Source organism: Ochotona princeps, chromosome 16 (genome assembly GCF_030435755.1).
Source record: "Ochotona princeps isolate mOchPri1 chromosome 16, mOchPri1.hap1, whole genome shotgun sequence".
In the NCBI taxonomy this organism is placed as follows: Eukaryota; Metazoa; Chordata; class Mammalia; order Lagomorpha; family Ochotonidae; genus Ochotona; species Ochotona princeps.
The window spans coordinates 45,699,264-46,258,480 of NC_080847.1; the positions used below are offsets into that span (position 1 = coordinate 45,699,264).

The following is a 559,217-nucleotide window of genomic DNA, read 5'->3' on the forward strand; positions in this document are numbered from 1 at the left end:
ACTTTTCTGGATGAGAGTTTTTGACTTCAGCAAAGACAGCATTAAGGTTAGTGAAGCTCTCTTCTGTTGTTTGTGGCCAGAGGGAGGCAGGAGAGAAAGCACCAGGACTTGTTTTGCTGCTTGGTGTTTCAAGGTTACCAGGTGTTCCTGGCTTGTGATAAGTTTTCTTGTCCTCTGATGCACTCAGCTCCTTCAAGAGGTGCTTCTGCTCAGCCCAGCAGGTATCACTTTTATAGCAGGAGACCTAGTCAAAGTTTAAAAAAAAAGTGCCCCCACGCTAAAAATCAGGAGAAAGCTACAAGCTGTATTTCCATTAAAAAGTGTTTTTTTGAGTACCGGCATGATGATTTAATGGCTAAATCCTCACCTTCAAAGTACTGGAATCCCACATGGGTGCCAGTTCATGTCCCAGCTGTTCCACTTCCCATCCAGCTCCATGCTTAGGGCCTGGGAAAGCAGTGGAGGGTGACCCAAAGCCTTGGGACCCACATGGGAGACCTGGAAGAAGCTCCTGGCTCCTGGTTTTGGGTTGGTCCAGCTCTGGTTGTTACGGTCATTTGGGGAATAAACCAGCAGATGGAAGATCTTTCTGTTTCTCCTTCTCTCCATAAATCTGATCTGCCTTTCCAATAAAAATAAATAAATTCATATGATCCAGCAATAGCACTCCTAGGGATATATCCAAAACACTTGCTACATAAGAAACCAACATGCACTCCTATGTTCATAGCAGCACAATCAGTAATTGCAAAAACATGGAAGCAGCCAAAATGCCCATCAGCAGACGATTGGATAAGAAAGCTATGGTTCATCTACTCCATGGAATACTACTCAGCTATTAAAAAAAACAAAATGCAGTTCTTTGTGGCCAAATGAGCCAAACTGGAAACCATAATGCTAAGGGAAATGAGCCAATCCCAAAAGGTTAAATACCACGTTTGACTTAATTTAAGATGATATGATGTTATGTATAACATGTTATGTTAGGTTTGTTATATGTTGTGTATAAACCAAAATTGAAATGTCAATGAGATGGTCACAGAAGGTGGTTAAGAACTCGCATTTACTTTTAACATATTGGTTACTCATTACTATGTCAATTAATTCCATAATGATGTAAATTTCTGCTGATGGTATGTTGGAGCTTTTAATTGATCGGGATGATACTCTGCTGGCTCTGTCTTCAGACCAGAGAGGGTATACCTAAGAAGCCGTTGAACTTGACTGGACAATAAGATGCTGGACTCTATGTTTGGTATATGCTTGCAATGGGGGAATCTCAACTGAACTTGAACTGTGGTTATGCAACAAGGTGGAGGAATCCACCATGGTGGGATGGTTTGGGGAGGGGTGGGGAGAATCCAAGTACCTATGAAACTGTGTTACACAATACAATGTAATTAATGAATTTTAAAAAAACACAAAATAAATAAATAAATAAATAAATTCTTCATTGGAAAGGCAGAGTGAGAAAAAAGAGAGATCTGTCATTCATTGGTTCATTTCCCAAATATGCCCACAATAGCCAGGGCTGGGTCAGGCTGAAACCAGGAGCTAGCAATTACATCTGACTCTCTCACATGGGTGGCAATAATCCAATCTATCAGCAGGAAGTAGAATTCAAGTGCAGAGCAGCTGAGACTAGAACCATGCACTCTACATGGGAGACAGCCATCCCAAGCAGAGGCTCAGCGAGCTGTCCTGTGGCAATGCCAGCCCAAAGGCTCCATTTCCTTTGAGGTTGGGAACTGTCTCTAAGACCTCCCATTCATTTCTTTTTTAATAAGGTCTGGGCTTTCAGGTGTGTTGGCCCTGCCAGGCGTGTGGCCTGTTAACCCAAGTCAGCCCTGGGTGAATTCCATGCTCCCCACAACTGCCTCCTGGGCACACATTACCCTCTTCGAAGGTCCTGCCTGAGCCCTCAAGTGCGCTTGTGTGGGACCTCATGGAAACACGCTTATTTTTTAAACCGAGGGCTTAACTGAGCATTCTGCTCTCCAAATATTAGACTCCACTAACTGGTCTCTATACTAATTGGTCTCTTCCCCTTTTTTGTTGACTTACTAGCCAATTAATACATTTTGACATAAACTGAAGAAACTTTTTTCCCCTCCTATTGCTGAAAGGTTAAGGAATTCAGCTGTAAAATCATCTAGGCCCAGCATATTTTTTTCTTTCACTTTCAAGTGACGTTATTTTACTTGTTTGCTGCCTTATTCCTGGTCCCAGGTATTACTCAGAGCCAAGCTTCCTTGCACTTCTTGAAACCGTTTTTTAATTTCACACAGTGTAATCTCCCGTAACTCACAAGGTTTCATCGTGAGGTAAGGAAACGACTCTGAGAAGCTAGACTCTGTAGCTGCCTCCACAGCACTAACTTATCATGGGACAGAATCCGGCCTAAGATGGCGGCGGAGGCTGAGGAGAAACATGCCGGTGACAGAGACCTGGAGGGCCTGGGCGGTGGAAAGCCCAGCGGATGGACAGTGCATGCGAAGGGGAACGTGGCCAGTAGGCCTGGCGGACGGCGTTGATGTTCCAGCTGTGTATATTAACTGCTGGCTCCAGGCGCGATCCAGGCAGGAGTCCCTCGGGCAGGGACCAGCCATGATGTAGGGCTTTTGTCGGGCCTGAAGCCAGCCTCGCGCCCCCAGCCCAGCGGCGAGAATCCCACAACCCCTCCCGGGTCGAGCTGCGCGCAGGCCGGCCGTTGTCAGGGCCGTTGGACGCTCCACGAGGTTCCGCGACGCTTGGAGGCCGGCGCGGGGGCGCTAGGCCGGAGGCACGGGGGCCGGCGCCATTGCGCTGATCCCGAGGCGTGGTGCGCCGGTCCGACGTGAAGGCGGCGTGCAGTCTGGAGCGCGCACGCGGCAGCGGCGGCAGACGGAGCGAGCGCGTCACCTCTGGGCGAGTGGACGCAGATCACGAGGACTGGAAAGCTGGAGTCCCCGTGGAGTCAGCGGGCGTGGGCCCCGCGGAAAGCCCAGGCATTGGGCACCGTGCCAAGTGCCGGCGACCAGGCGGTGGAGGAGGAAGCGCGGCTCGAGACGCCCTCCATGCCCGCCACGGGGCATGTCTTCCAGGGCCTTCGGGCCAGAGGCACGGGGAAGATGCTCGAGGTCCTGGTGCTTAAGGTGAGCGAGCCCCCCGCAGTGTGGCCTGTGGACCCCTAGCCTGTGTAGGGTCCTTGTTGAGCCCTTCCCAGTCCTTTGTACCGCCACGGTGGGACCTCGTCAAAAGGAACAGAGTTAGGAGTCCTTTACGGGTATGCTGACCTGTCTGCCATCCAGCCCCCGCTACCTTTGGGCTCAGCCTCTGGGAAGAACCTGGCCTTCCACGCACCCTTCAGCAGGCAGTTGTGCTTTGGGAAGTGAGGGGCACAGCAAGTGGTGGGATTTGTGAAACTGCCAGCTTGTTGTGCCCCCGTAGAAGGCGTTTGAGAACTTGGGCCTAAGCCTGAAGCTGACTTCCTTTAGAGGCCTACTCCAAGAACTTTAAGGGATTTCAGATCTAACTGCAGAGCTCCTGTCCACTAGTCAGATGTTACCCATCAATCCTAAGGATGCTACTCACACACAGTTCCTTCTGTAAAAGAGGACTTTCCCGGTGCCCTCTCTATTTTAACAATAACAACAACAACAACTAGATTGGTTAATTTGAAGGTCAGTGGCCACAGGGGCGGTCAGGGCTCCAAGCTCTGAGATGATCTTTGGTGTGTTAGCAGGGAGCTGGGTTAGAAGTAGAACAGACAGGACTGGAACTGGTGCTCAAAGGGAATGCCCACATTGCAGGCAGCATCTTAACTTGCATTGCCACAGTTTTTATGCGTGTTTTGGAAGTAAACACAACTAACCTTGGTGATAAGGTTTCCAGGTCCACCACGATTCCACGTCCAAAAAACAGGAAAGGAAAAACATCTTGTTGTTTCTACCAAACAGGGCTGATTGAGGACTCTCTAAATTTGTGCTGGGAAACAGGCTGCTGGAGATACCAGATTGTTCAGATAGGGTGCCTCATTAGCATACAACTTGACCCAACAATTTTCTGCTTGTAGAAACCAAATTGAGATGTAAAGCGGCTTACCTAGACTGACCCACCACAGAGGGGCTGCAGGGCTGGGCAAACCCAGCAGAGGCCAGTGCCGCATCACCAGGAGCCCTACAGTGGAGGCTGTGCTGTTCCTGACACAGGTTCCTTCTGGCTAATGAGGGCAAAAATCAGAGCCGATGAGCAATGTATGTAAAGAGGGGCTGGCCTGGCCCAGCCGGTTAAGCTGCCTGCATCCCACATCAGACTGTTTTCTGACCACTCGGCTTCTGAGTCACCTCCTGGCGTATGTGTGTGGGAAGGCAGATGATGGTGGCCTGAGCACTTTTACCCGTCACCTGTGTTGTAAATCAGACTGGAGATCCTGGACCTGCCTGGGGCCACACTTAGCTTTTGTGGCCATTTGGAAGTGAGCAAGAAGATAGGTGAACGCTCATTCTGAATCTGAAGTGGGCCCTTGGCCTTGGAGCGCTGCAGAATGCATCCCAGGGAAGCTCTTGAAGGAACTGGTCACTAGAACCATTCATAACTGCTGTCTGGTAAAAGTGGACCTGGCTTCTATCGTCGAGGTTTCAGAAGCAGATTAAAGCATCATAATAAAGCCTTCTAGCAGCTTCAAAGGACCTACCATGCCTTTAACATTTTAAAAAATAATTTATATGTATATGTATTTGTATTGGGTAAACAGCTGAAGAGAGATCTTCCATCTGTTCGTTTACTCCAGAATGCACACAGCAATCGGGGTTGGGTCAGGAGGAAGCCAGCAGCGCGGGATTCCATCCTGGTCTCCCACATGGCAACCCAAGTACTGTGGACCGTTAACTGCTGCCTCCCCAAGGATGCGTGTTAGCAGGAAGCTGGATTGGAAGCTGAGCAGCCTCTGTGTGAACTAGGAACTCTGCTCTGGGATGTGGGTGTCTCATGCTGGAGCCTCAATGCTGCTTCAGATGCCCAGCCCTGTACTTTTGAAAAATGCATCTTTCCTAAATTGGATTTTGAAAATTTTCAAACATAAAAGTGTCACAAATAACTGTATCACACCCACACTAATTGTGATCGTTTTGCTGCACTTGTCTTTAGAAATACAAGTATGTAAAAAAAAAAAATTTGTGCTTAACTGTTTTGAAAGCCAAGAACTTAGAACACTTCAGTGTGTTGGTTCCTCTTGAAACTTAATGTTGGTGTGACACTCGTCTAACGTAGTCTCGAGCCACACTTCTCCTATTGTCCTGATACAGCCTCTGTGACTTGTTTCCTCTGATTAAGAACCCAATAAGAAACTACACATTGCATTTAGTTGTCATGGCCTGTTGTCTCTAAGTTTAGGCTAAGGTTTTTTTTTTTTTTTTTTTTTAATGATAATGCTGTGTAAGTCACAACAGAGGGCAAGGTACTTTCTTTCTTTTTTTTTTTTTAAAGATTTATTCATTTTATTACAGCCAGATATACACAGAGGAGGAGAGACAGAGAGGAAGATCTTCCATCCGATGATTCACTCCCCAAGTGAGCCGCAACGGGCCGGTACGCGCCGATCCGAAGCCGGGAACCAGGAACCTCTTCCAGGTCTCCCACGCGGGTGCAGGGTCCCAATGCATTGGGCCGTCCTCCACTGCTTTCCCAGGCCACAAGCAGGGAGCTGGATGGGAAGTGGAGCTGCCGGGATTAGAACCAGCGCCCATATGGGATCCCGGGTCTTTCAAGGCTAGGACCTTAGCCGCTAGGTCATGTCGCCGGGCCCTCTTTTTTTTTTTTTTTAAAGATTTATTTATTTTATTGCAAAGTCAGATATACAGAGAGGAGGAGAGACAGAGAGGAAGAAGATCTTCCATCTGATGATTCACTCCCCAAGTGACCGCAACAGCCGGTGCTGCGCTGATCTGAAGCCGGGAACCAAGAACCTCTTCCAGGACTCCCACACGGTTGCAGAGTCCCAAGGCATTGGGCCGTCCTCCACTGCTTTCCCAGGCCACAAGCAGGGAGCTGGATGGGAAGTGGAGCTGCTGGGATTAGAACTGGCGCCCATATTGGATCCCGGAGCGGTCAAGGCGAGGACTTTAGCCACTAGGCCACGGCGCCAGGCCCAAGATGCTTTCTTTAAAAAAAAAGTTGATAACTGTGGCATATGGGTTAAGCCACCACAGATGGGCACCTGTTTGGGACCCGGCTCTTCCACTTCCAATCCAGCTCCCCTCGAATGCACCTAGGAAAGCAGTGGAGGATGGCCCAAGAGCTTGGGCTCTTGCACCCACATGGAAGACATGAATGAGCTCCTGGCCATTTCAGCCATTTGGGAGGTGAACCAGCGGATAGAAGATTGAGCTCTCTGTGTCTGTGTAACTGTACTTTGAATAATTAAATACTTTTTAAAAGTACTAATTTAGAATTTTAACTTTTTATTAGTATTATCAGAAAATATATTTTGCATATCAAAAAGGGATAGAAAACATAATCAGGATTGGAACAGCTAACAAACTCATTTATTTCTTTGAAAGGTTGAGACGCAGGGAGAGACAGAGCTCTCCTATCCTTTGTTAATTTCCAGATGCCCACAGTAGCCAAGGCTGTGCCAGCACAACGCCTGGAGCAGAGAACTCAAGCCAGGTCTCCCACATTGGTGGCAAGGCCCCAGTCACTTGAAGCACGGTCAAGTGGCCTCCCAAGGTGCGACTTAAGTACCAACAAGCTGGAATCCATAGCAGAACCTGGACTGGAACCTAGGTACTTCACTGTGGGACATGGACCCAACCTGAGCTTAACTGCTACGCCAAAAGCCCACTTCTGTTTTTTGTTGTCATTGTTGTGAAGATTTATCCATTTAATCTACTTGAAAGAGTTACAGAGAAAGAGAAGGAAAGACAAATGGTTGCAATGGCCAGAGATGGGCTGATACGAAGCTGGAGTCTGGAAGCTTCTTCCAGGTCTCCCACATGGGGGCACAAGGGCTTAAGCCCTCCTCTGCTGCTTTCTCACACCATAATGAAGGAGCTGGATCAGAAGCGGAGGAGCTGGCACTTAAACCAGCACCCTTACAGGATACCAGTGCTGCAGGCAGAGCAGTAGCCGGCTACACTACAGCACCAGCCTCCACCCATTTTTTTGATTAATACATAATCTATTTACAATAAAATTATTTTTTTGATGTAGAATTATGTGTTTTGAAAATGCGCACCATCACATAGTCACCACCCTAGTCACAATTCACAAGAAATTTGTCACTTCCCCAAATCGCTAGATGAAGCTCCTTTGTATTGTTTCTCTACCAAAAAGATCACTGTTTTCTGCCACTATTAGTTTTTCCTTTTTCCAAAGTGTCAGGACATGAGATGACGGGTCCACAGTGACACAGCAGTGGGAACCTGTTGTGTTCAAACACAGCACATGGGTGCTCGTCTGCCATGGTCCGTGTGATCAGTACAACAGCTGCTTCCTTCACGTCGCAGTGAGCTGCATTGTGTGGGCGCTCCTGGGTTCATTCATGCTAACAGAGAAGCCCATTTGAGTTTCCGCTTTTGGGAGACTTATGTTTTTGCAAAGACCCAGGAGTCCATTTGGGGAAATAGCTAGGATATGATTATTTGTATGTTTAAGTTCATGCGAAACTGTCAAGCTGTTTTCCAAAATAACTGCTTTTCATTCCTGTCAAGAATATATGAGAGTTTTGCTTGCCCTGCATCCCTGTAGGCACTTAGTGTGGTCAGATTTATCAGTTAATAGCCCTTCTAGTGGTCAGGTAATGGCATCTCATGGTGGTGCTAGTTTGCATGTCTGTAACGACAATGTATTAATCGTTTCACAGGCTTGTTAACCATCCTTTCATCCAAAGATGATGAAAGTGAAGTAGCTGTCAAGGCTGTTACAGTTTTCTAATAATTTTGAATCCTTAAAGTATTTTTGAATATTAAATTCCTTGTTGGATATATGACTTGCAATTATTTTCTTCAGGTTTATGGTTTGTCTCTTATGTGCTTCAAGGAGCAAAGGGTTTTACTTTGGACTTAAGTGTATTAATTTTTGCTTTTATAAATTACACTTTTGGGGTTGTATCTTTGTCTACTTGAGTCACAAGGATTTCTTCCTATTAGGAGTTTTATGGTTTTTAGATTTATGAGCTGTTGGATTTAATTTTTGTGTCCGGGGTCAGGAATGGGTGGGGGTGTTGTTTTGTACGTCGATATCCCATGGTTCCAGCATCATTTGCTGAGAAGACTGCTTTTTGTGTTGCCTTTCTTTGTGGCTTTATTAGAAATCAGTTAAACCTCATGCATGTGGGTCTGTTTCTGTTGCATTGAGTTAGGTGGCTGGACTTTCCTGGTTGCTGTTTTCATGTAGTGAAGTCTTGGACCTTGAAAGTCAGAAGGTCTTGAGGCCTCCAACTATGTAGTTAGCGTGGCTGTTCTGATAACTTTGGCTTGCCTGTATGGATCTGTTATTAGTCTGTTGATTTCTAGCTACCCCCTTCTTTGCAAAAAGAACAAAACCAAAAAACTCTGGTGGACTTGTGTTTCTAGATCATGTCAGGGAAAAGACAGCTGCTTTTTAATTACCCCACAGGTGCCAGGTGGTCTTGCCCCCCAACAAGATACAGGACACCATGCACCTCTGCAGGGAGGGTGCGCACTGTGGGCCCCTGGGCAGAGTGAAGCCTGGCATCCAGGGAGAAAGTAGGGTCCCATCCAGCCCTGCTGCCTCCCTGGCAGACCCCATGGACTGGGCTCTCATCCTGCCCTCTGGGTTTCTGCATTCCTGAGTGTGCTGCCAAGGATCCTCACTCCCTCACTCGCCTCCTGTCGTGGGCAGTTCCCTCAGTGCAGGTCAGGGACCACAGGGCAGTGAGCAGACCTAGCCAGTCACTGATGCTGTGCCTCTGTCTCTTGGATGATCCTTCCTCCTGTTCACCTGGGACTCAGTTCAATCTCATGACCTCCGCTTACTGGGACTTACTCCTTCATGAGAAGTGCAACCCCTGATCTCCATCTTGAATTGGTTCAATAGTACCTGCACCTCCCAGGATAGGGTGTGCCCATACTGAGACGGTGTGGTGCTGGCAGCCCCAGACACATCAGAGCATCATGGAACTGCAGTTGCTGAAGTGGCTGACCACCACTTGTCCCTCCACGAAGTTGGGCGACAGTGAGACTCAGGAGTCATGTATTTGGGTAACACACACCAGTCTTATTCATTATTGAAAATAACCAGACATTCCTTTACCAAGTAAGAACAGCCATGCACCACTGCCTGTGGAATGGAGGAAGAGCTATCTGTAAGTCATGAGGTTTCCCCGAACTCAGAGTTGTAGGCTCCAGTGTTGTTCGTGTCTTTGCATGTTCTTTTGGTCAATTTTGCAGTTATACTCTCTAAGGATCCAAAGACTGGTTTCCCTGGGAGCTAACAAATGGTTCAAGGGAATAATGCCACCACTTTGCTGGTCTGCATTATTTACACTTGGAACTGCTGTCGTATCTGATGGTTTTTTGACCTCTGACTTTGATTCCTGATTAGTGAGAAGCCTCCTTGGCAGATGTTTTCACTGTTGTCCACCTTGCACCTGTCAGTTCTGCTAGGGGCACTATGAATGCCCCAAACTGTTCTGCTTAATCATGCCCTCAATTCTAAAAGTCAGCAAAGTGAAACTAAGGTTCTTTTCCTTTATTCCTAGTTGCAGTACCTGGGGGGCTTGCACCTGCTTTTTCAAAGTAAGTGCTTCAGATCCTCTGGGGACTCAGCTAAGAGCATTGAGGGAGCCTTAAGAGGCAGGAGGCAGGGACAAGTGGTGGCTTGCCCCATGATGGACTACCTGCCCTTCCTGGATCCAACATGAACTTTTTTTTTTTTTTAAAAGATTTATTTATTTTATTACAGTCAGATATACACAGAGGAGGAGAGACAGAGAGGAAGATCTTCCATCCGATGTTTCACTCCCCAAGTGAGCCGCAACGGGCCGGTGCGCGCCAATCCGAAGCCGGGAAGCAGGAACCTCTTCCAGGTCTCCCACGCGGGTGCAGGGTCCCAAAGCTTTGGGCCGTCCTCTCCTGCTTTCCCAGGCCACAAGCAGGGAGCTGGATGGGAAGTGGAGCTGCCGGGATTAGAACCAGCGCCCATATGGGATCCCGGGGCATTCAAGGTGAGGACTTTAGCTACTAGGCCACGCCGCTGGGCCCCCAACATGAACTTTTAACTGTGGCAACTTCAGTATGTCCTTTTGGAGCTGGAAAACCACCTTCCTACCAAGGATTAAAAATTCAAAACTCAGGCCTGGCGGCGTAGGTTCCCGGCTTCGGATCGGCGCGCATCGGCCCGTTGCGGCTCACTTGGGGAGTGAATCATCGGATGGAAGATCTTCCTCTCGGTCTCTCCTCCTCTGTGTATATCTGGCTGTAATAAAATGAATAAATCTTTAAAAAAAAAATTCAAAACTCCTGTGACCTTCACCAAGCAGTTTATTTTTCTCCTTCCCTTTTCAACCAGAATTTTGATTCTCCTTTTTCCTACACCATAAGTTCTGTTCCTTTTTTTTTTGGTTACTGTTTTGATTGTTTTGGTTATTTGGGATCACTTGAGATTCTGAGGTTTTTCTGTTTGTGTGATAGGGATTGAGTTGAATCTCTAAATCTCTCTGGGTAGTTTTGATAACACGTATGTTTATGCCTTTCATTTATTTACATATTTTTATTTCCGTTTTATAGTCTCTAAGATTTGCTGTATAGATAATCAGATCACTTATATTTAAAAACAATTTTACTTTTGTCTCCCTTTTTATTCTTCCTGTCTTTTTCTTGTCCTGCTGCACTGATCGGGACCCTCCAGTGCAGTCTTACAAGAGCAATGTGTGTGCCACTAGTAAAGCTTGTGTTCCGTGTGTTTAGCTTTTCTGAAACTTAAATTTTCCAAAATTTGTTTATAGAATTTTCCTTTTTTCACCCGAAATTGTTTTTATTTTTTATTTATTTTTTATTTATTGTTTTTTATATTTTGGACAATCTTTACATAGTTAATTTGGGTAAAAAGGTTCAAGGTAAAGGGGGATATTGAGGGAGAAGCCCCACCCAGTTTCCCACCCACCCCTAGTCCTGGATGTGGGGCATGCTCTGAGATTCTTGCTCAAGTGCTTTTTGATAGTTCACCAGTTATGAATCACTGCCAGTCTCGCCACTCCAAGCACGATGAGGCCGTTGAAGAATCCACTGATTGACATAGTTCATCGTAGAGTCTCCATTTGCCTAGTATTTCGCTGCCAACATATAGCTGAGGTGGTTGATTGACTTGTTCTTTCTTCTGTCTCTTCTTGGTTAGGGTTCTGAGTCTGGCATTTTGATTGGGGAGATCCCCAAAGAAACTTTGAGGTATTCCCAGACCAGATTCTTATATGTTTTAGCAAGCACAGGGCCCAGCACAGTCCATCTCCACGATCAGCTGGTGGTTTCAATTGCTGGGTTGGTTCTGTTTTCAGCCCCGACTTCCACTGGAACCAGTGGGTGTTGCAGTCCAGCCTGGTTCTGCCCAGCACATACTCAGCCCTCACATAAACCAGTGGGAGCTGCAGCCTAGTCGGGGCGACCCACAATAACCCCCACCAGGCCTGCCCCCTACCCTGGTTTGCCCGTATGTGCAGTGGACTAGTCCCGTCTGTCCCACATCCCCTTCTGTTCTCATACAGCTCAACTGTCCAGCCCTCATGGATGTTGGGTGCCTCTCTGTCTAGCGACCCCTGCCTCTGTCCTGGTTTTCATGCTCTCTAGTGGGAATGGTAACCGAAGAGAAAGGAGCCCACTGTTTCCCTCCCAGGCCACTCCCACTCCTGTAGTATGCACTCTCCAGGTAATTCTGTGGTTTAACTTGACAGAATTAGCCCCCAGTGCCAGCTTCTGCCACCTGTGCTGCAGCTAAGCCCCAACAACCCTCACCCACTCTAATTGTTGTTTGCACCAGTAGGAACAATCAGCCCAGCCTGGCTTTTCCCTGATCTAGTCCACATGAGGCACACAGGTGTTGTAACCCTGCTTAGTCTGGTCTGTCCCCATTACAGCCCACGCTCTCCAGTGGGAGTTTTCGGTAAGGGGACCAGCCCCTTAATCCCCCTGCTGGCTCTGCCCCCTCCCTTCCTGGTTCTCAAGCATGCTGCAGTCACATCCAGTACAGGCAACCATGCCCTGGCATTCCATATTGTGCACTGGTTTTTGTCGGGACCAGACCTGGCTCGACCCACACTGTTCTGGCGTTTGGATTTTTCAGTGGATGACATGAACTGATTCAGCCTGGTCTGCCCCAGACCCATGCCAAATGTATGCCAGTGGGAAACTGTCCATGGACTATTCTGGGATGTTTCATATCATGTTTCTTGCATTTACCTGCAGGATCTGTGTCCTGTCAGAGGAGTTGCCCAGGTTCCTCCATCAGAACCCCTCCCAATGCCAGATTTTGCGCATACCAGGGTGTCCGTGAGCCAACCCTACACAGTTCACCTCCTGTCCTAGCAGGAACAGTGTCTTTTTTGGCTGGCTTTCAACCCATTCTGGTTCTTGCTGTTGAATGTTTCAGCCCAGCCATGGCTTGTCCTTACCCACATACGGCTCACACATGGCTCAGTAGGGGTTGAGACCTAGCCTAGTCCATCCCACATCTACCCTGGTCTTCCAGACACCAGACGGTGTTGGGGTCTAGCCCAGCCTGGTGCGTCCAGTCCCAGTGCCAAGAGAGACTACAACTGTTTCCTGGTTAGAAAGCAGCCCCCATTCCAGCTCGTGTGCCCCTTGGTAGGAAGCTGAACCCAGTTAGGGTGTCCCTTTAGCTCCCCAACCAGGCCTGTTCCCAGCCATAGATCACGCGCATGCCAGTGGTTGCTCTGACTCAGCTTGGCTCAGTCCCTCACTTGTCCTGGCCTCTGCCTTAGACACTGTGGCTTTGCATCCTTGACTCATGCAGACCAGTAGGTGTAACAGCCTAACTCGGCATGACCTGTGCTCCATCCTGGTTTCTAGTTTTGCTTGTGGGCTAAGGTTTGCTCAGTCCTGCCCAGTACATCCTGTTCCATTACCAGTTACACATTGGCCAACTGTTGGAGCTCCTTTGCCCAGCTTGTCTGACCCCCAGGTCCTGACCACATGTTCACCAGCAGGAGCTGTGACTTTCCAGGGGAGTTTCCCAAGTTCCTCCACTTGATCCACTCCCCGACCCAGTTCTCATGCATGCCAATGGGTTTTAGGCCAGTGCCCAACGCAGTCTGGCCTTCCCTTTGGCCTTTTATGAGCTGGTGAACATTGCAGCCTGGCCCACCCCACACCCTATTCAGGATGCACATTCGGGTGCTGCTGCCTTGACCAGTCCAGACTGTTGCGGGTTCCTTTACCTGTGATTGATGGCAAGCTCCTTGGTCACACCTAGCTTAATCCATTACCACCTCAACCCTCGAGCTAACCAGTGGGGCTAGAATTTCCATGGGGTTTGGCCCACACATCCACTACAGAATCTACACCCGAGTATGGTTCTCGAGTGCTAGTTAATGTTATGGCCCTGCCTAATGTGTCCACTCTCCTGATCCTTCATCATGTCAGGTAATAGGATATCATTCTGGACAAGCCCTGAGCCTTAGCTTTTGCATGAACTGGTGTTCAGTGCTCAGCATTGTTCAGTGATTACAAGTTTTCAAAGGAAGAGTTATTGTCATTGGGAATCTCTAGGATTAACTCAGATCCCAGAAGCACCGTGAGTTCAACCTGGAGCTACCTAAGCAATGATTCAAAGAACCAAAACCCCAGAACTCCCCGGCTGGGCGGCCAGCAGGCAGAGCCTGGCGCCAAATGGCGCACTGGCCGCCCGGGGACAGCTCACCACATGCACATGGTGGCTGGAGTCGGGATGCGGGCAGGACACCCCATCCTGAGGCCCACCAACAGCCTCCCGGCTGCTGGAGGTTTAAATCCCTAGGCCCAAGGTCGCGCCCCTCCCCAATCCCATTCACCGCCCAATGAGGGTGGTGGGTGGGCCCCGGACCTACCCAGTCATGGAGATTTCCCCCCTTGGTGTACTCATTCCAAAGGAAGCAGCCCCCTGATTCCAGGCAGGCCCTGGGACAGCTCACCACGTGCACATGGTGGCTGGAGTTGGGATGTGAACAGGACACCCCATCCTGAGGCCCACCTGAAATTGTTTTTAAATCTCCCTCAGCCATTTAATCTGTGAAGTTTTGCTGTTCCCTCCTCTGGCACCCCGCCTCCTTGGTCTGCTCTTCTTGGTCTGCTTCCTCCATAGTCTAGCCAGCTGCTTCCACCATTTTGTCCTTAAGCTCCTTTAGTCAAATGAACACTGTTTTAAAGCCATGGACGTGACAAAGAGAGGGCAAACTAGTGGGTGTGAGAGGCCCATTTGCGATGGGGACAGGTGCTGTGGGCTACACAGCTACTATGGTTGGCGGGGCTGGTGACTTAAGGGTACCTCCTGGGGTGGGAAGGACTAAGGACACGTTGGGCATGAGGGCACTCAGGAGCCCGCCAAAGATTGTTTTTTTAAAGATTAGCATATTTTTATTATCTTTTGGTCATTATTATTTTCCATGATACAGTTTTAGGTATGAGGATTCCTCCCTCCCTCTCCCCTTCCTCCTTCCACATTTTCGTCCTCCTACCACTTCACCCCCATTATTATCACAGTAGTATAGTCCTTTAGTAAGTTACACATTTAACATCCTGCTGTTTAAGTGTATCATGGCATTGTGGAGATAGGTAAAGACAGAAAATCCAGTATCATGCAGTCAAGGTGGAGAGCCCTCCGTTTACTCAGGAGTGGCTATAAAGATTGCTGTTAGGTCCTCACCTGTTCATTGCAATGCTTGTGCAGCTTGAGTCCTTTCCATTGGCCTTTTCCCTGACCATCCATGCACTTTCATTTCCTCACACGGTAATCATGTGACTGGATGTCACATTTGGGTGAATGGTGTCGACTCGCAGATTAACCACTTCAGAAGAGTTGTCTGACCGTGCTTTGGTGTTTCATGCCTTGGTTCTGCTCGGAGGTCTCTGCGTCCCGGCAGAGGGCTTCTGTGCTTTCTGCCTTTTCTGTCCTCTGTAAGTTGGCAGGACACCCACACCCAACTCTGTTTTACAGGCATGCAAGTCAAAGCCTTTTTTTTTTTTTTTTTGCATCAGACATTAGTTAGAGAGACTCCTGGCAAAGGGGAGGCGACTGCGCTTCATTCCCAGTGGTGCAGAGCTGCCTGGTGTATTAAAGGGAGGGCTGGGGGTGGCACAGCTCAAGTGAAGCATCAGAAGAGATTGTAAGGTGTAAGTGCAGTTATTCCAGCTCTGTGCGCTAGCCAGAAACTGTGGCCATTGAGCACTCCTACAGAACCTGGGTGTATGGCCTTTTCCTTCTTAGGGATTACAGCTGGAAGGAATGGCTCCTGAATGGAGAAAAGACTTTTCACAGTGGCAAATTTGCAAGCCATGTTGAGTGAAGAGCAGCAGATCAGGGTGTGTCACAGCTGTGTGCTGGAACAGTCCTGGCGTTGTTGAGCTTTCTCAGAAAGGCTTGCTTGCTTATTTATTTACCTATTTTATTGAAGAGGTGGAGTGAGAAGGAGAGGGAGAGGAATAGAAATCTGTTACCCACTGGTTCGTTTCCCAAATGCCAGCCATTGCCAGGACTGAATTGAAGCCAGAGCTGGTAGAAGGAACTCATTCCAAGCCTCCCACATAGGTGAGGCGGAAAACGGCTTCATCTAGCCTTCAGTGCTGCCTCCACGCTCTGCTTTAGGAGGTGGGAGTCAGGAGCTGGAACTGGGTATTGAACCTGAGATTTCTGTTGTGGGAGGCAGGGAGGGTCTTGACTTACAAACCAGATGCCTGCTTCTTGGGTAGGTACTCCAGTGAATGACTGCCATCATCCTGGAACAGGCCTCCTGCAGGAAGTGGAGTTTTATTGTCTCTGAGTGTGAAGGATTGAGTGATGTTGCAAGCCCAGAGTTCTGGGTTTCTCCTGGGCAGCAACTAAAACTGTATGTTTCTCAGCCCTCCAGCTGTCGAGCTGCTCCATAGTCCTTTGGCATCTCCCCATTGCAGTCCAGCACCTACCTGGTGAGGATGGGGAGGGTTACGGTTATGCAGACTTCAGGGCTGTCTTCTGTAGATGTGTTTGATAATTCCCCTCCCCCAGCCCCTTTCCACCTGCACTGGCAGCCCTTATTCCCCAGGGCACATTAAGCCTTTCTGTGGAGTTGTCACCCAGTACTTGTGGACAGGGGAGAACTCGTAACCACAGATCCCAACCAAGAGGTTCCTCTCGGAAGGATTGGCTCTCTGGTATCTGCCACTTGGGGTAGCTCTTCACAGTGAGTTTGTGTTTCTCCAGGGTTTATAGTTGTGGCCTGTGGATGACTTATACACTCTTCTGCCATTGCCAGCACCAGAGTGACTGGTGTTCCTTATTTATTATCAGAATAATGAAGTATTCAGAAAAATAGGTTACTAAGATTAGCACTTCTATTCTGCCACTGGTGCCTTGGACCCCAGGTCTTTGGGCTCTCTCTGCTTCCAGGCCCCGTTAATAAACAGAGTCATGTTATCAATTCAAATTTAACTTTTGATTTTATAGTTGTATTTTTCCTCTAACGAAGATTTTAATTTCTAATTACAAGAATATGTAAGATATGTTTTAGAAAGTCAGTTGAGTTTCATTCTCATTCCTTCTACTCCTTCTTCTCTCCTGTAGGTAATCATCTGTATTTCTTTTGTTTCATCTGCTGTCATTTTAAAAAATTAGGAACAGACCATACTTGTATTCATATCTATTTATGTTGCTTGCAAAAAGCAAACTACTGAAAACATTATTCGTAGTCTTTTATATATATATGGATATTTTAATGTATACATCTAATACGATCACTGTTTTTAATACATGTATTTAAAAATTTATTGGTTAAAGTGGAAAACTTTCACATGCATCATAATGCAGAGTTAAGATATTACGGTTATTTCCCATCCTACCCTTCCTCATGTCCACATTCCACAACCCCCCTCCTTCCTTTTTCTTTTTTCTCTTCAGTTTTTAAATGACATGCTTTACTTCATTCTCAATCACAATTTTAACTCTCCGTTAGGTAAAGATCTCAACATAACAACAAAAAACCCAAAATGAAACAAACGCTAGTATCCTGTTCCTTGGGTGTGTAAACAGAGGCTGTCACATCTCATCTCAGTGGCAGATCTCGTGCACGCCTTGGTCCTCGGCCCAGGCTGACTTTGTCTACCTCTTGTCCTGGCAGGGACAGTGTTCTTGCCCAACCAGCCAACGCCCTTTCAGGTTCTTGCTGTTGGGTGTTGCAGCCCAGCCACACCTGGTCCACACCCAGACACAGCTCTGCTGTGGTTTAGCCGGAACCGAGACCTAGCCTATTCCATCCTACATCCACCTTGGCTCTTGCGAGCAGCAGTGAGTGGGTGCTAGAGTCTAGTCCAGTCTGGTGCTTTCCAGACCCAGTCCACATCCATGCCAATGGAGACTACAGCCATGTCCAGTCCAGCACAATGCCCCCATTCTGGCTCTCAAGCGCACTGCTGGGAACCCCAACTTAGCTGGGGTGACCCTTTACCTCCCCAACCATGCTTGTCCCCACCATAGATCCTGCACATGCCAACAGAGATTGCAGTTTCACAGCAGTGAGCCCACTTACCCCCCAACATATTCTGCCCCCAGGCCTAATTCTCTCATGTATTGGTTAGTGTCATGGTCTAGCCTACCATTATGCACCCTCTGTGTAACTCCCTCTGGTAAGTACTGTGATCTAGCCCTGCCAGTTAGGCCCCCAGCTGTAGCTTTAATGTGTGCCAGTGAGTGGTATTCAGTGTTGGTCACTGATAACTACCCGACCTCAGGTCTCCCATGTGTGCTTCGGTCTGACCCTTAAAGGTTCTCCTGTTCTCCCCTCCAAGCCACTCAGTCTCAGCCCCCTCAGTAACCTGCGAGTACAGTGACCTTGCCTGTGGAGGTCCCTCAGTAGTCATTCCTCATCTGGACATGAACCCTCAGGTCCTTACTCGCCCTCACTTGTGCCATGTCCCAAACCCCCTGTAAGCCCACATCCCTAAGTCCCCAAGCACACCACTAGGCAGCCTGAGTGCTTCACCTGGCGCCATTGGTGCCCTGCTCACCCACTCTGGAGTGGCCTTTGCCGTTACTGGATATGCAGAGGCAAGAGGACCACATGCAGGCCCCATCCATAATGCCCCTCTGCCACTACTGGGCACGCTGGGTCAGGATGACTCCAGGAAAGAGTCAAGAGTGCAGACTAGGTAAGGACACACTTAAACAGACAGAGAATCATCAGCCAGCGTAATAGGAGGGGACAGGCCAATGGCAGAAAGGCACCTGGAGATCAACAGACATGGGAAAGCAGCCAAGATAATGGTGTGGTGTTGCATTGACCAGAGACCCCAGTGGCAGGCAGTGAGTAGCCAGCTGAGTTCCACAGGTGGCTGGAGCTCAGCCAGCAGCCAGGTGGGAAAGGGAGTTCACTGGAAACTGAAGGTGAACCCAAGGAAAAAACTGCCCGTCCTGCTGAGTTGTTTGATTCGACCAGGAGCAGCAACAGAGCAGTATGCCACAAACAGGCGGTGTAGGAGCAGGATGGATTTCACAGCCTAGGCCCCCCACTAGACTGTGAGAAAGGGCTATGCATGCACTGAACCGAGAGAGAACTCATTACTGGTTCAGTGCATTGCACCAACGTGGTATCCTACGGGTGCCACCCAAATTAACCTGGGTTGCCCGCAGAGCTAACGGCCAGCAGACCCAGAACTCCGTCAGTGGCACACGATGACTCCACGCAAGCCCGATCTGGAGGTACCTCTTCTGCTGTCAGGTGCCCTGAGGCAAGAGAATGCCCATCCTGGCCCTTCTGGAGGGGCCCGCAGCCACTGCCAGGTACACAGGGTCAAAGTTACTCCAGGCAGGCTGGATCTGGAGTTGCCTCTGCTGCCACAGAGTGTACAAAGCTGGAGATTGTTGAGTTAATGATTTCCAGCTCATTCCATGAATGTCAGAAAGATGCATAGCATGATTTCAGTATATTTTAGGGTTTTTTTTAAATAGGAAAGACAAGTTTACAGAGAGGAGAGACAAAGAGAGATCTCAGATCTGCTCTTTCACTCCCCGGTGGCCAGAGCTATGGTGGTTCGAAGCCAGGAGCCTCCTACAGGTCTCCCATGTGTGTTGGGTCCCAAGGCTTCAGGCCATCCTCTACTCCTTTTCCAGGCCACACACAAGCAGCTGGATGGGAAATGTAGCAGCAGGACACGAACCAGTGCCTATGTGGTATGCCAGGACTGGCAGATTGAGGATTGTTGAACCATCAAATCAATCCCTCAGCTTTTTTTTTTTTTTAATTTGTTAAGGCTTGCTTTATGTTATAACAGGTGGTCATTTCTAGAGTGGGCTCCATGAATTGATGAAAAGAATTTGTATTCTGCATCCATGGAATGATATTCTGTAAATATCAATCAAGTCTGTTTGGTCCACAGTGTATATTAGCTCTATTGTTTCTTTGTTGATTTTCTGTCTAGTCAGTTTGTCCAGTGATGAAAGTAGGGTGTTGAAATCTCCCATTATTATTGCATTAGAGTTTTTATTTCCTTTTAGATCCATTAACAAGTGTTTTAAACAGCCAGGTGCCCCGGCATTGGGTGCATATACATTTACATATACATTTAATCATTATATAATGTCTTTCTTTGCATCTTTTAATAGTTGTATTAAAATCTGTTTGGTCTCATATTAGAATGGCTACCTGTGCTTGTTTTTCTTTTCTTGTTGGCATGGAATATCTTTTCCCATTCTTTGACTTTCAGTCTGTTTGCAATACATGTTTGTTTAAGGCTACAGGAGATCAAGGGGAATCTATTTGCATTTTCAATTGTAACATTTAATTGAGAATTATGTATTGCTTATATGTTTTGGACTTTTGTCTTTGGTTCTTTGATAAGAAAGCTGAAGAATTTGTTAGAATATTTAGAAAATATATGATTCTAAGGTTTATTTGGCTTTAAAAGCAAGTTCTATATTGTTTCATTTATCTTTTTAAAATTTTGCAGGTTGAAGATCCAGATTGCTTCTGGGTTATTATAAAAGGCTATAGTACCTTTTTGGATCATGAAGTCGACTATCAAAAACTAAATAAAGCCATGAATGACTTCTACAACAGCATGTGTAAAGATATAGAAATAAAACCGTTAATGTTGGAAGAAGGACAGGTCTGTATCTGATTGTACTTTAGTTATGCCTTGAAAAACTCACCAGGATGTAGGGGTGGAATTTTGTCTCGTGTTCAGTGTTGGACTGCTTGTCTTCCTGGTTCTGACTTCCTGCTGATGCAGATCCTGGGAAGCAGCAGACAGCTGCAGTCACTGGGTCCATGGCACCCATGGGAGCGCTCTGGACCGAGCTCCCAGCCCACCACCTCCACCTCCACCTCCCTGGCTGTGGGCCTCCAGCGATGAACAAGCACATGGGACTGTTTTATTTGTCTCCTAAATAACTTTTTTCTTAAAAAAAGAAAAGATTTATTTGTTTTATTGGAAAGTCAGATTTACGGAGAGAAGGAGAGGCAGAGGGAATGACCTTCATCTGCTGGTTCACTCCTCAAGTGACCACAGTGGCTGGAGCGGAGCTGATCTGAAGCTAGGAGCCGGGAGCCTCTTCTGGGTCTCCCATGTGGGTGCAGCTCCCAAGGCTTTGGGCAGTCCTCCACTGCTTTCCCAGGCTGCAAGCAGGGAGCTGCATGGGAAGCAGGGACCCTGGGATTAGAACCAGTGCCCATATGGGATCACGGCAAATGCAAGGCAAGGACTTCAGCCAGTAGGTTATTGTGCTGGGCCCCCTAAACAAATTTTAAAGAATATTCTGGCAGCTAACATAATGCCGTTAGTGTGTTTTAGTATTTATGGTTGATGCTTGTGTTAGGTTTTTTGGTGACATCAGATTTGGTCTAGTGGAGGTGGGGGCGGGGCTTGTGCCCGATCCCTGTGGGTCATTGTGATAGAATGTTGTCCCAAACCAGGCATTAAGGCTGTATGAGCCAGGGCATGTCCCTAAAGGACCTCAACAAAGGCGGCCTGGGATTTTCAATTCTGGGCCCGCTTTTTCCTCTGGTTGCGCATGGCTTTGACCAGCTCAGGGTTCTTTGTTCTAGGTGCTGCATATTGGGTCCTACTTGCCTTCACACAGCCTCAGCTTCCACTACTGTTATCTGATTTTCTCCCAGGTCAGCCATTTCGTAAACCTCTGTAAGTGCACAGTGGAGAAAGGTGCATACACTTATTAGGAGGGAAACAAAATCTAATCTGAATTCCTTCACTCCTGCCCAAAAATACTGTTAATGACTAATTCGTTGTTTCTCCATACCAGTGACTCGCTGAAGGGATGAAATGAGGCCAGATGTCCTATAAAAATAGTCCATATTTGGGAAAGTTTGATGACTTCCTTCTGATGAATATTTAATCAGGAGGTTTAACATCTGTCCTTGCATTTATGTGGAGAGAGAGTTAGGTGTGAAATTCTATCATGTATTCTGTGAACTTCTCTCACTGGTCTGAATCGGGAGATAGTACCTTATGGTGATGATAAAACGGACGGCTGGATTCAGAGGGCCAGCTTGATGTCTCTCTCATGGTGGAGTTGCGAGTGTTTCACCTTGTGAACCCTGCAGTGATCATAACTGCCTGGATCCATGTTCGTTTGTTTTCAATATGGTGGGTTTTCCCATTCTACAATCACAAGATGGAATTCTTCCATTAGAACTTTCCTCTCAAGGCTGTTGTGATGACTCGACAGGTTAGTCTTTCCACACTAGCATGTATCGGATGCTAGAGGTGTCGGTGTGTGTCCCGGCTGCTTCATTTCCCTTCCAGCTCCCTGCTTATGGACTGGGAAAGCAGTGGAAACTGGCTCAGGTTCTTAGGACCTGCGACCTGCATGGGAGACCCGGAAGAATCTCCTGGCTCTGGATTGAATTTTCAAAGGAAAATACATATTATGAAAAAGCTATGCATGGTCTTCAAAAATAATTTTTAATTCTATTTTCTATTAATTGTTTTAAAGGTTTATTTCTTTTGTTTTTTAAAAAAAGTTGAAGCGAGAGAGAGGTTGTCCATCTGCTAGTTCACTCCCCAGATGGCTACAACAACCTGAGCCAGGCCAAAGCCAGAAGCCTCATCTAAGTTCCCTTGTTGGTTAAAGGGGCTGAGACACTTGGACCATTCTCTGCTGCTTTTTCTAGGCCACTAGCGGAGCTGATTCAGAAGTGGAGCAGCTAGGACAGGAACCAGTGCCCATATGGGATGCTGGTGTCAGACAGTGGCTTTCCTGGTTGTACCACAACATCTGTCCCTTATTAAGTCTGATTTAAAAATTTAAAACTTATTTGAAAAGAAGAAGGAAAGAGGGAGAGGGAGGGAGGGAGGGAGGGAGACAGAGCTTGATCTTCCAGCCACCGGCTCACTTCTCAAACATCTGTGGCAGTAGCAGTTGGGTTAGAACAAAGCAAGGGACTGGCAGGGTTTTCTGTTGGGGTGGCACAGATCACCTGCAGCTTCCCATGTTGTAGATTAACAGGAAGCTGTGTAAGAAGTAGATCCGGGACTCAAACCCAAGCGCTGTTATATGGGCTGTGGGCATCTTAGCTGCTGCACCAATTGCTTAGCCCTCCATGAGCTCCCTGAAATACCTGTATGTGTCACGCAGTGGACTTGGTTCTGGGATTGTGACAGTAAAAGACAAACATCCACGTCATCGTGGAGTGGAGAGCCACCCAGCTGTGGTAAAGCACATAAGGGACCCTTGTTTCACAGCCATCTGTGAGTTTTGTTTCCTTTTAAACCAGAAAATGTCTGAGAGGCAGAGGGAGAAGGAGGAGGCAGCCCAACCATCCATTGGTTCATTCCCAAAATACCTACAACAACCCTGGGGCAGGAACTGTGTGCTGGGTACTTAATCCAAGTCTGCCAGGTGGGCGGCAGTAACCCGACTGCTTGAGCCATCACCACTACCTCCTGAGGGTGAGGGCATGGGATGGGTATACATTAGCAGGAGGCCAGAGTCAGGAATGGACCCCAGGTCCTCCAGTGTGGGAGGTGGACATCCTCACCGTGGCTTTGCTGCTGGAGGGGAAAGCAATGCATTGTCTTTCTTTCTAAAAAAAAAAAAAATGCCCCTGGTTAAGGAGTTCAGATGACTGGGACATGAAAAACAGTGAAGTAGGATCCAGGCTGCCCACGTTTTCTCAGGGGCTCTTCTGCTGGGAGGCAGTACTCAGCTCGGACAGCTTCCTGCATCCCTCTCATCTTGTTCAAGGTGCATGTAGACTGAGATGATTTTCAAGAGGAGCTTTTGGTGCTCTGATGATGTGCCTGGAGGTGTTTGGTACTGAGCATCATCGAGATGCTGCCTTCTGTCTCGCAGGTCTGTGTTGTTTACTGTCGGGAACTGAAGTGCTGGTGCAGGGCTGTCATTAAGTCCATCATGTCTTCAGCAGACCATTACCTGGCAGAGTGCTTCCTTGTGGATTTCGCCAAGTACATTCCAGTAAAATCTAAAAAGTACGTATGTGTGACCTGTTTGTTTGCCTCACCCTCCTTAATCCTCCAACTTTAAACGAGAATGTCAATTTCTGAAGCAAGGGGTTGACTTTTTTTTTTTTGGAGAAAAGAAGAAACAGGAGTTTTGTGCCCCAAGAAATGAAAATGTGAGGCAGTCATTTGGTATGGTGGTTAGCCACTGCATTGGAAGCTGCACCTCATGTGGGAGTACCTGGATCTGAGTTGCAGCTGCCTCAGAATGCACAGCGCCAGAGGCAGCAGAGGATGGCTCAAGTGGCTGGGTCCCTGCCAGCCGTGTGGGAGACCAGGTCAGCCTGGGTCAGCCTGGGTCAGCCTGGTAGCATTTGGAAAATGAACTAGTGGGTAGGCGGTTTCTGTTTCTCCGTTGTGTGTTTCTGTCTTTCAATACAAAGAAGGGAAGACTGCAGGTTTCAGTTCCGGGTCCACCGGTGAGAGGAGCAAGTGATCCTAACGAAGACCCCAAGGGCAGCTCTGGCCCTTCTCCACCTACCTTCCTGGGACGGGGCCAGGGCCAGTTTCGGCTGTTCCCTCTGCCTCTCCTGGGTGTCCTTGGCCAGCTGCTCTCCAGCCTGTCCTCTTAGCTTGCGTGGATGGTGAAGTGAATTCTTCAGTGCAGCTTGCCTGTGAAAAAGACACTACCAGGAGGTAGAGAGAAACTTGAGTCTCCGCAAAGGAGGGAATGATGGGCAACCTCAGGTGGCAGGGAACAGTGCCCACTCAGGTATGGTCCTCACAAAGTCGGGTGGAGAGTCAGTTCAGGGTGAGCTGGTATCCATGTGCTGGCTGTGAGCCTTCAGCACAAGGCGGTGTTAGTACTTTGTGATAATTGTCTTAGAGAAAGAGGCTATCAGTTTAACAGATGAACTGAAGAAAAAGCAAGGCCACGGGGACTTGAGTAAGAGATGTCTCTTCCATGCAGGGGTTTGGGGGCGGAGGACATGCAGATACTTAAGGGAGAAGTTAGGTGCCTCCCAGCTTGGGATTCTGCAGCTCTGTGACCGTTACAGAGCTAGTTACCGTGTTTAACCATTTGGGGAGCTTTTCTTTTTATATTTGGTATTTTGAGTGTGTTTTGGGCAAGAGAATCATAGAGTTAAATACAGCTCCGCAACCTCCTTTTTCTAAATCTAAGAAGGATGGCGATTCGGGGAAGAGGCTGTAAAGGAATATGCCAAGGTGTCTGTTGGTTGCATTAATTGTCATGTCAGTTCTTTCATGCAAGGTTGGCAAATACTATTTCAACGTCTGTTCATTAGCAACAGTGTTCTGGTAATTCTGGTCATATAGTAATTGGAATTTTTTTTAATTTTTATTTTTATTAATATTTAGCATTATGTGACAGTTTCATAGGCTCTGGGAATCCCCCTCCCCCCCCCCTCCCCCCTGGTGGATTCCTCCACCTTGATGCAGCATTACAGTTCAGGAATTTGCTTCACTGATTTGCTCATAATTACCCCGTATTTTGGTTCATTTTCTCTTTCAGTTTTTATGTATTTGAATGGCAGAGAGATAGAGACAAAGGTACACAGTGAGTGAGAGGTGGGGGGAGATTGGTTGGTTGGTTGGTTGGTTGGCTGGCTGGCTGGCTATATCTTCTTATTGACTCCCGAAGTACCCATGGTGGCCCTGGCTGGGCCATACAGGAACCAGGGGCTGGATCTCTGGGTCTCCCCTGTGGGTGGCACCTGCTGTCTTCTAGGGCATACACCAGCTGGAAGCTGAAATAGGTTGAGAGCTGGAACCCAAGTGTTCTGAGTCAGGATGAGGGCATCCCAAGCAGCATCCCAACAGGAAATTGAAATGCCTGTCCCCTAGGCAGGGTGTCTTTCCCTTTCTTTCCTCTGTTCCTTCCTATTTATGATATGAAAGAGTGACCAAAAAGGGAAAGGAGAGATACAGAAATACTATCTCCCATCCCTTGGTTCACTCCCCCAGCACTCAAGACAGCCTGCTGACACCAGGAGCCTACAGCTACATCTGCTCTCTCCGTGTGGGTGGCAGGGACACAGGTGCTCGGGCCACCTTCTGCTGCTTTCTCAGCGAGGCGCCAACTGGTACTTATATGGACCTCCAACTGGTACTTATATGGACCTTGGCATCACGAGTGGTGGCCTAACGTAAGGGACCACAAGGCTAGCTACACAGCATTTCTTAACCTGAGGAGTCACCTCAGGTACATTTTTCCCCCAAAATTCCTACTCCCATGCCATGGAGTTTTAGTGCTACAGGTACTCTGAATGACTATGTGCTGTATTCTCACTCTGAATAGAAAGATATTTCCCCTGCCCTTCAAGAAGCTATTTTTGGCCACCTGGCCAGATGACCCCAAGCACTATTGTGGACTGTGTTAGAATCAGAAATTGCTGGTTATTGTTTGTTTTATAGAAAATGTGTTCATTATCTATGGGTGAACTATAAAGGAGGGTTTTCTGTCACATGCCTGTTTACAATGGAAATATTTCTGCTTCCTTTGTAAGCATCCGGGTTGCAGTGGAATCCTTTATGCAGCTTCCCTACAGAGCAAAAAAATTCCGACTGTACTGCACGAAGCCTGTTACGTTACACATTGACTTCTGCGAGGATAGCACCGAGTTTGTGTAAGTACAGGTCCTGAAGTGGCTTGAGTCATGAGTTAAAGCCTTCAGTTCAGGCCTGCATTTGTGTGCCGTCCTAACCTGTGGAAGGGTGAGCAGGGTTTGAAGCTCTTGGGTTGTGCTGGAGATAGTCTCTGGGGAAATGTTGGACCAACGTGGCTGATTCCTGGGCACCACCTCCCCCAGGGCTGTCCGTGAGGGGGCGTTGGCATGGGGCCCGAGCGCTGTGCCTTTTACTTAAAAAAAAAAAAAAAAAAAAAAAAACTTACAAAAAGAAGTAAAGAAGAATTTTTATAAAACACGACCAGGGGACTGTTTATAAGAAGTCCCCTGCATGCCTCTGTCCCCTGTCCTTCCTCCTGGAGACCTCTGTGGCCTGTGCAGCTGCAGGATTCCTACCCTCTGTGGGTGATGTGTGCACGCTGTGAGCCTGGGTCCCACCCTCCCCCGGTGTGCTCACACACACTGAGCCTGAATCCTGCACTCCCTCGGTGTGCTTCTACACTCTGTGAGCACCTTGTTGGGAAGAGGAAAGAGACTCCCATTTTAAGAATTAACTTAGAAGTAGTTGTGGAAGTGCTTTGCCAGTCATTGCCTTTTCCTCACCGCTTCCAGTCTTTTTCATGCGTACCAGCGACTGCTGTGCTTTCTGTGTTAACCAGTCACATCTTAATAGCTAGGTTTCAAGCCATTTTGTGCTATTCATTCCCATACTAATACAGGTAAATCCTTATAAAACATGTAACTGCTGAGAGGTGTACACACACACACACACACACACACACACAGAGCAACTTTTTCCTGGTATTTAGCCTCTGCAAGTGTTTGCCCAGAGTGGGTCCTCGTACGGGACGGTGCTCTGCTGGGCAGTGGTGTGGTCACTGCTCCTTGGGGAGCACCACCAGGGGCTTGACTTAGGCTTCTGTGTTGTGTGGGCAGCCACCTCCCACCTGCAGCTCCTCTAGGTCTTCCTCCTAGAGCGTGGTGTCCATGACAAAGAGGCCAGAGGGAGCAGCCAGTGAAGACTCCATTTGCACAGCCTGGCAATGCTGTATTGTGCTTCCTGAACTCAGAAGGTGCCTTTTTTGTGGGTCCCTGTGGTTTCTTTGGAGACCCTGTTCTCTTCCCACCATCTTCATCACCACAGTTCCCTTACAGGGTGAATGCATCTCTGCTGGAGCTAGCCTCAGAGTTGCTCTAGTCAGCCAGCTGTCTCTGCTTGGCTCAGTGCCCCACCAGGCTGCTGTCCAGCCAGCCTGTTCCATGCTAACTCTTTCCTGGAATGGTCAGCTGCAGGCCATCGAGGGGTGGTTTGGGCACCAGCCTGTGATGCCCAGCTCTGCACTGGGTATCCTGTCCCTGGATTTCTCACTCCCTTGTTGCCAGGACTCTCTTCCCAGAATTAATGAGGCCTCATTCAGCCCCAGGATGCCCTTGGGGTAGGTGAAGGACAAAGAGTAAGTTTTGTTTTGTTTTTTAAATAAGGGTATTGGGTCTTCTCAGGTTGTTTCTCCTTGTTTTTATGATTTAATTTTATTTGGAAGAATTGCAGGAGGGAGAAACAACGATTTTCCATTTGTTGGTTTACTCAGATGACTCTGACAGTCAGAAGCTGTGATTGTTGAGATTGACTCACGCCAAAGCCAGGAGCCTGGAACTCCATCCAGGTCTCCCCCATCTATAGCAGGCGACCCAGGCACTAGGATTATCAGAAGCATTAACTAGATTGGGAGTGGAGGAGCTGGGACTTGAACCACTGTCTATGGGGGTGCCAGTATCCCAGGTGGCAGCTTAGCTCACTTGCCACACCACCAGGTTTCACCACTTTATTTGCACTCACTGTTACCAGGAACAGTTTTAATGTGTGTGTTATGATTTGTGATAGTTTGTCAGACTAGCAAAAAAGACTGTCAGTTTATACTCTCATTGGGATATCTTCCCATACAGCATCACTGATAGGCCTTTGAATCTCTGCTTGTCTGCAGTGGTCATTTTCAACTTGTGTTTTTCTAACTTGCAAACTTGGGTTTTAGGTGTATGTTTACATTTGTGTGTGTTAGTGTGTGTTTATGGAGAGAGAGAGAGGGTGATTTATCTGTTCATATTTCAGATTGGTTTTTCTCTGCAGCTGTTTGCACTTATTAGGAATCTACTACATTTTGTTAAGAAAAGTGTAGTCACTTTCAGAACTGCTATGTTTTGCTGCATCCTTTTATAAATCCTTTATAATTTTTTTAAAGATTTATTTATCTCAGAGTTATGTAGAGAGGGAAGGAGAGACAGAGATCTTCCCTCCAGATGGCTTTAGTGACTAAGAATGGGTTACCCCAAAGCCAGGATCTTCAACCACATCTCCGGGGGGCGGGGGGGGGGTCAGAGGCCCAAGAACGTGTGTCATTCTCTGCTGCTCTTCCCAGTTTACAACAGGGAGCTGAAATGGAAATGGAGCAGCTTAGGACATGAACTGATCCCACGTGGGGTGCCAGCTTTGTAGGTAGTGGTTCTACCTACTGTGCCACGACACCAGCCCCTGTAATTTTCTGGAAGTAATGAACATGATATCTTTCATGGGAAAGGTAGAAACAGCTAGTACTTTTGAACATAGATTCTGTCCAGCCATGGGCTGTTTTCTCTACTTTTCTTCATTTGAGCTTGAAGGCATGGGATAAGCATGACATAATAGGTTAATCAGTGCTTGGAACCCTGTGTTCCCACACTGGAGTGTTTGGTTTGAGTCCTGGCTGCTCCATTTCCAGTGCAGCTTTCTGCTGAGGCACCTGGGAGACTGCAGATGGTGGATCTGATGTTTGAGTTCCTGCCACGCTGGGGAGGACCCTTCATCATGGCCCAGGCCACGGAGAATAACCAGTGGATAGAAGTGATGTTTTTGTCTAATGAAGTTGCCCATTCACTGTTTCAGACCTGCCAAGAAGTGGGACAGTGCTGCTATCCAATACTTCCAGAATATTCTGAAAGGTAAGCTGGTTCATATTTTGGCAGCCTCTGCTGGGACAGGATTGGCCATGTGTGACCCGCCTCATAGGTTTTCCTAGTTCACCTGGGGCTGCTTCAGACCAGTGCTTGGGCACACCTGTAGCTTGGCAGGTGAATGTGGACATCAGTAATGGACAGCGGAAGTGAGGAAGGGGCTTTTTGTGTGGTAATAATGTCTGCTCCTTAGTTTGCGTAAGAGCTGCAGCACTGCAGGCAAATAGCTGTGGATTTTATTGGGACAGCAATTGTGGAAAAGCCTAGATATTTTCAGTGAGCAAGACTGTACTAAGTTGATGTTTGTTATCTAATAAATAGTTCCTAATTTAAGAAATGTAAAAATATCTTTAACAACCTATATAATGGACTGTTTTTGTGATGTCTCTCCTGAACTCTTGTAGTCAGGGGTCTGGTGATTGACTGTGCCTGTCTCTTAAGGCTGTCCAGAAGAGTTAGGGGGTGTGTAATGCCTGTGGGGCTGTCTGGGATGTCATTGGGTTCTGCCCTGTCCGGGGCTACCCTGATTGGAGAAAGGGAAAGCCACAGGCCTTGAGCTTGGAAGGAGTAGATTAGAAGGGTCACTGGATTTGGGATTTGGACCTTGGGAGCCTTCTGGCACTTCTGGAAAAATGAGTGGACGACCGTTTGGAGAGCCAAGAAGTACCCTGGAGAGGAGGCCTTTGTCGGGTGGCAGGAGGATGCTGCAGACAGGACAGAGGGCTGGTGACTCACCCCACAGGCAAAGGCTGTGGCCGTTTTGGGGCTGGATGCTCTTACATGGTTGACAGATGTTAGCAGGCAAGGATGACCGCAGTGTTCGCAGCTGATTTGGGTTTTCTTTTGTGCCATCTAGCAACCACCCAGGTGGAAGCCAAACTGTGTGCTGTGGAAGAAGATACTTTTGAGGTTTACCTTTATGTAACTATAAAAAATGAAAAAGTAAGTCATATTTTAAACTGTTTAAAATTTTGCTTTTAGTAAAACGATGACTAACTAGCATGGAAAACAGTGTAATGCATGTAGCGTAGAAATCTTAATCTTTCAGTGTCTAAGTCCGAAGTTAGCCAGGAATGTGTAGTTTGTTTCGATTATTTTAAAAAGTGACTTCATTTTATTTAGTCATGGGCAAAAATTCTTTGCTGTGGTGTTGATTCACTGCCTTTCCCCTGCTCCGGGGTTTGCTCACTGTGTGCGCTTCGTGGCCACGTAAGTGCAGAGAAAACGGACGGCACACGTGAGCCCCCTTGATCTGCTGCTGTGTAGGCCAGCTCTGCACCTGGGAGGTGCTAGTTCTGGGCCTCCTGGAGCCCACAGGGGTGCCTGCCTCATTAATTGAATTTTTTAAAACTTTGATATGATTTTAAACTTTCAGAGAAGCAGCAAAAAACAAAAAATGGTATGGAGATTTTTGTTGCTGCTGGTTTTTTTTTATTTGTTCGTTATATTCTCTTTTTTTTACCTTCTTTTTTATTATTATTAGTTACATGTATTATGTGACACAGTCCCATATGCACTGGGATTCCCCCCACCCCTCCCCAAACCCTCCCTCCCATGGTGGATTCCTCCACCTTGCTGCATTACCACAGTTCAAAATCAGCTGAGATTCTTTCATTGCAAGCATCTACCAGGCAAAAAGTCCAGCATCTTCTTGTCCAGCATAGATCCTCAGTTTCTTGGGGAGACCATCTCTGGCCTGAAGGTAGAGCCGGCAAAGTGGTTTTGATAGCTCCACAGAACTGTATTGCTGCCATTCTCACCACTCCAGGCATGATGTGGTCGTTGGAAAATGCACAGACTGATATAGTCCATCATATAGTCTCCAGTTGCTCCGTCTTTTCATTGCCAACATATAGCTGAAGTAGTTGCTTGACTTGTTCTGTCCTCTGTCATTTGATGTTTAGCGTTCGGAGACCGAAAGCTCGATTGGGGGGATCCCAGAAGAAACTTTGAGGTGTTCCCAGACCAGATTCCTGTATGCACCAGCAGGCACAGGGCCCGGCACAGTCCATTGCCCCTATCAGCTGGTGATTGCAGTTGCTGGGTTGATTCCGCTTCCATCCCTGTTTTTCACTGGAACCAATGGGTGTTTGCAGTCCAGCTTGGTTCTTACCATCACTTACTGGGCCCTTGTGTAAACCAGTGGGGGCTGCAGCCCAACCTAGTCAGAGCGACCACAATAACCCCAACCAGGCCCGCCCCCTACCCTGGTCTGCCATCATGTGTAGCAGACTAGTCCAGTCTGTCACATATCCCCTTCTGCTCTCATACATGTCAATGGGTTTTAAGACCTTGTCCCATCTATCCAGTTCAACTATCTAGCCTTCACGGATGTTGTTGGGTGGCACGGTCTAGCCACCCCAGCCCCTGTCCTAGTTTTCGCGCCCTTCCGTGGGGGTGGTAACCCAAGAGGGGGGAGCCCCCTATTTCCCTCCCAGGCCACTCCCACTCCCAGATTATGTGCTCTTCAGGTGGTTCTGTGGTTTAATTTTACAGCACTGACCCCCAATGCCAGCTTCTGCCAGCTGATGCTGTGGTTAAGCCCCAACAACCCTCACCCACTCTAATTGTATATTGCACAGGTAGGAACAATCAGCCCAGCCTGGTTTTTCCTTAATCTGGTCCACATGAGGCACACAGGTGCCGTAGCCCTGCCCAGTCTGGTCTACTCCCATCCTAGCTGACACTCTCCAGTGGGAGTAGCTGTCCAGCAAGGGAACCATCCCTTATTCCCCTCCCGGTTCTGCCCCCTCCCTTCCTGGTTCTCCTGTGTGCTGATAGGTTACAACAGTCACATCCGACTCAGGCAGCCTCACCTTGGCATTCCGTGTTGTGTACTGCTTTTGTCGCGACTGCACCTAGCTTGACCCACACTATTCTGGTACTCAGATTTGCCAGTGGATGACGTTAACTGGTTCAGCCTGGTCTGCTCCAGACCCATGCCAAATGTATGCCAGTGGGACACTTTCCATGACCTCTTGGCTGTTTCCTTCCATGCTTCTTGCACTTACCTGCAGGGTCTGTGTCCTGTCAGAGGAGTTGCCCAGGCTCCTCCATCAGAACCCCTCCCGATACCAGATTTCATGCATATCAGGGGATCTATGAGCCAGCACTGCTCAGTTCACCTCCTGTCCTAGCAGGAATAGTGACTTTTCCCAACTGGCCTTCAACCCATTCTGGTTTTTGCTGTTGGATGTTTCAGCCCAGCCACGGCTCGTCCATACCCACATATAGCTCATATATGGCTCAGTTGAGGTTAAGACCTAGCCTAGTTCGTCCCACATCTACCCTGGTCTTCCAGAATACCAGATGGTGTTGCAGTCTGGCCTGGCCTGGTGCGTCTTGTCCCAGTCCACACTTGTGCCAAGGGAGACAACAACTGTATCCTGACCAGAACGCAGCTGCTTTCCAGCTTATGTGCTTCTTGGTGGGAACCTCCACCCAGCTACAGTGTTCCCTTGGCCCCCCAACTGGAGCCTGTTCCCAGCCAGTGATCTGCATGCTGGTGTTTGCTCTGACTCAGCTTGGCACAGCCCTTCACCTGTCACAAACCTAGCCTTAGACACTGTGGTTCAGCGTCCGTGGCTCACGCAGACCAGTTGGTGTAAAAACCTAGCTGGGCATGTCCTGTGCTCCACCCTGGTTACCAACCTTACTTGTGGGCTAAGGTGTGCTCTGTACTGCCCGGTGCGCCCGTTCCATTGTCTTATAGTACATTGACCAGCCATTGATGCAACTTTGCCCAGTCTGTCCAACCCCCAGTTCACAGTGGGAGCTATAACTACCAGGGGAGCTTCACATGTTTCTCCCTTTGATCCCCTCCCAGATCTAGTTCTCCTACATGCCACTGCGCTTTGGGCCAGTGCCCGGTGCAGTCTGGCCCTCCCCTTAGCCTTGCTTGGGCTGGTGAATGTTGCAGTCCGGCCCACCCCACACCCCCCTCAGGATGCACACTCGAGCGACGCTGCCCCAACTAGTCCAGACTGCCGTCGGTTCTCCAATCTGTGGTCAGTGGCAGGCTTCCCGATCACACCTAGCTTAGTCCATCACCACTCCATCTCTTGAAGTCACCTGTGGGGCTAGAACTTCCATAGGGTTTGGCCTACACCTCCCCCACAAAATCTTCCCCCGGATATGTTTCTCTAGCGTGTTTGTTAATGTCATAGCCCTGCCTAAGGTGACCGGACTCTGCTGGGTCAGTTCTATTTCCAGCACTGACATCTGCTTGGACCAACTCCGCTGGGTCAGTTCTATTTCCAGCACTGACATCCACTTGGACCAGTGGGTATTGTTCCAGCTCGATCCTACCGACTTCACACTCAGTCCCCACGCAAATCAGTGGGAGCTGCAGCCCGGTTGGGGTGATACCACACAACCCGCACCAGCCCTGCTCCCTTCCATGCTTTCCATGCATGTGAGTAAGTACCGCTGTCTTGTTCAGTCTGTCCCACCTCCCATTAAACTCTGGTACTAATTAATGGACATTGCAGCCCAGCTCGACCCAACCAGCCCACTACTCAGCCCACATGAATACTGGCAAGTACGTTTCTGTTTAGCAATCCCGCCCCTGTTGTGGTTTTCCTGTTCATCAGTGGGGGTAGTTATCCACGAGGGAGGTGCCCACTATCTCCCTACTAGGCCGCTCCAGCTTCTGGATCCTAATTTGGTTGGTGCTTCAGTCTGGTTCAAATAGATCTTATGAGTGCTCTCATTCAAACCTTCAGGTCTCAGTCCCACTCTTGCCCTAGAATTTGTTGTTCCTATTACTGGGAATCACCCGAAATTCATGTCTCACCTACACTAAGGCTGGCCTTATTCATGGGTGTCCATAAGCAGCTATTTCTGATCATAAAAACCCCGTAGCTCGCCGCCGGGTGGCCAGCAGGCAGAACCTGGCACCATTTGGTGCACTGGCCGCCCAAAGCCAGGGACCCTATCACTGCCTTGCGGCAGCAGTCTCGGCCTGCTGAGTCCCCATTCTCGGATCCGGCCTGACCGGGGCGCCCCCCAGGGCCACCCAAAGCCCTGGGAGGCTAAGCCCGAGGTTCCTGTACCTGGTTTTCTTAATGTTAACATTGTACGGAGCTGGAGTGTAGTCATTACAACCAGAGTATCATGGGTAAATACCATGGAAGAGTCCATTGCCCGTCATTGAATGTTGCAGTTTCCCCACTAAGTTTGTTCTCTGACCCAGAGTCCTCCTTGTCTCTGATTGTCCTCTCTAGTTAGTCTCCTGTGGTTCTGGGAGATCCCTTCCATCTGCCTTCTGCCCTCATGACCCTGACGCTTGTGAGGAGTCCTGGGCAGCCGTACGAACATTCTTCACCTGGTCAGAGGGAGCTGTGTGTCGGCAGTGATACAGCAGTGATGGTGATCGTGACCTTCTCAGTTCCTGAACCGCAGGAGCTGCAGCTGTTTGTGGCTTTGGTCACTAGTGGCCTTCATGTTGGTCACCTGGTTAATGTGATGCTTGCCAGTTTTTCCCTTGTAAAGAATTGCTATTTTTCCTTTTGAAACTAGTAAGTGTCCTACATGGAGAAGCTAAGCAGATGCCCATCACTCAGTCTTGCTGCTGTGGGGTTTGTTTTCCATCATTCCTTCTACAGTTTTAAAACTTTGTTTAAAAGGGCAGAGAGGGTGAGGTCTTCAGTATGCTGGTTCACTTGTAAAATGCTGGCATTGGCCAATCCTGGACCAGGCCGAAGCCAGGCGCCAGATGCCAGGAACTCGATCTCGGTCTCCTGTGTGGGTGCATGGGGCTTAGACACTTGAGCCATCATCAGTTGCCTCCCGGGGTCTGTGTTAGCTGGAAGCTGAATTGCAAACAGAGCTGGGATTCAAACCTAGCATTTTGACATGAGCTCTAGGCCTCCCAAGTGATACATTAGTTAGCCACTGTACTAAAGGCTTGCCCTTACATTTTTTATTGTAGTTCTATATTTAAAAAAAAAAACTCTGTCTTCTTCCCCACTTGTTAAGTTATTCAGCAGTTTCTGTTAATATGGCATTTGGTTTATTTGTTTTGTTTGGAGGGAGATAATCTCCCCACACTCTTATTACTGTTCCACTCAATTATCTCAGGCTGGGCCCATGTGAGATTCTTTAAAGTGACTTATGTCTTCCTTCAGCGTGACCCCTCATTGTTTGAACACTGCTTACTTCCTGGTGCCACAAAATGCCCCAGAACTGTTCTGTCATTTTCTGGACTCAGCCCTATCATCAACCACTTCTTCAAGAAGCTCTTGTGTCTTTAGTTAAAACGCGATATTTAGGTACTGAGATAAAAGCATCAGGTGTGCTTACTCCTCCTGGGATGTCATTGATGGTCCATCCTCAGCAGAAACAGGAATACAAGTACACACACAGAGAGACATACATACACGCTTAATCTTTCTTCCTGGTCTATTCATCCACAGTTGTGTTGAGGACCGTGATCCTTCTGATTTCAGTCTCGTAACCATGGGGTTCATTCTGACCCTCCTCTTTCCCTGTTGTTTTATTAATATTTACTTCATTTGTTTGAAATGCAGTGATAGGCCCGGCGACGTGGCCTAGCGGCTAAAGTCCTCGCCTTGAAAGCCCCGGGATCCCATATGGGTGCCGGTTCTAATCCCGGCAGTTCCACTTCCCATCCAGCTCCCTGCTTGTGGCCTGGGAAAGCAGTCGAGGACGGCCCAAAGCTTTGGGACCCTGCACCCATGTGGGAGACCCGGAGGAGGTTCCTGGTTCCCGGCATCGGATTGGCGCGCACCAGCCTGTTGCGGCTCACTTGGGGAGTGAATCATCGGACGGAAGATCTTCCTGTCTGTCTCTCCTCCTCTCTGTATATCTGACTGTAATAAAATAAATAAAATCTTTAAAAAAAAAAAAGAAGAAATGCAGTGACAGAGATAGAGGGAGAGATAGAAAGATCTTCCATCTGCTGGTTTGCTCCCCACATGACCACAATGGCCACACTGAGGTCAGAAGCTAGAAACTTTATCTCACCTTCCTACCAGGGTGAAAGTGGCTCAAGCACTAGGGCCATCATCTGCTGACTTCCCAGGCAGATTAGCAAGGAGCCAGATTGGAAACAGAGCAGTTGGGACTTGAACCAGGTCTCCAGTACGGGGTGGGGACATCTGCAGACTGTGGCTTAGGTCACTGTGCCACATACCTGCCCCTCCTTGTTCTTGACACTTCACTCAAGCAGTGAGAAATATTTTCTAATTTGTCACAGTATGTTTACCTGAGGCACATAACATTTTTTTCAGAAATGTTAACATTACTGTAATAAAGAGATTTGTCTTCAGGCTACAATATACAGACAAAATATTATTGTAAAAGTTAATTTGCATCACTGTTTTTCTTTCTGTTCATTTTGAGTTCTGAGTTTTCTACATTCTGGTTGATTTTACCTATGATTTTTTCATTGCTTATGTCACACTTCGGTAAAAAAAACCAACCACCACTTAACTGTTGGTTATAAGGGCCAGCCTTGTAAGCCATCTTTATTCTTTTTTTTTTTTTAAAGATTTTTTATTGTTATTGGAAAGCCGGATATACAGAGAGGAGGAGAGACAGAGAGGAAGATCTTCCATCCGATGTTTCACTCCCCAAGTGAGCCGCAACGGGCCGGTACGCGCCAATCCGAAGCCGGGAAGCAGGAACCTCTTCCAGGTCTCCCACATGGGTGCAGGGTCCCAAAGCTTTGGGCCGTCCTCGACTGCCTTCCCAGGCCACAAGCAGGGAGCTGGATGGGAAGTGGAGCTGCCGGGATTAGAACCGGCGCCCATATGGGATCCCGGGGCTTTCAAGGCGAGGACTTTAGCCGCTAGGCCATGCCGCCGGGCCCAGCCATCTTTATTCTTAAAAGCCTCTTTTGACCTCTTCATTCAGGGTTATATAAAAATGAATTTCTTTGTCACACTTGGATTGCTCTGACTAAAGGCTGGGAGGTCCTTGTTTAGCTGAGGGAGGGTTTAAAATGGATACATGAGGTCATGATTGCCAAAGAAAGAGGATTAGGGCCTATATCCTCTTCAGGCTCGTAAAGGGAACACCAGAACTGTCCCAGGATGCCGGGCATCTTCAGCAAAGTGCTTGTTGCACATGTCAGTGGTCAGCTCTGCACCTCATCAAATAGTAGGGATGTGATACAGTGTATTTCTCTATCTGTTTATTGATGTACCTTTTAGTTGGGGCCAGTTGGGCTTTTACCAATATTCATGTACAAGTCTTCGGTTGACCTGTGTTTTCATTGTTCTTAGGTAAATACCTGGAATGCTATTTAGGGTTAGTTCTGGATAATGCTGGAAATTATAATAAACTGCCAAATTGTTTTCCAAAGTTGATCATTTTAATTCCCGTCAGCAGTGTATAGGATTCCAGTTTCTTTGCATAGTTTTTGTTTTAAGGATCTATTCACTGCTCGGTTCATTTATTTAAGAGAAACAGGGAGGGAATGAATGCAAGCTTCCACTGACTGATTCCCTAGAAGGCCACAGCATCCAAGACTGGGCCAGGCTGAAGCCAGGAGTCTGGAATGTTTTCCAGATCTCCCATGGGGCTGGCAGGGATCAGAGCACTTGGACTGTCCCTCTGCTGCCTTCCTGGGGGAAGTTATCACGGGACTGCTTTGGAAAAGAGGAGCTAAGACTTAAACTGTTACCTAGATGGGATGCTGGGGATGCCACAGCACTTCGCCGTCTGTGCCACCGTGACTGCCCCCTCTATGCTAATTCTGATCAAAGTGTCATAGTGATTCTCAGTGTTTTAAATTGTGTTTGCCTAAAAAGCAAGTGATGTATTCATATGCTTACCTACCATCCTGTGTCTTCTTCGGTAACTCATTTTTGCCCATATTTAATTGGGAGGTTTTCTTTTCATTGAGATTTAGAAAGATCCATGTTCTGTCTGTATGTTGAGTTTTTGATGAGATACCATTTGTCAGTCTTCCATTACTGTGAGTGCTTTGTCCTGGTGGGTGGGGATGGCGCCCCAGTGCCTTCGTGAGGATTGTATTCCGTGCAGATCGTTGCTATGTCCTTGGCAGGGCGTTGGGGAGAAGTATTTGGTTCATCATCACCACAGCAGGAATCCTGAGATCTGCTTCCACCACATTAGGCTCTATAAAATCATTTTGCTGAAGATAGTAACTTGTGGTTAAGTCTGAAATGCTTTCTTCAATCACATGACAGTACTTATCTTACCATCTTTGAAATATGTCACATCCTGCAGGTTTGCGTTAATGACGACTTGGTTGCAAAGAACTTTGCGTGTTATGCATCACCCAAGGAGAGCAGGAAATTGGATTCTGTAGAGAAACCCGAACTCAATGTGAAGTCTGCATCTTTCTCCAGAAAACTCAACCCAGCGCTTACACTTTGGCCAATGCTTTTGCAAGGAAAAAGTTTCCAAGGACCAGAAAGTGAGTGGATTGTTACCAAAATATATCTTTCTCAAATTGCTTTGTTTATGATCTTGCTATATTGGTTGTGCAAACCTTCCCCCATGTAGAGACAAACTTGCACTCTGTTTAATGCTTTAAGTTTAATCCTGATGAGTCTGGTACAGATGTTGAGGTTTTAAACCTGTTACTGTGTGTTTATATGAGACCAGGAAGGAATAATTCTTAGTTTTGCATTCTAAGCTTTCAGAAGTCCAAATGTCTATAGCATAAAGCTGTTAACAAAATAAGTTGTTGAATAAAAGTTTTAGACATATTTAAAAATATTTATTCAAAATATTTCTGAAATACGGAATCAGAAATAGGGAAATCTTTTAGCTGCTGATTTACTCCCCAAATGGTCAAAGCAGGCCATGCTAGGCCAGGCCAAAGCCAGGAGCCTGGAACTCCATCAGGGTCTCCCACGTGGGAGATCATGTGTGGTGGCAGGACCCAAGTATTTGAGCCATTTTTGTTTTTTTTGAAAGTCAAAGAAACATTGCGCTTTTATTCCAGAGTGAAGGACAATAAGGGAATCTAATAGCTAAAGTCATTATGTACAAAATTTGGTACTGGATCTTTTGCTTTTCATAAAGGCACTTTATGTGGACTTTACCATCAACTGAGTGAAGTTTGAAAGTCTACTGGTTTTTTTTAGACATTTTTTAAATTGATTACATTGCATTATGTGACACAGTTTTATAGGCTCTGGGATTCCCCCCCTCCCGAAACCCCACCTCCATGGTGGATTCCTCCACCTTGTTGCATTACCACAGTTCAAATTCAGTTGAGATTCTTTCATTGCAAGCATCTACCAAGCATAAAGTCCAGCATCTTATTGTCCAGATAAGTTCAACGGTTTCTTGGGGAGACCATCTCTGGTCTTAAGGTAGAGCTGGCAGAGTATCATCCCGATTGATTAAAAGTCCCAACATAACATCAGCAACAATTTATAATGTTGTGGAATTAAATGACATAGTACTGAATAATCAATATGTTAAAAAAATGCAAGTTCTTAACCATATCCTGTGACTTCTTCATTGACATTTCAATTTTAGTTTATATACAACTGGGTTCTATACAGCTTAAAATGGCTATAGATTACTATTCAGCTGTCTCGTGTCTATTTTCATTACAGTATTTAGCATTTTATAGCGTTGAAGCATAATTTTGTTGAACCTGGCTTTTTTTTTGGGTAGTCTAGACTGGCTTATAACTCTAACAAGATATTTGTCAACAGTTTAGGTGCAGAACAGTTTTAGGAGGGGTGTGCAGAGAAATCTTCAATACCCTAGTGAGGAGTAACTAATCTTTGTGTCCCACCTAGTAAGGTATAAGTGCATCCCCGCTGACCGTTTCCTGTCTAATTCTAAGCTTTCCTTGTTGTTCGCTATCTATTCTAGATTTTTGTTTGTTTGTTTGCTTGTTTGTTTGTTTTGAGGGGTTTCTGGAGCGATCCTGATGGTCATTACAAGAGAGGGTGGGGACCCAAAGTTGCAACCAAGCTAGGACCAGAAAAAGCTCCCCTCCCTAGTCCCGAAGGAAGTTTACTGTTCTGTTTCTGCGGACTGCTCAGGGCTCCTGGCTGTTTTTCTGATGCCCTTGGATCCTGTGAGGAGGGATTTGGACTTCTTGCATCCCATGTGATAGATCCAAGTGGGAGTGAATGACCTCATAGTTCTTGGCCTCCAAAGGTACTCCAATTCCCTGTGGTCTCCTTGGCAGTTGGGATGTAGTCCTTGGTGCCCGTACTGATAGTCCTTGGTGAGGATCTGGGAGTCTTCAGGGTTGGGATACAAGCCTCCTCCTGTCCTCCTGCTCCACTCTGGCCCCCCCTTCCCCCGCTCCGTGCATATGATCTGTTAAAAGGTTGTTAGGATCTCTCTTGATTCCCCCTATATGTCTTTGTAGTTCAACTATTGTCTAAATCTGATTCGAGTCTGTTGTCTATGAGTTACCAGTTTATGAACCTGATAGGTTATATTTCATGTCTTCCTCACACATTCTAGGGAAATGGAAGATTTCCCTGCTCTCCTGCCCCATTACAGAATAACATAGGGCATTAAAAGTATATTAAGTTTTACAGTTCTTTGATGTAGATCATATAGCAATCTGACTCACATTGATTGTTGGTACATTGGTTGCTTTACAATATCTTATTGCATGTGAGATGGGCTGTTTGAGGTTGAGATAATATTACATTTTACAGGTACTGTTTTTCATATTGACATCATTTCATCTTAAATTAAGGCAAACATGTGGTATTTAACCTTTTGGGATTGGCTCATTTCCCTTAGCATTATGGTTTCCAGTTGGGCCCATTTGGCCACAAAGAACTGCATTTTGTTTTTTTAATAGCTGAGTAGTATTCCATGGAGTAGATGAACCATAGCTTTCTTATCCAGTCTTCTGCTGATGGGCATATCAGTTGCTTCCATGTTTTTGCAATTATTGATTGTGCTGCTATGAACATAGGGGTGCATGTTGGTTTCTTATGTAGCAAGTGTTTTGGATATATTCCTAGGAGTGCTATTGCTGGATCATATGGTATGCAGATGTTGAGTTGTTTGAGTGTTCTCCATACTGATTTCCATAGAGGCTGTACCAACCTGCAGCCCCACCAGTAGTGGAGTAGGGTTCCCTTTTCCCCGCATCCTCGCCAGCAAGTGTTGTTGGTGTTTTTTTGTATGTGGGCCAATCTTACTGGCATTAGGTGGTACCTCATGGATGTCTTAATTTGGATTTCCCTTATTGCCAGGGAACTTGAGCAATTTTTCATGTGTTTGTTTGCCATTTGGGTTTGTTCCTTTGTGAAATGTCTGCCCATTTCCCGTGCCCATTTCTTGAGTGGCTTGTTTGTTTTGGTATTTTGGTTGTTTTGGAGTTCTTTGTATATTCTGGAGATTAGCCCCCTATCACCTATGTAGTGCTCAAAGATCTTCTCCCATTCTGTGGGTTGCTTTTTTACTTTGTTGATTGTTTCCCTTGCTGTACAGAAGCTTCTTCCAACTCTTTACTTATTAATCTTCTGTCATAGCATTGGATTACTTTGTGATTTTTGTTTGAAGGCTCATCTTGTTTGGATATTTTTTCTTTGTGGATTTCAAGTACTATCTCTGTTCTATCTCTAGCTTGGAGTTTGTATTTTCAGTAGAGAAAATGCACCTTTCTAAACAGGTAGTATAATTCCTGACCCCAGGCTGCACTTTAGACATGTCTGGCCTGCACAGCACTTTAGAGAAGGAGTAGACTGGAGTGCAGAATTATGTTGTTCTGTGCACCCCCACAAAGAAGTGACATGCATAGTTGTGACCCTGAAGTTGGCTGAAACTGACTTACAGTTATGTATTCCAGTTACAGTAAATCTCCCCATTTTATAATGCTCTGGATTCTGTGGTCAGGAACGCAGAGGGGCCCCCAAGGAGGGTTTGGCAGTAATTCCCGGTGTCTCAGGTCTCAGGTAGAAATGCTTAAAGGTGCTGGCAACCAAACACTTGGATCCATCTGAAAATTACACAGTCACCTTCTAGCAGTTGGTGCTGGTTTGGATGGAGAGACTACCTTCTGGCCTGTAGCAGCCAGTGCATGTGGTTGCTTGGGCTTCAACAGCGTGGTGGCTGGGCTTCAGCCACGAGCCTCGAGGAGAGCAAGTCTTTCTGTGGAGTCGCTGTAGAGTCAGAGAGCATTGTCACACCGTCGGAGTCACATTGTAGGAAGAGCATGGGTGTTGTGAGCTGCAACTGTGGCCTTCTTTGGAAAAGAGCTTTTTCAAACTGGGAAAATGTGTTTCATTTTAATTAACTGTGACTTGGGTATTTTTAGAATCTTTTTCTTAACAATTAATGTTGAAACAAGACTTTTGAATTTAGTATAAGCCCTATTTTGTAATAATTTCATGTGTTAAGATTTCATACTGGTATTTTCCTTGAATACTTTTAATATACTACTTCCTATCAATAACAATGTACAAAATAGCTTTTTTTAAATCACTGTTTTTCTTTCTCAGATAAAACTGGGAAGTGTAACATGGATTCCACGGGAGATTCACCTATAAATCAATCTGAAAAGAAACAGCAGTACATCTCTTTGAAAGATGTAAATAAGGTTGTATTTTTAAAATGCTATTTTATGCACAGTTTACAAAATGTTAATAATAATCTTAAAGATACATTAGGAACCCAAAGCATGATTTCCTTCCGTAAATCGTTGACTCAGGTAGTTGTGTTTATGGACAGTACAGTATGCATGTTTGTTTCTTCTGAAAGAGCTCTAGCTCCCCTTCTACCAGGTTCTTATTGATGGTGACTAGTGACCTCAATGTAAAATTAGGTTTCCTTATTTTAACAAGACCATGAAAACCTGCGATTTGGGACACTCTCAGTAGTTTATCTCAGGATGAGCATTGTGACTCAGCCAGTTAAGCCCCTGCCTTCAGGGGGGCTGGTGAAGTGATTCAACAGGCTAACCCTCCTCCTGCCAGTGTCATCATCCTGCATTGGCTCCAGTTCTAGTCCCGGCTTCACCACTTCCCATCTGCTTCTCTCCTTATGGCCTGGAAAGCGCAGAGGATGGTGCAGGGCCTTGATCCATACACCCTCCAGGGAGACCTGGAGGAAGCTTCTGGCTCCTGACTTTAGATCAGCTCAGCTCCAGCCATTATAGTCACTTGGGGAGTGAATCAGCAGACGGGGATGGAAGATTTCTCTTTCTCCTGTCCTCTGTAAATCTTCCTTTAAGAGAAAACAAAAAGAAAAGAAAGCCTGCTGCCTTCAGTGCTAGCATCGCTTGGGGGCACCAGTTCAAGCCCCCACCGCTCTGCTTCAAATCCAGTGCCTTGCCTGAGAAAGCAGTGGAAAGACACCCAAGTCCTTGGGCTTCTCCTTGTGCCCACATAGGGAATCCGAATGCAGTTCCAGCCTCCTGACTTTGGCCTGATTCAGTCCTGGAAGTGGTAGCTAGTTCGAGAGTGAACCAGTGAGTGGAAGATCAGTTTCTCTCCCTCTATCTCTAACTCTGCCTTTCAAATAATTTTTTTTAAAGTGTATTTCAGATCTAACTGCCCTCCACTACTTTGGATGAGACAGGTAAAAATCATTGTTTGGCATTGTAAGTACCATTACAAATATTAGTGGTCTGAGATGCCAGCCACCTGCTCTTCATTCTAGTGGCTGCAACAAGGTCACACTCTGTAAGCATCCAGCTCTTGAGGTCTTTATCTCTGCATACCATTGTGTATGTAAAAATTACTTGGAGTGGTTATACATGATTCCTGTTGGATTTTGATTTAAACAGAATTATACATACACATATATCTTGCTGTCACATGTATTCTTCGTTTACAGTGCATTGCATCTTCAGCGAACTGGCCAACTAAAAGAGGACTAACCATATATGCTGACCCAGATATCCCAGCAGCAAGGTATGATGTGAAAGTTCACTGTGATTGGCTAGAGCCTTGAGTGTGATCTGTGTGGGGGATTGCTTCCATGAAACATCCATCTCTCCTGTAAAATGATAGTGTGTCCCTATAGCCCAGGCACATCCCCGGGTACTAAACCACCTCCGTATGGCTTCTGATACCTAGCACACGGTAAATATTACTCACAAATAGGTGTTAGACTATATTGTTTGGGGAGTAATCACAAAGGAAAGGTATATGTGCATGTTCAGCACAAACAGACTTTTTTTCTGAGTATTCTTGATGTGTGGTTTCTTGATTGCACAAATGTGGTACCTAAGGATATGGAGGGATCAGGTTGTGGCACTGCGGGTTAAGCGGTTAGGACCTGGTCTTCCAAGGTGGCGTCTTGAATGCTGCATCCCCTGCAGGGAAGAAACGCTGTCCCCGCCTGTTGTCCCAGTTGCCCTCAGTTGGGTGGAAGGAAGATTTCCACCAACCCCTTCTGAAGTGGTGTTGGTTCTTGTATCTCTCAGGAGGTCTCAGCCCCAGGACTACTGCATTGGGAGTTAAGCTTCCACATGAAAGAGCAGATAAAGCGTTCAAACCGTAGTGGGAAATATCTAGCCATTATTTTACAGGGTTTTTTTTTTCTTCTTCAGTCTTTTATTTTAGACTCTGATAGAATGAACTTCAGAAGTTTCAATAATGTCCTAAAGGTCCCTGAGTATCTATTCATTTTACAACTTTTCCCTTGTTGCTCTTCAGATTAATTGTTCTATTCATCTGTCTGCAAATTAATTGGTTTCCACTCACTGTCTCTGTTCTGCTGCTGAGCCTGTCCAGTGAATATTTGGTATAGTGTCTGTTTTCCTGTAGGAGTTGTCTCCTTTCCTCTTCCTGTGCGTCTTGGGTGTGACTGCCTGGGTTCTGGTATCAGATGGTTCCCAGGGTGCCTTGTCTTCCACATGCTCAGGCTGCTGGGACAAGTTTTCCCTGAGCTGTAGGTGGCTGTGCTGCTGTTTCATTGCTGCAGTGACTGACATCAGAGCTAGCCTTGTAGCCAGGTGGGGAGAGGTGCCTGTAGCACCAGGCAACAGCAAGAGGGGTCATCTCCATCCCTGCTATACTGTCCATGGCTGAGGCCACCCCAGGTCATCCCCAAAAGAGGAAGGAAACAAACCAGGAAACTCTCCAGCGTTTTTTTCCCCTTCTTTTCCGTTGGTTCTGGACATTACCCAGTGTCTAGCTGTAGTGGGTAGGAGAGCCTGTAGTGGGCTTATGCCACATTGATAAGCACCCCCTCTCAAAAAATATTTGTGTAGTCAGTGGGCTAAGCTTGTTGCAAGTTGGATCAGAGACCACACCAAATGTGGAAATGTTAAAGTTTAGAGGCTTTATTTACCAGCTGAGAATGAGAATGGGCACATGGCAGCCACACAGCACAATGCTGGAAGACTACTGCGCTGAGCTGCTAAAGCAAACGGTTTTCAACACCTAAACCCCATCCTGTTTGACACAGGCCTCCAGCATGTGTCACAGCTATCAACCCATGGTAGTCAAGGCAGGAGAGGGAGGATGAGCATAGCGCGCTGGCCACAGAAGCAGATGGCAGAGGTTAAGGGAGCGGTGGCAGCTGCCAGGAATGACAATTGTAAACCCTGTGATCCATTAAAGACCCATTAACTCAGGATTCCTCTGTTCCAGGCAGTTCTCAGAAATCAGATGGGGCTGGGGTCACAGAGAGCGCATCGAGATGGGGTGGTGGGGTGACCTGAGTTAGTTTTCTTTTGTCACAGTGGTACTTCTTAAATTTCCTCCCAGATGATATTTTCAGAATTGGGACAGACAGGTTCACAAATGTTAGCAATGTGTTTTGATTTCTAGTGCGCCAAGTGAGAAGCCGCTTCGACTGGCGGAGAAGGAGGAGTGTGATGAGAAGAATGGCTGTGTGAAGTAAGAGCTTTTGTTTGGCCTGAATTGTTTATTGAAATAATTGTAATAAAACTATAAGGAGGAACTGGTATATTTGATTATTAATTTCAAACCTGGGTTCCCATCAGAAATGTCTGCACCGCCAGGCTTGTAAGGCCCTGAGGCGCGCTTTTTGTTTCCTGATCGGCTGGACTTTGCTGCTGAAAGCTTTGTTGCAGGCTGTCATTCTCTTTGTCCCCTGCCTGACTGGGCGAAGAGTTTTACAAAATGAAGCAGATGAAAGATGGAGCTGTTGACTCTGTGCATTGATGTTTGTTTCCTCCCAGTTTTCTGAAGTTAAACAAGTTTCCCCTCTGCTGGAGAAACTGTTGGCAGCACAAATAACTTAATCATATACTTGTTTGGGCCACAAATGTTTTCCTGTCAGTTTACATTCTCTTCCCATTTCCTCCTGCTGCTTCTCCCCTTCCTCTTTCTCTTATCATTACTACTGTTATCATTTTTATTATCACCATGCCAGCCTAAATGGGCTTACACTTGAAATAACCAACAACAGGGCCCAGCGCAGTAGCCTAGTGGCTAAAGTCCTCGCCTTGAACGCGCCAGGATCCTATATGGGTGCTGGTTCTAATCCCAGCAGCCCCACTTCCCATCCAGCTCCCTGCTTGTGGCCTGGGAAAGCAGTCGAGGACGGCCCAAAGCTTTGGGACCCTGCACCCGCGTGGGAGACCTGGAAGATCTCCTGGTTCCTGGCTTTGGATTGGTGCAGCCCACTGGCCATTGCGGTCACTTGAGTGAATCATTGGACGGAAGATCTTCCTCTCTGTATATCTGACTTTGTAATAAAAATAAATAAATCTTAAAAAAGAAAAAACAACCAATAACAGTGGCTGCCCTGGGGCTAACAAGGTAACAGAGAAAACAATGCGGAAGTGGCTGGGTCCTGGGGCATCTGCTGACTGTGCAGAGGAGGTTGAGAGGGAGAGCTGATGGCCCCGCTTTCTGGAGACCACACGGATGCAGGGGGCTTCTGACGCAGCCGGGGCTCCTCACAGAGTCCCAGGGCCGGACTCTGAAGGCTGCCCCGGAGCCCACAGCAGTAGAGGTGGCTGTTAACGCACCAAGTTTATGTCCCCTTACCATTCATTTTAAAATATAACCTGATAAAATAACTCTGAAATGTTCTGTTTTTACCTGTCATATTTCCCATCTTTTAGAGTCTGATAGTTAAATGATATGAGTTATTCTAGCAGTTTTCTATGTACTGCAGGGAACATTGAGTGGTCAAGATCACCATCAGTGCCAGGGACAGAGGAGGGAAGGCAGTGGGCTTCCTGGAAACCCCAGGATGCCCTGTGATCCTGCCAATCTTATCAGCCAGGGCAAATGATCCGAGACTGGCTGTGTCCAAAACTTGGGGAGCCTTGTGCCTGCCGTGTATGGCCCTGTGGTGAGGGCAGCCTGCAACAGACACCCTTTCCTCAAGCGCGAGCAGCCTGCAGGTGTCACATGTCCGCAGGTCTGTGATAGCACTAGGGTTAAGAAAAGCCACACAGGCACTTTGCCGTGTTGCCTGCAATGCTGCCTGCTGCGTGAGAATCACCTTGAAGGTCACACAGCCTCTTCTGTTTTTTTTTTTTAAGATTTATTTATTTTTATTGCAAAGGCACATATATAGAGAGAAGAAGAGAGACAGTAAGGAGGATCTTTCGTCCAATGCTTCACTCCCCAAGTGACTGCAACAACTGGGGCTGCACCAATCCAAAGCCAGGAGCCAGGAGCTTCCTCCAGGTCTCCCACACGGGTGCAGGGTCCCAAGGTTTTGGGTCATCCTTCACTGCTTTCCCAGGCTGCTAGCAGGGAGCTGGTTGGGAAGTGGAGCTGTCGGGATTAGAACCGGCGTCTATATGAGATCCCGGCGCGTTGAAGGCGAGGGCTTTAACTGCTAGGCCATGGCGCAGGGCCCAGCCTCTTCTGTTTGAGGGTGGTTTCCTTTTCTTTCTGTTCCTGGCACTGATGGTGTTGTTCAGCCTGTAAGCGCCATCATGCAATTCCATTTCGTTCTCCTAAGGCTTGTGTCCTTTGCACATAACTCATTTGGAAACCTGCACATTATGGTTGAGCCCAGGAAGAGGGCATTCTGCATCCAGGCTGGGACTGCACCCCACCTGTCCCTTGGCATCCTTGACCCTGAGTGGCAGGGAGAGCGGCAGATCTGTTCCAGGCCTGAAGGGCCGGTGCGTGGGACCGGAAGCCTCTCCCTTCTGCAGTAGATGAACCTGCCTCGATTGAGCCCAGGGTGCACTTTCCAGCCCATTCTTAGCTTTGTTAAGGGCCCTTGAAGGTCTGCTTGGAACGGTGGGTGAGTTTCAGCTGCGTTTTGGTTAGTAGCAGCTCTCCACAACATTATTCTAATGAGGACGTCGGTGCTGTGGCCAGGCATGCTGCGGGAGAACTTTCATGAATGATTAAGGTGATAGTCCAGGTGCGGGAGAATGGGGAGGTGAACAGTTGGCCCCTGTGTGTCATTTGTGAAACTTGATGTGACTCTGTGGCACTTTTTTTTTTTCTTCCTTCAGTCTCTTTTCTGTGTCTCTTACTTACTCTAATTTGTTCCTTGTTCTTCAGTTTTCTACCATTAAACTTTGTCCCATTTTCCTGCTTCGTGCTTTCTGCACTTGGTTAAGATGGGAGTTTTCTCTAAATATGTATGTTCCTTTTTTAAAGAGTTGTTTGAAAGGCAGAGCTACAGAGAGAAGGGAAGAAAGATAGAGAATAAATACATCTTTTATTTGATGGTGCCATTGCCCAGATGGCTGTAACCTTGTATTCTGTGCCAGACTGAAGCCAGAGTCTAATTCCATCCAGGTCTTCCACGCGGATGCAGGGGCCAGGTGTTGGAGCCATCTGCTGCTGCCTTCTCAGGCCCGTTAGCAGAAAAATGAATAGGATCAGAGAAGCCAGGGCCAGCACAGTGGCTCAATAGCCTTATCCTCTGCATGCAAGTGCCAGCATCCCGTATGGGTACCAGTTCATGTCCTGGCCATGCACGTCTGGTCCAGCTCTCTGCTAGTGACCTGGGAAAGCAGTTGAAGATGGCCCAAACTTTAGGACCCTGCACCGCTACGAGAGACCCAAAAGAGGCTCCTGGCTCCTGGCTTCAGATCAGCTCAGCTTAGCTGTTATAGCTATTTGGGAAGTTAACTAGCAAATGGACGATTTTTTTTTCTGCCTCTACTTCTGTATGTAAATCTGCCTTCCAAATAAAAATATGTAGATTTATATATACTTATACATATTATCTATATTGTATGTTATCAGTGTAATTATATATTATATAACTACATTGTACAATTTATATAATATGCATTACATCATATACAATATATGTATACATTACATATTTATATATATATCATAATACTGTTATAAGTTTTATATAGTATATTTATATAATGTGTGTATTATATATACATACACACATATATATGAAGAATCAGAGAAGCTGGGATTCAAACTGATATTACAGTATTTGATGCCTGTGTTAGCAGCTTAGTTCACTGCATCACAACAGTAGCGCCTAAATACATATATTTTTCATAATATTGTTTCAATGTCAAGGCTTCATTGCAAGCCCTATTAAGCTTTATAGACTAAAATTCACTTCATGCAGGGGCTCTCAAAACTTGACGCTGGGTTCCTGTGATTGCTAGCTGGAGCTCTTCACCATAGTACACTGTGGCTGGTGACAGCTTGGCGTCTCTGTCCTTTCCTCTGGAAGTCACTGTGCTCCTCCAGTGTGATGCCAACATCCTGCTTCCTGACCCTCTGACGTGAGTGCCACTGAGCTGTTGAATGATAGAGTAGCGTCTCTTCTCTCAAGTTGCAGATTATCTGCTCTTGCGTTTTGAGTGTGTGAACGTCTTTACTGATGTAGCGTTAGGTTCCCATCTGTTGTCTCCACTGGGCTCCCAGTGTTTCCACTTGTGTCCGTGGGATACCTCCTCACACCTGTCTGGCACACCCCGCCTGCACCTTAGGCTCCTGTGTTCATCGTCACCAAATGCTGAGATTCTTGGTGTCTTTCTTAAGTTGAATCTTCTTTTCTAGTTGTCCTAGCTTCCACTTGCTTGGTTTATTCCCTTGTTTTGATGGAAAACACCCTTCGGTAGCTTCCTGCGAAAGGAAACATGACTATTTTGAGAATTTCCCTAAGTGCCTGTAGACAGGTGTTCATGCTTGTTCAGTAGTTGGAGTGTACACGTTGACTGCGTTTCTACTTCTTCCTTTGGTTTCTGGTTTTTATTGCCGAGAAATCTACTTCCTTCTGATAACTTAGATCAAACTCTTCCTTCTCTTTCTTTCTATGAGAAATAAGCCCCACCTGCGACCACCTACCCACTGCAGGATGGACTCAAACACAGGAAGGTACGAGTAAGGCTTTATCCACAATCTTGCAAGGCAGGTGTCTGGTGGCAGGCACACCTAAGACAGGAGCTGGCACTCAGGTCCTTTCTCCAGTTCCTTGTCAGCTGGACGCACAGGAGGAGGAGGAAGGTTTGTTTAGAAAATAGGATAACAGGATTAACTGGCAGTGGCCTTTGTACATTAAGACTCGTTACAATTACTGCAAGTGGAGCAGTTGAGATTTTTTTTTCACTTTAAAAAATTATTTTAAAAAATAGTTTTGAAACAAAGATTCATTCATTTATTGGCAAGGCAAATTTACAGAGAGAAGAAAAGAAAAAGATCTTCCGTCCACTAGTTCACTACCCAGGTGGCCACAAAGTCAGAGCTAAGACTATCCGAAGCCAGGAGCCAGGAGCTTCTTCCATGTCTCCTGTGTGCATGCAGGTTTCCAAGGCTTTGGGCCATCCTCTACTGCTTTCTCAGGCCACAAGTTGGGAGTTAGATGGGAAGTGGAGCAGCTGGGACAACAACCAGTGCCTATATGGGATGCTGGCACAGGCAAGGCAGGGATTTAGCCACTTAAACCATTGTACCAGGCCTGTTTTAAAACTTGTAACTGTTATGCTGGGCTGAGGTTGGCCATAAGCTGTAAAGGCCCGGTGTGATAGCCTAGTGGCTAAATCCTCACCTTGCATCTGTTGGGATCCCATGTGGGAGCAATATCCCAATTGCTCCGCTTTATGTCCAGCTCCCTGCATGTGACCTGGGAAAGCAGTGGAGGATGACCTGAAGCTTTGGGACCCCTGTACTCATCTATCTGGGAGACCCGGAACAGACTCCTGGCTTCGGATTGGCTCTGCTCCAGCCATTGTGGCCACTTGGGGAGTGAATTGGCAGACAGAAGATCTTCCTCTCTGTCTCCCCTTCTCTCTATATATCTGCCTTTCCAATAAAATAAATGTTAAAAAAATGAAAATAAACCAGAAAACATTGCCTTGTATTCCAGTCTGCTAATTAGCCAATTCTTCCATTAGTAACCAGTGTTTGGAAATTTCATGCTGCTGTGCTGCGTTGGAAGTCTGCTGGATGGGAGACCATTTCAATCTGTAACCTCATGCTTCTCACTTTGGAAAGCATTCTTAATTTTATTTTTACTGATTTCCGCGTTCTCATCTTTCAAGAACCATGAATTGTATGCTAGACGTCCAGGAATGGTCTTGGAAAAAATTTTGTTAGCATTCCGAGGAGGATTTTTGGCACAGCTGTTACTCTGCTGCCTGGGTCCCCACGTTCCATGTTGGAGCACCTAGAGTGGGGTCCCAGATCTGCTTCTGAATCCGACTTCCTGCTGACTCGAACTCCAGCATGCTACAATGACCCAAGTGCTTGCCTCACTGCCACCCATGTGTGAAACCCGGATGGAGTTTTGGACTGCCGGCTGTGACCTGAGCCAGTCCTGACAGTTGTGGGCTTTTGGGGGAATTAATCAGCATATGGAGGATTTCTCTCTGCCTGTCTTTTAAAATAAATAAACAAAACAATTTAAAGTACATTTCTTCTTTTTGCTTTACTTTTGGAACATTTTCATTACTTTCTCTTTCCCTAATTTTTATGAAGTTTACATTTTCAAATGTGGCATTTCCTTTAGCTGGAATTCTCCCTCTTATGTAGTGCCCTGCCCTTTTGTCTAGTCTCTGTGATAATTTCTCTTATTTCTCTAAGGATATTACTAGTTTTGTAGAGACCTTTTCTTCTCCCTGTATTGATTCTGTTGCTCGGATAATTTTAATTTTAATCTTTGCATGATGAGAGGCTTTCTCTAGTGGCCTGTGGTCCTGGTTTGTGTGCTTGTGTTTTCAGGGAGGGGCCTAGCCAGCCTCCTGGAGCCTCTGAGTGCCCAGCGACTTGCTGACCTTACGTCTCGCTGTGGGGTTAGCTGCTGGTTGGGGGAACCTCTGCTTTGTCTCTCGTCCTTCTTCTTCAGTGGGTCAGGAGCTACAAGGAAAAGTCCTCCTGCCTGTTGCTGTGGGTCAAGACCTTGCCAGGGTCCAGGGTTGTGTGACATGCCAGCCAGAATGCCATTTTTCGGTTGTTGGTTTCACCTTCCTCTTAGTACAGTTCTGAGATGGGACAGGAGCAGGAGCCACTTAGTCCAGCCCTTCCGACCTTACATGTGTCCATACCCAACTCAGAGCCAGTCGGGAGCAAGGAGCATCAGAGGCTAACCGCAAAAGACCTGCTACTGCCTTCCAGGGACTTCTTCAGCCTGGACACATGTCCTCTTTAGCCCAGTGCAAAACAGTAGGTGACCCTCCTAGGGTGATGGTAGTGAGTAACACAACCATCTTGAGTGTGTTGTGTGCAAAACAAAGCAAAACAAGACAAAAACAAAAATCCCCAACAGACAAAATTCTAAACCCTGAAGACATTGAGCCAAGTGTATGCCAAAGTGCTGTGCCCCCCTCGGCCCTGTGGATGCACCTGTCCAGCTGCTGCTGGAGAATGAGCTAGCAGAACCTCCTGGCTGCCATGCTGTCTGCCTTGTGCTCTGGCACAAGCCCTCACTCACCCCCTAGCCAAACCATGTTTGGGTGGCGTGTTTGCCTCTTTGTCAGTTGCTGTCAACAAGTAAGCCGCAGAACTTGGGGGTCAGAGATGTTTTCTGGGTAATCCCCGTGGGGCATGAAATAAGTGGGACAGATAGACGGACAACCCCCTCTCGGTGGGCCAGTGGCTGCCTGAGCCTTCGTTTCAGGATCTCAGGCCTCCCAAGACCTCAGCCCACCCCACCCAGACAGTGCTTTTCTCTCCTCTCTGCTCGGCTCTACACTTTTCCCCCTTCAAATCCTCTGCCTTGGCTTTTGGTTTTCGTTTTGGATTTTAGCTTGAGGTGACTCTGTAGGTGTCGTGTGGGATGTGCCGTAACTGCTGGCTCCTGGCAGGGCTGATCCAGCAGGTTCCCCTCTGCACCAGCTCCTGGTTCCCGGCTTGAGTCAGCACACTTGGTTGACTGCTTAGTCCTTCCTGAAAACTCCTCCCAGTCCTTGTCATTTTACTTCATGAGCTTGCCTCTCAAGAGAGAGCCTTGCTCCAGTCCTCAGTCCCTGGTGCCCTCTGGTCACAGGGTGGCTAGAGCTTGCCTCCCTGCTGTGCCCCAACGGAAATTGCTCAACAGGGTTCACTGTGAAGTTAGCAGGCCTCAGCTCCTGCCACACAGAATCCATGGAGGTGTACTGGAGTTCTTTCCTCCTGATTCTTCTCCCTCTCCTGTCTTGTCTGTCCCTTTGTTTCTCACTGGTTATACATCCAGGTCAATCAGAACCAGGGTGCTCATATTCATGTGCAGCTGCCTGCTCGTGGAAGTGCCACCAAACCCTGGGACCTTTAACAATTGGCCACGAATGCCATCAAAGGGCCAAATATGGGAAACATCCCAAGCATCCCAGGCATTGTCCTCCTCTGCTGCATCTTAAGAAACTGGAAATGATATAGGTTGGATGACTAAAAAGGAAAAGATTACTTTTTATTGCAGCATGGCATGACCACAGTCCAAGGAGAGGATCGGGAAACACTGCCCACAGGCAGGTCACTAAGTTATTACGTCATTCTCTGCCTCGGTTGTGTTGTGTTGTGTTGAAGGTTCTGTGAAACTTGATGATTCCTACTGAGGCTGTGTAGCTGCTGTTGCTCAACCACCCGGTCCTGCATACCCTCACCTTACCCTACTGACCTCATCTCTAGAACCCCAGCCCACTGATCCCTGTGGTCTTCTGCCTGTTTGTCCTTATCCACATTGACATCAATCCTGATGTCTCCTCCTCCATGCCCTGCACCCCATCACATCTGTCGTCAGGAACAACGTACCTGTGTGCCCTCCCTGATAGGCCTCTGCTAGGCTGTGAAAGCTGCTGTGTCTCTCCTGTCCCCCAGCTTCACCCTAGGCTGCCTTCCTTGCAGAGGAGTGCCAGGTGGAGAAGGTTAGAACCCCGGAGTCCACACTGCTTTCCCAGTAACTGAACCAAAACTATGGCAGGATAAGCATGCCTGACTTTCTGAAGACATGGAGGTCTAAGGATGAACTTATCAAGCTGAGTTTTATCTTCTCACCAGGCAGGTAGTGGTTACTATTTTGACCAATTTTCATACCCAAAGTGAGAATGAGTATACTCTCAAGGCCATAAAGTTTGCAGATGGTTTGTTGCCATTCATATCCAGCTAGGGACAGAAGTGGCTGCAGATCAGGAGCCCAGTGGGATTGTGAGAACCAGGTGGAGAGTACCAGCATAGCAGAACCTGTTTCCTGTCTAACGGGATGAAAAGGTGTATGGCAGAGCCTGCTCAGCAGAGACCTTCTGAGATTGTTTAGAACAAGGGAAGAGAACTGGCCAGTTTTCTGAGCTGGCTCACCAAAGGCGTTTGGGAGATGCACAGGCAGATTCCAGCTCTGCTTGGGACTGAGCTTACTTGTTGGACTTGTGGTTACTTGGTCAGCCCTGACTTGAGAAGAAACAAGAGGGACCTCAGATCCCATTACCAACTCTGGCAGAGGAGGCCTTTAGGGTCTTCAACAACCAAGACAGGGCAGAAGAGGTAAGCAGACAGAAAAGATTGGGTAACATGGCACAGCTTTTAGCTGTCTTAATTAATCAGCCACTTTGGACAGAGCTGCCAAAGCCCAAGAAGACCGGACAACCAGAGAAAGTGTGCTAGCTACAGAGGTATCCAGTGCACCTCCTGCCAGGTTCTCGGATGGGAGGCAGGTGCTCGCCTCATGAGACGCAGGCGCTTGCTCAGCTTTGACTTCTGCATGATCTTCATCAGCACTGCAGCTCTAGAAGTGGCAGGTAGGGAAACTGAGTTCTTTTGGACACCGGAGCTGTCTACTCTGTCCTGACTCATCTTGTCAGACTCTCCAACTGCAACCGCACGATAACAGGGACTGACAGTCAACCTAAGGTAAGAAAGTTTACTTCCCGCTGCCCACAAGACTGGGTCTAATCCACTCATTTTTATGTTCCCAAGATAAACTCAGGATCACTATTGCCCTAGAAACAGATCAGATAGAGGTGACAGAGAGCCCCAAGCTCTTCATTTCCTTCTTTTTTTTCTGGTGATTATTTTTTTTTTGACAATCTTTACATAGTTGATTAGGGCACAAAGGGTCGAGGGCTACAGAAAAGTGGGTAAAATCATTGTTTCCATGTTATTATTTTTTTTTCTGTATCTGGGGTAAGGGGAGAGAAAAAAGGAGAAGCCCCACCTAGTCTCCCACCCATCCCAGGTCCCTAACATGGGGCATGCCCTGAGAGTCCTGCTCAAGTGGTTTTGATAGTTGACCTGTCCTGAATTGCTGCCAGTCTCGCCATTCCAGGCATGATGAAATGCCTCCAGAATCCACTGGCTGACTAGTCCACCTTAGAGTCTGTTTGCCCAGATTCTCACTGCCAACACATGGCTGGGGTGGTTGAATGATTTGTTCTGTCCTCCGTCCTCTGGAGCTGTTCATTTCTTGGCTGAACAAGTTGCTAAGTCTCTCCCTCAAAACCCCAGGTTTCTCCACCAAGAAACCTGGGCTCTCATTCCCTAACTGGATGAGCATGCTGGTACCCAGAATGAGAACTGCTTTGGAGGTTTGTGGGAATGGCAGGTTTCTGCTGTAGCTAGAACCCAAGTTATGGATTACTGACAGAACCCGTGTGTGAGGCACTAAAACCTGAGTGAGAACTCATAAACTGGAACCCAGGACAGTAGCAGACTTAGGAGGTACTGAAGACAAAGGTGGGCCAACCTATGGCTCTGGGACTCCAGAACTTAGAAAAACCACCCACTGGGAGCTGCCTGAGGCGTTCTGACTTGCCGGCTAAGGCCTATCCAGAGACTGATGCCCACTAGAACACTGTGTCTTAGGGATTGCCCAGATGTGTAAGAGCAGAGCTACCCACTGCTTATTGGTGAACAAGGCCTCCAAATTGATGCTGGGACAACCTGTTGAGGCACAAACCTTGAGGCAGTATTGGAGGTCAAAAGACATCCTTGGCTGACCTACCAAGGGTCTTTCACCAGATTCCCCTGAGATTGCTTTAAAGGCCTATCAACCTCTTAAACCCAAACACCCTCCCTCCAGCCCAGGTGAGGAGGCCCTACAACATCAGTGTGTTGAGACACTGATTAGGGTTCCTCTCACAAGCACACACCAGCAAAAGCTCATTAGACCTTCCCATGTTGGTGCCCATTGTGGGAGGCAGAAGCTGGTAGAAACAGATCCATAATACAGGGGGGAAAGCCTTAGAAAGATGGTGAAGCAGGTTACCCTCTCTTGTGAAATTGGTATCCCCAATAATCTTCCAAATCATCCTATCTTAGCTTCCTTGGTAAAAACCGATGTGGAGCACAGGGACACACCCAGAAGACAGGCAGCTGAGTTTTACTGAGCTGCGCTCTAGAAGTGGATCCAAGCACTCCCTGGTGTTTGCCGGTACCTTCACAGGATGGGGGACGCTCTCCCAGCCACACTAAGAGAGCCATGGAACTTTGTAAACTCCTCCCCCTCCAGGAGATCACCCCTCGTTTTGGACTTGCCAATCCCTGTAGAAAGGTGGAGTGCCTTCCTTCATGGCAAATGCTCCCCAGATCCCCTCAACTTCTCTAGGAATACACTCTTAAGTTACGCACCTCCTGCAGCCCCCATCCTCAGGGAAGGTGGAGCAATGAGTCACCTCCTCAAGAAAGCCTCAGAGCACAAGTTCCCCAGATAGTATCAGTATCTACACTGACCCCATGGTCGCCTGGATTTTAGCTCCTTTTAAATGATCCGTGGAAGACCCTCCCCCTTTTTTTTATAACCACAGAGGTCCTCACAGTTGGGAAACTGAGGAACCTGGAGGAGATCCAGAGAGCTGTGCTGGAATGTGGGACCGCGGTCTGCAGGCTCCTGAGAAGGGGACTCCATTCTGTATCCACGTTCAGCCTGAGCACCAGGTTCTGCTGACAACTTAGAATAGGAAAGGACCCTTCCCCTCCAGGGATCTTGGCCACCCAAGCTGCAATCAAATGCAAAGGGATCCTTAGCTGAATCATTCTCTCCCAGTAAGGCTGGTCTCTTGTAAGCACACTCCCCCAAGGCCATTCCTGAGGAACCCACCCACTCCTGAGAGCGAAGGAAGGAGCTGAGACGATCTCCAGGGGATGTGGCCAAATGAGCTCCAGCATCTGCTCATCAGGCCGACACTGGCCCAGGGCTGTAAGCCCAACCCTCCATCAGCAAAGCCAAGCCCCAGCTGGTCCTTAGAACAGAAAGCAAGGAACTTTTATGTCTCCACTGTCCTTTCTCAGTAGGCAGCTCTACACAGGACGAGACTTTTGTGTCCCCCCCCATTAAAGATAAGGAAGATAAGCTTCCCTTAGGGGAATAAGACAGGAAAGAAGCAGGCGTCATTTAATCACACCCTCTGACTGTGTGTCCCATCCAGTCAGGAGCAGGGAGCATCCAGGCGCCTGCTGCCGTGATAGGGACTTCCCCAGTCTGCATGCCTGTCCAGAATCGGCCAGTGAGACCCATATGTCACCTTCCTTGGACATAGGGTTGAACAGAACCATGGTTTTGAATTTGTAGTATACAAAAAGACAAGGCAACACCTTCACAGAATACTAAACCAAGTGCAATCCGAACTGAAATGTCTTAACGCCAAGGGGATTGAGCCAGAACTGCAGCCTGGGTGCTGGTGTAAAAACACTGTGTAGAGGGCAATTCATGACACCTCCTCTCCCCACAAAAGCTGTTCAGCTCCTAGGGACAGGAGGCCAGTTGACTGAGTCTTTTTCTGCTGTGCTCATACCCAAATGGGTATGAGCCCCCAGTAAGCCTTACCCAGGTGGTACTGTGATCTCTTGCCAGATGCTGCTTGCACGTGACTCAGAAAACTTGGTGTCAGTAACCCTTCATTCTGGGCCATTCCTCTAGTGTCCCAGAAAGTCAACGTCTTTGCGTAGAATGGGGACACACTGCTGTCTGGCGCGGAGAAGTACCAGGGAATCCAGAGATTGCTGCCTTTGTTTTAGTCGCCTGGACATTGCCACACCAAAGGATCCTGGTCCTCATCCATAGGCTTTCTGGAGAGTTGTCTGTACGGGTAGAACTGATCCTCCCGTGGCTGGCTCTGACTTCTGTCGGGTCTGCCATGGCAATGACCATCTGCCCATCTGCTCTCTGACTTTGAAGATTGTGTTTTAGAGTATTCTTTCTTCTGTGATCATCTTCATTTTTTTAAGAAAATTGCTTTATTGAGATATGTATATAACAAAATTTGCTTCTGAAGTATGAACAAGGTTCTTCTGAGTATTCACAAAAAAAATCATATTTTGAAATTTTAAAAATGCATGGATTGAAAAATGCAGATTTGTATTAAAGGTTATCTGTTAGTTCAGTTTTTATGAACTTTCTGAAGTGGCTTTAGTGCATTGCAAAGTTTTGCAACCATCATCATTGTCTAATTCCAGAACATTTTTCATCAACCCAAAAAAGAAATTCATATCCATTTACAGCAACTCCTGGCAACTACTCATCTTCTTTCTGTGAGTTTTTCTATTCTGATATTGCATGTAAAAGGAAACAAGTATTATGTATTCCTTTACAATTTAGCTTCTTTCATTTAGTACAGTGCTTAGAAATTCATCTTAGCTATAGCACAAATGAACACTTTGCTCTTTTTTTTTTTTTATACTTTGCTCTTCTTTATGGCCAAAAATTAGTCTTATACGTGGATGCAGCTTATTTTCTCTCTTTTCATCAGTGGATGAATATTGTGTCTTGTGACTTGTGCATTTAGAGTGTTCTCTGGCAGGCGTGGAATTTTCCGTGGATGTGTGTGTTCACCCACCTTCTGTGTCTTGAGGTCACCCCTGATTGCTTAGTTCTCTAGTGCGTCCTGGGGCTGAGGGAAAGCAAGGGCAGGTTTCTCCCTCTCTGAGTTGACAGAGGCAGTAGTGGGCAAGGCCTGGCTCATCGTTTTCTGAGCCGCAGAATTAAGATCCTGAAGGACACCCACCTTTCCTGTGTCTGGCCAGGCTCCCTTTCCACACAAGGGCCTGGGCACAGCACCGCTGCAGCTCAGTCAGACTCCGGTGTGGACAGCGGGCAGCATGCAGCCTTCCAGCATGGCCACCACAGTGTTGTTGGCATCTTCATAAACCAGGCACAACCAGACACACTGTGATTTTATCACCTTCCCTTGGGGCTGTTTTACCTTTCCTGAGAAACAGTTAAAAGAGCCTTGCAAGTGAGGAAACACTTGTTCCTTCATCTTGTTCCTTCTCAATTGTTTCACAGACTCCTGCAGTTTCTAAATCCGGACCCTTTGAGAGCTGATGGAATCTCTGATCTGCAGCAGGTATTTCAAGCCCTAGAAATGCTAGAAAGGAGGAACCAGTTTTCTCCGTAAGTCCCTCCCCTTGCTCCCTCCAGACTTGGGATGAGGAAAGAAACTGCACTGGTGAGGGACTTGACATGGAGACAACTTTTCAGAAATTGCCCAATGAATCACAGCTTTATATGGTTATTTTAATTTATTTGGATAATGAGTTAGCATGTTTTCCATGGATGCTTTTTGTTTCTAAGTAAACAGATACAGGTTTTCACATTGCAGTCTTGTATTTTCTGTGAAGTTGTTGCTCCCCGAAGCACAGGGGAGGCACTGGTTGTGTGATGCCTGTGTCCGCTTAGTTGCAGAAGTTGAAGTCGCATGTTTGGCCCCCCGTCGCGGTGCTGCGGAGCAGGATTGAGCCCTGTCTAACCATTGATACGTCCCCACTCTCAGCCAACCTGAAGAAGGTGAGCATGTTCTTGCCTGGCTCCTGGAGTGGTGCTGTCCTGTTTCGGTGCTTGGGTTTCTAACAGACACTTCTGAGAGCTTCTTGACTTTGAAATTCTCTTTTGAGCTTTTGCTACTAACTTCTCATTTACTCTGCAGCCCAGGCTTTACTCTAATGAGCAGTTGCTTTAGCAGAAGCCGTATGTGACTGTTAAGTGATCTGGAACCCGCTTTGAAGTGTGCGTCTGAAAGGGGGTTCTGAGGAGCAGCCAGTAACAGGTGTCACCCACTCACTTTCTGTGGTGGTCTTCAACTGATGGTAAATCCAAATTTAAAAAAAAAAAAGGTCCAAAACATGTTTAGAGAAACAGATAAACCACAAGGCTGGATAGATGCAAAGATAAGTATTTAGCAGACATAGATGTCTTCAGGTCTTCAGAAGACAGAAAGCTGCTGATGCATGGTGGCTGATGACCGTGGGAGAAGTGAGGCAGGTGAGGAAATGAACGTCCTACCTTGTTTGCTGAACATGCACAGCTAGTTGGTATTCTCAGGAAGGAGATTGGTGGCCTGTTCTGGGGCAGCGCGATGACCCTAGATGTGGCCTACAGGGGACACAGCCTGGAATTCGTCAAGTAACCCATCTTGCTTCAGTGCTGGGAAACTCCCACCCACCAAGCTTCTCATCAGATTTTAGTGTTGTCTTCTGCAGTAGAACAGAAGAAAGCCTTCACGTGCACAAATAAAACAGACCAAACCAGGATCTGAAGGAAACAGACAGTGCAAGCAATGGGAAATGTGGGAAAGTGAGAGTATCATCCGAAAGAAGAGAAGTTCTTGCATCCAGTTAGCATGACAGGGTGCTGTGAAGAAAAGGAATGGTGAGAAAATGGGAAAAACTTGGAAACCCAAGAGATTACAGAAACTTCTAAAAACAGCAATAGATTTGGGATATGTAAATTAGAACCCAAAAGGCAAAGATAGATATGAAAATAATTTCATGTAATATGGTGGTGTGGGGGGGGGACCTGGAGAGAGAAGGGGAGAAAATCTCAGATGAGGTTTCTTTGGGGACCCTGCACCCCCAACTGAACCACTCCGGTTCATGAACAGAACTCCGACCATGGGGAGAATTGAAGGATCTGTGGTCTGACCGTGGAGTGCAAGTATCAGAACTGGGCCTCCTCAGTTTTTGGCGACAATGTAGTAGATGGCATGCCCAGATGCACGTGGAGGATATGGCAGTCCATTGGTACCTGCAGAGGATGTCTAGTACCGTAGCAGAGGAAGGAGGGCAGAACAAATTGGACAGCTCTCCCAGCTATGCTTTGATAGCAAGCATCTGGGTGATGAGGCTCTAAGGTGGACTGTATCAGCCAATGAATGTTGGAAGGCTTTCCTCCTCCTTGGAGCAACGAAATAAACAGCACTTCAAAAGTATTGAAGCCACTTGAGCAGAACCCTTGGAGCATGCTCCACATCAGGGGCTATGAAATGACATCTAGTGGCTGTCCTCTGTCCCCGGGTACTGATGCAGTTAAGATGCTGGGTGTGGCTTCTCCCCTTCTCTCCCCCATTCCACAGATACAGGCAGAAGAAAAAGAAAATTGGAAACAGTGGTCCCATATACTTTCCCCTAATCCTCTAGTGTTCCCATCCTAATGTCCCCATGGGCATACATCCTTCTCAACTATGTAAACATCACCAAAAATGAAATTTTAAAAAGGAACTGTATTATTACTAAAAGAATAAAGTCTGAAAGTGGGATTTCTAGAGAGTGCAGGAAAGGGGCCGGCAGTCCTCTGAGGATAAGCTGCCTTGAGCCTGCAAGGTAACAGCGTGCCGCAATCCGACACTGTCCAGCACCGCTGACAAACAAGTGGCACCGGACATGCAGACGGCTGTGAGACAGCTACACCCAAGTGCCTGAGAAGTGATGGGAGCTTCTAGAAGAAGAAACATCCCGTTCATTTGGTCAGCAGTTGGGATGGCCTCAGATGTCTCCATGGAGTCTCAGCCTTGAACGCTCTGATGAGAGGTTGCTTCCAGGACAGAGGCCCTTCCTCAATCCCACGGTGAGGGGTGAGGGCAGAGTGAAAGCCCAACAGAATGGACAAAGGCATAATCCAAAAATGGAGCTCCCAGGGTGATAGCCAGATGCCGGGTGCAAAGTGAACAGCCGTGATGACCATGGCTTCGGGACTTGGGAAAGGAGGACATCACAGAAATGGCACCGATGAACACGGCCTTCTTGGGAGATCATGTCCCGCAGCTGAGGACTGCGTTGGAGCACTTGGGTTTTAATGGTGGTTACAGAGGAAATAAGTGAAGTAGAAGTTGTTTTTAAAAAGCTTTGTAAGTCAGGCAGGTGAACTGGCTGCTTCTTAGGAAGATAAGGAGGAAAAGCCACAGTGATGTCCCTGTGTGCTTTGAGCAGGTATCAGTGAACCAGACAATTGGGCCATTTTGATTTGGGCTCCAGCAAAAGCAGGAGTCTTACACAGTAGTTCTCCCTACTCTGTATCCCTGGGAGAATGCATTCCAAGCCCCGTGCTGGATACCTGAAGCCTTGAGTGGTGCCAAGCCCTGTGGTTCGTGCCGTCTTAGTACATGTCACAGCACCTGCAGTGTGAGAGGCAGCGCCAGAGCCAGCCCGTGGTGCCTTTCCCTGCCTCACAATTTCTCACAAGATTTATTCTTTGCATCCTCAGCATACAATTTGCTTTTTTGTTTGTTGTTGTTTCTTCAGTCAAGAAGTTTCCTTTCTTGGATTTGGGATCATCATTCATTTTAAAAAGGGTTCACTGGAAAGCACTGTGATGCCTTGACAGTCGATCTGAAAACCACGGTGCCTGCCGAGAGGCAACATGTACAGTGTGGATGTGCTGGACGTGTGATCGAGTCACGTGTCCAGAAAGGACAAGAGGGACACCACAAGATTTCATCACACTGATCAGAACATGGTGCAATTAGAAACTTACTCGAATTTTCCTTTGGCGTTTTTGAGTTGCCGTTGACTGAGGGCGTTTGAAACTACTATAGCAGCCATTTGGTGCTGAGAAAAGCCTCAGGGAGACTGACCGAGTTCAGCATTCTGTAGTGATTACTGGAAATCTGTTGGTTTTACTTTACCTTGTTGTGGATTGGGGTTTTGTTGTTTTCTAGGCTCTTCAGAGAAACAAGTACCCTGGACCCAGCCACACAGAATCCTACTCATGGCCTCCCATAGCACGAGGCTGTGATGTGGTGGTCATCTCTCAATGTGGAAATGACCCTCTGCTGTACCTCCCACCAATGCTTACGATTTTGCAAACAGGGAGCTGCTACAAGTCACTGCCAAGCAGAAGCGGAGTGAGTTGAAGGACAGTTTTATTTCACAACAAAGCGGATTAAGTGTCTTAAATTGTAACACCTATCCTTTGGTGAAGTGCCAGTAAAATTATTTAGTTTTGACCATTTATAGATGAGAAAATTAAGCTCATAAAAAGTTACTGGGGTAAATTCACAGCAACTGACAAGAGGTAGAAGTAGAATTTAAGTCGTCAATTTAAGTTGCACATTTTAAATTACAGCACCCTCCATTTTTTATAATTGGCACATCCGAGAATCAGACAATAATATAGATGATAGGAAGGAGAGAAACTGAGAACCAAATGATGGGTTGACAGCTGCTTCACTGAGTACTGGCTCATGGGGACAAAATTGTGGCATAAAAGGTACAGCACAAATAGTTCTGCGGCTCATCCATCGTAAATGAAAAAACTGCAGAAAGAAAACACTACACTACACTTCAAGTTGTAGACAGAAAATACCATGTAATAGTTTATTTTTTAATTATGCCCTGTAGTTTAATGACTTCCCTTTGGACATCTGCTTCATATTATGTATCAGTTGAATCAAGTGAATAATTAAAGATATTTTTATTAGGAGAGAAAGAGCGGCAAATAGAAGTCGTACATCACTGGTTCACTACCCAGATACCTGTGACAGCCAGTACTGAGCCAGGCCAAAACCAAGGTCTTGAAATTCAATCCTAATCTTTCACTTGGGTGGCAGGGACCCAAGTATCTAAGTAGTCACATGCTGCCTTCCTGGGTGTGCACTAGTGGGAAGCCAGAGTCAGAAGTAGAGCAGGGACTTGAACCAGCCACTCTGACACAGCATGTGAATATCCCAGGTGATATCCGCTGCTGTCAGGCAACCACCAGAAATGCAAAAATTTCTGGCCCCCACATTAGTTGGCAGCTGAGCCCTGCTGGTGAGATGTTGCTGGGTTAAGGCGGAAAGGTATGTCGGGTCCTGCTCCTTGTGGGCAAGGTCACCCTCCTGACAAGACATTTACCTGGAAGCTGGCGCTCAGCCGTGTCTTGTCTTCCATCAGCGGTCAGCCTGTGCCCAGAGGGGTGTTCGGCAGACGGGGCCCCTTCTTCAGGAGATGCCTGGAGGCTGGTGGAGGGCCGCATTTGGAAGGTGGTCTTCTTAGGAAGGGGTATTAGCCTTTGTGAAGGCCTTTGTCAAGGGCACTGAGAGTGCAGAGTGCAGAGCCAGACTCCCTGGACTCCAGTTCTGTTGCCACCCGGTGGTAGCCTAGCGGCCTGCGATAACCGACTTTCCCCCTGTGCTTCAGACTTCCCAACTGTGAAATGAGGTAACAATGGGCTTTGCTCTGGAATGAATCAAGGACTCAGTTAAGCACTAGGAAAATCAGTCTTAAAAAATAATGAATTTTGTTTACCTATATGATGAGGATGGTAGCCAAAAGTTAGGGAGACATTCTTGATGTTTTTCATGTGCTATGATTACTAATCAATGTCCAGTTACCTGAATTTGCTTGTCTTTGCAGCCTCTTGCAGTCATCGTGTGCCCTGGGTGGAAAAAGGCCCAACTTATTTTTGACTTATTAGAAGACTATAGCATGTCCTCAAGGCCTCTTCATCCCATGCTGTTAACAATCGGACTTCACAAAGATGAAGCCAAAAATATGAAGCTCCCCAGGGGGTGTAAGCATCCTTTCCAAGCTGTTGGGTTTCCCCGCAGGCGGCGGAGGTTCCCGGCCTGGCCGTGTGGTGATGTGGGTATTGATGCCTCATAGTGGTATCACTGTGCCAGCAACATGCGTTCATTCATCCGTCAGCAGGTTTTCTAGCACATAGAGCATGCGGGATGCCGACCACACAGTGTGGGCTAAGCCCTTCTGGCCCTGCAGAGCACGCAGCCTGTGGAGCCCAGGCACCGGATCAGACACGAGCGGGAAGGAGCTTCGGTGGGCAGGGGCTGCCTTCACTAGCTGAATCAAGAAACTGCTTCTAGGAAAAAAAAAAAAAGGAGGGGGCGAGGATTGGTAAAGGAAATGTTAGAGAAATGGTGGAACATCTGGAATTTTAAGTCTGTGTTTCTTTGTCTTACAATGCAGGTGAGGTGATTGTTACAACCCCACAGAGCCTCCTGAGGCTGCTCACATACCAAAGCTTGCTGTTCCTCAGGCTCTGCCACCTGGTTCTGGATGAGGTGGAAGTGCTGTTCTCGGAAGCCAAGGAGCAGGTACGGGTGGGGGGCATCCCGTCGGCAGGAGGCCCTCAAGGCTGGGAGGACTCGGGACTGGGAAAGCCTCGGGTTGACTTCTGTCATTAAGAAGAGTGAATGTAAATGTTCTGGAATTTCCTTTCCCATGTTAAAGTTCTCAGTGGTGATCAGGAAAATTTCTTCTTTCTGGAAGCAATAACTTTTATTTTAGATAGTTTGAGGAATAGAGATCACTTAGGAAAAGCCCCACCATTCGTAATCTCACGTTCAGAGGTAATCATCTTAACTATTGAAGTATTTCTTTTTTTAATTTCTATTTTTATTGCTACATATAGTCTCTGTCAAGAACAATTTCAGGTATAGTTTTATAGCTTGCGTTTTTCAGTTAACAATGTCATGTTGTTTCTGTTCTACAGCATGACTTTTATTAGCTGTATGGTACTGAATCATACGGGTGTGGCATAACTGAGTTTAAGATTATCATGCTTTTGGAACCTTAAGCTGGTTTGACTGTGTGTGTTCACACAGACATCTTTATTTTTCCACCTGTTTTCCTGAGGATCAGTTCCTAGGCAGGGGATTAGCAGATCAAAGGCTCTGAATTCTTGTAAGGCATTTGCTGGTGGCACAATAACTTAAAGACAAAGAGCGGTGCCTCAGGTGGGGAGAGTGCTCTAGGTTCAAGTCTCCGACCTTTGCTACATCCTGATTTTGTGGGTCTCTGCAGAGCTCTTGAACTACTCAAGTCTAATGTTCTTATTTAGAAAACTGAAGTCTGGGGGTATTGCCTGTGCTTATTGCATGTATTACAGGATATTCACATTTGCTTGTGGAAGTATAGACCGATCCACACTCCCACTGGCTCACCACCCCTGCTCCCTGCACTCATTTGCCCCAGAGTGGACTGGGCCAGCTCGGGTTTCTTTCTAATTAGTAAACAGAGGGACCTGTTTCCTTAGCTGGCTCAACATTTGCCTGATGACTTGTTAAGTTGGACATTCATTCATTTTGCTCACTTATATCTCTTCCCCTATAAATTGCTTGTTCATTTCCTTCTGTGGATCTGATCATCTTTGTAACCAGTTTTTAGAAGTTACTAAGTGAACACCTAATCCCTTGCCACATGTTTACCAAAATTTTGTCTGTGCTCCAAAATTTTGATTACCATGGAGTTTTTGAATGTTTATTGACTTCAAATTTTCTCCCTTTTAGCTGTATCCTTCACTTGGATTTTTGGAAAGACATTCCCCACTTTGCGGATAGAAAATGTTAAATCCCTCACCTTTTCAGTTGTGTCATAAAATGTCATGTTCTCTTCTGAAATGGGACGTAACAATGTGATCCTGATCTTTGTAGATGTTTGCTGTATTAGATAACTTTAAAAAAAACATTGATGTTGAAGAGAGAGAGTCTGCGCCGCATCAGATCATTGCAGTTGGAGTTCGTTGGAACAAACATATCGAGCACTTAATCCGAGAGTTCCTGAATGACCCCTACATTGTGATCACAGCCATGGAGGAGGCTGCTCTCTATGGCAACGTCCAGCAGGTGCTGTGCCCTGGGGAAGCGGCGGGGTTGGAGGACTCAGCACCCACCTTCGTTAGGTGGGTGGATACTAAACCATTATACTTGATTTAATAAATAAATCTGCGATTGTGTGTGAATTATGTCAATTTCCAATACATTGTTTCCTGTGAGAATCAGAATTAACTTCTTAAAAAGCGGAAAGCAAAACACTCTGAAGGTTTCCACATTGATGCTGTTTGTGTATTTTGTTACCAGGTAGTGCATCTTTGCCTGGAGAGTGAAAAAACCTCCACTCTCCTCCAGGTTCTGGATTTCATTCCAAGCCAGACACAGAAGACCTTGATCTTCACCTGCTCGGTGGCTGAAGCAGACATCGTATGTAAGGTGAGCCCCGCCACATGTTAGAGCGTTCTCATTGTCCAGACTCTTGTGGAATCTTGAGTCATCAGAACATGACTAGAGGAGCTGAATGCACAACGGGGAAATCAGGTTCACAAGTTTAACACGCATCTGCAGAGGAGGTGGGCTCTGCTGACCAGAGGCCGGCGTTTGGGCAGCCGCATGGCCGTGTGACTAGCCTTGCACTGCAGCAGCATCTCCCGCCTCGTCCCATCCCCCAAGGTGGCGGTGGTGGGCTGGGGCAGCGATGGTGGGCTGGGGTAGCGGTGGTGGGCTGGGGTAGCGGTGGTGGGCTGGGGTAGCGGTGGTGGGCTGGGGCAGCGATGGTGGGCTGGGGCAGCGCTGGTGGGCTGGGTGGGCTGGGGTAGCCATGGTGGGCTGGGTAGCAGTGCTGCTGCTTTTATGATGGCCAGCAGAGGATATCATTCACGAAGAAATGCTAGGGCTTGGGGCAATGGCTCAGTGGCTAAATCCTTGCCTTGAATGTGCCAGAATCCCATGTGCGGCACTGGTTTGTGTCACGGCTGCTCCACTTCCCATCCAGCTCCCCGTTTGTGGCCTGGAAAAGCAATAGAGGGCAACCCCAAAGCCTTGGGATCCTGCACCTGTGCGGGGGACTGGGCAGAGGCTCCTGGTTCATAAACAGCTCAACTCTGGAAGTTGCAGCCACTTGCAGAGTGAACCAGCGAATGGAAGATCTTGCTCTCTGTCTCTCCTTCTCTCTGTAAAACGGCCTTCCCAATATAAACATTTTTTTAAAGGGTAACATTTTGTGTTGCCTTGCTTTAAGAGGATTGAGAAGATAACAGGTGAAGACAGTGTGTGATTAGAAAAAAAAAAAAAGAAATTGGCTTAAGCGTTACTCAGTTTGTTCTAATTTTTTCCACAGTAATGCTAAAATGTAGAAACAAGGCAAGTAGAGGGAGTCAGTGGTCTGCCTTCCTATAGTCGTTTGAAAGCCCTCGGAGTGAGCGTTGGACCTAGAGGTTAAGCTGCTGAATGGGATGCCTGGGTTCAAGTCCTGGCTCTGGCTTCCTACTGCTGCACCTTGGGAGTCAGTGGTGGTCAGTTCTAGATAACCCCCTGGGTTGCATTCCTGGGCTCCCAGCTATGGGCTTCTGGAGCGTAACCCAGCAGATGGCAGCACTTTCAGTCTCTGCCCTCAAAAAAAAGTGCTTGTTAACAAAAAGTACCGTGTATCCGAGGTGTGTGTGTACATACTTTCTGCGGCGTACTGATGTACATATACATGTATGACTTAAGAAGGATGAAAATAGAGCCTTGGTGTAGTAGCTTAGTGGCTGAAGTCCTCGCCTTGCAACCACCAGGATCCCATAGGGGCATTGGTTCATGTTCCAGCGGCTCTGCTTCCTATCCAGCTCCCGGCCTGTGGCCTGGGAAAACAGTGAAGGATGGCCTAAAACCTTAGGACCCTGCACCCGTGTGGGAGACCTGGAAGAAGCTCCTGGCTCCTGGTTTCAGATCGCTGCAGGTCTGGGCTTTGCAGCCACTTGGGGAGTGAATCAATGGATGGAAGATCTTTCTGTCTCTCCTCCTGTCTATATATCTGACTTTCCAATATGAATAAGCAAATTTGTTAAAAAATGAGTGAAAATAGCTTGACAAAATATTTACTTTGGGCATGTTTTTATTTTAGATAAAAGTTGTAGAGTTGGGAAAATATTTCTTTTTTTTTTTTTTTAAAGATTTATTTATTTTATGGTCTCCCCAAGAAACTGTTCAACCCATCTGGACAATAAGTAGCTGGACTCTATGCTTGGTATATGTTTGCAAGGAAAGAATCTTGATTGAATTTGAACTGTAATACTGCACCAAGGTGGAGGAATCCACCAGGGGGGAGGGGCGTGGGGAGGGGTGGGGGGATTCCCAGAGCCTATGAAACTGTCACATAATGCAAAATAATTAATTAAAAAAAAGATTTATTTATTTTTATTACAAAGCCAGATATACAGAGAGGAGAGATAGGAAGATCTTCCGTCCGATGACTCAGTCCCCAAGTGAGCGCAACGGCTGGTGCTGTGCTGATCCGAAGCCGGGAACCTGGAACCTCTTCCGGGTCTCCCACGCGGGTGCAGGGTCCCAAAGCTTTGGGCCGGCCTCGACTGCCTTCCCAGGCCACAAGCAGGGAGCTGGATGGGAAGTGGAGCTGCTGGGATTAGAACCGGCGCCCACATGGGATCCCGGCGGGTTCAAGGCGAGGACCTTAGCCACTAGGCCACACCGCCAGGCCCGGGAAAATATTTCTTTAAAGCTTGCAATCATCTCATTGAGAATGACCAAATCAGGAAAGTAGTGGCCTCCCAGATAATTTAAAGTGGCTTGTGTTGATGATTCTTGTAAGATTTATTTTGTTTTTATATGAGAGGCAGAATTACAGAGAGAGAGGCGGGGAATGCTAGTTCGCTTCCCAAGTGGCTGTGACAGCCAAGAGCCCAGAACTCCACCTGAGCTTCCCAGCTTGGTGGCTGGAGTCCACGTGTTTGCGCCACGTTCTGCTGTTTGTCCCGTTGCGTTAGCAGGGAGCTGGATCCGAAGTAGAGCAGCTGGGACTCATCCAGTGCTTGTTTGGGATGCTGGCAGTCACAGGTGTGGCTTCGTGTGTTTTCCCACAACACCAGGCCTTAGGCTGAGAATTCTTGATGGAGTAACTGGCTTCAGCCACATTCCTGTCTGAGCCGGCGCCTTTGGTTTCTTATCCAGGTAGTAGAAAGCAGTTCCATATTTTGCTTGAAAATGCATAAAGAAACGATTTTTAACTTGAAAAATGTTTCGGAACAGTGGAAGAAGAAGCTGAGTTCTGGCTCCCAGGTTGTTCTAGGTAAGTGTGTGAACTGCTCCTTCAGAGAAGGCTGAGGTCAGAGGAATCTGGTCTTCAATGCCTCTGCGCTCACATTCCTCATCTCGAGTTCTCATTCTTTCCTAGCTTGCTAGTTTTAATCGTCAGCTAGAGATTAGCTTCTGCTACAAGTTTCATGTGGAGGTGGATCTAGGTGCCTCCCCCCGAAGGACTCTCAGAAACCCTTAATCTAGACCTTCTTCCTGGGGTTCTGGCTTGAAGATCGCTGTCAGATGGGTTAATCTGTGAGGCTCTCAGGTATGTACAGAGGTAGCCTGACTGTGCAGTATAGAGAGGCCGAGTTCAAGTAGAAGGGAGACCACTTTTCTCTAGAGTTTAATTGCTACAGGTTGTGGCATTAAACAAACAAATAAGCCAAGGGGAAGGGAGTGTGCCTGCAGAGGAGTGGTGTGGTTCCTGGAGCCCCCACTCACCTGCTGCTCTTGGCATCTTGTCCCCCAGCCCTGACAGACGACTGCATCCCACTCCTGGCCATCACGGATGCCACGTGTGTGATTCACTTCAGCTTCCCTTCCTCACCGAAAGTGTTTGGTGGCCGGCTGTACTGCATGTCTGAACACTTTCATAGCCTGACTGAACAGGTTTGCTTACTTTTGATTATCTTCAGAGTGTTGTGGGTGGGCATTTTGTGTGTAACAACAGATTTCTCCATTTAGACTGGCATGGGTGACCCCCTCCTGTGTTCACCCTGGTGTTAAGGGTTCTCCCGCAGAACAGGGAGACAGAAGGACCAAGTCCGTCCTGCTGCTCACGGAGAGGAACGCGAGCCATGCCATCGGTGTCCTGCGCTACTTGGAGCGAGCAGAGGCCAAAGTCCCATCGGAGCTGTATGAGTTCACCGCAGGGGTTCTGGAAGCCAAAGAGGATAAGAAGGCCCAAAGCCCGCTTTGTCTCTGCCTGAAAGCTTTTGGATTTTGCAAGTAAGCCAGTGTCCTGTTTTAAAAGTGAAGTGTCCCATGCCCATGAGGTACATAGCTGTGGAAGGTGTGCCGGATGTGTGAGCCCTCCCTGTGCTGAGGGGGCGCCAGCGGTGGCCACCCTCCGGGCAGCCGTCAGCGTGGAGCAGTTTTATTTGCTGGGAATGCCAGATAAATGGAATGGTAGTAGATGCTCTTTTGCACTTGGCTTCTTTCTCTAAACCCGGTGCCACTAATATTCATCTGGGTTACCGTGGGTTTCTATATTTTGCTGGATAGAATTTGTCACTGACCATTGCATTCTGTGACTCTGTCACAATGTGTGTGTCCCTTGTCCTACTGGTAGGCCTGCGGACTATTGCCAGTTTCTGACTGGTGTGTTTGAAACCCCTATAAGCATTGTTATTCCTGTCTTTTTGTTGAAATTTGAATTTGCCTCTCGTGTGTGTCTTAAGGGGTGGATTGCTAGGTTCATGGGCTGGGCATCCATCTGCCTTGTCCCAATGGTTAACCTGTCATAATCATGATGGCTGGGATGGCAGTTGGGCTTGCTGTGCCTGTGGTGGAGTGGCACACCTCTGTGACTTCAGTCGTATTTGTCTGATGGTTAGTGATGTCAGATGCCTTCTCCTTGCTTGTGGGACATCAGCTCATCCCTTTTTGTGAGGCACCTGTTCAGGTTATTGACTGTTTTGGAGATCGGGGCATTCATTTTATACTTACTAGTTCATGGGGATGATTTTCTATAACTCCTCTCTCTGGGGCACACACTGAGAATGTCTTCTCCCAGGCTGGCGTAGCTTTCCACTGTTTCGTAATCTCTCCAGGTTGGTGTCTGTGAGTCCTCACCTGGGAAGTGTTTGCCTGTTTCAGGGCCTGAAAGAAATTCCCCTGTATCTTCTTCCAGCAAGCTTGCTAATCTTAGCTGGTGTTGAGTCTGTGACCCACGCTACGCCGGCTGTGTGTGTCGGCAGTTCAGGGCTGGCTTTTGGCCCCTGATGCTCTGTGTTGTTTGTTTAACGAGGCCAGTGCTGTGCACAGTGGGTTGAGCTCTCCCTCTGACAGCAGCATTCCGTACTGGAGTGCCTAGCACCTGGTTCTTCTCCCTTTCAGCCGGCTCCCTGCGATGAACCTGAGCGTGAGGGCCATGTGGGTGACCTAGAGGAAGTTCAGGTTCTTAGACTTGGCTGTTACTGTGACCACTTGGAAAGTGAATCAACATGATGATCTCTGTCTCTGTCTGTCTGTCTCTCTTTCTCCCCCTTTCAAGCAAATAACTATTTTAAGAAGAATGTCTAGAGAAATAATGTAACTCTTTCCTTTAAGTTTATTCAGTGTTAAATCTTAGAAACCTTTTGATTGTTGCTAGTGGGTTATTTTTTATTTATTTATTTTTATTGGAAAGGCAGATTTACAGAGAAAAGGAGAGAAATGGAGATCTTCTGTCTGCTGCTTCACTCCTCAAATGGCTACAATAGCCAGTGTTGAGCTGATGCAAAGCCAGGAGCTTTTCCCAGGTCTCCCATATGAGTCCGGGGTCCCAAGGCTTTGGCCATCCTCTGCTGTTTTCTAGGGCACAAGCAGGGGGCTGGAAGGGAAGTGGAGCAGCCAGGACACAAACCAGCGCCCATATGAGATCCCGCCGGTGCATGCAAGGCAAGGATTTAGCCACCAAATCATAGCACCAGGCCCAATTATTGGTAGCGTTATATCAACTATTTAATATGGTTACTTTTAAAGTGTTTGAAGTAGGCATTCGCTTGTAGGTTAATTTTCTGAAGAACACTTTGTTATCAGCAATTAATCCTTATCAACACTTATTACAATTTTTTTCTGGTTATAAAATCTAATGTTCTCTTTTTCTCAGAGACCAAAGGGTTTGTCCTGATCGACACCACATTAATCCAGAAATAGACATGCCCAGGGAATTATCCAACCAAGCCCTGCCCACGTCTGGATACATTAAAGTAAGTTTCGAAGAAACTTTTTCTCACTGACTACTCTGCATCTTAATGAAGGTGTTTTATTTGCAAGTACCGTAGTCCTACTACAATATAGTCTCAACTTTTGTAGTCAGTGATAATGTACAGTTGTTGATCTTACAATAGGTGCTGCATCCAGTGCAGCTTAGAGTGGGCTAAGAGGCTAGACAACTCACAGTGAGAGACAGACACAGCTAGAAGGCAGAGGCCAGAGGGACGCCCCCCCCACAAGCAGGGGGACAGCTCAACGTCTTCACAGGTGCTTGCATGGTTTGGGCACCTGTGCCTCTCGCTGTGGATGCCGTGCGCCACCTTGGGGCCCTCTTGGCAGCACCATCCTCACTAGATCCTCAGATGATAGGACCAGTTAAAAAAACTGTAATCCATTTCTTAGAGTTACAAGTGCACACACACACACACACACGGTTGCTGTCCTCTGGTTCGCCCTCCATGTGGCTGCAGCAGTCTGGCCCAGCCAGGAGGTCTGGTCTCCCACAAGAGTGGTGGCATGTGGGAGCCCAAGCCCCAGGGCCACCCTCCCCTCCCTTCCCAGGCACATTAACAGAGAGCTGGATCAGAAGTGGGGCATCTGGGACACAAATCAGTGCCCTGTTTGGATGCCAGCATTACAATCTAACCCACTGTGCAATGCCGGCTCCTGCTTTTGTCAACTGTACTCAGAATTTCACCTGGTTTATTATTTATTTTTTCTTACTGTGTTTTTTTTTGTTGTTTTTTTTTGTGGTGTTTTTTTTTTTTATTTAACTTCATTAATTACATTGTATTATGTGACACAGTTACATAGATACTTGGGTTCTCCCACCCCTCCCCATTCTTACTGTGTTTTAAACAGTCCTTTCTCCTCACATATGTGTGGCTGAGGGCAGGAGCCTAGAATTCAGGCCAGGTCTCCCGCATGGCTGCCAGGGCCCTGGGCACCTGGGCCATCATTACTGCCTCCCAAAGTCTGCGTTTAGGAAACCATAGGAGCTGTAGTGGGAGTCGGATGTAGACCTCCTAACAGGCCTGTTAGCCTCTGAGCCAGACATCCGTGCCTGCCGCTATTACTTTAAGTTTATTTTCCAATTGTTATGTTGTTTTAAGTAGGATTGATTTTTGTGTCCTTTCCTTGAATCCTGCAACCACAATGGGTGTAATTGACTGTCTGCCGAGGTCCTGGGGGGGAGTGACATCAAGGTAGCCGGGGGAGGATGGCTGAGGAGCTTCCTGGCGTCTGGAGACCCATGTAATGGAGCTGGAAGGTCCCAGGCTGCCAGGATGATGAGTTGGTCACACCCTGTTGAGGCCATCGCTCACCCCTGTGCAGGCATTCAGCCCACAGACTTCTCTGGGCGCCTCCCTCTGCCAGGTCAATTTGTGCTCAGATGTACTAGTGCCGCGCGAGAGCCGCTTGTGGGGCTGGGTTGTGTTTACTCCCAGGCATGCTAAGGAGCTAAGCCTAACATGCAGAGCCCTAGGTCTTAGGGGCCTGGCGCTGGAGAACTCCCCTCCATAACCGTCCTCTTCAAACCATCACTGCTAGCACCTTAGTGTGTTTCCTCCTCCGTGGCTTTTTTCTGCATCTTTTTTTTACTGTTTTGCTGCCACTGTATGCACTCAAGTTACACCAGTTAATTTCTCATTACATTGTGGTGTTTTCCTCATCCGTAAGCCACCTCCTGCTCAGTGACTGCCCGCACCAGGTGGGCTGAAGCCTGCGGTACAGCTGGCGGGCCTCTCTCCACAGGGGAGCCTCCCTTTCCCAGAAGTTCCCAGGGCATGACTGTGTTTAAGCCGCAAGGAGAACTGAGCACAGTGCCTGAGGAGGGGCGGGCTAGAGGATGCTCCGGCTTACCATGGGGCCTTCCCCTGAACTGCTGGCTTAGGGGACATGATGTTTGCTGAGCTTGGGGACATGATGTTTGCTGAGCTGTGGAGATGGTCAGCGAGGGACACGTGGGTGAGGTGACTGCAGCCAGCAGCAGGTGCTGTGGAGAGCATGAGAGGCAGTGGCGTGCTGGGAGAGTCTTGGTGTGAGTGTTCTGGGGCAGGAGACCCTTGGAAGGGGGAGGGAGGGAGGTCTCTGTGCAGAGGTGTCGGCCAGCAGTCAAGCCTAAGTAACCGGAAGAACTCAGCTGTGGAAGGATCTGAGGAAGGGGGTCTCAGCCCAGGAGCCAGCAAATGCCAAGGCCCCTGGCAGGAAGTCCCTGGCAGGCTGCTGCAGGACGAGGTCCCTGGTAACGATGGGGAAAGTGCCAGTAATGAAGTTAGGCGGGGTTGCAGAAGAGGCTGTGGACATTCAGTCCCCGGAGACCCCACATCCCTTTTGATCTCCAAGGGTGACCTCGTCCCTGTCTGCCTCACCGGCCTTCCTCTCTGTCAGCACTGACCTCTCCCCCATCCCAATAGGGAGCTTCATTTCCCTGCTGCCTGCCAGACACGCTCGGCTCCCTGCCTAAATGTGGCTTAGTTCCTCTGCCTAGAATACCCTCTTTGTGTGCTGGCAGGTGTACTAGTCGCCCCTGGTGCCTCACCCCAGCACTCTTCAAAGCACACCCCAGCCCTGCGTACACTCAACTGAGAAGAGCCTAAAAAATTAAAGATGTGGGTTTACTTGAAAGACCAAGAGAGAAGACCCAGAGATCTTCCATCTGCTGATTCACTACCCTTTGGGGCCCTAACATCTAGGGCTGGAGCCAGGAGCTTTACCTGCTTTGCCGCAATGCTGCCCCAGAGCTGTCTTGAACTTGCTGTGGCTGTAGGCTCTGCCCATGCAGTCGCCGAGGGCCCTGGAGGCTGGTCTGCAGAGGCTTTTAGTAAAGTGCTTGCAGTTACGTGGAATAGGGTAGAAGTGTCTCAGGAGACAGCAGTGCCTTTGTAAGGAGAAATTGGGAAAGAGCAGTTGAAAGTTAAAGAGAGGGCGTGGCCTAGTGGCTTAAGTCTTTGCCTTGAACACGCTGGGATCCCATGTGGGCGCCGGTTCTAATCCCGGCGGCTCCACTTCCCATCTAGCTCCCTGCTTGTAGCCTGGGAAAGCAGTCAAGGATGGCCCAAAGCTTTGGGACCCCAGGTTCCCCGCTTTGAATCAGCGGAAGATCTTCCTCTTTGTCTCTCCTCCTTTCTGTATATCTGACTTTGTAATAAAAATAAGTAAATCTTTCAAAAAAAGAAAGTTAAAGAGAAACCATTCATATCTAAATAAAGGTTTTAAAATAATGGAATTTCTGACTGGTGTTATGCAGTGGGTTAAGCCTCTGCCTGCATGATGCCTGCACCTCATGTGAGAATACTAGTATGAGTCCCAGCTGCTCCACTTGCAGTTTAGCTCCCTGCTAATGCACCTGGGAAAGCAGTCCTGCCTGTCCTGTGAGAGACCCAGAGGAGTTGTCTTCAGGCTTTGTCCTGGCCCAGTACCAGCCACTGGGACTATCCGGGGACTCAGCCAGCACATGGACAATCAACTGCCTTCTCTCACTCTTGCTGTCTCTGTCACCCTGCTTTTCAATAAGGCAGATTTATAGAGAGAAAGAAGAGATAGAGGAAAAGGCCTTCCATCTCTGGTTCATTCCACAAATGTCCACAATGGCCAGAGCTGAGCTGATGTGAAGCCAGGAGCTTCTTCCAGGTCTTCCGGATGGGTGCTGGGTCCCAAGGCTCCCAAGGCTTTGAGCCATCCTCTGCTGCTCTCTCAGGCCACAAGCAGGGACTGGATGAGAAGTGTGGAGCCGTTGTAGCACGAACCTGTACCCGCGTGGAATGTGTGCTTGCAAGGGGAGGACTAGCCAATTGAACCAATCACACTAGGCCATCAAATAAATAAATCTTTTTTTAAAATGAGGGGATTTTTTAAAAAGTCTGTTAAATGTGAAGTGAGACTGTAATTTGTAAATATAATGACGCGTTGTTTTGTTGACTGGCCCACTTGCTCATTTTTCATTCCCGTTGGCGTGCTTTGAGATCTGAGCTCAGGTAGTGTTCTCTGCAGACACAGGGAAGTGTGTACGTTTGGGGTTTAAATTGTTTTCTGGGTCTGTTTATTGTGTGTGTTTCAGATAATACCATTTTATATTTCAAATGCAACCAATTATTTTGGCCGTATAATTAACAAATATGTTGATCTTTATGCAACTCTTAATGCTGAAATGACTGAATATTTTAAGGATTCCAATAATAAAACAACTGTGGAAAAGGTGGAGAAATGTGGATTGTACGGATTGGCAGAGAAAACACTTTTTCACAGGTAAGATTTCTGAAATTGTGATGCACAGGAATTATTTTTGTCATTCCCGTGGCATTGAGGTCCTCCTGTCTGCTTGTCTGGTGAGTGTGTGTGCCAGGCCTGAGTGACCCCAGGAGGGTGGTGAATCCCAGCCATGTCTGGCTCTGTGCCACCCAAGGTGTTTACTGAGCTGTCACCCTCTGTGATATGATTATACACATTACCTCGTTTCTGTAAGAAGGATAGCATTCCCATCACATAGATAAGCAGACTGAGTCTGGGAGAGGTCACATACGTTACCTAAGGTCCGTTTGGTGCATGCGCAGTCAGCACTCTAGCCCCCTCGGTCTGCCCACCTGCTTGCTGTGCTCCCCACTGCACTCCCAGGGCTGCTGGTCACTCATCCCGGGCATCTGATATGGACGTGTTCATTGGCTGTGCGGCTGTGCTGTCCTCAGGGAAAGGGATTTACTGTTCAGGAAGTACTCCATGCTTTAAATGACCCTGTTCCAAGTGCTCTTGAAGGTCCGCCTTTTTATAATACATAGCACAGCTCTGCCACATAGGAGTCTCTTTATAGGTCCTACTTGTAACGGGCAAGTTGAGGCCAAGGTTATGACTCTGTAGTGTCTGTGTTAAACTGGTGCTCTTGTTGCTCTCTAGGGTTCAGGTGTTAGAGCTGAACCAAAAAGAAGACACTTGGGCTCTGGACAATGTCCTGGTGAAGTTCATAGACGAAGGCAGGACCGGACTAGTTCCCAGAGAGCAACTGTGGCATCTCCCAGAGCAGTTCCACGCTCTTCCCCCGCAGGCTGTGGAGTTCATTGTTTGCAGGGTGAAGCCAGCTGATAATGAAGTAGAGTGGAACCCAAAGGTGAGTGTCTTCAGCTGTTTGTTCTGCCAGCTGTGGGGCGCTCTGGGGCCCAGAGCACACTCAGTCTGGAGGCTCCTCTGGAAAGGGCCTCACGGTTCTTGGCACTCCTGCTGCTGGAGCATCCCGGCTGCCACCCAGGGCAGACCCGTCTCTGAACCCAAGAGGTTCCGGGTTCTTGATGCTGTTGCCCTTCTCACCACTAGGCCCGCAGCCTTCCAGCCGGCACTGCGTGGAGGTGATGGTAAAAGGGCCATCGGCTGCAGGAGAAGAAACTGCAGCGTACACTACACGGGTTGCATACAGAGAGGCAGACGCACATTTCATAGTCACAGGGGACCCAGATGATGGGCATGCTTGGAGACACCAGGCAATTCCTGTGACATTGGCGGGTGGAACAGGAAGGAGAGGTGAGAGCCAGGGAAGCTTCTAGAGGAAGTGACATCTGCTTCGGGCCCTGTGGGTGACTAGGATGGCAGTCCGTAAAACAGACAGGGCACTGGCAGACAAGAAGTCTCTCCATGCTCAAAGAGGAAGCACAGCAGAATGATACCGTGTGGCCTGTGTGTCTCAGCCTTCCTGCCAGGTAGGAGGCCAGACACAGGCCTGCACATTGCCAGAGCAGCGAGGTGCGCGCCTAATGATGCTGCGGGCGCTGCGCAGTGGGACTGAAATCGTCAGGCTGTTGTGTGGTCAGTGAAGCAAACTGACAGCTTCAGCTGAGTGCTGTCAGCTGCTTAGCCGAGTTGGCTGCTTCACCAGCCTGACTGTGGTCACAAGTTTTACACTATGGAGTAGGTGTGTGCACTGAGGCATGATTAAACAAAACAGACTTATGTGTGATTGTCATCCACAATGAAAATCCAAGAATCCTAGAGTAGCTAACAGAGTTCACCAGCCTGAGCGTGGCCACAGGTCCCAGAGTAGTGAGCAGGCTTGCTGACTGAAGAAGGGACTGCAGGAGGTCCCTGCTGCGGTTTGCCCTGCGTGCAGAGGGGTCAGCAGACTTTGGGCTTGTCACTCTCCTGGACATAAGGCAGCCTCACATGGGCTTACATCGTAGTGTGTGGCGCTCCCTTGGTCACAGCTGAATTTTGTGAAAGGTCCTGTCACCTAGGTGTAGCTGGCAGCATTGTCACAGCTCCTACAGTGTCCTGGCTGACTTTGGCCCGTGCACCCCCTGTTCCCCCCTGCGTCCTTAAAGCACAGGCTAAACTTTGTAGAATCTGATTATTGGGATATGGAAGAAGCCATTAGAATTGGCAGAATAAAAAGTTGGGGTTATAAATAAGGTTGAACACTACCCAGGAAATAGGCAAGTGAATGTTTGCACAGTGCAGGAGAAACACACAGCACAGCCTTACTGATAAATAAAAACAGCATTTATCAAACAGAAGACTTTCTCGCTTATTGGAAGTATATACTGACTGCCCAGCATGTGTGCCATGTGCCGTGCTGGGTCATGCGGAGGCAGCCACTGGCAGGAAGGTCATGGTCTTTGTCTCCAGGAGCAGCTGGTGTGGGAGAGACCCCCGAGGAGCAGTCTCTGTAGAAAGTGGGCAAGGGTTGCCCTCTGGGTATTTTTTCTGAATTCAGTGATGGAGTTGGTGAGAGATGGAAATCCTCCAAAGCTGCTGAGCCAGCTCCCTCCTGTTCCGCCTCACCGCCATTGAAGTGGCCAAAAAAGCCTGACATGCGCCTGGGGCTGCTCAGCAGGGCGCGTGCAGCACCAGGCCCTCTGCGCCTGTCCCCAGGGGGCACAGCAGCTGCGTGCCCACTGCACCATCCCCTGGAGGGGCAGGGCACCACTTCTACTTCATGGAGCTTTCAGAGACATGCTGAGAGCCGGTAGAGGACAGGAAGCCCAAGGCCATGGCCTTGGCTATTCTAGGGCCTCCAGGCACGAGACCGCCTGCGTCTGCATCGTCTCCGTGCAACTCTGCTGCTGTCCACCCCCAGATGGAGGAGGGTGATGAACTTGTAAGCCTAGTAAGCTGTCAGCCTCAGATGACTTATTTGGGGTGTGGTGGTGCCAACATCCCATATGGGCATCAGCTCATGTCCTGGCTGCTCCGTTTATGATCGACTTCCCTGCTTATGGCCTGGGAAAGCACTGGAGGATGACCCAAAGGCCTTGGGCCCCTGTTCCCATCTGGGAGATCTAGAAGAAGCTCCTCATTTCCAGCTTCAGCCTGGCCCAGCTCAGGCCATGGAGGCATCTGGAGACTGCTCCAACACATGGAAATTTTTCTCTCCCTGCCTCCCTCTTCCCTTCTCTTCCCCCACCTCCACCCCTCCAATTCTGACTTTCAAGTAAAAATATGGAAAAAACAAAAACATAGGCCTGGCTTGACGGCCTAGTGACTAAATCCTTGCTTTGCACACACCAGGTCCAATTTGGGTGCCAGTTCACGTCCCATCTAGCTCCCTGCTTGTGGCCTGGGAAAGCAGTGGAAGATGGCCCAAAGCCTTGGGACCCTGCACCCACGTGGGAGAAGCTCCTGGCTTCAGCTCAGCTCAGCTCTGGCTCAGCTCTGGCTCAGCTCCGGCTGTGTGGTCATATGGGGAGTGAACCAGCAGACGGAAGATCTTTATCTCTGTCTCATCTCTGTAAATCTGCCTTTCCAATAAAATAAACCTTTAAAAACAAAACAAAACATGACATGTTTGACAAATACAGAGTCTGGGAACTTGTTAAACTTCAATAACTCACATTTTTTTTCAGGTGACTAGGTACATTCATCATAAAATTGTTGGAAAGTTGCATGATGCAAAAGTAATACTGGCTTTGGGAAATACAGTTTGGGTTGATCCAATGGTAAGTGTGCCATTTTCTTAAAAGGACATCTCTGGACTCCTAAAATTACCCATCATTCTTACCTATAGCTTGAATAAGTGAAGTGTTTTTCATGTTATCTGAGTCATAAGTTTGGTTGTGGGTTTAATTTCTGGTGAGGGAACATTAACCCAGTATCTCTGGTGTGATATGCACACACAAACAGCTGAACAGCTGAACGAGAGTTTGACGAGAGTGTCTCACTACTGTGACTTTCTCTAATGTTACATTCCTTTCATTTTGTCAAGTAAGGATCATGAAGCGTTGAGCTGATTTCACAGGGTACTGTTTGTGCCCTCCTGAGGCCCTGGTCCATGATTGCTGCAGCCATGCCCATCTCCCCTGCCTTATGAGTGGTCCCAGGAGCCAGGCCTGCTGTGCTCGGCTTATCATATTCTCTGCTTCCTCCTAGTTCAGTCATGGATGTCTGTTGGGCACAGCAGGGGTGGGGCGGGTGGGAGACAAGGAGCAGGCACTCACAGGGCCTCTGCACCCCTCCACAGAGGTTGATGTTGGCACATCTGCACGGGCTTCCCAAGAGCTCCAGTTGCCAGTGCAAAGTTTTGAGTTCAGGTTTAACACATTAGAAGGGGAGCTTGAGCCTAAGATTTAAGGCAAGAGGAGAAAATGGCTTTCAGAAGGGATTATACAGTTCACAGACGAGTGACAAGATTGGGGGTCTTCACTGATGTAGTCAGTGTTGTAGTTACTCTTCAGTGCTGCAGTGTTTTTCTTCAGGATTGTGGGAACGTGTTTCTGGACTAGGGAGTTTCTAAAGCTCCAGATAAAAGAATGCAGCAAACCTGGAGAGCCCCAGTGGCTGGTGTGTTTCCGCAGCCGCACTGTGGGGAGCCAGCCCCTGCCCTTGCTGCTTCCCTCAAGACCAGCTCTGTCCCGAAAGCTCTTGGAGAGCCTTCCCACACGCACCTTGGTGGGAACACGCGGCCAGGGCTCACTTGGGGAGCAAGCTTCAGGGCCAGCTGGCCCACTCTTCAGCCTCCAAGAGAGGGCCACACAGTCCTGTGCCCACACAGCCCTTATGCAGGCCAGAGCTTGGAGATGCTGGTGTTTTGCTTAATTCTGTGTAAACTGAAACAGCTCCGGAGGGCTCCAGGCCCCAGGACCCTGCTTACGAACATAGGTAAGGGCAGCCAGGTTAAGACCAGGAAAATAATTTCCTGCCTGCTTGGGCATTTTTATTCTGGGACTGGATATTGGTCCCACTCCCTCCCTGACTGTATTTCTGCAGCTGGGCCTGAGCTCTGGAAGAGTCGCAGGCAGCCTGGGTTATGAACCAACCCATAGCCTGCCGCTGGAGCCCTCGCACCTGTGACAGGAGCCAGGGTGGGTCAGGATTGCAGGGGCAGACCAACGGCTCGGTGACACCGAGTGATCCAGTGACCTTTCAGAGTGTGTTCCTGTAAACATTGTTTTCTCTTTAATTCAAGGTACATGTTACAAAACTTGCAAATTTGAAAACATCTGTCATTGATTATAATGTTCGAGCCGAAATTTTGTCAATGGGAATGGGCGTTGATAACTCAGAACATGTAGAAAAACTGAAAAAGTTATACGAAGACGTGAAAATGCCGACTTCTGAAGGAAGTCCAAGCCAAGCCCCGTGAGTTGCTTTGTGTCTCCTTTTGGAAGAGCTGTTCTGTAGAAAGACGTGTCGGAGTGCTGAGCACACTGTTATGCAAAAAGGGTAGATAGCATCCGCATGTTCCACTCACTCGAACTTCATAATTACCAAGGTTTGGGGGATCTTGTTCCATCTGTGCTCTTCTTGAGGAGTACTGTGAGAAGTCCATTACTTCACTTGTGTTTCTTAAAGAATTAGTGCCTTTTGGGCCTGGTATGGTAGCCTAGTAGCTGAAGTCCTCACCTTGCATGCACCGGGATCCCATATGGGTACTGGTTCGTATCCCAGCTGCTCTGCTTCCTTTCCACTTCCCTGCTTGTGGCCTGGGAAATAGTTGAGGACGGCCCAAAGCCTGGGGACCCTGTACTTAATGGGAGACTGCCTCCTGACTTCAGATCAGCTCAGCTCTAGCCGTTGCGGCCACTTGGGGAGTGAACCAGTGGATGGAAAATCTGTCTCTCCTTCTCTCTGTAAATCTGACTTTCCAATAAGTAAATACATCTTTAAAAAAAGAATTGTTACCTTTAAATTTTTTTTATTATTATTAGCTCTCCTACAGAAACGTGCCCACATCCCAGTGTGTAGTGCGATGGATTGTCTGAGTTGCCCCTGGGGGAGCTACCTGTACCAGGAGAGCGGCGTACAGCTCAGGGCCTGCTGATGGGGAAAAGCAGAGAAGGGATCCCTGGCTTTGTCCTGGAGTGGATCGTGCAGCACCTTGATCTTGTGCCTCCCTGCCTTGGTGCTGCACGGACAACAGCATGGTCTGACTCCGTGGCAGCAGCGCGTCCCTTTGTGGCGTCCTATGAAAACGCCATCATTCGTTTGCTCATTATCATCAAGAGTTCCATGTTTGTGTTACTTCAGGGAATGGTATTGTCCTTCATGTCTTTTGGTGCACTTATTGATACTTTATAAAAGCATCTGTTTTTATTTGAAAGGCAGAGTTACAGAGAGGAGAGAAAGAAAATTCTTTTTGACTGCTGTTTCATGTCTCAGTGAGCAGTACCAGCACCCGCCAGAAGGGGTGGCAGGAGCGAAAGTGTTTGACACAGGGCAACAGAGCTTCTCAGATTGGACTAGACTGCTGTTAGGGCAGCTTGGAAAATCACAGAAATGTCTTAAATGTTTTTTCATTTTGGCAAAAGGCACAGAATATGAAATTTGCCATTTTAACTGTTTTTAGGCTTTCACTCATTGGCATTTGATACATTCACAGTGTGGCGTGGCCACCACCACCATCCCTCCTCAAATCCTGCCATCTTCCCAAATTGAAACCCACCTGCTGGACAGGGTATCCACCCTCCTCCACAACATTCCCCACTCCCTGTTGCGTCCCCTCTGTTCGTCTCTGTGGCTGCCGCAGCCCGCAGCTCCCAACCACCCGTCTGCCCCTCTCTGCCTGCTCTGGCTGCCCCGTCTAAGTGGAATCGGACAGTGTTTGATCCTTCGTGTTTGGCTCGTAGCTCGTTTTCCGGGTTGAGGATATTCTGTGGCCCGTGCTCCCATGGTCTGGTTACTGTCCAGCCGCGGGTCAGGCGCAGGTGGGAACGCAGGGATCTGTGTGAGTCCTTGCTTTCACTTCTGTGGGCAGGTGCTCAGACATGGAGTGCAGGGTCCTCTGGTAGTTCCGTGTATGATTTTTGAGGAGGACCCTCCCCCTGCCGTGGCTCTAACTCTTCACGTTCCTCTGGGACACGTGTGACTCAGTTTCTCCAACCCCCACCCAGGGGTTAGTTCAAGGTGAAAACCAGGTTGTCTCAGGGTTCTTGGAGCACGCATCTTGCCTCTGTGCACTTGTGGCTTTCTGAGTTCTCCTGAGACATGACTGCTCGTGAACGCCACACTGTCCTGGGTTGCGGCCGGTCTAGACTGTTGTCCTCTGTCTCCATCATTTGTCACGCACCAGGGTAGGGAGTGGCAGGAGCCCGACCTGGCCCTGTAGCTTTGCAGAGCAGTGTCCGCTGCTCATCCCAGCTGGGTTTCTACTCTGTGCCAGGAGCATCCAGTCCTGCAGGTATCCCCAGATGTACATAACTGGGGCGCAGGAACCGGATGCTGCCTGCATAAGACCAGAACCACCACCCCCACCGGACTCCCCTACAAGTTTGGAGATTGATTTCTCTTGATTGGTCACTGCAAAACTGTAGGGCCTTCCCAGGATGTAAAGAAGTTAATTAACTCAGCCCGGATCTGTTGCTGTTGTTGATGGTGGTTTGTTTTGTTCTGTGTGTGTGCATATATATTTATGTGGGGACAAGACTTCTGTGTGTTTCCATGCTAAGAGGCCCAACTATCACTTAAATAAACTAGCAGGTAAATGAACAGATAAGTCATTTTAGCTCAAGTTACCATCAAATAAAGTTTTAAGTTTTGAAATTGAGTCTATCAGGAAAACTATTCTGCCTGCCCGTTGGGGATGGAATAACAAAGAATACAGAAGGAAACGCTACACTCCTGAGGGCTTGTGTTTGATGGAAAACTCCACACTGTTGGCATGGCGATATGCAAAACAGAGCAAGTGACGCGGCTGGGGAGCCCTGTGGAGAGCCACGATGCCGAGTGTCCCATGTGCCCGGGTTAACCTGTACCTCTTCCTCCCAGGACGCCTCCTTCAGCAGATGCTGCTGGCCTCCTGCGCTCACAACAAGGGGACCACGGGGCAAGAGGTGCCAACTCCGAGACAAACTCAGAAAACCAAAAGCCTGGTTGGTACATGTTGATTCAAATCATCCCTGTTTGAAATGTTGAGCTCTTCCACTTTTAGGAGAAATCCAGAAGCTATGACACAGACTATACCCTGTTTCTGCATTTGACACTTCGGATTCTAGTGGGTGGTTTTTTCTCTTTTTCAACTGCTTCCCTTGTGTTACTTGAGGTCCAACACGGATCCAGTGAAGGAGACACTGTTGAGTAAAGCTCAGCAGGTTTGCATATACTTATATGTATACCTCTATGACCGCATCCATCAGCTGCTAAACGGTTCCAGAAGCCCAGAGTCTCCCATTCAGAACTGCGCTCATTTCTGATCTCTGATATTAGCTTTGTTATACTGGAGGCATGCAGTCAGTTCACACTGGGCTTCTTTCACTAAACATTACATCTGTGAAAATATTCTCTGTCATTGCAAGTAGTGGAGGGCTTTTACATTTTTTTCCTTAAATGCCCGGCTGTGTTGTGTATTATGACTATACCACAGTCTTATTTCCCCCGGGGCATGCTGTGGTTTTCCGTATGGGGCTATTGTGATGAAAGCTGCTGTGAGCATTCTTGCTTTGGCCTTTGGACAGAACCCATACATGTTAGAGAGACTCTGAGCTGGGTTGTCTTAGAAACTGCTGCTCAGCACTGCTCTGTGCATTCCGACTGGCCTGGAAGTCTCCTCTGGGGGCTCCTGGTGGGCTAAGACGGCACCAAAGAAAACAGAACTCTCAAGATATCCTGTGGCCAGCAACTATAATAAAAATTTTCATCAAGAATTTTAACTTACTGGTTCTTTTAGTGTTTGACAGAGCCAGTTTTACTTAACATTGTTAATTTTGCTAAATAATGTGTATTTTAATTTTTTATGATATCATCCCTCAGTATCTACAGGAAGCTGGCTCCAGGCCCATGCTGTGGGCCCAGAACCCATGCGTACTCAAGCCCTACAACAAAACGGTGTTATGTTTGTACAGAAGCTACACACATCAAAACATTAGTTTTATTGTTTTTACTTATTTATTTGCTTGAGTTCCCACCTACTGGTTCACTCCTCAAATGCCCACAGTAGCCAAGGCCTAGGCCTAGAGTTAAGAACACAGTTATCATCTGTGTGGATTGCAGGAACCCGGAGGGACAGTCACCACTGCCTAGCAGGGTCTGCAGCAGCAGGAAGCTGCACTCAGAAGCCAAAGCCTGGAGCTCCAATATGGGATCCACATTATTGTCCTAATTATTAAGCCAAAGACCACCCCTCCCCCCGGGTCCTTTACTTCATCTCTAGACTGCTTCAAAATACTGAGGACAAGTCGATCCATGTTCATGAATGTTCCACTGGTTTTCAAAAACATTTTCAATTTGAGATGGGTTAAACTATTTATGTAGATTCTACAAATATGGAGCACCAATTGTTTTTTCAGCTGGATGCTTGGGTTACTATGCCAGTTTTGCTCCTAAGTGAATAGTTCCTCACTGAAAGGTTTCATCAGGGGCCCAGCATGGTGGGCTACAGTTCTCACCTTGCACACACCGGGATCCCATATGGGTGCCATTTCGTGTCCCAGAGGCCCCGCTTCCCATCCAGCTCCTTGCTTGTGGCTTGGGAAAGCAGTCGAGGATGGCCCAAAGCCTTGGGACTCTGCACCCGCATGGGAGACCTGGAAGAGGCTCCAGGCTCCTGGCTTCAGATTGGCTCAGTTCCGGCTGTGGTAGCTGCTTGGGGAGTGAATTGGTGGATGGGAAATCTTCCTCTCTGTCTCTCCTCTTCTCTGTATATCTGACTTTTCAATAAATATAAAACAAATGTTAAAAGAAAAAGGTTTCATCAGGTAATTCATTTTAGAGGTGTGTACAAATGTGTGAAAAATCTAACTTTGCTTTTCCACAGAAACATTATCTGAAAACACTGGAGGTGCCACCATTAGCCAGACCCGAAAACCACATGGGAAAAGGTATGACCTCGCTCTTGGCGAATCCACGTCTCTTAAGCAAGTAGATAAATGATGAGTGTTAAAGATTTCTTCTTTCCTTCTAGCTTCCACCCACAAATAAAATGGTTCCAAAAAGATGATGCTGTCATCTTAAAGATTCAGTTGAAGAATGTAAAAGACTACCAATGTAAATATTTTGCAGACAGAGTGGTCTTTAGGTAGGTTCCCTTATGTCTTACAGAGTGCCCTAGATTTGGTCTCTGGCCTCGCAAGGGCTAACTTGGCTGTTTTTAACCTCGTAGTGCCTGGGTGGGAGATAAATTCTACATGGCTGATATGGAGCTGCAAGCCAACATAATAAAAGATGACTGCACGTGTATCATAAAAAATGATGAACCGATGATTACGCTTGTCAAAGAGAAAAGGGAGTCTTGGTGCAGCCTGCTCAAACAGAGGGTGAGTTTAAATGAGCTGTGTGTGTGTCTGGCTGCTCTTAGCTCTGAGGGGTGCTGTATCTGTTCACTGACACCAACTGTTATGTTGGACAGAATCCTAACGTGACCTTTGATTTTGATCACTGGGAAGAGTGTGAAGAGGAGAGCCACTTCCCTAAGGGTAAGACCCAGAGCACCCATTTCCTGGAGGGGGTGGGGGTCCTGAGTGCAGGGAGGTATACCTGTCACTAAGCTGACATCAGGGACCCTGCCTTTGTAGAAATGGCTGTTAGAGACACCCTCAGAAATAGTTCTTTGGGGTTGCCCCGGCTGCCAAACGTTCTGGTCTGAGTATTAACTAAAACTTTAAAATTTTCCTACAACACTTTCAAAGCTATTCCCTCTAAGTAATTTACTTATACCCATGTAAAATTAACCTGCTCAGTCATTGCCTAAAATAATGAAATACCAAATTACAAGCTTGAGCTAGAGTCAAAGCGACATGATTGCATTGGTCAAAACATACAGGTAGAGATGGGCTCTGTGTAGTATGTTTTTAATGCTGCCTAACTTTTGCAGTTGTGAAATCTAAAAGCCTTCCCTACAAAGTGGCAGAGATGGCCGAACAAAGCAGCAGCTCTTCGGAGGATTCTGGGAGTGACAGCGAGTCGGACTGACACTCGGCAGAACAGCCCAGAGACTTGGAACAACAGTGGTTGCTGCTGTGTCTCAGAAAGTCAATAAGCTGTGCTATCCAAATCAGTTTTCACCTCAAGGAAGAGATAAGGTTGATGCTTTGGATCAGTAATGACAGATTCTTGGACAAGGTAAAATAGGCTGACAGAAAGTTGCAGCCTGGTGTAGCAGGTTGAGCCACCGCCTGTAACACCAACATCCCATATGAGTGCTAGTTTGAATCATGCCCACTCCATTTCTAAACCAGCTTCCGGGAGCTGGGAGAGCAGCTGATGAAGTTGTGAGTGACTGGGTAGCTAGCACCCATGTGGAATGCAGTTCTGGGCTCCTGGCTTCAGCCTGGCCTAGCCCTGAGTTTTGTGGCCATTTGGAGAAGAACCAGCAGATGGAATATATATATAGCTCTGTCTCCTCTGTCACTCTGCCTTTCAAATATATAAGTAAACAGGTGTTGTTGAGAAGGATGTCAAGGTGGAAGCAGGCTCAGGAAGCAGAGGATAGTGCTAGTCTACCACACTCAGCTCACACGGTCACAGCCATTGCCTCTCAGCTCACCCTGCCACTCAGCTTGGACTGACAAACCATGACATCTGGGTGTCAGAACTGTGCTGTCTTTAGTCGGCCCACTGGCTTTCTTCCACCCACGTCATTGACAGGCTGCTGTCCGCCCCTGTGCTGAGACCTTAGACTCACACTCAGGAGCAGCTCAACAGGCTTTAGAGCATGGCCTAGATGGGACTCGCCATATGCTGCCTGCAGCTACTAGAATGCTCAGTGTTCCTAAGACACTGCCACCTTCTGTGGCCCCAGCAGTGCCTGCTGGTGGACCTGGGCCTTCTGGAGAGGCAACTGCTGGTTCTAAGTGACCTGCAGCTCTGGATGCTTCTGGGAGAAAGGCCTCAGGTTCCTCTGTAGTGGGAACTGAGAAGGATCTGGGACTTGAGAAACCCTGGTGTGAAGACCCAGACACATGCACACACACACCCTCCACCCCATCACACTTAGTTGAGGTCTGGGAAGAGCATGCATGTCATTACCACATACACCTGGAACCCAGGGGCTGCCCCTTGAGCTTTGGGTTGCTGTGTTCACTAAGTTCAAAGGGAAGTTGATGAGAAAAGTTCCTCCGGAGCAGTTCTAGTGGGGAAAGCATGGCTTAATGGTGACTGCCACAGAGCGCTGCATTCTCCTTCCATCACCAAGCACAGAGGCCAGAGAGCATGTATGTGCCGGATGCAGGACATCCCTTGTATGAGAGGTCAGCTGTAAGGTGCTGTCCATGAGCAGGTGTAGCATATTCTGGCTTTCAGTTTTCTCATCTGTCAAATGGGGCAGGGAGCCCACAGAGTCCAGCATGGAGTGTGTGGTGTCCATGGGGGCTCTGTGACAGGCAGGCAGTGCCCTCCAGCTGCAGGATGTGTCCAGCTGGATGACTGTGGCACTGGGGCCCTCCTGGAACTGCAGTTCTCACAGGTGGACACACAGGAAGCAGACTGGCCAAGAAGAAGGGTGTGCTTTTCCTTATTCTTGGCTAACTGGACAGGCACTCCAGGAAGTGGCAGGTTCTAGTTTCTTTGCTGGCAGAGGTTCTGGCTTTGTGGAGTGCTTCCTGTCCGTTGGAGCGGGCATGGCACAGAGGCCTCCGTTGCTGCAGTGTCCTGTGCTCACCGTGGATAAGGGCCACCTGCTCATCCTGGAGCCTGTGTTGAATCTCTTATAAAACAGTAAATAACCAGAGCAGCGAGGGAGCTGCCAAGTGCTCGGGGGTCTGCTCTCCGAAGAAAACACAAGGCCAGTTCCCTGTGCAGTTCAGACAGCTGAGCGAACATCCTGGGACAGGAGGTATGCTACAGACTTCAACCTCAGCTTCTTTTTCAGACATTCTGCTTTCTCAGTGTCTGTAGCACATTAGTCACTTTTCTGTGCTGCTGTTTCCTGTGCTCTGATTTCTCGTGTTGGGTCAACTGCCGAGGTGAAAGCACCTTTGTCTCTAACGCAGAAGTTGTGGCACAATCGTCTGTGGTTGGGAGGCCTGTTGTGCCCGTGTTCAACAGGAATGTGTTGCACAGTGCTTTCCCCAGGCACCCAATGCAACATGAAGTTCTACTTCCCGCCCTTTCCGGGTGACCCAGAAGTGCAGTGAGGGCTGCTGGGGATGTGATGATGCAGACATGATGGAGGTGAGCCTGGGAGCACACAGTCCCTGCCTGGGCAGCACTTCCTCAGGTGCCTCATCCCTCAGCTTGGAAGTTTCCTGCCATGCCCTTTGCTGGCTAAAGGCAGAGGTGGCGGCATTTTGGGATGGGAAGAAAACCATTTGTCCTTGACTTCCTGAAACATTTTCCTCAATGACAGCAAAACCACCACTGAGTCCTATCAAGAGCAGTGCTTGCTGCCTATGGGGTCTCAGGAACATCTTTATTCAAGGAATGTGCAGTGGCCCAGGCAGGGCCTGGCACTGGTGTCTGATCTGCCAGTTTGTGTTCTTGTTTGTCCCCTACACAATGGCTCCACCTGCTAGTCAGCACACACCCCAGCCAGCCAATTAGAAAAAAAAAAAAAGACAGCAAAAAAGTAAATGATAACAAAAACCCCATCTTAATACATTTCTTTTTTAAAAATCAGGAAAACATAAGCACAAATACTGATTACAAAAATAAACACATCACAGTTTGGACTTGGCTACAAGGGACAGACTGGTCACTCAGTCCTTCTCTGGCGGCACAGCTTCCAAGAACATCTGAAGGTGCATGGTGACTGGCTCTGCAACAGAAGGCAGAGGGCAAGTTGGTTAGACTGGTTGTCTGGGAAGCTGGTTACTCCCTTGTCACGTGTCGCCTATGACCCTGCAGCTCTTTCTGCTGCAGGTGGGGTCATGGGCATGGCACACAGGCCCCCTTTTTTCACAGCTTCCTGTCATGTGCTTGAGGATGGCTGGCCTGAGACTTATTCAAGGCCCTCACAATAGCCACACCGGCTCTTGGATCTAAAGCCTATTGAGTATTTTATCGCCACTGAACTATTTACAGTCTAGGAAAAATGAGGCTCAGTATGATACAGATACGTCAATCATTCCGACAGTCTCAGTCACCAAAGCTAAATTTTGTTTAAACAGTAAGGTCGCTCATTCTTTTTAGTTACCTTAAGCCAGCTTCCTACCACCTTTGGTAGGGAGGAGCTAGTTTAATAGTGTAAACTTGGAAGGATAGGCTTTGTCATTAAACTGCAAAGTCATCTTAGTCAGTGTGTCCGTCATGATCAAATCCAAGTTCATATTAGAACAAATGAGTAAAATGGCTGCCTTTGTTACACCAATACCTTTTCTTTCCCTTGGGCAGGAGTGCCCACAGCCTTGCCCCTTCTCAGTGCAGGGTTCAGATCAGGTGGAGAGACTGTTTCAGGAAGGGCGAGAGCCCTTGGTGGAACTGACATAACCATGTTTTGCTTGTTGACCTTGTTGGCCAGCATGAAATCACCCCTGCCAGCTAAGTGATGGCACAGGATCTCACAGGCCAGAAACGGAGGTGGGAAGGACCTGGAACATGCCAGGCTTCAAGGAACTCCTCGGGTGGTCTCAGGCCCGGCTGGCCACGTGTGAGGCTCGGATCATCTGCACCCTCTGGTGGGTGTCACTCTTCCTACCCTGGCATCCTCCCTGACCTCCACCCTGTACACAGCGTGCACAGGAGTGCCTGCAGGGGGTGTCTGTCCTTCCCTGCTGACACAAGCTCTGTCAGAGGCCAGCCACGTGCTGCCTCCAGGATTCCACTGTGCACGGTCCAGTTCCCATCGTCCAGGAGCTCCCACTGGTGGGGATGCTCAGGTGCCTGAACAGGCTTTTAGGAGCATGTTTCTTGCAGCTGATTTCTATTATGCTTGACAGAAACTGCATATGCAACAGACATTTAAGAAAACAGATATAGTTCAGTCTCTTTGAGCACTTTGCAAAAAAAAAAATAAAAAAGAAACAATGGCTCTTTAGAAGTAAATGTGGCAGGCCCGGCGGCGTGGCCTAGTGGCTAAAGTCCTCGCCTTGAACACGCCGGGATCCATATGGGCACCAGTTCTAATCCCGGCAGCTCCACTTCCCATCTAGCTCCCTGCTTGTGGCCTGGGAAAGCAGTCGAGGACGGCCCAAAGCTTTGGGACACTGCACCCGCGTGGGAGACCCGGAGGAGGTTCCTGGTTCCCAGCTTCGGATTGGCGCGCACCGGCCCATTGCGGCTCACTTGGGGAGTGAATCAGTGGACAGAAGATCTTTCTCACTGTCTCTCTGCCTCTCTGTATATCTGACTTTCCAATAAAAATAAATAAATCTTAAAAAAAAAAAAATAAATGTGGCTTACCAAAGCCTTTAAACAATTGTGGGCAAGCATCTGGTACAGTGGTAAGATGCCATTTGCGGCACCTGCATCCTTTGCTACACTTTGCACCCAGCTTTGTTAATGCACACCCTGAGGGAGCAAGTGATGTCTCAACAATACGAGTCACTTCCCTCTTGTGGGAGGCCCATGCTGAGTCCTAGGCTCTTGGCTCTGGCCTGGCCTGGCCTGTCCCAGCTCTATGGGTATTAGGATTGTGAACCAGTGGCTGGGAGATCTTGGTCTCTGCTTTCCAATTATGAAAAAATATGCAAAAAAGGGCTCTTAAAAATAGATGCAGGATTGGGCCTGGCGCAGTGGCCTAGTGGCTAAAGTCCTCGCCTTGAATGCACTGGGATCCCATATGGGTGCCAGTTCTAGTCCCGGTGGCTCCACTTCCCATCCAGTTCCCTGCTTGTGGCCGGGGAAGCAGTCAAGGATGGCCCAAAGTCTTGGGACCCTGCACCCGCGTAGGAGACCTGGAGGAAATTCCTGGCTCCTAGCTTCGGATTTGTTTAGCACCGGCCGGCCGTTGCGTTCACTTGGGAAGTGAATCATCAGATGGAGGATCTTCCGCTCTGTCTCTCCTCCTCTCTGTATATCCTACTTTGCAATAAAAATGAATAAATCTTTTAAAAATTTATTTAAAAAAATAGATGCAGGATAGCATCTATGGGGCTGCCCCAGGTTCCTCTTGTCCCTTGTGCCTTGCAGTGGCGGTGGCAACCAAATCAAGCCAAGCCCTTGGGCCACCTGGCAGTATGCTCTGGGGACTTGTGGGTGTGGGCTTACAGGGGGTTTGGGACATGGCACAAGTGAGGGCGAGTAAGGACCTGAGGGTTCATGTCCAGATGAGGAATGACTACTGACGGACCTCCACAGACAAGGCCACTGTACTCGCAGGTTACTGAGGGGGCTGAGACTGAGTGGCTTGGAGGGGAGAACAGGAGAACCTTTAAGGGTCAGACTAAAGCACACATGGGAGACCTGAGGTCGGGTAGTTATCAGTGACCAACACTGAATACCACTCACTGGCACACATTAAAGCTACAGCTGGGGGCCTAACTGGCAGGGCTAGATCATAGTACTTACCAGAGGGAGTTACACAGAGGGTGCATAATGGTAGGCTAGACCATGACACTAACCAATACATGAGAGAATTAGGCCTGGGGGCAGAATATGTTGGGGGGTAAGTGGGCTCACTGCTGTGAAACTGCAATCTCTGTTGGCATGTGCAGGATCTATGGTGGGGACAGGCATGGTTGGGGAGGTAAAGGGTCACCCCAGCTAAGTTGGGGTTCCCAGCAGTGCGCTTGAGAGCCAGAATGGGGGCATTGTGCTGGACTGGACATGGCTGTAGTCTCCATTGGCATGGATGTGGACTGGGTCTGGAAAGCACCAGACTGGACTAGACTCCAGCACCCACTGCTGCTCGCAAGAGCCAAGGTGGATGTAGGATGGAATAGGCTAGGTCTCGGTTCCTGCTAAACCACAGCAGAGCTGTGTCTGGGTGTGGACCAGGTGTGGCTGGGCTGCAACACCCAACAGCAAGAACCTGAAAGGGCGTTACTGGTTGGGCAAGAACACTGTCCCTGCCAGGACAAGAGGTAGACAAAGTCAGCCTGGGCCGAGGACCACTGGTGTGCACAAGATCTGCCACTGAGATGCGATGTGATAGAGGAGCTTGTTAGGATGCTATCCCTGCAGGTGAGCACAAGAACCAAGGCAAGCAGCAGCCCAAACCAGGCCAGGTTACAGTACCTGCCGGCATACATGTAGGTCAGGTCTGGGGGAAGGCCAGGATGGGCCAGTTCATAATACCTGCTGGCAGATCTGAAAACCAGGATGAGGTGCAGGGCAGGCCAGGTAGGGCCACAACACCAGCCAGTCTACATTAGGGCTAGGCCAGGCTAGGCTGCAACACCCACCATCGGGGTGGCATGGGGTGTGGCAGGCTGGAAAGAACCAGGTTGAAGCACATGCTGGTTGATGCCAAGGTGAGACAAGCCATGCCAGTCTGAGTGTCTTGGGTGCCGGGTCCGTGAGCCCCAATGGCAGGTGGTCCGACAGGGCTTGAGTTGTCTGACCTGGGTCCACTTGTGAAAACTAATCCTCTTCAATGGAAAAGACAGAGCAATGGAACTGAGGCCTGAATGCACAAGGAGGATAAGGCAGCCCATGGTAGCCTGCAGAAGACATCTGGTGCCATTGCTGAGGAAGGAGATCAAAGCAAACTGTACAACTACCCCAGCCAAATGATGACAGCAAAAATCAGGACAAACTGGGAGTCTAAGGTCGACTGTGTCACCTAATGTACACTGGAGGAATTTCCTCATCCTTGGATTGGTGAGATTAACACCATTTCGGAACTATCAAAACCACCTGGGCAGAACCCTCAGCCCACACACTACATTGGGACCTGGGTTGACAGCAGGTAGCCGTTCCCCATCCCAGGGTACTAGGGTGGTTGGGAAGCGAGTATGACTTGTCCCCTTGTTTCCCCTTCCCCACCAGATACAGGAAAAAGAAATAGAAAATTAGCAAATAATGATCATACCCATTTTTCCTTAACCCTCGGTCCTTCGCAGCCCAATCAACAAAATAAACCACCAATAAACATACAAGAAGAATATATAAAAAAGATGCAAACGAGGACTGCTGTGTGAGCAGAGTGAGATATGCACAGCCCAGGCACCTGTCACTCTCTCCCAGTCCAGCCTCTGTCACTGGGTGCTATCTGGAATGGCACTGAGCTCTCGCTGCTACGTGTGTTTGCCAGGAAGAACAACATGGGGCTCTGGAGATGGACGGGGATGCTGAAAACATGTAACATGACTGAACTGCACTTGACAGAGGTCAACATGGCAAGTTTTGCATTTGCATGTATTTTAAGGGACCTGGGGAGTGGGTGTTGAGCCTAGCAGATCAGACGCCCACTGTCCCACAGTGCAGGCTGGGCTCAGTCCCTGGTTCTGGCTCCTGACTCCAGCTTCCTGCTCACACAGACCCCGGGAGGCAGCAGGCAGAGTGTAACTGTGGGTCTGCCACCCATGTGGGAGACCTAGGCCGATCCTGGGCATCTGGAAGTGACCCTCTGTTGCTGTCTCTCAAAGACCTTAAAATGCCTTCCCTTCCTGCTTGCTAGACTTGATCAGGGGTCCAGGCCTGGCCTTCCTGAAGGGGCAGTGTGCTCTGTGAGAGCCCATGCAGAGGGGCCAGGTAGGCTCAGGAAGGGCAGCTGAGGGTGTGGGATGCTCTGCCTGCCCGTGCTTCAACAACACAACTGCCCTGTGATACTTACTTGAGATTTTCTGGGCCCATTCAAACTTGTGGTAGACAAAGAGGAAGTAAAATATGAGGCCGCTCAGGATAAACAACACACAGTAGAGATACTCCCATGCAGGTTCCGTGATGATTGGGGCCAGGACCAGAAACACGGCTATGAGAGTCACCAGGATGGGGATGACAATGGGCACCTGCAAGCCAAACAACAAGAGGTCAGGCCATGGCTGCACACGCCCGTCCTCCTTCTGGGGCTTTTCACTAAGAAAGCAGCATGGCTGCTAAAGCAGTGTCGTGAACACGTGGAACCCTCTCCAATTTCAGTTACTTTGATGTCGTTCTGTCACTCTTACTTCATCTACTCCACCTTTCCTCTGATGGTAAAATCTTTTTACTGTTATTCTCATGCCTCCTTTGCTGTAAAGGAACTGAAGGATTTGTCTTCTATGGTGTCTAATTCTAGCTCTGTGTGATTGTGCCTCCTGGTGCCTCTCTCTTCCCTATTCCTTGTACACCAGTAGTGAGATTTGGAGGCATGAATACTTTACAGTAGAGCAGTCAGTACAAGCACACGATACCTGATTATCACACTTTGAAATGACTAAGGTTTGGGCTTCAGAGAAGGAAAGCAGTCCAGTCCCACCATTACAAATTGCCCCCATTAACTTCATCCTCCTAAACCAAAAGTAAAGTTTTAAATGGTTTGTAGCACCTACCAATCACCACTGTCCTATTATTTCACCAAGGGTTGCAAAGGAGTTACCCTTCCAGACTTCATGATCTGAAATTGTGTAATGAAACATTTCAGCTACTTGGTGATTTTGTGTGAGTTTGTACATGAAAGGCAAGGTAAATGCTTGCTTCTTCAGTTTCAGGATGATGAGGTGGGGCCTTGTGACTTGCAAAGCTGGCCCAGATGAGACTCACTGGCCCTTCAGCTCCCTGTCACATTCTGCCTGAAGTCGCCTGTCCTGTCACTGCTGCTCCCAGGACCCTCTGCTCTGCTCCCAAGGCTTCCTGGCATGACAGGATGGGGCATCCCTGGACTCCTCCCTCTCTCCAGTGAACTTTGCTTCCTTTTAGTAGGAAATGGCATTTAAAGACCGTTATGCAGGGAGTGAAGTATCTGCTGTTGTTTTTGCAAGGGCAAGGATTAATATTTTATCAAGAAGGGAATTTTTTTTTTTTCGAATCCATAGCAGCATTATCAATTTTTGTTCTAAGATTACATGTTTTTTATACTGGTGTCTCGTCATCTGAAAAAATCTTGTTTCCTAATACATTGAACTGAATTAGTTTTTTTGTTCTATAATAGCTCTGCAAGAAATCCCTAAGGAACTACTTGAGTACTAACATTGCTGGGAGTGGTTTGACATTCAGGGTACTTTGTGATTCTTTTTAGCCTCAAGACCAATGTGTAACCCTAATACTTATTTTCTTCATGGCTGTATCACCTGCTTGTTATACAGAAAGCTTCCTTTGTTTTTAAGCTTAAGGTTTTACTGTTTCCCTTTTTAACATTTATTTAAAATGTGAATTTTTTCACATGATTTGCCTCATTCCATCCTTTTGAGAACTTACATATTCACCTTCCACTAAAGTTTAAAATACACCAAATGACAGTTTTGTACCTCCTTTTTTCTGGTAGTATCATTCCAGAGATATTTAAGTAAGACAAAGTTATTAATCAACCATTTTCTACTGCTGATGTACCAGTTTGAGTCTGTCTTCTGCTAACATTTGGATTATGCTGAACCTATGGCTATCAAAATTAATCCTTTGATGAATAACCTTGTATAGATTTCATATTTCTGCTAAATGTGGCTCTGAGATTTGGGGGATGGGCCAAAGAATAAATGCTTGTACAATTTTGTGAGCTTCTGCCAAACCACCCCACAGAGTGGCCAGACTGTTCATATTAAGCTATAATGGGAAAGGGGCAGGGCGCCACTGACTCCCCAGAGGAGTCCATGGTCAGTATGTTTTGCCATCTGACAGGCAAGAAGTGTTTTCTATTGCAAGTCGGGTATGTGTTCTCTTGCTAAAGTAAAGTTGAGCTTGCTGGGATTTAGGAATTGTTTCAGTGAAGGATATTAGCATTTGTGTGGGGGGGGAATTATCACCTGGAAAGGTTTCCTTAATCTGTTTTTAACGTGATTTTTAAGGCAAATTTTAATTTTTTCCATTGTTACTTCCAGAATATAAGTCATGAGCAAGTTTCCTCCACTCACACGTTTACAAAGCAGTTTACATTTTATTTGTGAATCAGCACTGTAACTTGTCCATGAGAGAGCATGCTGAGTGAACTCCTACTTATTATTCTTGTGCATGTAATTTGCTTTAGTGTTTATTTGTGGGACTGTTTCTGATATTTCCCCCCCATAGGTAAATCTGTGTAATGCATTTTACCCACCATGAATTAAACAGTTAACTACAAATGTTCTTACCCTCAGCATCATTTGCAAAAGCTATATAAGATTGAAAAATACCTTCTTTTAAGATAATTGGATTCTGTTTAAGATTGAATGTGTTTGGGCCCGGCGGCGTGGCCTAGCGGCTAAAGTCCTCGCCTTGAAAGCCCCAGGATCCCATATGGGCGCCGGTTCTAATCCCGGCAGCTCCACTTCCCATTCAGCTCCCTGCTTGTGGCCTGGGAAAGCAGTCGAGGAAGGCCCAAAGCTTTGGGACCCTGCACCCGCGTGGGAGACCCGGAAGAGGTTCCTGGTTCCCGGCATCGGATCAGTACGCACCGGCCGTTGTGGCTCACTTGGGGAGTGAATCATCGGACGGAAGATCTTCCTCTCTGTCTCTCCTCCTCTCTGTATATCTTTGTAATAAAATAAATAAATCTTAAAAAAAAAAAGATTCAATGTGTTTGTATCATTCATTATTCCCAAGGGAGAATACACAATCTTGGTAAGATTGGTATCAATTTATACTCTAAAAATAAGCTGAAAATCAATAAAATTATCCCAAAGGTGAGGAGTTGGCACAAGCATACTCTAAATGAAAGTGGAGAAATCTCCACAACACAGGACGTCATTTTGTAAATCTTTAGACAACCCTTGTACAACGCCATAGAAATAATTTTTTAAAGATTTTTTCTTTTTTATTGGAAAGGCAGATTGAGAGAGAAGAAGGGACAAGAGATAAAGAATTTCCATCTGCTGGTTCACTCCCCAAGTGGCTGCAACGGCCAGAGCTGAGCTGTTCTCATCTGAACCAGGAGCTTCTTCCCCCTCTCCCACACGGGTGCAGGCTCCCAAAGCTTTGGGCCACCCTCCACTGCTTTCCCACGGCCACAAGCAGTGAGCTGGATCAGAGGTGGATCAGCTGAGACATGAACTGATGCCCATATGGGATCCTGGCACATGCAAGGTGAGGATTTAGCCACCAGGCTATCGGGCTGGGCCCCATACACATACATTTGAAAAAGCAGATGAAATGTTTTTTTCTAGGAAAATCCAAAGGAAAATTTTTGATGCAAAAAATCTTTGCACTCAGTGCTTTTTCTTAATATCTATTTTCCATAAACTTTCTGAAGACCCCACCACAGGTGTGGATTCCAAAAATCTTCTTGTACCAAAATAGACTTGTCTTTAAGTTGCTTTTTTCCACCAGCTTTTTTACCTTCACTTAACTTACTGGAAAATTCTAAAACTCAGATTTTCACAGCGTATTCCAGATCACTGAAGGAAAACTTCCAAGAGCTAGACTGATTACTTACTACTCACTGTCTGTCTCTTTCCAGACACCTTAAAGTGTTCTCACTCTTACATTCATTATTTTTCCTCCTCTTGGGTTTCTGTATTGTTTCTGAGTGACTGTTTTTTGTTTTCATTAACATAAGTATTCAATGTGATGAGATTCTTCAGAGTGCCATGAGATTGTGTCTTTAGGGCCTCTGTCTCCTTAACTAAGGAACGTGTGTACTGGCAGTTCCTATTTTTTCTTGGACCCAAAGGTCTATCATCTTCACTTTCTGTGTTGTTGCATTACAGACAATGTTATCAGTTTTTTCTTTATGGTGTTAAAGATGGTCATTTAACAGTGATGTCTTGAAAAGGTGCTTTTAGTGGGGTTCAGAGTTTGATCCATACCTTGTAATGCTTTTCGGATCTTGGGCCTCCTTTCCTCCTGGAATGCCTGGCTCCAGGCTGGCAGGAGGAGCTGTTTGATCACCTGTTGTGGGGCATCCTCTGCTTCTTGCCATGTTTTGCAGAGTCTGCTTTGAAGTACAGGCGTGGAGCTGGATAGTCAGGTGTAGGCGTTCCCTCTTCACTGAGAGACCTTGTGTTACTGAGTGAGCTGGCTTTGTCTTGGTGATGCTACGGGCCTGAGTGCTTGTCCGAGGATCTCGCCTTGTGTTCTGAGTTAATTTGCCTGCTCCTGTTTTACCTTTTTTGTTTGGTTTTCTACAGCTTTATGGATCTGCTTGCAAAAGATCTCTTTAACTGCTAAGTTAAGTCTTCTTAAATCTAACAAGCCAGTTTATTTATAGAACTGGTAATTTCTCCATTCCTTAAAATATGCCTGTATTTCTGTAAATATACAACTTCTACTTACTATTAGTCTTCTGCCCTTAAAGAGTGACATACAGTGGGAATACACTCTCTAGGGCAGTATTTCCATATTTTACATGGGAAAACCATAATGCATCAAAAACAACAAAAAAAAAAACACCCCCAAGTTCTCAACTTTACAACAACAATAGTAAATAACATGGTGCAACACACACTACAAGCTTCACAGATGCCTGCAGTAAAGGTGCTCCCTTTCCAGCTCCCTGCTGGTCTGCATGGGAAAACAACAAATGTCCCACGTGTTGAATCCCTGCACCCACATGAGGAAGCTCTTGCCTTCTGGGTTTGGCCTGGCCTGGCCCAGCATCACCCCACTACCACGCCCCATTGTGGCCATTTGAGGAGTGAACCCGAAGATGGGAGATTTCTGTCCCCCGCCCTCTGTAATTGCCAATCCAATAAATCTTGTTTTAAGTAAAAGACCCCAACACATATTTCCATAAGAAAAACTGGGGAGATGTTCTCAAGGACATCGTCACACAGCTCAGCATGCAGGGCTTCTTGGTTTGCTTGGGACTTTTTTTTTTTTTTTTTTTTTGCCCTCTCCTTCCCTTTTAAAAAAAAATCTGTTGGTCTGTGAAGGTGATATGTATGCTCTGAGACATATCATGACTATTATAATCAAGGATAGCTAACAGATACTGATATATATATATATGTTATATATGTATCATTTATATTTTCTCCCATATATGTTTACATATTGCCCCTAGGCCTCTCCTTTTAGATACTGTCTAAAATAAGCAGTAAGGAAATTTGCTAGAGATTCTCTTTGTCTCCCGCCCCCTTCTCCCACACCCCTGCTTCCCTCCCACCCCTACGGCTACTATGCCCGCCACCACTCCCTCCTTCAATGGCCTGTCCTTTCTGTGCTGTAGTGTCTGCTGCATTTCGCTCGAGGGCAAAACATCTTGTTGGATTGTTTCATATTCACTTCCAAAAGACACGGCTGTGGCTGGCTGTGGGCATGATCCTGATCTCTGAAGCCCAAGCTGCCCCTGGAATCCCCTGTGTCATCCCAGTTGTCCTGAGGTCCTTCATGCCAGAGGAAACTGGTCTGCCGGGAAATGCAACCTCTGTCTTCATTTCTTTGCATGTGTGAGATGCATTGCATGAGGCATGCAGGCATGGTGGTGAACAGCCTGATGCCGCTGTGGTCTCCCTTCTCTGTATGACTCAATCAGTGGTGGCAGGGACAGGGAGGAAGGCAGGAGTGGATCTCCACCCTGGGTGTTGGGATGTTCTGTGTCTGTTCTGTCTTCATCTCTATCAAGCCTTGCTCAATTCACTAAGCTGGGGCAGGCAGCTGCACCCCACTTCACCTTTGTGGCCCAAAAACAACTGCTTCACTGCAGCTTTAAGAATTCTGGTCCTTGAGCCCAGTGTGGTAGCCTAATGGCTAAAGTCCTTGCTTTGCACAATCTGGGATCTCATATAGCCAGCAATTTTGTCCTGGTGGCCCTGCTTCCCATCCAGCGCCCTGCTTGTGGCCTGGGAGAGCAGTTGAGGAAAGCTGAAAGACTTGGGACCCTGCACCCACATGGGAGACCTGGAGGAGGTTCCAGGCTCCTGACTTCAGATCAGTGCAGCACCAGCTGTTGCGGCCTCATGGGGAGTGATTCATTGAATGGAAGATCTTCCTCTGTCTCTCCTCCTGTCTATAAATCTGACTTTCCAATAAAGATAAAAAAAAAGAATAGTGGTCCATGTTCTTCATTAGAGATTTCTCTGATACACGAGAGAGCAGGTGCATGGTTGTCTGTCTCCTTCCCCCATTTTCTCAGATCCTTTCTTCTCTGATGCCTGATCTCCCACAGGGCCTGTCTGCTGCTAACACAGCACTGGCCTGCCTCTGGGGCTACCCCAAGGGACATGTGCCTCCAAGCCTCCACTTGGATGCCAGCATCTGCCACTTTCCTTACAGTTGGTTTGTGTGAGGCATTCCTAGGGCTGTGGCAGCCCTGCCTTCCTGTACCCCAGTGCTGCTCAGACCTCCCCGCTGGGAACCACCCGCAGCAAGGCCCAAGCCCGCTGTGGCTGCCCTGAGGAGCGGGAACCTTGTGGCCTTCCCTAGTCTGCTGTGCTTGGTTGGACAGAGGTGAGCTCTAGGATTTCCCCTTCGCTAGCCCAATGGCTCTGCCTGCTCAGTGGAGGTGCAGGCAGGCCACTCTCTGTCCCCGACTACCCCACAGCCTGGGTGCTGGTCAACAAGCAGCACCAGTGAGGTCGCAAGTCAGACTGCTGATACCAAGCCCCAAAATGAAGACTGTCCTCCTTTTCCTGGTTACTTAATCCCTGATCAGCCATGGGTTCTTCAAAGGCAAACAAGATCTCTCAATTTAAGCAGAAAACCACAAATTCTGCTGCCCACTCTTTGGTGTAGTCATACCAGCCTCACAGGAAGAGGGAAGGAGGAGCCCCAGACAGCAGACATAGGCTGAGGGGCTGCTCGCACAGGCCTGGTTCTGGGCAGGGTTAGGCAGGCCCTCACACGTGGTAATCCCGAGAAGAAGCATGCTGGAAGCAGTAGACACTCCCTGGGCCTGCACATCATCCCCTCTAAGTCATCATGGGGAAACAGCTGCTCATGACCTTGGGCACTCTGCTTACCTTGATTGGCCTTTCCAGTTCTTTCTTTGTAAACCGCATCACAATGAGTCCTAGAACTGTCATGCCATAAAACAACCATGCAGCAAAACTGAAATAATTGACTAGTGAGTTAATGCTTCCAGGGATGATATAAATGGTCGCCATGATTCCCTGGCAGAAAGAAAAATGAATTTTAGGTTATTAGTGCATAAAACCATGGCCCTTACCACTTCACAGAAGACTGACCACTAGCCTGAGAACATCCTGTAACCCAACACAGCAGGGGTTAAACTTGACTTGGCTGTAGGGTCTGTTCTCTGAAGCTTGAGAAAAAGGCTGCTGTCATTGTCTTACCTACTAAAATGCATCTTCTCCTCCTGGGGGCCAGTGGTCCCTTGTGGAGTTTGTGACATTAACACACAACAAAGGAACATGTGCCAAAGGACTGCTGCTTTCACAGACATGGAGGAAGTCAAGCACAGTGAACTGCCTTGGGATTTCCAAATCAAGAAATACCGGAACTTGGGCTTAGCAATGCACATCTATGTAACCATCCAAACCTAAGGGGTCTTCTACCCTTAAGGTGGTGTTGTCATGGAGAATCCATACTTACATAAAAGATGATGGAAGGGGCTGGAGTCAGGCGCCTGACACTGATGTAAGAGAGCACTTTGAGCATGTGGCCTTCCCGGGCAGCCACGTAAGCGAGTCTGAAAAACAAGCATCCAACAATGAGAGGCTGCTCCAACTGTCCTTCAGAGTGAGTCCAAAGTCCTACTCCAAGGCCACAGAGAGGCGGACTGCAAGGCACCCTGACCATCCTCCGCAGGCCGGCTGGGAAGAGGACTGCAACTTGACAACAAGGTCACCAAAGCAGGAAGAAGGGCAGTTGGGAGACCCTGGAGATGCTTGAAACTTCTACTGTAGCAGAAACAAACGTGCTGGGAGGAAAAGGCCCTGGGATCTCAGTGCCTGGCAGAAGCAGAAACAGAACTAGCCTTATTTGTCAAACCCAGGCCGACAGAACTGATCGTGTTTCTCAGAAGTCTACAGAGCATCTGCTCTTGGTTCCCTCGAGAATTGTTCATTATCCAGCAATCTGGAAGACTGCTTAAAACCTTAAGGGAAAAGGTATGGTGTGTAGTGCTGCTGTGGTACCCCTAGCCCATGTCAGAATGCCCTCTGATGTGCCCACTGCTACACGGCAGGGCCAGCAGCAGGGACTCCAGGGAACAGGCCCTCCCGCCGTGGGCCAGCCTCAGCTGGTACTGGCATTTGGGGAGTGAACTATGTGATAGGATGTCGATGTCTGTCTTTGCTAGCCCACCCTGCCTTTCAGTAGATGATGAGCATCGTGGGAAATAAGAAAAAAAGAAGACCTAAACAGAATTTCTTTAAAAATTCAGTATAATTAAAATTTTAATTAGAAAACAAGGAAAATAAGTTGGAACCTGGATCCAAAGCCCAGAGAGATGAGAAATGTAGATGAGAAATTAGGCTGTAATACACTGAAGAAAGGCAAACTGGAAACGCAGAGCTTTTATCACATTGGGAAATAGCCTTCAACCTGAGCCCAGTTCTATAGACATACCCTGCGGTAAGCATCATGAAGAAAGAAGATCTTACAGGCTACTGAATTTAAAAGATGAAGTGCAGGGCCCAGTGCAATAGCCTAGCAGCTAAAGTTGTTGCCTTGAATGCACCAGGATCCCATATGGGCACCAGTTCTAATCCCAGTGTCCTGTTTCCCATCCAGCCCCCTGCTTGTGGCCTGCACCTGCATGGGAGACCGGAAGAGGCTCCAGGTTCCTGGCTTCATATCAGTGCTGATCCAGCTGTTGCAGCCACTTGGAGAATGAAATCAGTGGATGGAAGATCTTCCTCTCTGTCTCTCTCTGTCTCTCTGTATGTCTGCCCTTCCAATAAATAAATAAATAAATAAATCTTAAAAAAAAAAAAAAGAGCCTTTGAAAGAGATGACAAAAATGCGCTTGATCTTAGCCCAAAGGCCAAGAAGTGACGACAAAAATGCAAAACTGCTATTGCAGTGGAGGATTTGAACAGTATAAATAAGAAAGCTTAATAACGGGGGCTCGCACTGTTGTGTAGTAGGTAAACCACCACCAGCAATGGCAGCATCCCATCCAGCACTAGACTGTGTCCCGGCCACTCCAGTTCCCATCCAGCACCTGCTAATGCACCTAGGAAAGCAGCAGAGGATGGCCTAAATGCTTGAGCCCTTGAGTCCACCTGAGAGACCCAGAAAAAGCTCTTGACTCCTGGCTTTGGATCAGTCCAGCTAGTTGTTGTGACCATTTGGGGAGTGAACCAGAAGATAAAAGATCTGCCCCTGTTCCTTCCTCCCTCCCTCCCTCCCTCCCTCCCTCCCTCCCTCTCTCTCTGTAACTCTTTCAAATAAATAAATAAATCTTAAAAACTTGACTTAAAAAAATAAGCAAACTATAGAAGACACGTTATTTCCAAAGCCATAGACAACAAAATTTTCACACATCCACAACATAAGGTGTTTTAAAAATTTTGTTGGATGATATATTTGAAAGGTAGAGTGACAGAGCTGCCACCTGCTGGTTCATTCCCAAGTAGCCAAACATGATACTGTAAAACTGTAAATTTTGTCATTTTTCCATAATCCAGTGGCAGTGGGGGGTAGTACTGAGTTAATTACCACTTGCAATGCCAGCAGCCCATATAAGTGCAATCTTAGTCCCAATTACTCTATTTCCAGTCCAGCTTCCTGCTAACGTGCCTGGGAAAATAATGAAGATAGACCAAACATCTGGGCCCCTATCACTCATACAGAAGGCCTAGATGAAGTTCCTGGCTCCTGGTTCATCCTGGATCACTCTTGGCTGTTATGCCGATTGATGAGAGATTCAGCGGACTGAAGAGTTCTTATTCATGCTCGCTCGCTCTCTCTCTCTCTCTCTCTCTCTCTCTCTCTCTCTCTCTCACACACACACACACACACACACACACACTCTGCCTCCCTCCCTCTCTCCACCTCACCTTCCACCCTCTCCCTGTTTTGTTTTGTTTTGTTTTCATGGAATCAGGCATGAGTGTCTGACACAGTGGTTAAGATGCTGCTTGGGATGCACACATCCCACACGGAGTGCCTGGGCTGGAGTCCTGGCTCTGCTCTGAGTCTAGCTTCATCTTGCTGTGCATCCTCAGAGGAAATAAATTAAGGCTCAAGTACAGGGGTTCCCGCCACCACACAGGGAACCTGGATTGAGTTCCTGGTTCCCAGCCATAGTGTGCCCAAGCCTTGGCTAGGGCAGGATTTGGGGAGAAAACCAGGGGATGGAAGATTGTTGTTCCTATCTGTCTGCCTTCCAAATAAGTTATTTTAACATTAGTAAGATTTTTGGAATTGAATATGATAAACACATCTGGAAAGCAAAGCAGACCAAGAGCAGTCTTGACACAGGGGCATGAATTCCAGATACTATATTACCAAAGCTTTTAAAACTTTTAAAGAAATGTGGTAACTGCACAAGACATCAATGAAACAAAGTGTACCAGGTATATGGGGGAATGAAAATGGCATTTCAAACCAGAGAGGGCATTAATGGGCAGTTCAATAAATAGGATTGTGACAACAGGTAAAGGCTTAGATAAAGGAAAGTAAAATTTGTGTTTCACATCAAATTACATCTCACATTGATGGGAGAGTGACAGTAAAATGCTAGAATGAATCAGCTAAGTATATTATTGAGTGAATGGAAGAAGGTTTATGTATTTGAGATAGGAAATCCAGGCTCCATTAAGGCAATTTTACAGATTTGACTCCCTACAAATGGTTTGCAATAGGGACTAGTGTTGTGGGGCATCAGATTAAACCACCACTTGTAACACTGGCATCCCATGTTGGGAGGGCTGGTACCAACTATGCCACTTCCGATTCAGATTCCTGCTAAGGCACCTGAGAAAATAGCAAATGATAGCCTAAGTCCTTTGGTCTCTGCCATCCATGTGGGAGACCTGGATGGAATTTCTAGCTTCTAGCTTTGCCCCACCAACCCTGGATGTTGGGAGCATTTGGAGAGTGAACAAACAGGTAGAAGATACCTGCCCCTGACATTTCAAATAAAACTAAAAAATTTATACACAACATAAATCTGTATAATACAGGCCCTTGGCCCATCCCATGCTGCTTTATAAGTATGAAACTCCGCATTTAAGTTGTAATAGCTCACATTTGTAAATGGGAGCACTAAACCTATAATTGCTGAGGGAGTGCAGGAGGGAGACGTCACAAACCTCGGATTGGGCAAATGTTCTCAGATGTGATCACAAAAGGATGACAAAAAATATATAAAAAAGTAGGATTAGCATTGTGGCACAGTGAGCTGGGCTGCTCTCATGCCAGTGTCCCATATCAGAGCGCTGGTTCAAGTCCTTGATGTTCCACTTTTGAACTATCTAACGTGACTGTGAATCCAGCAGATAATGGCCCAGGTACCTGAGCACCTGCCAGCCATGTGAGAAATCGGGATGGAGTCCCAAGCTACTGAATTCCACCTGGCACAGTCCTGACCATTACAATGCTTTCTGTCTCTGTGTCTGTCTCTGTCTCTCTCTCTTTCTCTCTCACCGTGTGTGCTTTTTAGTAAGTTTTAAAATCTGCTGCAAACAGATCACTCCATTGAGATGGAATGTAGAGATCAGTGGATGCCCAACACTACAGGGATTACCTGACGGGGCTTGAGGGAGCTTTGGGGCTGATGGAAATGCTCTGGAATTAATTGTGATCATGTTTACATAGCTTAATAAATTTACTAAATCAACAGCTGTATAATTACTAAGGGTGGTATTTATACCTCAGCAGGGCTATTAAAGGTGTATTTTTATATACTTAAAATGAGCCATTGTCATTTACAATAGCACAAAAAAATAGGTATGTAGAATACATCTGACTAAAGATGTCTCAAGTAAATGGTAGTCCACAGCCATGGAATGGCAGACCCAGCATTCCCACATTGTGGCGCAGCCCTGACTATGGTTAGTTATAATATGTCACACATGAAGACACATTAAAACGACTGTGGGAATAGGACTTAAAACATACATTTTGAGGGGGCCAGTGCTGTAATGTAGAGGGTAAAGCCACCACCTGCAGTCCCAGCATCCCATTTGGGTTCCACTTCAAGTCCTGGCTGCTCTACTTTTTTTTTTTTAATTTCATTTTATGACACAGTTTCATAGGCTCTGGGATTCCCCCAACCCATCTCCAAGCCCTTCCCCCATATTGAATTCCTCCATATTGTTACAGTAGTACAGTTCATAACTAGTCATGATTCCTTCACTGCGGGCATGGACCATGCAGAGTCCAGCATCTTATTGTCCAGATAAATTCAACAGTTTCATTGGGAGACCATCCTTGCTCTGAAAGTAGAGCTGGCAGAATATCATCCTCTCCAATGAAAAGCCACTACACAACTTCAACAGGAAGAAACATGGAAATTTACAACATCATGAAGTTAATTAACATGGTATTGAGTGACCAAGATGTTAGAAAATGCAAGTTCTTAACCACATCCTGTAACTACTTCCTTGACATCTCAATTTTATATACACACAACCAGCTGCTATAAACCTTAAAATGTTTATAGGGAGCTATTCAGCTGTATCGTGTCTATTTTCATTTTTATATTTAGCACTGGCTGCTCTACTGTAAATGAACTTCCTGCTAATGCACCGGGAAAAGCATGGGAAGATGGATGGCTCGGGTGCTTGAGCTCCTGTACCCACTCGGAAGACCTAGATGAAGTTCCTGGCTCCTGGCCTTTGAAAACTCAAGAAACAGTTTGTCTTGGTTCATAAAGAATTGAAATCCATGTGTGGTTTTGTTTATCACAGCGTGTTTTTCCGACACTTCTTAAAAACCTATCATGTATGTCAAATTTCAGAATCAAAAGAGTGAACTTTAAATGTTAAATGTTTAAATGTTAAATGCTATCACAAAGAAACAGTAAGTATGTGTTGACAGACTAGTTCTTTTTTTTTTTTTTTTTTTTAAATTTATTTTATTTTTTTATTACAAAGTCAGATATACTGAGAGGAGGAGAGATAGAGAGGAAGTGGAGCTGCCGGGATTAGAACCAGCGGCCATACGGGATCAAGGCGAGGACCTTAGCCACCAGGCCACCCTGCCGAGCCCGACAGACTAGTTCTGTTCAGCATGGAAACACCTCATTGCACCCCAGAAACCCATGCAATTATTACTCATCAATTAAAAAATGCAATTCCTGTTGACAGGCCAACAATATGGACAAGGCTTTTGAAAAAGAACACTAAATACACCTGCTTTGGCTGTAGAATGATTCTCGGTGGGTGTGTTATCCTGTTCAGCGGATAACTTTGTTAAGGATCACACAAAGCGGTGTCCAGGTGGAACCCTGGCTGCAGGGCAGACACCTTCATGAGCAGTCACTGCAGTTGGCTTTGCAGGAACAAAGCCACGCTGGCGTGACTGGAGGATCTAGTTCATTACATGGCATCAGCCTGTGGCCCAGGATGCCTCTGATAATTCTGCCAAGTTCAAGTGAGAGGCTTAGTAGTTACACCTGTCAATCTGGTCATGCTGACCATTAGTACAACTGCTTCAAGCTGAGTGTGGCAAAGCCAGGTTGGAGGAGTACAGCTGAAAGCCTCAAACATTTATTATTTTGCCTTCCTAGATTACTGGTGTGTTGTGACTTTATTTTTACGCTCCGGGGATCCCATCAAGTGAAAAATATAATATAAGAAGTTCATCGTGTGAAGTGCACCAGTCCTACATCACTGCCCTGCTGCTATGGCAAGGCTGGCAGCATCCCAGCACTCCCTCCTACCAGCTCCACAGACGGCAGCCGTGCACCCTCAGGCCACAGGTACAGCTCCAGCCGGGCACACACCCAGCCATGCCGGCCCGTGGGTCCGGCCTCACCTTTGCCAGGGGCATGAGGAGAGGTGCCCGGGGTGCAGCAGCTTGTGTCCTCCGGTGTGTGTGATGTGCTCAGCTGCCCCCCGACAACCCTGTGGTGTTAGGCCAAGAGTTCCCTACCTGCCCGCCGTGAAGCAGGCCCCATTAGCAGCACCGATGGTTGAAAATGCCACAAACACCGGGACGATCCACGAGGCTGGGTAGAGAACACGGTCCCCGAAGGTCTGGGAAGGAAGCAATGGACACTGAGGGCACAACTCTGTCTCTCTCTCTCCGTCTCTCTCTCTCTCACACACACACGTCCTGAGGGCCAAAGAGATACACGTGTCACATCTCAAAAACACGTGTGTCGCATCTCACATAAACACACAAGTATACACACACACACACACACACACACACACGTCCTGCAAGGCCCCACTGCCGAATCCCGACATTCCTGCGAAGGCCACCACAAACTCTCACTCTCAGCCGAGCTCCTGGCCACCTCCCCACCCCGGCCTCCCGCTTCCTTCACTGCACAAGGCCTCAGCCCCAGTGCCCAGCTGCTCTGCACTCCCTGACCCCAGCAGTGTACCAGCCCTGACCCGCCATCCACACGCACCCCACCTCCACCCTCACGCCCCTCACCCCTCACACACCACGCCAGGGATGCCATATGCCCCCACATCCATCCTCACGCCCGTCACTCCTCACACACCACGCCAGGGACGCCACACGCCCTCAGGCTTCAGCTCCCGCGCCCCCACCCCAAGGCCATGACGCACTTCCGCCCAGCACCCAGCACAGTCCCATCGCGCCTGCGCCCACGCAGCGCCCCTTCCGGCCGCCCAGGCTCCCCACTCACCACAGCCACAGCCTGCGACTGCAGCAGCTCCGTGGGCGTCATGACCGTGAAGTAGGCGATGTTGATGAGGATGTAACTCACGGTCACCAGTGTGATCCCGATGATGATGGCCAGCGGCAGGTTTCTGGGGGCCGGTGGGACACGTGGTTGTCAGCTTGCCATCACGTCATCCCTCCTGGGCTGTCCCTCACCAGGGCCCAGAGCCTGGGACATTTCTCCGGAAGAATTCTCCTCCCTCAGGGACTCACCAGTTGTGGAAGACAAACCACTCAGAAATCAAGGTCTGGGCTCCTCCAGCCCCCTCCCCCACTCCCTTAGCAGCCACTGCCCTGGGCCCAGGGCCGCCACCTCAGAAGGCGCAGGAGACTGAGGGAGGTGACAAGTGGCTCTCCTTCCCACGAGAGACTGAGGGAGAAGTGGCTGCCTCCTCCCTCATCTCCTCTTCTGCCCAACGCAGCTCTCCTACCTGAAGGGGTTTCTGAGTTCTTCTGTGATATAATTGAGCTGATTCCTGCAGAAAGCAAAGAAACATGAATGACTTTTTCTTTTCTAAGGCGCTTGCATGATGGAGGATTCATCCCCACCGCCCTCTTCCTGCCTCAAGATGTAGCATCCACCACAGCAGTGCCATCACCATGAGGTCCTCACAGGGGCCAAGTCCTCTGTCCTTGAACCTCCAGAACTACATAAAGCTCTTCTCTTCATATTTACCCAGCTGCAGGCATTTCCTCACAGCAGCGAAAAAACAATGTACTTTATACAAGAATGACACACACTAGAGGTCGGCCTCATTCAAGATGCTTTCCCCTGTGGAAAATTCTCCTGAAGGAATTCCAGGGAAAGTTCTGGAAGGCCCCAGGGATAGTGGGGCTCAGGACTCTACCATGATCCACACCAATGGCAGTTTCCAGGTGCTTTGAACAAATGGAAGGTTCTTTGTCTCCAAATGCTTCTCAGAAGGAAATACAAGCCTGGTGAGCAGCCATGATGGCTTCTTAAGGCACATTAACACAATCTCATCAAGAATCTCCAGGATGAAATACAACTGTTCTTGGATGTTCTTGGCCTTGGCAAGTGAGTGGGCAGCTGTGGCTGCCTCTGCCTGAATTTTCCTGGGAAGGATTGTGTCAGGGCCCCAGGCTGCCTGTCCACAGGACACCACAACCAGGACTGGGGGAGTGCAGATGTCTCAGTGTCTCTGGAGTTCCATGTCAACAGAAAACTAAAGAGTGGGTGAGTGACACAGGGAAGCCTGAAAGTGAATCTGAGGCCAGCTGAAGCACAGAAGGCAGATGTCCACTTTTGCCATGAGAAGTAAACTTGGTCTAAAGGAACCCCTGCCTGACTTGTGCCATCTGAGGAGTGCTAAACTTACCAACCATCATAGGCCCAGAGTCCATTGTATAATGCCAGACTGATGGCTCCCACAGAGATTTGTGCACCCTCGAAAGACTGCTCAAAATTCCTTGTGTTTCCTGTAATCGAGCCAGAGTACACAGGTCAGGTGTCAGCTGAGCCTAACTCAACTTTGCACTCATCTCTGTATAAAAGCAGGGAACTTTTCATAATCTCTGGTTACTAAATAAGCTCGGGCAAGCCAGAACGCAAAGATTCTGCTGCTCTCCTGTCAGGTTGCCTTCCAGACACACAGGGGATATGTGCCTGTGTGGTGGGACCTACCCACCCATTCCAATGCTTGTCACCTTGGGCCAGTAGAACAATCCCACTGATGATGATGATGGCCACGATCACCAGCTTGGCTGCCGTGAAGAAGTTCTGCACATAACTGCCCAGCCGCACACTCAGCGAATTCACTGTTGTGATGACCACTGGAGAAAGTCAAAGGAGGTCCGTGCTCTGCACTTGCCCTGCTGGGAGCCTTCTTTATGCTCTCCCCTCCCCTTCCCATTATGCATATTGACAGAGGGATTTTTTTAAGGCATGCAACTGATGGCCCTGGCCACCAAGCCTGGCTGCCTGGAAAGACAATGTTACCTGCAAACGCCCCAGCCTGCAGCCTTTGAGATGCCTGCGGCTACTCAGCATAGAGCACTGGCTACTGCCAGGAGCCAATCCTACCCATTTTCTGCCCATACCACAGCCCCACCCAGACTCCAGCCCCACACTGAACCTCTGTTCATTGGAAGACCCAAGATCAGAGTCTCCGTGTGCCAGGCCTGCCCAGATGCCAGGCATGTGTACTCACAGATGGCTGCAGCAGCCAGGAATTTCACCACAACCTGGGGAGGCTCGCAGCCTGAGTAGAAGGGTGCAGCCACATACTCGGAGAAGCTGAGGCAGATGATGGCAAAGGACGAAGGCTTCATGACCACCAGGCTGGTCCAGGAGAAGAGGTAGGCAGGGATGGGGCCAAAGGCCTCCATCAGGTAGGGATACTCACCCCCTGACTTGGTGATCATGGTGCCAAGCTCCGCAAAACACAGAGCCCCTGGAACACACAGAGGAAAGGTCTCCAGCCCCCTTGTGAGAAATGTTTGCCTTGGCACATGTAGCCATCCTCCCCCAAGGTATGGGGCCATGCTCGTGCTGGTCCACCATGGTCCCCTCCCTCCTGACAACCACATGGTTGGGTTCAGGGTCTTTGAGCCTGACTGACCCCTGCCTACACAGGCCCACAGAAAGGAAACCCAGGTGGGGGCACAGGGAACAGCATCCATTACCCAGTGTTGCAAGGACCCCACAGACTGCCCAGAGAATGAGACATGGTCCCACCGCTTCCGTGTTTCTGAGCACAGACTTAGGGGAGATGAAGATCCCAGAGCCAATGATGGTGCCCACAATGATGCAGGTGCCGCTGAACAGGCCCACCTAGAATGTAACGAGGGGAGAGGTTGGTCCATGCTGGCACTGGGACCTATGTTCAACCCAACTGATCTCATGTCCAGTGCCTAACACCTGTAGTCTGTGCTGCTACAGTGATAACAAGAACTGTTCCTGGAGATGAAAAATATTAAGTAGGGCCAGCAATATGGCTTAGTGGGTAAAGCTACCACCTGTGACACGAGCTAGAAGAAGGACACTGGCTCAAGTCTCTGCTACTGCTGTACTTCCAATCCAGCTTACTGCTGATGTTCCTGGGAAAATCAGCGGAGGATGGCCCACTGCTTGGGTCCCTGCCACCCTGACTCCTGGCTTCAGCCTGGCTAGCCCTGGCTTTGGTTCCCATCTGGGGAGTGGCCATCCTGTAGCACACGGAATATTTCTATGTGTGTCTCTCCTTCTCTGAGTAACTCTTCCAAATTAAATTTAAAAAGAAAGTATGGGGAAGAAAGCTTACTTTGAAGAATAGTATTAAACCAATTAATCCCCATGACAGCCCTGCACATTTTAAAAACATGATTTATTTGAAAGGCAGAGAGACAGAAATGTACCATCTGCTGGTTTACTCCTCAAATGGCAGTAATGAACAGAGCTGGGCCAGGCTGAAAACAGCATCCTAGAATTCAATCTGGGTCTCCCACATGGATGGCAGGGGCCCAAGCACTTGTGCCATCCTCAAGTGCTTTTTCAGGTGCATTAGCAGGATCTGAATTGAAGTAGAACACCCGTAACTCAAACAGGTGCTCAAATAGGATGCAGGCATTGCAGTGGCAACTTAAGCCACTCTACCACATGTCAGCCCTATCCCCATACACTGAGTACTCAATATCACTCCATCCTACAGAAGTGGAAACTAAACACAAAACTTTGTTAGAAGCAGCAGTTATATAGCCAGCCAGGACAGACCTAGTTGTGGTAGCACAACCCTAACTGAAACACAGGGCCTATGCAGGGGCTTAGCAGACGTGTCAGCACTAAGAAAAGCTCTCCAGACGCACCTCTCCTGGGCAGAGGAAAGTTCTCGAGGAAAGGAAAGATTAAATCAGATCCTGGAATCCTGGCCAGAGGAGCCACATAGGGGCAGGCAAATCAGGCCTCTTAAGGACAGAAACTCTGGAGAATCAAGAATTATCTCAGTTGTCATTTTCTGGAGCAAAACCCAGCTCAGATCCACAACATAGGATTGTATTCCTATGAGGTTTAACAGCAAAGCTGCATTAATAGAATTTCAGGGCGGGGTGTCTGCCTTGAGTGAGGGAAAGGGAACATGCTGGGATGCTATAGTTTGTCAAAGCTCACTGACCTGAGCACTATAGCTGTGTGCATTTTGCGGTATGTAAGTTGTGCCTGACCCAAGTCCTGCTCTCAGCACCAGGCCCAATGTCCTCAGCCCCAGGCCAACCAGGGAAGATCTCAGTAGGTCTCCTGGCCACACAGGACTCCTGGAACACCCAAGCAGAGTCCCAGGAAGCATTATCCACTTCCCATCCTCAGCCTTCCTCAGAGGCCAAGGTTTGGCTCCCAGATGTCTTCTCAGAAACCTCCCTCCTGCTGAGGTAGTGCTGAGTCTGCGTTGCCTAGGCCTGCATTCACCCTAGAGCTGCCCTAGGACAGGGTGGGGGTTTGTTCAGCTGTGCTCTGCTGGTGGGCCTCCAGGGGTCCCAGAGGTCATTGCTGGAAACAGGCCTGAGACTGGTGGGGAGGGAGGGGGCTGCTGCCCATGTCCCAGGACACCAGGCCAACCAGCCCCGCCATCCCCTGCTCAAGCCCCAGGGCCATGCTGCTCCCTGTCCTCTCTCCCTGTCTCCAACACTGCCTGGTGCCCTGCCCACATCCCCAGCTCATCCTACCCTTGAAGCTTTCCCTGAGCTCTGTGCTTGTTTTATGCATGCCCTGGGCCCTCCTTCCCTCATCCTGTGAGCTGGGAGTCTTCCTGTCCCTCCGTGTCTGGCCCCTGATGTTGTCAAACATGGAGACTGACACAGGGTAGAGCCCTGGGTGCCTTTCTGCCACCATCCAAACCTGAAAGTACCCCTTTTTTCCAGGCTCCAAAACAGCCCCAGGTTCTCACCAGGCTCTAGCTTAGACTGTGCATCCCTGTCCTGTACTGTGTCAGGCTTGCTGTGCTAGCAGACCTCACAAAGATAGAAGGGGCCACTGCTGAAGGTGCTGATATCCCTTTCCTTAGAGGACTGACATTTGGCACAGGGGCTATGGCAGTGAATGAATCATCACAAGTCCCCCTGTGACCAAGTACAGGACCTCCAGGGACTTAGCCGGCATGCACATTAACTTAATATCTGCATGTACGAAGTTCAAAAGGTCATGCTGAGTTTCCAACAAGAAGGAATAAAGGAGCATTATTCACTTAGAGATGTACTTGACAGAGCAAACCACCCACCTCTGGGGACCACTGCAGAACTCAGCCCACTGCTGCACAATCAGATAACCTCCCCTCCACTCCTCTACTCCCAGCCTGGGAAGGATCTGCTGGGAACCAGATGTCCTTACCTCTTTTTGGAGACTTGTGGTCTTGGGTTCATCACTCTGGATGGATTTCTCATCCTCTCGGCGTTTTCTGGGGCCTGTCTCCCCCATTTTGTGCTCCCGTTAGCTCCAGAGACTGTAAATGAGGCACAGGTAGGGTCTTGACCCAGCTAACAAAGACCGTGTACACATGGCAGCCCCATGGTGCTGTTTCCTGCTTGGCTCTGCTCAAACACCACCAATGTCTTCACTGGTGACAATCTGCTCAGCCCCAGAAATGAAAATGTCATTAACATGAAGATGCTTTCAAAAAAGTCATGGAAACATTTCATGAAAAGATAAGTTTATTTTGGTGCTCCCTTCTCCTCCAGTAACCTATGCCCATGAGGCTTCTGAAAATGCATTCAATGGAAAACAAACCATGATGGGTTTAAGGATCTGTAAGTTTCCTAACAAGCTTATCTGCTAATTCTATTTTGTCTATGAGGATTTGGAACTGCCCCAGACTGTTCAGGCCCAGATGAGGTTGAGGGAGAAAACCAGCTTCCAGATCTTTTCAGAGCTCCGGGGCTTGGCTGTCCCTGGGCTGCGCTTGCCTTGGCTCTCAGTCCTCAGCTAGGACGGGCACCTTCAGGTGCCAACTTCATTGTGTTCTAAAGTGCAACTGTCTAGCAGCTTACTGGACTGGGCTTAGCAGAAGGCATTCCAAGGAAGGAATTTTTTCCTTACAAATCCTTCTTAACACAAATGCAATAAAAATCCTATATTAAAAAAAAGATTAAGGTCCCCCTCATGAAACACACACAGTGGATGAAGAACATTGCTGAGAAAAAAAAATCACTTCCAAGTCTAACTAGAAGACGGTCATGTGAGTGGATTCTCTGTCTGACAGCAACAAGCCTTCCTATCGCCCCATGTGTCTTACCTTTCTCCTTGAGCTTGCAGTGCCCGAGGAACTGCGAGTCTTGCTGATAGCCAGCGTCTGCACTGTGGAAGCTGAGGAATGGCCATGGTCTGTGTTTAGGACTGAAGGAAGCCAGAAGGTCCAGAGGTCAGCCAAGGTAATTATTAAGCCTTCTTCTCCCTTAGAAAGTAATTTACCTGACAGTGGAAGGGTAGCCTAATCTACCTTTCCAGATTATTTGTTTTATTTGCTTTTCAACCCTTTTCTCTTGAAACCTATTTTCCTCCCTTATCAGCTGGATCCTGCAAGGAAAACTCTCCAAAGGGTGGAAACTCTGCTTTGATTTTGGTTTGGAATCTGAGGAGATAAACTTTGGATTCATCTTTTATTATCATAATTGGACGCTACCACTTTGACTAAAGGTGCTGTGGTGAAAGTCTTTTCTGGGTTATGCTTATTCAAGTGTTCTCTGTGCTTCATGTACTTGGCTACCCCTTTCTCCATGTTAGGATAATTTTTAGTTATTTCACTGAATAGCAATCTTCTAATGAAGTCTCTCCACGCCCTTAGAAACTACCAAGACATTTAAGATTGCTTGATGATATCACATGATTATTGGACACTTTCATTTTCTCATTTCCTCCTCTAGTTTCTTCTCTGAGATTCACCCTCCCCCAGGATTATCTTCTAGTTCAGAGACTCTTTATTCTACCTCATCAAATCTGTCATTAAAGTTTTTTTTTACTGTATTTTTATTTGTATGTTTCTAATATTTCAGTTTGATTTCTCTTCAAAATTCCAATCATAGGAAAACTTTTCATTCATGTCATGAGTGAATTTTCTTAATGCTTCCATCTGCTTTTCATTTTTTTAGTAATACTATTTTTAAAATTCATTTCAGGCATTTCATTGATCTCTTCATCTTCACGTGCTAATACTGAAATGAGGTTATATTCCTTTGGAGGAACCATATGGTCTCCCTTGTCCGTATTTCTCATGTGCCTCTGTTTATTCTTAGCCATTTCTATCAGTTCATGTTTTACTTCCCTGATAATTTTGACCCTTGAAATATTTCTTGTGGCTTGGAGGAATGACTATTCTTTCGATGAATATCTGAGGGAGTGTAGTGGGTATAACTGGCATTCTATGATCTGTGCTCAAGTGTGGGATGAGAGTCTAGGGTGACACCCAGATCGGGCATGGTGGGTCTCCTCTTTTGTGAGCACAGGTGAGGCAATGATCATGGCTGTCTGGGAAGTCACTGCCTGACCTCCACTCTCTCAGGTGGCTGATGCCCAAGGTCATGCCAGGATGGCCACAACCCCAACCCACACTAGCTTATGAGCCACACAAACCATCTATGCAATTCTCTGTGTGCCCAGAGACCCAGCTGCATACCCCACGCTATTGCTCAGTGACTGAATTTCCAGTCTTTGTGTGGAAGATTCTCACAGTCACAGGGTGCGGAAGCTTCCCTCAGTTGCAAGAGTCAGCTCCAACTGTGGAGAACAGCGGTATTTCGCACCCCAGCTACTGCTGGATGCTCCCCGTAGGAGTCTGTACTGCCACCCCTGCCCCTCAGGACTCACTGAAGGGTGGGGCAGGGTGCATGTGCTTCCTGCCCTAACTCCAAGTCAGTGACGGTCATAGATTTATCCTTCCAACCCTAACAGAGCATGTCTGCACAGAATCAAGTGTTATGTAACGGCTGCCACAGCAGCAGGACCACAGCACCTTCAAAATGGCAACTTCTGTAACAGAATGGAGGAAGGAGCCTGTCCCTCCCCTATGACGAACCCCCAGGATCTTTCCCTCACTCTGTTGCCTGTCTGGACAGAGTCAGGGTTGTCTGCGAAATTCTACACTAAGCACTGACTCTGGCTACTCTGCCGCCTCCACTGTCCATGGTCCGTGTCAGTGACTCTCACATGAGGTGGTGAGCCACAGCTCACACTGGACACCGGCTGTCCTGCACAGCCAACTGAAGAGGAACTTCCAAGCTCTATCCTTTGTCACAGAGCTTCCACAATTTTCCTTCACTTCCTCACGCAAAAATTTGTCAGATTTCAGGAAACACAGCCCTTCCTTCTTTCTCTGTGGACAGGTAGGCAATGCTGCTGGGTGCTGTTGTGGTTTTGAATACAAATGATTTCTACAACATGGAAACATAACCAAGGGGAAAATGGTAGGAAAAGGGTGAGGAGAGGAGAAAGTGGAACAAACACGCTGATTGCTTCATATTTGGTAACTGTGCCACAGAGGTAAGAGGCGAAGAACATCCTTCAGAGCTGAAAGATCAAGCGTGAAGAGCTGAAGCGTATGTGAACAGGTGGACAGAGAGGAGAAAGAGTGAGAACAGGCTGTTATGAGCCAATTTACTGTTCCTTCCCTAGGGAAGCAGTGGATACTCTAGCCTGAGGGGGTCAGGGTCAAGTGTTTAGCAGTGGATGAGGTGCCACTCGGATACCTGTGTCCCACGTCAGAGTGCCTGGGTTCGAGTCCCAACTCCACTTCCAATTCCAGCTTCCTGCTGAAGTACTCCCTGGGAACAAGAGGTGATTTGCTCAGGTGGTTGGCTCCCTGCCTCTCCGATGGGAAACCCAGCCTGAATTCCATGCTCTTGAATTGGCCTGATCCAACCCTAGCTGTTTTAAATATTTGAAGAGTGGGCCCAGCGGCGTGGCCTAGCGGCTAAAGTCCTCGCCTTGAAAGCCCCGGGATCCCATATGGGCGCCAGTTCTAATCCCGGCAGCTCCACGTCCCATCCAGCTCCCTGCTTGTGGCCTGGGAAAGCAGTCGAGGAAGGCCCAATGCATTGGGACACTGCACCCGTGTGGGAGACCTAGAAGAGGTTCCTGGTTCCCGGCATCGGATCGGCACGCATCGGCACGCATCGGCCCGTTGCGGCTCACTTGGGGAGTGAATCATCGGACGGAAGATCTTCCTCTCTGTCTCTCCTCCTCTGCGTATATCTGGCTGTAATAAAATGAATAAATCTTTTAAAAAAAAAAGGAAAAAAATATTTGAGGAGTATACCAGCAGACAGAAGATTCTCTAACATAAATAAATAAAATTAAATAAAGAAATGTAAATAAAAACAATTTTAACAATAAAAATAGCAGGGATTGGTGTTGTGGCACAGTGGATTAAATTGCCACTTGCCAACACTGGTATCCCATAAGTGTGCTAGTTCAAGTCCTGGATCCTCTACCTTTAAACCAGCTCCCTGATAAAGACCCTGGGAAAGAAGCAACAGATAGCCCAAGGGTTTGGGCCCTCACCACTCACATGAGACCAGGTTGGAGTTCTAGGCTTCTGGCTCCTGCCTGACCCACATCTAACACTGCAACCAACTGGAGAGTGAACAAGCAGATAGAAGATCTGTCTCTCCCACATTCTAATTCTGCCTTTCAGGTAAATAAAGAAATCTGGTTTGTTCAACTCCCATTTTCTCCATTTCTGATCCAGCTTCCTGCTAACACACCTGGGAAAGTAGTGGAACATGGCCCAAGTCCTTGGGCCCTGCTCCAATGTGCTCCCCTGGACGCAGCACCTGACTCTTGGTCTCAGCCAGGTCCCTCACTGGCTATTATAGTCAAATAGGAATTGACACAGTGGATGGAAGATCTCCATCTGTCTCTGCTTTTCTCTCTGTAACACTGTCTTTCAAATAATTTTTTTTGAAAGAGAGAGAGAGATGAGCCGGTGTGGTGGTACCATATGTTAGGCTGTTGCGTGTTATACCGGTATCCCATGCCAGAATATTGGTTTGATTCTAGCTGCTGTGACTCCGATTCAGCGTCTTGCTAATACACCAGGGAAAGCAGCAGAAAATGACCCCAGTACTTGGGCCCTGCCACTAATGTGTGAGACCAGGATGGAAGTCCTGGCTTCTAGCTTCGGCCTGGGCCAGCCCTGCCCTTTCCCTAGCGGCTGCAGAGTAAACTGGCAGGTAGATCTCCTTCCTATATATATGTGCCTTTCAATACATAAACAGATCTTGGAAAGAAAGGCTGAGCTCCACTTATTTTTTTTCAAATGATGAAAAATAAAATGGGAATTTTTCAAATAGAAAATAATTTAATGAGGAAAATTACTCAACACATTCTGCAGTATGTAAATCCCATACAGTAAGATGAGAGGAGAACACATGGATCCAGCTTTCTCCACAGGCTTTGATTTCACTCGCGGCCTCACAGCAGAGTCCAGAGCTTTCTGGATGACTCTGACTTCCCAGGTACAAGAGTGTTGAAGAGTGCCAACATTCCTTCTTAAGCTACCTCGTAAGAAAGGGAATAACATTTCCCTTGGCAGTTTGTTTTGCTAGTGAGATTTATAACTTTGTAGCATGTAAGTATCTGGCATAAAAAACTATTATCTAGATTTTATTGCACCTTTTACCTTTTATTGAGGTCCTTTAATCACTATTTATAGCTTTCATGATCCAGACTTGCCCTGTCATGGTCAGGTGATCCAGAGTGTCTAAGTGTGTGTGCTCTGACAATGCAAGGAGCAGGTGGGGGGTGCAGCCACAGGCTCCATCCGCTGCTCACGGCGTCCCCCACTCTCCCCACCACAGGGCTATAAGAAGCAGACGGAACTGAAGCTGGAGGACATCAGCTACCGTCTGACAGAACAACGGAAGGTGCTGGCTGGCCAGACAGCACAGTACCAGCAGGAGATGAGGTACCTCCACCAGATGCTGCAGGGCAAGCAGGAGGTCCTGGACGAGGCCCTGCAGCAGAAAAGGTGGGCCAACCCCAACCCCGGAGGACCCAGGCCTGTAGAATTTGCTGGGTTTTCAATGCTTGCCAGAATTTTCTGGCCAGACCAAAGGGACCAGTTTTGTTTGATTACTTAGTTTTGCTTTTACCTTTTAGTTGTATTTGCATTTAATATTGGTCTTAATTTTCACTTGTTCCTTATCTTTCTCCTTTGAAAGCTCCTTCTGGCGAGCATTTCATTTAGCCTAGCAGTGCAGACACCAGTCAAGATGCTCCCATCCCACGGCAGAGTTCCTTCCTGACTCATTTCCTGCTCATGCACGCCCTGCGAGGCAGCAGGGATGGCTCACACACAATTGAGTTCCTGTCACCTACATGGCCACCACAGTGGCCAGAGCTAAGCCAATCCAAAGCCAGGAGCCTCCTCCAGGTTACCCACATGAGTGCAGGGACCCAAGGAATTGAGCCATCGTTTGCTGCTTTTCCAGACCACAAGCAAGGAGCTAACTTAGAAGTGAAACAGCTGAGAAACAAACCAACGCCTGTATGTGATGGTGCTGCAGGCCACATCTTAACCTGTTTAAGTTTGCTCCTGAATACTTATTTTGAAAAATCTATATTTAGGTGCTAGCGTATTTGGCATATTGGGCTAAACCTTTGCCTGTGGTCTGGCATTCCATGTGTGTGCAGGTGCAAATCCCAGCTGCTCTTCTTCTGATCCAGCTCCCTGAAAATGTGCCTGGGAACGCAGTGCAAGATGGCCCAAGGTGTCGGTCCCCTGCATCCATGTGGGAGACCCAGAGGAATCTCCTGGCTCCTGGGTTTAAACCAGCCTAGCTCTGGTCACTGTGGTCACTTTGAAAATGAACCAGGAGGTGAAAGATTTGTCTCTTTTTGTATGTGTATGCATATGTAACTGTGTAACTGCTTTTTACACCTTTTTAACAAAAAAAACCCCACTAAATAATTTTTTTAAAAAATCTTAACATAAACATAAAAAATCAGGAACACAAAGGCTGTCATATCCCAGAATGTCATTCTTGTACCTATAGATCACAGAAAGCACTTTCTTTTAATTCTCCCAAAAACTTCGATGAGTCACATTGAGTTTCTAAAATATGAAAAAAAATTAGTTTTCCTTTGGTAAGAACTGAAAACACCACATACACTTTCACCAAACGTCTATTCTGTGGAGCCTCTTTCAATTTTGTAACAAGACTACCAGGATAGGGCCTGGCGGCGTGGCCTAGCTGCTAAAGTCCTCGCCTTGAATGCCCCGGGGTCCCATATGGGCGACGGTTCTAATCCCGGCAGCTCCACTTCCCATCCAGCTCCCTGCTTGTGGCCTGGGAAAGCAGTCGAGGAAGGCCCAAAGCATTGGGACCCTGCACCCGTGTGGGAGACCCGGAGGAGTTTCCTGGCTCCTGGCATCGGATCGGCATGTACTGGCCCGTTGCGGCTCACTTGGGGAGTGAAACATCGGATGGAAGATCTTCCTCTCTGTCTCTCCTCCTCTGTATATCCAGCTTTCCAGTAATAATAAAATCTAAAAAAAAAAAAAAAAAAAAAAAAAACAAGACTACCAGGATAAACCTTGTTTGTTGCCTCATTCCATCTGCTTTGTTCTTTTCCTTTCCTCTCTCTCCTCTTGCCCTCAGCCTTTTTCTGTGCCTTTGGTCCATCCATATTGGATCTGCCAATGCTGGTCCAGAAGAGTCGCTCTTCCTCTCTTGGTTTCATGCCATCTTTTTTCATCTGTTCCCTCACATTCCTTGTTCTCTTGGTAATGTTTGGGTACCACCGCAGTTGCTACTTCTTTAATATCTTTCATTAGAACATCCTGTTTGGTTTGAGAATATGTTTAAGTCTGATGAGCTCCTTGGGAAAACTGTTTTCTCTTTTCCTTTCCCACTTACCCCATAAGCTCTTAGCCATATTTTACCCAACAGACTTCCAAACATGTAGTTCTTCGCCCATTTCTGAACTGGAATGTTTGGTTGCTACTGAGTTTCTTGAGCTCTTTGCAGAACCTAGATATTAATCCCCTATCAGGTGTATAGTTTGCAAATATCTGTTCTGATTATGTTGGCTGTGTCTTCACCTTAATAGTTTTCTTTGTGATGAAGGAGTTTCTTGGATGGATGTGATTCCATTTGCTTATTTTTGTCTTAATTGCCAGTGATTCTGATTCTTTCCAAGAAGTCTTTGCCTTCACTAGGGCTTAGAGTGATTCTGATATTTTCTTCTTGTAACATGATTATAGGTCCAGATTCTTGAGCCACTTAGAGTGGTTTAAGTGCAGGGTGTAAGGTAGGGGTTTTGTTTCATACCTCTGCATATATAGATCCAATTTTCCCAGCACCATTTGTTGAAGAGACTGTACTTTCCCCCGAAGTGATTTTGGTTTTCTTGTCAAAAATTAGATGGATTAGGTGCGTGGGTTCATTTCTAGGGTTTCTATTCTGTTCCACTGATCTTCTGATCTGTTTTTTATGTCAGAACCAGGCTGCTCTGATTAGTTACTCTATAGCATATGTTGAAGTTTGATATTGCGATGCCTCCAGATTTTTGTTGCTTAAGAGTGCTTTTGCTATTTGAAGTCTCTTGTATTTCTGCATGGGTTTCAGCAACATTTTTTCTAGATCTGAGGAGAATGCCATGGGTATTATTAGATCACACTGAATCTGTACATTGCTTTCAGTATTACAAGACTTTTTGATTATATTAGTTCTACCAAAATTTTCTCACATTTTGGGATCTTCTTCTATTTCTTTCATTAGCATTCTGTGATTTTCATCCCAGAGATCCATGACATCCTTGGGTAAATGTATCCTAAGGTATTTAAAAATTTTACAGGTATTGTGAATGGGACTGATGTCACAGGTTCTTTCTCAGCCATGGAGTTGTTTGTGTTCACAAGGCTGTTGATTTTTGTGTGTTGATTTTATACCCTGCAACTTTACCAAACTCTCGTCAGTTCCAGTAGTCTCTCAGTAGAGTATTTTGATTTCTCTAGAGGATAATTCCATCTGCAAATAAAAATAGCTTGACTTTTTTCTTTCCAATTTGTGTCCCTTTGATTTCTTTTTGTTGCCTAGTGGCTCTGGCTAGAACTTCCAAGACTATATTGAATAGCAATGGTGAGAGCATCTTACTGAAATCTTAGTGGATTCTTACTGCATCTTAGTGGAAATGCCTTAATGGAATGGTGAGAGGGCTTTTCTTTGTTGGGAGCTAACAGTGCAATATCTACTTGGTAATTGGTTTATTTAGATTTTTTATGTCTTCTTCACTCAATTTACGTATATTATCCATTTCTTCTAGATTTTCCAACTTTTTGGCATGTAGCTATTTGTAGTAATACCTGATGATTGTATGTTGGTAGCATTGTCATATTTCCCTTTTATTCTCTAATTTTGGTTTTCTTCCTTTTTTTGGTTAGCTAAACTAATGATGTATCAATTTTATTTACTTTTTTTAAAAAATGGGCTCTTCACTGATTTCCACTGTACTCTTTATTTGGCATATTCTTCATTTTTAATATTTCTCTTAACAAACTCAATCTCATGGGAGAATTCTTCATTCATGTCATGTATGGGTTTTCTTAATTCTTGCATTTGCTTCTCATTGTTTTTCAGTAATCTTATGATCATTTTTCAAAAATTCATTTCACGCATTTCATTGATCTCTTCATCTTCACTTGCTAATATTGAAATGAGGTTATATTCCTTTGGAGGAACCATATAGTCTCCCTTGTCCGTATTTCTCATTTACCTCTGTTTATTTTTAGCCATTTCTATCAGTTCATGTTTTACTTCCCTGATATTTTTGACCCTTGAAATATGCTCTGTGGCTTAGAGGAATGACGGTTCCTTCAGTGCATATCTGGAGGAGTGTAGTGGGTGTAGGTGGCAATCTATGGTCTGTGTTCAAGGATGGGGTGAGAGTCCAAGGACTGGTGAGTCCAGGGTGACACCCAGATCGGGCATGGTGGGTCTCCTCTTTTGTCAGCACGGGTGAGGCAATGGTCATGACTGTGAAGTCACCGCCTGACCTCCACTCTCTCAGGTGGCTGGTGCCCAAGGTCATTCCAGGATGGCCACAACCCCAACCCACACTAGCTTATGAGCCACACAAACCATCTGTGCAGTTCTCTGTGTGCCCACAGACCCAGCTACACACACCAAACACTATCATGCATTGTGGGGTTAGCATGTTCACACCGTGAGCATCTTTGCAACCAGAAAAAAAAAAAAGTTTCGAATGAAGCTTGGAAGCTTTAGCAGAAACTTATGCTATAATGGAATTGAATGAGGCTTCCTAGGACACCAACCAGAAAAGAGAATTGACTGCAAGGAGGCAAAACTCCAGACCTAGGGACACAATGTGCTCAAGGTCTGGAAAAACCAACAGAGTATTTGGTTTCTGAATCCATTCCATAGTGTTGACCATAAAAAGAAAAATAGCACATAACTGGTAGTATACTTGCTCTAGTAGTGTGTGAAACAGCTTTAGGAAATGCTCACATGGGCCAAATGAGAGGAAATAGAGATCTCTGACTTCTCAAGAAAGGATCCTCATGCCCAGCTCTGGCAAATCCAGTACCTGACCCAAGATCTGCAGCTCCTCTGCGTTCATAGATGGCTCAAGCCCCCTGGGAAGCCTGCTGCAGCCCCTCCCAAGGTCCCTGGGTATGCCGCTATGGGTTCCTCTTTACAGATCTGGAATCTAAGACCCTGCAGTTAATGGGTGGAGTTGTGAGGCCTTCTGACTCCACCAAAAGTGGTGTCAGAATTCAGCCCCTGAGGGACAACCTTGACTGAGGGAGCATTCTGTACTGCAAGTATAAAATGTTAGGAAATACTTCAGGGGCCACCCTAGGCAGGCATTGCAGCTGATCCCTTGGCAGCCTATGCCAAGGGAAGAACATTTGGTCATGATGACAGGCAGTTGAGCAGGCCTGGCCCTCCCAAGAGATAAGGAAAACTTCTCAGAATCCCAGCCCTGTCTGGTGATCTTTGTTCCCATCTTGATTCCTGGGAATTCTGAATGAGGATTAACAGTAACAATGCCCTATAGGCTTCTGCACTTGTGGCTGAGCCTCTGCTGTTCTTCCTCAGCCTCATCTTCCTCTCAGGGACAGGCCTTAGCTGCCAGCAGAGTTTAGGGCCCTGATACAGACAGACAGACACAGACACACACACACACACACATACACACACACACACACACACACACACACACACACAGAGTTTCCTCCCCCAGGACAGCCAGGAATAACATAGTCCCAGGTTGGGATCAGACTTATGTGCCTCGTGTTTCTTGCCCCTCCAGGCCTTAATTTCCCTGTCTGGCAAATGAGGGGTATGGAAGTGATGCTCTCTATGTTCCTTTATGTCTGGCACTGGCTGAACAGGGCTCTCACCCACATCAACCACCCAATGCCAGACTCGTGAACACCAGATTCTTCTTGAATAACATATTGTCATGTTCACACCACAGACACTATGCTGGGATAGGTTTTTAAAAATTCACAAAAAGACTACACGACCTCTCTCTACTCTGCTTACAAAAATGCACAGTTTCTCATTAACACTAAAACAGACTCAAAATCCTTACCTTTTACATCTAGTTACAACTGACACATGAACTTCTGCTTCAGTTGTGTCCTCCAGGCATGTCTGGAGTTCTTGGCATTGAGCTTGTAAGGCCTCCACCTGCTCCTTCCTGGTCCTGAGCTCCTCTTCCTGGGCCTGTGTTGTAGTTTCCAGCAGCATCATTTTTTTAAGTTTAGTAACTGAAAAACAAAAAGGATACAGACTTACTCAGAGGGCCTGAAAGCTTTATATCCATGCAAGCAGGTTTACCAAGTGTTCTTTAAAACTCCTTTGGAGAATTACATATTAACATTAATGTCCAAGTTCATAGAAATAACTGTCCTTATATTAGGTAGTAACTAATACATTTAGCACTCTGAATCAATGGGTTCTACTCCCATGGCTTCAATCAACCAGGCTTCTCTGCTACAGTGAGAAACAGACATAGATAGATAGATGGATACAGATTTTTATTCAGTATAAAATTATTAAATATTAGATTTATCAGCCATTTAATATTAAATATTTAAAATTATATACATGTGCATTTATATATAAATTTGTACATTACATATACAGATATCAACTACATATTTTATATTTAAATATAAATAGATGTTTTTATATAGATATTTATATATAGATACATAGATATATAGATATATCTGGGGGAAAAAAATTGTGTCTCCTGCCAAACCAGATTGGACTTTGGCTACTGGAAATCTGTGGGGGTTTCCCAGAATGCCTACAAAGTTAGTTAACTCAGCCTCAGTTGCTTTTCTGTATTTCTGTGGGGTAACAGGAGCTGTGTGTGTTTCCACAGTAAGATTCCTGACCATCTCTCAGACAAACTAGCAGGTGAATGAACAGATCAATCATTTTAGCTGAATTTCCCATCAAATAAACTTTGTTTTAAAATTCAGTCCATTGGGCGATGTGGGTCCTGCAAGCCCGAGGTTGCTCCTTTAAAAACAAAACAACGACAAAAAAAAATGAAATTCGGTCCATCTTAAACCTGTTGTGTCTGTTGTCTGGGATGGAGTAATGAAGAAAACAGAGGAAAAGCTCTCCTCTAGGGCGCTTGTATTCAGTGAAGAGATGACTCTAAAGGCAATGTACAAAACAGAGCAAGCAAAATGCAGGGCTGTGGGGCTCCAGAGCAGGCAGAATGGAGCAAAGACAAAAGGGAGGAATGGGCCCTCCTGGGAGAAGGTCCACCTGCAGGTGAGTTTCAGGAACAGAGAGATCTTCTGAATGGGCAGCAAGGGAGAAGTAGAGATCATAAGAGACTGGGGTCTCTCCTAGTGCATTACGGCTACATTCAGGGTGGGGCACTGGCTCTTAGGAGATGGAGGAGTCTCTAAAGAGATTTGAACAGGGCAGTGATTTGATGAAGGCTGCTGTGTAGTGAATAAGAGATGTGCTGAGAATATGGGCAGGATGGCATGGCATGCATGAGGCTGGTTTTGTGGAGGTGAGCAGCTGCAAGTGTCTGAGTGGATTTTGCAGCTGAGAGAGCAGTTACCTAGGGCCTTGCAGCAGACACCAGGTACTGAAAGCCAGGGATCAGCCAGGAGCCCTACAGAAAAAAAGGTGCAGCCAGCAGGGTGGATGGAAGCCTTGGAGGCAGTCCTGGGAGCCAGAGAGTGGGCAAGAAACTTGCAATGTATGCCACCCACAAGCCACAGCAAGTGAGCATAAAAAAGCTGACCACTGGTTTTATGATGTGATCACCAGTGGCCCTGGCAGAGTCCTAAACAGCAGCTTAAAAAGAGGACTTCTGGAGGATGGAACAAAGAGGCAAACCTTTTATATTCTGTTTTGTTCCTTAACAGAGCTGGGTATCCATTAGATTAGAGTACAAGTTAGTTTATGTACATTTTCAGGAAATGGAAAAAATCCATCCACTGTAACTTACAAGATATTTATGAAAATGTCGGGCCTGGCATGGTAGCCTGGCAGCTGGGGTCCTCGCCTTGCATGTGCCGGGATCCCATGTGGATGCTGGTTCTAATCCCGGCAGACCTGCTTCCCATCTAGCTCCCTGCTTATGGCCTGGGAAGGCAGTGGAGGATGGCCCAAGGCCTTAGGACCCTGTGCGCATGTGGGAGACCTGTGGGAGACACTGGGCTCCTGGCTTCGAATCAGCGCAGCTCCAGTCATTGTGGCCACTTGGGGAGTGAATCAGTGGACAGAAGTCTTCCTCTGTCTCTCCTCCTCACTGTATGTCTGATTTTCCAATAAAAAAATAAAATAAATCTTAAAAAAAGGAAAATGTCATTACAGTTTAAAGGCCTGAAGCAAAGTGTGCATGATCACCTATGGGGAGCACAGGCTGCCCCTTCCACACAATAGCCCAGGTACAAAGGGGTTGAGCACAAAGGTATCTGATAGAAGGGCCTCCACCTCAGGCAGTGCTTAGGGGAAGCAGCTGGGGAGGATATTTGGAATTCTGAGAAACCAGCCCTTCTTGAAAAGATGAGGAAAGGGGTGTAAGTAAATGCCCGAGTTTGGAGGAATAAAGGCTTGCAAGACCAGGCTGGCAGCCCAAGTGTCCAAGATCTCAATGGTCAGGTTGTGGTACTTCTACATGGGTACGTGGCCCATGGACACTGAAAGCCCAACAAAGAGCATATTGGAAAAAATGAAGGACAGTATGTGTGACATGGGTGGAGATGGGTGGCAACCACAGGTACCAGAGGGAGGAGGAGGCCCCATCCTTACAGCAGGCCGGGAAGAGGACAGTCTGGGCACAGACAGGTGTAAAAGCCACAGGACTTGATAGTGATTGGCAGGTGGAGGTCAGTGAGTCTGTAATTCTGACCCTTATGACTGAGGACACAGAGCAGCTCAGTCGAGAAGACCCCAAGTTTCATTTGGGTGCATTCATCTCAAAGATTATTGCAAGAATAAGCTGGGAGCTCAGAAAGCAGTAAGAGAAAGTTGGCTGGTTTTTGAGGACTGTGTAAACTTGAATGTGAGGAGAAAGGAGCAGACCTGACTAATGAGGAGCCATTGTGTGTAGGGGTGCTTTTCTGTCATAATACCATCCTCTGTGTATCTATAGAGGTTGCTAATTTCCGTATGAATGATTCTGGAAGAATACATAAAAAATAAATTACATTGTCACTTACCTGGAGTGGAACAGGGCTGCTGGGGAGTGTATACACCTTATTCTTTTTAAAATCTTGTTTTAAAATGTGGGCCTCTGATTAGGGTGGTGAGGTTGAGGCAGGGAGGAAGGTGGGTGGGACATAGCTTTCGGGTTTTTCTCCTGTGTCCACAGGGGAGGACAGAAAGGGAATGCTCCTTGCTGTCAAACTACATCAACACCCAGGGATGAGGGACAGTCATTTAATGATGCTTTAGAAACCCCAATATGAGGAGGAGTGTTCCGAGGGTGTTACTTGAGTGGTTTTGACAATTCTAAGTTGTTCATTGCATCGCTCCAGGGCTAATAAAATTTTTCCAAGATCTACTAGTTGACAAAGTCCACCTTAATACATCCACAGACCCAGGCATTTGCTGCAAAGCTTGGCCAGGAGAGTTGTTAAACCTGTCCTGTCTTTTGATTGATGAGTTTAAGCCATTCATGTTCAGAGTTAATATTGGTAGGTTGTGATTTTGTCCTGTAATTCTTGGTTAGGATGTTTCTTTAACTTTGGCTTCTTTTGTGGGTTTTATTGGGAAGATCTTCCCCTTATCATCATTGAGTGTGGCTAACTTCCTTTCTGTCTGTCTCCAGCACATTTTTGAGTAACGTGCAAGCTTGGTGTTGGCAAAGTCTACTAGCTTCTTTTTTCTATTGAAATATTTTATTTTGTTTTCAAACATAAATGAGAGAATTGCTGGATATGTTATTCTGGGCTGATAGCTTTCCTGTTTTAGGATCTGGAAAGTGTCATTCCATTCTCTGCTTGCTTGAAGGGCCTCTTCTGAGAAGTCAACAGTGAGACTGATTGGTTTTCCCCTATGTTTTTTTCATCCTTTTTATGTGCTTGTTTCAGTATTTCTTTATGTTAAGCTGAGGGAAGCGTACCATAATAATAATGTGTCTGAATGAGGATCTTTTTGGATTGAATCTGTTTGGGGTTCTCTGCTTTTCCTGTATTTGGCTTCCTCTTATGTTCCAGTGTTTGGGAAGTTCTCTTTTATAGTTTCATTGAATACTTCCTGCAGTCCTGCCTCTTTTTCCACACTTTCAGGAATTCCTATTATTCTGAGTTTCAATTTTTTAATGGATCATTCAGTTCTTGGATAGTTTTCTTGGCTTTATTCAGATTCTCTTCCATATGTCTGAGTAACTGCATGTCCTCAAATAGATTATCTTCCAGTTCTGACACTCTTTTTTTTTTCTTTTTTTTTTTTTATTGTTAATTATTTTGCATTATGTGACAGTTTCAATGGCTCTGGGAATCCCCCCCTCCCTCCCCCTCCCCTCCCCCCGGTGGATTCCTCCACCTTGATGCAGTATTACAGTTCAAATTCAATCAAGATTCTTTCATTGCAAACATATACCAAGCATAGAGTCCAGCTACTTATTGTCCAGATGGGTTGAACAGTTTCTTGGGGAGACCTTTTCTGGGACACTCTTTCTTTTACCTCATTCATTCTATTGGTGAAGCTTTCTGTCACCTTTTATTTTGCTCTATTATATTCTTCAGTTCAAGTATTTCAATTTGGTTCTTTTTTTCATAGTTTATTTCTCTGTTGCGATATATTCCTTAAATTCCTTGAATTCTTGCCCTTTTTTCTATTTGTGAAGAGTTTTATAATAATTTTATTTTATTCTTTGGGTGATCCTCAATGTCTTCATCCTGTAACTCTAAGATTGAGATGGTCTTTTGCTGATTTTAGAGGGAAATGTTGATTTTCTCATTTATGTTGCTTGTTGTTTTTCTATTCCTCATCCCCATGCGCTTTCAGATCTGTGGGCTTTCTCTTCAAGTTGATTTTGTGCTTATGTTGTGTTTGTGGCTTCCAAATTTGTGAGCAGGGAGGCTTTGGCTTAGACTCTTCACAGAGTGCCACCCTGGCTGCTTGCCTCAGCCACTTGGGCAGTGCTCCTCTCTGTCTTGCCTTGCCTGCAGTCTGTGGAACTGTGAAGTGGACCCGCAGCTTTACTGTTAGCGCCTCTGCTGAGGCTGCTAAAAATATTAGCTCTGCTACCAGTTTCCCGGTTACTGGGGCTTCTCAAGAGCGCCACCAGGTGGCTCGTGCTGCAGGTGTGCACACCCTTGTGGACCTTCACCCTCTGGTCACTCCCACTGTTAGCAACTGAGCCTGATTTTGTCTAATGGCTCTCTCTGTACACTTGGCTACATCTTTTTACCCTGTTCGGCCATTTTGTCTCCTTCCCTCCATGCCTTTTTTACTCTGTTGGGAGTAGTTTGTGTGTATGTAGTTATTCTCAAGGGTCAACAAACTTGGAAGGAAAATTATTCTATTGAGGGAAAGCCTTTCTAACATGTCTGTCATCCAATGCATGTGTGTCACCCTGCTCTGGTTGCACGTGAATGAGCAGTAAGGAATCTAAGGCCTGACTTAAAGAGGGCAAAGCAATCCATGGCTGGTGAGTGCCTGCTATCATCTTATTGCTAGAGAGTCCCTGACGCCCAAGAGCCATGATGCCCAACTGTCCCCTGAAGTCCCTGTATTAACCTGTGTTCCCTCCTCCCAGGACACCTCCTTCAACAGAGAGGATGCCGCTGGATTCTTGAGCATACATCAAGGGGACCATGGTGTATGAGGTGCCAACTCTGAGACAAACTCAGGAAATTAAAAGCCTGGTTGGTACATGTTAATTCAGATTGTTGACTTCAAATCATTAATCTTTCAAGGCCTGTTACAATGGCTCAGTGGTTAAATCCTTATCTTGCAAGTGCCAGAATCCTATAAGGGTGCCAGTTTTTTGTCCTGGCTGCTCCACCAACCATCCAGCTCCCTGCTTGTGGCCTGGGAAAGCAGTAGAAGATGGCCCAAGGTCTTCGGACTGTACACTCGCAGGAGACCTGGAAGAAGCTCCTGGTTCCTGGCTTCAGACCAGTTCAGCTCCAGCCATTGTGGCCACTTGGGGAGTGAACTAGCAGATGGAAGATATTTCTTTGTTTCTCTCTGTAAATATGCCTTTCCAATAGAAATAAATGAATCCTTTTTTTTTTATTCCTGTTTGAAAACATTGAGATCTTCCACTTTTAGGTGAAATCCACACAGTGACAGAGACTATACCCTGTTTCAAGTGTTTTTTATTTGTGTGTGTGTTGTTGCTGTTGTTGTTATTCTTCAACTGCTTCCCTTGTGTTACTTGAAGTACAACATGGATCCAGTGAAGGAGACACTGTTGAGTGAACAGCTCAGCAGGTTTATATATACTTACATATATACTTACATATACCTCTATGACCACATCCATCAGCTCATAAACAGTTCCAGAAGCCCAGCAGTCTCCCATTCAGAACTGCACTCATGATCACTATTCTGATCTCTGATATTAGCTTTGTTAAGCTGGAGGCATGCAGTCAGTCCACACTGAGGTTTCTTTCAATAAACATTATGCCTATGAAATTCATCTCTATTACTACAGGGAGTGGAGGGGTTTTCTTGCCAGGCTGTATTCTGTAGTATGACTATAGCATAGTATCTTGGTTCTGCTGCAGGAGACGTGGTTTTCCATGTGAGGATACTCTGCTGAAAGTTCTGAACATTTTTGTTATGGTTTCTGGAAGAAGCAACACATGTTGTAGATACAGACTCTGAGCTACATTATCTTACACTTTGGGGTTCACAACAGTGTAAGATTCTTAGTCAATTTAAACCAGGAAGACAAGAGCTAGGATCTAGCAGAGTGGATTGGGCTACCACCTGTCACATCAGCTTCACATAGGAGTGTTAGTTCAAAGCCTGCCTACCTAATTTCCAATCTAGTTCCATTTTAATGATCCTGTGAGAGCAACAGATGATGTCCCAGGTGCTTGGACCCCTACCATCCATGTGGGATGGAGATGTGGGCTCCTGGCTTCAGCCTGGCCTAGCCCTGGCTGGTAGGGTCATTTGGGAAAAGAACCAGCAGATGGAAGAGATCTACTTTCACTATCAATCTGTCTTTAAAATAAATAATAATAATAAAATACGTTGCTGTTGAGAAGGATGTCAAGGTGGAAGCAGGCTCAAGAAGCAGAGGACAGTGCTGGTCTACCACACCCAGCTCACACGGTCACAGCCATTGCCTCTCAGCTCACCCTGCCACTCAGCTTGGACTGACAAACCATGACATCTGGGTGTCAGAACTGTGCTGTCTTTAGTTGGCCCACTGGCTTTCTTCCACCCATGTCATTGACAGGCTGCTGTCCGCCCCTGTGCTGAGACCTTAGACTCACACAAAGAAGCAGCTCAACAGGCTTTAGAGCATGGCCTAGATGGGACTCGCCATATGCTGCCTGCAGCTACTAGAATGCTCAGTGTTCCTAAGACACTGCCACCTTCTGTGGCCTCAGCAGTGCCTGCTGGTGGACCTGGGCCTTCTGGAGAGGCAACTGCTGGTTCTAAGTGACCTGCAGCTCTGGATGCTCCTGGGAGAAAGGCCTCAGGTTCCTCTGTAGTGGGAACTGAGAAGGATCTGGGACTTGAGAAACCCTGGTGTGAAGACCCAGACACATGCACACACACACACCCTCCACCCCATCACACTTAGTTGAGGTCTGGGAAGAGCATGCATGGTCATTACCACATACACCTGGAACCCAGGGGCTGCCCCTTGAGCTTTGGGTTGCTGTGTTCACTAAGTTCAAAGGGAAGTTGATGAGAAAAGTTCCTCCGGAGCAGTTCTAGTGGGGAAAGCATGGCTTAATGGTGACTGCCACAGAGCGCTGCATTCTCCTTCCATCACCAAGCTCAGAGGCCAGAGAGCATGTATGTGCCGGATGCAGGACATCCCTTGTATGAGAGGTCAGCTGTAAGGTGCTGTCCATGAGCAGGTGTAGCATATTCTGGCTTTCAGTTTTCTCATCTGTCAAATGGGGCAGGGAGCCCACAGAGTCCAGTATGGAGTGTGTGGTGTCCATGGGGGCTCTGTGACAGGCAGGCAGTGCCCTCCAGCTGCAGGATGTGTCCAGCTGGATGACTGTGACACTGGGGCCCTCCTGGAACTGCAGTTCTCACAGGTGGACACACAGGAAGCAGACTGGCCAGGAAGAAGGGCGTGCTTTTCCTTATTCTTGGCTAACTGGACAGGCACTCCAGGAAGTGGCAGGTTCTAGTTTCTTTGCTGGCAGAGGTTCTGGCTTTGTGGAGTGCTTCCTGTCCGTTGGAGCGGGCATGGCACAGAGGCCTCCGTTGCTGCAGTGTCCTGTGCTCACCGTGGATAAGGGCCACCTGCTCATCCTGGAGCCTGTGTTGAATCTCTTATAAAACAGTAAATAACCAGAGCAGCGAGGGAGCTGCCAAGTGCTCGGGGGTCTGCTCTCCGAAGAAAACACAAGGCCAGTTCCCTGTGCAGTTCAGACAGCTGAGCGAACATCCTGGGACAGGAGGTATGCTACAGACTTCAACCTCAGCTTCTTTTTCAGACATTCTGCTTTCTCAGTGTCTGTAGCACATTAGTCACTTTTCTGTGCTGCTGTTTCCTGTGCTCTGATTTCTCGTGTTGGGTCAACTGCCGAGGTGAAAGCACCTTTGTCTCTGACGCAGAAGTTGTGGCACAATCGTCTGTGGTTGGGAGGCCTGTTGTGCCCGTGTTCAACAGGAATGTGTTGCACAGTGCTTTCCCCAGGCACCCAATGCAACATGAAGTTCTACTTCCCGCCCTTTCCGGGTGACCCAGAAGTGCAGTGAGGGCTGCTGGGGATGTGATGATGCAGACATGATGGAGGTGAGCCTGGGAGCACACAGTCCCTGCCTGGGCAGCACTTCCTCAGGTGCCTCATCCCTCAGCTTGGAAGTTTCCTGCCATGCCCTTTGCTGGCTAAAGGCAGAGGTGGCGGCATTTTGGGATGGGAAGAAAACCATTTGTCCTTGACTTCCTGAAACATTTTCCTCAATGACAGCAAAACCACCACTGAGTCCTATCAAGAGCAGTGCTTGCTGCCTATGGGGTCTCAGGAACATCTTTATTCAAGGAATGTGCAGTGGCCCAGGCAGGGCCTGGCACTGGTGTCTGATCTGCCAGTTTGTGTTCCTGTTTGTCCCCTACACAATGGCTCCACCTGCTAGTCAGCACACATGTTGAAATCCCACTAAGACCAGTAAGTACCATTCAATTTTTAAAAATTACATAAAAATGCAAATACATTTCTTCTTAAGGAAAACAACCAGGTTAGCTGGGTTGTGCAGGGAAGCCTGAGAATCATCACCTTTGGCCCTCCAGGGCCAAGCCACTGCACTTGTAGCACATGTGAGAGCCAGGACTGCACAGAGCAGGTAGGGGTCCTTTAGTGCTGTTCTCTGAAGCCTCCCTGGTTATGCTACTTAACCCGTCAACATGTACACAAGCCAGGGCTGTGCTTGTGCTTGGGCCTCCTGGAGTCTGGCCACTGCACTCACCACAGCAATGAGAGCTGCAGCTGGACAAAGGCTGGGCAGGGACATCTAGAGAGCTGGCACTTGAGGCCTCCCTGGGCTAGGCTACTGTACTTGCTGGCACATGCTAGAGCCAGGGTTGGGGGCATGCTGAAACAAAGGTCTAAAAAGCAAATGTGCAAAGATTTCCTGGTTCAGCCACATCTCCTGCCATGAGGGTGGCCCAGTAATGGCTTTTGGCATTGGCAAGCAGCCCAGGTACTCATCTTACGTTTGCATTAGACATCAGGATCTCTGATCTCAGGGACCAGAGACCATGGGGGTGTGGTCTGGCCTTGGTACACACGTTCTGCTGCTGACTCTTGTGCAACAAAACCAACAACTTCTCAGAGTAAAGATGAAGATGGGGAGAACACAACCATTGGCAATGAATGGAAACGTTTTAACCTATGGAGGGTGATCCATTATGTGAGAAAGTCCTGTCATTCTTTCATCTGCTAACTAAAAAATGGAAGCTTCCTCTCTGCCAACTAAAGAAATGAAGAACCCACAGATACTGACTCTAGGCATTCTCTAGGCACAATAAACCCCAGCCTCTTAGCTTTCCCCAAACAACCAAGATAGAGAGACTGCTAAGAAAATCCTGTAACAAATCTCCATCTGAACAGAGAATGCCATTACGAGAGACTGGCAGTGGCAGGTGGCATGGGAATTTGGATTTTAAAAGGGACAAAGGAGAAACTGGGTGTAATTCACTAATTATAACAAATTGTAAGATATAAAATGTTAATAACAGGGAGATGGTTGAGGTTTATAAGGGAATTCCATACTACTTCACAATTTGTTTTATATAATTAAAACTATTCTGAGGTAAACTTTATATTAAAAATAAATAAAAACAAAAAATACCAGAACTATGGTGATCAAGTTACAGTAGAACTCTGAGATTTCCATAGGAAAAAAAGAAAAACGTCAAGAAAAATAACCCACAAGCATTGCTTACAAAAATAAACACATTACAGTTTTGATTTGGCTACAAGAGTCACTCGGGGTCCTTCTCTGGGGGCACGACCTCCATGAGCATCTGAAGGTGCATGGTGACTGGCTCTGGAAAAGAAGCCAGGGGAAAAGTTGGTTAGAGATGGGCTTGTTGTGGGGAAGAGGGACAGTGATCTTAATTTCCAGCTAATATGTCTCCTTAATAACCTGGTTTTGGGATAGCTAGTCTGAGAGTTAATCAGGGCCCTCATACTAATCACATTGGTTCTTTGGATGTAAATTATTTTCTATGAAAGGATTAGGAACCTGCTGAGTATTTTATTGCCACTAAGCTATTTGTATTCTAGGAAAAATGAGACCAAGTTACACATACATACTTCCACTACACAAACATTATCTGAATTTGCTAAAGCTATGTTTTTGTTTGTTAAGATTTATTCATTTTTTATTAGAAAGGGAGATTTACAAAGAGAAGGAGAGACAGAAAAAAATCGTTCATTTCTGGTTTACTCCCCAAGTGGCCGCAACAGCTGGAGCTGTGCCGATTTGAAGCCAGCTGCCATGAGCTTCTTCTTGGGTCTCCTGGGAGGATGCAGGGTCCCAGGGCTTAGCATTCTCTACCGCTTTCACAGACCATAAGCAGGGAGCTTGATAAGAAGTGGAGCAGCCAGGATACAAGCCAGTGCCCATATGGGATCCTGGAGTGTGTAAGCTGAGGATTCAGCCACTGAGCCATCACAATGGACCACAAAGCAACATTTTATCTAAAATATAAGATCACTCATTGTTTTTAATTACCTTAACCCAAATTCTCACCAGGTTTGGAAGGGAGGAGTTTAATATTCTAGACCTGAGAAATGAGATTTTGTGACAGAAGCTCAAAATTAGAGGTTGCCAGTTGCTCTAATGTTATGATCAAATCTAAGTCCATTTCAGAACAAATGGGGAAAATGGCTGCCTTTCTTACACCAATGTTCTTTCTTTCCCTTGGGCAGGAATGTCCACAACTTTGTCCCTTCTCAGTGCAGGGTTCAGAGCAGGTGGAGGCACTGTTCCAGGAAGGAAAAGAGTGGGGTTTCCTGCAGCTGATTTCTATTGTGCTTGACAGAATCCGCATATGTAACACAGATGTTTAAGAAAGCAAACAAGTTCAGTCTTTTTGAGCACCTTGCAAAAAAAAAAAAAAATGACTCTTTAGAAGTAGAAGTGGCTTACCAAAGCTTTTAAACAACTGTGGGCAAGCATTTTTGTGCTGTGGTAATATGCCACTTGCAGCACCTGTATCCTTTATCAGAGTGCTGGGTGTCAGTCCCAGGTACACTTTGCATCCAGCTTTCTCTTAATTCACACCCTGAGGGAGCAAGTGATGTATCAACAATATGAGTCCAGCCTGGGAAAATGGCTCAAAAGCTAAATTCTCACCTTGCATCCGCCAGGATCCCATATGGGTGCTGGTTCCTTTCCAGGCTGCCCCACTTCCCATCCAGCTTCCTGCTTGTGCCCTGGGAAAGCAGTAGAGGATTGCCCAAAGCCTTGGGCAGCCTAGACCCATGCCCTGCACCCATGTGGGAGACGAGGAAAAAACTCCTGGCTCATGGAATTGGATTGGCTCAGCTCCAACTGGATCAGCTGGTTCACTCCAGAAGTGCACCACAGGATGGAAGTATTTTCTCTCTGTGTCTCCTGCTCTGTATAAATGTGATTTGCCTTTCCAATAAAAAAATTAAAAAAAATATATATATATATATCTCCATACCACCCAGATGGGAAACCCACAGAGTCCTGGATTCCTGGCTTTGACCTAAGTCACCGGCTATAACGGGGCATTTAGTTTGTAAACCAGGGATTGTAGATCTCCATCTCTGATCTTCAAATGAAAAGAAAGTGCATAAAAATTGTCTGATGATAGATGCAAACGAGGACTGCTGTGTGAGCAGAGTGAGATATGCACAGCCCAGGCACCTGTCACTCTCTCCCAGTCCAGCCTCTGTCACTGGGTGCTATCTGGAATGGCACTGAGCTCTCGCTGCTACGTGTGTTTGCCAGGAAGAACAACATGGGGCTCTGGAGATGGACGAGGATGCTGAAAACATGTAACATGACTGAACTGCACTTGACAGAGGTCAACATGGCAAGTTTTGCATTTGCATGTATTTTAAGGGACCTGGGGAGTGGGTGTTGAGCCTAGCAGATCAGACGCCCACTGTCCCACAGTGGAGGCTGGGCTCAGTCCCTGGTTCTGGCTCCTGACTCCAGTTTCCTGCTCACACAGACCCCGGGAGGCAGCAGGCAGAGTGTAACTGTGGGTCTGCCACCCATGTGGGAGACCTAGGCCGATCCTGGGCATCTGGAAGTGACCCTCTGTTGCTGTCTCTCAAAGACCTTAAAATGCTTTCCCTTCCTGCTTGCTAGACTTGATCAGGGGTCCAGGCCTGGCCTTCCTGAAGGGGCAGTGTGCTCTGTGAGAGCCCATGCAGAGGGGCCAGGTAGGATCAGGAAGGGCAGCTGAGGGTGTGGGATGCTCTGCCTGCCCGTGCTTCAACAACACAACTGCCCTGTGATACTTACTTGAGATTTTCTGGGCCCATTCAAACTTGTGGTAGACAAAGAGGAAGTAAAATATGAGGCCGCTCAGGATAAACAACACACAGTAGAGATACTCCCATGCAGGTTCCGTGATGATTGGGGCCAGGACCAGAAACACGGCTATGAGAGTCACCAGGATGGGGATGACAATGGGCACCTGCAAGCCAAACAACAAGGGGTCAGGCCGTGGCTGCACACGCCCGTCCTCCTTCTGGGGCTTTTCACTAAGAAAGCAGCATGGCTGCTAAAGCAGTGTCGTGAACACGTGGAACCCTCTCCAATTTCAGTTACTTTGATGTCGTTCTGTCACTCTTACTTCATCTACTCCACCTTTCCTCTGATGGTAAAATCTTTTTACTGTTATTCTCATGCCTCCTTTGCTGTAAAGGAACTGAAGGATTTGTCTTCTATGGTGTCTAATTCTAGCTCTGTGTGATTGTGCCTCCTGGTGCCTCTCTCTTCCCTATTCCTTGTACACCAGTAGCGAGATTTGGAGCCATGAATACTTTACAGTAGAGCAGTCAGTACAAGCACACGATACCTGATTATCACACTTTGAAATGACTAAGGTTTGGGCTTCAGAGAAGGAAAGCAGTCCAATCCCACCATTACAAATTGCCCCCATTAACTTCATCCTCCTAAACCAAAAGTAAAGTTTTAAATGGTTTGTAGCACCTATCAATCACCACTGTCCTATTATTTCACCAAGGGTTGCAAAGGAGTTACCCTTCCAGACTTCATGATCTGAAATTGTGTAATGAAACATTTCAGCTACTTGGTGATTTTGTGTGAGTTTGTACATGAAAGGCAGGGTAAATGCTTGCTTCTTCAGTTTCAGGATGATGAGGTGGGGCCTTGTGACTTGCAAAGTTGGCCCAGATGAGACTCACTGGCCCTTCAGCTCCCTGTCACATTCTGCCTGAAGTCGCCTGTCCTGTCACTGCTGCTCCCAGGACCCTCTGCTCTGCTCCCAAGGCTTCCTGGCATGACAGGATGGGGCATCCCTGGACTCCTCCCTCTCTCCAGTGAACTTTGCTTCCTTTTAGTAGGAAATGGCATTTAAAGACCGTTATGCAGGGAGTGAAGTATCTGCTGTTGTTTTTGCAAGGGCAAGGATTAATATTTTATCAAGAAGGAGAAACTTTTCATGTATCCATACTGATGTTGCCAATCTTAATATAAGGTATTTTTTAATGCCAGTTTCTTTTTTTTTTTCCCTGAACATCTTATTTCTTAACAGACTTAACATGATTGCTTTATTCTATAATATATCTATAAGAAATTGCAATACACAAGTATTAACACTGAATGTGTCGGGAGTGAGTAGGAATAGTGCTCTACTGCCACCATAGCTGGTAGAATGGGGCACAAAAGGCTGGAGTAAACACAATACTAGCCTGTCAGTGGCAAGCGAAGGTGAGGGGCCCCCAGAACCTGACAGCAAGGATCAAGGAGTGTATCTGCTGGCTGTGTACTCAGGAGCACAGTGTGGAGCACACTCTCACTGGAAGGCCGCACATTAGGCAGGGTCTGTGGAGGCACTGAGCAGTGGGTGTGCCCACAAGCAGAGCAACAATAGAGACATGCCTGCCTTGAGAAATAGTCCTGCAGTCTGGAGTTGCAGAACCTGCCCTGTACCATTCCTACCTGAATCCAGGGAAGGCAAGGTTACCCTAGCATTGAGAGCAGTTACAACAGTAGCCCACAAGGTGGCAGACGTTGACAAACATTTTGAGAATTAAAAAATATATATCCTCAGGAGCCAGCTTCCATCTGAAGGCAGACCAGAAAGAAATCCTCAAATCCACTCACTAGCAGGGTTTCAGCATATGTATCCATACCCAGCAACTCCCAGGTTATCAGACAGGCACAGTTGCCCCCAGAAACCCCCAACAACCCATCAGAGACAACAACTGCAAAGTGACAAGACAACACACAGGCAGGGCCTGGTGGCGTAGCCTAGTGGCTAAAGTCCTCACTTTGAACACGCCGAGATCCCATATGGGCGCCGGTTCTAATCCCGGCAGCTCCACTTCCCATCCAGCTCCCTGCTTGTGACCTGGGAAAGCAGTCGAGGACAGCCCAAAGCCTTGGGACCCCGCAGCTGTGTGGGAGACCTGGAAGAGGCTCCTGGCTCCTGACTTTGGATCGGCACAGTACCGGCTGTCACAGTCACTTGGGGAGTGATTCTTCAGATGGAAGATCTTTCTGTCTCTCCTCTCTGTATATCTGACTTTGCAGTAAAAATAAAAATAAATCTTAAAAAAAAAAAACAACACACAGGCAATAACTGCAAAGTGACAAGACAACACAAGGCATGGGGAGCAGCAGCAGAAAAAGAAATGACTCAGAAACAGCAGCCAGTGTTTCCGTGAAAATGTTGAAAAGACCACATAAGTCACAGAGTTACAAGATAAAGACACTGATGAACTGCCAGACAAGGAATACAAAAATTTCATCCTGAAACTCTTCAGAGACAATGAAAAATGTTGGGAAGAACTCAGGGTATTCAAGAATAACAGCACAGAAATTAAGCAGGTCCAAAATGAAATACTAGTGCTAAAGAGTAGAACAGAGAACCTGACCAACAGAATGAATGCTGAAGACAGAATATCAGAAATAGAAGACAACCAAAACAAGAACACACAATTAATTAAACAACTGGAAGAAGACCTGAACAAAGCCAAGAAAACTACACAAAAAATGAACAACACCATATCAAAAAGTCAAATACAGAATTATAGGACTTCTGGAAGGTGTGGAAAGAAAGACAGGAGTGTAGGATGTATTCAATGAAATTAAAAAGGAGAACTTCCAAAACACAGGAATACAAGAGCAAGCAAATTCAGGACAGGCTGAGAACCCCAGACAAATACGACCCAAAAAGACCTTCACCCCGACGTATTGTCCTCAAACTCCCCTCAAACTAATACAGGAAAGAATACTGAAACAAGTAGGAAGAAAACACAAGATTACATTTAGAGGAAAACCTATCAGAATCACTGCTGACTTCTCAAAAGAGACCCTACAAGCAAGAAGAGATCCTAAAACAGAAAACTGTCAACCAATAATAACATTCCCAGTAAAGCTCTCATTTGTATTTGAGAATGAAATTAAATCCTTGCATAGTAAAGAGAAACTAGAATACATCAACATTAAGCCAGCCCTAGAAACACTCTTCAGAAATGTGCTGGAGTCAGAAAAAAAGGGAATAAATCATAATCAAAGATGGCAAAGTGGAAGACCTTCTCATTAAACTCCATAAAAGGAAATAAAATTAAACACTGACACACACGTACACACTCACACACATGCATGACAGGCCTAAATCACAACCTCTCAATATTAACTCTAAACGCAAATGGCTTAAATTCATCAATCAAAAGACAGATTAACGGAATGGATCAAAAAACAGGACCTAATTACTGTTGCCTACAAAAGACATAGCTAACAAGCAAAGATGCAAAGAAGGTGAAAGTGAAATGATGGAAAAGGATATTCCACACCAATGGGGAAAAAAAAAAAGATTCGGTGCAGCTGTTCTAATTTCAGAGGACAGACTTCAACATAAGAAATATTAAGAGATAAAGATCGGCACTACATAATGATAAAGGGAGCCATCCACCAAGAAGAAACAATATTAATAAATGTTTACACACATAACATAGCAGCATCCAGCTTCATGAAACAATTATTGATGGACTTAGAGGAGACACAGATCCCACTACAATACTAGTAGGGGACCTTAAGACCCCATTAACACCATTAGATAGATTAACAAGATAGAAACTCAGCAAAGAAACAACAGAACTCACAGACAATGGAACAAATGGACTTGATTGATACATATACAGAGCCTTCCCATCCCAAGGACATAAAATGTACATTTTTTTCAGCTATACATGGCATCTTCTCCAGGACTAACCACATGATAGGACACTAAACAAGTCTCATTAACTTTTTTAAAAAGTTGAAATCATACCATGCATCTTCTCAGACCACCACGAAGTGAAACCAGAGATCAATAAATCAAAATAACCCAGGAAATATGTAAACTCTTAGAAGATGAACAACATGCTTCTAAACAAACAATGGGTAAGAGAAGAAATTATAGAAGAAATCAAAAAATTTCTTGAAACCAACGAAGAGTCAGACACTGCAATCCAAAACTTGTGGGATACCACCAAGGCAGGGTTACAAAGTAAATTTATTGCAATTGTTGCTTATGTCAACAAACAAGAAAGACACCAGACAAATGAGCTAAGCATGCACCTGAAGGAATTAAAAAACAGCTGCAAAATAACCCTCAAAACAACAGAAAACTAATCTAAATGAGAATAAACCAAATTGAGATCAAAAGAACAATACACAAAATCAATGACTCAAAAAGTTGTTTCTTTGAGAAAATAAACAAAATAGAGCCCACACTGCCCTGACTGACAAAAAAATAAAATAAAAAAAAAAAAAAAAGCTGGAGAAAACAAGAATTAATAGAATCAAAGATGAAAAAGGGAATATAACAACAGACACCACAGCGATACAGAGAATAATTAGAAATTGCTACACACATACGAATCAGAAGAACTTCATGCAATGGACAGGTTCCTTGACTCACACCATTTACCAAAACTTAGTCACGAAGCAACAGAAAACCTAAATAAACCTATACCAGAGACAGAGATCAAAGCAGTAATTAAAGCACACTCAACAAAGAAAAACCCAGGCTTGTATGGTTTCAGTGCTGAATTCTACAAAGCATTCCAAACAGAGTTGACACCAATTATCCAATAATTCTTCAAAACAATAGAAGGGGAGGCAACCCTTACAAACTTGTTTTATGAGGCCAACATCACCTTAATACCAAAACTAGGCAGAGAATTAACAGACAAATAAAACTAAAGACAAATATCCCTGATGAATATCAACACTAAGATCTTCAACAAAATACTAGCCAACAAAATACAAAAATACATTAGACAGATTATTCACCTGGACCAGGTTGGGTCCATTCCTGGCATGCAAGGATGGTTTAACATTCAGAAATTGATAAATATGATACACCACATGGAAAAACTGAAGAAGAATCATATGATGGTTTCAATAGATGCAGAAAAAGCCTTTGATAAAATCCAACACTAGTTTATGGTAAAACCCCTAAATAAGGTAGGCATAGAAGGAATAATCCACAACATAATCAAAGTAATATATGAAAAACCCAATGCCAGCATCATACTAAATGGAGAAAAACTGGATCCCTTCCCACTGAGATCTGGAACCAGACAAGAATGTCTGCTATTGCCACTGCTATTTAACATAGTACTGGAAGTATTTGCAAATGCTATAAGACAAGAAAAGGAAATCAAAGTGATTCAAAATGGAAATGAGGAAGTCAAGCTGTCTCTGTTTGCAGGTGACATGATTCTATACACAGGAGAACCAAGAGACTCAATAATGAGACTGCTAGAACTTACACGAGAGTTTGGTAAAGTGGCAGGGTACAAAATAAATGAATAAAAATCAACGGCCATAAGAACACAAACAACTCCAAGGCAGAAAAAGAACTAATTAGCATTGGAACCCTTCAAAAATAACTGGGAAGAAGATTAAATACTTGGGAATAAGCCTAACTTAAGGTGTGGAAGACCTCTACAAGGAAAACTACAAAACATTTTAAAAAATAGAAGACTTCAAAAAGTGGAGAAATACACCATGTTCCTGGATGGGGAAAATGAACATTATCAAAATGTCCATATTATCAAAAGTAATATATATATTCAACACGATTTCAATCAAAATACTGACAACATTCTTCATAGAGCTGGAAAAAATGATACAAAGGTTCATCTAGAAACACACACACACAAAACCACAAATAGCCAGAACCATCTTGAAGAAAAAGAACCTAGTGGGAGGGATCACAATGCCAGATCTTTGGACATACTACAGGGTGGCAGTTATCAAAACAGCCTGGTACAGGCACAGAAACAGAGAGGAAGACCAATGGAGTAGAATAGAAGCATCAGAAGGAAATCCACAAGTACATCCATCTAATCTTCAACAAGAAAACAGAAAACAATCCAAGGAAAAAGGAAAGTCTCTTCAATAAATGCTTTTGGGGCAATTGGTTAATAACCTGCAGACATAAGAAACAAGACTTACACCTTTCACCATACACAAAGATCAAATCTAAATGGAAAAAAGATCTAAACTTACACCCAGAAAACATCAAACTTTTGGAAGAAAAAGAAACACTCTGCAAGATAAAGGCATAGGTACTGACTTCCTAGAAAAATCATCAAAAGCAAAGGGGATCAAGACCAAAATAAACAAATGGGACTACATTAAGCTAAGAAGTTTCTGCACAGCAAAGGAAACAGTCAACAAAGTAAAAAAGCAATCAGCAAAATGGGAGAAAATGTTTGCACACTGCAAAGGAGACAAGGGACTAATTTCCAGAATATACATAGAACAACCATTAAGAACAAAACAAACAAACCAGTCAATAAATGGTCAAGGGAAATGGACAGACACTTTACAAAGGAACAAATCCAAATGGCTAACAGGCATATGAAAAAATGTTCAAATTCCCTGGCAATAATGGAAATTCAAATAAAAACATTACTAAAATACCACTTAACTCCAATCAGAACAGCCCACATATAAAAAACCACCACCAACACCTGCTAGCAAGGATGCGGGGAAAAAGAAACCCTACTCCATTGCTGGTGGGATTGCAGGCTGGTGCAACCACTATGGAAATTAGTATGGAGAATACTAAAGCAATTGAAAATCCACCTACCACACAACCCAGCAATACAACTTCTAGGAATATATCCAAAAGATCTATTACATGAGAAAGCAATATGCACCCCTATGTTCACAGCAGTACAATCAACAATCATAAAAATATGGAAGCAACCAAAATGCCCATCAACAGAAGACTGGATAAGCAAACTGGTTCATCTACTCTGCAGAATACTACTCAGCTATTAAAAAATGAAATAGGGCCTTGCACGATACAGTAGCAGCTAAAGTCCTTGCCTTGCATGCACAAAGATCCCATATGGGTGCTGGTGCATGTCCTGGCAGCCCTGCTTCCCATCCAGCTCCCTGCCTGTGGCCTGGGAAAGCAGTTAAGAATGGCCCAGAGCCTTGGGACCCTGCACCCATGTGGGAAACCTGGAAGAGGCTAGGCTCCTGGCTCCTGGCTTTGGATCGGCACAGCACTGGCCATCGCGCCTGCTTCGGGAGTGAATCATCAGACAGAAGATCTTCCTCTGTCTCCCCTCCTCTCTGTATATCTAAATTTCTAATAAAAAACAAATAAATCTTTTTTAAAAATAAAAATAAAAAAATGAAATATACTTCTTTGTGGTCAAATGGGCCTACTTGGAGACCATTATGCTAGGAGAAATGAGCCAATCCCAAAAGGTCAGATATCATATGTTTGCCTTATTATAATAAAAATTATACCTGTGAATTTTATCTTATTGCACTTCCTATTTGAAAACCATGTAATAAAGATCTTGTGATGTAACTTATTAAGCAACAATTCATAAGAGAACAATTGATTGTGATCACATGAGCTTGTTAATGCCCCTTTTGTCACTGTTATTACTACTACCCCTGGGTAATGAGGATCTAGTTCTCACTGTACTCCCATTAGAGCCACATGGATCATATGCTAGCATTTATTTCTACAGAAGATGTTGGATATACTTTCACACCACCTTAGCGTCACATCGATACCTTTGTTACATGTTCAATAACACCATGGAGAAGATCCTTTTTTTATTCTTTTTTTTTCTCTCAACCCACGGAGGACTGAACCAAAGGGGATGTATAATATTAACGTAGCATAAATAAGTATGTTCCCCTGGCTGTCCTCAACTGCTTTCCCAGGCCACAAGCAGGAAGCTAGATGGTTCTGGGCAGGGTTAGGCAGGCTCTCACACGTGGTAATCCCTAGAAGAAGCATGCTGGAAGCAGTAGACACTCCTTGGGCCTGCACATCATCCCCTCTAAGTCATCATGGGGAAACAGCTGCTCATGACCTTGGGCACTCTGCTTACCTTGATTGGCCTTTCCAGTTCTTTCTTTGTAAACCTCATCACAATGAGTCCTAGAGTTGTCACGCCATAAAACAACCATGCAGCAAAACTGAAATAATTGACTAGTGAATTAATGTCTCCAGGGATGATATAAATGGTCGCTATGATTCCCTGATAGAAAGAAGAATGAATTTTAGGTTATTAGTGCATAACAGCATGGCCCTTACCACTTCATAGAAGACTGCCCATTAGCCTGAGAAAGACATCCTGTAACCCAACACAGCAGGGGTTAAACTTGACTTGGCTGTAGGGTCTGTTCTCTGAAGCCTGACCCTGTGAGACCTGTGAGACCCTGTTCTCTGACCCTGTGAGATGTTTCCATGGTTGAGGTTGTGGTTTTTAGCCAGGATAGCCAAGTGAGGTTGTGTTTGTGTCAGCCCTGCCTAATGACTGGCAAGGGCCTTAGGCAGTGTGCTCAGGTGTGACCCTGACCTATGTTTCCCGCACGGCCCTGGACTTCCGTTTCTCTCTATCTGGTTGCTCTCTTCATGGTGAACAGTCTGACAGACAGCAGAGGTTCTTGTGGGGGTGGGGAGCAGCCAGAAATGTGAGTGGTCTCGGGACCCCAGATAGTTCCATGCAGCAAGGACCTCCAGCACAGAGCATCTCCCAGGGCAGGATGCCACAGCGCCTTTGTTGTGCCAGATGCATGACTTTCACATTTAGAGTGGCTGCAGACAGTCACCACCTACTAACTCACACATCCTCTCCTCCCTGCAGGCCAGTGGTCCCTTGTGGAATTTGTGACAAGAATCTAGAACAAAGGCACATGTGTGAAGGGAGCAGAGGTATATGGAGGAAGTCAGGCACAGTGAATTGCCTTGGGATTTCTGACGTACTTATTTCAAGTCAAGAAATACAGGAACTGGGCCCGGCGGCGTGGCCTAGCGGCTAAAGTCCTCGCCTTGAAAGCCCCGGGATCCCATATGGGCACCGGTTCTAATCCTGGCAGCTCCACTTCCCATCCAGCTCCCTGCTTGTGGCCTGGGAAAGCAGTCGAGGAAGGCCCAATGCATTGGGACCCTGCACTCGTGTGGGAGACCCGGAAGAGGTTCCTGGGTCCCGGCATCGGATTGGCACGCATCGGCCTGTTGCGGCTCACTTGGGGAGTAAATCATCGGACAGAAGATCTTCCTCTCTATCTCTCCTCCTCTGTGTATATCTGGCTGTAATAAAATCAATAAATCTTTAAAAAAAAAAAAAGAAAAGAAAAGAAATACAGGAACTTGGGCTTAGCAATGCACATCTATGTAACCATTCCAACTTAAGGGGCCCCCTACCCTTAAGGTGGTGTTGTCATGGAGAATCCATACTTACATAAAAGATGATGGCAGGGGCTGGAGTCAAGCGCCTGACACTAATGTAAGAGAGCACTTTGAGCATGTGGCCTTCCCTGGCAGCCACATAAATGAGTCTGAAAAACAAGCATCCAACAGTAAGAGGCTGCTCCAACTGTCCCTGAGAGAATCCAGAGTCCCACACAGAGGCCACATCTTCTAGTGGCCAGCTGGGACGAGGACTGCAACTTGGGAACAAGGCCCTGGAAATGCTTGAAGCTTAAACAAGCGTTCTGTGGGGAAAGATCCTAGAGGGGCCCAGCACAACTGCTCAATTGGTTAATCCTTTTCCTGCAAGCCCAGGTTCCCTTATGGGTGTCAGTTCGAGTCCTGGTTACTCCACTTTCCATCCAGCTCCCTGCTTGTGGCCTGGGAAAGCAGCTAAGGACAGCCCAGAGCCTTGGGACCCTGTACCCGCAAAGTGGTGAACCAGAACATCCAAAGCTGAGCTGATCTGAAGACGGGAACCAGGAGCTTCTTCACAGTCTCCCATGTGAGAGCAATGGCCCAGGGATTTGAGCCATCCTACACTGCCTTCCCAGGCAGTGGGGACTTGAACTGGTACCCATAAGGGATGCCAGAGCCAGAAGATGGAGGATTAACCTGTATACTATTGTACTAGCAACAGTTGCTATAGTTCTGGTCCACATCTTTGCTTATGGCCTGGAAAAGCAGATGAGGATGGCTTGGGTCCTTAGGCCCCTGCATCCACATGGAAACCTGGAGAAGCTTCTTGGCTCCCAACTTTTGATCAACTCATCTCCAGCCATTCTGGCAATTTGGGGAGTGAACCAGTGAGTAGAAGATCTCTCCTCTGTCTCTCCTTCTCTATATATAACTTTACAATCCAAATGAAAATAAACATGTGGGTTTTTTTTTTAAATGGCAGCATGGGGCCAGGTTTAATCCACTGCGTACAAGGCCAGCATCCTATATGGGTGCTAACTTGTATCCCAACTGCTCCATTTCGAGGCCAAATTCCAGCAAAATCCTCTAGGAAAACAGTGGAAGATGGCCCCAATGTGTGGGCCCCCGCTACCCTCGCAGGAGACCAAGATGGAGTTCCTGGCCCCTGGTTTCAGTCTAGACCATCCATGATTATTGTGGTCATTTGGGTACTTATTATTATTATTATCTAAATGGAATCAGGCATGAATGTCTGACACAGTGGTTAAGATGCTGCTTGGGATGCACACATCCCACACGGAGTGCCTGGGCTGGAGTCCTGGCTCTGCTCTGAGTCTAGCTTCCTGTTGCTGTGCATCCTCAGAGGAGACAAATGAGGGCTCAAGAACAGGGGTCCCTGCCACCACACAGGGAACCTGGACTGAGTTCCTGGTTCCCAGCCATAGTGTGGCCAAGCCTTGTCTAGGGCAGGATTTGGGGAGAAAACCAGGGGATGAAAGATTGCTGTCTGCCTTTCAAATAAATTATTTTAATGTTAGTAAGTGTTTTGGAATTAGATATAATGATAAACACATCTGGAAAGCTAAGCAGACCAAGAGAAATCTGACACATGAGCATGAATCTCAGATTTTACATTACTAAATCTATAAAAATGCTTTAATAAGAAAAATAACAGCACAAGTCAGCAATGAAACAAAGCATACCAGGTATTTATAATGGCCCTTCAAATGAGAAAGGGAAAAAAATTGATGATTCACTAAATAGTACTGGGAGAATAGTTAAAATCATGGAAAAATGAAAGTGGAATTTGTGTTTTATATTAAACTATCTCACACATATTGAAGAGTGAAAGTAAAATGCCAGAAACAGCTAGGTCCATATTCTTGAAAGAAGGAGAAACATAGAGGGTTGGTGTATGTGAGACAGAAAATCCAGAATCCATTAAGGTAATGTCACAAATTTGACTCCTTAAAAATGGTATGTCACAGGGACTGGCATTGGGGTACAGCAAGTTGAGTCACCACACGCAATGCACACATTTCTTGATGGGAGAGTTGGTTCAAATCCCGGATATTCTACTTCCAATACAAATTCCTGCTAATGCAGTAAATTCCTGCTAATGCAGTAAATGACAACCCAAGTACTTGGAGCCAACCCTGAGAGAGACCTAGACGGAGATTCTGGTTTCCAGCTTTGGCCCAGCCCAGTCTGGATGTTGGGGGCATCTGGAGAGTGAACAAGCAGGTAGAACATACCTGCCCCTACATTAAAAATTACTTAAAAAATTTTATACAATATAAATCCATATAACACAGGCCTTGGCCCATCCCCATGCTGTACAAGTTTGGAACTACCCATTTAAGTTGTAACAGACACATATGCAAATGGAAGCACTAAATCTCTGATTTCTAAGGGATAAACCTCATGAACTTGGATTGGGCAAAAGTTTCCAGATGTGATCACAAAAGGATGACAAAAAATACATAAAACAGGGCCCGGTGCGATAGTGTAGTGGTTAAAGTCCTCGCCTTGCACGCGCCGGGATCCCATTTGGATGCTGGTTCTAATCCCAGCAGCTCCACTTCCCATCCAGCTCCCTGCTTGTGGCCTGGGAAAGCAGCAGAGGATGGCCCAAAGCCTTGGGACCCTCCACCCTTGTGGGAGACCTGGAAGAAGCTCCTGGCTCCTGGCTTCAGATTGGCTCAGCTCCAATCGTTGCAATCACTTGGGGAGTGAACCATCGGATGGAAGATCTTCCTCTCTGTCTCTCCTCCTCTCTGTATATCTGACTTTTCAATAAAAAAAAAAAAAAAACATAAAACAGAGTTAGCATTGTGGCACGGTGAGCTGAGCTGCTGCCTATCATGCCAGCATCCCATATCAGAGTGCTGGTTCAAGTCCAGGATGCTCTCCTTCTGAATCCACTCTCTGCTAATCTGCCTGTGAAACCAGCAGATGATGGCCCAGGTACTTGAACACCTGCCAGCCCTGTGAAGATCAGGATAGAGTTTTAGGTTTCTGACTCCTCTCTGGCACAGCTCTGATTACTGCAGCTCTTTCTGCATCATCTGTGTGTGTGTGTGCACATGCGAGCACACATGTGATTTTTAGCTATTTTTTTTAATCAACTGCAAACAACAGGTCACTCCATTGAGATGGAATATAAAAACCAGTGGTTGCCTAAGACTGAAAGTGGAAACAGGGATTACCTGATTGGGCATGAGGGAGCTTTTAGGTTGATGGAAATGCTCTGGAATTAGATTGTGATGGTGTTTATACAGTTTTATAAATTTGCTAAAACAGCAATTGCATAATTACTAAGGGGGAGTTTTATGGTATTTATACCTCAGAAAGGCTATTAAAAATTGATTTTTATATACTCACAATCAGCCACTGTCATTTACAGTAAAATGAAAAAAATAATAAGACTTCAGGATAAATCGCACAAAAGATGTATAAAAACTGTGCAAAATGTATACCAAAAACTATTCCTAAACCTTCTTGGGAAAAAAAAACATAGATGACTCAAGTAAATGGTAGTTCACACCCACGGGATGGCAGACCTACCCAGCACTTCCAACTTGTGGCATAGCCCTGACCAAAACTCACAAGGCTTTTTGTAGAAACCAACAGGTAGAATCTAATATCCATAAAGATGAGGGAAACTGGTGACACCCCTCACCCGTTACATACAAGTGAAATTGGATCCTTTGTCTCCTTATCCAGGAGTCAACTACAGATGCAGCAAAGACCTAACGATAAGGCAACAAAGAGATAACAGGATTCTACAGGACACTGGTGTGGACAATCCTTTTTTATGTATGACCCCAAAAGCACAAGAAGCAAACGCAGAAATGGACAAATGAAATGGCATCCAACTGAAAAAGCTTCTCCTAACAGGAATCAATGAATTCGGGAAAAAAAAAAAAACTCACACACTGTTAGAACAGATTTGCAAAACACAGACAAAAGACTCACTTTAGGGAACAACCCACCCCAGCACGGTTGGAGATATGGTCCATTACCATATGGTCCACCCATTGGGTGGACTAGAACGCTGAGGATAACCGTGTGGTCTAGATGGGTATAAAGGCTTCGCAGCTACACCTGCTAATCAGGAGGTCCTCAAACATAAAGGTACCTACTTCCAGCAAAGCAAGGTAGGCAGGAGAAATTTGGAGAGCAAGCCTCAAATACTCAACTATTCAGCAGTTACATTCCTAGTCTAGTGCGATAATTCGATGCCCCAGGAAAATCTTCAAATTCAGGCCCGATTCCTCCCTCAGCTTAAGGTTTGCCACCAGCACTGTAAGGAAAGGATTTCAGCGATCAGGGATATAGGAGCTTGTGTCCTCCAGCGTGAGGTGCGTACTGCTGCCCTGCCTGCCCACTCCAGAGTAAGGGGCGGGGGTCCTACCTGCCCGCTGTGAAACAGGTTCCATTAGCAGCACCAATGGCTGAAAACGCCACAAACACCGGGACGATCCATGAGGCTGGGTAGAGAACACGGTCCCCGAAGGTCTGGGAAGGAAGCAATGGACACTGAGGGCACAACTATCTCTCACAAACACACACAAACACACACACACACACGCACGTCCTGAGGGCCAAAGAGATACACGTGTCACATCTCATAAAAACACGTGTGTCGCATCTCACATAAACACACAAGTATACACACACACACACACACACGTCCTGCGAGGCCCCACTGCCGAATCCCGACATTCCTGCGAAGGCCACCACAAACTCTCACTCTCAGCCGAGCTCCTGGCCACCTCCCCACCCCGGCCTCCCGCTTCCTTCACTGCACAAGGCCTCAGCCCCAGTGCCCCGCTGCTCTCCGCTCCCTGACCCCAGCAGCGTACCAGCCCTGACCCGCCATCCACACGCACCCCACCTCCACCCTCACGCCCCTCACCCCTCACCCACCACGCCAGGGATGCCATATGCCCCCACATCCACCCCTCACGCCCCTCACCCCTCACCCACCACGCCAGGGATGCCATATGCCCCCACATCCACCCCTCACGCCCCTCACCCCTCACACACCACGCCAGGGACGCCACACGCCCCCACCTCCATCCTCACGCCCCTCACCCCTCACACACCACGCCAGGGACGCCACACACCCCCACATCCCCCCTCACGCCCCTCACCCCTCACACACCACGCCAGGGACGCCACACGCCCCCACATCCCCCCTCACGCCCCTCACCCCTCACACACCATGCCAGGGACGCCACACGCACCCACCTCCATCCTCACGCCCCTCAACCCTCACCCACCACGCCAGGGATGCCATATGCCCCCACATCCACCCCTCACGCCCCTCACCCCTCACACACCACGCCAGGGACGCCACACGCACCCCACCTCCATCCTCACGCCCCTCAACCCTCACCCACCACGCCAGGGATGCCATATGCCCCCACATCCACCCCTCACGCCCCTCACCCCTCACACACCACGCCAGGGACGCCACACGCCCCCACCTCCATCCTCACACACCACGCCAGGGACGCCACACGCCCCCACCTCCATCCTCACACACCACGCCAGGAACGCCACACGCCCTCAGGCTTCAGCTCCCGCGCCCCCACCCCAAGGCCATGACGCACTTCCGCCCAGCACCCAGCACAGTCCCATCGCGCCTGCGCCCACGCAGCACCCCTTCCGGCCGCCCAGGCTCCCCACTCACCACAGCCACAGCCTGCGACTGCAGCAGCTCCGTGGGCGTCATGACCGTGAAGTAGGCGATGTTGATGAGGATGTAACTCACGGTCACCAGTGTGATCCCGATGATGATGGCCAGCGGCAGGTTTCTGGGGGCCGGTGGGACACGCGGTTGTCAGCTTGCCATCACGTCATCCCTCCTGGGCTGTCCCTCACCAGGGCCCAGAGCCTGGGACACTTCTCCGGAAGAATTCTCCTCCCTCAGGGACTCACCAGTTGTGGAAGACAAACCACTCAGAAATCAAGGTCTGGGCTCCTCCAGCCCCCTCCCCCACTCCCTTAGCAGCCACTGCCCTGGGCCCAGGGCCGCCACCTCAGAAGGCGCAGGAGACTGAGGGAGGTGACAAGTGGCTCTCCTTCCCACGAGAGACTGAGGGAGAAGTGGCTGCCTCTTCCCTCATCTCCTCTTCTGCCCAACGCAGCTCTCCTACCTGAAGGGGTTTCTGAGTTCTTCTGTGATATAATTGAGCTGATTCCTGCAGAAAGCAAAGAAACATGAATGACTTTTTCTTTTCTAAGGCGCTTGCATGATGGAGGATTCATCCCCACCGCCCTCTTCCTGCCTCAAGATGTAGCATCCACCACAGCAGTGCCATGAGGTCCTCACAGGGGCCAAGTCCTCTGTCCTTGAACCTCCAGAACTACATAAAGCTCTTCTCTTCATATTTACCCAGCTGCAGGCATTTCCTCACAGCAGCGAAAAAACAATGTACTTTATACAAGAATGACACACTAGAGGTCGGCCTCATTCAAGATGCTTTCCCCTGTGGAAAATTCTCCTGAAGGAATTCCAGGGAAAATTCTGGAAGGCTCCAGGGATAGTGGGGCTCAGGACTCTACCATGATCCATAGCAATGGCAGTTTCCAGGTGCTTTGAACAAATGGAAGCTTCTTTGTCTCCAAATGCTTCTCAGAAGGAAATACCAGCCTGATGAGCAGCCATGATGGCTTCTTAAGGCACATTAACACAATCTCATCAAGAATCTCCAGGGTGAAATACAACTGTTCTTGGATGTTCTTGGTCTTGGCAAGTGAGTGGGCAGCTGTGGCTGCCTCCACCTGAATTTTCCTGGGAAGGATTGTGTCAGGGCCCCAGGCTGCCTGTCCACAGGACACCACAACCAGGACTGGGGGAGTGCAGATGTCTCAGTGTCTCTGGAGTTCCATGTCAACAGAAAACTAAAGAGTGGGTGAGTGACACAGGGAAGCCTGAAAGTGAATCTGAGGCCAGCTGAAGCGCAGAAGGCAGATGTCCACTTTTGCCATGAGAAGTAAACTTGGTCTAAAGGAACCCCTGCCTGACTTGTGCCATCTGAGGAGTGCTAAACTTACCAACCATCATAGGCCCAGAGTCCATTGTAGAACGCCAGACTGATGGCTCCCACAGAGATTTGTGCGCCCTCGAAAGACTGCTCAAAATTCCTTGTGTTTCCTGTAATCGAGCCAGAGTGCACAGGGCAGGTGTCAGCTGAGCCTAGCTCAACTTTGCACTCTTCTCCACGTGAAAGAAGGGACATGTCATGATCCCAGTTACTAAATATGCCCTGAAGCTGGGCAACAAGATTCTGCTGCTCTCCTGCCAGACTTTCATGCATACACACAGGGGAAACTTGCTTGTGTGGTGGGCCCTGACTGCCTGTCCCAGTGCTTGTCACCTTGGGCCAGTAGAACAATCCCACTGATGATGATGATGGCCACGATCACCAGCTTGGCTGCCGTGAAGAAGTTCTGCACGTAACTGCCCAGCCGCACACTCAAAGCATTCACTATCGTGATGAGCCCTGGGGAGAGTTGAGAGAGCCTGTGTTCTGTACTTGTCCTGCTGGGAGCCTCCTTTATGCTGCTTTCCTGTCATTCATCTCACCACAAGGTTATTTCTTGCATTCTGAGAGGGCAAGATTTTTTTAAGGCATGCAACTGATGGCCCTGGGCACCAAGCCTGGCTGCCTGGAAACACAAAGTTACCTGCAAACGCCCCAGCCTGCAGCCCCTGAGATGCCTGCAGCTACTCAGCATAGAGCACTGGCTACTGCCAGGAGCCAATCCTACCCATTTTCTGCCCATACCACAGCCCCACCCAGACTCCAGCCCCACACTGAACCTCTGTTCATTGGAAGACCCAAGATCAGAGTCTCCGTGTGCCAGGCCTGCCCAGATGCCAGGCATGTGTACTCACAGATGGCTGCAGCAGCCAGGAATTTCACCACAACCTGGGGAGGCTCGCAGCCTGAGTAGAAGGGTGCAGCCACATACTCGGAGAAGCTGAGGCAGATGATGGCAAAGGACGAAGGCTTCATGACCACCAGGCTGGTCCAGGAGAAGAGGTAGGCAGGGATGGGGCCAAAGGCCTCCATCAGGTAGGGATACTCACCCCCTGACTTGGTGATCATCGTGCCAAGCTCCGCAAAACACAGAGCCCCTGGAACACACAGAGGAAAGGTCTCCAGCCCCCTTGTGAGAAATGTTTGCCTTGGCACATGTAGCCATCCTCCCCCAAGGTATGGGGCCATGCTCGTGCTGGTCCACCATGGTCCCCTCCCTCCTGACAACCACATGGTTGGGGTCAGGGTCTTTGAGCCTGACTGACCCCTGCCTACACAGGCCCACAGAAAGGAAACCCAGGTGGGGGCACAGGGAGCAGCATCCATTACCCAGTGTTGCAAGGACCCCACAGACTGCCCAGAGAATGAGACATGGTCCCACCGCTTCCGTGTTTCTGAGCACAGACTTAGGGGAGATGAAGATCCCAGAGCCGATGATGGTGCCCACAATGATGCAGGTGCCGCTGAACAGGCCCACCTAGAATGCAACGAGGAGGAAGAGGGTCCATGCTGGCACTGGGACCCAAATAAGGTGCAGGGGCCACCCAGATAACTGCAGCTCCAAGGCCCAGCGCTGCACTTTGTGCTACTGCAGTGACAATACCCAGGTGTTTTTCTAGGGTCTTAGCTTAGAAAAGTATTATGTCAGGCCAGCAATGTGGTGTTACATGTAAGGCTGCCACCTGCAATGCTGGCATCCCATATTAGTGCCAGTTCAAGCCTGAGATGTAATGTGCCTTGGAAAATAGCAGAGGATGGCCCAAGTGTTTGCGCCCTGCATTCATGTGGGAAATCCTGATGAAATCCTGTCTCCTAGCTTCTGCCTGGAAGTCATAGCTATGGTGGCAGTCTGGCGATTAAAACAATGAATGGACAACCTGTCTCTTTCTCTTCTCCCTGTCTCTTCCACTCTCTAACCATACAGAATCGAATAAATTTTTAAAGTATAAAAATGTATTTTAAAGTATAAAAGTATCTTTTAAATAATGAATTAATCCCCACAACTGTCCCATTGGAAAAAAAAATATTCACTTATTTATTTGGCAGGCAGAGTGATAGAGATGTTCTATCCACTGGCTCATATGTGAAGCAGCAGCAGTGGGCCTGGCATGATGGTGCAGTAGCTAAATCCTCACCTTGCAAGTATTGGGATCCCATATGGGTGCTGGTTCATGTCCTGGCTACTCCACTTCCCATCCAGCTCCCTGCTTGTAGCCTGAGAAAGCAGTGGAAGACGGCCCAAAGACTTGGGACCTCGTAAACGTGGGAGACCCAGAGGAGGCTCTTGGCTCCTGGCTTCAGACTGGTTCAGCTCTGTCTGTTGTGGCCATTTGGGGAGAGAGTGGAAGAGACAGGGAAGAGAGACAAAGACAGAGAGATTGTGAACAAGCAGATGCAAGATTTTTCTGTCTATCCTCTCTGTAAATCTGTCTTTCCAATAGAAATAAATCTTTAAAATGAAAATAAAAAAGCAGCAGCAGTGGCCATGTTTACCAGTAGCCTAGAATTCCTTCTGGTTCTCCTATGTTGGTGAGGTGGCCCAAGCACTGAAGTTATTTTCCATTGCTTTCCCAGTTATATTAATAGGGAACTGGATCAGAAGTGGAGCATCTAGGGCCTAGCACAATGGCTTAATTGATTAATCACCCCAACCCCACCCTGCAAGCGCTGGGATCCCATATGGGTTCCGGTTCATGTTTCAGCTCCCTGCTTGTGGCCTGGGAAAGCAGTAGAGGACGGCCCAAAGCCTTAAGATCCTGAAATCATGTGAAGGATCTGGAAGAAGCTCCTTCCTGGCCCTGGCTTTGGATTGGCTCAGCTCTGGCCAGCTACTGCAGCCATTTGGGGAGTGAACCAACAGATGGAAGATCTTTCTCTATGTCTTTCTTCTCTGTAGATCTGCCTTTCCAATTAAAGAATTTTTCAAAAAAGAAAAAGAAGAGAATAAGAAGTGGAAAATAAGAATGGAGAATAAGAAGTGGGATTAAACTTGCTGTCAAATGGGATGCCAAGTTGCAAGTGGCGGCTGAACCCACTTTACCACAATGCTAGCACACCAAAGCCCTGTGAATTGATTACAAGACATTATCCATCTTCTAGAGGAGAAAATGAGCTAGAAAGGTGAAATTAAGCCTGTAATTATATAGCCAGGCAGAATAGGGCTGGTTTCAAGCTCCTAAAGGAAGCAAAAAGGTAAGTTTAGGGCCTGGCATGGTATCCTAGCGGCTAAAGTACTCGCCTTGTATGTGCCAGGATCCCATATGGGTGCTGGTTCTTTTATTTTTTTTTTGGGGGGGGGGGCGTTGCTGGTTCTAATCCCAGCAGCCTCGCTTCCCATCCAGCTCCCTGCTTGTGGCATGAGAAGCAATCAAGGACGGCCCAAAGCCTTGGGACCCTGAACCTGTGTGGGAGACCTGGAAGAAGCTCCTGGCTCCTGGCATCAGATTGGCTCAGCTCCAGCAATTGTGGCTACTTGGGGGATGAATCAGCAGACAGAAGATCTTCCTACTGTCTCTCCTCCTTTCTGAATATCTGACTTTCCAAAAAAAATTAAAAAATAAATCTTAAAAAAAAAAAAGGTAAGTTTAGAAGACAGTCCTTGCCAAGAAAAGTCCTTCAGATGTGCGTCTTGTTTGGGCAGTGTAGAAAACTCATCAAAGCAAGGAGTAAAGTCAAAGCTTGCTCTCCTGGCTAGAGGAATCACATAATGGCTGAGAAAGGGAGGCCTCTTAAGGACAGAAACTTTAATTGAGAATTTTCCCTAATGCTATTTTGTAGAGCTGGAGCTTGCTGAGAAAAAAACCCAGGTCAGGTCCGCATTCCTATGAAGTTCAACAGCACGCAAATAAAGCTGCAGGGGGTAGAAATTCAGAACTGGGATCTGCTTGGCAAGGGGGCAACGGGAGCTTTTTGGGCTGACATACTCGACAAAATTCTCTAAACACTACTACTGATGAGTGCATTTTACCATATGCAAGTTGTGCACCCATCAAGGAAATAAGCCTGACTCAAGTCCTCGCTCTCAGCATCAGGCCCAATGTCCTCAGCCCCAGGCCAACCAGGGAAGATCTCAGTAGGTCTCCTGGCCACACAGGACTCCTAGAACACCCAAGCAGGGTCCCAGGAAGCATCATCCACTTCCCATCCTCAGCCTTCCTCAGAGGCCAAGGTTTGGCTCCCAGATGTCTTCTCAGAAACCTCCCTCCTGCTGAGGTACTGCTGAGTCTGAGTTGCCCAGGCCTGCATTCACCCTAGAGCTGCCCTAGGACAGGGTGGGGGTTTGTTCAGCTGTGCTCTGCTGGTGGGCCTTCAGGGGTCCCAGAGTTCATCGCTGGAAACAGGCCTGAGACTGGTGGGGAGGGAGGGGGGCTGCTGCCCATGTCCCAGGACACCAGGCCAACCAGCCCTGCCATCCCCTACTCAAGCCCCAGGGCCATGCTGCTCCCTGTCCTCTGTCCCTGTCTCCAACACTGCCTGGTGCCCTGCCCACATCCCCAGCTCATCCTACCCTTGAAGATTTCCCTGAGCTCTGTGCTTGTTTTATGCATGCCCTGGGTCCTCCTCCCCTCATCCTGTGAGCTGGGAGTCTTCCTGTCCCTCCATGTCTGGCCTCTGATGTTATCAAACATGGAGACTGACACAGGGTAGAGCCCTGGGTGCCTTTCTGCCACCATCCAAACCTGAAAGTACCCCTTTTTTCCAGGCCCCAAAACAGCCCCAGGTTCTCGCCAGGCTCTGGCTCAGACTGTGCATCCCTGTCCTGTACTGTGTCAGGCTTGCTGTGCTAGCAGACCTCATAATTCCTTGCCTGTCAGACATGCACACCTGAGAGGCCTCACATTTGGCCAGGTGTCATAGTGGGGACCCCGACCATCATAAGCTCCCTAACCCTAACCCTAATCCTGTGACCAAATACGGGCCCTCTAGGTGCTTAGCTAGCATGCATATTATTTAATGTCTTCATGTACGAAGTTCAAAAGGTCATGCTGAGTTTCCAACAAGAAGGAAAGAAGGAGCATTATTCACTTAGAGATGTACTTGACAGAGCAAACCACCCACCTCTGGGGACCACTGCAGAACTCAGCCCACTGCTGCACAGTCAGATAACCTCCCCTCCACTCCCCTACTCCCAACCTGGGAAGGATCTGCTGGGAACCAGATGTCCTTACCTCTTTTTGGAGATTTGTGGTCTTGGGCTCGTCACTTTGGATGGATTTCTCATCCTCTCGGCGTTTTCTGGGGCCTGTCTCCCCCATTTCGTGCTCCCGTTAGCTCCAGAGACTGTAAATGAGGCACAGGTAGGGTCTTGACCCATCCAAGGCAGACCATGTACACACAGCAGCCCCATGGTGCTGTTTCCTGCCATGGGGCTGGGGAACCTGCAGCAACGGACTCCAAACACCACCAGTGTCTTAACTGGTGTCCTGGCTGACAATCTGCTCAGCCCCAGGAACATAGAAAATTTCATGAAAAGATAAGTTTATTTTGGTGCTCCCTTCTCCTCCAGTAACCTATGCCCATGAGGCTTCTGAAAATGCATTCAATGGAAAACAAACCATGATGGGTTTAAGGATCTTTAAGTTTCCTAACAAACTCATCTGTTAATTCTATTTTGTCTATGAGGATTTGGAACTGCCCCAGACTGTTCAGGCCCAAGTGAGGCTGAGGGAGAAAACCAGCTTCCAGATCTTTTCAGAGCTCCGGGGCTTGGCTGTACCTGGGCTGCGCTTGCTCTGGCTCTCAGTCCTCAGCTAGGACGGGCTGCAAATGATGCTATCTTCAGGTGCCAACTTCATTGTGTTCTAAAGTGCAACTGTCTAGCAGCTTACTGGACTGGGCTTAGCAGAAGGCATTCCAAGGAAGGAATTTTTTTTTTTGCCTACAAATCCTTCTCAAGATTAAGGTCCCCCTCATGAAACACAGACACACACAAGTCATTGATGCAATGGATGAAGAAAGAAAAATCACTTCAAAGCTTAACTAGAAGATGGTTCTGTCAGTGAATTCTGTGTCCATGCCCCTGTCTGGACAGCTACAAGCCTTCCCGTTTTCTTGCCAGCCTTACCGTCCTTCTTGACCTTGCTGAGTTAGAGGAGCTGTAGGTCCAGCTGACCGCCAGACACTGCAGAGCTTGAGGAATGACCATGGTTTGTGCCTAGGAGTGAAGAAAGCCAGGGGTACAGAGGTCAACTGAGATAATTATTAAACACTCTTTCTCCTTAGAAAGTGTTTTACGTGAGAATGGTAGGCTAGCCCATTCATCCCCCCGAGATGGTTTGGCTTTATTTGCTTTTCAAGCCTTTTTTTTTTTTTCTTAAAATTGCACATTCCCTACATTGCCCTGAAAGGATACCTCTCTCCAAAGGGTAGAAATTTTGCTTTCATTTATGTTTGGACATCTAAGAGAAAAACTTTGGAACCAATTCTTTTATTACCATAATGGGCTGTATCCCCACTTCAAGAAGAACTGCTGTGTCTGTAATTTGGCTCTGGATATTCTCCCAGCTCAGCATCCTCCCAGTGTCCTTGGTTCTGAGTCAGACTGAACAGGCGGAGGATGAACAAGGGCTTCCTGCTCACCACTGCCAGGATGGGCTATGATGCTAATTAGAACCCCAATGTGCTTTTGCAGGGACGCCTGGGGTTGTTCCACCGTCACCTGCATCTCTGCTCTGTGCACATTGGGTTTGGCACTGGGGTCATTCACACATATCAAAGTCCCATGCAGCCAACAACACACACAAAGGGGACAGATGTTATTACCTGTATGCTCTCGTCTGCCAGACAGGGAAAACCAAGGTCTGGAGGGGCAAGAGGCACAAGTCACAGAACTCCAACCCCCAACCTGAGACTGCTGTGTTGGGTAGGGCACAAGGTTATGGGTGGAGCCTGGCAGCAACCCTAAACCCTGCAGGCAGCCAAGGCTTATCTCTGGGAAGAAGCTTCTTATCAGCAGGGACTCAGCTTCAAGTGTGGAAGCCTGCAGGGCATTGTCAATATTATCTTCTGCTCAGGATGGGAACAAAGGTCACCAGGTGGAGCTTGAGGGTAGGAGGGCTCTGAGACGTTGGTCACCTCTACCATAGCCAATGTTCCCAGGGAGAAGATGCCCAAGATAGACCTTCCCCCACACCTGCTAGTGGTGGCCCCTGCAGTTATTTCCTGACACTGCAGCACTCTTATCAGAGCCTCTGGCCAATCTGCACTAGCCAATTGCTATAAGAGTAGGCTGAGATTCTAACATACCAGGTTGCGATGGAGCCAGGATGGCTGCACCATCCCACCCACCAGTCCCAGGATCTCAGGCTCTGAATCTGTAAAGAGGGACCCTTAATAGCACCCTCTAATACCCACATTACTTGAGAACTCAGAACAGGGACCTTGGGAGGGGCTGCAGCAGGCTTCCCAGGGGACTTGAGCATCCTAGGGAAGCAGAGGAGCTGCTGGTCTTGGGTCAGGTATTGGGTTTGCCACAGCTGGGCATGAGGTGTCTTTGTGGAGAAGTCAGAGGTCCCTATCTCCGCTCATCTGGCCCATGTGAGCATTTCCTAAAGCTGTTTCTCACCTCATTCTCACCCCAGCAGAGTATTCAACCAGGTATGTGCTTTTTTTCTGTCTATGGCCAACACTATGGATCTGACTCAGAAATCAAAGATGACTCCCAGTTCTTCCATACCTCAGGGGCACTGTGCTCCCAGGCCTGAAGTTTTGTCTCCCTGTAGTCAACTCTGTCTTCCAGTTGACATTCTATTCCATTATTCTACTCCTCATTCTATTCCATTATTTCCTGTCCTGCTAAAGCTTTTGACCTTCACGTTGTACTTTTTCTTTTCTGATTGCAAAAATGCTCACAGTGTGAAGATGCTAACACCACCTGAGTTTTATCTTGTACTTGGTGCATACCAGGTTTGCTCTCCCTGTAATGGTTTTTAAAGATGTGTTTCTACCAGTAGAGTCTTTCCTTCTGCAGTCACCAGGCTACCATTTGGCCGTCTTACTCTCTGGTTCTCCGACCTTGTGACAGATGCAGGGTATGCCAGACCTGCCCTCAGGTTCTTACACTTTCTTCCATTTGTTAACTTTGTTGGGTCTTGGATTCCTTCCCACTGATACTGACAGGTAGTTTGGCCCTTGGCCGGGATCCAAAGACAGGCCTCACAGGTACGACAGATGTTCACTGATCTGCCTGAATTCCAACCAGAGGAACTTGTGTCAAGGTGATGGAACATGCAAAGTCTTTCAATGTCAAGGACTTATGGTCAGACCATAAAATAATTACCAGGAAGGGCATGATCTTGAAATTCTTATCTGGGAACAATCTTTGTTATCTCTCTGTACATACAGGAACCATTAGGATGGTGCAAGTCTGCCTTGGAACTTTGCTCATCATTTTTATGTGTTTCAAGTAATGGTTTGTTTGCTTTTTCTTTTCCATGGATAATCTTCTCAGGGAAACCAGTTGTCTTTTTTGGAAATTTCCTCATTTTCCCCCTACAAAATGACTTCCAATTCTGTTCCCTAACCCATAGCTCCTCACCATTCATTTTTATTACTCCTGTTTCTATGGTCACCCATGGAATAAGGTTGTATTAGCAAAGAAAAGATTCTATGTAACCAAAAAATCTTTTTAAAACAAGGTATCATTTTGGGGGATGTTGAAACTGGCTGAGACATTACTTGGGATACCTGTGTTGTATATCAGACGACTTGGGTTTGAGTCCCGGTTCTGCTCTCAATTCTAGCTTCCTGCTAACGTGTGCCCTGGGAGGCAGTAGGTGATGGCTTAAGTATTTGGGTTCCTGCCACCCACACAGAGGACTTGGATTGCTCCTGGCTTTGGTTTGTCCCAGCCTTGGCTGTTGGGAGGCATTTGAGGAGTGAAACAGTAGATGAAAGATCCTTGTCTCTCCAATTTGAAATAAATTCATTTTTAAACTTAAAGAAAAAAACAATTCTAGAGCTGGCATTGTGGTACAACAGGTAAAGTTGCTGTCTGAAATGCCAGCATCCCACATGGATGCCAGTTTGAGTCCTGGCTGCTCTACTACTTATTTAATTCCCTGCTCATGTCATGGCCCTCTGGTGTCTCTAAGCAGCACAGTAGAGGATCCATGCTGCGACTCAGAATCTCATCAAAGAGGCAGGCCTCTACATGGCCCCAGAATAAACTGGCTTCCCCGGAGGACAGAGAAGGGCTAGGAGAGAGGGCAGACAGGTTTTGTGCCACTTACACCAGTACTAGCACTTGTTATTTCACCAAACAAGAAGACAATACTTGAAATTTGAACATGCCTGCCACGACTGTTTCTTCCCTGGGAACCTATCTACACTTCCACTCATCAGGCACATGGCATGGGTGCTCACTTGCCCTGCTGTCCCCTCCAAGCTTTCCCCAGCTGAACATCTAGGAACTGGGAAACAGGCCAGCACAGCAACCTGAGCAGGGGTATCATCCAGGCAGCTAGTCTTGGTGGCAAGACAGGCATGGCTAAGTACACTGATCAAAACTAAGTAAACTGTATCAAAATTCTGGTACAAAAGACAGACAGAGATGGGAAGCTTTCAGCAGTATTATTAAAATAAAGCAAGTTCTGGAATAGATTGTCTCTTCTTGCCCGCTGTCTCTCCTGCTGGCTTGTGTCTGGCACAACCATCAGGCTCCTGGGGCCTAGACCAGCGGCTCTGACCGACTCTCATGGGCAGCAGGAGGAGGCTTCAGATCACAACTGTCCAGCAGATGTTCAGGAGTGGTGCTGCTGAGGCCGGCGTCCTCCAGAGGTCCGATGCTATCCCACACACCTGTCCTCTCCAGCGTGGCCTGTAGAAGTCTTCGCACTCTTTGGTTCTCCTTGGAGGTGGACTCCCAAACAACTTCAAGTTCACCTTCAATTTCTCTGTGAGACCCAGAACAAAGGGGAAATGCACAATTTAAAACATACAAATTGGACACAGCAGTTAAATTGGTGCTTGGAACGCCTTTATCACCTCAGTGTTCCTACTTCAAGTCCTGGCCTCCATTCCTGACTCCAGCTTCCTTTGAAGGCAGATTCAGTCTGACCAAATCTAAGTTCACTGTGACAAGCCAGGGTCAACAAAATCTGATTTAAATCCTCTCTCCTTCACAAATTTCAGGTACTGGAAGTTATCCCACATACAAAATAAATCAATAAAACAGCAAAAGAGATAAAAGGGATATTAAAAGTAAGCAAAGATTTCCAATAAAAATAAATAAATCTTTAAAAAATAAGCAAATGATGGTATGTTGGAGCTTTTAATTGATCGGGATGATACTCTGCTGGCTCTGCCTTCAGACCAGAGAGGGTATACCTAAGAAGCCGTTGAACTTGACTGGACAATAAGATGCTGGACTCTATGTTTGGTATATGCTTGCAATGGGAGAATCTCAACTGAACTTCAACTGTGGTTATGCAACAAGGTGGAGGAATCCACCATGATGGGAGGGTTTGGGGAGGGGTGGGGAGAATCCAAGTACCTATGAAACTGTGTCACATAATACAATGTAATTAATGAATAAAAAAAAAGTGAATTGAAAAAAAAAAATAAGCAAAGATGAAGAACTTACTTGTTATATAACAGATTTTCAAAAGAATCGAATAGAACATCCAAAAATTAAAATGTGCAGTTGTTGAAGAAAATTTAATGGCTGGGTTACACAGAATATGAAAACAGATGAAGACAGAATTAGTAAATGGGAATACTAAACAAAGAAATTTCACAGTCTAAACTAGAAAAACAAAAAATGGAAAGTTTACAAGAGAGGGTGTGTGAAGGATTCAATGAGAAATTCTAATATTCACTTAAGACAAGTTCCAGGACGAAATTTAAAAACAAAGGAGAAAAGACAGGCTTGTAAACAGAGAATGACTGAAATTTTCCTAGAATTACTAAAAGACACACAATTACAGAGTACAACTTATGTGGCAGAGAAATTTATGAAAAACAAACAAACAAACAAAAACCTGCAGAATACAAGAGTTAGGGGAAATTTTAAGATTTAAGAAAGAAGATGAACCACCTAAGGTTCCCCTCCCCCATTTTGATAAAGCTATTTATTTTTTCCAAATATGTGTTTTATAGAAAAGGTGAGCTTGGTGCACATTCTCTAAAAGCCTATTTTTATAGATACTGAGAAAAACCCCAAAAGAAGGAAAAGCTTCCTTTCATCCAGCTCTAAGTTTCATAGGAAGATTTTTTTTAAAGATTTATTAATTTTTATTGGAAAGGCAGATATACAGAGAGGAGAGACAGAGAGGAAGATCTTCCATCCAGTGATTCATTCCCTGAGTGACCACAATGGCCGGTGCTGTGTTGATCTGAGGCCAGGAGCCAGGAGCTTCTTCTGGGTCTCCCATGTGGGTGCAGGGTCCCAAGGCTTTGGGCCACTATGCTATTGCACTGGTCCCCGTGGGAAGATTTTAACATCTCAAGTGTAAAGACGCATGACTGTGCTGCTTCTTGCTATGTGAAATACTGACCGTCTTCCCTTATAGCCCACTCTTACTTGTTAGTTGGGATGTCAACTAGACGATATACTGAAGTTCAGAGCCAGGGTTCCACTGGACAAAGGTGAGAAGAGAGAGACGGAAAGAGAAGGGGTAGGATCAGCATGAGAACGGATTCATAGAGCAACAAACTGGGTTTGACCTCAGAAGATCTCGAGACCAAAGGAGTGGCCTATTAACAGATAAAAAGTTGCAGTACCACACAGTTAAAGGGTTGCACCTCTTCATGCTATTGGGATCTAATCTCAATTAAAGCTTAGCACACTTCCTGCTCTAGTTCCATCCTCAATCCATCCCATTATCAGCTCATTCTTCAAGCAGCAAAGGTAAACTTGAATTCAGAGAAGAAGCCATCCTAAACCCTCTAACCTTTACCCTCCCCTCCCACTCACTGCCATGACACAGTTGTTTTTATCAAAGAGGCAGGGATTCTGTTGCTGTCTCATGGAGACCAGTTCCAAATGACACCAGAGAAAGGTCATCCTTTGAGCGACATCTTGCCCACAATCAAAAGGATGCTATAGACCCCAAAAAGGACAAACGACTTCCCAGCAGCAACAGCAGTGAATCAGAAGAGACTGGTACATGCTGAGAGAAAATGGCGGCTAAAGCATCGGGAACTCACTGGAGGGAGTGGAACACGTGACTGCAAAAAGCCATGTACCAACCACAGTAAGTAAAATCGAACTGTAGACCTGTGGGTGACACAGCTTAGAAACCAGCCCCAAGGAGAAGACTCTGCCAACCATATATACAATGACCAAGAGCAGAAGAAACAAAGGTACAATGAATGTTACTGAAGACTCCCGTGAAAAAAAGGAAAAGCCTTTGCCAACCTCAGAGTTAACTGAGGAAGACATCGAGAATTCAAAACGTGTTGTAAAGCTTCTGATCAACAACGAGAAGCACGTAACACAGGAGTTTAAGGAATATGTTACACAGGAAATTAATCAAATGAAAGCTGATATATCTGAAGTTAAGAATAGAGTGGAGCATATTAAAAGTACAGTGGAGTCTCCAAAACAGACTGGAGGAAGCAGAAGAAAGAATCTCAGAATTGAAGGATATTTCCTGTCACCAGGGGGAAACAAACAAAAAGTTGGAAGCAGAACTGAGTCAAGCTAAAAAAAAAATTCAAGAACTGAAAGACACTATTAAAAGGCCAAACATAAGAGTTATTGGAGTCAAGAAGGTGCAGAAAGAGAAACTTGGACTAAAGGTGTATTTCAAGAAATAATAAGGAAAAAATGCCCTAATTAGAGAAAGAATTGGGAAACAACATCCAGAAGAGGCACAGAACTCCCAACCGGGTTGACCAAAAGCAATCTTCACCACAACACATGATAATCAAGCTCTCTTCAATCAAACATAAGAAAAAGATCCTTAGGGCCCAGCGCCATGGCCTAATGGCTAAAGTCCTCGCCTTGAACATGCCGGGATCCCATATGGGCGTTGGTTCTAATCCTGGCAGCTCCACTTCCCATCTAGCTCCCTGCTTGTGGCCTGGGAAAGCAGTCGAGTCAGCCCAAAGCCTTGGGACCCTGCACCCGCGTGGGAGACCAGGAGGAAGTTCCTGGCTCCTGGCTTCAGATCAACACAGCACTGGCCATTGTGGTCACTTGGGGAGTGAATCATCAGACAGAAGATCTTCCTCACTGTCTCTCCTCCATTTTTATTTCCAATAAAAATAAAATAAATCTAAAAAAAATTTTAAAAATAACATGTATTTATTTGAAAGGCAGAATGAAAAGGAGAGGGAAGGAAAAAGAGAGAGGAGAGATCTTTCATCTGTTGGTTTACTCCCCAAATATTCCAATAAGAATTGAATCCAGGTCTCCCACATGGAGCCACCATTCACTGCTTTCCAGGCTGATTAACAAGGAGACGGATCAGAAGCAAAGCAGCTGATGGAGGAACTAACACACTAAGCTGGGACGCGGGAATCCTAAGAAGCCTTTTAACCCACTGTGCCACCAAGTTCAATCCAGCGCAGGGGTTTCTAAAATGCTGGCAGCACTTGATAATGTTTGCAGGAAAAAAGGTGCAACTGGCACACATCCCACATAGAACATACTGTCTCAGGATGGTAATCTTCCCATCCAAAATTAAGTTCTCCCTCTGCTAAAAAAAAAATGAAATAAAACAAAAATATCAGACAGCTAAGAAGAAAGAAAATGGCAGTTGGGTTGATTTAGGAAACCCAATTCAGACAATAGCAATTTTTATAAGCTTATATAGTTATTTACTTGAGAGGCGAAGAAATCAGGATAGTCAGAGAGGGAGAGGTCCCATCTGCTAGTTCACTTCCCACACACTCATGACAGTTCTCACGTGGGTGACAGGAACTCCACTGTGTGAGCCATCCCTGCTGCCTCGCAGGGCGTGCATGAGCAGGAAGCTGGAGTCAGGCAACTGGAGCCAGGAAGCAACCCAGGCACTCTGCCGTGGGATGGGAGCATCTTGACTGGTGTCTGCACTGCTAGGCTAAATGAAATGCTCGCCAGAAGGAGCTTTCAAAGGAGAAAGGTAAGGAGCAAGTGAAAATTAAGACCAATATTAAATGCAAATACAACTAAAAGGTAAAAGCAAAACTAAGTAATCAAACAAAACTGGTCCCTTTGGTCTGGCCAGAAAATTCTGTCAAGCATTCAAAACCCAGCAAATTCTACAGGACTGGGTCCTCCGGGGTTGGGGTTGGCCCACCTTTTCTGCTGTAGGGCCTCGTCCAGGACCTCCTGCTTGCCCTGCAGCATCTGGTGGAGGTACCTCATCTCCTGCTGGTACTGTGCTGTCTGGCCAGCCAGCACCTCCCGTTGTTCTGTCAGACGGTAGCTGATGTCCTCCAGCTTCAGTTCCGTCTGCTTCTTATAGCCCTGTGGTGGGGAGAGTGGGGGACGCCGTGAGCAGCGGACGGAGCCTGTGGTTGCACCCCCCACCTGCTCCTTGCATTGTCAGAGCACACACACTTAGACACTCTGGATCACCTGACCATGACAGGGCAAGTCTGGATCATGAAAGCTATAAATAGTGATTAAAGGACCTCAATAAAAGGTAAAAGGTGCAATAAAATCTAGATAATAGTTTTTTATGCCAGGTACTTACATGCTACAAATTAAATTATAAAGTCTCACTCATAGAACAAACTACAAGTTTTGCAAGGTAATCTATTTTGTCTGTCTCCCCCACTCTCCCAACCACACACACAACCAGGGAAATTTTAGTCACTTCCTTACTGGCTAATGTGGTATTTCAAAGAATGTATATTGATCTATGCAATATATACAAATCAAATCATGGTAATTGATTCCCCTATCTTTATCATTACTTTACAAGTTGGGCCTTTAAGCTCCTTTCATCTGTTTGCTCAGAAAATCCATAAGGGCTGGCATTGTGGTAGGACAACAAAGCCACCACCTGTAGCACCAACAGCACATACAAGTGGTGGCTTGATTCCCTACTGCATCATTTCTCATCTAGCTCCCTGCTAATGTGCCTGGGAAAAGCCCTGGAAAATGGCCCAAGTGCTTGGGCTCCTGCCACAAATGGAAGAGGATCCAGATAAAGCTCTGGGCTCCGAGCTTTGATCTGGCCCAGCCTGGCCACTGCAGCCACTTGAGGAGTGAACCAGTGGATGGAAGATTGTCTTTTTCTCTAATTCTGATTTCCAAGTAAATAAAGCTTAAAAAGAGGGGTGGTGGTGTGGTAGTATAGCCAGCTCATCCTCCACCTGTGGCACTGGCATCCCATGTGGGAGCCAGTTCACGTCTTGGCTGCTCCACTTCTGATCCAGATTGATTTCCTCCCACTCATCTGTTCTAGCTCCCTGATAATGGCCCAGGAAAGCACTGGAAGATGGCCCAAATCCTTGGGCCCCTGCATCCACCTGGGAGATCCAGAAGAAGCTCCTGGCTCCTGGCTTTGGATTTGCTCAGCTCTGGCTATGAGCATCACCTGGAGGTGAACGAGTGGATAGAAGATCTTGATCTCTCTCTAGCTCAGCAAATTCTGACTTATAAGTAAAATAAACAGCTCTTGGGGAAAAAAAAACACATACCAGGTTACTATGAGTCACCCCAGTATGTCAACACTCATTCCTACTGGCCACGTGCATTTTGGTAAGTGGCTTTTGGCCTCCCTCTATCTCCAGATTAATCTTCCCAGCCTCTCGTGTTCATTCTTGTATGTTTAAATTAATTTTTTTTAACTTTTTCTTTTTTAATTTGAAATGCAGAGTGAGAACAGGGAGAGGGGGAGAGAGAAGGCTGCCAGTTCACTCTCCAAATGCCCACACAGCAGCGCTGAGCTGAGCTAAAGCCCGGAGCCATGAACTCCATCTGGGTCTCCAGTGTGGGTGGCTGGCCCCTATCACTTAAGCCACCCTTTGCTACCCTGGGTGTGGAGGCAGGACTCAAACCACATCCTCTGATATGAGATGTGGGTGTTCCAAGCAGCATCTTAAAATGCTTCAACCCATTTTTCACCTCACATCAACATTTAAAAAAATGTATACATTTATTTGTTCACAAGACAAAGACACAGAGGCAGAGACAACTCCCACTCATTGATTCACTCCTCAAATAGCCACAACAGCCACGGCTGGGTCAGGCCAAAGGCAGGAAGAAGAGACTCAAACCAACTTTCCAGGTAGGTGGCAACTTCTTTAGCCATTCCTAAAGGGGTGTGTTAGCAGGAAGCTGGAATAGAAAGTGGAGCTGGGGCTTGAACCCAAGCACTCCAACATGGGATGAAGGAGTTTCAAGTATTGTCAAACACTGTGCCAAACACTTGCCTCCAGCCCACTTCTTTTCGGTCTCATCTAGTGCTTTTGACCTTAATTTTTATCTTGTGATGATTTCAACCTTCCCGTGTGTGTGTGTGTTTGTGTGGTTTGCATCAACCTGGGTTATCTTCATTGATCCTTTCATTTCCAATCTTTCTGAAAACTCCATTTCAAGTCGCTCCTTGAATACAGCTTGGAATAGCATTTTGGTTTAGCAATTAATCACAAAGTATGGGTGATTGAAGCTAATTTACATTTTTTTTTAAGATTTATTTTATTTTTATTACAAAGTCAGATATACTGAGAGGAGGAGAGACAGAGAGGAAGTGGAGCTGCCGGGATTAGAACCAGCGGCCATATGGGATCAAGGCGAGGACCTTAGCCACTAGGCCACGCTGCCGAGCCCTACATTTATTTTTATTTATATGACAGATTTGGTCTCAATTTTTTTTTAAGATTTATTTCTTTAAATGAAAGGCATAGTTAGAGTGCAGGAGAGAAACAAATTTTCCATGTGTTGGTTCATTCTCCAGATGGCCACAGTGGCCAGGGCTGGGCCAGGCAGGAGCCAGGAGCCTGGAACTCCAGCCTGGTCCCATGTGGGCAGTGCAAGCCCAAGCTCTTGGATGACCTGCTGGTGCTGCTTTTGCAGGTTCATTAGTAGGGAGCTGGTTTAGAAATGGAGCAGCCAGGATTTGGCACTCTTATGGAATATGTTATAGGTGGTAACTTAATCCACTGTGCCACAACACCAACCCCTCCTGTTTTTATGGTTAAACATTTATTTTACATTTATTTGTATTAATGTTATTTATATGAAGAGAGTAGTATTGTTCCTCTGTTAGTACACTCTTCAGATAGTCACCAGAGCCAGGGCTGGATCAGGCCGAGTCTACAACATGGAACTCAATCTGAGTCTCCCACCTGAGAGGCAGGGAGCCAACCGCTTGAACAATCATCTCCTATTCCCAGGGAGTACTTCAGCAGGAAGCTGGAATTGGAAGTGGAGTTGGGACTCGAACCCAGGCACTCTGACGTGGGATACAGGTGTCCCGAGTGGCACCTCATCCACTGCTAAACACTTGACCCTGACCCCCTCAGGCTAGAGTATCCACTGCTTCCCTAGGGAAGGAACAGTAAATTGGCTCATAACAGCCTGTTCTCACTCTTTCTCCTCTCTGTCCACCTGTTCACATACGCTTCAGCTCTTCACGCTTGATCTTTCAGCTCTGAAGGATGTTCTTCGCCTCTTACCTCTGTGGCACAGTTATCAAATATGAAGCAATCAGCGTGTTTGTTCCACTTTCTCCTCTCCTACCCTTTTCCTACCATTTTCCCCTTGGTTATATTTCTATGTAGCCAGAAGTCATTTGTATTCCATCAGTCTCCTCCCTACTTTTAAAGTCTTTGCTCACTACAAATTAAATGTTGCCAAAGCTTTCCCAATCATTTCCTGGTTGGATGGGAAGGATTTGAAGAGCAGGCTCCCAGCTCTCCAGGAGGCCTCTCTGTCCCAGAGTGCTCCTGTTACTTCTGACAAGTGCCTCTGCTTTCCTCTTCTTGAGCCTACGAGGTTTTTCTTCAACATCAAGTTCTTCGGGGTCCATTCCAGGTCCATTTTATTTTTCCAGGTATACAATGTACCTTTTCACTACACAGGCTCAAGACTTAAGACACAGTTTGCAGTGATGAAGCCATTGTTTCGGTTTCTTCTTTGGGAACCCTCACAACAGGGAGCTTTGATCTTTGTCACTCCCTACCGAATTCTCCTTAGGTAACCTCTCTGTTTTCTTGTCATCTCTTACTCATTTTTATACTTTAAATTCCTTATGGTACGTTTATGGTTTTTTCTCCTTACTATTTAGTCCCAGTTTCTGAAATGATTCTGCCTCTCACTGTTTCTTTCCTGAGTCTCCTGTCAGTGTCACTCTTCACTATCTGGGTCTTGTTGTTTCTTGCTTGGACTCCTTTGTTTCTGTTATTTCTTCCTGCCTTGACTGCATTATTAAATGTTATCTATCTGCATACTTCAAAAAGTTATGGAAAATGGAATTCAAATGTTCCCTTTGGCACAAAAAGATCTGAAATCATGCCTAATTTTTTTGTGATACACATTTCCATAAACTTCTCTAAGATCTCTCATAGGCACAGATTTCAATTTTCTTTTTTGCACCAAATAACTATCTTTTAATTCCATTTTCATGAACCTTAAAAGTACCTGCTCCTGATTAAGTACTTATTTTGGCTTCTCATCTCGGCGGGGAGTGCACACTGGTCGTCTACACTGGCAGCTGCAGGGGCAAGCTGGGAAGGGACAGGGTGGGGTTTGGGGAGCGGTGGTGTAGGCACCCCGTTTCCGTGTGCTCCAGGGGGAAAGCGTTTCTGCATCTTCTGGTGAAGAGAACCTGTGCAAGACACAGGTTTCCCAGGGGTTATTATTTTTCTGTTTTCTACTGAATTTTTCAACTGTGATATCTTCACTTATTTATTTTTTCCCTCAGGCTGTGAATGATTTTTCTGAATGACAGGTCTAAGTTGGGTGTCTGTTTATAAATTCATACTTCAAGAGACTTTAGCCATTACTTGATTTGTGTGCTTGTTATTGTATATGTAGATGTATGGCTGATTCCATGTTATATATAAAAATTGCTATTACATATTACTCGCAAAGCTGAGACTGCTATGACACAGTAAAAAAAAAAAAGTACCTTCATTATCTATCTATCTAGCTAATAACCACTTGTCAGTTCACTCGGAAGTGAACAGTTTTGATCACCTCGGTGGCAACATTTTTTTAGGGAGACGAGAAGAGGAAGAGTGAGTGAGAGACCTTCTATCTTCTCATTTATTCCCCAAATAGCCGCAAAGGCCAGGGTTGAACCAGGCCGCACACAGAAGCTTCTTCTGGGTGCAAGGGCCTAAACACTTGGGCCACCACCTTCAGGGCTTATGCCCTTTGCCAGGGCATGAGCAGGGAGCTGGATCCCACACGGGATGCCAACGTCACAGGTGGCGACTTCACACATACATCACAACGCCTTCCTCAGCAACATTATTTTTAGTAAGTCTTCATCAGTTTTCGTCAGTAGAAGAGTTATGCTTCTGCCTGAATTCCCTCCTTTTAAGTATTTTTGTATGGAGGCCACTGAATTCCTTGGGGATGAAATGAAATTCTTTGAGGATGAGTGTAATGATTGGGCCAGGCTTCCCATACTGTCCATCTTACAGCTCCCTCCCTCTTTCTCTTTCTCTCTCTCAATCTGGCCTTATCCAGTCATGCTTCTGTCTGTAGCCCTAAGATCACATTGAGGCCCCTGCTATTAAAAGAAGGTTCTTATCTTTAGAAGTCATGTGTTTCTGAGGTTTCCTGAGAGGTTATCTCCCTATTTTCCCAAGCCTTTTCTTGCCTTCCTGGTAAATCCTGCCGTGTCTAACTTGGGTCCTGCTCGCAGGTCCCCCCTCTGCAAGAAACTTTCTGACGACTCTTGTTCAGATAGGTGATGATGACACGGATTTCCCAGACACGACCATCTGCTCTGAAGGCCACATCTCCTCTTTGGGAAGTAAAATCCAGTTGGAGGGGAGGGGGGCACACGGTGGCAAAACAAGCTAATATTCTGCCTGTGGGTGCCGGCATCCCATGTGGGTCCTGGCTGCTCTGCTTCTAATGTAGCTCCCTGCTTGGGGCCTGGGAAATGGCTCAAGTCCTTGGGTTCCTGCACCCACGTGGGACACCCAGAGGAAGCTTCTGGCTCCCAGCTTCAGACTGGCCCAGTTCTGGCTGTTGTAGCTGTTTTGGAAAGACAACCAGCGGCTAGGAGATCTCTTTCTCTGTCTCTCCCTCTCTCTTTGTAGCTCTGTCAAGTAGCATAAAATAAATCTTAGACAAAAAAAAGAAAGGAAAAAGTCCACAGAGGAAAATGACCCACAATACGTCTATAAGGATCCTGTCATTAACAGAATGACACACTCCTTTGACTCTTTCTGAGGCAGAGTTGAGATATCACTTTGAATACTGCTTTGGACTTGTTGGAATTTTTAAGCATATTATTTCATTAATTTCCCAAATATTTACAGAATTATAGACTGCTGTGGACCAGGTGCTAGTCTAGATGCTCGGGATATTTCAGTAAATACAAACAGCCACCATTTCCTGCACTTTGAGAGTGCGTAGCTTGGTAAAGAGACAGAATGAACAAAGTACACGGTCTGTTAAAGAGCTGGAATGTGGCGAGGAAACAATAGCACAACGCCGTGAGAACCACGACTTGAGAGGTGCTGATTTGTACCAGCGAAGCCTTACACAGATTCGCTCTGCGGATGAATGCAGAAACACTCAAAGCCTCAGTGTTCTTCAATACCCACAGCCGCACCGGCAGGCCCATCTACGGAAAAGGCATCTCCGAGGTTAGGGCACCACTGACCTTGAACTGCTCCTCCAACCTTCCCAATCGGATTTTGTCTTTGATGCTTTTATTGAGGACTCCGTTCTTCTCACCGTCTAAATACGTAGCCTATGGAGAGAAAAGGAAAAAGTGGGCTGCTGGTTTTATAGAAGAATTTAAATAATGACTAATTCTTTTGCAAAAAATCATCACTGCCCACAAGGAATCTTCATCCTTGCCACCGGCCCTTTCCAAACATCTCCTCCCAGTCCCTTCCCTGCCCACTCTGCTTGCCCATTATGGACACAACTCAGGCCAACGGCTGAAGAGGAGCCATGGCAGGGGCCTGCACATGGAGTGTCCTCATGGCAATATTAGAGGATATAACAGTCTCCAGGACACATCTCTTTTATTGCAGAGTCTGTGACAGGACTTTAAAAACCACATGGAGGGCCCGGTGTGATAGCATAATGTTTAAGATCCTTGCCTTGAATGCGCTGGGATCCCATATGAGTGCTGGTTCAAATCCTGGCTGCTCCACTTCCCATCCAGCTCCCTGCTTGTGGCCTGGGAAAAGCAGTCGAGGACGGCCCAAAGCCTTGGGACCCCGCACCCGCATGGGAGACCCAGAAAGAAGTTCCTGGTTCCTGGCTTTGGATCGGCGCAGCACCAGCTGTTGTTGTCACTTGGGGAAAGAATATCGGATGGAAGATCTTCCTCTCTGTCTCTCCTCCTCTCTGTACATCTGCCTTTCCAATAAAATAAATAAATCTTAAAAAAAAAAACACACATGGAAACATGGAATTAAAAGTTAACTTTAGGGAGTGAGCATTTGGTTAGCAGTTAAGATGCCTGTATTACGCATTGGACTATCTGGGTTCAATTCCCAGCTCAGGCTCAGGACTCCAGCTTCCTGCTAATGCAGAACAACCAGGGAGTTAGCTGTGGATAGCTCAAGTGATTGGGTTCCAACCACTCACGTGGGAGACCTGGATTGAGTTCTTGGCTATTGGCTCAGGCCTGGCCCAGGCCCATCCCTGGCCATTGTGGACATACAGGAAGTGAACCAGTGGATGGAAGCTCTCTATTTCTCTTTCTGACTTTCAAATAAATAGAGGTCGGCATTGTAGCATAGCAGGTAAAATCACTGCTTGTAACACCAGATGGGTACGGCTTTGAGTCCCAGCTGCTTTACTTCTGAGCCAGCTACCTGCTAATGTGCTGGGAACAGAAAGCAGTGGAGGTGAGCCCCTGCACCCACATGGGAGAACTGGAAGAAGCCCCTAGCTTTGAACTGGCTCAGCTCAAGCTGTTGTGGCTATTCAGGGAGTGAAACAGCGGACAGAAGAGCTCTCTCTCCATCTCTCACTCTCTCTCTGTAATTGTCATTCAAATAAATAAAGAAATCTTTAAATAAATAAGTTTTAAAGACTATTTACCAAGAGCCAAATAAACTTGTAGCAGCTTAAATATATATAAGGTTAAGAATAATTTAATAGGGCCCAGTGCAGTGGCCTAGCGCTAATGTTCTCACTTTGTATGCACTGGGATTTCATATGGGTGCTGGTTCTAATCCCGGCAGCTCCGCTTCCCATCCAGCTCCCTGCTTGTGGCCTGGGAAAGCAGTCAAGGATGGCCCAAAGCCTTGGGACCCTGCAACCATGTGGGAGACCCGGAAGAGCTCCTGGATCCTGGCTTCAAATTGGCACAGCTCTGGTCATTGCAGTCACCAACAGAAGATATTCCTCTCTGTCTCTCTTCTCTCTCTATATCTGATTCTGCAATAAAAAATGAATAACTCTTTAAAAAAAGAATAATTTAATAGGCCACTCTACAATCCAAACATATTGAGCTGTGCATCCAAGAGGAATGTCATCTGAAATTGACTTAGATTAATATCCACACGGAAAATGATCCAGTACACACTGTAAGTTAACTATGTCAGATACTAAAACTTAAAGGTGAGGGTTCCCACTAAGGCAGCTGGTGATGGATGGCAGTCTGACTTTCTAGAAAGGAAAGATATGACAGAGTTAAATACTGGCCCCACGTCACTTGGAAAAGCCAGCCTAAGCAGCAGGATTAGACATCAAGATGTCAGTATTTAAGACTATTGTTTCTCTCACAGAAATGTGAGATAGTGACACAGACATTCTTCCTAGCCACAGATAATCAGAGGAAGCACAGTGGAATTCTCACCTGCTGAGAGGGGGAGGGAGTTGGGGTTTTCACAAGGGCCGGGTGATGCAATGTACGCGGCCCAGAATTAGGACATGGGTGAGGCCAGCAGGGCAGTCCCATCCGCTCCAGACTTCGGCAGAGGGGCAGCCCCAGTGTTCCCAGGAACAAGGAGCCTGCAGGCACATGGGAGCTGGCCCAGAAATCCTGACAGCTGCCATGTACCTCTCTGGATGGGCAATGGCGTCTGTGGGCTCAGAGGGGCCTAGTGACAGGTGGAGCCGAGTGGGTGACAGCAGTGTCCCTCGAGTCCTGTGTTTCAGCTGTGAATCTGAGGGGGGCGTCTAGGGATTCTACACAGCAGCCTGGCTTTCAAGCCATTAGGGGAGGACTGTTAGTGTCTGTTGACTTCATCTGCAGCTTTGAAATGTTTGCACACACAGTGTGGGACCTCGCTTTGGATCTCCATCCCAGGACTACAAAGATGAGAGGCTGGGCCTAAGGGAGGGGCTCGACTTCATCACGGAGGCCTGTGGTGCCTCTGGGATCACATGGTGCCACAGGGCCTGCATGCCAAGGGTGCCTGCGTGTCCTGCCTTCAAAACAGAAGGCTTCTATCTTCAGAATCCCCAGACATATCTGGAAGAGAAATGGGTTTGTTTGGTGCTGCACCTTTTTTTCAACAAGCCTTTTCAATACTGGGGTGGGCAACAGCAGGAAGGGAAAGCAGCACTTGGTGCCACTAGAGAAAACACCAAAACTGAGCACTTTGGTGGGGACAGCAGCTTTTTAGGGTGGGACTGCTGGGCCAGAAGGCCTGGATGCTTTCTCTGGAAAAGACTTACAAACCACCAGGCTTACAACATTGCCGCCAACAACTACCATAATTGTAAAAGTCTTCAGGGCCAGCGTTGTGGCAGAGCAGGTGAAGCTACTGCTTGTGACCCTGGCATTTCTCATCAGAGTGTCAACTGAGTACCTGGAAAGGGAGCAGATGAGGGCCCGGATGCTTGGGCACCTGCCACCATGTGAGAGATGAGCATGGCGTCCCGGTCCCTAGTTAAGGCCTAGACTAGCTCTGGCCAATGCAGCCATTTGGGAATTGAACCAAAGAATAGCAGATTTTTCTCTTATTTCATCTTCAGAACTAAGACAGCAGTACAGAGATAGAGCTGTAGGTATAATAAATGATGCCAATGGTTCCTACTTCAATACACGGACTAGTTCCCTTATTTACCTTCCTATACCATTTGCCATTACGGAATAGGTTAAATTTGCCATAAAACGAAACAAAACTCCTCCACTCATCCCTCCTGCTCTCCCTTCCAAAGGCACAACATCTGAGAAAAATAAAGTGACAGAGAGGGCCCGGCACAGTAGCTTAGTGGCCTTGAATGCACCAGGATCCCGTATGGGTGCTGGTTCGTATCCCAGCAGCCCCGCTTCCCATCCAACTCCCTGCTTCTGGCTTGGGAAAGCAGTCGAGGACAGCCCAAAGCTTTGGGACCCTGCACCCATGTGGGAGACCTGGAGGAAGTTCCTGGCTCCTGGCTTCGGATCAGTGCAGCACCAGTCATTGCAGCCGCTTGGGGAGTGAATCATCGGATGAAAGATCTTCCTCTCTGTCTCTCCTCCTCTCTGTATATCTGACTTTCCAATAAAATAAATAAATCCTTAAAAAAAAAAAGCGATAGAAAATCTTTTACCTGCTGGTTCATTCCCCCACTGGCTCCAACAGCCAGGGCTGGGTAGGCCTAAGTCGAGAGCTTGGAACTCCATCTTGCTCACCCACATGTGTGCAGGGCTCATCTTTCTCATCTGCTTTTCCAGATGCATTAGCAGGAAGCTGGATTGGAGGCAGAACAGCTACGCTCACACTGGAACTCCAGACACTGAATGTAAGCATCTCTAGTGGCAGCTCACCTCACTGTGCCACAAGGCTGGCCCCTGTTCACATTTCAAAAATGTCCTCATTGTTAAAAAGATAAATTTTACACAATCTGAAAATGTGCAGTTAAAATTTTTAAATGCAAAGTTTTAAAAAAAAAAATTTCTTAAAAAAATTTTTTTTTATTGCAAAGTCAGATATACAGAGAGGAAGAGAGACAGAGAGGATGATTTTCCATTCTTCCATCCACTGATTCACTCCTCAAGTGAGCCGCAACGGCCGGTGCTGCGCCAATCCGAAGCCAGGAGCCTGGAGCTCTTCTGGGTCTCCCACATGCGGGTGCAGGGTCCCAAGGCTTTGGGCCATTCTTGACTGCTTTCCCAGGCCACAAGCAGAGCGCTGGATGGGAAGTGAGGCTGCCAGGATTAGAACTGATGCCCATATGGGATCCCAGTGCATTCAAGATGAGGACTTTAGCCGCTAGGCCACCATGTCAGGCCCAAAATGCAAAGCTTTTTATGAATTATTTAAAAGATATTCAATTTATAAAAAGAATAATTTATTTTTATTGGAAAGGAAAATTTACAGAGACAAAGTGAGACATAAAAATTTCTCATTCACTGGTTCACTCCCCAGGTAGATGCAATGGCCACAGCTGAGCCGATCTGAAGCCAGGAGCCTCTTCCAGATCTCCCACACGAGTGCAGGCTCCCAAGGCTTTGGGCCGTCCTCGACTGCTTTCCCAGGCCACAAGCAGGGAGCTGGATGGGAAGCAGGGAAGCCAGACCATGAACTAGGACATGGAATCCCAGTGTACACGCAGGACAAGGACTTTAGCCACTAGGCTATTGCACCAGGCCCATTAAAAGATATTCTAGAAATAGCATTTGCTTACCAATTTGCAGCTCGTTTACCTTGGTGAAAATCTGAGGAAACTTACCAAAACCCTAAGCGTGTCCCGCTCCTGGGCCACACTCTCTGCCAGGCCGACAATGCTTGCCAAGTACTGGTGGGCAGACATCTCATTGCCCAGGGCTTTGTCCACCTGCTTTCTGAGGAGATCAATTTTCTTTCGAGATTTCCTAGTGTGTTGCCCAAAAGGATAGGAGAAAAATAAAACCTCATGAGTTGCATGACTAACAGTGTATATGTGTTTATTTTAGCAACAGCAAGTAGTTCAGCATGTAGATACTATCCTTCAAGAGCTAATCTTTCATTAGGTGTGGGGGGAGGGGCAGTGGGCGATGAATTTAACTTGAAATCGGGCTTAATAATGACTCCAAATCAAGACAGCAAGACTCAAAAATGCCTAGTAATGAACAGGCTAATTAAATATTCTATTAACTTCTCAGCTCAAGTTCTAGTAGATTTTTGAAAAGGGGATTTGGTAATCCCAGAGTAGACTTTTTAGAAACAGTTGAAAAGGAACTTCTGGGGCCCAGTGTGGTAGCCTAGCGGCTAAAGTCCTCGCCTTGCACACGCTGGCATCTCATGTGGGCACCAGTTCTAATCCCAGAGACCCCACTTCTCATCCAGCTTCCTGTTTGCGGCCTGGGAAAGCAGTCGAGGACGGCCCAAAGCCTTGGGACCCTGCACCCGCATGGGAGACCTGGAAGAGGCACCAGGCTCCTGGCTTCAGATTGGCTCAGCTCTAGCCATTGCAGCCACTTGGGGAGTGAACCATTGGATGGAAGATCTTCCTCTTGTCTCTCCTCCTCCCTGTATATCCGACTTTCCAATAAAATAAATAAATCTTAAAGAAAACAAAAAAGGAACTTCTGGACTTTAGTGTTAAGATCATTACATGCCTAATAATAATGTTTAAACTACCGACTCGGAAGATACTAGTTAATGTCGGTCAATGGAAAAGGCTTTGCTGTACTTATATGCTAATATCCAGCTGTCTCAATTACCCTTTTCTAATATTATAGCCACTACTAGAGGGAAGAAAACAAAATGGAATGGAATATTCTTCAGTTTTCCTTTTCTCTCTTTCTTTTTTTTAACTATTGGCAAAGAAAATTTTAAAAAACAAATAAATACAAACCTATTTATCTTCTGTGCCTTTTTAAGCTCAGCTTCCAGGGCTTGGTTTTTAGCTGCCAAACTGTTCTTTTCCAAAAACAACTTCTTCTGATGCGTTTGCAAAATGGTCAGTGTTTCTATCAACTCTTCCACCTCAGCGAGTCCTTTCTCATCTTTCTTCTGTAACTGGCTGAGGGACAAAAGGGCAGTGGCAACGTCTGTATCCAGGACACAGAGGCAACAACGAGGCAGCTGTGCCGGACACACGGGAAAGCGGCTCAGCCTCTGGCCCCTGGGTGCTCATCTGGGAGCTCGGTGGGAACATCACCCCACCCCAGACCCGAGGACCAGCGAGAAGACATGCTTGGGCAGACCCCCCTTTGCTCTTGGTAATGTAATTCCCACCCCCCGTTTTTTTTTCTGCCCACAGGTTTTGCTTATGTCTTCCTATAGCTACTAATGTACATCCTACTCCTCTCAGCAAACCAATCTGAACTGCCAAGGGGGAAAAAAATCCTGCTACTAAAATTTGATTTCCAAACAGTGTCAATAAAAATACATATTTTTACAGATACTTTCAGAGTCCAGAGTGCTAACCATGACACTATGGAACCACTTACAGATACTTTCAAATGTTTAATTTATGCTTACTTTCACTTTCTATGAAAGGCAGAGAGAGAAAAAGAGTCAAGAGATGTTCTATCTACTGGTTTACTCTCTAAATGACCACAACAGGCAGGGCGGAGTCAGGCCAAAGTGAGAAGCCAGGAGCTCCACTCAGGCCTCCCACGGGAGTGGCAGGGACCCCCTACCACTTGGGCAATTACCTGCTGCCTCCTCCTATGGCATGAATTAGCAAGGAAGTCACTCTGACATTCGATATAAGCATTCGAAGCATAGATGGTACAGGAGCTGCCTACTTGTCACAAGCATCAGGAATTTGTACTGACTGCACATCACTTAGTCACATCTAAATTCAAAGCATGTAAAATTTAGAAGTCAGGATGGCCTACTAGTTAAAACCTCGTAAGATGCCCACATCCCACATCTGAGTTCCTGTCACCCACATGGAGCACCTGCATTGAATTCCTTGCTGCTAGCTTTTGCCCCTAGCCTAGGGCTACTGAGAGCCTTTCAGGAGTGAACCAGAAGTTGGAAACTGTTTCTCCTGAATTAGTGACAAGAGCTGTGGCACCATAGGTTAAGCCACTGCACTGGGACACACACATGTAATATGGGTGTGCCTGGTTCGAGTCCCACATTCATTTCCAATCCAGTTTCATGATAAGGTGGCACCGTGGTAGATTAGTTGGTGCCTGCCACCCATATGGGAGACTTTGATGTTTTGGGCTGCTGGGTTTGGCCTGGCCTGGTCCTAGCTGTTGCTGAAAGTACTGGGACTCTGGATTGCTTTGATATTAGTTTGATATTAGTTGATAAAAGCCTGGATTGGTTTTTAATCATGTTCTCCATACAAGTTTAGAAATTATAGCGGTCTCTCCTTATATCTAGTTTTGCTTTTTCAGGTTTCAGTTACCCATGATAAATCACTATCTGAAAATACTAAACAGAAAGTTCCAGAAATAAATAATTCTAGGGTGGGTGTTTAGCTGGTATATGACATCAGCTAGGGTACTCACATCCCACATTAGAGAGTGGCAAGTCTCAGTGTCTACCCCTGGCTCCTGACTCTGGCTTCCTGCTAATGAAGACCTGGGAGGCAAGGGTCTGGCTCTCACCGCCCACGTGGGAGACCAGGAAGCAGTTTTGACTCCCGATTTGACCTAGTTCAACCTTGCACAGGGCAGGCATTTATACCTGTGAAACAGAGAATGGGAGTTGTCTCTCAAATTTTTTTTCCAAAAAAGAAATAAAGAATGGTTTTGAAGAACTTTCATGATAGTATGTAGTTACAATTATTCTACAATTATTGTTGTTGAAAGCCTGCAACGGCTTAGGCTAGGCCAGCCTGAACCACAAAGTTTGGAATACAAAGCAGGTCACCCAGATGTGTAGCAGGAACCTAACTACTTGCATCATCACCACTGCCCACTACGGTCTGCATTGGCAGGAAGCTGCCACCAGGGGCTGGGGACTGTTAGCCTGGGCTGGAACGCAAACCCAAGGAGATGCTGCCAAGTCCCTGCACCTGCCTCCTGAAAGGTCCCTAGGTGCTCATGGGTTGTACTGGCTTTCCAGCACACAGAAGCTAACACTCAGTGTCACCTGCTGTGCAGCCTGCTGTACTGCAGCCCTCCGATGCAATGTGCTTCCTGTAACCTCACTCATGGTGCCCGGCTGCGATGTTCCCGCTGGGCCAGCACTGTCCCTGGACAGCTGTCCCCCACCTTATATAACAGTCTGCCTACCTGTCAAATGACATGACCCCTCACCTCGGACTGGACAGTGATACCAGGTAACCACTCCCCTTCCTAGGTTCATGAGAAGCCACACAGTGGTGAGCTCTCTCTTCCCATGGACCCAAGATGAAAGGTAGAAACATCTCTCTCTGACCTTTCCCACTCTGCCCACTCTTACAAAAAAAAAGAAAACGGACATCCAGGTTCTTCATGACAAATTGTCATCTTCACCTACAGACACCACACTTGAACAAGTTTTTAAAAATTCACAAGAAGCTCGAGAAACCTCCCTTGACTATGCAGTTTAAGAAATTCACAGAAAGATCAAGCAACCTGTCTCGACTCTGCTTATGCCACTGCAGGCAGTGACTCGTTAACATTGTAAGAGACTTAAAATCCTTACCTTTTTAATTTATTTACAATTGACGCATGAACTTCTGCTTCAATGGTGTCCCCCAGGCGTGTCTGGAGTTCTTGGCATTGAGCTTGTAAGGCCTCCACCTGCTCCTTCCTGGCCCTGAGCTCCTCCTCCTGGGCCTGTGTTGTAGATTCTAGCAGCATCAATTTTTTAGTCAGCTTAGCAACTGAGAAACAAAGAGATGGACACAGAATTACTCAGGCGGCCTAATAACTTGATTATACTAATGCAACCTAGCTTATCAAGTGTTCTATTAAAACTCCTTTGGAGAGTTATCCATTCATACTAAGGCCTGGCTCATAGAAACGATTATCCTTGTATCAGTAGTCACTGAGTCCCCAATCAGCCCTCCGAAATCAGGGGTGTTACATCCAGGGCTTCAATCAACAAGATTAAAAAAAAAAAGCTGGGAGAAAAGCTTGCATCTTAACCAACATTCAGGCTCCCTCTCTCTTGCCTTCCTCTTTCTTTTCTTCCTTTCTTGCGTCTTCCCTCCCTCCCCCACCCCCTTTCTTTCCTTCTCATTTATTTGAAAGGCAGAGAAAAAATAAACACATGTCTCCTTTCCATTGGCTCACTCATGAAAAATCCACAAGAGCCAGGGTTTGGCCAGGCCAGAGCTAGGTGTTGGAAAACCAACAGGGACCCAAACACTTGGCCCGCTGCTTCCCCTGCACGCAAGGTGGAGTCGAGACCAGAACTTGGGGTGAGCCTAGACACCCAAGTACGGAAGGTGGATATAGCAAGGAGTGTTTTAACTGCAAAACCAAGTGCCCTAACAGAACAAGTATTTGCATAGGCTTGACATGGCATTCTGCATTTTCAGAAATCTTGAAATGATTTCAAGTATGGGAAGTAAGTGTGTAGGCTCTATGTAAATCCTACACCATGTCATATCAAGGCAGGCACATCTGAAGATCTTGGTTTCCGTTAGAGTAAGGGTGGGGATGGAGTGAGCTAGAATCACTCACCATAGTATGCACATTAAAAAAAAAACACTAGGGATTACTAAAAATTTTATTAAACTAGGGATTATTATAATATTTAATAAGGCATGACTTCAGTCTTCAGAGAACTGATGTTTTATGCCATATACAGATGCCCAAGCATGTATCATGAGACCTCTGAAACTATAAGATTTTCAAGGACATCATACATGACAAAAGACAGAACCCCATTTACTCATTTTATTTCCTCATTAAATTCTTTTGAAGATCGATTTTTATTGGAAAGGCAGATTTACAGAGACCAGGAGAGACAGAAAGATCCTCATCCACTGGTCCGCTTCCAAATGGCCACAACGGTCAGAGCTGAGCAGATCCAGAACCAGGAGCCTGGGACCAGGAGTTTCTCCCAAATCTCCCACATGGGTGCACGGTCCCAAGGCCACAAGCAGGGAGCTGGATGGGAGATGGGGCAGCCAGGACATGAACTGGCACACGTGTGAGATTCTGGTACGTGTGGTGAGGATTTAACCTTTTGAGCCATCATGCTGGGTCTTTCTCATTAAGTTTTTATATATTTTGTGTCCTGTATTTCAAGGAAATCATACGGTAGGCATTTGGTGCAGTGATTAACTTGCCACTTGAGACATGCACACCCTGTTATCAGAGTGCCCGGGTCAAGCCCTGGTTCCTCTGCCTTCAGCTTCCTGTGTGCTAAGGCACACTCAGGAAGGCAGTTGGTTTGGGTTCAGGGACTAAATGCCTGCCACCCACGTGGAAGACCTGGGTGGAGAGCTGAGTTCTAGATTTCAGTCTAGCCCTGACTGTTAACAGATATTCTGTGAGTGAACTGCTGGATTCCAGATCCCTCCGCATATCCCTCTCTCTCATTCTTTAAAAATAAAATTTTAAAAAGTAAATCATAAATATTTTCATTCCATGTGGCACAGTGGCACGTAATAGCCGGTATCTAAAAGATAATTCTCTGGGTATCTGTTGATATCAGCACTTCAGAGTGTTACAGCATTGAACATGATCTGTCTTTCTCTACTTGATGGAGACATATAATTGATAAGGGTGGCTGTTTCTGGGGAATGTGTGGACAATGCTGAGTGTTTCATGTGATAGAAGAATCTGGTATATCTGGAAAAAGGGAAGGTTGGTATGTAAGTAAGCAATGTCCCTGTCATCTCTACTCCTGAAAACTAAGTTCTTGCCCCAGTGCCAAGGACACCAGTGCTACGGTCTGGATGCGCACTGTCCCCAGGGAGATTTCTGTGCTAGAGGCTTGGTCCCTAATGTGGTGGTATTAGGTGATACAGGAATTTAAAAAAAAAAAAAGATTTATTTATTTTTATTTGAAAGACAGATTTACACACAGAGAGAAGGAAAGACAGGAAGAGCCTGTCCACCCACTGGTTCAGTCTCTAAATGTTTGCAATGGCCAGAGCCGAGCTGGTCCAAAGCCAGGAGCCTGGAGCTTCCTTGTTGTTTTCCCATGTGGCAGCAGGGGCCCAGGGACTTGGGCCGTCCTTGGCTGCTTTCCCAGGCATGTCAGCAGCGAGCTGGATCAGAAGTGGAGTTGCTGGAACTTGAACTATGGCAGAGGATTCACTTACTATGCAACAGTGCCAGCCCTGTTAGTGGATTAACGCAGTTCACTCCAGGGCTTGGTTAGTTCCTGTCGAGTTCATTGTTACAAAAAGAATGAGTGAGGCTGGCCCCTAGAATCCACAGCCTGCTGCCTCGCCACATGACCTCTCATTCTGTTACAAGATGTGGGTGTACAAAACTTGTTCTTCTAAAGATTTATTACTATTATTATTATTTTGAAAGTCAGATATACAGAGAGGAGGAGGGACAGAGAGAAAGGTCTTCTATCTGCTGATTCACTCCCCAAGTGACCGCAATGGCTGGAGCTGAGCTGATCTGAAGCCAGGAGCCTGGAGCCTCCTCCTAGCCTCCTAGCCTCCTAGCCTCCTAGCCTCCTCCTAGCCTCCCTGGGCGTTTTGTTCTAGAAGAGAACATGGACCAAGACTAAAGGCAAGGACTCCTGGGACAGGCAGGTCCATGGAGAAGCCCTCCGCAGGAAATTCCTCTGGGTCTCTCTCACAGTTAGACATGCTGTCATTATCCAAACCATGTGAAGTTTCAGTAACACAAAGTACCGGAAATGAACCCTTCCACAGTATAGACGGTCATGCCACATGTGGGTGCTAAAAGATAAACAGGAAGGAAGGAAGGAGGGGCCACACTAGGCAGCCTGTAGCTCAGCTTTCTGTGCTACACCGTTCTTTACTGGGAAAGAAAAATCAGTAAAGAAAAAGAGAAAACAACAACAACAACAACAAAAAAACCCACCTCTACTACTGTCTGAAAAAACAGCTGCTCACAGGGCCCACTTCAAAGTGCACCGTCAGGTACTGCAAGGGTTCTCTCCATGGGGAAGCTTTCTGATGGAGATCAATCCCCAGGGATACAAACCAAGATGCTCCCAGCAACAGGGAAAGGGAAGAACCCTATGGAACCAGTGGTCACAGAATAAAACTCTCCTAATTATTTACTCATCCAACACATATTTGGAGAAGGATGCTTCTGTTGTTTCAAGAATTTACTTCACATGCTTTTTCCTACTTCTCAGGCACTATTTTACTCTAAGGGTAATTCCTTTGAGTCCCTTTCAAGTGATTACAGACTCATTATCAGACACACTGTGTGGGGTGTGGAGGGGAAGCGACCCATGCCATCAAGGGTAATAGCCACAATGTTATAAGCAGCCACATTTCAGCAAAGAACATGCAAGGCTACTTCCCAAAGGTCACGAAAATGGAATTAAAGCATGCATTTACTATGGTGTAAAAATGTTTGAAACCCATGTTTTTCTAGGAACTTTTTGAGTACTCAGTGTATGCATCAATTTCAAGGTTTTTTTTTTTTTCACACAAAAATAAACAACTTTTAATCCATTTTCTGAATTTCTGGAAGTACCTCCATATTTTAGAAAACTTGGTTGAGGCAGGCATTGTAGTGCAGAATGTTAAGCTGACTCTTGAGACACCCACATCTCATACCAGGACTAGTTCAAGTCCTACGTATTCCATTTCTGATTCAGCTTCTACTACTGGGAATTCCTGGCTCCTGGCTTTGGCCTTAATCCCAACTGTTGAGACCATTTTGGATGTGAACCACTGTATGGAAGACCTTTACTCCATCTTAAACAAACAGGATTTCATCTGTTTCCAATGACAAAACAGTGACATCACACGTCACCACTGGAAAGCCCTCACCTTCTTGGAGATGCTCCTGGTGGGCCTCCGTGGCTTTCATCTGCTGGATCTCCAACTGCTTTAGCAACAGCTTGTTTTCCTCTAAGACCAGTTCTGCTTGAGTCTGAAGCTGACGCCTATAGTTGACGGACAAAATCAAACATGGAGGTTCAGTCGGATATAAAAGCTCAAACATACAGAAAATAAAAACAGTAAACTGGGCCCGGTGGCGTGGCCTAGCAGCTAAAGTCCTCGCCTTGAACGCCCCGGGATCCCATATGGGCGCCGGTTCTAATCCCGGCAGCTCCACTTCCCATCCAGCTCCCTGCTTGTGGCCTGGGAAAGCAGCTGAGGACGGCCCAAAGCATTGGGACACTGCACCCGCGTGGGAGACCCGGAAGAGGTTCCTGGGTCCCGGCATCGGATCGGCGCGCACCGGCCGTTGTGGCTCACTTGGGGAGTGAATCATCGGATGGAAGATCTTCCTCTCTGTCTCTCCTCCTCTGTGTATATCTGGCTATAATAAAATGAATAAATCTTTAAAAAAAAAAAACAGTAAACTTCCATGTAAACAATTCCCAGCTTACATAATCATCAAAGGGCTCATCTTTTTTCCTATGTAGAAACCTTTAATCCACCTTCCTCTGGATTATTTTGAAGGCCACATAGAGTATTTTTAAAGGATTCAGAACATTCTGGTTTTATTTAAAACTTTTGTTTATTTGAAGGCAAAAAGACAATGGGAGATGGAGACAAAAGAGATCTTCCATATGCTGGTTCATTCCTCAGGTGCTAATGGCGGCCGACGCTGGGCCAGGTCAAAGTCAAGAGCCTGAAACTCAATTCTGGTCTCCTGTGTGGTGGCAGAGGCACAAATACTAGAGTTACCAGCACTGTCTCCTGGGGTAGGAAGCTGGAATTGCAGAAGTGGAGACTAGGACTTGAACCCAGGGATATGGGTCTCCCAAGTGGCATTTCAACTACTGTGCCAAATGCCCACTCCAAATTTCTCATTTTAATTAAAAAAAATACCTATGATCAGAAGTGTATTTGCTGAAAAAAAAAAATTATTATTTTATTAAAAGGCTTTGAAGTGGTTTCCTAAAGCTGCCCAGTTTCAATTTTGCTACAAAAGCAAATCCTTTATTTGCAATGAAAATCTCAGTCCAATTCTACCTTCCTGATAACAAATTCCAGAGAGAATGATCTGAAGGGACCTTAGAAATTAGCTAGTTAAATGTTTACCTCTCAGAGTACATAGTGAACCAGAGTACATAGTGAACTTATCTTGATTTTTCCACTTTAACTCTAAAGGTCAAGTGGAAAGAGGAAAGAACAAAAGAATCAAAGGAGTTTGGGGCTGGCATGATGGCATAGTGGGTTAAACTGTCATCTGCAATACTAACATCCCATATATGAATGCTCTACTTTTCATCCCAGTTGTTGCACTCCCAATCCAGCTTCCTGTTAATGCACCTGGATAAGTGGCTGAAGATGGTACAGGTAGTTGGGCCCCCATGCCACCCATGTGGGAGACCTGGATAGAGCTCCAGGCTCTTGACTTGACCCTGTCCCCATCATGGGCTCTGCAGTCACTCGGAAAATCAACCAGAGGATGCAAGATTCTCATTCACTCTTTCTCTTTCAATCAATCCTTTCTAAAAAGGAAGGAAGGAAGGATTCAGACTATAGCGACAACCTCATACAGACTACAGCTGTACACGAGTTCCGTGGTGCTGTAGAGATAGCCCAGGGGCTATCCTTCCAGCACGCATGGGGCTGGGGCTGCTGCAGTGCTGTCGGGGAGGGAGTTCAGCCATGGTGGTGCATCAAACACAGCAGCTCCACTTTGGTCTGCTTTACTTTTCAGACCTCTTTGGAAGACTTTTTCTTCCTTCTTTCCTTGTTCCTTTATTCCTTTTCATTGACTTTTTGTTTTTTTACTTGAAATGCAGAAAGAAAGACACACAGAGCTCTTTTCCCTACTGGTTTACCTTACAAATGCCCACAACCACCAGCGCTGCACTAATTTGAGGACAGAAACTGGGAACTCCATCTGTCACCCATGAGGAAGGTCAGGACCCAGGTCAGCAGCTAAGCCATCACCAGCTGCTTCCCACGGTACTGCTTAGCAGGAAGCTGCAGTGAGCAGTAGAGACAGGTCTTGAATTCAGACACTCCAACGTGGGTGCAGGTGTCCCAAGCAGCAGCTTAACCATGACACCAAATTCTTTTCCCTTTTTTTTTTTTTTTATAAAATGGGTCTTTTGTTTTCCTTTTTTAAAGTAGTTTTTAAAGATTTATTGATTGGGACCCGGCGCCATGGCCTAGTGGCTAAAGTCCTCGCCTTGAACGTCCCGGGATCCCATATGGGCGCCGGTTCTAATCCTGGCTGCTCCACTTCCCATCCAGCTTCCTGCTTGTGGCCTGAGAAAGCAGTTGAGGACGGCCCCAAGCTTTGGGACCCTGCACCCGTGTGGGAGACCCGGAAGAGGTTCCTGGTTCCCGGCTTTGGATCGGCGCAGCAGTGGCCACTGAGGCTCACTTGGGGAGTGAATCATCGGATGGAAGATCTTCCTCTCTGTCTCTCCTCCTCTCTGTATATCCGGCTTTCCAATAATAATAAAAAATCTTAAAAAAAAAAAAAAAGATTTATTGATTGATTTGAAAGGCAAAGCAACAGAGAAAGGGGAGATGCAGTGAGAATAAGAGAAAGATCGTCCATATGCTGGTTCCCCCCCCACATGGCCACAACAGCCAGGGCTGGCTCAAGCAGAAGCAAGGAGCCAGAAACCCCAGCTAGGTCTCCCAAATGGGTAGCATGGACCAAATAATTGGGCCATCTTCTACTATCTTCACAGGTGTGGTAGCAGGTTAGGAAGCAGCATCTCAAGTGACAACTTAACCTTTTGCACGTAACACTTATGCCAGGGATCCCTACGTCTTAGAAGGAAAAATATTTTAAAGATCTATTTGTTTATATTCAAAAAGTAGATATATAGAGAGAAGGAGAGACAGAAAGAAAGATCTTCCATCCGCTGGATCATTCCCCAAGTGGCAGTAATGGCCACAGCTGAGCCAATCTGAAGCCAGAAGCCCCTCTGGGGCTCTTATACAGGTGCATGGTCCCAAGGCTCTGGGCTATCCTCCACTACTTTCCCAGGCCACAAGCATGGAGCTGGATGGGAAGTGGAGCAGTGGGGATATGAACCAGTGCCCATATGGGGTCCTGGTGCATACAAGGCAAGGACTTTAACCACTCGGCTACTGTGCCAGGCTTCATTAGAAGTAAATTTAGAAACCTCAGATGAAGCCTAATATTCTTCTCCTATTTTATAGGTAAAGAAACTGAGGGCCCTTAAGCTCAGGGGCAACTTAGAAAAGAAATGTAGAGTTTAGTTGTAGTCCCATAAATCCATTGGGGAATGATGGGGAACTGGACAGATTCTGTGGAAGTGTGGAGTCAGCACGCCCAGTGCAGCACTCAGGTTGGCACACCTGTGCTGGTACAGAAAGCAGTAAGAAGACGCAGGGGAGGAGCTACAGAGGATGCTTCATATACAAAATGAACTGCCTGCTCTCGAGGAGTCCAAGGAGGAGAAGCAGGAGACAGACAGGAGAGGTGAGACACAGCAGTAGGGCCAAGGCCAGGATCAGGGCTGTGCTTCCTGCCATGTCGCCAACAGATAAAGAAACGATGACCCAGCCTCTCCTGCAGGGAGGAGCTACTGCCTGGCATCATGTAGGCAGGACTGAGACACTGTTGAGGGCATGATATGTCAGAGCTAACAGGACAGAAGACAGGTGATCGCGGTCTCAGAGGCCCCAGCCAGGCCAATGGGAGCTGGCTGAGCGGGTCTCATCGTGGGCTTTCTGTCCCAAAGCCCTGGAAGCCACAGGAGGGAGTTAACTAAGGTTTGGGTGGAAGAATCGCCCTAGGAAAATCCCACAGAAATGGAGAACGCTGCAGCAATTTCAGGGTTAAGAACCTATTTGGAATTTTATAATTCACTTTTATAGTACAAGATCAGAGTAATCCTCTAGATTTTTAGAAGAGTAACCTTACTGATTTCCCTGATGAAACAGTCACCCAAACCAGACACAGCATTTCTGCATTGAATGATTTCATAAGGTTCGTTTCTGTTTGCCTTTGTTTTAAATTAGCAGAACACCAGAAACACGACACCACTTGCCATTCCTCGCTGGTAACAGGACTGCTCTTATTTAACTCCCGGTGCAGTTCTTCATTTTCCTTCACCACTTCCTGGACTCGCATCCGAAACATTCTCATTTCCTCCTGAAATGAAATTTGCGGAACTGTAACACACACAGTCACACATTTGTATTTCTGGGTTCTGGGGCTCAGCATGTCAATACCATCTTGTAACACCAACGGCCTTAGACTCTGGACCCCAGGGCCAAGTGTCTGCGCTTGGGGAGCTCAGTTTGGAAGAAAACGCAGGACAACTGCAAAGTCAAGAACAAAGGAAGCAAACCCTGGGGCTCAAATGGCCCAACCCCTAATGTGAAGGCATTTCTGAAATTGGCAACTACTTAAAAACTTCTACAGAGGAAAGTCAAAACAGCAGAATGCCCATAAACACCACAAATTTCCCTTTGGGGCTGGCATTGTAGTGCAACAGGCTAACTCATATGTTGCAGTACCAGCATACTGTATTGGTATGCTATCCTAGTTAAAGTTCTGGCTGCTCCGCTTCCAATCCAGTTCCCTGCTAATGCACCTGGGAAAGCAGCAGAAGATGGCCTAAGTGCTTGAGTTTCTGCCATTCTTGGGCGAGACCTTGATGGAGTTCCAGGCTTGGGCTTAGGCATGGCCCAGCCCTGACCACTGCAGCTCTCTGAGAAGAGAACCACCAGATGGAAGATCTCTTATTCTTTCAGTCTCTCCCTCTTGTCACTCTGCTGTTCAAATAAATAAATCGTTGAAAAAAAAAAATGGTCTTTTTTCATTTGTTTATAGACTTTAGAGGATAAACCATTTTTTTGTTTAAAAAATTATTTAAGACTTATTTTTTAAATTTATTTTATTATCTTTTAAAATTTGTATTAGAAAGGCAAATATACAGAGGAAGAGAGACAGGAAGATCTTCCATCTGATGGTTCACTCCCTAAGTGGCTGCAACGGCTGGAGTTGAACTAATCCGAAGCCAGGAAATTCCTCCAGGTCTCCCACGCGGGTGCAGGGTCCCAAGGCTTTGGGCCATCCTCAACTGCTTTCTCAGGCCACAAGCAGGGAGCTTGATGGGAAGTGGAGCAGCCAGGATTAGAACCAGTGCCCATATAGGATCCTGGCATGTGCAAGGCAAGGACTTGAGCCACTAGGCCACCGTGCTAGGCCCTAAACTGGAGTTCTTTACATAAGAACTTTCCATCTTAAATTCAGCTGCTTGGCTGGGGAAGGACTTGGTTAGTGTTGGGCTGGAGGCTCTTATACAACAATCACAGAGAGCCTTTGAAGTCACTGGTCTGACAGGCTTCACCTGCTCCTGCCTGAGGCCTGCTGCGGGTTCCTCTCCGACACCAATGGTGTCTTCACAGCGCTTCTCCCGGACCTCCTGCATCTTGGCTCTTCTCGAACAGCCCTGGGGTGTGTCCACATCCTGAGACTCGGATGCCAGCATACCCCCGGCCTGCATGGAAGCTCTGTCTCCCAGCTCTCAGCCATTTCTGCTTACACCTGTGAAACTACAACGTTACCCACACATACACACCAAAACTCCTGGAGCCTGTTGGCTCTTTTTTGGAATGAGGGTCAGATAAACAAACGCACAGGGCAGCCCCCTATTTTTGTAAATGCAATTTGACTGCGTTGAGTATTTGGCACAGCAATTAGATCTCTGTTTGGTGTGCCTGCGTCTCATACTGGAGTGGCCAGGTTCGGGTCTCAGCTCTGCTCTCCATTCCAGCTTCCTGCAATGTGCGCCCTGGGAGGCAGCAGATGATGGCATAAGTGTTTGAACCCTACTGATCGAATTCTCCTGGCTTTCATCTGGACCAACCCCAGCTGTTGTGGTCCATTTGGGAGATAATTCAGTGCAGGGGAGATCTTTCTCTAGTTGCCTTTCCAAAAAAAATCTAATTAAATATTAAACTCAAAAAGAAAAGTTGGACTGGGACAAAGCCCGTGCCTATCATTTGTACGTTGGCCACAGCTTTTCCAAGCTGCAAGAGCAGAGCTGAGGAGTTGTAAACAGAAGCTGTGTGGCTCACAGCACCCTGAAACATTTACTAACTGTCCATGTGCAAAATAAAGCATGCTGACCTTGACTGAGAAGGAGTGCCAAATGGCAATTTTATTAATTATTAGGGCTTTCAGTCAATTCGTAGATGATTAATTCAGGTTCTTAAAAAAAAATCAAGGCTGGGGGGCACTGCTGTGGTGGAGCATGGTAAACTGCCACCTGTAGCACCAGTATCCCATATGGACACCGGTTTGAGACCCAGATGTTCCATTTCCAGTACAGCACCCTGCTAAAGTGCCTGGGAAAGCAGCAGAGAACGGCCCAAGCACTCGGGCCCCTGCACCCACATGGGAAACCCAGAAGAAGCTTCTGTCTCTTGGCTGGATCATTATGGTCATTTGGGAGACAAATCAGGGAATATAAAATTCCCTCTGTCTTCCACCCTCTTTCCTCCCTCTAGCCTTCTCTCTGACCCTCATTTTAAAATAAATTAGTCTTAAAAAAAAAAAAGTAAGTTTTAGGACAGTGTTGTGGCACAGCAGGTAGTATTTCATTATTTGCTTTTCCTTTAAGATTTATTAATTTTTCTTGGAAAGATAGATTTAAAGAGAGAAGAGACAGAGGGGAAAATCTTCCATCAGCTGGTTCATTCCTCAAATGGCTGCAATGATAGGAATTGAACCGATTCAAAGCTGGGAGACAGAGCCTCTTTTGGGTCTCCCATGCGGGTGCAGGGTTCCAAGGCTTTGGGTCATCCTCAACTGCTTTCTCAGGCCACGAGCAGGGAGATGGATAGGAGGTGGAGCTGCCGGGACACGAACCAGCACCTATATGGGATCCCAGAGCTTGCAGAGGTAAAATCAGCCAATTGAGCCATTCCATTGCCCTCCCCAAAGATCAAGAAATGAGTGTTTTAGGGGGAGACACAGAGACCTTCTGTATGCTGATCACCTCCAAAGGACTAGAACAATGAGAGAGAGCGAACTCTTATCTGCTGATTGAAGTCCTCAAATGTCTGTAACAACCAGGACTGGGCTGGGCTGAAGCTACAATCTGCAATGAAACCTAGTTCTCCCACATGGGTAGTAGGAGTTATCACCGGTGCCTCCCAGGCTGGAGGGATGTGGAACTAAGGGATAAACTTAGGCACTCCAATGTTTCCGCTGTCTTGGACTGTCTTCACCTCTAGGTCCAATGTCTGCCTAGACTGGGTGATTTTTAAAAATTACTATTATTATTATTATTATTATTATTATTATTGGAAAGGCAGATCTACAGAGAGAAGGGGAGAAAGATCTTCCATCCACTGGCTCATTTCCCAAATGGCCATCTGAAGTTGAGCTGACCTGAAGCTGGGGGCCAGGAGCTTCTTCTGGGTCTCCTACGTGGGTGGGTACAGGGTCCCAAGGTTTTAGGTCATCTACCATTGCCTTCCCAGGTCACAGCAGGCAGCTGGATGGGAAGCGGAGTAGCTCGGAACATAAACTAGCATCCATATGGGATCCCAGTGCTTGCAGGCCTATGTGATTAGCCAGTTGAGCCAGCACACCAGTCCCAGATTGGATGATTCTTTTAAAGGACTCGGTCAGCTCAGGATCCTATAGCAGCTGCCAGTTCCAGAGGAACCCAGTTATACACATTGAGACAGGCACAGGATACATCTATGATGGCTACCCAGGCTTAGTCTCCTGTTCTACTGGAACGGGCTCTGCTGCCAGAAGCCACTCCCAAAAAGCACAGAGGAAAAAGACAGAAGGGAATAAAATCTCGCTGGGGTGTTTAGCCTCGCAGTTAAAATGCCCGTGTACTGGGCCTGGCGGTGTGGCCTAGTAACTAAAGTACTCGCCTTGAACGCCCCGGGATCCCATATGGGCGCCGGTTCTAATCCTGGCAGCTCCACTTCTCATCCAGCTCCCTGCTTGTGGCCTGGGAACGCAGTTGAGGATGGCCCAAAGCCTTGGGACCCTGCACCCACGTGGGAGACCCGGAAGAGGTTCCTAGTTCCCGGCTTTGGATCGGCGCAGCACCAGCCATTGCTGCCACTTGGGGAGTGAATCATCAGACAGAAGATCTTCCTCTCTTTCTCTCCTCCTCTCTGTATTATCTGACTTTGTAATAAAAATAAATAAATCTTTAAAAAAATTAAATAAAATGCCCGTGTACTACACTGGAGAATATTCCTGGCTCCAACTCCCAGTTCATTCTCCCTCCTGATGCAGAACCTGGAAGCAGCATTGAAGGCTCCAGTACTCAGGTCCCTGGCACCCATGTGAGGGAACTGAACCAAGTTTCTAGCTCCTCACTGTGAGCTGACCCAGTCACAGTCATAGCGGTTATCTGGGGAATGAACCAGGTGAAAAGAGTTCTCTGTCTCTCTCAAAGAAAGAGAAGCAGAAACACAGCAAGCAGAAAAGTTGGTCCCGAGCAGCCCTGCCTGACTGCCCCCCTTATCTGCCCCTCTTAATGTGGACGGTTGAAGCTGCAGAGTCCCAAGGAAAGAAACATCTCCATGGTGACTTCCTCTGCATCCCAAGGTCCCAGTCTACGCAGAGTTCCCTGTTCAGCAAACTGTGGCTCCAGGTACAGCCCACTCCATCCTTCTGCAATCTCCAGTCATCACTCCTTCAGTTCCTGCTCTCCCTTATACCCTGCCACACTTTCTTTCTGTCCTTTAACAAACCTTTGAGATCTGAGATCTACTACATGCTGGGCATACGTGGCTCCAACACATCTCCTCGAAGTTTACAACTGTCTGACTTCTTACCTCAAGGGCGGCATTCAGCTTGTCTTTCTCTTTCATTCTGTCCTCATAAGCCAGCAGCAATGGTGACAAGTATTTTATATTCAACTGGAGAGAATGGAGCAATAGAAGATTACTGTATTTTTTCATCTACACACAAGCAACAATTTTTTTAAAGGCAAGAAAATATACTTATTTTGGAAGAATGCTTAATAGCTGGGTGAGCTTGCAGTCCAGAGACTATGAGCCTAAAAGCAAAACAAGATTTACTTACCAACCAGGGTGGTACAGGGCCCTTTGATGGGAGGCCTTCAGTGTTGAAACTCTAAGAATGAGCCACACAGTGAAGACAAATTAGTTAGGTTTCCTCTGAAATTCAGCCAGGTCTTAGATATCAATCTAGACTAGGTGCCTTCCACATAAGCTTTTTCTGAAGTTTCTGAGAGCAAAACTGTAGAAACGATGTCCCCTTTCCTCTAAATACTTCGGTGTCTGTTTCTTAAGAACAAAAGTATTTACTTACTTAACCATAGTATCATCATAAAACTAGGAAATCAACACTGCTATAACGCTGTTTTCTAACCTTCAGACCATTTCCAAATCATGTCTATTTCTCCTATGAACTTCCTTTTTGATCAAGAATCCAGTGGCATCTAGGATTAAGGAGTCACTTGCAACACCAGTGTTCCATATCCCAGAGTAGTTGTTATTGTTTTTGGTCCAATTTCCTGTTAGTGTGCTTGGGAAGGTGGCAGATGATGGCCAAGCCACTCATGTGAGAGACCACATGGAATTCCTGGATCTGGGTTGCTACGTGGCCCAGAACTGGTTGTTACTGCCATCTAGGGAGTGAGCCAGCAGAAAAAAAAATTTTTTCATTTTTCTCTCTCTCTTGGTCGGTGTTTCAAATAAATAAAAATTCTTTTTTTCTCTCCAATTCAGAAAAGATTTCTTTATTTTATTGGAAAGGCAGATTTTTACAGAGAGGAGGAGGAGAGGCAGGAAGAGAGGTCCTCTATCTATTGGAATATGCTATAAAGGGCTGTAACAGCTAGAGCCGGGCTGATCTGAAGCTGGGAGCCAGGGGCTTCTGCCGGGTCTCCTGCATGGGTGCACGGGCCCAGGGATTTGGGCCATCCTCTGTTCTCCTAGGACATTAGCAGGGAGCTATATCAGAAGAGAAGCAGCTCAGACACAAAGCGGAGCCCATATGGGATGTGCTGGTGCCATAGGTGGAGAATTAGCTATGCTACCATGTTGGCCTCAACAATGCTTTTTTTTAAAAAAAAAAAAACAGACTTCAGGGAGTGATAGCCTAATGGTTAAAGTGCTTGCCTTGCATGTGCCAGGATCCTATATGGATGCCGGTTCTAATCCTGGCAGCCCCACTTCCCATCCAGCTTGCTACTTGTGGCCTGGGAAAGTAGTCGAGGATGATCCAAAGCCTTGGGATCCTGCACCAGCGTGGGAAACCCAGTAAAAGCTCCAGGATCCTGGCTTGGGATTGGTGCAGCTCCAGCCATTGCGGCCACTTGGGGAGTGAATCAGTGGACAGATCTTCCTCTCTGTATATCTGACTTTGCAACAAAAATAAATAAATCTAAAAAAAGAAAACTTCAATCCAGGATCACATTTCATAGTTAACTGTCAAAAGTCTTTTTCATCTTGTCAAATTTGAAACATATCTCAGGACATTTTATGGGACACTGGACTTTTTGAGTGTTACATTGGTGAGTGTCTGGATTTTGTTGTCTTCCTTTAAAGAGTACTGGCTTACTTTTTTCTTTGGGAGGCATTGAAGTTACTAGTGGATCAGCTTAACGCATCTGAGGCCTGTCTGTGGTCACCATGTTGAAAGGCTAGGTCACACATACCACGGAAGTGTGACCTTCCTGGGTTTTTTTCACTCAATGACACAGCACTTGACAAGATCTCTGTGATGGGGCTGGTCAGGGTTCACATGTTCCCCAGCACTACTGGAACTTATAGCTCCCTGTATTTATTTTCTGTCCAGTTTCATGAAGCTTCAACCTAAACACGCACCTGTTAGTACATTTAACCAACACCTCAAAAGTCATCTCACACGGATTAACAGAACTCTTTCTTTCCACAGCTCCTTTTAAAGATTTGCCTTGCAAATGCTAGTCTTCTAGACCTCTCTAAGTATGTCCCCTGATCCCAGTCACACTGCTGTGCCCTGCTTGGGGTCACTGCCTCCATGCACGGACCAGAGGTGATCACAGACTTAGCTGTGTCCCTGCTCTAGGGAACCACAGCCCAGTGCCGCTTGCTGTCTTAGTCTGGAAAACTGTTGCAGTCTGTCCAGTATCTTCAGTTGTTTAGAACAGGAGGGCAAACTGCAGAGGGAAGAAATGGCTCTACCAGGATTAACTGCTGAGCCCAAACTTTGATGTGTTCAACTTAGTAGCTAACTCATCACTCAGGTCTTAAGTCAGCATTGTGAAATCAATAAACCATTACAGACATCACAAGAATGATCTTAGTCATCAAGGATTTTATGGTCTATTTGAGAGATGAGTCTTCGAACACGAACAGGAAACATAGATATCAACCTGGGTAGAATGCTTTTAGTCCCTGACGACCAATACAAAACAAAGCAGCCTGCAATGATTTAAAAGAGCCAACACTTCCAGCCTGAGTGATCAGGGCAGACCTTCCTGGAGAATGGAGAACGTGGCATTTGCGCAGGGCAGGAGAGAATGCCTGGGAAGGGTGGGCTGTCCCTGTCCCTGCTCGCTCTGCCCTAGCCAAGCCCCTCAGAAGGCCCTGACCTAGGAAGCACAGTCTGTAAGAGTGAGTCCTAATGTTCGGTTCAACTTCTATTCCTAAGCATCTTTTGTGGGTAAGATTACTTGGCGCAGTCAGTCTGTGGCACTGAATTTTGCAATCATTGCTACAAAGTGAGATTTCCTACGTTTCTTTTCCGGGCTCATGCACTGACAAACACCAACATAATCTACAGAACAGGCCTGAGATCAGAGCAGTCAACATGCACTTGTCATTCTTTTTGTATTTCCGCATCAGCCCAGTGTTTTCTGGAGAGTTCTTTCTGGCTGTGTTTAGGGAAAGGAAAGAAGGTTATAGAATGCTCTCCACACAGACCATGTTTTAGATCTATCTTTAAATAACTAGTAAGTAAAAATCTCTTACAGTTCAGAATCAACTCAACATTAAGGGCTTAAAAAAAAGAGAAAGAACAAAAAAAGTGGGGGGGACTGAGAAACCGTGTTTTTCATCAGTGGAAACATTACCTCTTCCTCAGACAAATGCCTAAATTTTGTTTGATATCGACTCAGTTCCACATTCAAACGATGAACGGTCATTTTCAGCCCATCATTTTCATCCACTAATTCTTGAGTTTGTTTCCTTAGATTAAGTAGTTCAGTTTCAGCAACTGAAACTGAAAAAAAAAAAAAAAACAAACAAGAAAAAATCAAGTTAATATTATCAGAAATTTATCCAGATTTTATATAAATTACTAATCACTCGGGGATTGTAGAGAAGTGAAATGTCTTTGGGCGTGTGTATGTGTACACTGAGCTACCAATATTTTTAACAATGAATAGTTAACTGTTTGGAAATTTTAACATATGTAATTCTACAAAATAAAAATTTAACTTGAAATAGCCATGTGTTTTTTTTAAAGATTTATTTATTTTTATTGGAAAGGCAGATCAGATTTATGGCAAGAAGGAGAGACAGAGAGAAAAATCTTCCACCTGCTGATTCACTCCTAAGTGGTAGCAATGACTGGAGCTGAGCCAATCCGAAGCCAGGAGCCAGGAGCTTCTTCTAGGTCTCCCATGTGGGTGCTGGGTCCCAAGGCTTTGGGCCGTCCTCGACTGCTTTCCCAGGCCGTAAGCAGGGAACTGGATGGGAAGTGGAACAGCCAGGATACATTTGCAAAGTGAAGATTTAGCCAACTGACCCATCACACTAGGCTCAGAAACAGCCATGTTTCACATTATATAAAAACATACGCCAGGGCCCAGCACCGTGGCCTAGCGGCTAAAGTCCTCGCCTTGAAAGCCCCGGGATCCCATATGGGTGCCGGTTCTAATCCCGGCTGCTCCACTTCCCATCCAGCTCCCTGCTTGTGGCCTGGGAAAGCAGTTGAGGACGGCCCAATGCATTGGGACACTGCACCCACGTGGGAGACCTGGAGGAGGTTCCAGGTTCCCGGCATCGGATCATCGCGCATCGGCCCGTTGCAGCTCACTTAGGGAGTGAATCATCGGACGGAAGATCTTCCTCTCTGTCTCTCCTCCTCTGTGTATATCTGGCTGTAATAAAAAAAAATGAATAAATCTTTAAAAAAAAAAAAAAAAACATATGCCAGGGTCCAGCATTGTGGAACTGCGGGTGAAGACATCACCTACCACACCAACATCCCACATGGGTGCTGGTTTGAGACCCAGCTGTCCCACTTTTGTTTAGCTCCCTGCTAATACACCTCGAAAAACAGCAGAAGTGCTTGGGCCCCTACATCCACGTAGGAGACCTGGAGAAAGTACCTGGCCTTCGCCTAGCCCAGCTCTGGCTGTTATGGCCATTTGGGGAGTGCATCAGCGGATGGAAAATCATATTTTGTCTCTCACTCTCTGTAACTCTTTCAAATAAAGAGAAAATAAATCGTTAAATATATATGTGTTAAAAAATCATATAAATAGCAAATTTAGTGGGAATTCATAATCTTCCCAAATAATAGCAATGTCATATTAGAAACAATAATGGAAAACAGATCCCACAAGGTAACAGCATGAATAATAGCAGATATCTAGAAATAAATGTGCCTAACACTAGACAGGCATAGAGTTTATATGAAGAAAACTTAGGCCACAATATTGATCTTATACAAATAGAAAAGAAATATTGGTGAATAGTTTTTGTAATCTTAGTGTTAAAAACAAGTTGGGGCCCAGCGGCGTGGCCTAGCTGCTCAAGTCCTCGCCTTGAACGCCCCAGGATCCCATGTGGGCGCCGGTTCTAATCCTGGCTGCTCCACTTCCCATCCAGCTCTCTGCTTGTGGCCTGGGAAAGCAGTCGAGGATGGCCCAAAACTTTGGGACCCTGCACCCACGTGGGAGACCTGGAAGAGGTTCCTGGTTCCCGGCATCGGATCGGCGCAGCATCGGCCCGTTGTGGCTCACTTGGGGAGTGAATCATCGGATGGAAGATCTTCCTCTCTGTCTCTCCTCCTCTCTGTATATCCTGGCTTTCCAATAATAATAATAATAATAAAAATCTTTAAAAAAAAAAACAAGTTGACCGGGCCCGGCACCGTGGCCTAGCGGCTAAAGTCCTCGCCCTGAATGCCCCGGGATCCCATATGGGCGTCGGTTCTAATCCCGGCAGCTCCACTTCCCATCCAGCTCCCTGCCTGTGGCCTGGGAAAGCAGTCGAGGATGGCCCAATGCTTTGGGACCCTGCACCCGCGTGGGAGACCCGGAAGAGGTTCCTGGTTCCTGGCATCGGATCGGCGCAGCACCGGCCCGTTGCGGCTCACTTGGGGAATGAATCATCGGATGGAAGATCTTGCTCTCTGTCTCTCCTCCTCTCTGTATATCTGACTTTGTAATAAAATAAATAAATCTTTAAAAAAAAAACCAAACAAAACAAGAAAAAAAAAACAAGTTGACCTGAGATCCAGGCGCAGTAGCCTAGCGGCTAAAATCCTTGCCTTTGAAGAACCTGGAAGTTTTCTGCCTTTTGTGATTCCGTCTTACAACAAATGGAAGAATGTTAAACACTGCACATAAAACATCAACAAATGCATACAGCACGTGGACTCCCACATAATAAAACGAGTGAAGTGCCGCTTGCTCCGTTAATAACTAGAGAACTGTGTACCTGTGTCACCTTCCCGAGGGCATGCTCTCTCAGCTTCCTTCAGCCTAGAATTGGCTTGTTCTAGTCTTTCACACGTTAACTGCAGTTCTCGCATGGCTTCTTTCATTACATGGAGTTCAAGGGTAAGGGCTTGATTTGTATTGTTTAGGAGCAAATTTTCTTCTTTTAGTTCTTTGAACTTTTCTTTGATCATTTTTTTAGATCTCTGACGTGCTCTACCAGTTATACCTGAAATGATAAAGGGGAAAGCTTAGAAATACAAATTGGCATTTGTAATTTTGCATTAACGATCATTGCAGAGTTTATCCCAAAAATTACTACAGCATCTACTTCCTGGCAGGTGCTGTGTTCTTCCATGACTGGAAAGGAAATGGCCTGTCCAGAAAAGGACGTATAGTCTGGCAGAGCTACAGCAGACAGCTGGAAGAGACACGGCAGAAGGAGGTTAGAGCTGGAGGAGGCCCTGTGTTTTGGGACACACAGTGAAGACTTCATCCCACAGGCCACCTGGAGTCAGAGAGAGCTGGAGGTCCTATCTGAGGGTCAGTCGAGCACTGCATACTCCCCACGCCCAACTGAAAAGGAATCCTGAGACTCAAGAATGAAGAAGGGAGCTCTACAGAAAGCTAACATACGTGCAGGATTTCAGACCAAGATGAGTGTTGGGGACATGCTGCAGCAGACCAGGCCGGGTACCTACCTGAGCCCGGGGAATATTCTTATTGTGTTCTTTAGGAGTTAGCCCCTCAGGCATGCTGCTGGACTTACAAATCTTATCAGCTAGGCTTGTGGGTGGAGAGTGGGGACAAGCTGGCTGGCAGGTGAGCATTCCTTCTGAGGGTTGGACGATGATCAGGATGGAAGGGAGAAGACTCCAGGCACTGTTAAAACAATGGCTTGCTATCACTTCCACTAGGTGTGAAAACTGGAAGAATGGATTGGGAGGAAGGAGGCTCCAAGGGTCAACACTGGGGAGGGGATCTACAGAGATGGCGGCTAGAACCTGCCAGGACTCAGGGAGCTGGGGGGAGTCAGCAAAGGGCGGCACCAATGCCTGCTGTTGAGAACAACACAGACAGGAGGCCATTGTTCGAGGCAGACTAAATACCAAAGTAGAGTTAGTTATACTACAGAGCCACAGCACCAACCCCAAACTAAGTTGTTATCTGATTCCAGGAAAGTTCCCTTTCCTGGATGAACATTTCCCAGACAGGCATGGCTATCTTTAACCCTTTTGGAAAGTAACCTGGCCTTAACCAATCAGATAACAGTCCTATCATTCTGTCTTCCCTTCCCCGCCTCTCCCACCTTGTTCTGTCCATAGAGTCAACCTTTTCTGCTGGGCTCACTGAAACCCTCATTCTAATTTTTGGAATGATGTATTGCCCAATTCTCCAATGTCATTTAAGATCTTCACAGCAAATTTGGGGTCATTCCGTCTTTTGGCAGTGGCAAGGTCTTGTGTTTGGGAGACTCTGAACTTGACAGGGAACACACACAGTGAAGGGGATGGGGGGGAGAGAGTGGACTTAGGAGAGTGAGCAGCTGTCAGCACGTGGGCGCTGCAGAGGCAGCACAGGAGCAGAGAGACAGAAGAGGGAAGGAGTTGAAGAAGGAATGAGCACATGCCGGGAGGCAGCTGCTGAAGGCCCAGGGGCTTGGGTCCCTGCCACCTGCTTGGGACATGCAAACTGAGTCCTGGGCACCACCAGAACTGGCCTGGCTCCACCCAGCTGCTGTTGGTATTTGGAAAGTAAACTAGCAAGTGGAAGAAAAAAAAAATGTTTCTCTCTCAGATAAATTACAAACAAAACAAAACAAAAAACTTACTCAAAATACATCAAATACCAAAGTGGAGTTATCCACCCTTAGAGCTCCCTAAATCCTAATCCCGACCCCCAGAACACAAAAGGAGCAGCTCAGAAATGGGGAAGCCTAGACACAGGGATTCCAGAGAAAACCAGACAAGATCAAAGACAAAGCCACGGCCTACAGTGTGATAGAAGAGGCAAACCCCAAGGGGGGAGGTGGCTCCAGGGAAGGGCCTTCTCCCAGCGGAGCAAGGGACACCACGTGGCTGCCAAGAGCCAGGCTGCAGCACTAGGGGAAGGAGGCAGGAGTAGCCTCCCTGGGTCAGGCAGTGCCGCAGAAATGGGAGCTCCTCTCCAGGCAGGATAAGCAGAGCCTGAGGTCAGACAGCCAGGTCAGCTCAGGGACCCGCTGAGGCTCAGGAGGAAGCCCTTTCCAGAGCCGGAGCGAAATGGGTCTCTTGACTTGAGGCTTTTTAGCCTCTGAACTTTTGAGCTAAATAAATAAGCCTCTTTGCTTGGAGCTTTACCCGGTCGCAGGCATTTTGCTTTAGCAACTCAAACTAGGAGTTCCAGACCAGTGATGTGAAACGGGTCATGCAGGGGACCGTGCAGTAGGTGTGGATGGCACGAAGGTGTGAAGAGAACAGCTCCCCTGCTTGGCAGGGCCCGGGGGAGCTTCCAGCTGTCTGGCAGGGCCCGGCGGATTTCTCTCTGACCACCTTGATGCAGTCTCACCACCCTTTTGCATGGACACTCAAGCACCCCACTAAGAATCCTGTAATCTATTGAGGCATTGTTTGCCCCTGTGAGATGGCTTTGGCAAGTAATATGAGCTTGAGAGTTAATGTTACTGATAATGTCTTGGTGAGGGGGCCTTTAACTGCGCACAGGAGTACAATTAAACCCATGCCATTTCTGGACACCTTGTTGTGTGCCTACCCATTGTCCTGAAATCTGGCCCAGACATATAGCATGCCTTCTGGGAAATGGCTTAATAAAAATTTTACAAACTAACAGAATTGATGGGAGTATGAGTGGAAACTGCTATGGCAAAAAATATAGTTATTGTGACTTTAAAGGTTAGCCTGTCCTTGCAACTTTTAGAGCATAGAAAATGTAGCTGTTTTAGCCGCTTTTATAATTTTTTAACTAGAGGAAATATAGGGCAATTCTACTAACATCACAGAGATATACTTTTGATTATTGTTTAATTGTTTATGGGGTTGTAGGGTTTGCAGTTGTAGGGGGATTTAATGTTTGAAACTTTTTGCCTTAGATCCTTATGTTCTTTTTCTTTTGATGTATTTTTCCCATTATGTGATAGATAAGTTGTGAAAATAAAATGTAGTAGGCAGGAATGTTTTACTGATTAGTAGGTAACCATCTGTGCCTCGGCCTTGGAGTTCTGGCTGTCACCTAATGGCTACTTCTGAAGAATGAATAATGGTTTGCTTTAAAGAAACTGATTATAGTAACTTACAGAATTATCTTTAAGAGCACCTGGTTGACCATAAAGTAAAAATTAATTGAACATCTGTGTATGCTGTCTTAGTTCTAAAATTAAAGATAAAAAATCAAACACTTGTGCAGAGGCTAGTGATGTGTCTAAGTAAATAAAAAGGACAGCTTCTTTTTGACAATAAAGCATATAGCAAGAAGCCATCAAGGGTCAGTGTCTGTGTCTTTCTTTATGGCCGACTCCACGCACCCTTCCCGAGCTCCGAACTCTCGGCTGGAGCTGGACTCCGGCAATGCCAGACAAACACAGCAAACTCCACTGTGGAAGTGCCTGAAGCGCCCCAGACTGTGCTGAGTGTACCCCTCACCCTTGACCCCTCACCTCAAGACCTCTCACTCAGCCCTCAGCAACTCAGCAGAGCCCTTGTTTGCACAGCTAATCCCCGTAATACACACACACACACCACACACATGAGGGTCTGGACCTTCTCTTTTGAAGTCAAGACTGAAGTTCAGTGCCTTGGAACTCTTCCCAATTCCAGTCATGGGACAAGAAGCAACAGCCTTTACAGGAAAAAGCGAGCTTCAGTTGAGCTCAGATGACTCTGGGTGTTCCCTAAAACAGTAAGCTTTTCAGGGCCAGCATCGTGGCACAGCCGGTAAAAGCACCGCCTGTGACGCCGGCATCCAGACAAGGTGCTGGTTTGAGTCCTGGCTGCTCCACTTCCAATCCACCTTCCTGTTACTCAACTGGGAAAGCAACGCAAGATGGCCCAAGTGCCTGGACATCCTCCACCCATGCGGCCCACCTGGGTGAAGCTCCTGGCTTCTGCCTGGCCCAGCCCAGGCCATGGCAGCCATCTGGAGAGTGAGCCAGTGGATGGAAGATCTCTTTCTCTGTCTCTCCCTTTCTCTCTGGAACTCCAATTTTCAAACTAAATAAAAAAATCTTTTTTTTTAAGAGTTATTTATTTTTATTGGGAAGGCAGATATACAGAGAGAAGAAGATACAGGAAGAAAGATCTTCCATCTGATGGTTCACTCCCCAAGCAGCTGCAATGGTCAGAGCTGAGTCGATCCAAAGCCAGGAATCCGGAGTCTCTTCTGGGTCTCCCACGCAGGTGCAGGGTCCCAGGGCTTTCCCGGGCCTCAAGCAGGAAGCTGGAGGGGAAGTGGAGCAGCCAGGATACAAACCAGCGCCCATATGGGATCTTGGCTCATACAATGTGAGCACTTTAGCCACTAGGCTACCACATAGGACCCAGATGAATCTTATAAAGCACATGCATAAGCTTTTCAATCACAGCCACATTCAAAAGGCTCATACCTGGGGCGGGCAGGGGTTTTTCACACAACGAAGTCTTTTCATCCTAGGGGAGAAAAAAAAGCAAGAGTGTGAGTGGACATGAGCCACTGGGACACTGTGTTTCAAGATTATCAAAGGACTTCCCTTTGTTTTACCTCTTGTGATTTTGTTTGTTGTTGTTGTTATTTTTAAGAAACTTGAATGTCCAACATTTTTCATTTCTGAATGACAGAGAGCTCCCATCTGCTGAGTCATTCCCCAGACTGATTGAGACTGAGCCTGGCTGAAGGTGGGAGCTGGGAGCTGACCCTGGATCCCTCATGTCAGCGTCACTGCTGCAGCGTCCTGTGGGCTGTTAGGTGGTCAGGTGGAAGCTGGGGTCAGCAGCCAGGGTGGGCATCAAACCCACGCTGCATCTTAACTACGAGGCCAAATCCCCAGCATTCTACGGTTTTCTATCACTGACTCTGAAAGCTTCAGGGTCCTCCTTCCTGGTGGCTCTCTGGTGGGGCTGAGGGGGTAGGACTGTCTGAGCCCTCTTCCTCCTTGGCCTGTGAGTCCAGGGACTGGCTCTTTATGTGCAGTTGACTTTCTAAAGCAGGTGAGAGGTGGGTGGGGGCCTAGCAGTTCATCCCACCATCACAGTGCCAGGGTTCAAGGCCCAGCCCCAGCTCCTAGGTCCAGCTTTCTGCTGACGTAGACGCCGAGAGGCAGTAGTGATGGCTCAAGCCGACTGAGTTCCTGCTACTCATGTGACAGACCTGGACTGCATCCCCAAATTCCACCCCTGCCCTGGCCCAGGACTGGGTTTTAAGTCTACAAATTATGCAAGTGCTTTTAAACCTTTCAGTATGTTGCTTTCCCTATTCAGTATGTAAGCATGAGTTTCCTCTCTGATTTCAAAATATTTAAAAGAAACGTTCAAGAAGAAAGGACTCCCTCACAGGAAGGTGAAGATTTCTCTGCACATCCCACCTAAAACTGTTCTGCACCTCTATTGTTAATACCTTGTTAGAGCTATAAGCCTGTTTGGACTATCTGAAACTCGCCAAGTTCAGTTAAATCATGCTTCAATAATACAAGCTGTTAAATATAAAATGAAAACAGGCCCGAGACGGCTGAAACAGTACCCTATAACCATTTTAAGCTGTATACCAGCTGGATGCGTACAAATTAAAAATTGAAATGTCAATGAAGTAGTCACAGGTTGTGGTTAAGAGCTTGCATCTTCTAACCTACAGGTCACTCAAAATCATGTCAATTAACCCCTTAATGATGTAAATAGTTGTTAACGCTATGTTGTGGCTTTTCATCGGATGCGATAATACTCTGCCAGCCCTGCTTTCAGACCAGAGATGGTCACCCCAAGAATCTGCTGAATCTATCTGGACAATAAGAGGCTGGACTCTATGCATGGTACATGCTTGCAATGGAAGAATCATGATTCGATTTGAAGTGTAACACTGCCACTAGGTGGAGGATTCTATGGGGGGGTGGGGAGGAGGGCGGGGGAGGGGCTGGGGGAATCCCAGAGCCTATGAAACTGTGTCATAAAATGAAATTTAAAAAAGAAGAAGAAGAAAGGACTCCACGTGGAAGATGTTCTCCCCCCTCCCGACCCCACACCCCAATCACAGAGCTGTTTAAAATTTATGGAGGAAATTCTACTTACTGAAAACATCTATTTCTTTTTTTTTTTAATCTTACCTTTAAATTCAGAACTGCATCTGTGTCATCTGATTTTTAAAAAGGAAAGAAAGAAAGCTTTTAGAAGAAGATAAATTTGACAGCTCAGAAAAGTAAAAAAATCACATAGACTCAGCTTGTGCAGAGAAGCCCAACAAGGCTCCCAGGAGGGCACAGATGTGGCACCTGGGTCCCTGAGCAGGGCAGAGAGCCCTCCTGTGGTCTGCCCACCACTCTCTGCCACGCCTGTTCATGTGCACTTCCGGTACGGACCAAGGTCAAACTCCACAGCAGACCCCGAGTCCTTCCCAGTTGGGATTCCTCATCCCCACCCCTCTGTGTTTCCCACGCACTCACCTGCTATTGTCCAGATAGGCCCAGGCTAACTTTTGTTTAGAAGTGCCATCTGACTGGGCCAGAAAAATAGGAGGGGATTTCCAAGAATTTGTGGAAAAAGGAATAGTCTATTGTGGAGCAAAAAAACTTTTTTAAAAATCCACACAGAGTTTTTTCTGTGACAGACATTCGCCATTGACCTTCTGAAGTCCCCTCCTAGTTGTGCCTTGAAGGAAACGGCTCAGCCGATGGGAGTGAAGACAGACACAGCCCAGCTTCTCAGAGTTCACACACGGGGAACCCAAGGAGCTTAGGAAGAGGGTGCTCTTACATTCCCCCTTGCCTTGACAATTTGTTGCACTGAAATAGTAGATGTGACTTTACCTTTTTACTGTTGGCTTAACAATGCATAAATAACGGGCTGAAAACAACTTAGAAATCAATGTGTAAAAACAAAAAGGCATAAATCCCTACAGAATTCAGGAAAGACAAAAATATTTAAAGATGCATATAGAGTTCTCAGTCACTTCCTCAGCCACTGCAATTACCAACAATCATTAAAAAGCTTATTTTTTTTTTCTTTTTAGCAAAAAAGAATGTCATTTTCATGAACTTCCTTTTTATTATTACTATTTATTATTTATTTTTATTGGAAACTCAGATATACAGAGAGAAGAGACAGAGAGGAAGATCTTCTGTCCAATGATTCACTCCCCAAGTGGCCACAATGGCTGGAACTGTGCTGATCCAAAGCCAGGAGCCAAGAGCTTTTTCTGGGTTTCCCACATGGGTACAGGGTCCCAAGGCTTTGGGCCATCCTCGATTGCTTTCCCAGGCCACAAGCAGGGAGCTGAATGGGAAGCTGGGCTGCCAGGACATGAACCTGTGCCCATATGGGATTCTGGGTGCATGCAAGGGGAGGACTTTAGCCACTAGGCTACCGTGTAGGGCCCATGAACTTCTTCTTCTTTTTTTTTTTTTTTTTTTTTCAATATTTATTTGAAAGGCAAAGAAAGAGGGAAAGACAGAAAGAGATCTTTCATTCTTTGTTTCAGTCTCCAAAGGGTCACAACTTCCAGGGCTGGGCCAGGTTAAAACCAAGAGCCCACAACTGCATCCAGGTCTCCCACTTAGGGGAGGCAGGAACTCAAGGACAGGTCATCTTTTGAGGCTTTAACAGGCACATCAGCAGGGAGTCGGATCAGAAGTGGAGCAGCCAGGACTCAAGCCAGTACTCACATGGGATGCCAGCATCACAGGCTAGAAGCTTCACCTAACCTGTTGCACCAAAGTGCTGGCCCTCGCAAAATGCTTTTTTTTTTTTAAGAGTTATTTTATTTTTATTGCAAAGTTAGATATACAGAGAGGAGGAGAGACAGAGAGGAAGATCTTCTGTTCAATGATTCACTCCCCAAGTGAGCACAACGGCCGGTGCTGAGCCAATCTGAAGCTAGGAACCAGGAACCAGGAACTTCCTCTAGGTCTCCCACGCAGATGCAGGAACCCAAGGCTTTGGACCATTCTCAATTGCTTTCCCAGGCCACAAGCAGGGAGCTGGATGGGAAGCGGGGCTGCCAGGATTAGAACCAGTGCCCATATGGGATCAGGATGCGTTCAAGGCAAGGACTTTAGCCACTAGGCCACGGCACCGTGCCCACGAAATGCTCTTAAGCAAACTGTCTTGGGTCAAATGTCCTGGAATAGCTTGGACTGTCAACTGTTCTTCCAACTCCAGCCCAATGAATCTTCCTCTCCTTGCCACCCTCTCTAACTGCAAACACCACTAAGCACTCGCCTGGCTTCCGTGCCCACCTCCATTGCCTGTCTTGGTGCCCAGGTGGTCTGTTGACAGCATATCTCCCTCCACCATTGGAATGGGACGAAAGGCCTGTGGTCATCAGAACTGATGCTGAGCCATTTCTGATGAGCACACGTTTCAAGTGATTCACAAGCAAAATTCACATTTTTAGCAATATTCTTAAAAATAGCTTTGATAAAAAATTAGCCTTGATATTGTATCCCTTAAGGCTACAGCAGCTACAGCAAATCTTGCTGCCTCTATGAATCAGAGTTTTTTGGGTCCTCCTTAAATTATTCACAAAGTACGATGGTGAGAACATGGGATTAAACAGAAGAAAATGCTGGCAGTTCCAGCAGCAGGTGATGGGCCAGGGAGAGTTCATTTTACTCTTCTCTCTACTTTGGTCCATCTTCAAATCATTGCAACAAAAATTTTTAGAAGATAGTTCAAATATTTCCCCCCAGAAAATACTAATCTCTTCTGTGTCTTAATTATCGACCTATCAGAAGAAGAATCTGATGGAAATTAAACTCACTTCGGTACTCAACACCCAGGCAGCTCCCATGGCTGATGTAACATTTCAACTCATCTCCTATTTCTTTTACAGAAAGAAATACATTTCTCTTGTCAAATATTTTGCTGACGGGGCAGGCACTGTTGACACAGCAGGTTAAGCTGCCCTTAGGATACCTGGACCTCATACTGCCATGCGACACCTCATACTGATCTAGCTCCATGTGAATGTGCCTGGGAGGCACCTGGGATGTACACACGCGACATAACTGATCCTGTGACCTGAATAGAGAGACCTTCTCAGACCACGTCAAAGCAGCCGCAGTCACTCAGCCAAGCCTCTTGCTATCGGAAATGGCACAAGGGAGAACCAAAACACTGTGTTCCACACATGTGTGGCAATATGACCATCTGCATCGGACCAGGCATCTGTACAGACTTTAGAATCTGGTATCCTCCAGAAACTGAGGACCACTGTAAGAGCTGCAATCCCTCCAGCCAGCACCTGTGCTCCCAAGTTCTATTTCCAGATCCACCTGTTCACATTGCCTATTTGTTACTGCCAAGGGCGGTAAGAGTTTCGGCACTAGAGGGCGCCAAAGAGACAATGATGAGAGTGCTCGGGCTTTTTCCTCTCTAGCTTTTTGCTGTTGTTGCTGTTGTTGGTGTTGGTGGTGTTGGTGTTGGTGGTAGTGATGTTGGTGATGTTGGTGATGTTGGTGGTGTTGGTGGTAGTGGTGGTGTTACTGGTGTTGGTGGTGTCGGTGATGGTGGTGTCGGTGACGGTGGTGTTGGTGGTGGTGGTAGTGATGTTGGTGGTGTTGGTGGTAGTGGTGGTGTTGCTGGTGGTGGTGTTGGTGCTGGTGACCAGCAGCAGCCTTCAGTATCTGCCCAGGGGCTGCCTACCTGACACCCTATGCAAAAAAGTAACACCTCAACCAAGTTCTGCAGCTGGTGGGCCCCAGCTACCTGCTCCCCAAGAAGATCTGCAGCCCAGCCCTGGGTGAGGCTCTCCCAGGTTTCTGTCAGTGCCATGCAGTGGCTGCTCCCTCCAGCTGCTGGTACTGCCTTTTTCAGTGTCTGTCTGGAGTCTGGCTCCTATGCTTCTGATCCAGCTTCCTGCTGCTCATGAAATGTATGCTTTTCACCTCATCTCCTATTACCTCACAAAGTCGTGCACAGTCCTTGCTTCCTCAAGCCTACATCAGGCTGGGCTCCCTGGGAGGCAGCGCCAGACGGCCCACGTCCTCAGGGCCCACATGGGAGACCTGGATGGAGTTCCAGGCTCCCGGCTGCAGCCTGGCCCAGTCCTCACTGTTGCAGGCATTTGGGGATTGAAGCAATAAAGATGTATTTGCTTCTCTGATTTACAAATAAAACGAACATAAATATTTCCTAAAAGTCCATAGAAAATGGAATTAAAAGGGTTTTTTTTTTTTGGTGCAAAAAGTTAAAATGCTTGTGAGTTTCAGCATAAAGTGCAATTTTCATGAACTTTTTAGAAGACCTCCTCAATTCAACTTGATCGATTCAATTACTTTTGGGTTCTGTCTTCTGACAGGTGTTGTATCAGGCCAAACACAGCTATTAGACTTGTTCTTCGCCCAAAGGCCAAGACGCAATTAAACACAGCTGTTGGAGTGTTGCTCTGATTCATGGCTACTCCACTTCTAATCCAGCCAGCTCCCTGCTAATGCCCCTGGGAAGGTGGCAGAAGATGATCCAGGCGCTTGGGCCTCTGCCACCCAGGTGGGAGACCTGGATGGAGCTCCAGGCACCTGGCTGCAGCCTGGCCCACCGTCAGCCATTGTGTGGCCATTTGTGAAGAGAACCTGTGGATGGAAGATCTCTCGCTATCACTCCACTTTTCACATATATAAATAAATCTTAAGAAGAAAGGAAGAGGAAAGAAAAGAGGCAACACATGATCCTATGTACCTTATATACACATATTCTAAGCTGTTGAAAGTCATCATGTTTTGGGATATAATCTACTGATTTTTGTACCTGATTTGTTTTGCAAAGAGAAGGTATTTCTTCTGTAATTAGAGAGACACTTATTACATGAACTCAATATTCAAATGTTACCAGGAGGCATTCTGTCTTCCAAGCAAGCACATCATCTCGAGTTTCTGGAGCCTGAACACCTTAAGGGCCCCGACAAAGCAGTTCCTGTGGCTCACTGCACACCAGGCTCTTTCTCACTTCCTAGACATAAAGCACCTCTAGGGAAACCAAAGTTGTATCCTGCTGTGCTGCGATGTGCTCACTGTGTCAAATACGATGCAGAAGTACCCAACAGATCATGATAGCCCAGGCCCAGGGAGCAGAGGAAAGGAGCGTGTAGGGCTTCGTGGCAGAGCTGGCACCCCCCTCCATGGGTCCCCTTAGGGCTCCGAGGACAGACAATAGCACCTTACACTTAGAAAAAAGAAAAAAAACAGGGCCTGGTGTGGAGGCCTAGCAGCTAAAGTCCTCGCCTTGCACACACTGGGATCCCATATGGGCACTGGTTCTAATTCCGAGGGCCCCGCTTCCCATCCAGCTCCCTGCTTGTGGCCTGGGAAGGCAATTGAGAATGGTCCAAAGTCTTGGGACCCTGCATCTGCATGGGAGACATGTAAGAGGCTACTGGCTCCTGACTTCAAATTGGCTCAGCTGCGGCCGATGCAGCCACTTGGGGGAGTGAATCCAACGGACGGAAGATCTTCCTCTCTGTCTCTCCTCCTCTCTGAATATCTGAGTTTCCAATAAAAGTAAATCTTTAAAAAAAAAAAAAAATCACAGAGCCATGGCAGAGAGGTGCAGCGTCTCTATTTCCCCAAAGCAACTAGCATTTCTGACTACAAGATGCTCCTGTGTTTTGAACAGTTGCGTCTTCTGCTCAGCTTACCTCTGTGCCACGCATGCTGCGGTGCAGGTGAGCCTGGAAATCCGTCGTGTTCATGTGGTTCTTCATCATCGTCGCTGTCCACCCACTGTGACAAAGGCACCTTTTTTTGTTACAAAAGACAAAGGAGTGTTGATGTGGCAGATGTCACAGTATAAACGTCCTCCTAACTCAAATGTTTTCTTTTACACCCTTTCTATTGCTGTCACCTGAGCTGTTTCCCTCAGGGAGATGCCAAACGGCTACACCTGGTGGGGCCAGACGAGCCCTCTGGCCCCAGGGAAAGCCCGGGTGGCAAAAGCAACACCATCCAACTTACACTGAGGCTGAGGGGGACTTCACGCCCCACTCCTGCTGCCTGGGCAGCTTCCCTTCCTCATTCCTGCTGGGGATCTCAGGAGCGGGGGCTGCATCCAGCCCACTAAGCACACACCCAGTGCCATCTTACCTGGGGCACTGAGTGGCAGGGTTACACAAAAGGATACTATACAGCACTGTAAATCAACAAACTAGGCTACCCACAAAAAGGAAGCCTCTCCAAAAGGCCAAACGATACACACTGTAAGATTAAATCAGTCTTGGGCCCAGCGGCGTGGCCTAGCAGCTAAAGTCCTCGCCTTCAACGCCCCAGGATCCCATATGGGCGCCGGTTCTAATCCTGGCTGTTCCACTTCTCATCCAGCTCCCTGCTTGTGGCCTGGGAAAGCAGTTGAGGAAGGCCCAATGCATTGGGACCCTGCACTCGCGTGGAAGACCCAGAAGAGGTTCCTGGTCCCAGCATCGGATTGGCACATACAGGCCCGTTGCGGCTCACTTGGGGAGTGAAACATCGGATGGAAGATCTTCATCTCTGTCTCTCCTCTGTATATCTGGCTTTCCAATAACAATAATAAAAAAAAAAATCTTTAAAAAAAAAAAAAAGATTAAATCAGTCTAATTTGGCACAATAGCCTAGTAGCTAATTCCTTGCCTTGCGTCTGCTGCGATCCCATACGGGCATGGGTTTGTGTCCTGGCTACCCCACTGCCTCTTCAACTCTGCCTGGGAAAGCAATAGAGGCTGGACCTTGGGACCTTGTGATGTGGGAGACCCAGAAGAAGCTCCTGGCTCCTAGCTTCAGATCGGCTCAGCTCTGGCCCTTGCAGTCACTTGGGGAGTGAACCAGCAGACAGAAAATGTCTCTTTCAGTATCTCCTTCTCTCTGTATATCTGTGGGCCAATAAAAAAAAAACTTCCAAAAAAGTCAAACTTTCAGACTTGGCAGAATTAATTTAGGATCATTTATAAAGTTCTAATCTAATCCTGGAGTCAGGACTATGGCATGGATCTTAAATTGCATGCTACTAGCAACGTAGTCAGATCCCAAAGAGTATGTGTTCTACAATTTCATGCATTTAAGGTAAGAACTCACAGGACTAACCTTCCACTGCTGGCAAGATACTGGGAAGCCTGACAAAACAGCAAGCAAGCTGGAGGGTCCTGGTTCTTAGGACTGTACGGGTGAGGTGACGCAAAGCCACGAAGTGACTGACCCTGGGGATGCACAGAGTCCCGCCCGGCACCTCACAGCGCTTACAGACACAATTCCTCACCACGCAAGGCCAGGGCAACAGCCTCCCCATAGTGCACTGCATGGCCACCAGAGGGGGAGCCCACCAGGGTCTGGCCAGCTCCGCCCTGGGGCAAGTCAGCTGGAAGCACCACCTCTCAAAGGGGCAAATTTGGTCCAAAAGCTAGCAGGGTTGCTCAGGCCTGCACTGGGAACTTGACAAGTCCAGTGACACGCGAGACCCTCCCGGACCTGGGTCACGTACAGGACAGCTGAGCTGGGCGTGTGGATGCACACCTCCTCACAAGCTGCACAGAGGAGATCCTCGCACTACACGTTGGCAGAAGCCGCGCACGTTGGCGGGATCACCTGCTCTCCTGGCCCTCTCCTCCTATCAGTCAGATCCAAGATCAGGCGGAAATTTCCAACAGGCTGCACGGGTATGTACGTATGTAAACGCTGATGAGAAGACTGGCAGAATGCCTGCTGTAGTTGGCACTGCTACACTGCCCACCCAGCAAACAGTCCCTGCTTAGTCTCCTGCTGAAAGATTCTGATTTTATTCAGCGCCAAACTGGTTCAGCCATTCTCTTCCCCTGACCCGCTGGCTGTTCGAGGGAGGGGTGTGTGCTTGGCGAGCCTCCTGCTGGTGGCGTCCAGGAACAATACTTCTCGCAACAAAAACAGAGCAGGCTGATGAGAAGACCTTCCGCCACCTCTTCCTTTCTGCTCTGGGGCCAGGAACTGCCACAGACACTCGTGGGACAGTGACGAGGGGGCCGAGGGACTCTCTGGGGTCAGGCTCCCTGAGCCGCTGAAATGATGTTCTAAACCTGTACCTCTTGGCCCTATGACAGCAGAGAATTTAATGCCCGACCCTGAAGCCTTGTGTTTGTCTCTCCCATTATCTGCAGCCAACAATGATGATGATGATGATGATGATAGTAATAATGATAATAATAGAGACAGCACACTGACAACGGAGGTTTCTCCTGGAGTGAGGAAGAAGACTCGGAGAGGAAGGACAGAGTTCCACAAGGAACTTTTGCTTATGTACATTGACAAACGTTTTAAACAAGCGTATTTATGTGTTACTTGTATAACAAAAAGAAAATTTTTATTTATAAATACGGAGAGAAAAACAATTTAAAAATGAGGAGAGGAAAGGGACGGGGAGGGAGGGAGACTTTCTAAATCTTCAAAGCAGCAACAAAGCGATTCCAGGGAGACACTGGTCTTCCTGGTCAAGATGCCGATGGGGATGGCGTGTCCCCTCCCCGCTGCAGTGCCTCGGTTCACACCCTGGCTCCCGCTACCTGCGAGTGCAGACCTCAGGAGGCAGCAGGTGAAGGCTCACACAGGAGACCTGGACTCAGCTTCTAGCTCCTGGGTTCCACCTGGTCCAGCCCTGCCTGTTGTGGGCCTTTCTGAATCATTGGAATGGGAGCTACCTGTTTCTTATTCTTTCCTTTTTTCTTTTTTTTAAGGTTTTACTTCATTTTTATTTGAAAGGCAGATTTACTGGTTCACCCCACTAGTGGTTGCAACGGCTGGAGTTGAGCTTGCTCCAAAGCCAGCAGCCAGGAGCCAGGAGCCTCTTCTAGGTCTTCCACGCGAGTGCAGGGTCCTAAGGCTTTGGGCCATCGTCTGTTGCTTTCCCAGGCCACAGGCAGGGAGCTGGTTGGGAAGTGGAGCAGCTGGGACAGGAACTGGCATCCATGTGGGATCCCAGCACTTGCAAGGGAAAGATTAGCCAACTTAGCCATTATGCCAGCCTCTCTCATTCCTTCTTGAGAGAACTGACTTGCCCCTCCATGAATGATTTCTGAGTCTCCATCCAAGCATGTGTATGGAGACACCAGCTTGTCAGTAACTGGTTGGAGGAATAAACAAATCAGTGTGCTGTATTTTAAGGCAAGAGGCTCTGCAAATTCACACACACACACACAAAGGTGACAAGAATGTGTGACAGGAGAGCTTTGACAACATCTTCTGTTTGAGTATAATAACAAGGCACCCAGCCTCTCTCCTTCCTTAAGACCCATCATTCAAAGCACAGAAGAAAGCTAAAGTCTGGATCAATGGCCATAATTCCGGACTACATCCTGGAGATAACAGCCACCAAATCGATGATGTTCACAAGAGAGAGAGAGGGTTAAGAGCTGCCAAACATCCTCAGACTCAAGCAGGTTGCAAAGGCTTAAAAAAAGAAGAAGAAAAAAAAAAGCACAGTGTCACAGCCACAAGGGACATGGTGAGCTTCTGCAGGGTGCCATGAAATCAGGAGCGTGAGCAGGCCCGGGAGAAGGCAAATCTCTCCAAGGAAGAGGGCAGCGGGACGAAACAAAGGGAGACGACTCCAGCAGAGCCCGACTTCACTACCGAAACCTAGTCTGCGTACTCTCAAACCACGTAAAGGTGGCACAGACCGACAGGAAGAATCCAAAGAGACAGAAGTAAAGAGAAATGAGACGGCAACAGAAGGATGTGAGAAGTAAGTTGGAAGAACTGAAAGAGAGAGAGGAGCACATCAGGTTAAACCTACGCTCACAAACGGGCATCCTATACTGAGCACCACAGCCCGCCGTTCCATTTTCAACCCAGCTCGTACCAGTGCACCCGGGAAAGCAGTGGAGGGTGGCCAGAGTGCCTGGACCCCTGCCACTCGTGTGGGAGACTTGGAAGAAGCTCCTGGCTCCTGGCTGCGGCCTGGCCCAGCCCCGGCTCTTCTGCGGCCATTCGGAGAATCAACCTATGGATGGAAGATTTCTCTCCCTCTCTCTGAAACTCTGCCTTTCACATAAATAAATCACTTTTTTTTAAAAAAAAGTGACAGAGAAAAAGAAGGCAAGGGTCAGGGCCATGGTTCAACAGGCTAATCCTCCTATTTCAAGAGTCGCATCCCACATGGGCCTCGCAATTCATGTCCTGGCTGCTCTATTTCCAATCTAACTCTCTGTTGATGACCTGGGAAAGCAGCGGAAGATGACCCAAGTTCTTGGGCCTCTGTACCCACATGGAGGACTTAGAAAAATCTTCTGACTCCTGCCTTCACATCGATTCAGCTCTGGCTGCTGCAGCCACTTGGGGAGTGACCCAATGGAGGGAAGGTCACTCTGCCTCTCCTCCTGTCTCTGCAGCTCTGCCTTTCTAACACAAATAAATCAATCTTTAAAAAAGAAAAAGAGGGACAAGCAAGCAAAGGAAAGAACTATGGAAATCAAACGAGGCGATCCAACAAAGGGACACAGAACAAGTAACACAACTGCTTGAAGATAAAATAGGGAAAGAAACTTCCTCACAATAAAAATGGGAGGTCAAGATCTATGTCTACAGAATTAAATTCTGAACAAACTTCAGGGAGGAGGTGGAAAAGACAAAAAAAAGATTAGTAAATACCAGAATTAATTCTGGTGAAGTTAGTGAATGCCAAAGGATGCACAACCAAACCCAGCTAAGTGGGAGGTACAAAACCAAGCCATGGGGCCAGCAAGGTGGCTTAGCAAGCTAATCTTCTACCTATAGCACCAGCTATGCCTGCAGAAAACAGCCACACTGCCCAATCTGGATTGGTGTGACGGAAGCCTAATAAGAACGTGAAGCCATTTCATCTTTGTCTTTGAGAGAAAAAGGAAAGAGGTTTAAATTTTAAACCTGCTCGATTAAAATGACACAGACTAGTCTGAAAAAAAAAAAAATCAGCTCAGGAGCAAAATCCATCAAACGCAGACTAGAGAGCCAAGATCCCTGTGGGTTCATGCCACATGATCCACGGTAAGTTACCATCAGGGTGAGCCAAGAGGAGCCTGGCAGGGGCAGTCACCTGACTCCTGTGTGGCACGGCGTACTCCACTTCATGGCAACCGCTGCCTTCTCTCTGGGTACCACTGTGTTCCACCTCCTTGGAGCTGGAAGACGGCTCTGTTTCATCATCCTCTGCCTCCCCGTAGCCCAGCATCTCAAAGGATGGTAAGGAAGCTCTCCTCTCATTCCGCCAACTTTGTCTGTGAGGACACCAAAGAGTAAAACAAAACAAGCCATTCAAAGCTTGACATAAGTGCGCACACACACACACACACACACACACACACGAAAGGCCCCTGTGGCCCAGCCCTCCACAGCAGAGTTCAGTGTTACCACAAAGATAGCAGCAGAAAGACGGCATCACCCACCATCACCCCTCTATGGACACTAAACATTGCTTCCTAGGCTTTCCTCTTTGTCGTGACTGTTACTATACTGCCTTAATCAATGATTTAAAGAACAAAAATCAAGGGGCTGTCATTGAAACAAGTTTAGTCACCACTGGCAAGGCTGGCATCCCATAATGGGGCACTGGTTTGATTCCTGGCTGCCCCACTTACGATTATACTCCCTGCTAAGAAACCTGGGAAAGCAGCCAAGGATGGCCCAAGTAGCTCAGAACCCTGCTATCCAGGTGTTCCTGAGTCCTGGCTCAGGACTGACCTCAGCCTGGATATTGTGGCCCTTTGGGGAGGATCAACCACTGGATAGACGATGTCCCTCCCTTACTGTTAGGCGCCTTTCAAATAGTACATGTTTTAAAGGGGAAAAAAAACGGGGCCAGTATGGTGGCATACAGGCTAATCCTCTGTTTGCAGTGCCAGCATTACATGTGGGCACCAGTTCTAGTACCGGCTGCTCCATTTCCAACCCAGATCCCTGTTGATGTCCTAGGAAAGCAGAGGAGGACAGCCCAGGTCCTTGGCCGCCTGCTCCCAAGTGGGAGACCCAGAGGAAGCTCCTGGTTCCTGGTTTTGGATGAGCTCCACTCTGGTTGTGGCGGCGATGTGGAGAAGGAACCAGTGGATGGATGGTCTCTGTCTCTCCTTCTCAATAAGCAAGTCTGCCTTTCCAATAAAAATAAGTAAATCGTTTTTCAGCATATGTGCTGCCAAAGCGAGCACAAAGATAAATACATCTTCAAAAAAGAAAAAGGGGGCCCGGCGGCTGTGGCCTAGCGGCTAAAGTCCTCACCTTGAAAGCCCCAGGATCCCATATGGGCGCCGGTTCTAATCCCGGCAGCTCCACTTCCCATCCAGCTCTCTGCTTGTGGCCTGGGAAAGCAGTCGAGGAAGGCCCAAAGCTTTGGGACCCTGCACCCGTGTGGGAGACCTGGAAGAGGTTCCTGGTCCCGGCTTCGGATCAGCGCGCACCGGCCATAGCAGCTCACTTGGGGAGTGAAACATCGGATGGAAGATCTTCCTCTCTGTCTCTCCTCCTCTCTGTATATCCGGCTTCCCAACAATAATAATAATAAAATCTTAAAAAAAAAAAAAAAAAAAGGAATCCCCTCCAATTTTCAGTGTTATAAATATTTCTGTTAATAAAGGGCTGTAAGAAGGGTGCTTTAAGGCGGCCCGAATGTGGCATAGCAGGTAAACCACCAGCTGTGATACCAACATCTCGGATGGGCACCAGTGTGTCCCAAATGTCCCACTTCAGCTTTCTGCCTATAGTCTAGGACAGCAGAACATGGACTAAGTGCTTGGAGTCCTGCTACCCCCATGGGAAACCTAGATGAAGCTCCTAGACCCAGGCTTCAGCCTGCCATGGAAAGGTCCTGTGCTTTTAACACATTGACAGCTGCTGGGGAGAACCTGAGCCCTCGTCACACACACACACACACACACACACACACACAGAGGCCATGCTGGGCTGCGTCTTCTCCCCACGAGGTCTCATTCCTACCGAAGTCTCTGGTCAGAAAGGGTGGCATAGGGCTCGATGTAGCTGTCCTTTTCAGCGCAGATCGTGTTGCTGTCACCCCGGGATCTCTGGCGAGGCTGAGGAATGGCGACTGTCTGTCCGGTCAATGTTGTGGCCAGGATGGCTGCAGCCAGAGCAGACCTGCGGACAGAAACAGCCCATGGAGACGCCAGCCAAGGAGGGAATGCAGGAGAAGGTTGAACAATGTAGCCCCGTAATTGTTCAAGGTGTGCCTTCTGTCCTCCAGGGTTTACCGACCACTTCCCAACTCAGTGCCCACAGTCTGTGCGCCACCAGACAACCCTTATACTCACATCAATTCTATCAATACATATTCCTGTCATCCCTCTTTTCATACAACTTATCAAGATTTCTTAGCTGACAGGAGGAACCAGGTCTCTATTTTAGGTCGTCAGACCCCAAAGTACTGTATCAAAATGAAAGGTCAGCATGGGGGAAAAAAAGATTTAAAAAGGCATTTTTAAAACACCTGAAATTTTTCTAAAAACAAAAAAAAACAAAAAACAAAAAAAAAAGCACCGGGGCTGTGGCCTAGAAGATTAATCTGCCCCCTGTAAGGCCAGTATCCCATACTGAGCACAGGTTCAAATCCCAGTTGCTCCACTTCCAGCCTAGTTCCCTGTTAATATGTCTGGGAAAGCAGTAGAGGCTGCCTCAAGTGCTTGAGTCCCTGCATCCCTGTGGGAGACCTGGAAGCAGCTCTGGCTCCTGGCTTCAGCCTGATCCAGTCCTAGCCATTGTAGCCAACCGAGGAGTGAACCAGCAGCTGAGGCCCTGCTCCTTCATCTTGCTCTCTAACTCTTCCTTTTAAACAAATAAAATAAATGTCAAAAAAACAAAAAGGTAAGACAAAGCAAGAGATAACTCTCTTGTCTAAAAAGGAAAAAAAACAAGGGCCTGGTGCAGTAGCCTTTCACTCCCCACTCAGCATCTAAGTCACTCCATTCCCTCATGTTCAAGAAAATCCTTAGTGGGACCTATATCCTCGCCTTAGCGGCTAAAGTCCTTGCCTTACACATACCAGGATCCCATATGGGCACCAGTTCTAATCCCGGCAGCCCCGCTTCCCATCCAGCTCCCTGCTTGTGCCTTGGAAAAGCAGTCAAGGACGGCCCAAAGTTTTGGGACCCTGCACCTGCGTGGGAGATTCTGGAGGAGGCTCTTGGCTCCTGGCTTCAGATCAGCACAACTCCGGCCAATGCGGCCACTTGGGGAGTGAATAAATGGATGAAAGATCTTCCTCTCTGTATATCTGCCTTTCTTTCTAATTAAAAAAAAACACACACACACAAAAATATAATTAAGCACTCTAATTGCCTGGGAGAATTTCCAAGTCACAGTACAGAGGAGGGACTGAAGTGGAGCCAGGAGGGCTCTCTCTGTGATGTGAAGACAGAACAGAGTCGGGAGACACCAAGGCAGACAGGATGCACAGGAAGAAGAACTGGAAAGAGGCGAGCAGTGCCGGAATCTGGGAGAGCCACAGAAGGCTCCTGTGGCTGCTCAGCAGAATAATCCTCAGTGCACGCATCTGAGGGAAAGATCCGAATTCGGAGGAAAAAACATCCAAAAGGAGTCGGGGGAACAGGTGCTTACATGTGGGCTGGGCAGGGTCTGTTGCCGTCAGAGAGAGCTGTTAGAACCTATCACTCACAGTGCAGTGCTCAGCAGGGCGCAGCCTCAACTCCGCGGAACAGTTAGCCTGAGCTGAGCACTGCTCTGGAGCTCCAGAGCCCGTGGAACGGATCCTAAGGGCAACACTTGGATGATGGAGCTATTTCCAGGTTATTTAACTACGTCCCAGAACAAAGTTCAAGAAGATTAAAACAAACAAACAAACAAACAAGACTTTCAGCCCTCACCAAGGTGAAATGAACAACATCTCACATCCAATTAAAGACAACCAAGGCAAAGAGCCTGGAAAACATGACCCACATTAATCTAGAACTCTTGAGCCCGAGGAATGTTGTAACTCAAAGGGTTCTTGAAGCCATTATGGATGGCTCAGACAGGCTGGAAACATGTTCAGATCTATACCTGAGAATATTTTTATGAACTAAGGGAGAAGGAAAGTGTCAAGTGTTTCCACTGAGCCTAGATTTATTTATTTTTATTGCAAAGTCAGATATACAGAGAAAGGAGGAGAGACAGAGAGGAAGATCTTCCATCCAATGATTCACTCCCCAAGTGGCCGCAACGGCCGGTGCTGCGCCAATCCGAAGCCAGGGGCCCAGATAATCCTCTTCCGGGTCTCCCACGCGGGTGCAGGGTCCCAGTGCTTTGGGCCGTCCTCAACTGCTTTCCCAGGCCACAAGCAGGAAGCTGGATGGGAAGTAGAGCTGCCAGGAATAGAACCGGCACCCACATGGGATCCCAGCGCTTTCAAGGCGAGGACTTTAGCTGCCAGGTTATGCTGCCAGGCCCAGAAGGGGAGTTCCTGTTGCTTCTGGGTTAGTTGGTGTTAACAGTTCTGCAAGCTCACATGCAAGCATCACGTTAGAGGCCAAGGCGGTCAGTAATGGAATTTAAAGTAGGATTAACTTTGCTTATCTGGCCAATAACTTTGGGATTAACTTTGGTAAAATTAACTTTGCCAATCCTCTGGCCTTGGTAATTATTTTAAGATTACAAAACTTTTAAAGATCTGTTTATTTGAAAGGCAGAAAGAGAAAGAAAGTGAGCAAGAGAGACCACTTTCCACCCCCACGTTCACTCTCCAAGTAACCATAACATCTGAGGCTAGCTCTCACCACAGTCAGGAGGCAGGAACTATATCCAGGCGGCAAGGATCCCAGCACTTGAGCCACCAACGCTGCCTCCCAGGTGTGGTAGCAGGCAGCTCCTTTGGAAGTGGAGGCAGGACTTAACCCTATGCTCTGAGACACAAGACGTGAGCATCCCAAGCAGTGGCTTAACCCCCCGTGCCACAATATCCACCACAGATTTCCTTCCTTGATTACGCATAATAAAGAGAATATCAACTGAAACCTACTCAGAACTGTACTTACATGCTAAGGATTTTCAGGGAAGATATTAAGACAGCTATTATAATGGCATTCATATGTTGAAAAAATTAGAGACATGGGAAGTCACTAAAAATAAGTCTGAGCTTCAGATGAATACGAACTCACCAAACAAGCTCTACACATTGGTCACCTGTGTGTCTATCACTACTTTCAGGACTCTACAGATAGTCATTGTGGATGAAAACTGACTATCAAGGTCATAAAACCACCCACACCTACCCCCCTACACACACCGTACAATACCCACACACTTATCCATCCATATCCACCTACACCCACACCATACACATACACACACACACACACACACACACACCCATACACACATGCCACCCTCCACATGCACCCAAACCTCTGCACCCACTCACACGCACCCACTCCCACACACATATACCCACGCGCACACACTCAACCCACACCCACCCACCCACACCCACAGAATGCCCAAAGTGTCAGTGAAGATATGAAATTACTGTAATTCATACTGCTGATGCAAACATAAATACATCAGCAACTCTGGGATACAGTTCAGCAATTCCTTAATAAATGATGTAGTGGATTACTCCAACTATTTCATTCACAGATATTTACCAAAGACAAACAGAAGCATACATTCAAAGATTTGTGTGTGCATGTTCATGGCAGCCTAATTAACTAAAAGTTAAAAGCAACCCAAACATTTATCAACAAGAGAATGGATATACAAATTACAGCATATCATACAAAGGAATATTATTAAGCAATAAAATGGATGAGGTATGGACTTTCACAATATGGATTATGTTGAGTGAAAGAAATCTGCAATAATCTTTATTGAAAGATTTATTTATTTGAAAAAGAGTGACAGGGAGAAGGAATGTGGAGGGAGAGGAGGAGGAGATGGAGAGAGGGAAAGAGTGGATCTTTCGACTGCTTTCATCTTTCATCTCAAATGGCTGCAACAGCCAGGCCAAAACCAGTATCCATAAATTCCATCCAGGTCTCTCCATGGCTGCCAAGGGCCCAGGGACTTTAGCTATATCATCCACTGTCTTCCCAGGCACACAATCATAAAGCTGGATCAAAACAGAGCAGCTGGGTCTTGAACCAGCACTCCAACATGGGATGCTAGTGTTACAAGGGGTGATTTAACCAGCTGCACCACAATGTAGGCTGCAGAATTAATTATTTTAATTCCATGTGTATAAAATTCTAGGGTCCAGCAAGGTGGCCTAAAGCGGCCTGCACACATCCAGGATCCCATAACGGGCACCAGTTCTAATCCCGGCAGCTCCATTTCCCCTCGAGCTCCCTGCGTGTGGCCTGGGAAAGCAGTCAAGGACAGCCCAAAGCCTTGGGACCCTGCACCCACGTGGGAGACCTGGAAGAGGCTCTGGGCTCCTGGCTTCGGAATGGCTCAGTTCTGGCCATTGTGGCTACTTGGGGAGTGAATCAGCATACAGAAGAACTTCCTCTCTCTATATCTCACTTTCCAATAAAAATAAAATAAATATTTTTTAAAGATTTATTTATTTTTATTGCAAATTCAGATATATAGACAGGAGAGACAGAGAGGAAGGTCTTCCATCTGATGATTCACTCCCCAAGTGGCCGCAATGGCCGGTGCTGCACCAATCCGAAGCCAGAAGCCAGGAACTTCCTCCGGGTCTCCCATGTGGGTGCAGGGTCCCAAGATTTTGGGCCACCCTTGACTGTTTTCCCAGGGTACAAGCAGGGAGCTGGATGGGAAGCAGGGCTGCTGGGATTAGAACCAGCATCCACATGGGATCCCTAGGCTGCTGTGCTGGGCCCAAATAAATCTTTAAAAAATGATAATAAAATAAAATTCTAAAAAATACGAACTGGTATATAGTGACAGAAAACAAGAGAATATGAGATGACAGAGAAGAGGAATAGAGAAACTGCAAAAATAGGCACAAGAAATCTATTGGGAGTGATGGACACACTTACAATCTTGAATGTGATCATGGTTTCACAGATACAAACCTCTGTCAAAACTTACCAAATTATGCATTTTAAACACACACACTGTATAATGCATATTCTACCTCACCAAAACTAGTTTTAGATAAGTAACACCTAAAGCACAAACTACTTAATAGCCTATGGTGGAGTTCCAACATGCAAAATTAAAATCTAAGACAATAGTAGGAGCCAGTGTAGGAATGTAGTGGGTTAAGCCACTGCATATGAAATCAGCATATCATACTGGAGCACCAGTTGGAATCCCAGTTGCTCTGCTCCCAAACCTGCCCCCTAGCAAAGCGCCTAGAAGAGTGGTGGAAACACAAAAAGTTGCTCACACAAACACTGAATTGCTGGAGAGAATGACATCCGTGTCACAGCAAGGCCACTGGTCCAGCCAACCTTGACACTGTGCAGCGGCTACCAGCACTTGAGAGGACTTCTCCCATGGGTCGCCCAAAAAAACTCAATGTTTTGTTTAAAAAAAAAAAAAAAAAAAAAAAAAACCTGGGCCCGGCACAGTGGCCTAGCGGCTAAAGTTCTCGCCTTGAACACCCCGGGATCCCATATGGGCGCCGGTTCTAATCCCGGCTGCTCCACTTCCCATCCAGCTCCCTGCTTGTGGCCTGGGAAAGCAGTCGAGGATGGCCCAATGCATTGGGACCCTGCACCCGTGTGGGAGACCCGGAAGAGGTTCCTGGTTCCTGGCTTCGGATCGGTGCGCGCCGGCTGTTGCGGCTCACTTGGGGAGTGAATCATCGGACGGAAGATCTTCCTCTCTGTCTCTCCTCCTCTCTGTATATCTGACTTTGTAATAAAATGAATAAATCTTTAAAAAAAAAAAACCTTTCCAGAGTCTTTCACACAAAATAAACATTCCTAAACAGCTATTCGTTACCAAGATTGTAGTGAAGGAAAAAAACCAACACTAAAATATCTCAGAGTGTTTGTTATCAGAAGGCAGACAAAATTCCAGCACCAAACCACACTGACAAGGAGAAAATACCCTTGGCTGAAGTTAGTTCTCATTTACTGTTAAGTATCTATGTTTGTTTATTTCAGAAGCAGAGAGAGAAGTGCCAATTGCTAGTTCACTCCCTGAAAGTTAGCAACTTTGGGGGGAACCAGGAAGTGTAATCTAGGTCTCCCAACAGGGGCAGCAGGAAGCTGTTATTGAGCCATCATCACTGCCCTCCGAGTCCGCACTGGCAGGAAGCTGGAGTCAAGAGGCAGAGCTGGGAATTAAACCCTGCTACTTCAACATGGGATGTGCAGAGTCTTAACCCATAGGCCAAATGTCTGCCTGCTCTCTTAATGTTTACTAAATTTTAAAAAGTCTGAAATTCTGTGTCTGAAATCTTGGCAGACACAGCAGGGCTCTCAGGTATATCCAGGAATGTGAGGTGTGACGGGAGCACCAGAGGAAGGGGAATCCTGGGTGTAGCAGTGAATTGTTCACAAGAATTGCCCACAAAGCAATTTTTGGAACGGACAGGCTTGAGCCTAGCATGATGGCTTGATGAATGGCTAAATCGTTGCATTGCATCCACCAGGACCCCATGTGGGCACTGGTTCGTGTCCAACTCCTTGTTTGTGGCCTGGGAAAGTAATAGAAGATGGCCCAAGTCCTTGGGACCCTGCACCCGCATAGAGGAGCTGGAAGAAGCTCTTGGCTCCTGACTGCATTGGCTCAGCTCCAGCTATTGTGGTCATTTGGGGAGTGAACCAATGCAAGAAAAGAGCTTTCCCTCTGTCCTCATCTCTAAATCTGATCAGCCTTTCTGATAAAAAGAAATCAACTAAAAAGAAAAAGACACGGTCATAAGTAAAGAAAATGATGCACAGAAACCCAAAATTCACTTTGAAGTATTTTTAACCTGAACATTTGGGCTTGACTGCCTCACATTCTGAAAAATACTAATTGCATTCAATTATACAAGGTGAGCACTTCATACGCATGGAGGTATACATCACAGGCCCACGTTTCAGAATCCAAAGCAAGGGGATTTTAACTGTCCTAACTGGCCACTGGTCAGCTGGAACCCTTCTCTGGATCTAGGACCTGGTGGCTGGGCACAGGGGTGACCCTCAGAGCAGCTCCACTGGAACTCACCTTGGTCTCTCCGGAGACACATTGGGACTGCGGGGAGGAGGTGTGCGGGGCACAGCGGGCTTTGGGGCGATGCTGGCTGCAGGCAGAAGGCCATGGACGATGTGTTTCTGTAAAATGAAATCCAGCAAAGGTCACTGGGAGGGAAAGGAATGACCTGGGCCCTATCAGCACTACCCCTCTCCCAAGGCCTGGCCACAGACACCTAACAGACCACCAGGGATCCAGTTCCCATCAGGAGACCCACTCTCCCTCACACACTCAATCCCCACCTGGCCAAACAAGCATAGAGCCCTGGCAGGTGGGCAGCACCTTAGCTACCCACAGTGGGGCTCCTCTTGGCACTCCATGCCTAGAGTAGCTTCCATAAGCACTGCCAGGCAGTCACCCTCTAGCCGGTCCACCCATCCCACAGCTCTGTCCCCAGTGATGTCTCTCCTGTTATACCTCCCTCTTCAGGACAGGGAAACTTTCTGAAAAGCAGGCTACTTTTTTTTACACTACCAGCCCTCAAACTCTACCCCTGGGCACCTTCACCCATGCCAAGCAGATTTGATCAACATCCTCCAAAACGTGGATCAACAAAAACTAGCTCCTAAAAACAACGGATGTCCGAGCACGCTGCTTCGGGTAACTGGAGGGAGGGCCACACAAGTTTTGGTGGCTTAACCTAATCTTCATTTTCTGGGCCCCCGACATTCTTCACACCTTCTAGAGGCAGAATGCCTTGAGAGCCTGTTTTCCTCCTGGGGGTGGGTACAGTGGGGAATCACCTGAACAGAGCCCAGAATTGCAGGAAGTGCCAAAGGAGAGGTAAAAACAAAATGCCAAAGTGGACTTCAAACATTCTCCTTGGAGGAAACGCCAGAGGTATTTAGATGGGGGCCTTCAAAGCCACTCTCCTGTTTGGACACGTCACGGAAGGGGAACTAACAAGCACAAAAGATGGAAACCAGACACGGGCGGTGGTGTCCATGGAAACTACGAGTCCTACAGTTGGCAGGAGTACAGACACACCTGGGATGGGGTGGATAGAACTGTGGGCTGAGGAACATTCTATTACAGAAGGACTTTGATTCAGAGCGAGCAGCACCTCTCCTCTGGTGACAGGTAAGCAGTCTAGCATGGCATGGAAGGCCTCAGTTAGCCAGTCCTTACCAATGGATCCAGATTCATCTCTTGCTACCTGCTCTTTATTCCTACACAAATCCTCTATGCGTTAGCATTCAGAGCTGCCTACCACTTCCCAGCCTTCAGTCTACACTGTCCTCTCCACCTGGAATTCTCTGGCACACTGCTCAAAGCACCAGATCTTCAACGATTATAGACAGAACTAGTTTACAATGGTTCAACTTAAAATATTCCTTTAAGTGTAGCTTCGAAGTAAAATGATTAATTTGTGTATTTTGTGAGGCAAAGTGGGAGAGAATGATATCCCATCTCCTGGTCCACTCCCCAGTGTCAGCAACAGCCCCTGACTGAGCGAGGCCAACGCTGGGAGTCAGGAATCCAATCATTCGGGCCATCACTGCCATCTCCCAGGGTCTAGGTTAGCATCAGGTTGGTGTCTTCAGCTGAGTATCCGATTCATGCACTCCGCTGTGGGACCTGGGCATCTTAACCACTAGATGAAGTGCCTGCCCTGTCCTGGGCATCTTAACCACTAGATGAAGTGCCTGCCCTGTGTTTTTTCAACTAAACAGTGGTGTAAAGGTAACCCACATGCAGTAGAAGCAGTACTTCAAATCCTGAATGTTCATCTTTTTCCAGGTTAACAAATGTTGTGAGATCACTGCTGGAGGTCTTGGGCAGCAGCCGCAAACCAGTTCCCAGCCACGTGGTCATGAGGCTCCCCAAGGGATGCTCTACAGTGTGCTGTGTTGCCAAGCTGCAGTGTTCAGCAGTTAGATGTAATCAGGCATTATTAGCTGATATACTGCCAATTGGTGGCCCATACTTCCACAGTCAGGTAAAGAGCATCTGTATGCATGGGCTGTCAATTAGTGTGGGTATCTGCGCAAAGCACAACAACACAGCATTATGGGGCAGGCACTAGGCCACGGGGTTACGTCGCACCTGAGGCGCCAGAATGCTCAAGTCCTGGCTATTTCATTTCCCATCCAGCTCCCTGATACTATGCCTGGGAAAGCAGTGGAGGACAGCCCAAGTCCTTGGATCCCTGCACTCACATGGAAGAACCAGAAGAAACTCCTGGCTTTGGACTGAATCAGCTCTGGCCCTTATGCCCATTTGGGGAGTGAACTGCTGGACAGAAAATTTTTCTCTGCCTCTCCCCAATCCTGCCTGTAACTCTACCTTTCGAACAAATAAATAAATCTTAGAAAATAAGAACACAGCATCATGTTTATTGCTCAGAATAAGAACCCAATAAATGTGCTGGCTTCCATCAGCAAAATTCTAGTGCAAAATCAGGTTTCAGCTATGTCTTCACTGGTTCTCTATATCCACCTGCCTCCAATGATGACCACTGTAAAAACGAAGCACCTGCTCTCTGGCCTGGGTTAAAAATGCAGTTCAGAACTGTCTTTAACAATGATGATCAGATCAGGGGGACTTCAGAGATGCCAAGTAGAGATGTAAGGGATTGATGGTTGGTTAAAGCTGGACAGGATCAATGGGTAGTAGGGGAGGTCCGGGAAGCGGTGTTTCACGGGATTACTGGAGTCAGCACCCGCACAGAGCAGGAAAGCACAGGTGGTCAGAGATTGAGATGGGGTGCATAAATTCTGCAGTACACGTTGGCCATGAAGACACAAGGAACAGAACAGGTGGCTGGGGGAGTCCGTGCGTGGTGGAGGTGGCACTGGTGACACTGGGTGTTGATGCAGCACACTCAGAGTTGCATTTTGGTGCTGTGTGAAAAACCGAATACCAGAGTGAGAGCAGAGAGAGAAAAAGTAAGCTGCGCTAAGCAGTAAGGGGCTGGTGGCGCAGGTGGGACGGGCCGTACATCTGAACTGGGAGGTGTTGCTAGAGGAGTGAATGTGGCGTGGCGGAGGAACCACGAACTGCTCCCCCGCCGGGAGATGCAACAGTGCGAGCGGGCGAGAACTCCCCGGCACCGGAGCGAACAGACACAGCGACTCCTGTCCGACGGCCGGCGACCGTGGACCACGAAAACACAGGGCTTCCCAAACCGAAAACTTTCCAAACCGCCGCCTTGCCTCAGTCACGGGCCAGGTCCCACCCAGTCCTATCCAGCCCCTTCACGCCTCAGCGCCCGGCACCACGGGCGGGCGAGGTTTACTCACGAACTGATCCTTGTGGCCCCTCCGAAATCCCAGGAGCATCCTTGCTGCCGAGGGGGAGATCAGCTAGCTCCTGGCTGAACCTACAAGCAGACCTCTCCACAGCCGGGACCGCTCCCTCTGGCCAAGTTCCAGACGCTCTTTCTTGGCAGCGGACCTCGCAAAAACCTCTACGGCCAATGGCTCTGTTTCCTCCTGGACCAATCAGCTCCAGGATTACTTCCACACCCCGTCACCCGTGGCAACCAGCGAGTTTTCCCATTCAAATTCCACCAGTGTGGAAGCGGAGGCTGAGCTGTCGGTTCTGTCATTGGCCAGTTCGGGTGTCCCTCTCTGACAGCACAGCCTATCCCACGCTGGAGAGGGCGGAGGGCGGGCGGGATGGAGCTCCGGGCAAGCGCGGCTGACGTATCCCGGAAGTGGCGCCGCCTCAGGTAGTCAGGGAGCTCCCAGGCTGCAGCTGAGGTGGACGCTGAGGCGGCTCCCACCCGGCTTGGGACAGGCATGAAGAGCAGAGGCGCGGGCCAAACAAGTAACAGAAGGGAGACACGCGGACGCCAGGACTGGGATTCGTTGGTCCTTACACTTGGGCCGATAATTCAAGCGTGGAAGGGACACTGAACATTCAGGCTTTTAATGGGACGCGGGGCTGCGAGCGGCAAGCCAAGCTCCAGTGCCGTCTGCATTGCTCTCCTCACATAGAGACCACCGATGGAAGGGAACGCCCCCGAAGGTACGGGTGCTGTGCACGTGCCTTTTGGGTACGTCGTAGCCAGTGAGAAATGGCGGGGATCGCAGCTGGCGCAGGAGATACAAGGTGAGCCCTCGCCCCTCTCCGTCCCCGCACAGAAGCGTACTGCTGGCACCTTTCACATCCAAATTTATTTTCTGAACTTATTTTCTGCTCTGTGTGTTTTCAGGGAAAATTAAGCTCGTTTTTGAGGATGGCGTGGCACCGGTAGACTTTTACCTCTCTAACAGAGCTGGCATTCTTTATATCACCGAAGCTGATTTGGTGGCAGGCAACAGCTACAGAAAGAGGCTTGTTCGGGTTAGAAACGTAAGTATGGGATGAAAGAAATAGAACATTCCCTTGTATCCCCACTCCTCCTCCCCTTGGAATGATAGGAACCCCCTAGCCAATCCAAAACCATAACTTTCCCCACCTTGAGAGGGATTTTGTTATAAAGAGGGTCAACTCTCTCTCTCTCCCTTTTTTTTTTTTTTTTTTTTTTTTGCAGTCCAGTAACCTAAAAGGGATTGTGATAGTTGAGAAGACGCCGATGAGTGAACAATACTTCCCGGCCATACAGAAGTTCACGGTGCTGGACCTTGGGATGGTGTTGCTCCCAGTGGCCAGCCAGCTGGAAGCCTCCTGCCTCATTGTCCAGTTAGTAAGTACCGGTCCCTCCTCCTTCATCCTAGTCCTCTCTCCTCCTGGAGACCCAGCTCACCAGTACGCTAGCAGTAGTCCCTGCGATCATTGCAACCCATCCATCCAGGCCATCCACTGGGTTAGTGTCTGAAACTATTTTGAGGAATGTGAGTTCTGCAACCGGCTGAGCATGCCCCCATGTGAGACAATTGTATCACAAAGCCAACCAGTTGAAAACCTGATTTAGACTCCCAGACATCTCCACTCATCAGATTACACCAATCAGTTACCATCCTGCTGGCGAACATGTCACCCGGCAACACCTCTGTCACCATCCTGCTGGTGAAGCTGTCACCCAGTAACACCCGTCAGTCACCGTCCTGCTGCTGAACATGTCACCTGGCAGCTGCTTTGCCTCCTCCCCACACATCCTTCACTAAGCATCCATGAACAGTTTCTCTCAGTGTTACTTTAACAACACACCAAGTTGTCTGATGCTCTGAGTTTGTCAACTGTATTGTGTGTTAGGATTTCCTTGGGAGCTTTAAAAAAACATACATGAGTCTTACTTCTTCTGATCAATTAAAATTCAGAAGAGGGAAAGAGTTAGGGCCAGCCCAGGCATCTGGTTTTTTGTTTTGTTTTTGTATGTTTTAAATTTCCCCCTCTGCTCTGCAGCTTGAGTTGGAAACCAAATTGGAGATGCATGCAGCCTTGTGTGGTTCATGGATCCCTCGCCACCTTACCTCTTGCTTCATTGTTCCTAATGCCCTTCCATAAAATAGTGTTACCATTCTTGTTATGACCACTCACTGAAAGCAGCTTCTCCTTTGCTTGGCAAGTTCTGGCAGGTCCTATATAAAGCAGGTCTAGTTCAGGTATTCTCATTTATCCTGCGTATCCAGAATGGCCCATACGAGTGTTTGGATCCCTCAGAAGTAATTTAGAATAAAACATTCTAAAGACTTGGGTTTTCAATTTTCTTTTTTGTCATCAGTCTTTGTGTTATTCTCTATAGTCACATGGATCATCTTTCCGAACTCTTGCTGACGACAGAAAACTTGGTATATGAGAACATCTGTACCCATTCAGCTCACTGAAATCCACCTTAAGCCACTTGGGTCAAACTGAAGCAAATATTAAGTGCCTCCAGAGGGCACTCATGTGCTTTTGCTTTAATTTCTGATTCAGGTTCAAGAGCAAGCCAAGGAGCCTACTAAGAACCCTTTCCTCAGAAAGAAACGGACTCTGCTGTCTGAGCCCTACCTCCTCCGAACTGTGCAACAGATCCCAGGAGTTGGAAAAGTTAAAGCTTCCCTGCTGCTCCAGAAGTTTCCCACTCTCCAACAGCTGGGTAATGCTTCCATCCCAGAACTGGAGCCGGTCGTTGGACAGGCAGTAGCACAGCAAATCCATGCCTTCTTCACACAGGCCAGGTGATGAATGGCCGTGTTTTCTCCTTCAGATCACAAACTATAGCATTTCATATGTAAGTAAGAGAAGTGGCAGGTACCATGGCATCGCAGGTTAGACCTCCATTTGGGAAGGCAGCATCTTACATCAGAATTGTTTGTGTGCTGGTTGCTCCGTGCTGATGTGCCTGGGATGCATCAGAGGATGGCCCCAAGTACTTTGATGCTTGCCACCCACATGGAAGACCCATATGGAGTTCCTGTCTCTTGACTTTGACGCAGCCCTCAACCAGCAGATGCAAGATCTCTTTCTCTGAGGCTTTCAGAGAAATAAACTTGGCAATTAAAAGACAAAAACAGAATGCCACCTTCATAGTGAACCTGAGTGAGCCTGTGAACTGCCCTGCCTCTTGTTTGGGTTTAGACAGGGGGCCCAGAGGTGGTACTGCCCTCATTCTGCTAAGATGAAAAGGGCCTGACTTTGCTGTGAGAGTTGCATGACTCTCATTCTCGGCAAAATGTCAAGCACAAGAGGTTTCATTGAGTGACTGTGACCTGCGTCCTCATGGAAAGGTCTTGGGGAAGGTTCAGGTGGCGAGTGTGACCAGCTGAAGGCACTATGCACAGCCAGCCTCTTGTGTCAAACTGCTGTCCTGGGCTCAGGGCTGCCGCCGCCAATGTAAATAAACAATGCTATCACAGTTCCTTCCTTCCCATTGTGCTGTTTGTTTGGAAGTAGCCATATGTTTTGTTTATCATCAATGGGTATGTGTTGAACACAGAAGACTTGTGGTTCCCATGTGAAGATGCAAAATTGATATGTCTGAAGAAACCAAGAATATGTTTGTATGTAACGCACATATGGCCCAACAACAGGAGGAAGCATAAGAAAATGACAGAGCCAGCTGCATCCACTGAGGGGAGCTGTGGGCTACGCATCAACTGCTCCTTCAAAAATTTAACTCCAAAGCTCACTGGCTTTATAAAATGTTAATGATTTTTTTTTAAAGACACAAATACATTGTGTGCATCAGGGTAGAAGGGATTTGAAACAAGGAGACAAAGTGAAATAAAAGTCAAAAAGATAAGCTCAGATAAATCAATGTGTTTATTTACTCAGACATAACCCAGGAGCTATGACTGCATTTGCCTGAAGGCAATTGCTTCCCTTAAGATATTGCACAACAGAAAATACATAAACCCTTGTTAACTCTCAGGTTTAGATTTCAATGTTCGTTTTTTTGTTTTGTCTTGTTTTCTTTACCCTATGTAACTTGCACTATGTCAACAGGGACTCAAAGAGTCACAGTATCATCCACCGTATAGCAAGAGAAAGCAATTGGGAAAAAGTTGATTTCCAAAGGTCAAAGAAAACTATAAACTTGAATCATTTACATCTTAGAAAAAGCAAAAGTACTTTTTATACCTAACTCTTAAAATATACAATTAAGTATTTTCTGCTATAAACAAAAGGAGAAGAAATGTTTTGAGTATCAAACAGTATATTAATCTACCTTGTAGACAGCATCTTCACCTAACACTGCCACTGTGTTAGCAACTCTTGAATGACATCAAACTGTAGGAGAAAACCTGTTCCAAAATTTAACCAGTCAAGACAAATTTGGCACTTGACTATCTGGTAAAAGCATTCATATTATGTAGAAGTAACCAGATTAATGAAGTCCCTTTAAGAAGCAGCTGGTTGGAACAGCTTTTTGTAACACTAATTTAGGCTGTGGTTAGAGCCTTTTGACCTACCTTCAGTCAGGGGTCATCTGAATTCTAGGGTTGGGAACAGCCGTTACCCAAACCTGGAAACTATAACAAACAGCACTAACATACGTAACTCCAATTTAACTAGCAGGGACTACAGTTATTACTGCAACTGTTAAAAACAGCCTAATGTCAACATTATTCTATTTACAATGTGTAATAAATAACCTGTGGCAATACAGTGATATTCCTCCGATAGATTCGTTTTCCAGAAATTTCCAGAGGTTTCTTGTTGCCTTCCTTCATAAAAACACATCAAGTACAAGCTGGCACAGAAAATGAGACTCTCTTTGATATTTTCCATCATGGCACAGATGAAGGCCGAGTCAGCGCTGGAAATGCTTTGGGTCTGCCATTTGCTTTGCTCCCATTAGTAGAGAAAGCTGTCGGAGCTGAGGAGGCTGAAGGGAGCGGGGAGCTTCTTCTTGATCTGAGGCCTGGCCACCCCAACGGAAGGGAGGCACAGGGTACTGGCTGACTTTTGTCTGCTCTTGTTGGTGCCCCAACTCAAAAAAGAAAGCTTTTTTGAGATTTTCTTGCTTTTGTCAGTTTTATCATCATCATCAATGGTCAAGCAGATCATGGAGTAAGTCTTCTGCATGCCCACGGAGTACGTGGCACATTTATTGTGCTGCGTGTAGAAAAGGAACAAAGAGGGTATTAGAGATGTACCAAGAGATGCATGATGGGACTTCAGAAAGTTTACAAGAAACGGATTTAAAAGGTACATCTGTTTCAGTGCAAAAAATTTTGAAATCCATAAGAGACAGGCCTTAAAAACTGTCATGAAGAATGCTTCTTAGGAGAAAACTATGCATGCCTCAAGCCATTTCTGCAGGAAAATAAAACTTTTTAATTCCAGTTTCCATGAACATTTTAAAATATGTTTCCACACAGTAATGAAACACAGTGAACAGTACCTTGGTTTCCAGGCCCTTCCTCTGAGCTAAGGGCTGTGTTTCTAAAGATAATGTGCATATACAAGAACGTAAGGATACTTGACTGTTGGTCGTCTTTTTTATTTTATAAAATTTATTTAGAAGGGGCCCGGTGCAGTAGCCTAGTGGCTAAAGTCCTCACCTTGTATGGACCAGGATCCAATCTAGGTGCCAGTTTGTGTACCGGCAGCCCCACTTCCAATCCAATTCCCTGTTTGTGGCCTGGGAAAGTATCAGAGCATGGCCCAAAGCTTTGGGACCCTGCAGCCACGTAGGAGATCTGAAGAGACTCCTGGCTCCTGCCTTTGGACTGGCAAAGCTCCAGCTGTTGTGGCCGTTTAGGGAGTGAACCAGTGTATAGAAGATTTTCTCTCCTCTGTAAATCTGATTTACCAATAAAAATAAATCTTAAAAAAAAATATTTAAAAGACAGAGTGAAAAAGAAAGAAATTGTTTGATCATTCATCTGCTGTTTCACTCCCCAGTGACTACAACGGATAGGGCTGGGCGAGACAGGAGCCAGGAACTCCATCCAGGTCTCCCATGTGGGTGCAGGGGTCCAAGTACTTGGACCATCTTCCTTTGTTTTCCCAGACGCCTTAGCAGGGAGCTGGGTCAGCAGTGGAGCAGCAACCAACTAGGCTGCAGCAACGACTGGTTTGCATGAGGGCCGAGTGTGTGGTGGGCAGGATTGGGCTGGGTTCAAACACCCATTGGTTTGTGTAGAAGACAGGGCTGGAGGCAGAACTGACCCAGCAATTACAACCACCATCATGTGCATAAGATGATTGGGGCGACAGATTGTGCCAGAGCCTGTACTGGCAAGCACATACAAGAATCAGGTCTGGGGGCCCGGCGGCTGTGGCCTAGCGGCTAAAGTCATCGCCTTGAACGTCCCGGGATCCCATATGGGCACCAGTTCTGATCCCGGCAGCTCCACTTCCCATCCAGCTCCCTGCTTGTGGCCTGGGAAAGCAGTCGAGGACGGCCCAGTGCTTTGGGTTCCTGCACCCGCGTGGGAGACTAGAAGGGGTTCCTGGTTCCCGGCTTCGGATTGGCGCGCACCGGCCGTTGAGGCTCACCTGGGGAGTGAATCATTGGACGGAAGATCTTCCTCTCTGTCTCTCTCCTCTATGTATATCTGACTTTGTAATGAAAATAAATAAATCTTTAAAAAAAAAAAGAATCAGGTCTGGGATCAACCCAGACAGTTTCTTTGGGGATCCCCCAACTGAACTGCTGGACTCAGAACCCCAAACATGAAGAGAACTGCAGGTTACATGGTCTGACCATGGAGTGCATGTGTCAAAGCTGGACCTCCTCAGTGGCTCAGACAGAGCAGTAGACATGGAGGATATGGCAGTACATTGGAACCTGCAGAAGACATCTGGTACCATGACAGAGAACAGAACAAATCAATCAACTATTCCAGCAAAGTCTTGGCAGTGAAAATCTGGGCAAAAGGAAACTCTAAGGTGGACTATGTCCGACAGTGGATTCTGGAGATTTCATCATGCTTGGAATGGCAAGATTGGCAGCAATTCAGAACTGTTGAACTATCAAAACCACCTGAGCAGTGCCCTCAGAGCATCGGGGACCCTGGGATGGTTGGGAGGCTGAGTGTGGCTTCTCCCTTTATCTTTCCCCTTCCCCCAGATACAGGAAGGACAAAAGAGGATGTGGAAACAATGGTCTTACCTACTTTCCTGTAACCCTTGACCCTTTGTATCATAATCAACAATGTAAAGATCATCAAAATAAAATAATAATAAAAAAATATATAAAAGAAGTGGAGCAGCAGAGACTCAAACTGGCGCTCATGGAATGCCATTATCCCAGGTGGCAGCTTGACCCACTGTGTCACAATGCTAGTGCCACCATGTTTCATAAAAAAGAAAATACTACAGAAAAAAAAAAAACATACTACACACGATCTGCTCTCTGCTTTCTCTACTTAGCATTGGATTTCAGCCCACATCAGTGGGATACAGATCAAGCTCATTCTCTTTAAAGACAACACAGAATCCTTGGTGAAGATATTAACTTCCCCCTATTTGTAAAACAATTGTGGCAAAAAGCATGAAGCCAAATTAGCTATTTTCAGTGCACAGTTCCGTGGTAATAGGCACACTGATAGTGTTGTGTAACCACTACCACCATCCACCTCTAGAATTCTATTCTTCCTAACTGAAACTTGCCTCCTCACAACATGCCCTACAATCTTGGAAAGGATTATGTCTGTGGGCTCAAGTAGGACATCTGAGGAAACTTGGGTTTTATTATTTGCTGCTTCATAGGTGATTCCACTTCATCTCCCAGGTTTAAGTATCAAGTCTATGCTGACGACTCTCTCTTCTCCCCCTGAAGATCTGAACGCGCCACTGTCTATTCCAGTGACACCAGAGTGGCCGATGGCATCAGAAATGCCCAGAGTGCAGCTCTGGTTGGATCCACTGTCTGTTCTACAGTGACACCAGAGTGGCCGACAGCATCAAAAATGCCCAGAGCACAGCTCTGGTTGGATCCACTGTCTATTCCAGTGACACCAGAGTGGCCGACGGCATCAGAAATGCCCAGAGTGCAGCTCTGGTTGGATCCACTGTCTATTCCAGTGACACCAGAGTGGCCGATGGCATCAGAAATGCCCAGAGTGCAGCTCTGGTTGGATCCACTGTCTGTTCTACAGTGACACCAGAGTGGCCGACAGCATCAAAAATGCCCAGAGCACAGCTCTGGTTGGATCCACTGTCTATTCCAGTGACACCAGAGTGGCCGACGGCATCAGAAATGCCCAGAGTGCAGCTCTGGTTGGATCCACTGTCTATTCCAGTGACACCAGAGTGGCCGACGGCATCAGAAATGCCCAGAGTGCAGCTCTGGTTGGATCCACTGTCTATTCCAGTGACACCAGAGTGGCCGACAGCATCAGAAATGCCCAGAACGCAGCTCTGGATGGATCTCTCCTTCCTCTTCTTCCCCCTTTCGCTCCAACACGGGCTTTACCTGCCCAATTATGAATAAATGCAGAGGTTCAAGCCAAGCACTGAAGCAGGCTCTTCCTGTTGACCATCTTTTTTATGTAAATTGTTGCCAGCTCTACCTCCTAGTGGTGACTCAGGTATATCCACCTCTCTCTGCCATTCCTAATCTCAGCCATCAACAGCACCAGGCTGGGCAACCACCACAGCCAGCCTTCAGACAGTGGAGCCCTTCTAAAACAGACATCAGTTCCCTTCTTACACAGCTCGATGGCCTCCATAGCCCAGCACTGCTAGCGACACATTGCCTCCCCTCCCCACCCTGGAAGCCCTCCTATTAACTTCTCCAGAAACTCCCCAGTCCCAGGGTCCGTGTGTCTCACAGTTGTCCTTCTCCCTCTTCGATAGGCTCCTTCTTTCTCACCACTCCTATCTCAGAGCCTTCCTCCCCATCCCACGCCCCCTCGGCCGTAGGCATCCTCCTCCATCACATTCTTTCCTTGTGCACCTGTCAAAAAGCACCACCATTTCTTTGTTGATTTAGCATCAGCTTCAGTGGGGGCAGGGATTTCAACTGGCTAGTTGGAACTCCAAAGCCCAAGGGTGTCTGGCACACAGCTGATGCCCAATCAATATTTGCTGAATGAATCAACACGAATGTCGTTATACAGGGCAGTGCCTGGGGAACAGCACAGAGATGATATCTAAGGGTGGCAAAGTGCAGAAGTGAACCTACAGCATGATTCTTGCCATGCTGGCAAGAGTAAAGGATGCCGCTGGGCACATGAACTTGCAGAGGATCAGATATCTGCAAAGATCTCACAGGAAACAGTTCTGGGATACAGAAGGGGACACTTTGGTAATTAAACAAAATCCAACCAGAAAAACAGATCAATCAACTGAGCATTTTGCCTCCAGGGTTACAAAAAGAAAAGTTCTCCAGTGATGTCTGTGACTCCAAGTGAGCATATTTGAGTGACGACAAGCTTGAGTTTAGTCATGCGTCCCACATCCTGTGGGCAGAGGGCACAGCCCTCGGCGGGTGAACTGACATGGTCTCAGTCTGTACCACCATTCACTGCCAGGGTGAGGGGTTCCCCAGCACTCACCATGGATGACATGGAGTCCAGCATGCTCACAACCTTCATCTCAATCTCTTCCTCGCCAAAGCCCTTCAGCAGCTTCATAACCTCGCTCACGGTCAGCCACTTACAATCCACGGCTTGAATGGAAACAATATAGTCTCCTTCCTTGGCTCCTGCCAGCTATCCCCCCACCACAAGAAAAAAAAAATCATAGTTTATTTTTATTTATTCATTTTTCTTTATTTGAAAAGCAGAACAACAGAGACAGTAAAAGCTTTATTCCCCAAATACCCTCAACAGCTGGGAGTGGACCAGGCCAAAGCCAGAAACTCCATCTGGGTTGCCCAAATGGGTGGCAGAACTGAGCCATCATTGGCTGCCTCCCAGGCACATTAGCAGGAAGCTGGATAAGAAGCAGAGGCAGGACTTGATCCCAGGCTCTGATAAGGAACACTAGGATCCCAAGTTGTGAGTTAAACTGCTGTGCCACAATGCCAGCCCTGAAATAAGACTCAGTGTTTTGTTCATTCAAATCCCTGAAACAGTTCCCAGGCTCATGAGTACAGTGGGAGTTTGCATAAATTTGCTTCAATGGCGCCAAAACGTAACCCTTTATTTGTTTGGACATAGCATCCATGAGTCCTTTTGCATAAAGCCAGGCCTCTAACACAGATGAACCCCAAATTGAACCACCTTCCCCCCAGCGACACACACACACACATATATACATGGATTGGGCTGCTTCCTTTTTATATCCCAGCCCAACTCTGCAAAGCTGCCAGTTAACACATGTGGCTCAACATAAAAAGGTGCCCACTCACCGCAGCAGAGCACTGGGGATCCAGGAAGTGGACCTGAACAGGGGCATTCCCTCTCAAGGTGAACCCCAGGTCTCCTTCTTCCGGGGTGAAGCAAATGCTTCGAGGAGGCGTCCACCTCTTGTTGGCTGAAAACACGGACAGGGGTCCCTGAGGAAGACAGCATTATTAGGTGCAGGATTTGCAGGTGAAGCAGACAAGTAAATGCTAAGGGTCCTCTGCCTGGTGTCTCCGAAGGCCTCATGGCCTTGTTCAGAGGCTGATGACAGCATCTGGGTTAACCCATGCACAACAGCCACTCAAGAACTTTAACCACCATGCTCTCGAAAACATTCTATAGATTTCAATTGCTTTCACTGTATGCTGGGAAGACTATGCCTACACTTCTAATTGCCCTCCCTAGCTCTGCCACAGGGGACAGGCAGGCCCAATCCCGGGCACCCCAACACAGCGGCAAGCAGGCAGTCCTGGAGTGTGTGTTCTGGATGCGATCCATGAGCCAGGGCCTGGGGAGGACGCCCGGTCTGAATGTGTCCCCTCCAAAATGCTTCTGCTGAAACCAGAGATTACTTGGAGGTGATGAGGGTTCACCCTCATGCATGGGAGGCATGACTTTTTAGAAAAGAAGCTCCCAGGGCTCGGCAGCGTGGCCTAGTGGCTAAGGTCCTCGCCTTGATCCCATCTGGCCCCTGGTTCTAATCCCGGCAGCTCTACTTCCTCTCTATCTCTCCTACTCTCAGTATATCTGACTTTGTAATAAAAATAAAATAATAAAAAAAAAAAAAAGAAAAGAAGCTCCCAAATGCAAATAAAAAGCACAATGAGAGTCTACCTAACCACAGTGAGAATGATTAGCATGCAGAAAGCTAAGTAAGTGCTGATGAGGGTGCAAGGAAAAGGTACCCTAATCAACTACTGGTGGGAATGTCAACCAGGGCGACCATTGAGAAGACAGTTATGCAGATTTCTCAGAAACCTGAAAACAGATTTACCATATGACCCAGCAGCCATCCCACTCGTGGGAAATAATCCAAATGAAATGAGATCTGCATATGAGCGGGTTACTATAACCCCATGTTTAGAGCAGTACAATTCACAATAACTAAGATATATAACCAACCCAGTAGTCCATCAACTGATGATTGGAGAAAGAAAACACATACACACACACGAAACACTACTTAGCCATAAAAAATAATGAAATCTTATTTTTTGCAACAAAATGGACCCAGCTGGAAACAATTATGCTTAGTAAAAAATAAGCCAGTCTCCAAAAAATAAATTTGCTTTCTCTGATTTGTGATGACTAATACACTGAGCACACACACAAAGGAATTTCTATAAGAAAGATTATTAATCATACTGAAAATTAACTGTTGTGGACTGCCTATGTCCATACTCCGGAATTACAGTAGAATTTCCATTTTTATTTTATGCTTTTTTTCTTACTATGCCATAATACCTTAATACCATAATACCTTTATATATTGGAAAAATAATAATGGGGAGGGAGAAAAGGATGGAGGAGGGGGAGAAGAAAGGGAAGAATTGGAAGAACCCCAATGCTTTTAAATCTGTATTGCAAAACATGTGAAATCTACTTTTTTTTTATAAATAACTTTAACCCCCCAAAAAAAGATGAAAACAAAGAAGAGAGGCTTCTAGTAGCTCATTTGCTTTTACCACATGAGGCTGTGGTGAGAAGGTATATCAGGGAGCCACAAAGCAGGCCCTCTGCAAATGCCAAACCTGTCAGTGCCTCGACCTGGGACTCCCCAGGCTCCAGAACTCTGGCCAGTGAATGACTACTGCTCATGAACCACCTCGTGTACATAGTCTTGCGAAAGCAGCCCACATTGACTGAAGCAATGCATCTCCAGACTTTTTAGAGTTTTCCCCTAGGGCCATTCATAAAGTAAGCATCCAACATACCAACTTTTGAAAGAAGTCCGTCACTGGCACCTTGGAGAACTGAGGCAATATGACTTCAACCTCTTGCTGGGTCTTAGCTACAAAAAGAAGACCAACAGCCGAAGGATAAATGTTTCTGTGACTGACAGCGAGCCTGAAAAGCTCAGGTCTCCGGTCAGCTCTGTACTGGGACAAGCAATCAGGACTTTCTGTGTCACCTGTCCTCCTCCTTAGTCCAGCCTTGGGGTGGGAGCATCTGGCCCGGGGCAGCCTGCCTTCTGGTTCTGCTAAGGAATCCATAGGAGGAACCTGAGATTCAACACATCAACACCAGGCGACTTGTTTTTAAGTTGGAAATTGAGTGTGGCACACATGTGATCTCATCACCATCCAAGTGGCCCTTGGCCAAACAGAGGTTCCCCACCCTTGGTTCTAGACAGATCTAGTACAGAGGATGGAGCAGTGTTCAACCCCTGGCTGGCATGAATGCCGCCTGGGCACCTGCCATGAGCCATAACTTGTCCTGAGGCTGGAACACAGGAGTGTTGACTAGACACCTTCTCCCTATGTCAGAGGAGCTTTTTGATATTCCAGTCGACTTCCTTTAGCCCTCACAAAACCCTCCTGGGTATGCCTGTTAAGGAAGGTATTGCCCTGGGTACACATAGGCCTGGGGCACAAGGTGCTTCCCTGTGTGTAATAGTCACGTCTGATATGAGGCCTCACAGTGAGTAGTGGGTTTGTGAAGTCATATCCAGCAATAGCGTGGCTTCTCCATAGCATCTCCCCCGCAAGTTGGGGCTCACTCTAACCTGAAGGCCGTTGCTGACTCACACAGGGTCCCAGAGCTGGCTGATGTATGGGAACAGCAGTGCACAAAGCAAATAAGGGAAGGATCGGTAGCACCACCAAGACCATCACAGCCCTCTATCCGCAAGACAACATTTTGGGTGTTTAACAAACCACCAAACACAGGCTGGGTCCAGATAGGTGCCTCATCTGCTGCTGGAACTATACATGTCCCCCAACTCTGTGTTAGTGAACAACATTCCTGTTGCTACCTACCCACATGGTCATCTGAGGCAGGATCCTGGATCCCCCTAAGCCTTCATCTGGTTAGCTGGGGAAATACCAGGACCTCCCTCAGCATGGGGAGATTCTACACACAGACTGTGCCAACGGGGGCACCCAGTAGATCCCAAATGGTTGGATAACAATGCTACAATTGAGTCTGGAATTCCAGCTAGAGCAGGGCCATCTCTAAGGAGCTGTTCCCTGAAAATGGGGATGGGACACCAAAGATGGACACAAAGGGGTAGGAAGCAGGTGAGAGGAAGTAAGTGAGAGGGTTTTGTCCAGTTCTTGGCTAAGAACTTGCCCCAACACAGGTCACAGGACCTGGGGTTTCCCTTCCCTGAAGACAGTCACAGAGCCTGTTAACCTGCCCCCTCTTTTTTGTTGGGTGCCAGCCAGAAAGATGCTCTAACCAAGCTTTGCCAAGAGAAGGTCATTAAGACCCTCCTCGTTCTTCCAGAAGGTTCTGCCCTACACCTGGGAGGAGGCAGCAGCAGTACCAAGGAGAAGCCAAGGAGAGTCTGGACAGACAGACCAATTGGGTCTCCCCATGCTGACTGCAGCATTAGCCCAGCCCCCTTCTGTCTCATCAGAATTCTGCATGGTTGTCCATGCTTCAATTGTGCTTGTGCAGCGAAGTCTCCATCAGAACGCCAAAGGTCAGGGTTCAGAGAACTTCTGGAGCGTGGCACACAGGGGCAGGAGCAATGGCAGTAGGCCTGGAAGCCCCCCACACCATGCCCTACACACCTCTTCCTCTGTATCCTGTGCAAGATGCATGACTACTGTCTGCCAAATGTGTTTCCTGGAGTCCTGTGAACTGTTCCAACAAACAAATCAAACTCAGAGAGGGGACTGTGGGAATCTCCAATTCACAGCCCATCAGTCCCAAGCAAAGAACCAGAGGCCATGCAGGGTGGGGCTGGGGTGCTCAGTCGGGGGGACCAAGCCCCTAGCCAGAGGAATCTGAAGCTGTCTCCAGCTGCCCAGTGCCAGCTCTGAGTCAGACTAGAGGATGGCTGCCAGCTGGTGCCCACTGCAGACCCACATGCTAGCTGGTGTGTGGGGAAAACCTCCACACAGCTTGTGTCTCAAGATCACTGTGCAGTGAGTACTCCATATGAGAAACAGAGTTTGGATTCAGTTTTCAAACTACATCTTCAGGGGGCTTTGCACACAGGGGCTTCCCTTGACTGGGCAGCCCTCTCTCCTTCCCCTCCCTAATTTCTGGAAAGACCTTAATCATGCCTCACCGCAAAGCCCCCTTTTTGGGGAAGTCCCCATGGCTGCAGTGACTACCACCTCCCCAGGACAGCACACACTGCCCAGTTCACCACTGCATCCCTGACTCTCACCCCACGTCCCACCCATTAGCACATGCAACCAGGGAGATGCTTAGAAGAGGTAGTGACCAGAGAGGGAGCAAAGGGGACAAAGAGCAAGTGCAGGAGAGGGAATTGTGACATCTTTGCTTTCAAAGTAGGAAGTGAGAGGTCAAAGACAGCTTCCCAGAAGGCAGTGGGACACGTCCGGGCTGCGGGACTTGGGCAAGGACATCAGGGGTCTCCTGACTCAGCAGTAGCTGAACCCCATCAGCCCATGAGATCCTATAGAGAGGGGTCTGCAGAGAGCACACTGGAGAGAGTAATTCCCTAGAAAACACTAGGGTGCTGGAAGGAACTGCTCAAGAACAGTCAGCAAAGGGCTTCCAGAAGGAGCTTGCGTGCAGGCAAGCAGATGAGGACAGGTATAGGAAGGCAGGTGCCTAGAAGAGGAGGAGTGATGGGTAGGAAGGGGTCAGGTGCTGCAGCGTATCAATGAAGATGAAAACCTCAAATGTTTGGAATTGGTAGAGAAAACTCCAGGGTAGGCACAGCACCCAGGTCCCAGTGTGGCCCTCCCAGTGCCCAACATACATGTGGCAAGGACTTGCCCAGCCTTGCAGATGCAGTCGGGGTCCCAGCTAAGCACCCCTGCTTCTCACGTGGGGCATACGCTGCACCCAACACAGGTACCCACACCACAGCAACCAGACTGGGTCACTCACAAATAATGTCAGGAGCATCGACGAGGGTCAGGAGGTCATCGTCCTCTTGGTACTGGGCGTACTTGAGCCGGGAGCGCTGGTGTGCCACCGACAGCACTTCCTGCAGCACCTCGATGTTGCGCAGCTTCTTGCACAGGCTGGCCTCTCTCACCGATTCCTCGTGGAGGGTGATGGCTTTGAGCAGGTGTGACTTTCCTGCAGATGGAAAACCACCATCCGGGTGATGGTGTGAATGGATCGGGCACTGTGCAAGGACACGAGGGGTGAGCCCAAGGAGGGGGACCTTCTGCTTTCTCCAGGACTGCCCCGGAAATGCATGTGCCATATGCTTCCTAGTGGCCACAGAATGCTCATCCTTAGCTACCTGCCACATGCCCCAGGGGCTACTGATGCACTAAAAGGTGCCCCTCCTGATGGGGGTTTGCACGTTAGGGGCTGACAAGCAGATACCAAACAAGCAGCTACCTCGGGGGACCAGGTGAGGCTATGGAGGCACGAGAAGGTTGTGGCAATGGGAGTAGCTTGTCTGTGATGGGGAGCAGGGAAGCCTTTTCTGCTCAGGGTGCTGGAAGAAGTACAGGAACAGTTGAAGGGAAGCAACAGAAGAGCATTTCTGAAAGGAGGGTCAGCGCCCTGCAGCAGCAGCAGGCTCTGGAGTCCAAAGGACGAGGAGGAATGTGGCTGGAAGGCGACAGGGGTAGGGAATGAGGTCAGACGGAGGGGGGAGAAGGCAGGTCATGTCTGAGTTCATCAGTGTAGGATCAGGACTCTGTGAGAAGGGAGACCGGGAGGGAGTGAGCAGAGGGCAGCAAGACTGAAAGGAGAGGGAAACAGGAAGGCCAGTTATGAGCAGGGCCAGCTGCTTGGCTACTCCATCAGCTGCAGAAAGAGGATTATAGCACACCTGTCCCCAGGGAGCACCCATGGGTTGGACTTGGTGTACGCCTTCCAGGTGAGGTCAGTGGGGCTAAGACAGACCAGGGAAGAGTCTAAGGTTTCTGGCCTGTGCACCTAAGGGAATGGAGATGCAGAGACAGACACAGGGAATCCACGTGGATGGGCAGGTGGAGCAGCTGGAGGAAGCCGGGTTTGTATAAGAAAGGACACTGAAACACAGTAGGGACCACACCAGGATAATTTATCACCAGTCCTTAAGTGTTCCTGATGACAAAGCAGTGGCGCATTCTCCCACATGAGGATGGCAGAGGCCACTAATGAACCACTGGGAGGCCTGGCACTCTCAGAGCCCTCAAGAACACGGTTCTGGAAGCCCTGCTCTGCCAGGAGATCAGTCAGGGCTGTCCATGAGCAGCACGAGCTGGCACAAAGTGTGGTACCTACCGAGCTGTCGGCGCTGCTGGTCGTTTTTCAGTGTGGCCAAGGGCGTCAGCCCCTCTGGCATGTGGTGGTAGAGCTGGGAAAGGCACTTCTCCTGGTGGTCCATGTCTTCGCCAGGCTTCACTGCAATGAAAGCCATGGGCTAAATCCCCTCTCATGACCGTGGCCTCTGAAGATGGTGCCAGAGATCCACTTAGTGTCTCTTTGTTGGCCACATCTCCAGGTTCCTGTGGTCTCATTTTCATGACATATTCATGATATTGTACTTTCTTTCTGGCCAGCAAACAGGGTCCCAGCCTTTGCTCACTCAGGGCTGGCCCATACCCCAGGGGCTCTGGAGCAGGTTCCACACACAACCTCCTCCAAGTCCCCCAGTGCACAGAACCTCTCCGTCAGCCCTGCCTCCGCCCCTGCCAGATCGAGAATAACACTTCTCCCAGCTTTCCTGGTGCACAGTCCCCTCTGCAACCTCACCAATCCACTACCCAATGGCCTCGGCTTCTGTTCTCTCATTCAGACCCCGCACTTGCTCTTAGCTGTCCTTTCCCACTATACTCAGCTGGCCAAGTCCACGGTTAACGTCACCACCTCTGAGAAACCATTCATGACTACACCACGGGACCAACTGCTGCCCCATTTGTGGCTCACAGCAGTCATCAAGGTACTACACTCCCGATTGGTTCACAATGGAAGAAAATCCAGAGTTCACGGAAAGTCCAATTCAAGATGTTTATTTTGGTGGAAAAACAAACAAACAAACAAACAAACAAAAAAAACCCTTGGGATCCACACGCCGTGTTCTTTGGAAGGTGCGTTTTTGCAGAAGCTTTTTGGAGGCCTGTCTTGTCCTCCCTGCGAGATGACACAGCGCTCACTTTGAGACAGCCAACCTGTGTCGTTTTGCACACAGCTACCATCCTGCTGCGGGGCAGCTTCACCTTGAGGTCCCACTGTGCAGATGGGAAAACTGGAGCACAGAACAGCTGTACAACCTAGCCAAGGTCACACAGCTTCGAATGGAAGCCATGTGGCTCCACAACCTTTTAACTACTCTGGGACTGTGCTGATTAGCATAACTCCACCTCAAATCTCATCCAATCCCTAGATCTGGGCACGGACAAGGACAGGGTCAGAGAGACACAGGGCTCAGTATCAAGCTTTCAACCAATGCCAAAAACACAGCAAACAAGATTTTAATGCAATTTAAAATACAACAAAATTGCAAAAAAATTGCAAAAAAATATTCTGTGGTGAATAAACATCAAAATTTCTTTTTGCCTTGTGCTCCAATGAACAGATTAGTAACATTTCTTGTCTTTGAAATTTTTTATGAACACAGATTTTATGCCTTAGTTTTGATCCTTGTAAAATATTACATTAGAATGCCATTTACCTTGATTCCTGAGTTTTGGGTATCCCTTCAGTTTCCAGATTTCAAATGAAAAGTTACCTGTCTGATCCTTGGCAGAGAATTACCACCACGCTTCCCTCATTAAACCCTCATCTCCTCCTGGCCTGTGTGGCAGCTGCCTGAGTCAGCAGGTCACTCCCATTCAGTTTAGGCAGAATCCCAACCTAATCAACCCTGATGCCCCAAGCTCCCAAGCCTTACGCTGATGGTCGATGAGGAGGGTGGCAGAGAAGTAGTGGGCCAGGGCCCCATAGTGGTGGGCCTTCACTCGGGCCACGCTGGCCCAGGAGTAGGGGATGTTCTCTTTCACAGGTGCCTGGCTCATGGCCGCGTGCAGCTGCTGGTAGACCTCTCCCACCTGAAACAGAAGGGATGCTGGGGAGGGGGAGCCTGGCACAGGGCCCCTCACTAACCCAACCCAGGATGCGGACGCCTTCCTCTACCCAGCAGCCTCTGCCTGGGAACAGTTCCAAGCAACTCCGCATGCTGTCATTAACAGTGCCAGCAAAGGACTCAGACAACCACCATTACACGGATTTTAGGCTGAGCTGCAGAAGGAAGCAAGGATCCGTATCAGGAATATTGACAGCCCCCAAGAACACTGCCCAGGTCATAGGTGAGCAGCAGGCAGGGAGGTGCCTCCAGCTTGCAGGGTACCTGCAAACCCCAGTGGATCCTGCCCAGCTCCAGAAGCTGCCAAGCCAGGGAGTCTCACCTTGGCTGCCTCCTGAGCCACCTTGACCAGCGAGAAGAATTCATTCCGGATGCCAGCAAGACTGATCTTCTCAAACACGCACTCCTGCGCCTGCGCGAGCATCATTTTGACCAGCACGCTGAGCATGGCGGGGCTCATGTCATAACTCGGGGTATGCGTAAACGTCTCTTTCAGGTTGTTTAAGACCCCTAAAGTTGCAACATTATGTTTATTAGGTTGGGGATTATTACTTTACCATACTTCTGGAGAGAAGCAAAGACATACTGCTGGTGTCCCAGACCATTCTATAAACGTTTCCAACAAGTCCACTTCTATGAATAAACTCTAAGAACTGCAGGCAGGGAGTCAGCCTTAGTCACAGGACCCACAAGGTGGAAAAAATCCAAAAGTCCCTTGACAGGTGAATGGGCGGGTCACACAATGGAGTATTTTTCTGCCTGAGAAAGAAAGTCTGACACATACAAAACCATGAAGGAGATCATTATGCTTGTTAAAATAAGCCAATCATACAAGAACACATATCGTATGATTCCACTTCAATAGGATACCTGGAACAGTAAATTCACAGAGACAGAAAGTAGACTGGATGGGAGCAGGAGCTGGGGGAGAGGGGAAACAGGGGCTTACTGTTTACTAAGAATAGAGTTTGTATTATTCTGGAGACAGGACGGTTGTATAACAACATGAATGTCCTTATTGTCACTGAGGTACGTACACTTCAAAAATTGAGCTGGGGCCAATGCTGTGGCACAGTGAGTTAAGCTGCTGCCTGCAGCAGCAGCATCCCACATGGGCACTGGCTTAAATCCTAGCTGTTCCACTTTTGATGCAGCTCACTGTTAGTGGGCTTGAGAAAACAATGGAAGATGGCCCAAGTGCTTGGGCCCCCACATCCATGTGGGACTTCCAGAGGAAACTTCTTGCTCCTAGTTTCTGTCCATTGCAGTCAGCTGGGGGAGTGAGCTAGCAGATCTCTCCTTTTTCTCTGCAACTCTGACTTTCAAATAAATAAATCTTTAAAATTAATAATATTCACATGCTAATTTTTTCAAGTGGTATTTTACTGCAATAAAAGAAAACTGGATTCTCTTGCATAATAACCCCGTAACAAGCAAGGAAACCAGTCTGCCTCCTTCTATTCCTGCCTCATCTGGGATAAATAAAAAATTTCATCTACCACCAGATATTCATTCAATGGAGGGAAACACCAAGAGGCTCACAGAGAGACTGGGCCAATCAGGAACTGCTCTCTAGAAGCCAAGAAAGACGGATCCAGCCCTTTCCAGTGGAAATGTTCAAGCTGTGGCCCTCGGCTGCCTTTCCCTGGCCTTAGGAAATTCACTGCACTGACAGTGTGGAGCTGAAACAGAATCTGCAGGCTAATTCCCACCCAGCTGGTTCCTCGGGTTTTGTGGCCCCAGAGAAGGCTGCTCTCTCCCCTCAGGGCTCCCTCCGGTTCTCCAAGCTCATCTTAGACCTCACTGTTTCTTGCCTCTGTCATCTTGGAGACAAAAGGGGTATGCTTGGGCCCAGCACGATAGCGTAGTGATTAAAGTCCTCGCCTGGCACGCCTGGGATCCCATACGGGCGCAGGTTCTAATCCTGGCAGCCCCGCTTGCCATCCAGCTCCCTGCCTATGGCCTGGAAAAGCAGTCAAGATGGCCCAAAGCCTTGGGACCCTGCAACCGCGTGAGAGACCCAGAAGAAGCTCCTGGCTCCTGACTCCTGGCCTCGGATTGGCTCAGCTCCAGCCGTTGTGGCCGCTTGGGGAATGAATCATCAGATGGAAGATCTTCCTCTCTGTCTCTCCTCCTCTCTGTATATCTCACTTTCCAATAAAAAAATAAATACATCTTTTTTAAAAAAGCGGGGGGGGGGGGTGTTGTGCTTAAGATTCTCCGGAAAGAAAACAAAGTCCAAAAAAGAACTCCAACTGAATGAAATGCCACACAGCATCCCAAGGGAGGGAGCTAGAGAGACAGGCAGATAGAAACAAAGCCCTCAGGACAGCGCCAGGAACAGGATCCACCACTTCCTCCCTGAGAACTCAATTACTTGAGCTGCAGTGCTCCTTCCCAGGTCTGCACTGGTGGGAAGCTGGTGGGAGCAACAGCCAGGAAGTACAGCCAGGCACTTGGCAATGGACCATGAGCATCTTGGCCACTAGGCTAAATGCCAGCTCCAGAACTATCACCTAACACAGGAAATTTAACATGCGTTCACACAAAGTGAAGTTCCAGAAGGTTCCATGTGAGGCTCTTGGGCAGTAATTCTATCCCCAAAACATAGCAACAAGGCACAGCACAGAAGGCAACAGGCTGTGGGGCTCACTTAGGGGGGCTCAGGCCATGGTGTTTACTGTGGGGCTGCTCTTGTCCCCCTACTCTGCACCCCATGCTCTGAGTTTGCCCCCAGAGGGGGGCCAAGCTGCTTTTTTCTTCCTTTCTAAAATGGATGTTTGCCAAGGAAAAAGAGATGAAGTATCTGGAAATCCCAGAAGATGACACAACGACTAGGCCTCCTCCTGTCTGCATCACGTGAACGAGAAGCAGCAACAGCCAGCTGAGGCCAGGAGGAGCGTGGCAGCACAAGCATCCAATGGGAAGGCACGGACAGTAACACGCCCTGATCAGGTGCACCCAACAAAGGAAGGCTGGCACTGCGCCACCACCTGCTATATCGGCAACCCCAAATGGGAGATCTGGTTTTAAGTCCCTGTTGTTCTCCTTCTGATCCAGCTCCCTGCTTATGCACCTGGAAAAGCAGTAAAAGATGTCCCAAATATCTGTGCCCTACAAATCATGTGGATGGCCCAGATGGAGTTCCAGGCTCCTGACTTCAGCCTGGTTCGCCCCAAGTCATTGTGGCCTTTGGGCACGTGAGCCAGCAAAGATGGAAGATCTCTTACTCTCTGTCTTTCCCCATCTTTGTAGTCTGCCTTTCCACTAGCGGAGACAGCTCCAGCACGTCCACCACTGGGGGAGAATTCCTCTGCCCTTTAGCACAGTGGACATTCCACTCACCTGGAAAGCCTGTGGCCCACAGGCCTCTCTGTATACGGGACCCAGGCCACACACACACACACACACACACACACACACACACACACTCACTCACTCACATACACACAGAGTAAGGCTGTAATGGGGGACACCACCCCAGTGCTGAAAACCAGCCTGGCTCAGTGAGGCTCGTGGGGGACCCAGGGAATGACTCACACTCTCCCTGCAGCTGGGGTTCTCTGGAGCTGCCCAGCAGGGCTAGGGCGCTGTCCAGGGGGGCCTGACAGCAACACACCTGCAGCTCTCTGGAAGGCGTCCACGGCGCTCTCCAACCCAGCCTGTGTCTGCCGATCACAGCGCGTCCCGATCTGAGTGTAGAGCGCTCCCATGTTGAACAAGATGCTGGCCTTCTCCAGCAGCAGGTTCTGCTGGCTGACAGGAACCCCAGTGAGGGAGTCATACCTGTTTGCAAGACAGGCGTTGTGAAAACACTGATGCCTTTCGAAAACCCATTTCCTTCATGAAATCCACAGATGCACATGCAACGAGGCTTTTGGTTCCAAGCAGGGTGAGGAGCCCACTGAATAAAGACCCTGCCCCTGCCCGTCGCACACACACACGGGATCAGCACACCCTTTAGCAGGTGACAGGGGAAACACAGTGATACATCTGGACAACAGCAGATCACACAGCACTAACAAGAAACGAGCCGGCAAAACGTGGAGAAACTCCGATACGTGACTCGGTGCAAGAGGACATCTAAAAAGGCTACCTACTGTATAAATCCAACTATGTGACATTCTGGAAAAGGCAAAACCGGGGAAGAGTCAAAACATCAGTGGTTGCCAAGAGGAAGAGGGGAGGGAGGGAGGAACTAGCAGAGCCAGAGGACACTCAGGGTGCTGAAGCTGCTAAGCGCCAGAGGACAACACTGGATACTAATCATACCACATATGTCAAACAGTAGACGAGGATCCTTCAAAACCTTCTTGGGAAATGGGATGGAGAAGTATGTTTAGGGGCCCGTGATGTGATGTAGTGAATTAAGCCACTTCAGGCCACCCTGGTATCCCCTATCAGGGCCAGTGCAACTTTTGGCTGTTCCACTTTTGATCCAACTCCCTGCTAATTAATGTCGCTGGGAAGGCAGCAGGCAGCACTTGACCCAAGTACCTGGGGCCCTGCCACCCCTGTGGAGGACATGGATGAAGTTTCAAGCTTCCAGCTGAGCCGTTTGTAACCACATGGGAAGCGAGCCAGCAGATGGAAGTTCTCTGTCTCTCTCTCTTTCCCTCTAACTCTGCATTTCAAATAAACAAATCAATCTTTTCAGGTCTGTGTTGGTGCAAACTAAGTCTGAAGTCCATGTGTGATTTTTTCCCTTATAGGCACTGTGATTGTGACCTGCCACACAAGTTTATCATCCATAACAGATGGCTGTGTCAGGGCGGGACGGGGTTGGAAGTGCCTATGTGGCCAGGATACGTGGAAACTCTACAGTTTCCACCCAAATTTTCTGTGAACCCAAAACTGGCCTAACAACAGCATCTGTTGAAAATACACACATGATTGGGCCCGGCGCCGTGGCCTAGCGGCTAAAGTCCTAGCCTTGAATGCCCCAGGATCCCATATGGGCGCCGGTTCTAGTCCCGACAGCTCCACGTCCCATCCAGCTCCCTGCTTGTGGCCTGGGAAAGCAGTCGAGGACGGCCCAATGACTTGGGACCCTGCACCTGCATGGGAGACCCGGAAGAAGTTCCTGGTTCCCGGCATCGGATCGGCGCGCACCGGCCATAGCAGCTCACTTGGGGAGTGAAACATCGGATGGAAGATCTTCCTCTCTGTCTCTCCTCCTCTCTGTATATCTGACTTTGTAATAAAAATGAATAAATCTTTAAAAAAGAAAAAGAAAATACACACATGACTTCTCCCAGGTGAAGCTTAGCCATACCACCCCTCAACTTGATGTCTGTAAGTCTTCCTGAAGTTTTAAAGTCACACGACTCAGTTTGAAGTTCCCGTGGGAGCTTCTTCCTGTCTGGACGGGTATCCTCCCTGTCCTTCCACTCAGGCATGGCACCTCTGTGGCACCGGGACCACACTCAGCTTGGAAATCTCTCATGTTCTAGAAGAAATCAGGTGTTCAGCCTCGCTTTGTAACATATGGTCTAATTCTGTTTTGCTGCCCCTGTCATTCGGGACAGAACCTGCCTCGTACTCATACCACCCAGCCTATCCCACTGGGACAAAAACGTCCAGATTCCAGATGATTTCCGCAACCATCACCGTGAGCAGGGAGAAACACCCCCTCTCCCTGGCTCCGGCCACGCTCTGTTGGAGCCTTCCACCCTGAGTCTCTTTCATAAATAAACACCCATTTTCTGAGCCCTTCTCTAGCTGCTGCTTCACAGATTTAAGTGGGAAAGACAGGAAAGACGGTGTTGCAACGCAGAACCCAACCCCACCCCGTGGTTGCTGTGGGCAAGCACCCACGTAAGTCTCAAATACCTACCACGTAAACAGGAGCCCCATCTGGCGGGTGGGCGGGAAGAACCGAGCCTCCACAAATCCCAGCTGGATGAAGTAAGTCAGGAGCAGCTCCACCCCAGCTTCGTCACGGCTGGGCCTTCGGCAAGCCTGGAAGATCCACGGAGCGAGTGACCAGAGGCAGCAGGAGGTGCGCACCGCCCGACCCGCGGGCTCCTAGGACCCACTGGCTGTTTCTGGGTTGTCTAGGCCCAAGGATAGGGATGGGGGGCATACATTCTGGGAGTGGAGGAAAGGGCTTGGGATGAAGCCAGGATTCCTGGAACCTGGCCCTACATGCACAGGTGAGTGGGTCGCCATTGTTACGTGGTTTTCTCCCACAGCAGGTAAGAAGGGGTGAGTTTAACAGCCCCTCCCCATCATCACCAACCATCCTCAGGCACATGTGACCCCCAAGGTTGCCGCCAAGGAGGAGTGAGACAGGCAGCCATTCCTTCTGCCCCACCACCACCTGCTACATACAAAAACATACTTGTCTCAGATCCATCAGATCTGCGATCTCATCTTCATACAGATAGCTGTCTTCGCTGTAGTGTTCCAGGATAAAATCCTTTGAGAAAATGAGAGAAAACACTGTGAGACAAGATCCAAAGCCCTAAGAACTGGATGGCAGATTCAAAGCATAACAACAACAACAACAACAACAAAAGGATGCAGGGAAACCCGGCAAAGACTGTTTACTCCAGTGTGCTCTGAGGGCGACGATTTATTTTCTTAATTTTGCCTATTTAGACTGGCAAATGTGACATTTGTTGCTCTAGCAAAAAGTAAAAGTAAAAGGTATTTCTTATTTGCATCAAACAGCCCTGGTCAGCATCACTGGCCCAAGGCTGGGCCAGGCTGAAGCCAGGAGTCAGGAACTCCATCTGGATCTCCCATGTGGGTGGTAGAGACCCAATTACCTGAGCTACCACCTGCTGTCTCCCAGGGTGTACACTATCATGAAGCTGGAATTGGAATCAGAGTTGACCTTGAACCCAAGCTCTCCAATATGGATGTGAGCATCCCAAACGTTGTCCTAAAAGACTATGCCAAGGCCCCGCATGGTAGTCTAGTGGCTAGATCCTCGCCTTGCATGCGCTGAGATCCCATCTGGGCACCAATTCTAATCCCAGTGGCTCCGCTTCCCTTTCAGCTCCGTGCTTATGGCCTGGAAAAGCAGTCGAGGATGGTGCAAAGCCTTGGGACTCTGCACCCGCGTGGGAGACCTGGAAGATCCTGGCTTCAGATTAGACCAGCTCTGGCCATTGTGGCCTCTTGGGAGTGAACCAGCACATGGAAGATCTTTGTCTCTGTCTCTTCTCTCTGGAAATCTGACTTTCCAATTAATAAAAAAATATAAATAAATCTAAAAGTAATAAAAGACTTGCCAAAAGCCCATCCCCTTCACAATCATGTCAAAAGGCCCCTCCTACACAGAAACTAAATGTATTATTTTTACTAATTTTGTGCATTAAGCAAAGCTTCATGGTATGTAATTTTCCACTTGTGGCATCTTGTCAGTGCTCAGAAAATTAGAGCTTGGAGCACTTTTCAAGTTAAAGATCCTTAGTTTAGAAGATGGCAAGTAGGGGTTGGTACTGTGGTATATATAGTAAGCTAGGCTTCCACCTATGGAGCTGGCACCCCACATGGGCACTGGTTGGAGTCCCTGTTCCTCCACTTCCGATCAAGCTCCCTGCTAATGTGCCGGGAAAGGCAGCTAGGATGGCTCAAGTCATCGGGCCCCCTGTACCCGTGTGGGTGACCCATAGGTGCCTCTGGACCCCTGACTTTGGACCAGCCCAGTTCTGGCCATTGTGGCCACTTAGGGAGTGAACCAGTGGAAGGAAGAAAACTCTGTAAATCTGCCTTTCAAATAAAATTAAATCAATTATTTTTTCAAAAAAAAAAATACGACAAGTATTACAGGGTAAAATAGTAAGAATAGGATGAGGGGGCTCAGGATTTTTTTTTTAAGATTTGCTTATTTTATTGGAAAGGCAGATTTACAGAGAGGAGAGACAGAGAAAGATCTTCCATTCACTGGTTCACTCCCCAAGTGGCCACAATGGCCACACCTGAGCTGATCTGAAGCCAGGAGCCAGGATCTTCTTTCGGGTCTCCCATGCGGTTACAAGGTCCTATAACTTTGGACCATCCACTACTGCTTTCTCAGGCTATAAACAGCGAGCTGGAAGGGAAGTGGAGCAGCCAGGATACAACCCAGCACCCATATGGGATGCTGGTGCATGCAAGGCAAGGATTTAGCCACAAGGCTATCATGCTGGGCCTTCAGGAATGATTTTGAACGTGTTTACATAACATCTTCTGTTAGTGTCAGCTCTCATTGGCTGTAATAAGGTTGACAAGATGGATTGTTCTGGGTCCGGCGCAATACTGCAATGGTTAAGATCCCATCCCATCCCATATGGGCGCCGGTTCTAATCCCGGCAGCTCCACGTCCCATCCAGCTCCCTGCTTGTGGCCTGGGAAAGCAGTTGAGGACGGTCCAAAGCCTTGGGATCCTGCACCCATGTGGGAGACCAGAAGAAGCTCCTGGCTCCTGGCTTCTGATGATCGGCGCAGCACTGGTCACTTGGGGAGTGAATCATCAGACGGACAGAAGATCTTCCTCTCTGTCTCTCCTCCTCTCTGTACATCTGCCTTTCCAATAAAATAAATAAATCTTTTTTTAAAAAGATGGATTGTTCAGTTATGTTTCCCCAAGTACCTGTAACCATCCTCTTTACATGCTGTGTCATGAAGCACCTTTTGCCTTGTACACACCCACACCCTTGTTAACAAGCAGTCAGCCTAGACTTAACAACTTTGGTGTTTTTATTAAATCTGGCAGTGTATCAGACATTCTCATACGCCATAACATTCTAGAACACAACCAACTTTTAATGGTCCTATAATCCTCCAAGGTAATGAGCATATAGTTGAAGTATTCAATAAATATGCTGATCACATAGCCCGGCTGGCTATTACGTACTGGGAGTTTATACTGCTCTTGCCTGTTAGAAGACACGTAGGTGTTTTCCCAGGTTTTCTAACTCAGGATAACCTCCCAGTGGCCAACCTGGCGCACACCTCTGACTATCCCCTCAGGATTAATCTCCAGTCAGTATCTCACTGGTTCTCAAGTTCCTTCTGCTGTTTGACCTGGCCATGTTCAACACATGTTTCCTTATGTTTTTATAATGCTGCCACAGATTTCCTTGACGTCTTAAAGCGATAACAACAAGAATCAGCTCCTGTACCAACGTAACAGCCACTTGTGGAATTGGAAATGGCTTTAAATTGCTATTGTTTTCATCAATGGTTAGTTAAGGTGAGGATCAGAAGAAACCAGAGGACTTCCGGGTGCCAGCCTCTCTCACACACCTGTCTTAACACCCCTTAGGGCGACCAGACTTCGACTTTAAATAGAATTTGGCAAAATTTTTTCTCAAAAGGAGGGAATTTACATGTCAAGTAAGAAATTACATTTAAAGAAAGTAAAAGAAGCCTTATGTTTACCTCATGAAAGTCAGGTAATTTTGACAAAATTATGAATGTGCTTCCAGTTGCTTAAAACATGATAGTTTATGTGAAATACACTTGATATCCAGCTCCCTGCTTGCGGCTGGGAAATAGAAGATGGCCCAACACCTTTGGATCCTGCACCCATGTGGGAGACCAGGAAGGGGATCCTAGCTTCAGATTGGCTCAGCCGCGGCCGTTGTGGCCACTTGGGGAGTGAATCAGCAGAAGGAAGAAATTTCTCTGTGTAGATCTGACTTTTCAATTAAAAAAAAAAATGATTTTTTTTAAAGAAAGATCTACCGAATTCCCTTCTGCTACTCTGAAATGAACCCAGTGGTCAAGACAGCCTCGTGTCAGGTGACTGAATGGAAGTCAGGTGTAAATGCTTCACAGTCTGACTGACTGCTTTCACAAGGATCAGTCCTGTCCCAGCCTCTCCCAGGAGCCTCCTCACTCCTCCCACCCACTGCCTCATGTCCCCCAGTGGAGGGTCTGCAGCATCTCCAGCATCCGGGTCTGGTCAGCCGAACCAGAAACCAGGGCTGTGACTCCGCCTGTGATGCTCCAGCCAGTTCAAATCCCAGCTGCTTCATTTCCATTCCAACTCCCTGCTAATGCACCTGGGAAAGCAGCAGAGGATGGATGGCCCAAGTGCTTGGGGCCCTTGCACCCACGTGGGAGACCTCAGGAGAGCTGCAAGTTCCTATGACCTGGTCTAGCCCCGGATGTTGCAATCATCTGGGGGAGTAAATTAGCTGACAGAAGAATCTCCATCTTTCTCATTCTGTTGTTGAAATAAATACACAAATCTTAAAAAATAGAGGAGTGACTAATCTTTGTGTCCCACCCAGCGAGGCATGAGCCAATCCACGCCAGCTCTTTCCTGTCAGATTCCAAGCTCTACTCTTTGTTGTTTGTCTATTTATTTTAGGTTTTTTTAGTTTGTATGATTGTTGGTTTGCTATGAGGGGTTTTCGGAGCGAAGATTAGTCACTCCTCACCATGGTGTTGAGGATTTTTCTGCACACTGCCCCCCGAAAAAAAATGTTCTGCACCTTAATTGTCGACAAATGTCTTGTTAGAGTTACAAGCCAGTCTAGATTATCCTAAAATCTGCCAAGATCAGCAAAATTATACTTCAACACAACAAATGGCTAAACACTAAAATGAAATAGACACAAGACAGCTGAATGGTACCTTATAGCCATTTTAAGGTAATATAGCAGCCGGTTCTGTATATAAACTAAAATTGAAATGTCAATGAGCTAATCAGAGGTTGTGGTTAAGAACTTTTTTTTTTTTTTTAACACACTGGTTACTCACAACCATGTCAATTCCATAATGTTGCAAATTGCTGTTGATGTTATATTGGGGCTCTTAATTGACTGGGATGATATTCTACCAGCTCTAACTTCAGACCAGAAAAGGTCTCCCCAAGAAACTGTTCAATCCATCTGGATAATAAGTAGCTGGACTCTATGCTTGGTATATGTTTGCAAGGAAAGAATCTTGATTGAATTTGAACTGTAATGCTGCATCAAGGTGGAGGAATCCACCAGGGGGGAGGGGCGTGGGGATTCCCAGAGCCAATGAAACTGTTACATAATGCAAAATAATTAATACAAAAAATACTCAATGATTAATAAACAAATGGCATCATATAAAAAAAAATAAAGAGAGGAGCCCACATACTTCAGAATTAGATACGGGAGAGGGAGCACAAACCAGAAACTCTGGTCATTTAAGTATTTAAGAGCCGTGAATGGACATCTGATTTGCCCTCGAAATGCATCAGGAATGCACAGAGACGTAACAAACTCAACCACAGCAAAATGTTAGCAAAAGACTCTAGGTGGGCTCACTGCAAACATTCTTTCAGTTTTTCCCTAAATTTGGAACATTTTTATAATAAGATGCTGGGGAAAAAATTGTAACTATTCTTTCAAAACCACAGCCTAAGTTGGTTACACAATTTAAGAAGGAAGATACTAAAATACGATGGTTAGTAAATTCAAGAGCACATCTACCACAGATTTGCTTGGTCACAGGCTCTCAGCCTGGGATTCCGAGCCACCCTCTCCAGCCACCCAGGAGCTCTGGATGGTCCACAAGGACAAGAGCAAGCACCCAGGCTCCCGGTGCAGCCAGCCCAAGGGGGTCCAGGGGCCCCATGGACGCCAAGTTCACTGCAAAAAGATACACAATTCTCCCATTTCCACCTTCAACACCACCTCTGACACACACTGCTTTGAATTTACCTTGAGGGCCACGGAAAAGTCAACATCTTTGGTTTCCTTCAGGCCGAGAGGAATCAGTGGGATGGTAAAGGCCTCCCTGTAAGGAGCACAGCAGCTGTGAACATCCCAGCCCAGCCACACGGCAGCCCCGTCCAAACCACTCAGGGCCTCCTGCCAATCCAACACACACCTGCCCGGCAGGTTCATAAAGGTGACTCTGGCCACGTCCCTCCCTCTGTTCCAAAAGGAATCCCGGCTCCCTTACGACCTCTGGACCTTGCAGCACAAGAGGCCCTCCCCGCCTTGATCCTAACATATCCGTCACCCTTGGCTCTGCTTACAGCAACCCGTGCTGAGAACCACTCAAGCAACAGGGTCTACATCTAACCTACCTGGACTACCACCTTCCACTGAGCCTCCTTCATCAGTCCCCAGCCCTTACTTTTCTCCTCCTCCTCTCTAGCAGCCCTCCAACAGCCCCCTTCTTCATAAGTTCAGGGTTCTGAGCGGCCTCCTCCTTCGGGGTGCCTTACCCCAGGTGTCCTGTCACCCGCACGGGGCAAACACGGGCTACACCTGACACCTGTGTGCACCTGGCTCTCAGCTTAGGAACAGACCCTGACTGTGGCTTTACTTCCACTTCCTCTCCCGTAAAGAAAGGTCACCCTGGGAGTGCAGCCTCTACATTCCTAGCTGCAGGGCCAGCAAGAAGGGAATCAGGCTTAAGCTGTGTTTTGCAAATAGGGGCTCAGCCCCCTGACCTGTAACCAGAGACCTCCTTGGGCTGCTTAAGCCCTGCCCAGAGGGAAGCCCAGGAATGCAGGCAAGGCGCATGACAATGCAGCTGTGAGCCAAACCTGCCCTGGTGGTGCAGCTGGGCTTTAAAAGCAGCCCCAGCTGCAAGGAAATGAGGGTGGGCCAGGTCTTGCTCATCCAAGTCCCAGTGTCCTGTTGTCCTCGAAGAAGGGTAGTGAGTGTCCAGAGCACCCACCCCAGGGCATGCCAGCCCCAGCATGGCCCTAACATGTTAGTCTGGGCCCCACCAGGCTTTCTGCTCCACACAGGAGATTCCTTTACTGCCTAGCTTACAGAAGTGTTTGCACAGGGCCAGTATGATAGCTCTCAACAAGCTAATCCTCTGCTGGCAAATGTCGACATCCCAAAAGGGTGCTTGTTCATGTTCCAGCTGCTCCAGTTCCCATCCAGCTCCCTGCCTGTGGCCTGGCAAAGTAGAAGAGGATGGCCCAAAGCCGTGGGAGACCCAGAAGCATCGCCTTGCTCCTGGCTTCAGATTGGCTCAGCTCCAGCTGCTGCAAGTCATTTGAGGAGTGAACCAGTGGACAAAAGATCTTTCTCTCCTCTCTGTCTCTCCTTCTCTGTTAATCTGCCTTTCTAATAAAAATAAATAGATCTTTTAAAAAAATAAACTTTTGCATGATCTACTGTGCTAAAAAGATAAAATCCACTTTATTTATTTTATTTTTATTGAACTTAAAGGGCAAGACTCTGAAACTTAACATAGGCCCTGGCTGGGTAAACCCTTGAGAAGAAGGTGTCCAGAACTGCTGTGGGATCCCTTAGGCAAGCAAGCCAACAGCAGCCCCATGTGAGAATGGAGGGGACTGCTGCTGTCCTTCTGGCTGGACAGCCACGTGCCCCAGGGTGCCAGGCAGGGAGTCACAACCAGGAAATGCGCATTCCAAGGCAACTCAAAGTCCCCAGGTATCTGGCTTGTTAATGCAAGGAACTATTTTGTGACTCTCACTTCCTCATTGACAAAGCCTTCCGGGAGAGGTTCCCAGCTGCTTCTTCTGAAAGACAGGCATTCCTTTCTAAGGCAGTTCACCCAGGCTCACAGCTCTCTGGGCTCCTTTCCTCTCCTCCAAACACTCCCCAAGAGAGGACCCCACATTAGAATATCCACACCTTGCAGATTGAATGAGGTGGACATCCTTAGGGCAAAACCATCTGCCCACCTGAACCCAGACAGGTGGTCCTCACATGAGACCACACCCCCAAGGTATTGTAAATCACTTCAAGCACTTTCCAATCAACTGCAGGGATTCCAGCACCTTGCTCTGTCCAAACGTGTTCATCGTCTCAGCTCCCAAAGAAGGGGCTGCAACACTTTCAATGCACAGCCCTCCCGCCCAGCCTTTCTGTACACATGCCCCATGCAGACCCACCCCTACTCACTCAGTGCTCTGGTAGACTCCCACGGAGATGTTGAGCCCCTCCAGCTCTTCCTTGAGCATCTGCAGGTCTGAGTTGACAAAGCTCAGCTCCAGGCGCACCTGCTCTCTCACCTTCTGGTTTGTGGCTACTCTGTTCAGAGAGAAGATGGAGAAGCTCTTTCAGCCAAGTATCCATCCCTAAGCTGCTGGGTAAGAAAGTCAGGTCCAACCCCCAATCCCTGCAGAGACGTTCCAACAGGCCACATGCAGACTGTGCCAGCCGTGATCAGATAAGGCGTTTCAGGGACCCGGCAGGTGACACACCTGCCAGCAAACAGACCTGGGCATACAGCCAGGGAAGCTGTGAAAGGTCAGACATGACTCCTAAGATATGCTCACAAGGAAACAGACTTGAAAACAGAAGATGCTCCCAGTTACCCTTTCCAGGGCCTCCAACAAAAACAGGAAGGAAAACAGAGGAAGAGGAGATGCTTGCCAATGAACCCTAGGAGGCTAGCATTTTACTGATAAAAAAACCACTGCAGGGCCCGGCGGCGTGGCCTAGCGGCTAAAGTCCTCGCCTTGAAAGCCCCGGGATCCCATATGGGCGCCGGTTCTAATCCCGGCAGCTCCACTTCCCATCCAGCTCCCTGCTTGTGGCCTGGGAAGGCAGTTGAGGACGGCCCAATGACTTGGGACCCTGCACCCGCGTGGGAGACCTGGAGGAGGTTCATGGTTCCCGGCATCGGATAGGCGCGTACCGGCCGTTGCGGCTCACTTGGGGAGTGAAACATCGGATGGAAGATCTTCCTCTCTGTCTCTCCTCCTCTCTGTATATCCGGCTTTCCAATAACAATAAAATCTTTAAAAAAAAAAAAAAAACAAAAAAAAAAACCACTGCAGACAACACAACAAAACAGACCAATCCTCTTCATGAACGTATATGCAAAAAACCTCAACAGATATCAGCCATCCAAACTAGCACTACATAAAAAGGACTGAGGCGGGCACTATGGCACAGCATATTAAGCCACCAGTTGAGATCTATTCATCCCATATAGGAGTGCCAGAAGAATCCCAGCTTCTGGGGCAGCACCGTGGTGTAGTGTGTAAAGCTGCAGCCTGTGCCAGTTCTAATCCCGGCAGCTCCACTTCCCATCCAGCTCCCTGCTTGTGGCCTGGGAAAGCAGTTGAGGACGGCCCAATGCATTGGGACCCTGCACCCGCGTGGGAGACCCAGAAGAGGTTCCTGGTCCCGGCATCGGATTGGCGCGTACTGGCCCGTTGTGGCTCACTTGGGGAGTGAAACATCGGATGGAAGATCTTCCTGTCTCTCCTCCTCTCTGTATATCCGGCTTTCCAATTAAAAAAAAAAAAAAAAAAGCTGCAGCCTGCAATGGTAGCATCCCACATGGATGCCAGCTCAAGTCCCACCTGTTCAAATTCTCATGCAGCTCTTTGCAGCTGGCAAAGCAGCAGAAGGCCAAAATGCTTGGGACTCTGCCACCCACATGGGAGACCCAGATGAAACTCCTGGCTCCTGGCTTCAGACCAACCCAACTCTGGCTGTTGTGTCTATTTGGGGAATGGACCAAAACATCAAAGATCTCTCTCTCTCTCGCTCTCCCTCTCTCCCTCTGCCAAAAGAGAGGAAGGGGGAGAGGAAGAGGGAGGAAGGAAGGGAGAGAAGGAAGGAGGGAGGAAATAATTCCAGGTACTCTGCTCCCAATCCAGCTTCCAGGGTCAATAGCCTGGAACTCCATCCAGGTAGCAGGAGCCTAAATATCTGGGGCATCCTCCATTTCTTTCCCAGGCACATTTAGCTAGGAGCTGGATGGGTGGGGAGCAGCCAGGACTCTAACTAGCAGCATGATAGGGACGCCAGCACTTCTCCCTCCTCTCCCTGTCAAGAAGTGGTTTGATCCACTTTGTCATGATGATAGCCTCCACCCAAATCTTCCAGTAGAAGTTTTGACACCTACTAAAGACTCCACAGCTAGGGTAGGTGTTTGGTGCATGGGTTAAGGCACCGCCCAGACCCCCCTCAACCTGTATTGGAGTGCTGGCTCAAGTCCTGCCTCCTCCATTTCTGATCAAGCTTCCTCATGTGCTTACTGGGAGGGAACTCAGGTACCTGGGTCCCTGCCACCCATGGGAGACCCGAACTGAGCTAAAAGCTCAGCTTGGCAAAGATGGCTGGACTGGAGATGTGTGTGTGTGTATGTCTATGACAATTAGTAAGAAAGGCCTTTTACAACAAGCTGACATAACATGATTCTATTCTACACTAACAACTGCTTTAAACAAAAAAAAGTAATTATGTTTGCAAGTCTCCTGCAAATGGATGTCCAACAGTTCAATTTAACTCTGACATCAATTCTTTTTTTTTTTTAATTGGAAAGTCAGATTTACAGAGAGAAAGAGAGACAGAAAGATCTTCCATCTGCTGGTTCATTCCCCAAGTGACCATAATGGCCAGAGCTGAGCCGATCCAAAGCCAGGAGCCCGGAGCCTGGAGCTTCTTTAGGATCTCCTACACGGGTGCAGGGTCCTAAGGCTTTGGGCCATCTACTGCTTTCCCAGGCCACAAGCAGGAAGCTGAATGGGAAGTGGAAAAGCCAGGATAGGAACCAGCATCCATGTAGGATCCTGGCGCGTTCAAGGCGAAGACTTGAGCCACTAGGCTACCGTGCTGGGCCCCCTCCCATCAATTCTTGATGTTGGTGTGGACTCCATGGGTGAAAGATCTGGTCTCAGTCCACCAGGGGTAAGGGAAATGCTGTGCTCCTCACTGCCCAGCTACACATAGACAGGGGCTTCTCACAGCTCCTTCCACAGGTTCAATCATTTGCCCGAGTGCCACACAGAACCCAGGAAAATTCTCATGTTGACTTAGTTTAACAGAGTGTAATCCAGGGACCACCAAATGGAGGAACTGCACGCACAGGGTGCAGTAAGGCGCTCCCTCCACTTACTGGGAGGGCAGGCCTCCTCCCAGCACCTCAGCCTGATCCTTAGCCTGGCAGCTCCCTCAACCACATTGTTCAGAAGGCACAGACATCAATCTCCAGCCCCACCCCTTCCTCCATGGGCAGGGTCCAACCCTGAAATCACCAGCTGGCTTTTCTGGGGATCCCTCCACATCCCAAAGCCTCCTACCCCGGCCATCTCATTAGCATACAAAAGATACCCTTATCACTCAACATTGCAAGGGTTTTAGCAGCTGGATGCCAGGAGCACAGGAAACAGACACCAAATATTTATTTCTTACTATACCACAGCAAGCCACTGAGCAGATCTCATTACACAGCCCAGCCCACAACCTGCAGCTTGTGAAGCCTGTGCCACACACAAGAAGAGATGCTATTGAGAAAACTTCTTTTCGGATTTGTTTGTTTTTATCGGAAAGGCAGATTTACAGAGAGAAGGGCTGGTTTACTCCCCTAATGTCTGCAACGGTCAGAGCTGAGCCTACCTGAAATGAGGAGCCAGAAGCTTTTTCCAGGTCATCCACCTGAGTGCAGGGTTCCAAGGACTTGGTGGGCCATAAGCAGGGAGCTGGATGGGAAGTGGAACAGCTGAGACCTGCACTGGTGCTCATGTGGGATGCTGGTGCTTGAAGGAGGAGGGTTAACCAGTTAAGCCATCACACCGAGCCCTCCAGCTTTAATTTTACATGTTGTTAAGAATGTGTCTTAAGGCGCCTCCATTTCATTTTTGAAATTGAGCAATTATAATTCCTGGGGAACCAGCCTTCTATTTCTCTGTATTTCACCCAGAACCTGACACAGTCCCTACCCTAGGTTGGGGGCTCAAGAAATTATAATTCATGCAGCACAGATCACTCCCTGGCAACTGCAGGAGCTGAGTGGTTTTCTGGAACAGGGTGAGTCCAACATAAATGTAGCAGCTGAGATCCCTACCCAAACCCTCCAGGGAGCTTCCAAGGATGGCCAGCCACCTCTTGATTTTTCCACCATTATAGGTTAATCCACCATGTCTCCTCCCTCCCAGGTTATCAACTACTTATGATCTAATGTTTACAACAACTCGGCAAGCTACCTCTTGAATGGAGACATCTTGCCAAGGCTCACTCTGACCAAGGCAGGGTCTTGGGGGTTGGTTTCCACAATGCTGACCTTTGAGTATGAGGATGACTCAGAAGGGCTGATGCTGTGGTAAAGCAAGTTAAGCTTCCACCTGCAGCACCAGCATCCCATATAGGTGCCAGTTTGAGTCCTGGCAGTTCCACTTCACATCCAGCTCCCTACTCATGGCCTGAGATGGTAGCAGAAGATGGCCCAAGTAGTTGGGCTTCTGCACCCATATGGGAGACCAGAAGAAGCTCCTGGCTCTTGGCTATGGATTGGTCTGAAGAACCTAGATGTTTTCTGCCTTTTGTAAATCCTGCCTTAATGGCTTGGCTGGGGGCTGTGTGAACTCCAGGCCTGATAGTCTACGTGACAGGTATCCTACGTGGCAGGATACCTGGCAGGTCACATAGGCAGACCACTCCTAAGGAAGGAGGTACCTGGTGTTTGATAAGATCCACCGCCCTATAGCCCATCAATTTGTATTTTTTGAAAATTGGTTGCTTCAAACCCACCAATAGAAGCCTGCTAAATCATGACTGTATAATTAATAGCCTAAAATGTATAAGAACGCTGGGCTGTTCAACCGGGGTCTCTCTGGCTCTCGCTCTCTCTTGCCCTCTCCTTTTTGTCTCGGCTGCGGCTGCCCCTCCCCTGCTCAGCTCAGCCCTGCTGGGCTGGGGGAGATGGCTGGGAGATCTAGGTTAACCTGAATAAACCACCTTTATGCCTTAGTAGCGACTTCAGACTTGATGATTTTCTGGGGATATCAAAACCATATGGGAGACCCAGAAGAAGCTCCTGGCTCTTGGCTATGGATTGGTCCAGTTCAGTTCTGGCCATTGTGGCCATTTAGGGAGTGAACCAGTGGATGAAGATATCTCTGTGTCTCTAATTCCATGCTTCAAATAGAAAATAAAGAAATTTGGAAAAAAATATACAGATGACTCAGAAACCCTGAGTTTAAGTTGTTTCCAGCGCAGGGCAGGTTTTTCCACTGACTCATGGCTAAAAGTGGGTTTCCTCAAATACAAAGCACCAATTCAAGATGGTGGGTGTGCCAGGACCCTGGTTGGAACAATGGATGAAAATGGAACCCAGGGCCCCATCAGGGGCACAGCCAGAACCTGGGGCTCTGTACCTGCACTTTCAGGGCCCTTTCCAGCCTCCACACGGGTGTGACCCTCCTTGGAGATGCTGTGCTCTTGTAACTGATACTTCGCCCAGAAGAAACCTTGAATGCCCCTAAAGATGAGGCTGAGGGCTATTCCTGAATCTCCTGCACAGAAAGCCTGCCCCATGACTTCCTGCTGGCCTGGACCCCCAAGGGAAGGCAGGTTCGTCTCCCCTTCTTCCTGACAAAGATGCAGAGATGGGCAAAGAAGAACAAACTGTCTTGGGGCCAGTGATGTGGAACACTGGGTAAAGCCACCACCTGCAGTGTGGGCCCCCTCTCTGTAACTCTGCCTTTCAATTAATCAATTAATTAATTTTAAAAAAAGAAGGGGGGACATAGCAAGGGAGGGGAGGAGGAGAATACGCAAATCTGTATTGTATCCAAAAAATCTTTATTATTATAATAATAAGCACATAATCCAGCAAAAAAGTCAAGGAAGAAGAAGGAAAAAAAAAAGTGTCCTGCTTACTCTCTTCAAGTGACCAAGCTAGCAGGTGTGAACAGGGGAAGGCAGACCTCACTGTCACTAACTGCTGACCTCAACTGCACACGGGAGCACTCCCTTGGAGTGAGACCTTGGCTCCACCTCCTATCTACAAGTTCCTCACAGCCCCCATGCAAGAGGGCTTGGGGGGCTTTTCCCCCCTTTTTCAGATTGATTTATTTGAAAGACAGGATTATAGAGCAAAAGCGAGCAAGAGAGATTTTTCATCCATTGGTTCACTCCCCAAATGGCCACAGTAGGCAGGAACTCCAATGGGATCTTCCACGTGGGCAACAAGGGGCCAAGCACTCAGCCCAGCTTCTGCTGTTGTCCCAGGCGTATTAGCAGGGAGCTGGATGAGAAGCCAAACAGTCAGGACTAGAACTCATGCCCATATAGGATGTGGCTGGCACAGGTGGCAGCTTAAGCCACTGTGCCACAACACCAGCCTGTGAATTCTGCATTCTGTTCCCTATATTCCTATTTCTTCTAGAGCAGTTTCATCCTCTAAGTCTTCTTGATAAAACCAGCCCTCCAGGAACAGGGACCACACTGACCCGGGTCTTGCTCCAGCTTCAGACACCTGATGGCAGCAGGGTAGTTGGTCTGTGTATCTTAACCCTCTCTTCTGGGGCTCCAGGAGCCTGGGATGAGGACTGCCTTGAAACAGGCCCTTAGGAGGTCACCTGGCTGAGCATCAGAGGCTCAGATGGCCCCCTGCTCCCAGCCCACCTCTCTCAGCTCAGAAAGGCAGGGCTCCAAGGCAAGTTCCCACAGCTGTTGGGGACTCACAACCCATTCATCCCACTGCACAGACACACCCCAATCTCTCAGAATGGGTGGTGTGGATAGCCAGCAAGCTCAAGCCAAGGGCAGGTCAGCTCACTCTCAGCCGAGAGCAACCCTCTTAGCTCTGAAACCACAAACTGACCTGCAGGTGCCATGGTTGGGAAGTGGTGTGAGCATCCCCCTCGGGTTTGTGTGTTGGAAGCTTGGTCTGTAGCACAGTGAGGGCAGAGCCATGGGGTGACTGGGTCTTGGGGGTGCTGCCCTAGAAGACACTAAGGTATTTCTCTTGGGACTCCAGTTTGTTCTCTCGTGAAAGGGTTGTCATAGAGGGGAGAGACCAGCCTCTCCCCTTCTCTCTGGCTTGTCAGCTTATCCCAGATCTCTCCCTGAACATGTTCCCATCACCACACTATGCACCAGCAGGTGTTCACAAGAGCCAGAGCCATGCTGTCTAGACACTCTGCCTCCAAAACTGTGAACTACATAAACCTCTTTTCTGTGTGTGTTACCCAGCTGCAGGCATTCTGTTTTAGCAAGGGAGCATAGGCTAAGACAGGAGGCTTATTCACTGGGTTTTCAGAGTATTTTTATCCTCTCCCCTTAAAGTAACTGCCAATATTTAAACATTCAACAAGATGTAAAACATGGCACGTAAAGCATGCAGTTGTCCCCTGCAGAAAGGGGGTGTGCACTGCACCACAATCCCCACCACTCCCTATTGATTCACAGCACTGGCGGAGCCCCACTCCCTCACTTCCACGCCCACTGATTCCTGCAAGTCTCAGAAGGGGTTTATTCCTGCTCTTGTCCATCAGCCACCAGCACAAGGGGGCACCTGAAGCCCACAGGGGTGAAATGACATACAGTCATTCAAAGAGCCCGTGCTCTTGCTTAGCAGTGCACTTTAAAGCTTTAGGCTTCATGGTGGTCTTTCCCGTTTCAGAGAAACATTATTTCCACCACAGTGGAGGAAGGAAAGGCAGTCAGGAGAGAGAGAGAATATACTGCTTAGCCTGAAAAAAAAGCACATGTAAACACATCCAATCTTCTCAGTGAGACCCGAGGAAGCTCACAGACTGTGGCCTGGGATGCACCAGAGAAGACCCTGCAAGCATCCTGCCCACCCACCGGCCACGCCCAGGCTATACCACCGCCCTGCATTGATGGGGGCTTCCTCCAAAACCTCTCCCCGTCTCCACTCCCTCCGCCCTCCCTTCACCTGGAAGCTGCAGTGAGACACCTGCAGCAGTACAAACATCAGAAGAAGGGCAGGAGGACCCAGCATACGACAGGGACAGCCACATCGTTAACAGCTGCCCAGGGACACGGCCGGCCCAAGCTGGGCTCGGCAAAACACCCAATCTGTGACTGGGAAACGGTGTCGGTTGAGTCAGATTAATAAATACCTTCTGTGTTTCCTGGGACAATATTCTCAGAGACAGGGACACTTTGAACTTTCGGGTCACTGTGAGAATCATTAACAGCCACGCCCCTCCCCTGCCCCATAACAGCTGCCAACATGACTAGGAGCCAGAGGCAGGCCGGGGCCTTGGAGGGGCCTAGGAGGGGCCTTGGAGGAACCTTGGCAGAGCCGGCCGGCCAGGACTGCCCCAACCTTGGCTGGGTCAGAGACTGTCCCTGGAAGCCAATGCCGCCTCCAGATGTGGTCTGATTAATCTTCTAGAGTACCAAGACCCTCCTCCCCTCCGGGCCCACCTACCAGAGACTGGGCCTCCGGAAAGCGGAGGACCTTAGCTGACTTTTCATCACTACTACAAAATCCCTGAGGCAAGTAACTGAAAAGACTTCTTGGGGCGCACCATAGTGGCTGTGCCTGGTCCAAGATGAGGTGGCAGTTATTGGTGCAGCCTTGGATGGATGGTGCAGTTCGTACTAAGGGGTGGGCACGGCATGGGACACTCAGCTCCCATGTCAGAGTGCCGATTCAAGTCCTAGCTACTCCATCCAGCCTCCTAATGTGCCTGGAAGGCAGTAAATGATAATAAGCCTCATATCTGAATCCCTGTTACACACGTGGGAGACCTGGATAAAGTTCCTGGCTCCTGGATTCAGCCTAGCCCGGCCCTGGCTGTTGCAAGCACTTGAGGGAGTGCACCAGACGGCAGAAGGAAGATCAAGCAATCGCTCTCTCTTTCCCTCCTCTTCACACCCCTGCCACACAAACATTTTACTTTTCAAATAAATAAACCTTAGGAAATAAGATTTCTTCCAAGGTGCTAGAGTATATCCCATAGCAAGAGACAGGGAACTGCTGTCCACATCCATACAGCCATCAAGATCTAATCTGGAGACTCCCCGCAATCCAATCACCTCCTTCAGACTCCACCCCCAAATTCCATAAATGGAAAGTGTCTGACATGAGACACAAATCAAAATAAAAGCGACAGAACAGGGCCTGTCTGCTCTGTGGACAGCCTCAGCCGCTGCCTGCTGCCTGCAATGAACACGTGAACGGGCATATCCCCTGCACACTGCAGCTCACTGCAGAACAGGCCAGAGCATCAAGGCTGGCCACCTGCCCCTCTGCCACAGAGCTGGCCTGTCAAAGTGCAAAGCGGAACCTGAGGCCACCAAATGTACCACAACCTCCTCAGCACCACAGCCCAGGACACAGCAGTGGGTCTCCGAATCCAGTAGCTTCTCCAGGATTGCACGAAGTACTGGCTCTCCTAACAGCTTCCTGCACTATGCTGCTGTGTTTGCACATGGAAGCCTGGTTGGACGGGACTGGTGTTGTGGCAGGGCAGCTTCAAGGCTGCTTGTGACACTGGGACCCACACTGGGGTGCTTGTTCAACTCCCTGCTGCTCTGCTTCTAATCCAGCTCCCTGCTAAGCAGCCTGGAAAAGCAGCAGAAGATGTCTCAATTACTTGGGCCCCTGACACCCACGTGGGAAACCCAAATAGAGTTTTGGGTTCCTGACTTCCCTGGCCCAGCCAGCTCTTAGCTGTCATGGCCTTCTGGGGAGTGAACCAGAGCATGGAAGATCTTTGTTTCTCCCTTTCTAACTCTTTTAAATAAATATAGAAACCTTAACAGGAAGAAGCCGCTGCCCCCCGGCTGCCTAGGGCCTCCAACAAGGAAGCTGACCCACCGGGAACTCCCTCTGTCCATATCTGAATGTATAGGTAATTTTGCGCCCCTGCTCCCTGGAGCCGCACAGGATTCCCAGGAACTGTAATTTCAAGCAGGTTGACTGAGCCCCTTCTCCGGCAGGTGGGCGGGACCTGATTCCCTGGAGGTACACTTCATTACTTCCTTAGACTGCAGGGAGAATCTTGGTCACTCACTTGGGCCTCAGGCAAGGGGTGTGCCTCGGCTGCCCCTTGCACAAGGCAGTGTGGGACTGCCAGGCCTCGGCCCCAGAACTCTCAAGGACAAGGGAACCTGGCACTGGTTGTAAACAAGAGAAACCTGGCACACCGTCTTGTGGCATTTATGGGTGTAAATTTACACCTGTAAATTACAGCTGCCTTGACACAGGTTTCACTGGACTCTGGGCTTGCTAAGTTAACTATTTCAGTACCAGAACATACCAGTACCCCCCCCACACTGCACTGCCCCCTCTCAGTAAAAAGATGGACACTGTGGAGTAAATGTCACACAGTTTAGACATTGATCAAGAACCTGTGTCCCACTTCTGAGTCCCTGGATTCCATCCATGGCTCTGTTCCTGATTCCAACTTCCTGTGGAAGCAGATCCAGGAAGAGACCACAGTTGTGGTGCAGTGTGTTAAGCTGCTGCTTGCAACACCTGCTTCCCACATGGGAGTGTGCCAGTCCTGGATGCTCCACTTTTTTTTTTTTTTAAGATTTATTTATTTTTATTATAAAGTCAGATATACAGAGAGAAAGAGACAGAGAGAAGTATCTTCCGTCCGATGATTCACTCTCCAAATGAGCGCAATGGCCGGTGCTATGCTGATCCGAAGCCAGGAACCAGGAACCTCTTCCAGGTCTCCTACACGCAAGTGCAGGATCCCAAAGCATTGGGCTGTCCTTGACTGCCTTCCCAGGCCACAAGCAGGGAGCTGGATGGGAAGTGGAGCCACCGGGATTAGAACCGGTACCCATATGGGATCCCGGCGCATGCAAAGCGAGGACTTTAGCTGCTAGGCCACGGCGCCGGGCCCTGCTCCACTTTTGATTCCTGCTAATACACCTGGGAAGGCAGCAGCAGAAGGTCCCAGTATATGCATCCCTGCATCCGCATGAGAGACCAAGGATGAGTTCCTGCTTCCAGTCCTCAGCTGGGCCGGCCCTGCCTGTTGCAGTCATTTAGGGAGTAAACTAGCAAATGGAAGATGTCTCTCTCTCTCTCTCTGGCCCTCCCTCTCTGTCTATTTGTGTGTCTCTATGTCTCTCTGACTCTGTCACTCCAATAAATAAATATATTTTTAAGATGCTGTTATTTTTTGGAGAGGCAGAGTTACAGAGAGAGAGAGAGAGAAAGAGAGAGAGAGAGAGAGAGAGAGAGAGAAGCAGAAGGAGCTCTTGTATCCACTGGATCACTCTCCAAATGGTGTCAATAGCCAGAGCTGGGCTGATCCCAAGTTGGGAGCCTGTAGCTTCCTATGGATTTTGCAGGTAGATTCAGGGGCCTAAGGTCTTGGACCATCCTCCTCTGTCCTTTCAGACCACCAGCAGGGAGCTGGCGCAGAAGTGGAGCAGCCTGGACTTGAACCAGCTCCCCTATGGGATGTCAGTGCCATAGGTAAGGGGTCTAACCTGCTTTGCCACCTCCACCACACTGATCCCCCAAATAAGGATTTGTAAAAAGGTAGATCCTGGTAATACAAAGGCTCCACTCCCTGCTTCTTTTCTTCTTTTAGACATTCAACCCACATTTGTTAAGCACTGATAATACAGCAGGCTGAAGGCCACGAGGACAGCAACTGGACTTGCAGTTGAGAAGGCCAAGGCCACACATCAACTGCTCTGCAGACACACAAACAGCTGGGTAAAATATTAGCCTCTAATGCAACCAAGCTCCAGAGGCCAGAAAGGGGGAGGCAGCCCAAACTGTGCCCAGGAGTACAGGGAACAGGTGGGCCTTAGGAAGAGCCTGGGCTCCCACAGCCCCTGGCCCAGGCAGGGGAGTCCACAGCCACGTACTTCAGCAGGTTTTCCGCTCCTGTGCGCATCCGCACGGCCTTCAGGATTTGCTGGTTCAAGGCGGCCCGCTGGTTCTGCAGTTTGCTCCGGCCGGTCTGTGCAAGGGGGTTGCATCCCTAAAGAGAAGAGAACGGTCCCTTCAGACACCTGTATTTGACAGAACAGAAAGTGCCCCACCAGAAACAGTCCTTGCCTTCAACACATGTAGGGTCTACAGACGAAACATGGAAGGTATCAGAAAGCCTGAGAAAGGAAGGAAGACCACTTACGAAAACAGCTGGGGGGCCCGGCGCAGTGGCCTAGTGGCCTAATGGCTAACTCCTTGCTTTGCAGTTGCCAGGATCCCATATGGACACCAGGTCATGTCCCAGCTTCTCCACTTCCCTTCCAGCTCCCTGCTTGCAGCCTGGGAAAGCAGTCAAGGACAGCCCAAAGCGTTGGGACCCTGCACCCGTGAGGGAGACATGGAGGAAGTTCCTGGTTCCTGGCTTTGGATTGGCGCATCATTGGCCACTGCGGTCACTTGGGAAGTGACTCATGGGACAGAAGATCTTCCTCTCTGCCTCTCCTCTCTGTATATCTGACTTTGCAATAAAAACAAATCAATGTTTTATATCCATAAATTAATTAATATGATTTATCAGATGCTTATAAGTCAAGCATTTAGAGTATTTCAAAGAATCCGTTTTCAGCGGTAATAACTGGATGCACATGGACACAGAAGAATCTATCAATCTTGAGCAAATTCTTAAGGCAGAGTTATGGGGTCCCAGATTACCAGTCCGATCATCCTCCAGCAGAGAGAGGTCAACAAACCTCACCAGTCGGCCATCCCGCCCTCAGTTAGGCCAACTATCTGAAAGCTACAGGGATACCAGTTCATGTCCCAGCTACTCCATTTCCAATCCAGCTCCCTACTGGTGTGCCTAGGAAGACAGGGAAGCATGGTCCAAACGCTTGGGCTCCTGTACCCATTTGGGAGTTGCAGGTGAAGTTTCTGTCTCCTGGCTTAGGCCTAGTGCAGTTTCTTACTGTGGCCATGGAGAGAGTAAAACATGATGCAGGATCTCCTCTCTCTCAAACCCAATTCTGCTTTTCCAATACATTAAATAAATCTTTTGAAAAAAAAAAAAAAACACTTCATGAATGTGTCATTTATATACCATAAAAGACACTCAACTGGGATAAGGAAACCGCATACAGTGAAATATTACTCAGCCTTGAGAAGGAGGCTCTTGTCCTCTGATACAGCACAGATGGGCCTGGAGGACACTGTGTAATTACACAGAAAAGTCATTACTGCATGATCTCAATTACAGGTGAAACCTTGGGGAGAAAAAAAAAAAGGGCCAATTATACGGAGAACGAAACAGGTTAACCACGCGTGAGAGAGGAGATGTAGGCCAGAGGACACGGCAGAGCAGGCAGGTAGAATGAACAAGTTAATGTACAACAGGAGAGCCCAGGTAATGCAGTATTGGGATCCCTGCCAAACCTAGCCTTCAGCTGTTGCCGGGGAGGGGCAGGGCCACTCATGTGAGGCGTTGTATTGGTTTGCTTCACTATAGCAACTTTTTATCATCTGTTTGCACCTCGTAATATCAGGTTTTATACCTTCATGTGTGCAACACTTTTTTTTCTAATCTCCCCACCTAAAGTACACCATCTAATTTTTTTTTTCTATCTCAGCTGATTTTAGACTATTTTTTTAAAAGATTTATTTATTTTTATTAGAAAGGCAGATGTACAGAGAGAAGTAGAGACAGAGAGGAAGACCTTCCGTCCCATGATTCACTCCCCAAGTGACTGCAATGGCCGGTGCTGTGCCGATCCAAAGCCAGAAACCTCTTTCTGAGTCTCCCACGCAAGTGCAGGGTCCCAAGGCTTTGGGCCGTCCTCACCACTTTCCCAGGCCAAGGCAGGGAGCTGGATGGGAAGTGGAGCTGCTGGGATTAGAATTGGCGCCCATATGGCATCCCGGCGCATTCAAGGCAAGGACCTTAACCGCTGCGCTATCGTGCCAGGCTCTGATTTTAGACTATTGAAATCACCCCAAAAAGAGACTGAGACTCCATCGGCAGTCACCCACTCATTCTCCATTTCCTTTTTATTTGTCCAGCCCAGCTCCAGGCAACCAACCACAAGCTGCTGTCTGCACAGGTCTGTCCATTCGGAACACCTCATATAAACAGAATCATACAATATGTGACTTCCTCTGCCTGCCTTTTGTCCTACAGTACAGCAGTACCTGAGTCCTTTCTGTCCATGAATAACATTTCCTTAAATTGAGACTTGCACAATTTCACTGTTAGCAGCAAGGCTGGTTTTCCGGATAGAAAGGTGTATATAAAGAAGTAACTTTCTTTTTAAATTTACCTGGGAATGAGATTGCTAAGTCATACACTTAATTCTGTGGGTTTTTTAAGATTTTTTTGTTGTTGTTAGAAAGATCTACAGAGAGGAGGAGGAGAAACAGAGAGGAAAGATCTCCCATCCACTGATACACTTCCCAAGTGGCCACAACAGGTGGTGCTGAGCTGATCTGAAGCCAGGAGGACCCTCTTCCTGGTCTCTCATGTGAGTTCAGGGTCCCAAGGCTGCCTGGACACAAACAGGCACCCACATGGGATCCTGGTGCACACAAGGCGAGGACTTTAGCCATTAGGCTACTGCACCAAGCCCTCTGTGGGGTTTTTCTTAAAGATTAATTAATTAGGACCCGGCGTGGGTAGCCTAGTGGCTAAAGTCCTCACCTTAAAAGTGCCGAGATCCTATATGGGCGCTGGTTCTAGTCCCAGCTGCTCCACTTCCCATCCAGCTCCCTGCTCGTGGCCTGGGAAAGCAATGAGAAGAAGCTCCTGGCTCCTACCTTCAGATTGGCTGAACTCTAGCCATTGCGGCCACTTGGAGAGTGAACCAGCAGACCAAAGATCTTTCTGTCTCTCCTTCTCTTTATACATCTGCGTTTCCGATAAAAATAAATAAATCTTAAGAAAAGATTAATTAGGGGGCTCGGCAGCGTGGCTTAGTGGCTAAGGTCCTCGCCTTGATCCCATATGGCCGCTGGTTCTAATCCCGGCAGCTCCACTTCCTCTCTATCTCTCCTCCTCTCAGTATATCTGACTTTGTAATAAAAATAAAATAAATCTTTATAAAAAAAAAAAAAAAAAGATTAATTAGGTTTTTTTTTTTTGAAAAGGCAGATTTACAGGTAGGATTTCAAAGAGAAGCCTTCCCAGCCTCTAAGTGGTGAGCTGGATGGGAAGTAGAGCAGCCGGCACATGACCCAGAGCCCATATGGGATGCCAGCGCTTGCAGGCGGAGGATTAGTCTGTTGAGCCAAAGCATTGGGCTTTACAGTTCTTTTTACTACAGTTATCTGAGTAGACATGGCATCTCACAGTGGCTTCTAACTGAATTTCCATGAAGATCTATGGTGTGGAACTGGGTTAAACGGCCATTTGCATATCTTCTTTGGACATACATCAATTTAGATCTTATATCCATTTAAAACTGGGTTTTTAGGGCTCGGCAGCGTGGCCTAGTGGCTGGGGTCCTTGCCTTGGTCCCATATGGCCGCTGGTTCTAGTCCCGGCAGCTCCACTTTCTCTCTGTCTCTCCTCCTCTCAGTATATCTGACTTTGTAATAAAAATAAATCTTTAAAAAAAAAAAAAAAAAAAAAAAACTGGGTTTTTAAATCTGTATTCTTGTTAATATGAACCAAGTTGTCCTGCAAACGTATGTATCCCACTCTGGCAATTTGCATATTAGTGATAATAAACTTTTTTAAAAAAACAACTATCTATTTGCAAGGCAGATTTACATCTGGGCCAAGCTGAAGCCAGGAACTTCATCTATGTCTCCCACACGGGTGGAAGGTGCCCAAACACTTGGGCCAGTTCTGCTACTCTCCTAGGTGCATTAGCAGGGAGCTGGAACAGCAAGGATTTGGACAGGCAGGGTTTGACACCCCGCGTTCCTTTTTCTATGAGCTGTCTGCTGTGTGCCCTGCCCATCACCTCCTGGAGTATCTGGATTACAATGTTCCATCCCACGATTTCCTTTTCACCTTTTCCCGACCGGGCCAGGTAGAGGCCTGAGCTTGGAGTCAGGTCCACATTCCTTTCTGAAGCTTATCTGTAGGTTCTGCCCACTGACTACTCCCTGGGAGTGGCCTGGTCTGCTGGATTACGCAAGGATGCTGCTGCCCTTTCTCTGCAGCTGCGTCACTGCCCATCTCTGCTCTGCACACAAAACTCTCCCACTTCCACCCAAGCCACACCCACAGCTGGACCCCGGAGGGAGAGGTGAGTTACCTACAGCCCCCCAGCTCCCCCTCCCCGTTTTCTCAGGGTCCCCTATCACTGGCTCTTGAACTAGTGGATCAGAAATGAGTTAAATTTCTCCTTCCATAAATGTTTCTCATCCTCACTTCCCAACGGGTTACCACCACCGCCTGCCACCAATCCCCAACCCACAGCCCCTGCCCTTGGTCCAAGTCTCCGGATCCCATCAGGCCATATCATGCCAAGTTCACACTGTGTGGCCATTCACAATCTGAGTTTGGAATGGGTCTTAATATTAAACAATCCCTGAGTTAAAATAAAAATCAGAAAACTATCTTTCTCAAGTGTAGGACAAAAAATATCTGCCTTGAAAACACAATTCAATATTCTACGGTTAAAATAACATTTTCTGGACCCGGCGCGGTGGCCTAATGGCTAAAGTTCTCATCATGAAAGCACCAGAATCCCATATAGGCGCCAGTTCTAATCCCAGTTGCCCCGCTTCCCATCCAACTCCCTGCTTGTGGCCTGGGAAAGCAGTTGAGGATGACCCCAAAGCCTTGGGACCCTGCACCCGTGTGGGAGACCTGGAAGAGCTCCTGGCTCCTGGCTTTGGATCAACACAGTACCGGCCTTTGCAGTCACTTGTTGAGTGAATCATCGGACAGAAGATCTTCCTCTCTCTCTTTCCTCCTCTCTGTATATCTGGCTTTGTAATAAAAATAAAATAAAACTTTTAAGAAATAACTTTTCCTTTGCCACTTCCAAAAAAAATCACTGCAAAGGGACAGTTGGGTGGGATTCGCCAGTCTGTAGTTCACTTTTTTACAAATTAACTTATGCAGTATATTAACATAAACAGAACTAAAATTGATACAGTATCTGGAAATTCTCTTCAATACTTGTACTCTGGCTTCCATTTTAAGCCAGTTGCTATTTTTTCTTTCCGTAGGTGTGGGGACTTCCCCTTCCGTCCTCCCCATCTCCGGCCCCCTCTCTCTCCCCCATATGCTGGCCTTCATGTTATAATGCACTTTGGCACCTCATGTCTTGACTTCCAGCCCCAGAGCTCCCAAGGCTTGGGTAAGAATTTCCTCCTGCTCCTGGACTCCAACTGGCTGGCCTGGAACAGCTACGCCCTAACCAGCCCACAGATGTGGGGTCAAGTTTCTAGATAAGGCACAGGAATGTTTAGGGTGAGATCCGACTGAGTAATGGGACCCAAAACAGCATTACTTTTTACTGACAGGCTGGAATGCCAGAACAGCAGCCATGCCCATGGGACTCCCCAGGAGCCTGAGAGGCAGACCTGAGCCAGATGCCTGAGACCCCCCAACAGTCTCAGAAGCTGTGAGCACCCCCACCAGTACTTGCCGGGCTGAGGGAGAGCCACAGCCTGCACCTACACATCCCTCCTCCCTTGTCTCAGCAAACATCTTTCAAATCAGTTCCAGAGACACTCCAAAAAGAGGGAGGGTTTCCACCAAGGACCAGGGCAGCACCCCTCCCTCCACCTGGCCCAGGCCTCGAGGTCACTCCAACAGCCATACCTTCAGTGAAGTCTCTGTGTCTCCGGGTAGACTGAGGCACAAGCTTTTCCATCAGTCTCATGACACGAATACATGGACCAAAAGCAGACACCTGGTGACAGCAGACACCGAGGGACCCCGTGGGTGGCCTTGGCACGGCGTCTTGGGTCCCACAGCTCTGAGGCAGGAGGCTGAGTGAGACCGCAGGAGGCACTGAGGGTCTACAGGGAAGTGAAGCCTCTGTCCTTTCTGACACTAGAACAGTAGGCGTGGCAGGGAATGCTGGGCAGTTCACATGTTACCCCCAGACCTTGCCTTCCACATCCTGTAGGACAGGGACCACACCCTCCCCTCCCATCTCACAGCCCACGACAGTAGGGGGTGGTAATCCCATGCTTGCCTTCCCCACCTCCTTTCCAAGGAAAGGCATGCTCAACTCAGGCTTGGCCAGCTGGAGAGCCAAGTCCCTCTCTGGCCTTGACCCTGGTGAATATCTAGGATATGACAACTGGACTCAAGCAAAGCCCATCAGGAAGAAACCCTGACTGACCTTGGAACTAGGAAGATGGAAGACCAGGCCAGTGCAGCCACAGTCCCAGCAGCAGGCGAGTGTCCCTCCAGAAGCAAAGACAACCCAGAGGCAGTAGAGCTGAGAAACAAGCAGAGCGCTGGATCAAGCCCAGCCTGACGGTATTCCTCTGCACTTCAGGGTCAGAGCAGTCCATGTATTCCCTTCTTTGTCTAAGCCTTTTATAAAAACTGAGGTTTAATTTAGGCATAACAAAGTATACAGATTTCAAGCATATAATTCATTCAGTTTGTACAAATGTATATATCTTAGAACCACCACCCTAGTTGAAATATAAAATGCCTCCAGGGCTGGTGCTATGGTGTAACAAATTAACCCACCTCCTCCAATGCCAACATCCCATGTGAACACCAGTTCGAGTCCCAGTTGCTCTACTTCTGATCCAGCTCCTTGCTAATGGCTTAGAAAGGCAGTGAAAGCCCAAGTTTTGGGGCCCCAGCACCCACACGGGCGATCCGGAAGAAGTTCCTGGTTTTTGTCTGGCACATCTCCAGTTATTGTGGCCACTTTGGGGGTGGGCCAGTAGATGGAAGATCTCTCCATCTGCCCCCTCTCTCTTCTCTCCACTACTCTTTCCAATAGAAAAATAAAACATCAAAATATTTCACTTCTTGCAGGCAAACAAATTTCAGATTTTTAAGAAAGCATATTTATAGACAGAGAAGAAAGGAAAGAAGGAAATTCTTCCATCTACTGGTTCACTTCCCAAATGGCCAAGAGCCAGAGATGAGCTGATCCAAAGCCAGGAGCCCACATAAGTGCAGGGTTCCAAGGACTTAGGTCATCCTCAGCTGCTTTCCCAGGCCATAAGCAGGAGGGGAAGTAGAGCAGCCAGGGCACAACCACCGCCCATATGGGATGACGGTGGCTGAAGATTGAGGATTATCCTGTTGAGCCACAGCGCTGGCCCCAGCCTTCAGATTTCTATAATTCCAGACTTCTGACTACTCTTGGAACTATGCAAACAGAATCACAGACTCTGGAGGCCAGTGTTGTGGCATACTGAGTAAAGCTGACACCTGTGACACCAGCAACCCATGTGGATGCAAGCCCAGGTCCTGGCTGCTCCACTTCCCACCCAGCTCCCTGGGAAAACAATAAAAGGGCCGGGAGACGAAGGAAGACCCAAGAGCTTGGGGCCTCTGTATCTGCATGGGAAACTGGGAAGAAACTCCTGGCTCCAGACTGGCCCAACCCTGGCTATTATGGCCATCTAGTAATGAATCAGTAGATGGAAGATCTCTCTCTCTCTCTCTCTCTCTCTCTCTCTCTCTGCCCGACTGTTTCTCTGACTTTCAAATACACAAATAAATCTGCAGAGAACCTGCAGTCTGGGTGGGGCTTACTTCACTCCCCGTCCTGTTGAAATCCATCAGTGCTGTCACATTTACCAGTGCTTAGCCGTTCCCTCTTGCCTGTGGAGCAGTGGTGGATCAGGGTGCTTATCTGCCTGAGCCATTTAGGATTGGACTGTCTGGCTTCTACAACTAATCAGGTTCCACTTAGAGCAAGTTTCCCCACACTGAAGACTCTCCTAATGTGTCGACATCCACTCACCTACCCCCTGTGTGGCATCGGAGGGCTCACCTAAGGAAAAAGCAAGTGAGGAAAGGCAGGGCACCCCCCCCCAAGCAGAATGCTGGAGGAAGGGTGGCATTCTTTTCTCCCCCAGGCAGTGCCTGGTGCGCCTGCCTTCCCTCTCTCCTGGGAACCTACAGGGAGGGGCAGCGTGGTCACGGCTATCTTCCACACAACCAAAAAGATAAAGCTCACTCTGATACATTCCCAGCCAACTGAGGGCTGTGTGAGCTTGAATCCTGAAGGCAGGAGTTAAACCCAGCACAGCTCCCAGCTGGAGACCCTCACAGGGGCTGGCAGGTGTTTCAGCAGCTTCCCCAGCAGATATTTGCTTGCTCGCTCTCTCTCTCTCTCTCCTTTCTGGTTACATAACCCCTTGCTCAGCCACAGAATTGTTTGTTTCTGAACTCCCTGCAACTCTGAACCCGAGAGCACAGAAATAGCACACAACACCCTGCAATACACACACATCTAATTTAACATCTCCACACCGCAGTTCAGGGCTGGCAGCCTGCATGCAGCCAAGCTTGTCCACGTTCATAAGAAGAAGATTTTTGTCAACAGCCCTCCTGTCCCTCTGGGCCCTCCATCAGGCAAGGGGGCAGGACGTCAGGGTCCTGCTGCCCCTTTCCAGCATCTCAATCCGCTCACATGGACCCGGGTTGGGCGAAATGAATCAACACTTGACCACAATCTTAACCACAGGTTCCCTTGGTGAGCTCTAGAGAGCCTTAGAGACACCTGTTGTGTGCCAAGCACGACTGTTTCTCCGCAGGGTTTACCATGCCTCCCACACCACATAAAATTTTCACAAACAATCTAAGTATCTCCAAACCCAATGAACAACCTTGCTTATTTCAACTAACAGGATGCACTTGATAATCAGCTAACAATTCTAGAAAGTGTATCAGGGTGTGTGTGTGGGGGGGTGAAGGTTGATAAGTGCAGGTGACCTTGACATTTGTACACCTCTGTGATTACCTTTTATTATAACAGCTTACATTAATTTTGCCTTGCAAATACTATTGGGAAAAATAAACTGGCCCTGATAGCATTGCTGATCACCTGCGCCCTTCTCTTCTTACAATCAAATCAGAAGCTGGGATGCTTCCCAAGGCTTATGGCCAGTGTGAATCTATGGATCTCACTGTAAAAACCAGGAGAACTCACATTGTTCATCGTTGTCTCTTTGTCCCTGAGCGATGTCAGTGGCATACCTTGCTCCCAGTCGGCACTCCTTGGCTGCCTCCCACTTTCCCTGACACCCAGCCCTCTGGCTGAGCTGCACCTGCAGCTCGGCTGTGCTCCGTGGCCATTTCCAATGCACTCTTTGTGTCATGAGACTCCAATACCTGAGCCAAAGGAGGAAGTGTTCATGAGGCTACAGTGGATGCCCACGAGCATCAGGTGGTGTCCTGGCAACCATCCAAACAGCCCAGGGAAACAAGGGACATTCACAGTGTTACAACTCATCACATTAACCCTCCCCTGAGTCACCCTGAACATTCTGTTTCTGCCAGCGAATTCCTTCCTCCTGACCAGGGGCTGTCTCCTCCTCCTGGCTGGGGTCTCACAGTACAAGGACCATGGCTGGTGAGGCAGGCGCCCTCTGGGCTGCTGATGTGTCCCAGGGTGGCAGGGTGGACTCTAAGTTCATGGTCAGCCTGCATCCAGTCTGGCCTTTTGGAACAGGCTTAGACACTGCAGGTGATCAGGGATGGTGTCAGTCTCACAACCTGCTCACCTACCCTTCTTTAGTCCCACACCACACATGCCTAGTAAAGGATAATGGCTCAAAGGAGGGACAATGTCAGTACTCAACACAAGCTGGAGCTGCCAAGCCCCATGACCCACGCCGTGTCCAGGACACCCACTCGGCCTAGCTGAAGGCACCCCCACACACAGACCTGCTCACCAGGGATGCACACGAGAGCCTTCTTTCAAGTCAGATTCCTCTGACATGAATGAGGCAGAGAAGCAACGAGAAGTTTCTGGGTTATTTAAAAAAAAAAAAAAAAGGAAGAAGTGTCCTCCTTTCTCTGCTGGAGCTACCAGGAAGCCCAGAGCAAACAGGCCATAAACCAAGGCACAATGAACCTTGGGGCCCCGTCCAGCCTGGAAGTTTCTGTGAACAAGGGACAGCTTCTCCTCCAGCTCTGGGAAAACACAATGGAGCCGAGTTCATCTGGGGGCATGCGTGTTCCCTGAGGATGAACGGGCGGAGATAACAAGCCACAATGCTGCCCTGTGTCCCCTCTCTCTTCCACACAGGACGGGGGAAAGGCTGTCGCTGGTTTTTTTTCCAGCCTGTTTTTCTCACGGCTTGCCAGGGAGGGTTAGGACAGCAGTGGCCAGCAACAGCACTGAGGGAGCCCCAAAGAAGAGATCTGCTATCAGGGACACAACCTCCTGGAAACCTCACTGAACTACAGGCCAGTCTTCCGAGACTGTCAGTGGGAGCAGCAAAAATGTCTATCTGGAAAATCGAGGCTGCATTTCCATGGATCATTTCATTCTTTAACTTTTTAAAAAGACTTATTTATAGGGGCCAGCGCAAAGGCTCAACGGGCTAATTCTCTACCTGTGGCTCCAACATCCCATCTTGGCACAGGTTTGAGTCCTACCTGCTCCACTTCTGATCCAGCTCTTTGCTAATGAATGGCCTAGGAAAACAAAGGAGTATTTGACCCCTATACCCTTGTGGGACACCTAGAAGAAACTCCTGGCTTTGGCCTGGCCTAGCACTAACCATTGTGGCCACTTGGGAAGTGAACCAGTTAAATGGAAAATCTGTCATTCCCTCTCATTCTATTGTTCTGCTTTTCAACTAAAAGTAAAATAAATTATTTTTTTAAAAAGTCACCTATAGGTGGGCCCGGCGGCGTGGCCTAGCGGCTAAAGTCCTCGCCTTGAATGCCCCGGGATCCCATATGGGTGCCGGTTCTAATCCTGGCAGCTCCACTTCCCATCCAGCTCCCTGCTTGTGGCCTGGAAAGCAGTTGAGGACGGCCCAATGCCTTGGGACACTGCACCCGCGTGGGAGACCTGGAAGAGGTTCCTGGTTCCCGGCTTCGGATCAGCGCGCATCGACCCATTGCGGCTCACTTGGGGAGTGAATCATCGGACAGTAGATCTTCCTCTCTGTCTCTCCTCCTCTCTGTAAATCTGACTTTGTAATAAAATAAATAAATCTTTAAAAAAAAAAAAGTCACCTACAGGGCCCGGCATGGTGGCCTAGCGGCTAAAGTCCTCACCTTGAACGCACCGGGACCCCATGTGGGTGCCGGTTCTAATCCCGGCAGCTCCACTTCCCATCCAGCTCCCTGCTTGTGGCCTGGGAAAGCAGTTGAGGACAGCCCCATGAATTGGGACACTGCACCCGCGTGGGAGACCTGGAAAAGGCTCCAGGTTCCCGGCTTCGGATTGGCGCAGCACTGGCCGTTGCAGCTCACTCGGGGAGTGAATCATTGGATGGAAGATCTTCCTCTCTATCTCTCCTCCTCTCTGTAAATCTGACTTTGTAATAAAAAATAAATAAATCTTAAAAAAAAAAAAAAGTCACCTATAGCAGGTCCAGCGCAGTGGCCTAGCAGCTAAAGACCTCGCCTTGAATCTGCTGGGATCCCATATGGGCACCGGTTCATATCCCAGTGGTTCCACTTCCCATCCAGCTCCCTGCTTATGGCCTGGGAAAGCAATTGAGGACAGCCCAAAGCCTTGGAACCCTGCACCCATGAGACCCTTAGGAGGTTCCTGGCTCCTGGCTTCAGATCAGTGCAGCACCAGCTGTTGCAGCCACTTGAGGAGTGAATCATCAGATGGAAGATCTTCCTTTCTGTCTCTCCTCCTCTCTGTATATCTGACTTTGCAATAAAAATAAAATAAATCTTTTGAAAAAAGAAAAAGTCACCTATATAATCTTACAGAGCTGTTCTAGCATTTAAACACAAGAGCTCAATGAAAGAAACAGAGTAAGAAGTCAGAGAAAGGGTGATGTTGTGGTAGACTGGGAAGTTCTTTCTGTTCAAACGCAGAAACCTCTGAAGGTATGGTGTGAGCACGGAGCAGGACAGGGTTCACACGGGGGTTCCCTGCCCAACCTGGACCTAAATTGTGTTCTCAGGCTCTGGACAGCCAACTGCTACACAGCCCTGATTTACGAGGGACCCCTCCCTCTGTCTTGCTCATTCAGGGCCCAAACCCATTGGCAAAGGCTCTTGTGGGTGATTCAGTCTCATTCCGTGCACAAGTCACACAGAACACAAGATAACGCTTGAGATAAGGCTCTGGCTTTTGCTCCCTGGACTGAAGAGGAGCAGCTGAAGGCATCGCCACCCTCTAGCCTTGTTCAGTCACTGCTCCAGGAGAGGAAGGCCCACCGGGAACTGCAGCCACAGAGCCACTGTGAGTCAGACACTTTTCAATGAAGCAGAATGGCATTTTAGAGAAAAGAGGAGGGGCTGGCAGTATGGCTTCATGGGTTAAGTTATCACGTGGAGTTCCAGCATCCCTTATGAGCACTGGTTTGAATCCTGGCTTCTCTACTTCCTATCTAGCTCCCTGTGAATGGCCTGGGAAGACAGCAGAGGATAGTGCAAGTCCTTGGGCAACTACACCCATGTAGGAAACACTGACAAAGCTCCTGTCTTTGGCCTGGCCATTGCGACCATTTGTGGCGTGAACTGGTAGATGGAAGATGTCTCCCTCTCTCTCTCTGCCTTTCAAATAAATAAATCCCCAAAATTAGAAAGACAGAGAAGAGCCATCTGACAAAGAGAAGAGGATGGAAGAAAAGCCTGACTTTAGCAGAAAATAATTTGCTCTTAGTAGAAAATAAATTGCTATTTTCTATGAGTGTCAAACCCAAGTACAAACTCCTGCCACCTGTGTCGGGAATTAGGCGTTCCTGCTCCTGGCTTCAATCTGACCCAGCCCTAGCTGCTGCTGCCATTTGTGTGCAAAATCCCCAATGTCCCAAGACAGAATGTGGGAGCTGCTGCTGATACAGGGCAGCTATATGCTGCCAGGACCTCACGCGTAGCCTCAAGGGCCCTGGCTCACTGCCCTGGCTATCTTATGTGTGTGTGTGTCTGCTGCAGGGAGCAGATGTGTCAAGAGCTCCCTGCAGCAGCTCTTCTCACCCTCAGTCCCTCCCTGTCTCCCCACCACTCCCCCTACTCCAACACACCTGGCTTCTTCAGCACAGACTTAGCTCATTCCAGAACAATCCTGCCCTCTCTCTCCCGTTTCCCTCCTGTCCACTGTGTCCACAACACTGACTTCTGTCCCCAACTCTCTGATCACTAACACCCCCACCCCTTGCAAAGGACTACATCCAGAACCTTCTGGTGCACTTTGGCTTGCCAACCTCACCTCCCTGCTATAGAGACACACCTCTCAGCTCCCTTCCAGCACCAGCCTCAGGGCTGCCTCCTATCTCTGTCCTTCATTCAGGGTCACCAGTGCATCCCAACACTGCATCTCCAGCCTGGACCCGCTCATGGCTGCCAGACGCACTCTCCACGGAGGCCACCGAGGGCCTCCAAACCACCTGTGCCCGTCTCCAGCCTCCTGGCTCACATCCTCTTGGATAGGCTCAGGACCACACACTCTGTTGCAGACATGTTGAACTCCGTTCCCACAGTGACCTATCAGTTCTTCCCATCCCTGCAGCTACTGCCTTGCCCCGGCTCTCATCATTCTAACCTTTCCACTGGCACCCCAGCTTTCTACCTGGAGCCCAGGTCCGAGTCTGAGGCACAAGCTGGCGGGAAGGAAGGCGGCTGAGCACTGACACAGAACCGACTGAAGTCACCAGGAGCCTTCAGCCGAGCAGGAAGGCAGTGATGGGAATCGGGGACCAGAAGCCCCCATCTCCTGCCTAGCATCCCAGCTGCCTTCCCCATCCCCCACTCATGACCACTCAGCAGGTCAAACGACCTTTGACACCAATCACACATGTCTGGGCTTGTGAGGTCTTTACAATTTACTTCTCTGAGAAGCACAGTGCCATTGGAGACCACACACACACACACACACACACACACATCTTCCATCCTCTGGCTCACTATCCAAATGGCAGCAACAGCCAGGGCTGGATCAAATTAAAACCAGGAGCCAGGAGGAACTCCATTCAGGTCTCCCACATGAGTGGCAGGGAACCCCAATACATGAACAATCACCTGCTACCTCTTCCCAGGATATGCTCTAGTGGGGACGCTGGACTGGAACCCACAGTCTGATTTGGGATGTCAGCATGGCCACCAGCAGCCTAAGCCTCTATGCCTGTCTTACAATACTTTGATGGGGTTGGCACTGTGGCACAGCAGGTGAGCTGCTTCTTGGTCTGGTTGCTATGCTTCCGCTTCAGCTCCCTGCTAACGCACCTGAGAAGGCAGCACCTACCCCCCACGTGGGAGACCCTCATGCAGTTACTGGCTGTTACAGGCCTTTGGAGAGAGAAGCAGCCGTCGGGAGACCTCTCTCTGTCACATCACATGTTGATGGATTCCGGCAGTTTCCTGACTCCTCAGCTGCTTCTGTGACTCTTAGCTGCCAGGCCCCCAACACAAGCCTTGGCCTGTGCGGCTCCCTCTGCCCCAGCTCTGCCTCCCCTCAGGCACCTATACAGCACCTGCTTTTCATTCAGCAAGTATTTGTTTTAGGTCACACTGGCCAGGGATCCGGAAACAGTCAACGTCAACACCTCCCAGTTTCCTGGTGCAAAGAACACGTTCGGGACCGGAATGAGAGAGCGCAAGGATCATTACAAGGTCTGATTTCCAAAACAGATGGAAAGCCGTGCTTCACTGGATTCTGCACTCTTCCACCTCAAGCACACACAGCTGGGCAGCCTCTCATGGCTCCCTTGCCAGCCACCTCGGGATATCTTGCATTCTCCGGGACTCACAGCTGTGGAGGCTGTTCCTGTTCCCCAACAAGAACAGATGCTGGGGAAGGGTAGGGGACCATCACCTTCACAGGTGTGCCACCCCATCTGCCATCCTCCCCCACTCTCCACTCCCTATGCTGATACCGGTTACAATTGCACCTGTTCACCAGAAGTCCCATAAAGCAGCAACAGCTTGCTGGGAGGCCTTGTGGGGGTGGCAGGCAGTCAGGCTCTGGGGCCCCAGGACAGGGCGGGCATCAAGGGATTTCCAGGCCTCCCTCCTGCAATTCCCTGGCCTGTGATTCCTGGTCCTGAATGCCACACATAATTAGAAGTTATAATCCTGTAATTCCATGATGACATCTTTGAACTTAAATATATCTCAAAACTGCTCCTTTTATGTTAACGCTAAAGCAACTTGAAGAAATGACCCTTGCCCACCAAGTCACCACCTGACTCCCTCCTGAAGGTCCCTCACTGTTCCTCACCATCAGCCAGCAAAAACCAAAGGCGGCAGTGTCACGTGGTGGTGGTGGTGGTAGGGAGAGGCCAGGACCTTTAAGGAACCGGATCGCTGGGTTGGGAACAATTGAGAATTGATTGCTCTGTGGGAAAACAGTTTCCACTTCCCTATTGATAATTGCGCACGCCGTACCCTCGGCTGCATCAGTTACAAAAACATAAGAAACAATCCCACAACCTACTCAGGGCTCCCTGGCCCAACGCCAAAAGCTATTTTTAGACTCACCAGGGGGACCTGCGACAAGAAAGGCGTGTAAGGCTTTGTGGCGACTCGGCTAAGAAAGCGTATCGGGAGTCCAGACCTTACCACCGGTGGGCTCGGGTCGTGTTGGAGAAGGGCCAGCGCTCCATGAGTGTCCTCCCGCACCGACCCTAGATGCGGAGCGCCAGCGCACGCCGTCTCCCCGACAACCAGATAAATCGGCTTTAGCGCCAAGTGCCGGGGGAGAAATGGGGGGAGCAGACCACAATCTTTGCCCATGCCCGCCGAGCTCGCGGTCTCGGAAACGACCCGACGACGGACGTCCCCTCCCGCCAGCAGCCCCCATCCGCGCCAAAGAAGCGGTCGGAGGAATCATTTTGGAGATGGAATGAGCAGGCCGACCTGCATCTATGGTCGCCCTTCCGTCTTCGCCTACAACCCGCCAAGCACTCCTGGAATGGGGAGACCAAGAGAGGTTGGGTCCCCATGCGCAACGAGGCCGCGCAGCGCAAAGACCAGGTCCCTCACAGGCACCCGGGGTCCCCGACTGGGGACACCTCCCCCCCATCCTCCGCCTGCACCTGCGCCTAGAGCCTTCTCGATCCGGCTGCCACCTGTTCTGGGAGCCTCCGCCCCAGTCGTCATCGCCTTCGTTCACCTTCTTCCAACCCCGATCCTCCGCCCGGCCGGCAACGGCCAGCGCGCCCCCTCCCCCTTCCCCGGCCTGGTCGACCGGGCTGCGCGCTCTGCTGCCTGCCTCCACAGCCGAAGGAAAGGGGGTCGCCGACTCCCCGGTACGTTTCAAGTTGCTCACCTTACGAAAGTAGCTGTCGCTCTTCTTCTCCAGCGGCTGGGGAGCCGCAGGGAGCAGCGCGTCAGTCATGCTGGCGGTGAGGGCGCGGACCACGGACTGAAGCGCCGCCGGGCCGCCGCCAGCCCTACAGGGCGTCCCTGCCCGACCCCGCCCCCGGCCCGCCCCGGCCACCCCCACCCCCCCAGCGCCGCCCGAGGCCCAGCCTGGGAGCCCCAGAGCCCGGGAGCCGGCCGCGCCCCGCCGGTACCACGCCTCCGGCCCGCCCCGCTGACTCCACGCCCCCGGCCCTCCCCGCCCAGCTCCCAGTGTGGGTCGCAGCCCGCGCCGGCCTCCCTCGCGTCGCTGCGCCCCGACCTAGTCCCTCGTTCCCTCTGGACCTCCGGGTCGGAAATTGGGCATCGTGTGCGCTCAACCTCGGGGACGCCGTGGTGGCGCTGGAGCCGGGCCTGGGAGGTGCAGGCGGCTGCAACGAAGCCCAAACTGGGAACCGGCCCTCTCTCCAGAACCCTGGGAGTCAGTACCGAGAGCGCAGATGCCCCGACACCCGGAACCCGACCCGACACCTCGAGCGCTGGGCCCTGGGCTGAGTGGTTAGGGAAAGCTTCTTCCTGCAGGGGAGGACTCCTGTGCCGAAGCGCGGGCGCTGCGCCCCCGAGCACTTTAGCCAGACGGCTGGAGCACTTTGGGAGCAACAGCTAGGGGCTGCGGACGTGCTGGGAAAGGGGGGGGCGCTTACCGAGGGACACCCAGAAGGGGGTTTGTGCCGAAAGAGACCGCAGGTGTCCTCGAGCACATTTCTTTAACCCACGCTTCCAAATTCGGTTTTCTCCACTGCAGAACCGGGCGCGTTGCTGTTTCTAAGGATAGCCGAGGGTATTCGGAGCTACGTGCATGTTAAAGCATCCAGTGGGAAGAGGGAGGCACGTGCTTAGTTGAGGAGCTAAAGGAGGCCCTCCGGGGTCTGAGTTTTCATTCAAGGCCCCATCCCCCTCGGGCGGGCCGGCCGAACCGACGTCCCCCACACTACGCCCCGAGTTCTTGGCGCAGCTGCACCTGTCTTGGGCTACCGCGCAGGTGGGGCGCCATCTCCTTTCCAAACAAGCCTAGTGCTCCCTGTTTTGTTGTTGTTTTGTTACATGTGTTTGGGAATTCGGACTTTTAAAATGAACCACAACGGCAGGCGTCATGTGCAGCCAGAAAGTGGCAAAAAGAAGCCCTTGAAACAACCTAAGAAGCAGGCTAAGGAGATGGATGAAGAGACTAAAGCTTTCAAGCAGAAACAGAAAGAGGACCAGAAGAAGCTCGAGATGCTGAAAGTCCGCCGGGAAGGGCCGTTGGCCACAGGTGGAATTAAGAAATCTTGCAAAATATAAGCTGCTCTTTGCGCCTGAAGTGATGCTGCCCTCAACCCCACGCGTGTTTGAACATCTGGATTCCAGTCGGAGCGTCTTTTGAAGCCCATAGTTAGAATGAAGTGTTAAATTGGAGCCTGTTGTACATTTACAAATAAGCTTTTGTAAAAAAAAAAAAAAATGAAAAAAAATGAACCACAACCATGGACCCATGACCGAGTTAATACCAAAGAAAAAAAAATTCACACCATCTCTACTGATCCTTATACAACACAAGGCAGCATGCCCCCCAACCTCTCTCTCTCTCCCTCCATCCATCCATCCCTTGTTGAATTACAAGAACTCACAAAGTTCTGACCAGCTCCTGGCTGCAGAAGGTGTTTGAGAAACTAGCTGTCAGGCTGATCTCAATACCTTTGGGTCATCTTGTACTAAATCCTTTGCTCTTGAAATGCGCCGTTCCCAGGGCTGGGAGTTAAAAACAGTTACTTACTCACTGCAAGGACCCATGGGTCTTCCGTTTTAGGAACTTTAGGGTAGTGGGTCATTTTGAGTGTGTGTGTGTGTGTGTGTGTGTGTGAGAGAGAGAGAGAGAGAAGATTTTTTTTTTTTTATTGGAAAGTCAGACTTACAGAGAGGAGAGACCGAGAAATATCTTCCATCCACTGGTTCACCCCCCAAATAGCAATAACAACTGGAGCTGAGCCAATCTGAAGCCAGGAGCTTATTCCAGGGTCTCACACAGGTGCAGACCATTCTCTACTGCTTTCCCGGGCTACAAGCAGGGAGCTGGATGGGAAGTAGAGCAGCCAGGATACCAAGTGATACATATAATAGGATCCCAGGGCCTGCAAAACAGGATATAGCCACTAGGTTATCACACTGGGCTTAGTGGGTCACTCTATAACATTTGGAATAAACTAATAAACTTACTGATAATAGAGCCTCTACAGTGTCAGGGATTTATAGATATTGGTTCATTCTCCCTGCCCAACTGCAAATAAAAGGATGAGGTCATCTTCCTTTGCCTTGGAAACAGCAAGGCTGAGAGGAGTGGCCCGGGCACACCCTTCCCCCACTCTGGTGACTGACATCCCATTCTGGCTCAAAGCCAACTGTCAGCAGTCACTCCCTATCACCTCTGGCTTTTATCATCTCTCTCTGCCACCTTGCAGCTTGAATTGCCTTTGCAGTTTGTCACATACGCATTTCACTTCTATCATTGACATAAGAGATTTATTTGAAAAGCAGTGTTACATCTTCCATCTGCTGGTTCACTGCCCAAATGGCTGCCATGGCGGAGGCTGGGCCGAGCTGAAGCCAGGAGCTTCATGTGAGTTTCTCAAGTGGGTACAGGGGCCTGAGTACTTGGACCACGTTCCACTGCTTTTTTTTTTTTTTTTTTTTAAAGATTTATTCATTTTTATTACAGTCAGATATACAGAGGAGGAGAGACAGAGAGGAAGATCTTCCATCCGATGATTCACTCCCCAAGTGAGCCGCAACGGGCCGATGCGCGCCAATCCGAAGCCGGGAACCTGGAACCTCTTCCGGGTCTCCCACGCAGGTGCAGTGTCCCAGTGCATTGGGCCGTCCTCAACTGCTTTCCCAGGCCACAAGCAGGGAGCTGGATGGGACGTGGCGCTGCCGGGATTAGAACCGGCGCCCATATGGGATCCCGGGGCTTTCAAGGCGAGGACTTTAGCCGCTAGGCCACGCCGCCGGGCCCACGTTCCACTGATTTTTAACGCACATTAGCAGGGAGCTGAATTGGAAGTGGGACAGCTGGGACACAGAACAGTGCTCATATGGATGGGAGGGATGTTGGTTTATCAGTGGCAATCTGGTGGCTTAACCAGCTGTGCTGTAACACTGGGCCCCTACAACACATTTTGAAAGGCAGCTATGTCCCAGCCAGAATGGGAAAAACAGTGGTTCTTTCCCTTAAGGGTCGAAACGCAGAAGTGAATACAATGAAAACCAAAGCGAGTTCTTTAGCTAAAAAGCATTGCTTTTGTGGCAATTCTGCTTTTGTTGAAAGGGAAGAGTAAGAAAAGGAAGTACAATTATGGGCCACAGCAGTCCATCCTAAAATCACCTGTGTCCCTCAAGATCAAAAGGAGCTTGTGTCTCTGTGAGTCCCAGGGGTACTCCTCCTGGCTCCCCAAATCACCACAGCATCACCCCTGCTCCCTGCACACCCTCACACTCCTTGACATATCTTCCTGACTCATGGTGAGAACCCAGAGATCTGACCCCATATCTGATCCCATTGTGACCCGGAAGTAAAGCTGCTGTTCCTGCCCCAACAGATGGGCATCCTTAAGCCTCGTGCTGGTGAAGCCCATTGTGGTAGGGAGTCCCCATGCTGCTGCTTCTGCTTAAGATATATTTATTGATTTTTATTTGAAAGGTGGAGTTACATAAAGAAAAGGAAAGAGAGAGAGAGAGAGAGAGAGAGAGAGAGATTGTCTGTCCTGGTTTACTCTCCAAATGACCACAATGGCCAGAGAGGAACCAATCTGAAGCCAGGAGTCAGGAACTTCTTGGTCTAACCATGTGTGTTCAGGGGCCCAAGAACCTGAGCTATCCTCTGCTGTTTTCCCAAGTGCATTAGCAGGAGTTGGATGAGAAGTGGAGCGTCCAGGACTTGAACTGCAGCCCATATTGAACGTTGGTGCCATAAATGAAACCTTAGCCTATCATTGTGGCGCCAACCCCATCCCTGTGCTTCTAATAAAAGGACAAAGGTAGGACTCTGGAGACAGGCAAGACACTAAAACCTCAACTGCAAACAACTCTTCTGTCAAGGGGACCCATCACCATAGGCTGAGCAGTTGGGGCCAGCCTGCACCAGAGCTCAATACACTTCTTTTCTCTATAAGTATTCAACCTTGGGTACTATGGTATAGAGGCAGAAAACAGACCACAACGTGACTAAAATTCACAGATTATGGACCACCTTGGCAATTCTTCTAAAAAGGTTTGGAAATGGAAACCACTGGACAGCAGAGAGGAACGCCCACTTGAGGCATCACATCATGTTGGGTAGACTCTGAGTCACTGCGGACAGACCTTTCACCCCTTCCGGCCTCAGTTCTCCAGTCTTACAATATGTTCTTAGGTGTCACAGTCATTTCCTGTCACAGTCATTTCCGTGTGCTTACTTTGTGCTGTGCTCTCAGCTGCTGCTCCCCAACCTTAAGGGGTGGGTACCTTGTCATGTCCATTTTTTTTTAAAGATTTATTTATTTTTATTGGAAAGACACATATACAGAGAGGAGGAGAGACAGAGAGGAAAGATATTCCCTCCAACGATTCACTCCCGAAGTGGCCGCAACAACCGGTGCTGCACTGATCCAAAGCCAGGAGCCAGGAACCTCTTCCAGGTCTCCCACATGCGGGTGCAGGGTCCCAAGGCTTTGGGCCATCCTCGACTGCTTTCCCAGGCCACAAGCAGAGAGCTGGATGTGAAGTGGGGCTGCTGGGATTAGAATTGGCACCATATGGGATCCTGGCATGTGAAAGGCGAGGACTTTAGCTGCTAGGCCACGGTGCCGGGCCCATCGTGTCCATTTTACAGAGGAGAATGCCAAGGCTCAGCAATCACGAGCCTGATAAGTGGCGGAGTCAGGGCTGTCTACACGGCACACTCAGCTGCACTACACCATTACCATTTCCTCTGACTTAAAAGGAAAAGTATTCTGGAGCTGGCCTTGTGTCACAGTGAGTTAAACAGGTTCTAGGCCCAGCTGCTCCACTTGGTCCAGCTCCTTGGTGATGCACCAACACTGCTACCCAGAGGAACCAGAATATTTAGAAATAAAATCATGGGCTTTCATCCTTTTTTTTTTTTTTAAGATTTATTTACTTTATTACAAAGTCAGATATACAGAGGAGGAGAGACAGAGAGGAAGATCTTCCATCCGATGATTCACTCCCCAAGTGAGCCGCAACGGGCCAGTGCGCGCCAATCCGATGCCGGGAACCAGAAACCTTTTCCGGGTCTCCCACACAGGTGCAGGGTCCCAAAGCATTGGGCCGTCCTCGACTGCTTTCCCAGGCCACAAGCAGGGAGCTGGATGGAAAGCAGGGCTGCTGGGATTAGAACCAGCGCCCATACGGGATCCCGGTGCGTTCAAGGTGAGAACTTTAGCCACTAGGCCACGCTGCCGGGGCTTTCATCCTTTTTCAAAAAAGGGTTTATATTGTTTATTTGAAAGAGTGACACAGAAAAGGAGAGATAGATATCGTCCTCTTGCTGATTCTGTCCTCAAAAGGCTGCAAAAACCTGCCCTGGCTCAAGCCAGAGACAGAAGCCAGAACTGCATCTGGGCCTCCCGTGTGAGTGGCAACAAGCCATCATCCCGTCTCACAGATGCGTCGGTAGGAAACTGAATCAGAATTGGAGTGGCCAGGTCTTGAACCCTAACACTGACCCCTTCTTTTAATGTCCACATTTACATTCACAATGACAGTTAATGGGAGCAGGAGCCCATGCACTTGGGCTGCTTTCTGTTGCTTTTCCAGATGCAAGATCAGGGAGCCAGATCGGAAGTGGAGCAGGGAGAGCTCCGAGCAGGAACCTGAAGTAGAAATATAACAGTGCATCTGTGCATGCAGACTGCCCCTGCAGTGTGGGTGTGGTAGCCACATACATGTGGTTACTTGAATATTCTTTCATCACAATTGGCAGTATGGTGTGTGTTCTTCTCCCTCTGTTTTTGCTTTTCTATTGGTATATGTTAAAGATAATTTCTCATGGGTTTTTTTGTTTTGTTTCGCTTTTTGCTTAAAATTTGAGAGTGAGACCAACGCTCAACACAGCCAGCTAGGGCCAAAGCTGGGACTTGCACGCTATCCAAGTCACTCATGTAGGTGACAGGAATGACTTGGGCCAACACTGCTGCTCTCCCGGATCTGCAGTTCTGGAGAGCTGGAGTCAGGGACCAGAAGAGGATATTTAACCTAGGAACTCTGACGTGGACACTTGAAGTCTTGACCCCTAAGCTAAATGCCTACCCTGTCATCAGTGGCTGTCTGTCTTTTTCTTCTTTTGTTCAAGGCTGGCAAATTGTTCCAGGTACCTATTGTTCTAACAAATTATCCCACATCTTAATGGCTTAAAACTAGAGGAGTCATTTTATTTATTATCCCTCAAGTTTCTGGGAGTTCATTGAACTCAGGAGGTCCTTGCTTGGGGTCTCTCATGCAGCCACAGTCAGGGTCGCTGTTGGAGCCAGTGTCATTCTGAGACCTTCCTCACTCACATGTCCAGCAATTGTTGTGCTCATGGTTAAGTGGATCCTCAGCTGGTGAGGGGCTGGTTCACACAGCCTTTCTGGGTGTGGAAGTTTTCTCACAAAACAGAGGTTGGGGGAACAAGCATTCAAAGAAACAAAGTTCAAGGAGCTAGCTTCTCAAAAGATGAGAACAGAAAATGATACATTGTCACTTCTACTGTATTCTTTCGGCCCAGGAGTTACAGAACCCAGATTCACTGGGGCTGGGCTAGGCTGAAACTGGAAAGCTGGAATTCCACCTCAGGTGGCAGGAACACAAATACTTGAGTCCATCACCTGCAGCCTCCCTGGGTGCACATTCCCAAGAATCTGGAGTTAGGAGCCTAGCCAGGATATAAACCCAAGAGATAACATGTGGGGAGCAGGCATCACAAGCAGCCTGGGAACTGCGGGACCCAATCCTACCCCTCAATGTGCATCAATCACGTACCACAACTTACTGAACTAGACATTCATTGTTTCCTTCAAACACACTTATTGAGTGTTTTTTTCTTTTTATTTTTAAGATTTTAAAATTTATTTTATTTATTTATTATTTTAAGGATTTATTTATTTCTATACAGAGAGACGGAGAGACAGAGAGGAAAGATCTTCCATCCGATGGTTCATTCCCCAAGTGAGGGCAACGGCTGGTGCTGTGCCGATCCGGAGCCAGGAGCCAAGATCCCAAAGCATTGGGCTGTCCTTCACTGCCTTCCCAGGCCACAAGCAGGGAGCTGGATGGGAAGTGGAGCTGCCGGGATTAGAACTAGCACTTATATGGGATTCATACGAGATCCATACGAGACCCATACGGGACCCATACGGGACTCCCGGCGCGTTCAAGGCGAGGACTTTAGCCGCCGGGCGCTATTGAGGGTTTCAATGAGGTTACTTCAAACTCTTTATGGAAATGTGGAATCAAAAGGTGAGTTTATTTGGTGCAAAAATTCTGAAATCCAGGCCCCTTTTAAATATTTTTTTTTTGAGATTCCTTATATGCATAGACTTCAAGTTTGGCTTTCTTCCAAACTTATATTTTAATTCATATTTTTTCTTTCCTAGGAACTTCTTGGAGCTCCAACTTGCCTGCCAGGTACGAGGCCAGTAGGAAAGAAAACAAAGAACAGAAGAAAACAAAAACAAATCCACAACCAAACGGAGCTTACATTTCAATGAGGAGCTAGGGAAGCACCATTCATCAGCAAATTCAAGCGAGTGTTGTAGGATTGGTCGTGGGGGCGGGGTGGATGGGGTGCAGAGTTAGGGTTTGCTTTTGAAATGGTGGGAGAAGGCGGCTGGAAAAAGTACCCTGCGAGCAGGGACCTGGAGGCGGGGAGAGTAAGGGTAATGCCAGGAGAGGGCACTGCGCGCGTACCGCCCTGGGGGCTGGAGGACCTGCAAGAACAGCCCCGAGCCGCCCGAGCAGATTCCAGGGGTCTGGGGGGAGGGTGGGAAGGCATGTCTTAACTCTATCCCCGGGATTCTGATACTGGCACCCTTCTGGGTTTCCATCAGCCACATCCCTCAACAGCCGCTTCGTTTTCCTCTTCAGTTGTAAAGGGTCTCGGGCGTGGCGTCACACCGCCGCTCTGTACGTGCCCGACTGGAGCCCCGTGCGCCCCACTCCTACTCCCTACCGCTTCCATGCCATGCCCATTTCCTTTCTTTCTCTTTTCAGTTAGTCTTCCCCTTCTTAATTCCTGGGTTTTCTTCCCCATCCTCGCCCCCTTCTTCTTTGCCTACGAAGCTTGTCTCCAGCTTCCCTCACCACGGGCACAGGTCCCTTGCACAGGTCTGGACTCCACGTCTGCCAACCCGAGGGCGATCCCCGTAAGCCAGCGTGCGTGGGTCCCCACTACCCTCCGCAACTGACCACACGCAGTTCTGAACCCGCGGCTGTCTCCCGCCTGTAGCCAGACCGGGAGCCGCAGCGGAGCAAGTTTGCGCATCCGGTTGAGCAGCCACTGGATGGAAGGGAAGTGAGGCTGGGGCGCGGGACTCAGCTGGAGACTGGGCAGGTGTCAGGTGTGGACCTGCCTCGCGGCCGGGCACTGGTGGGGCTTCCTCCAGGGCTCACCTCCTTACCCGCACATTGCAGAGCTAGAATAGAAATGGGGGGTGGTTGTGATTTCATCCTTGAAGGCAAGTCACCTGCCAGGACTGGAGCGTTGCGCCCTAGCACTTTGCCACGGTTCGCGGAGGAGAAAGAACGAAAGGCGTTTGTCCCGCCGAGGTTGCCGTCGCGAGGAGGCGGAGCCCGGAAGGCAGCAGGATGGCGGCGCGGGGCAGTGACAGCGAGGAGGACCTGGTCAGCTATGGCACGGGCCTGGAGCCTCTGGAAGAAGGTGAGGGCAGAAAGGATCGGGAGTCGGGGCAGCAGACCGGAATTCGGCCCCGACCCCTGGCTCGCTGGAACCCAGCGAGGAGGAGGGGGCAGGCCTATGCTGTTGGGGTATCCACGTTAGAGGGGCTCGGAGGGGGAGACGCAGAGGACAGGTGGGACTGCCGTGGATCCTGGGCGCTGGGGAGGGAAGTGTAACACGGGAGAAGCGCGACTGCTGTGGGGACGAGCGCCGGGGATGGGGGGGGGTACACTGGACAAGCGGGGCTGCTGTGGGGGCGGGCGCCGGGGATGGGGGGTACACTGGACAAGCAGGGGTATACTGGACAAGCAGGGGTACACTGGACAAGCGGGGTTGCTGTGGTGACGAGTGCCGGGTGCCAGGGGGACACAGTAGAAGGGGATGGCGGGGGCGAGCTGTCGGTGGCACCGGCTGGAGCTCACCTGCACCATAAGGAGTTTGGATCTTACACTAAGTATAGGAGAGTCATTGGGAGGTGACACAGGAACACACACGTATATATACACACATGTGTGTCTATCTATTTTCCACACACTTACATTTTCTTTAAAGATGTATTCATTTCCATTCGAAAGGCAGATTTACAGAGAGAAGGAGAGACAGAAAGATCTTCCATCGGCTGGTTCACTTCCCAAGTGGCCATAACGGCCAGAACTGAGCCGATCTGAAGCCAGGAGCTTCTTCTGGGTCTCTCACATGGATGGGTGCAGGGTCCCAGGGCTTAGGGCCATCCTCTACTGCCTTCCTAGGCCACAAGCAGGGAACTGGATGGGAAGTGGAGCAGCTGAGACTTGAGCTGGCACCCCTATGGGATCCTGGCACATGCAAGGTGAGGATTTAGCCACTAGGGTATTGCACTGGGTCCAGAATGTGTTGTTAGATACTCCCCTTTGATTTTTAGAATTGTCTGGTTGGGTTTGGGCAAGAGTGAAGCAGGGAGATTGGTTGAAAGGTTGGGAGATGTTGCTGGCATGGATTGGAGACTCTGAAGTGGTGGATAAGGCAGCAGTCGTCCTGGTCCAGTTGGGAGGGACTGGAAATGCATAGCTCACCTGGCTTGTTGGTGGGATGTGGAGGCGAGGGTAGGGTGAATCAAGTGGCTTCCCATGTTTCTGGTCTGTGCCACTTACTGACTTGCTGTGGTCAGCAAAGCATGCATGGAATGTTACCAAAAGCCTGATGGCAGTGCCAGCCCAGTAGGGGAGAGACAGAGGAGGCACAGTGATGTCCCACCAGAAACTGCCTGCGGGTCTCTTGTTGGTGGGTGTCCCATCATCCCTCCCCGTCCACATCCTGCTGCTTGGTTGGCTTCTGTTCGCTCCAGGGAGATCTGATCTTGATTATACTCATGTGGTTTTCTGGCTCTGCTTGTCCTCCGTGCTTACCAAAGCTGGAGGAAGCCTGGTCTCCTGGGTGTCGCCCAGGTGTGGAAGGTTCCTCTGTCCCACACCCCGTGCTCCTGGTTCTGCAATAAACGCCATCTGTGTCTTCTCCCCGCATCCCCAGCTCCAATTTATTTGTAATTCTTTCAGGTAGACCAGAGTGTGAGTAGAGCCACCGCTGGTATGTCTGTCCCAGCACAGCTTAGGATCACAGTAGCCTGTAGGCAAGCATGTCATGTCGTGATCTTGAAGCTTCTTTCCATGGAGTTTCAAATCTAAACTCACAAAATCACAGGTTCTCATGTGTCTGAGGTAGACAGGAAATATCCACAGGTTAAAGGGGGCCCAGGAGGCAAGAGCAGTCCCTTGAAGGCCAGTTAGAGTTTAGCTAAGCCGGAATAGGTCACGTGTGCAAGGGAGGTTATTACAGATGTGGTTCCAGCTCTCTGTCATTGTTGTGTTTCTGGTCTCACAGCAGTTGCCTTGTGACATGTTATGTAGTTCATCAACTCTTGGGTCTTGTATTTTTTTTTATTTTATTAAAGATTTATTTATTTTTATTGCGAAGTCAGATATACAGAGAGGGGGAGAGACAGAGAGTAAGATCTTCCATCCAATGATTCACTCCCCAAGTGGCTACAACGGTTGGTGCTGTGCCGATTTGAAGCCAGGAGACAGGAACTTCCTCCAGGTCTCCCACGCGGGTGCAGGGTCCCAATGCATTGAGCCGTCCCCAACTGCTTTCCCAGGCCACAAGCAGGGAGCTGGATGGGACGTGGAGCCGCCGGGATTAGAACCGGCGCCCATATGGGATCCCGGCGTGTACAAGGTGAGGACTTTAGCCGAGAGCCAACATGGGTCTTGTATTTTTAGATGCTGCATGAAAAATAAAAAACAAAGTCTGATGGTATAACCTAGCTTTGAAGTGGAAGGAAGGCAGAGACATTTTTTAAAATGTACTGATTTGCTTGTTTTACTTCCATTTCTTAAAAGATTTATTTTATTTTTTATTGGAAAGTCAGATATACAGGGAAGAGGAGAGATAGAGAGGAAGATCTCCCATCTGTTGATTCACTCTTCAAGTGGCCACAACGTCCAGAGCTGAGCTGATCCAAAGCCAAGAGCCAGGAGCCACTTCTGGGTCTCCCCCACGGGTGCAGGGTCCCAAGGCTTTGAACCATCTTTGACTGCTTTCCCAGGCCACAAGCAGGGAGCTGGATGGAAAGCAGGGCTGCTGGGATTAGAACCGGTGCCCTTATGGGATCCCATTGTGTGCAAGGCGAGGACTTTAGTCGCTAGGCTACTGCGCTGGGCCCAGGCAAGGACATTTGATCATATGATCTGTAGCCTGTTTCCACCCTACTCCCCTCCCCTGGCCTAAAAAGTCCGTTAATTGTTGGATATTCAGCATTTTTTGGATATTGATATTTAGTTTTGGAAACACTTTGAAGTTTAAGTACACTCTGAGAACCTTTTATAATATAGCAGGTGCATCATCACTTGTCCTCTCTTCTTTGAAGCTGTAGTGACATGGTTAGGCAGACACTGGTCCAGGAGAGAGCCACTCCTTAATTAAAGCAGCTGGTCCTGATTGAGAGGTTACTTGTTAACAATTATCCAGGGGCCGAATCTGCCTGCATGTGCCAGCATCCCACGTGGGCGCCAGTTGGCAAGGCCTTTGGTGCAGGTGACAACCTGGCTTGGGTACAGACTGGAGTCCTGGATTCAGCTCTGTCCTTAGTGGTGGACTTCAGGGCAGTCAGAGTTCTCATCTGGCGATAAGCACGGTAATACTTGTGAAAGGAAGGGATTAACTATTATTAGTGGTCGTGATTATAGCCTGGCCTCTCTAAAGTGCCACTTCCTCTCTGGGGTTGTCCTGGTGTTGTGATAGGAGATGTCGCCTTCTCGTCAGGTGCCCCGGGGACCGAGGTGGCCACGCTCTTGGCCCTTATGAACTGCTGTTACAGCTTCCACTTAGTCATCTGCGGGGCTTATCTCCCCTTCTGGATGAGCAATAGTAGAGAAACACATCCGGAACAGCTTCCGGCACTCAAAGGTCTGCCCTCTGTTACCTTGGTCCAGTGATTCTTGCTGTGGAATATTGGCAGTGTGTGGAGACCTTTGTGGTTGTCAAGCTTGTTGGGGGAGTGGTAGTGAAGCTGGCCCTGGCCACTGGTATTAGAGAGCAGGAACGATGGTAATCGTATTTACAATGCCTGGGGTACCCAGTGCAAGCCACTAGAAGTACTTCAGACAGGAATCAGAGCAGGTGCACTTGCCAAATTGAGTTGTGTGAGTGTGTTACATTTCTAAGAAATGGTGAAAATCCTGTGTTAAGGGGCGCAAGTTACAATTCAGATCTTTATTATTTTATGCATTCTTTTTCAGTGATTTGTTTGAAAGGTAGAGGCACAGAGAGAGGAGAGTCAGGGAAAGATCTTTTAGCCACTGGTTCACGCCCCAAACTGCTCTTACAGCCGAGGCTGGCCCCAGCCAATGTTAAAAAAAACTCTGTCCTTGGTCCAGGTACCTTAGCAGGGAGGTGGAGTGGAAGCCGGGGAGCTGGTACATGAAGTAGCGATCTGATGGGGCTGCTGGTGTTGTAAGCGTGGCTTACTCTACGGTGCCAGGAGACGATTCTTCAGAGTGAAATATGTCACTGCTCACGGGGACAGAGCTTCGCCCTGGCCGGGCTTTCTACGTAGCCCTCCAAACTTGGCATTTCATCTACCAAAATGGGTTCTGTTCTCTTAATTTAACTTATATTCTGTTCTTTGAAAATAACTTGATTTTAGAAACTTTTTTTTAAAGACTTTAGAATCTGGATTTTGGATTGGAATTGATAACATGAGACAGTGTATTGTGTTTTCGTATCTGAAACTTTACACTTGATCTTAGCCAAAAGGCCGAGAAAGCGACGGTACCTGCAACTTTAAACCTAAGGGTGTTTTAATTTCAGCTAAGCTAAAATATATCAGATTAAATTTTCTGCTGCTTGTGTCATGTAAAAACCCAGTCCTTTTCAACAAAGGAGGAGAAGTACTCCATTTTAAAGAAGTGTACTGGGAGCCAGGAGAGTTAAAGTCTCCTAAGCGTGGAGGAAATGGGTGGTAGGAGAAGGGAGGAGTCTTGGAGGCAGGGTTTCTGTGATGTTCTGGATGAGGCACCAGTGTGTGCCTTCTGTTCCTTCTGTCACCTGCAAGAATTCTTTCTCAGCCTTCTCCCTAATAGAGCTGTCTTTTTTTTTTTTTCATAATAAAATGTGGGAAAAGCCGACTTTTTTCTAGAACATGTTCCTTCCATAAACTAGATCAATTGTATTGTTTTCTAGACTAAGCTAATATTTATATTGTTACACTTTAAATTGAAAGAAATGGACCACTGATTATGTTTAAGAAATTGCATTTTCCCTAAATTCTGTCTCACTTTTTTTTTTTTTTTTTTACTTTTCCAGGTGAAAGACCAAAGAAACCAGTTCCCCTTCAGGATCAGACAGTCAGAGATGAGAAAGGAAGGTATAAGAGATTTCATGGCGCCTTCAGTGGTGGCTTCTCTGCTGGCTACTTCAACACGGTTGGCTCAAAGGAAGGTATGATTGTCTTACCCGGAGCTCCTGGGCTGCTGACACAAGGGACTGAAATGTTGCAGGAGGCTTCTCCCTGGCTGTCTTCTTTTTTTTTTTTTTGTAACTACCCTTGAAATCTTTCTTTTTTTTTACCCTTGAAATCTTTCAATGCACACACTGTACGTCATTTGTGTCCTTTGAGTGTCGGAAATGTTTCCTGAGCCAATTAGTGTGTTCTGTGACTGTAACCTGAAGGTGAGTCTTTCCTGTGTCCAAAATAGATACGTTCTTACCAGATTCAGGGATGAAAAGAACTTCCTTCTTGTATCACTGTCCTGTCACTGTCTTGTCGCACGCGGAACCCTCACTCATTCCCTCTGTTAATCATTGACTGCCTCACATGGCTTAGCGTGTCAGATGTGACAAGTGTCGTGCAGTGGCAGCAACTGAAGGTCACAGGGGTGATGACCCAGTGTAGCGTCCGTCCGAGACATGGAGAGCAGAGCGTTGCAAGCTGCAGTCTCCTGATGTTGCGGACCACGTGGCTGGCGGCTGCATGCTCAACCTGGAAGAAAAAAACAATTAGGATTTTCATGTTATGTGGTATAATGAACCTCATGCTGTTTAAAATAGTGTGTGTATGTAAATGTATTGATATGGAAGTTTTTTATTTTTATTTTTTTTATTTGTTTATTTGGAAATGCAGAGTTACAGAGGACAGATACGGAGAAAGATCCTGCAGCCTCTGTTGGCCACAATGGTCGGAGCTGAGCTGATCCAAAGCCAGGAGCTTCTTCTGGGTCTCCCACATGAATGCAGGGGTCCAAGGACTTGAGCCATTCCCCACTGCTTTCCCAGGTCAGAGTAGGGCACTAGATCAGAAGTGTAGCGGGTGGGACTAGAACTGATGCCCGTATGGGATGCAGACACGGCAGAAAGAAGCTTAATCTACTGCGCCACAGCCCTGACCCAAATGTGGGGACTAGCAGTGTGGTGCAGTGGATTGAGCTGCTACCTGCAATGCTGGCATCTCACATGGACTATGGTTCATGTCCCAGCTGTTCTGCTCATGATCCAGCTGCCTGTTTAACACACCTGGGAGTGCCCTGGAAGGTGATCCTAGTGCTTGGCCTGTGCATCTACGTGGGAGGCTTGGATGAAGCTCTCGCCTTCCACCTGGCCACACCCTGGCGTTTATGGTCATTAGGGAAGTGAATCAGCAGGTGGAATATCTCTCTCTCGCTCTCGCTTTCATTTTTGTCTTTCTGAAACCATCTTTTAAATAAGTAAATCTTTAAAAATAGAAGAAATTTTAAGAAAAATAATTCTGTTAGGACATTAAGCTACCAGGAAATGGTCATTTTTTTTTTTTAAAGCTTTATTTATTTATTTGAAAGACAGAAAGAGAGGGAGAAAGGAAGAGAGCTCACTCCAAATGCTGGCAATAACTGAGGCTGCGCCAGGCGAGAGCTGGGGGCCAGCAACGGCATCTGAGTCTCCCTATGGATGCCAGGGACCCACATATTTGAGCCGTGGCCTCCCAGGTGCATTAGAAGTGGGTGGAGTCTGGACAAACTTGGGCGTTGCAATGTAGGGTATAACTATCCCAAGTGATACTCTGGTCACTGGGTCAGAGGTTACTCCTCGGCGTATGGAATGATTTTCTTTCCTTCCAGGTTCTCATGTGGATCCCTCAGTGTATTCACCAAGTTCTCAAGACAGAGGCTGTTAGGGTTGATAAGAGACGGATACGGGGTGATGATATCTTAATGAATGATGAGGTGGCAAGTGGCTGTGTCATTATTGGGAGTTTCAAGTCCAAATATCCTACTGAATTATTGTGCTGTAAACCAGAATGCCACCTAGGGTTACAAAGTCTGAACTCTTTCCTTTGTAGGATGGACGCCCTCGACCTTCGTGTCTTCACGCCAGAATCGAGCGGACAAGTCCGTTCTCGGGCCTGAGGACTTTATGGATGAAGAGGTGGGTGTCCACAGCTTCAGCTGTAGCCAGGGACCAGTGGCATGTGTGGTGGTGGTAGCATCTTTTTTTTTTTTTTTTTTTTAAGATTTTATTATTATTGGAAAGCCGGATATACAGAGAGGAGGAGAGACAGAGAGGAAGATCTTCCATCCGATGTTTCACTCCCCAAGTGAGCCGCAACGGGCCGGTGCGTGCCAATCCGATGCCAGGAACCAGGAACCTCTTCCGGGTCTCCCACTCGGGTGCAGGGTCCCAAAGGTTTGGGCCATCCTCGACTGCTTTCCCAGGCCACAAGCAGGGAGCTGGATGGGAAGTGGAGCTGCTGGGATTAGAACCGGCGCCCATATGGGATCCCGGGGCTTTCAAGGCGAGGACTTTAGCCGCTAGGCCACGCCGCCGGGCCCGGTAGCATCTTTTGTACCATGGCATCCTGCACATCAGTGGATGCTGCCTCACTGGTGTAGTATCTTGTGCGGGGATCAGTTTCTGAAAATCAGGAATGGGAGGCGGAAGTCACGTGGAGGCAGATAAGCCACAGTTGCCCCGCAAGTGCGATCTGTGCGACGCTGAGCCTGCAGCTGTCCACAGTATCCCCACACACTGCAGTTCAAGTTCAGCCTTTGTCACCTTAAAACCTAGTTGTGGGCCCGGCACAATACTGTAGTGGTTAAAGTTCTCGCCTTGCGTGCACCAGAATCCCATGTGGTTGCCGGTTCTAATCCTGGTAGCTCCACTTCCCATCCAGCTCCCTGCTTGTGGCCTGGGAAAGCAGTCAAGGACGGCCCAAAGCCTTGGGACCCTGCACCCGTGGGGGAGATCCGGAGGAGGCTCCAGGCTCCTGGCTTTGGATTGGTGAAGCTCCAGCCATTGTGGCCACTTGGGGGGCGGGGTGAACCATCAGATGTAGGATCTTCCTCTCTGTCTCTCCTCCTCTTTGTATATCTGACTTCGCAATAAAAATAAATAAATCTTAAAAAAAAAAACCCAAAATACTTGGTTGTGGGTTTATGCTTGATAAAACTTGGTATAAAATACTTACATTGGCGTCCTTTGGGCTGCAGGTAAGGGGAAAGGGAGGCTTCCTTCCTGTTCCGAGTAGCACCATCTGTAAGGAAACTGATGCAGGAGGCTGAGGTGTCAGCGGGGCCCGGGCCTGCCTTCCTCAGGCGTCCCCTGCAGGGCAGCTTGCGCTCACACTATGCCTCTTTGTGCTACCACGAAGCTGCACTAGTTCTGGGTGGCACATCCGGGGTGACTGGGCTGTATAAGCGAGTCTCTTCTTTTGTTGTCTCACCTACATCCTACATTGTGGGTTTTCCTGCCCATGTGCTTGGGCAAGTTGTTTTACGTGACCACTTCTGAGGCAGTCCCCGGCAAGGGAAATGGGACTCAAACGACTACTTCTCACGAAGGACACAAGTCACCACTCCCTGGGCCTGCCTCGTTGGTGCTGGGGCAGTGTTCGTGATGTGGAGCAGAGGAAGATAGGTACTGGACAACCTCAGGACTCCACGAGGAAAGAGCATTGGATAACGGCTGTCACGGGGCACTGGCAGCACCTGCTCCAGAAAATGCATAAGTCTGGTTCAAGGCATGGCACAGGAGTGGTCACAAATGCCCATGAGCTGGGAGGCCAAGCTTTTTGCAGTCATACTACACTCATAAACCTTGTTGAAGAACACGGCCCTCACTCTTTGTCTTTCCAGCTTGCTGGTGACCTTTGCCAGTTGAGAATGAGCTGCTCAAGTTAGGGTGTAAGGTCTGCTAGCTCTGCTGCTCCCTGGCTAGATTGTGTGTCTTAACTTTTTTGTTTTATACAAGGAAATAAAGCTATGTGACATACCACATTTAACTACCTTCCAAATAGTATTGTTTTGTGTGAATCTCTTTTTTCTTTCTTTTTTTGCAGGATCTCAGTGAATTTGGAATAGCACCTAAAGCGATCGTCACCACAGACGATTTTGCCTCTAAAACCAAAGATAGGATCCGAGAAAAGGCCAGGCAGTTGGCAGCCAGTGCTGCCCCTATTCCTGGAGCTACGCTGCTTGATGACCTCATATCGCCAGCAAAGTGAGAAAAATCTAATTCTGTTCCGTTCCTGGCATCGTGCTTTGCATGTGTAGGGTCATCTTACTTGGGGAGCTAATTTGGCTGCAAGTAAGAGAGCCCTCCTTGGACTCAGTCCGAATGGAAAGAAGGGCTTTGTCAGAAGGCAACTGCTTTGTTTCTGTATGGTGTGCCCAAGAACTCCAGGTATCAGCTGTGCTGTTGGTGCTCAAGGAGCCTGGAGAGCTCCCGGGAGGCCAAGTGGCTTCTCTTCAACCCCTATCCTTCCCAATGTCTCTCCTGTCTGCCTCATCCTGCCCTCTGTTTACATGTACCTTCTTGTTCAATTCTTGGGCACGTGACTTGATATAGAAGCTTCAGCCCCGGATGTCTCCCCAGCCTCCTGCTCAGCAAGGACAGCCTAGAGTCCCCATGTGCCCACTGCAAGCCCAGGAGAGGGCATCTGATTGACTCCGCTAGGGGCGCATCAGGCTTGACAGCTGAGATGGGGGTGGCAGGCAGCTCTAATGTGGGCAGAGGCCTGGGGCAAGACAGGTGTAGGAGCCAGGCAGCGTCTCAGACACTGCTCATCTCATACCATTGCTGATGCCCTCGGAAGACATTCACGTTCCACATCTTGACATCCTAGATTATCGGTTGGTTTTGAACTGCTAAGAAAGATGGGCTGGAAGGAAGGACAAGGAGTTGGCCCTCGAGTCAAGAGAAGGCCACGCCGACAGAAACCAGGTACGTGCATTGACTCTCCTGAATTCTCTTTTTAGAAAACTTAATTCATTGATTTTATTCCTTTGAAAGGTAGAGACACAGGCATGTTTTTCTCACATGTCCAAAACGGCCGAGGCTGAGCCAGGCGGATGCCAGGAGCCTGGAACTCTGTCTTGGACTTCCAGGTGGGTGGCAGAGACCCATGAACTTGATCTGTCAACTTTTACCTTCCAAGGAACACATTAGCAGAAAGCAGAGCCAGCAGAGTGCTGGCATTTTTGTCAAAAGGGATGCAGGCTCCCCAAGCGGTTTCTTTCTTTCTTTCATTTTTTAAAGATTTATTTATTTCCATTACAAAGTCAGATGTACAGAGAGGAGGAGAGACAGAGAGGAAGAACTTCCGTCTGATGATTCACTCTCTAAGTGAGCGCAATGGCTGGTGCTGTGCCAATCCGGAGCCAGGAGCCAGGAACTTCCTCCATGTCTCCCACACGGGTGCAGGGTACCAAGGCTTTGAGCTTTCCTCGACTGCTTTCCCAGGCCACAAGCAGGGAGCTGGATGGGAAGTGGAGCTTCTGGGATATGAACCGATGCCCATATGGGATCCCGGGGTATTCAAGGTGAGGACTTTAGCCGCTAGGCTACGGTGCTGGGCCCTAAGAATACTTTTCCTTCTTTAGATTTATTTGTTTGGAAGCTAGACTAACTCCCCTTCCACCTCCCCGCCACACACAGACACATCTCATCTTCCTACCAAAGCCAGGGGCCCAGAATTCTAACTGATCTCCCATGTGGAGATGTCCATGTATTTGGATCATCAGCCACTGTCTTCCAAGATATGATAGCAGGAAGTTGGATCAGTAGTGGAGCTAGGGCTTGAATGGACACTCCCATCTGGGATGGGGATTTACAAATGACGGGTTAATGCGCTGTGTTACAATGCCTGTTCCTACTGTGTACTTGTTCCTCTTTTTTGTTTTAAGGTTTATTTATTTCTATTTGAAAGATATATTTATGTAGAGAGAGGGAGAGACAAGGAAAGATCATCTGTCTGCTGCTTTACTCCCAAATGGCCTCAATGGCTGGAACTGAGCCAATCCAAGACGAGGAGCCCGGAGCTTCTTCCAGGTCTCCCATGTAGGTGCAGTGGTCCCAAGACTTTGGACCATCCTCTACTGCTTTCCTGGGCCACAAGCAGGGAAGTGGATGGGAAATGGAGTAGCCAGGGCACGGACCAGCACCTCATATGAGATGCTGGTGCCGAAAGTGGAGGATTAGCTTGTTGCGCTACCACGCTTGCCTCCTGACTGCTTATTGCTTATGGCTGTGTATTTCTAGAAGCAAAATGGCTGTATTCAGTGGCATACATATTATTTTAAGGCTTATAATGCTTGTTAGCTTCCAGAAGGACTGTAGTAGTTTTATTTCACCAGTACTGTATAAAAATTCATGTTTTCAACTCCATCTACAACTGCATCACAGTTTAACATTATTGCTTTTATTTTCTCCTCTTCTCTTCTTTTATTGATTTAAGGGACAGATGGAGTAGGACAGAGACGGCCCCCCAGATGCCGGCAGTGGTCAGGCAGGAAGGCAGTCACCTGAGCCATCACTGCTGTCCCCAGCGGATGTATTAGCAGGAAGTTAGAGTCAGTCTGGAGTAGGTGTTGAACCCTGTTTGAGAGGCAGGCATCTCAACTAGCCTCTTAACCAGTAGGGATTAGCAGGAAGTGAGGACTTAGGGACTCCTGTATAGGATGTGGTACCCAACCACAGAATGCTCAGTAATTTTCTCAAATACATACTTGCAGGTGGCACAGCAGGCTAATCCTTTGCACTGTGGCACCAGCATCCCATATGGGAGGCAGTTTGTGTCCCAGCTGCTCCACTTCCCATCCAGCTCTGAGCTTATAGCCTGGGAAAGCGGTAAGAAATGGCCCAAGTGCTTGGGAACCTGCACCCATGTGGGAGTCCTGGAAGAGGATCCTGGCTTCTGGCTTCGGACCAGCTCAGCTCTGGCTCTTGAAGCCATTTGATGAGTAAACCAAGGGATGGAGGACCTCTCTCTCTGTGTCTCTCAATATCTCTGCAAAAATTTACCTTTCAAATAAAATTAAATACATCTTAATTTTTTTTAATTAAAAAAATGTTTAATTTTTTTTTTGTATGAAAAACAGAGTAGGGCCCAGTGCAATAGCGTAATGGTTAAAGTCCTTGCCTTGAACGCACCAGGATCCCATATGGGTGCCAGTTCGAATCCTAGCAGCCCTGCTTCCCGTCCAGCTCCCTGCCTGTGGCCTGGGAAAGCAGTCGAGGACAGCCCAAAGCCTTGGGACCCTGTACCCGTGTGGGAGACCTGGAAGAGGCTGCTGGCTCCTGGCTCCGGATTGGCTCAGCTCCAGCCGTTGCGCTCACTTGGGGAGTGACTCTTCGGACAGAAGATCTTCCTCTCTGTCTCTCCTCCTCTCTGTATATCTGAAAACAGAGTAAGAAAGAATGAGAATCTTTCATCTGATTCACTCTCCAAATATCCAGAGCAGCTGCGGCTTGGCCAGTCCAAGACCAGAAGGCAGAACTCCATCCGGATCTCCCCTGTGGGTGACGGGAGCACTTGACCCAACATTTTCTGTGTCCCAGGTACATTGGCAGGGAGCTGGATGAGAAGCAGAGGTGGGGCCTGGCAAAATGTCTCAAACGCTAAATCCTCACTTTGCAAATGCTGGGATCCCATGCAGTTGCCGGTTTGTGTCCTGGCTGCTCTGCTTACCATCCAGCTCCCTGCTTGTGGCCTGGGAAAGCAATAGAGGATGGCCCGAAGCCTGGGCACCCTGCATCAGTGTGGGAGACCTGGAAGAGGCTCCTGGTTCCTGGCTTCGGATTGGCTTGGCTCTGGGTGTTGTTGTCACTTGGGGAGTGATCCAGCAGATAGAAGATTTTTCTCTCTGTCTCTCCTTCTGTCCCTAAATCTGCCTTTCCCGGGTCCAGCGGCGTGGCCTAGCGGCTAAAGTCCTCGCCTTGAAAGCCCCGGGATCCCATATGGGCGCTGGTTCGTATCCCGGCAGCTCCACTTCTCATCCAGCTCCCTGCTTGTGGCCTGGGAAAGCAGTTGAGGATGGCCCAATGCATTGGGACCCTGCACCCGCGTGGGAGACCTGGAAGAGGTTCCTGGTTCCTGGCATCGGATCGGCGCAGCACCGGCCCGTTGCGGCTCACTTGGGGAGTGAACCATCGGATGGAAGATCTTCCTCTCTGTTTCTCCTCATCCTCTGTATATCCGGCTTTCCAATAATAATAAAATCTTTTAAAAAAAATGATATAAAAATAATCTGCCTTTCCAATGGTAAATAAATAAATCCTTAAGGAGCAGCAGCAGCAGCAGCAGAGGTGCCAGAACTTGGGCAGTACCATGTTGTATGATACAGACATCCCCTGCAGCAGCTTTACCCTGCCATGTCACAATGCCAGCCCCAGCAATACTGTTTTTTATTCTTTTTTTCCCCACCCTTATTCTTCCTGTCCAGGTTGCGAGTAGGTATTTTGAGGGCATCAGCAATTCTCTTTGGGTTCTTCCTGGTGCCAGGGTAGTAATGGTTCCTTACTGAGCCTGAGTGAGGCAGAAGCTGCGGAAGAACAATTTCTAGGTCGTCTTCTATCCCTGTGGCTGTAACATTTTTTACAGGTGCAACCAGGTACCTCAGAGTGCTGGTGAGTACCACCTTTGAAATCTCTGTTACAGATCCCGGAGTCAAAATCTATGGCTGTGCCTTGCCCCCTGGCGGCTCGGAAGGATCTGAGGTATGGTGTGGAAGGCTTGATCTTCAGTTAGGTACTGTGACACCTGTTAGTTTATGATTGCAACATTTTAGGCTTGGGAACAATTTTAAAAATCGGATTCCATTACCATGTAATATCTGTAGCCTGAAGTTGTGCTCACTATGTCCCGACAATGCATTCAGCAACATACCAACACCGTATATATGCCTAGTCTGTTCAGATGTTTCACACAGAGTCATCTGCATTGGTGTCATTTATTCAGAGTTGTGGTTTGGTTCCTTTGTTTATGTTTTATTTGAGAGGCAGAGAGAGAGAGAAAGCTCCCATGTGTTGGTTAATTCCCCAGATACCCACAGAAAGTTGGGGCTGGGCCAGGGCTGAAGCCAGGATCTGGGAATCCAATTTTCTCCTGTGTAAGAATCTACTCATTTAAGCTATATACACTGCTTCCTCCGGGGTCTGTGTTACCAGGGAACTGGAGTCAGGAGTTGGATCCAGATATTGAACCCTGGTGTTCCAGTGTGGAATGAGGGTGTGTGTGTGTGTTTTTTAAACACTAGGTCAAATAATTTAGTCATTTGTAGCAGCATGAATCAAAGTTGGGCGACATTCTGTTTGGAATTAATCAGTGCCTTGTAGGAGAATATATTAGAAGTTTACTTCATTTCCCACACTGATTCCTCTTTATTCTGCTTGAAACACAGGATGAAGAAGATGACTACTTGCCTGATAATGTGACCTTTGCGCCCAAAGATGTCATGCCTGTGGATTTCACACCCAAAGATAATGTACACGGACTGGCTTACAAGGGCCTGGATCCCAGCCAGGCGCTGTTTGGAACTTCGGGAGAACATTTTAATCTTTTCAGTGGGGTCCATGAGGGGACCAGCGACCTTCTTGGAGATGTCAGACTAAGTAAAGGAAGAAAGCTGGGCATCTCAGGCCAGGTAAGAGCCATCTGTTTTATAAAGGTGGAGTCTTTGGCCAACGAATGCACCTTCCACGACCGGGAGTGTCCCACAGCAGGCGCACATTGATCATAGCATAAATAAGGACAGCAAATGGCTTGCTTTATTTTAATTTCATTTGGAAGGCAAAGAGTTAGAAAGAGAGATAAGACAAGAGACAGATTTTTCCATCACATAGTTCCTTCTGCAAATGCCTGCAACAGCCAGAGTTGTACCAGACCAAAGCCAGAAGCCAAGGCGGCTAAGACCGCCTCCCCAGGTGTGCCTTGGCAGGAAGCTAAAATCCAAAACAGAGCTGGGATCTGAATCTGCGCACTGTGATGTGGGATATGGGTACCTCCAGCAGTGTCTTCACTGCCACACCAAACCTGTACCCCTGAACAGGGACTTCGAGGTGATTATATTTCCATTATGCTTGTTTTTGGGTAAATCATACCATCCCGACCTTAATAATGGGCTCCCGAGGGTCCCTTGGTGATCGGAGTGCACCTGGAGTGAGGACTGCTTCCCCACCTTTGAGGGGCACACAGAAAACCACCCTTCTACCTTTGGTTTGGCACCAGTCAAGCTGCAGTCTCCTGTCTGAACGCAGGAGCAGGTCTCACGACCTCTTGGACCGATGCAGGCCCCCCAAGTCATGAGCACAGGGGTAATTTTCTACTCAGGGAACTCGCATGCTGCTTGTAGGAAGACGGGGAGCTTGTGCTGACTGCGCATCCTCTCAGAATGGTCCAGATGTTCTGTCCTCAAATGAACTTGGATGCTAATGACTTTGTCATTTCCTCATTGCCTCTCCTTTCTGTATGTGTTCTTCCCCCCCACCCATGCCCGCCAAGCCATTTAACCAAAGTGAACTTGGAGGCTGTTCCCACCAAGAGGAAGGCTGTTAGAATAGAGGTGTCCCCAGAGCCGGGTCTCCAGCTCCAGCTGGGCCACAACAATCCATAGATGACACTTCTGCCCCTGCCTGGCTGTGTGAGGTGTGGTTTCCACCCCTCTTCCCATGCTGAGGCCCAAACCCAAGGCTAAAGAGGTGTGGCCTTCCTGACCGTTTCCCGTGTTAATTTGGTCGCTCCCATCCATTTGTTCTTGGTGATCTAGAAGTGCTTGTGTGGGCCTCTTCAGTCACATCCTTCAGTGCACACCTGCCCTAGAGCCTGAATTTGCTCAGGCGGGAACCTTGTCTTTGAAGGCTTTTGGTGTAGGCGCCCTGGAAGAGGAAGACGATGACATCTATGCCCTGGACACCCTATCAAAGTATGACACTGTGCTGAAGGACGAGGAGCCAGGAGACGGGCTGTATGGCTGGACAGCACCCAAGCAATACAAAAGTCAGAAAGGTAATTCTGACAATGAGACCGAGTGTCAGTGAATCAGAGAGAAGCACTTACCGGATTGACACGCAGTATCAGCTTCCGTGGGTGGATTGATACGGTATGGCAGTATCAGCCTTCGTGGAGTGAGGCGGGGGGGGGGGGCAGTTGGCTAAAAAAAAAAAAAAAAAAAAATGAATACTCCATGGTGGGAAACAATGTGGGGAGAAGAGAAGCTCAAGTGTAAGACGTAAGGCCAAAAAGCCAGTTGCCCAGGTGGGGCCAAGGTGGGGAGGAGGGAGAGTTCTGGAATCAGGGAAGTGCTGATGTGTGAACAGGTGCCCATGTGATAGAGTGAGCTGGCATTGTGTCAGAGGGATACATTCAGGAAACTGGGAACTGGGCAGGTAGCCAAAGGGGGCCAACTCAAGCAGCAGGTCCGAAGAGCAAGCCCGGGAGCAGGAGGGAGGCCCTATGACAGCCTGTGGGAAGAGGGACCTCGGCCTAGCCTGTCTCCTCACAGGAATCCCTGCTGTGCAAGGCACTCTGGTTGAGATAACAGGCAGACAGCTTGCAACACACCTCACATTGCAAGTCGAAGTCCATGTTGACAGTCCCCATGGCTCTAAGTAATGTTTCAGATTTTTAATTTTATCTATTTATTTTTTTTTCGAGAAAGGCGCAGTCAGTATTGGTAGCATGTGATGGACTGTTAGTCCGCCCTGTATCTGGATCCCAGGCAATTACACTCAAACTAGATAACCTTGGTCTGAGCGTCAGGATCCTCATTTATGAAGTCAAGTCCGTTCTGGATGTTGTCATGAAGATCAGATGACATTATCCGGTGTTTGGCACAGTATCTGCCTCAGAGCCTGAGTTAATGGGCCCTTGGTTATGGGAATAACATCAACATAATTAAGTATGGAAGTGAGACAGATACATTCTGACATTTTGAGCTGTAATTGGGTAAATTTTGATGTAATACTTGTCAAGATATATGTGTTGAAATAAGTTAAAATATCACAGAGTAATATATGAATTTGTGCATCATGTGTACAAACCATATCTACTTTTTCATTTCCAGAAGAGAAAAGAATGAGTGCAAACAGATAGTTGCTTTAATGGTTATGAGCAGAAACCCTGGGACAGTCTGCCTGGGTTCTAGTCCTGGCACTCGCCGTTTCTCAGCTGTGACTTTGGGGAAGCTGCTTAAACTCTCGGTGCCTTGGCATCCCTGTCTGGGAAGTGGAAGTAGCCGTGACATGCCCAGCTCATGGAGATTTCAGCGTGCATAAGGAGCTCAGAATAGGCAGGCGTGTGTCGGTGTGACTGACCTCTGTCGTCATCGCCACAAAAAGGAACCCAGGGTTATATACTAAAAGGGCGTGCACTCAGTATCAGCAGGCACTTCCTCTGGGTGGCTCTGGGGCTATTTTTATTTGCTTCCTTGCATCATTTCTAATTTTTCTGCCAAGGCTGTGTATTGTCTTTATAACTTAGAAGATATGTTAATATAATATGATCATTATTATACTTCTAACACTTCCATGGATCTATAATTAGGGTTTTTTTTTAAACATTCTTTTTTTCTTTTAAGATTTTATATATATATATATATATATTTGGAATGTCAGATTTACACAGAGAAGGAGAGACAGAGAGAAACATCTTTCATCCACTGATTCACTCCCCAAGTGGCTGCAACAGCCACAGCTGAGGTGATCTGAAGCCAGGAGCCAGGAACTTCTTCCAGATCTCCCACACAGGTTCAGGGTCCCCAGCCTTTAGGCCATCCTTGACTAATGTCCAGGCTACCAACAGGGAGCTGGATGGGAAGTGCAGTAGCCGGGACATGAACCAGCACCCATATGGGATCCTGGTGCATGCAAGGTGAGGATTTAGCCACTACGTTATTGCGCCAGGCCCATATAATTCGGTTTTAAGGTATATTTAACTTCTAGCATCTGGTTATACATATAATTAGTATACTACGAATAATATATACTAATGTAATAATTGATATGTATTGGTTATTAAGTAAGTGTCTATTAGGAACCAGTGGGAGAATAAGAACCCTTCAAAAAGATGATGATCAAGGGGGGACATTGGGGGGAGCCTGCAGTGCTGCCGCCTGAGACACCAGCATCCTGTATGTGCTCCATTCCATGTTCCAGCTGCTCCACATTCAGTCAAATTCCTGCCAACGTCTGAGAAGCAGCACAAGATTCCCCAAGTGGGAGACCTGCATGAGCTTCCTGGCTGCCAGCTTTGGCCTGCCACAGTTGCGACCCTTATGGAGTGAACCAGTAGTTGGAAGATCTCTCTCTGTCTCTGGCTGTCTCAATTCCTTCCTTTCTGTAATTCTTTTTTTTTTTTTTTTAGATTTATTTATTTTATTACAGCCAGATATACACAGAGGAGGAGAGACAGAGAGGAAGATCCTCGGTCCGATGATTCACTCCCCAAGTGAGCCGCAACGATCGGTGCGCGCCTATCCAAAGCCGGGAACCAGGAACCTCCTCCGGGTCTCCCACGCGGGTGCAGTGTCCCAATGCGTTGGGCCGTCCTCGACTGCTTTCCCAGGCCACAAGCAGGGAGCTGGATGGGAAGTGGAGCTGCTGGGATTAAAACCGGCGCCCATATGGGATCCTGGGGCATTCAAGGCGAGGACTTTAGCTGCTAGGCCACGCCGCCGGGCCCAGTTCCTGTGATTCTTTAAATAAGTAAATCTTTTTTTTTTTTTAAACACCTTTATTTGCTTTACAAATATAAGACTTCTTGTACAATAAAGCATAAGCATGTTTCATCTACAAAGTCAGAATATCTTCCTCATGGAACATGCAGGAAGAAAGGAAAAACACACACATGGCAAAGTAGTCACAGATTACCTCTAAAATAATTAAGACTTTTGGCCAGAAAAATTAATATTTTGAAAACAAACGTATAACAATAACAAAAAGCCATATTTCACACCTGGTACTAACAGTAAATATTCATAGTACAAAATTATCTGTTAAAATCAATAAGTAAATAAATCAAATAAGTAAATCTTAAATATAAATTCATTTCTCCATTCTTACAATACCAGGATATACTTAAATAGCAGGAAGATGGATTGATGAGTGTTTGTGAAGGATTATATTATTGTAATAAAATTGGGGAAATCAGTAGGAGGAATGGGGCAGGGGGAATCCCAGAGCCTTTGGAACTATATCTTAAAGAAATCAATTAATTAAAAAAATCATGAACAATGGCATTAAAAAAAAATTGGGGGCCAACACAGTGGCTCAACAGGCTAATTTTTCACCTGCAAGCCATGGCATCCTACATTGACGCCAGCTTGTGTCCCAGCTGCTCTTGTTCTGATCCAGCTCCCTGCTTGTGGCCTGGGGAAGCAATGGAGGACGGCCTAAGGCCTTGGGACCCTGCACCTGTGTGGGAGACCTGGAAGAGACTGCTGGCTCCTAGTGTCGGGTTGGCTCATGTCAGATTGCATGTGGGGAGTGATCCAGCAGATGGAAGATCCTCCCTGTCTTTCCTTCTCTCTGTAAATCCTCCTTTCAAATAACAGCCAGGACTGGTCCAGGCTGGAGGCAGGATTCAGGAGCCAGGAATTTGATCCAGGACTCCCAGGTGGCTGGCAGGGGCCCAGGGCCTTGAGCCATCATCCACTGCTTCCCAGTCTCTTCAGCAGGGAGCTGGATTGGAAGTAGAACAGCCAGGATTAGAACCAGTACTCTCGTGTGACATGCAGGTATCCCAAGTGGTGATTTCACCCATTGTGCCACAATGCCCACCCCTAAAAATCTTTTAATTTTATTTTTCCACAAACTTCTTTAAGTATCCTTGTATTAAAATGCATTATTAAGGGCTCGGCAGCGTGGCCTAGTGGCTAAGGTCCTCGGCTTGATCCCATATGGCCGCTGGTTCTAATCCCGGCAGCTCCACTTCCTCTCTATCTCTCCTCCTCTCAGTATATCTGACTTTGTAATAAAAATAAAATAAATCTTTAAAAAAATAATAAAATGTATTATTAGGTCCTGGCGCAATAGCGTAGTGGTTAAAGTCCTCACCTTGCACGTGCCCGGGATCCCATATGGGTGCTTGTAAGATTTATTTATTGATTTAAAGTCAGGGTTGGGTTGGGGGAGAGGCAGAGAGAGATCTGCCATGTGCTGGTTCGCTCCGCAGTGGCTGCAGTGGCTGGAGCGGAGCTTCTGTATCTCCCTTGTGGATGTGGGACTTGGGTCAGCTGCTGCTTTCCCAGACGCGTAAGCAGGAGCTAGGTCAGAAGTGGAGCAACCAGGACTTGAACCAGCACCTTTTGGGATGCCAGAATCATGGGCAGAGGCTTAACCTCCACTTTTTACACCATGATGCAGGCCCCCAGGATTGATTGTTTAAATTTGTTTTTCATTTTTCCATGATTAATAAAACCATAATGAATATTCTTGTGGCTTTGTCTTTATGTACGTTTTATTTAAGCAGAATTCTTATTATTTTTTATGTTTTTTTTAAGGATTTGTCTATTTTTATTGGAAAGCAAATATACAGAGAGGTGGAGAAACAGAGAAGAAGATCTTCTGTCCAATGGTTCACTCCCCAAGCAGCCGCAATAGCTGGAGCTGAGCCAATCCAAAGCCAGGAGCCTGGAGCTTCTTCCGGGTCTCCCATGTGGGTATAGGGTCCAAAGCTTTGGGCCGTCCTTGACTGCTTTCCCAGGCCACAAGCAGGGAGTTGGATGGGAAGTGGGGCCGCTGGGGTTAGAATCTATGCCCATATGGGATCTCGACAAGTTCAAAGCAAGGACTTTAGCCTATAGGACCCTATAGCACTGGACCCTATGTTTATTTTTATTTTTATTTTTATTGGAAGGACAGATTTACAGAGAGAAGGAGAGACAGAAAGATTTCTTTGGGGCCTGGTGGCGTGGCCTAGCAGCTAAAGTCCTCGCCTTGAACGCACCGGGATCCCATATGGGCGCCGGTTCTAATCCTGGTAGCTCCACTTCCCATCCAGCTCCCTGCTTGTGGCCTGGGAAAGCAGTCGAGGATGGCCCAAAGCTTTGGGACCCTGCACCCGCGTGAGAGACCCGGAAGAGGTTCCTGGTTCCTGGCATCAGATCGGCGTGCACCGGCCCATTATGGCTCACTTGGGGAGTGAATCATCGGATGAAAGATCTTCCTCTCTCCTCCTCTCTGTATATCCGGCTTTCCAATCATAATAAAATCTTTAAAAAAAAAAAAAAAGAAAGATTTTCTGTTCACTGATTCAGTCCCCGGCCGCAATGGCTAGAGCCTGGCTGATCAGAAGCCAGGATCTCCAGGTCTCCCCTATGGGTGCAGGGTCCCAAGGCTTTGGGCCGTCCTTGACTGCTTTCCAGGCCACAACCAGGGAGCTGAATGGGAAATGGGCAGCTGGGACACTAACTGGTGCCTGTATGGGATCTTAAACATACAAGGTGAGGACTTTAGCCACTAGGCTACACCTCTGGGCCCTCATCAGAATTATTCTTAGGAGTAATTTGGAATAGTAAAATTCTAGATCATAAAAGAAAGCAAAATTCAAAATACGAAATTTTATCCAAATTACCCTATAGAATTTTTGGCACTTCTCTAAGCTATAGAAAGCATGAATTGAAGCACACAGAATGACTGTGGGGGAGGGCAGGAACATGATGGTGGGGTGTCATCTGTGGTCAGAGCCCCTTAGCTCACCTGCCCTGTGGGCTGTGCCTGCTCTGGGACTGAGCACCAAGCTTGTGTCTGTTCTCACGGGGCTCAGAAATTGCAGTTGATACATCTGTATTTTGAGCGCAACCATAAGGTGCAGGAAATCCTTGAGAAGCAACCTCTGTGGCTGGGGTCATCTCCATGACCCATGGACACAGTGCCCAGTTGTACGTTAGAGGGTGTGGGTTCCTCCATTTTCCAAGTTTATGATCTCTGTCTGCTGTTAAATTTCATTCGAGAAAAGGACCCCAATAAGCTTTGAATCTGTAGTAAAACCAGACTGCAGGCTGACCTGGTCATATCGCCTTTTGTGGCTTTGGATTTGCCTAAGAAACCGGGAGATGGTGTCCCAGGCTGCTTCATTTTGTTTCAGAAGTGGGTCTCTCATTGTTAAGGTTTTTTTATTTTTCCCTATGTTTGTTCCTCTGGGTCTTTTACTTCTTAGAGGGTGTATTTGGTGCCACTTAGCTTAGGACCTAAAGTCCTCGTCATGAAAAACATGTTGTGGTGTTGCTGACCAGGGTGGTGTGGGCTGTGCCACCAGTCGCTGAGTCAGCAGGGGTGTCTTCTTCCCTGAGTGATATCACCTGTAACATGATACTGTTCATGTTCTTGGAGATAAAAGGGTCATGTCTTGTGCCTCATTCTAATTTGTTTCTACTCCCGAAATTAATCGTTTTTGTAGAATCAGAAAAAGATCTTCGCTACGTTGGCAAAATTCTGGATGGATTTTCCTTGGCTTCTAAACCTTTGTCTTCCAAGAAAGTAAGAAAAGAAATTTTTTTTCAAATCTGATTTGTTGCTTGAAAGCTTGCTGTCATGTAATCTGAGTTATTATATTAATCATTGAAAAGATATATAGTGTTTTCTTAAAGGCAGCGTCCTTGGTAACCAGCAGTTGTCTGGGAAACATAGTCTGTATTGGAAACGTCACGTCAGCAGCCACCTGGTTTCAGAATATCCAACGGCTGGAAATGTCACATTTTTAGGGAGTGTTATTTCCGTTAAAAAAGGAGGTACATTACTAGCTGATAGGAGAATGAACTCAATGTAATTTTTCAAGATTTATTTATTTTCAATTGGAAAGGCAGATATGCACAGAGGAGGAGAGGCAGAGAGGAAGATCTTCTGTCTGCTGATTCACTCCCAAGTGGCTGCAATGGTTGTTACTGAGCCAATCCAAAGCCAGGATCCTGGAGCTTCCTCCGGGTCTCCCACACAGGTGCAGGGTCCCAAGGCTTTGGACCGTCCTTGACTGCTTTTCCAGGCCACAAGCAGGGAGCTGGACGGGAAATGGGGCTGGTGGGACACAAACTGGTGCCCATATGGGGTCCTGCCATGTACAAGGAGAGGACTTCAGCCACTAGGCTACTGTGCCAGGCTCTCAATGTAATTTTTAAAAATCTACATTTATTTGTTTGAAAAGCAGAATTGCATAGAATGAGATCTTTAATCCACTGGTTCACTTCCCAAATCAATGGCTGGACCAGGAGCCAGGAGCTCCATGCAGGTCTCCTGTGTGGGTTCAGGAGCCCAGGCCTTGGGGCCATCCTGTGCTGCTTTCCCAGGAGCTTCAGCAGGGAACTGGACTGGAAATGGAGCGGTGGATCCTGAAGCTGGCCCTCCCATGGAGTGCCAGCCTCATTAACAGCAGCTGGGTCCACACCGTGCCCGGGCAGGCCCTCCTTGAGGTCATATTAAGGAAAGAGAAACTGTTTTTAAAGAAACTGTTATCAACTCATGATCCCCAGTCCTCGTGAAGCAGGCATGGACGGGGTTCTCAGGGCTCTAGGAGGACCGAGCCAGAAGGGGCAGAAGCGAGAGCTCCGCGTGCTTTCCAGCCACCAGTGAAGATCTGTTTTTTGGCCGAGCGCTGTCGCCGTGAGCTCGGGCGCACGTGCTCAGGAGCGAGCTGTGCCTGCTGGCCTGGCTGCCTTCTTCCTTCTGATGGTCCCTCAAGGCGACGATCAGCTGTCTGTGTCCTTCAGCAAGCGCTTGCCGAGCGCTAAGGGCCGGCCTGTGTCCTTCGGCATGGCGCGGGCCAGGGGGCAGCACAGCCGACCGAGCGCTAAGGGCCGGCCTGTGTCCTTCGGCATGGCGCGGGCCAGGGGGCAGCACAGCCGACAGGCGGCGGTCGCAGTTGTAGTGGCGCTGAGTGGCTTTGTCCTGAGCCTTCCTTTGCTTCTGTAACAGCCCTGGGCACGGAGTGAACAGCCGGGATTTCCGGAAATGTCAAATGACGTTAAAAGGAAAATTATGGGCTCCCCGCCCCTCAGGTATGGGAATTAAGTATGATTTAAAAATGGCAGAGAAGTACTCTCCCAACTTCGAGTTCAAGGACACATAAGACTAAGTCATGCCCCAAGTATCTTCCTTGTGTAAGGATGCCAGATGCGCACATAAAGTGCCCTGAATGGAGAGTCAAGGGCTGAGGGCCCCTGAGGGAGAGGTCCTGGCTGGAGGCATCTGCGGTTGGGATGACTCTGCAAAGGGCTGCGATGCCCTGCCTTTCACACAGGGATGATAGGTGGCTGAGTGACCCCGCCTCTTGGTCTAGAGTGATCTGGTGGCGGGAAGGAAACCCAGGGAGTCCAGTGGCCCCTCAGAGCAGGCTCCTGCACACGGGCCTCAGGTTCCGCGGATGCACGTGTGGCAGCCCAAGACGGTTGACCGGGAGTCTGCACGTTTCATGAGGGTGTTGGTCTCCTGACAAGAGCCAGGCACCCTCTCACAGACTGTCCCAGGTACCCTGCCCAGGCTGCACCTCACCACCTGCTGGCCAGCCAGCAGAACTGCAGTTCAAGCTGCCGGCCGTGGGATAAAGGCTCACTAGCTTATTTTCTTCCTTTGAAAGGTGAAGAGACAACCTCAACACAGCGCTCATCTGTTTGTTGGTTTACTCCTCAAATGCCTCCAATAGCCAGGGCTAGGCTAGGCTGAAGTCAGGAACCAGGGACTCAAACTCTCCCCCGCCCCGCATGGAATGCCAGGATCACAGGCAGCTGTTTAAGCTGCTGGGCCGCAACACCAGCCTCGCCAGGATCTCAGTCCGAGTATCCCACATGGGTGGTAGGGACCCGAGGACTTGAGTCATTAACAGAAAGTTGGAATGGAGAGCAGGGGTGGGACTTGAACCCAGGCAATTCAGTATGGGTGCAGATATCCTAAGCGGGGTTTCGAGTATCTGCCCATGGCTCTTTGTGGTTCTGGCGACCCTCTGGGTTCAGCATGGGTGCTGACTTGACAGCCGGTGGGGCCGTTCCAGTGCCAGCTCCTTGGTGGACATCAGCCTGGAAGAGGGTAGCGGTGCTTGGCAGTCATGGATTTTCTTGTTGGAATCTACCGTGATCCTGTTCTGGACTCTGACGTTTTGGGGGTTTTGTTTCAGGTTTACCCACCACCTACTTTACCAAGAGACTACCGACCGGTGCATTACTTCAGACCTGTGGTGGCCGCAACCTCTGAGAACGCCCACTTAGTTCAGGTTCTATCCGAGTCTTCTGGCAAAGCAACGCCTGACCCTGGGCCGCACGGCAGGCACCAGCTGAATGCCTCCAAGCGCGGGGAGTTGCTAGGAGAGACGCCTGTTCAAGGTATGTGCCCAGGGAGAGTCCTCAAATGCACAACGGAGCGGCCAGTGCGATGGGGTGCGGAGCCCCTCCCGGAAGCTGCTTCATTCCAGTTTGGATTGCGTCCCTGAAATCACAACCCTTCTGTTAGGTTCCGTCGCTTTCAGACTTCAACACTTTCTGGGAATGGGGTCCAAGCCAGGGATGGGTGTACCTCCATCCCTGCACAGCTCTGGGAAGTGTGCTTTCTGCCCTGTGGAGGGGTGGGAGTGGGGTGGGATGACTTGTGCAGCTCTTGTCCCAAGAGCCTGACAGGGCCAGGTGTGTCTGGAAGGAGGCGAGGACTGCACGGAGTCCCTGAAGGAGGCAGCAGGAGACCTGAACCGACCTCAGACTGCTAGGGGGGTCCAGTGCTTCTGGCTGTGTCACCGCAGGAGTCCAGATACGGGAGGGCTTCAAGGGCATCTGAAAAAAAAAAAAAACACCTTTGAAATCCATGCACTTTTTTTTCTAATATACATTTTCCATAAGTTTTTTAAAGCCTAGGTCCTCCATGATTTTCCCGAACTTGTTCTTCCTCCAGTCTCCCCCATCTCAGGAAATGAACCACCCGGGGGACCACCGCTCAGGCCAGAAGTAGGAATCCTGGTCCTTGCTCGCTGCCTCAGCAAGTCCTCTCAGCTGCACCTCCAAGACATGGAGGGGACTGCAGCCCCTCCTAGCATTTCTGCCACCTCCAGCTTGGCCCGAGCACCTCCTGCTCTCCCTGGCACTGTTGTAGCAGCCTCCTCATTGATCTCTTCATCTCTCCTGCTTTCCCTCTGTGTCCATCTCGCGACAGCAGCTCGCTAAGCCTAGCTGTATCAGTGTCCTCTTTTTTTTTTTAGATTTATTCATTTTTATTGGAAAGGCAGATATACAGAGAGGAGGAGAGGCAGAGAGGAAGATCTTCCACCCGCTGGTTCACTCCCCAAGTGGCCGCAACGGCTGGAGCTGAGCCAATCCAAAGCCAGGAGCCAGGAGCTTCCTCCGGGTCTCCCACACAGGTGCAGGGTCCCAAGGCTTTGGGCTGTCCTTGACTGCTATCCCAGGCCACAAGCAGGGAGCTGGATGGGAAGTGGAGCTTCTGGGATTAGAACTGGCGCCTGTATGGGATCCCGGCGTGTTCAAGGCGAGGGCTTTAGCCACTAGGCCTCTGTGCTGGGCCCTATCAGTATCCTCTTAACTCCTTCCCACTTGCAGCATCGTCCAGAAACCCACAGGCCCCATGTGATGCTGCCCTGCCTACTCTCCCTTCTTGCCCCGTGGTATGGCCCCCGGTCTTCCGCTTCACCCTTTCACTTGGCAGTTGATGCCAACTCAGGGCCTGCCTTAGGGTTTGCCATTTCCTCTGCCTCTGAGTCTGGCTTCTGTTGTTTTACCCAGGACTTCTCTCAAATACATCTCCTTGAGAAGCCACCCAGGCGTCCCCTGGCCTCTAATGCCAGCCAGTTGTCTCTTCCCCACTCGGCCCCAACCAACAACCCTTTGCGGAAGATACCTGGCCATCACCCTATTTGTGTCTACCATAGCACTTCTCTGGAGCGGATCTTTGCTGCCCTCCTGCCCTTCTCCCTCTCTGATGACAGGAGAGAGCTCATCTGAGCCAGACCCCGTGTGGCATTGGTGCCCATCGAGCATTGTGGCATAAGTGAGTGCTGGCAGGTTTCTGTGCTCTATACCATGGTTTGTGCTGGCAGGACCAGAGCCCTGATGTCAGCTTCCTCATCCTAGGACAGCCCATCTGCCCTGCAAATGACTAAGTGCTAATCTCCATTATGAATTAGGAGCATTGTTTTTGTGATGTTCTCTTGTTCATGGGAAACATGGCTGTAATATGCTCGTGTCTATATAAATTTGTGACCCTGAAGATGTATGTACAGAGAAATATAATTGTCTCATGGTGCCACTCATCTCTTCTTATTGCTGTTTTTATTCAGGGGCAAGTACCTCAGTATTAGAGTTTCTGTCCCAAAAAGACAGGGAGAGAATTAGAGAAATGAAGCACGCAACCGACCTTAAAGCAGCTCAACTCAAGGCCAGGACTCTGGCCCAGAACGCCTCAAGCAGCCGACTCCAGCCCTCCCCTCACAACGACGGACACAGCTCTTGGCACATGGCCTTGGGCGGTGGGATGGTCACCCCAAGAGCCAGCAACTTCAAACCTTTCGCGAAAGATCCAGAAAAACAAAGACGATATGAGGAGTTCTTAGTACAGATGAAACAGGGTCGGAAAGGTGGGTGCTAAGCCTGAGCCTCCCATGTTTCCAGCAGGGGAGTGTGACATTCTCACTATTTTCATCCTAGTCCCAGACTTGGACTTGAAGTATCCTGTTCTGCCAGCATTTTTGCTTTGTCCTGCCGCTAACACTGCGAAGGTTTCAGATCCTGAAGCTGAACCTGCTCTGGAATTTTCTCTGGAAGGATGGTGCCAAGGGCCATTTGGATGTTTATAACATCATACTTAGAGATTAGCCTGCTATAGATTTACTGAATTTTGAGTCCTGCCTGCCATTGCCTTGATTTCACAGGCCTTATATAGCTTGTAGGCCAGACATTTCCCACCCTTGCCTTAGAGAATAATAACAGTTAGCTTGTCTTTCTCTATATCTCAGGTTCGAAGATTGCTGTTTAGGTAGGGACCATACTTTGGCAATAGCTCATGCTAAATTATGAACCACTTACTGTTTGCACATGCCTGACTTGTGTGATGTGCTGGATTTCATACCAAGAAAACCTCACCTTCCACCTTAATTGAAGGTACTGATCACCCAGCCCTAAATAAGACTCTTCAGTTTGATTTATAAAAAACAAGTTGATTGTTGACCTATTTCACGGTGGCAGGGGAGGAAGAGTGCTGGAGCATTCTATGATCTATGATGCAAATACAGTAGAGAGGAAAGCACGGATGGCCTCCCTATGCGGCAGTCCTCGCGAGAGGGGTCAGCAGACCAGAAGGGGTGTTTTTTTTTCAGAAACAAGTCACTGGGGAATGTGACGTCCCCTTCACTGTACTCTGATTCCCTCCTCAGAACCCATGCCTGTAATGTTTGTCTGTAACATAAGAATAACAAGTTCAAGAGTATTTTTCTGTAAGGATGTAGGACTGTGTTTGGGAGGTAGCAATTGCTCTCTGGAGTGGGTGACGCACTCCCTGCTCCCTGCCCCTCCATCCACAAGGCTGAGGATTTGTGTTTCCTGTGGCAAAGCACGCAGGGACGCCTGCACTCACGGTCGCCAGAGGCTGCCCCCTCAGCCCCCTCTCCTCCTTAGCAATGTGTGGCAGCTTCCTGTTTCCTGTGCCACAGATGCCCTGGAGCGCTGCCTGGACCCCAGCATGACCGAGTGGGAGCGAGGCCGTGAGCGGGACGAGTTTGCCCGGGCAGCCCAGCTGTACGTGTCTTCCCACTCGACCTTGTCCTCCAGGTTCACCCACGCCAAGGAGGAGGACGATTCGGAACAAGTCGAAGTCCCTCGAGACCAAGAGGTCTGTCGCCATCGGGTTCCCTTCCCACCTAGTGAACTTTAAAATGATAACAGTACCCAGCCAAATATTTTAAATCCTGTGGTGAAAAGATCGAAGCACGCTTGGCATAGCGGAATTAAGACATTTTTCTATAAGAGTTTCAGCTTTTTTTAAAAATCAAAAAACTTTTTTTTTTCTTTTAAAGATTTATTTATTTTTATTGGAAAGGCAGATTTACAGAGAGAAGGAAAGATAGAAAGATATTCTGGCCTTGGTTCACTCCCCTAGTGGCCTCAACAGGCAGAGCTGAGCCAATCTGAAGCCAGGAGCCGGGTCTCCCACACAGATGCAGGGTCCCAAGGCTTTGGGCCGTCCTCGACTGCTTTCCCAGGCCACAAGCAGGGAGCTGAGTGTGAAGTGGAGCAGATGGAACGTGAACCAGTGCCAGTGTGCCGGTGTGGGATCCCCGTGCACGCAAGGCGTTGATTTAGCCACTAGGCCATTGTGCCGAGACCAAGAGCTTGAACTTCAGCAAATAGTTTTAATGGACTTCAGCAAAAACGTTGAATGGCCGCTTAATGAAACCAAATGCGTGTGTTTTTCCAGAACGATGTCAACGACAAGCAGTCAGCTGTGAAGATGAAGATGTTTGGGAAGCTCACCCGAGACACATTTGAATGGCATCCTGACAAGCTTCTGTGTAAGAGGTTTAATGTCCCTGACCCTTATCCAGAGTAAGTTGGATACACCTGCCTTTACATCAGCACAAACCACATTCACCCAATAGGAAAGCTAGTCTGTTCCCTTACATACTCATGCGAATTCCCCTTTTTCCGATGTACTTACTAGTGAATCCTTAGAGTTCCAACTTTTGCAGATTGACTAGCATTAATTTATTACTAAACAAATACCTGGATAGCAAACTTTATTCCATGTGGGAGATATAAAACTCAGTTTTGTCCTTTGTTTGCAATCTTTTTACATAATTTACCTTGAAAACATTACCCTAATGTTTCCTAATTTTCTTCATAAAACTCTGACACTTCTGTATATCATTATAAACGCTGCAAGAAATAATGTACAATTCATTCAGAGGCTTTGTGGCAGAAAAACAGGTGCAGTTTTAGCAAGGGAACTTTTCCTTAGTGTAAATCTGTTGTTTTGACTTACATCCTAGCCCTCACTGTAAGAAGAAAAGGCTCGGGGGTTCTCAGATAAACCATTGTAAAGTCTTGAACTGCTTTGGGAAGTAAAAATACCTTAGGGATCTTTAAGGCAAATATAAGAGCTAGTGAAAAACGTGAGTTGAAAACTTTATAGGAAGTGGATTGCATCCTGGTTGTTGTTCTTGAAATAAGATATCCTGTGTTTCTTTTTCAACCCCTAGTTCAACTGTAGTTGGCTTACCAAGGGTGAAGCGTGACAAATACTCTGTCTTCAACTTCCTGACGCTCCCCGAGACAGCTTCCTTGTCCACAACTCAAGCATCGAGTGACAAAGTGGCACAGGCAGCCCCCCAGCCCCGAGCTCCTGACAGTGAGTAGGACCCCAAGCCCCTCTCTGTTGGGAAGCCCGCAGGAGAAGGTAGTCTTCTGCTGAGGTTACACTGGGCGCCAAGTTCATGTTCATGTCTTAGCAGTCCACATGCTTACCTTTTGGGGCTGGGGCTGCATCTCAGCTACATCCCCAACACGATCCATTGTACATGTGCTCCACTCTCCGCTGAATGAAGGAGCAGTGGCGAAGAGCTTGCTTCTGGCTCCCTAACTCTGATGTTGTATCTGTGCCTACTTTGCAGAATCCCGAAAGCCGTCCAGGTGGGATACGTCCACACAGGAAAAGAAGGAAGATTCCATCGGCGAATTCTTAAGTTTGGCCAGATCCAAAGCTGGACCACCAAAACAAGAGTCCAGTCCCTCCGTGAAAAGAGAGGAAGAGCGGGCTCCTGAATCACCTCCAAATAAGGTATTTGGGGGTTCCGTGTTCCCTTTGCCTCTGTCTGGGCTGATGCCTCCCTGTCATGTAGTAGCCGACTGTCTCTGCGATGGAGCCGTGTATCTAATACTTTAGCTTTGTGTACCATGCAGTCTGCGTGTCTCAGAGCGTGAGAGGAGCCACAGGCCGTGGGGTAATGACCTGCACAGCTGCTGTCCAGGAGAACTCTGCTTCCAGAAGCGAGCAGCGGTGGGACATGCCCACGGGCTGAAGTTTGCTGACATCTGTTTTATTGTCCAACAATTCAGTCCTAACTTTAGTTGCCTGAGGAGAGGTTTCAGGCTTCTTTTGCCCACAAAGGCCTTCACTTGCCGTCAGCCATTCAAACAAAATGTTTTCCTATCAGAAATGGTCATTTTTCAAATAGTATTTTGTGGAGAACATCCATTTACTTTTTTCTTAAATGCTGCTGTAGTAGTTGGAAGTTGAATTCATTAAGAAGTTAGTCTTTATGATAACCTCATTTTACATCTTTTTGTATGTGTGTTTTTAAAGATTTATTCATTTTTATTGTAATAACAAAGAGAGGGAGAGACAGAGAAGATGATGTTCTGTCTGCTAGTTCACTCCCCAAGCAGCTGCATTGGGCAGAGCTGAGCTGACCCGATGCCAGGAACCAGGAGCTTCTTCCTGGTCTCCCACGCTGGTGTAGGGTCCCAAGGCTTTGGGCCGTCCTCCACTGCTTTCCCAGGCCACAAGCAGGGAACTGGATGAGAAGTGGGGCAGCTGGGATATGAACTAGTGCCCATATGGGATCCCATTGCATGCAAGGCAAAGATTTAATGACTAGGCTACCTCACTGGGCCCTTTGTGTGTGTGTGTGTGTGTGTGTGTGTGTGTGTGTGTTTAAGACCAAATTAATATATGTCAAAATTGACTTGCTATTGGAAGTACAGTTCAGTGAATTTTAACACCTGCATAAATTCATGTAACCACCACCACAGTCAGCCTAAAGGTGTTATCGTCAGCCCCAAAAGCCATGCTGTCCCTTCATAGTCGTCCAGTGCCCTGGCTCCATACCCTTGTCCATCAGGGATAGTGTGTTCTCTTTCATTTTGCCTTTTCCAGAATATTACAAATGTCCATTTACAGCCTTATGAGACTGATGTCTGTCTTGCAGCCTCCTACATTTTCTTAAAAGACTTATTTGTTTGTTTATTTGTTATTTGAAAGGCAGATTTACAGATAGAGAACATCTTCTGTCCACTGGTTCTTTTCTCAAATGGCCGCCAACAGCCAGAGCCAGGCTGAACTAAAACCAGGAACCTGGAATTTCCTCCGGGTTTCCCACGTGGCTGCAGGGACCCCCGGGTTCATTAGCAGGGAGCTGGATTGGAAATGGAAAAACCAGGACTCGAACTGGTACCCATACTGGATGCCAACACCATAGGCGGAGGCTTAGCTTACTATATTCTGGTGGTAGCCCAAGAACTTCCTTTAAATCATCAATGTTGTGTGTGTGTGTGTGTGGTGTGTGTCGGTTTATTGCTGGGTAGTTTTCCATTTTGGGATGCATTAGTTTGTTGATTGACATATACACCCTTTAAGGACATTTAGGTTCTTTCCAGCATTTTCATGTTACAAACAGAGCTGCTGGGAGCATTCCTAGCTGGGCTTTTGTGTAAACTTAAGTTTTCTTTTCTCTAGGAAAAAAATATCTGTAGCTAGATTACCAAGTAAAGTCAGGTCCTTGAAAGAATTCATGAAAAGTGGGACTGAGAGTTAATTTTGTTATAAAAGATTTTGAAATCAACACATAGCTTTTCATGATACTCATTGTTCATTAACTTTTTCAAGAGCCCTCATATGTACAGATAAGGTTGACTTTTTTTTAAGATTTATTTAATTTATTTATTTTTTTATTGGGAAGGCAGATATACAGCGCGCAATGGCCGGTGCTGCGCTGATCCAAAGCCAGGAGCCAGGAACTCTTCCAGGTCTCCCACGTGGGTGCAGGGTCCCAAGGCTTTGGGCCATCCTTGACTGCTTTCCCACAAACAGGGAGCTAGTTGGGAAACGGGGCTGCCAGGATAGAACCGGCGCCCATATGGGATCCTAGCGCGTTCAAGGCAAGGACTTTAGCTGCTAGGCCACAGCATTGGACCCCCTCTTCATTCCTGAAGTTGTAAATTTCCCTCTCCTAACTTCTGTCTAAGGAACTTTTTTCAGCCTTTTTTTTTTTTTTTAGATCAATTGCAACAATGATTGTCCTAAACTGGATATCCGTGGATATGTAGTATTTCATCTTCTTTCCTGAAGGACATTGTTGTTGGACATGGGAATTCTTTCCCTTTTACCCTTTAACTTTTTGGGCACTCTCTTCTGGTAGAAACCTGCAGTCATCCTGCTATGTCCCGGGGTGGTTTATTCTGTTTATTTCAAGATTTTCACTGTGCCTTTGGTTTCAGCTAGTTGTGTTTGAGTGGGCTGGGGATGTGCAGAATTTTAAAATTTTTTTGTTCAGATGGTTTTCACTTTATTTTGTCTGGGGTGTGCTGAGCTTCTGGAGTCTCTGAATCTGTCTTTCACCAAATTTGGGACATTTTCAGTCATTTTGTTTTCAATATTTTTTTTCTCTACACCACACCCTCACTCCTCTTCCGGGATTCTGATGGCACGAATCTTAGACGTTCTGGTGCTGTCCCACAGATCTCTGCTAATTCTTTCAATCTGTTTTCCTCCTCCATGAAGTTCCCATCAGAAGATTTCCATTGGCCTATTCTTAACTTCACAGCCTCTTGCCGGGGTCACCTCTCTCCTAAGTCCAGGCAGTGAGGTTTCAATCTGGGTTGTTGTCATTTCTAAAATGTCCATTTCTGAAGTGGGAATTTGGCACTAAGGTTAAATTGCTGTGTCGGATACCCTTATCCTACATTAGGGTGCTTGGTTCAAGTCCTGGCTACTCCACTTCTGAACCAACTTTCTGGTACTGTGTACCCTGGGAGGAGCAGTTGATGGCTCAAGTCCCTGGGTTCCTGCCAACTGCGTGGGAGACCTACGGTGAGTCGTCCTCATCCAGCCCTGGCTCTCTTGGGTGTCTGGGGAGTGAACCATGTGATGGAAGATCTTTGTCTTTCTGTCTCCGTGTATCTCCCAGCCTTTCAAATCAAATGAAAAGAAAGAATATTTCCATTTGCTTCTTCTTTATGTCTTCTGTTTTTTTTTTTTTTTTTTTTTTTTTTTGAGACCTTTTCTTTCTGTTCATTAGCCTACATTTCTGGAACATAGGAGGCTTTAAAATCTAACAATTCCAAGATTTTCGTCATTTCAGGGTTGACATCTGTTTACTGTCTTGTGCTAGCTGGGATTGCCTGGTTGTCATCCCCCTGTCGTTTTGCGTTGCCCCTGGATGTTCTGAATATTTTTGTGAGAACTTGGGTCTTGTTTAAATTCTTAGGAACATGTTGATGATTTGTTTGGTTTGCTGCAGCCCACAGTCAGCCTGGCAAGTTCAGGCTGTAAGACCCAAGCCAACCTATGCTTGTGGTTCTAGCTCTATCTCCTTTTCCAGAGCCTTCGTAGCACGGTCCATGCCTGTGTTGGGTATGTACTTTGCACGTCCTGGTGTGGGACCCTGGTCATCAACTCCACATTGCTGCTAATGAAACAGTTTTTGCTGGTCACTGTCATATCCACGCTTTCATGGCTTAGAGGCGAGCCTAGAGTTGACATACCTCTTTATTGCATCACTCTTTAGGGTTCTTTATGATATTCCTGATATTTTTGGACCTTCTGGGATCCCCCCCCCCCACCCTCCAGCATGTCTTCTGGAAGCTGGGGCTTCAGTTTCCAAACTGCCTTGCTTGCACGCCTGTGACTTTAATCTGTGTCTAGGGTTAAGTGGCGGGAGGGCAGGAGGAGGAACAGTGGGATTCACTCTGGATTGCTGGGACTGTGGCTCCCAGAGTCACAGAAGAGGAGTCCTCTGTCTTAAGAGTTTTAGATTTTTCCTGGCAGCTGCTGCCACCACATTCAGAACCAGTCCATTGGTTTTTATTGTTATTATTATTACTACTACTACTATCATTATTATTATTATTTACGATTCATTTATTTGAAAAGCAGAGTAACAGAGAGTGATTTTCTATCCACTGATTCACTGCCCCAAAGCCCACACCAGCTAGGACTGGGCCAGGCTGAGGCAGGAGGCAGGGACTCCCATCTGGGCCTCTCTTGTAGTTGGCAGGAACTCCACGCTCGGGCCATCCTCTGCTGCCTTCCAGGTGCATCCCCAACAAGGTGGATCAGAAATATGGAGTAGCTGAGATCCAAACGCAGCACGCCTATGTGTGCACGCACGCCAGCTGGTGACTTCACTTGCTGTGCTACAACATCCACCCCTTTCGGCTAGAAAGTCTTCCAGGTTGGGCCAGAAATCACATGGAGTTAACATTTGTATGTTGGATGCCTGGAAGGAGTCTTGCTTCTTACTCTTCCACTTACTCCCCATGCGACATTGGGAAGAGCTCTTCCCCTCTGGGTTGTCTCACTTCCTTCTGTGAAGGCTTCCCGGGTCAATGCAGGTGTGAGTATGCATCCCCCCTACTAGTGGAAGGTGAGGCGGGAGGCTTCAAGGCCGTTTTGCCCATGTGGACCTTATGTGTTTGCTTCACATTGTTATTTAATTTTCTACTCTGAGAAAAAGGGGACAAGGATCAGCTCCTGTGTCTCAGTCGAGTATCTGACGTACGGCCTCTGCATTTACTGTTGGAGATTTCAGGAAAGGCCCTGCCATGAAGCAGTTTTATGACTGTTGTTGGCAACTGTTGGCATTATTTCCTGGGATCCCCTGTCAGAGCTTCTTCCCTCCTTTTTCTCTGATTGAAAGCAATCTCAAAAGTTCAAATGCACTACAGAGATTCCCCCCCCCCGCCCCCGACCATTTTGCACATAAGTTGCCACCTGGATGCTGTCGGCCCTGTGCTTCCAGTTGAGGATGCACCTTCTCCCACAGATCCAGAGTACGCCCATCAGAGTCAAAGTCAGCCCAGCCTCCTCAGCCTGACCTAACCGCCCGGCCCGGCCCCGGCCGGCTCTACCAGGCATCCTTCACAGGCCCATGGATGGTGATTAGCATGATCTGCTGCACTTGCCAGGAGCTGTCCTGTCCTGTCAGTATGGAACAGTCCTCCTGTCTTTAACCTTCACGGTCTTGAAACTTTGCAAGATTACGAGGCCAGTGCTGTGTGGAATGTCCCTCTACTTGGGTTTGTTTGATGCTTCCTCAGGATTCACTTCGGGACTGCATCTCCGGCAGTAAAACCTCAGTAGGGGTGCTGCGTTCTTATCGCGTCTTATCTGTGTTCTTATCAGCGCCTGCCTGGCACTGAAGCTCACTCTGAATCCCCCGTGGAAAGGGGGTGCCTGCCAGGTCCTTTCATTACAAAGTTGGCCTTTTCCCTTTGTAATTACTAAGCCCTTTGATGTATTCGTTGTGTATACTTAATTATTATTATTGTTTTGATTTGAAAGGAAGAGACACAGTACGCACTCCCACCTATTGGCCCACTCTCCACCTGCCCACATTGGTCAGAGACCCAAGAATTCGATCTAAGACTCCTACAAGGGTGACAAGAGCCAAGGACCGGAGCATCACTGCCACCTCCCAGTGTATACAATAACAGAAAGCTGAAAGCAAGGGCCGCAGCCAGGACTTGAACCTGGGCACTGATGGGGGATATGGGTGGCTGAATTACTAGGCCAAATGCCTACCCTAACTTATTTTTAATTGAAGAACTCTGAAGTATGTCAGTGCTCTGTTCCTCATGCAACTGTTTATGCCACCACGGACCCACGGTTTCCTGTTTTCTCCAGAAGGATGAACTTGGTCCTTTCGTTACTCCTTCTAGTGCTTGAATTGTCATCTCAGGCTAAGCTCCTTGGAGCCCTTCCTGTTGGTCGATGTCCTTGCGATGTGTCCCTCTTTTTTGGGCACAGGAAGGTGTGGGTCCACTGGCTCCTTTCCCAGCCCCAGCTCTAGAATCAGTTCTTGTTACAAGATGCCCTAGTTATTTCGAGTGGGGAATGGTATTTATAAAATAAGATCTGGGTATGCTTCTGAAATGGAGAAAGAAATCACTTTTCCTCTTTTCTATGAAAGTGTTCTTTAAAAGCTTCACATTGTACCAGCTCGTACTGGTTTTTCTCTTGTGCGTGTTTGTCCCTCAGCTCCAGAAAGTAGCAATGAGCGTTGGCCAAGAGGCAGGAGACCGGAAGAGCAGAGTCCAGTCTGAGCGTCGGGCACAGAGCCCCAGGGCCTCTTTGGTGGAGCATCCAGGCTGTCTGATCTGGGAGGACCGGGTGGCTTCTGTGGGTTGCTCCTGGGGTCCCATTGAGTTCCCCACTTGTAGTTAGCTGTTGAGGCTGGTGGCCATATTTCATTTATGGCTTCACTGCTTGCTTACTGAAATAAGTTTTCACAGGTTACTGCTTTTTTTGAGGGGTTAGTATGAATGTCCATAATCTGGGCACAGCCAAGGGAAGTTCCCCGACCATTCTGTCCTTGTGTCCCAGCTCCCACCCCACTGCGTGGAGGCCCACGGTATTTGTTCCTCTTCTTATTTGACCTCCAAGGGCCAGGCCTGCCTCCTGGAAATAGGACAGAGGTGCTTTCCAGGGGCCTCTGCCCGAGTCCTTTGTGATTCTGAGAGATCACAAAGGGGGCAGATCTCTCAGACTCCAGCTGCGCCCGACCAGCCGGCCCTGGCACACTTACCGACTCAGCTGCGGGAGTGACTGCTGATGAAATAGCCCATGTGTGGTCACGGACACACGCGCACGCATGGACGCCGGGGTGTGAGGAGGCTCGGGGTGTGTGTGTGGCTGTCCTTACCTCGCTCTTCACCCCTGACGCTTCCTTCCCTGTTCGCGCAGACGGAGAACAAAGCTGCCAACGACGCGCAGCCTGGGGAGGAAGAAAGCCGCCCGCCCATGGACCTGTTCAAGGCCATCTTTGCCAGCTCCTCAGACGAAAAGTCCTCGTCCTCTGAGGAAGAGCAAGGCGACAGCGAAGATGATGAGGAGGGCAGTCCGGAGGCCGACGGCAAAGGTTCCCAGGAGACGCACTTGGCGGAAGCATCCGCTGTAGCACCGAGTAAGTCAGCTTCTCAGATGTGGGGTCCTGTCCGAGACATTGACTCCAATGGGATTCTGATTGGGGTGGGGCAGAGCCCTCCCCTCCCCTCCCCTCCCCTCCCTCCCTCCCCTCTTCTGCTATCTTCCCTTGTTCTCCCCTCCTGCTGTTTTTCTTTCTCTTTCTTCCTTACCTTTTTTTTTAGTTTTTTTTTTTTTTAAGATTTATTGTTATTGCCAAGTGAGTATACAGAGAGAAGGAGGAACAGAGAGAAAGATGTGTCCGTTGATTCACTCCCCAAGTGGCCACAACAGCCCTCAGAGCTGCGCCAATCCAAAGCCAGGAACCAGGAGTCTCTTCTAGACCTCCCACATAGGTGCAGGGTTCCAAGGCCTTGGGCCATCCTCGACTGCTTTCCTAGGCCACAGGCAAGGAGCTGGACAGGAAGCAGAGCTGCTGGGATTAGAACCTGTGCCCATTTGGGATCGTAGTGTGTGCAAGATGAGGACTTTAGCTGCTAGACTACTGCTTCGGGCCCTCCTTCCTCCCCCCCACCCCCATCTAGAACAAATCTCTGGTGTGTTTTTGGAATAGCAGTGTTTGATAGTGAACTTCCCTTATATCCTAGTTGATACAAGTTTAAAAATTGTACCATTTCAGGCTGGCTCAACTGGCTAATCCTCATCCTTTAAGCATCCCATTCTCCAGATGACCACAATGGCCAGGGCTGGGCCAGATTGAATCCAGAAGCCAGGAACTTCATCTGGGTTTCCCATGTGCTAGGGGCCTGAACATTTGGCCCATTTTCTACTGCTTTTCCCAGGGCGTTAGCAGACAGCTGGGTAGGAAGTGGAACAGTTGAGGGTATGAGCTGGAGCCGTTATTTGGTTGCCAGTATCACAGGTGGTGGCTTTACATGCTAAGCCCTGTTAATTTTTTTCTGTGGAAGGAAAAATGGTGTCTTTTAAAAAATTCAAGTGGCACATATACTTGAACTTTGAAAGTATAGGAATGGGGCCCGGCGGCGTGGCCTAGTGACTAAAGTCCTCGCCTTGAACGCCCCGGGATCCCATATGGGTGCCGGTTCTAATCCCGACAGCTCCACTTCCCATCCAGCTCCCTGCTTGTGGCCTGGGAGAGCAGTCGAGGACGGCCCAATGCATTGGGACACTGCACCCGCCTGGGAGACCTGGAGGAAGTTCCTGGTTCCTGGCATCGGATCGGCGCACACCGGCCCGATGCGGCTCACTTGGGGAGTGAATCATCGGACGGAAGATCTTCCTCTCTCTCTCCTCCTCTCTCTGTATATCTGACTTTGTAATAAAAATAAATCTTTAAAAAAAAAAACAAAGAAAGTATAGGAATGTAGAGAAAAGTTTGCTGTAATCTCTTATCCACTAAGAATAACCTCTGTTGACTTTCTGATGTGTTTTTTTGGTTTTGTTTTTTGTTTTTTTACTTTTTCTAATCTTTTATCTCTTCTGTCTGCTTTATGTGTATAGCAGCTTTATATATAAATGAGTATATTTAAGTAATGAGCTTGCTAAGAATAATGGGACCTTGTATTTTCAGTTTTCCTTCTGCTGATTATTTTGAATGTAACTCATCTCTCCAGTGTTCTGGGACGGAAGATGGTCTTACATCAAGGTGGTTGCAGCCATTCGGGGAGTGAACCAGCAGATAGAAAATCGATCTCTTTCTCTGTCACTCTGCCTGTCAAACAACTAAATGAATTTCAAGGAAAAAAAAAAGATTCAAGCACATTAATATTGAGCAAATGAGTAAAAATAAGACGCTGCTGTTTTTCAGCCAATGAGCCGGTGCCGCGTGAGCCCGTGCCTCCCTTCCCAATACAAAGGATGCAGATTGATGAGAGAGAAGAATTCGGCCCGCGTCTGCCTCCCGTCTTCTGCCCTAGTGAGTCCGGAGCTCCTGGGCTCGCCTGCCTGCGCCAGCTGAGTGTCCCGGATACATGACTGCTCTTGCAGAACGTTTGCACCTGCACATCTAAGTCGGCTCCAGGCAACCGCGCACACGCTCGTGCCTGGGGTCCCTCTGCCTGCCGCTGGTGGCTGAGTGATAGCTGCTGATGCATGGCTCAGGGAGCTTAGTCTCTCAGCTGCTTCCAGCAGGGCCCTAGAGGTATCCAAAAGTAAAAACCTAGCACACCACAAAGGGGCAGGTGTGCCTGGCAGGAAGCAGAACCTGCGGGGCCCTTTGGCTGATGTCGCAAAGAAAGCAGTCCTTTCAGAAGTATGTCTGCACCCCTCCCCCGTGCCCACTACCAACTTCCCATCAGTACCATCTTAAACTGATATCCCACGTGAAGATATTTAAACTGGCTTGTCACCTCCCCCCAAAGGCTGCGTTAGCAAACACTGCCACACAACCCAGAGACAAAAACAGCTTGTAATCCCATGATGTACCTTACAGTTTCCTGGGGCATCCCCTCTGTAGTGCTTGTTTGGTTAATTGACCCAGCTTTCCAAAAGATGATTAAAGTTAGAGAAAGAGAAGAGGTTTTTGAAAAAGGCAGCAGATGGATTTCTCGTTTGCTTTGATTGTTCAGCTCTTTATGTTACCAGCTAAATGATTTTGGCCCATTTATCAGAATGTCCTCGATCCCCTGTTAGTAACTTAATTGGGCCTTGAGGCTAATTTAGGGAAATGGTTTTCCAGAACTAACATTAGGAAAAAATATTAGGGGAGGCCAAACTTTGAAAAAAGCCTGGCTAACTATAAGGCTGGAAAATTACAGGTTTTGAAAAAAATCTCCATGCTTTTAAAACAACTTGAAATCTTCCTGCAGGTAGAGGAAGTTAATCATCACTTTGCATTGTTAATAATCTATGAGAACGTTTTGGCCTGGATTGGAAAGTGGAGCGCCTGGGCACATGTCCTTTGGCTGTGACTAATAAGCATGGGTATCGCGTTGCTTTGAGGCTCAGTTTCCAGGGTTTCCACTTCTACACATCCCATAGCATCTGGCTGTGGGATGTATGTGCAAGATCCCGTCTCAGTCCCCCTTTCTTTGTGTCCCTCAGCAGATGGGGACTCTTACTGTCCCATTTTGTAGATGGAGACACTGAGTTGCAGAGGGTGGGCAAGGTGCCATGTGCATCACACAGCTGGCAGACTCGAGTCTGACCGTGAGTCTGCCCGAGCATGTCGGATTACAAACATCGTTTGGCCTTCTGGTCCAACTTCGGCTTCATTTGGCATCGCTTTGCAGGTGGGCCATGGCAGGGCACTGGTTGGATCTCATAGCCTTAGCTTGAAGTTTCGTAGTGCTACAAAGATGTGTTAGGATGACCCACTCATTTCTCAGAGAGGCAGAAAAGCAAGTGGAAGGTCAGGAGTTGTGCCTCAGCACCAAGCATCCCACCAACATCAGGATCCTAATTTGGTCAGTTAGGAAATGGCTTTTCTGAAGGTGAGCATTGAATTTTGTTTCCCTCTTTTAATTCGTGTGTCTATTACATACGTATTTCAGATGCTCGACAGACACTCGAGGCCCCTCCAAAAGAGAAACACAAGAAGAACAAACACAAACACAAGACTAAGAAGGAGCACAGACGGAAAAGAGAGAAGGTGAGTAACTTCTGAGCGTGTCTCACTTCCTGCTTCTGTCGTGGGGAGACCCCAGGGGTACACCGAGCCAGATGAAGAGGGCATCCTGTGGCCAGGACACACAAGTCTCCAGCCACAGGAGTGACGTTCCTTGCACATGCTCCACTTTTCAGAAACTCTTCTTCTTTCAGAGCAAATTGAATTGCAATTTGTTTTTAAATTTAAAAAATGAGCCAGCCTGTAAAAATTGTGCATATTTTGGAGTACTATATGATGTTTTGGTACATTTTATATAGTCAATAGTGTCCAGGCAGGGTAAATAGGTTTCTCATAAACATTTAACGTTTCCTTAGAGTGGAAACATCCACAAACCTATCTTCTTGTAGGGTGTTTTCTTTCTGTTCTCTTTCCTTCGGTAGAGAAATATATAGTCCATTTGGCTTTATCTGTAGTCACCCTACTTGACAACATTATGTGTAGTCACCAGAACTTCTGACTCCTGGGCAGGTAGTGCCCGTTGGTCACCCTTTACTCACCTCTGCTTACTCCCATGCCTCCCTGGCCTCTGGTACCCACCATCACATGTTTAACTCCTGTGACATCACCATTTTTAGACTCCATAGTGAGACTGTGTGAATGCTTCTCCCTCTGTGTGAGCTGATTTCCGTGAACCCAATGACCTCCACATCCATCACTGTTGCTGCAGATGACAAGGCTGTAACCTTTCTTAGGGCTGAGTAATACTCTATGGCATGTCTGGAACACACTGCCTTTATCCATTCATTCGTGAATGGGCATTTAGTGGTTTCCAAGTTCCGGTTTATATAAATCGTCTTGCAGTGAACGTGGGGGTGCAGGTGTCTGACAGATTCCATTGTGTAGCCAGCAGTGGGGTTGCTGGGTTGCAGAGTAGATCTAGTTTTAGCTTTGTGAGGAACTGCCTTGCGTTCTCCCACAGTGACTGTGTTAACTGGCGTTCCTGCCAACCAGCACCATGTAGAGGTTCCCTTACCCCACTGCCTCACCAAAGCTTTGCTGCTCTGGGTGTTTTTGGTAACAGCCAGTCCAGCTCGGGGAAGGAGCTGTCTCACTCTAGTTTTGATTCCCATTTCTCTGATGGTCAGTGATGTTGAGCATTCTCTCATGTGCTCCTTGGCTGTTGAATGTCTTCCTTTGAGAAATGTCTGTTTCAGTCTACTGCCCTTTAAAAGCTTGCATTATTTGTTTTTGTTTGTTCTTGTTATTGAATTGTTTGGGTCTCTTGTATATTCTAGATATGAACCCCTTGTCACATGTTTCCCCTTCTGTAGGTTGTCTCCCGTCCAAGTACTAACCAGGCCCGACCCTGCTTAGCTTCTGAGATCCGACGAGATCGGGCACGTTCAGGGTGGTTTGGCTGTAGACTTCCCCTTCTGTAGGTTGTCTCTTCGCTCTGTTGATCGTTGCGCAAAAGCTCTTTAGTTCTGACCAAACCCCATTTGTTTATTTTTGCTTTTTTTTTTTAAAGAAGATTTATTTACTTTTATTGGAAAGGCAGATACACAGAGAGGAGGAGAGACAGAGAGGAAGATCTACTGTCCACTGTTTCACTCCCCAACGGACTGCAACGACTGGTGCTGCGCCAATCTGAAGCTAGGAGCCAGGAACTTCATCTGGCTCTCCTATGCAGGTGCAGGGTCCCGAGGCTTTGGGCCGTCCTCGACTGCTTTCCTAGGCCACAAGCAGGGAGCTGGATGGGAAGTAGGGCTGCTGGGATTAGAACCGGTGCGTGCAAGGCAAGGACTTTGGCTGCTAGGCTACTGCGCTGGGCCTTGTTTTTGTTTTTATTTCCTGTACTTTTAGGGTCCTGTTCCAGAACCCTGGCTCATTCCAGTGTCTTGAAATGTTCTCCCTGTTGTCTTCTAGTTGTTTCAAAGTTTCAGATCTTACATTTAGACAATCCCTTCCACCCCCCCCCCTTTAAAAAAAAATTGTTTATTGGAAAGAGTAACAGAGGGAGAGATAAGTAGCCACAAGCAACAGGGCCGGGCCTGAGACAGGAGCCTGGAGTGGTTTGTATCCCCCACCTTAGTCCGTGGGCCGTCCTCTGCTGCCTTCCCAGGCACGTTAGCAGGGTGCTGCATGGCAGGTGGAGCAGTTGGGCATTGCACTGGCATGTGGGCTTTCCAAGTGGCAGCCTCACCCACCACACTGTAACACACGCCCCACATTATTTAGTTGTTTTTTTTTTTTAAATCTATTTTGAGTTGATCCTTGGGAGATAGGAGTCTAGGTGTGTTCCTTTGCATGCGGGTCTTGGCGCTTTTGTCAAAGATCAGTGTATATTCTGTTGGTTTGTGTTTCAATGTCAGTATCGTGCTGTTTTACTTACTGTGGCTTTGTAATATGGCTGAAAGTCAGGTGTTTTGATGCCTCCTGATTTTTTTTTTTTATTTTTGCTCAAGATTACTTTGGCTGTTTGGGCTCTTTGGGGGTACAATACAATTCCTAGCAGTGTTTTTGTCTTGTTTTGTGAAAACTGTCATTGGGATTTGGATAGGGATTACATTCAACCTGTAAATTGCGTTTTAGTGATAGCGATTCTTCCAATGCATGAACACAAACAGGTGTTTCCATTTTTTTGTGTGTATTTTTCAATGTCACACGTGAATTTACTTTCATCACCTCTTTGGTTAAATTTATTGCTAGGTTTGCTTTTTGGTTTGGTTGCTTTTGGCAATGGCTTTGTTTTCTTGATTTCTTTTTTAGGCGATTGACTATTGGTGTTTAACCTATCAAGGTAATGATTTTTTTTTTTAAAGAAAAGAAATTAATATGCATTCTCCTTTAGAGTTGGGTAGAATTCAACGGTGATGCCGTCTGAGCTCTGGGATGGGAGACTGTTTTATGATTGGTTGAATCGTGCTGCTTGTTCTTGGTCTGTTTAGCTATCTTATTTAAATGTGGTTCAGTCTCATAGGCTGTATAGGTCCAGGAGTTGGTCCGTTGCTTCTGTGTTATTGAGCCGGTTGCTATGTGACCGTTCACTGAAGTTTGTAACAGTCCTCTGTATTTCTGTGGTGTTAGTACTAACGTCTCCATTTCCTATTCTGATTTTATGTGACTGATTCTTCCCTCTTCTTTCCTTAGCCTAGCGAAGAACTTAGCAGTTTTGTCTGTCTATTTAAAGAACCAGCTCTTCATTTCATTGCTTTTTTGTATTTTGTTGTTGTTGTTGTTTTGGTCTCTATTTCTGCTCCAAGTTTTATAATTTCTTTCCACCTACAGATTTAGCATTTGATTTGTTTTTGTTTTGTCAGGTCCTGGGGAAATAGGAATATATTGCTTGCTTCGGCTCTTCCTGCTTTTGATGTAGGCAGAACAGAACAATTTGTTCAGTTGTGTTTTAAAAACAAACAAAATGGGCCCGTCACGATAGCCTAGTGGCTAAAGTCCTTGCCTTGAATGTGCCGGGATCCCATATGGGTGCTAGTTCTAATCCCAGTGGCCCCACTTCCCATCCAACTCCCTGCTTGTGGCCTGGGAGGGCAGTCAAGGATGGCCCAAAGCCTTGGGACCATGCACTTGCATGGGAGACTGGAAGAGGCTCCAGCCTCCTGGCTTCAGATCAGCTCAGTGCTGGCCATTGCACCTGCTTAGGGATTGAATCAGTGGACAGAAGATCTTCCTCTCTATCTTTCCTCCTCTCTGTCAATAAAAATAAATCTTTGAAAAATAAACAAAATTTATTAACGTTAGATAGTAAGAAAAGGGGCATTGCAGAATTTGAGAGAAGTAATTGAGTATTAAGTAATCCAGCCGGGGTGTACGTTTGGCATTGTGGTTAAGGCATTTCCTGGGGGTGGCCAACATCCCGTATTGGAATGCCTGGTTTTGGATCCTGGCCTGCTCTCCGTTCTGGCTGCTTGTTTAAGCATCCCCCAGGTAGGAGCGGCAGGTGGTGGCTCACGTAGTTAGGTCCCTGCTGCAGGTGGGAGACGGACTGAGCGCCATCCTCCTGGCTTTAGCCGTGTTTGGGGAGTGGACCTGCAGATAGGAGTTATCTCTGTACCTTTTCCTCTCTGTCTCTCTGCCTTTCAAATGAAAAAATAAGGAAAAAAAATTTAAGGATAATACAACAGCCTTCTTTGTTCAATAATAGGCAAGGGTCTGGTCTGGAACGTTCCTGAAGTACCCTGTCATTACTTCCAGCTGACGTCTTGGTTCATCGCTTAGTGTCTGAAGTCCACTAGGCTCGAACAGAGACACAGCGGGTCCTTTCTGACACCCCTCGTCTCATCAACCGTGACTTCCTCTGGCCGCTGGCACAGGCTTTGAAGGGGACCGTGTTGTTGGTCTGGGCTGTCAGCGGAAGAGCTCAGGAGCAGTTCCCCTTGTCAGGATTCCTGAGTGTAAGGGATGAAGACGTTTCTGTAGTGAGAGCGGGAAAATGGAGTGCCGACAGGCCTAAGGCCAAGTTCCACTGACTCTGACCTGTGTGTGTGTGTGTGTGTGTGTGTGTGTGTGTGTGTATGTGCGCATTCACTGACCTCCTGCCAGTTTATTCTCTGCGCCTTTCCAGGGTATTTTTCTGTCCCGATGTGTTGTTTCTTGGTGTCAAAGAAAATGACCCCGTGAGACTCACAAGAGGTGGACTAAGGTGGGGCACAGAGTCGAGTGGGGTCTCCCTGCGTCGGCTTGCTCTGCTGCTGATATTGTCAGAGGATCGGCTGGGTCGGGGTGTGCTGCCCACCCCTGCCCTGTCCAGACAGGCCAAAACTCACTAAAATGACTGCAGCAACCTATTGCCGGCTTAACCTTGTTCTGTGCCGAGTTAGGGAGAAAAACACCTATTTATTAATCTTCCGCTCTTTCTTCCACACCCCACCCCCTCCTTTTTTTTTTTTTAACAGAAAAAGAAACACAAGAAACACAAACACAAGGGCAAGCAAAAGAGTAAAAAATCAGAGAAAAGCAGCAGTTCTGAGAGTTCCGACAGTAGTGACGGCTCGAGTGATGAAGAAAGCAGCACAGACCTGTCACCCCAGGAGCTGCTGAGGCGGTAGGCCCCTGCGATGCTGGGATGGGAAGTCCAGGGAAGCCTTTGAGAAGCTTCCAGAACACTTGATGAATTTGCTTAGGGGCAAATGTCCAAAATGGGAAATTTGTGAATGAAATAGGCTTTTTAAAAAGTTAATACTGGATTATATGACAATATGTAACTATCTCATCAGTATGAAAACTCAGACCTCACGGGGCTGCTAGCAGCTCTGGGTCAGTGCTCCACACTTCTGTTGTTTGCACAGTGACCTCTGCCATCGGTCTCATAGGTAACCCACCCGCGCTTTTTTTCTGCAACCACGCACACACATGCAACCATATCAGTACACATATGTTCAAACACATACATGTATATTTGTGTGAAATATATAGACAACATAACTTCATGTAGCATAATTGTTTTTAAAAGATTTATTTGTTTTTATTGGGAAGGCAGGTCAGATTTACAGAGAGAAGGAGAGGCGGAGAGAACGATATTCCATCCACTGGTTCACTCCCCAAGTGACTGCAGTGGCCAGAGCTGATCTGATCTGAAATCAGGAGGAGTCAGGAGCTTCTTCTGGGTCTCCCACATAGTACAGGGTCCCAAGGCTTTGGGCTGTCCTCGACTGCTTTCCCAGGCCACAAGCAGGGAGCTGGATGGAAAGTGGGGCTGCTGGTGTTGGAACACAAACCGGTTCCCATCTGGGATCCCAGGTGTGTGCCAGGTGAAGACTTTAGCCACTAGGCTGCTGCACCATGCCCTCTAGCATTATTAGTTTTTAAGCCACGAACATATTTAGTACATCAACCCTCCAATGGTTTTCAGAGTGGTCATGCCCATTGGTTTAGTCAGCTTTTGGTCACAGTAATCATGATAGCTGGGAAAGCCACTTAGAAAGGAATAAGGTCTATTACAACCTACAACTTTAGAAGTTCTGGTCCAAGGTTGGTCAGTCTCATTGGTCTGGCATCTGTGAGGGTGGTAAGATTTATTGATATTATTTGGAAGACAGTAGGAGAGATTTTTTTAAATTCCCTGATTCACTTCCCAAATACATGTACTACCAGGGCTGGATCAGTATAGGTCAGGGCAAAACCAGCAGTCTAGAATTCTACCTGAATCTCATGGGTTGATGGCAGAAAGCCTTGTAGTTGGCCCATCATCTGCTACCTCCCAGAAGTGTTTTCAGGCAGCCAGTTCCCAAATGCAGACTAGTGGGGACCCAAAATAGAACCCCCATGTGGGATGGTGGCATTAAGCAAAGGCTTAATCAGATGTTCTGAAATGCAACCCCCTCCTCCAAATTTTAAAATTCACGTATGGTTCTTTCCATAATGTGCATTTTCCATGAATTTTTTGAAGTGCCCTCATATGCATGAATCTCAGAATTTTACACCAGAAGCAGCTTATCTTTTAATCCCAATTTATTTTCTTTATTCTTTTAAGATTTCATTTTAATTTTTTTATTGGAAAGGCAGATATACAGAGAGAAGGAGAGACAAAGATCTCCCATCCACTGGTTCACTCCCCAAGTGGCTGCAATAGCCAAAGCTGAGCTGATCCGAAGCCAGGAGCCAGGAACTTGCTCCAGGTCTCCCACACGGCTGCAGGGTTCCAGGGCTTTGGGCTGTCCTCGACTGCTTTCCCAGGCCACAAGCAGGGAGCTGGATAGGAAGTGGGGCTGCCGGGATTAGAACCGGTGCCCATATGGGATCCCGGGGCACATTCAAGGCAAGGACTTTAGCCACCAGACTGTCATGCTGGGCCCAATCCCAATTTCTGTGAATCTTTTTTTTTTTTTTTTTTTTGAGAATAATTTATTTATTTATTTGAAAGGCAGGAGTCCCAGGGAGAGAAGGGGAAGAGATGGACAGAGATATTCCATTTGCTGGTTCACCTTGCAAATGTCTGGAATGGTTGGGGACGGATGAGCTAGGCTGAAGCCAGGAGCCAAGGGCTTCTTCCAGGTGGGCTGCAAGATGGCTTGGACCGTCTTTTGCTGCTTTCCCACACTATTATTAGCACGAGCTAGATCAGAAGTGGACCATCTGGGATTTGAACTGGCACCCATCTGGACTGCTGGTGTTGCAGGTGGCTGCTTAACGCACTGTGCCACAATGCCTTCCCCTGTCCACCTTCCCGCCACAAACTTACTGAAGTACCCTCATTTGTGCTCATGTGTGTGATATGTGTGTGTGCATGCCACCCTAATGCTTTTATAGTCTTGATGTGTTAGACTCTGTTTAGGTGATTTAGTTTTTGTGCACTGAGCAGGGTAGACATCTGAAGCTCCAACATAGACAGGCAGTTGCACTCATCAGGGAAAGTAAGCCACAATTAATGAGCACCCCCAAACCCCAGTGGTTTAGCACAGCGAAGCATAACTGTCATTTGGGAAGCTCGTGCTAGGGCCTGGCCTACCCGCACTTCAGCTTTTGGTCATCGTAGGAGGGGCTGAACTGTCCTGTGACGCTGAAGGTTGCTAAGGCCATGTTTGGGAGTCGCAGCCTTCACTTCTACCCACAGCTGTGGCCTCGAGCGTGGCCACTCCCGGACGGGGAAGCGGTGTCCAGAAGCAGGTCCAGGACGCAGGAGCATCCCCTCCCATCTTGGCCCCACCCCACAGGGTGGCTTGATTGTGTTCCAAGTCCCCCGGGCCTGTTGGCTCCTGCTCCAGGCTTCTCTGTTCCGGTTTCTTCCCCACTTTATGTTTTCCCTCTCTCTCCATCTTCATCACGATGGCTGATGTTTCTGTCTGAAGAAAGAAAAATGCCACTGCCGTGTTCTTTTTCACTTATTTCCTTAGAATGCCAATAGGTTCTTGTGGTTCAGCACCGTAGAGGAGCTAAGTGTGTGCTGTCATGTGGAGCCCCCAGCAGGGCTGTACCATCTCATGTTCCGCTTTCCCCATGGGGTATGTGAGAACTGTAGGGTGCACAGTGCAGTAGCGCACCCCAAGATGTTGCTACTCCTGTCAGGTGGGGACAGCAAGGCACAGGAGACCGAGTCACTTGCACAAGCCTGCATGACCTCACCAACATGAGGACTGTAACTTGCTTGGGGTGACTGTGGGAGAATTTGCACCTGCACACAAGGGCCACACAGCTGGGAGCCCTTCGGGGCCCAGAAATGGGGGCTGTGTTGGGCAGGCTGGAGCACAGACATGCCCCAGAGCATGTGGCAGTCAGAGAACCTGGGCAGGGAGCTGTGTGCTTCCGGCATCTAAATCCCATCAAGTTAGACAGCAGAAGCTGAAGGACTGTGCAGATGGTTGGTACCATCATTGTTGGGAAGTCGCTCTGGGCAGTGATTTAGGTAGAGTGAATCAGGTATCACTTGGAACGCTGTGCCCACTGTGGCAGTGCCCGGGTTTGAGGTCTGGCTCCACTCCCAATCCCAGCTGGGCTAACAGTCTCCCAGGTTGCCCTCCAGGGACCTGGAGGGAGCCTTGACCAAAGAGTGCCTTGCTCCTCTGCTCTCTGCACTGCCTGCCTGCCCCAGGGCAGTCGGCTGCATCTCCAGCACCTGGCAGGGGCCTCACACTTCTCACACACACACACACACACACACACACACACACACCGTGCCTTGCTTCTTCGATGGCATTGCCACCTGGTTAGAGTTGGAAATGCATTGCAGACTGCCCACTCCACCACGTCTCCAGGAGACTCTGCTTCCTTCATTCTCTGTGGATCAGTTTTGCTCATTCTGAAATCCTCTAGGAATGGAATCATACAGTTAGGTGAGCTGTGGCACACGCACACTGGAACGGACAGAGACGGTTAGATCCATGACTACGTGCGGCTTCATTCCCTGAGCACACCTGCGGGAAGTTCCCAGTGCCCCCTGCTGACCCTGCCCACTCGGCATCCCTGCAGGTCACCACTGTCTGGCTTTTATCACCATTGATTCTTGCCAGTTTTACCTTTCCTTAAAGGAACTGTGTTGCAGGAACTCTAAAGCCCCTGCCCCAGCGGTTCCCCAGGTGGCTGCAGACGGCAGTGGCTGGTTCAGTCTTGTTACCAGGGAGTATTCCGTTCTAGGAATGCACCAGTGTGTCCTCCCACTTTCCTTCTGTGGACATTTGGATTTCTTTTTCTTTCTTTCTTTTTTTTTTCTTTTAAGATTTATTTACTTTTACTGGAAAGTCAGATATACAGAGGGGAAGAGAGACAGAGAGGAAGGTCTTTCATCCACTGGTTCACTCCCCAAGTGGCCGCGATGGCCAGAGCTGAGCTGATCCAAAGCCAGGAGCCAGGAGCTTCTTCTAGGTCTCCCACGTGGGTGCAGGGTCCCACGGCTTTGGGCCGTCCTCGAATGCTTTCCCAGGATACAAGCAGGGATCTGGATGGGAAGCACTAGCCGTTATATTAGAACTGGCCTGGGCGCATGCAAGGTGAGGACTTTAGCCAGTAGGCTACTGTGCCAGGTCCAACATTTGGTTTTCTACTTGGAAGCTGTAGGGCAGGCCCAGGGAGCAGTAAGTGGGATCTGGCTCTACCACAGAGAGAGTGCAATTCCAATTGAAGACTGACAACTTGGGAGTTTTACGTCCTGGGACCAGCAGGCTTTAGTTCTTGCCTAAACATTAAGCAAGACCCTTCAAAAAGTTTATGGGGAATATACCAGTATGAAAAGAGAATTTGGGTCTGGCACAGTAGCGTAGCAGCTAAAGTCCTCGCTTTTCACATGCTGGGATCCCATACAGGCACCGGTTCTAATCCCAGCAGCCCTGTTTCCCACCCAACTCCCTGCTTGTGGCCTGGGAAAGCAGTCGAGGACGGCTCCTGGGTTCAGATCAGCTCAGTCCCGACTGTTGTGGCCACTTGGGGAGTGAATCATCGGACGGAAGATCTTCCTCTCTGTCTCTCCTCTCTGTGTATCTGACTTTGCAATTAAAAAAAAAAAAAATCAATCTTTAAAAAAATTGTGTGTGGGCTTCAAAAATTTCTGCACCTAAATAAGTGTTATCTTTTGATTCCATTTTCCGCAAACTGTCTGAATTGCCCTCTTACAATGAGTGAGGCAGGTGAGTGAGACAGGAATTTGAATATTGCCTTTATCCTTGGTCCCTGGTGTGAGATGTGGGTGAGCAAGACCATGTGTGCGCTTTGGGGGAAACACAAGGAGCTTTGGAGAAGAGTCTAAAAGCAGGTGATGTGGTCCACTGAGATAAGCTGCCCTTGAGTCCTGTGTTGGAGTAGGTGGGACTGGATCCTTGCCTCTGCTTCTGATCCAGTTTCCTGGGTGGAGCAGGTGCCCAGTTCTTGCCACTCAGGTGGGCAATTAGGAGTTCCTGGTTCCTTGCTTCAGCTGCTGCCGGAATTGGGGGGGATGAATGAAGAGCTTCTTCTGTCTCCCTCACTGTGATAAGCACATCTCTAAACACTGCGAGGAGGGAGCAGTGCTTCCTTGCGTGGCGTCCCCTGTGGGGAGTTCTCTGGCTTCTCAGTTTCTGATTTTCCCTTTCCCCTCTTCTGTTTTCCCTTCCAGGCTGAAAAGTCTCCCCCTGAGGCGGCTCTGATGGAGTTCCAGCCCTGGCCTGTCCCTGGAAGCCCGCTGACTGTTCAGTTTATGCCATTGTACAGATTGTATTTATATGTAAATTCCTGCTGTAAAATAAGTTTTTTTTTTAACCGTGACATTTCAAAGGCTGCCTCGAGAGATTGTAGAAATTGATTTCTGTTTTTAACTTAAGTGTCAGAGGAGAAAACCTCAGCCTGAACAGTTTAATTAAAGTGGAATTTTTCTATTTTTCTTCTTCTTTTTTAAAATTTCCTGAAACTTAAAAAAAAAAAAAAAAGAATTGAGGTGAAGGCTTTTATTCCCCTCTGGTTTTGTTCTGAAGGAACCTGCACCGCGGGGAGGGCAGTTTGACTCGCTGGGGGAGTTTATGGGACAGGTGGGGTTAGCTCCTACCTGCTGAGGTTGAAGGTGTCGGTGAGGCTCCCCCACCAGCTCCCACCTTGGGATTGCAGTGGCGGCCCCAAATCCCAGGGCAGCACACAGCCAGCGTCCTCACCATGGGGCCTCAGCCTCTCGGAGAGGGCATCACACTGCACTGTGTGTCTGTGGCCACTTCTCGTGCACGCGCACGGCCAGCGGGAGGCAGCCGGGCTCATGGAGCTCGTGGGATCGAAGGGCTGGGGGTGGGCGTGGCGCGTGGCACCGCCGTTCCCAGTCGGGTTTGCGGGTGGGTCGGTGGGCAGACGGGGCTTCCTGGGAGCCATGGGGGAGGACAGGAAGATGCCTGACACTTCGCACCGCAGGATGCCTCTGGTGACCCTAGTGCGAACCTTCGGGGGCTTTAAGATGTCTACCCCACAGTCGCGCCAGGACCGACTGCTGGCGACCCTCGACCCACTAGCCTTGGGCAAGAGCTCAACACCACAGCTGTCATCAGCGCAGCAGCCAGAGCCATACTGCATACAGGAGGATGTCTGGGGTGACCAGGAGCCCCTCTCCAAGGTCAGGATCACTCTCGGGACGAAGGGGGAGGAGGCCTGGTCTCTCCACGCGTGGAGAGGGTGCTCGGGCCTGTGAAGGATCCCGGGAGGACTCACCTGGCTGGCCAGGATCCCTCAGCAAAAAACCCTGGACCAGCTGCCTGAACCTGCTTTGTCCTTGGGTGGCTCAGCCTGTGCGTCCTGCCCCACCTGGGGCACCCACAGTGATGACGTCAAGGGATTACCATGCTTTTTTTTTTTTTCCCATCTAGCTGGCTCTTCCTCTTAGCAATGGGTTTGCGAAGATTCATCCACATTGTGACATGTGGGAGTACTTCAGTGCTTCTTGTGGCCAAAATATGTTCTACAACATTGTGGCCAGGGCACATTTTATCTCAATTCACTACAATTCGTAATCTGATGGACACCTGGATGTGGGTTGTCATCACTTAATGAATATTCTACTTGTAGGTGCACAATTTTCTGAATGTTTTAATTTCTCTGGGGTATTCACCTGGGAGTGAAATTACTAAGTCATAGTGAATGCATATTTAACTTGTTTTTTTTCCTCAAGATTTATTTCAAAGGCAGACTAAAACAGAGAGGAGAGGGAGAGAGAGAGAGAGAATCTGTCATCTGCTGTTTCTTCCTTCTCCGAATAGCCACAATAGCCAAATCTGGACCAAGCCAGACTCAGGAGCCAAGAGCTCCATCCAGGTGTCCCAGGTGGGTGGCAGGGCCCCAAACGCTCGGCTCATGTTCCACTGCCTTCCCAAGTACATCACCAAGGAACTGGATTGAAAGAAGAGTTGGTGCTGCAGCAGGGGGTGGCGGTATCATAAGGTTAACCCACTGTGTCATAAAGAACACTGGCCCCTTGGTTCAACTTTTGGAAGAATCATCGAGCTATTTTACAAAGTGATAGAATTTGACATTCCTACCATCAGAGCATGAGGGCTCCAGTGTTTTCATAGCCTTGGTTTTCTTTTTTTTTTTTTTTAAGATCAATGTATTTACTTAGGCAATAACAGAGAGAGCCCGTTCCATCCATTGGTTCGTCCCTTGAAATGCCTGTGACAGTCCAGACCTATGCCAGGAAGTGGGGACTGAAGCCAGGCGAGGAAGCCAACCATGTGAGCCAGCCTCGTTGCCTCCCGGTGAGAAATGAAAGCATAGTTGGGACTCGAGAGGAGACAGGCAGCCCAACTGCAGGGTTATCCACCAGGCCAAATGCCTGCTCCAGTATCTGATGGTTTTCCCTACTGTTTACTTTGCTTTTTATTTTCTTGTGGTGTCCTTTGAAACAAGCATTTTTATTGTATAGTGTTCAAGGTTCTTTTGGTTTGTTCTTTCTTGTGCCTTCAGGATTGTGTCTAAGCAACTATACATAACGCAAGGTCAGAAAGACTTAGGCCTTTTTTGTCAATATTTGTTTGAAAAAGTATTTGCTTATCTGAAAGAGTTGCAGAGAAAGAAAGATAGATCTTCCATTTGCTGGTTCACTCCCCACATGACCTGTAATGGCCAGGGGTGGGCCAGTCCAAAGCCAGGAGCCTGGAGCTTCTTCTGGGTCTACCACATGGTACAGAGGTCCAAACACTTGGGTCATCACCAGCTGCTTTCCTGGGCACCCTGATGGGATATTCGTGCTGCCATTGGCAGCTTTACTCGCTATGCCACAGTGCTGGCTCCAATGCATATACTTTTATCTAAAAGTCTTGTAGTTGTAGCTCTTAAATGAGTGTACTTCATAAAGCTCATGGGTGGGGGTGGGGGAGCTGTTGTTGTGGTGCTGTGTGTCAAGATGTATCCCTTATTGGAGCGCGGCCACTTGGGGAATAAGCCAGTGGATGGAAGATCTTTCTGTATTTCCTCTCCATAAATCTACCTTTCTGATAAAAAAAATAAATTGTTGAAGAAAAAATTTGGCCAAATATTATTCTGACAGCTCATGTGCATAGGATGGGGACAACATCCAGTTAGAGGTAACAGGAAGGTTACAATTTCCACCTTGTTCTTAGCACCCTAGCTTTTGTTGCAGGTGGTGGTTGCCCCTTTTAGGGGCCCCAGTTTGTCCCCAGTGGATATCTGTGACAGGGTGGGATCTGCTGCTGGAATCCCAGGGACCTTCAGGCACATGGCAGTTTGCTCAGACGCAACTACTTGGCAGGCCCCAAATGGGAATGTTGGCTGCTCCTAGAGACCTCCCAGCCCTGAGTGAGCATGCCCAACTGTACTGGGGACACCTAGGAGCAGCAGGTGCACCCACACCCCTGTGACACCACAGCTTGGTTGTGCCTAAAAGGTCTACTTCATCTGTGAAATTCTGTGATAAGCTGTTAACACAGGACACGTTGTGTTATGAGGTCCATCAAAGACCACACCAGATGCAGCGATCTTAAAAGTTGAGAGCCTTTATCTGCCAGGCCTAGGGACTGCAGCCTCCAGTGAAACTTGGAGAACTTTAAATCACATCCTGTTTGACACTGGCCTTCTGGAGAGTAAGAGAGATCACAGAGAAACAATGACATAATTAACAGCCTTATTGCTTATCTTAATGGCGCCAGACAGTTTGGGTTGCAGGTGGTCGACCTTCCTCTTATCCTCAGATTAGCACTCAATCAGCTACAAAGTTTCCCCTGACAGCTCGGCCAAAACTCAGGTCTATGATATATCCATCACCACCTTTGCCAGGTGGTTGCCCAGTTCAGAGCCCGGGAGCTCCTATGCCTCCAATAAAGCTCCAAGAGTACCCTGTGAGGAAAGAGTATCTCACTTTGAGAAGACAAGCAGTCTCACACCTGCCCCTGGGCTTGCAGCAGCCTACTTAATTCCTAGACCTAAGCATGCTGAGCTACGAAGAATTTCTGAGTTTCCCTTAGTCACAATTCTTCCATACCTCCCTGCAGAGAACAACCAGTTCAGCTCCAGCTAAGTGAAAAAGAATGGTTATGATGCATTTTGCTCCTTCAGAGCTGAAAATAATCATTGCATACTCTGGGTGTAGTAGTGCCTTATTGTGGTGTGTTTATGACTCCAATCATGGGATCTCCTCTGGAGTGCATGGTGGGTGAGCAAGCAGCAGGGGAGGGAAAAAACTTCTTTCTAGTGTGCTCTGAAAAGACACATAAAAAGAACTGAAGAGATACAGTGGGCATGTGCAGTTGTGACTAAATCTCTGTCTTGCATGCACAGTGATCCCACATGGGCACCGGTTCTTGTCCTGGCTGCTCCACTTCCCATCCAGCTCCCTGCTCGTGGCCTGGAAGAGCAAAGAGGAAGATCCAGAGCCTCAGGGCATTGCACTTGCATGGGAGGCCTGGAAGAAGCTCCTGGTTCCTGGCTTTGGATCAGCTGAGCTCTGGACACTGTGGCCATTTGGGGAATGAACCAGTGGATGGAAGATCTTTCTGTCTTTCATTTCCTCCATAAATCTCACTTTCCAATAAAAAATTTAAAGAGACATAAATTTTTGAAAAAAAATTATGTCAAACAAAAAAGGAACATAGAGTTATTTTGGTACAGAAAAGTGTTGAAACTGGGGGGCTGGTGCAGTAATTAAACAAGTTACTCCTCAACCTATAAGTGGCAGCTTTACATGTGCGTGCCAGATCATGTCCTGCCTGCTCCACTTCCGATCCTGCTTGGGAAATCAGTGGATGAGGGCTGAAGTCCTTGGGCCCCTGCATCAACAAGGAGAATTCAGAAGAAGCTCCTGACTTTGGATTGGCTCAGCTCTGGCCATTGTATCCGTTTGGGGAGTGAACCAGAGGATGGAAGATCTTTGTCTCTCCTTTCATAAATCTGCCTTTCAAATTAAAAAAGTAAGTAAATCTTTGAAAACAAAGTTTTGAAATTGGTGTATAGTTTTTTTTCATAATATGCATTTTCCATAAGCTTTTTGTTTTTGTACTTAGGGCTTTGATCTATTTTCAGGTTTTTTTTTTTTTTTTCCAGCTGGTAAGGGTCTAGGATCATTCTTTTGGGTGTGGGTAGCCAGTTATGCCAGCATTATTTTCTTTCTTTTATTATTATTATTATTTTATTTTGGTAATCTTTACATTGTTGATAGGGCGCAAAGGGTCAAGGGTTACAGAAAAGTAGATTTTCCTACTTTGTTTCCACATTCTCTTTTGTCCTTCCTGTATCTGGGGGAAGGGGAGAGATAAAGGGAGAAGCCACACCCAGCCTCCCAACCATCCCAGGGTCCCCGACTTGGGCCTGCTCCGAGGGCACTGCTCAGGTGGTTTCGATAGTTCAACAGTTCTGAATTGCTGCCAATCTCGCCGTTCCAAGCACAATAAAATCTCTTCAGAATCTACTGTCTGATATGGTCCACCTTCGAGTTTCCATTTGTGCGGATTTTCACTGCCAAGACTTGGCTGGGGTAGTTGATTGATTTGTTCTGACCTTTGTCATGGTACCAGATGTCTTGTGCACCTGGATATGCTGTCTACTGCTCCGTCTGAGCCACTGAGGAGGCCCAGCTCAGACACAGGCACTCCATGGTCAGACCGTGGAACCTGCACTTCTCTTCATGGTTGGGGTTCTGAGTCCAGCAGTTCAGTTGGGGGGGTCCCCAAAGAAACTTCAAGTGAGATGATCCCGGACCTGATTCTTGTATGTGCTTGCCAGTACAGGCTCTGGCACAGTCTGTCACCCCAATCAGCCTATGTGTATGCTGCTGGTTGCAGTTGCTGGGTCAGTTCTGCCTCCAGCCCTGTCTTCTATACAAACCAATGGGTGTTGCAGTCAAGCTTGATCCTGCCCACCACACACATTCAGCCCCCATGCAAACCAGTGGGAGCTGCGTCCTCGTCGGAGTGATCCACAATAACCCCCACCAGGCCCGCTCCCTGCCCTAGTTCCCGTGCTTGCCAGTATGTATAGCAGACTGGTCCAGTCTGTCCCACATCCCATTCATCTCTCTTACATGTCAATGGGCATTGAAGCCTAGTTCAACCCAACCAGCCCCACTATATTATCCCGCACATGTGCTGGCAGTGTCGCTCTGTCTAGCCATGCCTGTTGCAGTCTTGGTTCTCAATGCTCACCAGTCAGAGTGGCAACCCAAGAGGGAGATGCCACTGTTTCCCTACTGGGCCCACTCCTACTCCAGGATCATGCACTTTCCAGGTGGTTCTGTAGTTTAAATTGACAGAGTTAGCCCCCAGTACCAGTATTTACCAGCTGTGGCAAAGCCCAACCAACTCACACCCACTCTTACGCTTGCACCTGTGAGAACAGTCAACCCAGGCTGGCTTTTCCCTGACCCAGCTCACGTGTGGCCAACAGGTGTTGTAGCCCTGCCCAGTCTGGTCTGCCCCAGTTCCAACTCATGCTCTCCAGTAAGAGTTGTGGTCCAGCAGGGGAGCCCTCATAGCCCCCTACTGGCTTTGCCCCTTCCTGTCTGGGTCTTACGAGTGCTGGCTGGGTGCTGTGGCTCAGTCTGGCATGGTCAGCCTCACCTCGGAATTTGCCCACCCCTAATTCCAGATCACGCGGGTGAGGGGTACAGCCTGGCCCAGCCAGCACCCAATCCCAGCCGTAATGTGTACTGGCATGTGTTGTGACCGAATCTGGCTCCTCCACCCACACTCCATCCTGGTACTCAGATTCACCAGCCGGTGATGGGAACTGGCCCTGCCTGGTTCGCCCCCAACCTGCACCAAATATATGCCGCTGGGTGTTGTTCGTCTGTTCTCTTTGAAGACCCTTGAATTTACATATGAATTTATCACCAACTCATCAATTTCTTTTTTTTTTTTAATTTTGTTTCAATACTCATTTGCTTATTTGAAAAAGTTACAGAGAGAGAGGAGGGGGAGGTAGAGAGAGATCTTCTACTTGCTGGTTCACTCACCAGTGGCCACAAACGTTAGAATTAGGCAAGGCCAGAGCCAGGAGTCAAGAACCAGCGCTTCTTCCAGGTCTCCCACATGGCTGGCAGCAGTCCAAGTGCTTGGCCCATCTTCCGCTGCTAGATCAGAAGTAGAGCAGCCGGGACTCAAACTGCAGCCATATGGGATGTTAGTGTTACACAGGGTAATTTCATCCACTGTGCCACAGCACTTGTCCCTCCATTCCCCTAGCTGTCAATTTCTACAAAGAAGTCAGTATGGGGCCCAGTGCAGTAGCCTACTGGCTAAAGTCCTCACCTTGAACCTGTTGGAATCCCTATGGGTACCAGTTCTAATCCCGGCAGCCCCGCTTCCCATCCAGCTCCCTGCTTGTGGCCTGGGAAAGCAGTCGAGGACAGCCCAAAGCCTTTGGACCCTGCACCCCTGTGGGAGACCCGGAAAGAAGTTCCTGGTTCCCGGCTTTGGATCAGCGCAGCACCAGCCGTTGCGGCTCACTTGGGGAGAGAATCATCAGACGGAAGATCTTCCTCTCTGTCTCTCTTCCTCTCTGTATATCTGACTTTGTAATAAAAATAAATAAATCTTTTTTTAAAAAAAAAGAAATATAGCATTTAGAAATTATGTCTCCTGCAACCTTGTCAACCTCTTTGGTCGGTTCTCTATCTTTGCAGATCCCATTCAAAATTCTGAGTGGGCACGACCACGTTGTGAGTTCCTGCCACTTCTGTGTGGATGACACGAAGCTCCTGAGTGGTTCCTATGACTCCACGGTGAAGCTGTGGGTAGGTGGCCCCTGCGGGGCTATCCTGGAATTCCAGCCAGGCAGCACTGAGCGCAGTTCCCCAGGACTGTGTTCCTGACCCTAAGGGGCTCCTGGACAAGGCACGGGGAGGAACCCACCTAGTACCAGGCAGAGAAGAAGCTAACGCCAGTCGCCAGTGGGTCTGGTTCAGCTCCCAGGTTAGCATCTCCGGGTGTGGCCACTGGCGGGAATGCAGTAGCAATAGTGAGGGAGGGCCCATGGCAGCTCAGCAGAGCAGGAGGCTGGCCCACTCCGGAGAGTGACCTCCAAGAACATGCGCCTGGGGACCTCGGGACATTTCCTAATGTCCCAGTCTCATGGGTACTGTGAGTATCAGAACTAAGTAACATCCCACAGCAGCACCCTCCAATGATACGGTCACTCCCACCTCTGCTCCCTGCAGGCCCTCTGCCTCCCCATCCCAGGAAACGTGGCTAGACATGCCCATCATCCCCACTGGGCTCCCTCGTGGCCCACTGCTCCCTCGCCCCTCATCATGCATACTCTCTCAATCAGGCCATTGCCCAATACAGTTGCTTCCTTTTGTCATAACTTCTTGGCCAATGTGTCCCCTTGCCTTTGCCCCTCCTGTCCCTGCTGATCCTTCCATCACCTCCATTCCCTCCTGCAACCCCACCCCAGACCCACACACCTGTCTTGATCTCTCTCTCTTGTTTCGTTTTTTTTTTTAAGATTTGTTTATTTTTTATTGGAAAGTCAGATATACAGAGAAGAGGAGAGACAGAGGAAAAAGATTTTCTGTCTGCTGATTCACTCCCCAAGTGGCTGCAAAAGCCACAGCTGAGCCAATCCAAAGCTAGGAGCTTCCTCCGGGTCTCCCACATGGGTGCAGGGTCCCAAGGCTTTGGACCGGTCCTTGACTGCTTTCCCAGGCCACAAGCAGGGACCTGGATAGGAAGTGGAGCAGCTGGGACACGAACCAGTGACTATATGGGATCCAGGTGCTCAAAGGTGGAAGATTAGCCAACTGAGCCATCATGCCAGTCTACCCACCCCAGGTCCTCAACTATCTCTTAGAGTCCCGTAGTGTACGTTATTTGCTTTGGTTCTGGCCAGGATGTCTCCCATTAAATCGTTGGGTCCACAAGGCAAGTGAAGAGGAAGCTGGTTCACCCGTCCACATCGCTGTTCCTTCTCTGGCCATGGGGTGTCGCTATTGAGTACTGACTCTGGTGGGTTCCAGCTTGCCCAGGACTCTGCGCTAGGGCCTGAGCCCTAAGCTCCAAGAGATCATTTCCTTAGTTCACAGTCTCATGGTTTTTGCCTAGAGCAGCACAGCTGCCAAGGAGGCTGGGCCCCAGGCTGCCAGCACAGGTGACTTCCTCTTTGGGACTGCGGCCACTGGCCTTTCTGAGGGGCCTGCTGGGTTCACCTTACAGAGTGTGGGTTGGAGGAGAGGCTCTGTGCAGCAAACAGTTCACATAACAGACCTGGGGTCACTAGAACTTAAACCAGAAGCATTTCCCTACACTTACACAGGCCTCTGCCTGAGCGAGTCAGCTTTCCTTCTGGAAGTCCGGCACGTTGGTGGCAGGCTAGGCAGATGGTGCCAATGTGGGGCAGCCCCAGATACAAGCCCTGGACTGCCAAGCCCACCTGCGCCTCTCTGGGGTGTTGTTGGGTGTTGTGACAATTCTATGCTGGAAGAGCTATGTTCTTCCCAGGAGATTCCACTGGGAGGAGACTCTTGGAAGGCTGGGCCTGGTTCCATCTTCCCTGCATCCCAGCTGAGAGCAGAGTCCTCAAACTAGGTAGATGGGCAGTCTTGGAGACCTCTCCCTCCCCATGTACAGGGTCCCTAGCCTCCTGGAAGACCTTGAGGTTCTAATGTGGGGTGGTCCCTGCTTATCCGGGTTTGTTGTCATAGACCTTTCCTCATCAGGTCCGAAGTTCCCACGCACATGACGAGGAGGCCTGGCTAGCGACTCCCCACCTTAGCAAGAGCGTTTGTGGGAAGGGGTCCATCCCTCCCAGCTGAACCTGAAGAGCCATTGTTGGCACATTTCTTATTGCAAAAATGCCGTCTGCCTCGCAGCTCTGCTTTCTTCTCATCACAGTCTCTAGTAATCTCCAGCAAGATTGTTGGTGTGCTCATTGACCCACTGCTTAATTTGTTTGCTAGTTTTCAAGATTTATTTTTCTATTTCTATTTCTATTCAAGAGCCAGAAACCCATCCTGATCCCAGAGGCAGATACCTTGCACTATTCCTCTGCTGTTTTCCCAGGTGCACTGGATGGGAAGTTTGGCAGCCAGGATTCGAACTAGCACCTATTTGGGATGCTGGCGACACTGGTGGAGGCTTAACTTGCCATGGCAAAACACTGGCCCATGTGCTAACATGTCTCGACTCCTCCCCTTTAGAGGGACGTAGAGTTATTCGACTGTATTTTTATCACCATCTGTTTTGCACACTGAGCCTTTTCATTCGTGAATCTTTGACCATAATTTTGGTGCGTTCCCTAGGAGAGGGCCACCGTTTGGAGTAGAATTCCTGAGTTAGAGAGGGCGAACTTAACAAAGTAGTGACCAAAAGAATTGCCAGATTAAAAGTCTCTTTGGTCAGTAGAGAAAAGAGGAAAAAATCACCTGTTTGAAACTCTGCTCCCAGATTGGCCAGTGAACACATGGTGCCAGTGTGTGTGCACGTGTGTATGCTTGTGTGTACATGCATGGGGGGCAGTTCATGGCTGCTTTAGATGACAAGAGGGTCTATCCTGCTCAGAGAAGTGTGGCGAGGTCCTTTTTCTCTTGGCACTAAGTAACAGTCCGAGGTCTCCGGGGCTTGCCTGCCTTGTTGCTGCAGCCTAGCCTGTTGACACCAGCTGCTGTTGACATCAGCTCAGGCTTTGACAAAGATGGCAGTGACCGCTTCCCCTCCTTTCTCACCCGTTGATTTGAGGACGCTTTTGGTGGATCTGTGGATCGGGAGTTTGAGAACGGGCCAGAAGCTCCTGTCGTAGAGTGCAGCATCTCGGCTGACAGCAGAAGGTGACGTCCCCTGGCCTCGGAGGGAGCAGGCAGCAAGCAGGACATATACAGTTGTGGGATTTTATGTGTATTTTTCTTGCAGTTTTCAGGGCTTTTTTTTTTTTTTTGCAAGCGACAGAGGGAGGGTGGGCAAGAGAGCAGCAGCACCTGTACTCCTGGGTAACTCCCCAGACACCTGCAGGAGCTGGGAACTCCATCCAGCTCTCCCGTGGGGGTGGCAGGGACCCAATCACTTGAGCTAGCACCTGCTGCCTCCCAGGGTCTGCAGCGAGGGGAATGTGGGGCCAGGAGCTGCAGCTGGGCTTCAAACCTGCGTACTCCAGCATAAGCCCCAGGTGTCTTGACAGGGAACTTCATGGCAATACTAACTACCAAACATCTTGTTTTTAATGTGTGTGTGTTTTTTAAGCAACCACACAGCTATTTTCCCATACATTAGTCTCAGGGTTTCCTTCCCTGCCCTTTTATTAGCTTCCCTCCCCATCCCTGTGAGAATTGTGTAACTTTGACAACACTTTGTCCAAGTGCTTAAAAAAGGGAACGTTACGTCTTGCGTCTACAGAGCCAGTCTGGCTTTTCATCTGGAGGTTTCTCTGTGCAATATGTGATGTCACGCTGTAAGATGTCTAAACAATTTGGTCCAGGCTCCTGTAATATAGGGGAAACTGAGGCCCGAGGAAGCAGAATCCAGGTAACTGCAGAAGCACACAGACAGGGAGCTTCTGGAGTGTCTGCTTCGTGCCCACTTGTGTGGAGGGGAGTTCCTGCGCCAGCCAGGGCACTTGCTTTCTGTGTTTTAAAATACTTGTTTGGGCCAGTGCTGTGGCGTAGCAGGTAAAGCTGCCATCTGCCAATGCCAGCATTCCATGTGGGTGCTGGTTTGAGTACTAACTGCTTCATATCCAGTTCCCTGCTAACACTCCTAGAACAGCAGAACATGGCTCAAGTGCTTGGGCCCCGCCACCCATGTGGAAGGCCTGGAGACAGCTCTTGGGTCCTGGCTTTGGATCAGCCCAGCTCTGGCCATTGTGGCCATTTGGGGAGTGAACCAGTAGTTGGAAGACCTTTCTCTCAGTCTCTTTCCCCAGGTACCCATAACTCTCTTTCACATAAAAATAAATCTTTTACAAATAATAATAAAATATTTATCTTACTGAAAGGGAGAGTGATGGAGTCGGAGGGTGAGGTGGAGAGAGAATCTTTCATTTGTTGATTCACTCCCAGATGGCTGTAACAGCCAGGTGCTGGTGTAGGCTGAAGCCAGGACCCAAGAGCTGTCTCCAGGCCTCCCACATGGGTGGCAGGGACCCAAACATTTGGGCATCCTCTGCTGCCTTCTCAGGAGCATCAGAATGGAGTCAGATGGGAAGGTGAGAGGCCGGGACTCCAATGGGCATGCTCAGATAAAAGATGGCGGGTTTGTAAGCGGGGCTCCACCACGACTTTGGTCCACAGGAGTCTGCTTTTAGCCCGGGCAAGCAGCTGTAAAATAGTGTGCTGGTCCAGCGTGAGTTTGCACTTGAAGTTAGTTTATCTTATGCCACAGAAACACGCAGCGTAAGAAGACAAAGGCACATTCATGGATAAGAACGCATGGCAGAGCCCACTGAGCTATCTGTGCGGGCAGGGAGGGAAGCCACCAGACCTGGAAAGGTGCTGTAGAAAAGAAAGGCTGATTTTCAAGCTGCACGCTGCAAAGAATGTATTTGAGAGAGATAATGGTACTGTTGTGCCTTTAAGAGATTTTGTTTTCTTTGGCCTTTGAGAGGTGAAATGAGGGAGACAGTTCCCACCTGCTGGGTCATTGCCCAAACACCTGCAGTGGTGAAGGTGGGAGGCTGACAGCTGGGAGTCAGAACCCAACTACTGGAACCCTTGCCACCACCTTCCAGAATCTGCACAGGTGGGGAGCTGGGGCAGGATAGGATCCAGGATTTGGATCCTGGCATTGTGATGGGTGTTGCACCTGTTCCCTGTCATAGCCTTTTGCTAGGTTCTCCAGGCCCTGAGTGAGACTCCCAAGGTTCTCAGTGGATCTCACAGGGCATCTTTAGGCTGTTTGCAATCTTGGTCCTAAACTCTGAGAATTCCTCATGGAAATGACCGGCGTCATCGTCTCCACTGTTAAGATTCAACTCTTGTCTTTTTATTCCCAGAGTTATTGCAGCCTCCTATGACAAAACCGTGAGGGCTTGGGATGTTGAAACGGGCCAGCTGCTGGTACGTATGCCCTGCCCAGAGACCCAGGCAGCTCAGGATCCTGACCAGGCCTGGTGAAGCCCTAGTTTCCTCAAGGAGCCTAGGTGTGAATGCCACCCTGCATAGCCATTGCCTGCAGAGCGTGGAGGCTGCCTGAGGACGGATTGCTTCCTGAAGTGGCTGGCTTGTGGGCTTCCCTGATTGGTGTTGGGTGGAGAGGGGCTGACTGGATGGAAAGAAGCAAGGGGTGGCTGTAGGGCTGGAAGCAATGGCATTCTAGGCTGGTCCATAGGATGTTTGAGTTTGGTGAGGCAGGAAGTGGGGCTAAGGGAATAGACAGAGGCCATGTGGGCAAGCAACCAAAACAAAACAAAAACCAGAACAGGGTGCTGGATTCTTCCCAATCTGTGCTTTCCCTGTCTGGGGTGGAGGGGTAAGCATACCTGTCTATCCCCATCCAGAGAGAGAGAGAGAGAGACCACTGAATTCCTGCCTCCTGCTCCCACTCACAGCAGCCTTAACCCTCCTGAGGGGTCTCCCCGGAGACCCCCTGTTCCAGGAGGCCCGCATGGCTTCCCTTGCCTCTTCTTTCTCTCATTATGACATGCTGTTATTTCTTGAGGGCACATAGTTAGATGCCATTGCTAATGCAAGTAGTATAGGATGCTTCCCAAAAAGCTGTGCCAACTCAGCCCTGGGCACTCCTGGCCTCTCATACTGGCATCATGATCTGATTGGCACATTAGCCCATTAGGTAGGTGTTTCCTCCTGGCTCTGTGTGCTTTCCCAAATGCTTGTGTCGTCTCTGGCGATGTTTCTGTCCCTTTTTCTTGCCAGCTTATTATTCGGGGTGCTTTTCTTTCTCCAGCATTTTTTTCCCTAGTGCTGCTATTTATTTTTGCTCCACGAGTCATGCACCTTCCCCTCCACAGCAGTGGGACTGAATCAGTTTTTTGCTCTGCTTGACAAGTGTCCACCATGCAACCACCTGTAACCACCATCACCACCACCACCACCATGGCAGCCAGCAGTCTCAGGGGGCTTTGGTCCTGAATGGTTCTGGGGCACAGGTTTCCTGTGATGTTACCACAGGGACATGTCCTCTGGGGCTGCCAGCATCCTCAGGCTCCACCCAGACTGCAGGATCCCCTTCCGAGGGGGCTTGCTCACCCAGCCTCAGCTCCTTACCATGGGTGTCCCCGTGGAGATCTGGGACTGCCTTAGCATCTTCAAGAGTGACAGTGACCACTCAGCATCTTAGCTACAGCACACACTTGCATCCCAAACTGAACCAGGATCAAATGGGTCTTGCCTGAAAACTCATGGCTGTGTGCCAGCAGGTTCCCTCTGTATGCATCTTTCTCTGGGCAGGATGTAGAGAATTCATTAGATGAGTTAAAACCAAGTAGACCTATGAATTGAGCTGCCTGTCTGTACTCGTCCACTATGCACTCAGTTACCACCCATGTCCTGTGTCTACCATGTGGGCAGCGCACAGACAGGCCACCCCCATGGTCATGGCAAGTTGTGTTGGGCACACACTGGGACACGGAGAGAGCGACTTTCTGACTGCACCCCCTTTCAGTGGAAGATCAGCCACAACAATTTCATCGTGTCCTGCAAGCTTTCTCCTGACGGCAAGTACGTGGTCTGCGGCCTGGATGTGGACCGTGGACTCTGCATCACGGACACAGAAAGCATCAGTACCGTGGCTCACATCAAAGGTAAGGCTGCATGGCTCCTGGCTCCATTCCGCCCTCCGTTGCAGCCACTGCTGCTGCTCACTTGACAATGGGTAGCAGCTTGTGATAGCTCCATTTGGTGAAACCAGCTTTAAGGCCCAGTCAACAGGTTGACAGTCACAGTTCAAGTGGAAACTGAAAGCCAGCATTGTAGGGTGTGGAGAATCCCTCCTCACATGTTTACCTTGTTATTTATTTTTTAAATTATAAAGTAAGTATCTTTATATATTGTAGCTGTGATGCCATGCGATCATCATGCAAATGGGACGGGTTGGGTCAAGAGCATACTCTGGCAGCTGTCTCAAATATTGAAGGAAAAGACACGGTCATTGTAAAGAAAACCTGGCATTGACTGGAGAAAGCACAAAGCCACCAGGCTGGCGGGGGGCACCTGTTATTAATATAATGGCCTTGGGATGTTTTGTGTACAAATGGGATCAAGAGATCAATTTATTTTGGTGCTCAAATGATTCAGCAGCCATGCACAAAAAAGGGTCTTCTAAAATACTGGTGGTAAATGGGGCCAGCATTGTGGTATGGCAAGTTAATCCACAGCTTGCCATAGCAGAACACCAGTTAGAACTTTTATTCCAGCTCCCTGCTAATGCACTTGGAAAGGCAATGGACCTGGTCCCTGCCACTCAAGTGGGAAACCCGGATGGAGTTCCTGGCTCCTCGTTCCTGGCTTTGGTTCCCGGTTTTGGCAGTGACCCAGACCTGGTTATTACAAGCATCTGGGGGAGTGACCAGTAGGTGGAAGCTCTCACTGTCTCTCCCTCTCTGTCACTCCACCTTTTAAACAAACAAACAAACAAGCAAGCAAATAATTAGAAAACTGTGTGTGATTCTGAAACCCTTCGGCACCAAAATAAATCTATCCGTTAATTCTGTTTTCTGTAAACTGACTGAAGAGGATCCTCAGGCTGCATTTGCTGTGTGTATGTGTGCATGTGTGTATGTGTGTATGTCCTTGTGTGCTTGTATGCTCAGTTCTACTTCCTTTCTGTCCACTGTTTCCATCAGCACAGACCCACAGTGTGGGCACTGTCTCTAGCTTCTCTTTCTTGCTTGCAGGATCACCTCCTGCCCTGCCCTGCCCTGTCTTGCCCTGTCCTGCCCTGCCCTGCCCTGTCCTGCAAGTCCCTGCTGAGCCTCACACACCGGCCCCATTGCCCCAGGCTGCCTTTCCTGCTTTCCTTGGTGACTGTCAGGGCCTGTGCACATGGACCCCTGCAGGGACACTGGGGGGCAGTGCAGGTGGAAGCCTGATTATTCCACAGCCTCCTCACTTTGTCCCTGGCTGGCAGCATCTCCATGAGCTGGGAGCCTGTTGGGCACAAGGGTTCTCTGTGCAAGGGGTGATCCTTCATGTGGAGTGAAACTGCTTTTGTATGAAGCAGGCAGCCTGGACTTCAGAGCAGGGGTCTCCAGTCCCTTCCTCTACCCTACCTAGATCACCACCAGAGGTCCCTCACGGCGTGCTGCTTTGATCCCGACAGCCAGAGGGTGGCATCTGTCTCGCTGGACAGGAGCATCAAGATCTGGGACATCACCTCCCAGGCCACATTGCTCACCATCCCCAAGTGAGGAGAGATGCCTCCCTGCAACTCCTGGGAGGTTGGGAACGGTGGTCCGTGAGCCTTCCAGCGCTCTGGGGGGGGGGGGGCATCCCCAGCCTGGTCACACGTGCTCCATGGAGGCTGGAGGCAGGCAGGCCATGAGGGAAGTCCAGGGTGGTGGCCTTCAGGCTGGATACCGGTGTGAGCCAACATAGAGAAATAGGTGCAAAGTCCTGTGAAGAGGTGAATTAAAAAAATATTTACTTGAAAGGTAGATTATACACAGAGGAGGGAAGACAGGGAAAGAGATCTTCCATCCATGATTCACTTCCGAAATGGCCGCAAAGGCCAGAACTGCACCAATCTGAAGCCAGGAGCCAAGAGTTTCTTCTGAGTCTCCCATTTGGGTGCAAGGGCTCAAGAACCTGAGCCATCCTTTGCTGACTTCTCGGGAGCATGGGCAGGTAGCTGGATGAAAAGCAAAGCAGCTGGGACTCAGATCCATATGGGATGTTGATGCTGCAGGTAGAGGATTAGCCTGTTATACCACCGTTCTAACCCAGAAAAGGTCAATTCCTAATAATGAAAAAAGGCCACTTCCTCTAAAATGAGAAAAGCTCTGAGGTCTCTCAGAAAAACCTGGCAGCTGGCACCAGCCCTTTGTTGAAGACCGTGGAGCCAGGACCCCAGGCTGCACATCCGCCCAGTGCCCAGCCACGCTCTGCTCCCTTCCCCTGCCTGTTGCATCCTCCTCAGGGGCAGGCATGCCACGGATGGGTCTCCCATCCTGTGTGGCCATTAGCCTTGGCGTCCTTACCTGCATGCTGAATGCAGATGAGAGCTGAAGGAGGCGCCCCAGGCAGAAGGTCCTCGACACAGAGCAGGGCTCCCAGCACGTGCCCAGGGAGGAGTAGTATGCGTCCACTAAGGCAGAGTTCCAGAAAGGGAGCTGGAAGCAGATGTTCCCATCAGTGGTTCACCCCTCAGAGGACCGCAATAGCCAGAGGTGAGCCAGGCTGAAGCCTGCTTGAGAGGGAGGGACCAAGTACTTGGACTCCAATCTGCTGCCTCCCAGTGTGCCTTAGATGGAAGTTTGATGGCAAAGCAGTAGAGCTGGGACAAGAACCGGCGCTCTGCTACGGGATGCAGGTGTCTCGAGTGATGGGTTAACTGCTTCATCCTCTCTCAAGTCGTTCCTCTCCCTCTTCCCTCCCTTCTTTCTTTTGTAACAGCTTTATTGAGCTATAAGTCACATACCACACATTCAACTGATCTGAAATGAATTCAGTGGTGCGGAGGATATTACGCATTGCTATTAATGGTGGTAACGTATGTACAACAGAGAGCTTGCCATTTAGCCATTTTCAGCGTACAATTCATTGCCATTAATTCCATTCTTGGTGTTGGGCAACCATAACCACTGTTTTTTTAAAGCCCAAACAGAAACTCTGCATCCATTTAGCAAACCCCCTCACCCTTTTGCCCCAGTCTCTGGCTCCAATGCTCTTCTCTTTTCTGTCCCAATGAATTTGCTTATTCTAGATACAGTACATAACTGGAATCATACATAATTTGTCCTTTTGTGTTTGGCTTATCCCATTTAAAGCAATGTTCTCAGATTTCATCTGGATTGTAGCACACATCAGAGCTGTATTTTTGAGGCTCACATAATGTAACAGGTTAAGCCACTCACTGCCTGCAATGCCAACATCACATAGGGGTGTCTGTTTGGGACCCAGCCCCTCCACTTCTCATCCAGCTCCCTGCTAATGTGCCTGGGAAAGCACATGGCTTCAGTGGTTGGGCCCCTGCATCCCTCATGGGAGATCCTAATGAGGCGACTGGCTCCTGGCCTCAGCCTGGCCCAGTTCCAGGCATTGTGGCCACTTGAGGAGTGAACCAGCAGATGAAAGATCCTTGCTTTCTCTGCCCCTCCCTTTTTCATTCACACCACCTTTGAAATAAACAATATAAAACTTTTTTTAAAAAAATGAAGATAGTGGAGAATTGAGAATGAGTAACTCGAAACTTAAACAGGTGGCACAGGAATGTGCTTTAATCTCACTGGAGACAGATGAGGAGGCGTCGGGGAAAGGGGAAGAGCAGATTGCTGAACAGTTGGAAGAATGAGGGAGGGAGGAGTCGGAGGAGCAAGATGGAAACAGGCCCACCAGGGTGGGGAGGAAAGGGAGGCGGATGTAGGAGAGAACCTTTGAAATGCCTTCCAGCACTCCGCCTCTCCACTCCACTTCACTGGCCACCTCTGCAGGTGCTCCCAAGCAGCTTCTCAAATTGCAAGCATCTCTAAACCTTGTGGTAGTTCTCAATGGGGAGCCTGTTTGGTCCCACAGTGGGCAGGGTCTGGAGGCATTTGTGGCTGCTAACAGCTATGCCTGAAAGCTACCAGGCATCTGGTGGGCAGAGAGGCCAGGGGGCTGCTCTCCCTCCCACAGGAGTCGTCATCCCTTGAGAATCGTTCTGCACCGCACGGTAAGAGATCCTGGAGGAATGGTACTCTAGCAGTTCATACCTGAGCCCGTCGTTGAAGGGATGCTGCCCCCTCCCAACACCAGCAGTACTCTCAGCAGGTCCTCCTGGGGCCCTTAGGAGGTTCAGCAGTGACCCAGGCAGCCCCTCATTCCATGTTTCAGGGCACACGCCAACGCTATCTCCAACTGCTGCTTCACCTTCAGCGGCCACTTCCTGTGTACGAGCTCCTGGGACAAAAGCTTAAAGATCTGGAATGTCCACACGGGAGAGTTCCGGAACACGGGGGCATGTGTGACCCTCATGAGGGGCCACGAAGGCTCCGTGAGCTCCTGCTTCTTTGCCAGAGATAGTGAGTAGCTTCCTATAGGCAGGACGCCGCTCCCATGGGAGTGCGGGGCAAGGTGCCCATGTCCTGCGCTCACAGCGACTTCAGGGATGTGCACCCACAGAGGCAAGGCCCAAGGATTACCCGCAGGGAGGGTGGACACTCTTCCTGGGAAAGCAGAAGGACTAAGGACACTTTCCCTGTGTGTCTGCTGGGAGCAACGTGTCCGTGTTAGGTGACTTACTGTTTGCCATCGCTCCGTGAACTTCCCTGCCAGGTGTGGCGCTGTGGGTTAAACCTGCAAAGCTGGCATCTCCTAGGAACTCTGGTCTGAGTCCCAACTGCTCCACTTTCTATCTAGCTCCCTGCTAATACTCCTGGGAAGATAGTGGAAGATGGCCCAAGTGGTTATATCTGGTTGGGGGCCTTTGAGCTACCCAGAAGGGGTCTGCGTGTGGTTACAGTGAGACCTGGTGCTGGTCCACACGTCCTCAGCCTCCTTCCACCTCACCAGAGGAAGAAGTACCTGGCTGGGAAAATGAGCCCCCACCTCCTATGTGTGTGTGCACACACACACACACATGCACACCCCTTCTTTTGTTTTGTGTTGCAGGCTCTTTTCTGATTTCCGGCGGGTTTGACAAGACTGTGGCCATTTGGGATGTAGGAGAAGGCTACCGGAAACTGGCCCTGAAGGTACCGGTGGCGACCTCAGAGAGAAGGACTTGAGCTGTGCACCATGCTTGTTCCAACTTGGTGGCAGGCATAAACGGGAGCCAGACCTGGGTGCCTCCTGGGTGTCTGTGTCAAAGCCAGCACGCCAGTCACCAACAGCAAAAAGAGAGATGTGGCAGGGGGCAGGGAGAAACCACAGGCCAATGAGCTGGAAGAGACTTCAGGGCTAATCCTCAGTGGGTGGGCAGGGAGGGCTTCTCTGAGAAGGAGGACTGGAGCTGAGAACTGGGTAGCAAGGAGGGGTGGGATGGATAAGCAAGGATCCCTGGGGGAGACATTCCAGGTCAATGGACCAGCGAAAGCAAAACCCAGAGCTGTTAGCTTACAGGAGGCCCAGAGAGAGGAGGTTCCACCTCGGGTGTCGCCAGCAGGTTAGAGGAGACCCAGCTTGCAGTGGCAGTGTAGTAAGGAGGCATGTCCCATAACAGCAGGAAGCCAAGGTGGCCTCCTTCAACAGCCCTGTTGAGAGTTCTGCCTACTCCCTGTGGCCCGTGACTCCTGAACTTTCTGTCCCCTGAGTCCCAGACAGAGCCTGGAAACCCCCAAGCAGCTGCACCTGTGCAGGCCCCTAGGCTCTTCTGTCCGAGCCATCTCCTGCCAGAGCTTGGGGGAGGCAATGGACAGCTTCAGACTGTGGGTTAGACCCCTCTGCCGTGAGAAGCGCCTTTGTGCCATGTGGGGTTGTGCTGTGCTCTCAGCTCCTCTTGTCCTTTGGTCACACAGCGTGGTTGAGCTGTTCCTTTGCTCCCTGCCACCTCTTTCCATAAAGGAGAGGCCAAAGCTTGACTAAGAGTCTTACTCAGAGCCCTTTCGTCCTGGCAGAGCCGGCTACAGCAGCCACTTCCTCCCCACCTCCTTATCACCCCAGGAAAACAAGCCCATAATGGGTCCATTTGTACCAGCTTGGTGTCTAAAGCCCCGTTACTGCTAGGCCTTCCCAGCGAGTTTTGTAGAACCAAGAGTGCAAACAAAAGCCTGACAATGGCCACAGTCCTATTTAAGATTTCCAGAACAGAGAAGTGGAGCCGGCAGTGTCTGTCTTCAGCTTCTCTTCCCCAATGTCCACAACAGCTAGGGCTGGAGCCAGGATCTGAGAACTGAATCACAGGGTGGCAGGAAGTCTAATTACTGGAGTCGTCTCTGCTGCTTCCCAGGGTCTGTGTTAGCAGGAGTCAGGGCTGGGAATCAAACCCAGGCTGTCGCTGTGGGATGCAGGCTTTGTACTCACTGGGCTAAGCGCCTGTTCCTACGATATTATGCTTGAAAGCCATAGTCCACACGATTATCACCTCGTGCACTTACACTTGAAACCAGGGGAGCCTGGTTGGTTGCTCTCATGGGTACCTATTTGCTTTTATGGTTCTTATCAAGGCCTTTCCTGAAGGTATCTGGTTAAAATGTTATTTTCCTTTAGGGTCACAAGGACTGGGTCATGGATGTTGCCATAAGCAGGGACAAGAAATGGATCCTGTCTGCTTCAAAGGTAAAAAGTGGCCAGGCTTCGAGAGGCTGGAAAGGTCACGGCCTGCCGGAACTGGGGGTAACAGAAGTGTTGTTCTTGGGGTCAAGTTCCCTGACAGGCTCACTCCTGTGTCTACACCTGACCGCCTCCCTCCACGCCCTCCCCCTGCCACAGGGAGCCACCTGGGACTGTGTAAAGTGAGTCCCTTGCATCTGTAAAGGTGGGAGACGCCAGGCGCCCCTGGATTTGCACCACAGGGCGCATCAGCTCAGGCTCCAGCCATAATAGGTTTTCTTTTTTTTTTTTTTTTAGATTTATTTTTTTATTACAAAGTCAGATATACAGAGAGAGGAGGAGAGACAGAGATGAAGATCCTCCGTCCAAAGATTCACTCCCCAAGTGAGCCGCAATGGGCCGATGTGTGCCGATCTGAAGCCGGGAACCTGGAACTTCTTCCGGGTTTCCCACGCGGATACAGGGTCCCAATGCATTGGGCCGTCCTCGACTGCTTTTCCCAGGCCACAAGCAGGGAGCTGGATGGGAAGTGGAGCTGCCGGGATTAGAACCGGCGCCCATATGGGATCCCGGGGCATTCAAGGCGAAGACTTTAGCCGCTAGGCCACGCTGCTGGGCCCCATAATAAGTTTTCATGTCTGCAGGGCTTACTTTTCAGCCCACCAGAAATGTCCAAATGCTCTGAATCTGTGAGCTTCTTTCAACAGATCAAGTGTTGGGATGGGCATCTGACTGCATCCCATGTGGACAGGAGTGCCTGGGATCCAGTCCCACCTCTGCTTCCGATCAGCGGCTTGCTAACGTGCACGCTGGCAGGCGGCAGATGGAGGCCCACGTACTTGGGTCCTTGTCACCCACATAGGAGATCTGGAGAGAGTTACTGGGTCCTGGCTTTGGCCTGGCCTCGCTCTGACTATTGTGGGCATTTGGGAAGTGAACCAGCAGAGATCGTTCTCTCTTGCTCTGCCCTTCAGATACAAAAAAAAAAAAAAATTCACAACAACAAGATCCTCTGCCCCTAGCAATTCATCATGCATGCCAGATGTATTTACAATGTCCATTAAAAAATATTTATCTGAAAGGCAAACTTACAGAAAGACACACACACACATACACACGCACTCACCCTGATCTTCCATCTGCTGGTCCACTCCCCAGATGGCCACAGTGACTTGGGCTGGTTCAGGCCAAAGCCAGAACCAGCTCTCTGATACAGGATGCTACCTGGAAGTTTAACTCACTATGCCACAGCACCTGCTTCCCACCCACACCATGTCTATTTTTTTTTTAAGACTTATTTGTTTTTATTGTAAAGTCAGATATACAGAGAGGAGGAGGAGAGAGAGAGAGGAAGATCTTCCATTTGATGATTCACTTCCCAAGCAGTCACAATGGCCATTGCTGAGCCAATCCAAAGCCAGGAGCCCAGAGTCTCTTCCAGGTCTCCCACACGGGTGCAGGGTCCCAAGGCCTTGGGCCGTCCTCAACTGCTTTCCCAGGCCACAAGCAGAGAGCTGGATGGGAAGTGGGGCCGCTGGGACCAGAACTGGTGCCCATATGGGATCCCAGTGCTTTCAAGGCGAGGACTTTAGCTGCCAGGTTACTGTACTGGGCCCAATGTCTATTATTATTATTATTATTATTTTAAAGATTTATTTATTTTTATTGGAAAGCTGGATATACAGAGAGGAGGAGAGACAGAGAGGAAGATCCTCCGTCCAATGATTCACTCCCCAAGTGAGCCGCAACGGCCGGTGCTGCGCCGATCCGAAGCCGGGAACCAGGAACCTCTTCCAGGCTTCCCACGCGGGTGCAGGGTCCCAAAGGTTTGGGCCATCCTCGACTGCTTTCCCAGGCCACAAGCAGGGAGCTGGATGGGAAGTGGAGCTGCCGGGATTAGAACCGGCGCCCATATGGGATCCCGGGGCGTTCAAGGCGAGGACTTTAGCCGCTAGGCCACGCTGCCGGGCCCCAATGTCTATTATTTTTAAATACTCTGAAGCATACCAGTTGTCACCACCATGAAACTCATCTTTCTCAAGGAGTATTGAGATGCTCTCACTCCCAAGAAGTAAGTGGTATTCCCACTGTATGTGTTTTTGTGCAGTTCAAACAACTCAGGTGCGATTACTTCAGCTATTTATTGTTTGTTTGTTATCTGTGGCTTATTATGGTCTCTTCAAAGATCACCAAAACTTCAGAAAAACAGTACATAAGTTTCTGTTAGAATCCTCTGTCTCTATTCGAATCCTCACGTATTTCAAAACTAGGACTTGCTCTGCCTCTCCCATAGGACAGCATGTTTAATGTGTTTTCTGTGTCGGGAGACCACAAGTACCATTTTGTGGGCAGGTCTGTCCTTCCATTTCTGTAGCCTAACATTTCATTAACTGCTTCCTTTGGACCAAGGCAAAGGCCAGGGTGGCTAAGAACTTTGTGAAAGACCCAACATTACAGATAAGCAAAACGCACTTGGAATGTTGTATACCTGGCGTGCAGGTCATTTAGTCTTTCCTTTACTCCTGCAAGTGTTGGACAGAATGCATGGAATGTCCCAAAATTCACGTTTATGCTTCCTGCCGAGTGTGACGATTGAGAAGCAAGAAGGCTGTCATGTTTTATGCAGTTTCATTGGAATCTTCATAGAAACCCAGAAGACGCTTTGAAACACCCAACTTGTGAATTAAAGCAGCTGAGAGCTAGAGGGGGACATGCCTGTGCTGCTGTGACTTGACTAACCCAAGAAAGCACTGTAGAAAAATGTGATTGTTGGTAAAATTGGGCAGCTCTACCTGGCAGAGGGCCACCACACCTGCTGTTATATTTCCACCAGGAGACATTTAGTTACAACTGGGGAGTTAGCAAAGGTGATTTTACTCAATGCGTTCTTTTATTGCTTCATTAATTGGCTACCACAGAATGCACTGTTTAAGCATTAAACACCACAGACTTAAGTTACCTTCACAGCTCTGTAGGCTAGAAATCGCAGGTTCTTCTCGGGCTAAAATCGTATTATCCAAAGGACTTCATTCCTTTCTGGAACTACGATTTTTCTTAACTAGAGGCCTTCGTTCTCCGTGGTTTCAGGCTTGGCGCTGCACCCAGTTCTATGAGTGTTGTGAATGCACACTACATAGCCTGCAGGTGGTATCACACATAACAGTCCACAAGTGCACCTGCTCACCAGCCCGCTCCCCTGTCCCCACTGAGCCCCTTCTATTTCTGTAGCTTTGCCTTTTCCAGAACATCACAGGATGTAGCCTTTTTAGATGATTTAAAAAAAAAAAAGGGTTTATTTATTCTCATTAGAAAGGCAGGTTTGCAGAGAGAAGGAGGGACAGAAAGATCTTCCATCTGCTGGTTCACATCCCAAGTGGCTGCAATGGCCAGAGCTGAGCTGATCTAAAGCCAGGAACCAGGAGCTTCTTCCAGGTCTCCCAGGCAGGTGCAGGGTCCCAAGGCTTTGGGCTGTCCTTGACTGCTTCACTAGGCCACAAGCAGGGAGCTGGATAGGAAGTACAGCAGCTGGGACTCAAACCAGGGCCCACCTGGGATGCTGACAACACAGGCAGTTGCTTGACTGACTATGCTACTGGGTCGACCCCAGACAGGCTTCTTCTGTTTACCAATGTGCATGTAAGACCCACCACCCACCTGGGGCCTGCCAGCGCTTTTTCTTTACAGCACTCATAATAGTTCACTGTGGGATGTACTGCAGCCTGCTTGGTGACCATTGGTTTGTTGCTGGTTTCAGGATAGGACCATGAGGATATGGAATATTGAAGAAATTGATGAAATTCCTCTAGTTATCAAGTATAGAAAGGCCCTGGGCTTGAAACTGCAGCAGGTTGGTATTGGGTAGAATTAAGCCCAATGAATTTAAGGCCCATGCTCTTTCCCCACCCCCCAACTCATTTATTCTTTGAAGAAATCTCTACTGTACAATTGGGGGTGCGAGCCTGGAACACAGCGGGTCTCTTGCAGGACCTGTAGTTCTAGAAGGGGCAGAAGAACGCACAGCCAGTCACATGAAGCAAGCATCCTGGAGGAGGCTCCTTCAGGAGAGGGGTGTGGGAGCGCTGGGTGTCACAGCATCTTACAGGGAGATGCTTCTTCTTCCGGGGGGCTGCCGCCTCGGTGCCTCCTGTTCTGGGGTTGGATCATGGAGAAAAGACCTGTGGGATGAGGGTGGCAGCATTGGTGGCGGTAAGGCATCTCATTTCTTTCTTGCAAATGATCAACGAACCCTACCTGGAGCTGCGACGAGTCGCTTGCATTGGCTTTGCTCAAAATCTTCTCAGAGGGCTCTCCCCTATAACCTACCCGTACTTCTCCTGCAGGCCAGGGGACCCCCCCCCCCAGTGGGCAGAGCACTGAGGCTTGGCATGCCAGGACAACAGGCCACCCTGCTGCAGGCTTGTCACCATGAGCCCATACTACCGAGCAAGGCCCTGCAAGGGTCCCCACTCCAGACACCTGCTTGTTTGCAAGTGGGAAACAGACAAGGTGGTGTAGTTGGCTGGCCTTCTCCACTGTACTCTGAGTGCCAGGGCCAGACACAGGTTCAGGCCAGGAGGAGGAAAGTCAGCGCTTGAGGCAGGCCTGACTCACCAACTCCGTTCACTTGCTTCTCAGGCTTCTGTGAATGCCAGAGACACCCCGCCCTCCTCCCTGGTTATCCGGGAGCCAGGACACTGCCCAGAGCAGGGCACGGGGTTGGACACACACACCCCACCCTGTGGCCAGGACCTGCCCTGTCCCTGGGAAGCCTGTGTTCATTTTCTCTCTGGGTGGGGTGAGAGACCCCCAGATAGGGGAGCCGCTGCCTGGCTAAGGTTTCTCTGCTCTCAGAGCTGCACCTCCCTTCAGCTCTTTGTCCAAACTTTTCCCGCCAGTGCGAAGGGTGTGACAAGCCTTTCTCTGTCTTCGAGAGCGACTCCTCTACCGAATTGTTCACCAAGTGTGTGTTCTGCCGGATGGAGGAGCGGGACTTGGAGATAGAGTCTTCCTCACAGTCAGAAGAGCACAGCCAAGATAACTGACATCTGAGGGTCCTGCGGTGTGAGCCTGGGCTGCCTGGCACCGCCGCTCCGTGGGGACCTCCGCCTCGGCTCCCTCCCTGGCTCTGTGGGCTGAGTCCATGCCAGGCTGGGGCCGTGCGCCACCTGGGCTTACACCATACCGCCTCAGCACCCGTAGGTGGGCGAACGCGCAGAATAAATCGAGGTTCCGTTGAGAAACAAGTGTGCACATGACTCAGAAGTCGTCTCTAAGCTTTACGTTCATTTCTTGGCATGACGTCCATTTCCCGGGAAAAGACTAACAGACGGTTTTCAAGATGTTTGGGGTGTCTGGTAAGCTAGGGGTGGTGGTGGGGGGCAAGGAACGGCCGCTGCTTCCCTGGTTGCTCGGAGTTGGGGTCTGATTCATGTCATGGAAAGCAGCTGTGTCCCCAGCCAGGCAGCGGTGAGAGGCGGAGGGGCTGAGGGAGCGAACCAAGTTCCAGGCCGTGAGCGGGGGAGGGACTGATGCCTGCGTGTTGCAAGTGCGTTAGATCCTCTAGGACTGGGCCAAGCACCGAGGGAGGCAGGGGGTGAAGGCACCCCAGGGTTGGCCCGCTTGTTGCTCCTGCCTTGTGCTGCCACGGTGTGAGCTGATCTTGGGCTTGCTAGGAACTGGGAGCTCAGTATTTTGTGACAGCCACACTACACGGGCTACCGCTTCGAGGGCAGAGGAGGGTCTGGTTAGAAAGCCTGGTTTCACGTACACATCCTCCATCAGCAGCCATCACACGGTGAGAGCCCGCTCTCCACTCCTTTCTATTGGGCGTGCAGTGTTCAAGTCTGGGAATGCTCTCCTGGGCCCAGGGAAGAACCCGCAGGGAAGAACGGCTGGCTGACGGACCCTGCGTCGGGGACCCCGTGTCGGCCTCCATCCACGGTGCGCGGGAATTGTCGCTCGGGACGCCAGCCCACCGGGGTTCGCTGTCGTCGGGCCCGGGTGGCTGGGGCGCCCCAGCCAGAGGAGCGCTGCATCCCCGGGCCTGCTCACAACCCGACGAGATGCCGGGGGAGGCCCGGCCTCGCTTCCCCGCCTCACTCCTCCCCAGCCTCACTGGGCGCCAGCGGATGCTACCCTGCCCCGAGGCCTGGTCCGCCTACGTCCCGCCCGAGCTTCCGGTCTCTGTAAACACTTTTCGCCTAGGGTTTCCAGCGAGACTAAAAATCTGCAGCGCATGCGTAGGCGAGAGCAGTTTTCTTGCGCATGCGCAAGGCCCCTGGCGGCCATAGAAATGAGAACTAGATTCTCACGGCACTGCTGCAGTTGGCGCCGTGGCTTAGTTGGTTAAAGCGCCTGTCTAGTAAACAGGAGATCCTGGGTTCGAATCCCAGCGGTGCCTCTGTCAAGTGTGATTCGTATGTCGTTTTGTCCACTTGCATAATTTTGTTCTGAGTTCCTTCTGCAGCTATCATCGCCCAGGTCGCCAAGGGCGAGTGACTGACCCGTGACTTCCTACTCTCCTTGCGTGCTATCAGAGGGCGCGGTGCACCTGCCGGCTGGTGCATGCGTGATTGCCTGCTCCTCAGTACCTGGTCTGTACTTTCTGAGAGCTGTTTTCTCTTAAGACTGTGAGTGGATTGGGTGAGGCATTGGAGTATTTTATTTTAAAGCGAGTCTTATTCATCTGCGTGTGGAAAGATCCAGAGACATACTCCTCAAACACCAGTCAACTGGAGCCTGGACCTCCGTCCAGATCTGCCACGTGAGTGCCAGAGACCCAACTGCCAGAGGTGTCACTGGCTGCCCACCACGGTCAGGAGCCAGAGCGGGGTGTGTCCACCCCGGGTGTCAGATGGCGACCCAGCGTGGAGGTGGAGAGGGGTCATGGAGAGGCGGGCGGAGCAGGGCTGCAGGCAGAGGGAGGCCGCCTAACAGGAGTGCAGGAGCTGCGTGTGGGCTGCTGAAGCAAGGGGTGGAATCCCGTTGGTCAGGTCCTGTTGCCTGCTGCTCTTGCCGGTCTGGGCTTGGCTGGGCTTGCAGGTGGGCGGGTGGACAGGTGGGCACCGGCAGAGCGCAAGGCGAAGGACGAAAACCAGGGGGTCGGTGGGCAGTAGAACGTCAGGCTGCAGAGTCCGGAGGCTGTTCCCCACGTCCACGCCTGAACTCATCCTGAACTCGTGGATCCCGTCTGGTCTCAGGATCTAAGCAGGGTTCGGTTTGGTTAATACTGAAGAGAGGTTGCCTTGGGACTGCTGGGGACTCCCCGCTCACCAAACCCTGGACTGCCTTCAGTCCCCTGCGGCCAGTCACCTCCACCCCACCACCGGCGCTCCCGTACCCCCACCAGGATCTGCCCTTGGCCCCGCGTGGCCCAGTTGAAGGAACGAGGTTCCCTGAGCATCTGCTCACACACCCCATACTTGCTCCTTCCTCCCCGTCCCAGGCCGCAGCTCCGTTCCTCCGGAAGAACAGTGACGGGAGCCACGATGGCGACCACACATGAGGCCAGGGCTGTCCACCGCGGTAGCATGCATAGACCACCCTACCTCTGCGCAGAAGCCGGGGGCCCTGTCAGATGGGTCCCTGGTCATTTTAACTGCTGGACTAAGCGTCATGCCATGGAGCCTTCCCGCAAGGACAGCGCTGCCCCCATGAGCTGCAGTCAGGGTGTAGGCTGAGATCCACACTTCCGTGCACCTGTTCCAGAAGCCATTCTTCTGGCTGCCTCTCTGTTGGCTCTGGAAGGATGCAGCTTGGGAGTGGCCGGTTCCTGCCACTGGCACCTTGTTTTGTATCAAGGTCAGGGGGAGTCTAAGGAAAAGCAAAGCTGTGCAGAAAGCCCTGGAAGCACACCTTGAAAGCTGCCCTGTGTTTTCCAGTGCAAAGTTCTTGCCCAGTCCTGGATAACTTGACAGGTAGGTGGTTGCAGCCTTCCCCTGCAGGGAAAACTCTCTGCTCAGCACCACATGGTTACCAAACCTGACCACATTGGGCAACACAACCTTCCCAGCCTTCCCCCAAAGAAGGCACCGTGGGAGGAATCCCCTCTGGACTATCCAATCTGACAGCCCTGAGAACCTGGGGAGGAATTTTGTATCATGCACATCTAACAAACCCTTTGTGCAGGAGTAGATGGAGGGGAAAGAGAAACAGCAGGAAGAACCAGAGCCCACCCCCATCCACCCCCCAGTTTGCATATAGACAGCGAGCTTAGCCCTCAGCTCTTTCTCACGCTGCCCCCTGGTGTGTATTCTCTGCACTGGACCTGGGGAATCACCAGACTGAGCGGCTGGGCACTCTGAGATCCTGCCCCAAGAGGTGCCCGTCCATGCAGACGGACACCCTGTCCCACCCAACCTTGCTGCCTTGCTGCCCACGCCTCTCTGCTCCCATCCAGATTCTGTCTTGCACAAAGGAAAGAACCTATTTCATCCATCTCCACTAACACCTGTGTTTGTTAACACTGACTCCCTTAGCCTGTGACGGGGCCCTTGTTCTTGCTGTGCAGGGTGTTTGGAATGCTGACTCTCTTAGGGGAGATGAGTGGAATAAAGATTCTTGTCTCCACATAAGATAAGTTTGCATGTGAGAGAAAGGCGAGCCAGGGGGCGAGGTGCAGCGGGACGTGGCATCAGCACTCAAGATGAGCAGCTGTCCTACGGACTCTTAGAGCGAGTGCCTGGGCATTCAGACTGGGGTGATCCAGGTTAGAGAGTTTAGTGGGAAAGAATACCCATGCGTTCTCCAGGGGGGGCATCCTAACTGCAAACAGCATACCTGACAGAGCAGGAAAGCACGGAGAGGATACTCTGTGCGCGGACAGGGGCTTCTAGGGAAATAGAACCCAGTTTTCTCTGCTGGTTTTCCTCCTCCACCCGGCCCTCGCCCCTTCTTCTGGACAAAGAGTTTTTTTGCTGGATGCAAAATAGGTAAGAATTATCCCCAAGGTTTTATTGCCCAGTGTTGTCAGACTGGGTAGTCCATTTGGCAGGGGACAGAGAGGAGTGTCCTTGCATGGCTTCCATGGGGGGGTGGGGGGAGCTATAAAGTCACCAGGATGTGGACAAGACTTTGTAAGTAAAATACGAGGCTGCTGCCCATGTGTGCTTTTAGGACTGTCACATTCCTTTCCACGGGTGCTTTGCTTTTCTCAGGCCCCTCACACACACAGGCTGATGTCCACCTTCACAGGACAAAGAGCACAACACGGGAATTTAGGAAGGAAGGCACCTAAAAGCATGGCTTGGAAGCAAACTGGCCTGTGATCACCGAAAGTCTTATCCATGACCAATAACCTAAATGGGTGGGTCCCACGCTTTCCTGGTCTACACCAGGGAGACTGTTAGGCCCAGTGACACTGTGTTGATAACACTCTGGGGTGAATTTGACCAATTCTATGCCTGGGAAGCCATCCACCCAGCAACATCCCAGAAGAGGGAGATGGGAGGGGAAAATGTGTGTGTGGGGGGGAGCGCATACCCACAAAAACTCCAGTCTGACTGCTGGCTGGACTCTGTTCTTTGCGGAGATGTCTACCTGGCATGCCAGGTATGCTGTTTGTTTATCTCTGTCTTGTGTCTGAGATCCTTTTATTATGGAAGATAAGAAGCTCTGTTGGGTTGATTCTGCTAACACATTTGCAGCAAGCCAGCCAGGAGAGATCCAGAAGGCTGTAAGTCTGAGCACTGACTCCCCAACCCCTACCCTACGCCTGCCATGGACCTGAGCCCCGCCCCCTGTGGGCCTGAGCCCCGCCCCCTGTGGGCCTGAGCACCGCCTCCTGCGGACCTGAGCTCTGCCCCTTGTAGACCTAAACTCCACTCCCTGTCTTCCACTGTCTTCCCAGGCTCTTTGGCAGGAAGCTGGATAGGAAACAGATTAGATAGAAATGGAACTGGTACCATTGCAAACAAAGACTTAGTTCGCTCTGCCATAGTGCCAGCCCGAAGAACCAGCCTTTAGATGGTTCGTTTTACATAGATATATATATATATCAGTGTAAAACAAAATGATTATATTTGTGTATTAAATATATATATATATTTATTTATCATTATGTAGGGCCATATTTTCCAATTCCTTAAGCTTTCCAGATTGCAAGCTTCTCACATTCCTACATCTTTATTTCTTGATGTGTTTAACTTCTCTGAGAGACTTCTCAGTAGTACATTGATCATACACATTAAAAACATCCACATGTAGGTTTTATTCCTAGGAGTGCAAAGTTGGCTCAGCCTCTGACACTGAATTAATGTATTGCACCATGCCAGCAGCGTTTGACAGAGTGAGAAACACACTCAATAAACTCAGAGTAGAAGAGAACTTTTTACCCTGACACAAGTTAACTCTGAACGACCTACAGCCTATATCCTTCTTAATGCTTTGTTCATGAGCTGAGGAACAAAACAAAAACATCTGGATTTCAACCCTGCACTGGAGGGTCAAGCCAGAACAATCAGGCAAGAGAATTATACATCCGCTGTAAAGAAACAAGCAAAACTATCCCTAATTGTGAATGACGTGAAACTATCCAGGAATTCACTTTAAAACAAAACTTGGCTGCCATTTGATGCAATGGGTGAACTGTTGAGTGGAGCATTGGAGCCTCAGCTTCACTGCCAGTTCTAACTTCCTGCTCATCTGCCTTCCAGGGCAGTGGGTGATGGCTCCAGTGGTGGGGGGACCTGAAATGAGCTCCCAGCTCCCAGGCATTTGAAGATTGATCCATGGATAAGATGTCTCTCTAGTTCTCAAATAAAAGGAGCACATGCACATTTAAGAATAAGAAAATAAAACTACTGTAACAAACAAGCTCAGCAAGATGGCAGCATACAAGATGAAGCCACATCAACTCAGTGTCCACTTCTGATAATGTCGTCACAGTAACAATTCCACTCACAGTCCGAAAGGAGAAAACACAGACACTTAAAAGAATTGCTGAGCTTGTACCTTGGAAACGAAAAAAGCATTTTTGAAAGAAAAAAAATTTCAGTAAATGGAAAGGCATTGCATGTTCCGTGGCCTGGTAACTTAACATTATGAACATAAAAACATCCCCACGATGATTTCTAGATTCAGCCCAATTGCCATCATAATCCTGACCTGCTTTCTTGCAGAAACCGACAGACTGATTCTAAAACTTGTGAACACTTAAGTGGAGCAGAAATACCAAAGAAATCGTGGGCAGAAGAATAGACTCACACTCCCCAAGTGTAAGTGCAGTGAAGGCAGGGTGGCACAGGCATGGGCACAGTGTGAAGGGAGAGGGTTGGAATCCACAAAGAAGCCTCAGAGTTAAGGGCAGTTGGTTCTCCCCGTGGTGTCAAGATTCTTGGAGAGAGACTGGCCCTCTCAAGAGATGGTGCAGGGGCAAGTGGATACTCAGATGCCAAAGATCCCCACTTCACTTCCATGAAACAGCGACCCAACATGGGTCTAAAACCTCCATATAAGAGGAGCAAAGCCTGTCAACACCTCAGTAAGAACAACAGTGTCCATCTGTGTGACCTGGTATTTTATGGTAGAGAATGAAAGGGGAGCGTTAACCACCTGCCCAGAACAACGCAAAGCAAACAGAGGCATTATCAGTATTTATGTATGAAACCCAGTAACAAGCTGGCAGCCTTGGAGTATCAGATCAAAGCCTAGTTCACCCAGAAAGGGGGACAAAGACGCCAGAGCCAAAACAGGAAACTGACCAAGGTGTATAAGGCAGTGCCTCTTTGTTGTGACTCAGCCTGCAGATGTGGCTCCGTTGAGTCACTAGAACATTCACACATTGGCAACGGACTCAGGTGTGACATTCAGAATGTTAAGACACAACCACAGGGGCTTGGCGGCGTGGCCTAGTGGCTAAGGTCCTCGCCTTGATCCCATATGATCGCTGGTTCTAATCCCGGCAGCTCCACTTCCTCTCTGTCTCTTCTCCTCTCAGTGTATCTGACTTTGTAATAAAAATAAAAAAATAAAATAAATCTTTAAAAAAAAAAAAGACACAACCACAGCAATAATAGGTGAGGTGGATTGGATCAATCCTTGAAACTTTTATACTTCAAACTCCGCAATCAAGAGGGTGAAGGGAGAACTCGGCAGAATGAAAAGTCGTTCCCATCAGGTATCTGAGAAGAATCTGGTACTAGAAAAATGTGAAGAATGCTGACGGTGTGATGATCAAACGACAAGAAAAACAACTGTTCAAAATGGGCAGAGGGTCCGAAGAGACATTTCCCCAAAGGAAATATACTATTAGCCAACAAGTACATGAAAAGACATTCAACTTCATTGATTCTTAGAATCATCAAAATCAAAATCGTGGTGAGATTGTACTCCATACTCACTGGGATGGCAACAGGGGTGAGTAGGTCAAGGTGTGGGCCGATTGGCAATCCCTTGGGTAAACAGCATGAGGTATTTTGGATAGTGTGATTGGGTGGCTTGGAGTGTCAGTGTCCCTGGAGTTCATAGATCGTTGGTTCAGTGTTGTTCTGGTTGCATCTAGGATGAGTTGTGGCTGTGAATTCAGTGAGCAGGGTAAACCAGATGGCCCTATTTGTCTACAGAAAATGTGAATACAAAATGTCTTACAGGAAGGAGCTCTCTTCATGTCTTCAAAATGGAACTGAAACACTAATTTGTTTGGGATCTTGAGCTTGCCGGCTTTTGGACTGGAACCAAATGCCCTCAGCAGGCTGACAGTAGATGCTGGGAGCACTTGGCTCATTCTTACCAATTCTTATTTTGTGTTTTAAAGTATGTATTTATTTTACTTGAGTTACAGAGATAGGGACAGTGAGTTCTTTCACCCGCTGGTTCACTTCCCCCCATGGCTGCAACGGTTGAAGCTAGCAGCCAGGAGCTTCTTCCAGGTCTCCTAGGTGGGTGTAGGGGCCCAAGGACTTGGGTCATCTTTTTCTGCTTTCCCAGGTGCGTTAGCAGAGAGCTGGGTTGGAAGTGGAGAAGCCAGGATGTGAACTGGAGTCTGTATGGGATGTCAGTGACACAGGGTGGAAGATTAGCCTTGTCGGCCCGCTTATACAATTATAGTAACTCTTTGTCTCTTCACCCCCTTACCCTTATCTCATAGACAAGGGGACTTCAAGAAATTCATGGAAAAAATGGAATTAAAAGATGACTTTTGAATGGGCATTTGCAGAGCTGGGAACGGACAGGGCTTGTTCTCTCCAGCTGGTTGGCCAGGTGAGCCCCTCACCACTGCTGTGGCCTCCAGAGGAAATCTGGAAATGACGGGGAGGGAGAGTTCAACAACCAAGTCCCAGAGTCAAACAAAGTGAAATTGCCCAGCACTTGCAACAAGGGGAGACCCACAGGCAGAGCCAGCTGCCTGCACGTGGCCCTTGTGCCTCTAAGAGGTCATGCTGAGCGACTTGAGTTCTGGTGCCATGGTTATGATGCTGCACGGGACACCCTCATCCCGTTGTGGGGGTGCCTGATCCTGGTCCTGGCTGCTCTGCTGCTTCCTGAACTTCTTGCTGATGTGTGCCCTGGGAGGCATCAGGTCATGGCTCAGTGCCCAAGTCCCCTGATACCCACAGGGGAGACCCACATGGAGTTCTAGTATCCTGGACTTTGGTCTGCCCCGGCCTGGCTGTGGTGGACATTTGGGAATGAATAATAAACAGACGGAAGATCTCCTCTGCCTTTTGAATAACATTTAAATGGAAAAGAAAAGGTCTTCCAGGCCGGTGCAACGGCTCAACAGGCCGATCCTCCACCTGTAAGTGCCAGTATCCCATACAGGCACTGGTTCCAATCCTGGCTGCTCTACTTCACATCCACTCCCTGCTTGTGGCCTGGGAGGGTGGCGGAAGATGGCCCAAGGACTTGGAATCCTGCACCCATGTGGGAGACTTGAAAGAGTCTCCTGGCTCCTGGCTTTGGATCGCGCTTATCTTCTAGGGTCAGCTGGACTGTGTGGCAGCCTTCAGATCTGCAGCCATGACCTGAACCTGGCCATGCACACACCTGTCCCTGCACTTACCACAGTGCTCATGAGAGAGACAAGACATAACTACTGTCTGCCTTCAGAGACGGGTGAGAGGCTGTGCAGCGCAGCTGGCCCTGGAGAGGGGACAGCCTTCCCAGGAGCAGGTGGAGCCATGTCCTGAATGTCTCACCAAGTGCAAAAAGTTGCCAACAGGTGCTAATGGTGAGTCCCTTCATGCACAGACGTCTGTGTGTTCCAAAGAGATCTTGGCTGTTGCCAGAGGGAGGTAGCTTGCAACTCCCCTTATACAATGTCCCTGTGGTGGTCAGATTCAGAGAGGGACGGTGGGAGGGAGGTCGCCAGTGGCCCATGGTAGGGATGGAGGAACACTGACTCACTGGCTGTCTGCTGGGAGTGGCAATCTTCACCTTTTCATGCAGACTCACAGGCCCCGCCTCCTGCCCTGGAATGCTGCTGCGAAGCCCAGTCATCTAGTTCCTTCCCTCGGCCCCTGCCCCTACAGGGCTCATTTCTGTAGGTGCTAAGGTGTCTGTTACACGCATAGTCACCAGGTCAGCCTTGCCCACACCGGGCACAGGTGTGATTAGCAGGTGCTTACCCACTCAGGTGGCACTGCAGAGCCTGTCTCAGCTGCCTTTGGACTCAGTTTTCTGCCCGCCTTATCTTTCCTGGGGTGACAGTAAGGTTAAAGGACAAATTTTGGGGCACCGTGGATTAGGCTGCCACCTGCAGCACCAGAATGTGGGTACCCATAGGCTGCTCCGCGTGGGAGTCAGCTCCCTGCTAATGTGCTTGGGAACGCCACAGAAGATGGCTCATGTGCTTGGGCCCCTGTACCCATGTGGGAGACCTGGGTGAAGCTCCGGGCTTCAGCTGGCCCAGCCCAGATTGTTGTAACCATCTGCAGAGTGAACCAGTGATTGGAAGATCTCTCTCTCTCTCTCCCACCTCTCTCCAGAACTGTGACTTTCAAACAAACAAACAAACAAACAAAACCCAACCAACTAAACAAACCAACCAACAACTCTAATCTGTTCACTCACACGGGTGAGGGTGGGGTTCTGATGAGCTGTGGTTCCATTAATTCCTTAGTGAGGTGGACTGAACCGGATTGATTCTTCCCCAAAACAATGCCCAAATGACCGTGTTTCAGGGTGTTTCTGAGTGCTCTGGCGAGGCCGAGGTGTGCTTACTGATGGAGAATTGGAGCTCAGCACTCAGACTGCAGAGTGGGTTATGGAAACCCTGAGGTGACCTGCCACCAGCGTTTTGATTGCAATAAAAGCCTTTTTTTTCAGAAGGGTACTTTTATGACATACTTACCATCACCATTCCAGGCCTATAATTTTAAAATTACTGCTCAATATTGACGGTGAAATGACTGTACCGTCACTGGTCTATTAAAGTTGTAAGAGCTAGCAACTGCTGGGAACCTGTCTGTGGCCAGATGCACTTGACCTCGCAGAGTCTATTACTGTGGAGGTGCCTGCAGGTATGGCAGAGCTGGATGGGGGGGTGGTGCTGTAGTGGGGCCTCTCCCAGGAGAGCGGGCACTCAGCTCTGAGCCTTTCTCAGTGAGGCAGTCATTAAATCTAAGCAGCAGGGTCCAGCGCGGTAGCCTAGTGGCTAAAGTCCTTGTCTTGTATGTGTCGGGCCAGGATCCCATATGGGTGTCATTTTGTGTCCTGGCAGCTCCACTTCCTTTCCAACTCCCTGCTTGTGGCCTTGGAAAGTAGTCGAGGACAGCCCCAAACCTTGGGACCTTGCATCCACGTGGGAGACCCGAAAGAGACTCCTGGCTCCTAGCTTTGGATCAGCTCAGCTCCAGCCATTGTGGCCACTTGGGGAATAAACCAACAGATAGAAGATCTTTCTGTCTCCAGTCTCTCTGTAAATCTGACTTTCCCACAACAATAAATAAATCTTTAAACCTAATCAGCAGCCCAAAGGTTGGCCGCCCCATCCTACAGGGCTCGGAGCAAATGCTGCTACAATCGTGTGTGTCTCAGCTTAATGATTACCGTTTTATTTTTTTTGAAAGGTTTACTTAATTTTTTTTTTTATTGGAAAGGTAGATTTACACAGACAAGCAGAGACAGAGGGGAAAAACAATCTTCCATCCGCTAGTTTACTCCCCAAATGACTGCAACAGCTGGAGCTGAGTGTATCTAAACCAGGAGCCACAGGAGTGCAGGGGCCCATGGTCTTGGGCCGTCAACAGGGAGCTGGATAGGACGTAGAACAGTCAGGACCCAAACTGGCACCCACAAGGAATGCCATCGCTTACAGGGTGAGATTAGCCAGTTGCACCGGCCTTGTCACTTTAAGTTTATAACTCCTTAATTGTGACAGAAGCATACAATGACATAATTCTTCGTTTGAGAGAGATGGAGACAGAGATCTTGCATTTACTGGCTAACTCCCTAGAGTCCCACAACCACCAAGCCTGGACCAGGCTGAAGTCAGGGACCCAAAACTCAGTCTAGATCTTCCGCAGGGATGGTGGGGACCAAGTTATTTGCATCGTTATCTGCTGCCTCTCCAGGATCTGCAATTAGCAGGAACCTGGAGCCAGAATCAGTTACTGAACCTAAGCACGCCAATACAAGGTGCAGGAATCTTAACCAGCATCTTAGAGCCCAAATGCTTGTTCTCCTGCCATGGTTAGACATGTCAAAGTGTGGGGGTCAGCAGCCTTGAACACACAGACGCCACCATGCAAGCATCACTACCATCCCCACCTTGAATTCTTTTCCTTTTCCCAAATGGGAACTCTGAATCCATGAAACAACTTCCAGTTTGTCCCCGCACGCAGCCCAGGGTCCCTGGCTGCGACATCTCCATTCCTGTCTGCAGGGGTTTTCTCTAGATGTCCCCCCAAGGTGGATTGCTGCAGGAGTTGCCCTCGTGACTATGTGGTATCTGCAGGACTCATCCCGGCTGCTGCACCTGTCAGGATGGTCTTCCCCCCCCCCTTTTTTTTTTTTTTTTAAAGATTTACTTATCTTTATTGAAAAGGCTGACATACAGATAGGAGGAGAGAAAGAGAAGATCTTCCATCCGCTGATTCACTCCCCAAGTGGCCTCAATGGCTAGAGCTGAACTGATCCTAAGCCAGGAGCCAAGAACTACCTCTAGGTCTCCCACGTGGGTGCAGGGTCCCAAGGCCCTGGGCCACCCTTGACCGCTTCCCCAGGCCACAAGCAGGGAGCTGGATGGGAAGTGGGGATGTCGGGATTAGAACTTGGGCCCATATGGGATTCCGGCGCATGCAAGGTGAGGACTATAGCCGCTAATCCACTGTGCTGGACCATGGTGGCCTTCCTTTGAAACCTGAATAACATTCCGTTGCGTGGATGACACTACCCTTGGCTCTCCTAATCCGCCTGTCAGTGGCATCTTGGGTTGTTTTTGGTTTTTGGCTGTAAGTGGGAGTACTATGCTCTGCTATAGTCGCTTGCTCAGTCCTTTTGGGCATGTAGCTAGGGCTGGGATCGTGGGCTCCTGCAGTCACTCGAGTTTTCCTGTTTTAAGGAACCTCATGTTTCTCTTCACAGAACATGGGTCTGATTGTCCACATCCTTGAGCATGCTTGTTATTTTCTTCTTCTTTTTTTCTTTCTTTACTTTTTTTTTTTAAGATTTATCTATTTTTATTGGAAAGGCAGATTTATAGAGAGAAGGCACACAGAGAGACCTTCCATCTTCTAGCTCACTCTCCAAGTGGCTGCAACAGCTGGAGCAAAGCTCATCTGAAGCCAGGACCTGGGAGCTCCCACAGGGGTGCTGGGGCCCAAGGACCTGCGACATCCTCAACTGCCTTTCTAGGCCGCAAGCAGAGAGCTGGATGGGAAGTGGAGCAGGTGGGGCATGAACCAATGCCTATATGGGATGCCAGTGCCATGGTGGATTAGCGTGCTAAATCACGCTGACCCCTTTTCTTCTCTCCTTCTCTCCTTCCTTCCTCTTCCTTTTCTTTCTCTTTCTTTCTTTCTTTTTCCTCTCTTATTTCTAGATTTATTTGAAAAGATAGATTTACAGACAGAAGGAGAGATAGAGATCTTCCATTCACTGGTTGACTCCACAAATGGCTGCAACAGCTGGAGCTGAGCTGATCTGAAGCCAGGAGCCAGGAGCTTCTTCTGGGTCTCCTTTGTGAGTGCAGGATCCGTGTGCTTTGGGCCTCCTCCACTGATTCCCATGACCATAATCAGGAGCTGAGTTGGGAAAAGAGCAGCCAGGATACGAACTGACGCCCAAATAGGATGCTGGTGCCATGTAGGATTAGCCTGTTGAGCCACCATGCCAGTCCCATGACTGAGATTTTAAAATAGCCATGGGGAAACATGGGTCTCAATTTTTAGGAGAGAAAACAGCCATTTAGAAGGCATTGCAAGTCCTATGACATGGCTCAATTGGCCAATCCTTTCCTTGCAAGCACCAGATCCCATATGGGGATTGATTCATGTCCTGCCTCTCCACTTCCCTTTCAGCTCCCTGCTTGCGAAGCAGGGAGAGCAGCGAAGGACGACCCAAACCTTGGGACCCTGCACCAATGTGTGAGAACCCAGAAGAAGCTCCTGGCTTCAGATCAGCCCAGCTCTGGCGATTGTGGCCATTTGGGGAGTGAACCAGCAGACTGAAGATCTTTCTCTCTCCTTCTCTCTTGTCAATCTGCCTTCCAATAAAAACAAAATCCTTTTTTTAAAGTATCTGATTTGAATGTTTCTGGAACTCAGTGAATTTCTTCAATGTCATAGTTCCAAGTTTTGGTTCCAAGTTCTTTTTTTTTTTTTTTTTTTCAAGAAGACTTTGCTGTGCTGGGCACATCTCCTGTGGATCCTGGAAAGCATCCCAGGACGATTTCTGTCCTATGAGAGACAGTCAGGCCTTCGCTTTCCTACCCCACTGCCGCCTTTGGCACCTGCAGCTCCAGAGGTGCCTGGGGACATGGGAGTCCGTCTGTGGGTCCCCATGCTGGGGAAGCCCCTCTCTGGGTCAAGAACATTCTTCTGAATGCTCCTCGGCTCTACCTCTTGGCTCCTCTCTATGTCCCTGGTAGGGCAGAGGAAGCATAGAAAATGGCTGTGGAAAAAGTTGTAATGTCCTGACGTCAGATCCCTTGCCAGCTGGTGGGAAGGGGGCTTGGAGAAAGTGGCATGCAGGGCCAGCCCCACAGGACCAGGCAGCTTGGGCAGGGAGGGGGAATGGTCTGATTGGCATGAACAAGATGTGAGTGACAGATGTGGGGGCAGAGACCACGTGGGAGGCTCCTGGGAAGGCGCTGGAGAGAGCAAACAGAAGGGAGGCTGGGACTGGGAAGGTGGCTATGGTGATGGACAGAGGTGGGGCACATTTGAGACACACCTTGAGGACTGGCAGTCTTTGATTTAGATACGGGGCAACTGGAACCAGTTACTGAGTTGGGGTCAGCGTTGTGACACAGGGAGTTAAGCTGCCATCCGTGACACCGGCACTCTATGGAAGCACCACTTCTGATCCAGTTCCCTGTTCATGCACTCTGGAAGGCCACAGATGATGGCTCAAGAACCTACCACCCATGTGGGAGGCCTGGTCGGAGTTCCAGGCTCCTGGTATTCCACCTGGTCCAGCTCTGGCTACTGCAGCCATTTGGGGAGTGAAAGATTCTCTCTCTCTCTCTCTCTCTCTCTCTCTCTCTCTCTCTCTCTCTCCTGTCAATTATTTTTTTTCCAAGTTGTTCACCCAGTTCACCCAGTCACCCAGTTGTAGCTATGAACAAAGTTGGGCACAGCAGGGCAGGTGCTGATGGTGGAGGGGTCTGGTCTATAGTTCCGGACGATAAAGGGTTTGCTGTTCTAGAAGGAACCTGTGATAAACCTGGACCAGGTGGTCATAAGATCTTTTGCTTCTGCATGACAGCCACTTAGGATCTTGGACTCTGAGATGGATTTTGGTGATTTGAAATCAACTCCATCCATCCTGGGAGCCTCTCAAGCAGCTGGGTAGGTGAGGGTTTCGGTTTGCATCTGCCTGTGGGTCAAGTGTGGAGCAGGATCTGGGAGATTCTCCTGGGGGCGGAGCTTCCCTGGCACATAGTGGGGGCTCAGGGTGTGTGGTTATTGCTTGTACAGCAGCAGTAGCCTGGTCTTTTGGGACAGGGATGGCCATGGGACACCTTAGGGCCCTGTCCCTCTCCTCTCTGCATGCTTTCTTGCTCCTTGCCTCTGGAGCAGGTTGCTCAAGCTTTCACAGTCCAAGTCCAAGGGTGGTGAGACTCAGGGAGGTGTGACAGCTGCTCTGCTTCCTCCTAACTAGGAGGGCCAGATTGCTGCTGGGAAGACCCCACTTCTGGGCTCCCCCACTCCTGCAGCTCCCCCACCTCTGGGCTCCCCCACCCCTGCAGCTCCCCCACCTCTGGGCTCCCACACCCCTGCAGCTCCTCCACCTCTGGGCTCCACCACCCCCTGCAGCTCCCTCACCTCTGGGATCCCACACCCCTGCAGCTCCCCCACCTCTGGGCTCCCCCACCTCTGGGCTCCCCCACTCCTGCAGCTCCCCCACCTCTGGGCTCCCCCACCCCTGCAGCTCTCCCACCCCTGCAGCTTCCCCACCCCTGCAGCTCCTCCACCTCTGGGCTCCACCACCCCCTGCAGCTCCCCCACCTCTAGGATCCCCCACCCCTGCAGCTCCCCCACCTCTGGGCTCCCCCACCTCTGGGCTCCCCACCTCTGGGCTCCCCCACCTCTGGACTCCCCCACTCCTGCAGCTCCCCCAGCTCTGGGCTCCCTCACCCCTGCAGCTCCCCCAGCTCTGGGCTTCCTCACCCCAGCAGCTCCCCCACCCCTGCAGCTCCCTCGCCTGCCCGACAGCCTGAAGTCTTGGGCCTATGACTCACACCATTTACTTCCTACTAATAAATTCCTACCAATAAATTTGGGGTTGTGTTGTCTAGAAGTTCCTTGGATACAACTCAAGCCAAGGTAAGGTCATCCCTGAAAAGTTGCAGATCCATTTCTGGGAATTCACCAGAAGGAAATTGAATCGGCACATGAAAGACACACTTGCACTCCCTGTTCGCTGTAGCACTAGCCACAGGGGCCACGACGTGGAGTCAGCCAAGTGCCTGGTGGATGATCAATGGAGAAGCAAAACACACAAAAGGATGTTACTCAGGGGTAGAAGAATGGATGGAACTTAAACTTGTGATGTTGAAGGAAAAAGACCACAGAAAAGTCAAATACTGCCCACACTTTTCATGTGTGGAAGTTTAAACAACAAACAGTTGATTTGAACTTAGAGTAGTGATTAGGGGCCCGACGCGACAGCCTAGCGGATAAAGTCCTCACCTTGCATGCACCAGGATCCCATATGGATGCCAGTTCTAATCCTGGCAGCCCCGCTTCCCACCCAGCTCCCTGCTTGTGGCCTGGGAAAGCAGTGGAGGACGGCCTAAAACCTTGGGACATTGCACCCGTATGGGAGAGACCTGGAGGAAGTTCGTGGGAGACCTGGAGAGGCTCCTGGCTCCTGGCTTTGGCTTGGCGCAGCTCCAGCCGTTGCGTTCACTTCAGGAGTGAATCATCGGACGGAAGATCTTGCTTCTCTGTCTCTGCTCCTCTCTGTATATCTGACTTTGCAATACAAATAAAAAAAAATAAATCTTTAAAAAGACTAGTGACTAGTAGAGGCTAGGAAGAAGGGGGAGGGGACTAGAAAGAGTTTGGGTAATGAGTATTTAAACACAAATACACAAATTTTTGTATTTCACAGCAACATATACCACGCATAATGAGGTGGAAGCAAGGAGCAGATAGGATCCAAACACAAAGAAAAGAAGAAGAGAAAGGGAAAGTACAGTTGCCTAATGTGGCTGGTCTCTGTTGTGTGTATTGCTGAACTATTGCACCAGTCAAATAAATATGTACACGTTTTCTAAGATAAACATCTGTAAAAAGCTGCAGAGGTGGCTAGGGTGGAGGGGCATAGCAGTGGCACGGGGCTTCTAGGAGCTGCTCCAGGAGCCTTGAGAGGGTGCTCTGGGGGAAAACTGGACTGACGCTACCTCTGGGAAGCCCGGCAAGGCGCCCACCTGGGACAGCAGCCTGTAGGGGGCACTAGACTACCATGGAACCAAACCGGAACTGGGGTGTCGGCCAAGTGCTCAATATGGGCAGCGATTAAGGTGGGCGGGTGAGACATTCCAGTTGGGAACAAGATTCCAGAGAGCGCCAGAAAACTCACAACTCGATGCAAGTAGGATTTTAACGCAACATTTTAAAATACAAAGAAGTACAGAAAGCAAACTTCCTGATGAATTAAACACGGGGAGGGGTTGGCGCACCACCTGCGTTCTTGATCCCCTGGGGGATAGCTGTTTCCCCCCCATTAGACCTGAGACTCCCTCCCCACCCTCCTCCGCCCCCCAGGATCTAACCGGGTCTTGTTGTATGACTTTATGAGGGCTGACGGAGATGTGAACAGATGAGGAAACTGAATTTTGTAGTTATGTTTTGTGATTATTGCGCTTTTATTAGCCTTTCCTATTTGGGTCAGACGATGGCAGGAAACTTTGAGAACTGCATATAGGGGCTCATATTGGCCCTTGGCCTTGGACTCTAACATGACTCCCCGCAGCATTGGTCTGAAATCCTGTATGTTTGTTTTCCATAACTTGCAAAACATACACTGAGATAGGCAGCATCCTTAAGTGGAGACACCCCCCCCACACACACACACACAAATCGAGATGCGCTTGGCGTGCACAAGGTGAGTGAGTTGCTCTGTGCACAGCATTCACCGGCGGACCAGCAGTTCCTCTCTGCCTTCCCCGGTGGAAGCCAAGCCTGTGCATGAATCCATGTGTGCATTCAATGATGTATGCATGCACGTGGAAGAATGTGTGTGTGTGCACGTGTGAGCAGGTATATGCGTGTGTGTGTGCCTCGCCAGTGTGTGTGTGTGTGTGGTCAGCCTGAGCTCAACCTGCTGGAAACCTCCAGGCCGGGGGACCCTTGGGGACCTTCATTTCACCCCAGCAAAGGAGAGTTGACTCAGTTTGACCCTGAATGGCCTCTTCAGCCTTCTCCTTGTCTCTTCCGGTTCCCCCCTTTTCTGGACTCAGTGCCTTATGGATAGTTTTCCAGATGTGGAAAGCAGGCCGCCCCCCCCCCGGTTCCCTGATATCTGTGTCCAAGGCTCCCTCCGAGGGAGCCTCTGGCCCCTTACAAGGAAGATGCTTCGGTTTGCACCACCACGCACTCTCCCCCGCCCCGGGCCCCTAAGCAACCACTCTTGGGCTGGACAGCCCACTTTCTTCCCATCCTCTCTCCCCATGGCAACTGTTGTGGCCCACTGGTGTGTGGACCCCCGGAGAGTCTGGGCAAGCACTGATCGGGATCCTGGGCGCCAAACCGGGCAGGGCCCCGTACGCGGAGCTGTCCAGCACCCCGAGGCGGGGCGTGCGCCCCCCGGCCCGCCCCAGCAGCTTCCACCCGCCCTGCCAGCGCCACTGCGGTTCGGCGGGCGCGTCACGTGGCCGGCGCGGCACGGCCTCCAGGCTCCGGGCTCGAGCTCGGGGCCTCGGGGAGGGAGGACAGACAAATCCACGGACGCACTGCCGGCGAGCACCCGGCCGGGCACAGCGCGGGGCGGCCCCGGGTTGCCGGGGCCTGGCGGGCGGCTCGCCGCGGGGCATGGACGCGCCGGGAGTTCCCGGGCGCAGGCTTGCCGCGGCCCGGCGGCCGGGACTCGGGGTCAGCGGCGGGCAGGGGTCCTCCCTGGTGGCCGCCGCCGAGTCCCCGCGGGGCCCGTGACGCCGCGGCCGATGCGGCCCAGCGCGTTGCGGGCCTGCACCACCGCCGCCGCTACCACCGCACAAAGACGCCGCTAGAGCCTGCACACCGGCTGCCTGAGCCTAGCGGGTCCCAACCGGAGCCCGAGCCCGGGTCAGCGGCGCAGGAGGCGGCGCCCGCACGCCGCCGGCCCCGGCATGGAGAAGCGGGCGGTCGCTGGGCTGGAGGGGGCGCCGGGCGCCCGGGCACAGCTCGCCGTGGTCTGCCTGGGTGAGTGGGCCGCGCGGGCCGGGCGGGGTCCGGGCCTCCCCTTCTCTCCGCGCCGCCCCCTGGCCAGACACCCCCCGAAGCTAGAGCTTTTCGGAGACCACCCCGCGATCACTCCCGCACGGGGGGGCCGCGGACTGGGCGGTTTCCTTGGCACTGCCGTCCGCGAGGGTCTGTGGCCTGCTAGGGTGACTGTGGCCGCGCAGCCGGGGATGGCGCGCCTGAACCCGGGGTGAGCTGCACGCAGGCGCCGGTGCTGGCCAGAGCCCTGGGTCCGCCGCGCCTGGGCTTGGCAGGCAGTGGCTCTGAGCGCTGGGACCTGCGGAGGAGGCCAGGCCTGCTGCCCCGAGACCGAGCTACCTCCTGGTGAAGTTCGTGGCGGGGGCGAGACTCGCGCTGCTGGGGACGGAGGCTGCTGTGAGAGCGACTCCTTCTCTTTGTGTCTGCTCAGCCGGGGTGCGGGGTCCCCTGCTCAGCCCTGGGCGTCGCTTGGGGGGGGGGAGGAGGGGGGGGGAACCTATCCAGACTCACACTGAGCCAGGAGTGGCTACTGCCTCGGCCAGGAGATTCCAGGCCCCGTGTGAGGGAGAGGGGAAGGAAGGAAGGAGTTAAACCGTCAACCCACATGGCTCCTTTATTTACGATGGTGGAGGAGGGAGGCCATGATGGGAGCTGGGGGTCATGAGGGGACGACCAGTGATGTCACCGATGAGGCTCTGTGGCCAGACAGGTTTGCTGAGGCGGCCTTAAACAAGGCTCTGTCCCCAGAAGTCAGGGGGCTCAACTCCCCAGAGTGCCCACCCCAGTGGGCAGCCCTGTGCTCTGGGTGCTTAGTTGTTGGGAGCAAGACAGGGCACATGTGTTCCCTTGCTCAAGAGACAGGGGTGTGTGGGTCCTGGCAGAGCTGGGGAGGGGAGCTGACCCCTTTAGAGATGTCCCCCAACCCTTTGGAACTCTTGATTTGCACAGGGTGGGAGGGTTGGGGCATCTTGAACCCCGGGAGGGCAATAGGAGGAAAGTACAGGGCATGCCCCATGGAGGGGGTGCCAGAGAGGGTGGTAGGGGTCAGGAACCCCTCCCCTGAATATGAGTGTCACCCCCTGCTGTGTGTGCCTAGAAACCCCTTCCTCCTCCCACTGGGTGGGCCAGCCAGGGATTGGCATAGTTCCTCAGAGGGAGGCAAAACAAACAGCCAGAATTACTGCCCCACCCTCCCCAAGACCAAGCCAGGGTGCCTGTCTGATGGGGGACCTGGCTCTGATTCACTCCCTGGCAGTGCCTGGGGCCAGCCTGTGGCCTCTGTCCCTCTGCTGACCCTTCTCTATCTCCTGCAGTGAACATCTTTCTCACCGGGAGACTCAGCAGCGCAGTTCCCGCCTTGGGTGAGTGACTCACTTCTCCCCTTCCTCTGTCCTCCCAGCCCTTGTGGGTTAGTGACTCTGAGGGTCCTGGCTCCCCTCCGTCTCCCTTTCTGTGCAGTGAGCGAATAGCTGCTGCTTAGTGTTCAGGACCCCACGGAGGCCAGAGTCTGGCACTTGGTGGTCCAGTAGCAGTGTACACTGCCCGGGCCCTGGGCCAGTGACATGGTGCCTCCTGTAGGCTCTGTGAACCAGGAGATACCCACTTGTCTGGAAATAACACTCAGGATTTAATTGGCAGAGGCATGGTTGAGTGATGGCACTGCGGGCAATGCTGCTGAAAGAAGACAGGATGATCTTGTGGGGACAATGGGGGCACACCATTCTTCCACACCCCTCAGGGCTACAGGAGAGCTGCTGGGTCTGATGAGGCAGGAGCAGGAGTGAGGGGAAGGCACAGGCCGCAGTAAATAGGACGTATGGGCTGTCGGTGGGCTCCAGCTGCCTGGTACTTGGCCCCTGGGATGCTGTGGAGCAGGCGCAGTGTGGCTGACATGAGAATTTGACTTGGCAGGTGTAGTTCAGGAGCAGTGGATTTGCAGCAGAGGGGTTAGCCTTTTGGCTGATAGTATGTCCCGGGTCTTAGATGATACAGGACTCTGCCTACAGCTGGTTGGCACTCGTCTGCCTGTCCGCTGGCCAGCTTTGAGCTCTGGTCTGTCAGGAGCAGGAGGGATAGCCGAGTCTACCCCCACCTTCCATTGTTGAGGGGCTATGGTGGGCCAGGCTCTCAGCGCTGCCAGGAAGATTCTGAGAAGAGAGAGGCAGGGAGCCTGGATCAGTTACCCTCGTCATTCCTCACTAAGCTTGTGCACCTATGTCTTCTGCAAAGGATGTGAAGGTAATCCCAAGTATTTGCATGAAGCTTTTGGTAAAAGTGTATTTCAGGGTGTGGTCAGGGAGACTAGGCAGTGCCCACCCCAGGGGACCATGGCTTGTTCGCTGTGCCTGGCAGGTCCCTGGGATCCCTAGGTCCGTTCAGGGCTCTGTTCACTGAAGATGTCCCTGAAGCTGGCTCAGGGCTGTCACCTGGCAAAGCTGCTTCCCCTCCACCCGTCACAGACTCGGCCCTCAGTGCCTTCTTGGTCTTCTCTGCACTTGAGCACCATGCTCTCTGCTGCCCGGGGCTGGCTCAGGAACCTGCCTTGCTGGGCACCCAGAGGCCACACCCCTGCCTGACATTCCAGAACCATCATGGACAGCTCAGTCCCCTCACCCCCATCCCAACTTCCAGGAGGAGCAGATTTGCTGGCCTCACCTGAATCAGGTGTCTGGTAGAGAGTGGGAAAGGCCCACGCTTCCAGGCCCTCTTGAATAGAGCAGACCCCCGGCCTGTCTGCCTGCTGGGTTGTGGGGAGGACCCAGCCACATAGTATGTGGGCAGGTGCCCAAGTCGAGTAAAACGATGCCTTAAGGCTCACTGTTAGAGCGCGGTGGGGAGGAAGATGGAGCTGCCACTAATAAGGGTATCTGTGGATGGCACCCCTGTATGCCAGCTTGTGCGACCATCCTTGGGCGGTAGCCGAGACCCTGGCCCTCCTGAGGTCCAGCTCTGCTCTCGCTGGCGTTGCTGTCCAGCTTCCCTCTTCCCTGCCTGCAGCTCCATGATACATTTCTAGGACTTTCCCTGTCCTTCCTGCAGCAAGGGAGCCTGCCTAGGGAGTGGCCCTTTCTCAGGGTGCTCAGATGCTCTTGAGGGCTGTCTGCTGCCCCCCATCCTGGGATTCAGCTGTGCTGGGCACCCACCTGGGCTGAAGGACCCATGCCTTGAAGCCCCCTAGCCTCTGGCCTTGTCGTGTGGCCACTGTGGCCCAGCGGGCAGGAAGTCTGGTTGGTTCCTTGGCCTGCTCTCCATGCCCCTGACGATGGCCCTGGGTGCCTGGTGGGCTCCCAGTTCTTTATCTCTTGAGTAAGTCAGGCGGGTTGTCCAGGGACATGAACGCCTCTAGACCTGGGATGTGTAGCATTAGCCTCATCACACTTGCTCCTGTCTTCTCGCTGGGGTTTTGGGTGACTCTTGGACCAGGAAAGAAGGGCGCCAGGCCACCTTGACCCTGAGGGCCGAAGCCATCTTCCCAAGGCTGAAGCGCAGGTCTCTCTGACCACCCCCAAAACCCAACTGCCCTGCTTCTCAGTGTCCTGCCTTCCCTTCACACTGCCTGCCCACCATGGCACACCCTGCTAGGACCCTTCCCTCCCACGGGGCAGGCCTAAGAGGCCCCTGCCTCGTTGGTACTGCCCATCCCCAACCCTCTGGGCACCACAACTGCTGCCTTGATGTTGCCACTGTGCAGGCTGTCCCTCCCACACAAGCAATGGCCGCTGGCCACACGGAGTGGATAGTTAAATCTGGGGTAGAACGCTATGTCTGCACCAGGACTAGTTTCCTGAAACTGTTTCCTAGCCTGGGCTTGGGTTCTGGCAGGGTGAACTTCTGAGGGTGGGAGTGAAGCTCCTGTTTCCAGGAGAGCTGGCAGCAACAGCTTTGAGCCCAGAGCCTACGCTTCCTCCTGCCCCATGCCTGTAGCATCCCCCCATGGCTCTGCGGCCTTCTCTACAGAGGAGCAGTTCAGTGAGTGCCAGTGCCCTTGGTGCACCCCTGATGTGGGCAGGGCAGGGAGCCATCTAGGGGACTTTGCTGAGGGGTGGAGCTGGCGGTGGTCCAGGCACCTCTCTGGGGGCTGAGCAGAGGGACAGGTCTTGTGGCAGGTGCACATTAAAAAGCCAGGGAGCAGGGGACAGCAGGCAAGAGGGCCTGGCAGATTGCAGGTTTGAGGGAGGGAGACCCCTGGTTGCTGATGAGTGTCCCAATAGGGCAGGCCCCCCTTTCTGTCTCTTGGAGAAGGCCTTTGGGGCTGAGGTTGGGGTGGAGAGGGTCCTAGTTTGCCCCAGGCCCTGTCTTTGTTGGGATTGGGGCACAGGTAAATGAGGGGCTAGTGTTAACCCAAGGCTCCAAGGCTGATATTTCCCACGCCTGATGTGCAAGGTGGGGAAGCCGCACCCTGCTTCCTCTTCCCTGAACTTCCTTTCCAGACATCTCATCCGGTTTCTGAACTCATGCTTCCTGAGGTGTACCGGGTCAGCTCCTGGGGTCTCTGTGAAGGCCACGTGGCTGGCTGATAGCCTCACCCACCCAAGGGAAGCGGGTCGTGGGTGCTTAGTACACTCAGGGGTGCAGCACCTGGGAGCCCGTGCTGTGTGGTCCCTGCCTGCCTGGGCTCTGGTTTTGTGGGTGAGGATCTAGGCTCCAGCAGCTTCCCAGGGCCACGTGGAGAGCCGTTGGCTTGGGCCTCATTGATTAGGATTGATGGTAGCCGGTGGGGGTATGTTTCCATTTGTGTCCTCTGATGCCCTTGGCAGCCAATGGCAGGGGTCACTGAGTCTGTGAGTTCTGGTGTCCAATCGTATAGCCCATAGCTGCAGGTCAGCAAACACCTGAGCTGCCAATTTTACATGGCCATTCATCTGACCTGGGCACCTGTTGTGTGGCAGGCCCTGTGTGGGGCCCAGGGTCACAATGTTGGTCCACGCTGTCTTTGCCCTGCCTTCTGGTGGTGGCTGGTCAGCAAGCTGTCACAGCAGCGAGGGGGGTGGGGTGGGAATTGCTACCTTGACGAAGGACAAGTCCATGTGGGTCCTCATAAGCCTCTCATTTATGTCACATCCATGAAGCCTTTCGTTGTTACCTTGCCCTTAGCCTTGGCTGTGTTCGAGCCCTGGGGAATGGAGTGCGGATCCTCCCTTCTCCTTGCCTCCCATGCAAAGTCGGGGTTGCCACTTCCTAGTCCCTTCTCCCGACAGCCGCCTGCAGCGGGAAGCTGGAGCAGCACACGGAGCGGCGTGGTGTCATCTACAGCCCAGCCTGGCCCCTCAACTACCCCGCGGGCACCAATTGCAGCTGGTACATCCAGGGCGACCGTGGGGACATGATCACCATCAGGTGAGGGGCCTGGGCTGGGGTCACAGGGGATGTGCTGGGCGGGCAACATGTGTCAGGTGTGCTGGGCAGGCGTGAAGAGGGCCTTGTGAGCACATGTATGCACAAACTGACTTCTGGACAGGTGTGAAGGGCACACATGTAAGGACTTGTGGGTGAGGTGGCAGAAGAGACGTCCATGTTTGGACACACAGAGCTGACATCTTCCTGCCCCTTTCCATGGGTCTTGGGGACAGTCAGGAAGGGGACCCTGGGCTCTGCTGGACATGGTCTGCCTGTCTCTGAGGTTCGAGAGGTACCCTCTGACTTGTAGGGGTGGCTTGGCTGGTACTGAACCTGAAGCAGGCCTTCCCTAAGGGGCTCTTGGGGTGGCCTTGGCAAGGGAGGGAACTGGGCAGGTGAGAGTCGGCCTGGGGTGGCCATGAGAATGACTGGTCTCATCCTACCTGCCATCCTCCCTGCCATCCTCCCTGGGTATTCTCCTGAATACCCAGCCCAGAAGGTTCCCTCCACCCTGGTAACCCGGTAGCTCCAAGGACCTGGGCTGTGGGGGTTCCCTGCAGGGGTTGCCCTGGTCTGGGCCCAGGCCAGTGTTTTTTCCTTATCCTGTTTGTTGCTTTAAAGTATGCCGGGGTTCCCCCCAGTAGACCCTGTGTGGTAGTGGTGGGGCAAAAGCGTGTGCGTGGGGTATTTGGAGCAGCTCCACTCTGGCTCTGAGCTAGGGGTGCTGGGGGTGGGCTGACGGGGAGGGGGAGCTGGCAAAGGAGCTAAGCAGGGCCCATGCAGCTGGGGGTGGGGAGGAGCGGCGGGCAGTGGAGGAGTGCAGGGGCAGGGGCGGTAGGGGTGGGTCTGGCCGTTCCTGCCTTATGGTCTTCCCCTCGACTGCCCTGCTGGCGCTCAGCCATACGTGCCCACCCATGTCTGAGGTCCCGCCTGCCCCCACAGTTTCCGTAACTTTGACGTGGAAGAGTCCCACCAGTGCTCCCTGGACTGGCTGCTGCTGGGCCCAGCAGCCCCACCCCGCCAGGACGCCTTCCGGCTCTGCGGCTCGGCCATCCCTCCTGCCTTCATCTCTGCCCGCGACCACGTCTGGATCTTCTTCCACTCAGATGCCTCCAGCTCTGGCCAGGCCCAGGGCTTCCGTCTCTCCTACATCCGAGGTGAGGCCAGCCTGGAGCCTCTCGTGTAGTAGGAGGCTCCTGGGCAGAGGGGTGGTGGGGGGTGGGCCCCTGGCCTGAGCCGGGGCTCCCTGCAGATTCTCTGTCCCATGGTCAATGTTGGGAGGGTGGTAGGGCAGCTCTCGCTGCAGCCCTGGGATGCTTCAGGGCCCTCCAGACCCCAGACCACACATTCTAGGCTCAAGTATGAGCCCTCACTGGTACTCAAAGCTCTGCCACTTGTAGGGTCCCTTCTTGGTCCTACCTCTTCTCAAGGCCCAGCAGGGACCCAGTTGACGAGGGGGAGGGGTGCTGCACCCAACCACCTGCTCTTGGCTTAGGCCCAGGCTCTGCTGGCTCCCTGACTGCCTCCTGCCACCCATCTCTCTTACAGGGAAGCTGGGCCAGGCATCCTGCCAGGCAGATGAGTTCCGGTGTGACAACGGCAAGTGCCTGCCTGGCCCATGGCAGTGCAACGCGGTGGACGAGTGCGGAGACGGCTCGGATGAGGGCAACTGCTCAGCACCTGCTTCGGAGCCACCGGGCAGCCTGTGCCCCGGGGGGACCTTCCCGTGCAGCGGGGCGCGCTCCACCCGCTGCCTACCTGCTGAGCGGCGCTGCGATGGCACCCAGGACTGCGGCGACGGCTCCGACGAGGCTGGCTGCCCGGACCTGGCGTGCGGTAGGCGGCTGGGCAGCTTCTACGGTTCCTTCGCCTCCCCAGACCTGTTTGGCGCGGCCCGCGGGCCTTCGGACCTTCACTGCACGTGGCTGGTGGACACGCAGGACCCGCGGCGTGTGCTGCTGCAGCTGGAGCTGCGTCTCGGGTATGATGACTACGTGCAGGTGTACGAGGGCCTGGGCGAGCGCGGGGACCGCCTGCTGCAGACGCTGTCCTACCGGAGCAACCACCGGCCTGTAAGCCTGGAGGCCGCGCAGGGCCGTCTCACCGTGGCCTACCATGCCCGCGCCCGCAGCGCCGGCCACGGCTTCAACGCCACCTACCAGGTGAAGGGCTACTGCCTCCCATGGGAGCAGCCGTGCGGGGGCACCACCAGTGGCGCTGAGGGGGACGGAAGTGACACTGGCGACCAGGGCTGCTTCTCGGAGCCCCAGCGCTGTGATGGCTGGTGGCACTGTGCCAGCGGCCGGGATGAGCAAGGCTGCCCAGCCTGCCCTCCTGACCAGTACCCTTGTGAGGGCGGCAGTGGGCTGTGCTATGCTTCTGCTGATCGCTGCAACAACCAGAAAAGCTGCCCGGATGGTGCTGATGAGAAGAACTGCTTCTCTTGCCAGCCGGGCACCTTCCACTGTGCCACCAACCTGTGCATCTTCGAGACGTGGCGTTGCGACGGTCAGGAGGATTGCCAGGATGGCAGCGATGAGCACGGTTGCCTGGCCGCTGTGCCCCGCAAGGTCATCACGGCCGCCCTCATCGGCAGCCTGGTGTGCGGCCTGCTGCTTGTCATTGCCCTGGGCTGCGCCTTCAAGCTCTACTCCCTGCGCACACAGGAGTACAGGTGGGCACCCTGGGGCTTCCAGCCTGGCTTTCTTCAGGCTCTCCCTCCAGGGAGGCTCTGGGCACCCTCTCTGTACAACCCTGACTTTACAGTCAGGTGGGGGACACGGGCTTGAATTCTCCATGAGCGGGGAGGCGGTCTCTGTGACCTGTTGCTGTGGCAGGTGCTGGCCAGCTCCACCATGAGGCCCTTCCACTTGCTTGCTTGCAGGGCCTTTGAGACCCAGATGACGCGCCTGGAGGCCGAGTTTGTGCGGCGGGAGGCGCCCCCGTCATATGGTCAGCTCATCGCCCAGGGCCTCATCCCACCTGTGGAGGACTTTCCTGTCTACAGTGCGTCCCAGGTGAGCCCCATTGGGCCTGAGACCCCACAGGGCCCAGGCTTGCTGCTGGACTGCAGAGAACACCCGAGACCTGGAGGCCGAGGGGCCAGGTGGGACAGGTGCGGGCTGAGCTGGTCCAGGTGGGGAGGGGAGGCTGAGGTTGGATGGGGGAGAGTATTGGCCAGCAGTAAGGTGGGGGGGCGACAAGGCGAGCTCCTCGGCGTGTTGGTTTGTTCAGGGGTGAGGGGTGTGTGCAGATGGCAGCCCTCTCAGCCACCGCGCCACTCTGCAGGTCTCTGTGCTTCAGAACCTACGGTCGGCCATGCGGCGACAGATGCGACGCCACACTTCCCGCCGGGGGCCCTCCCGCCGCCGCCTTGGTCGCCTTTGGAACCGGCTCTTCCACCGGCCGCGGGCACCTCGAGGCCAGATCCCCTTGCTAACTGCTGCCCGCACCTCGCAGACAGTGCTGGGGGATGGGGTCCTGCAGCCCTCCCCGGGGGCCACCTCCGGGCCCAGAACTGACACAGGCAGCCCCCAAGCAGCCGGTGATGCACCCCCTGGGGTCCCTGGCCACGCACCAGAGGGGGGACCTTCAGGGCCACCCCCACCCTTGGGCCTCCGAGACCCAGAGGGCAGGCAGCCCGTGGACAAGGACAGAAAGGCCAGCAGGGAGCCACCTGTGGACAGCCAGGTCCCTGCGGACGCACCCCGGGAGCCCTGCTCAGCCCAGGATTCCCACATACAAGCTTCCACTGCCAGCAGCACCCTGGGCTCCCAGCCGCCAGAGCCACTGGGAGTTTGCAGGAGCCCTCCAGCACCCTGCTCCCCAACGTTGGAGGTCAGTGATGACGAGGCCCTGCTGGTGTGCTGACCTTTAGGATAAACTGGGGACAGCCACAGCTCTGCTTTGTAACCAGGAAATACACAGTTGTTTCTACCCAGCTTCTGCGTTCTTTCTCATGCAGAGAGGCCCACCCAGCAGCCCCAAGGGGGGCTGGGCCCTCAGCCCGTGCAGCATCAGCAGGTTGCCAAGCCCCTGGGTGGGCACAGCTGCTGGGGTTGCAGTGTAGCCCCGTGCAGGGGAAAGAGGCAGGTGTGAGCACCCAGAGGTATTGTGCACCAAGTCCACCTTCTGCAAGCTCCATTCTGCAAACCCGCATCCAGACAAGCGGGGCAGGGCCCACTCCCTGCAGGGTCTGCTGTGGTGGCTTCTCACTTCCTTCTCTCTGTGGTGGCACCAGCTGTTCCCACCCCCATCCCTGGACTGTGCGGGAAGCCATAGTGAGCACTGGATGCAGCCATGGGGTCACTGGACCTTGTCCATGGGGAGCGCTGTGCATGGAAGCCCCCTTTCCACCTGAGCCTTGGCAACAGGGGACCCCAGAGGAGCTAGATTAGGAGGCTCTGTCCCTGTCCTCACGCCCCTTGGTGTTGGCTGGGCAGAGGAAGCTCAGGAGTCGCCTGCAGGCTGGATGTCCAGCTGTATGCCTTCTCAGGAGACAGAGGCCATGGCAGTGCCCATCCTTTCCCAGGAAGGCAGTGCGCTCTGAACTCCCCCCGACAGTCACTTGGAGGTGGGTAGGGGTAGAATGGGAGGAAGATGAGCCCAGCCTGGAATCCCTGGGGAAGGGGCAGGTGGCACGCCATTAGGGACTCTGCCAAGCACAAGCAAACCGCCAGTCCTGTTTATTGACCGGCCCTTGCAGGAGAAGCTAGCAGGGCAGTACTAACCAGGAGGTCCTGCCCTGCAGTGCCAGGACCTCCTTGCCACAGGCCTCTAAGAGTCGGATCGGTTGTTTGTTTTTTTCCAGAAAAAAAAAATTTTTGCAAAAAAAAAAAAAAAAAAAAACCAAAAACAAAAAAACCTCCTCAATAAACAACATGTAAACAGAAGGGCTGCTTCAGTCCCTACACCTTGTCTTATTGTGTCTTGAAGGACTTGTCCGTGGCGGGCGAGGGGCAGGCTGGCCAGGGCCCATTCTCCTCCTCAGGGGAATCCTGGGGGTAAACCACGAAACACAGCTCCTGGCCCCAGCGTGTCATGGACTCTGAGGACAGAGGGACATACAGGCAGGTGGATGGGCCTTAGGCTCTTATCCTGCAGGATGGGGGTGAACCTTCCCACCCCCCGCTGCCGCCTACGGACTCCTCCGCTAGGCTGGGGTCTCCAGGGAGCGAGTGGCTTTTAGACACTTTGTACCACCTCCTGGGGGAGACCCTAGCCCCATGTTACCCCTCAGTGGCTATTGTGCCCCCTCCCTGGTCCCCAGGTCACCTGGCTCACCGGTGAGTCTGTGCACACACTTTGGTTTGCTTCTCCAGAGCACCCCCAGGAAGAAAATGGGCACCCCCGTGAGGATGATGATGACGCCAACCCCACACACCATGGGTTCCGAGATGAAGCTGAAAACCAGCAGGAAGGCCCAGAAGACCAAGTAGGCCACAGGGACCAGCAGGTTCACCTGGCGGGGAGCAAACAGGAACAGGGATGGGGCAGGACCAGTTCCCTGCCTTCCCAGTGCTGGAAGCTGATGTACAGGTTGACCAGTTGGCCAGATGACCACAGCTGTGGCTAGCACTTGGCAGCAGGAGAAGACCATGAGTGCTACCTACAGCTCCACCTACAAATGGCCTTGGGGAGGCTCTCGGACCTCAGGTGGATGTACCTGTGTGTACGGCACACAGAACCCCACGCAGGGCCCAGTGCTCAGCCAGAGCCACTGCGGCCGCCATCGCCTGTTCTTTGTGCCCTCACCTTGATGGGCCTGTGGAGGGCCGGCCGCCTCCAGCGCAGCACCAGCAGCCCCAGGATGGTGACGCCGTAGCAGAGGTAGTTGATGAAGGACACGTAGTTGATGAGTGTGTACGTGTCTCCCACAAGCATGATGACTGCTGTGGCCCCGCACTGAGAGGGAGGGACCAGTGCTGAGAGCTCCAAGCAAGGGATGACATGAGCACTGGCCCCTCCCCCCGCCCCGGGAGTCCCACCTGACTGCGGGTCCCTGGCTCCTTCCCCATCAACTTACACAGACCAGGAGGGCGGGGATGGGAGTACAGTTTCTGACGTGGATCATGGCCAGCAGGCTGGGCAGGTGCCCTTCCCGGGCTCCGGAGAAACACAGCCTGGGGTTTGGAGGCACAGGTGGGCAGTGGATGTGAGCCCAGTCTTGGGACTTGCCACCAAAATCCTGGGCCTCGGATTTGGACCTGATGTCCCTCAAGTTGTCCCCTTGGAGCTGCTTCCAGTCCCAGCTGCTGCATTGGGCAGTCCCTCCCATCGTCTAGCCCATGTCCCTGTTGCATTCTTCTTTGTACTAGGGCCAGGTATTCATTAACAGCATTGGGGTCCCTGGCATGGCTCCTTCACCCTGGCCGCCCACACCCCAGCCCGGTCACCTGGAGGAAGTGAATAGGTAGCCATTGATTCCTCCAAAAGTGGAAAGTGCCACGGAGACAGGCATGACCCATGAAAAATAGCCCAGCAACTTCTCTCCAAAGGTCTGTGTAGGCGTGAGAGAAGTCTGATGTGAGGCTGGGGGAGTCTCTAGGTGGGCTAGGGGCCAGGATACAGTAGGCCTTCCCCTGCCCCCCACCCTTACCACTTACCACGGCCACCGCATTGGAGGCCAGCAGCTCCTGGGGGGACATGGCGGTGAAGTAGGCCACGTTGGTAAATGTGTAGACAAAGGTCACCAGTGGGATGGAGATGAAGATGGCACGAGGTAGGTTCCTGGGAGGGATGTGGCAAAGGCAGCTTTGAGTCTGGGAGCACTGGGGCTGGAAGGGGGGCAGCACACAGGGACAGCATCGCTACTCTCCCCAGCCTCTGCCTGGGCCCTGGGATGTAGGAGGTGTGACCCTGAGGTGGTGCCCAGCGTGTGCATGGAAAGAACTGCATACGCCTGAAGTGACATGTGCCCCCTCCCTGCCAGGAGCCCATCTGCAGGTTTCTGTCTACCCCTGGAACTACCCCATTAATCCCCACTCGCTTGGCCAAACCTCCCCCTGTCCAGGCAGACACACTGGCTTCACTGCAGGGACTGTCATGTACACACATGTACAACTTGGGTCCCATAGCAGTTCTGGCCCTGTGTTCAACAGGATGACACCAGGGCTGCCACAAGTCCGGTGAGGGTGCCATGATGTGGCCACTGTTCCTGTAGCATGGGCCTGGCTAGGATAACACAGGTGTGCCCTAGCAGCGCTCATAGGTATGCACAACCACACGCAGAGATGGAAGGATGTGTGGACAGGCCACCTCTCCTGCCCTGCACCCAGCCTGGCTGCCCCACGCACTTCCGAGGGTCCACCAGCTCCTCTGTGACATAATTGAGGAAGTTCCAGCCGCTGAAAGCGAAGGAGCCTTGGAGGAAGGCCAGGGCCAGGTGGCCCACGGAGGGCGTCATCCAGAAGGCAAAGGCGTTGCTGGGGGTCAGCTCCTCAAAGTGTCCTGGTGGGGGGGGGGGATGGAGAGTTCAGAAGCCTGTGGTCAGCACGGTGCTCCACTCTCCCGCCAACCCTGCTCACATCCCCTCTGGCCCTGCCTTGGGAGATCTGGATGAAGCCCACGCCGATGATGAGGGACAGGGCCAGCAGCTTCCCTCCTGTGAACACGTCCTGGATGCGTGTGGCCCAGCGCACACTGGAACTGTTGACCCACGTCAGGAGCACTGGTGAGGAAAGGCAGGGTGGGCAGTACTTGAGGCTGAAGCCCTTGTGGGGGCAGGGCAAGGTCACAGCCAAGTCTGCCCCAGTGTAAGAGCCCCAGCCCCTGAGGCCACTAGCGTGGCTTGGAGCCAACTGCTGGGGGATGCCATCCTCTCTCCCTCCCCACCCTCCACCCAGAGGCCATGTGGGACCAGGGGTGCTCACTCAGGCAGGCCATGGAGAGCACGCGGGAGGCAGCAGCGGGAGGAATGCAGTTGGGGAACACGGGCTGCAGCACATAGTTCGAGAAGGTCATGGAGATGACCGCCAGGCTGGTGGGGTACATGATGAGGACGGCACTCCAGAGCAATAGGAAGCTAGAACGAGCAAGCGCCTGAGTAGCAGCAGGCATCCTCAATCCAGCACCCAGGCGCTAGCAAGCCCACCAGAGTCCGGCACTGGCCCAGAAAGTCTAGGCTGACCTTGGCTAGATGCTGGGAAGGATATAGAAGCCCAACACCTTGTACCTCAGCCCAGGGTGGGCTGGCCCCACTGCCAAACCCAGCTCAGTCATGGCTCTTAGCCAAAGAGCTTGAGGTGGACTCTGAGCAGTGGTCCTCTGGCCCGCAGGGAAGGGTGTGGGCTGAGGTGGGGAGTGACTTCTGCCCCTTCTGTCTGGGTCGCACCTGTGTGGTAGTGGAGGTTCTGTGTTTGTTCCCAGGAACTCTGACTGCACTGTGGGGAAGGGCCGCCCACGGGCAGGGCTGCAGGTGCTGCCTCGTCTGGGACAGCAGCCAATCACTGGTCCTCACCTTTGCTCCAAAGCCTGCCCCTTCTTTGGATGCCCTCCCCGCTGCCTGCTGGGACTCTCTAGTTCGCTGCCCCCCTGTCCAGCCCTCTGTGCCAGGTGTGGGTGCCTGGAGGGTAGGATCCTGGACCCTCCTCTCCCACCCACTTTGTCCCTTATGTGTTCTCTCTTGGTCCACAGCACAGTTCCTCTGCCCCTTGGATAGAACTTTCTCCTTGGAGGAGGACACACACCATGGACAAGCTCATAGGGTAGGCATACCTGACCGAGACTCCTGGCCTATGTCCCTGAAAACTCAGCGTTTCCTCTGGGTTGCAGACCTTCCATCCAAGACCCAAATGGGCAGTTCCCTGCTGTGTGCCCAGAAACCCCTCTCTCGTCACACTGGCTACCACATCCTCTGGAACCATGGATCTGTCTGCACCTTTGAGGCACTTGCAGGACAGGATGGCTACAACAGCTGCAATCCTCCCTAGGCATGAATCCTTCCAGACATGAACCTGAGCTTATTTCTGGACAAAGAATACACTGGACCATTCTGCCCCTGCATGTACCTTCACTCCCAGCCTTGGGTGCTTCCCTTTATCAGCCAGCGGGGTGGGGGTGGGGAACAAAGGGCTTCTCTGGGAGCTTTCCCTAGGTGACAGGCACCACCACTGCCTCTTACACCCCACTCTCACTGTGAGGGTCCCCCAGGTCTGATCCCATGGGAGTGGCTGTTCCCTCATGGCTCAGGGAGCAGCAAGAGGCCGGGGACAGATTCTAAACCCTGAGCTTGCAGAAGATGCCCAGCAAAGCTCACTGAATGAGTTCCTTATGGAGATAAGAACAATCAAGGTCCCTCCTTGCTTGGATGCTAGACCTAGCCAGTGACAGTACGTCGGCATGGGGTGGGGAGCAGGTGTAGACAGAGCTCATCTTAAAGGGAGGCACAATGAGTCACAGACCAGCCAGAGCATCCAGCAGCTGACACACTGGTGGGGAAAAGGAGCTCTGGTGCCATCACACTGGCCTTGAAAAATGCCAATACCCAGTCCCTTCTCTGTGTCCACCTCTGCCACTGACCTCAAGGGATGGGAAACTAAAGCTTGGGACCTCAAGGGCCATGTCTATCCTAGAGTGGTATCTCCTGCTCCTCAACTCTGGGAGATCCATACTCACCCAGCCAGGCCCCCGAAGATCTCCGTGACATAAGCATAATCCCCACCAGACTTGGGGATGGCCACTCCCAGCTCGGCATAGCACAGGGAGCCCAGAGCAGTCACGCCCCCGCCCAGGACCCAGACAAAGAGGGCCAGGCCCACAGAGCCTGAGTGCTCCAGGACACCCTTGGGTGAGATGAAGATGCCCGAGCCGATGATGTTGCCTGGAGGGAGAGGAGGGAGAAGAGGAAGACAATGGTGTTGGGCTGGGAACCCCGCACAGCACAGCCTTCCTTTTTGGGGCTTCCTGGGGGAGGTGGGCATGGAGACAATTGGGCCCCTCAGACCCCATTGGCACGTGCCCTTTCCCCAGCTCCAGGCGTGAGAATGGCATCTTGCTCAGTCAGGCTCCTGTGCCACAGATGGAAACTGTCTCTTTTTGGCCTCAGAGAAGCAGCGCCAGTCCAGTGGGGTGGCTCAGCCACCTGGGCAGTCCCCACATGGCTCCACCTGGCCCCTGCTCAAGACCCCGCCCCATCTCCAACCTACTGGCCCGAGTGGACCTCCTTAAGTCAAGTCTTGGTCACTGTCCCCTTGGTCTGAGTGCAAGCTATTTGAGTGGCTCACAGAAGTCTCCGGCTCATAATCTAAAACCCAAGCTGTGGACACAGACAAGATGCCTGTTTCCCAGTCCCACTAAAATGTTTCAGGAGCAGGCATTCTGGCCCAGCAGGTTGAGCACCTACATTTCATACCAAAGCACTGGTTGCAGTCCTGGCTGCTCCACTTCTGATTTGGCTTCCTGTAAATACTCCTGGGAGGTAGCAGAAGACAACCCGAAGAACTTGGGCTCTTGTTACCACTTGGATGGAGTTCCTGGGCTCCTGGCTTCAGCCTGGTCTAACTGAGGGAGTGGACCCGTGGATCTCTGTTTCTCACTATCTCACATTGTCTTCCAAATAAATACACTTTAAAGAAAAGCAGAGCTTCCGGTCCTGGGCAAAGGCTGGGTTGGAGAGAGGAAAGGGACCTGTGTGTCTTCAGGGCTGGGACAGGCAGAGGCAGGTGGGCAGAGACCCTTGGGGCACCCCAGCTGGGGCTTCCTGCTCAGCTGCCCCGGTCTGCCTCATGAGGTTGTCACGAGGGCTTGGGCAGAGCAGGGAGAGGCTCTCAGGCACTCTCAGCTGCCCCCAATGCATGCTTTTGTGTCTTTCTGTGCCATCACAGAGTGGGCACCTCTGCTTGTGCAGATGGTACTCCTGGGGGAGGGGGTGCAGCAGAGGCCTCACAGGGAGGGACGATGTGACTTCCTTGTTGGGGATGCAGGGCAGCAGACCCCCTTGCCCTCCCATCTATTTTCTGGGACAACGGGGAGCATGCCCCAGGATGAGGTGCAGGCTGTGGGAGACTCTGAGCTCTCTATCAGTGGGGAATACAAGAACTGTATCCTGGGTGTCACAGCTCTCTGTATTGAGGCACACGTACGGGGTGAGGGTCATACAGGGAGGTCTGCACTCAGGTCACCCAGGCAAATGAGCTAATTCCATGACACCTGGGGCTTGGCCCCTTAGTGGAAACGCCTCCCCTCTCGCCACTCCCCATAATAAGGTGCTGGGTTCTGGGGACCACACACTCCTCAGGACAGAGCCTGTCCACTCCACCTGCCAGGCCCACAGGCGGGGCTGGACGAGGACACGGCCATGGTTACCAATCTGCATTCACTTCTTGTCCACCGTACTCCCCCCGCCCCTACCCCGGCCGACACAGATTTCCAGTCTGGACAGCTACGATGCCCCACTTGTTTTTCTGGTCACATCCCAGGAGCCCTAAATACCTCCAGATAAGGATGATACAATTCCTGGGATCCAAGCTGCAGAAGCCAGCCGTGCCCCCTGCCCATCTCTGGGGTGAGGCTGGTGGGGGGCATTCCTGTACCTATCTGAGGGAGGGCCAGGAGCCCTCTTGGAGGTGGGGGACTTCCAAAACGACCTTGGAGCTGTGCCATCCGGCAGCAGTGCCCCTGTTCTCAGGACCTGGCGGAGAGGGATTGGCCACAAGCCAGTGAGGTTGGAAGCCAGCAGGGGCCTGGTAGGCCTTGGAAGGACCGGGTATATTGGAGCTGGGTGCACCCAGTGCCCTGAGCCACCTGCAGAGACCCCATCACATCACACAGTGCTGCCTAGAGGAGCTGCACGGCCCATCCAGCCCCTGAGGAGCCACAGCCGTTACCCCTTCAGAGGCTGGGATCTGGAAGGGATGTGCAACTGGTGCCTGTCAAAGGCCTGTGTGCTGGGCTCTAGGGGGTGAGGGTGATGCTGCTGCTGCTGGGGACACATGCTGCTTGGGTTCAAGACGTCTCCCCATGTGGCTCTAAGCATGATGTGCTCACTGTGCCTGCCTGTCTCTGAGGCCGGATGCCACCTTCATTCCCACCGCCAGCATCTGCTCCAGGCTTGGGCTTGGGGCTGCACAAGCTGCTCTCAGTGGGCTTGGGTGAGGGTGGCGTGGGATGGAGAGGGCCGGGGACAGTGATGAGTGTCTCCAAGGCTTGAAGGGCTCAGGAGGGACTGTGGAGCACCCAGCTGGGATTTGAACCAACACCTGGTCGTGAGTACACATCTTGAAGCTCCCGCATTCCAGTCCTCCCCTGGGGACAGCTCCTTTGAGGTCCCTGCAGGTGTCAGGTAGGTCCTCGGCAGGTAGGTGAGGAGTGAGTCCTCTTTCCGTCCTCCTCCCCACAGGTCCTGTACCAGGCTGGCCTCCCCCAGTTCCTTCTCTTCCTCCTCTACCCCGCTTGCCTGAGCCTTCACTGGGTGGCTTTTGATCACATTAAGATGTTTGGCCTGATGGGGCTTACCCAGCTCCTCAGAGGAGGCAAGAAAGGGCCATTGTTCCTTGCGGGTCGCTGCCGTGCGTGCTGACCTATTTCTGACAGGCAGAGGTCGCAGGGTGGACCACGGAGGTCGAGTTGGCAGAAGGCGCTGCCTGCCTGCGGTGTGCATAGTGGGAGGGTTGGATTGCACAGCCCACTCTGGGGAAGGGGCTTGCATTAGGCCAGGTCAGGATGCTAACATTGCCCTCACCCAGAAATACACTCAAGGGCTGGTGGTGTCACCTCAGAGTGGCTCCCCCATCTGCTAGACAGGCGAGCGGGCAGCAGAGGGTTTGGTTCAACCCTGACTTGGATGTGGAAGCCGCAACCCACAGATCTGCAGCAAAGACCGCGGCATCCCCCACACCCCGTGGCTGGTGCGTCCCCTGATTCCCTGGCCTTCCAAAGCCAGCACGCTCTCCCCCGCTCTGCTCCCATGGCACTACTTGCTGGAAGGCTGGCAAGGGCCTCCTTTATTTGACTCCCTTGCCCCCCGCTGGCATCAGAGGCCATAGCAAGTGCAGATGGATCTTACCATGACCATCCACCATGGATCCCCATGCTCAAGGACACCCTATCTTTCTTCTGGAGACATGGGCACCATGGAACCCCAATTCCCTGGGGTCAGCAGCCAGATCCCTGCCGAGCCCTGAGCACTGCCTGCCCCCAGCATGGGTGGGTCCTCTGGGCAGAGCTCAAGGTGGGGACACTTGGAGGCGCCTTCTCATTCAGCCTCCTCTTTCTCCCACCCCTTGGCAGCTCCTCTGTGGGTTCCTTTGCTGGCCCCTTCTTAACTCTTTTGACTTATGTGCACTGAGTGCTTGCAGCGCCCAGTCTTGGCATCTCATACCCCACCCCATCTTTGGACACTTGTTCTCCCTGACTTCTGCTGGTGGCTCCCAACCTCCTCCTGTCCCTACCATGGGCAATTGCAGTGAACCAAACCTGTGCATGCCCAGGTACTCACCCAACAACTGGTTGCGTCCAATAACTCATTGCGTGCAGGTGGACTGCCTGACTCTCCTCCCTTCCTCCGAATCTGCTGCAGCCCCCCTTATCCCCCATCAGTCAGTCATTGGCAAACCCCTCTCCCTCAAACTCATTCTGCCCTAGCCATTTCTTCCATACCCACATCTTGGACATGGTCAACAGCCCAGCCTTGCTTCCAGAGCTATCTTCCTCCCAATCTCTGCCACCACCCCCACCTCCCACCCCTTGAGTCCCTGGTCCAGGACACTTGAGTAGCCCCCAGATGGGCCTCCGCACTCTCACTCTGCTCCAAAACTCTCACTCCCCATCAACTTCACCCTCCTACGCCAAAATCCTGCTGGACCCCCACCTTACAGAGAGAAAAAGACTAAGTCCCACCCACCCTAGGGAACTCCACTCCTCTTTCCAACTCCTCTCCTACCTGAAGTGTTCCAGCCCCAGCATCCTCCATCCTGGTACAATCATCTGGTCTTGGCACTGACCACTGCCTGCTGGCTGTGCTGGGACTGTGTGAGTCCTGCACTGGCCTAGCAGGTGCAGGAGGACAGTGATCCCGTTGGTCTTGTCTCCATTGTGTCCAGCACCTAGAGCAGGGCCTGGCACTGTGGGTGGATGAGTGCCCGAGCTGTGGGGAGGGGCTTATCCATGGACTTCTGTAAGTGGAGCTGTGGGGAGGGGCTTACCCACGGACTTCTATAAGTGGAGCTGTGGGGAGGGGCTTATCCATGGACTTCTATAAGTGGAGTTGTGGGGAGGGGCTTATGAGGAGTGGTGGGCTCCTTGGGGGTGGGAATAGGCTCATCCTCTGAATAGTCCAGCCACTTGCTGCCCTGGGGGCCACAGGACCTGGACAAGGCTGGTGAGGCGGGGACTGGCTCCTAAGGAGACAAGGGTCATGAAGCAGACCCCTGAGTTCCAAATATACTTGACCCCAGCCCCAAACACCTGCCTGAGCTGACACTTGTCACCAGGAGTTAAGTGGGGGAAGAGCCTGGTTAACAGCTCCAGGAGCAGCCTCCACTGTGCTGGACACAGCCTCCCTCGGTGGGCAGAAGTCCTCGGGTCAGGACATGGGCCTGCCATGTCTGTCTGCTGATTTGGCCATCCGTAGTGGGGTACAAGTTCAGGTAGCCCTGGTGAGATGACCCCCATCTCAAGCCCCGATCTCCTTCCACCAAGGGTTCTTTCCAGCTCCAGGGCATCACAGAGGGCACTGGATGGGCCTGGCACCATTGGTAGGTGAGTGTCCACATCTGGTTCCCACTCCTGAGCTCACCATGTGCGGTGGTGCCACTGAATAGGCAGCCTCTGTAAGATGGGATGGAAAGCCCCGACTTGCAAGTGTGCACGAGGCTCGTACAAGATGAAAAGCCATGGGTGCAAACTGTCCTAACAGGAGCTTTGCGAAGCAGACATGTGATGTGATCATGCCCTGCCCAGCTCCTGTTCTGGCTGACCCTACCTCCTGCAGTCTGGCCTGTTCGTTTCCAGATAACACCTGTCATGATCAGGGGCTGCTGTCCTAAATGCATTTCACATGAGTTTCACCTGGGCCTGTGGCCAGTCCTCTCCAATCACCCCACTTCCCAGCACAGGGCAGAGAATACCAAGCGGAGATGAGGACAGCATCTCGCTGCAAGTTGTAGGGAAACCAAGCCACAAGTTTAAGTTAAGTAACTAGTTCAGCAACTAGTAATTAATAAGAGTAAATCTACAGAGCAGGATGGGAAGTTCTCAAAGATTTTCTAGTTGAAACAAGAGACTCTTACACATATTTTTGACGTTGGCAAGGTTCTCCCCACTCCACCAGGGCAGGGGGTCAGTGAGCCCAGTGCACATCAGAGCCCTAGTCTCAGGTCATCTGAGCCAGCCTAGGTGGCCTCTGCCTTGTGTCATGCGTCAACACTCTCCTCCCCAGCTCCCAGGACCACCAGAGGCCTCAAGGGGCAGGTCACTGAGTTGGTTCCTGAATCTTCTGCCCCAGGGTTGGCCAAGTTGCCCTTCACTTCCGCTCTGTCTACAGGTGTGGGAGGAGAGCAATGCCATCTGCCTTGCCCCCCTTTGCGTGTGTAGCACCCTGGGCAGGGCCTGGCACCATTGGTAGGTGAGTGCCTTCATCCCTGTGGCTAGAGCTTCCCTCATCCCCAGCAGTATCCAGAGCATGGCATGGACATCTGCAAATAGGGCTATGGGAAAGGGCTGTGGGCAGAGTACAGCGAGGAGGGAGTCATCAGAGACAGATCACCGGGGAGACTTCCAGGGCCTGTGTTGGAGCAAGCCCCACCACCACGCCCAGGGTCCTCTTCTGAGGAGCCAGGGGCTTGGCAGCCTCCACCTGAGTATGGGGAGGGCCCCTGAGGAGGACCTTGGCTTAGCTGCAGCAGCCCAGGGGTGGTGGTGACTCTCTTTGCACCTGCCTGGTATCGTACTGTGGGAGCCACCCCCTCCCGGGGGCCTGGGCACTGTTGCTGCTCTTGGCCAAAGCCCCAGGGCCAGCCCTTCCTTCTAGCAGACATTCATGCAGGGGGCACCCGGGGCCAGGAAGCACCCAGGCACAGTTGGGACCAGCTCCTAGGAGACAGTAGCTTGGGGTAGTGGAGCAACCTGCCCAGGGGCCAGGCTCAAGGACAACTGTGGATGTGAGTGTGAGCCATGGCCAAGATCGAAGAGGGGCAGCTTGGGCTCAGGAGTTCCTAATGTGGGGGTGCAGAAGCTGTGAGAGGCAGGGGGACGGTCCTGAGTCTGCCCCATTGAGCCCCTAAACTTCCTTCCTCTCTAGGGCTGGGAGGGCAGTGCAGCATGCACAAGCTGCTCCCCCTGGCTGGGCCATGGAAAGATTGGCAGGTGTTGAGAGAGAACAGTCGTTTCTCACCCCAGCCAGCATCTTCCGGGACAGGATGGGTCCCTCCCAGGAAGAGGTGCTGAGTCTGAGTTAGCCTATGCCCCCAGGAGCCAGGATTCAACACTGGACAGGAGAAAAAAAAAACAAAAAACCCATCTTAACGCTCATTGTCCCTGTGTGGGGCAGGATGCGTGGACCCATTTCCAGATGGGGAAGCGGAGTTGAAAGCCGAGACCATGGGAAGGGCAGACCAGGGAGCCGAGGGCCTTCCTGCAGGCCTGGTCAGCAGGCCCCATGCCTGCCATTCCTGGGACCTGTTGCCCAAGCTGCAGTGCAGCACGCCCTGAATCTATCTCTCCACAGATGTGCCCTACCTGGCCACTGTACCTGTGAGAGTTCCTGTTTGGTTACTGCCCTGTGTGGCGCCAGCGCACATTTAGCCTGGCTCCCCCCGCCCCCCCACCCCACTTCACCCCCTCGCACTCTCCAAACTTCCAGTGAGTCTAGAGCGCCAGGCAGGTCCGTGGTCGTCATCTTCCTCATTGCGTAGATGAGGAAGGAGGGTTACCGCTGAGCCACAGCTGTGGGGGGACGCAGAAGCAGGAGGTGGGCATGGGTGTCAACAGGCAGAGCGATTGGGGAAGGAGCCCTATGGAAAGCGAGGCTGGGATGGTGCCAGCTCCTGCTCTGCGCGTCCTTCCGTGCGCACTCCGGTCGGGCCCCACAGTAGCAGACCCGCAGGGGCGCACGGCGAGGCGGCTGATCCTGTCCGGAGCGTCGGGGACTTACCAATGATGATGGTGCAGGCGCTCAGTAGCCCAATCTCTTTCTTAAGCGCCACCCGCTCCGAGGCGCCGGGTCCGGGGCCCGGGCCGGGGGAAGGCGAGGACGCGGGGCCGGGGCTCCCGCGCCCGCTGGGCTGCTGGATGTAGCCGGCCATGTCGCTGTCCCACCGAGTTCCTGGTGCCTACGCTGACCCGTCTGTCCGTCGGTCGGTCCTGTCCGGCCGTAGGACGGTGCACTCGCAAACCTCGCAGACAGGACAGCGCCCACAGGCGGGCGCATGCGCTGGCCCCGGGCCCGGGTCCCCGGCCCCCGAGCGGCGGGGCGGGCGAGGGGCGGAAGAAGGGACAGCCCGCAGCCCCCTCCCCCATGGCTCTTAAAGGGAACGTCCCCTCCCCCCTCGCCCCAGTCCGGGCATGGAAGGGAAGCACAGATCTCGGGGCAGCGGGAGGATGAACCTTCTGGTTGGGAGCAAAGAGGAACCTCTGATGTAGAAGTTTCCTGGGCTCCTGGGGGTGGCGTGGGGTCGGGGAGCAGGGCTCAAAGCCGGGGCTGTGCTGTCCCTCGGGGAGAGGGGTGTCAACAGACAACCACGTGCGGGATACCCACTGCAGGCTGCCCCTCAGTACTGTGTAAATCCCTGCTGGGACCCCAACGTGCACGCGGTGGGGGGTGGAGGGTGAGGGGAGTGGGGAGGTATGCACGTGCTGGCCGAGGCCCGCAGATAAGCAAGGGTTCCAGATACAGGTGCTTTCCCACTCCTATTGGCCAGGGCGCAGCTACAAGGAAGGGTACGGACTGCATCCCGAACTCGGCGGAGGAGTCCGCAGCCCCGCTAGGCACCCGTGACTGAAGGCTTGGAGACACGTGGTGGGGGAGAGCCCCCCGCCCCCAGCCTCTAACTCTTAACCAGCGAGCCCTTGCTGGACTGCGCCCGGCTGCAGGTTCCGTCTGTAGCCTGCAGGCTTCAGGCCGGAGTCAGGGAGGCTCTGCGAGCTAGAACTCAGGATCTCGGGCTCCCGGGCTTCCCTGGCCGCCGGGTCACCTGCAAACGCGCGGGAAGCTGGTGGAGGGGATCTGAGATAAGGGGGCGGTGGGAGGCGCGCAGGATCCGAGGAGCAACGCTGCTCCCGGGAAATCGTGCAGAGGGTTCAGCCTGGTGGAACAGACACCAAGCGGCTGCGTCTAGGCCACCGGGGCGGCGGGCGAAGTGAAGCTGGCACCGTGCGGGGCGGGCGGCGGAACAGCCTTTGTCTATTCCTGGCGGCCGCCGCGCCGCGCTGTCCACTGCATATGGATGAGGCCGCGCTGGGCACCCCGGCCTTCCCCAGTCGCGGCCTCTCTGGGTCTGCTGGGGCCTGGCCAGAGGTCCGACGGTCGCAGGGTGGACTAAGGGCTGCGGGGCGGGAGCAGTGGGCTGGGGGCGGGGGAATGACCCCCGGAGACATCTCCTCTCTGTACATCCGACTTTGTAATGAAAATAAATAAGTCTTTAAAAAAAAAAGAAAATGCAAATTAAAGGCAGAATGAGAGGTCAGGAGGGAACTTCGAAGTTGAGGGGTGGAATCCCCAGGGTTAGAGCGGCAGCCGGGGTGTTGGGGGAGGCTGGGTGGACATGCAGGGGGACTTGGCCAGACAGAATCCCTCCGAGGTAAGAATCCCGCATTCTTGGCGTCTTCTGCAGCCCGCCCCAGAGACGCGTTCGGCCGCGGACACACTTAAAGGGGCCTCTAGGAGGGCGGAGGGGGCACGAGGCGGCAGGGGACCCAAGAGTCCGGATCGTCGTCGCGGGCTCCAGGGTTGGTGGCCAAGGGCAGGGGCTGGCCATAATCCTCCCAGATCGGAAGCCCATGGATTTCAGGCACAAGCCGTCGCGGACCACGGAATCTGTGCTTGATGGAAGGACTTTGTCCCGCGTGCACTTATCCAGGCTGGTGGCCCAGGACGCTGTCTTAATGGAATCAAACTAGAACCAGCAAACTCCAATGGGAAGCAAAGGTTGACAAAATTTATTTCCCATTCCCAAGCCAATCAGTAGATCTCCCCTCCCCCCAAGCGGAACGAGGAAAAGTATAGGCCCGTCTTCAATAGATGGGAGAAACCCAACCCTCATTTAAGCAACTCTCACATCAGAAGCGAGAGAGCTGCTGGAGGGAGCTACCTGGAAGTGAAACCCCCATCAGCAAAGAGACAACAAAAATACAAACCCTTAGTCCTAACATCAGACCACAAGGCAGAATGCTGGATGCATTTCCACCGGGATGGTGAACAAGAGAGGAGGTTGGCCCTTACCTGTTCCGTACCACACTGCACTGGAGGCCCTGCCAGTGCAAGAAGGCGAGAAAAAGAAGTGAAAAGGTTGGAACACGTGCAACTGTCATTCATGTGGGGTACAGGGGTACAGATAAAGTCGAGTTCACGGAGCACAGGATAAAGGTTCAATGTACAGAAGCTAGTTTTCTGTATCTATGTGCCAGAAATAATTAGGACATGAAATTTACACTAGTATAAAAGTCAAATTGAGCAAAGGATGTATACGATTTATACGCTGAAAGATGCAAAATACCTTGGGAGAAATTGTTAAGGGTATTATTGGAACGACAGTGCTCATGGGTTAGAATGGAAGATATTGACTTCCTCCAAATTGATTGATAGAACGAATGGATGCTGTAGGGTTTTGCTGTTTACTTGCATTTGGCAGGGCAGGGGTGGGGAATCGGGGTGAGTGTGAAGCTTGGACAAGCTGTTCTGACATGTGTATGAAAAAGAACAAGGTTGGAGGCATGATATGGGTGTAAGAATACGCAGGTTCACTGTGGACCAAGCAGCACCACCTGCCCCTGGCTGCTTTGGGCAAAGCCGACGTTGCACAACAGTGGAGAAGGGGCAGACTTTCCAACAGAGGTGGTGCAGTGCCGAAGCGTCCACACTGAGGACACTCGGATGAATGTGTGCGGACAGTGTACCTGGGCAAGGCTACCAGAAGACTCAGGAGAGGGACTCTGTTTTCCTAGATGGGTCACCGAAGCACCAGCCATGCAAAGATGACACACTGGGGCCCAGTGCGGTAACCTAGTGGCTAAATCCTTGCCTTGCACTTGCCGGGATCCCATATGGGCACCAGTTCGTGTCCTGGCAGCCCTGCTTCCCATCCAGCTCCCTGCTTGTGGCCTGGAAAAGCAGTTGAGGATGGCCCAAAGCTTTGGGACCCTGCACCCGTCTGGGAGACCCGGAAGAGGTTCCCTGCTTCGGATTGGCACAGCACCGGCCATTGCGCTCACTTGTGGAGTGAATCATCGGATGGAAGATCTTCCTCTCTGTCTCTCCTCCTCTCTGTACATCCGACTTTGTAATGAAAATAAATAAGTCTTTGAAAAAAAAAGAAAATGCAAATTAAAGGCAGAATGAGAGGTCAGTGCTTACTCAGTGTTGGTGGGGATGTGGGGCAGCCCTGGGCTCTCACGCCTGGCTGTAGGGAGTGAGTGTGCGAACCACCAGTATGGAAAACCGTTTGCCAGCGTCTACTCTCCCTCTTGGCCCAGCACCGCCCCTGGTGTTAGACACCTGCTGGGTACTACCTTGGGGTCTCCAGCCTTCCTTTGGCATAGAAACCTTGTCTCTACTCCCTCTTTTTTTTTCCCTAAGATATTTATTTTTTTTTAATGGAAAGTCAGATTTACAGAGAAAAGGAGAGGCAGAAAGCTGTTCCATCCACTGCTTCACTCCCCAAGCAGCCACAACAGCCGGAACTGAGCAGATCGAAAGCCAGGAGCCAGCAACCTCTTCCAGGTCTCTGATGTGGGTGCAGGGTCCCAAGGCCCTGGGCTGTTTCCTCCCACTTTTCCAGGCCATAAACAGAGAGCTGGAAGGGAAGTGGAGCAGCCAGGACATGAACTGAAGCCCATATGGGAATCCTGCCTCTTGCAAGGAGAGGACCTTAGCCACTAGGCTTCCTCCGCTGAGCCCCTTCACTCCCTCTTGGCTCAGCATCACCCCTGGGTGTTAGACACCTGCTGGGTACCACTTTGGGGTCTCTAGCCTTCCCTTGCCGTGGAAACCTTGGCTGTCCTCTCCCACCAACACCGCTTCTCATCACTTAGAGCTCTTCTGCTACCCGTGGGGCATGCAGTGATGAGACACCAAACTGACATCCGCCCCGCCAAGACCTTGCAGCCAGAAGTTCCCGGGCAGGTGTAAGCACACTGGGTTTTGGCTGAGGCAAATGGGAGCTAGCTCCTCCCCCTTCCTGCCTGTCGTACTCACATTGAGGCCTGGGTGAGGAAAGGAGGAACCTCTCCCACAAGATCCAGAATTCAGAGGCCTTGCGTCTCAGAAGATCTCCCCAACGTCAGCTCTCCTGCCATCTCTCTCTCTCTTTTTAAAAGATTTGTTTATTTTTATTGCAAAGTCAGATATACAGAGAGGAGAAGAGACAGAGAGGAAGATCTTCTGCCAATGATTCACTCCCCAAATGACTGTAATGGCTGGTGCTACACCAATCCGAAGCCAGGAGCCTGGAGCTCTTCCAGGCATCCCACGTGGGTGCAGGGTCCCAAAGCTTTGGGCCATCCTTGACTGCTTTCCCAGGCCATAAGCAGGGAGCTGGATTAGAACCGGCGCCCATATGGGATTCTGGCGCGTTCAAGGTGAGGACTTTAACCACTAGGCCATGGTGCTGGGCCCCATCTCTCTCTCTCTCTCTCTCTCTCTCTCTCTCTTAAACTCTTACATACACTTTTACAAGGATTTTAAAAAATGTATTGAAAAGGCACAGTTGGGCGAGCACAGAGATCTTCCACCTGCTGGTTCATTCCCCCAAATGGCTGGCATAGCTGGGGCTGGGGCAGACTGGAAGCCAAGAGCCCCAAACTCCATTTGGATCTCCCACATGAAGGACAGGGACCCAAGCCCTTGGGCTGTCATCTGCTACTTTCCTAGGAGCATTAGCAGGGAGCTGGAAAGCGTGGGCCTAGGATCGGTGCTCATATGGGAAGCCTGCCTCATAGGCAGCAGCTTAGCTCACTGTACCACACTGCCAACCCCATTTCTTTGAATTCGGTGGTCTGGAATTGCTATTAATTTTCTATTGCTATAGCAAAGAACCTGCTATTGGGTGATTATTAAGAAAAGAGAGGGCCCGGCGGCGTGGCCTAGTGGCTAGAGTCCTCGCCTTGAAAGCCCCGGGATCCCATATGGGCGCCGGTTCTATACCGGCAGCTCCACTTCCCATCCAGCTCCCTGCTTGTGGCCTGGGAAAGCAGTTGAGGACGGCCCAATGCATTGGGACACTGCACCCGCGTGGGAGACCCGGAGGAGGTTCCAGGTTCCCGGCTTCGGATCGGCGCAGCATCGGCCCGTTGCGGCTCACTTGGGGAGTGAATCATCGGACGGAGGATCTTCCTCTCTGTCTCTCCTCCTCTGTGTATATCTGGCTGTAATAAAAAAAAAAGAAAGAAAGAAAAAAGAAAAGAGATTGATTTTGGAGACTGGAAAGCCCAAGGACATGAAACTCGGGGTGTCAAGCAGGCAGTACTGCAGAGAAAGGGCACTAGGAGCCACCTGCCCTTGCAGCAGCCAACCCTGAGCCCAGCTAAGGTAGCCCTGCAGTGCGGGAGCCACCCCAGCCTCAGGGCTGCATCAATCCCTCCTTACAACCTCATCACCTCATAAAGCTGCCCAAGCTGGGAAAGCCATCCAAACCCTCCCCTTCTCCCTCCTCATGAAGAGGTGCCCCCCAAAGCAGACCACTGGTCCCTGGTGGGATTGAGTCCTACCTCCACTTGGGCCAGCTCCTTGCTCACAGGAGACCTCGAAGCAGAAGTAATGACTCCAGGGCGTGGGGCCCTGCCGCTCTCACAGGAGACTCAGATGGTCTCTTTGCTTTTCAGATCACCTGAGAAGGAGACAGAGGAAGAGGGGAGAAGAAAGGGGAGGGGAAGGAGATAAGAGGAGGAGGAGGTGGAAGGAACACTTTAGATTTTGCATTAGGCTCTTTCTGGAGAGCCTAGAACCTTCCAGATACCTGGCTGCTTCAAAGAATGGGTAAGAAGGTGGGATGGAGGAAAAGATGAGCTTATTTTGTGAAACCAGGTGGCCTGCACCCACGTGGCCCGCTTGGCTTTCCGTGGCTGGGTGGCAGTGCCCACGCCTACCCTACCCTACCCAGCACCAGGTGTTCATGTTTGTGTTATTCTGCTATTCATAGGAAACTTCCCCAGCTGCCGTCTGCGCCTGAGGTGGCTGAGTGGGGAAACAGTGATGACGGAAGTGGTCTTTCTGCCCTCCCGGGCTCTCCTGCCTCCCGGTGTGTCCTCCACAAGAGCGCCTGTGGTTTCTTTTCTGTGCGTGAGTCAAGCTGTAGACAGCCACAGGGAAAAAAGTCACTTCCGATGCTTTTTGCTAAGATGCCCTTGGCCTGAACTTTTGGAAGCTCCCCCCACCCTTTTTTTGCCTCCACATAGATTTTCTTTTTTGATTTCATTTTTATGAACTTGAAAAAATGTATATTATATTATATTATATTATATTTTATATTATATATCATATATCATATATCATATATCATATGTATATATTATGTATTTCTGAAAAGCTAAGTTATATAGCAAAAAAAGAAAGATCTTCCATCTATTAGTTTATTCCCTGAAACGGCCACAATGATTGGAGCTGAGCTGATTCAAAGCCAGGAGCTTCTTCCAGGACCCTCCAGTGGGTTCAGAGACCCAGGGACCCGAGCCATGCTCACTGCTGGCCTCTCAGGCCCCAAGCAGGGAGCCACATCAGAAACGGAGCGACCAGGACTAGAACCGGTACACCTGTGGGCTGCTGGTTAGCTTGCTAAACACCAGGCCAGCCCTTTTTTGTATGAATTTTGCAAGAAAGGATCCAATGGGAAGGGAAGACACATCTATGTCTTGCTTACAGCAACACTCCAGAGTTGCCCCGAAGCAGTGTCAGCTGGCATTATTGGGAGCCTGGGTTCGCTTATCCCTGCTCTGCGGAGCTCACTGCCTACACCACACACACACCCCTCTCACAGGCACCGTGTAAGGTGGCAGGTGCTGGACACAACAGCCCATTCAGGCATGATTCCACTTGCATGAAGTTCTAGAAGAGGCGAAATGAATGCCTGATGTTAGAAAACATCAAAGAAGAGGTCACCCTGGGCAGCAGCAACTGGGGAGGGGGCCAGTGGAGCAGGGTCTGGGGGCCAGAAACCATCTGTTTGCGTCTTATTTCTGGTTAGGTATGTTCTGTGTATCAGCATTTAGCAAGGAAATAATTTTTTTAAAGTACTTATTTGAATGTGTGTGTGAGAGAGAGAGAGAGAGAGAGAGAGAGAGAGAGAGAGAGAGAGAGAAATCTTCCACCTCTTGGTTTGCTCCTGAAATGCCTGCAACAGCCAGATCTCGGCCAGGCTGAAGGCAGGAGCTTAGAACTCCAACTAAGTCTCCCACACTGGTAGCACTTGAGCCAGCTCCCTCTGCCTTCCCAGGAGCATTGGCAGGGAGCTGGATCTGCACGAGGGCAGCTGGGACTTGAACTAGCATCCTGTAGGATTCTGGTGTCCCACTGTGCTGCAGTGCTGGCCCCAGGGTGACTGCTACATTGTTGTGTGTGTAGATTGCACTTCCATCAACATAGGATGTGCAATGTGTCCAGTGCTGGGTCCCTGGGTGGAACTGTCTCAGGGGGCTGGGGTGAAGGGTGGTTTCCTGTGAGCCCACTGAATACCCCCAGCTCTTGCCTGGCTGTTCCCACCCAGTGCTTCCAATCCCAGCCCATCCCTGCACCTGAGCAGCTCAAGTCACTCCTTGATCCTATCATCTCTAGCCTCTCCCTTGGCACATCAAGTGGCTCCTGGGGATGGCTCCTGGGGAGCCCCCCTCTCTGTGAGACCTCTCAGCCCCAGATGTGGCCTTTACACCCTACCCATGTGTGCCTTTCCCTCCCTTCTTTGTTGTCTGCCCTGATCTCTCTCCTTCTTCTGCCCCTCCATGTCCAACCCTAACTTGGGTAGGCCTAGGGCGGGAGCATATACTGAGATGCCACGCATCAATTACATAGGCATTTGGAAGTTGTGAATGAAACTACTCCTATGACACAGCCCCGCTATGTGCTCTGGCTCAAAGTCACATCCTGGGATGTGGCCCCCCCAGGCCGGTGACAGCTGCTAGCTAAGGGGGCCAGGTGGGGTGGAAGTCAGGACTGGGTCCAGGGCTGCTGGGTGAGAGCACATGGCTGGGATTGGGCTGGTCTAGACACCCTTCCCCGGCTTTTCCAGCCCTGGGATTCCAGACCATTCTCATCTCCTCCCCCAGACTCCCTCCCCCAGGGAACAGGAAGTGGAAGGGGTGGGCTCCAAAGAGTTGGGGGGCTGACCTGAGGCACCTGACATGAGCTCTCCTACTGCATGAGCCACTAGACATCTAGAGCCCTTGTTTTTTTCTGTGGGGTTGAGGAGCAGGCAGCAGTGATCCCTTGGTGCATGTAGCAGTTTTGTGGGGAGTTGATTTGCCTGGTTGCATCTCCCCTGGTCCTCCCATCCTCGGGCCCCTGTACCTGCTATTTGTAAGCAGGGACTCACAATTCCCAGGCCACCCCATATGTTCCCCTGGAGCCCCTACCCTCACAGCCTGGTATAACTACCTGCTTCTGGCGGGGGGCGGGGGTATGGATGACAGGGACCAGTAAGGGAGGGACCTCTGCTCTGAGTCTAAAGTCTCCTGTCCTTTCCTTCTGGATGGTTCCAGCCCTTCATCCCCGCAGGGTCATCCTGCTGATTAAGGCTCTGTCACCCGCAGATGTCTGCACTCAAGACACCTGCCATTGCACAAGCTGCCACCAGAGGGCAGTATCTGCAACATCCTTGAGTCCAGGTCCAGGGGCGCTTTTGCTGGACTCTAGAGGCCCCAGTCAAGGAGCACTGAGTCTTCCTACAGGGCACAGCCTGCCCTTCGATGGATCACCAGACTCAGCTGGGAGCAAGGGAAATCCTTTCTGAGGGCTTCACAGGCTTCCCTGCTGCAGCTGTGTGATGAGGGCTCTTGTCTCCTGGGCCCATAGGTGCTGGGGAGGCCCCGGTAAGGGTAGGGGCGGCGTGGGTGCTGGCCTGGGTCAGGACACTCATAGCGAAACCAGAGCAATCTCACAGTGAAATTCATTTTGCACAGCACACCTGCCCAGGGCCCGGCAGGGAGGGCTCGCCTCCTGTAGTGGTGGTGGCTGCGGGGAGGGCTCAGAGTCTTATCTGATGGGCCCCAGCCTGTCTCACAGCCCAGGGGTGCTGCCCTGCCAGGCTGGCCTGGGCTGGTGGGCAGGGGCTTCACAGGCTTTGTGGGCTCAGCTTCCCGGTCATGAACATGGGAAAGGCGCGGGCGGGCAGGTGGGCAGGCTGCAGCTCCTGTGGAGCAGCCACTGCGGGCCTGGTGGTGGGGGGTGGGGTGGTGCGCAGGCTCCTGTTGCAGAAGCTTGGGGCCACCGGAAGCAAGACTTTGCAAGACAGCCACGCAGAGCTGGGTTCCAGGCAACCTGGAATCTGTGGGTCCTCATTGGAGGAAGCCTGGCTCAGGCATGGGTTCCAGGCTGTCACAAAGGACCCCAGAGACACACTAGACCTGGGGCCCTCCAGGGTCCCTCCTGCCAACAGCCCACACCCAGCTGCCCGGGATGTGGAGGTGAGCCACTCTGGGAAGCAAGGTCCACCAGGGGTCCTTTTGGGGGGACTCTGTCTATGAGGCCTGTTGGAGGGAGAAAGAGGGCAGTGGACCCACTAGCGGCTGAGGCAGGTCAGAAGGCAGCCCAGCCTACCGTTCCAGACCCTGGCCACATCTTGTGAGGCCTCAGTTACTCTAGGTACAAGTGCAGGGGCTGTGGGTGGGCTGGACTTGCCCTGGATGAGCGTAAGTTCTGGCCGTCCCCTGTGCTGACATGCGCCATGGTGGGCTAGGCCAGCATTGTCACCAAACCCTTAGGACATGCACCTGTTGGTGATTCCTCACAAACTGGATTGCAGGGAGCTGCAGGTTCTGTGCGAACACTCCCAGGTGGGTGGCTGGATCCGACCTTTGTAAGGGAGTGGTTAGGGGGAAGGCGTCAGGCCAAGCTGAGGCCTTTCAGGAGGACGGTGCCAGCCTGGTCAGGTCTGAGATGGGATCAGAACCTTCTCTAGGAAGGGGAGGAGGAAGAAGGGGAATGGGGCAAGCACTTTACTATCTCCACATGTCCGAGACAGAAATTCTGACACATGAAGAGCGACCTGGGGTTACATGGTTGATAAGTGGAGAGCTGGGAGGCAGGGCCAAGGGGTCCCCCGGCTTCTCAGCATCATGGTGCCCAGGCCCCTTCCACCTTCCCCGCCAGCATTCACCACACCCAGTCAGTCTGATGAGCTGGCGGTCAGAGGTGACCAAGGGTAGCACATGGACAGCTTCCCCTCCCCTCCCCGCCTGCCCTCCCACCCTCCTTCTGGAGCCCCTGGCTCAGCAGGCAAGAAGCCTGTAGGAGGGGTCCTCCCTGCTCTTGCTTGTCACCCCTACCCCTTGTGCGAGCACCCAAATCTTGTTGATCCAATCATTGCCCCTTTGTAAAAGAATCCTCCTACATCTTGCCACCCCACATGAAATTCATACATCAGGCCAATGGGTCTTCAACAGTTCATCCTTTTGCGTTAAAATAACCTGTCTTTGTGCTAGATAGATGATGGATGAAGCACTTCCGTTCAATGGTTCATTCCTGGATACCTGCAACAGCTGGGCTTGGCCAGGCCGGGACCTGGACCTGGCTACTCTAATACAGGAGGCAGTGCCTTAACTACCGGGTCAGACCTTGTCTATTGTAGAACCATAATTTAAAAAAAAAAAAATCAGTCCAATGTCCTCACTTGAAAACAAGCGAAGGGGGCAGCCTCATAGCACAGTACGTTAAGCAGCTGCCTGTGGCCTTGGCATTACCTGTGTTGGAGAATCAGTCCAAGTTTTGGCTGCTCTGCTAATTCCAGCTCCCTGCTAATGCACTTGGGAAGACAGCCCAAGTGCCTGGGCCCCTGCATTCCAGCAAAACCGATGGAGTTCCAGGCTTCTGGCTTCAGCCAGACTTAGCTTATTATAGCTACTTGAGACGTGAACCTGCGGATGGAGGCTGTCTCTGTGTGTGTGTGTGTGTCTTCTCGCTCTTGCGCTGCCTTTTAAATAAATGCATGCTTTTTTAAAAAGGGGAGAAGTAATTTACAATCTCATTATGTCAAGCAATCCCCAAACACTTGGGCCAGCCCCCTGAGCAGTGGGATGCTGGCAATGTGGGCTCCCTGGGCTGCGGCATGTCCTGCCCGATCCAGAGGCCAACTGCACCCATAATGCAGTCTTAGGGATGCATTTCCCCGAAACAGCAAATCTAGCTGATTAAACAGAGCAAGGCTCCTTGTTGCTTTCTAGTCAGGCCTGTCCACCCCTGCCCTGCCCCACTGAGAAGTCTGTAAAACAAAAGTGGGTTCCAGGCTGGCCGTGAGTGTCCCAACCTCCCAGGACACACATGGACGGACTCCTGGGCAACGCAGTGTTTCCCAGCATCCCTGGTGTCCCCCCTCTATTCTCAGCAGCACCCCCAGACTGTGACCATCAAAAGTGCCTCAGGAGGTCGTGGGAGATGGGGCTACTTGCTGCCTGACAGGTGGCGGGGATACCCCACCGCCTGCCTGCAGCGCCCTGCTGTGGTTAGAACACGCCTGTGTCTCCCAGGTGGACCAATCCAATCACGGATCAGAAGGAGAGCTAACTCAGCCTCCCCTCTTTAGAAATTAGCCAGTCTCGGGTGTTCAGGGATGCTAACAGAAACTAGATGAAGGCACATCCCTAGCACCGACACCGCCATGATCGACACCGACACCGCAGGCAGGGCAGACACAGCCACAGCTGGGAGCCTCTGGCCAAGCTGATCCTCCTCCAGGTGGGCAGGTGGGGGCAGTGACACTTTTCTCGTTGTCCCAGCCTCTTCCTGGCTCTCCCAGGAATGTGTGCCTTGTTCCCACCGTGGCTCCCACTGCCTCCCTCTGCTTGGACATGGTTCTTCCTCAGGGACCATTTTCTCCGCAGTTACCGTTGTCCTTGGTCCCCCAGTGAGGTGTCCAACCCTCTACAAATGGTCCTTTATTCCAGCAACTCCCAGTCCCGGCCAGCATCTGGTTCCTGGAAGGCACTATGAATCCTGGTGGGAAAGTTCAAGTTCCCCAAATGTTCCCTTTCTGCCACCAGACAGCATCTGAGGGGTGGACCTTCCGGGGGGTGCACAGCTCAGATCATTGGGGGACGTCTCCGTAATCTCAGCACCCAGCCTTCTCAAAGCACGGTGGGGAGGAGCTATAGCTACATGGCTCATCTGCAGGTGCCCACCCAGGCAGAGCTGCTCTGATCCTGTTAGGGTGGGGAGGGGGGCCTCTTCCCACCTGTGTGAGACCCTTTGGGTCCACACCTCCAGTTCAGCAGCTGGAACTTGCAGCTCCCAAGGCATCCTGGGGTGTTGAGCACTGGGATGCAGACATCCTGGGCTGCCTCCACCTGCCTGCCCAGCACACCAGGCAAACAGGCTAGGGCCACAGTTAGGGGCAGGAAATGCTGCTCCCCAGCCCATGTGGCCTGGGCCCCACCTTGGCAGAAACCCCAGCCTGGCTCATCCTGTACAGCCCAGCTCCTGGAACACCCCCTCTGCAGCATGCAGGCACCCAAGTCAAGCGGGGTGCATGGGAGGGGGGCCTGATGGAGCAGGCCATCTCCAAGCAAGCTGTGGTGAGCTCTCAGGAGGGCATGCTGACGAAGAACCCAGCTCACATGTCTCTGGCAGCTCCTGCTGCACCTCAGTGGCCCCAGATGGGCAATCAGATGGGCAATTGACCTTTATTCCCTCTCTCCCGGTGGGGGCCGAAGGAAAACCAGAAGTACACCGAGGTCAGCACCCCTCCCCCAGCTAGCCACGCTAGAGTTCTCCATCCTTGGTCTAGCTCTGGGTGCTGCAGGTTGTGCATGCCCTGTGCCACAGTTGGCATGGCCCTGGACTGTGCCACCTACCAAGCCTTTCTCCTAGTTTCCTATGCTCCCTACTGTGCCACACACAGCTCAGCCAGAGGCTGCTGTTGGCCAACATGGACGTGCCTGTTCCTGGGCTGGGCTGGGTCTTTCTCACGGCTGGCATCTTCAAGGCCCCTGGGAGTCTGGGGGAGGGGAGGGCTTGTGTGTGAGGGTCTTGCCTTGTGCTAGATGCTCCCAGGTTCTGCTCAGGTTGGTGGCCTCCTCCTGACCTTGACCTTGGGCTCCTGTGCAAGGTGACAGGGCCTGTTTCCTCAGGGTGGCCCTGCACTGGGCCATCCCCTGGGGCCACGTATGGGGATGCGGTGCGTGTCTGGGAGGGTGGTTGGTTTGGTGGGTCCTTGAGCAGTCCCTCTGCCTGGAGGGTACAGAGGGTACAATGGGTCCGCCTGTGACCCTGTTACCTCCTTTGCGTGGGAGGGACCAGCCTAGAGAGGTTGTGAGAGTGAGCGCGTGGGTGGGGGCCAGAGCCCACGTGGGCGCAGGGACCGTGAGAACAAATCTGTGGGAAGAGGCCTGGGGCAGGGGAACCCTGACTGGGGATGTCCCCAAGGAACCCGCTTAGGGAATGGGCAGAGAGGGTGCAACAGGAAGCCGGGACCACTAGGTGGCATCAGGCACCCATGGGACAAGAGCAGAGTCCTCTGCTAAGGGGTCAGATCTCGGTGAACGCTCGGGGTAGACGTGCCCGCTCCCTGGTCTGTCAAGGCACCACTGATAGGCTTGAGTAGGTGGGGTGGACAATCCAGCTCCCTGCTTTGCTAAGGCCACCCGGCCCCAGTTCCTGCCCACGCATACCAGGCTGAGGACAGAGCTAAAGGGGTGCGGCCATGGCACCTTGACTGCCCCTCCTGGCGCGCTCCCTGGCTCCACCGCTGCTGCACCAACCTTGGCCCCACTTCCACCTCCCACCCACCCTGTCCCTGCCCAGATCCGGCTCTGCAGCCGAGTCCCCCAGCCCCACCCAGCCACTTGCCTGCTCCCCGTTTCCGACGTGGTTTCTGCCCTCCAGCCACGCATTCAAACATCCCACCTTCAGCAGGCTCTGATAACTCTGCCCCCATGGGGCTGCCCCGTGACGGAACATCAGCACCACCGTGTCCATGAGCTGGAGTTTGTAGTGCCCCCGGACCTTGCCCATGCCTCTGCCACTCGCCCGTGCTCCTGTCTGAGGACCCTCCTCCCCTAGAGGTCTCCAGGGCTTGTGTCCTCATATCCCTATACACTCGGCTCAAAGCCCCTTCTCCAGAAGCTGTCTGTGTTCTTCTGGTGCAAAGCACACCCCTGCCCCGGGACCCAGGGTTGTGGCCCTGGGAGCACTGATTCTAGTCCCGGCTGTTCCACTTCCAGTCCAGCTGCTTGTGAGTACACCTAGGGAAGCAACAGGGCTCTTGCCACCCACGTGGGAATCCTAGGCTCCTGGCTTTGTCCTGGCCCAGCCACGGCCACGGCAGCCATTTGGGGACTGAACCAGCAGATGGTCTCTCCCTCTCTGCCCCTCTCTTTTTGTAACTCTCAATAACAAACTTCCAAATAAATAAATAATAAATATTTTTAAAGATTTATTTTTTTTTATCGGAAAGGCAGATCTTTACAGAGAGAAGGAGAGACAGAAAGAAAGATCTTCCATTTGCTGGTTCATTCCCCAAGTGGCCGTAATGGCCAGAGCTGAGCTGATCCAATTCAAAGCCAGGAGCCAGGAACTTCTTCCAGGTCTCCTATGTGGCTTTGGGCCATCTTCCACTGCGTTCCCAGGCCACAAGCAGGGAGCTAGACGGGAAATGGAGCTGCAGGGTCACAAACTGGTGCTCATATGGGATCCTGGTGCTTGTAAAGGGAGGATTAGCCTCCTGAGCCATCACACCAAGCCCAATAGTAAGTATTTCTCAAAAGCATAGTCCCACCTGGCACATCCTTATCCTGCTGGTCTCCCTGGCCTCGCTGGACATTCCAGACACTCTCCTCGCTGACTCTGTTGCCCACCTCCTCCGTGGATGCAGGTGGGACTTAGGGGTCTAAATCAGAACTCACAGGCTTTTTGGTTTACCCAGCTTCCCTTTAAAGTCATCTTGTGCTCCTTTTAGGAGAAGTTGGGGTGAGTAACTTCTTAAAGTCCACTTGATTGTTTTAAAGCTGATTCTACTGGGAGGTGTTTGTAAACGAGACCCCAGGGCTGAAAGACCCAGATCTAGCCTGGACATGTAATACAAACACTTCCAGAGAAAGGTCTTCCAAGAGCTTCTTACGCACAATCAAGGATCTTTTTTGTGGGGAGAAGTGAAGTTTGATTTGAGGAGCCCCACGTGTTCCCTGGAACACTACAGATCACACTTCGGTGTGAATCAGCCTGGGGAGGGGACCCACTCCACGGTTCCAGAGTCAGTCCAGCTGGTCTGAAGTACTCAAAGTTGCCAGCAGGGGCCACTGTCGGGAGGAAGTCTGACCAGCCCTGGCTGAATCCTCACTGCCTGGGATCTGGGTCCGCTGTGAGCTAGAGGTCACCCCAGGCCTACCCAGCGGATGGAGCTACCCTCTGGCCAAACCACCAGCTAGCTGGGGCTGGTCAGAAGCCCTCAGCTCCAGGACAGCTGCCAGGGTCATGGCCACAGAATTGGCAAGGGTTTCTGACTACTTGGGGGCCAAGCCTTTGCAAAGGACAGCTGCAGTCTCTCCAGTCTGCCTGGAAGGACCAGTCCAGCATGGATCCAGGCTAAATGCATCTGAGTACATACATGTGTGCACACACACACATGCTCACTTGTGTGCTCTGTGCTGCAACAGAAGCACACACGTGTCAAAAAAACAGATGCTAGCAAATACTCAGATGTTCACACATGCCTACATGCACAAAGACACCTGACGTGCACACCAGTTCAAATGGGGATGGATCCCTTCCCACCCTGTCTCAGCTCTGGGCCAGTCTGTGCGTGGAATGATCAAGGAGCAAGCTGAGGGGCGCCTGGCCACCTCTGGGATCAGCTCTGGACAGAAGCAGGCATGGGGACCCCTGCCTATTTCTGGGGTGAGGGGAAGGAAACTGGAGTTGTTTCTGCATTCTGTGAAGAGAACTGGGCTGATACCATGGTCTCCGAGGTCCATGGAGCACATGAGTCTGGCAGGAAGGGCTTCACTGCCACTGTGTGTACCTCCTCCAGGAGGCCAGCCCTGCTCTCTGCCTGCTGTCTTCTTGGTGGACCTCGTCCTGGCTGTGGCCTCTGCTTCGGAGTGGAGTCTCTGGATCACTCAGTTCTGCTGCTGTTTGGTGCCTGCTGGAGCTGCAGAGGCTGGAGCTCACGGTGGGCCGCTGGCCGCACAGGCTCAGGCACCAGGCCCACGGGAGCAGCTGTGTGTGTGTGGGGGGGGATGGGGACGGGGCTCTGCAGACGCCCGGTTGCCGGCCACCTGCCGCTGCCCACAGGCCTTGGCGGGAGGCAAGGTTCTGTCATTGCCCCTGCTGGATCAATATGTCCAAAGCTGCTATCAGCAAATGTTTGACCCTGGGCCTGGCCACACACCAAGACCTCTGAACCTGAGGGCTTTTCCGCTGGGCCTTGCCTTGGTGGCTGGGGTGGGTGAGGGGAAGGCAGTGTGGGAGACTGCCAGTCTCCAGGGGCCAACCTTCCTATGCAGGGCCTCATGGGGCTGGGTGCGCTCTACCTGTAGCAAGTGCCCTGGTTCCTCTGCTACCCACCGGCTCAGCAGCCCTGGCCCTCATGCCACCCTGCAAAATGACTCAACTTTCTGAATCCTGCATCTCATGTCTGGCCTTGGCTCCGCCTCTGGCCACCCTCTGTCCCCTCTGGGCAGTGCTTGGGGCTGTGTTCTCCAACTGGGATCCAGGTCGCTCAGGTCGGAACCTGGCTCAGCGGAGGTGCGGGCAGCAGTGACAGGACACTGAGCAGCAGAGATGGTCGAGGCTGGACAGGCAGCCGACAGCGCGGAGTGAGGCAGGCCAGGGCCACAGTGGAGTCTGGGCTACACTCCTCCTTCTACACCTCAAGGGGCCTGCCGCAGAGAAGACAGGAATCCCAGGCTTTCTGGGTGCTGGGGGACTCAGCTCAGACCTTGCTCCCACTGACACATGTACACACACATGTGAGCACACATGTGGATACACACAAATACACGCATAACATTTGCGCTCACATGTGCACACATGTACGCAGTACAACCACACATATACACACACATAGGCACTGTGTGCACACACAGAGAAACATACCACACATGACCCTCTGGGCCCTGGCCGTGGCCAGAGACGACATCATCAGGCTCTGTACACACAGCTCCCCTACAGCCCCTTCCCCCCACCCCAGACAGGCCTTGGCCTCCACTCATGGAGCTCGGGGCATGAGACTGACAGCAGAGGGGAGGGATTCAGGGAATTGTCAGGGTGGGGGTCCACATGGGTGACCTGGTGGGGAGGGGAGTGCTGGGGGGACATTGCTACAGATCTTGCATTTCCTGTGGGAGTAAGAACATTGTTACCTTCTTGCCATCACTTCCTCCAAGGCCAAGTCCCCTAGGCTACCTCTGGTTCCTTAGCAGACACAGAGAAACCCTGGCCTCAAATCCCCCTGCCTTCACCTTTCCCGACTGGCCAGGCAGGGTGGGTCTGCTGGCTTGGTACACAGGAGTCAGGGTAGAGAGGTCCCCACATTTTGTGCACAGTGTAAGGGGAGTTGGGGCTCTTTCCCAGAAGTCAGGGATGGTGGGCAGTGGGATTTTGAAGGTCAAGTGGGGGTCCCAGGATGGTGTTGGCAGTAACTGCTGCAAAGTTGGCACAGGAGCTGGGCTCTTCTTGGGAGTGACCCCTCCCCTGTCCAGGGCAGGGCAAGAGCAGTCCATGATGACTGACCCCATAGCCCAGCAAGGTCACCACCATCAGTGACCATTGCTTGTGACCGGGCATCGCTGCTGGCTGAGAGCCAAGAGTGCCACTGCACAGCTGGCTTACTGGCCACAAGAGGCTCAATGGGCAGCGGCTGTGGATCTGCTAGAAATGACCTGGGGAGAAAGAGAACAGTGGATCCTGGGCTCCTGAGGGGACTCCCTGCCCAGTGCTGAGCCCAGGGAAGGATGCAAGCTTGGGCATACTGGGATGGGGCCACCTTCTCTCCTGAGACCCTGTGTGCTTGATCTGGCTGGAGGTGTGGTGCCTTCACCTGGTGCTGGTTGGTTGCTGGGCTTCCCTCCTGGCCAGAGCACCCCTGCCCCCAGCCCTGGCTCTGGCCCTCCCGCAATATGGTGGGCAACTGTCTGGGCAGTCATGCTCCTAGCTAGGGGGGTGTGAAAACAGGAAGTAGACTGTGGTGCCAGGCAGGAGCCGCCTGCCATTCTTCCCGGGTGTGGGGGTGGCTGCTCCCAGGGAGGGCCTTGGTCACCAACCACCATGGGCCGTGTGTCTGGAACATGCTACAGGCTGTCCCAAAGGTGTGTGTTCGAGCGAGCTGCTGAGGATAGGCCAGTGTCCCTGCCTCCTCCTGCCCAGGCCTGTCCCTGCTACCCTCCCTGGCATCTCACACTGCCTGTGGAGGTGCACAGTGCCCCTGCCTGCCTTTGGTTTCCTTAGAAAGCCCCCGAGTAGGGCTGCTGCCACCTTCTGGACTCGCACTACCTGACGTCGCATGTTGTCAGCCTCTGGGGTCCCCACCCCACTTGCTGACCTCACTCCAGGTGACCTGACCCTGGACATGTCCCCTCTGTTCGTCACCTGAGAGCCACAGGAGATCAGGCAGTAGACAGTTCCCTGTCCTGCAGGACTTGTGGTCGCCCTGCCTCTCCCAAGGGTGCCCCGTCACCGCTTTCTCATAGCAGGTGAGAGTGCTTCCTGGGAGCTTAGAGGCAGGTGGTGGGGTGCTCTGAAGCACAGGCTGGAGGGAGTCCTCCCTGCAGATTTAAGGCTTGCCACCCCTCTTCAGCTACCCTGAGAGCCACATCCCCTCCCTAGGCAGGACTGGTGAAGGTGCCAGCCTGGCTTGGATTCCCAGCCTGCTGAATCCTGTACTTCCTTCATCCTTCGAGGCACAGGGAGATGGCAACAGTGCATGCCCCACAGAGCATGCATGTATACACAGAGTGCCCGGACACTGTCCGGTACACAGCAGGTGCTCAGTAAGAGTAGACAGTCCCAGCTAACAATGCTTTGATTTAGCATTTTTTGACTTTGCGAGAGTGTGAGTATGATCGGCATGCAATGGGAACGTACATCCCATTCTTGAAGGCTGCTGTTTTCCTGGGCTGGTGGCGTGCAGCAGGGTGTTTTCTGGAGGCACGAGGTGGTGCTGGAAGGTGCAGGTCCTGTTGTGTCCTGGTGCCTGAACTGGCTCTCTCTCTCTCTCTCTCTCTCTCTCTCTCTCTCACGCACACACACACACACACGCAGCTGCAGAGCTTACATGTTATGGTCTTCTGCATCACTAGGCTACCACGTAAGACAAGTTGAGTGGATTAAATACACTTTCAGTTTCTGTTGTCTTCCTTCATTTCTTCCTCTGGGCCATTCATGGAGAACCAGAGTTCGGCTCACAGTTTGGTGGCCAGAAAGCCTAGAACCCCCCCAGTGAAGGGCTTCTTGCACTGTCATTCAAGGCAGGCGGCACTGCATGGTGGGACAGAGCAAGGGAGCCATCTCTGGTCACTCTTTCTCTTTGGCCAAAGCCATCTGTGCCATCCTGGGGACTCCACCTCGTGACCTCCAAAGGCCATGAGCATATGAACTTTGAGCACATGAGGAACACATTCAAACCATAGCCTTTTATTGGCAAGGCAGATTTTATAGAGAGAAGGACTGGGTTTTCTCAGACGCTGATGCCCATGCAGTGGACAGCATGCCCAAATGCACAGGGGCACATAACAGGCATCTCATAGACCAGCAGAGGATGTCAAGTGCTCATCAGAGGACAGAAAGCCGAATAGGTTGGACAATTCTCCTGGACAAATTTCGCAGCAAGTGTCTGAGTCTATGGATGCACACTGAAGTGGACTTGGTCAGTCAGTAGACCTTGGAAAGATTTTTTCAATCCTGGTGCAATGAAGTCGGTAATGTTTCAGAATTATCTGAACCAGTCAAGTAACACCCTTAGAACATTCTTCACCGCAGCAGAGTTCCTAAGGCGTCATGAAATGACCGTCCCTCATCTCCAGGTGCTGATGTACTTTGATAGCAAGGAGTGGTCTTCCCTTCTCCTTATCACACCAGACCAGGAGAATAAAAAGAAAACAACTGATACATGCCCACCAGCTATTGGTTGCCTTTCTCCTGGCAGCGTAACACACTTGCCTAGTGTGTTCAGGACACCTTGGGCAGTTGAAAAGTGCCCATCACCAGTAAAATCACCTTGGGAAGACCAGATGGACTTATCTGCTTGCCATGGATGGTCTGAGGGATGGTCAGTGCTGCCTTCTTACCAAGGGCACTTGTTGGTATCACCTCTCTTCCCATTGGCTGCAAAATAAAGGACTCTGAAAAACCGCTTTCTCCAGCACCTGGGAGATGCTATTGCTGCTTTGGCTTCATCCAAGGCAATTGTTGTTCAATCTGCTGTCCTTCTTTGGTGGTACCCATTTGTTTTGCTTTCAGCCTCATGTTTTGTCAGTTGTGTGTTGTGCGTTTACCACATGGCCAACTTATTTTGGAAATTTCTCAATCATCAGTCTTGAATATTCAGTTTCCCCTTTCTGGAATTCTCTCTTATGAACATGTTGGTCCTTCCCATTCTGATCTGCAAGAGTCTCCAGCTTCCACATTTTCCTTGTTTGTGTAGCCTTTCATTACATTTCCTCAGACAGACTTTTCAGTTTCCTAACTATCCTTTCAGCCACATCTAATTTGCTGTATAACCCATTCACTGAGCACCCGCTGAATGTTTCAATTGAGGCATTTAAGAAGCACTACTTGAAACTTATCATTGTAAAATAACATTTTTTAGTTGATTTGAAATTTTTGTATATTTTAAAAGATTTATTTATTTTTATTAGAAAGTCAGATACACAGAGAGGAGGAGAGAGAAAGGAAGATCTTCTCTCTGAAAGCCAGGAGCCAGTAGTCTTCTAGGTCTCCCACACGGGTGCAGGGTCCCAAAGCCTTGGGCCATCCTCTACTGCTTTCCCAGGCCACAAACAGGGAGCTGGATGGGAAGTGGGGCTGCTGGGATTAGAACCGGTGCCCATATGGGATTCCGGAGAGTGCAAGGCAAGGGCTTAAGCCACTAGGCTATGGTACCAGGCCCTAATATTTTTTAATTGTTTCATGATACAGTTCCATAGGCTCTGGGAATTCCCGTCCCCCTCCCCAAGTTCATCTCTCCCAACTGGTTTCCCCTCTAGCATTACAGTGGGTAACCCTCCATGAACAGCCATAAGTCTATCATTGCACTGTGCAAGAGTGCAGCATATGACCCAGCAGTCCCACTTCTGGGAATATATGCAAAGCATCTGACACGTGAGAAAGCAACTTGTACCCTTGTATTCATTGCAGTGCAATCAACAATCACAAAAACATGGAAACAATCTAGATGCCCACTGAAAGAGGACTGGATAAAGAAATGTGGTATATCTATTCTATGGAATATTACTTAGCTGTTAAAAAGAATGAAATTCTATCATTTGCATACAAATGGGCCCAACTGGAGACCAGTATGCTAAGTGAAATGAGCCAATTCCAAAAATACAAATATTATATATTCTGTCTAATATAAGACAACTTCCATTAAAAATACAAAACAGTTAAAATAAAGGAAGACAAACACACTTGCAATCCCAGAAACGAACGATGTATTGGAGACCAGACGACCAGGAATCAAGGAAAATCAATGCTTCTCTATTAAGGAATGAAGGTAGACTCCCAATGAAACTTGCAAATACAGCTAGATAACAAAAAATGACAATCCCTACTATTGCTCATGCCAACAGTGTCATGACCCATATGAAGAGCAAATAGTTGGAACCGTTTCTCTTTCATCTCTAATTTTAGATGATTGTCCCTTTGTGATGCTCATTGCTAACATGGCTGAGAACTTGTTCTGTTTACCTTCTTAAGGAATGACTCTTTCCTGTTTCAATTTGCAGGGTTTTTGGTGTGTGTGGTTTTTTTTGTTGTTGTTGTTGTTGGTTTTTTTTTTTTTGTGTGTGTGTGTGTGTGTCAAGTCTAATTACTTTTGCTGTGAATTTTACCTTTTCACACTCCCTGGTCATTTGTCTCTTCTTCAGTAAGTCCTTGTGATTCATTAATTGATCATCCATAAGAGACCTTTTCACTGCTTGTAAGCACCAGAGGGTGTTAATGTCCCTTCCAACACTGTGTTTGCTACGTCTCATGGGTAATGAGGCTCTTGTTCTTACCGTCCTATCCTCAGTGCTACATGGGTCATGCAGCAGCATCAGTTTCTACAAGGTTTATGACTTTCTTCTTCGTTACTTTTGTGACACATTGGTCATTCTGTAGCATGTTGTGTAACTTCATGGTGATGAAAATTTTCTGTTTTTCTCCTTGCTGTGGACTGTGTCTTCTGGCTCCGTATTTAAGCGGATGTACAATCGGAGCATAGCGGAGACTGACATGTGCGGGAGTGGAGACATAGCGCAGTATGTCTCTCTGCATCCACACCAAAGATGGACATCCAGTGAAACAGTTGAAAATAACATTTTGAAGTCATCTTTTGCATTATCTCTTCTGAATTCCTAATAATATTAAATCCATTTATTGTGTAGTCTTCTCCAAATTGTCCTAGCATTTCCAGACTTTTTGCTGGGGCCTGGCTTGATGGCTCAGTTGGCTAAATACCTAACTTGCAAGTGCTGGGACACCATACAGGTGCCAGTTTGTGTCTTGGCTGCTCCACTTCCCACCCAGCTCCCTGCTCATTGCCTGGGAAAGCAGCAGAGAATGGCCCAAAACCTTGGGACCCTGAACCCTCATGGGAGACCAGGAAGAACCTCCCGGCTCCTGGTTTTGGGTTGGCTCAGTTCTCATCATTATGGCTACTTGGGGAGTGAACCAGCAGATGTAAGATCTTTCTCTCTGTCTCTCCTCTTTATAAAATCTGCCTTCCCAATAAAAATAAGTCCTTTAAAAAAAAGTTTGATGACATATTGCTTTTTTGGGGGGGGTTATTGAGTTCACCTTTTAAAAAAGATTTATTTATTTATTTTTACTTGAAAGAGTTAGAGAAAGAGAAAGAGCCAGAAAGAGAGATTCACTTCCCAAATGGCCACAAAAGGTAGATCTGGTCTGGTCCAAAGCCAGGAACTTTCTTTGGATCGCCCACACGAGTACAGGTGTCCAAGGACTTGAGCCATTCTCTGCTGCTTTCTCAGGCATGTTAACAGGGAGTTGAATCGAAAGTGGAATAGGCAGAACTCGAACCGACACCCAAATGGGATGTTGGAACCATGAACGGAGGCTTTGCCTACTACACCGTGACGCCTGGTCCTGGACACTCATCTTCATTCTGTACTGTGGTTGTTGCTTATGCATGCTTGGTGATTCTCTGGGTTGCAGAGGTTACTTGTGTGTGTCTACAGCCCTCAGGCTGTGCAAATGTGAACCTCACACCTGCCTGTGTCTCAGGCCAGGGCTCTGGCTTCTCAAAGTGGCCTTAAATCCACCTTTGCCCCTGGAGTCTGGGAGATGCTGCCATGACAGTTCTAGGGTCAGCCTTGCAAGTCTCCTCTGGCTGAGGCAGCCCCTGCAGCCCTGCCTGGGTGCAAGGTTTCCATTCCAACACCTCATCCCGTGGGGAGCTCCTGACATGTGTCCTGTTCTTGCCCTTGGTCCTGATGCCAGAGCAGTTCCCAGCCTGAACCTCGTTACCCCCACGGTGTAGCCCCCCAGCTTCCCCAGCCCCATCCACGGCGTCTCCCTTTCCTGGGAGCTAGGACCTTTTGTCACTCAGATTGGTGATTCTGGACCTGGACAATGCTGTCCTCCTGAGGGTCACTGGGCAATTCTGCACCAGATGGCCGTGGAGGGCCGTGTCAGTGGCAGGCAGGGGAAGCACTGTGACCAACAGTGCGCAGAGCAGCCCAAAACACAGAGTCGGGGAGCCCTCCGAGCCGCTGACTCCTCATGACGGGGTCCTGAAATCCCACGGGCTGAGCCTACACCTGTTTGGAGGGCAAAGGTGGACAGGTAACCTGAGGCTGTACCTGGAGTTACTCTGACAGGTAGTATGGCAGGGAACACAGGAGCCCTGGCACTGCTACAGGTGGCAAGTGCACCTAGAAGAAGAACGTTCACCGGGCCTAGAGGATGCCAGATTCCAGCCTGAGCCCCTGCAGCCTGCCCTCCCATCTGGCCCTCGCCCCCATGCATGCACGCGCCAGCCACACGCCGCCGTGTGATGTGGTGAGCAGGCCCCGTATAATGTGGCCAGCCGACATGTGGTCGTTGGAGCAGGCCAGGACCCGCCGGGCGGGGTAAGGACATATCTCGGGTGCCATCTTTCCTGTTCTGATAAATAACCGATCTGTGGTTAAGGCAAGAAGGTCACCTCTGCTCAGGGAAGCTCAGGAACAAACCACTTGTGACCGGTGGGACTAGCCTGGGGCGGGGGCAGCGGGAAGTCTGCCTTCCCTGGCCATGGGGCTGGTAGGGGCAGATTTCAGAAAAGGGAAGTGCTGGGCCGGGGCCGTGCTTCCTGTGGTTGCTGGCAGCCGGGCATCGGGGCGGGCATGGCAAATCAGAGGGGTGGCTGCAAGCCACCCGGGCCTGCAAGCCTCAGGCAGGGCTCCCCGGGGTCAGGCCCCACTGGCTGCCGACTTTCTCGTGGGTGCTTGGGGTCTCCTCTCCCGGCATTCCCTTGTACCCCCAGAGTGAGGTGCTCCTGCCAGGGACTTTGTGGCTCTGTGATTTGCTCCTCCCAGCACCTGTTTTCCAAGCTCCCCTAGCAAAAGGCCACTTCTGCTGCCTAGCTCTGGGTGCTAAGTGCAAGTCTGTCTCCCCCATCCCCTAATCCCCTCCCCTTCCCCTGTCCTCCCTCGAGGAGCTTGGAGCTCTTGGCCCCGCTGCTCTGTGAAGCCCCTGCCTCACCCAGGCAGGCCTGAGCTCAGGAGCTCCTGTGTAGATTGTTGGAGGGCATTAACGTGGGGGACTGGCGTGGGCACAGCTGTTGGCCCCCTTGGGTGGAGTCTGTTCTACTCCACCCTACCCTAACGGATCTTGCTGAGCCTTTGGTCCTGGCTGAGGTCCCGTCTTGGCCAACAGGGCTCAAGGCCAGGACCATGGGTTCCATCAACACCCTCAGCTGTGTGCGGCCACTAGCCCTCAGCTGCTGCTCTGGCAACCCCATCTGGAGGGTGGGAACTCCGTGGGCTGGGGAAGATGTGTGAGAGGAGGGGCCTGGGGACATGAACCCAGCTCAGGTCTATCACATCCAGGCTGCAGGGGCAGTGGCCAGGGATGGCCGGGCCTGTCCAGCCAGTCCCTCTGCCCCACCCCTCTCCACCAATCTGCTCTTGGTTTGCCCCTCATCTTTCCAGGCTTAGGTTGCCTTTCCTGGCTGTTCCTTGTCTTTTTCTCCCTCTATCCCTCCAGGCAGGCACCTGCCTCTCCTGACCTTGAGAGTTGCAGTTCTCCCTGTCTCCAGTTTTCTCTCCCAGCCCGTCTCACTTTCCTGCACCCCATCTTCTTGGTGGCCGCCTGTCCCCCAACCCCGCCTCCTGTCTCTACAGGTCAAATGCAGCAGCCCAGGAAGGACCTGTTGGCTACTTCCTGGTTGCCCAGGGCTCTCCTCCTGTTATCAGTTGGAAATGAATCAGAGATTAGGAAGTGGGGGGCAGTGGGGGTGTTATCACCCGGTGCACACCGGCTCTCGGCTAATCTCTGGTGGCCCTGGGTTCGAGAGGAAATGAAGTTGCAACACCAAGCCCTTCTTACCGTCACTGTCACGGCCACGGTGAGACTATGAAGAGATGGGGCCACGGGGTTGGAAAGGAGAGAGGGAGAAGGCGGAGGGCCGGGCCTGAGCCCGGGCATGTCCAGCTCCTGCCCCCTGCCCTTGTCTTTCTTGGTGCTGTAAGGACAACTCCCCTTGGCTTTGGTACACACTGCTCCCTCTGCCTGGAACATCCTCCCCTCCTGCCACCATTTGACCCACTTCCATGCACCCCAGGGTCCCAGAGCTAGGAGGTCCCTTCCTCAGAACTGTGGGGGTCCCCAGTGCACCTCAGGGCCTCTGGCCTCCTGTACTATGTCCTGGAGGCCTGGGCTCCCCTGCCCGCCTTATGACCACGCTGCTACGGCTGGAATTCTTGTTTCCTATCCACCTCCCACCAGACATCTGCCGTCATCCGGTACCAGCTCCCCAGGGCCTGGCCACACCAGACAGGGGTGGAAACAGCCAGGCCCCGACACAGACGCTTCCTCACACCACTTCCCACGTAGACAGACAATCAGGCACACTCACAGACACAGGCACGCGAACCGAAGCAGCCAGAAAGGCACACGCCAGCCCAGTCCCATGCACGCGCTCACCTCTGTTGCTCTAAATTCCGTGCCCACCCCAGCCCATCAGCCAACAGGTGCCCCCACCGCTGCCCCTGCAGAAGGTGTCTCCCCGCCTCTCGCAACCTCCTGGTTTCTGATGCTTAGGCCTTGGTGTCAGGGAACTCCCCCAGGTCTGAGGCCGCCCCTTCTCCCTTACCACCCCCACTCCCAGACGGGATTCTCTGAGCCCTTGGGAGTGTTGTCACTGACAGGTGCATGACATCATGGCCAGTCTCTACCAGAGCTGTGCTTACACAGGGAACAGAATAATAGCTGCCTCCTGCAGGGCGCTACCAGGAAAAGTGCCAGGGGTCGGCCACATGGTGCAGTGACTTAAGCTGGCACACGCAGCACCACATTCCTTATGGGTGCCCCATCTAAGTCCTGGCTGCCCCGTGTCTGAGCCAGCTCCCTTGTAATGCTGCTGGGATAACAGCTGATGATGGTGCAAATGCTGGGGTTCTGGATGGAGTTCCTGGCTCTTGGCCCAGCCATCTGAGGGGAGGTCTCTGGCTGTGGGAGGGACAGAGGACACAGGAGCAATCTTGGCAGTGTCTGTGAGGCCCAGGGCACCTGCGGGCACCTCCTCTCTTTGCAAGATGGCTTTAACCTTGCCACGCAGGGCAGCTGCGCACTATCGCCCTCTGTCCCTCAAGATCCCTACGTCCCTTACTCAGTGTCACTATGGCAGTCCCTGCTGGGTTAGCCCCTGCCTTCCTGCCCTCACCTGACCCTGAATGGATCGGAACCACATGAGCTGGGCACCAACATGGTGGGGAGACTCAGGGAAATGCCTGTGCTCCAGCCAGTGGGACATTCCCTTATCCCTTGCCTCCTGATTCTCCATCAGCCAGATGCCCCCTGCCCCAGACAGCATTTCTGTGCCGACTTCCCAGCTTCTTTATAGGGCCCAGGGCTAGAGTCTTCTGTAGACTATGGCCACATTTCCCAACAGGCAGCAGGGTGTCCTGTGGCTTAGGCCAGTGCAAGCAGGAGGGGACTCAATGGCCACAGAGGCTCCACGCCCTCCCTGAGGGTCACCGGTGTCCATGGCTGGCCCGGCTGCTCTTGGATTGAAATGCTGAAGCTGCCGCCTCGGCTGATCTACGAGACGTGAGAACCGAGCTGGGAAAATCGGCCGTTTTTGTGGTTTGGGGGTTTGAAGCGAGTTTCACAACTGATCTCCCAAGAACAGGGTCCGGTCAGATGCGCCAGCTCCCACCGGCCGGCCCGCTTCCCCGCCGACTCGGGCGCTGACCACCTGCTGAGCTCGGGGCAGGGGGCTTCCTCACCAGCCCCACCCTACTCCCTGCTTCCCGTCTTTGCAATGCAGCTTTGAGGAGCTGAGATGAAAGCGTCATTTTGGGGGTTCCTGTGGTTTCTGCCTCATTCTTTAGCTTGGGGGACAGTCACCCCACCTAGTACCCTTCACTGCCAACAGGAAGGTCTTCCCAGAAACCTCTGGGGCAGCTGAGCCTTAATGCTATCATTCAGGTGGATTAGGGGAGAGGAACTGCAAGGAAGTCTACAGAGTTGGGGCTGACCAGTAGGACATGTTAAGGAGGGGACACTTTCTTGGGGCCCAGGGTGACACCAAGGATACGTGTATCTTCTGCACACAGCCCACTCCACACGTTCCCTGCAGACAGCTGGGTTGGGGAGGGGGTCCTCAAGATCCAGCCCCTCCCCCCAATTAGCTGCCCCCCTCCCATCGTGGGCCTGTCCTTCCACTCTGGGAAGTCCCAGGCTGCCTCAGGCCAGCCACGGCAGAACTGAAATTGGTGACATGCGCCTGTCTGTCCCCCCATCCCCCGCCAGGCTCCAGCCCCCACCCACGCACCCCCAGAGTCTTCCTGTAGGAACCTTGAGGCCCAGGGAGGAACAGCAGACAGACACTCACCGGGGGACACCTGCTCTCTGGCTTCCTGCACGCCAGGCCCTGGGGGAGCCAGAGGGGCCAGGGAGTCTGCAGTTTGGAACCTGCCCGTACTGTCCCTTCACTCATGAGGTCTAGCGAGCTCTGTTTCTGACACTCCACCTCTTGTCTCACTTGGACATTTCTGGCCCTGGGTAGTGCCTGTATGACATGGCCACAGGGCTGGCTTCTGTTGCCCGAGTTGGGATGGCCCTTAATGTCACTTACCAAGTGACAGTAGCAGTGAGGAACAAGCCCTAGGAAACAGGACAACTGGGGGAAAAGCCAAGTCTGTGGCAGGACATTAGCTGGCAGATGACCAGGCCACTGCAGGCTTAGGGCTCTGAGTGTAGGACTCAGATGGCCATGCAGACACTGTGGAGAGAGGAGGATTGCGTTTGCGCTCAGGGAATTTCACTTGGCCACTCTCGTGGGGGGCAAGAAGAGGTAGCAGGGTGCAATGAGGTACCCATTGGGGGTCAAGGAGACCAGAGCAGACCAACAGGACCCTTACCACCAGAGCCTGGCACCCTGCTAGTGAGACTCCTCCACCCTGCTAGACCATTAGCCAATGTCCCAAGAGCCTTTGGGGGGGTCTGCCCTTGGCGCCTATGCAGCTGAGCATGGACCAGGCCCCCAGCTCCAGTCGCCATGGGGGCCCAGGAGGGCTGGGTGTCCTGGGCACATCTGCCGGCTGCCAGGGACCCCTTCCCGTTCCCTATCCATGTACCCCCTCCTAGCTTCCTGTTTCTGTTTTGGGGCCCCAGGGACTTCCTCTTCTCATCACGGATCAAAATGGCTTCCGAGTCTCGGCTGCAGGCCCAGCAGGGTGGGTGGAGGGTGCTGGTAACCCCAACTCTAGGCACATCCACGCCTCCCAAGGAGGTGACTCCAAGTATTCAGGCAGAGCGAACACCTGCCCATAGCCAGCTATGGGAGCAACCTTGAGCCATCTCTGATCCCATTCAGGGGCTCCCAGGGTTTGTGTCTGCTCCCCAGCACCACATTGGCCCAGGTATTTGTGTACACCACACACACACACACACACACACACACACACACACATGCATACATGTGATTCAGGGTGTCTCAGGGTGAGGGTGCATCTGTCGCTTCTGGGGGTGCCCTCTTACTTCCCATCCTAAGCAGAGCATCTTCCCTGTTGTGCCTAGGGGTACACACAGTGAGGGAGGAGGTGTCCTGCTCCCTGGCGACCCCCTCAGGGCCACCCCAGGCCTGCGGCCGGTGACCTGGAAGGCAGGCGCATTTCACAGAGGCTGTTCACCTCAGAGTCAGGATCCTCAGCCACCTCTCTGCTCTTACCAGTTGATCAGGGATGGAGCCCAGGGGCTGCAGCCTGGGTCCAGCTCAGGATAGCTCCTGGAAAGCTCCCAGCTGCAACCCCCCACCTCCCACCCCAGCGCCACTGATGGAAGATGCCAGTGGCCAGCCTCTACACTTACAGATAAGCCTGAGACCAAAGGGCCGGAAAGCTGTGCGTGCCACCAGGACCTACACTCTGGCAGGAGGCTGTGCGTGCCACCAGGACCTACACTCTGGCAGGAGGCTGTGCGTGCCACCAGGACTTACATCCTAGACCTGTGTGTCCACCCACAGTGCCTGGAGTCCATCAGTCCTGCCTTCTGGCACCACCATCTGGAGGGTACTGCCCACTGGCATGAGGGGCGGTGTGAAACGAGCATGGGTCTGTGATTGTGCCAAGGGCTCAGGCCGTCACGAGTGGCCTGTGTGCTTGAATCTGACTCTCATTGGAGCATCTCTATGGAGAAGCATCTGGGACTCCCAGCTGGGGGATGCGGGGCAGGATTTCAAGTTTTTGTTTTGTGAACCCTGAAGGAGAAGGCTTTATTGCCCATCTCACCAGCAGTGCTGTGGCGGTGCCCCCAAGGCTGGGGGGTAGGCCCCCCCAGACCCCACTCGCCATCACCAATAGGAGCTTCCAGTTCCTCAGGGTGTGGCCAGTGCTGGGTGGGTCCTGAAGTGAGGGGAGGCCTCCTCTCCTGGCCTGCATGCCTTCCACCCCCAGCACCACCTGCCACATGCTAACATTCATTCACCCTTGGCAGCCGCCATTGCCAGCACAGAGCCAAAGCCAGGTGGGAGAAGGGCTGGGGATGAAGGGGGCTGTGATGGCTCAGGACCTCCCATCCCCGGGCTCCACACTGCTCCCTGAGGTCTGGGTCTGCTGCCCACACAGCCTCTGCCTTTTTGCTCCAGCTCTTTCCTCTGCCCATCGGCTCCTTTCCTCCTGACCACTCACTGATTACTGACACTTTTTTTTTTTTTGCTTCTTTGTTTTTTTTAAAGATTTGTTTATTTTCATCGGAAAGACAGATTTACAGAGAGAAAGAGAGACAGAAAAATCTTCCATCTGCTGATTCACTCCCTACATGGCCACAATGACTGGAGCTGAACTCTGCTCTGGACCTGGGAGCCAGGAGCCTCTTCCAGGTCTTCCATGTGGATGCAGGGTTCCACGGACTTGGTCTATCCTCCACTGCTTTCCCAGGTCTTAAGTAAAGAGATGGATCAGAAGTGGAGCAGCAGCTGGTACTTGTACCAGCACCCAACTGGGAGGCTGGCATCACAGGTAGTGGCTTAACCTGCTGAGCCACAGTATCAGCCTCCTATCCCCAATTTTTTTTGACAATCTTTACATAGTTAATTAGGGCACAAAGGTTCAAGGGCTACAGGAAAGTGAGTAAGACTATCATTTCCACACATTTCTTTTTTTCTATATCTGGGGTAAAGGGGGAGATAAAGGGAGAAGCCCCACCCAGTCTCCTACCCATCCCAGGTCCCTGATGTAGGGCATGCTCCGAGGGTCTTGCTCAAGTGGTTTTGATAGTTTGATAGTTCGACAGTTATGAATTGCTGCCAACCTCGCCATTCCAAGCACGAAGAAATCGCTGCAGAATCCACTGGTTGACATAGTCCATCTTAGAGTCTCTGTTTGCCCTGTTTTTCACTGCCAACATATGGCTGGGTCCTACCCCCAATCTTTAATTTTTCTTAAAAAATTATTTTGAAAGTCAGAGTTAAAGAGGCTCAACTCCCCAGGTGGCTGCAATAGCCAGCACTGGGCCAGAAGGTTCTTCCAGATCCCCCCTTGTGGGGGTTATTGGTGCGTGAGAGGGGTAGTGTGTGCCGGGGGAGGGGTGGGGACAGCTGAGGGCCTGGTCTCCCACTGGAGCAGGTGTGCCAGGACTGCTGGACGTGGGTGGTAGGCAGGCCCTGAGCGAGACTGTAGCTCCAGCTCCTGGCTCTGGCATTGGCATGGCGTGCAGCCACAGGGGAGCCGTGTGCGGGCACGTCCTGGGGCAGCCCGCCCAGCATGGCAGAAGCAGGCTGGCTCACCAGAGTCGGCTTTTACAGGATGGACATGAGCCAGGAAGGTGAGGTGGGTCATGAGGTGGTAGGGACCCGGAGCAGGGTGGGGCAGAGGATGGGCATTGGGGCCAGCCAGAAGACAGAGAAGACTCCCTGGCCAACCTGTCTTCATTATCCAACTGCCGGGTGCCAGATATGGCCTCCGTGCCAAGCCAACCAGCAGGCAACCAGCATGTGCGCCCCGCCCCAGAGCTAGAGCCTGGCCTAGAGCCAGCACCCTCAACCTTGTGGGGTCATGGGCCAGGGATGTCGGCTGCAGCTTCTCCCACTCCAGGTCTCTGTTTCCTCTGTGGCACCAGGACCTCCTGGCCGGGCCAAAGCCTTCAAGACAGAACATGCTGTTGTGCTGGGTTCAAGGGCTCAGTGCTGGCCTCAGACGTGCGGGGGCGCTAGGAGAGCAGGCGCTGTGTGGCTGCTGTCTGCTGTAGAGGGCCTGATGTGCAGGTGGCTGAGAAAGCCAAATCCACACGCATGTGCACACGTGTCTGTAGGGGACACCATGATGGCTGCTGCAAACAGGAAGATCTGCATGTGTCTCTGTGTGAACTGTGTGTGCCTTGGCAGTTTCTAAGTGTCTGCACGTGTGTGTTATTGCATATATGTGTCTGTCTTTTCATATGTAACAGTGTCTGTCCACATGTGACACAGTGTGCAGGAATGAGTGTGTATGAATGAATGCGAGTGTGATGCAGTGTGTATGAATATGCATGAGTGTGTGTGTGAGAAGGTAAATGAGTGTGAGTGCATGAGTGTGCGTGTGAATGTGTGTGCATGAGTGTGTGTGAAGTGTATGAATGGGAATGAGTGTGTGCATAAGTGATCGAGTATGTGACATTGTGAGTGTATGCTGTGTACATGAGTGTACGTGTTAGTGTGTGTGAATGTGTGTATGCATGAGTGTGTTTTCAGTGAGTTAATGTGTATGTGTGTATAAGTGTGTGCATGAATGTATGTGTGTGAACTGTGTGTATGTGTGAGTGCGTGAATGTGTGTGCACGAATGTATGATAGATATCGTGTGTGACTGTGTGTGCACACACACAGACCAGCTCCCCCTGGTCTGCACTCCTGGGGTCGGTCCTTCTGCTCCCGGTCCGTCCTCCTCTTGCTGTTAAGTGTTGACCCAGGGAGTGCCAGGCTGCCTTGTTGAGGATTTCCTGGTGGGGAAGTGGTGACTTGAAAAGGGAACAATTATGTCCTAAGTGGACCATGAGGGTCTGGCCTGGGCAGTGCCCCGTGGGGCCCAACAAGAGGTCACAGCAAGCGTTGGCCCCTGAGTGGGTGCTTGGGACCTGCCTGCCTCAGCTGTACAGCCTGCGGACGGTGCGGCTGGACCCCCTCTGAGAGCCAGGCGGGAGAGGCAGGGGTAGGGGTGCGGGCTTCCAGAACCTGAGAAGGTGCCACTGTCACCCTCTGCCACACGCTGTGTAAGCCCAGGGACTGGGCATGTGCAGGGCTTCCACCCGCTAAGGCCCCTTGGTAGCCTTGGGTCTGGTGGAGGGGCAGACTGCACTGGAGCTGAGTCCAGGAAGAGTGGCTAGGCTGCGTTATCCGATGTCCCTCCTGGCCTAACTGCAGCTCCCAGCTCCTCGCTCCTCCTCCTCCCGGCTGCTAATCTGCAGGACAAAGCGGGGATTTGCAACCCAAAAGCTGCTAATGCGGGGCGGCAGCTCCTCTGTCAGCACCGCTCCTGGGAGAGTGGGAGGAAGGAGCTGTCCGCAGGGCACAGCAAATGCCCGCCTGCCTGTCCCAGTGGGGGAGGTGGTGGGGACGCAGCCACACACTCACATAGAGCTCAGTGGTCCCCGAGCTGGTCGGCACAGTCAGTGGCCACCATGAGGGTTCCCCGAGGGAAGCTTTAGCTTAGATGCTGGTGTGCCCGCCCCACCCCCACCCTGTGGCTGTTACCCCTAACCCTACGACCTCGTTCTGACCCCGTGCACCTGCTAGGACCCACCCCATTTGGACCTAACGAGTTCTCTGTTTCCTCCAGCCCTGGCCTTTGGGGTAGGACGCCTAGGAGCCGTGCAGTGGGAGACAAACACAGCTGCTGTGAAGAGCCTCAGGGCCCCTTGGCCTGGGTGACTTTGAAGGCTGCTCAGCGCTGGTCTCCTGGTGCCGACACAGGGGGCGGTGCCCAGCTCTGGCGCACACCACACCGCGCAGCCACGAGCCAGGCGGGCTGTTAATAATTAACCCTGGGCCTGGGCCTTGACCTCGTGGGCCTCTGAGTAAACAGACCTTTCTGGCCCAGTGTCCACAGCTTGCTGGAGCCTGTTGGGTCCCTCCTGGCTTCTCCACCCCTTGACCTCTGCTGCTCTAGTGGCCAGTGCTCTTCCCTTCCCCCTCCCTGGCTGCCAAGTGGAAGCAGTGGCCAATGGTGGCATGGATGCCTGGGCCTCTCTGACACTCCCCCCTCTCCCCAATCAACCTGTTCTCTTTGTGCCTTTCTGCACCCTTCTGACCACTGAGATAAGCTCCCCTGTGGACCATGGTTGGCCAACGCGGATATCTCATGCCCTGACTGCACCAAGTCCTGTTGGGGCCGGTTGAGCCAGGGGTCCTTTGTGCTGTTGTAGCTTGATGTGATTATTTTTATAGCAAGATTTATTTATTTTACTCAAAAGAGGAGAGAGAGGGAGAGAGAGAGAAATTACCCATCTGCCAGTTCTTTCTCTGCATGACAGAAATGGCCAAAGCTTGGGCAGTTCCGAAGTGTAGAATCAGGAGCTTCTTCAGGATCTTCCATGGGGGTACAGGGGCCCAAGCCCTTTTGCTGCTTTCTCAGGCCATTAACAGAGAGCTGGATCGAAAGTGGAGCAGCTTGAACTCCAATTGGTGCACACATGGGATGCCAGCACCATAGGCATAAGCTTACTGTACTATACTGTGGTGCTGGCCTCTTGATGCGATTCTTGTTGGGGCTGACTCAGGGGACCTGCTGTGGCATCAGGGCCACCCCCATGCTGATGAGTCAGAGACTCTCAGAGACAGGAATCACCCAGGAAGCCAGAGGTCCTGGCTGCCCACCACTGCCCCCTGCTTCCGGGACTGCTCCTGGTATTGCTTGGGAGAACCAGCCCCCACTCTGCATGGTGCCCATGGTTCAGGGGTAGGGTGGTGATCATGCGACCAGGGCCTGGCCCATGGGTGTCCATCCTGAGGCTTGTGCTGGACACACTGAGAAAAATCCCTTCTTTGTTTCTTGGTGGCCTGGCAGAAGAAGGTGAGCACAGTGCTTATGTGGCCTGGAGGCAGAGCTAAGAAGCCTCAGTTTTGACATCTGACACCCAATTTGACAGTTGACAAATGATCTGGGCATCACTGGACTGTTCCATTCAGAGACACCATAAATTCCTTTTCTGCTTAAATCAATGTCTCCCACTCAAGACGTTCTTACACCCAGCCAGAAGCTTTGAATTCACAATAGCTGCAGTTACAGGTGTACCCACCTGGAGAAGGTGCACAAACAGGGCCGGCAAGGGAGCTGCCAGGTGTAGAGACAGGGTGGAGCGAGGAGACGAAGATCTCTGGGGTCAGGGGCACGGCTGGGAGTGACAGGCAGAGCAGCTGGGTTGGTACCCTGGGCCCTCAGGGACCACTGAGTGTTCTGGAAAAAGGGAGAGACAATGGAAAGACAGTGGGGGAGACGGACAGACTCAGGGACAAAGGGTCAGATTGAAAGTGTTGCTTGCAAACGTACCAACATCCATGCATGCACGCCCACACTGAGCTTTATACACAAGGACGTGTCTTGCAGCTCGCCCCGGGAGCCCTTTGAGTCCTCGGCCCCATGTCTTGGGCTCGCCCTACCTCCTTCCCTGCAGTGAGGGCTCCGTGGTCCCTGGCAGCCCGAGGGCCGCCTGGCAGGCTCCTGTGCTCCACTCAGGGGTAGGGGGCTCAGCTGGGGCCTCTGAAGCAGGAGCAGATCCCAGCCATGACAGGGCCACCCAGGTCCCCTCACGGGGCTGGCCTCAGAGAGATTGGTTCCGGGGTCCAGGCTGTCCTTGAGAACTCTGGGCATGTAGGGAGAGCCCCCTCATGCAGACTCAGGCTTCAGACCCCGGGGGGGAGGGGGGCAACTGCAAGGTCTGCTGAAAATGGAATGAGAGACAAGCTGCTTTCGGTGCAAAACATTGTAAAATCCAGACAGAGTTGCTTTTTTTTTTTTTCCATAATCTGTATGTGCCGCGAACTTTTCGAAGATCCCGTGCACACATGAGTTTCAAAACATTGTGCACCAAAACAAACTCTTCATTTCATTTTCCTGTGATGTCTCTGATGGTCCCCCACGTCGCACACCTGAGGCTGAGGTTTCTAACTTCTGCCTCTCCTCCCTCAGGGGGTCCTGTGCTCTGCCTAAGAGAACTGCCCTCTGAGTTCAACTCCTGTCTATACCCTGGCCCCTGCCTTGCTTCTTCACTCTGGTCAGAGCCAACTGCCCTTAGCCCTGGAGCTGCAAGTAGCCCAGCAGAGCAGAGGGATTGTGGGGGCTACTGGTCTGGCACTCCCCATGCCCTGTCCTGGGGAGCCTGGCCAAAGCTTGGGCCTTGGGGAGGCACAGGGCTGGGGCCCAAGGCCTGGCCCCAGGCAGTGTGACCCTGTCAGATCCAGTCTGCCCTCCGAACTCCTTGGAGACCTGAGGGAGGCTTCCTCTCCTGGGAGCCTTCAGCCGCCCTGCTCAGAGCAGCAGGCAGAGGGTAGCAGCATGTGGACCAGCAGGCCAGGGTCCAGCCAGCAAGGAGGTGGGAAGGACCCCGCACCCTGGGGCCTCAGGCCGAGGGAGAGCGAGAACCATGAGCTATTGCTCCTTGATATGCATGTCCCTGGGTGGGAAGAGGCACCTTCCTGCTCAGATAGCAGTACCCAGACCCTCACAGCAAGCTGATGCCCACCTCCAGGGAGCCCCATGAACTGCACTGGAAGAGGGATGGGCTGGAAGCAGTCGCCTTCTGCCCCATTAATCACCTGGACCAGGGCCTGTGCTTACCACCCTGGTTAGGCTGGAGATGGGTCCTCTACTCTTGGAAGATCCCACCTGTCACCTGGGCTGTAACGGAGGTGCCCCACCGTCCTTCTAATGCAAGGTCCCTTTCAAAGAAGCCCTTTAACCTTACTAAGGCCAGGGCTGCCGGCAGGTGCCAGGAGCTGGGGAACTGGCAGCTGTGGCAGGGCAGACGAGGTCTAAGGGGGTCCTCCGGGGTGTGCTGGATGTCTGTGGTTTTCTGTACTCCTAGTCTCTGGTGATGTTTTTCAGAGCCAGGAACCTTTGAGTGGGGTGACATGGGCCAGTGTCCAGCCAGCAGCCTGGTCACACTTCACCCTCGATCGTTGCTGCTGTTGCCTTGTTCAGGTTGGGAAGGGCTGAGAGCTGCAGAGTCCCGGTCATTCCTACAGAGCCAGGACACACCCGCTGCTGGCTACAGGCAATGACCGTGAAAAAATCTCCCCCATCCTGGCCTCAGAGTCTTCAAGGCACAAGTGTGCTTGCACACATGCACACATACACGCATGCACAGATGTTCATGCAGCACACACAACACACGCACACATCTAGCTCGACTGCCCACCACCCAGCCACCTGCTGGAAAACCAAGAGGTGCCTTTTCAAAATAGTGATTAAGAATCAGCACTAACGATTCAAACCGAAACTCCCGAAGCCCTCTCTGGGGTACTCCGCTCCTCTGGAGCCTGTGGGCGGAAAGCTCTTACCCCAGTGGAAAAAATATTCTGCCGAAACAGAAGTTTTCCTCAATTGAGCTGAGTCATTTTCTTGTGGCTAAGGAAGTCCAGGTCACCTCTGACCCTTTCCCTGATAGCCCGGCATGCCTGGGGACCCTGTTGGGATGGGTGCAGGACTGTGCCTGCCCTGATCACTCCTGCCTCCTGCAGGGAAGCCCTCTGTGCTAAGACGAGCCACCCTCCAGCTTCTCCCAGGTGGGAGGTGCAGTGCCAGAGAATTAGCTATTAGGGCCACTTCCTACCACCCCCGACGGGAGGACAAAACCCCTGCTCCTTGGGATTAACACTGCACTCTCTGCCTGCAGCTCTTAGCATGTGGAAGGTACCAGATTTCCAGCTACTCAGCACCTGGTGGAGGCTCAGAGATGCCATCAGGGCTCGGCAGCTCGGGGTGAACTTGGGAAAATGGGGCAGCAGAGGGGGCAGATGCCCACCTGGTCCTGCTCTGCGTTTGAACTCCAGCGGGGCTCATGGCAGCCACACGGGACCTCAGTCTCATCCTACATCCAGCAGCCTGTGCCCCTGTCAGGCTGCTGCTGACCCCGGTTCAGGGGCCCCAGCCAGGCAGGTGAGTGGCAGGCTCCAGTCCAATGAAGGCGCCCAGTGCGATGGAGGCTAGAGCTGGTAAGTACCCATGTCTGAAAACCTATGTGAAGCTGCAGGGGCTGTCCCCTGGGAAGACAGGAGGCCACCCGAGCATGTGTGAAGGGCCAGACCATGCCAAGCTGCAGCAGGAAGAGGAGGCCAACTCTGTGGGCAGTGGAGCCCTGCACGTTTGGCCTGGGATTCTCCTTTGGGGTGGGGGTGGCAGGTCAGCAGGAGCCACAGATGCCTCCCGTCTGAGCTTGGGCTCGCTCAGCAGCTGTGGGCTGCCCGGTTCTGCCTCCTGCCTGAGACATGGGAAGGCAGATACCCACGGACCCAGGGCTATGTGGGGGTTTAGAGGGCTGGAAGAGTCTTGGGGCGTGTGTGAAGGGGCAGAAGGCAGAGCCGCTTACCCGTGGGCTCTCCTGAGCGGCAGGAGGGGCATGGCTGGAGCATGGTGAGCAAAACCTGTGTCCCCAGAAACAGCTCACGTGGGGCCTCAACCCAGACAGCTCAGGAACACTTCATGGGAGCCACATTCTTGGGGGGCCCTCGGCCATCTCAAAGCCCAGGGCCTTGCACCCCTGGGGGTGGTTGCAGGGTAGGGGCGGTGGCTGCCTTGCCCAGGGCCTGGCTCATCCCTCCCACACCCACTTGGACCGGGTCCTGGTGTGGCTCGGGCAAGCCGAAGTTTGGGAAATTAGGTGAGGGGGGCCTGGGACGAGGGTGAGGAAGGGAGCAATGCATGTCCAAAAGTCATCTTGAAATTGTCAACGTATTTTTTAATCTTCAAAACAAAAGCTCTAAACGTGGTGTGTGTGTGTGTGTGTGTGTGTGTGTGCGCGGTGGGGGGACAGGTTGGGAGCTTAGCTTTGTGGGAAATGAGTCAGACAACCAGTAGCTGTGTTTTTCTGCACCCCAGAGCACGAAGGCACCCAAAGAAGGCACCCACTCCTGGTCTCCAGTGGGGTTGGCTCCCTGTTCTGTCGCCCATCCCCCTACCAGGGCTGGTGTGTCTCCATGCCTTTGCGCTGCGGTCGGCCCCTTCCCCTGCTGACCTCACTGCGTGTTCTGCTGGCTGAGCATAAGGCTATGGGCGGTGGGGAGACCTGGTTTCTCAGGCGCTCTTGACCCCCGCCCCCGTCTCCTGGAGCTGCCCCCCGCCCACCACAGTCCTACTTCTGGGTGCTGCACCCACAGGTCTTCTGTGAGCAAGCTGAGATCCAACAGGATCTGTCACTGGGGAGAAGGAGACCCCGGGAGCCTGAGACAGCTCCAAAGGCAGGGACAAATCTCCTGGGCCTTACTGGCTGAGCCCTGGACCTACAACCTCCTCCAGCAGCGTTGGATATGTCCCCTTGCCTTGCAGTCCCTGGACCACCGTGCTTCCCGTATGCTGTGTCTTCTCCTGGCTCAGCGGGCAAGGGCCATAGACATCGCCAGCTGCTCTTGTCTCGGCTTCTGGCTCAGTTCTTTCTAACTCACACATGCATTTTCTGTGGAGGACACTTTCTGCCCTGTGCTCTTTCCATGAGGTTTGGGTGGGGCTCATCCCCGGCCCTGTACTATGTGGTGGTGGGCAGAGGGAAGGTTCTCAGACCAGGATTCAGGACTGCCCCGCCAGCTTCTTATGCTAGCTCCAGGATTTGGGGTAGAGCTATTGAACAACTGGAGCCCTGAATGGCTGGAGGGCTCGCTTGAGTGAGGTCTTGAGTTCTTGAGAACCCCTGAGAAGGAGAAACTGAATCCAGCACAAACCTGGAAGACAGAACCATAGAAAGCTTTCGATGAGTGCCTGGACTGCTAGATCCAGCCATACCTGAAGGCACATCCTACTATGTTCTGTTTTGCTCTATATTCGGGTTCCCAGCACAGAGGGAGGACTCTTGGTGGGTTGTTCCAGTGTCATAACCCCCTTCTGGTGGCTTAGCCTCCTCCAGATGGGACTCTGTGGGCACATGTTAATCATTTGCCTAGAGCTGGGACCAGCGTGTGGTGTGGGCCCAGGCAGGCCAACTGACTTACAGCTGGGCACCCTGACCACAGGTGCCTGGATGTGTGGGTGAGAATGGGAGTTGGGGACAATCCATGTGGCAGGTAGCTCCCCCAAAAGATAGCCTTGCCAGGGGCGGGCGTGAGAGGCTTGCCGTGAACTCCTTTATGATTTTTCCAGTTATTAAAATTTTTAAAAGATTTATGTATTTATTATTGGAAAGTCAAATTTATAGAGAGGAGCAGAAGTAGAAAAAGATCTTTCATCCACTGGTTCACTCCCCAAATGGCTGCAGTAGCTTGGAGCTAACTGATCCGGAGGCAGGAGCTTCTACTGGGTCTCCCACATGAGTGCAGAGACTCAAGAACTCAAGTGATCCTCTCCTATCTCCCCAGGCCGCAAGCAGAGAGCAGCTGGACTCGAACCAGCTGTGGGATGATGGTGCCGCAAGGCAGGACAGAAGTGTTTTCTGGAACTCTGTCCAGGGCCAGCCTCAGGAGGCCACCCCAGAAACCAGTTGCACTTTGACCCCAAAGTCCTGGGATCTTCTTATAAGAAGTGTCTGAAAACTGGTTGTGGCTACAGATTGTAAAGGCCCCCGCCACCATGCTGGTCCTCCAGTTACTAAATTTAGAAAAGGAGCCAGCAGGTCATTCTTCTTCTTTCCTTTTCCTTATTTCTTCACTGGGCACCTAGACACACCCAGCTGACCAAGAGTCAGGTGGTCTTGATTACAGTTATCAGATATCAGCTTTTCTAGCAGCAGAACACAACCTCCATGATGTCAGACATTTGACCGTGTGCCCTTGTAGCGCAAGAGGGCCAGCCCCTGGTGGTCATCAGGTCCCTGGGGAATGGTAAAGGAGCCGCTCAGGGCTGTCACTGCCCAGGACTCTCCTGTGGATGGCAGGGGCCCAGTGACTGCAGCCATCACTAGGACTCCGGAGGGGCTGCATGAGCAGGTTGCATGGGAACCCCTGGGCACTGTGTCACATGCCGCAGAACTGCCAGACCAAATGCCTGTCCCAGCACTGACTTCTGGAAGCACCTGTCACCCTGTGCACAGGTGCTTGTGTTCCCAGCAGCGTCCCCAAAGGGAAGGTGAAGTGAACTTCAGCCCAACAGGTGCAGAGAAACAGGAAACACAAAGAAAAGGGAAGGAAAAGTGGAGTGCGGGACCTACAAGTCAGTGTCCTTCCTGGAACTCTGCCTGGCCCCAGGAGGTCACCCCAGAGACCAGATGCACTCTGACCTCCAGTCCCCCGGAAGCTTCTTGCAAGAAGTGTCTGGAAGCTCACTGTCCTACAGGTTGTAAAGCTACCCTTGTCCCCAGGCTTGAGCACCCAGCAGACACACACACACACAAACACACACACACACACACACACACACACAGAGACTAATGGAAGGCATCAAAAATTCCTTGTCCTTTTTGTGAAGTTGTCACGGCTGTGCCTGTCACTGAATACCAATGGCTACATGCACACAGGTGTACCTCATGCATACATGCATACCCACGAGTGCCTGAACAGTGCACATATGTACACATGCATACATACACATGGGCACATGTGTGCATATGGTGTTTGTTCACTGCACACAAATGGCAACAGAGCCTTCATGCGGGCTCCAACATTGCCCCTTAGGCCGCCATGAGGGACTGGTACCCTCCATGATTCCCACACTGCTCTGCTTTTCTGGATGCTTTAAGATAAATAATAAATAAATGGCAAGCTCTCTGAGTACTGGTGGTCACTTAAGATCCTGGCAGGAAACCAGACTCACCCTGAGGGTTCCAATAGAGCAGTGATCTCAAAAGGAGCATTTGTAGGCATGGGACCAGGGGACAGGAATTAAGGAGGGATGTGGAGGCCCCCAGAATGAGTCACCACCTGTAAGGTTGAAGAAATGAGGGGAAGTTGGAGGAAAGGTCACTAAGAGAGGGGCTGCGGTCATGAGGTGAAGAGGACGAGACACAGTCTGGGCTCCATCTTCTTTCCTTCCTCTGATTGCCTGTTGAGCCACCCCTCCATCGGCCAAATCCAACAAGAAGCCAAGAGCAATGCAGAAAAGGGCATCTGGTGGTGAACATGGTCTGCCACAGTACTCCGGCAGCATGCAGGGTCAGCCGAGGTGGGCATGCTCATCCCACCCCGTGGAACCTCTTCAGTCTGTCCAGCTCTGTGTCCTGGCCTGACAGTTGCTCCTGCTGCCCCCGACCCTCCCTACTACATACACCTGCATGACCATCTCCTGAGCAAGCTGGGCCTCAGTGGTCCCCAGCACTTCAGATGCTGTCAGGGTGCTGGCTGTTGTCAGAACCCCTGCCTTTGATGGCCCAAACATCCTGCACTGAGCGTTGTGGCCACAATGGATCCTGATCCTTCCCACTTCTGGATTTTGCAGATGCTGATCCCTCTGTTTTGATTTTCACTCTCTTGATTTCTCTGGATTACTTAGAAATCTCACTGATGCTCCTGACGTCTACTTGAACAAAGCAAACCCAGAAATGGTTTCTCTGAGTCCACAGATCCAGCCATGACGGCTAGCCTGATACGCTCACCAACCCCAAATGCCCTTACTGCACCATCTGCGTCACAACTGTCATTAGTTAGGCAATTGTGTAACGATCTGTTTACTGTCTCCTCAGGGAGACTCACAAGAACTCATTCTCTCTCCCTCCCTCCCTCTCTATTTACTTGCTATGCCCTCAGCACAATGCCTGGCACATACATGACTGCTTCAACAAGTTTATGGAAAATGGAATTCCAAGGTAAGTGTATTTTAGCATTCCAAACCTCTAAATGCCACGTATGAAAAGAGATCTTCAACAATTCGTGGAAACATCTATCATTAGAAAATTACGCATGGACTCCAGAAATTACTTTGCACCAAAATGAACTCAATGCACTTTTGGAAATGCTTTTTTAGACATCCTACTACTGCTTGTTGAATGAGTGAAAGGAGAATTTCCAGTTTCTGGCATTGGCAGGCTAGATTGTTTAGGACCATCCCATCAACGAAAACAATCAGAAATGCAGGATAAGTATAAACAGCTATGAAGGGGTTGCTTGGGCAAAATTACAGTTGAAGAATTCAGGGTGGTAAGCAAGAAGAGAGGCTGCATCTCTCTCCACTCCTGAGACTTTTTAAAAATCACATCACATTTTAAATTTTGGCAGCCTCATGGGATGAGAACAATAGGAATCTGACCTCAGGCTCACCCAGGGAGGAGCTACCATAGGATGCTGTTCTCATGCTGATGTAGGACTCCATGGGACTCTAAGTATAATGGTGAACCACAAGTAGGTGGGTTCTCCCATGGTCTTACTAGGTAGGCTCTCCTTTCCCAGGAGCAAATGAAAGTGTTTTATCCTAAATCCCAAATTATTCATAAAAAGTCTTCAAAAACAATGTCTAGCACGTAGACAAAGATGCTCAGATACACCAGAAAAAGGGACACGGTGAATGAAAGCTGGGACAATCAACACAATGCAATAACAGACTCTTCTAAACTAACATTATCCATTATCAAATGACCACGTACACAGACATGAAAGGAGAAACACATACTTTGAAACATCATTTGCAGAGTAGGAATCTATGAAAAATGAAATGGCTGCTCTGAAGAACGCAATGGAACTTCCTCAAATGCAAACAGTCAAAGTCAAGAACTCAACGGATGGATTTAGTCACACATAGCCAAGAAGAAAATTGGACAAGTACGAAAAAGGTCAGAAGAAATAATCACACACATGGCACATCAAAGCAAGGAAGAAAAATACAGAAGCTAAGAGAGATACAAAGGAGAAAATCTAGCAACTATTGAATACTGTCTTTGGAGAAGAAAAAGTAAGTGAAACAGACCAGTGTATTAAGGCAAAACTTTCCTGGGTCTGAGAAATATATGTGTGAAGGGAAGCCCTGATTCTTGTAATGTAATTCATGCAATGGTTAGGTTCTGGGGACGATCCATGCCGTTCCATGTGTCAGACAACCAACAGCTCAAAAATTACTCATGGGAAATGCTAGAACCAGTCTGCTCCTGGCCAAGGGCCATCATGTTGTACAACACCAAGTAAAATGTAATAAAGGATATGTGAAAACAAGGTCAGGGAGCAAAAAAATCAGCTTTTGCCGTCTGCTGGCTCTGCACTTTACCTCTGCCCTCTTGGGGACTACCTGGTGGCCCTGACATGACCACGGCACATCCTTCTCTCCTTTCTTCCTGTTTGCCAGCCTTAAGGATTTGTACCCAGAAGATGGCAGAACAACATTCCCCAGTGAACCTGCGTAGTAGGTGGGGGTCCAGAGGCGTGGGTGGGAGAGGTGAAGGAGGCTCCTCTGTTGCCCCGATTTGGTGCTCATGGTGACACTGTCCTCCGAACAAGGCTCCCCTCCTCTCTTCCAGTCTCTGGGCCTGGCCATAGGGGTGGTTGGTGGAGGCTTGAGGACTGGTCCTGCTGAGGTGGGAGGATCCTGTGACTGCCAGGTCCTCTCCAGAATGGGCCAAGGATCACTGGAGTCCCTCCCCACCTGACCCACTAGCATCACCTAGGACCTGGCTGGCAAGGATGGAGCAGCTGGGCTCCTGGGGGACAGGCAGGGTCGCTCTCTAACCTTGGATCCTGCCGCCTTCCAGCTGCCAAGCCCTGAGGTCCGCTGGGTAGCTAGGGATCTAGCTGGCAGGTGGGTAGCTCATCTCTGACTCACACTGCCCTCCCTGTGGCCAGGTGGCCAGGTCCTGGGCCTCCGCACAGTGACTTGTCTTGGGATCAGGTTCTTGTGGTTGCCCTGCTCTGCCTGGAAGGACACCACTCATCACCTTGCCTCTGGGAAGCCGGCACACCTCTCTGACATGCTCAAACAGAGAGGCTGCCAAGCCTGCGCGGGTCACACAGCAGGTGTGTGTTGAGGCCAAGGGCACATGCGGTCTCACGCCCCCAGTGGGTGGGAGGGCAGACCCAGCCCTTGTGTAACCAGCGTCAGGGCCTGGGTTGTGTGAGCTTCTCCCTAGTGGAGGCCCTGGTCCCACCCAGGCCCTCGGGCCTGTGCCAGATTCCCCCACCCCTGGGCCCCTGTGTGGTGGGGGGTACCAGTCCCAACAACTTTTCTCACGGGGAAAGCGGAGAAAGGGGCCCACTGGGGTAGCTGGCCTCTGGACCCAGATGACCGCAGACAGGGGTAGTACATGGCCCCCTCCACCTGGCTTTGCAGCCTGCCAGATGTGCCACTTCCGTTTTCAAATTTGCAAAGCAACCCATAGCTGATGTACTCTGTAAGAATTAAAAACCAAAGTGCATTTATGTTGAGGAATGGCATGGAATCCAGCCAGAGATGAGAGTGTTAGTGAAATACAAGCTTCCCGCTCCTTGGGTGGCTCTGGGGACAGAAAGGGCTAAGCTACCTCCCATCCTAGCAACCCTGGGTTGCCAAGTCCACAGGCCCAAGGCTTCTGAATTCGGGCATCTAGCTGGGGCACTTTGAGGATGGGGGACAAGGGGGAAATGTACTTGGCTCCTGGATGAGCAACTGGTACAGCCTAGGGAGGGTGAGGACCCCAGGAGGGGTGGCTGTCCTCTGCTGTGTGGCTCACACACACCCCACAGAATTACAAAAACTCCGCGTCACTCAAGATGCACATCTCGTCCGTGACACATTGTGGGCTCAGAGCCATTGTCCCCACCTCCCCTCTGTGACTCACAGGCCTCCACCTCTCCCAGACAAGATCCGTCCACAGAGGTCGGGCCTTGGGGAGCTTGGAGTGTGCTTGGAGTGAGCTTGGAGCTGGGGGTGCTCCTTACCCCTCTGGGCTCAACCACTCCTCCTGGAGGACTGTCTCAGAGTCGGCTCTCACGCGCCTGCCCACAGCACCCTGCTGCACCTGCGCCAGAACCCACAAAAAGCACCACTCCCCCTGGCTGACCTGAAGCCCTACATGGACCCCAGCTGAGACCCAGGATTTAAGGCTGCCTGGGCACCCAGGGGCAGAGGCCTGAAGCCGCCTTCCTTCCTTGCCTGGCCAGTTTGCTCATTAACTCAAATGACTCTCATGGTGGCATTCTTGGCAGTCAAGGGACAAGAGGAAAAGAGTCGATTCCCAGAGCACCTTCCTGGGGGTGACCCCCAGCTCTGGAGGCAGTACTGACACCTTCCAGGACCTCTATTGCAGGAACCTAGGACCCCCATAGCCTCCTGGCTTTTTAGTGGCCACAGGTCCTTTCACAAGACACAGGGCAGCTTCCTCCCCTACCTCTTGGCTCCAGGCTAGACTGGGCCATGGCTCACAGCCTCTAGCTGAGCTGATTCTACAGGGAGCCCAGGAGGCAAGAGAGTGGTAAGTGTCCCTGCCCACACTCAGTGTCCATCAGCAGAGACTTCTGGCCATGCAACTTTCCAAACAGGAAGAAGTGAGTGGGGAGCCCTCTCAGCATTTGTAGGGAGTGCGGGGGGGAGGGGGTTGCTATCCCTGCAGAGAGCAAGCTAGGTTGGCTACCAGGAATCCATGCCTGGAATTGTGCCCTTGTGTGAAGAACTTTGTACGGCGGAAAGTGTATGGGGCACATGTGCCTGCTCCTCGGAGGGCAGTGACAGGCTTGACCTCCATACTGGGCCTTCAGGGTCACTGGCCAGAGGGCTCTGCACCCAGGAAGAGCTCTTGGAGCTCTTTCTAAGCGTGTGTGTGCCTGTACAAGTGTGTGTGTGTGTGTGTGTGTGTGTGTGTAGGGGTAGGTAAGTCTAGAGTTTTTTTTTTAACATCAGCACATCAGATGCTTGTTTGTGTGGGTACAAGGAGTCTGCCCTAAATAACTGAACCACGTCCTTCCACTGGAGCTTTCTGGGGACCAAAGTGTGCCCTACTCCTCCCACTCTGCCTTCTGCTCCAAGCCATGGGCACGGTGGCTCAAGCCAAGTGTCTCACAAGCGAGCTGACTTACCTTTCACAGCTCCATGCTGTGGCACCCGATTTGCACACGTTTTGCATAAAAGGAAATGGAGAATGGAGAAATGTAAAGACTGAGAGAGGACCACCAGCTTGACCAGAGGCCCAGACAAAACCTCCATGTGCCTTGGTGGGATGGGCAGGAACGTGAAACTGGGACTTGTCGCCCATCAACAAATTGCTTTCCTGCAGAACCCGGAAGCACTCACGGGTGTGCACCATGTTACAGCCGCTGTCCAGGCTCCAGCCTTCTACTCTGTACTGGGCCTGCATACATGCCAGGGCCCTGCAGGGCAGCTGCAGCGGCTGCTGGTGCAGCAAGGGGCAGCGAGGATTCCAGCATGTGTGGCCTGCACACCCGTGAGCAGCACCGCCCCACGCTCACTGCTTGTCGGCCCCCAGGGGCAAGTAGCCCTGACCAGGCTTGAATGGGTCATATACAGCACCTTACACATCAAGGCCTGCATGTAATTCTGGCATAAACCCTTTGTCCTATAGCTGCCTGGGCTATGGCCAATGAAACTCCTGCCAGGTGAGGCTGACTCCCCTAATAAATCAGAGGGAATGCGGTCACAGGGATTTTAAATATCAGATTAAAATCAAATTAGTGGGAGAATTTGGAGCAAATTGCCTTCCAGTACAGTGAATGAGTCTATTTTTAAAATGTTGCCGCAGCAGGCGAGGTAGTGAAGCAAACACATTTCCTAACAGCGAGGAGAGACAACTGTGCTGGGAGTGGTTGGTCATGCTTAGTCACTGCAATTGCGCGAGCGAAATTCAAGAATCAAATAAAACGTGTTTGCAAATTGTAAATCACCCGAGGAAGCTCCTTGAGACGGGTCCTAACCTGATGTTGAAGGTCATGGCATCTCTGGCTGGAGCAGGTACCTCCTCAGGAGCCCCTGTCCCTATCCCACCATTGTTGTGCTGCCACTTCCAGCTGAGACCATTGCCCAACGTGCACACGGGACAGGCCGCCATAAATCAGCTGCATTTCCTCATCGGCAAGCGGGCACAGCGCGCCTGGGGGGTGCCAGGACAAGAGCTCTGGTTGGCTTGGAGGGGAGGGGAGTGCAGGGAGAGGTGCACTGGGGTCCCCATGGTTGGGGCAAGGGAGGGGCAGAGGTTGCTCAGAGGGGAGGAGCTGGATTTTTGGTGAGAAGGCCGTCTAGCTGCCACCTGTCAGGGTGCAGACAGATTTTTGAACCCAAGAGGGCTTGGGCCATGATAGTTCCCACATGGCCCCCTCTGAACCTCTAGGTCCCCATATTTGGTCACTTGGTGTCCCCCTTCCACCTCAGGAACATGGTCCTTTTTTTTCTTCTTTTAAAGATTAATTCTATTTTTATTGGAAAGGCAGATATACAGAGAGAAGGGGAGACAGAGAGAAGGATCTTCCATCCACTGGTTCACTCCCCAAGTGGCTGCACTGGCCAGAGCTGAGCCAATCCAGAAGCCAGGAGCTTCTTCCAGGTCTCCCACACAGGTGCAGGGTCCCAAGGCTTTGGAATGTCCATGACTGTTTCACCAGGCCACAAGCAGGGAGCTGGATGGGAAGCAGGGCCACCGGGATACAAGCCAGTGCCCATATGGGATGCAGGCACATGCAAGGTGAAAACTTTAGCCACTAGGCCATGGTGCCAAGCCTAACCATGGTCCTTTGTTAAACCTCTTGCCATTCACCCTGGAGTAGAGAGAAGGGAAACCTGAGGGCCTGAAACACCTATGCAAGCAGCAAACCTGTGACTCCAAGTCGAGCCCTTCTCTGCATGGCGCCCGCCGCCTTGGGGTGTGCTGCCCATCCCCTACCCTGTGCCCTTGTTCCAGGAATCCCAGCTCCTCCCAGTACCATTTCATCGCCCCATCTGGCTAGAACTCGGACTGTGGCACTAAAGCTGTCACGCAACAGGATTATCTAGGACCAAATGGGTGAGAATCCTGAAGCCACCACTCACCTAGAGGGGCCTCTCTCTCCTGCCGGGATCTCCCACCCCTTGCTTGGGGGATTTGGGGCCAAGCTGACAGCCCTTGCACGGAGGGTGAGGATGCTTTGCAAACGGGAGGGGAGGGGAGGGGGTGGTTTATGTGCTGGAATGAGATGCTTGCGTTCCGACACATGTGTGGAGGACCTGCAGCAGCCAAATCCAGCAGGAGGCCGAGAAAGGCAGGAAGGACCCCCTGGAGAGTTCATTTGCCTTGGCTCTCTCGGAGCTGCCGGTGACCTTGTGGAAGATGGTTTCCAAGGAGAAGGCAAAGAGAAGACAGGGAAGAGGAAGGCCAGAAAATGGCTCGCACAGAGGAAGCTTCTCCAGCAAGTCCCCGGCAGTGAGCCAGTCAGCCTCAGGTGGACCTCCAGGACCTAGTCTGGGAAACAGGGCTGCTCCAGGCAAGCATCTGGCTCCCCTGCCCTGCCTGGAACAGCAGTGGTGCCTTGTCCTGGAGGGCCCATCTGGACCCTCCAAGCGGTCAGGCACTATGGGATACCCACTAACCCCACCCAAACAGCCTGCTCCCACCCCTGCTGTAGCCCCGCCAACTTCCAAGAGCTCAACTGAACTTGTCCGCAGTGCCTGCTGCTCTGTATTCTCAGGGGGGCGCTCCTGGGGCTCAGGCCCCACCCATTGGGAGTTCTCCAGCACAGCCTCCTGCTACTGCCAGAGGTTGAGGCACAGCAGTGGACTCAGGCACAGCAAATGGAGAGTGTGTTTGAAAGCTATACACCCCCCTTCCTAGTGGGTGGGGCCAGAGCCTAGAAAAATCAATAACAACAAAAGTGAAGGCAAGCGAAGCTCTTGGGTGCCAGCACAAGGCTGGCTGTGGCCATGGCTGCCTGAGTAACGGTTCCCACATTTGTGTGGCTCTGGAAGCCACCAGGGTCCAGGCTGCACGGTGGTGGATCTCAAAAGGGCGGGAGAGGACAGCCCAGCTGACTCCACATACCTCAGTAGTGCCTGGCCTCCCCCACCCCACCCCACCCCACCCGTCATCCCTGGAGGACCACCACGTGGCTGAGATGTCGCCCTGAGCCCAGCTCCAGCACCCCAGCTCTGCTCCCGCCAGCCCCGCCCCCGCTCAAGGCTGCTGGGTTCCTGCCGGCTTCACAGATTGTTCGTGTTATTAATGCCGTTTTCCCAGAGATTCCATCTGGCTTTTTAATTGCTCTGGGATGGGGCTAGGATGCTTTGATAGTGAATTGGTATCTTTTCCTGTGTCTTGGGCTTACGTCAAAGGTTCCACCCACAGAGAGAGAGGTTGGGGCAGAGCCGGGAAGGGGTGTTGAGAGGAAAGGGCAGTTTTTCACAGGAGCCTTTGAAGGTGTTGCTGGTCTAGATTTTCTCGGGGGAACAGGAGAGAAATGGCTTCCCCCCAGCACGGGCTAGAATCGGGAAGCAAGAGCTGAGCCACGTGGTGGGCAAGGACTCCACAGAAGGCCAGGAGGTGCCAGCTCTGGCTAAGGAAGGGCAGTGGCCCCCTCCCCTTGGATAAAAGACGCTTGGCAGGTTCCTGCCTGGGAAGGAGGGGGTGGAAGACCAAGGAGGGGCTGACACGCCTCCCAGTCCCTGCGGCTCATCCACAGGTGTCAGGGCCAAGCCCCAGTTAGCATACTCCCTGGAGATGGGGAGATAAGACTGACATCCGGGACAGCCTAAACCACCAGCACGCATCTGGTGGCCAAAGAGCTCCCTCCCTCCTGGTACCTGCGTGACGTCCCTGAAAGCTGGATGGTGCCTGCAGAGGACCCGCGGTTCAGGTGGTCCCAGCCAGGAGGGGGAGGCCCAGACGTCAGGTTCTATTTGCAGGAACAGCAATGGAAGGCAGGAACAGCCAGGCATCTTAGGCCCAGCCCAGTGGGTCTGCCCTCACCAGTAGAGCTGTTGGCTCCAGGACAGGCACCCCTGGATCTCCCCCTTCACTGTACTTGTCACCCCCTCAGCCAAGGTTGTGAGCCCCCCAAGGACAAGAGCTGTACTTGCTGGTTCCCATCTGAGGGCCCCAGCTGTGGTCCAGGCCCTGGCATGCAGCAGGCCTCCAGGAAGTACTTGGGGGGCATTTGGTGCCAAGCTCTGGGCAGTGGTTCCTTAAGGAAGCTGCAGTCAGGAGGGGGGAACTGAGGGGTCCCCTTCCAGAAGGGAACAGCAGGAGTCCGAGTATGGGTCCTCCTTAGGGTGTTCCCCCCACCCCCGACCCCGCCTCTGGCTGGGCAGGTTCTCACTACACTGCCAGCAGGCTGCCCGAAGTAACTGTGGCCACGGTGGGGCTCCTGATCCCTCAGCCCTGTCCTAGGCTTGGATGTGACTGGATCCTCCCTGCTACCAGGACAGTTCACCCTGAACTTCAGCATCTACACTGGGATGGGTGCTCTTCACACACACCCCACCTCCCTCCTCGGGGGAAGCCCAGCATAGCAGGAAGGGAGGGCGGGCAGGAGGGCAGCCCTTCCCCCATCTCCCCCTCATCCTAAGAGCTGTACTGGGGGCAAAGAAGAGAGCCAAGGCTCAACCCCCTCAAACAAGTAAAACTGGAATTAGCACTGAACTCAGTGAGGGTTTGCCGAGCCAGCAAGCCGCGGCCTGCCCCGGGCCTCTGGGCATGCGGTGAGGCTCTGCCTCCTCGGTTCCCAGGGTGGCGCAGGCCGCCGCCTCCTCACTTGGTTTGCGGCCTTACCTCTGCCAAGGACTGCCATGGGTGAGGAGGTGGCAAAGCAGGGGACAGAGAGGGTGGTGTGAGTTAGAAGCGGCTGACAGCCCAGGCCACGTTGGCACACAGGGAAGGTCTTGCAAAAGTTTGTGGAAGAGTGGGCATTGGAGTTGGAGATGAAGATGCTAACATCCTACATCTGAGTGCCTGGGTTGGAGCCCTGGCTCTGCTCTCAATTCCAGCAGACCCTGGGAGGCAGCAGGTGGCAGTGGCTCAAGGAGTTGGGTCCCTGCCATCCATGTGGGAGACACCAACCAAGCTCCAGACTTCTGACTTCGGCCAACTCCCCAGCTTTGGCCTGGCCCCTGGCCCCGGCTCTGGCTGGGCCCAGTCCCAGCTGTAGTGGGTATTTGGGGGAATGAGACAGTGATGGGAGCCATCTGCCTGTCTGTCAGGGTCACTGTGTCTTCCTTTCTCTTCAATTCAAAAAGGCATATTATGGGAAAAAGAGAACGGTGTGGGTTTCAAGATGGTTTTTGTACCAAAGCATATTTACCTTTTTCCTTCAATTTTCCCACAGACTTTTTGAAGGGCCCTGTAGTGCTGTATTGTAGTCTACTCATGTGAACACTCTCACAAGGTGGGGGGAAAGGAGCTAAACTGTGTTTGTCCTTCTCTCCGAGACATCAGCACCTGAAATCCAGGGATTGGCCTCCTGTGCCACTTCCTCCCGGGCTGTGTAAATGCAGGTAGCAGGTAGCCCGCCCCCAACCCTTGGTTGGTTACCACGGGTACCAGGGAGTGCTAAACGTCTGTGCTCATGAGTGAGAGGCTCACTGGAACTGAGCCTCTTACTTGGGGCATGATGGGGAGAGTGGCTGCTGCATGGCAAAGGGCCAGGCACCACTGCGGCCACGCTGTATCCTCCTCCCCCCACCCCTGTATGCCACCCACCTATCTAGGGGCCTGGGGCCCAGGAGGTATGCTGGACTCAGCCTTTTGTGCGGAGAGGGGCAGGTAGCCCTCCAGAGACAGGTGGAGGTCCCACCCACAGGGCCCAGGACAAGGTGGAGGAGGGTCCTAATACCTGGGGCTTTTTCCAGCCAGCCCTGGGTTCTGTTGGAAAGCCTGGGGCAAAGGTGACAGCAGGGCTGCCCAGAAGCTGGCTTCCGCTCTGTGATTTAGAAAGAAGTGTCTCCAGAGGACCCCAGGAGCTTGAAGCTGCTGGGCCGGGCCTGCCCCCTGACAGAGGACTCCCTGTCTGGAGTCCCCTCTCTCCTCCCGCGGCCAAACCTCAGCCCTGGGGCCTTCTCCAGGCCCCTCACTCCCACCCCAGGACCCACCCATCTTTGGTTGTAGGTGCTCTCAGCTTAGGGTCTCTGTCTCTTCTCTGCTGTGTGTGTGTTTGTGCAGGCTGAGGGAGAAGTCTGTCACTCCCCTCTGCCCAAGGTAAAGGGGGTGCAGGATGGACGGCAGCACGCTATGGGAAGCCAGAAGGCCAGCCAGGGAGAGCTCTGTGAGCTTTTGCAAATGTGACCCGGGTGAAGCAAATTGCCCTGGAAGCAGCCTCCTTCTGGTTCGAAAAAGACAACCATCATTGACTTTGATATGTTTATATTATAGATACAATATGTAAAAATCCTCACAAGAGACTCCGTGTTCTCTGCCCGAAGAACCAAGCCGTCCTTCCTGGCCCCCAGCCCCTCGGCTGGAAGCCGCTTCCCTTCCAGGCCAGGGAGCCAGGGCCTCCGGGGGGCCAGGACCGTCCAGGAGCAGCTCCAGGCTGTGGCTCGGATGGATCCCACGGGAGGGAGCTGAGGCCTGAGGAAAGCCAGGAGCAAGACGGGCGGGGAGAGGGTGGAAAAGCACCCCCTCTCCTCATCGGTCCTTCCCCTCTCCCACCCCGGGAGCCAAAGCAACCCCAAAGCCGAAAAGGAAAAGAACCTCTGAGCCTTTCCCCAGCAGCCAACGGACGGTCTCATTTTGGCAAGTATCGGAGCAAACCAAACCAAAACAAACCCCAAATAAAACGGTGGCTTAGCATAGCCAGGTACACTCACATGGCACAAGGCACCACTGGGCCGAGAGAGGCCAGATACAAGTGCTGATCTCAGCGGATAAAGCAGACTATTGGGAAAGCTGGTCGGAGCTGCCGTCCCCCACCCGGGACAGGCTGACGGCGCTTCCTGGCTGAATGGCTGTGCCAGGGTAGACAGGGGCTGGGAGATCTGCCCTCCCTCTCCCCTCCAGGACCCACCTGGTGACTTCCAGCTCAGCAAGTGCTGTTCAGGGCAGCCTAGCCTGGGGCAGGCTAGTGCAGGGGGAGGTGGGAGAGGGTGTCAGGGGGCTAGGGACCCTCTGGCTTCATGTGCAGCTTGTTCCCCTGAGCTATGTCCCCCTCTTTGGCCAGGCACTGAAGGGTGGCCACATCTCAGCTCCCGCCTTCTTTCTCTCATGGGGGCCTGCCAAAGCCTGGGAATAGGCAGGAACCCCCCAAATAAAAAAGACAAGGCACATGTTTGCTCCCCCTACTCAGTAGGAACTGGAGCGGTGAGTTTGCATGTCCAAGGCACAAGATTACTTCGGAATACTAGAATAGTCGGGCTCCCAAGATGAGTCCTGGCAAGAAGACGCCACCACCCTGCCGATCCCCTCATCTGGACACGACACCCAAGGGGAGTCCGACGCAGGGCGCAGGGTGCGAGAAGGTGTGGGGGGTGCAGAGCAAGCCAGGCTTTCGGTCAACATCGCCAGACTCTCCTAGTCCTGGCCTGCACGTGTGAGCGGCATAGAGACCTGGTGATGGGAAACCACTCACTCACTCCCCGGGATCCCCGCCGGGAGCCCGGCCCAAAGGCAGTCCCGTTGCCGCCCGCTTCACGCGCAGTTGCCCATGGCCTTGACCAAAGAGCTCTCCGGCAGCTGGCGGAAGATGCCCCGCAGTGTGTCCAGCTCGCGGCTCAGCTGTTCCACCCGCTTGCGCAGGCGGTCATTGTCACTGGTCAGCTCCAGCACCTTCTGCTGCGTCTCCACGTTGCGCTGCTTGGCCTTGTCGCGGCTCTTGCGCACGGCGATGTTGTTGCGCTCGCGTCGCACCCGGTACTCGTTGCTGTTCTTGTCCACAGACTTCTTGGCCTTGCCCGCACCGCCACCACCGCCGCTGCCGCTGCCGCCAACGCTCGCGCGGAGGTCGGGGTGCCCGGCCGCCAACCCCTTGAGCGCGCCTCCTGGAGCCGGCAAGCCCGCAGCGCCGAGCGCGGGTGCGGGGTGCGGGCTGGGCACGGGCGTGGGCGGCGGCGTGGGGTGGCCGGGCTGCAGGTGCATGGTGGTCTGGCCGCAGTGTGCGATCTGGAACTGTAGGTGCGGGGCGGCCAGGTGCGCGGGGGGCGGGTGTGGGTGCGGCGGCGGCGGTGGAGGCGGCGGTTGGTAGGGGAAGAGGCCGGCCAGCGCCAGCTGCTTCGCCTCGTCCTCCTCGCGGGGCTCCTGCTTGATCACCAGCGGCCGCAGGGCCGGCGCCCCGACACGCTCGTACAATGGCTCCAGCCTGCCGTCCAGGTAGCCGGCCGCCGCACAGCCATAACCGGCAGGCGGGCCGTGCGCACCCCCGGGCATGACGGCGCCGCCGGGGCCCACGGGGGCTCCCGGGTAGTCAAAGTCGCCGCTGCCGCCTCCGCCGGTCGCCGGGGCCGCGGCCGCCTTGGCCTTCTCCTGCTGCCGGCTGTGCTGGAACAGGTCGGCCAGGAACTCGTCGTTGAAGGCGGCCGGGTCGATGTAAGCGCTGATGTCGATAGACGTCTCGTGCTCACAGATGCCGCCCAGGGGCTCCGGGGCAGCAGGTGGGACGGGGGGCTGCGCGGGGCCCGCGCCCCGGGGGAAGCCGAAGGCGGCGCTGCTGGGCGCGTGTGGGGGGCTCTGGAGGTGGCTGCTCATCGGGGGCCGCGGCTCCGCCTCGTAGAAGTCGGCCGACTCCATGGGGGAACTAGAGTTCTCCCGGCATGGCGAGCCTCGGCGGCCTCCAGCCTGCGCGGGGACGCCGCCACCACCGCCCGCCCGGAGGCCCCTGCTCACCCGCGCCCGCGCTGCTCCGGGTCGCGAATGGCCAGGCCCGCGCGCGCCGCGCGTTTATACCGGGTCGCCCGTCGCCCCCTACTGTCCGAGCTGGCCCCGACCGGCCGACGCGGCGCGCGGCGCCTCCGGGTCTTAGCGCCCTGACTCTCGGGAAAAAAAGGGGGCGGCGAGTGGAGCCCCAGCGAGACGCCCGCAGAGAGGGACGGTGGCGCGGCGCCCCGGGTGCGGACAGGTTGGCGTCCCCATGCGCACGTGGTCGGCTATCGGGACCTCCTCGTCTGGTGTCCCCCAAGACACTGGGGCGGCTTCCACCCAGGAGATGTCGAGGGGCCCGGGAGCATCCCACAGAGGCTGTGCGGCGGGGCTTGGTGACGGGCAAGTGTTGATCTTGCGCGAAACTAGAGCCAGGCCTGTCCCGGGACCCGGGTCTCTGGACGCCTGTGGCGCAGAGGGGGCGCAGGACGGGGGGCGGCTGCTGAGTGGTTCTGAGCCCTGTGCCCCACGGCCCGGCGTCCTCTCTGTCCTCTCTCTTCCGGAGGCACGGCAGATAGCGGCGTCTTTGCCTCTCCCCGCAAGCTTGCCTCCCCGATTTAACTCCGTGGACTCCTGCGGGCTCCGTGAGCGGGGCGCTAGGACCCCGCGGGGGAGCGGAGGCGCCGCGACCCAGGCAGCCCGGAGGACCTGGGCCGGTTGCTCCGCCCGGGCTGGAAAACTTTGTTTAATGACTTCTCCAGGCCGGAGCGCGAGGGTTGCTAGGCGCGCGCGGCTGCCAAGTGTTGGCCTGCGGGCGGAGCGAACGGGCTCCTAGGACGAACTGGGCTAGCCACGGCGCGAGCGCGGGGCCGGGGGTGGTCGCAGAGGGAGGAGCAGACCCGGAGCCCCCGCTTCCTCGCCCCCGACCCCGCATCCTGGTTCCTTCAGGTGAGCGTCCAGGCGGGGGCAGGGTTGCCTGGGAGAGTTAAGCTCTGTCGGGTGGCAACCAGGGGGGCCCCCACCCCAGAGCGCAGCGCCGCCTCTGCACTCACAGCTGCGGGTGAAAGAAGTTTGAGGCGGAGGCACCCCCGCCACGTGGCGTCCTGCGCTTCCGACAGCGGCCGCCCAGGGGGCCTCTAACCGGCGCGGTCCCTCGTGACTTCTCTGCGCTCAGGCTGGCCGGGCATCCCCGCCCCCCCTCCGGTGCTCCCGCGGGAGGTCGACCGGCCGCGCAGGTCGAGGACAGCCCCCCTCCCCTATCACCACCACCACCTGGGTTCCTCAGGCCTGGCCTAGCGCCCCGTTGCGCCCGGGAGCTCCCAGGCAGGGAGGCTCCACGGGAAACGCCGGCCAGGCAGGCCCAGGCTTCCAGTGGCGGGCACGGTAGAGAAGCCATTCCTGTGGGCGCACACTGTGCTTTAATCAAGTTCCTATTTAAAGGATTGCCAAGGATGCTAGATGGCCCGGCTGCGCCGTTTTTTTTTTTTTTTTTTTTTTTTTTTTCGGTCCAGAGCTCATAGCTTGATAGCTTGAACTTCACGCTTTTGGACGCAGAGCCTATCAAACAGACACCTTAATCACCTGCCGGGGTCGCGGAGCCCCTCGCTGGGCCTTGTGACCGTGCACCTGTGTGCGGGAAGAGCTCCACCCTCGGGGATCATCAGAGAAAGCTCTACTGTGCTCAAAGTGGCCGAGTTCCCGGTGCAGAGGCAAGCAGCGAGCTGCGGTTCCCCGCTGTGCAGGTGCAGAGGGGACCCCACCCCACCCCACACACGTCGTCTCTGTCCCCTGGTCAGGGACCGAAGGCTTCTTCTCCCCCTTTGGGTTGGAGGAAACCCAGGTAGGGTGGGGAAAGACCTCGAAGAAGGGATGGTGGTGTGTATTGGAGAGAAGCAAGGAGGGGGTGCTCTCCTGACTAATCCACCTGCCCCGTGCAGGATGCCCAGGCCCCAGAAAGGAGAGCTGGGAGCACAGAATGGGTCGTCACAGGGTCTGTGAGCAGAAGGGTCTGGCCAAGGATGAGACACGCTGTGGTGGGGGTGGGTGGGGGAACCGCTGTCCAAGGGACTCACTGATTTGTCAAATGGGCTAGGTGACACAGCTGGGGATCGGGCGTGTCTGGGCCACCTCATGTCAGCTTGGGTACAGGCTCCAGACAAGGAAGCCACATGTTTTGCCGTGGAAGGTGTCACCAGCTGAATTCTGGTCACCTCTCCCCACCAACTCCATGAGTCTGTAGCCTCCTCCTGCCGGATCAATATAGAAGCTTACCTCAAGAAGTTCATGGAAAACAAAACTACAAGATAAATTATTTTGCTGCAGAATATTTGAAATGATACATTTTTTTCATAGAGAACTTTTTTTCAGAAAAAGTTTTTATAGAGTCTTCATATACATATATTAAAATTGTTTTTGGAACCAAAAAAGCTCAGTTATGAATTGCATTTTCCATGACCCTTCTGAAATACCCTTGAATTGAGGGGGGCTGTTGGGAAGATATGAAGGTTACATGAGGTCATAGGGTGGAGTTATCACCCACCGATAAGGCTGGTGGCCTGTGATGCAGAGGGAGACCCTGTGAGACCCCACTGCCAGGAGAAGACCCCCCAATGCCAGGAGGAGACCCCGCACCAGTCGCCCTGGGCTCCTGCTCTCAGGGTCCCAGCCTCAGACCCGTGAAGAAACAAATGCCTGTTGGTTCAACACCCACCTCTTGCAGCAGCCTGAACCTGCCGGGGTGGGAAAGGGGGGAGGTGAGAGAGGGCTTTGAGCAGCAGCAGGACCTTTGAGCTGTGACTTCAGAGGAGGTGAGCAGGAATTTGCCAGAAGGATAAGGAAGGAGGGTCTTGCCCTGCTGAGGGCACAGCAGGTGCAAAGGTGAAGAGGCTGGTAACAAAGGAGAAGCTGTGTGGGCCAGCTGGGGAGGGGCCCAGATAAGGCTGGATTCTCAGACAGTGGCTGGGGGTGTTGGGGTGATGGCCAAGGCCACAGCAAGTGACAGGGAACCCCTTACAGGGCTTTTGTCCTGCCAGCATTAAGCAGAAGCCACTCTTAACAGGTGTGGATGGTTATGCACTGGAAGAGGAGCAGTGGCCCCAGGGCGGAAACAGCAGGCAGAAGGGATTGACCAAAATGCTTAGACTTGGGGTCTGGATGCCTGGTATTTGCCTGGGGTTGCCATCCCTCCCCCATGTATCCTACCCCCCTCCAAGCTCTTGGGAGGCCATGGAATTTTGCAACACGACCTCCTCTAGAGGAGCAGACTTTGGGGCAGCCACCAAGATTCACCTGCTACATTGTAGCTTTTCTGTTGAGCTCTAAGAGGATGTGGCACAAGTGGTGTAGGAGTCCCCAGGTGGGCTGGCTGGCTGCTCAACAGCAAGGAGGTGACCCGGACAGTCAGAACCCTGAAGCAGGAAGAGATTATGGAAGCTGGCTGAGCCCCCCTGGGTTGGTGAAGCCTCTTTCCACAGGAGGGTCTTCAGGGAGAGAAGGCCTGATAAGAGAGGAAAAGAGGAGCATCAGGGGAAAATCACCTGGAGAGCCAGCTCTGCCCTCAGGCTTAATGGAGACAAGGCAGTAATAACAGGAGCTTGGCAAGCCTCTCTCTGGACCCTTTAAGGTCTTCCGGCTTACTGGATGGCTCTTTGGGAGGAAGCACCTCAGGCCCATGATGCCCCAGTGTGTTCAGGTGTAGTCATGGGGCAGAGAGCTGGCTGCTGGCCCCACGGAGGCCTGAGAGAGCAAAGGCATGTTCTGACAGGGGCTCTACTCTGTTTAAAACTTTTTTTTTTTTTTTTAATTTGAAAGGCAGGGTGATAGATGAAAGAGACTAAGAGCGAGTGAGAAACAGAGATCTTTTCACCTGCTGGGTCACTATCTAGATGCCTGCAACAGCCAGACTAAGCCAAACCAGGCGCTGTTAAAGCAGATCCCAGCTGGGTCCCCCACATGGGTGGCAAGAATCCAAGTACCTGAGCTTTCACTTGCTCCCCTCGGGGTGTGTGTATGTGTGTGCCCATTAGCAGGAAGCTGAATTGGAAGCAGAGGTGAAACGCAAACAGCAACTTAATGCACTGTACCACAGCAACTAGCCTGAGAAGACAGACTTAAAAAAAATAAAAAGAAGACAATTTTAACGCCTCCAAGAACTTTGAGTTTTTTGTTTTGGTTGAGTCCTTCTGCTAAAGTGGTACACACAAGACATGCCTACACATGGAAGTCTGCCAACGAGCAGAAATGGAACTGACCCTGTGGATTCGACTCTGACTTTACCTAAGCCAACTAAAGTATGAATGTAAGATTGATCGCTCAGTTAAGCGAAGGACCAGTTAAGCTAAGATAAAAACCATAATTAACAGTTTGTCAGGCACAGCTAAGCTCTGGCTAACTGTCTGATATACCATGTATAATAATGTTTCCGTGATTCAAAAAATACTCTCAAAGACCTTCCTAAAACTTAAAAACAAACTAAAAGCATGAGTGACTTACTATTGCAAATGCCTGTTGGCAAATGAGTCTTATGCTAATATGTTTTTTTAAAAATTTTTTTTATTAAATTAATTCATTAATTACATTGTGTAGTAATTACATAGAATCTGGGATTCTCCCCCCACTTCCCCACACCATCCCCCCATGGTGGGTTCCACCACCCTGTTGCATAACCATAGTTCAAGTTCAGTTAGGATTCCCTCATAGTAAGCATATGCCAAGCATAGAGTCCAGCATCTTATAGTCCAGTCAAGTCCAACTACTTATTGGGGAGACCCTCTCTGGTCTGAGGGCAGAGACAGCAGAGTATCATCCCGATCAAATAAAAGCACTAACATATTATCAGCAACAATTAACATCGTTATGGAATTAATTGACATAGTATTGAGCAGCCAACATGTTAAAAATATGTTTTAAGCTTTAGGGATCGGTAGACAAAAGTGTCTGAATGCAGTGGTGGGTCAACCAGCATCGGTGGCTTCTGATCGGTAGATTCTCTTGGGGAAGCCTGCTGGCCTGTCACTGATTGGAGAGCACGTCCCAACTTCTCTAGAGGAATCCAGGGGAGTGGAGACTCCCCACACCTAGAGTCACCTGCCTCTTCCTTGTGTGGGGGGCTGGGACCAGCTCTGGGATTTCTCTGAGCATCTGTTTTTGTATCTGTAAGCTATGCTGGTGGGAGGATTGGGGAGCACATGTGTGCCACAGCCAGTTCCTGGCATGCTAGCAGGTGCTCACTTGTGGTATCCACCATCTTCCGTGACTTTACAAGCACTGTTTTCTTCTCTTTTCTCCCAGAAACTTGGAATATTAAGTGAGTTATTTCAACACCTAATTGCCAGATGTCTGGCAGGGCCCGAAGCCAGGAGTCGCATCATACTTCAGGACAAGGCACCTAGACGTCGGTACTCTGGAACGTGGTGAGCGAGAATCAGTTCTGTCATCATGCACTGAATTGTTAGGAAATACTACTGTATTCTATCAATACTGCCTAAAGTCACAGCCACAGGAACGGCTGTTTGCTCAGAATGCCTGCATTCCAATGCAAGTTTTCAGCTCATGTGCACCCTGGGAGGCAGCTGTGTGGGTCTCCCACATAGGAGACCTGGCTTCATTGAGTTCCTAGTTCCTAACCTCAGCCTGCCCCAGCTCCAGTTGTTTTGGGTCTTTAGGGGAATGAACCAGAGGATGGGAGATCTGTTTACTTGCCTTTTGAAAATAAAAGCACAGGGGTTCGGCAGCATGGCCTAGTGGCTAAGGTCCTTGCCTTGATCCCATATGGCCGCTGGTTCTAATCCTGGCAGCTCCACTTCCTCTCTATCTCTCCTCCTCTCAGTATATCTGACTTTGTAATAAAAATAAAATAAATCTTTAAAAAAAAAAAAAGAAAAGAAAAGCACAACCATGAATAAAATATAGTTTTAAAAATCTGCATTATCCAAGTCATGGGAATCAGCTGTTTCCAGTTTTCTGTTCATCTATCATAATACATGCATGATTTCCTTTGTTGTTTTGCTTATTGCTTGCAACAGCGAGCAGATACGCAGCAGCAAACGAAGATTCGAGAACAAGAAAATAAAGGGGCCAGCTTTGTGGCATAACACCTGCTTGGGTGACCTACAGAAAACAGGTAGTGGCTGCAGCAGGCCTCCCCCGACACCCCACTTCTATGGGATCCAGTCAAGAATATACATGGTAGCCCCCTGCCATCTGTTCAAATAGTAACTTGCCAAACAAACTCACAGACTATTGGATAAAATAAATTCTACCTGTATACCTAACACAAGTAGCTCCGGGAAGTCTTAGAAGACCAGGTTTAATTTTAGAATCTAATGGGGGTGTAGGGGTGGCTACCCCATTTTTCTTCTCATCTCCTGCTGCAGGGTCCTTAGGTCTTCTGTTGGACAGGTGTAGCTTTCTGACACAGGTCTCCAGTGCTGCCCAGCCTCCTGAAAAATCACCCTCCTTGGGCCTTGGGGTGGGCCCACCAGCTAGTGCCTTCTGAAGAGGCCCACACAGACCCAAGCAGTGGCTCTGAAAATCCCTGGGCCCACAGCAAGGGAGTGGCCAGAGAAGGCCATGAGTGGGACCTCCTTTCCCATGAGTGGGATGCCCTCATGCCTAGGGCGCACCAGACAGAGTCCCAGAACCCTGAGAGGCCTTCCCCGACTCAGTGCAACCAGAGAGTGGTGTTCTCGCTGGCTTCTCACTTCTCTCAGCTTTCTGTGCTCTGCTGAGGTTGAAGGATGCAGCAAGATGGCATGACGCTGGACCTGGGGTGGGGAACAGCATCTGGGCCAGTGCTGCAGCCATCGGCTAGCATCTCTGCAGTCCATCACTGTGCCTGGACTTGGCACTGGCCTCCAGCTCCCAAGTTTGGCTTCCTCTTAGCGTGCCTCTGGGAGGCAGCGGTGACAATGACCGAAAGGAGTTGAGTTCTAGCCGCCCTCATGGGAACTCTGAACTAAGACTACTCTCAACTTCAGCCTTGCCCAGCCCTGGCCATTGCGTATGTCTGGCTTCCCCCACTGGATGGAGCATTTCTCTCTCTGAGTAAATATGTGAATTGTTTAAAATCCCAAGTGTGCCCTCTTCCGCACCTCACCATCTACATCCTGATGCAACCATTCCCTTCCTTGCATTACTGCCACTGATTTGAGCCACCTGCCCTGCCTGCACCTGCTGCCTCCTGGCCTTGCATTTCTTCCCACCAAGCAGTCTGCCTTCTCCTGTCCAATCTCCACCACTCACTTCTTCATCCCTCCCATATCTACCCACTGTGTGTGGAAGAAAGCTCGAAGGCATCCACGTGGCCACGGGCGCTGCCTGGGTTGGCCCTGCCCTCTGCCGATGCCCCAGCCGGGCCAAGCATGTCCTGGGGCCTTGGGACCCTGCACTTTGCTCTTCTTTCTCCCTGGAATGTTCCTTCCCACTTGGCACAGCTCCTTCTTTCCTGTCACCTGCTCTAAGAGGTTTGTTCTTGGGGGTAGGCTGCGTGACGGGTGCCCCTCCCTCATCACTCCTCAGGCTGCTGTGTGTGTGTGTGTGTGTGTGCGCGCGCACGCGGACACACGTGTGCTTTTCCTCCTAGCTCCTACCCAATGAAAAATGGTCTTGTTTGCTTACTTTACTTGTTCCTTATCTGGCTTCCCCCATTAGAATGCCAGATCCACAGAGGCAGGGACCTTGCCTGTCCTGTTCTGCATATTTCCAGAGCTAGAACAGGCTTTGGCATAGGAGAGAGCCTCAAATATTTGTTGAATGAACACAGAATGGATTCTGTTGATGAACATTGTTGCCCAACCACTTAAAAACCCCTCCCAGGATGGCAACCCAAGAGGTGCCTTGTAGCATGCCAGAGATGAGTTGAACCGGTCCCCATGGCCCTCCTTGGCCCTCCTTGACCCTCCTTGACCCTCGTTGGGCCTCCTGCAGTTGTCCCAGGCAAGGCTAGCAGGGCCTGGAGAGGACACAATGCCTTTGGGCTGACCTAAAAGGGGATCCACCATCCTCACCCCTAGGCACATGCAGTTTCCAGGGGATTAGTGAAACAAAATGCGCCTTGGGAGGAAGGAAAAGGGGCCCCCTTTTCTCCCAGAAGGTGTAATCCAGATGGGGACACATAGCTTGGGGAGTGGAGACCTCCTGGGCTGGGCCCTGAAGCCCCCTCCTGACCTCCAGCCCCATCTTGGCTCCCATCTGTAGGGCACTGCTGGAGGGAGACCCGGAGATCCTGGCATCAAGCCCACCTGGTAAAGCTGGAGGGCCTCCCAGCAGGCTCTCATGTGGGTGGCAGGGGCTGCTCCGGAGGCCCACCTGGAAACCCCACTGTCAGGAACCCACTCCTGAGCCCCAACTAGATTTATTTTGGGCCTAGCACAATGGCTCAGTGGCTAAATCCTCTCCTTGCATAAGCTAAGATCCCATATGGGTACCCGTTTGTATCCCAGCTACTCCACTTCCCACCCAGCTCCCCGCTTTGTCCTAAAAAGCAGCAGAGGATGACCCAAAGCCTTGGGACCCTGCACCCACAGGGGAGACTCAGAAGAAGCTCCTGGCTCCTGGCTTCAGCTCAGCTCAGCTCCGGCTGTTGCGGCCACTTGGGAAGTGAACCAGTAGATGAAAGATTTTTCTTTCTGTCTCTGCTTCTCTGTAAATTTGCCTTTCCAGTAAAAATAATAAATAAATAAATCTTTTTAAAAAATAGATACCCCTTGTAAAAGAAATCCTAGAAGAAATAATAAAACACATCTTACGAAAAATAAAAAAAAAAAAGAAAAGAAAAGAAAAGAAAAAGCAATTTTAGGTACAAGAGGGCCTCCATTCTAGCCCTCAGATCTTGTGGTTATATTTATGTCCCCTAGGTCAGAGCCCCTCAGCCTGGGCAGAAGATTGCCCCAGGCCAGCATGGTGGTACAATGGGTTAAACTACCACCTATAGTGCCAGTATCTCACATGGGCACCCATTGCAGTTCCGGCTGCTCCAGTTCCAGTCCAGCTCCCTTCTCATGTGCCTGAAAAAGCAGCTTCAGCCCCTGCCACTTTCCTGGGAAACCTGGGTGGAGTTCCTAGCTTCTGGCTTCAGTCTCATCCTGACCCTGACAGCCATTTAGGAGTGATTGTAGATGAAAGATCTCCCTGTGTCTGTCTTTCCGTAAATATAACTCTACTTTCCAAATACATAAATCTTTAATAATGTCCCTAAGTATAGACTTTTAAAAATCTAGTTTATTTCTTTGGAAGGCAGAATTAGAGAAAGATATTCTATCCCCTAATTCACTCCACAATTGGCCATAAGAGTTGATGCTAGGCCAGGCCATACAGGAGCGTGGAAGTTTATCCAGAGCTCCCAAGTGGCTGGTAGGAGCCCAGGTTCACAGATCATCATCTCTTGCCTTCCCAGGCGCATTAGCAGGGAGCTGGAGCGGAAGCAGAGCAACATGGACTGAAACTGGAGATCTGAGTCAGGGTGCTGGTTATTGAGCTGAGACTCAGCCTGCTGCGGCCACAGCACAGGACCCCGGCAACAGACTTGGGAACTGGGAGAGATGAGCTGCTCTCAGTGGGCCAGTCATGGATGAGGCCACTACCAATGATTCTGGGAAACATTGGATAAAAAAATTGATTTTCTTTTTTAAAGATTTATTCATTTTATTACAAAGTCAGATATACAGAGAGGAGAGGCAGAGAGGAAGATCTTCCGTCCGATGTTTCACTCCCCAAGTGAGCCGCAACGGGCCGGTGCGCGCCGATCCGATGCCGGGAACCTGGAACCTCCTCCAGGTCTCCCACACGGGTGCAGTGTCCCAAAGCATTGGGCCGTCCTCAACTGCTTTCCCAGGCCACAAGCAGGGAGCTGGATGGGAAGTGGAGCTGCCGGGATTAGAACCGGTGCCCATATGGGATCCCGGGGCATTCAAGGCAAGGACTTTAGCCACTAGGCCATGCCGCCGGGCCCAAAAAAATTGATTTTCATGCAAAAGATTTTGAAGTTCACGTGTAGTTTTGCCATTAGCCACACTATCTATGAGCTTGCTAAGGACTCTGGGCCTCTCCCAGGGCCACACCTGTGCCCATGCCTTTGTGGAGGCCTGAAATTTTTCCCTAAGGAGGCTAGGCCAGAGCCCGCCGTGGCCTGTCACTTTACAGGACAAACGATTGACAGAGGTTTCTGTTCTGGACGTCCAGGATGAATGCTAATCTGAATCAAAGAAAGCTGTGGAGCACTTCTTCCAATTTCCTGGAAAAAAAAAGCAACCAAACAAAAAAGCCCATTTAAATACATATTTGTAGGTATATACAGGTATATACAAAACTGTAGTTCTGTCCATGGAGGAAGACGCATAACCTATGCTTTTTTGTTTGAAGATTTTTTAAAAATTATTTGAAAGGTTGCATTAGAGAGAAAGAGAGAAGAAAAGGCAGAGAGAATCCTCTACCTCCTGGTTCATTCCCCAAATGGCTGTAATGGGCAGGGCTGGGCCAGGCTGAAGTTGGGAGCCAGGAGCCTCATTGGGTTTCCAGTGTGAGTGCAAGGACCATGTGGGCCATCTTCCACTGATGTCCCAGGCACATTAGCAGGGAGTTGGAATGGAAGTGGAGCAGCTGTGCCCATGGGTGATGCTGGCTCTACAGGTTATGGTTGAATTCACTGTTTCACAACCGGCCCTAATAACTTGAGCTTCTAAATATATATGCTTACATATATGAGATTTTTAAACAGATGAGTATATTTATTACAAATATATATATATATTATGATTTATTTATTTATAAGAAAGAGTTGCACAGAGAGAGGTCTTCGATCTGTTGGTTCATTCTCTAGGTGGCTGTAAGTGCCAGCACTGGGCCAGGTCAAAGCCAGGAGCTTCTTCTGGGTCTCCCACATAGGTGCAGGGGACAAAGCACTTGATCCATCCTCTTCTGCCTTCCCATGCGCATTAGTGAGGAGCTGTTGCCTGGATCCAAACTGGTGACCGCATACTGACATCGTAGGCAGCAGCTTTACCCACTGTGTTGGCACACCAGCTTCTACTTTCATATTTTTATAAACTGTAAAGCATCTTAGCTTCTCTTAGTTATAGTTTTATAATTTTTATGGTTTTAAAACAATACAATGTTGAGAGAATCAAGATGGTGGAATAAGGTAAGGACACATTTAAACAGACAGAGAAACATTAGCCAGTGTGAAGCAGAGAGGACACATTCCAGGAAATAGGAGAGGACAGGCAACAGCAGAGGGGCACCTGGAGACAGACACAGGAAAGCAGCAAAAACAATGGTGTGGTGTTGCAGTGACTGATTTCCCAGCGGCATTCAGCCAACAGCGATCTGAACTGCACTGGCAGCCGGAACTCCACCGGCAACAAGATGGGAAGAGGCGTTCACTGGCAGATCAGGAGGTGAACCCAAAGAACTGCCCATCCTGCTGGTCTGTTTGATTTGACCAGGATCAGAGGCAGAGCAGCAGGTCCCAGATGGGTGGTGTGGGAACAGGGTAGATTTCACAGCCCAGTCTGCCCTCTAGAGCTGAATTTGATGCCATTTTGTATAGGGAGGCAAAGGCTATGGATAATACTGTGGATGCACTGAGCTGGGAATGAAAGAAGAGGCAGAAAAAAGAATCTCAAAATTAGAAGATATTTTCTGTTACCAGGGGGAAGCAAACAAAAAACTGGAAGCAGAGCTGGATCAAGCTAAAAAAAAAGTATTCAACAATTGAAAGACACTATTAAAAGGCCAAATATAGAGTTATGGGAGTCCCAGAAGGTGCAGAAAGAGAAGTTGGGATTAAAGGTGTATTCAATGAAATAATAAGGGATAATTTCCCTAATCTAGAGAAAGAATTGGGAAACCACATCCAGGAGGGGCACAGAACTCCCAACAGCCTTGCCCAAAAGTGATTTTCACCATGACACATAATAATCAAGCTCTCTTCTATCAAACATAAGGAAAAGATCCTTAAATGTGCATGTGAAAAACTTCAATTGACATATAAAGGAATGCCAATGAGACTCACAGAAAACCTCACAGAGGAAATTCTACAGGTCAGAAAAGAATGGAGCGACATATTTCAGAATCTAAAAGCAAAAAAAATTATCAGCCCAAGATAACATACCCAGGAAAGTTTTCCTTTGTCTTTGAAAATGAAATAAAATTCTTCCACAGTAAAGAAAAGTTCAGAGAATATGCCTCTTCCAAACCTGCCCTACAAAGGATGCTATCTTGACAGAGAAGAGGAATAGCACCCACCAAAAACAAAGGCAAATGTGAAGAACATCTCAGTAAAATAATAACAGAAGACTGAATCAATGAACATCCCATTGCTAAAATTACAGGACCAAATTACCAACCATTCATATTAACCCTGAATGTAAATGGTTTAAACTCATCAATCATAGATTAGTAGACTGGATTAAAAAAACAAAACCCATCTATTTTTGCCTATATAACACATATTTCACCAACAAAGATAAGCAAAAACTATATCTCATGGATTTTGACTTTTTTTTTAAAATCTGGTTTCATCTCTTCAAAACACTTTCTTCCTCATTAAATTCATCCCTGACTTACAGTAGCATCATTTTCTTCAGGAAGATTCTTGATTTTCTTTTTCATTTCTTTAGTGACACATTAGTCATTCAGTAGCATGTTATTTAACTTCGGGGCGTTTTTAATTTCTTCTTTTCCTGTTGCTGATTTTGTTTTGTGGCTTTTCATTTAAGGGGATGCATAATAACTGTGTAATGGAGACTATCATATCCAGATGTGAGGATACAATGCAGTATGCATCTCTACTTCCAGATCAAAGATGGGACTCTGAGTGAAACTGCTAACTATATCTTGACAATAGGATGTTGGACTCTTTGCCATTGTCCATGCCCACAATGATGGACATATGACTGTTTATGAAGAACTATACTATATAATGATACAGGGGAACCCACTCGTGGTGGGGGGGTAACATGCAGAGGGGTAAGGGAAATCTCAGGGCCTATGGAACTGCATAAAATGACAATAATAATAAAAAAGTAAAATAAAAAACCCTATACAATGTTTTAAGTCATCTTAATTCACTTGCTCTCTATATAATACCAAAATGGATTGCATAGTTTTGATATAAATTATAAATGCTTTCTCAGTGAATATGTTTTCCAAAGAAAAAACCTGGAAGCCTGCTTTAAGGGTGGATTCTTTACTGATTTGTGAGTTTTTGCCTATAAATAATTATACACAGTCATAGATAATCAATTCTATTTAACTGTTTAACAGGTCATCTTTATTTTAAAAGAAAATAAACCTCATTTATTTTTACATAAAGAACCACTACAAATCAGCATGAAAGAAAACTACAATCCACAGGAAAATTGGGAAATCTGAGAGCTTACCAGAAAGCAAGCAAACTTAACTGGGTTTTAAACATGTGTAGGAGTTCACATTGCGGTATAGGAAATCAAGCTGCCACCTGCTCTGCCGGCATTCCATATGGAAGTGTGGATTTGAGTTCTGGCTGTTCTACTCCTGACCCATCTTCCTGGTAAGGCACCTGGGAAGGCAGCTGATGAAGGCCCAGGTGCTCACACTCCTAACATCCGGGATCGAGTTCCTGGGTCCTGATGCTGGCTTGGCCCAGCACTAGCTGTGACGGCCAGTTAGGGAGTGAACCAGAAGATGGAAAATCTCTTTCAGTCACTCGTGCCTTTCAAATAAATAAATATTTGAAAATACAAATAAAAAGTATAATAATCAGATAGAGCAAGGTGAAAACAACTGATAATATGTTATTTTGATAAAAAGGAAGTCAATGAGGTAGGACGATTGAAACAAACCTTTTGAAGGACAGTTTAGTGGCACCTGTCTAACTTTTTGTTTTTTAAAGATTTATTTATTTTATTACAAAGTCAGATCTGCACAGAGGAGGAGAGACAGAGAGGAAGATCTTCCGTCCGATGATTCACTCCCCAAGTGAGCGCAATGGCTGGTGCTGCGCCGATCCGAAGCCGGGAACCTGGAACCTCTTCTGGTCTCCCACACGGGTGCAGGGTCCCAATGCATTGGGCCATATGGGATCCCGGGGCGTTCAAGGCGAGGACTTTAGCCACTAGGCCACGCCGCCGGGCCTGGCACCTGTCTAATTTTTTTTTTTTTTAAAGATTTATTCGTTTTATTACAGCCAGATATACACAGAGGAGGAGAGACAGAGAGGAAGATCTTCCGTCCGATGATTCACTCCCCAAGTGAGCCGCAACGGGCCGGTGCGCGCCGATCCGATGCCGGGAACCAGGAACCTCTTCCAGGTCTCCCACGCGGGTGCAGGGTCCCAATGCATTGGGCCGTCCTCAACTGCTTTCCCAGGCCACAAGCAGGGAGCTGGATGGGAAGTGGAGCTGCCGGGATTAGAACCGGCGCCCATATGGGATCCCGGGGCTTTCAAGGCGAGGACTTTAGCCGCTAGGCCACGGCCGATCTGTCTAATTTTAAGAGGTAATGTTCCTTTCATGTATCAGTTCTACTTCTAGAAGTTTAACCCCATAAGCTCTGTGTACACCCAAAGAGGTACACACAAGGATATTGACCACGCATTGTTTCTAATGGAAACACACACACACACACACCCCAAAACAACAACAACAAAACACCCAAAACAAACGAACAGAAACAACTGAATGTCTATTGAGAGAAGACTGATTAAACAACTATGGAACCACTGGAAAGTCTTCTGTGTCTCTGTTAAGAGGGGTCCCACTTCCCAGCCAGCTCCCTGCCTGTGGCCTGGGAAAGCAGTGGAGGACGGCCCAAGGCCTTGGGACCCTGCACCCGGAAGAGGCTCCTGGCTTCAGATCAGCACAGCTCTGGTCATTGTAGCCATTCAGGGAGTGAACCAACAGATGGAAGATCTTCTTTGTCTTTCCTCCTCTTTGTCTATTTGACTTTCCAATAAAATAAATAAAAATCTTAAAAAATAAAAATAAAAAGAGGGGTTGGGGAAGGGTGGGCTAAACTGCCTGGAGACTAGATGCTGTTTGGGATGCCTGCGTGCCCCCTGAGAACGCCTGAGTTTGATTTCTGACTCCAGCTTCCTGCTCACGTGGGCACTACCAGGCAGCAATGACAGAGTAGTTGGCTGTCTTCTACCCAGGTGGAAGACGGATTGAACTCTTGGCTTCCGCTGCCCAGCTGTTGGCAGTATTTGGGAAGTGAACCAGTGGGTAGGAGCTCTTTTTTTTTCTGTCTCTTTTTGTCTCCTTGCCTTTCAAATAAAAAAAATAAAATACAAACATGGGAAAGGAATACAGAAACGTATCAGGTAGCTTCATTCATCACTCATGTATATGTATATATATCCATACTCATGCATATGTGTGATGGCCCTTCAAAAAGTCCACAGAAAAATGGAATGAAAAGATATGTATTTTGGTGTAAAAATGTTGAAATCCACACATAGTTTTTCATAATCTGCATTTTCTTTCTTTTTTTTTTTTTGCAAAGACAGATCAGATTTATAAAGAGAAAGAGAGAGAGAAAAATCTTCCATCTGCTAGTTCACTCCGCACGTGGTCACAACAGCCAAAGCTGAGTTGATTCGAAGCCAGGAGCCCGGATCTTCTTCTAGGTCTTCCATGTGGATGCAGGGTCCCAAGGCTTTGGGCCATCCTACTGCTTTTCCTGGGCCACAAGCACGGAGCTGGATGGGAAGTGGAGCAGCTGGGACTTGAGTCAGAGTCCATATGGTATTCCAGTACTTGCAAGGCGAGGCTTTAGCCATTAAACCATTGTACCGGGACACATAATATACATTTCAAGAACTTTTTGAAATGCCTTCACAGTGTGCTCTGCAAGTGTCCTCTAAGAATGAACTATTGATTCATTTGGGAGTTTCCTCATGTGACGAATCATCCTCAGTAAGACACTGAATTGGGGTCCGGCGCGGTAGCCTATTGGCTAAGTCCTCACCTTGCATGCCTGAGATCCCATATGGGCCCTGGTCATATCCTGGCTGCTCTACTTCCCATCCAGCTCTCTGCCTGTGGCCTGAGAAAGCAGTCGAGGACGGCCCAAAGTCTTGGGACCCTGCACCCACATGGAAGACCCAGAAGAGGCTCCTGGCTCTTGGCTTCGGATAGGCTCAGCTCTGGCCATTGCGGCCACTTGGGGAGTGAACCAGCAGATGGAAGATCTTTCTTTCTGTCTCTCCTCTTCCTTTCTATAAATCTGATTTTCCAATAAAAATAGATCTTAAAATAAGAGAGACACTGAGTTGCAATCTGTTCCACTTTTGATAGACATCTTTCTTTCCAAAGAATAAATTCCACTTATTTATATATTTATATATGTATACAGATCAATATGGAAAGGGACCATAACCCAGAAAAGATACTGGAATGTATATGTATGTATGTGTGTGTGTATATATATAATTATATATATATATATATATAATTATATATTTATATATATATATAATTATATATTATATATATACACACACACACAAACACATGAATGGTGCAAAAAATGTGTGCAAGATGCCTCCACTTGGGTAAAGAGAAGGGAGTCCTGCCTGTGGCCTGGGAAAGCAGTGGAGGACGGCCCAATGCCTTGGGACCCTGCACCCGCTTGGGAGACCTGGAAGAGGCTCTGGGCTCCTGGCTGCAGATCGACACAGCTCTTGTCATTGCGGCCACTTGGGGAGGAAATCAACGGACAAAAGATCTTCCTCTGTTTCTCCTTCTCTCTGTATATCTGACGTTCCAATAAAAATAAAATAAGTCTTTAAAAAGAGAGAAGGGAGCAAATGTTTGAGCTGCCTCTCCGTGTCTGAACTGTCTCGGGAGGGACGATGGACAGGGCAGCTACAAGACGAGGGACTTGCAAACGGGTGAGACTTTGGGCACTGAAGTATGTCTCAGGAGTAAACCAGAATTAAAGTATAATGCGTTGGAACTGCGCCAGAGGCTCCTTCACATGGGACTGCTGTGTGGACCCTGTGCGCCCTCGCCTTGGGATCATGAAAAGAGGCCTTAGCTTAGCTGTTGCTCTCTTGAACAGAACCAAACGTGCCATTAAAGACCCAAGCAATACTGGAGTTTTACTGGCAGCCCCGAGATCACCTATCCAACTATCGGTTAAGGTGAGGTTTGTTCAGACAACTGAAGTCCACTCTACCCAAATCTGGGACTGAGTTTCCTGTCTCTGTTGCTTTAGCTTTTCAGAGACTGTGGACGGGGCAAGATGGTCCAATTCTGCTTCTCTGATTGGTCCTGTCTGACCCATTTTCTGTCAACATTCCAAAGGTCGCTTGGAAAGCACTTCACCTACTAAACTGTCCAGCCACTCCCGGTCGGTTAACGCCTCCTGTACCTCCCATGGCCCGGATTGTGTATGGAGTCTGGGATCGAGGGGATAGGCTTTGCAAATCTTGCCATCTTGGTCAACAACAAGTGGACGAGGCACTGAACCCGCTGTCTTCCTCACGTGTGTCTTTAGAACCCGATTTTATTTCAATTAGATAGTCTAGCTTACCTTCCAAATGTGCTTTTTATCTTAATCAAGGTGCAATAACAGTTAAACGAAAACCAGCATGAGTCATGCTCCTGTAAAACTGGCTACAGCTCAGCCCTTCTCCACAGTGGGGGACTGCAGCCAGGGAGAGCCTAGGAAAGGCTTGCTCCGGCTTCTGCCCTTCCTGGGGGAAGCTCCCAGCTAGCATGTCACAAAGAGTCTGCTCAGTGGGAAAGTGGAGCTTGAGTCAGATGCCTTAGACCTCTCGGCCATCCTGACCCCCTTAGCAATCTGCTCAATGGCTCAGTGGCGTGGAATGTGCACGTTGCCAGCACTTTGGTTGAATTCTTTGCTTTCCCAGCACCATCTGCCCAGCCTTGTATGTAGGGGTCCTTCCTCATTCCCACGCAGAAGACAGCGAGGCCCTCTGTTACAGCCGAGGTAAGGTGTGCCGGGAAGGATCTGTCACACCCTCCATGCACCCATGTGCATACCAGGGAGAGCCAGCCATCAGGGTGAGGGAAGAGGCGGGAAAGCCCAGCATCCCCTGGCTTGACTCTGCCCAGGGCAGGTGGATGTCTGCTGTTACCACCGACCACAGAGTCTCCGCTCTCCCCAGGGATGCTGCCTACTGCCAGAACTCTTGCCCACACTTTTCTCTTTCACTGGAGTGCCTTCTGTGTGGTTATGCCCAGCTGGCATCAACCTCTGACTCAGAGGATTTACAAGGACTTGGCCAAGTTCAGCTGTGGTCTAGGACCTTGTCCTCTTTTCTTTCTTTCTTTTTTTTTTTTTAAAAAGATTTATTCATTTTATTACAGCCAGATACACACAGAGGAGAGACAGAGAGGAAGATCTTCCGTCCGATGTTTCACTCCCCAAGTGAGCCGCAACGGGCTGATCCGATGCCGGGAACCTGGAACCTCTTCCAGGTCTCCCACACGGGTGCAGTGTCCCAATGCATTGGGCCGTCCTCGACTGCTTTCCCAGGCCACAAGCAGGGAGCTGGATGGGAAGTGGAGCTGCCGGGATTAGAACCGGTGCCCATATGGGATCCCGGGACGTTCAAGGCGAGGACTTTAGCCGCTAGGCCACGCCGCCGGGCCCACCTTGTCTTCTTTTCAAGCCAACTCTCACCGCCACCTTAGGAAGGAGTAGGCGCCGTGGAATCAAAGGTCAGTAGGAGCACTGCTTCGGCATGGTGACACTGACAAGGGGCGTGGCCTCTCTGACTCAGGGTCCTAACCTGTGAAATGGGCATGACACAAGCACTTTCTTCATGCAATTGTGAAAATCAAGTCACCCACAAACTGTGCTTGGTTAGATGTTGAGGATCTCTCTCCTACTAAGGAGACAAAGGAGGACTCATGTGGGGAGCTGGAAAGCTCCTCTGACACCCTGCCTATCAAATAAACCAATTTGTTAATTACAAAATGTAAGTATGGGCCTGGCATAGCAGCCTAATGGCTAAAGTCCTCACCTTGCATGCACCTGCATCCTATATGAGCATCAGTTCATATCCTGGCTGTTCCATTTCCCATCCAACTCCTTGCTTGTGGCCTGGAAATGCAGTAGAGGACGGCCCAAAGTCTTGGGACCCGGCACCCGCATGGGAAACCTGGAAGAAGCTCCTGGCTTCTGGCTTTGGATCAGCTCAGCTCTGGCTGTTGCAGCCACTTGGGGAATAAACCATCAGGTGGAATATCTTCCTGTCTCCCCTCTCTCTGTAGATCTGACTTTCTAATCAATAAATAAATATGTTTATATGTAAAAGATACCATTAGCACAAGGGCAGGACCCGTAGTATTCACCAAGGTAGGGCATCTAACAGTCCAACAGAAAGCCCTGCAGAGGGCAGAGGTCTAGGCAAGTACAGTTGCTGGAGAGGGAGTCAAGGAAGGGGGTAAGGGATCCCCATTCTGTGCATAAAGTCTGCCCAAGTCTCTGGTTGACCCATATGCCTCCTAAGCATGAAGCCAGACGCTAAGCAGTCACTGAGGCTGAAAGACTGAACCTTCAGCTTGAACTCACTCACCACAGAGACAGTTTATAGTCTGAGTTGAACCAGTTAACTTCAAGCTCAAAATCAAATTAGTGTTCTTTAGAGGAATGTAACAGGATCCAGTGCCTCTACAGTGGTGCTTCAGCCAGAACTGCCACAGTGTAAACCCAGTCTCCTGGCATAGGAAACAAAACATGACGCATTTTAAGGTGAAGAGCAGCCCATAGAGACCAACTCTGTGATGATTCAGATGCAGAGTAGTACACAGCATTTTTTTTTTAATTTTTATTTTTATTACAAAGTCAGACATACTGAGAGGAGGAGAGACAGAGAGGAAGTGGAGCTGCCGGGATTAGAACCAGCGGCCATATGGGATCAAGGCGAGGACCTTAGCCACTAGGCCACGCTGCCAAGCCCAGTACATAGCATTTTAAGGAGGCTGTTGCAGCTACTCTCAAATAAAGGAAGGGCAAGGGGGCAGTGCCCTGGCATACCCAGTAAAGTTGCTACAACTTAGGGCACTGGCATCCCATATAGGCACAGGCTTGAGTCCCGGCTGCTATGCCTCCCACTCAGCTCCTGGCTAATGTGCTTGGGAAAGCTACAGAAGATGGTCCAAGGAAATATTTTCACTGTAAATTTTAAAAATGGAATATTTCAGAATAACACACTGTAAGATAGTCAAGTGGAAATTCCAAAAATTAACATTTCAATTAAAAAATTGTATTGATGTTGATTGAGAGGCGTGTGATGCACATTAATTTAATAGAAAACCAGAGCAGAGAAAGGAGGGACACAAGTGGACTTCCATGGTTGGGCGCAGCATGCATTTTAGGGGAAGAGATGCATATCTACCCATAGCAAGTCAAGACTAGGAGAATCATGCGTATTGAATCAATCATTGAATCGATAAATCCAAGAGGTAGAGTTGCAGACATCTTGGAAAAGTTGAAAGAAAATCATGAAAATTATTCAGTTAATCAAAAGGAAGGAAGGTAAAAAAAAAAAAAAGGGAAGAGGGCCTGGCACAGTGGCCTAGTGGCTTAAGTCCTTGCATGCCTGGGATCCTACCAGATTGTGTACAAGCTACTCCGGTTCCCATCCAGCTCCCTGCTTGTGGCCTAGGAAAGCAACAAAGGATGGCTCCATGCCTTGGGACCCTGCACCCGCATGGGAGATTCAGAAGCTTCCGGCTCCTGGCTTTGGGTCAGCTCAGCTCTGGACCTTGGGGCCACTTGGGGGAGTGAATTAGCAGATGGAAGATCTTTTTCTCTGTATCTCCTTCTCACTGTAAATCTCTTTCCAATTAAGTAAAAAAATCTTTTAATTTAAAAGAACAATTAAAAATGGAAGACACTAGTAGAAAACAAAGAGTGCAATTGTCAGCTGAAACTAACTAGGTTGATAATCATATGAATAAAGAGACTAGCATTCTAAAAGGAAAGCAGAGGCTGTTAGAATGAGTCAAACATCAAGGTCAGTATACGCTGCTTGTGGCAACCTACTTTAAGTATTAAAATGCAAATAGATTGAAACTGAATGAGTGGGGAAAGACACATTGTACAAACCTCAACCATAAGGAAGCTGAAGTGACAATAAGAGTAAATCAGTCTTCAAGACAAAGAATATGATCACAAAAGGGACATTCAAAATGCCAAAATGTCAACTCATTCCCCTCATGATATCATAAATGTGTAATACCTAAAAAACAGACATAGCAATAAAGAGGTGGCCAGAGGTTGAGGATATGAGCTTTTTTCTATTTCAATTTTATATTTCTGATGGTTTAAATATTCATATCAAAGACCTATCCTCTCGTCACCATCATAATCATCATCATCAAAATTAGAAATGATGTTTCAGGGGCCTGGTGGCATGGCCTAGCAGCTAAAGTCCTCGACTTGGACACCTGGGATCCCATATGGGCGCCGGTTCTAATCCCAGCAGCTCCACTTCCCACCCAGCTCCCTGCTTGTGACCTGGGAAAGCAGTTGAGGACGGCCCAAAGCTTTGGGACCCTGCACCCGTATGGGAGACCTGGAAGAGGTTCCAGGTTCCCGGCATCGGATCGGTGCAGCACCGACCGTTGCAGTCACTTGGGGAGTGAATCATCAGACGAAAGATCTTTCTCTCTGTCTCTCCTCCTCTCTGTATATCTGACTTTGTAATAAAAATGAATAAATCTTTAAAAAAAAAAAAAGAAATGATGTTTCAGACAAATCTAGAAGACAGATCACAAAGGATTTTTCGTAGAGGTGGGAGAAGTCAGCACTGTGGGCACATGCGTGCCAGTGTAGGGAGGCATGGCAGTGCCCAGTGCAGGGGGGCATGGCAGTGCCCAGTGTAGGGGGGCATGGCAGTGCCCAGTGTAGGGAGGCATGGCAGTGCCCAGTGTGGGAGGCATGGCAGTGCCCAGTGCAGGGGGGCATGGCAGTGCCCAGTGCAGGGAGGCATGGCAGTGCCCAGTGTAGGGAGGCATGGCAGTGCCCAGTGTAGGGGGGCATGGCAGTGTCCAGTGCAGGGAGGCATGGCAGTGCCCAGTGCAGGGGGGCATGGCAGTGCCCAGTGCAGGGAGGCATGGCAGTGCCCAGTGCAGGGAGGCATGGCAGTGCCCAGTGCGGGAGGCATGGCAGTGCCCAGTGTAGGGGGGCATGGCAGTGCCCAGTGCAGGGAGGCATGGCAGTGCCCAGTGTAGGGAGGCATGGCAGTGCCCAGTGCGGGAGGCATGGCAGTGCCCAGTGTAGGGGGGCATGGCAGTGTCCAGTGCAGGGGGGCATGGCAGTGCCCAGTGCAGGGGGGCATGGCAGTGCCCAGTGTAGTGAGGCATGGCAGTGCCCAGTGCAGGGAGGCATGGCAGTGCCCAGTGCAGGGAGGCATGGCAGTGCCCAGTGTAGGGGGGCATGGCAGTGCCCAGTGTGGGGCTAATGTTGTGGTGCAGGGGGCTAAGCCATCACCTGCAATGCTAATATTCCGTCTGAGTGTTCACTAGGTCAAAGCTGGTCTCCATCCAGTGTCCTGCTAATGTGCCTGTGAAGGCAGCGGGAAATGTCCCAAGTACCTGGGCCCTGCAACCAACATGGGAGACCCATGTGCGTGAACCATTCAAACACATGGATATATATATATAAATAACAAAGGAAGCAAACTAATGAGAATTCTGAATTCTGGGTCTCCATGACAACAGACACTGAGGCCTACAAGTTGACTCTCATAAAGCCACTTGATAAAATCCTTCTTTAGTCTCATTTCCCATAAAACAATAACAATGTAACATTAAATTTGAATAACGTTAATAGCATTTTAAAGTTCATTTTATGTAGTGGAATTCTTATTAAAATCTCAGCTGGCTGCTTTGTAGCAATTGACACACTTCTGATCCAAAAATTCACACAAAACTCAAGGGACTTAGAGTAGCCAAAACAATCTTGAAAAGAAGAACAATGTTTGGAGGACTTACAACTTCCTGATTTCAAAACTGACTGCAAAGCAAAAATAATCAAGGCAGTGTGTTACTGGCATGAGGTTAGACCTATCGATCAATGGAATGAAATTGAGAGTCCAGAAATGAACCTATCTTTCTATGATAAATTGACTTTTCAACAAGGGTGCCAAGACCATTCAGAGGGGCCAAGAATAGGCTCTTCAGCAAATGGTGCCAGGGCAGTTGAATGAGGTTGGAGCTCCAGCTCACACCGAAAACCAAAAATAACCCCAAACGAATCAAAGACCCAATTCTAGGAGACAAAGCATTATAAAACTTGAGAGGCAAACTGAAGTGTAAATCTCCATGACTTTGAGTTGGGCATTTTTTTTTTGATATGGCACTTAATGCACAAGCAACAAAATAAAAAACAAATTGGACTTCATCAAGAAAGTGGAAAAAAATAAACCTTACACGATAGGAGGAAATCTTCACAAATTGTGTACCTGACAAAAGATTTGTACCTAGCACAGATAAGGAAATCTTTAGACTCATAGTAAGATGAATGCAATTAAAATGACAAGGATCTGAATAAGCATTTGCTCAATGAAGCAAGTGAGAATATGTTTGGTATCATTAATCATCAGGGGAAGGCAGCCTTAGGTCCTCACTGCACACCTTCTGGAAGGGGTATAATGAAAAAAGGTGAAGCATGCGCGATGGTGACGCTGTGGAGACAATGGAACCTCACACGCCACTGGTAGGAAAGTTACTTGGTACAACAGCCCACAGGTCTCAAAAACTGAAGCAGAGCTGTTCTGTGCCTAGGTATGAAAATATACGGACGTAGGTTGATAGTAGCTCTGCTAAGCCTCGCTGAAAGGTGGAACCAGCCTTACTGCTCAGCTATTGCTGAATAAACAAAGACGAACCTGGAAAATGTTACCCAAAGTGAAAGAAGATGGTTACAAAAAGGTGACCTATGTTTCCACTTACACGTCTGAGAAGGTGCATCTGCGGGACCGGAAGTAAGTTAGTTGTTGTCTAGCGCGAGGAGGATGGGCAGATGGGCGGACAGGGGCTAGGGTGCAGAAATTTACCGCTGGTGATGACGGCACAGCTCAGCGGATATATACTAAACATCGTTGAATTTTGCACATTAGGTAAATGAGCTTTCAGTAAAAAAGTTACTCAAAGATGATACAATGATAAAAGAAAGTTAATGCTATCTTTAAACGATGCAATTAATATGTGTTCTGTATTTAGGAAATTCAATGACAGGGTGCAGAAGAAAAGTATTTAAAAATTGCCCTTTGCTCTTAAACTTCCAATCCCACTGTGACCATGGCAGGAGGCCACTGTCATCTCCCCAAGATGAAGCTGCATTATTTAGTTTGCTAATTTAAAAAGCTAAGGCATTATACTGTATGCATGGTTCTGTTTACTTTTTCGGATTTAACAGGTTTTTGTTTTTTTTTTTCAAATGTATTTATTTTTATTAGAAAGGCAGATTAACAGGGAGAAGTAGAGCCAGAGAGAAAGATCTTCCATCCTGTGAAAAGATCACTCCCCAAATGGCCAGAGCTGAGTCGATCTGAAGCCAGGAACCAGGAGCCACTTCTGGGTCTCCTACGTGGGTATGTAGGGTCACAAGGACCTGGACCATCCTCTGCTGCTTTCCCAGGCCACAAGCTGGGAGCTGACTCAGAAGCGGAGCAGCTGGGACATGAATTGATGTCTGTGTGGGATGCTGGTGCTTGAAGGTGGAGAATTAGCCTGTAACCCCCAGCGTTGCCCCTAACATGTTTTCTTCTAGTTTTTTTTTTTTTTTTAAGATCTACTTTATGTATTTAAAAGGCAGAGCTAGAGAGAGAGAGAGAGAAGACAAGGAGAGAGAGAGATCTTCTATGCTCTAGTTCAATCCCCAGCTGGCTGCAATGGCTGGGGCTGAGGCAGCCTGAAGCCAGGAGCCAAGAACACCATGGCGGTACGGCAGTCCCGCACATGGGTGGCAGGGGCTCTCGCACTTGGTCATGTTCCTCTGCTTTCCCAGCAGCCTTAGTGGGGAGGTGGACTGGAAGCCAAACAGTTGGGACTTGAACCAGGGCATTATTGTGTTTCCTCTGTTTTTAAAATGCTGCCTAGCGTTCTATAGCAAAAATACACCAAGTATAACTGCTTAGTAGTGGAATTTTGGGGTCAAAGGGTATGGGGTTTAAAATTTAACTGATACTGAAAGTTATCCAGCAAAAAGGCCACACAATTTCACATGCCCCCTAAGAATGAAAACACGAGGGTGCTTCCAAAAGTTTGTGGAAAACCAATTCGAAGTATAAGTTTGTTTTGTCATGTACAAAAATCTGTTGGTGCGGAAAGCATTTTTCTGTAATATAAGGAATGGATTGAAAAGTGAATGGAAAACAATACATACTATGAAAAAACAGTGTCCATTTCGAAAGTCTTACCCCCAAATAAATGCATACTTTCAATTTTGGTTTTTTTTTTTCATAAACTTAAAAAAAAAGATTTATTTATTTTTATTGCAAAGTAAGATATACAGAGAGAAGGAGAGACAGAGAGGAAGGGCTTCCATCCCCTGATTCATCCCTCAAACAGCCGCGACAGCCAGAGCTAAGCCGATCCTAAGCCAGGAGTTTCTTCTGGGTCTCCCATGTGGGTGCGGGGTCCCAAGGCCTTGGATTGTTTCTGACTGCTTTCCCAGGCCACCAGTAGAGAGCTGGATGAGAAGTGGAGCTGCCAGGACACAAACGGGTGTCCAGAAAGGACGCTGGCTCTTGCGGGCAGATGATTAGCTAAGTGAGCCATCATGCTGGGCCCCATTGAGATTATTTTAGATTTCTTCTATCAAAGAGCTGGGAAAAAAAGGGAACTTGCAAAGTTTGTCAATATCACCTAGAATACTATTGTTTGTAGGTGAGTCTGCATAGCTGTATATTAGTTTATTTGCTCATGTTTTGTCACACAGTTAGCTTTTTAAGAAAATTTTTTTAAAATTTATTTATATTGGAAAGTCAGGTATACAGAGAGGAGGAAGGCCAGAGACAAAGATCTTCCTTCTGCTGGTTCACTCCCCAAGTGGCTGCAATGGCCAGAGCCTCTCTCTGTTCTCAAGGAAATTCGCCAGCTGTGAAGGAGACGGCCAATGAATGGGAGGGGGTGCATCCGATGCGTTTGCCATGAGGAAGGAGGTTTCCTTTTCTGATTTGGAGCCAAAGGGCAAAACACGGACAGTAATGGCAGGCTAATGTCCTCCCTACACAGAGAGCCTGGACTTGAAAATAGAAATGCTAGAACAGAGAAATAGGGAAGGGGTTGAACAGCGTTTTCACCGGAACAGACATTTAAGGAGCCAATAAGCTGATGAAAAGGTCGCACTGGTCATTAGGAATATGAAAATTAAAGGAACTGAGACACATTTAAAAAATCTTATTTATTTGGAAGTCAGAGTTCTTCTATTCATCTGCTGCTTCACTTCCCAAAGGGCAGCACCAATTGGCACTGAGCTGGGTGGAAGCAACGGTCAGGAGCCAGGAGCTTCCTCGGGGTCTCTTAGATGGGCTGGAGGAGCCCAAGCACTGGGACCACCATCTTCCACTGCTTTCCCAGGTGCAGGCAGCTGGAGCAGCAAGTGGAGCAGCTGGGACTCAAGCTGGAGCCCATATGGGATGCCAGCAGTGTGGCAGGCCGAGGTTTTACCTGCTGTGCAGCTCCCTGAGGCACATTAACAAAAAACATATCTATATATGTATATATATATAAACATATATATGTAACATATATATATATATGGAAAACATCCCATCAGATTGGCAAAAAATAGTGTGCCAGTTAATACAGGCAACCAGCCCTTCTGATTCGTTGCTGGTATACACATGACCTGCGGCGATACTCTGGGAGAATAATCTGACCTATCTATCCAGCTCAGACATGTAACTTTCCTGTGAGCAGCTATGACACAGCAGCAGCTCCAAATCAGACAGAGGCCAGGTATGTGAGCCCCGATGGCACTGGCCAAAGTCCGAGGGGAGATCAGAAGGCAAAGGTTGTAAAATGGCCAATTACTGCTGACACCACGTGAAGGCAGGAAGCTCTAGGCCTCTTGGTGCAAGTCTGCGGACACGGACAAAGCGCTCAGCAGCCAGCACCAGCGGCTCCCACGTGGGGTTACATGTTTCCGATTGTGATCAATTTTTGCCTCCAGTTTTTGTTGCTGTATTACTTATTTACTTACTTTTTACTTTTTAAAAACTTACCTCCTAGGAACAGGCTTACATATAGGGGAGTGGGCAAATGTACTCATTTTGCAGTTTTTCAGGCTATGCTTGGTAAATCTGAGAAGTGTGCATGGATGCGGGGCCTGACCTGCTGTGGAGCAGTGTGGGGAGGTCGAGGCACAATTGTCCTCTTTAATAGATCGTTTGAATCTTTGTAGCTTCAGTTACCTGTGGTCAACCATGGTTTCAAAATATGAAATGGAAACTTTCAGAAACAAGCAATTTGTAAATCTTTAAAAAAACTTTTTATCAGGCTCTATTGTTATCATTGTGCAACTTTTATTACCATGTTGTTCATCCCTTAGTACGATTAATTGATTTAAAAATTGTTTTCAAGATGGTTTTCTTTTTTTTTTAAGATTTTATTTATTTTTATTGCAAAGTCAGATATACAGAGAGGAGGAGAGACAGAGAGGAAGGTCTTCCATCTGATGATTCACTCCCCAAGTGACCGCAAACAGCCGGTGCTGCGCCGATCCGAAGCCAGGAGCCATCATGCTGGGCCCTTGTGGGACTTTTTTTTTTTTTTTAAGAATCTAAATGGGAGAGGAGGAATGTCACTGTCCCGCAGCGATGGACTTGGTGCACGGAGCCGATAATAACACACGTGGACCCTGACTGATGGTCAAAAGCCGTAGTTTATTAGTGGCATCAAACTTTATACACTGAGGGCCGTACAGGATAAGGGAGGAAGTATTGAGTTCATCAACAAAACCATCAATGCTTTTGTTTGGAACTCTTTTGTCTTGTATATTCCACCAGGTGTTCTCATATACATACTCTCCACTCAACTGTTCTTATGCAAATGATATCCAATAAGGTATACAAAAGGTAGCCATTTGGTTATTCTCCTCCAAATATCCAACCAATTGTAATCCTGTGCTCACTGACCTTCTACGGTCATAATGTCCTCCTACAGAGGAAGATGAATTTGCTGTGCCGATTTTGTGGTGCAGTGTGTTAAGCCACTTTTTTTTTAGTCCCAGCTGCTCTGCTTCTGATCCAGCTCCCTGCTAATGTGCCTGGGGAAGGCAGTGGAAGGTGGTCAAAATACTTGGGCCTCTGACACCTTCACGGGAGATCAGGACACAGCTCATGGCTGCCACCTGACCCGCTTCTGGCCGCAGCGGTCGCCTGGGGAGTGAACCAGTGCATGGGAACTCTCTCACTCCTTCAGAAAGATGAGTTTGCTTTCAGGCATGCTGACTTGGAGTTGGCTGGTCTTCTGTAAATAGTTGGGGGATCAGAAAATATTCTCTTTGAATGAAAAAAGGAAAAAGATAAAAAAAAAAAAAAAAAACCCCAAACAACAACAACAAAAGAGGCCAAAGATTGAACACATTGATTAAACTCATCTGGAGAAAAACTGAGTTTTCCCTCCAATGAGACAAACTACTTTTGGCAGAGATTTCCCAAAATAGTACTTCCTCACTTTCTGGTGAAACCATTCCTCCTTGTCTTGTGTTCTTTGATGTCAATATTTGCAAGTTCAGATCTTGCTTTCTAAACAGCACGGCCCCCCCAACTGGTACATTTTCCTTGCCTTTAAATACCTGCTTTCTTTAAATCATAATTTCCCTGCTTATTTAGCCACAGTAATGGATTCAGGCAACATAATTTTTTTTTTTTTTTTTTTTTTTTTTGCTGTGGACCAATTCCTCCCTTCTTTTAATAGCCTGGCTTCCTCTTTGTCCTCTGCCAGCCTTTCCCCTCGCAGCAGCCTCAGCCCTGAACAGCTTTCTGGGTGTGGCCCCATGCCACTTCCCTCTGTGGAGTCCTCTGGCACCAGCTGGCCCATGACCTTGCCCTGCGGAAGTCTGCCCCATGCCTCTGTGTGGCTATATCACCCCCGCCAATGGCTCCCATCAAGGCTCTCTGCTGCCGAGACAGCTGGGTACAGATTGACACTCTCCAGATCCCATGTGGGTTGACACAGCTAACCTCACTGCCAAGGATGGCTACGGTAACTTAAAACAGGTACAACAAGAATGTGGAGCAGTGGGAACACGGCACATTGCAAGAGGTGGAGGTGAAAGCAGAGTAGCCTGCCCAGCACCTGGCCTGGCTGTCTAGATGCCTGTGTTTCATATTGGAGCACCTGAAATAGATGCTCATTTCTGGCTCCTGACTTCCCGCTTAGGAGACAACAGTGACGGCTCAAGCGATCAGGTCCTGCCAGGGAGCTAGATTGGGTTCCGGGCTCCCAGTACTGGTCCAGTCCTTATCAGTGCAGGTATTTGGGAAACGGGCCAGCAGATAGTTGCTTTTGGTCCCTCTTCCTCTCTGATAATGATGATGATAATCATAATAAGAGTAATCAGGAGCGCCCTAGTGGCTAAAGTCCTCACCTTGCAACTACCAGGATCCCATGTTGGCACCGGTTCATTTCCAGGCTGCTCCACTTCCCATCCAGCTACCTGTTTGTGGCCTGGGAAAGCAGTAGAGGATGACCCAAAGTCTTGGGACCCTGCAACTGCATGGGAGACCTGGAAGAAGCTCCTGGCCCCTGGCTTTGGTTGAGCTCAGCTCCAGCTGTTGTGGCCACTTTGGGAGTGAATCAGTAGATGGGAGATCTTTCTCTCTGCATCTCCTTCTCCCTATAGATCTGCCTTCCAATATAAATGCATACATACATACATACATACATAAAATTAAAACAGAATAAACAGGAAAACAACACATCATGTGGAGAAAATACACCTGTGTAGAAGGGCATGGTGGTTCCCATCTGGTTTGATAATTTCACTTGTTTGTACACCTGAAAGAGTTCGAATCAGCCTTTCAAAAGTGTGACTGCAGGGGTTCGGTCTTGTATGCCTGAATCACATATTGGAGAACACAAAATTAAATCCCATCTCAACTTCCCATCCAGCTTCCTGCTATGTGGTTGGAGTTCCTGGTTCTGGCTCTTGACTTGGGTATGTCCCAACCCTGTGCTATTGTAGTCATTTGGGGAGTGAACCAGAAGATTCAAAATTCTCTCTTTCTCCTTCTCTTTTGCCTTTCAAATAAATAAGCAAAAAAAAAAAAAAAAAAGGACAGTTTTAAAGGTATGTCTACATTCTCATTCACGATAGCCAAACATTATCCACAATTAGCCAAAAGTTGGAAGCAACCGAAATGCCTACTGAGAGATGAATGACTAAACATAATGTGGTATGTCCACGCATTGGAATGTTATCCAGCTTTAAGACGGAATGAAAGTTTTTACAGATTTGCTTATTTGTTTGAAAGGCAGAGTGGTAGAGAGGCAGAGACACGGAGAGAGGGAGATCTTCCATCCGCTGATTCACTCCCCAAATGTCTGCAACAGCCAGCGCTGAGACAGGCTGAAGCCAAGAGCCTGAAACTCCTCCTGGGGTCCCACACGGGTGGCAGGGGCCCAGCACTTGGGCCATCCTTCTCTGCTTGGATTGAAAGTGCAACACTCGGGACTCCAGCTGGTGTTCGTGTGGGATGTTCCCCCGCACCACAGGCAATGGGCCACACTGTCCGCCTGCGGAAGGACATTGGGATATGCCACAGCATGGATAAACACTGCGGACACAGGCTAAATGAAATAAGCCATTCCTGAAAGGACAAACCCTCTGTCATTCTACTTCGGTGAGAGCCCTAAAGGGGCCCAACTGTTGGAGACAGACTGTGGCATGGTAGTGGCTGGGGCAGGGATGGACAGTCGTTCAGTGGGTAAAGTCTCAGGTTTGCAAGATGAAAGGAATTCTGGAGTTTGAACAACAATGTGAATGTGCTTAGCACTGTGAAGATGGTAAATTTTATGTTCTGTATGTTTTTATCATAATTTTAAAAATTTACTCTAAACCCACAGCATCAGATATCAGTGCCTACTCTTTTTTTTTTTAAAGATTTATTTATTTATTTATTTATTTTTTTACTCCCCAAGTGTGCGCAATGGCTATCCAAAGTCAAGAGCCAGGAACTTCTTCCAGGTCTCCCACACGGGTACAGAGTCCCAAGGCTTTGGGCCATCCTCGACTGCTTTCCCAGGCCACAAGCAGGGAGCTGGATGGGAAGTGGAGCAGCTGGGATTAGAACTGGCGCCCATATGGGATCCCGGCGCATTCAAGGCGAGGACTATAGCCACTAGGCCACGCCACCGGGCCCATCTACTCTTTTTTAAAAATAAATTTTATTTTCATTTTTTAATTGGAAAGGCAGATATACAGAGAGAAGGCGATACAGAGAAGAAGATCTTCTATACAATGGTTCACTCCCCAAAAGGCCATAATAGCTGGAGCTGAACCAATTCGAAGCCAGAAGCTTCTTCTGGGTCTCCCACTCAGGCGCAGGGTCCCAAGGCTTTGGGCCATCTTCGACTGCTTTCCCAGGCCACAAGCAGGGAGCTAGAAAGGATGTGGAGCAGCCAGGACATGATAGGTGCCTACATGGGATGCCGGACCTCGCACGATGAGGATTTAGTAACTAGGCTATTGCACCGGACCTACCAGTGCCTATTCTTAACACTTGACTTTCTACTTCTGCAGGTAACAGGAGCTCTACCTTAGAAAGTCATGTGTGTGTCACCCAGTGTGGGCAAAGCACACCCCCAGGGAGAACCCACTCTCTAGCCCGAGCAGTAACAAGGGTTCCTTCTCTGTCTTTTTCAGGGACAGCCCCTGTCCCACCCCTACCAAGAAGGGTCCATGGAAAATTCTATATCTCTGTGTCCCTGTGTCCTTTTGCCTGGAACCTCAGTAGTCACTGGGCTGGGCTGTCTCAACCAGGTTCCATAGACGTCACACGCCCTCTAATGTGTATTCAGCTTGGCATCCAGCAGGTGTTTCACCTGCAGCTCCAGTGTCTAGCCCACCATGCTCACACTCATGTCGAGAGCAAGTTCTTCTAAGATCTCCTGTAATCAAGGAGCTCTCCTACATGGACCAGAAGAGCTGAAAGAAGGGCCTTCTCTTGTACTTCTTACATTATTGGCACACAGAATAAGTGGTTTTTTAAATTTATTGGAAAAGCAGATTTACAGAGAAAAAGAGACAGAAAGATCCTTGGTTTACTCCCCCAAATGGCCACAATTGTGAGAACTGGTCTAAACTGAAACCAGGAGCTAGGAGCTTCTTCCAGGTCTCCCACACAGATGCAGGAGCCCTATGATTTGAGCCATCCTCTGTTGTTTTCTCAGGCTATCAGCAAGGAGCTAGATGGGAAGTGGAGCAGCTGGGATGTGAACCAGCGCCCATATGGGATGCCAGTGCTGAGTGGCCGAGGATTAGCTTGTTGAGCTATGACATTGGTCCCAGGATAGGTGGTTTTTAAACAATTACTAATTGTGGAAATATCCAAAAGTCACCAAACTAGGACACTAGGAGAATGAATATCCATGGACCCATTACTCTGCATCAACATTTTGCTATCCTTGTACCCTAGTTGGCACTTAATAAATATGGCAGTATATTTGATCCATATGAGATAATAAGGTCAGATGGATACAGTTCAAGTAACAAACACTTTAAATTTGTCCTAAGGAAGAGCTTCTTGGTAGGGACAGGAAGCTTCTTAGTAGGTGATGCTGTGGGACACAGGACTTCTGCACAGCCAGGCAAATTATGTCCTTTGGAGACCACTCAAGGCCATCCGCGAGGGGTTGGATGACCTCCTCCTGTGCTGTTCACTGGTGGAGTTCCCAACGCATCATCTTTACGGAACTCACCGACTCAGAAGCAAAAGAAACCCAGTCTGGTTGATGTAAGTCAACTAATTTGTGGGATGGGGGACTGGAGAAATCAGAGAAGCTCAGGGGATCTAAGAACCAGCAGAGCGGCCTTGCACAGGACAGCAGGGAAGGCTGCTGCAGCCAGGAGCAGCTGGTCTGGCCCAGGGCTGCTGCCGTGGGGACAATCAGCTCCAGCTCCTCTCAGTCTTCGTCGTGGCTGTCATCAGGCAGACTCCCACGAGGCTCCTCTGAGGGTTGTAGCCTGGTCACGTGCCCGGGTGACTCCTGCACCATCGCTGGGACTCTGATTTGGCCAGGCCAGGCTGGTTCCCCAAGAGGAGCTTTGTGCTCTTACCAGGAGAGCAAAGAAGAGAGAGAGCAAGGAGGAGCAGTGGCCACCCCCACACCCCATCCTTGCTTTTCTTTGCCAGCCCTTTCCAACTTTGTGCCTCTTGAGTTTCATCTGGCTTATGTGTGGCCTCTGATATGGCTTTAATTTTCAAAATGTGAAGTAATTTTTCACTAATCCCTGAAATACTGTCACCCCTTGTGCTATTGCCTCTCTGTCCACTGTCAACTTAAATTGAGCAATGGAGAGACCAGTTCTCCAAAACAAAGAGTTTATTCAAAAACAGTGGAGGAGGGTCACTGGGGATACGTGTGCTGGGGTGAACCAGGGTGCATACTGAGAGAGTGAGTCAAGGAAAGCTTTTAGAGGGTAAAAGGAGAAGTCCATATAAGCTAAATGGAAACAAATCCTGTTGGTTATAAGGGCATGTGGCAGGCGCTGGCATTAGCTCAGTGGTGGGGACAGACAACCGTGAGTTAAGTGTCCTTATGCAAGCAACCTCACTTGGAAGATTGGAGATTCAGAGAGCTCTTGGAACAATTATTACAAAGGCATATGTGCACAGGGTCTTGCCATCATGGACTCTTGCATCCATTTAAAAATTATTTATTTTATTTGAAAGGTAAAGTTAAAGAGAGAGCATGAGAGAGATCTTCCATCTGCTGGTTTAGTCCCCAGTTGGCCACCATGGCCAGTGCTGGGCCAGGCCAAAGTCAGGAGCCAGGGACTCCATCTGCATCTTCGTGTCGATGTTAGTGGTCCCTGCCTTTTCTTCGTCAGTCTTTGCTGGTGTGCTTACTGCTACTCCGTCTCCCATCTGACGCTTTCTTGCATGAAGAATCTGGCACAGGAGCCGGGTAACACACGGGGTACCCAGTATGAGGCACAGAGGAGGCTCAGAGTGGGTCCTGAGGGTTGCTCCAGCCAGCCTTTCTCTTGCAGAGTTTGGTAGCAACCAGACTCTATTCACCCACATTTCATGAACACAGGTTCTTGCCTAGTGTCTTGTAATCTAGCAACCTTCTCCAGTTCTTCGAACCAGTCATGCTCCTGCAGGAGGAGTAGCTTCCATGAGGGTGACGCATGCATTGTCTGTCATATTCTCTGTCTGGGTCCTCTGGGCCCTGACTGGCCAGTCCACAGCCTGCGTGTGGCTCTCCTTCTTTAACTTTATTGTGAAGCAGGGGAACTGCTCTCGGGGGTCTTCGGTCCATAAGGCCTCAAGACCACCAAAGAGTGAAGCGATAGCGCTCTTCAGCAGCAGAAACACTGGAGACAAACTGGTGGTGAAGAATGTCTGTTTATTTGAGAGAAGTCACAAGCTTATATAGGAGAGGGGGTGCAGGCAGAAGGGTGGTCCCGACAGTACTTTCAGCCAACAACATTGCAACTGGCTAACAGACATGTCTATATCTCTGGACCCTCCAATGAAGTTAAAGGTCAGGAAGCACAGGAAATTGTATCTCAGGGCAGACTCCTTACCTGCTGAAAAGCGGGGTGAATGTAACATTTGACTTTCTAGAGTTGTTTACAAAGGAAGGCCTAGCAGAGTAGGGAAGAGAGACTGAGGTGCAGCCCATTGCTCTTGCTGTATGCCCAGGGAATAGGCCATGTTGGGTCTGTTAGCTAAGGGCATAGTGTGCCATGCCTATGTCCTTCCATATAGGCTAGGCAGGTGGAGATCCAGGGGCAGTCTGCTATATTCTGCCAAGTCCGTTGTGCAGCCAAGGTCCAGCCCCTGGCCTCAGCCAGCCTCCCCTCCTGCCGGGTGCCCTAGGCTTCCTCTCCCTCATCTCCTTGGTGGCCATCTTGATGACCCAGCTCATTTCAAGCTGCTCTTGGTAACCACCACCAGACGCCTTCACGGCCTGGGTTCCAACTTCTTCCTAGGTTGTTCTAAATCAGCTAAGACACGGCATACTGACCCTCCTGATCCAAAGGGCTTCCATGCCCTTGCTTGCTAAATTATGGCAGCTTCTCTGCCCACCTGTTGAAGATCCTTCTGTTCTACCACTGGACCCAACACAGGCCTTGCTGAGCTGGTTAAACCCAGGGCTCTCTCATCACCACTGCCTTCCACTGTATTTTTGTCACCCACTTGTAATTTTCTAAAAGTAGTTGTGATTTCATGTTTTAAAATATTTATTTATTTATTTGAAAGAGCTACACACAGGAGAAAAGGAGAAAGAAAGAGAGAGAGACAGAGAGAATCTTCCATTTCCTGGCTGCCAAGAACCAGGAGCTTCTTCCAGGTTTCCCATGTGGGCATCAGGAGCTCAAATACTTGGACTATCTTTCACTGCCTTCCTAGACACATTAACAGGGATCTGGATTAGAAATGGAGCAATGTGGAGCCAGTGCAATGGCATATCAGACTAATCCTCTGTCTGCAGTGTTAAGAATGACCTAGAATTTTCAACAGCCAGGCCTGACACAGTGACCTAGTGGCTAAAGTCCTCACCTTGAACATGCCAGGATCCCAGATGGACACTGGTTCTAATCCCAGCAGCCCTGCTTCCCATCCAGCTCCTTGCTTGTGGCCTGGGAAAGCAGTCGAGAATGGCCCAAAGCCTTGGGACCCTGCACCTGTGTGGGAGACCCAGAAGAAGCTCCTGGCTCCTGGCTTTGGAACAGCTCAGCTCCAGCTATTGTGGCGACTTGGAGAGTGAACCATTGGATGGAAGATCTTTCTCTCTGTCTCTCCTCTTCTTTGTATATCTGCCTTTCCAATAAAAATAAACAAATCTTTTCTTTAAAAGAATTATAAACAGTTTCCAGTCAGATGGTGGGAACTCTCACAACAGGCTGAGGTGGTAGCTGAGTTAGCTTAAATCATGTAACATGCACTTTATAAAGTGATGGCAAACCTCTGTTATCCTGGTACAGAGGTCCAATGTTTTAGGCACTGGGGTTAGTCATTGTTAGTGGGACACAGTCTCAGAGGCAATCCTGTGCTTGTGTGTGTGTGTGGGGGGGGTGGTGGTGGCACAGGCTGGTGAGAGTGATGAGGATGTATGCTCTGTCTCAGTCCTTGCATCTGAGCAGGTGCAACTGGTGCTGAGAGAGGGAGCTGGGTGTTCTTCCTACTGCACTGCGATCTTTTTTTTTAGATGTATTTTTTTTATTTGAAAGAGTTAATATATTGAGAGATGATGATGATGATGATGATGATGATGATGATGATGATGAAGGAGGAGGAGAGATCTTCCATGTGCTCAATCACTCCCTAAACGGCCACAATAGCTGGGGCTTGGCCAGGCCGAAGCCAGGAACCAGGAGCATCTTCTGGATCTTCCCTGTAGATGCAGGCATCCAAGCAGTTGAGCCATCCTCTGCTGCTTTCCCAGGTCTGGTAGCAGGGAGCTGGATCTGCAGTAGAGCAGCCAGGACTTGAACTAGAGACAGGATGGAATGCTGGCAATGTGGTGGCAGCTTTACCCACTATGTCACTGCACTCCCATCTTTACTCACAGCTCTCCTCATGTCTTCCAGGCACTTGAGTGTCCTGTCACTAAGGATGGGATCCCTGCATCTGTGGGCAGGACCATGTACCCACCAGGGGCCTCCACCCTTGTGCAGAATAGCCATATTTCAGATAAGGGGCTATCCAGCAGGCGTGTGTCAGGAGCTTGAGTGTGTTGGCCGTAGGGCCACAGCTGGCTGAAATAAGGAAAAAATAACAAAAAGGAACTTTAGTTTATCTTCAGCCAGAAGGCTTCAGCAGCGTATTGCCAGGTCAAAGTATGGATCAAGGGGAAGGGGTTGTCCAGCCAAAAGGGAGAAGGAAGTAACCCACGGGGGACCAGCCCTTCTGAGACCATGACTCCCAGCTCCAGGGTCCCTCCTCTATGTGGGGAACTTTCGTCACTTGCTTTCACTTTTGCACTCAAAAGAGAGACAGAGAGAGAGAGAGGGCAGGCGGAGAGGTGGCGTCTTGGAGAGGAGGGAAGTAGGTGTTTTGCAGCGTTTTGCTCCTAGAGGCAGCTCCTGGTTGTCGTGTGGCATGAGATGCCCAGCAGAAAACAGCGTCTAGGAAGCTGTTATACCAAAAGTATAACAAAAGTCAAGCTTTCATGGGGAGCTACACTCAACATAGGGTGAGCTAGACATGCACACCCATTCTTAATGAAACGCAAGGTGAGATCCCTTTGAATTCCAAACTAGGTTGAAGTGATTGGTTCTGAGCTGGCAGGGCGGTGTAACAAATTGAGCAGCCACCCACAATATCGGCATTTGGTATGAGTCCTGGTTGCTCCATTTCTGATCCAGTTTCCTGCTGATGTGCCTGGGGAAAAAAGTAGAAAATGGACCAGGTGGTTAGGCCCCTGCTGTGTACATGGAGACCTGGATGGGGTTCCAGGCTACTGATCGGCCTGGCTCATTTCTAGCCTTCGTGGCCATTTCGGTAAGTGGGTGGGTACAGTAAGCTAGTTAATTAAAGATCTCTTTCTATATATATATATATATATGTATATCTCTCTCTCTCTTTGTATCTTTCTCTGCCTCTCAACTAAACAAATACAATCTTTATTTTTTAAAAAAGCGCTTTATTTCTTATTCTACTTGTCTGACCAGGAAGCAAACCTGAGTCCTCTTTGGAGGAGGATAACACCAAACAGGTTGTCTAATTATCTATCTGCTTTGTCAAACATACTAACTTGTCTTCATTCCAAAGTTACCAGATACATCAGGAGACAGAAAGAAATGAGCAAAGTCAAGAGAAAAAATAGACAATAGAAAAACACACTGAAGTGACCCATGTAAGTTTCAGAAATAGGTTTCAAAATGACTGGTTCAAGTTCTATCTAAAACGACAAGGAAATAAGTGAAAGGTATAGTACAGACGTAAAATATAAAAACTCTTTATTATTCGTAATCAATATGATTCCATATACAGAAAATCCAAAACAATCCATAGACAACTCAAATGCGAGTTTAAAGCAAGTTATTCGGTTAAGGACAATATAAAAAAATTCAGTTGTGTTTCTGTATACTAGCAGCACAATATATTTAACATCAAATGTAATAGTGTAAGAATATTAAAATACCTGGAAGTCTCATCAACAGTTCTTATTGCTAGAATTCTACAATAAAAACATTGTTATGAAAAAAATGAAAGAATATGTAAATACATGGAAAGATCTTGGACGTTCATGAACTGGAAGATGTAACATAGACAATATGCCAGTGCTCTGCCGAGTTAAACCATAAATTCAGTGCTGTGTAAATTAAAATAACTGAAGGTTTATGTGGGCTCCTTTTTTAAGCTGAAATAGATATGCTGCTTCAAAAATTGTATGAAATTGTAAAGGGACAGGAATAGTCAGAGTAATTGCCAAAGGAATCCCAGTGTCCAATATGGGGACGTACCATAAATCTATGACAATTAATACAGTGTGCCCAAGCCTGGCACAATGGCTCACTGGTTAAATTCTCATCTTGCAAGCACTAGAATCCCATATTGGTGCTGGTTCGTGTCCCAGCTGCTCCATTTCCCTTCTAGCTGCCCGCTTGTGGCCTGGGAAAGCAGTAGAGGATGGCCCAAAGCCTTGGGACCTTACATCCATGTGGGAGACCCAGAAAGACGCTGTAGCCTCCTGGCTTCAGCTTGACTCCCACTGGCCATCCTGGCCATTTGAGGAGTGAACCCATGCACAGCGAATCTCTTTCCATCTGTATTTTTTCTCTGTAATTATGACTTTCAAGTAAAATAAATGCATTTTTTTTAAAGTAGACTGGACCAGAGGAACAATGCACTGAAGCAAGGTCCAGCCCGAGAAGGAGGAAGGAGAGTAAGAGGGAAGCTGAACATAAGCAATGTGGAGTAACTGCGGCTTCTGAACTAGAGGAAGGAGCGAATGAACTCAAACTGGCTGCATTTTGAAAAGGCACGTTATTGGAAAGATGCTAAAAGAGAGAAAGCTACCTGTAGAAACATGATCTTAAAAAAAAGATTTGTTTCTTTTTATTGGAAAGGCAGATATACAGAGAGGAGGAGGGACAGAGAGGAAGATCTTCCGTCCATTGATTCACTCCCCAAGCGGCCGCAACGGCCAGAGCTGAGCCTATCTGAAGCCAGGAGCCTAGAGCCTCTTCCTGATCTCCCATGCGGGTACAGGGTCCCAAGGCTTTGGACCCTCCTTGACTGCTTTTCCAGGCCACAAGCAGGGAGCGGGATGGGAAGCAGGGCTGCTGGGATTAGAACCGGTGCCCATATGGGATCCTGGTGAGTGCAAGGCGGAGACTTTAGCTGCTAGGCTTCTGCACCAGGCCCAGAAACATTGTCTTTTAAGGAACAATAAACTGACAGCTGAATTTTTAATAGCAAGGATAAAAACCAAGAGAAATAGCAACATTAAAAAAAAGTATTTGAAAGGCAGAGTTACAGAGAGAATGAATATTTCTCATAGCCACATGACTTGGGCTGGGCCAGGCAAAAGCCGGGAGCTTAAATTCCATCCAGGTCTCCCATGTGGGTGCAGGGGTCCACAGATTTGGGCCATTTTTCATCGTTTTCCCAAGCACATCAGCAGGGAGCTGAATCAGAAATGGATCAGCCAGGACTCGAACCAATGCCCATATGGGATGCCAGTGCTGCAGGCAGCCAGTGGGTTACTCTGCACACAAGCCCGAAACCCTGAATATCTTTTTAACATGCTGAGAGAAAATCATTGCCAGGTTAAAACTCCATATGCAGCTGAAATGTCCTGTGGAAACAGATGACACATTCACAGAGAGAGAGATCATCCCTTAACTGATTTACCACCTTCCCCCTCCGAAACGGTCACGAAGGTTAGAAATGAGCCAGAACGCCATCCACTTTGGAGGACATGCCAAAAGGTGTTCTCTAGGCATGTGCAAAGGAATTCCAGAGTTGAAGGCGGAAACAAACAAACAAACAGGAAGGGTGAAATGTGTGAGTACATACAGATGAATCTGGCGACATAGGACACAAATAATGATGATTCTAAAATATGGAATCAAGAGTCTACAAAACAGGAGCAGCTCCCTAAACAGAGGTCTGGAACGCGCCCATGTATTTCCACAGCTAATCCATTTCCTTTGGGTAAGAGACTGGGATAGGGGCTGGGGAGAAGGGAAACTAGCCAGGGGGGCAGCAGCCAGCATTGGGGATTTATTTGTGTCCCTTGCAGCTTCTTGCTGTCATCTGGTGACAAGTGTTGGGAGCCAGAGTGGAGCCTGCGCCACAGTCAGTCCCACCTGAGGGGAACAGAAGCTGGGATATTTACCCAGAAACTGTGGTCAGTAATTGGTTCAAGACCGCTCTAGAGGCGTCCTTGCTTCCCCGGGTCGCTAGCCCGCTCTGCACTCCCAGCCACAGAGCCCTCCAGCAGCACTGAGTCACGACGCTGGGAGGTGTAAATTAAGCCAGCATGCACGGGGATGGTAAGTGCCCAGGGCAGTTAGGCAGGGCACACAAGGCACCTACTACAGGAAATTAAATACTCTGGACTTCTTTCTCACCATCCAGGAAGAAACAGATGTTCCAGTTTAGGCTGATCCCAATAAATCACGGATGCATACTGTAATTCCTGGATTTTCAAAAGTGAAGTCATGTGCATTTGACAAGTAGTAGCAGGCAGCAGCTTGATAAGAAGGATTCAGTTGGGGGTCTGGGCTGTGACTTGGGGAAAGCCCCTCCCTATGGCACCAGCGCCCCATAGAGGCATGAGTTCATGTCTCTGCAGCTATGCTTCCCATCCAGCTCCATGCTAAAGGCCTGGGAAAACAGCAGAGGATGGCCCAAGTCGTTGGACCCCTGCACCCACGTGGGAGACCTGGAAGAAGCTCCTGGCTCCTTGCTTTGGCCCGGCCCAACCCTGGTCATAGTGGCCATTTGGGGAGTAAACCAGCGAATGGAAGACTTCTCTCTCAATTTCTTCCTTTTTTGCTCTGTAACCCTGCCTTTTAAGTAAACAAAAATAAACTTTAAAAAAAATGACTGAGTTAATCAAAAAGAAGAAAGTTACAAAAATAAACTTAGGCGGCTAATCCTCCACCGTGAGGTGCCAGCATCCCATATGGGTGCCAATTCTGGTCCCAGCTGCTCTACTTCCCATGCAGCTCCCTGCTTATGGCCTGGGAAAGCAGTGGAGGATGGACCAAGTCTTTGGGACCTTGCACCCACAAGGGAAACCCAGAAGAGACTCTTGGATCCTGGCTTTGAAGTAGCTCAGTTCTGGCCATTGTGGCCATTTGAGAAGTGAACCAAGTGAACCGGCAGAGGGAAGACCTTCTCTGTCTCTCCTTCTCTCTGTAAATCTGCCTTTCCAATAAAAATAAATATTTTTAAAAAGAAAAACATAGAAGAGTAGAAAAAATAGAAAACATATATCCTAAATAGAAGACAAATTTCCCAAAAACATATATCCTAAATAGAAGACAAATTTCCCAAAAACATATATCCTAAATAGAAGACAAATTTCCTGAGGCCAGGAACCAGGAATTCCATCTGAGTCTCCCATGTGGGTGGCAGCGACCTGGGCCATCCTCTGCTGCCTTCCCAGGCACATTATCAGGAAGCTGGATTGGAAGCAGAGCTTCTGGGACTCAACTCAGCACCCTGATATGGTAGGTGTTTTAACTGGCACTCTAACCCATTGTGCAACAAGCCTACCCCTAAAGTTTAATCTTGATGTGTCAATAATCACCTTACATCAAATGTTCCAATTTTAAAAAGATGAAAGTCGAAAGATTGACAAATGAAACAATCCAACTACGTACTGGTTACAAGAGGCAGAGAACCATAAAGCAAGTTGGAGCACATTTTAAAAGACTAAATTCATACAGAACATGTTTTTTTACTATAATGAAATTAACAATCAGTAATAAAAGAGATTCAAAGTCTCCAGATGTTGAAAACTAATAAATTGTTTACAAGAATCTAGTAAGTCAGAGAAAAATCACAATGAAAATTAGAAAATACTATGAACTAATTTGTTGTTCAAAAGATGGCATAATGAAATGATAGGGTATGGACATATATGCTTGTACTAGAAGAGGCAGTCAGTGGTATAGATACCCATTTATACAGTCAGAAAAGAAAGCAGAGGAAAGGGCTTAGTAAAGATTAGAGTAGAAACCAATGAAATAAAAAACAATTATATATTAAAGAAGTAAAGACAAAGCTGGTTCTTTGAAAAGAATGTTAAAACCAATGAACTCCTGGTTAAGATTGATAGAGAGGAAAAGTAACAAATATCTAGCGTGTGAGCGACAGAGGACAGCACAGCGTGTCACAGGCACTAACAGCATCAGCAGTGGACATTCAGTGCAGAGGCCAGGATGTGGTGGGCGACACCCGAGTCACCTGAGGGTCTAGGCTAGAGTTCCAGCTCTGCTTCCAATGCCAGGGTCCAGCCAGGGCACACCCTAGGGGGGCAGCGGGTGAGGGCCTCTGCCAGCCACGCGGGAGACCTGAGCTGAGTTCCTGGCTCCTGGCTTTGCCCCCTGACTGCTGTGGGCATTACAGGAACGAATCAGTGGGATGCAGTCACTCTCTCTGCATCTGTGCCTTTGAATGTGTTTTTTTTTTTTTAAATCAGTTAACTAATTAGTGGAAAGGAGGAGATGATAAATAACGTCTTTTTGTGCCAATGAAGTTGGAAATTCAGAAGGAATCTGGAAAAGAATGCTCTGCCAAAAGTGACAGAAGAGGAAACAGGAAAGTCTAAATGATCTTGCATCTACTGAATAAACTGTACCGTGCTCAGCAACAATCATGAAAAGAATCATAGGCAAGCACAGAGAGGCAGAGATAGTGCTGATGGAAGCTTTACACGCAGACAAAGCCTCCCACAGATCAATAAAGAGAAGTCCCAAGAGAAAAAGACTGGAATAGGCAGTTCATCAAAGAGGGTGTTCAAATGATCCAAAAACAAAATGCAGAAAATTTGCTCTGCTTCATCAGTTATTGTGGATATGGAAACAAGGAGACCATGAGCTACTCCTCGCCCAGCCGCTACTGGAGTGGCTGAAGTCAAAATGACTGTACGTGGAGGGTATTGGTTGCTGGGCCATGATGTAAGTACCAAAGTCAAATCCCACGGCTTAGTGGTCTCTCCCAGGGGTCTGTCTGCTTCCCGAGTCTCTGGAGAGCCCTCACCTGTGCGTCTGCTCCCTGACAGTCTCATAAGTTCACGGGAGGAGTCACGTATCCTAACTCATCCTCTGAATGGGCCGATCTCCGAGAGCAGTCACTTTCTGTGGTACTTGGGGGACACAAGTCAACCCAGTGCTTGAAGCAACGGGACCTCTCGTTTATTCCGAATTTACAGATGGTAAAGTAATTTAGGGAAATGGTTAGGCAACATGCCACATCCTACAACCCAGAGCTTCCATTCTTAGGGAGCCCTGCCATGGACATTCAGACGTGTGCCCATCCAAAGCCAGGTCCAAGAACACTCATGGACAGACTTAGAATAACCCTGAAAGCACACAAGCTGAATAGATGAATGCCTGTTGACGCAGTCATGCAACAAAATCCTATGGAATCAGATGGTGCTACCTTCTGTCATCATGTTGGGGGAGAGCGCAGCTGTATCGTCTGTAATGTTTACTGCAGGGTCAAAAGTGGACAAAGCTACCTCATGGCATGTGAGGAGGAAGTAGGGGAGTGCCTGGGGAAAGCTACAGGAGGCCTTTTGTCCTTTGGTCTTGGTCCTTGTGCAAGTTCACCACAGTGTACTCTAAATTTTGTGCCACGTTCCTCAGTGTGACTATTTATTTGAAAAAAAAAAAAATAAATAAAAGTAATGCATCAGACCACTATGAGAGTGATTTGCAACTGATTGGAAATGGAGTCACAGTGAAGATTCTCTCATCCCTATGGGAGTTCTTGGGTTCTACACCCTGGGAAACAGTGGTGACAGCCCAAGTTCTTGTCATTCATCTGGGACACCTGATTGAGTTCCGAGCTCCCAGCCTGGCCCATATTGGCCCTTGTGGACATTTGCGGGGGACGTGAACCAATGGGTGGAAGCTCTGTGTCTCTTTCTCTCAAATTGAAAAAAAGACCAAAATAAAAACTACCTTTGTCAGGCCATCTTAAACGTCCTGTCATTCCATCCACGCCAGGCTGGAAGGCCGAGAGGGCAAATCCAATTCCTTGTCTCCAGGCTGGGGCTGGTGTTCAGAAAACCTGGCCTCCTCAACAGCCCAGGAAATCCCCCCAAGCACGGACCCTTCCTGCTGGGCTGGATCAAAGGCACAGGAAGTCGACTCTTAGAAAGAGCAATTCAGGTAAGAGATAACTTCACTTCTGATGAAGGCGTTCAGAAGAAAGGATTCAGGAGAGAAAACAGCTTGGGTATACAGGATAAGAATAGGCCTGGCGAACGGCCCCAGATGTGGTCTTGATCCCTCAGGAATCCAAAACTAATTTCCAGGCTGGATTCCCTGGCCTCCCCCCCACACACCCTGAGGATGCAGCTTCCCGATTCCCAGATAACTATTTCACTGAATCTGGGCATGAGGTGTCCCCAAGCTAACTGAGCTTGCATTTGCCAACCACCAACCCCCTCCCCCCACCCACCCTTGCTCATTCCGGTTGCTGTGGAAACCAGTAATCAAAAACAACCCTTTCCCTTCTCTTCTTGATCCCATGGGGCAGAGCTGAGCAGTCAAGAGCTGCAGCTTTGCATGAGACAGGAGGGGAAGGGGGGAAAACACAAAACTTCGCAAGCTGGAGACTTACCCCTGGAACTCTTCGCAAGGCTTGGCATCTGTACACCTCATGCAATTCTGGGAGAATTCTGCACGGATGCCAGGCTGGGATGGTTGGTCTCTCATGACAATCTTGGTTTCACGAATAGGCCAGGAATCACAGGTTCCTTGGCCCAAGGCTGGGACTCTTCCTCTTGCCTCTAAGGAGAGTGAAATCCTGACAGGTCTCACGGGGGGGGGGGGCGGGTGGGATTGGAACTAGGTGTGGTGGTTACTAAACCCACGTACAAGAGAACACGCTCTAGTCCTGGGTGTATCCCATGTGCTCTTGTTTTGGTGTGTTTTGGATCAATAGGCCCCTTCAGAAAAATAATTCACTAAGTGTGTTGCTTGGGTGATTTTCTTTGTAAATTTCAAATTAAAAGACATCTCCCTGCACAAATTGCTGATTAAGAGAAAAGACCTTACTCTTCCCCTCAGCAGGAATCTGGCTGCCTCTCTAGGCACATCAACTGCATACAATCCTTGAAGAGTAGGCAGGGCAGGCTGCGGGGGAAGGGAAATAGACAACTCCCCAAAGAATGATCGGACAATGTTTGGAGCGATGTGGAAACCCATTCTCCACACTCTGACCTCACGGCATATCTGGGGACTTTGTTTCCCTGCGTTGGTTTCTACAAGTGTGTACTCCCATCTGGCTCCTCTCTGGGTCCGGCCCTGCCTCAGCTCTCACCCACCACGTATGTCTCCCACACCAGCCCTCTGGGACTCCTCCCCTTCTGCTGTTGAATGCTCACCACCCTTTAACACAGTGAATCAGTCCACCTCTGTTGGATTTGCTTTCTGGCCTGGCTGTCTTGTCCCCTGGAGCACCCTAAACGATTAGAACCAGACCTTGCTATCTCGCTCATTATATGTGAACCCTTAATAAGTGCTTAATATCAATTTAAGCTTTCAATACCTTCACGAATCAATACCTTCCTAACTCTGGCTTGTCATATTTTGGCTTCCAGTCAAACTAAAGAGTAAAAAGCCTTGGCTGTTATCTAAAAAATACTGGGATAGATTTTTCTAGAGGCAAGAAAGTCGCTTTTAATACTGCCATTTAAAACCATCTATCCACAAATGTTCATCTCCTAATACCAAAGGACAAAAATTCTGGACCTCCCCCAAAATTTATGACTGTGAAGCAAACTTGGGGTTAACTACAGATTCTTCAAGAGGAACTTCAAGATCTCACACATTTGTCTTCAATCACGGCGTGAAGTGTCTGAGCAGTGTCGTAGCAGAAGTGCACATCCCATTATTTAACTGTGTGTTGGATGCCTGCCACGTGCCGATCTCTGAAGTTGCCAGCCACTCTCCAAGGTGGATATGATCATCCACCTATACAGACCAAGCAGCTGAGGCTCAGAGAGGAGTTAAAACCGGCCCGAGGTGGCCCAGATTTCAGATGAGAGACGAGATGGGCTCCAGCCCAGGTCTTCTCCCCAGACACCACGCTGGTATTCCAGAACGTAGTGCAACACGATTTCACATGTGTCGTTGGTTTCATATTCTCAGTCAGCACATATGTTTTGAGTAATTGTTATGTTCTTCACACTGTGCAGGCTTCCTTGGAGATCCCTGTAGGAAGCTGGATGTCTCCCTGGGAGGTACTGGCGACCCCTGGGCAGTGGGTGGAGTCTGCTGTTGATGCTGTGGGAGCACTGAAGAGAAGGAAGTCCTCAGGGGGCTCCTGGGTACCCCTTTGCCTTCTCAGGCACGCAGGAGCCACTGCGTGAGTTTGGCTGCCCAACTTCTGGCTCCATGCACAGTGAAGTGGCCTTTGCCTTACTGTGTGGTCTTAGTCGTGCAGTAACTTCAGGGTAAGGCCTCAGTAGAGGCTGGAGAGGCAAACCCTTCCTCTCTTGGATGCTGGGGTTTGGGGCAAGGCCTGTGACCCAAATTCAGCCAATGGAAGGCTCAGTTTGTTTTCTGATGCTGGTAACATATAAAAAAAAGAGGTGGGCCCAGCACTGTAGCCTAGCAGCTGAAGTCCTCACCTTGCATGCGCTGGGATCCCATGTGGGTGCAGTTTCTGCACAGCTCTGGCTTTTTACAGCCACTTGGGGTGTGAACCAATGGATAGAAGATCTTCCTCTCTGTCTCTTCTCTCTGAATATGTGACATTCCAAAAAAAAAAAAAAAACCAGATCGAAAGAAAGAAAGAAAGAAAAAGAGGTATAGGGAGGTTCTACAGGCAGAAAAGTTCAAGTTCGGATGGGCAGTGCATCTGGGAAGGGCCTCATGCTCACATGGCAGATTGTGTGGCATGCTGACAGTGTTTGTGAGAGTGGGAAGCAGGAAGCTATGGAAGAGAGCCAGGTGAGGTCCAGAGTCCCTTTACAATCACCTTCTGTCTGAATCCCTAACCTGTTCACACAAGGGGCTGACTCCCAAGACATCCCATGGCCTCAATGGGGTATCTTGGGAGCTGGTCTGCAACCCAGGGGTCAGGAGGGACAGACCTTCTAGCGCAGACCCACTGCCCACTTTGGATCTACAGTGAATGACACAGGATGTTGTGACATCTGCCGGGTAGCCATGACCGGGGTGGGCAGAGGTCAAAACTGAAACGGTCACATCTTGACTGGGCTGTTCCTGGGATGACTGCAGCCAACTCGCTGGTGTGCATGTTCCTCCTCCAGCTCCCTGTGAGCCCTTGCTTGCTTCCTGTCAACCCTTTTGTCATGGATACAATCTATGATCCAGGCTTCCCTGGAAAAGAGTATCTGAACCTTCACACTTTATCCTGAACTTGACTCTGTCAGATACGGTTCATGAACAAATGTTTTGCGGGTGGTCATGGCGAAATCTCCGGTTAAGAAATTGTTGTTTCTCTAACTTTGCCACTTTCCTCCCAAAGCTGAAGACTGTGCCCATTCTTACTGAACCACACTGGGAAATTTCAATGTTGGCTTCAACTCCTCAAAGCTTAGAAATCCAACAAGGAGCCACCATCTGGTTAAGAGCGCAGCCTCTGGGAGATCCAGAGGCTGTATGGGGCTGTGGCTCTGGCCGAGGTATCGGGGAGGGTTGGTGCCAGGGCCCAGTGCACAAGATCTTATCTGCATAACCATAGCACTGGGCTTGTCCCTGAAACCAGGAGAGAGCTAAGCTTGGGATGACCCAGTTACTAAGTGAACACCATGTAGCTTCAGAATTGTGGGTTACCTTCCATGGAGCCTGTGCTAACTCCTTGAATGTACTTCCAGAACACATCTGTCCCTTTAAGCCTTCAGCACCCCAAAGCTCCAATGTGGCACAGTAACTTGAATTCATCAAAGCCAATTATTTCAGTTCTTTTTTTTCCCAACTCAGAGTTTTTCATGTTACATTGTCATGGGAAAATAACCCTCAATAAATCCTTTTAAGCACAGGGAACTAGGGCAATTACTGACATTTTAAGAATTACTGAAACATTTTAAAGTTTTTTTGATTGATGTTCTAAAGGACATAAGTAATTCTCTCTCTTTGGAAGGGCTTCAATTCATTTCAAGGACAGACATGGAGGACACAGGCTGTTTAAATCTAATTAATTATCTGGCGGCACCCACAACAATCATACCTTCAAAAACATTGAGGTTATAGCTAATCATCTGAGATTCTCCCACACTGAAATAATTGTACACACCCTTTGGGGCCACGACAGATACACGAACAGAATGAGTTAGAAGAGCCAAAGGTGCAACCCCACAGGGAAATCTAGTTGTGTTTGTTAGTGACTCATCAATGTAGTCATGCATTAAATATTCAATATCTGATGTAAAATATTTAAAATTCTGAGATGGTACCCAGTAGGAAAAACATACCAGCTGGATGAACCAATTGCATTGCTAGTTTTGTGCCATACGTTAGATTAGAAATCGCACTGCTGGGAAAAGCCGTGGTAGGAAGAGCCCAGGAAATGGCAGGGCTCAGAAATCCATGGGTGAGCAAACTCAGTGAGGTGGGAGGCTGCATTTATTCCATTTGGTGACCAACGGAGAACTGAAGGCCAGTCACCTTTGGCCACTGGAGGATGGACCCAGACCAATGGCATTCACTTGGAGTTGATTGACTAGTGCATGAGAATGTGCTGCAGAAAGTTGAGTACGGGGAGCAGATGTGGGCATAACAATTGAATTGCTTCTTGAGTGGCTGGATTTTTTGGAGTTCAAGGTTTGGTTATTCTGATTCTGACCTGGCTTTCCTGATCATACACACCCTAGTAGACAGCAGGCAACAGTCCAAGGACTTGGGTCCCTGCCACTTAGGTGGGAGGCCCAGATGGAGTTCCTGGCTCCTGGCTTTGGCCTGGCCTAGCCCTGCCTGGCTGTTGTAAGTATTGATGGAATAAGCCAGTGGATGGGATATGTCTGTCTCTATCTCAGACTTTCAAATACATAAAAATAAGCCAATTAAAAAAAATTTTTTAAAGATTTATTTATTTTGGGCCCGGCGGCTATAATAAAATGAATAAATCTTAAAAAAAAAAAAAGAGTTATTTATTTTATTACAAAGTCAGATATACAGAGAGGAGGAGAGACAGAGAGGAAGATCTTCCATCCGATGATTCACTCCCTAAGTGAGCCGCAACGGGCCGGTGCTGTGTCGATCCGGAGCCAGGAACCTGGAACCTCTTCCGGGTCTCCCAAGCGGGCGCAGTGTCCCAATGCATTGGGTCGTCCTCGACTGCTTTCCCAGGCCACAAGCAGGGAGCTGGATGGGAAGTGGAGCTGCCGGGATTAGAACCGGCGCCCATATGGGATCCCGGGACGTTCAAGGCGAGGACTTTAGCCGCTAGGCCACGCCGCCGGGCCTGATTAAAAAATTTTTAAATGAACATGGAATTTGATTCAAATTCCAACAACACACATCAATTAAGCTTTTTCAAAAGTTGGGTTTTCTATGTATTGGTAAACTGGAAAAATAGGGGAAAAATACTTGGCACTGAAACCCCTTTTTAGAAATGCTCTTTAGGTCATCTGTAGTAAGGCAAGGAATAGAATGTAGTAGCCACATATCCATTATGGTTGAGAGTTTAGTTCTTTTCTATTCACCTGGTTAAGACACATTAACATCAGATCCGAACAAAATGCTGTTGCCTTATCAGAGCCACAGCTGAGTCATGCTATGGAAGTCTGAAGCACAAATACAAAAACAAGGATTCCAATGGGCCATGACACGCCACACACTGTCCAGGGCAACGTGTCTTTGGCACAGTTGTTTGTAATTCGCAGCTCCAAGGAAATAATGGCTTGACCATCGAAACCTCTGACACAAACACTGGTAGCCAGTTGAATGAGGATTTTCACTTGGGACCTGGGTGGGTTCTCTAAGGCGACAGGACCGGTCCTCTGAGGCACCTTCCCAGATAGTAACGCCTCTTCCTGGCCCGTGCCCGCAGATCTTAGCTGTGGTCAAGGGAACTGCATGTGTTACAGTGGTTGGGGTGCATTTGGCACAGCAGTGAGGACACCATGGGCATACTTCTACATCCAATTTCTGGCTCTGGTCCCCATCCCAGCGACCTACTCATGTGCATGCTGAGAGGCAGCAGGCAGTGCCTCAGTGCCTCAATCTCTACTATCCACATGGGAGGCTTGGGTTGGATTCCTTAGCACAGATTTCAGCCCAGTCCAGTTCCAAGTGGTGTGGGTATTTGAGGCAATGAACCCGTGGTAGAACACCTTTCTCCTTTCTCTTTCTCACCCTTTTGCTCTGTCATTCAAGTAAATAGATAAGTGATGGATAGAATTTAGTTTCCTGGGAAGGAGGATGCCCTGTGGTCCACTGGTGCAACATTGGAGGGACAGTTGCTGACTCAGAAACTGAGGGTGGGGTACCAGGGTGTGGCAGGGCAGGACAGCCTCTCCCTCTGGTGCTGAGTGACTTCACAAGTTCCAAAAGACCCCCTGCCTCCCTGTGTTTTCCTCTCACCTTTTCAGCAATCAGAAAGAATAATTCGTGTTAAGGATAGCCTATTGTTGGAGAAAGGTTAATTTGCAAGAGAGCTTCATTATGCGAGGAAGAATAGTACTGGAAAAGAACTGGTAGAAAATACCTAAAATGAGAGCTCCAGGGCTGATGTGGCATAGCTGATTAAGCCATTGTCTGTGCACTGGCATTCCCATATGGGCACCAGTTTGAATCCCGGCTGCTCCATTCCCCACCTAGCTCCTTGCTAATGGAAGATGGCCCGAACTCTTGCTCTCCCTACACCATTGTGGGAAAGCTTGAATGAGGCTCCTGGCTTCTGTCTGACCCAGCCCAGAAAATGTAAGCTCTGAGTGAAATTATTGCAGTTTCTTATACTGAGCAAATCCTGGGCCACATATGAGAGACTCCATTTAAGTTGTGTGATGAGACTCCATGGCTTTCCTTTGGCTGTGCCCACGTGGGCACCAAGAGGATCACTAGATTAATTTTCCCACACGCCTTGCTAATCCTTTGCTATTTAACTCATTCTCTTTCAAGTCTGTGTCTTATATCCATCTGTTTCCCCTCTGCAGTTGTGAACCTGTCTGAATCTCTCTCATTCACCCCTTGATGACTTTGCTTGTGACAGAAGCAATTGATAGGAGCCTCACAGCCTGTGTGACATCTAGCTTGATTTGTAGTGTCACTTGTGGTAGATCTATTGTACCTGGTCCTGCTCTCTTACCAGGAAGATCCTTACCCCTCAAATTGGTCACAAGATAAACAAATGGTTCCCCTGTTGGACTAAGCAAATAAAACTTTAGTGCTGTCCCTTCAATTTAATATATATCCTGTCCTTATCGTTATTCCTAAGTAAAACTGAAATTCTTGTTTTATTATACCCAAAATATTTATTATAGCTGCAATTTTTTAAAATGATTAAGTTACTTGATTATTTTATTGATCTTTCAATATTTAGCACCTAATTTTGTTGCACTGGGGATAACAAAAATTCTACTTTTTGGGTTCACAGTTCCTGCATTGCCTAATGTAAAATGTCTCTCTCTTTGCTTTATTTTTAAAATTTATATATAGCCAAATATGTTGATATTTTCTATCTGAATTCTAGGTCTCATGAGTTATTTTTTTTAATTATTATTTAATAATCTTGTTTAGTTGATTAGGGAACAAAGGGTCAAGGGCTACAGGGTGAAAGTGGGTAATACCATTGTTTCCACACCAATATCATTTTTCCCTGTATCTGGGGTCAGGGAAAAAAACAAAGGGAAAAGCCCCACCCAACCTCCCACCCATCCCAGATCCCCAATGGGAGGCGCGCTCTGAGGGTCCTGCTCATACAGTTTTGATAGTTCATCAGTTCTGGATTGCTGCCAATCTCTCAGTTCCAATCGCAATGAACCCTATTCAGAGTCCACTGGCTGACAGTCTCTTCATGGTTGGGGTTCTAAGATCAGCAGTTCAGTTGGAGGGATCTCCAAAGAAACTTTGTCTGAGATGATCCCAGGCCTGATTTTTGCGAGAGTTTGCTAGTACAGAGTCCGACACCGTCCATCACACCAATCAGCTTATGCACATGCTGGTCGTTGGGATTGCTGGGTTCGTTCTGTTTCCAGCCCTGTCTTCCTCGTGAACCAGCGGGTGTTGTAGTCCAGTTCAATCCTGCCCACTTCATACTCGGTCCTCACGCAAACCGGTTGGAGCTGCAGCCTAGTTGGGGCGACTCCCCATAACCCCCACCAGTTCTGCCCCCTACCCTGGTTCCCATGCTTGCCAGTATGCACCGCAGGCTTGTCAAGTCTGTCCCACATCCCGTTTAGCTCTCGCACATGTCGATGGGCATTGAAGCCCAGCTCAACCCAACCAACCTACTATCCAGCCCACACACCTGCTGGCAGGTACCCTTCTGTACGGCCACCCCTGCCCCTGTCCTGGTGTTCGTGCTGTCGAATGAGAGTGGTAGCCCCGAGGGAGGTGCCCACTATTTCCCTTCTAGGCCACACTCACTCCGAGATTATGCACTCTCCAGGTAGTTCTGGCATTTGACTTGACAGAATTAGCTCCAAGTGCCAGCCTCTGCCAGCTAATACTGCGGCTAGCCCAACCAACCCTCACCCACTCTAGTTTTTGCTTGGACCAGTCGGAATAGTCAGCCCACCATGGCCCTTCCCTTATCTAGTCCACATGAGGCCCACAGGTGTTACAGCCCTGCCTATTCAGATCTGCCCCCATCCCGACTCACGCTTTCCAATGGAAGTAATTATCCAGCAGGGGAGCCCACGTTCCCCTGTCAGCTTTGCCTCCTCCTCCTGATTATCACATGTGCTGTTTGGGCACTGCAACCACATCTGGTACGACTGGTCTCCTGAGTTATTTAGCAGAATCGTTTCCAGCCCAAGTGTATAGGCATATTTTCAAAAGTTAAGGTTGTGATGCAAAGGTGAGTTGCTACCTGCAGCAGCAGCATCTCATATCTTTTTTATGATACCTATTTTTTTCCTACAGCAAAACTGAATCAATTTTAAAAATTCACATCAAAGAAAAGCATGCCCTGTGAGTTTTTGATTAGGCTGAGGAGAATCAAGGTTTGGAGGAAGGTGGTTGGAACAAATGTTTTCATTTTTTTGTCCACAGAGAGGAAGGGGGAGGGAGCCACTTCTTGCTGTCCAACTGTATGAGTACCCAGATGGAGGACAGTCATTTGATGATGCCTCAGAGACCCCAGTGTGAGGTAGAGTGTTCTGAGGGTGCTACCTGAATGGTTTTGAGAGTTCTAAGGCATTGTCAGCTCCATTGCACAAGGGTTGAGAAAATCTTTCCAAGGTCTATTGACTGATCAAGTCCACCTTAGTGCATCCACAGGCCCAGGCACATATTGCAAAACTTGGCCAAGAGAGTGGTCCAACCTGTTCTGCTGTGCATCCTCTAATGAGGTACTCAACATCCTCTGATGGTCTAGATGACCAGGTTTTCATGTTCCCTGTGTGCATCTGGCCATGCTGTCCACTACACAGGCATCAGCAACTGAAGAAGCCCATCCCAATACATGCACTCGAAGGTCAGATCACATATATTGTGATTTTCCCTGTGGCCAAGGTTTGAGTCGAACCATTGAGTTGGGGAGTCCCCCAAGAAACCTGCCTGGAGTAATCTCAGACTTGACTCTTGTGTGCACCAACCAGTGCAGGGTTAGGTTTGGTCCTTCACCTGCACCAGCCAACAGCATGCTGTATCTTTGTGCCAGTTCAAGTTCTGACTGCTCTGCTTCTGATGTGGCTTCCTGCTGAAGCACCTGGCAGGAAGTGGATGATGGTCCAAGTGCTTGGGCCCCTGCTGCCCGAATAGGAGACCCAGTTGGAGATCCAGGTTCATGACTTGGGCCTAAACGAGCTTTATCCATAACAGCCATTTGGGGATTGGATCCGTGGTTGGAAGATTTTCTCTCTCTCTTCCATTTCTGTCAGTCTGCCTTTCAAATAAGTAAGTAAATAGATAATATTATTTTCTAACAATTCACTTGGAATTCCCTGGTGGATACTTGCAGTGTGCCGTAGGCATCTAACAAACAGCCAAGTGTTAACTTTCTTCCTTATTGATAATCTTTATTCCCAGTGTTCAAAAGGCTACATTTTTCATCTCCTACGTGCCTGCCTACAATTGTCTGTGCTTTGGATCTATTTTGTTCCACTGGTCCATAGCCAGTAACACATTCCTTTAATAGTTCCAACTTATAGTGTATTTTTGTTGTCTAGTAGGAGAAAACATCGTTTCATGATTTTTTTCCCCAAGCCTATGGTGAACTCAGAGAGGCCTTGTGAATGTGTTGGTCTGAGATGTGCAGGCTGAACTCAGGTGCTAAGAAAGAAGGATTCATTCAAGCAAGCACACGATGGGCCCGGCAGCGTGGCCTAGCGGCTAAAGTCCTCGCCTTGAAAGCCCCGCGCCGGTTCTAATCCCGGCAGCTCCACTTCCCACCCAGCTCCCTGCTTGTGGCCTGGGAAAGCAGTTGAGGACGGCCCAGTGCTTTGGGACACTGCACCCGCGTTGGAGACCCGGAAGAGGTTCCAGGTTCCTGGCTCCGGATCGGCGCGCATCGGCCCGTTGCGGCTCACTTGGAGAGTGAATCATCGGACGGAAGATCTTCCTCTCTGTCTCTCCTCTGTGTATATCTGGCTGTAATAAAATGAATAAATATTTAAAAAAAAAAAAAAAAAAAAAACAAGCGCACGAATGCCCTTGACGGAACACTGGTTTCAGCTTCCGCGGGGTTCTGTCTGCCCCCAAAGTCTCACTTTTCTGGAACTGGTTCTTTCTCCTGTTTTTCTTAGCTCCAACTTCACATGGAGCTCTTCATGAATCTCCATCTCTCCAATTCCTCTTCTAGATGATCATTTCTTCTGTCACGCAGAGGAAAATCACTGTCAGGAAACCAGCCCTCAGTATTCTAATGGTAACTCCACGAGGATGCTTCAAAAAAGGTCATGGAAAGTGGAACGAAACGTCTGTTTTGGTGCAGAAGTGTCTGGGAACCCATGCACACAGGCTGTCTTCAAGAAGATTGTAGAAATATCTACTATGAAAACACTGCATCGATTTCAAGTTTTTTATACCAAAATGTACTTATAGTTCCATTTTCCCAGATATTTTTTCCTTTTTAAGTAGACCTGTTTATCCATTTGAAAGGAAGAGCAATAGAGAGAAGGTGAAAGAGATTTTCTTTCTACTGGTTTCATGCCCCAGAAGCCAAACCAAAACCAGGACTCAGGAGCCTCATTTAGGTTTCCCACATGAGGCGCAGGGGTCCAGACACCTGGATCATCTCCTGCTGCTACCCCAGCGCATTGGTGGAGAGTTGGACCTCAGGTAGAGCTAGGCAGGACTTGAACCAGCACTCAGATATGCGACGTGGGTGTCACAAAGCTGTGGCTTAGCTCCTTGTGCCTCAACCTCTGCTTTTCCTTGAGGCTTTTCAAAGTCCTTCCTACAAAAACCCACCCTTTTCTTCTTTCTTTTCTGTTCAATGGAAGCAGAGCCCTGCTCTCTCCTGGCTTCTTAGGCTCAGATCTGTTCTGTTAGATCTGCCTCCATCCCCACCCATCCCCTTAGGGAATAGCTCCTTTCCATTCCTTTTGTGTTTGAATCTGCCTATCCCTCCCCCTATAACACACACACACACACACACACACACACACCCCACACACACACACACACCACACACACACACACACCACACACACACCACACACACCACACACACACACACACACAGACCACACACACACCACACACACACACCACACACACACACCACACACACACACACACACACACACACACATACACACACCACACACACACACACACAATCTTTGGCTCTAACCGCCCCTGCAGCAATCTTGCTGCCTCTTCTTGTTCAAAGTCAGGCTTCCAAAAAGAGTTTATCCAAATCCATTGTTTCCTCTTCTCCAATTTATTTCTTCTGCTTACTCTCAAGGCCACTTGCCACTTCTTTATTGTGAAATCTTGGCTGATATTTCTGCCTCTTGTCTCGAGCTCCTCCAATCTGTTTCTCACTATCACAGCCAGGGTAGTCCTTTGAAGATACACATGATCCCGCTGGTTCCTTTGCTTTTCATAACTTATTACGGACCTAGAGATAAGATCTAAGATCCAGATGCAGGCTTTGTGGCACCATGGGTTAAACTTCCACCTAAGATGTCCACTTTTCATTTGGGAGCCCTGGTTTGAATCCTGACTGCTTTGTTTCTGGTCCAGCTCTCTTTTAATGTGCCTGGGAAGGCAGGAAAGGATGACCCAAGTGCTTAATGCTGTAGGAGACCTGCATGGAGTTCTGGACTCCCCACTTTGACTTGGTGCAGCCTGGCCTTTCTGGCCATTTTGGGAAGTGAATAAGAATCAAAGCTCCTTGACAAAGCCTCCCTCCTTGATCTCTTTTGGTCTCCTCATCCAACTCCACCTTAAACCTGGTCGCCCCACACCTGACTCTTACCACACCTTCACCAGACTTTCATCCCTGCCCTCCATCTTTGCTGTGCCGACTCTGCTGACCTTCCCTGTCCTGGGAAGAAGGCAGGGGGCCTTTCCTGACCTCTGCAAGACTGGAGGAAATGCCCCCACTTCATGTTTCCCCAACACCAAGTACTTCTCCCTGCTATGTGGAGCATTTATCCCTCAGCTCGTTCTTTCTCTCTCTCTGTCTCCCCATCCCCCAAGTAAATTAAAACCACTTTGAGAGTCATCAGTAGGCAGAGCAGGTTGACCCCACACATCTAGAAGGAACAAATCATGCATTCATTCTTTGATTGTGGTGGAAAAGTACATATAGGGTGGGCATTCAGCCTAGCAGTTAAGACACCAGTGAAGATGTTCGTGTCCCACACCAAGTCCCGGCTCTGTCTCCCAATTACTGCTTCCTTATAATGCAGACCCTGAGTGGCAACCGATGGTGGCCCAAGTGCCTGGCTCCCTGCTCCCCACACAGACCTGGACTGAGGTCTTGTCTCCTGACTTTGCTCATTTGGAAAGTGAGTCAACACTGGGTGCATTCTCCTCTATTTCTCTCTCTCAAATAAAAAAGCCAGTGTTTAAAAGCACGTCTCATACAATTTGCTGTCTTCATCATGTGTAAGCACCTGATTCAGCAGTAGCAAATACGTACACCTTGTTGGGAGACCTCTGTATCTTGCAGGACTGAAATGCCATGCTTGTTAAGCAAGTATCCTCCATCTCCCCTGCTATCCCCCATTGTACTTTCTATACCTTAGTTGAGCCTTTGTAGGATAGTACCATTTGGTATTTGAACTCTTGTGCCTGGCACATGTTACTAAGCATAACACCTCATAGTTCATCTGTGTTACAGCATGGGACAAGTTGCCCTCCTTTGTAAGCCTAAGTAATATTTCTGTATGTAGGGGTATATACTACATTTTGTTAAGCCATTTGTCTGCAGATGTTCATGAACGTTGTGTTACTTACACGCACTTGTGACTTAAAAAATTATTTTCTAAAGTTTTTATTTGAAAAGCAGATTTTACAGAGAAAGATGTTCCATCTGTTGGTCCTCTCCGCAAATGCCCAGGCTGGGCATTAACAGGAAGATGGGATCAGTTGTTGAAGCAGCCACATTGGTATGAGACATAGGTCTCTTAACCCCTAGACTAACCACCTGCTCCTAATCTTTTTTTCTAGCCCTTACTTATTTAAGAGTCTGCAACTGTGCCTGGCACGGTAGCCTAGCGACTGAAGTCCTCACCTTGCATATGCCAGGATCTCACATAGGTGCTGGTTCTAATCCCTGTGGCCCCACTTCCCATCCAGCTCCCTGCTTGTGGCCTGGGAAAGCAGTCGAGGATGGCCCAAAGCCTTGGGACCCTGCACCCGTGTGTGAGACCCAGAAGAAGCGCCTGGCTTTGGATTGGCTCAACTCCTGCTTTTGCAGCCACTTGGGGAGTAAACCAGCAGACTGAAGATCTTTGTCTCTTACTTCCTTTCTGTAAATTTGGCTTTCCAATAAAAATAGTAAACAAATCTTAAAAAAAAAAGTCTACAACTAAAAATATACCTATGTGACTTTCAAAGCTAAGTGTGCCTCTCTCTTTGAAAGAAGGACTGCAGGTAATTAATCTTGATTCTGTTCAAACAATAGGGGACCCAGAGGAGGCTGTTTTTTACCAACACCTGAGGCCTGGTGGCGATGAAGTGAGTTCCCAACCCTGATGGACCAATTACAGTGCAATCTGTTGGGTGGATCTGCAGCCACAATTCCCTCTAGGGAGAAGACGACAAAAGAAAGGTGACAAAAATCCAATAATAGACTTCGTCATAATCTCTGCGTTTTAAGGCCATGACTCATGGCCAAGTTTTTCTTGCAGGCAGCATTCATTCCCTCATGCTTGTTTTGGGATTTTTGAAACGGACATGTGGGAGGTTTGCTTTCTCTGCTGTTATATGAAGTGACTTCTCTGCTTGCATGTTTCCTTACACATGTGTGTGCATGGAAGGATTTTTTTGGAATAAATGACTCAACGAGGATGGTTAGATCAAAGGATATGTACACATATACATATATTTTTTAGAATGATTTATTTGTATTTGAAAGGAATATTTTACAGAGAAGGAAGGAGAGATAGAGAGAAGGTCTTCCATTTTTCTGACTGACTCCTCAAATGGCTGTACTACTCAGAACCGAGCTGGGAGCCAGGTTTTCCACACAGGTGTGAGGTCCTAAGGACCTGGGCCATTCTCTGCTGCAGAAAGCTGGGTTGAAAGTGGAGAAGCCAGAACACGAATTGGCCCCCCCCACTGGGATTAGCCTGTAGCAGTAGCCCCCATATGGGTTGCTGGTTCCACTTGGCAGAGGATTAGCTTTGCTGTACTGCCACGTGGCATATCTAGAGTTTTCTTTTTCACATTTTCAGATGGCCTCTGGGAAGACTTTACCAAACTGCTTTCCCACTGCTCGTATGTGTGAGTGCCTATTTCCTTACCTTCTCACCAACCCCATGTGCTTGATGACTTATGATCAGATGGATAAAATATGGTATCGCGTTGATTTAACTTGCATGTGTTAATGAGATCAGATTTTGTCACGTCTCAGGCCATTCACATTTCCTTATGAAATATTGGCTCATGTCCTTTGCCTTTTGATGGCTGATTTTTGGAGTGTTTATGATACAGTGCTGCTGTTTATATTTTGTTATATGTTTCTCCAGTTTCTCACTGGTTACTAATTTTATTTATGATGTATTCTTATATCCAAAGGCTTATGTGATCAGCTCTATTGATTGTTTCATTTGTCTTTTTTTTTTTAAATCTTGAACTCAAGCTGTAGTAGCCTGTGTGTTGCAGGTTCCTATCACTTTGTGAGAATTTCAAACATATTTCTTAATGTCTTAGGTGCCCAGGACCCCTGCTGGTCATTGCTCCTCTTTGGCCATGGTAACCAGCAGTCTGGGTAACCTCACCTAGGAATGCAGTAGGTGGAACAGGAGATGAGGGACAGGCACCCTGTCTCTTGACACTGCGGCTGTGCCTGCCTGCTCCGCTCCCTCAGCAAAAGCTGCTCTGGCCATGCAGCAGTGTCCAAAATGAGGGGAGGAATAGTGACACAGTGCCGTGGACACACCTACAGGCCCAACTCAAACTCTTCCCGTTTCTCACAATGCCTTTTTTGCTGAATCAGGATCCAAGTGAGGATCCCACATTGCCTTTTGCTGTCAGGTCCCTTAGGAATCCCCGATCTGGAAGATTCTCTGCTTTCTTTCATCTTCCGTGACTTGAACATTTTTTAGGAGTACTGGCTATTTCATGGAACACCTCTCCACCCGAGTGACTCTGCTGTTTCCTCGTGATTTCGTGGAGGTGGGTGTTTTGGCAAGGTGTTCCCTTACCAAGAGAGCCATGGTGCCCCTGTGTTTATTCTGGATGTTGATTTTGGCAGTTTGGTTAAGGTTCTATGACCCAGGTATCTGTACTATCAAGTTATTTTTGCTTCATTTGAATTCACATTTTATGGAGAAATTGCTGTGAATATACAGAAATCTGGTCTCTCATTAGATTTTTATCTATTGATTGTAGCATTCATTGGTGATTCACACTTGCAAGTTATTGATCATGATGTATATCTAATGGTGACTTACCGTCTCAGTTATTCTTTCTATATTAATTGGAATTTACTATAAAAAAGAGCTGATCTCTTTTCCCTATTTATTGATTCACTTCTTTCGGTGTAGATATTTATTTTATCCTGCGGGTTATAATCTGCTACAGACAGTACTCAATTTCATGATTGCTTGATTTCCGATTTTTAGCTCTGTGATAGTGCAAAACTAATAGGCATTCAATACAAACTGTAATCTGAATTTATTTACTTGTTTATTTGAAAGGCAGAATAACAGGGGAGGTGAGGAAAGAGAGAGATCTTCCATCTGCTGATTCATCCCAAATGGCGGCAATGGCCAGCATTATACCAGGCGGAAGCCAGGAGCCTGGAGTTTCTTCTGAGACTTCCACATAGGTTCAGAGGAGCAGCTGGGTCTTGGATCAGAGCCCCCATGGGATGCTGGCATTACAGGCACGAGTTAAATACACTGTGCCACATGCTGGCTCCTGTATTTTGAATTTTGCTTTTTTTTTTTTTTTTTTTTTACATGATCTTTTCTTGTGATGTTGTGGTAAGCATGAAGGAAAACGACAGATGCTTGACTGTGCTGTACTGATATCATGTTCTGGAAACACATATGCCACATATGACCCGAGGGGCTACAGTGTTGTGATGCGGGGTGGGTAGGGGTGCCAAGCTGCCGCCTGCGTCACCCAGCATCCCATATCGGAGCACCAATTTGAGTCCAGGTACTCCACTTCTGCTCCAGTTCCCTGTGCTAGGGAGGGCAGCAGAGGAGGGGCCAAGCATTTGGGCTTCTGCCACAAGAGGGACCCCACTGAAATTCCTGCTCCTGGCTTTGGCATGGTGCGGCCCTGACTGCTGAGCCATTTGGGAGTGAACCAGTGAATGGAAGAGCTCTCTTTCTCAACCCCTCCCTCTCTGTCACGCTGCCTTTCAAATACAAAAAAAAAAAATCTCAAAAATAATGACCAGGTGGGCCTGGTGCAATGACTCAGTGGCTGAATCCTCACCTTGCAAGCACCAGGACCCCTTAGGGGCGCCGGCTGCTCCACTTCCCATCCAGCTCCCTGCTGTGGTCTGGCAAAGCAGTCGAGGACGGCCCAAAGCCTTGGAACCCTGCACCGTGTGGGAGACCTGGAAGAGGCTCCTGGCTCCTGGCTTTGGGTCAGCTCAGCTCCAGCTGTCATGTTGTAGCTACTTGGGGAGTAAACCAGCAGACTGAAAATCTTTCTTTCTGTGTCTCCTTCTCTCTGTAAATCTGCCATTCCAATAAAATAAATAAATAAATCTTTTAAAAATTAAGTACAAGGCATACTTAACTCTATCTGTAGGATGATATAAATATTCTGGGCACATTTAGGGTAGACCAGGCTAAGCTTTCATGTCAGATGGGTTGAGTGTATTAAATGCATTTTAAAATTTACAGTATTTTTCAACTTTCAATAGGTTTGTCAGGACACAACCCCATTATTGGTTGAGGGACATCTGTATTTATTTTGTTGCTCAAACTGCTGCATATTTTAAAAATATTAGATTTTTAAAAATTTATTTGAAAGACAGAGTTCCAAAGAGAAGTAGGGAAGGAGGAGGAATAGGAGTAGGAGGAGAAAAAGAGAATCTTCCATGTGCTGGGTCACTGCCCAAATATCCACAACAGCCGGGGCTGGTCCACGCTAAAGCCAGAGCTGGAAATTCCATCCGGGTCTCCCACACGGATCAGAGGGAGAGCGGTTAGAACTCAGAGTTGTGCTCCGATATGGCTGCTGGTGTCACAGGTGATGCCTAACTCTGTGTGACAGCCCCAGTCTCAGAGCCTTCTGCTTCTCTTGGAGAAGAGACAGAATAAACAATAAAATAACAGCAAAAGTCATGGTGGTGGAGTCAGGTCAACATTTTAGCCATTCGCAGCTGTTCCCAAACTGCTTCGCCCATTTCTCTCCTCTCCTGACACCTGCTAATCTCACAAGCTGTTCTGGCTGCTGCAACTCTTGGTTTCATACACAATTTAGCCAAAATGTATAATATAATTTAAAAAGTACGATAGTATAGTGGTTAAGGTCCTCGCCTTGAAAGCACCGGGATCCCATATGGGCACTGGTTCTTATCCTGGCAGCTCTACTTCCCATCTAGCTCCCTACTTGTGGCCTGGGGAAGCAGTCGAGGATGGCCCAGAGCATTGGGACCCTGGCTGCGTGGGAGACCCAGAAGGAAATCCCTGGCTCCTGGCTTCGGATCAGTGCAGCACCGGCCGTTGCGCTCACTTGGGGAGTGAATCATCAGATGGAAGATCTTTCTGTGTCTCTCCTCTCTGTATATCTGACTTTTTTAAGATTTATTTATTTTTATTACAAAGTCAGATATACAGAGAGGAGAGACACAGAAAGATCTTCCATCTGATGATTCACTCCCCAAGTGAGCGCAACGGCCGGTGCTGCACTGATCCGAAGCCGGGAACTTTGAACCTCTTCCAGGTCTCCCATGCGGGTGCAGGGTCCCAAATCTTTGGGTCGTCCTTGACTGCTTTCCCAGGCCACAAGCAGGGAGCTGGATGGGAAGTGGAGCTGCTGGGATTAGAACTGGAGCCCATATGGGATCCCGGTGCGTTCAAGGTGAGGACTTTAGCCGCTAGGCCACACCGCCGGGCCCTACATCTGCCTTTCCAATAAAAATAAATAAATCTTTTTTTTTAAAAGGTTTTATTCATTTATTTGAAAGGCAGAATGACAGAGGGATGGGAAGATAGAGTAAGACAAGAGAAAGATAGATCAATTTTTCATCCATTTGGCTCATTCCCTCAATGGTTGTAATAGTTTGTCTGGACCTGGTCCAGCACAGCCTGGGACTTGCCCATGGTTGGCAGGGGCCCACACAAGTGGGTCATCTTCTGCTTCTTTTCCAGGTGTTTTAGCAGGAAGCTAGACTGGAGTCAGAGTAGCCAGGAGTCAAACTGTTACCTGCCAATAGCAGTAAACCCACCGCACCACAATATTACCCTGGCAAAGAAATTTGCCATTTTTAGCTTTCAAGTCTCCTTGAGGTCTTCCCACCTTTTGGGCCCATGGCTGGCCCTCCTTCCAGCATTGTGTATTTCTGGGCATTCTGGAAGATACCTTACTTTAATCCCTGGATGGGATCCTGCCATGATGTATTTGCATCATCTATCCACACTGCTCTCAGTGTCCCCTGGACACAGGCCCCGGTCTCAGCCTCCAGTCTGGCTTCTGCACATAGCTGATGCCCGTGTGCCAAGCAGGGGGCTGGATGGCCAAAGTCCTCCCGCCCCCCTTTCCCTGCGGGCGGGCGGGCGTGAGAGCAGTTCTGCCTTCACCCCAGTTCCCTAGGGGCTGCAGCCACAGGGGGTCACTGTCTGAGGTGGGGGAAAGGTCAGCATGGGTCTCTTCCCAAATCCCAGCTTCTTCCCTATCTCAGTTCCCCAGCCCCTGCAAAGAAAAAGCAAACACCAAACTCCACCTTCCTCTTCCAGCCAGAAACCCCAAAGTTTATGCAAATAAACCCTGGTGGCTCTGCTGGTGAAATGCAAGCAAGTCTAAACCCCAGTTTAGGTTCCCACAGGGATTAATACTGCAGGAATCTGAAAGAAAAATAAAGCGAAAAAGGAAGACACAGTGGCAAAGGACTAGCAGCAGATTCCTCTTGCGGAGCCAGGGAATTGGGACCCACAAGCCGATCCTGCCTGGCTGTGTTCCCGAAGCCTTGTGGTTTGTGGGGTATTGGGTCCCAGTTCGCTCCCTTGCAGGACTCCCAGCATTTGGGACAGTGTGTGACGCAGAGTAGGATTTCAGCAACACCGACTCGAAGGGACAAGCAAATGGGACAGCTGTATCTCTCTGGCCAGGAAACTTCCTTTTCTCAGGCCCAAAGCTTCCCTTGGTTGACCCGGTATCTGGACCTTCAGGTGGCCGGGTAGGGTACCCACTTAGTTCCAGTTTGGCCCTCTGGGCCTCTCCATCATCCTGCAGCCCCAGAGGGGTATCCCTCCATATTCTGTGCCTCCTTCCCACCGTTCTGCCCCACTAGCACAACCCCTTAGCTCCACCCTCGTTCTGTGCCTGTGTGTCTTGGGTTTGCCTGGCAGAAGCGCTATGACCACCAAGGTAGAAGATAGAGCTCAAGGCTCTTCTTTATCTGTTTAGCTAGAAGCTGGGCTTTACGTCGTTTGCTGGTGCTTTAAAAGTATTTGGTTTTAGGTTAATGTCAATATACTTCAACTAATTCAAGCAGCATTTTACTGAGGCGGGTGAAGCCACCACCTTTGCAAGGCTGGTATCGCATTTGAGTGCCAGTTCAAGTCCCAGCTGTTCTTGTTCAGATTCCTGCTAATGTGTCTGGGAAAGCAGAAGATAACCCATTACCCTACACGTACATGGGAGATCCATGGGAAGTCATAGGCTCCAGGTTTCAGCCTGGCCCAGCCCTGGCTGTTGAAGCCATTTTAGGGAAGATCTCTCAACTTGTTTTTCCTCTGTCTCTCCTCTCTCTGTTACTCCATCTTTTAGATCAATAAAAAATATTTCAAAAAATAGAAAAATTTTAGGGTGATGTTAGATTTACTTTTTTCTGTAATTTGAGAAGAAAGTATAGCTTTTTCATATGGTTAACATCTTACAAAAGCATATTGGTATAATTAACAGACATATATTGATACATTATCATTCACTAACATCCATTACAAAATAACTTCCATCATTTATATTTCAGAGTTAATGGGACATGTATGAGAAAACAATGTAAGGATTTCGACTTTTTCTGCCGAAATTTTTAATTCTGTTTTGTACCACCTTTTCTTGAAGCATGCTTACATTTGGATTTTCCTTCGTTTTTACCTAGTATTGTCATTCTTTTCTCACCGCGATGCCACATGCCACAAGTTGTCTCTTTCAGACTGTGACAGTTCATCTGTGGATGATCTTGGCCATTGGTTTGAGGAGCAGATATTCTGTTCAATATCTCCCTGTTGCCATTCATCCAGGCTTCCCTCCCTCCCCTTAAGGTTAAGGGGAACTGCTGAGTTCTTGGGAGCAGGGTCAAAGAGAGGAATGGCCATTTTCATCTTACCCTGGCTGTGACATGCTGGTCTCCTGGCTGAAGTTGTCCTTGTCAGGTTTTTCTACAGCCAGGTTAACCTTGCTCTGCCTCCCACACCGTGCTCTTCAAGAAGGTAGTCTTGTGGAGGCCTCCCTTCGGAAGGGGGCAGTGATGCTCCCTGGTTTGAGGCTAGAGTACAAACTGGTTGAAATTCTTTCTGCATGGTACATTTCTCTCTTCTCTATGTATGCAATTGCTGCTTAACAGCTGTCTGGACCCGTGGGTGTTTATTTTGTACTTTGAGTTATCACCCAACATTTATTTTGTCCCTGAAATTATTCTGGCTTTCAGCCCTGAGGTCCCTGTGTCATGATGACATACTGTGATGGACTGCATATTCGAGTGTTCCAGCTTTCTGAAGCCCTAACCTGTAAGGTGACGCTATATGTAGACAAGTCATTCAGATTTAGATGCTGAGACTGTGAGAGTAGAGCCTTCATAATGTGATTTTAATTTTTTTTTAGAAAATTTAATGTTGTTTACATGGTTGTAAGAGATGTGTGCACATGTGGGTCTCCAATTAGGATAAGGAGGGTCAGGTATGGATGAAAGTGGGTGGGACAAATGTTTCAGGTTTTTTTTTTTTTTCCTCTTGTATCTGCAGGGTTAGAAGGGTAGGGGCTGCTCGTTGCTGTCAAAAATACATCAGCATCCTGGAACGGGGCATGACCATCTGATGATTCCTTAAAGACCCCGGTATGGCGAAGAGTGCTTTTGAGAGTTCTGAGGCATTGTCAGCTTCGTTGCACCAGGGTTGAGAAAATCTTTCCAAGGTCGATTAGTTGACAAAGTCCACCTTAGTGCATCCACAGACCCAGGAACATTTTGCAAAGCTTGGCCAGGAGAGTGGTCCTGTTCTGTTTTCCATCCTCTGACAAGCCAGTCAACAAACCCTGCGAGGCTAGATGAGCTGACTGTCATGTCCTCCACTAGCTTCTGAGCATGCTGTCACAGGCATCAGCAACTAAGGAGGCCCAGTCCCGATACAGTCACTCCAAGATCGGACCACACATCCTGTGATTTTCCCCTGCGACCAGGGTCTGAGTCCAGTGGTTTCGTCAGGCAGTCCAAGACACCTCACCTGGGGTGACCTCAGGCTTTTGTGTGTACCAGCCAGTGCAGGATCAGGTGTGCTATGTCACCTGCAGCAGCAAAGCACATCCTGGTGTGCAGCTGCTTGGTCGGTTCTGCCCCAGCCCCATTTCTCACGTGCATTGATAGATGCTGTGGCCACAGACTGGGTCCTCATGCATACCAGTGGGTGTTGCTGCCTAGTCGGGGCAACCCCCAATAACCTCCAGCAGGCCTGTTCCCAGCTCCAGTTTTTGCATGTGCCAGCCTTTTCTGCAGCCTGGTCCGGCCCACTTGAGTGTTCTGATAAGACAGCAGAACACTCTGTCTGCCCCCTCCAACTCTCCCTTTAGGGGTACCCTTTCAGTGCACACAGAAGAAGTGGTGTGGACACCTGGAGATTGAGCAACCTACAAATCTAAGAGAAGAGGTCTCAGAATGAAACCCCTTTGTCAGCACATCGAGCTTAGATTGCCCAGCTTCTGGATGGTGAGAAATTTATGTTAGGCCACCTCATCGAGGAGATCTTATCACAGAGGCCTGAGCCAATCAAGACACATGGCCTTTCCTGGTTTTGCCAGTTGGGGACTTCCTTACCTGCTGGCACTACAAGAAGCTCGAGATTCATCTTGTATATTTCCTGCTTCCTCCTAGACTTAGCTATGTGTCCAGCGAACCTGATTCCTTTGATCAGGGAATGATATTAGAAACCAAGAACTGGCTCCTTGGTCTCAAAATATTTTTGGATGGGCAAATAAACACTTATTTTGTGTATTCTATATGCTCCTTTTGTTTCAAAGTATAACGAGAGATTTTCTGACAGCTGGTTCATTCCCTGTATGGCTGCAATAGCTGGGGTTGGGCCAAACCAAAGCAACAACCCAGGGACTCCATCCAGGTTTTCCACGTGGGTGGCAGGGGTCCAAACACTTGGACCATCTTCTGCTGCCTTCCCAGGCACAGTACCAGGGAGCTGGGTGGAAAGCACAGCAGCTCAAACTAGAATGTAGGCAGTGATTTAATGTGCCATATCACAATGTTGGCCCATACTGACTCCTTTTCTTGCATTTATTTAACTAGTTCCCAAGTTTACTTAATGTTCCTAACAGTGCATTAACCCTCTCCACAGATGACGAATGGAGGTCTCTCTAGGGTAAATCTGGTAAAGAATCAACTCCGGTCTGCCTCCAGAGCCCATCTCCCTGCCATGATGGAAACTAGCTTCACACACACACCTCAAAGGAAAACTCCTGTAGGAATAGCTTGTACTAGAGGTATGTATCAGGTAATTGCATTTATTCAAGGGACTGAAGATGTAAGACCCTCCTGGAACCACAGGAAGCACAGGTTCTCATCTGGAAGTGGCACAGATGCCACACACCTATCCTTACATGCAAAGCTGGCAGGCACCCCTCGTTCTGTGCACCTCTACTCCTGTGTGCGGGTGACATGCCCCGACCTCCCTCTGCTCACCTGTCCTCTGTGGGCACAGATGACACATCTTAACGCACAGGATGATAACATCTGACACAGGGGAAAAGGCCTTACGCACATTCATACTGTTTGCCAGGGGTTCAAGTGCAGGTTACGTTAAGAGATTTTTCCATCAGGAAACCTGAGGCTTTTCTAAGTCAGTCAATCAGCAGCTTGGCTGTGTTGGTCACCAAGTGTATGCCCAAACTCAAACAGGAGGTCGAAACTTTGCCCTTAAGGATATGGATCACACCACATGGGGAAGAGCAACTCAGCCAGCCAGAGTGACTAGGGCCTCCCTTGGAGGAACTGCAGAGGGCTCTGCTGTCTGAAGGGAACTTGGCTGGACCGTCTGCTTAGCATTCCCTCTGAGACCCTCCCTTCCCCGCTGAGCCATCAGGTTAGGTTGGCCATTTGATCATCCAGGGACGAGCACCTGACGCACATCAATTCCTTTAGTGCTCATGGCCACCCTGTTTACAGTGACGGAGGAGTTCAGCAACTGGCCCCAGGCCACACATCCCATAAGCCCAGAGGCTGCAGACAGGACAGTCTGACACCACAGTCCATACTGGGGGCAGGTGTTCGGCCTGGGGATTCAGATGCTTGTGTTTGTCACCGCCTCGGGCTCTGTATCCAGAGTTCCCTGTCAATGCAGTCACTGGCTTCCTGCTTCCCAAGTGCAGGCCTGCCTGGAGCCCCTGGCTGCCAGTTTTGTCCTTGATTGGGCTCAGGCTCTGACAAAAAGAATTTTAGAGAGTGAGCCCCCTTTTCTTTGCCTCTCAAATAAACAAAACAGACTTCTCAAACTACAAACGCAGTTAATCGTAGTAGCCTTCAGGTCCCTGTCTTTTGGAGGGGTCTTGGATATACTACTTATTTACACATTCTTTAGATGTGTGGAGTATCTATGGAATGATATGAGGCAGATATATACAGGAGTATTTTGCTTGTGCTGGTCTGGGTGCCTGGGAATTGTAGGAAGGTGACTAGAAATCTGAGCCTGAGCAGACCTCGTTTCCTGAAGATAACAGATCTTTGTCAGGTGTCTCTTCTGAGAAGAACTGGAACCTGCCTGGCCTCCTCCACCTCACTGGTCTCCACAGACGCTCCGAGCTTCAGCCACTTAGGCCTGACATTTCTCCCACTGCAGGGCCTTCGGACACAATCATCCCGTTCCATCTGAGCCACCCAGCCAGTCCTGACTTTCCCTTCAGGCCTTCCACTGGCCCATCAGAGCACGTCTGGTTTCCCTTGTTGAAAAGCCTTGCGGCATCTTGTACTTCTGTGAACACGGCAATGAAAAAAAGGCTGTCATTCCTGGGCCTCTGTCTCCCAGCGTGGCGTGTTCCTTGCTGAATCCTCAGTATTCAGCTCACGGTGGACACTAGGTAAACATTTGTGAAGGGAGTAAGAGAATTGTTAGCTACCAGATGCAGAGGGCCGTGACTATACTTGCTGGGTGTGGAAGACTTGCTCAGACAGAGAGAGCTGCAGCAGCTGGGCAAAGTGGTTAGCAAGTTAGGGCGTAACCGAATAGACCTATACACACTGTGTGTCTTTTTCTTTTTTTTCTATACAGTTTAAGGCTAAGGAAATGTCTGTGGTAAAAATTACGATTTCCATGAGCTACAAAACAAAATCAAAATCTCTCAAATTTCGGTTCAGGACCCCGAAGAGCCAGGATCAAAGAAACAAACCGGCTTGGAACGCACAGGTTCACGTGCGGCATTTGTCCTTCACTGTTTGCTGCAACCACCGTTTCCTCTACAGGCGATTCGGCATCTCTTGCCGATTCCTAGAAACAGGCTCATATGGACAGCATGGTTCTGAAACCAGGGCCATTCCGAAGCGTTTCCTCTTTGCAAGGCTCAAGAGGAAGCGGCCCAGCACGCTGCTTTCGCGTCGTCCTCCCTGGGAGTCAAACTCCACCTTCCCACGGAGCGCACCCTCTCAGCCATTCACCTGGGAGACACCACAGGCGGCGTTGTTGGAAATCCGATTTATTTCAACCCTCACCAAAATCGACGACCTGTAGTTCCCACGAATGTCGCTCCAACACTAATCCTACATTGGAAAAATTTCGCTTCCTCCCCCCCCCCCCAAACACACACAGTTTGTAATCGCCTTGAGGACCCCGCACTTCAGGACTGAGTCAGCCCGGCGGGCTCAGGCCAGTGGGCCTGGAGGCGCGTCCATGAGTGAGGGCGTTCCGGGAAATCGGAGGACGCGCGGGGTCACCAACAGAGAAAAAAACAAAACAGCTCAGGAATGTTGTTTTGCAAAGGCAGGTGTGGCCTTCACTAGGTGGAGGCTTCCTCTGGTCTCCGACTTAAGGTCAGAACTTTTCTCTGCAGCTGGCCGACCGTGAGTGAGGGACCCGCTATCGGCACCGACTCCCGCGGGTCGCCCGGGGCCCGCAGGTGGCACGACCCGCCACGGCAGGGACCCATCACACCCGCCACACCCGCCGGCCCCGCCATGCCGTGGCCAACGCCTCCGCCGCGGGCCCGCCTCCCGAGGCTCTCCGGCTCGCGGTTGGCTAGCGCCGCTGTCCGTCGCGAGAGGCGATTGCGTCAGGGCCGGACCGGCGCTCCCATTGGTGGTGGTGGCGGCGGCGGCGGCCACGCGCGCGGTGCCGGCGAGGAGGGGAAGCCGGTGGCGGCGGCGGCGGAACGGGCGGAGGCTCCCGGTTTCGTAACCGTCGCTCCTCCTCGTTGACTCGCGGGCTGCTAGGCCTGGGTCGGGTCGGGCCGCGCCGCTGCGGGGCCGCTGGGGAGAGGAGGCCGCCTGGGGGCGGGCGGGCTGGAGGCGCAGGTAAGGAGGCCGCGCGGGTTCGGCGGGCTGGGCGCTCCGAGAGGAGGAGGAGGCCGCGGTGGCGCCTGCCGCTCGCGTGTGCGCGAACCCGGCCTGAGGACACTCGAGGCGGCCGGCGGGGCTGGGCTGGTCGGGAAGGCCCCGCGCGGCGTCTGATGCAACCTGCCGGCAACACCCGGCGGGGCGGCTGAGCTCATCCCCTGGCGGCGGCCCAGCGCCGCGGCGCCGCCCCGCCGACCCCCCGCGCTTCCCGCGCGGCCCGGAGGAGATGGGGCGGGCGAGGGCGAGGGGTGTGTGTGTGTGTGTGCGCGCGCGCCCCCCCACTCCCAAACTTGGGCCCGGGTTTCTGAGCCACGCGGGGGTGACGACAAGTGCGGCGCGCATTGGCCTTTGGGGATGCGGGGTGTTCCCGGAGCAGCCGGTGGGCCTGGACCGGGACTCCCCCCAGTGCCATAGGGGGTGTTTCCTGCTCCGGCTATGGGGCGGTGGAGAATTCATTACACAAGTTACCGGGGCAGGAGCAGCGGGCAGGGGAAAGAGGAGAGGACAGTTGGATGGAAAGGATGTGTCGTTGGTTTATGGAGATGCCGGAGTGTCCTGCAGCTCTAGGTTGGACAACAAGTTGGGTGGACGTGGCACGGCCACGAATGGAATAGAACTAGAGCGGAGAGGGGGAGAGGGGCGAACCCCAGGGACAGGAGCCGGCCCAGGCGTGTGTGGGCTGGGGAGGGTGGGTGCGAGGCCGAGAGGTTGCAGCGTTGAGCTGTCCTCCAGGCATCTTTGGGTTGCTTCTTTGGAAAGGGCGTGACGCCGGATAGTTCCGCACAGGCACCAATGTATCTTCTCCGTGGAATGTGTCTCCTGCAGACTTGACTCTCCCAAAGGCAATTTTGAAATCAGATCTTGTAAGGACTTGTCTTTTTTTTTTTTTTCCCCCTTTACTCAGACTTTCTGTTAGCTCCAGCTTCTTGATGGGTAAGGAGGATCCGGTCAGTGTTTTGGGGTAGGCCATGTATCTGATGGTTTCTGGAAAAGCTGGGCAACAAAGCCGAGGCAATACTAGGTTGCACGTGAATGTTTTGGTTTTTCGATTGCAGCTGCTTAAAACGCAGGGGGAGCACAGTTGAGCTTCAGAATGCCCTTCAGTTGTCAGAAGCATGTTGAGGCTGGGAGCCCCACCGTCTTGGTGGAGGTGGTTCCTGGGGACTTAGCTGGCACGGGGTAAGCCTTGGGGAAGGACAGCTAGGCCTCCTGTGGTCACAGTAGTGGTAAGAAGAGGTAGCCACAGCTCCAGGCTTGCTGTGTGTGAGTGCTCTGGAAAGGAGGTTCTTAACACAGGGGTAGATACAGTGGGATCCTGCCTTTTTGGCTCCCCAGCCCCTATCAGTAAAATAAGTAAATAAATCAATTGAACACAAGCTCCCAGTAGGTATGTATTTATACACTGCTATGTGTGTTGTGAACCACACCAAAAACAGTGGGAAAAAAGGACATCTGAAAAGACAAAACAAACCTGCCTTCTTCTCCTCTTCCTCTAGGGAGCTGCTGGTGTCCCCTGGAGAAAGGGTCGTCCTTTCCTCCCGGCCCCTGCAGCGGCTGCTAGGCCTGTGAGGGTGAGCTCAGCTTAGCCTGCAGGGGTGCCCACTGTGGAGCTGGGGGTGCACATTGGGCAGCCAGGAGGTACCGTGAGAGCTGTGCAGCCTGAAGGGTGCAAGGGCTGAAGGGAGGCTGGGACCCTGTGTCCTGTCGATGGGGCCACAGGTGGCCGAGAGGGCTCTGGTGACAGTGGTGCGCAGGACATTGCTAAGCCTGAGCCCTCCAGCCCTGAGACTTGATGTCAGATGTCATTCTGACGTAACTGCTGGGGCAGGAGGAAGAGGGGATATGAGGTCATTGTTGCTGTATGTGTTCTGTAGAATTGTCCTGTTTAGTAGTGAAAACTGACCTGGAAAGGGAGAAGCATCTATGAAGACTTTGAAGTATTGGCTTCCACGGAGGAAATGCAGTGAAAACTATATTTTAATGAGACAGGGGAGAAATACATTCCAGCCACGAGGCAGGAGGAGTACTGACAAAGGGTTAGGAAAACTCTGGACAGGTTTGTTTTCCCAAGTGAGACATTAGAAAAGTTTTATCTTAGTTGTCCTAGCATTCCTAGGTTTCTGGTGTGTTACTGATTTGAATAAACAATACTCAAGAGATTGGGACCTTTTAAAACCCCTATTACTTATTTAGGTCATTGCTAATCTATGCCAAAGTGTGCAGTCCCGCTCCCAGGACAGTGTGGTCCTCAGGCCCCCTGAGGAGGTGCCCCAGGGGTGATTGCTGATCCAGAGACCGGCGCTGGGACCTGCCTGCTGCCGCAGCCTCGAGTGATTCATTAGGGAAGCCAGGCAACGTGGCCCTGCCTCCTCCATGCCGGACTTTGGAATTGGGCTTGGCAGTACAGCAGCCACACTGTCATTTAGGGTTTTTTTTTTTTTTTGGCCTGTTATAGGTGCTCACTATTTGTGATGGGAACAAGCACAAATGAACTTTTGTGTTTTTTGTTCACTGTTAAAATGCCTTTTTCGAAATGTGGCTTGTTGTGAAGTTGAAGAACTTTTCAAGCATGTGTAATTTTCCTTTTCTTGTATTTCTGCCAGTTTGTAGGGTCTGTGAACACTTAGATCTCCCCACCCTTCATTACTGTGCTTGTCCTGGCACCTTGGCAGTGCCAGTCAGACTTTCCATTCCTGGGTCTTTGGGTCCAGAAGCAGGAGCGAGCACCTGTAAATTTGGAGCTCTTGAATGGGTCAGTTTGAGTGGCTCAGGTTCATGACACATAGTCAGGCCTGTTGGCATTCCACATCCCTCATTTGCAGATGGAAACTAAGCCAGAGCTGAGCCAGTTCCCACTCGGGGCTGTTTCCTCTCACTGCTGTCCCTGAGCTGGCCCTGGCGTGCTGCGGAGATTGGCCTTAAAGATCAATGGTGGGATTGGTAGATAAGAGTTAAAAAGTAGGTAAATGAGATGAACTTGGTTGTGAATGGTAAACAGTCACAGGAGAGGTGTTGAGCAGGTTCTTAAAAACTGAGAAAAACTGTATCAAAAGGCAGTGAGCAGGGCTCATATTAATGGTGAGCAGACCCTTTGTAACGGGGGAAATTGTGCAATATTCATCACTGCAGGTTGACTTGGAGTAGATAGTCATTGTGGTTTGGCAGGGAACTTTCTGTCTTGCTTTGGTACTAGAGTGAGAACAGGTATCCACGAGCTCAGGACTGGCAATGTGCTTTTTTAAATAATTAGTGATTTTGAAAAGCAAAGAGAAAAAAAAAACACAAAACAGTGTTTTAGAGAAATGGCTGTTAAAGGTGTGGGGGAAGCCTCTGGTGCTTACTGCCTTCTCCTTGATCACTGTGGGCTCTGCTCACTGCAGAATTTCATAATTCTGACACTACATTCTTTCCACTGATGCAGTTGTGGCAGTTTTGTGGTTCCTCACACTGCTGTGGCTTCCCAAGAGTGCTCCAGCTCAGCAGCTGGAGAGACTCCATTGGGTTCCTTGTAGTGCAGACAGGTGTCGTTTTTGAAGCTGCCCTCATTTCTCTGGGTCACACCTTAACAGTGCCTCAGAACTGGCGTGTGCTGTGCTGCATCCAGCAGTGTGGACGTGGGTGCGGGCCTGGAGCTGCTCAGCTCCTCTGTCCAGCCTGAGCTCTGGCATGTGTGCTGTCGTGGTTGCATCTTTAGGACTTGTTTCTTTCCTTGTGGTATTTTTTGTTGAAAACGCAGATTTACAGAGACAGAGAAAGATCTTCATCTGCTGCTTCTCTCCCCACGTGGCAGCAATAGCTGGAGCTGAGCCAGTCTGAAGCCAGGAACTTCTTCTGGGTCTCCCACATGGGTGCAGGGGTGTCGCTGTCCACAGCGATGGACTTGGTGTGCGGAGCTAATAATAACACGTGTGGACTCTGACTGATGGGCAAAAGCCGAAGTTTATTAGTGGCATCAGACTTTATACACTGAGGGTCATGTGGGATAAGGGAGGAAGTATTGAGCTTATCAACAAACCCATCAACTGTTTCTGTACTTTTGTTTGGAACTCCTTTTGTATATTCCACCAAGTGTTCTCATTCACATGCTGTCCACTCAACTGTTCTCATACAAATGATATCCAGTCAGTTATACAAAAGGTATCCATTCAGTTGTTATCATACCAGTATTGTCCAATCAACTGTAATCCTGTGCTCGCTGACCTTCTAGGGTCACAATGTCCTCCTACACAGGGGCCCAAGGACTTGGGCCATACTCTGCTGTTTTCCCAGATCATAAGCAAAGTGAAGTAGCCAGGACATGAACTGACTCCCATATGGGATGCCAGCACTTGCAGGGTGAGGATTAGCCTGTTGAGCTGTATTGGGAACATGCAAATTTAATCTCATTTGATGCTGTTGTTGAAAGTCTATTTTTTAACTAGTTTATTTTTTAACTAGGTACATGAGAAGATTTTTCGGCAGTTTATTGTGGAAACCACTGATCACCTTGCCTTCATTTCTGCTTGTTCCGTGTTGGCAAGGGAGTGTGCCCAAATGAGCAAGATATCGCCGCAAAACAGTACTCCTGGAGTGAACGGAATAAGTGTTATCCACACGCAGGCGCATGCCAGCGGCGTGCAGCAGGTGCCTCAGCTGGTGCCTGCTGGCCCTGGGGGAGGAGGCAAAGCTGTGCCTCCCAGTAAGCAAAGCAAGAAGAGTTCACCCATGGATCGGAATAGTGACGAGTACCGGCAGCGCCGAGAGAGGAATAACATGGCTGTGAAGAAGAGCCGATTGAAAAGCAAGCAGAAGGCACAAGATACACTGCAAAGAGTGAATCAGCTCAAAGAAGAGAATGAACGGTTGGAGGCGAAAATTAAATTGCTGACTAAGGAGTTGAGTGTACTCAAAGATTTATTTCTTGAGCATGCACACAACCTTGCAGACAACGTGCAACCCATTAGCACTGAAAGTACAGCGACGACAAATTCTGAGAATGCAGGACCGTAGACCCCACCTTTCCCAGACTGCACGACTGTGGCTTGAATGTTACAGGTGTGACCACCTGTACCACCTGTGGCAGTGGCTGGACATTGTCTTGTTCCATCGTCAAAGATCCATTGGAGCTTATTTAATCGGCACTGAAGAGTTGATTAGCACAAAATAGTAGCCATGTGATTAAAGAATCTGGTTTTAAATGATGCAGATCTTTGTCGGGATTAAAAGCCAAACATTTTAAAGGTATCTGGTTAAAAAAAAACATATATATATCCTGGACGGACCTTGATGTTGCTAACTCCTGACTTCCTAGGAAATGTTTCTTTTTAAGCTGATCAAAGGAATGGGAAACTGAAGGTTTCCCAAGTCACACAGAAGGTTCTCGGTTTTAGTGGATTTGGTGAATTGGATGAAGAAAAATTGAACACCATCCGTATGTTAGTCTATTTGTGATTTTATTTTGAATTATGTGGTAGAAATCCTTAATTACAGGAACCAATCACTTTGTAATTTGGAGTAACATAAATCTTATTTTAGCATAATTAGTATTATTTTCCCCAGTAAGGACAAGTTTTTGAATAGTGATGACATGTGAAGTAAAGAAACCCCCATCTTACCTTAAAGGCCATAGGCGACTAACTGATCTTCAGATGCAGATAGCATTTAGGAAGCAAATCGATTTTAGCCAAAAGTAAAGCATGTTAGAATTATGTTTTGGGAATAGTTTTGGCTTATTTGCATTATTTTATGTCCTTAAAAAAGAAACTAGATGGCTTAAAGATATTTGTATATCAAATTTTAGTTTCTGCAGATGCTAGTAGAAGTTAGCATTTTGGGATGGGGGAGGGAAGATTTTGACAGCCAAGTTAGTAAGCAAGATGTCTTCAACAGATGCCGCAAGTTGCCGACGAGTCTGGAATACTGATTCTGCAGGTAGTTTGCCCCTTTGTGCAAAGCAGCTGTCACAGCTATGACTTCTAAAGGCAGAAATTCCTTGTGAAGGATTGTTTTGGTATCTCAGCCAAGTGATGATGAGAAAAAATACATCAACTCCATGCCATTTCCCAAAATTGTAGTCCAAGGAAACTTGAAAATGTGTAAGGTTCTAACCTTTAATTTATTTCACATATATACAACTTTTTATATTGTTTTTGTGACATTTCTTTTTCTCATTAGTGGGCTGTTTTTTCAGACTTGGTGTAGCACTGCTTCAGTCTGTTCATTTGCATACTGCATACTTTTATGTCTCGTAAGTTATTTTAGGAAGGAAATGCCAGTAGAACTCAGGTTTACCAACATTTTTGTTGACTAAGAAATGGCAATCACTGAAGTAGGAAATCTGAGTCTGGTGTGGGTCAATGTTGCCAGTCTAGGTGGTCTTTGTTAATGTTCTTTTTATTGTGATTATTATTATTATTTGGTAGCATAATTCTGGCTTGGAATTGTTGACATTTTTGTAGTTCTTTGTGCCTGGGCTGGTGACGAGGGACTTGAGTTATGTCTCATCTTAAGCTTGTGCTGTCAGGTGTCTTGTTTGAACATGGCAGTTTTTGGCCACCTTGCTCTTTCCTGGTAGGATTTGGAATAACGTGACCACATTGTAGCCCATGTCTACACCCCTGGGTTGGTGAAGGGTGCTGACCGTCACTGTGTCTGGCAGCTCAGCCACGCTTGAGGCCGTTCTAGGCACAGGCAGGGGCCCTGCTGTCCCTCTGAAAAGCTGTCCAGGATGGGGGTTCGTGCCTTTCAGAGCTGGAAAACAGGGTGTGGGGTTCTGTTAGGGCCCAACTCTGGTTTACCTTGGAATTTCAGTCTACCTAGAGGCTGTTGTTTCGAAAAGCTAAGATCTAGGGAATCCTTGTGAATCTTAAGCTGACTTATGTTTTATAATTAATTGGAGATGCAGTTGGGGCACTTGAATCTATAAACACCTATAACAGGCATTTTAATCCCCTGTTTACTAAAAAAAGAAGTATCTCTTGGAAATTGACATCTCACCCATGGAATTTGGTTACCAGTTACATGGATTAGCTGTTCTGAGCAAAGAAGCTTGGGTAGTGGAGTGTGCACTCAGCATTTCAAATCAGAATAGAAGTTGGCAACTTCTGGAAAATCCTGTTACCTGTGCAAATCTGAACTGTAACAGGAGTGGATAGATAGGACAAAAACCTGACCCAGTCCCCTCACTATCTTATCACACTGTTTTCCTTTGATGGTTTAGGTGAAAGGCAAGCAACTGTAGGAATGGGGTTTAGAACTTGAGATTGTACAGTGACTTTCATAACTTCCTTGTGTTCCCTCTGGACTGATAAAGATCGGATTCGCCTTTGTGGACACATCTTGTGATTTAGAAAGCAGGCTTTAGTGTGAACTGCTGGCTGCCTCTGCATCTCCTGGGGTGGGTGCTTGTCCTCTGGTTCTGGCCGCAGAGGGCGAGGTCTGAGCCGCCCAGCCCCGCTGCTGTGTGGCTCCTTTCATGGACTGGGACGCCAGCTCAGACGTGGACATTCTTACTGAGCAGTACTGAGATTTTCATAAAATAGGACCAGATTTTTGAAATTCAGGTTGTGAGTGTGAAAATTCTGAAGCTTACATTAAACAGTAGCAGTGTGTGTAATGTAACAGTTACTATTGAGCAGAAGGAAGTTGTAGCAGGTTTTGATGTTTCTTAATCCCTGTTAGAGGGCTTGAAACCTGGTATCCGAAAAACCCATTTAGCACTCAGTGCTTTTTGATGCCTTAGATATAGAAGAACATTTCTTGTTTGACAAAAGCTAGGAAGGAGAAAGTCCATTCTACAGCAATTAGATCTGCCTCTCAGGAAAAAAAAATACTAACTTGTTCTTTTTGTTCCTGGCTTTCCTCAGTTTGTGAGATTGCTCTATTTTTTTAAAACATAATTTTATTTCTTTCAATGAATTTAAAATAAAAAAAAAACTTTGGAAGGACGACTGTATTTCCTTGTGGGTTTCTTTATATCGGATCCCAGCAAGCGGGCCAGCTGAGAAGTGGTTCTGCTGTGGGCTCCCCGGTTCCCAGCCTGGTGGAGGGGGCCGTGAGGGGCCGGTGGCAGGGCACCACTTCTGGCTCAGTTTCTCTTCATGGGTAGGGAGGTAGTTTTACTCGGACC

The 559,217-nt window shown here is 49.5% G+C and overlaps 12 protein-coding genes, 1 long non-coding RNA gene, 1 other non-coding gene and 1 pseudogene across 19 annotated transcripts; 7 read left to right on the forward strand and 8 right to left on the reverse strand.

Annotated features, from left to right (window-relative positions):
• The first annotated feature begins 2,936 nt into the window (after positions 1 to 2,936).
• TDRD12 (tudor domain containing 12) lies at positions 2,937 to 88,778 on the forward strand. The gene is made up of 31 exons (XM_058674613.1): positions 2,937 to 3,134; positions 20,124 to 20,282; positions 23,488 to 23,624; positions 26,123 to 26,242; positions 29,160 to 29,215; positions 30,084 to 30,169; positions 38,447 to 38,636; positions 42,661 to 42,758; positions 43,997 to 44,065; positions 45,920 to 46,008; positions 59,723 to 59,783; positions 60,116 to 60,223; positions 63,369 to 63,554; positions 65,047 to 65,203; positions 65,617 to 65,744; positions 67,083 to 67,274; positions 67,509 to 67,637; positions 70,374 to 70,491; positions 70,972 to 71,111; positions 71,230 to 71,450; positions 73,315 to 73,414; positions 77,482 to 77,669; positions 78,312 to 78,522; positions 81,245 to 81,337; positions 82,804 to 82,976; positions 85,602 to 85,705; positions 87,586 to 87,649; positions 87,733 to 87,846; positions 87,931 to 88,084; positions 88,177 to 88,243; positions 88,642 to 88,778. The coding sequence occupies exons 1-31, from the start codon at positions 3,057 to 3,059 to the stop codon at positions 88,737 to 88,739; spliced, it is 3,888 nt and encodes a 1,295-aa protein (XP_058530596.1). The 5' UTR covers positions 2,937 to 3,056; the 3' UTR covers positions 88,740 to 88,778.
• Positions 88,779 to 91,351: 2,573 nt separating this feature from the next.
• Positions 91,352 to 117,088, reverse strand: SLC7A9 (solute carrier family 7 member 9). The gene is made up of 12 exons (XM_058674500.1): positions 116,722 to 117,088; positions 114,051 to 114,198; positions 113,576 to 113,818; positions 113,073 to 113,198; positions 112,745 to 112,844; positions 111,836 to 111,880; positions 111,370 to 111,493; positions 110,643 to 110,746; positions 104,187 to 104,283; positions 103,595 to 103,744; positions 96,421 to 96,595; positions 91,352 to 91,521 (listed from the first exon to the last, which is right to left on the reverse strand). Exons 1-12 carry the CDS (start codon positions 116,806 to 116,808, stop codon positions 91,463 to 91,465), a joined length of 1,458 nt encoding a protein of 485 aa, XP_058530483.1. The 5' UTR covers positions 116,809 to 117,088; the 3' UTR covers positions 91,352 to 91,462.
• Positions 117,089 to 123,359: 6,271 nt separating this feature from the next.
• On the reverse strand, positions 123,360 to 124,260 carry LOC131482250 (protein LLP homolog; annotated as a pseudogene).
• Positions 124,261 to 138,085: 13,825 nt separating this feature from the next.
• LOC101527006 (b(0,+)-type amino acid transporter 1-like) lies at positions 138,086 to 163,608 on the reverse strand. The gene is made up of 13 exons (XM_058674499.1): positions 163,498 to 163,608; positions 162,602 to 162,713; positions 158,763 to 158,910; positions 158,288 to 158,530; positions 157,767 to 157,892; positions 157,444 to 157,543; positions 156,543 to 156,587; positions 156,077 to 156,200; positions 154,793 to 154,896; positions 150,449 to 150,545; positions 149,093 to 149,242; positions 141,003 to 141,177; positions 138,086 to 138,542 (listed from the first exon to the last, which is right to left on the reverse strand). Exons 2-13 carry the CDS (start codon positions 162,686 to 162,688, stop codon positions 138,478 to 138,480), a joined length of 1,464 nt encoding a protein of 487 aa, XP_058530482.1. The 5' UTR covers positions 162,689 to 162,713; positions 163,498 to 163,608; the 3' UTR covers positions 138,086 to 138,477.
• Positions 163,609 to 167,030: 3,422 nt separating this feature from the next.
• Positions 167,031 to 235,686, reverse strand: LOC101527252 (centrosomal protein of 89 kDa). The gene is made up of 19 exons (XM_058674829.1): positions 235,488 to 235,686; positions 232,219 to 232,325; positions 225,076 to 225,234; positions 223,187 to 223,367; positions 217,818 to 217,917; positions 212,296 to 212,324; positions 210,610 to 210,652; positions 206,014 to 206,241; positions 203,415 to 203,557; positions 200,417 to 200,467; positions 200,167 to 200,250; positions 195,393 to 195,496; positions 191,221 to 191,336; positions 186,975 to 187,155; positions 184,234 to 184,401; positions 183,127 to 183,268; positions 178,160 to 178,249; positions 171,659 to 171,828; positions 167,031 to 167,326 (listed from the first exon to the last, which is right to left on the reverse strand). Exons 1-19 carry the CDS (start codon positions 235,524 to 235,526, stop codon positions 167,101 to 167,103), a joined length of 2,361 nt encoding a protein of 786 aa, XP_058530812.1. The 5' UTR covers positions 235,527 to 235,686; the 3' UTR covers positions 167,031 to 167,100.
• A 216-nt stretch (positions 235,687 to 235,902) lies between these two features.
• FAAP24 (FA core complex associated protein 24) lies at positions 235,903 to 238,574 on the forward strand. Its single transcript, XM_004595114.4, has 4 exons — positions 235,903 to 236,301; positions 236,405 to 236,544; positions 236,726 to 236,878; positions 238,051 to 238,574. The coding sequence occupies exons 1-4, from the start codon at positions 236,196 to 236,198 to the stop codon at positions 238,297 to 238,299; spliced, it is 648 nt and encodes a 215-aa protein (XP_004595171.2). The 5' UTR covers positions 235,903 to 236,195; the 3' UTR covers positions 238,300 to 238,574.
• A 1,652-nt stretch (positions 238,575 to 240,226) lies between these two features.
• Positions 240,227 to 296,053, reverse strand: RHPN2 (rhophilin Rho GTPase binding protein 2). Of its 2 annotated transcripts, none has more exons than XM_004595008.3 (15): positions 295,920 to 296,053; positions 279,507 to 279,622; positions 267,852 to 267,980; positions 265,677 to 265,752; positions 260,381 to 260,458; positions 259,874 to 259,998; positions 257,657 to 257,823; positions 254,360 to 254,547; positions 253,846 to 254,002; positions 252,237 to 252,356; positions 250,896 to 251,090; positions 247,796 to 247,872; positions 245,867 to 246,013; positions 245,070 to 245,225; positions 240,227 to 240,675 (listed from the first exon to the last, which is right to left on the reverse strand). In XM_004595008.3, exons 1-15 carry the CDS (start codon positions 295,986 to 295,988, stop codon positions 240,415 to 240,417), a joined length of 2,061 nt encoding a protein of 686 aa, XP_004595065.2. In that variant the 5' UTR covers positions 295,989 to 296,053; the 3' UTR covers positions 240,227 to 240,414. The 2 variants fall into 2 exon arrangements, with proteins under 2 accessions (XP_004595065.2, XP_058530278.1); XM_058674295.1 differs by lacking the exon at positions 295,920 to 296,053 and adding an exon at positions 285,344 to 285,506.
• An 8,705-nt stretch (positions 296,054 to 304,758) lies between these two features.
• GPATCH1 (G-patch domain containing 1) lies at positions 304,759 to 356,911 on the forward strand. Of its 2 annotated transcripts, XM_058674601.1 has the most exons (20): positions 304,759 to 304,901; positions 309,759 to 309,893; positions 311,767 to 311,852; positions 313,762 to 313,922; positions 314,548 to 314,645; positions 318,361 to 318,419; positions 319,103 to 319,345; positions 320,559 to 320,706; positions 327,097 to 327,176; positions 329,800 to 330,004; positions 331,960 to 332,256; positions 333,328 to 333,506; positions 334,092 to 334,219; positions 334,873 to 335,021; positions 335,284 to 335,450; positions 342,354 to 342,573; positions 344,362 to 344,469; positions 346,046 to 346,143; positions 351,015 to 351,163; positions 356,639 to 356,911. In XM_058674601.1, exons 1-20 carry the CDS (start codon positions 304,829 to 304,831, stop codon positions 356,667 to 356,669), a joined length of 2,814 nt encoding a protein of 937 aa, XP_058530584.1. In that variant the 5' UTR covers positions 304,759 to 304,828; the 3' UTR covers positions 356,670 to 356,911. The 2 variants fall into 2 exon arrangements, with proteins under 2 accessions (XP_058530584.1, XP_058530585.1); XM_058674602.1 differs by lacking the exon at positions 356,639 to 356,911 and having other exon boundaries at positions 351,015 to 351,167.
• A 444-nt stretch (positions 356,912 to 357,355) lies between these two features.
• On the forward strand, positions 357,356 to 383,055 carry WDR88 (WD repeat domain 88). The gene is made up of 11 exons (XM_058674508.1): positions 357,356 to 357,613; positions 364,124 to 364,234; positions 367,176 to 367,264; positions 369,421 to 369,484; positions 371,049 to 371,187; positions 372,659 to 372,788; positions 375,416 to 375,603; positions 376,193 to 376,275; positions 377,729 to 377,797; positions 381,546 to 381,638; positions 382,687 to 383,055. The coding sequence occupies exons 1-11, from the start codon at positions 357,374 to 357,376 to the stop codon at positions 382,831 to 382,833; spliced, it is 1,353 nt and encodes a 450-aa protein (XP_058530491.1). The 5' UTR covers positions 357,356 to 357,373; the 3' UTR covers positions 382,834 to 383,055.
• Positions 383,056 to 384,117: 1,062 nt separating this feature from the next.
• TRNAT-AGU (transfer RNA threonine (anticodon AGU)) lies at positions 384,118 to 384,191 on the forward strand. Its single transcript has one exon. It is a non-coding gene; the product is annotated as a tRNA-Thr (tRNA).
• A 17,475-nt stretch (positions 384,192 to 401,666) lies between these two features.
• Positions 401,667 to 411,090, forward strand: LRP3 (LDL receptor related protein 3). 2 transcript variants are annotated; one of them, XM_004595009.2, is made up of 7 exons: positions 401,667 to 401,799; positions 403,131 to 403,178; positions 407,016 to 407,154; positions 408,097 to 408,311; positions 408,703 to 409,828; positions 410,039 to 410,171; positions 410,443 to 411,090. In XM_004595009.2, exons 1-7 carry the CDS (start codon positions 401,727 to 401,729, stop codon positions 411,022 to 411,024), a joined length of 2,316 nt encoding a protein of 771 aa, XP_004595066.2. In that variant the 5' UTR covers positions 401,667 to 401,726; the 3' UTR covers positions 411,025 to 411,090. The 2 variants fall into 2 exon arrangements, with proteins under 2 accessions (XP_004595066.2, XP_058530490.1); XM_058674507.1 differs by having other exon boundaries at positions 401,724 to 401,799; positions 407,000 to 407,154.
• Positions 411,091 to 411,225: 135 nt separating this feature from the next.
• Positions 411,226 to 424,409, reverse strand: SLC7A10 (solute carrier family 7 member 10). Its single transcript, XM_004595010.3, has 11 exons — positions 424,244 to 424,409; positions 416,770 to 416,974; positions 415,026 to 415,177; positions 414,698 to 414,823; positions 414,450 to 414,603; positions 413,760 to 413,883; positions 413,550 to 413,653; positions 413,180 to 413,276; positions 412,909 to 413,058; positions 412,438 to 412,615; positions 411,226 to 412,201 (listed from the first exon to the last, which is right to left on the reverse strand). Exons 1-11 carry the CDS (start codon positions 424,392 to 424,394, stop codon positions 412,074 to 412,076), a joined length of 1,569 nt encoding a protein of 522 aa, XP_004595067.2. The 5' UTR covers positions 424,395 to 424,409; the 3' UTR covers positions 411,226 to 412,073.
• A 54,333-nt stretch (positions 424,410 to 478,742) lies between these two features.
• CEBPA (CCAAT enhancer binding protein alpha) lies at positions 478,743 to 480,141 on the reverse strand. Its single transcript, XM_004595011.4, has one exon. It carries the CDS (start codon positions 479,995 to 479,997, stop codon positions 478,903 to 478,905), a length of 1,095 nt encoding a protein of 364 aa, XP_004595068.2. The 5' UTR covers positions 479,998 to 480,141; the 3' UTR covers positions 478,743 to 478,902.
• Positions 480,142 to 516,572: 36,431 nt separating this feature from the next.
• LOC131482182 (uncharacterized) lies at positions 516,573 to 525,517 on the reverse strand. Of its 2 annotated transcripts, XR_009246789.1 has the most exons (4): positions 525,463 to 525,517; positions 525,026 to 525,194; positions 517,426 to 517,594; positions 516,573 to 516,704 (listed from the first exon to the last, which is right to left on the reverse strand). It is a non-coding gene; the product is annotated as an uncharacterized LOC131482182 (long non-coding RNA). The 2 variants fall into 2 exon arrangements; XR_009246788.1 differs by lacking the exon at positions 525,463 to 525,517 and having other exon boundaries at positions 525,026 to 525,206.
• Positions 525,518 to 550,861: 25,344 nt separating this feature from the next.
• CEBPG (CCAAT enhancer binding protein gamma) lies at positions 550,862 to 556,290 on the forward strand. 2 transcript variants are annotated; one of them, XM_004595012.3, is made up of 2 exons: positions 550,862 to 551,068; positions 555,548 to 556,290. In XM_004595012.3, the coding sequence occupies exon 2, from the start codon at positions 555,644 to 555,646 to the stop codon at positions 556,097 to 556,099; it is 456 nt and encodes a 151-aa protein (XP_004595069.2). In that variant the 5' UTR covers positions 550,862 to 551,068; positions 555,548 to 555,643; the 3' UTR covers positions 556,100 to 556,290. The 2 variants fall into 2 exon arrangements, with proteins under 2 accessions (XP_004595069.2, XP_058530228.1); XM_058674245.1 differs by lacking the exon at positions 550,862 to 551,068 and adding an exon at positions 551,432 to 551,677.
• The last annotated feature ends 2,927 nt before the right edge of the window (positions 556,291 to 559,217 follow it).

What these genes read in the sequence shown, in the direction of transcription:
- CEBPG (XM_004595012.3), top strand. Translation starts at nt 555,644, where the DNA reads ATGAGCAAGATATCGCCGCAAAACAGTACTCCTGGAGTGAACGGAATA.
- SLC7A10 (XM_004595010.3), bottom strand. Translation starts at nt 424,394, where the DNA reads ATGGCCGGCTACATCCAGCAGCCCAGCGGGCGCGGGAGCCCCGGCCCC. An exon ending in CGCCTGCACCATCATCATTG is followed by an intron (nt 416,975 to 424,243) that starts GTAAGTCCCCGA and finishes CTCTCCCTCCAG; the next exon opens with GCAACATCATCGGCTCGGGC. An exon ending in GCTCTCCATGGCCTGCCTGA is followed by an intron (nt 414,824 to 415,025) that starts GTGAGCACCCCT and finishes TTTCCTCACCAG; the next exon opens with TGCTCCTGACGTGGGTCAAC.
- RHPN2 (XM_004595008.3), bottom strand. Translation starts at nt 295,988, where the DNA reads ATGACTGACGCGCTGCTCCCTGCGGCTCCCCAGCCGCTGGAGAAGAAG. An exon ending in ATGGGGCTCCTGTTTACGTG is followed by an intron (nt 257,824 to 259,873) that starts GTAGGTATTTGA and finishes TCTTGCAAACAG; the next exon opens with GTATGACTCCCTCACTGGGG. An exon ending in TGGACTCCATGTCATCCATG is followed by an intron (nt 240,676 to 245,069) that starts GTGAGTGCTGGG and finishes TTCTACACGCAG; the next exon opens with CACAATAAATGTGCCACGTA.
- LOC101527252 (XM_058674829.1), bottom strand. Translation starts at nt 235,526, where the DNA reads ATGCTCCTGGGATTTCGGAGGGGCCACAAGGATCAGTTC. An exon ending in AAGGCACAGAAGATAAATAG is followed by an intron (nt 183,269 to 184,233) that starts GTTTGTATTTAT and finishes GCAACACACTAG; the next exon opens with GAAATCTCGAAAGAAAATTG. An exon ending in GGGACACGCTTAGGGTTTTG is followed by an intron (nt 178,250 to 183,126) that starts GTAAGTTTCCTC and finishes TTCTCTCCATAG; the next exon opens with GCTACGTATTTAGACGGTGA.
- TDRD12 (XM_058674613.1), top strand. Translation starts at nt 3,057, where the DNA reads ATGCCCGCCACGGGGCATGTCTTCCAGGGCCTTCGGGCCAGAGGCACG. An exon ending in ATTCCAGTAAAATCTAAAAA is followed by an intron (nt 23,625 to 26,122) that starts GTACGTATGTGT and finishes TTCCTTTGTAAG; the next exon opens with CATCCGGGTTGCAGTGGAAT. An exon ending in GAGAAGAATGGCTGTGTGAA is followed by an intron (nt 46,009 to 59,722) that starts GTAAGAGCTTTT and finishes ATTGTTTCACAG; the next exon opens with ACTCCTGCAGTTTCTAAATC.
- WDR88 (XM_058674508.1), top strand. Translation starts at nt 357,374, where the DNA reads ATGGGGGAGGACAGGAAGATGCCTGACACTTCGCACCGCAGGATGCCT. An exon ending in ATCTCGGCTGACAGCAGAAG is followed by an intron (nt 367,265 to 369,420) that starts GTGACGTCCCCT and finishes TTTTATTCCCAG; the next exon opens with AGTTATTGCAGCCTCCTATG. An exon ending in TACCGTGGCTCACATCAAAG is followed by an intron (nt 371,188 to 372,658) that starts GTAAGGCTGCAT and finishes TACCCTACCTAG; the next exon opens with ATCACCACCAGAGGTCCCTC.
- GPATCH1 (XM_058674601.1), top strand. Translation starts at nt 304,829, where the DNA reads ATGGCGGCGCGGGGCAGTGACAGCGAGGAGGACCTGGTCAGCTATGGC. An exon ending in AGCTGGGCATCTCAGGCCAG is followed by an intron (nt 319,346 to 320,558) that starts GTAAGAGCCATC and finishes TTGTCTTTGAAG; the next exon opens with GCTTTTGGTGTAGGCGCCCT. An exon ending in GATGAAACAGGGTCGGAAAG is followed by an intron (nt 332,257 to 333,327) that starts GTGGGTGCTAAG and finishes CCTGTGCCACAG; the next exon opens with ATGCCCTGGAGCGCTGCCTG.
- SLC7A9 (XM_058674500.1), bottom strand. Translation starts at nt 116,808, where the DNA reads ATGGGGGAGACAGGCCCCAGAAAACGCCGAGAGGATGAGAAATCCATC. An exon ending in GATTGTTCTACTGGCCCAAG is followed by an intron (nt 112,845 to 113,072) that starts GTGACAAGCATT and finishes GCTCGATTACAG; the next exon opens with GAAACACAAGGAATTTTGAG. An exon ending in GAACTCAGAAACCCCTTCAG is followed by an intron (nt 111,494 to 111,835) that starts GTAGGAGAGCTG and finishes ACCGGCCCCCAG; the next exon opens with AAACCTGCCGCTGGCCATCA.
- LRP3 (XM_004595009.2), top strand. Translation starts at nt 401,727, where the DNA reads ATGGAGAAGCGGGCGGTCGCTGGGCTGGAGGGGGCGCCGGGCGCCCGG. An exon ending in CAGCGCAGTTCCCGCCTTGG is followed by an intron (nt 403,179 to 407,015) that starts GTGAGTGACTCA and finishes TTCTCCCGACAG; the next exon opens with CCGCCTGCAGCGGGAAGCTG. An exon ending in CTGCGCACACAGGAGTACAG is followed by an intron (nt 409,829 to 410,038) that starts GTGGGCACCCTG and finishes GCTTGCTTGCAG; the next exon opens with GGCCTTTGAGACCCAGATGA.
- LOC101527006 (XM_058674499.1), bottom strand. Translation starts at nt 162,688, where the DNA reads ATGGGGGAGACAGGCCCCAGAAAACGCCGAGAGGATGAGAAATCCATC. An exon ending in TGGGGTCCTTGCAACACTGG is followed by an intron (nt 158,531 to 158,762) that starts GTAATGGATGCT and finishes TGTGTGTTCCAG; the next exon opens with GGGCTCTGTGTTTTGCGGAG. An exon ending in ATGGGCCCAGAAAATCTCAA is followed by an intron (nt 138,543 to 141,002) that starts GTAAGTATCACA and finishes CTTCTTTTCCAG; the next exon opens with AGCCAGTCACCATGCACCTT.
- CEBPA (XM_004595011.4), bottom strand. Translation starts at nt 479,997, where the DNA reads ATGGAGTCGGCCGACTTCTACGAGGCGGAGCCGCGGCCCCCGATGAGC.
- FAAP24 (XM_004595114.4), top strand. Translation starts at nt 236,196, where the DNA reads ATGGAAGGGAACGCCCCCGAAGGTACGGGTGCTGTGCACGTGCCTTTT. An exon ending in GCTGGCGCAGGAGATACAAG is followed by an intron (nt 236,302 to 236,404) that starts GTGAGCCCTCGC and finishes GTGTGTTTTCAG; the next exon opens with GGAAAATTAAGCTCGTTTTT. An exon ending in GGCTTGTTCGGGTTAGAAAC is followed by an intron (nt 236,545 to 236,725) that starts GTAAGTATGGGA and finishes TTTTTTTTGCAG; the next exon opens with TCCAGTAACCTAAAAGGGAT.